We start from the raw sequence: 549,554 nt of genomic DNA, 5'->3' as shown, positions 1-549,554 counted from the left end.
TCAGCTGAAGCCCCCCCCCCCCCACTCAAGTCACGACACATGAGAAACAATTAATGAACAACTAAAGTGCCACAACTATGAATTGATACTTCTCATCTCTCTGCCTTCCTGTCTGTCCCTGTCTCTCACTAAAAAAATAATAATAAAATAAATTTAAAAATTTAAAAACTCCAATATTCAGTTTTCAGAATTCTTGGAATTTTGAAACTGTGGATAAGAGATTGTGGTTTCATTAACATGAACAGTTAAGAGTTGACAGTTTTTCTTTGTCTTTTTGGCTCATTCTTTTTATCCTTAGATTCTAACCCTTTATTTACTTATTTTTGTGTCACAGAGACAGAGGGACAGAAAGAGGGACAGATAGGGACAGACATTCCAGAAGGAAGATGAGAAGATCAGTTCTTCATTGCAGCTCCTTAGTTGTTCATTGATTGCTTTCTCATACGCGCCTTGACCAGAGGACTACAGCAGACCAAGTGACCCCAAGCCAACCACCTTTGGGCTCAAGCCAGTGACCATGGGGTCATGTCTATGATCCCACGCTCTAGCTGGTGAACCTGTGCTCAAGCCAGATGAGCCTGCGCTCAAGCCAGTGACCATGGGGTTTCGAATGTGGGTCATCTGCATTCCAGTCCGATGCTCTATCCATTGTGCCACCACCTGGTCAGGCTCTAAACCCTTTATTTATTAGTAAAAAATTTCTCTAAATTTTTATTTATCAGAAGATGATGATCTCAGGAAATGAATGCCAGCCACGGTGAGGTAACAGATGATATTGCTGGTTTTTCCATATAAGAAAAAGTCAATGATGTCACCCCATTAAAAAAATAAAATTATATAATAAAAAAAATTAAAAAAAAAAAAAAAAAGAAAAAGTCAAAACAATATTCTGGTAAAAGGTGTACTTTGGGATTTTCCTTCTAAGTTCTGGTACCAATTACAATTGGATTCAGTGAGTATCTACAGGAGTGATGACAGTTTTTAGTACACATTATTTATTAAAGAGTTTTTTTTTTTTTAAAAAAGCTATAAGGAAGAAAAAGCAACTTCCATTAACTATGTGGGATTTTGAAAGTTCTGGAAATCAGTCTATATGAAAGACTATTTGTAATATCAGAAGGTTACAAAAAAATAAATCAGACCAGGACAATAGGCAGCAGGTCAAAGATAAAGCCCTGAGAATAATAGTTTAATAGTCTAAGGCAAACCTGATACAGAAACAGAACGTTAGCATGGAGATTTCACGAAGGACATTCTGGGTGATTGGCAACTGACAGTTTTCAGACAGAGAATTTTAAAAGAATTCAATAAGAACACATGATCTTATTATAGTAACACCTGGCCTTACTTGGTATAAACTGGTTTCCTCATTTTTTGAGGAAGATTGTTTTTGAAATTATCTCATTCTGCTCAGGCTGTTGTCAGTTTTGGAATACAGGAAACTGTCAAATGGGCTATACGCTCAGCTGATTCTGTCTTATCCATGGCTTTTGTTCCCCAATTAATGTCTGGACATAGGTGGACCTCAAGAAAGGTCTACCTTGGACCAGAAACTGGTTCCCGCTACCTGATGGGACCCTGGCCTCCCCTGCCCTGCCAGTGAAGGACCCCCTCAGCAGCACACTGCAACGAGCAGGAGGGACGCCTACCATCTTCAGTCAGAGGACCGAAACGTCTTCCTCTAGGAAATAAAAAGCTGTTAATACTAACTAACTGTATTTTAAATAGTATCATTATTGTTTAATTATAGTACATTGTTGTTTAAAGGGCTCTTGGCATTTCTTTTCTGGAAATTAACCATTTATAATGAGTTTTTTTTTCCCATGTGGAACTCCAAATTCTAACTGATATAAAACTACTTTAAAAAATAAAAATAATCAGTTTGAAATCTGCTCATTTAAAGCATTTCTCTGGAATCTGAAATCTTAGTAAAATAAATATCTCACAAATGAATTTCCTTGCAAACGTTTACAGGTCTAAGACAATTAAAATGCTTTTACAAAATCTAAAATGCTTCATAAAAGCATTTGATTTTGAATTAAATATTTTACTTTCTAAACTCTGTCCAGGTCACACTCTATCCTCTTTCACAAATGTATATATATATACACAATAAAGGTTATCACATTGGTTTTTTCAAGCTAGTAAAATGTCTATGACCCTTCAGGAAATTTCCAAATCATTCTTGCTTGAGATGTCTCTTCAAAGTCCCTCTTCCAAACTTGAAGGAATACTTGCAACTCCAAAAAGGATATCTTGCCTGTTTAACACGTTGAGTGTCCAGCCATCCCTGAGGTCTTAGTTTCAGAGTAGTCTGAGTCTAACACAGTTTCACATACAGCTAAATTTCCTTGCTCCACAGCACAGGAAGTTGCTGACACCATTGCAAAGACAACAGAAGGGCCACACACAGATCTTCTCTCTGACTTGGCAGCTGAGTGGTCAGCATACTTAGATGTCACTTGACCCATCTTCCCAGCCCCTCTCCACTTCTTCAGGGCTTCAGTCCTCTCCTCTGGAGTCAGTCTGTCAAAGTGCTTGGCCCGCAGAAGTGGAGACGGAAACAGGGATCCTTGAAGAACTCGGTATAGAAACCTAGGTTACAACAGGCATCACGGAATTACTTTCACATCAAATACATCATGGGACGCAAAAAAAAAAAAAGTACTCACCAATTAGAAACAGTAAAAGCATCTGGTGGCCATTTGCCTCTTTGAGGTAAACGAGAAGGATAAGCAAAATATAAAATGGAGATGATAATATTAAATATTTGTAAAGCACTTATGAAATAGTGAGTGCCTTATGAGTGCTTGTTAAATAAATAAAACAAAAATCCATAATAGTAAAGATACCAATAGTGCTACATCATAGGCGTAAGTACATGTAAGGCAGGCTGTGTGGGCACATAGCAGTGTTCAGTCAATGTTAGCTATTAATATCCTATGGCTACTGTACAAATTACCACAAACTTGTCCTGAAGCTGGCAATGTTTATGCTGTTACAGTATTCTCAAAACCCTTGGGGGTCACCAAGGTATGTCATGGGGATTTATGCCATTAGGTGAGAGGGTTTCCACAGATCCTTCCTGTATAATCCCATCTCCTTTCTTGATGGCTGTAAAGATGGTAGACGGGGTTCATGAGTCACACTCCTAATCTCTCAAGCACTGGCAAAAGGTTGTCCAGACACACTCTTGGCCTCTTTAGAGCATATTCTTAACACTCAATCTCTTAATTTTAGCAACTTTTGAAATCTGAATAGCTTAAGGATTTCCAAAATTTAGTTCCTTTTGGATTAATGGTTCTCCCATCATCTCTTTTCTCTCACAATTTACTATAAGCAACAAGAAGAAACCAGGTGCAGAACTTCAACACGTGGCTTGGAAATCTTCTAGGCTAAAGATCCAAGGTCATCATTTACAAATTCTGCTTTCCACAGGCCAGGAGCGTTTTCAGCTATGTTTTCTGCCACCATATTGCCAAGATCCACTTACCCCAGATTTCCAGGAACATATTCTTAATTTCATCTGAATCCTCACCAGAAGCGCCTTGAACTCTCACACTTCTAGCGCTGTTCTGTTTATGACAATACATGCATTTTCTAAGCTAATACTGGCTTTCTCCACCATGCTTATCACTTTCTTTTAAATCCTTACCAGCAAGAATGTTAATGTCCGTGTTTCTACCTACAGTCTGTTCAAGGAAGTCTAGTACTTCTCTGGGATGTGCCTCAAAATTCTTCATCTCTGCCCATTACCCAATTTCAAAGCCACTTCCACACTTTTGGGTGTTTTTACAGCAGCGCCCATCTTCCTGGTACCTAACCCTCCACATGTTTCCCGCGGCTGCTGTAACAAACGGACACACACAGTGGTCTAGAACACCACGGATGTGTTCTTTCCCGGTTCTGGAGGCAGGGATTCTGAGCAGCTCCACTGGGCCAAGGTCAAGGTGCCGGAAGGCTCATGATCCTTCTGGAGAACGCACTCCCTGCCTCTTCCATGTTCTGGTGGTTATAAGTATTCCTTAAATTACGGCCAAGGGAACTCTGCCTCCATGGTCACGGTGACATCTCCTCTTTTGTTTGTGCTGCATCTCCCTCTGCTTCTGTCTTATAAGGACATGTGATTACACTTAAGGCCCATGCAGGTAATGTAGGTTATTCTGTGTCTCAGGATCCTTAACTTAATCACATCCATGAAGACCTTTCTTGCTACATAAGGTAACATTTATAGGCTCCATGGATGAGGGCATGGCTATCTCTCAGGGGGTCATTTTTTCCAGTCTACCACAGCAATATTAGATAGAATTGTATGATTAATACTCTTGAAGGCATTTTTGAGGGCTATAACTTTAAAGTAATCGTTTCTTCATAAATTCTACCAAGTTTGTTTAGTCAGTATTTTTCATGTGAAAGTTGTAATAACAGTGAACACTACAGAAGTAGCTCAGTTTAAGAGAAATTGTTAAGTTTACTACAATAATCATCAAAGAATGACTCAGGTGGGTTTTCTTTATGTATTTCTAGAAGGGATGTCCTTTAGCAACAAAGGTTCATGTTCATTATGATGATGTTACAGATTAGGGTTGGCAAACATTTATTTCCAATAGACTAGGTAGTAAGATTTCAGGCTTTGGGAGCCAGATAGTCCCTGTTGGAACTATTTAACTCTGCTGTTGAGCAAAAGTAACTACAGACAATAATTAATGAGTATGGCTATGTTCCAATAAGACTTTACTTATAAAAACAGGCAGCAGGCCAGACTCGGCCTGTGAGCCACAGTTTATCAAAACTGTTAGAGAAGAATATGAAATCACCAGTTTGACTCTCATATCATATTTAAAAATGTAGTGTGGGAAAGTGGCCGAGAGACTAAACTGTAGCCTTGAGACAAGTCTTTGGTGTGGACTTTGGAACGCCAAGTCCTGCGGGGGCAGAACGCTGCTCTGGCAAGCGCTACTAAGATTGTTCACAGGAAGCAGCTGATCCCTATGGCCATTTTCCTACATGCCTGGGGAACAGCGGTTGGTCATCCTTCTCTGCACCAGAATCCACTGTAGACTAATTTGACCCAGGCTCTGCTAATTTGCTTGATGAGCAAAGAGATGAATTAATACGATGAGGCTGCAGTTATCTGGGCTCTCAGTCCTAGAGGCTGGGAGTTCCCTGTACCCATCTTTTCTGCATGTTGTGTCTTGTGTGTTTTTTCTTAAGTCCTGCAGCACCTTCCTTTCATGCACACCCATGGCCGAGCTGGTCTCGGCAACGTAGAGCTATTTGCTGTAATGTTTTCAGCCAAACAGATTTTACAAAATTGTAAAGAAGACAAGCTCTAACAGAGTTTAAAGAGTCTGTAAGTTAAAAAGCCACCATACTTCTTAGCTTTTTTCATGCCATGCCATGTTAGAAACCAGTTAAACTAAAATGGGAAGAATAACTAAAGTCAGACAGGGCAGGGAAGTTGTATAGTTTTAAGTGTTTACAGATTGTAGCAGACTGCTGCTTGTCCCTTAGTATCCATTCTGCACCTTCTTCCTTTTAGAAATCCCCAGATTTTAGATACTGAGTCCTTATACCAAGGTTCTTAGTTCATAGAATACGAGCAATGATTGTGCAAATTCTGGGTTTGAGTGAGAAAGGGAAGGAAGGGGAAGGAGAGGGAGGAATATGAATCTGCTCCTCTTTGTTCTCTTTCTCCTTCTGAGACATTGCTGTGCTAATGCTGAGTCACCCTGAATCGTGCAGGTGAGGGTAACACTGGTGGAATGTGGCACAACAGAAGGACAGAGGAAAAGATCACAGTCCTTGGATAAGCTTGAGAAGCAAAGCTGCCCTATTCCAGTGGACTGGACTGTCAACCACATTAGAGTTTTCCATGAAAGAGAAATAAATCATTGCCTTGTATAAGCTACTTTTGTTTTCTGGAAAAACAGTTAAAAACAATACTTTAACTAGTACACACACTGACTTCATTACTACTTAACAGGATGGTCTGTCATCTGTTCTTAGTTGTTGCGTGGCAAATTCTAAGCCCGTGATTTCACTTACTCTCTTGATGATATATCAAATACCATACCTGGGCAGAAGAGCAACACAGGTTGTGAGGACACACACTAAGTAGAACACTGGATCCAGCAGGTGCTCCTGCATAACCCAGTAGGGGTTGGAGGGGGGGTTGCAAGTCACACACATGGCTCCAAAAGCCAAGGCGAAGAAAAAATAGGACAGGATGCTGCCAACGATGACCAGCATGTGGATCCAAGTCTGCAAAGCAAGAAGCACAGGGGAAATGAACGCTCACTCACAGGGTTTTGCAACTATGTTGGCGAGACAACATGTCTAGGCATTGGGTGAATGGTGTAAGAAACCTCAGTGGACGGAACACAAAAATACTGAAGACCTCTAAAGACAAGAGCATTTTCCAGGAACAGCTCACAGTACTGTTTAAATTCTGTAAAACTAAGTCAAATGCCAAAAAGCAATTCTGATGACTAGTTTCTTCTGTACTGTCCACTAACTATGAGGTGTTTGTATTTTCACATATTAGTCTGTTTCTTCATTAAGGTAATATCTTAATCCAACAAACCTCAAACTCTAGCGATTCACATTGTGGTAGACATCACTGTTGCCCATTCACATTGTGGTAGACATCACTGTTGCCCATTCACACTGTGGTAGACATTACTGTTGCCCATTCACATTGTGGTAGACATCACTGTTGCCCATTCACACTGTGGTAGACATCACTGTTGCCCATTCACATTGTGGTAGACATCACTGTTGCCCATTCACACTGTGGTAGACATTACTGTTGCTCACCAATATTCTCATTCTTTCCCAAATAAGTATTCAGGAGGATTGCACTGCCCCCATCTTCTTGAAAGTAAGCGTGGCCACATGTCTTGCGTTGACCATCGAAATATGAATGTCAGGACTATGCAGAACTTTCAGGTCAGATGCCAGGAAGAGCTGGTGTGAAATTTTCTATGCTGTCTCCTTTCCTTCCATGTTGACCAAGAAGTTGCCTCTGAGGACAATTCTAGACGGCAGAGCTGCAAGACTCATCTTGGGTCCTTGAGCCACCGCGCAGAAAAATTGTTCTAGAACTTTAGTTGACTTTAAAAACTCAAGAAATACATCTCTGTGGATCACAGCATAACCTAGCCACTCTGAAATGGTTCACTATTTAACTTTATTTAGAAAAAATAATCAGATTATGCTTAATTGTACCATTAGCATTACCTGTCATATTAGGGCTGAATCTGGAGTCTGGTCTGTTATTATTATTATTATTTTTGGAAGTGAAATTAGCAAGAATGGCTGTGACAATACATAATAGACCCAAACCAACTTCCTCTCTGACGTACTCTGAAGTGTGAAGAGACAGGTCCCCTTCCATTACGCAGCTTATCAAGTGCAGTGCACATGCAGTGCCACCAAAATCAGAGTGTCTGCCTCATGCTCTATGTGACGCTTTTGGGGGAAGCACCACCTCTAGTAACCTTTTCTATTTTCTACCATTATACTTTTTAACCAAGACTCAATTTTTTCTTTCACACTTCTCCTTGCAAAGTATTTTCCCAGGGTTGATATCTTCACAAGTGTCACAAAGACAGCTTTTTTTTTTTTTGGTGAAAGGTGCAAACTGCTTAGAAAATATAGGCTAAATCCTAAAGATCATCATGCCTCTAAAACAGTAATGTCTTTTTATTTCCTCTTCAAATGGCTCCCTTTCCACTCGGCCCTAGTGCCGGAAACTGAAGATGTGCTGTGACAAGTGAGACAGTGTGTTGATGGAGTCGACACAGAATACAGTGATACAAGGCAGTTAAAATCAAGGGAAACTGGATAAAAACCAACAGGGAGGTGGAAGGTGGCAATGAGATGGTGAGCAAGAGGCAGAGGGAAACAGATTCAGTCTCAGAATGATTGACTCTTATTGACAAAGGGCCTTCAGAGGCCCTGACGAAATGAAACAATTGATTCTTACATCAGGGAAAAAGAATTCTTTAGTGATGCATTCTTTATATAGCAGCCACTGTTTTCTTGGCACTTAGCTTTCACTTCCGCTCTTTTTTTTTTTTCTTAAGTGAGAGGCAGAGAAATAGACTCCTGCACAAGCCTCTGACCGGGATCCACCTGGAAAACCCCCTATGGAGTGATGTTCTGCCCACCTGGGGCCGTTTCTCCACTGCTCAACAACCGAGCTATTTTAGCGCCCGAGGCAAGGTCATGGAACCATCCTCAGCACCCAGAACCAACTTGCTCCAACCTAGCATGGCTAAGGGAGGGGAAGAGAGAGAGAGAGAAAGAGAAAGGAGAGGGGGAGAGGTGGAGAAGCAGATGGTTACTTCTCCTGTGTGCCTTGACCTGGAACTGAACCTGGGACTTCCATACATCAGGTGAATGCTCTACCACTGAGCCAACGGGGCAAGGCCAATTTTGTTCTTCCTGATGGGGACACCCAGTATTATGCATAGTTTTAGCAAAATATCCCTCCTCTGGCCAAAGCCTATGACAGATACAATTCTGTCACCATGGCTACACTTGGAGCACAATAACGCAAGGGCAGAAAGAGAACAAGTGGAGGCAGTTCAGAACAGAGTATTTTTCCAACAAGCCTGCCTGTTAGTGTCTGCTCCCTGGATCTCGGGAACCACTCTGCTTCTTTGGGAGGTTTTTGCTTTCTTTTGTTTTGTTTTACCGTGGTTCCTCAATATATTTTTAATAACTTTTCTATTTGCCAGAACAGATTGCTGTTGCTCATTACTAGTGAATTCAAACTGACACACTTGACGTGTTAGATCCTTCAGAACACTGAGAAATGTCAGGATTTATGACACTTCCTGAGGCAGTCACCAGAAGTACCTACACAACTGGTTAGCAGTGAACTTAAATAGATAAAACAATGCCAAATATTTTACTTTTAGAATTCCCTTTACTCCCCTCATCCAGTATCTGCAGATTAACCTTTTACTACACTTTGGGCTTGTAAGGTTATAAACAAGGTGGGGGATTCCAAAAATACTCATACCCGCTTTAGACATCATTATGAATAATTTTACAGTAATAGTTCATGTAACATTTTTAACTATAACCTCATTCAGTTGTTTCCTGTTTGAAATGCATCACTATCATGATGGTAAACATACCCCAAACACTGGTTAGTCATTTAATCATTCATTTATCCAGTCAAGTATTTTTTGAGCATGTACTGCGTACTGACTGGTCTTGCCACAGATATGGCATACAGTGTTGAACAAAGTAAACATGAACCCTGCCCTCAAAGAGATAATAATCTAATGCAGAATACAAACATTAATCAGATAATCACATAATTATATGAATAATTATAACTTATCAAAGCTATGAATAAAACAAGAGGATGGTATGAGCACACGGGATGGTTAGGGAAAGGCTCTTGGGGGGAAGTAGCATTTTTGCTGAGACCTAAAATATTATATGAGGTGGGTAAAGAGTAAGGATCCAAGAGGGAACAAAAAATACTCCCATCAGAAATATGGTAAGGGCTCAGGCTCTGATGAGGTCACGGGCTCAATATACCTGAGAAACTGAGTCAGTGTGGTCCCAGCCCATGAATAAGTGGAAATGACAGAAGGAGATGTAGAGGCATCACTGCATGGGGGCTTATAGGCCACCTTAGGGCTTTTATAGTTTACAAGTACACTGGGAAACCACTTAAGGATTTTAACCAAAGGAAAGCAAAAATACATGATGTATGTCTCAGAAGGATGATCCTGGTCATTTTGTGGAGAAGAGCTAGAGGAGTCAAGAATGGTGGTGGGAAGACTCAAGAGGCTGTAGCAATAGTCCCGGAAGAGATGACAGTGACTGATGACAGCAGAGGCAATGCCAATGGAATGAGTGAGCAGCAGAAATCACCACTGAGGTAGCTTATTCTCCAGAGGTGGGTGGGGTGTGCGATCTGCAAAGGAAGGTGTACAGTAAAGCTCTCATTACCTGAATCCCACCCATTAGTTTTGCTGCAGAGAGCCACCTTGCAATCATTTTGATGAAAAGACTTAAATTTATCATTAAGTCAGCAACTAAGTTCAAAAAGACCTAGATTTCAGTGAATGATTGAAATGCTGGAGGCAGAAAACGATATTTACTGGTATTTTGTTTTAGGAGAAAAGCATAAACTCCTCACTTACTAACTAAAGTCAGATTATGGCATAACAATTCTTTAATTTTGGTTGAAAGGCATCAGTTTGGTCTTGAAGAGTGCTGGCCATAAAGGAAAAATGTTTCTCCAGCTTGACTAACCCCTCCATGAACCGTCCACCACGGACACCACCCAGGGGACCAGGCACGTGTTTTCCACTTTCCCTGGCTGCACATCAACCCCGGCATCATGGCACTCAACAATCAACAGTCGACAAGCTGTGTGTCACCCTCCTGTCATGGAGTCATCACTCTTCTTCTTACCACTTGTGTTAGGAGTTTAGCAGGGTTACTGCTACCAGAGGCATTTCCCCAAACACAAAGAGGCCCAGGTTACTTCGTAAGCAGGAAATCCACTCACCAGATTCTTGCTTTCAATGACCAGATGAAGGAGAATGATGAACAGAGCAGCTGTGTTCAGGGGGTTTCCAAATGTAAAGATGTCAATGTCTGAGCCCCGGTAGGTCTACAGAGACAGGACAACAGGTGGTGAGCGCAAAGAATGATACACACTCAGTGGTGTGAGTATTGTCACTTTATTCTATAGCTCCACTGAGCACCGAGTCCCCTTTACAATGATTTTAATAACTAGTCATTTAGCATAAGCTCGAACATTTCTAGAAAAGAGAGACCACCTCTCTCTCAGACAAGCCATCTAACTCATGAACTTTCCAGTTGGAATTTCTCTTTATTCTGAATCATAATTAATTTCCTAAAAACCTTTCCTCATACTTCTAGCTCTTTAAGGTGTAAAGAAATAGCAAATATGTTCCATTTAATAGAGCTGCAAATCTTTGAAACAGCTCCTATGGCTAATCTGAGTTTACATCTCTGCTAAGTAAGTATCTTCTCCTCCTCTGGTATATGTTTTCAACCCCTTAAATTATTCCGCATATGACACAATTTTCTGGTCTTTTAAAATTCTAATCATTTTTTTCTTCTGAATACACTTCGATTGCCTTATCTATATTCCTCTTACAATGGAGTATATCTAGATTATTCTAGCTGGGAAAAATCAAGTTCTTTCACTTGAATAAAGACTAAAGAATAGAAATTGTTAACTAAGAGACTATCATCCTTTTTATTCTTAATACCACATATTTGTTAACCCCATCCATGATCAAATGACTGTCTTCTTCCAGGGACGGGTGTGTACGGATGGGCAGCTATATCATGCTGCTGCTTTGTGTGCTTGCTGTTGGCCTAAATTTTTAATTTTTACACATTCTTTTCTTAGTCACATTTCTTCCATTCTTTATCTATAAAACAGGTTTTTTAGTTTGGGGGAGACTACTTATAAGAGCTTAAATTTAGTACTCGTAATGCCATCTGGTAGAATTAGCCTAGAACTCATTAATAATAGATCTTAGAATCTGGTTTTGCCTCTCCGATTGTGGCTCATCTAATTATATCACTGGACTTCCAATTGTATTTAGATCATTGACAAGAATTATCAAGCAGTACAGGAACAAAAAGAGACCTAAGAGGACTCACTGAGGCACTTCTTTCCAAATTTAACCCATTATCTAACATATATATTTTGGGGGGCGGGTAATAATTTAGTCAGTTAATAATCAACGTGATTATATGAGTGATCTGCTTTAATACTGTCATTCTATATGCTCATAGCAGTTACTAAGTACAAAGAAACATCATTACTTCATTAATCACAAATCCTTTGAGTGAACAAGGACTCACAAAGTAAGGCACAAAGAAGCAGACCAGGCTCTGATAAAAGGCATCCAACAAGGTGATCCAGAAGGTGAGGGGTAAGTATGCCTGAAAATGAAACAGGTATTAGCAGGGAGTAAGATTAATAAGGGTTAAGTAGAATCAAGTACTTATATTTGCTTCTCTGGAAGAAAACTCTATTCCTTCCTTCTCTCGCTCATAAAACAGGTTCGTTGTTCCTAGTGTACTTTCTTTTACTATACTGCTCACAAACATTAGGGGATATTTTATTGCTTCATTTTTGAAATATCCCCTAATGTTTGTGAATAGTACATTTCCTCATGGAAGCTTCTACCTGCCTTTCTCCACCCAGGTGACCATAAAATCTAAGCAGAAGCACAATCAAATGGTAGATGAGAAAATAGCAGAGTCAAAGGGCAACTTAAACCCACAGGACAAGAGAGACAACTTGGGAGTAGGTTAAAACACAACTTCATGCTTCTGGGGGAATGGAGGTTGCTTAAAAATCCTAGAGTAAAAAGGTAAAAAAAAAAAAAACAAAAAAAAACAATTTCTCCACACTCATGTGAGTAAGGAGGGGATTTGGGGAAGTAAAGAGAGACAGGTCAAGGATGAGATAAATGAGAGGGTGAATGGAGTAACTCTAGGATCTCCTGGAAACTGAAAGGCACGACCTGGTCATAGAGTCAAAGCCAGAGAAGAAGACTGTGTGGGTGACGAGAGGTGGGTAATAGACAACATCTTCCTGGAAGGGGAGCCTTTGCAGTCTTCCAGACCCACCTCCTGTGGAGAGGAGAGAGTCTACAACCCTGGAAAGCATATTCCATAACACTGAGGACAGGAAATAGCCCAAGCATATAATAGAATTTGTTTGGAGGCCAAGTTCAAAAAAAGGGGAAAACTCTAGAAGATAAAGTCAATGAAGTCAATTACCTTTGATGAACAGCCGCAACACTGGGAACCTGCCTATGGTCATGTATTATAAAACTGCCGGCTCAAGAGAATAACATGTGCAAGGGATTGATAACAGGGGTCAACAACAGGAAAAGATGACCTCCACTTTTCTAAGGATAAGAACCTAGTACAGTTCTCAGCTTGTACGAATGGGTTTTTAAACCGTCAGTTATAAAAATTCTGAAGGGCCCTCCTTCGCCCCCTTTTCTCTAATGGACCTAGAATTTAGCTTAGGCCTGGGGTGCAGGACAACCTTCACCAATATCAACCACATATTCCTGCATCCTGGCCTCGAACTTTAGGTCAGATTGGACTCCTTTAGGAAAAACCCCTGTTGTTATTTGATCTGAATGGACTGGATAATAGATTTCTTCTTCCCTGAAAGTTGAACGTGTGACTTCTCCCCTGTGTCGGCTATTCCATATAACCTAAGGACATTCAACTATTCTCCCGTCTGGAAAGGCAGGTCAAGCCAGAATAAAGTTGGACTAACAAAAATAAACGCATCACTTTAAATTCAGGATTTCCTCAAACTTCTGGTTAATTGGGGGAGGGGCGGGGAAGGTTAAAATATAACAACATTGAGAGCGGTACTTTTACACATACTATCTTATTCAATACTAACCCTCATACCATCTCAACAAAGTAAAGAAATTGAAGGACAGGCAAGTTAAGTAACTGACTAAGGTCACACACCACAAAAACAGCATTTAAACGCAGGCTAAACTTGACCTGTAATTTCTAACATGTGCTTATCTATGTCGCCGTTTTAAGAACAGCAACGAAGCCTGACACACAGATCCCATACGGTGGGTCTCAGTACTGACTGCAGTACTTCTACAGGGAATCTCCTTCCTAACCCTGTCTACGGGGTTCCACCCTAACGAGGAATGATCTGGTCCCGGATCTGGGCCAATGAGAAGGAATTCTTTCTAGCCACAGGGAAAGCACGGGACTCCCCGTTGGCCAATGAGCTAACCAAGAATGAGGCCATTTTTAGCTGCTTTAGGAATAACAGTGTTCTGTAACCACTGCACCTGGATTTTGCAGCAATCAATTTCCCTTTCTCATGAAGCTCATTTGAGCTGGGCTTTTCTGTCACTTGCAACTAAACTGTCTTGACTAACAGTCCTCTTTTCAAGACTAGAATATCTGACTAGGCTGACTCCCAAGCATTGTCCACGTCTAGGTGTCTTTAGGCTACTGGTCCACGTCAGTTCCTGGGCTCCCGACAATGCACTTGTGAGAGCACTTTGGATTTCCGGCACTACCTACCATGGTGGGTGGGTGTGTGTGTGGGGGGGTGCGGGGAGGGACTCAGGGACTAAAGCCAGTATCAGTGTTCTTTCTGCAGCAAAGCATTAGTGGACAACATCACAGGCTCAGGAGCCCGGGTTCCTCTGCACATACACTAGCTCCAGGACTTGGGCCAATGACTTACGGCATCTCTCTGTGCCGGACTTCCCTCACCGACAGTGTGGATAATCATAGTCTCTATCTTGCAGGGTATTTTGAGGATTAGATTTAGGTATGTTGTGCCCTTAAAACAGTACCTGGCATACAGGAGGAGTTACACAAATGCCTGTATGTCCAATATTAATGTTGGTTATTATTAATTTTGTGAAAGATGAATTAGGAAGAAAAGAGTTTTTGACAGCTACTGCAATTAATTGGCAACTACAATACTCTAAGTCTAAGACATAGTAAGAAAGAGGGATGGAAAGGGGGAGGATGGAAGTGGTATGTCACTGTGGACTGATAGGACTAAAAGGTCAAGTTAAGAATAACAAAGGTCAAGCAGAAGTGGGGCGTGGTTTGGGGGAAGGGGAGCCATTAAGATCAGTGTCCTGATTTCCATCCTCAGAAAAATACAAAAAATAAATAAATAAAAGAAAAAATACCAAAAAAAAAAAAATAAATAAAATAAAATAAATAATAAAAGGGCATTCCCTTGTGTTAAAGCTCCAGGGAGCATGGAGTGAGCTTGAGTATGTCCTATGAAACATGGAGCTCTATGTTGACATATAAGTCTTTGAAGAAGGAGGAACTGCTGAAATAGTTCATCAGCATTTGTCCCTAAGACAGCAGTCTTTATAGTGGAAACACCATAAGTAAATATTTGCTGTCTGTCTATAGATTAAAGGGGGAAATGGGGAGGCAGTCAGACAGACTCCCGCATGCGCCTGACCGGGATCCACTTGGCATGCCTACCAGGGGGGAATGCTCTGCCCATCTGGGGTGTTGCTCTGTTACAACCGGAGCCATTCTAGCGACTGGGGCGGAGGCCATGGGGCCATCCTTAGTGCCCGGGGTGGCTTTGCTCCGGTGGAGCCTTGGCTGCGGGAGGGGAAGTGAGGGACGGAGAGGAGGGAGAGGGGGAGGGGTGGACAGGTAGATGGGCGCTTCTCCTGTGTGCTCTGGCCGGGAATCGAACCCGGGAATCCTGCACACCAGGCCAATGACTCCTACGGGTCTACCATATCATGCTTTTTACTTAAAAAAAAAAAAAATTTTACATTTCTTTTGAAGGCTGATGAACAGGAGACACCAAATCTTTTCTGCCTGCAAACTACTACCTTCTTTATTAGATCCAGCTAATAACACTGTTTTGTCTTTTTCCAAATAGCTCCAGATATATGGAAAAGATTTATATAGGCGGATGGGGATCCTCAAACCCCTCAGCAAGATCTTCTGAGCATGGCTTTTAAGATACCTAGAGGCAGAAAAAGCCCAATAGAGATCAGGGGAACTACCAGCTTTTAGGATACACCCTTAAAGGCTCCAATGCCCCAAAGGGGTCTCATAGGATGCCATCTGGGTCCTGCTTCAATAGTGGAAAGAAAGATCATTGAGCTAAAGCCTGCCAGGCTTACATCCCTCTGCTGTGAGGAAACAGGGACACTGGAAGGTAGGCTTCCCCCTCGCTCCTCTAAGGGAGGGTTCAGTCTCTTCCAGTCCTGCTCCAGCCACCTATGACCTAACCTTGCCCAGAAAGCTGGGGTTTGCCACTGAAGGCTGAAGGTGCCCAGGGCCGTCGGCCCCATCTATGACACTGTGGGCGAGCCTAGGGTATTTCTTCCAAGAAGCAGGTAAACTGATCTCATTTGCACAAGGGCCACTTAACTATGTTTTGCCTGAATAGTCAGGTTTTTTATTCTTCCCTCAAAGATCTCTGTTGTGGGTGTTGATAATCCTATTTTCTGCTGCTTTTCTTAATATATAGTGTTTAATTTATCCCTCCTACCTCAATGTCCCACTCATATTTCAGGCTGGGACCTACTCCTAATTTAGAGCTCTCTTTCCCCCTTTGGCCAACTTGTATTATGAATTTACCTTTGCCACCCAGCTTAGTGTATCCCAAGGTTCTCTTTACCATGCCACAGTTGCAGAGCTCCAGGGAAAAACAACCTGGTCTCATCTCTCCAGGCAGAGGAGAACAGAAGCTCCATCTCCACGCATGCTGCACATGGCTTTTCCAGTCTACCTGAATCATTACCAGCTAGAAGCAGCGGTCATTGGGACTTGGACATGAGCTGCAAAGTATAGAATGGTGACAACAATTCCAGTGCCATGCGGACTTTTCCTGTGTGGACTTTTCCTGGACTCCTGCTCCCTGTGACAGCTCCTAACAGACTGAACTGTGGTTGGGTTGCATTTTTCAGGGATTTGGCATGGTGATGGGGCCAATTTGGACTTGGTGAACATGTTAAGGACACTACTCTTTTATGGATTCTTTCTGTATTGGCCAAGAGTTTGCTTAAAGGCTTTTAATCACTGTAAAAAAAAATAGAAGACTGGATAAAGAAGATGGGGCACATATACACCATGGTATACTATTCAGCTAGAAGAAACGATGACATCGGATCACTTACAGCAGAATGGTGGAACCTTGATAACATTATGCGGAGTGAAATAAGCGAATCAGAAAAAAACAAGAACTGCAGGAGTCCATACATTGGTGGGACAAAAAAGCGAGACTAAGAGACATGGACAGGAGTGTGGTGGTTACGGGGGGGGGGGGGGGGGGGGGATAGAGGGAGGGGGGAGGGGGAGGGGTACAAAGAAAACTGGATAGAGGGTGATGGAGGACGATCTCTCTTTGGGTGATGGGTATGCAACAGAACTAAATGACAAGATAACCTGGAAATGTTTTCTTTGAATATATGTACCCTGATTTATTGATGTCACCCCATTAAAATAAAATTTTATTTATAAAAAAAAAAAAAATCAGTGTCCTGTATTGCGGGACAGTAGAACCCGGAGGGTTTCATTTTGGCTTTGGAACTAGACTGAGAAGCGTTCTTGCACTGGCTCTACCATTTTCTAAGTGACATTTTGGAAAAATTACTTAATCCCTTTGAGGTTCAGATTCTTTATCCTAGACTGGAATAATACCATGTTCTCCCTCAGAGTGTTCTGTGACATAAACGAGACAGAGACAGGGGGGTTTAGTAGTCTGCTCAATAAATGGCAGTATGAGTTGAGTAAATACTAGGTCTAAACACCAGATTGTTCTCTAACAAGTACTTAAGGTCTTTCATAATTTTACCTACATGTCTCTCAGAAGTGAAGTAAATAACTTAATGTCTGCCATGATAGTAGAGATATTCTGAAATAACCAGACAATTCAAATAGTTTTAAATAGTTCTGCATGAATCACAATATCAATACTGCAGCTGGGTTGCCAGAAAACTGGCCTGACTTTGACAACGGCTATGCATCGGTCTAAACACCTTCGCTTCAGCACCCACCTCGGAGTCCTGACCACTCTTGTAAAGTTCAGGCAACTGCATGAGGGTCTCAGCAGACACATCTTTATCCAACACGCCGTAGATGACGGGAGGGGCGGATGTGAAAAGGAGGTTGAAGAAGATCAAAACCCAATAGTCAGTCATGGATGTTCCTGAAAACCCACAAAAGAACTGGTACCAGAAAAGGAGGTTCACATAGGCCTAGGAACACAAAGAGGAACATTCGCGTCTTAGAAAGAGCAATGTGTGCTGGGACCACATCCACCGGCTGCCATTCCGAACCGTGTATTCCCAACCTCAGTGCAGTTTCCGTGCTTACAAAATGGGAGACCGCATCTTACCGTGCAGCTATTGTTTGGGGCAAAGGTTTGACTAAATTAAAATACACATGCACACATCACTTACTGTAATGCTGGTACTGTTCTAGCAGCTTTACAAATAATTTTTCCAATTATCACAACAACTTGGGAATTATTCTTGTCCCCATCTTACAGATGAGGAAACTAGGGCAGAGAGGTTAAGGAACTTGCCCAAAGTCACCGAGCTAGTAAGTGGCAGAGTCAGTATTTAACTTGCAATGTTTTAGCTGTACGTAGAGAGAGAAGCTAGCCCAGTGCCTGGTCTGTAGCGGGTGTACAACACGTGTGTGCTCTTGCTTTTGGGGTTCACAATTATTTTCTAGTGATGAAAAGAAATGGTGTCAACAGGGTGGTCAACCATCCCATGTTTGCTTGGGACTGAAGAGTTTTCCAGAATATGAGACTTTCACTGCCCAAACTGGGACTGTCCTGGGCAATGTGGACTATCGGTCACCCTGGGGGCTGGGAACAGATCCATTGTCCCCTCAGGCCATTGTCCCCTCCCTTAGTCTGTCTCAGATAAACTAAGTCCCCAACAGCAAAAGCTCTGTGCCCTCGAGCAAGGCATGACACTGAAAACGTCACTGGACTTAGACGGAGGGGGCCTTGTTGCCAGGCTTGGGGATCTTCTCTTTCAACTGTTTAACTTTAGGTCATTTTCCTAACCTTTCTGAATTTTGGTTTCCTTGGATGAAAAATGAGCTTAGTATCAACATCAAGTTAGAAAGTGCTCATGACCTATAAAGTGCTTTACAAACATTAAAATGCTGTCATCACTGGTGTCACAGACACACTAGAACACCTGAGAACAGGGCCACGATCCTTGGAACGGACCTCCTCAGTAGGGTTCATGGACAGGCATTATGCCCAGCTCCTAGAAATGTGTTCATTTTCGGTACATGTGGTTTGGGACACTGTTCTGGGGAGTGAATCTATGGTTCTCACCAGTATCTAAAGGTTGTCTAAGACCCAGGAACACAGGCTTAGAAAGATAAGCTACTCAGATGGCCTGGCACCTGCCCTTTTTCTCCAGAGCTCATAAAGCATTCTTGGGCCAGGTAAGTAAGAGAAGTAGCCAGGAGGGTATGGGTGCAAATGGCAAGCAAGGGTTACGGAGCAGGAAGACCACAGGGGCCTGGCCCCTGGTGATGTCCTCTCTGCTGATGAACACTCCCTCTCTGCAAGAGCGTGTGGCACCGCTTTCTAATATCAGTGTTTCTGAACCCCTGGGTTTAATCTGGGTTCAAAGGAGAGGGGAATGGAGTATATTTAAATACCTTTAAAAAGATATTTAAAAAATAACCTGGGAGAAGGGGTTCCTCTTTAAAAGTCATTGACTACTAAATCCTGGAATTTTAAATAACAAATCCCAGCTTTCCCTAGAATTACATACTCAGACAGAGATGTCATACATTGCAAGAAGTTTTATAAAGTATCAAGGTTTTATTAGACTTTGACTAAATGTGCTAATTCTAATTAGTAAAGTACTGTGAGCTTCCTAAAGAGTTTACTGTGCTTGAGGAAAAAAAATGTTCCTGTTGACAGACAGATATACACACACATATAAATTACACATTTATGATATCCTAAAAATGACCCATTAAAGTTATTTTTGCCTAACGACAGCATTTCAATAGAGTAATATAAATGTATATTTACCACAAACATGCTACATATAGACTGTAAGACAATGAATATATATGGTCTATAAAATATGACATATTTACGCTGACACCCCACTTAGAAGGGAGTTCGGTGAAGCAATCTAAGATCAACATGATTTTTCTAAAAGAAGAAACTGAAATTTAAGTGGTATGCCAAAACATTTCATCAAATTTTGCCCTTTTAGAAATTACATAATCAAAATAAGGTGTCCTTATCATCAAGTAAGTCCCAAGCACAGACACGTTCTAGAGGCTTGCGAGGGAAGTCCTGCACTGTGACTCTAGCCAGCTGCAGGCACAGGCGTCACGCTAGGTTTTCATCCATATCTTCAATGGAACACAAGGGACATCAATTTGGGGACAGCAGATATTTTTTATCTCCTGTAAAATGGAAGCAAGCCTTTTCATTCTCTACTGACAGGTAGTGTTAAACATTTCATAATTCAGCTTGTCACAACTTTTATATGGAAGGTCAAAACCCAGATTTTAAACGAAGCAGACAGGCTTTAACTGAGTATAAATGCACAGGGAATAGAACACTCTAGCGGACGGACAAGCCCAGCAATTTGCTGTCAGCAGCTGAAACATAGCACATTTCTGGATTATCTCTAGTACGACAGCAGGGGTGTTCCTGGCTATTCCCAACACATCAATAAGTGAAGGGAGCTCAGCGCAGGGTACTTCCTGTTCATGCCTTAGGCAAGCAGGATTGAGAGGTGGGAAGGGGGCAGGGGTAAATTCTCTGGAGCTACATACCACGTTCTTGTAGAAAAAATAGAGAATCATGTTGGAAAGCCGTGTATAGCACCAGTGCCCGTGGACGAGGAGAAGCTTGCTGAGATGTTTAAACTGAGACACGGCGAAGTCGCTGGCCATCACAGCCTGTGGAGGCAAGGGAAAGAGAACGCCGCCCTGAACCATCACACACGTCAGAGCAGACGCGGTGTGGCAGCCTGCCCACGCCACGTTCAGAGTAGTCAGATGCGTGACTTACCCGTATCTTACAGACAAAACAAAACAACAAAAAACTCCAAACACAAACAAACAAACAAACAACAATAAAAGCCCCCCCAAACCAAAAGCCCTTACAGAAACCCTCACAGGTTGCCTGAGGTTACTACTCAGCTTTCCAACTTGGTACAATGAAATAAGACTCCTCTCTGGTTACTACTCATGAGGTAATTTCAGCAAGTGTCGTTTCCCTAGAAAGCAGCTCCCTTAGCAAGAACTCTCTGCATTAGTGTGCATTCACTTCTCTTTAATGAGAACATCAGAAGTGCAGTCACGATTTTATGTAAGTTTGTATAATGTGGCAGAGGCAAAGAGATATTTGAATTTCTAATCTTTTGTACAGATATGGTCATTTACAATTCTTGGGAAACCCTCAGTCTTACACCCCATCATCCTCTGACAACATTTGCCCCACACACAAAAAGCAGTCTTTTGGATAAGCTATCTGAACTTTGTGCCTAAAACATAATCCGACACATATGCACCTGTGCATGCACACACACGTGCACAACGGCCGCTCCCACCTCCCTTGTTCTCTCATCCCCTCTACTCCCTCTCTCTCTTCAGGATCTACATAGGTCTTTCATTCAAATCCTTAGTAGCTTTCATCAGTTGCAAAAGTCACATTGTTATTGCAGGGCTTATATAGATATACATATAGCTAATGATCTCAATTAGCTATATCTTTTAAACTGAACAAGTGAACCACAGAGATAAAAAAAAATACCCAGGAAAATACCATACTACACAGTAAATAATCAATGAACAAATGGAAAAACTTCTGTCTCCCACTCCTGGAGCTAACCAGACAGCCCCATTCTACCACAGAGATTTTACCACAAAGCATGTTGCCTTTGATGGGCAGGTCAAGTTCACGGAATTTGGGGGCACAACATCCACTCACCTGCACGCCTTCTTGACCTGAGATCCCTATGCCAATGTCTGCCACTTGTATCATGCTAACGTCATTGGCACCGTCACCTTTATGGGAAGAAAAGGTGAGAAACATACGAGGAGTGAAGAAGTGACACAAACTTTGCAAATCAATGTTGACCACTTAAGCAAACAAGCACATCTTTCAATGCTTATCCTGTGTCTCCGAGTCACCTGGAAACTAGTTAAGCGGGAATAAAATGTGGCACTGCACTATCACCAGACTGAATTCTAAATTCAATACTGCCTTAAAATCCTTCGTGCGATGGTGCCTTTCTGGACTGATCTTCTTTCGTGCCACCCACACTGCTTTTAATTTTCCAGATATAACCTGCTTCTTCCAGCTACTGCAGTGCTGATTCTCTATTCGCGTAGCAGTCATCATGGCCCCACCCCACCTTGTGGGACTTCAGCTGCTCCTGCTCTCAGCTCAGATGTCACTTCCTCTGGGAGATCCTTCTCCTATTCCCTTTAGGTCAGGTGCCCCTTCCTTAGGCTCCACCGCCACCCTGGACGCTTCTTAAGAGGAACTATTACATTCCTGTTGGTAATGAACATTTATTGTTCCCAACAGCCCACCAGCCACTCACTTCTTTTCTGGTAAAAGTATCCTGATTTTCTTTGGGAACTCTGAGTCCATGTGGTTTGTTAAGATAAACCCAAACCGTCAGATTTTTTTTTTTTTTTTAACAGAGACAGAGTCAGAGAGAGGGATAGACAGGGACAGACAGACAGTAATGCAGAGATGAGAAGTATCAATCATTAGTTTTTCGTTGCGCTTTGTGACACCTTAGTTGTTCATTGATTGCTTTCTCATATGTGCCTTGACCGCAGGCCTTCAGCAGACGGAGTAACCCCTTGCTCGGGCCAGCGACCTTTGGTCCAAGCTGGTGAGCTTTTGCTCAAACCAGATGAGCTCGCGCTCAAGCTGACGTCCTCGGGGTCTCAAACCTGGGTCTTCTCCATCCCAGTCCGACACTCTATCCACTGCGCCACCGCCTGGTCAGGCACAAACCGTCAGATTTAAGATGGACAACTGACCCCGAGCCTGGACAAGTAATTAGCATTGTCTTTTAACTGGCCTCAATGATTGGTTCAGATATGGACACATGCCTCAACTTAACTGATATAACTGACTGTCCAGGGGTTCTGGTCCTGGGACTATCTGGATCCAGTGCCTTGACCAATTCATTCACTGACATGTTCATTCACTAAGATAGTTAAACAAAATTCCACCCTTTATGCTCATACTTTATTCCAGAAATTTAAAAAGAAGTGCTATCTTTTCACTCAGTTTGTTAATAGGATAAGATGTAAACATGGCAATTCCCAGTGGCTGAATCAGCATCTTGAGGGGAAAGGCTACCTGAGGCTAAAAATAATCCAGGTGAAAACAGAAACGAAAAGAGGTGGCCGAGTCCTCATCCTGCTGATCTCTAAACGTTGGAGTGCCTCAGAGCTTCATCTCACGCTACTCCTTTTCTCTACTGATACTCACTTTTTGGTAATCTCATCTACTATCAAGGCTTCAAATATCATCACTAGACTTATGATTCCCAAATTCACCCAAATTTATACTTCTAGCCAATGCCTCACTGTTGGATTCGAGCCTTTGTATCCAGCCGCCTACCTAACTAACATCACGGCTCAGACATCTAATGGATTTGTTAAACTTAACATGTGTAAAACCCGACTCCTGGCTCCATCTCAGTGAGTGCAGCTCCCTCCTTTCTGTTCTTCAAGCCAGAACCTTGCTGTCCCCGACTCCCTTCTATCATACAGCATGTCCACCTCATCAGCCACGGTCCCAGCTCTTTCTCTGAGCCACGTCCGTTATCTGAGCGTGTTCCGCCACCTCCTGCTTCCATCCAGGGTCAGGCCACCATCATCTCTTGCCTCACTGATTTCACTAGCCTCTCAGCTGGTCTCCTTCCTCATATCTCACACCCCAACAGTTATTCTTAACATAGCAGATGATGTGATCCTTTTACACTTAAGGCAGATCATGTCTTTCCCCTGCTTTCAAAGTGCTCTGATGACTTACTCTCTCTATATATAAAAGCTAAAATTTCATAATGGCTTCCAAGAACCTGCATGTTCTGGCTACCTGCCACCTCTGTGTCCTTTGCTAACCTGCAGAAAATCCTTCCCTTCCCTCAATCAGCTTGGGCCTCGAACACGGCAAGTATGGTCCAGGGCCTCCCATTCGCTGTCTCCTCCGCCAGGACCTCCCTCGCCCTTATATCCCATAGCTCGCTTATCGTTTCCTTCAGACCTCCCCCTCACACAACCTGACGGCGACACCTCTGAAACATACATTTAAACCAGCAGCCCCCTCTCCCTCCCCTAATGCTCTATATCGCAGGCTCTGCTCTATTTTCTAATGGTATTTGGCTCTCTGATATCTTATATATTTAGGTTGTTTTGTTTTGTTGTATGTGTTCACGCTATGCCCTCCTACTAGAGGTAAGCTCCTTAGAAAAAGGTGCTTCATCAGCATATATACTCTGTATCTCTATTGCCCAGAAAAATGCCCAGCACGTAGAAGACACTTGATAAATATTTGCTGATTAGATAAATAAATTGTTCATGCTCCTGAATTAAACTTTCCTGAAGGTAGAACAAGATTTTTCAGTTCTACCATTCAGTACATTACCCTCCTTAACCCAGCTGATTTGATCTAACATGTAAGCCAAAGAGTTTTGCTATATTGTCACATCTCTCCCTCCTGGTTCATAGCAAGTGGTCAAGTAGGTGATGGAGGGAAAGGAGAAGGGGAGGGGGGTGAGGAGAAAGAAGGAAGGAAAGCCCAGCCAGCCGGAAGGGTAGACAGACACACGAAAGGGGAACAGGCAGAAGGATCAGCCTCTGGTGTGGTGTGACGGCTTGAGGGCGGCACGTGCAGGCTGGGCCATGCGCTCACCGATGGCCAGGGTCATCACCCGGAGGCGGCCGCGCACCAGCTTCACCACCTCACTTTTTTGCAGCGGCGTGGCTCGGCAGCAGACCACGGCCTGACAGCAGGCACTCAGCTCCAGGAACTGCCTCTGCAGACTCTCCTGCAGGGCAAACTCCAGGGACTTCCCGGTGATAACGAGCCCCGCCCGCAGCCCTGAGTCTCGTGGGGCAGAAGGCTGCTGGAAGTCCTCACGTGAGGATGCCTGCTCTGGAGGGGCTGGGTTCTTCTGCAGCTCTTTCAAAATTGTGCCCATCAGCATCTCACAGGCATCCTTGAAACAAGAGGCAAAGACAGTTAGCCTTGGGACTCCTAAATTTGTCCTTGTCACTCTTTAGCAATTGCTGCAGCCAGGAGACCCTAGGTAGGGAGTGACTGGTTACTTTTGAAGACCTGACAGCTCTTCCACAAAGACTTCTGTGTGTCTGTGGGGAGCAGTTAAAAGGATGGCGACATTCCATGCCCAACTCTACAGACTAAGAAATAGCTATGGAATTTTTTTTATTTGTGCAATTGACCTTCTCAAACAGTGACTCTCAAGAGCCCTTTCGTCTTATTCTGCCAATTACTAGCTACTTGACTTGAGGTAAATTATGTAACCTCAAGGTTCTCATCTGAAGAATGCAAATGTTATCTACATCATAACACTGTGTGAGAAATAAATAAATTATTGCACAGGAAGCTCTTAGTGTAAGGCATGACATACAGCAGAATTTAAATCAATAATTATTGTTTTTTATATTCTTTTTTATTTTGATTTAATGTAACCATTCACTCATTCATTCAGTTACTAAGTCTTTATAGAGAAAGAACTATTATGGCAGAAAACATTCGGGGTGCTGGGGCTCTGCCTACGAACACCAAATCCCTGCCCGCATGGAGCGTGTATTCTGGTTGGGATGTCCTTAGTGGTGCTCGTCGCATTCAGTCGGTGTGTCTCCGTCCACTCGCCTCACCCCACACAAGTTAGGAAGTTCTTTTAATTTACTTTTTGAGCCTTAACAATGCCTAAAAGAGGGCCACATCAGTCACTCACTCAGTAAATATTCACTGAATGACTTCTACTCAAAAAGACTAACAATGAACTTATCCAGAGATTGTGTCAAATGACCACAGAGCCCAGGAACGGAGCGTTGATGTTTCTACACTAAGCCTGAAATAGCTCATTTGGGAAAGGGCTTCTCACTCAGAGGCTATTTTCTGTTATTTCAAATGCTGTTTCACCAAACATTTCTCAACCCGCAACAAAATAAGGTGGGTAGGGAAGAAGTAGATATGGATATGTAGGCAGGACACAACCCGGACTTAATAACTGCACAAACTATAAACAAGAGATTCAACTGTAAAATGAGACAGCTGGCAGCCTTCACCTTTGGAACAGACCAGAGTCCGACACTACATATACGGTTTTTGTAGACCTGGTGTGCTCGCAGCGTACAGAATGCAGTCTGAGTAGGTGCCCTCCAAAAGAGGAATGTGAATTTTCTAGTTTTATGATTCTAGATTGATTGTGTAGATGTCATCCTCTGATTTGCAGATAGACGTATGTGTTCAGTTTTATAAGTTAACTGTACTTTCAGAAGGAGGTATGTACACACACATGTAGTCAATCTTCAGTATCTGTGGGATTTGCAACATCACCTACTTGATAGAATTTGTCTGAAATCCTACAATCAACACTCCTGGTGCCTCTGCAGCCATCTGTGGACGTGTGCAGTGACAAAAAGTGTGAGTCACGGGTCGTGCACCTAACCAGCCGAGGTTCTGCCTTCTTAGGTCAGCTCCCAAACTGTCAACTAGCATCCTTTCCATTATCTGTCGGGGACACATTCTTTTTCAAATTTTTGTGCTTTTCTTGGTGATTTCATTATTTAAAATGGTCCCCAAGTTTAGCGCTGAAGTGCTGTCTGGTATTCTTACGCACAAGAAGGCTGTGATGTGCCTTGTAGAGAAAATACGTGTGTTAGATCAGCTTCACTCAGCCAGGGTTCAATGCTAATGAATCAAAAGTGTGCATGCGTGTGTGTGTGTGTGTGTGTGTGTGTGTGTGTGTGTGTAAGATATCTTGAAACAGAAACACAGATGAAACAAGGTTACATATTGACTGCTTGATGAAGAGTTGGGATCAGAGGCTCATGGGAACCTAATCCTGTATTTCCTCTAGGGGTAATGGACCGCTGTTCAATAACTCAGTGTTTGTGACAACTTTATATAACTTAATGAATAAGAGAGTCAACTCTATAGAAATACAGATAAATAAGTATAGATTAGGTAACGTGTAATACAATATAGAAAGCATGCTCGACAAGTAATCAGCGGTAGGTGCTTAAGCAGATCATCAGAACTTTTTGGAGTCTCAAGCTATAAAACAATAATACTTTAACTGTATCTGCTCTACTGTTATTATTGTCAGATGAGGTCATGCATGAAAAAGCCTTTTACTCATTCTAATAAATAGGAAATAAAAAGGTACTATTTCAGGAGAAAATTTTAGATAAAATAATAAAAATAAAACTTAAAAAACTAAATGATGAATCCTGAAAGGTATTTATCTATCACAGTAGAGGGAATAATCTAGGAAATCATTTTATTAAAACAAAAAAAGCAAGAATACTTTTATGAGACTGGGAACTTGGAAGTGGCTACATTTACTATAATTCAATTTGCAAACTTAGGAAGAAGTTGATGGCAATTTGCAAAGTTGATGTACTATCCAACAGAAATGAGCGACATTCCATTAGGTTCCACTTAGAATGTCACAGGGGCAATCCTTTCCTTGAATGACAAAATGGGCCTCATGATTTTCAATTCCTCTGGCTCTTAGCATCTCCAGAATGGCGCAGAGTGGGGAAAAGAAAAAATAATACCAGTAACTGAGCCCCTACTATGTGCCCGGTATTTTATGTGAATGGACTTGAGTCATCATGAAACTAAATTAAGTTCACTGTGTTCCGTGTAGTTATTCCACCTGTGTGACATTCACATAAAGAGAATAGCTAGTGATAAAACAACAAAACATATTTTGCACTTAGAAAAGACCACAGCTGATTCAGTGTAAAGACTTCTTGAATGGGTAGTATAAAATGCTTTTTACCATAAATTCTATATTTAAAAATACATTTCACAATCCTAAAATATGTGCTGCCCATGAAAATGTCAAAGTCAAAATCAAACACCAAGAATCGATTTCTTTTCCTTTTTAATATTCATTGAACTCCTTGTATCTGCTGCGCAAAACATTGAACTTATATTTTCTAGTTTAATGTCTACAACAACCTTATGAAATAGGCTTTACTCTCCCATTACAGGTAAGAAAAAAGACTCAGGAAGGTAACTCCCCAAGGTCATACCTGGTCACTGGCAGGCCAAGTATTTGAACTTGGGTCTTATCAGCCTTAGATACATTCAATTTAGTGATTACAACGACCAAGCATTTTCTCGGACTCAGCGGTAGTAGGAGCTGGCTGCTGGTTGTGGTTACGGGTCCCTGCGCCACTGCCAGCTGCCAAAGAGGACCCGCTCTGTGTGGAACAAGGAAAACTTCCTTTCCTCAAAGTGGATGATCTAGTCAGGTGTTGACAGAGGCCTGGTCATAAAAACAGGAGTGAACAAATGTGGTGGCCTGTGACAAAGGCCCAAGACATGATCCAGGTAAGGAGTTCCAGAGGATGTGAGAGGCAGCCTTCTATGGCAGAATGGATGTCAGTGATTAAGCTTGACTACTTAGGACTAATTAAACAATACACATAAATCTTAGAATATCACTATATTAGGAATCTTCTGGGAAAAAGATAAATGCTTGTTTATTGATTAGAATGTTTGTGTTAAGATTGGGCGGGAGTGGACTAAGAACTGAGAAAAAATGGTTGGGGTCAAACCTCTAAGTTCCTTGCCCTTGAAAAAAATACCTTCTTAACCTTTTTCAAGGTAAAAATACCTTGAAAAAATTTCCTTTCCTGAACAGTTCTTCCAACTTTCAAAATTCTCAGTAGCACTGCCTAAGAATTACCACTAGAGGGCATGCTCACCCTGACAGTTTATTTTTGGAGTTATCATGAAAATTTTAATTTATTCACCTGATTCCAATAGAAATCATCTTGAAAAAGAGGTAGATTCCAGTCCCAGGGCTTGATATATTTTGTCATTATGGGCTAAGTCTTGTCAACTCCCCTGTATGACTTTATTCAGTAATGATTCCTCCGAACCGTTCTGATGGTTCGCTAAACCTTTAGGAGAGCAAGCTAGGCTGCTGGATAGAATAAATAATTATCAAGGAGCTAATAATGGTGAATGGTTTTTCTTTCTCCTTACTTCATAAAATCGCAAATGCTCCATTGGCTTTGAAAAATCAGTAAGACTGGTTTAGTCTCATGACACGTACTTTACTTTGGGTATTGAGGATAAAGAGCTTGTCATCTGGCTCCAGCAGTTTGCACGCGTAGGCGATGTTGACAGCTGTCTCCTGCTTGTCCCCTGTCAGCATCCAGATCTTGATGCCAGCTTTGTGAAGGGCTTCTATCGACTCAGGGACTCCCTCTTGCAGACGGTCTTCGATGCCAGTAGCACCTACAGTTTCGCCAAAGTGCAACAGGGCTTGTCAGGAACTACAGGCAGCAGAAGCTCTCCTAGGCTATAACTGAACCGTATCTGTAAACTAACCCAATCCTGCTCCAATAACTTCCAGGGATTCAAAAGAAGTGTGAAGACCCAGACCAAAATCATATACAAAGTAATAGTTTTGGAAGGAAGCCTTAGGAATCAATGAGTTTATCAAACTTAATTGTTCTTCTATTGACTATCTTTCTTCTCTGTTAATTGAGGGGGGATTATTTCAGTTACTTATGTAATCTTGCTCTACAATCTTATAGTCTATGATACTCCCAAGGGTATAGACAGAATTTTAAAGAGTGCTCTTGTTTGTAAGATGCAGTATTTATCTACAATGCTCTTTTATAGTATAAGTTTATAGTTCCTTTTTTCTTATTTTTTTTTTTGTATTTTTCTGAAGCTGGAAACAGGGAGAGACAGTCAGACAGACTCCCGCATGTGCCCGACCTGCATCCACCCGGCACGCCCACCAGGGGGCGACGCTCTGCCCACTGTCGCGACCAGAGCCACTCCAGCGCCTGGGGCAGAGGCCAAGGAGCCATCCCCAGCACCCGGGCCATCTTTGCTCCAATGGAGCCTCGCTGCGGGAAGGGAAGAGAGAGACAGAGAGGAAGGAGAGGAGAGTTGGAGAAGCAGATGGGCGCTTCTCCTGTGTGCCCTGGCCGGGAATCAAACCTGGGACTTCTGGAATCAAACCTAGGCCGACGCTCTACCACTGAGCCAACCGGCCAGGGCCGTTCCTTTTTTCTGAAACGGGGACAGATAAGTTTTGGAATACAAAAAGTTTTGCAGATTTTAAAAAGGTAATATGGTGCATACACCATATTTTGTACTCTCTGGTAATCTAGCATATTAATATTTCTGCAGCAAAACATGCACATGTTCACATAATAAAGACTTAAAAACAGTCTTATTAAATTGGGCTTGACTTTGCTGTCACGTGAGTTCTAGCACTCAGCCCAGAGTATTTTGGAGTTTGGAATTTCAAATGAGGAAATGTGGACAGAGTACTCACCCTGTCACTAGGCAATGACTTAGTAGCGGCATCGTTACTCTATTAGTCAGACGTTAAGTGAGATCATGGTTTTTCTCTAAACCAGAGGAATGGGGCTCAGAGGTTGGTTTCTTGGTGTATTGTGCTTATATTAGAAACTAGACTTCCAGACTCAAAGGCAGTGGTTCTCAACCGTGGCTCTCTCTTAGAATTACTTGGAGGGTTTTTTAAAAATTCGAATGTCCAGGCCACACATCAGAGCAACTGAATCAGAATTCCTGGAGAGAGGATGCAGGCACCGGTATTTTTCAAAGTGTTACTGAAGATTTCGAGACTCAGCTCAATCTGACACAAGAGGTCACCTGTGTTTCCTTCAGGTGAACTCGGGAAGTCAGAGAAGATAGAGAAATAGTTTCCATCAATCCAGCTGCAGGTGCGGAATAAAGAATACGGTCCCCGGAGCCAGGGAGACCTGAGTTTCTCCCTAGCTTTGTCAGCGAGAGGTGACTTTGGACAAGTCACTGAACCGCTCTGTGCCCCAAGTTTCTTATGAATAAAATGAAGATTTGTTGTGCGGATTCAAAAAAACAACATATATCAAGTAACTTATCCAGTGCCTGGCAAGAAACTGGGGCTTTCTTCTCTTGAACCAGGATATTTATTTGACTTTGTACTCTATGTTAAGTGTTGGGTTTTTAAATGACCTTCTTAAGGAAGACCACCCCGCTCCTACCACAAGAATGAAGTCTAGTTCACCGCAATGGAAAACAGATTAGAAAGAACTGGAAGCTGACCAGAGATGAGTCTGAATAGGGTGGGCAGAACCACATTAGCTCAAAGTGGGGGGAAAAGGCACTGGTGAATCACTCAGAAAGAGCAAGTGCTTTTTCAAAATTCTGCATTCATAAAACACAACGTGGTCTACCTACCAAGTAGTGTCAGTTTGTTCTCCAACCTCATGGCAGATTCAAGTAGTAATTCTTCCCTGTTGTCAATACTGGTTTCAGCTAAAAAATGATTCCTCAGCCACTCGGTGTAGTCAGTGTCACTCATGACCTGTGGGGGGAAAGGAGCTATGAGGCGAGGCCAGGCCAGGCGACAATCTTGTCCGGATTGACTTCTGGAGAAGTATCAAGTCATCAACTTAACTTCCGGTGTTCCTCTCTCTGGGCACACCCATGCCAGGTCCATACCCTCATGCACCTGGTCATAGGCGTCCTGAATTCTATGATTAGCCTACTGTAACACTGCTGATGCGATGAATGCGCCCCACAGCTCAGTATCTCTGGGAAATCCTAGGCTCCACATATAAGGAAAGTGGGTTAATCTGTTTAATTAAACCCAAGAGTGTGCAGTCAGGAGAAGCCTCCATTTACTACGTTCATTCTGATGGTCAAGTTGAGAAAATGGGATCAGGATTGTTCGGTTTGAAGTATAAGAAGTCAGCAGCACCTCTGATGTCTTTTGATGGTTGGGGTATGGGGTTAGTTATTTGTCAAGGTAGAAAGAGAGAGAGGGGACTATATTCGTGAAGCCAGAAGGTCATATACCGAATGAAAATTAAGTGGAATTCTTGAGAAGGAACAAATGATACATTTCCCTTTATCTTCAGGTTGCCAGTGAGGGAGAAATCTACATCTACGTTCTTTAAAAGCAGCTGGAGTGGAGGGATGAGGCACCTTCTGTCTGCTCACACACAGTTTTAAGAATGGGGAGCTCAAGATCAAGAGTCCGTCTGCCTTGTCAGTGAAGTGATCCTGCCCTTGATAAAAATGCAGCCCAGTGGATGTCAGGCCCTCTGAACGCAGATCACGCCCAGGGCAAGAACCAGCGGTGCGCTGACAGCCTCACCTTCTTTGCTATACATAAAGTGCGCAGCCCTCGCCGGGCGTAGTCGTCCAGGTGCTCCTGGGTTTTCTCCCTTATTAACATCTGTTGGTTTTCCAGACTTCCTCCATCTGAAATAATTAAAAAAACACAAGGGTTCCCACCAGTCTGCCCAATTACAGACACATTTTTAAAAGCAATTATAGCTTCACCCACAACAAGCCAAAGGCCTTGTTGTTTTGAATCACAAATGCTTGTTTATAACAGGGACCCTCAGAATTAATCTTTCCCTCCCTCTCACTCCTTTCTCCCTGAGCAGAGGAAAATACCGAGAACTTATTACAAACACTGTTCCCACGCCGCTGGTACCGCACAACAACAGCTGCAATGAGGCTAGCAGCGGCTCGTCGGGCCCTTACAGTTTGTTGGTTACCAGGCTAAGGCTGTCCACGTACTGTAGACAGCATGACATTACACCTCTGAGGACCCATAAAGGAGGGACTCTAACCCCCATTTCCTGAAGATGCAGCCACGGAAGTCAGATAACTTCATCTAGACAAAGCTAATGAGAGGCCAGGCTTGACCCCAGGTCTGGGAGCCCCAAAACTTAAGTGCTTTCTCACCAAATCCTGCTCTTGCTCTCCAAGTGGGACCGATGCCCAGGGACCTGCTCGTTTGCCTGGATAAAAGCCATGGACGGTGGGCTTTTCATTTCTGAGCCCTTCAGGTCGCTACCCTCCGATCCAGCGTGAACCCACCTGGGGAAGCCACGGAGAGCAGTCCCATGATCGCTGAGTCCGCACCCTTCGTGTACACCACAACCTGGTTGGAGAGGGGGTGCCGGACCACAACGGACATTCTTTTCCTCACTGAGTCGAAGGGCAGGATGTGTAGGAGTTGAAATGTTAATGGTCCCAAAGCAGCGAAGTCCACCATGACCTGCTCTGGGGTCCGGGACTGTAAGGTGCACTGGTAAGCCCGGGCGGCGTACACTAAGGCCGCTTCGTCCGGGCTCTCGGCCTCGTAACACAGACCGGAGGTCGAGGGCTGTCCGGGCAGGGAATCCGCCTGGCCGTGGGTGACGCCTGCATCACCGTTCTGTTTCTCTGTCTCTGCAGGGCGAGCTGAGCGGCCAGGGCCCAGAGGGCCCTCGCCGGCCTGGGAGACCTCTTCCTCCACTGGGGAAGCCAGTCTCATCCGACTGAAGAGAGGGAGTCTGCTCACAAAGGCGTTCGGGAGCCCCGAGGAGGGCTCTTTCCCACTGGCAAGAGATGGTGAGCTTGATCTTCGGACAGACAATCTCTGAAAAAGGTTTTTAATCTCTTCCAAGGACTTAATAGGCATTCCACTCAGTGAGGAGAGTCGGATCTAGGAAACAATTTGGGAAGGTCTCAATGATACAGTCAAAAGCATTTTAAGAGAATTCTGAAATCAAACTTAAAAAAAAAAAAATTAGATACGAAGAGTTATTACTCCTTTAAAAAGGTATCAGCTTGCTTCAGGCTGAACCACTGCCGCAGAAACAATTAATAAAAATAAAATCAGCCATAATGAAAAAGACGTGCTAATGTGGATGGTGTTATGAATTTCTACACAACTATTTGGAAAAAAATTTGACAACTCACAGGGAAAGACATAAAACGCTAATATTGCCAGCGGTGCGTGTACTTATTAGCAATTTTTTTAATGAGGCAATTTAAAATATAGAAAAAAATCCATAATCTTCATTGTATGTATCATAGCAATAACAATTTAAAAATGGTAAGCAAATTAAGTATTCAATAATAGCACATTAGATTACGAAGATCAATTAATTGAATCCTATAATTTCCTTAATTCAGAAATGCCCAAGGAATTAAAAAGTTTTCTTCTAAAAATTATTACTTTTATAATAGTTTGAGGGACTCATGAAGCTCAACTTTTAAAGTTACTAGCGATGCAGAAGTGAAAAGCAAAGCTCAGTCCCAGATGAGGGTTCTGTCTTCCACGAAGACTGTGATTGGCTCCTAGCTCCTCCCTTTCTTTCATTACCTTGAAATATCACAGAGCAGCCTCCCAGGTGCCGACACAGATTTTATTTTCAGCCATAAATATTATATTCTTTCAGGATAAGGTGCCAATATTTCTTAAGCAGAAAACACCAAAAGCTGTCTACTTTAGAAATATTGATACATGTATAAGAAGTGTTGTACTGGCAGAAAACAGAACATCCAGTGATTTCTTCTCTAATTACATAATCCCTTTTTGAAGGACAACCTTCTACTTGAAATCTTAAGAAAATACAGTTTTCTGATCACATGAAAGCTTAATTGGAAGTAAATTATTTTTATGTTAAAGTTGACCACCTCCGAAGTTGCCAGAAGAAAATGATCTTGATGGAAAATTAAAATTTAATTGGGTTATGCTGCAAATGGAATTTTAAGTGGCTGTGTGCAAAAGGGAAGATAGTTCTACACGAGGAAGCCAGCACAGCGAGCGGTGAACCGCCAGTCTCGGAAACAAGTCTTTCTTTTTAATTGAAAATGAATTTTCCATGAATCCTAAGCTACACACAGACCTTAGAAACCCAGCTTGTGTGGGAATTGCGGAACTTGGGTGTATTGTAGATGTATTGGATTTCAGATTGGGTTGAGGGGAAACTAACCCAATGGCACACAAGAAAGGTACATTCTCATTAAACATGATGATAAATCCGTATTCTGTATCTTGCTTGATGCAGTGTGAAGTATGTGGGTGGAATCTGAGGTCTCAGAGCAAGCTCCAGTTTGGTGAGAAGACCGAGGCGAAATGAACAGAACCACAGTTCACAAGGATCGCTCTCCTCAGTCACCCTTCCCAGAGGAGGCGCAGTGGTGTGGCAACACTGAGGCATACACTTCCTGCGTTCAGATCCCACAGAACCACCCTGCGGCTAGGCAGTTACTTAACCTCAACTGTAAAATAGGAAGTTACAGAAGAGTAATAGTACCTACCCTTATGGGATTGTTGGGAGTATTAAATATGTTAATACCAAAAAAATCACTTAGAACATTGTAAGTACAGAGCACAAATTAAGTGCTGCATAAATGTTAACAGGCGCCCTGGCCAGGTGACTCGGCCATCTCCCCTCTCTTCCCTCTCCCATAGCCATGCCTTAATTGATTTGAACACATCGGCTCTGGATATTAAGGTTGGCTCTGCAGAGTCTCTGCCTCAGGCACTAAAAATAGCTCAGTGTGAGCAGCTCCGGACGCACAGAGCATTGGATCAAGACGGGGGTTGCCAAGTGGTTACCGGTTGGGGCACATGCAGGAGTCTGTCTCTCTATCTCCCCTCCTCTCACTTAACAGAAGAGCTGTTAAGGGGTATTAGCTGCTATTATTATTATTAATTATTATCCATATAACAAGACGAGTACAGGTACATTTAAATTCAAAGTTCCCCTCTGGAAGCTGACCCTTGTTTGTATCCGCAACCTTACCTTTTGTCGTGGTTGGTTAGGAGCAGAAACCACAACTGTGTTGCAAATGGCCAAAGCAATGAAGAAGTCGATGATGCACAATGTCTCAGGAGGTGGACTCGGGACAGCCTCGCCCAGCGGGGTGAAGAGCTGAGGTGTAATCTGACTGAATTTGTCTAAAAGCCTGGTGTCTGGTACCACATCTGTTTCCTGCAGAGCCAATAAGACAAGGCCTTGTTATAACAAGTATCTAAAAATGAGAGTTTTAAATCTAAATGAGAAGTAGCTTTTATAACCAGAATCTATGAAGCACAAGACAGTAAGCTTTATTCTTACAAAAAAGATTTAATGTTTGTGGCATCATGGAAAGTGAGGCTAGGGAAATAAAGGACAAAAATTGGAAAATTCAGAATGTACATTATTATTTTATTTTATTTTTTTGTATTTTTCTGAAGCTGGAAACGGGGAGAGACAAGTCAGTCAGACTCCCGCATGCACCCGACCGGGATCCACCCGGCACGCCCACCAGGGGGCGACGCTCTGCCCACCAGGGGGCGATGCTCTGCCCCTCCGGGGCGTCGCTCTGTTGCGACCAGAGCCACTCTAGCGCCTGGGGCAGAGGCCAAGGAGCCATCCCCAGCGCCCAGGCCACCTTTGCTCCAATGGAGCCTCGGCTGCGGGAGGGGAAAAGAGAGACAGAGAGGAAGGAGAGGGGGAGGGGTGGAGAAGCAGATGGGCGCCTCTCCTGTGTGCCCTGGCCGGGAATCGAACCCGGGACTTCTGCACGCCAGGGCAACCCTGGCTGGTTGGCTCAGTGGCAGAATGTACATTATTAATGAGGACTGCATTGACTATGAACTTCAACCGAATAGGAGATAGGAACAATGTCTTTCACCAAACCCAGTGAGACCGGGTACGAAGAATACATTGTGCACATTCCTACCTTGTTTTCTCTTAAGAAGTTGGAGAAAAATTACGTCTAGGTGTTTGGAACAGCCTGACATATGGCAAAGACACAACGTGACAGGTTTTATATCCTTGGTGCCACAGAAATGAACTAAATGTGATGCAGGGAAATGATCACCTTTGCTGCTGTCATTTTTATTGGCAACTTTGAAAAAAGCCAGGAGATCTTCCCGAAGGCCTTTCCAGGACAAATGAGACCACCTGGGGTTACTCAGGTTACGTTTCTACTGTGAAATCCAGACCATAAATTCAATGCAAAAATACAAAGTTTCCCCAAAGCTGATACAACCTTATTAAGCCATTTATTTTAGAGCTCACTTCGCCTTGGTAAAACACATGAGTTAATGGAATGTGGAAGACAAAAAAGACAGTTGAAATTTTATAGAAGTAATTTTAAGTACAATCCAACTTTTGATTTCTAATCCTTTCATACAAGTATCTCTCCTCTCTCCCATCTTCCACATGGTCCTCAGTATTCTGCCATAAAATGGGTTTGTCAATGGGTGTGACTAGACAGTTCCTGAAACTTCCTTCTGGGACTCAGGGACACACCCCGTTGAGCTCTAAAACAGAAATATTAGAAAATGCCTCTCTAAGAACTAGAAGTGGGGAAGAGGACACAGGTTTGATGGCATTTAAAAGGAGATTACACAAAATAAAAAGGCCTGGGAGGGTACCAAAAGGCCTCTGAATTGTCTTAAGACTCAGACATGCTTACCTGTGTACGAGATAACCCTGGTCAGCTTTGCTGAGTGTGAACCCGGTCCTTACACCACTGCAGCCTTCTTCAGGCCCAGACATGACTGGCCTGGACCACAAATAGTACTTTTCCCCCCAGAAATGATATATTATCCCTCAACACTGAAGCATCCCCAAAATTCGGAAGTTGCTATATTGTTTTACTTCTAATTATGTGTGTGGCACTCTCACACTGAACGGAGATTATGTGGTCTCTTCTCAGGTCAAAAAGACAACAGTGGCCCTGGCCGGTTGGCTCAGTGGTAGAGTGTCAGCCTGGCATGCAGGAGTCCCGGGTTCGATTCCCGGCCAGGGCACACAGGAGAAGCGCCCACCTGCTTCTCCACCCCTCCCCCTCTCCTTCCTCTCTGTCTCTCTCTTCCCCTCCCGCAGCCAAGGCTCCACTGGAGCAACGTTGGTCCGGGCGCTGGGGATGGCTCCATGGCCTCTGCCCCAGGTGCTAGAATGGCTCTGGTTGCACCAGAGCATCGCCCCCTGGTGGGCGTGCCGGGTGAATCCCGGTCGGGTGCATGCGGGAGTCTGTCTGACTGCCTCCCCGTTTCCAACTTCAGAAAAAAAAAAAAAAGACAACAGTGTTGAGCTCTTAAATTAGGAGGGTATTCTTTCATTATTCACTGTGGCTGAATGAGAGTTAAGTCACACAGTCACACTTACAATGGGGCTGCTGAAAGCGGCTTGTCTGGAGTGAGGCACTTCACTGGCTCCTTCTCCACCTCCTAGAGCGGAACAGCTCCCAGCAAGATGATTCGAGGGCTTACTTCCCAAAGGCCTGTTACGCCCCGTCCTGCAGCTGGGGGCCCGTGGCCCCGCCATATTGCTGAGGGAGCCACTGGGAGTGTCTGCAGAATCCTCATCTTCAGACACAGCTTCCTGATAGGACTCTAACCTCTTGGCTGAGGGGTGAAAACCACACTGCGTCATTACCTAAGAAGAACCACTTGCAAGATGAATATGTCAGGTATTCACTTAAACAGCTATTTTGTACTATCTCTTCCCTTTTTAAACCAAACTTCCAACCCCTCCTCCTCCCCTAATATACTGAGTTAATGAACTTACCTCCTGGAGGAAAGTAGAAAGCCATCAGACAGAAACTCCCTTCTTTTCCCATCATTGACTCTACCAACCTGTCTGCATCTGCACCCGAATCCTCTGTCTTCCCTCTTCCTAGCGTGGATCAAGACTCAAACGCCAAACCCTCCACTCGGGATCTCATCCAACCCTCTGGCCTCCTCAAGGACTTCACCCTTATAGTTTTCCCTTCGTTCACCTCCACCAGTCTCTCCTCAACTAATCTCACGGTTTTCTGTCCCCGTCTCTCCACTGACACTGCTCTTGTCACAGTCATCCATAAGCTCCGCGCCACCAAATCCAACGATCTGTCTGCTTTATCTGCGCTCTTAGCAATATTTAACCGAGTTGACTCTTTTCTCCTTGAAATGGCTCTTTTTGTTTCTCTGACCCTGTGCGTACCTGTTTTTCCTCCTACTTCACTGGCTGCACCTTCTTAGTTTCTCCTGCTGCCCTCTCTCCTCCTCAACCCTCAACTATTGGGTTACTGCAGAAGCTCCTTCCCTTCTCCGCCTGTAATACTCTTCCTTGGTGATGTCATCTGGTCCCATCTATGAAATATCATCTTTTTGCACATGACCTCCAAACCTATACCTTCAACTCTGACTCCTAATTGGAATCCAGAGGAGTATATCCAATCCTTCATTTCAGACTTCCAGTTGGATGTCCAGAGGGTTCTTCAATGTACAGATATCAGCATGGCTCACTCCTTTACTACCCTCAAGTTTCTTATCTTGTCCCCTTGTCAGCCAAGACTTCCCAGACCTATCCACACTATTTACTGTAAGTCCTATCCCAGCCCTTACCGCCATCTATACACTATTTCTTATTTACTTATCTTTTTAACATGAACTCCAAAAGGGCAGATGATTGTATGCTTTGTTAGTGTGATATCCCCAGAGCCCAATGCAGAGGTTGACAGATACTCAATATATACTTGTTGAACAAATAAATAACAGATAACTTAAATTTGACATGTGAATATAGAACTCTCCTTTTCTTCTCCCCCAGACTTGCTTTCTCTGTTTTCCTCATCTTTGTAAATGGTATTTAATGATCTAGTTATTTACATAAAAAATCTAGGATTCTCCCTGACTCCTCGTCTTCCCCAGCCCCCATGGGTAAAGCATCACCAACAGCTGTCCATTATTCATCCAAAATACATCCCAAATATCTTGACTTCTCTCCATCTCCATTACCTTAGTCCAAGCCACCATCATCTCTCAGCTGGACTAGTGCAATAGCCTCATAACTGGTCTCCTTGCCCCTCAGCAATCCATTCCTCACACAGTAGCTAGAGTGATCTTCCTAAAAGATAAAGCAGACCAGATCACTCCCTGCACAGGACCCTCCCGTGGCCTTATAGTTCACTCAGAATAAAATCTAAACCCCTTTTCTTGGCTTCCACCACTCAAGACAATCTGACCTCTGCTGACCTCTCTACCTTTCTTGCCTCTCCTCTTCCATTAAAACCCAGACTCACTGGCCTTTCTTTTACTTTGAAAATTGCCAAGTTCAATTCATTCTGAGGGCTAGACTAGCTGCTCCCTCTGACCGGAAGGTTTTTGCCCCTGAACTTCAAGATTATGTAAGTTAGGTTCATTCACTTTCCTTTAAAAGAAACTATGGCAGTAGACTCCTTGACCTTAACCTACTAACTTTTGAAAGGATGACAATTAAGCTAAAAGCCCATTTGAATGAGTTAAAGACCCAATGCTTAAATCTAGCACTTGTATGCTAGAATTATCAAAGCTTTAACTGAGTGCCAACAGGTCAATGTTAAGGTTGTTTTTCATAGACACCAACACTCACCATTTTCTTCATGACAGTAATCGAAGCCTGCCACACTACATCTTCGAAAAACCATCTTATTCTCAGTGAGGGTTCCTGTCTTATCAGAAAATAGGTACTGAATCTGCCCAAGATCCTCGGTGATGTTCAGGGCTCGGCACTGAATGGTAGAATCCATTTTTTCATTGTAGAAATCCATATCACTTTGAATAAAATAAATTTGTCCGAGTTTCACAATTTCAATGGAAACATAGAGAGAAATGGGAATCAAGACCTAATAAGAACCAAACAATTTAAAAAATGTCAGACAGGGGAAAGAAAGATTCAGAAACTGAATATAGCTGGGTAAGTAACAAAGATCTTAAAATTCTATGATGAGCTCAACAGAAATTACCTGTAACAAAATGATCATGGTCCAAAACATATAGAATCCTGCCAATACTGGTGATATGACTTGTCCATCAGCCTCAGGCATATGAAAAAAGAGTACATTTTCATATCTACTCAGCCAGATTCCATGACCTTTCAAAAAAGTACACAGTTATCAAGTGGATGTTATATATACTGCTCACAAAAATTAGGGGATATTTCAAAATGAATATAAAGCAATAAAATATCTCTCCTATTTTGTGAGCAGTGTATATTATGACAATATAGAACTTTATTTTTAAAATAAGAGATGAAAGTATTTATTTTGGTTGGACACCAACTGTTTGTTTTTGGAAACAAATTCAAATTCAAATTCTACACATTCTCTTGTCTCTGTTTCTCTATTTTATACTCTTCTCAAGTCCCTTCAGTACTGTGGGATGTATAGTTGAATATGATAAACATTAGTGATTTTCAAACCAAATAATGAGATCAGGATTTGAGGGGAAAAAAAATCACTGGCAAATAAAACCTTTTTTTTTGTATTTTTCTAAAGCTGCAAACGGGGAGATAGTCAGACAGACTCCCACATGCACCTGACCGGGATCCACCCATTAGGGGGCGATGCTCTGCCCATCTGTGGCGCTGCTCTGTTGCAACCAGAGCCATTCTAGCGCCTGAGGCAGAGGCCATGGAGCCATCCTCAGTGCCTGGGGCCAACTGTGCTCCAATGGAGCCTCGGCTGCGGGAGCGGAAGAGAGGGACAGAGGAAGGAGAGGGGGAGGGGTGGAGAAGCAGATGGGCACTTCTGTGTGCCCTGGACAGGAATCGGACCCAGGACTCCTGCACGGCAGGCCGACGCTCTACCACTGAGCCAACCAGCCAGGGCCAAACCTTCTTTATGTAAGTCAGACATGCATAAATCTTTGAAAGTAAGACACTTTTAAATGGCTATCTTGCTGAAAAAAAATGCTTATAAATAATAAATTTTACCTACCCAATGCACCAGTTAAACACATTAGAACCAGAAGCAGAACACACCAGAGGACATCAGTGTTTGCTCTTCTTTCTAATTTGCTGCGCTTATACCTTGGGCCACTGTTGTTCAGCATTGCTTTGGTTTCATGGCCTATATAAATAACACAACATGTCAGAGAATGTGTTAAAAATGAGACTCAGAGACATGGACAAGAATGTGATGGTAATGGGGGTGGGTGGGAGGGATGGGGCGGGAAGGAGAGAGAGGGGGTGGGGGAGGGGAGGAGCACAAAGAAAACCAGATAGAAGGTGACGGAAGACAATTTGACTTTGGGTGAGGGGTATACAGCATAATCAAATGTCAAAATAATCTGGAGATGTTTTCTCTCAACATATGTACCCTGATTTATCAATGTCACTGCATTAAATTTAATAAAGTAAAATAAAAAGAAAATAAAGAAGAAAAAAAGAATGTCAGAGAATGTGTAAATTAAAGCCAGGCAGCAAATATCATATTTTAAATTCTCTCTGGAAGATAATTTCATAAAAGGTAGTTGCACAATATATTTGGTTAATTTTGTTTGCTTTCTGTAATCCATTTAGAAAAACAGAGACCAATGATTAAGTTTATCAAGACAAAATTTTCCTTTCTGCTTTTGAAGATGAAAGCATTTTGAGTGAATGAAAAATATTAACTGTAGAAAAGCATAAAGACAATGGTGAAAACCAACCTGCATAAACCACAATGCCCACAACAGCCTCTGTGTTTCTAATGGTGCAACCTCTAAGTAATAAATTTTCTTTACTGAGACCCACACGTTCTTTGTTGGAATGTTCTCTGTAAGAAAGACAGCATATAGGTTCATTTTTAAACAGCAAAAGTAAGAATATAAAAATAAAAATCATAGTTTTGAGTTTCCTTCATTAGAGTATTAAGTTAGACAGTTCATAGGAAAGTTTTAAAATCTCTGGCCTATTTGCCGTTGTTATTTCCGAGTTACCAGCTTTGGCTGGGACAAAGATGTAACACATTTCTAAATGCCATTGTTTTCTATTTGTTTTTTTTTTTTGGTCAATTTCTAGTTTTATAGGAGCTCAAAAATATTCCAAATAAGGAACCTGCTTCTCTAGTACAAACTGTATTTCAGGTAATTAATAGTTGATGAGAAAGAAGTTCTTGATAGAATTAAAAATGACTATTTCAACCTGAATGATATCAACAAATCATCTAGGTAAGGATAATTGGTGGTTGCTAAAATCATTAAGTAAAAGGCTGGTGGGTAACTTCATAACGAAAGGATAAGGCTGACAACACCAATCTTAACATAACTACCAACAAGACAAGGGGACACCACAGGCCTCCACATGTTATGGGACAGGAAGTGTGTATCTCCATGGGAACCTAATCAAGTTCTTATCAGGGCAAACCAACCTGAGGTCCATGGCTTCTGCGGATCTATGAAGCCTTTAAAATTGGATGCAATATTTTCTGCCTGTGTGTGTGTGCATGTGCATAATATATATTTGTCTTTTTCTAGGGAGAGAAACTATTTCTTTCATCAGATCTACCTTATAGTAACCCCAGACAGTTTACAGGATAATAAGAGGGTCAGAGAAACATGTCAACCATCACTGCACGGACTCAGTCAATTAAATCTAAAATGTGGCAAAATGACTTGATTTATTCAAAAAGCAAATGGAATGGAAGCAGAAGGAGGGTCGGGGGACTCAATACAGGAAGGATGTAATCAGCTCAATCTAGAATGTGGTAAATGCTACAAGCTAAATGACCCAATTTCTTTGGAAAGGAAATCTAGAGACATAGCAACCAAATGTGATGTGCAGACCTTGATTTGATACTGATCAGAATAAGTTTACTATAAAAGTATTTTTTTGAGATAATTGGAGAAATCTGAACAAAGACTAGGTAGGTATTAGACGGTATTAAGAAATTGGTCTTGAAGATAGCGATGGAGTAGGCGGACGTACCAACTCCCACCTCCCAGAACCAAAGTGTATTACAAACTAATTTTAAGAACTATCATCTGGAAAAACCAACTTTGGACTAAACTAAGAGGACTCTTCAACCAAGGAACACTGAAGAAGCCACACCAAGACTGGCTGGGACCTACTCCTAATTTAGAGCTCTCTCTCCCCCTTTTGCCAACTTCTATTGTGAATTTACCTTTGCCACCCAGCTTAGTGTATCCCAAGGTTCTCTTTACCTCGCCACAGTTGCAGAGCTCCAGGGAAAAGCACCCTGGTCTCACCTCTCCAGGCAGAGGAGAACAGAGGCTCCATCTCCACACATGCTGCAGATGGCTTTTCCAGTCTACCTGAATCATTACCGAATGAATGACCACTAAAAGCAGCAGACATTGGGACTTGGACGTGAGCTGCAAAGTATAGAATTGTGACAACAATTCCAGTGCCATGCGGACTTTTCCTGGATGTGGACTTTTTCTGGACTCCTGCTCCTTGTGATAGCTCTTAACGGACTGAACTGGGGTTGGGTTGCATTCGCAGGGATTTGGAATGGTGTTGGTGCCAACTTGGACTTGGTGAACATGTTAAGGACACTACTCTTTTATGGATTCTTGTTGTATTGGCCAAGAGTTTGCTTAAAGGCTTTAATCACTATAAAAATATATATATATATAGAAGACTGGATAAAGAAGATGTGGCACATATACACTATGGTATACTACTCAGCCATAAGAAATGATGATATCGGATCATTTACAACAAAATGGTGGGATCTTGATAACATTATACAGAGTGAAATAAGTAAATCAGAAAAAAACAAGAACTGCATGATTCCATACATTGGTGGGACATAAAAACGAGACTAAGAGACATGGACAAGAGTGTGGTGGTTATGGGGGGTGAGGGAAGGAGGGAGAGGGGAAGGGGGAGGGGGAGGAGCACAAAGAAAACTAGATAGAAGGCGACGGAGGACAATCTGACTTTGGGTGATGGGTATGCAACATAATTGAATGACAAGATAACCTGGACATGTTTTCTTTGAATATATGTACCCTGATTTATTGATGTCACCCCCATTAAAATTAATAAAATTTATAAAAAAAAAAAAGAAATTGGTCTTAATTTAGTTAGCTGTGATGATGACGTTATCACTATGGTTTTTAAAAAAGTCCTTTCTACTACATATTCATAATGAAGTATTTACAGTGAAGTGGTACGCTGTAAGGAAGAGGGGATAACTGAAACAAACTGGGAGAGGGCCCATGAGTGTTCATTATACTTCTCTTTCTAATTTCACATGTTTGAAATTTTTTTTTTTTTCTTTCATTTTTCTGAAGCTGGAAACAGGGAGAGACAGTCAGACAGACTCCCGCATGCGCCCGACCAGGATCCACCTGGCACGCCCACCAGGGGCGATGCTCTGCCCACCAGGGGGCGATGCTCTGCCCATCCTGGGCGTCGCCATGTTGCGACCAGAGCCACTCTAGCGCCTGAGGCAGAGGCCACAGAGCCATCCCCAGCGCCCAGGCCATCCTTGCTCCAATGGAGCCTTGGCTGCGGGAGGGGAAGAGAGAGACAGAGAGGAAAGCGCGGCGGAGGGGTGGAGAAGCAAATGGGCGCTTCTCCTGTGTGCCCTGGCCGGGAATCGAACCCGGGTCCTCCGCACGCTAGGCCGACGCTCTACCGCTGAGCCAACCGGCCAGGGCTACATGTTTGAAATTTTGTGTTAAACGATCTAAAAATTATCAAAGCCATCACTTGATTAGATTATCAGGGTAGTAAAAATACGGAGCAAAATTATTGGGAAACTTTTTAAAAAAATAAGCAAAAAGTAATGTATTTCACATTTTGAAAATGCTCTCTTAATTTCACCACTAAAATGAGATTGTTTTCTAAGTGAAATATATACTTCAGTCTACAAGTTGTTGCTTCCTTCTCATATACAGGAAAATTGTCATTATTTCCGCTATCTTTGCTATCTGGAATTACAAGGAAAAGAAAATAGAAACACTTCCAAGAAGGTTTATCAAAAGAGGAGAGAGCTAGATGTCATTTCACTCCTGTAAGTTGTAAAGCACTTTCTTCTAAGAAGTGCATGTTTGCATTCCTTTGTATATACGGGTTTATATACAAAGCATGAACCACGGCGTCATGGTCGGAACTAGAAGTGTCCTTGGGTTTAATCTAACTCAACATCCTGGTTTTACAGGAAATTAAGTCCCAATTAATTTCCTGGTTTGAGGAAATTAAGTCCCAATATTCACAATCTCAGGCAAGCACCACCCAATCCTCATCAATATACCATGTGTCATCCGTAGAACCTATCTTTATAGCAGTGGTCCCCATCCCCCGGGGCCATGGACCAGTACAGTCCGTGGGCCATTTGGTACCTGTCCACAGAGAAAGAATAAATAACTTATATTATTTCCGTTTTATTTATATTTAAGTCTGAATGATGTTTTATTTTTTAAAAATGACCAGATTCCCTCTGTTACATCCATCTAAGACTCACTCTTGATGCTTGTCTCGGTCACGTGATACATTTATCTGTCCCACCCTAAAGGCCAGTCCGTGAAAATATTTTCTGACATTAAACTGGTCCGTGGCCCAAAAAAGGTTGGGGACCACTGCTTCATAGGACAAAGTTAACATACAAAAGCCCCAGTTGCAAAGTGCCTTAGTAAATGCTAAAAAATTTCCTCTGGGATCCTTATTTTTTACCATTACCTAACTCTAGCTTACCCTCATCTCAGCTTCTATTTTAGTTGCATCTGCCCAAATGCTAAACGTGTCCTGCACCTGATGGGTGCGTGATGTTTGGCACTTATGACATGGGCCTTTGGATTCTAAATGAAGCACAGACTAAACACATAGAGCTCTCATCCATTCAAGAATCTATGTAACATCAACTATGTCCCAGACCTCCCACCTGATGCTGGGAATAGAAAAACAAACATACAGTCTTGACTACTGTGATCTAAGAGGAAGTGATTAATATAAAACATACCTACATGTAATAAAAACATTATGGCTATTATGATAGAAATATGATAGTTAGCATACAATGTGGACACAAATAGGGAGAAGTCAGTTCTGCCTAAGGGTCAGAAGATCAGAGAAAGCATCATACAGAGAGTGAGCCTAAGTATTTCAAAATTTTTGTTGATTTTAGAAAACAGGCGCCCTAGCCAGTTGGCTCAGAGGATAGAGCGTTGGCTCAGTGTGCGGATGTCCTGCGTTAGATCCTTAGTCAGGGAGCAGATAAAACGTGAGACCATCTGTTTCTCTTCCCCTCCACCTCCCCCTTTCCTTTCTCCTTCCCTCCCGCAGCCAGTGGCTCATTGCCCTGGCCACTGAGGATAGCTCAGGTGGTCCGAGCACCGGCCTCAGGCACTAAGATTGATTCCATCATCAGGCCCAGATGAAGGCTGGTGGGCGCATACGGGAGTCTGTGTCTCTACCTCCCCTCATTTCACTTAAAAAAAATAGGCCATAAAGTAAGAAAAGGACACGGAGCTACTTCAATGGCTAAAAATAAATTCCACAGAGAATCACTGAATCTTTCTGGGCTGATTCATTAAAATGCTTCTCTGCAAACTAGTGAAGCCAGATCTCAATGTAGGCATCAACAGAGCAGACCCAGGGAAGTCCAAACACTAAGGAAGAAAGAAGTTGAGGGAGGGGAAACGAAGCAGAGTATCTCTTAGTTGTGGATTCCAGGAGGAAGACCATTTCAGTGGTCAGAGCATACTAATCAGGAAGTAAGGAAGCACATGTGGAAACAGACATCAGAGAGGCTCAGCACTAATGGAGGAACCAAAAGGCAAGCAAACATGGTGTCCAGGAATCAGGGGCATGTGGTAATGTGGAAAGCCAGGAACATAAGGGGCCTTGGGACAAGGTTAGGGCTCTGGGGCAAGCCTCAGGGCCTCGCACAGCAAGTGGTGCTCTCATCTGCTAAGAACCATGTCCAAAGTGGGTGAGGAGAGAAGCTGAAGCTGACAGAGGTGGGCCAGGCAAGGGCTCCAATCCCAGACATTTGGTCAAGTTCACATCACAGTGAAAGGGTCCAAGGTAGCCAGAGATCGGAGTCTCAGATATTAGATAGAATTGTCAGAATCAGAACATAGGGTTAGAATTAGAGTGGCAACAATGCTCTGATATATGTAATATATTGAAATCTACTAAATACATGCTATGATCAGATTGAGGAAAGATTTCTATGCTCCAGATCACACAGTGCGAGGCTAGTGTTCCTTCCTGTTCTCTCATGCCTATAAACAGGATCCATCTTGCCCCAAAGGCAAGTCTGGTTTTGTCAGGAGAGTCAGCACTCCCAGCTGTGGGGAGATGAATGTTGTATAGGTTGGACTCTAAGACAGATCTGCTATCAGGCAGCCCCTGAATCTGACATGTACAAGAGGAAACTTTATGAACTGTCAGAGGCTGAAGGAAATAATCCTAGAAAAGCACTCATCCTAAGAGACATTTTATGAGCATGTTTCTGATGAGAGGGGTATCTGCCTAATGTCTCTTCAGGAAGACCATCTCAAATTTAGTCATAAAAAATTTCTCCAATGTTAACACCAATGACTTCAGGATAAATATTTCACCTTAAGTAAAACACACACATTCTTTCAAGACTGGGCTTCTTTATGACCTGCTTGGTTGCTCACCCGCACTCCAGACATACTTAGGACCACTCACAACTGAACAAACGCACCACAGTTTCAGGCGTTTATGCCATTGCTTGTGTCGCTTCATCAATCTGGAATGTCAGCCACTCTTTGTACCTAATTGCCTGCCTTGGAGATTTAATTCTGGTGTTATCTTTTTACCAGGACTAAGCCTTTCTCCTTTCCAATGCATAGCTCCCCATCTCTGCTGGACCCCCCGTCTGTATCAGATGCTACTTCAAGATAATATACACTTCCTCCCATGATAACTTTTATGCTTCATAAAATTTTAAACAACTTCATTGAGGAATAACTAACATGAATCATGTGTACAGATTTGAAGTGTAAAATAGGAGGTTCTGACATGTTTCCCCTGTGAAACCAGCTCCACAATCAGGACAACAAACACATTCATCGCCTGCAAAGGTTTCCACGTCCTTCTGTATCCATCCTCCCACCTCCCCCATCTCAGCACCCACTAATCTGCTTGTCACTATAAATTATTTTTCGTTTTTGAGAGATTGTGTAAATCAGATCATATAGTATATATCCTTTTTTTTTATTTTGGCCTGGCTTTTCACTCAACATGTTTATTTTGAGATGTATTCATGCTATTGCACTTACCACTAGTGAATTCTTTTTTGCAGCTGAGTAGAATTCCATTTATGGATACACCACAATTTGTTTTATTTATTTACTTCTTGATGAACATTTGGGATGTTTCCAGTTTTGGGTTAATACAAATAAAGCTGATCTCACCATTTGTGTAGGTTACTATAGGTTTCTTTTCTCTTAGGTAACTACATAAGAGTGGAACGGCCAGATTACACAGTGGGTGTATGTTTAACTTTTTAGTAAAGTTTCAAACTGTTTTCCAAAGTAATCTGACATTCCTACCAGCAGTATCAATGTTTCACTGTTTCTACATCCTCATCAACATTTGCTATAGCTGGTCCTCAGTGTACAGGCCTTTCACATCTCTTGTCAAATTTATCCTTAATGATTTTATTTTTCTGATGCTATTGTAAATTATAATTTTAAATTTTAAATTTTTATTTGCTCATTGTTAGTATACAGAAATACAGTTGAGTTTTTATATTGATCTTGTTTCCTACAACATTGGGAAATCCACTTATTAATTCATGTAGTTTTTTGTAGATTTTACCAGATTTTCTACAAAGACCATAACACCATCTATGAATAAGATAGTTTTACTTCTTTCTTTATTATTTAACACCTTTTATTCCCCTTACCCCTTTTTTTGGTCTGACTGCACAAGCTAAAATCTCCAGATCTAGCCTGAAAAACTTGGTTGGTAAATATCTATGTCTAGCTCCTGATCTTAGAGAAAAAGCATTTAGTCTTCTATGATTAAGTATGCTATTGAAAGTTTCTCATAAATGTCCTCTATCAGGTTAAGAAAGTTTCCTTTTATTACCAGTTTGCAAGAACAAAAGTTAGATTTTTCAAATGTTTTTTTCTGTATCTATGAAATGAATACCTGGATTTTCTTTTTTAATTTGTTAATTATAGTTTGTTAACATAGTGATCAGATTACTTGATTTTCAAATGTTAGACCAATTCTACCTTTTGGTCATGATGCATCATCCTTTTTACATATCTTTGAATGTGATTTGCTACAATTTTGTGTAGAATTTTTGCATTTGTGGTTCATGAGGGATACTGATCTTTCCTTAAATATCTTTGAATGCTTTTGATATCTGGGCAATGGTACCAGGATAATTCTGGTCTCAAGAAATGAGTGGGGAATGTCACCATTTTCTTACAAGCTTGCCACTATGGAGTAGGTCTAACTGTCTCCTCTTAAAAACAAAGAAACTAAAAGAGTAAATATCTTGGCTCAAGGCATAAAGCACTTAATTGGCAAAGCCACGCATGAAATTAGCTAAAACTCCAAATTCTAGCTGCTCCTGAGGGATGTGGATACAATAAGAAGCCTCCAGAATGAACACTGTCATAATTTTTCACACTTCTTCTTAGATATGTTTCCAAATCATTGGCTAACTTTTGTCAACCAGAACTGTCCATGTCACTGGGACACTAGGATTAGTTTGAGAACAAGGTTTTGTTTGTTATCTCTAGAATATACATAGGTAAATATTTACCAAATTATTAAGGTGTCTAAACATATGGCCATTAGTGATTTAATTTGAATATAAGTAAACACAAAAGTTTTATCAAGTTAAATATAGTTGCAACACACAATTCCACTCACAGACACAAAGGTAAGTCATGTATCACTCACAGGAAGCCTCGGAATCTGTTGAGGTCATTGTTTGGACTTTCACATTCTATCTTACTGGAGAATTTCTCAGGATCAACTTCAGAGTCCTAAAAATATATATTTATGTATATATTTTTAAATCATAAAACAAGAAGAATTCAAGGTTAAAACCCTTAAGATTTAAGTGTTTATCCTGTCACTAATTTTAAGGTAAAACAAAAGCACTCTTGCCACAAAGTTATGTCACAATTTCCCAAATGAAGGAAAGTACAGGCATAATTATGAATGCGTAAATTGGATCAGAATGATCACAGAGCATTAATAAACGTTGGCAGGCAATAAGCATGTCTGAACCACAGACTAGAATCCACACAGGACTTTGCAGAAGAGAGCTCCTCATACAGTAAACACTCCGATCCAAAAAGCACCGAGAAGCTGAAAATACTTGGTGCTTGTTCTTTAACCGTGACAGTAGTTTCTGAGAGTAAGTGTACATGTGAATACTTTGAGCACATACACATTTATATATAACTATATAAAAAAGACATAAGCTGGATACCAATGTCTTACAGAATACTCTAATAAATGAAACAAGACTTTTAGAATGCTTTATAAAACCAATGAGCAAATAAGGAAAGTTTCTTTATAGAACATAATCACGGACTCACTATGAACAAGCCATGCCAACCTTATCTCATTTCCCTTTTTATTTTATAAGACTTTTGACTAACCAAAAAAAAAAATTATTGATATAGCTCATGAAATATTATTTCATAGCAAACATGCAGAAAAATGTGAGTTATAATCATATCATTTGATTTTCTAATAATATTTTGACTTCTTTTGATGTACTAGAATCTATATTATGTACTTATATTAATATCTTTTTCCCAGCCCCATGTGGTACTATAATTAGGTCTAATTAACTGATGAAGAAAGAGAGACACAAAGAGGATCAGTAATTTGCTGAAGGTCTCAAAACAAGGAGTTATTTGGAACCAGGATCACCGAGGTCATGAGGTACCAGAGGGCTTGCCCTTAACCAAATCCAAAGTTTGCTGATTAATTAACTGGCATCACCTTAAAAGGAGGTATTTAATGGTATATAATAAAATTCCAAGTTGCACAAGATTTTTACAAATGTCTTAGGTACAGAAATGCTTACAAAAGTGTCAATGACGGTAAGCTCATAGGCATATCAATCACAGAGGATCTAAATACATACGTTGAAAGATGGGTTCAATGTGACAGTAAGGTGATGAAATTTACTAAAGATAAAGGTATTCTTTGGCAAAAAAGTTTTCTGGCTTACAAGTATAAGATGAAGAAAATATGACCTAATAGTAGTTCATTTAAAAGACCGATACATTTTAAAATACTTCATCTCAAATGCTTCCAGAGAAAGGGAAGAAAAACATATTTAAGCATTATGTATGATGCTTTTACATATATTACTTCATTTCAGTCTTCCAGCAATGAGGGAGATATCAGTTCCACTTTAAGATAAAGAAACTGAAGCATAAAATGTGTCAGTGAGTTGCTCAAAGTCACACTGCTATTAAATGGCAGAGTTGAAATTTATTCAAACTCATGTTAACATAACTTCAAAGCTCTTGTTTCCCTCTGCACAGCCACATGAAAGGTCTAGGAGCTCTGGGGCACGAACAGCTATACAAGTCTCACAAGATCCTGATATATTAGCAATTATAGATTTTTAGGAACAATGATCAATTTATGTCTCCAGCTTCAGCAATATAAAATCTAGGCTTTAAGAATATAAATAGGTTGATTATTTCTATTACAAAATAATTTTCCAAAGTGCAAAATAATTCTTTTTTTTTAAATTAAATTTATCGGGGTGACATTGGTTAATACAACTATATAGGTTTTAAATGTACAATTCTATCATACATCATCTGCATATAGCACTGTATGCCCACCACCCAAAGTTAAAATAATTCTCTTAGGTTCCTTTAAATGAGTTCCAAAAAAATGTATGATTGCCACATGGAAATGTCTGAACTCTGAAGTCATTATATATATTTTATTATCTACAAAACAGATCATACTTCCACTAATACTGGGAGCTGAATTAAGCCTCTGGGATTTATTTTTCTAATGGTAAAAATAAATTTAAAAACCTCTGTCTATACATGTGAAAATAAACTTAGTCATTTTCTAAAAAAGAAAATGTTAACGTCACCAACTGAAAACATATTCTTTACCTGCTCTGCGTATCCCCGAACCACCTGCCTCTGCTTTAAATTGCTCTCTCCGTCAAGACCAGAAGTCTCAATATGACAGATTCCATCTGGATCAGTGGAAAAGAGTAAGACCATATCTGCAGGAATGACCTCGTTACAAGAAAGGCGAATAAAGTCTCCCACGGTGACATCTTTCCAACATCTATCAAGGTATTTTTTCTCTTTCCTATAATTGGAAGAAAAAAAAAAGTTTAAAGAGATTATCAAGCCAAACACTTATACAGTAGAGTTTTCTTTTTTCAGTATCACTGTATAATTTAAAGCATTTTTAATGCATTAGGGTGAGTTTTAATCCATTGAATGCTGAAAGGAAAGCCAGCGAATTGTAAAATCTAAATTACACAACTTTCTTTACCTGAAAATTTACATACTAGTTGTTAAAACTTATTTTCCACATCTTTTTTTTTCCCCATGAGATTTTCAACCACTATGCTGTTTAAGTATAAATCTGGAATAAAATTAAAATTACTATTTGCTAGGTTTATTTATATGTGAAGCAATTCCTGCATCTACCCGGTGGTCAGGGGTCAAGGATCCGGAAGAACAAAAGACACAACACTTGCTCTGAGAGAACTTCCTGTGTGGCAGACAGGATGGAAAATTAAAGGAAGCAAGAAAAGAAATGAAATAAATACCCAGATACAACATTTAAAAAGTCATTATACCACCATATTAACACCTCTAATCATCATTTAATAAAAATATTGGTTAAAACAGTCCTGAGTCTCTTGCAACTAATTCCTACAAAAGAAAATAGCAAATTTTATCCCTTTTCAAAAAGTAGTTTACCCATCTTATATATGATATTTAAATTATTCTAAAGGAAAGGTGCGTTGTTTGAGCTTGACTTGCTTTAAATACTCTGCTTTATGTTAATGTTTTTGCCAAACTTCTCATGCCTTCTTATGCTGACAACATGAATTATACACCACAAAGCATTCTCCTTAGCATAGAAGGAGTACATTTGTGTAATAAAAGAACATCATATCAGCTAGACAGATAAGCAGCATTTCACATACAAAGCTGCCAACAAAAGTTAGGATAGTCTGTCTTAATCCCTCATTGCTTCCCACATATCTATGAAGAACTGGTATTTGTCAAAAAAATACACTTATTTTAAAAGTAAAGGTTTATATTTTATTATACTAATGAGCTAAATATTTAAATTCATTGTCAGAGAAGCCTGGAAAATAGTTACATTCTAAGTTATACAACCTATTTTAAAAATAAACACATCAGATTAAATAGAAATGTCACCTTAGGCCACTACTTGTATAACTTCTGCTATACATAATCATATAAAATATTTCAAGAAATTTTGCTTAAGGGACTAAGAAGTACATTTTTAGAACATATTCTCCCAAAATACCTAATGCACAAGGTTGAATCCAAAAAAGGAAATCCTTCATTCTCTAGAGTTTATTAGTTCATAGAGAAAGGCAAATCAATGCTTTACTTTTTCTATCATACTTTTCCCCAATGCTTGTGCACACCAGTTCATTCTTCAGTGGAGGGAAGTAACAGGGAGAACATCGAAACAAGTAGGCAGAGGTCATATTTTGAAGGTTCAGTCCTACATGCCATACCTCAGATTAAAAATTTTATTCCATATAAAATGAGGAGCCACTAAATGTTCACAAGAAGAAGAATGTGATACTACTTCTATATGATAACTCTTGCACCAGAGTCATGGGTGGACTGTTCAGGTCAGGCTGGTTAGGAACAGGAATGGCTATGAAACCAATAGAAAGTTATTAAAATAATTCAGGGGAGGGATGATAGTGGTCAGAATGAAGGCAGCAGCAACAGGAATAGATAGCAGGAAATAAAATCAAAACATGCATATAGAGGTACCAGAGAAAACCAAGGTTTTTAACTTAACTACAGGCAAAGAGTTACCAAGGATGACGCTATGGTTTCTAACTTGTAAGATGGAATGATAAACTGTCCTTTTCCCATGTCTCAGCTTTTAGAAACAACTGATTGCATCATGGGGAAGATAATAAATTCAGTTTGGAAAGTTTTTATTGGAAATGGGATATGCAACTAAAGATGTACAGCAATTTGAAGATTCTCATCTGAAGCTAATGAGTAGATACATAAACCTGGAAGTCCTCGGTATAAAGGGGCAGCTGACCCCAGGTGAGGATATGAGATTCCTTCAGGAAAGAGACGTTAAGAGAAGTGAAAGAAGACCCAAGAGAAAGAGATGTCAGAGAAGCCAGGGGGAAAGAAAATTTCAAAAAGAAAATAATCATAGCAAAATAACTAAATAAATAAAAATTAAAAAAAAAAAGCCACAGGGGCCCTGGCCGGTTGGCTCAGTGGTAGAGCGTCAGCCTGGCATGCAGGAGTCCCAGGTTCGATTCCCGGCCAGGGCACACAGGAGAGGCGCCCATCTGCTTCTCCACCCCTCCCCCTCTCCTTCCTCTCTGTCTCTCTCTTCCCCTCCTGCAGCCGAGGCTCCATTGGAGCAAAAATTGGCCCAGGCACTGAGGATGGCTCCATGGCCTCTGCCTCAGGTGCTAGAGTGGCTCTGGTCGCAACAGAGCGATGCCCCCTGGTGGGCGTGCCAGATGGATCCCAGTGGGGCGCATGCGGGAGTCTGTCTGCCTCCCTGTTTCCAACTTCAGAAAAATATAAATAAATAAACGAACAAACAAAAAGAAGTTTGTTCCACAAACTTTGTGGACATGACTCCACAAAGGAGTCATGTCAATGGTATTTGGTTATTAGGCTATCTGCCAATCATGGAGAAAGATGAGAAGCATGAAACTGTTGATGGAGAGTATAAAAAAGTGAGACCTCCAGTGAATCCAATAAAGATTGGAAGTTAAAGAAATAGAACATTTCATTAAGTTTAGCTATAAGAATCAGAATAAAGAATGAAAGTAGTGACTGCAAAGGAAGGGAAGTCTAAGGACAGAGGTTGAGAGAATTGTGCAGGCACACAGGATGCAGGGAAGGAGCATACAGAAAAGGCAATGTAGAGACAGAGGATAGAATGGGAAATGCTGGTGAGGCTGTGGGAAACAACAAGGGGTGGGATTAAATACACAGATGGAAGGATTATAATTACAATAAGGGAGTTACCTTTCATCATGTAAGGTCAGAAGAAAGTAGGTGAAGATGTGGATGATGTAAGAAGGAATTTGATTACACAATGCATGTTTAATGGCCTCGGCTTTTCTTTGTAAAGAAAGCTATGAGGAAACAAGCTGACAATTTGTAAAGGTAGGGAGAGAAGACAAGCTTGAACATTAGGGGTTAAAGATTTAATTTCTCTTTCAAACATAAGTAGGATTCTTCTGAAGGACACATTTATTCAGTCTACACTGGAACAAAATTCTAATGGAGCCAATTTTACAAGTGTAATTTTCCCCATTTGGTGCACATACCAGGGGTTTTTAAAAAATAGCTAATTTCCCAATAGCTGGCTAGTTAAGGTTAATAAACATACACCAATCTTAAGATATGGTCAACATTCTACAGATGTTATGGACAAAATTTGAAAAAAGAGACACAAACAGTAATTTCTTAAGAAAAAGTATGTACAGGTTACTATGAGAGCAAACAGTTGCAACATTTAGCCCTGGAGCAAGTGGGTCTTGAAAAATGATCACGAGTGAGTCAGGTGACGAAAGGGAGGACAGCATATCAGAGTACACAGGCTGGGAGTGGAGGCACAAAGTAGTGGAGCATGAGACATGATATATGAGAGCAACTACAAGCTAAGTGACAATGCTTGCTGCCACATTTAACTAGCTTTGAAAATTTATCAGTATGGTAGACTAAAAATGCGGCTGAATTTCCTTCCCTGATATAGAATTAAAACTAGTAAGAGGAGCCTGACCAGGTGGTGGCGCAGTGGCTAGAGTGTCGGACTGGGATGCCGAGGACCTAGGTTCGAGACCCCAAGGTCTCCAGCTGGAGAGTGGGCTCATCTGGTTTGAGCAAGGCTCATCAGCTTCAGCCCAAGGTCGCTGGCTTGAGCAAGGAGTTACTCAGTCTTCTGTAGCCCCGTGGTCAAGGCACATATGAGAAATCAATTAATGAACAACTAAGAAACCACAACAAAGAATTGATGTTTCTCATCTCTCTCCCTTCCTATCTGTCTGTCCCTATCTGTCCCTCTCTCTGACTCTGTCTCTGCCACACACAAAAACCCCCAAAACAAACAAACAAAAAAACTAGTAAGAGGACTTTCCTCTTCTCTCACAGTCTAAATGTACCACTAGGATTTCTTGCATCTAATTGGTTGTTGTGTTGCTGTATTACTCTCACAGGTCAGGACATAGCTCTCACAATTCCTCCTTCAGGCAAATTTCTAAACCCATTGCTTCTTTAAGAGTACACAGTCAAACAGCTCTGCTACATCTGCATTGGGAAAAGTTGGGAAGAACACACTGCACTATCAACAGTGATTCCATGGAGGCAGAAGTTGGGAGGAAGGAGGAAAAGGTGAGAATGAATGAAGGAGAATGTGGACTTCTACTTCTTACTTTAACAAATTTAAAGGAAGAGTGGAATTATGAATACAATTTTCTTGTCAATGTTTCTAAATATTTTTCCAATAAAACACTAAAAAATGATTTATAATAAACAAATAATGACTAATCCTTAGACACAACCACCACCAAGATTTATCAATTGCTTTATATTCATCAATTCATTTAATGATTGTATCAATGTTATACAGTTGGTACAATGAACACACTGTGGCTTTCACAAATATAAAAAACTGGCTTCATCAGGTTAAGTAACTTGCTCAAGGTCACAGAGCTACTAAGTGGTCTTGAGAGTTGAAACAAGGCAGGTAGCTTCAGAGCCCACCTCTCAAGAAGTAGACTTATTACCAGCTATAGTCACTTACTGAAGACCACCAAGTTAAAAAAAAAAACTGGTTTAATTATGAATTACAAAGTGAATTTCAAGACCATTGATTTGGAAAATGTCACTCATAAGGTTAATTAACTTAGAAGACCACAGATACTTACCGTAGTCTCATTTCAGAAATCCTGAAATTTTATGAATTTATGAGATAATCCTAAACTGTTCATTTTAGCTAATATTATTAAACTCTTAATATCAACACAGTGATTTTCAAAGATCAGAAAACAATGTAAGTTCCTGGAGGGCTGGCATTAGTTATGTTTTATTTAAACCTCGAAATCTCTCAGCACCTACAGCACAGTGGGCAAATTTGTTGATGATTAATATTTTTATTTTCAACATATTTCTATTATCCTTGAAACAAACTTAAAACCTTACAAAGAGCTGCTATTTTAAAGGCAATATTAAGAAAGTCAGGTATTCTATCATAGTTCATTGTAACTTAATTGGAGTATAATAGAGTTTAAGTGTTTGATTTTTATACTAGTGTTTGTTATTTCCCAATGGTACTTTCCCTAAGAAAATTAAGCACCTTGTGAAAGACTACATATTACCAATAAGAACCAAATTATCTGCACAGAAATGCTAATATGCCTCTTCCAAAAGCCTGCAAAATTTAATGACCTCATATGTTCACCTTAATTTTGCTCAGGAATAATTTGTTTTATAAAGTGATGTCTTTGCATTTCTCAAGAATTTGTTAGTGTATTTGAATCAACAAGGCATGGTCTCATAGCCTACCTTAGTTTCTTTATAAACTTATTTAATATTTTCCAAGAATACTTTTGGGGAGAAAGGCAAGCCTTATTTCTTCTACAATATCAAACAAAAGCAAATTACATAGAATATAGATAAAAAGACTCAGTTACCCGATTTTATGATGGTATCTTGAAATAGACCTAAACAACTGAATAGAATTTTGCATCTCATCACTTAAGTTTATGACCAAATCATCTAAAATCTCATCACTTAAGTTTATGCCCAAATCATCTAAAATAGATGTGGACTACGTCTAAAAAAAGCTGAGAAAAAAAATTACACCAGGACTCCCATTAAGCAATTTCCAGATTTATAAAATCATACAGTGTTCCAAAGATTCCTCCAATATCAGTGAAATAACCTGATAATGTGACAAACATTAGCTAGCAAGTAGTATTAACTTCCAGTAATCATTATACTGGCTAAGCTTTTTTTAGTCATTAGGAAAGACAAGGCACAGTGCCTACTATTTTATCAGGTTGTACTCATAATGCCGGGAACTGTCGTTTACCTAGCTTATGTATTATAATTTGCCCAAGGCTACACAGCTACTAAGTGAGAGAATTAGGATGAGAATTTTTTAGAACAATCTAGAAAAACAAACACACACACATTATAATTAACTCTAAATTACCATTAAGCAATCAGTATTTATATATAGTAATGTACTTGAAACACATATAAGAAGCATTCTTTCAATTTGCTAAAGTTGGCATTAGCTGGGTAATCTTAAAATTGAGCGAAATCCAGATTTTGTTCATCGTATAATCATTGCAAAATACTACTTCCTACAGCGATTCTTTGAGGGTGAGACTGTATCACATTTCACCTCTTTATCGCTGGAATATGATAAGGCCTTCAATGTCATCACATGATTCACAGCACTGTTGAACAAAACGCTCTATGACTTTAAAATGAAAACCATGAGCTCTTACTGTTACTTTCATTTTTCTATATAATCTGTTCATTCTTCTGGTAAGATTGGACATGAACATAGTTCTGTTTATTATAAAACTAGACTTGAACCTAGATATCTTGACTCTGACGGTAACTAGAATAGAATAGAATCTCTAGTCTGGGAAATTTAGAATTACTATCTTATGGATTTAGAATCTATATAAGAGCGCTAATGTCAACCTAAGAAGTGTATGTACCAAATGCTGTGGGATCTCAGAAGATAGAGGGACAGCATCAGTCCAAGGGAGCCTTTGGGTTCAAGGCTGTTTTTCTGCTTTTTACCTTTTCTCCCTTGGGGATTTAAGTCAAAACTCCTAACTTCAAAATCATCTCAAAAGGGACTGATGACTTTGAAGTTTCTCTCTGTAGCCTTTATCTCCTTCAGAGCTTCTGTAGTGTTCTTACTCGCCCACTGGCCATTTCCCCTCGGATGCTTGTCTTGCTATCACTTCTAATTCATTCTACCTGAGCTGAATTTAATGTTCCCTATTTCTACTGGTGGTACTTTTATCTTTGAAAAATCAAAAATCACAAAAGTTCACCAGATTCCGTTGGGTTCTTCCCAGTAGTCCCTTCTCTGACCACCTCCCTGTATGTTGCATGTACTCCCAGAAATGTCCTGGATTGATTAATAGAGACAGATCTATGAGCAGAGGCTATTCCCATGACTCAGGAGACCACTATTCCTAAAGCACCACCTTTACCACATTACTTCTCTGCTCAGAAGGTGGATTCTCTACCACTAAAGGAAAATATCTTATGATGGTTAATTTTATGCATCAATGTCCCTGGGCCATGGGGTGTTCAGCTATCCGGTTAAACATGATTTCTGCATGTGTCTGTCAGTGTTCCTGGAAGGAACTGCATTTGCCTGGTGAGCTCAGTAAAGCAGATGGCCGTACCCGCTATGGGTGAGCACCATCCAGTCTCCTGAAAACCTGAACAGAACAAACAGGTAGAGGAAGACTGGATTTACTCTTTGCCTGACTGACTGCTGAGTTGGGACACTGGACTTCGGACCTGGGCAAGCAGGCTCTCAGGATTTCCACCCAGCCACACTGCCAGCCTTCCTGGGACTCCAGCTTGCAGATGGTAGGACTTCTCAGCCCCCGTAATCACGAGAGCCAACTCCTCATAATAAATCTCATTCCTAGTGGTCCTGTTTCTCTGGAGAACCCTGCCTAATACAGTGTCCAAACCTCACCTTGTGGTGAAGTCCCTCCACAGTAGGCCTAGTATTCCCTCTTTAACTTGTATTGCTCGTTATTGCTCCTTTTCTGGATTACTCTCCTCGGGCCAAGTTAAAATTTCACTACTGCCAAAATACTCCAGAAACCTTCCCAGCCTTGAAATGTGAAAAAGTGACACCAAAAGCTTGTTTGTAAAGCAGTTAACATATTTGATACAGAAATCTGTTCACGAAGTTGTTCAAATGATGACTTCTTAAACAAAGAGATTAAATTCTCATGAAAGGGAACTCCAGAAAATTAACATTATAAACTTTGTAATGCATTTGCATAAAAGCCTCTCAGCTAAGGACTTAAATGTATTCTTCCTCTTCGCTCTAGTAACTCCACTTTTAATTATAATGGTAAAATATAATCATAGATCTTCAAAACTTTTGTATAATACTCACTGAAGGATAATTCTCAAAATTATGCAGCTACGGAAAATAATTTCAATAAATTAAAGTCATGTGAGAGATAATGCAGCTAGTAATATACTGTCTTGAAGGATAAAGATGTGAGAAATGTTTACAGCATTATATTAGGCAAAAAGAATGAGAAAACAATAATGTATGATTATCTCAATTTGGTAAAACAGACACACAGCCTGCACAGGACTTGAAAGAATATATCACAATGTCATAATCACTTGTTTCTGGACACCAGCATTGTAGGTCGAATATAATTTGTAGATGTAGTCATATAACATATAGCAAAGTTCAAAACTCATCTTAATGGTCTTTATTCTTGGCTACAAAGGCCTTCTATTTCATAAATACTGGAAATACAAGTCTCCAACACAGCAAATATTCTTCTGAAAAGACCTGCTCTTGTGAACACCCTCTGTTGTTGCCTCAGTGCGAAGGTTTTACTGGCCTCTACTTTTGTGCCCCCCAAAGAACATTCTTCTTCATTTTTCAGAATCCCTTTTCTCCACAGGTAGTTCCTGTCATCTTTTTCTCATACTCTACCTTGTTTTTCTTAGCCATCCATATTTTTGTACCCCATCCTCTTCTAATTCCAAACTGTCACACCTAGGATTAAAAACAATCTGCTAGCGGCCTGACCTGTGGTGGCGCAGTGGATAAAGCGTTGACATGGAAATGCTGAGGTCGACGGTTCGAAACCCTGGACTTGCCTGGTCAAGGCCCATATGGGAGTTGATGCTTCCAGCTCCTCCCCCACTTCTCTCTCTCTCTGTCTCTCCTCTCTCTGTCTCTCCCTCTCCTCTCTAAAATGAATAAATAAATAAATAAATAACCAATCTGCTAGCTTTCCTTCTTATATTTTGAAGTTCAATTCTTTCAGTCTCCCTTATTATTGATAGTTACAGAAGCTTTTGACTCCTGGGTTGACAATGTTTCATATACTTTTGTTTTTGCTATGACACATGAATTAAATTCACTGGAGGTCTTTAGTAAATACCAGTTGAAAATACCACCACCACCAGCAGCAGCACCACAAAAAAGGTCCTGGTCACACCTAAGGGGGATAAAAGGTAACATGCTACATGTTTCTAAATGATACATGAGTCTTCCCCAGGACAGCCCCTGTTACACTTACCTACTGTAAACTTTAGTTATTAAGTTATTGATCTGTTTGTCGATTTTGTATTTTCGGTAATCTTCCAAGCCATCTTTAATTGCGATAATCGTGAGGACCACCACTAGAGGCAGCATTGTAATTTCCTTTTGGAAGGCTTCTACCAGAGGCACCCAGTTCAGGACGACTAGAAACAGGAAATATAAATTGGCAGCTCTGCAAAACACACACACCAGCCAGTGTTAACAAATCACATAAACAGTGAGGCAAAGGAAGCAAAAATACCCCCCGGTGTTTTACTGCAAGTTTCTACAAGTTGTTTTAGATCCTACCATCCTACTTGGCCGCATTTTATTACACTCATCTCATCCACTCCGTCTTTCCACTGTATCTACATCTCGCTTCCCTTGCTAAATGACAAAGCCCATAGGGAAGGAGCATTTTCCTTGAGCGCCTAAGTTCACAGGAGAGATTCAATGAATGTATATTAAATTACATATTGTTGTCGTTTCACTTAAGAATATCTTACATTTGCATTTGCTTCAGAGTTCTATTTCTCCATATTATTAAGAAAAATTTAAAAATTATAAGTGTGGCATGGTTTAATGGAAAGGACACAAAAGCCAAGAGTGAGAAGACTCAAGGCTCTAGCCCCTGCTCTGCTACCCTGTTCCACTGGCATGACCCTGGCTAAACCACAGGGTCACACCTAGTTTCCTAATGCATGATATGAGGATAACAATATCCTCCCTGGTCACGAGTGAGCACCTTACCAATTGTAAAGTGCTACGTGAACGTGAGTGGTTGTCATTGCCCAACCTACCCTACCAGAATCGTCAAAGATCATGTCGCAAGTCTTAGCCTTCAGCAACATACAACGTCACGAAAATGAAAAACCTTACTTATCATCCAGAATGACAAAAAGACAATCTAAGATATTTCTCAGAAACTAAGAGTACCTGTGAAATTGTTCAAATAAGTTTCTTGGCACAAAGTTCAGAAGCGTGTACTTGGTTGTTCGTATTCGGTTATTCACGTAGGTCCCAGAGAACTTTTCATACTCTTCCTTGAAGGGCTGGAGGTGGGGAACAACGACCCGGTGCTTTCCTGCCAGCCTGGGAGACGGAGAGGACTTGCCCCCGCAGGCCAGCAGCGAGGAATAGTTGTAGCGCCTCTCAACATCTTCCCGGCTGGCACCGCCCACCAGCCGCTGCCAGTGGTACCTTGCCCATTCAAGAGGCTCAGTCATGTCCAAAATGCACTAAGATCCAGGCTGTGCAGGTGACCTGGCAGAACAAACACAAACCCAATAAAATGGCTCTCATAAACTTTTGAAAAGTCTTAAACAACAGTAAAGATAGTAAAATTAAAAAATTTTTTCTATACCAAATAAATATATGACCCAATGGTTCAACACACAAATGGAAATGAAAAACTGGTATTTGGAACTTCGTTTTAACCAAAAGTTTTTATTAAATAAGGGATACTCCTTTTACCTCAGGGGCTGATGTTCTGATCAACTAAGGAACAAGAGACAGCATCTGAAATGTCGTTCCATAACTTGCAGCAAATAATTTGGGCCAGATACAATTTATCTGCGCTCAGTGTTCTCCTCTTTAGAATGGGAATGCCACACATGTCAGAAATTGTGAGGATTAAATAAATACCATGTAAGTCACCCAGCACAGAGCCTGATACAGTCATTAAAACCCTTTCTATGAAGATCACGAAGACGGCCACAAATTCTTTCCTTCCCTGTGTGCACACCCTTTCACCCGTCAAGGGGGGAGTCTCTCTACCCACGGACTCTGCACTTGCTTTGGCTAATGAAACACTAGTCAACAAGACATGAGCAGAGACTTGAAATGTGCTTGCTCGTGGGACTCCCCCTGCTCTTGGGAACCCTGTGGCCACTACCTCGTGCCTGAGCCCAGGCTAGTCTATGAGAGGACACATACACACGACCCACTCACCACCTCGGCTCCTGTTGCTACGCTCCCGAGGCCACTGACTCGAGCTGACCTCTATGTGGCAGTGTGCCCAGATGACACAATTTAGAACAGAGATGAACTGTCTCAACAGAGCCCAGTCCAAACTGCCAACCCATCACACTGCGAGTCAATAAAAGTTACAGCACCACATTTTGGGGTGCTTTGTTATAAAGTACAATCTAACTCTTAGATAATCTCTCCCTGATTTCCAAGTTTTCCTTATTTTCCAAGAAATTCAGCCATGCCAGGAATGTAAGCTCATTAATTAGATGGGGGAAAGCTAACATTTATTTAATAGTACACTATATTCTAAGCACTTTGCAAAGCACTTTATATGCATTATCTTACTAAATACTAACATCCATCTGATAACACAGCTATTATTTCTATTTTACAAAAGAGGAAACAGGCCTCCAGAGAAGTAAAGCAACCTGCTGAAATTCATATGGTTAGTAAGCAAGTAACGCTGATTCAAACCAAATCTAACTTAACAACTTGTACTTTTAACTCTTCATGTGCCTCATTTATCTTCACATCCAGAGTAGCCGTCTAGCTACAACACTATATAGTTTCTATTATTAGTAGTCGAGGCCCAGTGAAAGTTCATCCAGAGGCCCAGTGAAAGTTCATCCAGTAGCTAACAAGCATGTCAGCAAGTGTGTGGAGGGCAGGGTCTAGAGGCTGTGGGTTCTATCCTTGTTTTATCACTGCTGTTGCATGTACTGATCATCTCCAATTGGTGCTCACCGCTGGAAATACCATTTAGTAAATCTGTGGTGTGTCCTGATAATCTGAACTGTTAGCAGAACTCCCCAGACGAATGTGACTCAGGTGGCCCACATTTTCATCTGGAGAAAATTTAGGTTATGTGTTATAAACTACTCTATGCTAGAAATACAGAGATGATTAAGACCTATATTCCCTTTTCCAGGAGCTCAGGGTCTTGGCTAGGTCATTGGCATGTAAATATTTATATATTAATGCAACCCCAGGTGCAAGATTGTATACAAAGCACTGAAGTACAATAGTTTGGGCAAATTATTTAAAGTGTGCTTCCTTCCTAAGTTTCATTGTAAGTTTATAAAATGTCTACTGATTCTTTTAAGTTTTATATTAAGCAAAAAATAATAGTTTCCCTGTAAGGACAGGAAAGTTGTATCCAGATTTCATGGATCTGAAATCATAAATCATTACCTGGCAGCATTAGAAGATTTAGCCTAATTATTCTGGCACTGTTAGTGAATCAATGTTTCTACTAATCCATTCTTGCTAACACACTTGTTTACTCTACACTGGCTTTAAGCAATCCAAGAGATTAGTCAGATAGCATCACTGCATCACCACATTCACAGGAAATAAATTGAGTCACAAATAACAATTTTGTAAAAGTCCTTCAGATCTTTAAAAATTATATAGAGGAATATAATAAAAAAAATAAGAGCAAAAAGTTACTTTTAAATGGAAAAATGTTATAGCATCCAAATGTATTTGGATATTGGTCCCGCAAGCCTCTATAGCCTCTATTATTAGTGAGAGAAAATATCTGTAAAGTTAGTCTTACCAGTTTTAATTTTTTTTTTTTATTTATTCATTTTAGAGAGGAGAGAGAGGGAGAGAGAGAGAGAGAGGAGAGATAGACAGGGGGGAGGAGCTGGAAGCATCAACTCCCATATGTGCCTTGACCAGGCAAGCCCAGGGTTTCGAACCAGCGACCTCAGCATTTCCAGGTCGACGCTTTATCCACTGCGCCACCACAGGTCAGGCCTTACCAGTTTTATAGTAACAATAAAAACAAGAAAAAAAAAGTTCTATCCCTAAGTCTGTCCTTTACAGTTTGCTCTCTAAGATATTTGTTCCAAGAGCTAAATCATTAGACATTAACTGGTCAAAATAATTCTTAGTATCTTATCAACATAATTTTTAAAAAGTCTTCCTCTGAAGTGATCTGAAAAGCCTGGTTTTTCACTTTAGTTTAAATTAGTGTCTTAACACAGATTATTGGACATGTGGCCCTACCCAAAACACCCTTAGAAACATTTGGTCCAGGTCACATGGTTTTGTTTTTTGGTTTTTTGTTGTTTTTTTACAGAGTCAGAGAGAGGGATAGATAGGGACAGACAGACAGGAATGGAGAGAGATGAGAAGCATCAATCATTAGTTTTTCGTTGCGACACCTTAGTTGTTCATTGATTGCTTTCTCATATGTGCCTTGACCGCGGGCCTTCAGTAGACTGAGTAACCCCTTGCTCAAGCCAGCGATCTTGGGTCCAAGCTGGTGAGCTTTTTCTGCTCAGACCAGATGAGCCTTTGCTCAAGCTGGCGATCTCGGGGTCTCGAACCTGGGTCCTCCACATCCCAGTCCGACGCTCTATCCACTGCGCCACTGCCTGGTCAGGCAGATCCATGGTCTTTTATATTTGGTCCAGTCAAAATGTCCACACTCAGAAAGCATCCTTGGGTTCAAATAGCTCATAACATTTATTTTAACTTTGGTTTATAGGATTAATACATAAAAATACTTGCAAGGATCAAAGACCTTTTGGTATGAACCAAATGTGTCAGTGGATGTTTTGGACAAGACCTGTAACTAATGATGACAGCTTGAGTTATGAAAGTAATTCATAACATATCCATAAATCTCCCTTAGCACTACCGTGTGCTTTATCAGTGAATCAATAGGTGATGTAAAATACTTCATGTAAATACTAAGTGTTTTTAATGCATTGTACCTCATGCACATTAGGTGACCATATGACAAACCTCAAAATTTTTTAGAAGGTTAAAATCAGTACAGTTTTATATAATTTCTAGAAACTTTAAAAAATAAGTTTCACTTGTAATTACAGCAGGTCCTCCAATAACATTTAGTTCAATACCATTTTGTTATAACATTGATGAGATGCCATAGAAACTCTTGTTTATGTCAATAAGCTTATGGTGAATTGGTTTTGTTACACATCCTTTTGTTTAAAGTCACAGAACTATCTTCCACATTAAATGAAGACTTTCTGTAAATTCTTAGTAAAGACTGGAGTGTATCCCTCTAGTGTCCACAATCTCATGCCACAAAAATCTAGAGTCTACTCAGATTTTTAAATTTCAGAATACAATTTATTGAGAACGCAAACTTAGAAACAATTAAACAAATATGAGACATGGGGGAGGTTAACTTCTCGTAATTTGTGGTATATTTAACTAATAACCTCATGGTAGCAAAAAAAATACTCTTTACTAGCTTACAAAAAAAAAATCAGCTTTCAATCCATATACATACTCAACATTATTTTTTCCACATTCACTCAGTTCCGAAGAGGCAAATCTACGACTGGAAGACGTAATATTGCCATAGTTTTCCTAGTTCTGCCTTCCTGGGCACCTTTTCAAAATCCTTAAATTTACAGTAGGTGCTCCATTTCCTCACACATTGCCCCCCTTGGCACCCCCCCCTCAGAACCCCCCTGAGACACTGAGTCTCCGTCCTCCTCTCCAATGCTGGGTGGCATGACGTCTTGTAATGACTCTCCCTCCCTTCAGCTCTGCCTCTTTTTTCCAAATAAATCATGATTGGATTCAGGGACTGACCGACACAAGAGAGAAAAGTTGTTAGTGTTTTCAAGGAACAGAAGATAAAAGACCAGGAGTGGAGGTAATTAATGTGAAAAAAATCTTTTCAAATTTCCAGCTTAGAATTGAAACCATTTTATATTGAGCAGGCATGACCGAGGATGTCCTCATTCACTCTAGCTCAGTGCTTTCAAAATTTGGTAACTGCCAGGCCAGTGGGAAATACATTCTGTGATAGTCTATGGTGAAAACCTGGAACACAGACATATATACATAGTTGAAAAAAGAAAGGCTACAAAACAGTTTTTACTTTTATTACTTGCAATGCATACATTTTCTTATCTACTGTAATTCTCAGTCTCTCTCTCTCATTTTAATATGGGTCAAGATGTACTGAACTGGTTTCAAGATCCACTAATACGTTGGTATTCATACTTCTGAAAGACACTCATTGCATGTGGCTCCATAATAAATTGAAAGGAAACATTCGCTCTCAATTCCATTTACGGTGGAAAGACTTGGACAAAAAAGCTCAGGGTAAGGCCACTACCCAGCACAGCCAGTTAAAAATATAGTAGTACTTATTAACCCTTTGAGAAGTACAAACATTCATGTACATCCTCACTCAAAAGGTTAACAAAAACCTCACTATTCAAAGGGTTAAAGAAGGTTCTATTATTAACCGTATTTCACATAAATGTTCAGGAAATTTTTTTTTAAGAGATGAAAGGAAAGCATATCAGAGTAAATCATACCTCATCAAGAATCATAATAATTTAAATCTTATACTTTAGAGATTATTTCATCTAAAGGCCACAAACTAGTGGCCCTTTAGCAAAATTCTATCTAATGTTTTATTCTGCATCACGGTATTACCAAAAACATTGCTTTATTTTCTTTTAACACAGAACATTTGAAAATGGACCAAAATTAAACATAAAATATTAAAAATTATTTTTTAAAAGAACAATGAGAACAACAAAATGCAACAGAATATTGGGTAATTTTTCACATGGTAACAAATGTCAGAAGCTTTTTCACTATAACCCCTGACCCTGATACTACATTTTTTAGTTTACCTATTTTCATTGAGTTAAATGAGCACTCTGTTTACCATTCTAAAAAATCAAATTCTTCCTGCTCTGTACACCAAGAGTTAAATATCAGTTGCATTACTCGTTAGTTATGTGACCTATGTAATTAACCTCTGGGTCTCAGTTGGCAAATCAATAAAATAAGATACCATTAAAAGTCATTGGCACACTGTAGATAAACAATGTTCATTCTAATTCCCACTTCCCTCTTTGGCTATTTCTCAGGTCATAAATAAGTCAAAATTGGAAACCCAGTAAATTGGTCTGACGTCCAAAGTTTAAATAGATTGCTTTCAAATTAAATAAAGTTGTCCAAGTCTAAGAAAATACTCAGGTCATTGTATCTGGTAATACCTGAGAAGTAACCAGCAAAAAACCCAAACAATTGCAAAAGACAGGCATGACATAAAATGACTTTCGTACCACCTGGTCTCATCCTCAATCATTTTATTAAAATTCATTCCAATTATGTTCATGAACAAACGGTACTTCACTTAGCCTGGTTCTTCCCAAGCTTCCTTGACAAGAATGCCCTGGGGCCCCTATTAATAGCAGTCTTCTATGCCTCTCTCCTAGAGATTCTGATTCAGGAGCTAGATTGGAGCCCATGAACATGGATTTAATTAGCACCCAGATGACATGTCAGGGACATTGCAAAGCACAGCCTATACCATACACCTTTGGAAATGCTGCCCTCTCTTTCTGAAGGTGGTCAACCACATCACCCACCAGGTCCTATTCATCCTCTAGACCAGCGGTTCTCAACCTGTGGGTCGCGACCCCGATGGTTTTGGTTGTTCGGGGTCGCGACCCACAGGTTGAGAACCGCTGCTCTAGACCGTTTTGGCTTGACCTTGAAGTCAGAGAGATGGAGAAGGATTCACACAGGAGACACAGTAAGGTATTCCCTGTTTTGCCCCCCATTACAAGCCCGAGCATGGCTCAGTCACTGCACTTGCGACAGTGGGCTTCTGGTGGCTTCATTCTTCAAAGTCAGGGAACTTCTCGCATTCTTTTCCAGACTCTACAGAGTCTAATGCTTGGCCAAAGTTAGATGATCAATAACGTAATATATAGGATTCAATACTATCTTTGGCTTCAACCATCCATTGGGGGTCTTGGAACATATCTTCTGCAGATAATGGGGCATGACTGTACCTGTGTTTTGTCAAACTGAGATCTTTTGTTCCTGCTTTTAATGGAAGGAAAGCCAAGCTGAGTCATGAAAGAAGAAGTGGAGTTTTTGTTTCCACACTGCCTCTAACTCAAGAGTCTGCCAGGCAACTGACTAAGGATAGCAATATGCTTTCTCAGCTGTTCCCAGGGGTGAGTACAGTCACGCAGTAACAAAAGCTCTAGGGAACAACTTAGTGCGAAACATTTTTAGGATATTTTTAAGACCATCTATATAATCCTAAGATTCTTTATTTGACCTAATATTATGCCATTGATTGGAACCCTGCTTTGAGAGTTAACAAATCTTCTTTAAAAAACACAAAGAATCAAGTGCTTAAAGTTCAATCATCATAACTTAGAACCAGAAACAATTTTTAGGTCTTGGTACTCTACTCCTGAGTGAGCTGCTGTCCTTAAAGTTGAAAAGATTTAGCATTTCATTGTAAAAGAAAACAAATTATAGTTTTCCCAGGTTTTTATTAAACTGTCGATTCTTAACTTCATTTTTAGTTTAAGAGACTACCACTACTATGTGAAAATTTAGATTACAACATACTTCCTGCTGGGTAGTGATGGAAAAATACCATTAAAGATCAATTCTAATGCCGAAGTAGCTCAGTTGGGAGAGGGTTAGACTGAAGAAAGATCAATTCTATGAAAAGGCCTGCATGTTCCTTGGCTGAGCATGGCAACCTGAGGCCCAACATACCTGGAAATGAAGTGTCAAATGACACCTGACTCAGGACACCTTGCTTTAATTAAATGAGATGACCATTTTATGTAAAAAAAAAAAATTTCTGAAGTGAGAAGCAGGGAGGCAGAGACAGACTTCAACATGTGCCTGACCAGGATCCACCCAGCATGCTCACCAGGGGCTGATGCTCTGCCCGTCTGGGGCGTTGCTCCATTGCAACCGGAGCTATTCTAGTGCCTGAGGTGGAGGCCATGGAGTCATCCTCATCACCCTGGCAAACTTTTGCTCCATTGGAGCCTTGGCTGCAGGAGAGGAAGAGCGAGATAGAAAGAAGGGAGAGGGGGAAGGGTGGAGAAGCAGATAGCACTTCTCCTGTGTGCCCTGGCCGGGAATCAAACCCGAGACTTCCACACACTGAGCCACTGCTCTATCACTGAGCCAACTGGCCAGGACCTTACATAGAATTTAAAAACTAATTAATATGATCACAGATCCTAAGGATCAAGATTCTTAATAAACATGTTAACACTGGGAGAGAGGGACTGGATATGAAAGAGTACAAACCAAATGCTACATACACCCAGCTTGCAATACTAGTTCACAGAAAGGCAACCATATAGTAGAAAAAAAAGTTTCATTGCAAGTAATCATTTATCACCATCACCGAAAAACCTAAATGTACTAAAAATATGTATGTGTAAATTTCTTTATAACTGCCACAAGAAAATTATAAACCAATTTCATTGATAAATATTGATGGAAAAAAATAAAATTTAACAAATTAAATATAACTGGGCAATATGAACATGAATTGCTAAAATTTATTGAGTATTTCAAAATGGGAATAAAAAAGAAATAGAGAAACTTTTCTTTTTTACAATGAAATGTATTGACTTAAAGTTTTTAAAAAATAATTTTCAAATTTTTAAAGGAAGAAGTGATAATTAATTCCTATGAAACAGTCTAATGCTGCCATAAGCACTAGATGTGCGTGATGCTACATGATTCAATATCCCATTCACTCACAGAAGCTGGAAAAAACCTGTAATTAAAGTTTTAAGATCTATAAACTATCAACTTTAGGCATAAGATCAATTAAGATCAGAAATAACTACAAACTAAATAATGCTTAGAAAATAATTACTTATAACACATATAATAATTACTGTTTACAAAATACATTTCACACGTCATTTCTTCACAACTTGGTATGAAGTTTCACTTCCAAGTTAGAGAGAGAAACAAAAGGTCAAAGAGGTTCTAAAACTCAAGGCAGGCAGTATTTGACTCCAAAGTCATGCCTTTTCAACTATACACTTATAGTTATATAGAAAATTTAAAGTAATCAAATATAATCATTCAAACTAGATTATTTCTAGTTATATTTTTCTAGAAGATATTAAAAACTATAATTCTTTAATAACACTGTGAGTTTCAAAACCCCAAGGTCTCTAGGAGGCACAGGGAGAAACACTTTGAGGGACAGCCACTTTAACCCCTGGGCTGGGTCACTCCCCAAATCTGAAGTGAATATTTCCCCTGGAAACAGCAATACCAGCAAAGGGAAGCAGGACACCAGCCAAACAAGCTCTCACACGGTACTTAGAGCAAAGTTGTTCCGGAGGAGGGAGCTTTCGGGACTACAGTAGTGAGGGTTAGGGTCTGAACTGCAGCACGCCCACCCACAAGGCTGAGGGCTCGACTGAGGGTGGGCGGAGGGACAGGGAAGTGTGGTTCCCTTGGCAAGGGCGGAAGCTGGATGGCCACAACTGAGGCCCAGGGATGAGCTCAGTCTTGCAAGCCTGGGGTGGAGGGGACGCAGGAAAGTGGTCAAGCCCAGCTGCGGACCGCCTGCAATCCAGCCTGCGGGGGAAGGGCAGGAGCCCGGGAAGGGGCGGAGACCCGCCCTTGAGAAAGGGCGCAGGAACTAACCCTCACCCAGCCGGCAGGAACTGAGGCTTGCGGCCTGACGCAGGAGCCGGCTCCTCCAGCTGGGGTGGAGCGAAAGCCCAGAACAGGCAGAGTCCTGCGAGGGAGCGAAGGCATGTAGCCCCGCCAGGCCCTTGGAGCCAAGGCTTACAGCCATCTCGCGAGCCGGCTTCTTCCGCAGGAGCAGGGCGAAAGCCTAGAATCAGGCAGAGACCCGTAGCTGAGCAAAGGTGCTCACCCCTGCCCTCCAGGGCAAGGCTTGCAGACTGGCGCTGGGCACAACCCCCCTCGCGGGAGCAGCGCAAAGGCCAAGGCCACCGAGGCATATACACCTGAGCACATGATCACAGCCACTCCCATGAAGGAGAGGCAGAAACCACAACAACAGACCCAGTGAGCAGGCACCGGCAACACCCATACCCTAACGCCCTAGTCAGCAGCAGCAGAGGGGGTGGCAGGCCTGCAGACAGACCACACCTAGGGAACACAGAAGCCACACCCAGTGGACTCCAATGGCCAAAACCTTCTTTTACAAAGACAAAATAGGAAGGCAGATAAATGCAACACAAATTAATCAAGAGAAAACCCCAGAAAAGGACCTGAATGAGTCAGATATAACCAAATTACCACATACAGAGTTTAAAATAACGATTGTTAGGATGCTCAAAGATCTTAGAGCAACAATAGATGGTCATTATGAACACCTACATAAAGAGATAGCAAATATAAAAAAGATATTGAAATAATGAAAAAGAATCAGTCAGAAATGACAAATACAATATCAGAAATAAAGAACACAATGGAAGGAATTAAAAGCAGGATGGATGGCCTGACCAGGTGGTGGCACAGTGGATAGAGCATCGGACTGGGATGCGGAAGGACCCAGGTTCGAGACCCCGGGGTTGCCAGCTTGAGCGCGGGCTCATCTGGCTTGAGCAAAAAGCTCACTAGCATGGACCCAAGGTCACTGGCTCGAGTGGGGGGTTACTCAGTCTGCTGAAGGCCCGCGGTCATGGCACATATGAGAAAGCAATCAATGAACAACTACGGTGTCGCAACAAATCAACTGATGATTGATGCTTCTCATCCCTCTCCGTTCCTGTGTGTCTGTCCCTATCTATCCTTCTATCTGACTCTCTCTCTGTCGCTGTAAAAAAATTTTTTAAAAATATATGAAAAAAATAAATAAAAGCAAGATGGATGATGCTGAGAATTGAATTAGCAAATTAGAGGACAAGATAAATGAAGGCACAGAAGCAGAGCAGAAAAAAGAAAAGAAACTCAAAAAGTCTGAGGAAACTCTAACAGAGCTCTGTGACAACATGAAGAAAAATAACATCCGCATCATAGGGGTTCCTGAAGAAGAAGAGAAAGAACAAGGGATAGAGACTTTGTTCAAACATATCATAGCTGAAAACTTCCCTAAATTAAAGCAGGAAAACGTCTCACAAGGTCAAGAAGCACAGAAAACTTCATTAAAGAGAAACCCAAGGAAATCTACACCAAGACACATCATAATTAAAATAAAACCTAAGTGATAGAGAGAAAAAATTAAAAGCTGCTAGAGAAAAAAAGGCTATCACCTACAAAGGAGCCCCCATAAGGATGACTTCTGACTTCTCAACAAAAACACTTGAGGCCAGAAGGGAATGGCAAGAAATATTCAAAGTAATGTAGAACAAGAGCCTACAACCAAGCCTACTTTATCCAGTAAGGCTATCATTTAAAATTGAAGGAGAAATAAAAAGTTTTCCAGACAAAAAAAAAAAATCAAGGAATTCACTACAACCAAACCAAGGTTGCAAGAAATGCTAAGAGGCCTGTTGTAAACAGATCAAAGGGGGAAAAGAATATAGCAAAAGAGGAATACAGTTTTAAAGAATAAAATGGCAATAAACAACTACATATCAATAATAACCTTAAATGTAAATGGATTAAATGATCGATCAAAAGACATAGGGTAGCTGCATGGATAAGAAAATAGGACACATACATATTCTGTCTACAAGAGACACACCTTAAAACAAAAGATGCACATAGACTGAAGAGAAAAGGATGGAAAAAATATTTCACGCAAATAGAAATGAAAAAAAAGCTGGGGTAGCATTACTTCTATCAGACAAAATGGACTTTAAAACAAAGGCTATAGTAAGAGATAAAGAAGGTCATTACATAATGATAAAGGGAGCAATCCAACAGAAAGATATAACCGTTATAAATATCTATGCACCTAATATAGGAGCACCTAAATATATAAAACAGACTTTGATGGATTTAAAGGGCGAGATCAACAGCAATACTATAATAGTAGGGGATTTCAATACCCCACTAACATCACTAGATAGATCCTCAAGAAAGAAAATTAACAAAGAAACAACAGACTTAAAGGACACACTAGATCAACTCAATTTAATAAATATCTTCAGAACATTTCACCCCAAAGCAGCAGAATATACATTCTTTTCAGGTGCTCATGGTACATTCTCTAGGATAGACCACATGTTAGGGCACAAAAGCAGTCTCAACAAATTTAAGAAGATTGAAATCATATCGAGCACTTTCTCTGATCACAATGGCATGAAACTAGAAATCAACCACAACAGAAAAACTGAAAAATACTCAAACACTTGGAAACTAAATAGCATGTTATTAAATAACGAATGGGTTAACAATGAGATCAAAGAAGAAATAAAAAAATTCTTAGAAATGAATGATAATGAGCATACATCAAATCAAAATTTATGGGACACAGCAAAAGCAGTCCTAGAGGGAAGTTCATATCATTACAGGCATACCTTAAGAAGCTAGAAAAAGCTCAAATAAACAACTTGACCCTGCATCTAAAAGAACTAGAAAAAAGAACAGCAAGTAAAGCCCAGAGCTAGTAGAAGGAAGGAAATAATAAAGATCAGAGCGGAAATAAATGACATAGAGGTTAAAGAAACAACAATACAGAGGATCAATGAAACCAGGAGCTGGTTCTTTGAAAAGGTAAACAAGATCGATGAACCTTTAACCAGACTCACCAAGAAAAAAAGAGAAAGGACTCAAATAAACAAAATTAGATATGAGAGTGGAGAAATAACAACTGACACAACAGAAATACAAAATATTGTAAGAAAATACTATGAAGAACTGTACACCAAAAAACTAGACAACCTAGATGAAATGGACAAATTTCTTGAAACATATAATATTTTAAAAATCAATCTGGATGAATCAGAAAACCTAAACAGACTGATTACAACAAATGAGATCAAAAGAGTTATCAAAAAACTCCCAAAAAAGAAAAGTCCTGGGCCTGATGGCTTCACAAGCAAATTCTACAAAATATTCAAGGAAATAACTCCTATCCTTCTCAAGCTATTTCAAAAAATTCAAGAGGAAGGAAGACTTCCAAGCTCCTTTTATGCGGTGAGCGTAATTCTGATTCCAAAACCAGGCAAAGACAACACAAAGAAACAAAATTATAGGCCAATATCCCTGATGAATTTAGATGCTAAAATCCTCAACAAAATTCGGCCTAGCGTGCGGAGGACCCGGGTTCGATTCCCGGCCAGGGCACACAGGAGAAGCGCCCATTTGCTTCTCCACACCTCCGCCGCGCTTTCCCTCTCTGTCTCTCTCTTCCCCTCCTGCAGCCAAGGCTCCATTGGAGCAAAGATGGCCCGGGCGCTGGGGATGGCTCTGTGGCCTCTACCACAGGCGCTAGAGTGGCTCTGGTTGCAACATGGCGATGCCCAGGATGGGCAGAGCATCGCCCCTGGTGGGCAGAGCGTCGCCCCATGGTGGGCGTGCCGGGTGGATCCCGGTCGGGCGCATGCGGGAGTCTGTCTGACTGTCTCTCCCTGTTTCCAGCTTCAGAAAAATGAAAAGAAAAAAAAAAAAAAAAAAAAAACCAAAATATTAGCAAACCAGATCCAGCAATATATATTAAAAAATCATACACCATGATCAAGTGGGATTTATTCTGGGGAGGCAAGGCTGGTACATATTCGCAAATCAATCAATGTGATTCATCACTTAAAAGGAAGGAGAAAAATGACACGATAATTTCAATAGATGCAGACAAAGCATTTGATAAAAACCAGCATCCATTCATGATCAAAAATCTCAGCAAAGTGGGAATACAAGGAACATACCTCAACATGATAAAGGCTCTCTATGACAAACCCACAGGCAACATCATACTCAATGGGCAAAAATTAAAAGCAATCCACTTAAGATCAGGAACAAGGCAGAAGTGCCCCCCTTTCAACACTCTTATTCAACATAGTCCTGGAAGTCCTAGCCACAGCAATCAGACAAGAAAAAGAAATAAAAGGCATCCAAATTGGAAAAGAAGTAAAACTATCATTATTTGCAGATGATATGATATTGTATATAGAAAACCCTAAAGTCTTAGTCAAAAAACTACTAGACCTGATAAATGAATTCAGCAAGGTGGCAGGATATAAAATTAATACTCAGAAATCAGAGGCATTTTTATACACTAACAATGAACTGTCAGAAAGGACAGCAATCCCCTTCACCATTGCAACCAAAAAAATAAAGTACCTAGGAATAAATTTAATCAGGGAGATTAAAGACTTGTACTCGGAAAATTATAAAACATTGATAAAAGAAATCAGGGAAGATACAAGCAAGTGGAAGCATATACCGTGTTCATGGTTAGGAATAATAAACATCATTAAAATGTCTATATTATCCAAAGAAATTTATGAATTCAATGCAATACCAATTAAAATACCAATGACATACTTCAAAGATATAGAACACATATTCCAGAAATTTATATGGAACCAAAAGAGAACATGAATAGCCTCAGCAATCTTGAAAAGGAAGAATAAAGTGGGAAGTATCACACTTCCGGATGTCAAGTTATACTACAAGGCCATTGTACTCAAAACAGTCTGGTACTGGCATGAGAACAGGTATATAGATCAATGGAACAGAACAGAGAACCCAGAAATAAATCCACACCTTTATGGACAACTGATATTTGACAAAGGAGGTAAGAGCATACAATGGAGTAAAGACAGCCTCTTCAACAAATGGTGTTCGCAAAATTGGACAGCTACCTGCAAAAAAATAAAACTAGACCACCAACTTAGACCAATCACAAAAATAAACACAAAATGGATAAAAGACTTAAATGTAAGCCATAAAACCATAAGCATCTTAGAAGAAAACATAGCTAGTAAGCGCTCTGACATCTCTCGCAGCAGTATATTTGTTGATTTATCTCCACAGGGAAGTGAAATAAAAGACAGGATAAACAAATGAAACTATATCAAACGAAAAAGCTTTTGCACAGCTAAAGACAATAAACAGAATAAAAAGATAAACCACACAATGGGAAAACATATTTGACAATATGTCTGATAAGGGGTTAATAACCAAAATTTATAGAGAACTTGTAAAACTCAACACCAGGAAGACAAACAATCCAATCAAAAAATAGGCAAAAGGCCCTGGCCGGTTGGCTCAGCGGTAGAGAGTCAGCCTAGCGTGCGGAGGACCCGGGTTCGATTCCCGGCCAGGGCACACAGGAGAAGCGCCCATTTGCTTCTCCACCCCTCCGCTGCGCTCTCCTCTCTGTCTCTCTCTTCCCCTCCCACAGCTGAGGCTCCGTTGGAGCAAAGATGGCCCGGGCGCTGGGGATGGCTCTGTGGCCTCTGCCTCAGGCGCTAGAGTGGCTCTGGTCGGAACATGGCGACGCCAGGGATGGGCAGAGCATCGCCCCCCGGTGGGCAGAGCGTCGCCCCATGGTGGGCGTGCCGAGTGGATCCCGGTCGGGCGCATGCGGGAGTCTGTCTGACTGTCTCTCCCTGTTTCCAGCTTCAGAAAAATGAAAAATGAAAAAAAAAAAAATTGGCAAAAGAAATGAATAGACACTTCTCCAAAGAGGACATACAGATGGCCAATAGGCATATGAGAAAATGCTCAACATCACTAATCATTAGAGAAAGGCAAATTAAAACCACAATGAGATATCACCTCACACTGGAAAGAATGGTGCTCATCAACAAAACAACACAGAATAAGTGCTGGCCAGGATGTGGAGAAAAGGGAACCCTCCTGCACTGCTGGTGGAATGCAGACTGGTGCAGCCACTGTGGAAAACAGTATGGAGATTCCTCAAGAAATTAAAAATTGAACTGCCTTTTGACCCAGCTATACCACTTTTAGGAATATACCCCAAGAACACCATAGCACTGTTTGAAAAGAAAAAAATGCACCCCCATGTTTATGGCAGCATTGTTCACAACAGCGAAGATCTGGAAACAGCCCAAGTGTCCATCAGTGGAAGAGTGGATTAAAAAGCTTTGGTACATATATACTATGAAATACTACTCAGCCATAAGAAATGATGACATCAGATCATTTACAACAACATGGATGGACCTTGATAACATTATACTGAGTGAAATAAGTAAATCAGTAAAAACTAAGAACTATATGATTCAATACATAGGTGGGACATAAAAATGAGACTCAGAGACATGTACAAGAGTGTGGTGGTTATGGAGGGGGAGAAGAGGGAGGAGGTTGGAGGAGGGGAGGGGTACAAAGAAAACCAGTTAGAAGGTGACAGAAGACAATCACTTTGGGTGATGGGAATGTAGCATAATCAAATGTCAGAATAACCTACAGATGTTTTCTCTGAACATATGTACCCTGATTTATCAATGTCGCCCCATTACAAGTAATTTAAAAAAAATTAAATTAAATTAAAAAAAAAAACCCAAGGTCACCAGCTTGAGCACGGGCTCATCTGGCTTGAGCACGGGGTCAATGACTTGAGCCCAAGGTCACTGGCTTGAGAAAGGGGTCACTTGCTCTGCTGTAGCCCCCAGGTCAAGGTATATATGAGAAATCAATCAATGGAACTACTGAAGTGCTGCAACAAAATAATTGATGCTTCTCATTTCTCCCCCTTCTTGTCTGTCTGTCCCTGTCTGTTCCAATCTCTCTCTCTCTCTCTCTCTCTCTCTCTCTCTGTAAAACAAACAAACAAAAAGATGCTATGTTTCTTCTTGTATTCAAATGTACTTGAGAGCAGACAGTACTCAAAACCTTGTTTCCTTTAATGAATGTTTAATGGAAATTTTTTAGCAGGACAGATTATCAAAGGTGAATACCTGATAATGAATTCTCATGGGCTCAGTTAGTATTTAAATTTCTGAAGTCATTACAGCCAATAAACAACTTGAAATATATATATGAGCTCACTTGTCTAAAAGAGAAAAACATTTTTTATGTTTAGTCACTTCAAGATGCTCTATGTTCACGGCTGTCAAATTCCAGTGTGCGTCAGAATGTGCTGAACCACGGGGCACACCTCCACATTTCTGATTTAGTGGGTCTGAGGCAGAGCTCAAGAATCAGCATCCCTAACAAGTTTTCAGGTCGTGCTCAAGCTGGTCCTTGGAATACACTTTGAGAACTGCTACTCTATGCTAAGTAAATTTATTTCAAGATGTAAAGTAGAAATGAAGAATAAAAGAGTTAATTAGATAGCACTCTTGTTATTGAGCGGACCATCTTTTTTTTTTTTTTTTTTCATTTTTCTGAAGCTGGAAACAGGGAGAGACAGTCAGACAGACAGACTCCCGCACGCGCCCGACCGGGGGGGGGGGGGGGGGGGGGGGCGACGCTCTGCCCACCAGGGGGCGATGCTCTGCCCATCCTGGGCGTCGCCATGTTGCGACCAGAGCCACTCTAGCGCCTGAGGCAGAGGCCACAGAGCCATCCCCAGCGCCCGGGCCATCTTTGCTCCAATGGAGCCTTGGCTGCGGGAGGGGAAGAGAGAGACAGAAAGGAAAGCGTGGCGGAGGGGTGGAGAGGCAAATGGGCACCTCTCCTGTGTGCCCTGGCCGGGAATCGAACCCGGGTCCTCCGCACGCTAGGCCGACGTGAGCGGACCATCTTGTTTGAGTGTATAGATCAAGACTATGTACCAATGATCTGACAGCCAATACAAGCAGACCCTGTTATCTAAGACTAGAATAAACTAAAAGAGCGAAAATCTGTTTACACACAAAAATCCTCAGCAGTAGGTGGTAAGGCCCTCCAGATTGATTCTTTTGGAAGATTTAATCCAGTTACAAAAAGTTTCAACTAACATTTCCAAGAGTTCAGCAAGGGAGAACAGTGGGTGCAGTCTTCACAGACTTACAACCTTCTTTTCAACCCAAATGAGAAAACTCTAACAAAGTGTCAAAGTTCTTATATGCCCCAAACCTTGGGAGAAAGAGAATTTACCTATCAGGGTCAATTAAAAAATGGTATAGCTATAAGATAGAACATTATTCACAGTAGACTTGAGATATGAGTCTTCTTAACCTGTGTGTATCAGGTGGCCCTCTCTGAAACACAGTGAACCCTGATAAAACTAAGACTTGTTCCAATCTGGGTCATCTCTGACCTACTTGTCCAACTCTTTCTATAAGAAGCTTATTATCTCAAGGAGACCGAGTTCTTATCTGACAGGTAATAAGCGGTCAGCTGGCAGTAGATCATTTGATATCTCTGCTGGTTTCTTTATTGCATCAGGTGCCAAGTTGACAGGTTGGCCTGGCTCCCTCAGTAATCATTATCCTGCTATCTATAAAAGAAAGTGTTTTTCTTCACCCCACATAATCTTTTGAAAAAAAGATAAATATGAACAGTTATAGGTGTATCTAATATGGGCTTTGGTGATGACAAGGGTCAATTTACATACTGGAAAAACGGTGAGTCCTGAACAATAAAGTAACATATCCTCAATCATCTTCACTGTGGGGGAGAAATCGGGTTTGCCAAATAAAGTCATCTTAGAGCTCTGTGTACTATTTAGTATTTTCTGTTAATTAAATTTCTTGAATGGAATCCCCAGTAGAAGTACATATTCTGTATTTCAGATAAATACAAGAGGCCAGGCAAGGGGAATACATCACCAAAAACATTAAACTAAAGTAATTACTTTTGAGAATTGGTGATTATTATCATGGGAAGAAGTACTGTGCTGGTCTATAAAAAAAACTAAGTCATAGTATCTTTCACTTTTACCACTAACAAAGAATTCTTTTTTTTGAGTTATGTCATTTTTAGGATACTAATGGGAAAAGGTAAACTCTAATCAAGTGCATAGCCCTAGGCAAGTTCAGAAAAGAATGCCTTAACCAAGCTCACTCAGTCCCCATTCATTCACTAACAAGTCCTGAAAACCAAACGCAATGGTTGATGTTGGAGAAACCGAAACCAAAGACCATGTGCTACATCACAGAACAACCTCTATCTCCACAGCAGAGAGTAGCATGTTTTATATCATTGCTGATCAAGAGTCAATTTAGAATTTTCAAATACAACATGTGTATTCTGAAAGAAGACAGAGGTATAAAATATGACTATGGTTATGTAGATGCATTGCTTTCTATTGGGAAAAGTTACCCATTCTTAATATTTCCAAAATATATTAAATATAAAGAGATTCTTTAATTTTCTTGTGTGATAATTAAATATTTTTGTGTCTATTCAGACACAGAAAGCTTTATACTTCCCCTCATCAACATATTTCAAATTTTTCTTGAAGGGACCACACCTCCAACTGAGTTACTTTTTGCTAATGCTTAGGCTCAACTCTGGTTTTAAAGCTAATAAAAAGGCAGGAAAAATGTTACAGTGGTATGTGTGGTTTCTATGTTATTAGAAAATAAAAATTAAAAAAAATTCACCCATATTCATGGTAAGTTGCCAAAATGTCAGTCTGCTCTTAAACTAAAAAATATAAACATCATAATTTTTTTATTTTAGAAATTAAATTTAATGGGATGATACGGAACAGTAAGAGCACATAGGCTTCAGGTGCACAGAACTGTTGACTGCATTGTGTGCCATTCTTCCAAAGTCAACTTGTTCTCCATCACAATATATTTGTCTCCCTCTTACTCCTCTCCCTCTCCCACCAATCTTTATACTATGTGCCAACATTAGCAATATCCTAGCTACTTCTAACATCCATATTATTGAAATGACAGAGTAGCAAGTTTTTAAGCTTCAGTTATTCAACTCTAATAAAATATTATTAATTCAATTAACTTAAGATCAAAACAGTATCTACAATTTAAAAAGACATGCCAAATTCTGTGCTGGGGACAAATATACAATAACATTAATCCTGACAACAAAGTACATATTTTTATCCCCATTTAAGGATAAAAAAAGCTGAGGCTTAGAGTAACTGAGAAACTCACCCAAGTGACACAGATTGATAAATGATTACCAAACCTAATCCAAGCATCTCCGATGGAGCGACAGCCCCTGTAGCCAGCAGAAGGCTCCGATATAGGACAGAAACACCTGAGCAAGAAGCTGGTAAAGGCACATAACTTCTGGCAGTTTATCAAGGAATGTAAGGATTGGGAGAAAGAATAGGACTGGTCTAAAATATCTGAACTTAGCCTGACAAGGTGGTGGCACAGTGGATACAGTGTCGGCCTGGGATGCTGAGGACCCAGGTTCGAAACGCTGTGGTTGCCAGCTTGAGCACAGGCTCACCAGCTTGAGTGCGAGGTCTCTGACTTGAGAGTGAGATCATAGACATCATCACCCCATGGTCGTTGGCTTGAGGAAGGGGTCACTGGCTCAGCTGGAACCCCCCAATCAAGGCACACATGGTAAGTAAGCACTAAAGTGCTGCAACTATGAGTTGATGCTTCTCATCTCGCTCCCTTCCTGTCTGTCTTGCCCTGCCTGTCCCTTTCTCTCTCTCACTTAGAAAAAATTGAAGTCATTTGAGGAAAAACTATTAAAAACATACTTCATTTGAAAAACTGAAACTAACAAATTCAAATATTTGTATTAATTTTAAAACATTCATTAGATGCATTCAATTGAAAGTTCTTTACATGCATTTGAAATATGATTCAATACATAAAAATAAAATTGACTTTTAAATAAATGATCCACTTTCAGTCTGACTTCAATATCATCTCCACACGGACTTATAAGCAACTGACCCACCATCTCTCCTTGCCCCTCCTTCTTGCACGGTCGCATGTCCCTGCTCACCCATTTTAAATGTTACAGTCAACACTGCTATCACTTCCTCGTATATTCTCTCTGCCCCTCAGGTCTTCTCTCACTTCTTTTTTGGCAAAGCCCTTACCCTAGTTATATTCAAATCAGTTACATCAAACCCTCATATACACTGTTCCAGTACCTACAGGTTGAAAGTGCCTAGAGAGAAACACCAATGTGCCTAATTAGTGTCACTCTAAATTACTGACCATGAACTACAAGTTGGCCGCATATGCCAACTGCAGTCACACAGGATTTCTAGTCTCTTTACTTTCCCATTTTAATAGGCAACTAACTGTTTCATGCCTTCTCCTCCAACTTCATAACTCCCTCCCAACTCTCTTCCTGCTGATGATCTTGTTTCTATTTTACTGAGAAAACTAAAACCGTCAAAAAAGAACTTCTACACGTTTCCCTGTGTAACTATCTTCCAGCTCAGACCTCTTTCCCAAATTCCAGACCAACCAGGCTGCCAACCAGACTGCCCACCGCCAAATGGCAACATATGCAACACTGAGCTCTTGTAACGCCCCGAAAACCTGCCTCCCCCAGATTAGCCCTGTCAGTTGATGGCAGCTTCATCCTTCCAGATCAGTGGTTCTCAACCTTTCTAATGCCGTGACCCCGCAATACAGTTCGGTGACCCCAAACCAAAAAATAATTTTGGTAGCTACTTCGTAACTGTAATTTTGCTACAGTTATGATTCGGAATGTAAATACTTGATATGCATTATGTATTTTCCGATGGCTTTAGGTGACCCTGCCGGGGTCGCGACCCACAGGTTGAGAACCGCTGTTTCTAGATCCTCTGCCCCAAAGCCTTGGAGTCATTGTGGGGTCCTGTCTTCTCTCAAAACCTACACACAGTCAGTCAGCAAATTCTGTTGGCCCAACCTTTAAAATATACCCAGAGTCTCACCGATTGGCAGCAGCTCCACCATGATCACCCTAGTCTAAGACTCTCACCTAGTCCTGTTAAACCTAAGTTAGACCCTGACATTTCCACAATTTAAAATTCTTTAAAGGCTTTCATCTAATTATAATCAGCTGCTCATGCCTCACTGTATGCTTCCCAATGTCCCCTTAACCTATTACCCGCCCCTCCTTCACTCCCCTCCTGCACAGCCTTGTCTCAGCACTCCCAGAGTCCCTTCTCTGTTTTATTTTTCACAGAACTCACATCACTCTCCAATAACGTGTAATTATTTTTGTATTTTAGCTCTGTTGTCTTCCACCTCCATCAGAGGAGAAATTCCGATCTTTGTTTACTGATAGAGCCAAGGCCTAAAATAGTGAGCATCAGGCACAGAATAGACTTTCAATATGTATTTGTAGAATGAACATATGAATGAATGAATGAATGAATGAATGAAAGAAAAACACTTTTCTTACATGCAAAATATCTGTAACAATCTTATATACACTGGCTCTAGGAGTGATATTTGCTTAATTATCTCATGCTATCTCATTACAGCTTTTATTATGCATGCTAAAGTTATTACAGTTCATATTAAGATTTATATATAGCTTGTAAGCCTAAAATGGCCACTAACAAGACTGTAACAGGAAGACATAAAAAGGGAAATAAAACAAGAAGAATCTGTTTTTAAAAATAGCCAAGGTATTTCAATTGCATTATTCTAAACCTCTCAGGAAGGAAGTTCTGAGCAACTTTTTTTTTTTTTTCAGACAGCTTACGGTCTATCCCTTTAAGTACCAAAACAATTTCATCCAGGATGAAAATCATTATAAATGTGTTCTCAACTTTCCTACACTTTATACAGCATTTTAAGTAAACTTTCTTCGCTGAGAATTTGGCACCAATCACTGCAAAGTGCTCCATCTAGTGATGCCTTCAGGGCCTCCAGAAGCATATCCACAGGTTTTCATCCAGTAGTTGAAGACCTCCTTGTTTTGAATGCTAGCATCTCATTCTATAGGTTTGTTTTTCTCTTGGCTGCTCGAATCTGTGCCTTTATCAAGACTTAACTCACCTGACCTGTGGTGGCGCAGGGGATCAAGCATTGACCTGTAACGCTGAGGTCGCTGGTTTGAAACCCTGGGCTTGCCCAGTCAAGGCACATACAGGAAGCAACTATGAGTTGATGCTTCCTGCTTTCCCCCCACTACACTTTCTCTATATATATCTTTCTTTTTCTTTCCTGCCCCCTCCAAGTCAATAAATAAAATCTAAAAAAAAAAAGTTAAAAAAAAAAAAGACAAGTCATATTCATACTTTCAACTACCTTAGAAGAGTTCATAAACAAATAAATTGAATTAATGACCTCAATGGTCTTCAGGGAGAGGAATATAGAAACATAATACTTATTCAGTGAAACCTGTTTTTACTGTTCAGCGATCTCTTTTTCTCCCATCTGTTTAACAGGTATCAAAAGGCTACCATGTGTCAGCCATGTACTTTTCCTGCAACCAAAACGATGAAACGTTTTGTAAACTCCACAGTTCTTGTCTCCAAGGAGTACACAGGCCAGTAGAGGGATCAGGTATGAACTTCATGAGATACCCTCTCATTACCTGAAATTCTTCAGATGTTAATCCTCATGAGACAGACGTTGACATGTTTATGGCCTGCTTTTAGAGCAGCGAACACTAAGAACGTTAACGCAGTAACTGAAAGATAAACAAGTTCTGAAATGAAGCTAGCCCCCAGAGAAGTGTTCACTTTGAAATCTGGAGCCAAAATATCTTTTAAACTGGCAGAAGAACATAAATTGCCTGGCTTGCTATCTTTACTCATTCAAATGAAGGAGGGCAAACAAGCTAAATGTGATAAGATGTGTGTGTGTGTGTGTGTGTGTGTGTGTGTGTGTGTGTGTGTGTGTAAAACATGATGAACACACAGGATTGTGAGTCTAAAGATGCGCTAAAGATAAAGAAAGGGAAGTAAACTATACTCATTTATTTAATATCTGCTTCCCCTACAAGACCTTCTTCACTGTTTTAACCAGTAACTGAACAATGTCTGGCACATGGCAGGTACTCAGTGGATACTTTTAAATAAATTAACTAATCTTCAATCAGATTCATGATAATATACTATGCAAAATCTTAAAAGTTTAAAGGCCAAGCAGTCAATAAGTGTGAAAACTATTGTGAAAGACAGGGTGGGGTCTTTTGCTGGGATTCTATTTGGTCAGATTTCATGTTGACCTTTGAAATCCAACCTGGCCTAAAGCCTTAGATAATAATTATATTTGTCTTCAGACTACTGGTGACACACTTTGGCAATATCTTGGGATAATTTTGGTTGTCCTAACTGAGGGGATGAGCACTATGGACAGATGCCATGGATGTTGTTACAATGCACAGGAGAGCTCCCCACAATAAATAACAATCTGGCCAAAAATGCCAATAATGCTAGGCTGACAACCCTGGTCTAGAGCAAGGCGCTACATTTGTTAAACAGAAAAGTAAGTAGCAGAGTAAAAAGAGAGGAATTTTTCAGTCAGTCATAGGTTCAAATCGTGACTCTAACTATTCAGCCCCAGTGGGCTTTTGTATAATCCTCAGTTTCCTCATCAGGGAAATAATAACCACTCTCTAGGTTTGCTGTGAGGGGTTAATGAGAACATAGGCAAGGTACCTAGCATATAATAGCACAATAAATGGCAGCTATTATTACTATTATGAGAGCATTTATAAATCATTTGATGCCACCATTTTGGCCAGGTAAAAACAGCATTTAAAAAATGATAACGTTTAGAAATTAAAATAGAAAATTCAGAATTTAAAAGCTGGAAAAAAATGTTAAATATCCAACTAAATATATTATTTATATATACACACACATAAAAAACAAGGTGTAGAGACATTAACTAATATTACAAGAGTTAGTGGCAGCTTCTATAATAATCCACTACCATTTTATTACTCATACATATATAGGCAGTCTTTTATTAATTCCTAAATTGCATCATTATTTATGAATATATCATAAATTATTTAAGTCAATTTGAATACCAGATTTCATGTCTGCTAAAGTTTTATATGATAGCATGCTTAGACTATAAAATAACTAAGATTTATTCAGCTAACATTTTCACAGGTAATTTGTAGGACCTGTCCTAATGTTTCAGTTTCATCCTAATAAGTCTTATCACTTACAATGGTCTTCTTCTTTCACTGATACCTTATAAAAGCAGTATTAGAAAGTATTTATTTCTAGTTTAAATATTTGCAAGAACATACTTGTATCTGACTACACAGTGATGCAGTGGATGGAGCATCAGCCTGGAACACTGAAGACCCAGGTTCGAACCCCAAGGTCGCCAACTTGAGCATGGGATCATAGACCTCATAGTTTCTGGCTTTGAGCTGAAGGTCACTGGCTTGAGCAAGGAGTCAGTGACTCAGCTGGAGCGCCCCAGTCAAGGCACATACGAGAAAGCAATCAATGAATAACTAAGATGCCACAACTGTGAGTTGATGCTTATCTCTCTCCCTTACTGTCTGCCCCTCTCTCTTTCTCTCTCTCTCTCTCTCTCTCTCTCACACACACACACACACACCCCACACACGAACATACTTGCAAAAAGGGCATGAACAAATCAACAGAGCTGACAAACCACAAATAAATAAATCAAAACATTTCAACTTCACTAGTAACCTATGAAAAACTATTAAAGTAGTTAGTATTTTTTGCCTTGAATGTAGCAAAGAGTTTCTTTATTCATAATGTTCAATGGAGGCAAGCTTTTGTATAATGCTGGGGAAGCCTAGGTAGCTTTTACTTTTCTGGAGCCAAAAACACTAGGATTCAAACATGTCCATTCTCTTTGGTCCTGAGTAGAAAGGTGACCAAACAAGCATTGGAAAGGCCAATAATGCAAATGTCCAAAATGAGAAATTGTCAAATTGTGAAATAATCTAAATGAAAGTAATACAGCTATTAAAAATGATTTTCAAATGGATTTGATGACTAAAAAGTGCTTAAAGTTTAAAATGTTTGAAACTATGATTTTGATCTGAATAAAAATATCTCAAGCAGCAGATATATATAAACTGTTTATATATTATAAATTTGGAATAAAATATTTTTATAACATTTACACTGGTTATTTTGAGATAGAATATTATTAATTTTTATTTTTAATATCTTTTGTAACTGTCTATATTTTTTACGACAAACATATATAGAAAACAGAGCTTAACTTCAATTAAAACTGTTCCAAAACTCTAATCTCTAAAATTTATTTCATCACAAAGCCTATAGTTATGGTGGAGAAAAGCATAAACGGCAATTAATATACTGTTTCTACATTTAAAACACAAAGAAAAGATACAATTCTTTGTTTTCATTTTGTTTTAAGAACCTTATAAAATGCAAGACAACCATGCTGCATCAACACTGAAATAGAACAGTCATATCTAAATCCACAAGTAGCATATTATATATCTGAGAAAAAAACAAGAAAACCATAATCTAGTATATAAACTTCATCATAAAGGCAAATATGTACGTCCCTGCGAAGAAGTCTTAAATGTAACTTAATATGTTGCAAAGCCAACTAAAGCCTTCAGGCCTCTTTTGCACAAAAGACAATTACTAAAATTATGTCATAGACACGGCTGGTTAGGTTTTAAGACACGGCTTACTTAAACGCTCAGGTAGCTTTGGAAGACTGTCTTCTTCAGGAAAATTAGGTGTGAAGTAAAATTTAAATACTGTATTTCTCATGTATAAGACACTCTCATGTATAAGATGCACCTTAATTTGGGGAAAAAATATATTACATAGAGTTACTGAACTCAAGTTTTATTCATCATAAAATTCATACAACTCCTCATCACTGTCAAAACTCCCATCCATTAGCTTGACCTCATCTGTGTCTGATGACAGATCACTGTTTTCAATAATGAGCGTAAAAACAGGCACAAAAAAGCGGGAAAGGCAAGTAAAAAAAACCTACAACAGCAGTATAAGACAAACTCAATTTTTAGACCCCAAAATTTTCAAAAAAGGGTGCATCTTATGTATGGGGAAATACAATAATATCCACCCAAAAAAGCTCAAATAATTGTTGTAGTAAAATATATATTTATGTAGGGCATATATACATTTCTAAATATCAAAGTGATCTCAAAATCTCAAAAACAAGTCTGTTATACTTTTTAAATATCATCTTCATTGCTCTTTATATTAGAAAATTTAAGTTAGTGGGGGGAAAAAATACCACTTATAGGTCAGAAGGTTCTCAATTCCTACTTAAGAACCTGTTTCAAGATTCTTTCTACTGATTACTAATATCTTTAGAACATGACCAATCTACAACATTCTGAAATGACCATGTTCAACATCATGTGGGCCTGGTAGAACAAACAGAGGTGACAAATTCAATTATTTTATATAGAATTAATTAGTTACAACGTTAATGATCATTGTGGGAATCTATATCACTCCCCACCTTTATAAAGAAACTCAGGATCTCTGCTAAGAAACCTTGATTCCCTAGGCGCAAACTCTCTATGGAGATTCATAAGAGTTTGTATTTCTTTCCTTAATCATCCTCCAAAAATGCATCCAAGATCAAAGGATGGGGAAAATGTCTCCTCTTTCTTTCCCTGATAAAACACTAACAAAAATGTTGAATTAATCTTGAAAGAGAATCTGTTGTCAGGAATTAAGTAATAAAACCAGCCCACACAAATCTTTAAGTATCAAACCTTATCTTTCAGGACTATTTTTTAATTTTTGTGTCTCTTATTAGTAGCTTTTGACGTCAGCTCAGTGGTAACAGAGAAGCATCTGAAATAGCGTAGCAGTGGTAGTGAACCTGTCCTTACAGTCCACTAGTGGGCGTTCCAGCTCTCATGGCAGGTGGTAGCGGAGCAACCAAAGTATAAATAAAAACATAGATTTAACTATAGTAAGTTGTTTTATAAAGATTTATTCTGCCAAACTTAATGAAAACCCGACATAAAGTACTTGGTAAGTAATTATTAGTATATGCTTTAACTTGCTGTAACTCTGCTTTACAAATTTTATAAAATAAAGTTACTTCTCTACTTTATAAATCACCATTACTGTGGAACCGGTGGGCGGTTAGAAAATTTTATTACTAACAGAGATAAAAAAGTGGACGGTAGGTATAAAAAGGTTGACTACCCCTGGCATAGAGTCAAGTCAAATGAAATATGACAATTTGGGAGAGGAAAGCCAATTTAGGACTCAGAGTTAGAATTACTTCTCAAAATTTCCTTGCTCTATTGAAAGCATTTCACTTTTCTCCCAGTGTCTGGTTTAGAAAGCTAAAAGCATAACAATGTTTCAGATTCAGGCATTATTCTAATGTGGCAAGGTAGAAATATTGATTCATTGGCTGAAGGACATCACAGGTAAGTACAATCTTTGTGATGAAACATCTGAGAACACTTCTCTAGAAAGGACTTGAAGAATAAAGGATATTATTATTATAATCTATAAGGGTTTAAAATAGCACTAAGTAATTATGAGTACCAAAATTAAAGAAAAAGACTTTACAACATTTTTAATAACTTAAAACTGATTTTCACCTTCCTTCTCATAACCAGGATATTAAATTTTTTTTTATCTTACATAAATTTGAAATTTTGTAAGTTTGTTTTGCTAACGTAAATGTAGTTGTACTCATCTTCCTCATTCAGAAATGCCTTAAATGGAATAAGAAAATTTTAGAAAAACAAATTAAGGAATATTGAATTATCTATCAGCACAAGACTTTAGAAGATGTGATCAACAGGAAATGAAAAGAAATAAAGCTTGAATCAGTCCAGCACTGCATATTATTTCAGAAAACAGCAGGAGGCAGAAGATTGAATGTGACTAGAATAAGTTTTATCTAATGATTTCCCTTACAAAGCAAATGCTTTCACCAGCAAATATAATTCAGAAACAATGACACCTGACTTGTAATTACACACAATGAGACTGTGGAAACTTTGTGAAAGAGAGGAAAGGTAATATCGTTTATATGTTCTTTGTTCTAAGGCGCAATACTTTATTATGACAGTAAATTTTTTTCCTGATAACTAAAATACATTTACTGTAGAAATTTTAGAAACTACAGATTAACATCATGAGAAAAATAGAAATTATATATAATCCCACCACCCAAACATTAGTACTATTAACATGTGCTTTATTCTCCACCAATCAAGTAGTTTCTATACATAATCACTGGAACGCTTTTCAAAGGTAAGACATCATTTTGTAACTTAGTTTGTTCATTCCTCATATTACAAACATTTTTCTAAATTATTAAAAGTCTTTCCAACAACCTCACATAATTTGAGTTCTTTTCATGTTTGTTAATGTGCTATGTGATAATATGGTAACGTAATTCTATGCTGAATATTCTCAATTAATAGGAGGTGCACATCCTCTGCCTACAACTTTAGAAAAGTTAAAATTATTTTTCCTTTGTGAATTGTCCATTTATGTCATTTATGTCTGATGTTCATTGGGAAGCATCTTCTATTGGGGTTTTGATCAATCTCTCACTGCTTTTTATAATATCTTTTGTAAAGGACATACTGGCATATAAAATACAGAGCTTGAAGTTGGTTTTTTAATTTTGGTTATAATATTTCTTAGTAATGTTTTTCAAAATACTATTTTTTATTATAAAAATAATAGTGGCTATAGAAGATTTGGAAATATTAGGAAAATATATTTTAAAAGTTATAATTCTACCACCTAGAAATCTAATTCTTAAATTTTACTCATTTTAGAGAGGGGAGAGAGAGAAAGTGGGGGAGGAGCAGGAAGCATCAACTCCCATATGTGCCTTGACTAGGCAGAAATCAAATTTTTTAATCTGATATATTTGTGGTTATATCCATTGATACAAATAGGAACTTGTATGAAACTAAGAAGTGCAATAGTCTTGTTAAATGTTGTTCAATGCTTATTAATTTAGAACAATACTTGATATATAGTAAGAGCTTAATAAATATTTAAGTAAATGATATTTTAAATGTATTTATATTTAAAAATTATATGTATTCTATACATTATGTATTAAATCTTGCTCTTTTCACTCAATGCATTACAAGAATATTTCTAAATCACAAATAATTTTAAAAAATATTTTGGAACTGAATTTTATGAATATATAGTACATTAATTTACTTTAAAAGTTTGCTTTTGTAGAATTGGTTTTGTTTTGAATTTTTTCCCATATCATAGATAACACTGTAATGAACATATTTATACATTTTCATATGAACTTCAGATGATTTCTGTATAATATATTTAAAGACCAAGGATTATAAGTCTAAGTCGATGAATATTTACAAGTTTTAGTACATAGTCCCATATTGTTGCCTCAAATAATTGCATGAATATCCTCTCCATTGAACGTTATAAAGAAGATTCCATTAAGACCACAACTCTTTTATGAAACAAGTTCCACTCTTACTTCTTACTCCAATAGTGATGCTACAAAACTTGATAAATTGAGTCTCCTTGCTTCAAACAGTGACAATCTATGAAATTAATTTTCACTAATTCATTGAGTTTTATGAGTCCCTAAGTGAATTTGATTGTAGCATTTTCTTTACTTTTCCTTCATTAAAAAAAAAATGCTTCCAACTAGATCAGACAATAAGACATCTACTGAAGGCCTGGATATGTGGTCTTGCTTTTACTCTTACTTTTAAAAACTGATTCTAAGAAGTACAGTTGTCTAACAATGAGTCACCTCTGTTCTATTATAAGTTATAATCAAATTCTGAGCATTTCCTTCACTTTACTGGCATCAAAATAAATGATATCTTATTCAATTCTTATTTAGTCATTAAGTAACTGCATTAAAATAAGTATTTAGTTCTTGCTGTGCAAAGGTCAAACATTACATTACCTACCAACATCTTGTTTTAGACTGCCTGGATTCTCCATCTTTTTCATACAGTTTAACAAATGTTAAAGTATATTTAAACTCCCTAAAACTTTTTTTCTTGATTTTTTAGAGTGAGAAGAAGGGAAATAGAACAAAAGACTGATTTGTTGTTCCACTTATTTATGCACACACTGGTTGATTCTTGTATGTGCCCTGACCAGGAACTCACATCCTTGGCCTATCAGGATGATGCTCTAACCAACTGAGCTACCTGGCCACAGCCTAAACTCCCTACAATTTTTGAATGTCGTTGTTTTCCAATATATGCAGGTAGCCCTGGCTTTTCAAAAGTTTGTGTTACACCACTCATTTTTTAGAAAAGGCCTACATTAGTGCCTGCTTTCGGTAACCAAAATTTAAGAGGACTCTCACTTTTACAAAAACAGGGCAAAAAATAAAAACCGCTTTCAGAGTTTGTTTTGTAGTAAGCCCTTACAGAGTTGGTGGCCCCCCAAGCAGTGAGTGGCCACACCAAGCTCCTACCCCGGGAACCGCGCTCAGCATCCCATCATGAAGCCACAGAGCTTTGAACTGTGTCAGTGAGTGTCTGTGCTTTATCTTCGTTCATATTGTGCATCCCTTAGCAAGATGTGTCTTAATGTATCAGAAAAACCTGAATGCTCACAAGGGTGTCACATTGTGTAAAATGGAACATAATTAAGACTAGTTGGGCCTGGCTGGTGGTGGTGCAACGGATGAAGTGTCTACCTGGGATGCTGAAGTCCCAGTTTCAAAACTCCAAAGTTGCTGGCTTGGGCACAGGCTCATCCAACTTGGGCGCAGGCTCATCAGCTTGAACGCGGGCTCACCAAGTTGAGCGTGGGCTCACCAACATGAGCATGGGGTCACTGGCTTGAGTGTGGGGTCAGTGGCTTGAGTGTGCGATTATCAAAATGATCCCATGGTCACTGGCTTGAGCCTAAGGTCTCTGGCTTGAGCCAAGTGTCATTGCTCCACTTGAGCTTCCCCAGGCAGGGTGCATATGAGAAGCAATCAATGAACAAGGGAAGTGCCACAACTATGAGTTGATGTTTCTCATTATTCTCCCTTCCTGTCTCTCTCTCAAAAAAGATAAATTAAATTAAATTTAGAAACGAGTATTTGGTATGATTTGGTAGGTTATTGTTTTGAATCTGAAAACGCTCAATTTTTTTCCCATACAGAATAATGTTAACTGTTTCTTCACTTTGTGCCATTTTGGCTTAAAAGTAGGAACGTTCTACTTTCAGATATTGGGGCAAACCTGTATAGTGTCAACTGAAATAAAGAAGAAAATTCAAAATTGTCATTTAAAAAAAAAAAGAGAGAGATGAGTTTAATGGAGAATAACAGAGGAATTGCAATTTGGAAAACACAAACTAGCAAAAAGCAACAGGCAAATCCTGAGTGTTTGATGTAGGCTGTTTTTATGGTCAGGGAATAGAAAGTGGGGAGAGTTTGATGAGAGTCTGTTTAAGTCAAAACAAACAGAGACCAGCTTTCAAAATTCCTCAAGCAGACAAAACCAGTCCAGTCATTTAAATAAAGCTCAATTTAGACCATTTTGTGAGACGGACCAGGCTTTGGTCACCTCTTGTTCACATTTCTGGAGAGGTTTATAAGCTTATGTTTATAAACAAAACTGTCAAGGTTCATATGAGGCAACCTCTGACTAACTCCCTAATATATAAGAAAATTCCAATATTATTAGTTTCCTGTAAATCACTCATTTACGGAAAATCAGTCTCTCCTTCCTTAAGTTTTGTTTTTCTGAGGGCACATGCGTGAGATTTCCTTTTTATCTTCTCTGGTTTACTACAGATTGAAATTCTTTCACAATAGTATGATTTCGTTTTGATAAAAAAAAACCAAACTATCTCTACATAGGTATGTAATATGTATTTGTAATGAGAATAGAAAAGAGTCCAGAAGATCCAGACATTACCTTTTTGGGTAGATTGTTGTGGGAGCTCACATCGAGGCAGTGAATGAGTTTACACAATTACAAAGATGATGTGTTACTCGTTTACTCTTAAAAAGGTCAACATTTTTTTTTTTAAAATAATGGTACTCTTCCCAGAAATGTGACCTAGCCTCATTTAAAAATAATTTTCTACTCTGGAGTTACTTTTCTGAACCAGTATATATACATTTAATGGCTAAGGAGCCAATCCTTGTAGGTCCATTTGTCAAGGTTGAGTTTAGTCAGAGGCTCGCTCTCAGACTTTGGGATTGTTTTTCTCCTTACAAAGAACTAGGTGAAAAGAAACAAGAAGAAACTTTGCCCTTATTTAGATAAGTTTCTAAATATGTGTTTTAACATGCCCTTATGATTAAGAGTAGTTTACACACATCCTTTCTAAAGACAGGGAGGTCAAACCTCCACACTGGAGGGTGTCACTACCCTGCCAGATGTCTCTCTGCGGTCCATAGTAGAGTTTGACTATGTGTTTTATCATGTAAAATGCTGCAAGCAACAATTAAGTTCTACAAAGTTAGTGTTTGCCGGGAAGGGGAAGGGCCCCGGCTCTTTTTGCAGCTCTCCCTTAAAAACTATTTGAGAAAGCTCCAACACAAACACCCTTTTTGCCCCTAAGGAATTAACCCGTGGATTTTCGACACCCATACTCTTCATTATTTTTGAGACAGAGCCAAAACTGCCTTGAATTGCTGGATTTCAAAATGAGATGACAAAGCTGGGTGTATGTATGTATGTATGTATGTATGTGTGTATGCGTGCGCGGATGCGCATAATTTACCTTTTCACAAAATCCAGCATTCATTCGAATAGACAAAATAATTCCTCTTTTGAAATCAAGTGGCTAAAAATGGTGTTTCACACACACACAAAAAGTTCAACAGCCCCTAAACTTTAGTTTTGAGATACTTAATCAAATCTGAGCACAATGTTTGGGGAGTGGGGGGAAAAGAGAGAGAAGAAACGGAAAGGGAAGAAGGTGGACGGTGGAACAGAAGGCAGGGAACATAAGGGGTTCGTCTTCCCACTCACCAATTCCTCTCTCGGCACACATCACAGCATGACGATCCTGAGTCCCGAGGTGCAGGAGAAGAACCAAGCACAGATCCGAAGAGTAGAGATGGGTTATGCTTCTACGCCAGCCATTTGCCTCGGGGATTAAAAAAAAAAAAAAAAAAAAAAATCACTTCTCAGACAGCTCCCAAACTCAGCGGCCGGAGCTGGCGCGGAGCCACGAAGGGCCGGCGACCTCCTCTTCCCTTTCCCCCTCCTCCCTCTCTGCCCGGCTCCGGTGAAGCCTCAGCCAATAGTCCACCGCCCCGCCTCCCGTGACGTCAGGGGGCGGGGCCTATCAGCTGCTGGGCTCCCAGCTCCAGGTGTTTGAGCTGTCTGTCTCCCGCTGCAGATGTCCCCCGTACCGTGAGCCATACAGTCCCACGTTTGACTTGCACATTACAGTACAGTTTGCCTACGGTGGACAGTTTGGTTCATTCTTGTTTTGCTGAAACTCTGTTTAACAACTCACCCATTTGCCAAGACTTGAAACTTTTGGCAATTATTTTTTGGAGTGCAAAGAAATCAATTTTTAACATTTAATGTTATTGTTTTAGAATAGAAAAGAAATAGAGAAAAATAACTCAATTCTGATTTGGTCCTTTTTCTCACTCCTTGATTTTTATTCCCTCCCTCATTAAGTACAATGTGGCTTTGGCCATACACTGGCCAGGCTCTGTTAGCTTAACATTCACAGCTTTAAACAGAGAAAGAAAGAGAGAGAGGAATGGCGGGAAGGAAAAGAAAAAAGAAAGATTTACTCTTGAGTAAATTCCAACAACTTGTTTGGGAAAAGGCATTTGCTGAAGGCAGAACCAATGGTGAAATCATTAAGACCAAAACCAAACAATCACTGGCTACCAATTGTTTTATCCCACAGAAACAAAATAAAAATAGGAGCAAAAACCTTCATAACTCTTCTGTTTTGTGCCTTTATCTTCCAGTTTCTCAAATGTGTATCAAAAGTGAAGAAAACTCAATAATCATACAAATGTTTCACTATTAGTGAAGAGCTCACCAAGACAGATGCATGGAGTGAACTTGCCAACACTTCCAGACCAGGCTGAAGAGGCCAAACAAGTTCCTTCACCAAGTGAGAAGATGCCTCTCCCAGACAGGGAGAAACAAGTTCTGGGTGTGGGTGTAGCTTCCGGTGATGGCCAGTTCTGAGAAACCTTCTGCAGGCAAGGGCAAATCTCCAGAATGTAGTCAAGTGAGGGAATAAACCCAGACTAGCAGAACAGACTGTCACTTACATGGTCTCTTGGCTCTGGTTACACTTTTTGCAGTCATGTGACTGCCCCTAACACGATTTAAGAGAAAACAAATTTGCTATCAAGCCAATCTTCTTGAGGAGACTTAACATTTAAGTGAGTTTCCCCAATCAGCCCAGATGCTGTCTTCCTAGTGGAAGGCCTTCCTGGGAGGGCACACACCAGAATAATGCAAGCAGAGGGACTGGTACATGCAGCCTGTTTGGATTGCTTAAATCAGAGGTTTCAACTAGCTACACATCAGAGTCAACTGGGAGCTTGATGCCAAGGCCCCACCCAGGCCAATTAAACTGGAATCCCTGGGGCTGAGGCTCTGGCAATTTCTTTTTGTGTTTTAAGTTTTCCTAGTGATTCTGATCTGTAGCAAGCATTGAATCACTGATTAAAATTTAAATTATTGTCTTAGAAGAACATCTACATTATATTTAAGTAAAACTAAAAATTCAGTAGCAGAATGATGGGAAACATTTTGAAATAAAACTTATTCTTGTATATGTTCTTTATATATTTGTATAATTTAATATAAATGTAGAAAGTATGCGGTAAGATACACATTAAAATTGTTTAGTCAGTGGAGAAGAGTGGAAGAGTGAGGGGCTAGAACTAGCTTTCTATTTGTGTCTTTATTATTTGACTAAACTACAGGTAAATGGATCCCATTTATGATTTAAATATATCTAATCAAGCTTTAAAAATTAATGTGTATGACCTGACCAGGCGGTGGTGCAGTGGAAGGACTGTCAGACTGGGATGTGGAAGGACCCAGGTTAGAGACCCTGAGGTCGCCAGCTTGAGCGCAGGCTCATCTGGTTTGTGCAAAGCTCACCAGCTTGGACCCAAGGTCGCTGAATCGAGCAAGGGGTTACTTGGTCTGCTGAAGGCCCGCGGTCAAGGCACATAAGAGAAAGCAATCAATGAACAACTAAGGTGTTGCAATGAAAAACTGATGATTGATGCTTCTCATCTCTCTCTGTTCCTGTCTGTCTGTCCCTATCTATCCCTCTCTCTGACTCTCTCTCTGTCCCTGTAAAAAAAAAAAAAATTAATGTGTATGAATGTCACTGCAAATAACCACTATGAAAGTGGGTTTCAGTTTGTTTACTTTTGTTCCTACAATATCTATCTTTTTTCTTAAAGGTCATTTCCATTTATTAACAAAATAAATAGATAAATCCATAAAATTTTGGATTTAACATATTAGTTACCAAAATGTAAGTATCAATCCATACAATCATTGCCAAGTTTTTTATTTATATATTTACTTTCTTATAATTTCAAAAATATATTTAATTTTTATGCATCTACCTTCTCACAAAGTTTTTACAAAACTAATGCTCAACATATATATCATATACATATAAAGAAATTTCTTCTGTTCCTATTGAGAAATTGCTTGCAATTGGTATCTCTATACTAATAGTTTTATAATTAATTGTGACTAGGAAACATATGACATAGTAGTCAAGCATCTAGTTTTGATCTGGTTTTTAATCTTAGCTCTACAAATTTTTAGATATGTGACCTTTGGTACCATTTCTAAGCCTCATGGGTAAAATGAACCCAATGATATCTACCAATGTTACTGAGATTATATCAAGTCATGCTGCTAAAATGCTCAAGACTGTATAAAGAAAAAATAGGTGATTAGTAAGTGATTGTTATCAATTCACTGATTTCTATTTTTTCTCTCTTTTCTGAAATATACACAAAGATTATTAGCTTGGCAGCAGTGAACTAAAAATTTATTAGAAAACATTTTCATAAAACAGTAAACATGATTATTCTCATGACCAATGATATTACTTATCCAGTTATATGTGAAAAAGAAACATATTCTTTAAACCACTGTTTTAACATACAACACATAAACAATGTTTTGTTTGTTTGTTTGCCTCAAAATATTTGACGTATCCCAGTGTTTCCTAAACACTGATATTTTCTAAACACAAGCTGATTTTTCATGATTTATAACCAAACATTATTTTTCCTCTGTACTTTTCTTATTAACAGAGTATGACTCAGATACAGTTGAGGCTATTTCCCAAGATCAGCATTCTGACTAACTTTTAGACAAAAGAAGAGAAATCAATGCTTCCAGCAATAAGGGCTTATTGCTGATAGATTAACCCTGATTTTAATAACATCATCATTGTTTTTTTCCCCCCTTTCTCTTTTTTTTTCTTTCCTTAATATTTACTGATAACTAATAAAACATTTGTATGTTAGGCACTGTTCTAAGTAGTTTACAACTATTACCTCATTTAATCCTTAATCAGCCTTATGAGTTCAGCGTTCATTTGGAGAAGAGAAATCTGACATGCAGAGAGATGCATGACCCAGCCAGTAGGTGAAAGACCTGAGGATCCACATTCTATTGTGGACTATTAGCATAGCTTTCAATGACTTAGGAAGGTGCATATTAAATGACTTTGTTGAGGGAAGGTAAGATGATACTATGACAGTAAGTGTCTTGTTGAAAATAGAAATTCTATATACAAAGTGGGCAAAAGTAGGCTGACAGTTGTTTGTTTGTATGGAAAAAGACATGTGGGTCATGATTATTACAATAGCTTCATTAACTTAAAAGAATGTGATGATTGCCCACCCCCATATTTTGGAAGCAATAAGAATATATCTATTAATAAATCATTATTACCAGTTATAAACTTGGGCTTAATTTTATGTGCATATTTCTTAAAAAGAGGAATTATATTCCCTTCCCTTTTTATCAATTGATTTACTTCCTCTCATCTGAGAACAAGATGGCTTTTAATCTCCTAAAATCCCTTGAAATGCAATGATTATTACACAGGATATCAGAAAGGAAATCTATAACAGAAGATATTCCTGCTGGTCCCAGAATACTAGATAAGTCCATCAACTCCTTCTTCATCCTGCTAATAATGTGATGAAAAACTCTGTTAATAAGGCAGTAGTAGAATTCTCACATAGATTGATGGTCCTTCAGTTCAGGAAAGAAGATAACTTATTAGTCTTTTACATAGACAAAGGTAGGCCCCAGTGCTTTTGTTTGGACTTAGATATAGTTAAGACAAAGACATATAAATTCCTTTGGCTACTATATATTTTGCCTACTGGTCGAGAAAGTCAGGAGTCTTGGAGCTTTGGGAAGGTTTGAGAAGATGGCTGATAGCTCTAGCTAGGGAGAAGATGCAGTCTATCCTCTAGGAATGGTGTACAAACTTGGAACACAGGTGGAAGAAAGCTGATGACTCACTCCCTGAGCTGGTATGGCCAAGATACTTTAAGAAAATGATGTCAAATATGCATTTTTAAGCTGTTTCCTTTTCTGTGGTGCTACATTCCTTACAAATTAGAACTCCTCAAACATCAAGCTATGGATGTGTTGCAAAATAACTATCTCTCAACCCCTGGGGACACAGGATGGGACCTGGGAGGTGTCTGGAGCTCATTGTACACAAGGAACTATGGAACTAATGAAGGGGCCTGTGTTATTGGTTCCCAAAGGAAACCCAGGGGAATATTTGGTGAGGCTGGTAAGGAACACCACTCTTGGCCTGGCCCCAGTTGTCTCTTTCAACATATCATGGATACCTCTACTATCATCTATGGAGAGGTATGATGGCACCTTAGCACTGCAAGTTAGAGCTTGACATGAGAAATTGAACTGGATTTAAAATTCATTCACATTATCACAAAAAATTCTAATATTACATTACTCAATGAAATATTAGGTTGAACCATATGCAACTGATAATATCCAACCAGTTTTGATACCCAAAAATGGCAGTTTTATATGGTTTGACTAATTAAAGGAAGGGTTATTAGAGTCTTTAAATATAATTTCAACTCTTGAAAATTCTGGTAAGGTTGTAAAAAAAATGTTTCTTGTTGGCAATTATAAGGAATTTGAAGAAACCATTTATATATCCAAAATTATACATAGCCATTTCAAACATAAAACTTCATATAAAAAATGCTCATAGAAAGAGACTAGACACAACCAGTCCATGTGTTGTATAATTCTGTTTCTACGCAATGTCTGGAGTAGTTAAGTCCACAGAGACAGAAACTAGAATAGTAGTTATCAAGGGCTGGGGAGAGAAGGGACGATGGGTACCATGTTTCTATTTGGATGATGAACATATTCTGACATTAGATATTGATAAAGGTTGAACAACTCACCTGGCCTGTGGTGACGCAGGGGGTAGAGCATCGACCTGGAATGTTGAGGTTGCCAGTTTGAAACCCTGTGTTTGCCCAGTCAAAGGTACATATGACAAGCAATCAATGAACAACTGAAGTGAAGCAACTATGAGTTGATACTTCTCTTCCCCCTCTACTCCTCTCTCTGTAAAATCAATAAATAAAACTAAAAAAAAAGTTTTACAACTCTAATAAAACCATTTAAGAGGGGTACTCTTTATAAAGGGATGAATTTTGTGGAACATGAATTATATCTCAACAAAAAGTATTCATCAAAACAAGAAAAAGATAATAAGAATTTTAAATGCTTTATAAAGAAATTTTCTGTAAAGTCAATGTTTTTAATATCTCCCTTAATACTTTGAAAATTTATTATAATTCTGTTACATAAAAAAGATGTAGTGCAATTTTATACCAAGTCCCATTTAGATCAATAAGTTTACTACTTCACTGAGCTGTATTATATTTTCTTATGAATGCCAACACATAAAATATGATTAAAATATCTGTGCTGCATTATGCTCCAACCTTTAATGAAGTCTGTATGCCCTTCAGGCTCTATTAATAATGTTTGGTGAATTGGACAAGAATGTTTGTGGCTGCGAGGAGGTGGACCAGAGAGAAGAGGCAATGTGACCATCTGGACTTACAAATCCGGGGAGAGCCGGTATTCAAGGCCAGAGGTGACCAGACACTCTTTCCTTAGGAACTTATTAATAAGAAGGAGTTTTAATTGTTTTATTTGACTTTTAAAGGATCAAGTGGCCTTAGAAGGCAGGAAGAATTTTAGACACCTTGGTTAAAAGTCAATTCTACAATCGCTAAAAATGTTGGAGTAAAAGGACTCAAGTCTTCAGTTTCAACCCCTCTGTACTCAGAACTCCCTATGTTTCTGCTGATTCAGTCACTTGCTCATTTCACAGATTTTTTTTTTTTTAGGGACAGAGAGAGAGTCAGAGAGAGGGATAGACAGGGACAGACATACAGGAACAGAGAGAGATGAGAAGCATCAATCATCAGTTTTTAGTTGTGAAACTTTAGTTGTTCATTGCTTGCTTTCTCATATGTGCCTTGAGCAGACCGAGTAACCCCTTGCTCGAGCCAGTGAGCTTGGGTCCAAGCTGGTGAGCTTTTGCTCAAACCAGATGAACCCGCGTTCAAGCTGGCAACCTCGGGGTCTTGAACCTGGGTCCTCTGCATCCCAGTCCAATGCTCTATCCACTGCGCCACCGCCTGGTCAGGCCATTTCACAGAATTAATGGAGCACTTATTATGTCACAGGCACCCTTCCAGGTACAGGACATTCAGGAGTCTACACAACAACAGAAAACCCTGCCCTCACAGAGCGGATGTAAAATATTGAATGTGTTGGATGGTAAGAAGTGCTATGGGGAAGACACCAAGGAAGAGGGAAAAGAGGTGCCAGAGTTGGAGAGAAGATGACTTTCAACTTCTGGAGGTCTTACCAAGAAAGTGACATTTGAGCAAAGATCACAGGGCAGAAAGAGAACAAGCTATAAGGGTATCTGGAGACAGAGCATTTCAAACAGGGGTAACATCCAGTGCAGAGACCCTGAGGCAGAGCTCTGGCTGGAATGTTGGAGGGACAGCACAGCACCAGTGTGGCTAGGCTACCATGACCGGGGGAACAGTGTGGTGACGGTAGGAAGTAGTAGAAGGTGACATTAGAGATGTAAAAGTTTAGAAGGCCTGTGAGGACATTGAATGTTATCCTGAGTAAACTGGAAAAATTTAGGTGGGTTTAAGTAGAGGACTGATACAGTCTGACCAATATTTTAACAGGATCATTCTAGCTTTACTATTGACAAGAAACTATAGGTTGATGCTAGGAAATTAGTCAAAACATTATTTTAATAATCAGGGCAAAGATAATTTTGGCCTAGACCAGGATAGTAACTCTCAAGGTAATAGTCAACTTCTGAATAAATATTAAAGGAAAAGCTAATAATAGAATTGCTCATAAATTGTGAGGTACAAGAGCAAGAGAGGATTCAAGGATAGTTTCAAAATTTTGGCCTGAGAAACTGAAAGACTAAAGTTGCTTAATCATTCTAATTATTCCTCATCACATTCCCAGCCAAGCCCTCCTTTTCTGAGCACCCACTGGATGCCAGGCACCGAGGAGGCTACGTCCAGTCTCATCACCTTTACTCACTACAGAAGATTAAGCAACACACTGCAATGGATCCAAGCCACCGTGACATGTGACTCTCATTTGTTTCTCTCTCTCTCTCTGCAATCTTATATTTCTTTGTAAGTGGTTTTGCCTTCTTTAGAGATGGAAGTTCTATTTCTCTCTAAAGTTCTTATCATTGGCCACCAGCTCTTGGTCAGGGTTTTATCTTATGAATTATTGCCTCTCTTTAAAGCACTACTTTGTTTCTCCTCACTGAATTATTCCTCTCAGCATAGAAATATTTAATTTAGAAATTAATATATATGTTCTCCATACTAAGAAGAACAAAGAGTAAGAGGGAGAGAGGAATTAAGGAAGGGAGACAAGTAAGGAATTTATGGGGAAAAAAAGAGAAAAAAAAGACAAACCTTTCTCTTGATCTTGCTTTCCCTTAAGATCAAACTCTGGTTTTATCTTTTACCTTACCACATTACCAAAATTCACTAGAACTGTCTTAAACATTTGCTTACTCCTTAAGCCTCTGCAGCCTGGTTTCACTATCTTTTCTTCCCTGGAACTTACTAAAGGTCACAATTCCAACTGTCAAATTCAATTGTTCCTCTTCCATCGTCTATTATCACAACTGAGTTTAATTACTATTCCCTACTACTAGGAAACTCCTCAGTTGTAGAGTCTGATGTTCTTCCTACCTTTTTATTTATAACTTATTTGTTTTAAAACTTTTTAAAAATTTTTTTCTTCTATTCCAAGTGAGAGTAGGGGAGACAGAAAGACAGACTCCTGCATGTGCACCTATTGGTATCCACCCAGCAAGCCTCCTACTGGCAATGCTCTGACCATCTAGGGACATTGTTTGGCAACCAAGCTATTTTTAGCACCTGAAGCAGAGGCTCCACTGAACCATCCTCAGCACCCAGGGCCAACTCACTTGAACAAATCAAGTCATGGCTACAGGAGGGGACGAGAGAAAAAAAGAGGAAGGGGAAGGGTGGAGAAGCAGATGGTTGCTTCTCCTGGATGCCCTGGCTGGGAGTTGAACCCAGGACATCCATATACTGAGCCAACATTCTACTATTGAGCCAACTGGCCAGGGCCTAACAATGTTTTAAAACTCCTATCTGGCTAATCTACTTTTTTTTTTTTTTTTTTTTTTTTTTTTTTTTTTTTTTTTACCTTAGATGCAAGTGGTCTTTGCAAGGACTGTCCTGGGTAATCTTGTTTATTATCATGAATTTAGTTTTGGTCTTTTGTGTAAGGACTTCTAGACTTCTTTCTGCCCTCTTCTGCTTCACGTATGCATTTCCAATATCTGGCAAGTCCCTCCTACTGATGGCAATGTCATTTAGGTACCTCAAAGCAGTGTACCCTTCTTTCTACACCTGTTTGTCCAATTTCTTCTTATTATTTCCCTGTCAGGCTCTGCTGTGTCCATGGCTGGTGGCCAGGTGTGGCAAACTAGTGGGATGGCATACCAGAAGCTGATTAGCATGGGACACCCAGAAGCCTTTTGGGACTTAATCCTTCTTTTAAAAATTCCAGGATGACTTGTTTGGCCCAGTGAGAAACCTTAATCCTTATAGGGGTTGGATAATTCTAAATGAAAGACATACTTTAATCCTATCCCTTCACATATCACCTCAGAACCTTAATACCAGTTTGTAAAGTGCTAATAGAATAATTTTTTTTACAGCAAAGGTACAAATCAGGTTAGGGCATGTCAAAGATAGGAAATCAATTGTTGTCAGGGAATGGGAACTAGCAAAAGTTTTATGTCGGATTTGTCATTTGAGTGGGCCTTACAATATGAGTAGGAATGTCCTGATGGAAAAATAAAGGAAAGACCTTTTTCCTTTGTATTTTTTGCAAAATACAAAACAACAAAGAGAGAAGAGGAAGCACACAAATATATTGGAGTATATGGCACCTATAGTCCAGTATTGGGAATGTGTTCATTGTTATGTGACTGGTGCGTAGTAGAAAGGGAGAGAAAGAGAACCTGGACTGCCCTGGGAAGGTTCTGAGAAGAAGGAGCATTGCACTAACCCCAAAGCCATGGATGGTACAGACCCTACAGACTGGGAAAGATGAAATCATGGCCAGAAACACAGATCTGGCAATGGTGTGGAAAGGAAGGGAGGCAGCCCAGAGTCTTTGCAAGGCCAAATCTTTCCTGTTTTCATAAAAAGGAGAAGAACAGAGCCCCACCCAAACATGTAGGTGTGTGACCTGCAAGAATGTTCTTGCTTGGCCATAATGGTGTCAGTCAGAGAGTCCTGACCTCTCAGAAGAGTACAATCGGGCCAGGCTGACAGGTAGTAGAATCCTAGCTGCTGTATATCATATTTCCCCATGTAGAAGAGGCACTCTTTTTAAAAAATTTGGGGTCTAAAAGCTGAGTGCGTTTTTTACAGTGGTTGTAAAATTTTTTTTACAAGTTTTGACAGTGATGAAGAGTTGTATGAATTGAATTTTATGATGAATAAAGCTTGAGTTCAATAACTTAATGTGATACATTTTTTTTTTTCAAATTTTGGGCCCCCAAATTAGGGTGCATCTTATACATGGGAAATACAGTATTTGGTCTGACAGATGATCCATGACTTAAACTGTGATAGGAAGTGACAGGACTCCATTCATTCAGGGGCTTCATTAATCCTAACAGAGGTTTCCCTGCCGAATGTAGTGACACCCCTGCCATCTGCTGGGTGACATGCCAAGTCTCTTCCTTGAGGGATTTTGCTGATCAAGTAGCTCCATCACCAGGAAGAAATCACCATAGAAAGTCATTATGACTGGGGAGCAGCACACAGTGGACCACAAAGGTGCCAAAAATGTTCTATTATTTCTTAAACCCACTGGCGGTATATTAGTCATGATTCTCCAGAAAAACAGAACCAAAACCATGATTATGCAAAGAGAGGAAGAGAGGCAGATGGAGAGGTTTTCGGGAATTGATTGGCACATTTGAGGGAACTGCAAATCCCAAATCCGCAGGGTGGGCAGGCTGCAGACCCAGGAGAGAACTGGTAGTGCAGTCTGAGTCCAAGGCTGCCTGCTGCCAGAATGCTCCCTCTTTGGAGGGTCAGCTTTTTCCTATGAAGGTTGTCAACTGCTTGGCTGAGGCCCACCAGAATTGTGAAGGTTAATTTACTTTAATCAAACTCAGCTATTTTAAAGTTAATTTCACCTGAAACATTTCCTTCCCAGAGACATCTAGAACAATGTTTGACCAAATATCTGGGTACTGTGGTCTACCAAGTTAACACATAAAATTAACCATCACAAATGTGTATATAGTTTGCTTTTAAACTGTTAATATACATTAAATTTTTTTTTTTAAAAAAAGAAAGTCAGTATCTTCCTTTCTCCCACAGGCTGAGATTATAGTTTGTAATATAAACTCCCAAGGTTGGCCAAGAATACTTGTGAAAGCCCTGGTGAGTAAAAAGTAAGTAAAACAGACTTTAATAGAAGATACTACAAACAAGGGCCCATGGAAGGCCAGGGACTCAAATATGTAAACAAGCACTACCAAAACAAAGGAGCAAGGACAGCCAGATTTCTCCTGCTCTCACACGCTCTGTCCTGGCCCGCACTGCCATCTCCACTCAGTGAGCTCCCGATTGGAAGTTCAGGGTATTTGCTGAAGTGTTAGTTGAAACCTGAAGGGAAGAATCTAGAAAACATCCTAAAAATTGCCTTTGTCAATCAAAAGGGCAGCATGGAGAGGCTGGAAAGAGGGCTGGCTAGACCCCCAAGTGGCTGAGTCTCTTGCTGTGCCTCAAACTGCTTCTGTTGACATATGCTAGTATTGACTACTCTGTTATTGCTTAAGTCTACCCAGGGCATAATGTTAAATGTTCAGACTAATTTAGGCCATCTGTCATCTAGGAGAGACATATTTACTGAACACAGTAAGTGTAGAGCAGACAAATATTTATTTTCTGTTTACCAAAATAATGTTTCTGAAAATTGATGTGCTTGCTGATGTTCAATAAATCAGATTTTATTGCACATTCCCTAAAGGAGTTAATTGTTAAAGGAACCTGGTGAATGAATGTTTTTATAATGTTAAATTTGTTATGTCTCTTCTCTTAAAAGAGGGCATTAATGATGTGAAGTGTGATATACAGGCCTGCTAGGTTCTGAGTGGCCTTCACCTGGTCCCTCAATAGGTCACTACTGTTTGTATCAGATCCATTTCTTGTCATCGACATAGGGCTTTTATAAGAATTAAAAAAAAATGTTATGTGTGTGTATGCATTCCATTAAATCAGCTCTTACAGATTCCAAGAGGGTTTATCTTATCCTTTTATATGTTCTAAACTTACATAGTTTAATTTATGCTAAAACTTCTTTGATTTTTAAAAAATAATCTTTCTTTGCATATAACTAGATTAGCATAAAATAAATTTAACAGAAATGAATTTACAAAAGTGTCTAGGTTTAATCTGTGGATTTAAAAAACTTATTATCTAGAGCAGTGGTCCCCAACCTTTTTTGGGCCACGGACCGGTTTAATGTCAGAAAATATTTTCATGGACTGCCTTTAGGGTGGGATGGATAAATGTATCACGTGACCGAGGCAAGCATCAAAAGTGAGTTTTAAACGGATGTAACAGAGGGAATCTGGTCATTTTTTAAAAAATAAAACATCGTTCAGACTTAAATATAAATAAAACGGAAATAATGTAAGTTATTTTTTCTTTCTCTGCGGACCGGTACCAAATGGCCCACAGACCAGTAAGTCTGCGGCCCGGGGGGTTGGGGACCACTGATCTAGAGCATACATTATAATTTCCACTCATCATTCTCCTTACATTCCAGCATGTGAAGTGGATAACTGTTTTGCAGTAGAAGAAAACCAGACGTGATTAGCCTCACTGAATTGTCTTCTGATGACTTTGATGCTGTAGTCAGAGCCCGCATTGGACTTGACCACTGGTGCCTTTCAGTCCTGGGAGTTTGTTTCCTCTTCTATAAGAGGAAGTGAGATTAGATGTCTTCTGAGGTTAGTTTGGCTTCAAACACTGTAATTGTCTAACCGAGTTCTTGTTTTGTCTTGCTCTGCTCTATAATTTAACAAAAATGCCAAAAAAAAAGGGCTAGCTTAGAAAATCTACCTGCTTGCTCTGGATCTGAATGTTCGGCATAATACTATACATTGAAATTTCTTTTATCTCGGCATCAAATTTTGATTTGAAAATTTGCTCACTTGGGGGTATATTCTGACATTGGGTTCTCTTATCCATCCTTTGGTTTGTGTGATTCTTGGCAATTAAATTGCTATGCTTACCCTTTTTGCCAAAGGATATGCAACCTATCTTTCAAAGCCTGCTAATTTCTTTACCAGTAGAGTCTGACCACCCTGATAATGAGCTCCCTTCCTTCTGAACTCTTAGCTACCATGTGACATATGCTTTTACTTTTTTTTTTTTTTTTGTATTTTTCTGAAGTTGGAAATGGGGAGGCAGTCAGACAGCTTTTACTTTTGTTTTATTTTTGGAAATTTAAAAGATCTACAAAAGTATAAAGAACATAAAGCAAATTTATACTATTCTACCATGTGGAATGAATTACAGTTACCATTTTGAATTTGGTGCCTCCAATCTCTTGTTTCTTTAATGAAATATTATAAATATCACTAAAGTCCTTTTCAACACTATTACAAGTCCCATTTCCAGAAGCTGCAGGTATAAGTTGTGAAACGTTCTAAAGCTTTTAAAAGTACACACATATATATGATGTGTCTATTTTTTTTCTTAACTAATATACATTGTGGTGATGGTTGTACAACTGTATAAATTTACAAAACCCCAATGAACTAACTATACTTTAAATGGCAGGATTTTATGGTATGTAAATTACAAAGCTATTTAAAAAAACAAAACGAAAGTGCAGCACATTTAAAGTAAAAAATCATTATCACTCAAAAATTTCCTGGGGTGACTCTAATCTGTTACCTTCTTGATTAAGAACCACTGGCTGAAATCCTAACAGCTCACAGATGTGGAAACTTTCAGTACAGTGATTAAAAGAGGTGGCAACTGAGAAAAGGGAGGTCTGACAGGCATAGAACCTTCATCAGAAAGATTAATTGAGCACTTGACATGCCATTAGAAAAGACTGCCAACCCCTGAGGATATTGTCTAGATTACAATGCATTATGTCTAAGGTCCAAAATTGCAGTTCACTCAAGTGTTTCACTTTAACACAGTAATTTCAGAGCTTTTAGGATATTGTATTCTTTAGTGGTACACTGAAATAACTCTTATGTGTCATCTCTACTGCCCTTTTTTAAATTGAATTTATTGGGGGTGATATTGGTTCACAAAACCATTCAGGTTCAAGTGTACAACTCAACAAAATCTCGGTGGCGCAGTGGATAAAGCGTCGACCTGGAAATGCTGAGGTCGCCAGTTCAAAACCCTGGGCTTGCCTGGTCAAGGCACATATGGAAGTTGATGCTTCCAGCTCCTCCCCTTCTTCTCTCTCTCTGTCTCTCCTCTCTCTCTCTCTGTGTCTCTCCCTCTCCTCTCTAAAATGAATAAATTTAAAAAAAAAAAAAAAAAACAACAAAATCTCATCGGCATACTTCATTGTGTACCCATTACTCAAGCTGAGTCTCTTTCTGTCCCCATTGCCCCCATTTTGCCCACCTCCACTTCGCCCTCACCCCTTTTCCCTCTGGCTATCTCCACACTGTTGTCTGTATCTATGTGTTATGTATATATGTGAATGTATTTTGGTTTTTGGCTAACCCCTTCACCTTCGTTCATCCAGTCCCCTAATGACCTTCCCTTCTGGCAGCTATCCATCTATTCTCAGTATCTATGATTCTCTTTCTATTTTGTTCATCAGTTAATTTTGCTCATTAGAGTCCACATGTAAGTGAGATCATAGGGTGTTTGTCTTTCTCTGACTGGCTTATCTCATTTAGCATAATAATCTCCAGGTCCATCTATGTTGTTGCAAAAGGTGAGATTTCTTTCTTTTTTATAGCCATGTAGTATTCCATTGTGTAAATGTAACATTGCTTTGTTGTTGTTGTTGTCTACTCACTTACTGATGGGCAATTGAGCTGTTCCAGATTATGGCTATTGCAAATAATGCTTCAATGAGCATAAGGGTGCAGATATTCTTTCAAATTAATGTTTTGCATTTCTTTGGTTATACTCCAAGAAATGGAAATGCTGGTCAAAAGGCAGATTCATTTTTTTTTTTTTTTTTTACAGAGACAGAGAGAGTCAGAGAGAGGGATAGATAGGGACAGACAGACAGGAACGGAGAGAGATGAGAAGCATCAATCATCAGTTTTTTGTTGCGACATCATAGCTGTTCATTGATTGCTTTCTCATATGTGCCTTGACCACGGGCCTTCAGCAGACTGAGTAACCCCTTGCTCAAGCCAGCGACCTTGGGTCCAAGCTGGTGAGCTTTGCTCAAACCAGATGAGCCCGTGCTCAAGCTGGCGACCTCGGGGTCTCAAACCTGGTTCCTCTGGATCCCAGTTCGACACTCTATTCACTGCGCCACCACCTGGTCAGGCCAGATTCATTTTTAAAAAGGAAACTCCATACTGCTTTCCATAGTGGCTACACCAGTCTGCATTCCAGCAATAGTGTTTGAAGGTTTCCTTTTCTCTACATCCTTGCCAACACTTGTGTTGTAGTAATATAATATTATAGCAATTAAATATATAGAAATATAAAAAACAAAAATATGGAAGATATATAAAAGTAATTAAGATATAACATTAAAATTAATTAAATACAGTTATGCCACCTGGATAGGAATTAATATAGTGTGTGCAGATGTATAAATGAACTCTGACTTTTGAGCAGGGCCCAGTTAGTGTGAAGTTATTCATAGATAAGAAGTGGCTTGATGTCATAACTTTGTAAGTTAACATAAATAAGAAGCTTCCCTAGGAACATCTTAAAAAGTGGTTTGATATAACATTTCAGTAGATTAACATAAAAGGGTTTCCCTGCGAGGAACTCCCCAAAAGGTGGTTTGAGATGATAATCCTGTAGATTGACACCTGTTAGAAGGCATTGGCCAGAAAAGGTACTAAAGCTGAGGGGCCCCGTGCTGAGGTAGTCGCCCAGACTCCAACATGAATGTGAATGTGAACTGTCTCCATGCTGCTCTGAGCTCTGACCAAAGATAGCCGAGGGGAGCACGCCCAAGGGGTCCCCTTAAGCTGTACCCAGGCATGCCAAAAGGATTTATGAGTAATAAATTGCCTGTGTGATTCTTGCAGCTTACTCTGTGTGTTGGTCTTGTGCTTTCCCTCCGGTGGCAGTTAGTGTCAGCACTGGTAAGTAGCATCCTCATAGCCGTCTCAAGAGTAGTCTTGAAGAGGCTGCCAGCCTGCTGATGAGCAGCAGGAGTGTCCCACTGCATGGAGAAGTGTAATCCGGGACCCCTGATTAATGTAGAGCTTGGGCTCTACTGGGACAACTGGCATAGTTGGCACTCAGCCTTAAAAAGGCAGTTTCAATTGGAAATTTCTGGCTTTAAACCAGAGAGCAGAAGTGAAGGAAAATTTGTAAACCCCATATGGTTTAGTGGCCGTCGCTGAACGCTGAATAAATCTTTTGACCTCATACAGTTTTAAGGCCATCTGCTGGGAGCTAAGGAAAACCTCTTCCATCTCCAGGTCTGACCTAGTCAGGGGTATATACCGACTGGCCAATTCTAAGAGACGAAAATTTATTCTTCCATCTTTGGGTCTGACCTAGTCAGAAGTGTATACTGGCTGGCCTGTACTAAGGAGAACAAATATCCCAAGGTGGACTCAGCAGAGGGTTATCACTCTTGATAGAAAACTCTGAGAAAACCGTTCTAAAGTCCACAAATTATAAAAAATATAAAAACAGGATCTACAAAATAAGCTCCAGAGCAAATTCATGATAATATTATATTGCTTAAAGCTAAAACTAACTAAAGGCCTAAGAGAGTGCTGGAGGAAGTATAGAGTAGAAACTAGTTTCAGATATCCACATACTAACCCAAAAATGTTTTACCCATTTGGAAGATATGGAGTAGGAATTAGCATTAAAAAGGAAAATGGAAAAGATTAGAACTTTCTTTAGAAAAATCTGTAAGAAAGAAAAGAACCCCTATAACACTACTTCAGAAAGTCCTTGGAGGAGGACAGAGGGCTCCCTAAGAAAAAGGTTTAAGGATCCAGTCACAGAAAATATCTCATGCGACCTTAAAAACCCAAACAACTTAAACCCTATTATAGAGAGGGCGGAAGGAAAGGAAATTACATGAATTCTCCTCCAAACCATCGAACAAATAGATGCAGATAGACACAAAGGCAAAGAATTAGCAAGAGTCAGAGCAGACCCAGTAGTAATAAGAAAGAAAACTATTAAACAGGAAGATGCTAATAATGAGGAAATTATTGAATTTAATCCATATACCCAAACAGAGCTAGTAGATATAAGAAAAACATTAATTCAAGGAAATAATATAGATGTAGATTGGCTAATAAAAATTTATGAACAGGGAGGACATACAACCCTTCTATCTACAGCTGAATTAAAAGCAGTTATAGATACAATTAAAAACCCAAAATTAAACACCAACTTGGATTGCTAATAGACAAAAATAAGGACAGAATAGCATCATTATGGAACTGGATTAGGAAAGCATGGAAAACATCATACCCTACAATAGACCCAACATCAGGAGCAATAACAGCTAGATGGACAGAAATAGGAGATTTAAAGATACAGTTAAGAAAGCTAGTGCATTTACTAAGTATATATGAGGATGGTTTAGAGAACCCATGGGAAAATAAAAATACATCAGGGATTATCAGAGCACTCATACATGGAACCCCCGAGAATTATAAAATACCTTTACAAGACTTGTTACAAGGGGCATCCACAGCAGAGGACATTAGAGAAAGGATACAATTACATGAGGACTTAAAGGGGAAAAGTCAATTTACATATTACACAACCATGACAAACCTAGAGAGAAGAACCACAAATAGGTTCCAATATAATAAATAATAAAAATAATAACTTTAAATCATCATATAGGGGCCCTATTAAACAGGGAAACCCCAACTATTTAAAAAACCAAGCCCTTTATTGGAAAAAAATAATCCATTTAATAAACAAAACCAAAATAACCCTTTCAAATTTAGGGAACAACAGGGAAATTAAAACCAAAATTGGAGAAAAAAATAGAAATAATCTTTTCTTCTATCAAAATGAAAATATAAATAACCCATTCCAGCAAAAACAGTCAAAAAACTGGAATGGCCCCCCGAGGAACCACGAAGAATACAAGCAATGGCAAAGAAATTGAGCAGAACAATTATACATAAAGCAGGAGATAACAGACCTTATATTACCCTTGAAGTAAAATTCTCAGGTAGTGGTAAAAAATTTCAAACACAATTCCTCATAGATACAGGTTCCCAAGTCTCATTATTAAGGGGAAGATATAATTCAAAAAGATTAATTGGAGTTGAAGGAATAACAGGAGATTCATTAATAGCAGCAGCAAAAGATGGAATTATATATTATAAAGGATTAACAAAGAAAGTAACCTTTTATATAAACCCAAATTTTCAAAATATTATAGGAATGGATATACCACCATATTTATTAGAGTTAAAAGTATATACACCAACATTACATAAATTTCAAACAAATTTAGCACAGTTGCAAATAAAACCCATATTTTTACCAGACCTTTAAAAGCTTCTTTTACCCTATTATACCCATTAAAAGATGGACATCAAGAGGTGACAGAGGCCATAAATAAATTAATAGATGAAGACATAATTGAGGTAGGAAGATCACATATATATATAATAGTCCAGTGTGGCCAGTAAAAAAACCCAATGGAACCTATAGAATTACCATAGACTACAGAAATATCAACAAAAATTCTCCTAGTATAGATGGAACCTTACCTGATGCACAAGAAGTAATTAACATTTTACAAAAAGACAATCCAAAATTTATGGCAGCAATTGATCTCCCAGATATGTTTTTTGTAATACCCATTCATGAGGACTCAAGACCAATTACAACCTTCACGTGGCAAGGAAAGCAATATCAATTTAAAAGGCTGCCACAGGGATACAAAAATTCACCAGCAATTGCACATAATTTATTAGCATCTAGCATAAATCCAAAGGATTACCAATCCAAAATTATTACATATACTGATGATACAATAATATATAGTGAAAACAAAGAAAACCTCCAGAAAGATTTAAACAAACTGGTAGAACAACTGAAAGGAGTAGGATGGACAATAAATCTAGAAAAAAATATAACCCCTAGGGACAGAAATAAAATTTTTAGCAATTCAGTGGAGCTCAGATGGTAGGAAAATACCAAAAAAGGTAGTAAACAAAATACGTAGCATTAAGGCCCCCTGCAATAAAAAGGAAGCCTAACAGTTAATGGGATTATTTGCATACTGGAGAAATCACATCCCATACTTATCAGTATTAGCAGAGCCAATCTATAAAGTAACTAGGAAGGCAATAGATTATACATGGGGGAAAGAGCAACAAGAAACCTTAGAACAATTAAAATAATATTTAGAGCACCATCAAAAATGAGCACCACCAAAACCAGCAGACACAATCACATTAGATATAATATTCACTGGAACTCATGGATGTTGGGGCCTATATAAAAAGAACCAAGTGATAAAGAATACCAGTAGATTTTTGGTCTCAAAGATTCCCATACTGGAGATGACGTCAGAGTAATGGCGGGGTAGGAAGCGATTCCGATAAATCTCCCCCCAAACTCAACAAGATCTTCAACCAGAAACAGAAAAACCTATACTGGAGATGCTTCGCAATACACCCAAAGGTATGGTCGAGTGAAAAATTGGCTAAATATATAACCAAACCCCGAAGGAAATAGGGAGTAAGAAATGCTCCGCCTTCCTCACTAACCTAAACAGGGCGGCTTTCTCTGGTAACTGTGAATATAGAAACTGAGGCGGGCAAAGGGGGTGAATAGATTCAGGCCACGGCACAAACGGCTAAACCAGGCTGTGGCACGAAGATCCAAGCCGAGGAAAAACTGATCCTGTGGCAACCCGGGCAATACAAGCTAACACTCGCGCCAAACCCAAACAAAGAAAGACAAGCGGGGCGGCCATTTTACCCGGTCTCCTGGTTGGTGCGCAGTTAGTGGGCAAGAGATTTCTTCCTAGGCCCCGAGAGTGGGTGCCCGTGTTGCCCCATGGAGAGGCAGGGTCAGAGGCCTTTCTGTGGGCCGAGGGCAGAGTCTCTGGGCAGCCCCAGCGCCCTGGGAAAGCCACGCACGGGAGGGAGTGAGAAATAATTCCAACGGTGGAAATTTTCCGTGCTGCTGGGGGTTTCACTCAGAGGGAAACGCGGCCGGCGTCATATCCGGGTTTGCACGTGCAGATAGTGAATGAGAGATTCCTCCGAGTGCCTCGGCAGTGCGCGCCCATGTTATCGCACAGAGGGGCAGAGTCAGGGGCCTTTGTGTGGGCCAAAGCGGAATCTCGGGCCACCCCAGCGCCTTGCAAAAGCCGCACACGGGGACGGAGCGAGACTCAATTCCAACGCTGCAACTTTTCCCTGCGGTTGTGGGTTTCACTCAGAGCGTGAGACTGCTGGCTGGATATCCTGGTCTGCGTGCACAGCCAGTGAGTGAGAGTTTCCTCCAAGCGCCCTGGAAGTGGGCGCCCGCTTGTGTTACCGGACAGAGTGGCAGAGCCAGAGGTCTTTGAATGGCCGGAAAGCCTGCCTGATTATGCTAGCAGCTCTGACTGACTGAGCCTTACCCAGAGCCCTGTGCTGAGTGGAAATAGAGTGGGGAGTTGCCAGCTCTTTGAGCCTCTTACTATCCAGGCAGAGGCAGCAGCAACCCCATAGCTGGATTATCAGGCTACTAATTGAGGAAGGAAAGACTAGGAGAAAGGCTCCAGGAACACGGACTCTCTCACTGTCGGAGCCTATAAATGCTAATAGCCTCGACTGCCAATGAGACTAAAGCACAATACGTGACATTGCCATAGAGACTTAACTGCAAACCTCTACCTGAGCGTGCCAAAGGGGCAGAACCCGGGGTACAGAGTCACCGACCAGGAAGAGGGAGAGAAAAGAAAAAGCAAAAAGATAACCTCTCAAAATCAAGAATAATCTGCAGACTTTATAACCTATCCCATTTTATTATATTTGTTCGTTTGTTTCTCTTATCTTCATTCTTGATACTTTTTTTTCCTCCTCTAATTTGGCCGATTAACTCTCTGCCGGTCTTACTCTCTCCTCTCCTTGAACTACACTACCCATAAGTGTTACATCTCCCATTATCTTTTCTCTTCTCTTCCTTTCTCTCTATGAGGGTTGCACTCCAAAACCCTTAACTCTCTCTCTCTCTCTCTCTCCTTTCTTTTTTCTTCTATTAGTGGTTCCCTCTTTTTTTTCTCTCTCTCTCTTTCTTTTCTCCCTCTATATTAGTTTCTTCCTTTCTCCTTTACATCTCCTCTCATTCAAACCTCAATAAAAAAAAATTATCTTATCTGGGGCTCAAACTTATGTTTGTGGCATTTTGGGGGCGTTTTACTTCACCTTTTTAACTCACTAGCAGTGCTCCCATCCCTGGCTCTCCATTTTATCTAGTTCTTGTTCCACTAAATACAATAGTAATTTTTTAATTTGTCTCCCCATTTTTCCATTTTCCTCTTATTCCTCTCATCATAACTCTTAGACAACCAACACCTAAAAGCAAATCATTTTATTCTTGACTCAAATTTTTTCCTTATTTGCTTTTTGTGGGTCCATATGCTCTTTTTTTTTCTTTCTTTTTTTTTTTTCTTTTTCTTGTTTTTCTTTTGCCCCTTTATTACTTTTCCCCAATTCAGGCCCTCCATCACAGGCATTGTTTGTTATAATTCACAGTTCACCACAAGATTTTCTCAAGAAAGAGGGGAGAGGAGAGGAGAGGAAAAAAGGAGGGGGGGAATAATTTCCTTTTTTTAAAAATTTTTATTTTATTTTATTTTTCTTTATTTCATTATTAATTTTTTTAAAAAAACAACAACTATTTTCGATTTTTTATTTTTTTATTATTTTTTTTAACTTTTTATTCTTTATTAAATCTCATTAATACTATCAACAAAACCATCCTCAGATGCCATTAAGGAAGAGAAAATCGAATATCATGGATACAAAAGAAAGAGAGGTAACACAGCTAGATGAGGAAAAATCTATGGAGAAAAAATTTAATATATTGGAAACCTTGGAGCTAAATGACAGAGAATTCAAGATAGAAATCCTAAAAATCCTCTGAGATATACAAGAAAACACAGAAAGACAATTTAGGGAGCTCAGAAAACAACTCAATGAACACAAAGAATATATGTCCAAGAAAATTGAAACTATAAAAACAAATCAAACAGAGATGAAAAACTCAATTCACGAGCTGAAAAATGAAGTAACAAGCTTAGCTAATAGAACAGGTCAGATAGAAGAGAGGATTAGTGAAATAGGAGACAAGCAACTTGAGGCACAGCAGAGAGAAGAAGAAAGAGACTCAAAAATTAAAAAAAATGAGATAGCCCTACAAGAATTATCTGACTCCATCAAAAAGAATAACATAAGAATAATAGGTATAACAGAGGGAGAAGAGAGAGAAAATGGAATGGAGAACATACTCAAACAAATAATAGATGAGAACTTCCCAAGCCTGTGGAAAGAACTAAAGCCTCAAGTTCAAGAAGCAAACAGAACTCCGAGTTTTCTTAACCCCAACAAACCTACTCCAAGGCATATCATAATGAAATTGACACAAACCAACAGCAAAGAAAAAATTCTCAAGGCAGCCAGGGAAAAGAAGAATACAACATATAAAGGAAGGCCCATTAGATTATCATCAGATTTCTCAGCAGAAACTCTACAAGCTAGAAGAGAGTGGACCCCAATATTTAAAGTCCTGAAAGAGAGGAACTTTCAGCCACGAATACTATACCCATCAAAGCTATCCTTCAAATATGAAGGAGAAATAAAAACATTCACAGATACAGAAAAGATGAGGGAATTTATCATCAGAAAACCCCCACTCCAGGAATTAATAAAGGGGGTTCTCCAATCAGATACAAAGAACAAAAAAAAAAAAACAGAGCCACAAGAAAAGCTCCAAGAAGAACACAATAAAACCAAATTTAAACTGTGACAACAAAAAGAAAGAGGGGGAGAAGTTGGAGATTAACAGTAGCAAAGGACGATGGAGTGCAAAAGTACTCACAAAATAGTTTGCTACAATGAACAGGGTAGGGACCCTTTTCATTACTCAAAGGTAACCACCATTGAAAAAACCACCACAGAAGCACATGAGATAAAAGAGATAGCAACAGAGGAAAGATGTATGGAATACAACCAAATAAAAACAGAAGATAGAAAAACGAAAGAGAAGGATCAAACAAGACACAAAACTAACAGAAAGCAAGATATAAAATGGCAATAGGGAACTCACAAGTATCAATAATTACACTAAATGTAAACGGATTAAACTCACCAATAAAAAGGCACAGAGTAGCAGAATGGATTAAAAAAGAAAATCCAACTGTATGCTGCCTACAGGAAACTCATCTAAGTAACAAGGATAAAAACAAATTCAAAGTGAAAGGCTCGAAAACAATACTCCAAGCAAATAACATCCAAAAAAAAGCAGGTGTAGCAATACTCATATCGAATAATGCTGACTACAAGACAGGAAAAGTACTCAGAGACAAAAATGGCCATTTCATAATGGCTAAGGGGACACTGAATCAAGAAGACATAACAATTCTTAATATATATGCACCAAACCAAGGAGCACCAAAATATATAAGACAGCTACTTATTGATCTTAAAACAAAAACTGACAAAAACACAATCATACTTGGAGACCTCAATACACCGCTGACGGCTCTAGATCGGTCATCCAAACAGAGAATCAACAAAGACATAGTGGCCTTAAACAAAACACTAGAGCACCTGGATATGATAGACATCTACAGGACATTTCATCCCAAAGTGACTGAGTATACATTTTTCTCCAGTGTACATGGATCATTCTCAAGAATTGACCATATGTTGGGACACAAAAACAACATCAGCAAATTCAGAAAAATTGAAGTTGTACCAAGCATATTTTCTGATCATAAAGCCTTGAAACTAGAATTCAACTGCAAAAAAGAGGAAAAAAATCCCACAAAAATGTGGAAACTAAACAACATACTATTAAAAAATGAATGGGTCAAAGAAGAAATAAGTGCAGAGATCAAAAGATATATACAGACTAATGAAAATGACAATACAACATATCAGAATCTATGGGATGCAGCAAAAGCAGTGATAAGAGGGAAGTTCATATCACGTCAGGCATATATGAACAAACAAGAGAGAGCCCAAGTGAACCACTTAACTTCCCACCTTAAGGAACTAGAAAAAGAAGAACAAAGACAACCCAAAACCAGCCGAAGAAAGGAGATAATAAAAATCAGAGCAGAAATAAATGAATTAGAGAACAGAAAAACTATAGAAAAAATTAATAGAACAAGGAGCTGGTTCTTTGAAAAGATCAACAAAATTGACAAACCCTTGGCAAGACTTACCAAGGAAAAAAGAGAAAGAACTCATATAAACAAAATCCAAAATGAAAGAGGAGAAATCACCACGGACACCATAGATATACAAAGAATTATTGTAGAATACTATGAAAAACTTTATGCCACTAAATTCAACAACCTAGAAGAAATGGATAAATTCCTAGAACAATACAACCTTCCTAGACTGAGTCAGGAAGAAGCAGAAAGCCTAAACAGACCTATCAGTAAAGAAGAAATAGAAAAAACCATTAAAAACCTCCCCAAAAATAAAAGTCCAGGCCCTGACGGCTATACCAGCGAATTTTATCAAACATTCAAAGAAGACTTGGTTCCTATTCTACTCAAAGTCTTCCAAAAAATTGAAGAAGAAGCAATACTTCCAAACACATTTTATGAAGCCAACATAACCCTCATACCAAAACCAGGCAAGGATGGCACAAAAAAAGAGAACTACAGACCAATATCTCTAATGAATACAGATGCTAAAATACTAAACAAAATACTAGCAAATCGAATACAACAACATATTAAAAAAATAATACATCATGATCAAGTGGGATTCATCCCAGAATCTCAAGGATGGTTCAACATACGTAAAACGGTTAACGTAATACACCATATCAACAAAACAAAGAACAAAAACCACATGATCTTATCAATAGACGCAGAAAAGGCTTTCGATAAAATACAACACAATTTTATGTTTAAGACTCTCAACAAAATGGGTATAGAAGGAAAATATCTCAACATGATAAAGGCCATATATGATAAACCATCAGCTAACATCATATTAAATGGCACCAAACTGAAGGCTTTCCCCCTTAAATCAGGAACAAGACAGGGTTGTCCACTCTCTCCACTCTTATTTAATGTGGTACTAGAAGTTCTAGCCAGAGCAATCAGACAAGACAAAGAAATAAAAGGCATCCATATCGGAAAAGAAGAAGTAAAGGTATCACTTTTTGCAGATGATATGATCCTATACATCGAAAACCCCAAAGAATCCACAAAAAGACTACTAGAAACAATAAGCCAATACAGTAAAGTCGCAGGATACAAAATTAACATACAGAAGTCAATAGCCTTTCTATATGCCAACAATGAAACAACTGAGAAGGAACTCAAAAGAATAATCCCCTTCACGATTGCAACAAAAAAAATAAAATACTTAGGAATAAACATAACAAAGAATGTAAAGGACTTATATAATGAAAACTATAAACCATTGTTAAGGGAAATCGAAAAAGATATAATGAGATGGAAGAATATACCTTGTTCTTGGCTAGGAAGAATAAATATAATCAAGATGGCTATATTACCCAAAGCAATATACAAATTTAATGCAATTCCCTTCAAACTTCCAATGACGTTTTTTAAAGAAATAGAGCAAAAAATCATCAGATTTATATGGAACTATAAAAAACCCCGAATAGCCAAAGCAATCCTAAAGAAAAAGAATGAAGCTGGGGGCATTACAATACCTGACTTCAAACTATATTATAGGGCCACGACAATCAAAACAGCATGGTATTGGCAGAAAAATAGACAATCAGACCACTGGAACAGAATAGAAAGTCCAGAAATAAAACCACATATATATAGTCAAATAATTTTTGATAAAAGGGCCAACAACACACAATGGAGAAAAGAAAGCCTCTTCAATAAATGGTGCTGGGAAAACTGGAAAGCCACATGCAAAAGAATGAAACTGGACTACAGTCTCTCCCCCTGTACAAAAATTAACTCAAAATGGATCAAAGATCTAAACACAAGACCTGAAACAATTAAGTACATAATAGAAGACATAGGTACTCAACTCATGGACCTGGGTTTTAAAGAGCATTTTATGAATTTGACTCCACAGGCAAGAGAAGTGAAGGCAAAAATTAATGAATGGGACTACATCAGACTAAGAAGTTTTTGCTCAGCAAGAGAAACTGATAACAAAATAAACAGAAAGCCAACTAAATGGGAAATGATATTTTCAAACAACAGCTCAGATAAGGGCCTAATATCCAAAATATACAAAGAACTCATAAAACTCAACAACAAACAAACAAACAATCCAATAAAAAAATGGGAAGAGGATATGAATAGACACTTCTCCCAGGAAGAAATACAAATGGCCAACAGATATATGAAAAGATGCTCATCTTCTTTAGCTATTAGAGAAATGCAAATCAAAACGGCAATGAGATACCACCTCACACCTGTTCGATTAGCTGTTATTAGCAAGACAGGTAATAGCAAATGTTGGAGAGGCTGTGGAGAAAAAGGAACCCTCATACACTGTTGGTGGGAATGTAAAGTAGTACAACCATTATGGAAGAAAGTATGGTGGTTCCTCAAAAAACTGAAAATAGAACTACCTTATGACCCAGCAATCCCTCTACTGGGTATATATCCCAAAAACTCAGAAACATTGATACGTAAAGACACATGCAGCCCCATGTTTATTGCAGCATTGTTCACAGTGGCCAGGACATGGAAACAACCAAAAAGCCCATCAATAGATGACTGGATAAAGAAGATGTGGCACATATACACTATGGAATACTACTCAGCCATAAGAAATGATGACATCGGAACATTTACAGCAAAATGGTGGGATCTTGATAACATGATACGAAGCGAAATAAGTAAATCAGAAAAAACCAGGAACTGTATTATTCCATACGTAGGTGGGACATAATAATGAAACTAAGAGACATTGATAAGAGTGTGGTGGTTACGGGGGGGAGGGGGGAATGGGAGAGGGATAGGGGGTGGGGAGGGGCACAAAGAAAACAAGATAGAAGGTGACAGAGGACAATCTGACTTTGGGTGGTGGGTATGCAACATAATTGAACGACAAGATAACCTGGACTTGTTATCTTTGAATATATGTATCCTGATTTATTGATGTCACCCCATTAAAAAAATAAAATTATTATAAAAAAAAAATATTCCCATACTGCTACAATAAATATTCACCCTATAAGAAACATATATGGGGGATAAGACAAGATGGCACTGGAGTAGGCGGACATACCAACATCCACCTCCCAGAACCAAAATGGATTACAAACTAATTTTAATAACTATCATCCGGAAAAACCAACTTTGGACTAAACTAAGAGGACTCTTCAACCAAGGACCACTGAAGAAGCCACACCGAGACTGCTTAGTGTATCCCAAGGTTCTCTTTACCACTCCACAGTCGCAGAGCTCCAGGGAAAAGCACCCCGGTCTCATCTCTCCAGGCAGAGGAGAACAGAAGCCTCCATCTCCACACATGCTGCAGATGGCTTTTCCAGTCTACCTAAATCATTACCAGATAGAAGCAGCGGTCATTGGGACTTGGATGTGAGCTGCAAAGTATAGAATTGTGACAATTCCAGTGTCATGCGGACTTTTCCTGGATGTGGACTTTTCCTGGAATCCTGCTCCTTGTGACAGCTCCTAACAGACTGAACTCGGGTTGGGTTGCATTTTTCAGGGATTTGGCATGGTTTGGGGCCAACTTGGACTTGGTGAACATGTTAAGGACACTACTCTTTTATGGATTCTTGCTGTATTGGCCAAGAGTTTGCTTAAAGGCTTTAATCACTGTAAAAAAAAAAAAATGGAAGACTGGATAAAGAAGATGTGGAACATATGCACCACGATATACTATTCAGCCATAAGAAGTGATGACATCGGATCATTTACAACAAAATGATGGGATCTTGATAACATTATATGGAGTGAAATAAGTAAATCAGAAAAAAACAAGAACTGCAAGATTCCATACATTGGTGGGACATAAAAACGAAACTAAGAGACATGGACAAGAGTGTAGTGGTTACGGAGGGTGGGGGGAGGGAAGGAGGGAGAGGGGGAGGGGGAGGGGGAGGGGCACAAAGAAAACTAGATAGAAGGTGAGGGAGGACAATCTGACTTTGGGTGATGGGTATGCAACATAATTGAATGACAAGATAACCTGGACATGTTTTCTTTGAATATATGTACCCTGATTTATTGATGTCACCCCATTAAAATTAATAAAAAAATTATTTATAAAAAACAAACAAACATATATGGGTACTATATGCAGCGCTTCTCCATACAGAACCACTAACAGGACAAAACCCAATAACAGTCAGATCCTTACTACCCCTCAAAGCTTGGCTTAAAATATCAGCTGAAGAATTGGCAAGTACCCAAATTGAGGAGAAAGTACTGGCATGGAAATGGTACATACACTCCAGAGAAATAACGAGCACCAGCAAACCAGCCCTTTTCACAGAGGAGGTCTCCAAGTTGGAGATAGACTCCCCAAGATAGATTGTCGGGAAAAATGGTGCCCAAGAATCTAGGGGTAGTAAGGCCTAAATATAGACCCTCACTGAAAAATGTCTGGTTTACACACAGATCTGCCCCACTAGCCTGTGACTCGACCAAATGGAGAGCAGCAGCTTTCAATCCGGTGACAAACACAGTGCTCACGAGGGAAGGAAAGACTGACTCAGCTCAACATGCAGAGCTAATAGGAATCCTTCTGGCAGTGGAATATGCTATGGAGAGGGGGCTACCCAAAGTATAGGTTTTTACTGATTCAGTGGCAGTATATAAGGGAATAACAGAATGGTCAGGAAAATGGAAACAAAGTATGTATAGTTGGAAATGGAAGAGACCTCTGGTTCAGAGAACACTGGGAAAAACTAGATGAATTAACATCACACATAAAGCTCTATGTAACCCATGTATCAGCTCATGCCACAGATAATTCTCCAACCACACTAGGGAATCATATAGCAGATAAGCTAGCAAGAGGAATTAAGGTAGGCAAAGAAATTAATATTAGGGATACAACAAAAACATATGGGATAAAGTTAAGGTTAGAAAAAGATGAAGGTACCGGAGAATATAAAATACCACCAATACCTACAATCAAGTTAAAAAGGGAAAGGGATAAATGTAAAATACAAGAGAAATACTTAGATTTCTTGCCAGAGTGTATAAAGGAAATTCCTATCCATTTAGGACATCCAGGACAAACAGCAATAATAGAATGGTTTGGAACCAGAAATTTAAAGGCAAAAATAGAAGACATAAAGAGAGGCATTAATAGATGTATAGCCTGTAAAAATTTATATACATTCCAGACAACAGAGCCACCACGGTTAGATAGACCCCAAATTTCAAATTTTCAAGCCCAAATTGATTTTATTGGACCCTTGTCATGGCCTTTCCAACAAAAGTATGCATGTACGATGGTTGACGTACATACAGGAATAATGTTCACCTTGGGAGCAAAATACCCATCAGCAGCCACTACAATTAAGACATTAAATATGTGGAAAACATTCTTTAGAACTCCTAAAATCATAGATTCAGATCAAGGAACCCATTTTACAGCCAGCCGAGTACAATCTTTTGCTGCTATAAATAATATAGATTGGAATTTTCATATGCCATATAACCCAACAGCATCAGGAATAATAGAGAGACAAAATGGACTATTAAAAGACAAATGTTAGCCTGAGCAGGTGGTGGTGCAGTGGATAGAGCATTGAACTGGGATTCAGAGGACCCAGGTTCGAGACCCTGAGGTTGCCAGCTTGAGCGCGGGCTCATCTGGCTTGAGCAAAAAGCTCACCAGCTTGGACCCAAGGTATCTGGCTCGAGCAAGGGGTTACCCGGTCTGCTGAAGGCCTGCGGTCAAGGCACATATGACAAAGCAATCAATGAACAACTAAGGTGTCGCAACGAAAAACTAATGATTGATGCTTCTCATCTCTCTCTCCGTTCCTGTCTGTCTGTCCCTATCTATCCCTCTCTCTGACTCTCTCTCTGTCCCTGTAAATAAAATAAAATAAAATAAAATACAAATGTCATACATTATTAATAGATAGAAAATTTAACAATTTACAAGCACTTCTTAATGAAGCATGCTTTGCCCTAAATAGTAGACCAAGAGTAAACAGAAGTTCTCCCCTGAAAGAACTGATTAAACCCCATTTAGAACAAGCAGAAATTAAAATGGAAAGTCTACCTAAAATTAAGAAAAATCCACCCTATAAAATAATAGTAAAATCCCTTAAAGATGCATCTCTCTCCCAATAGGAAATAATCTGCAATGCAGGATACAACACCGTGTGGACAGTAAATAAACAGGGACAAATACACAGATCAAAGTAGATAACCTTACATCAAATGACTGAGAATGTGTAATTTAGTAAAATTGTTAATCTGAATCCTAGTACTCCTTATGATCATACTTGCTCAATTATAATTCTACATATAACCTGGTGTGACAATAGAAATTACCTGAGCAATGGAACACAGATATTCCATTGCTCTCAAATTAATAATAATACTCTCTGCATTTTAGACCACAGGACATTCTGGAGAAAATAGTAGGAAAGTAAAATAGTAGAACACCTGTATAGAGTGCCTAAGAGACAACCCAGAAACTGGCCAAACCAGAATAAAATCATCCAATATGATCATAAGGTGGTTCATCCTGGTTGTCAATGTAATATTAGGGTATAATGCTAATAATGCTAACAGTAATAATAATGCTATTACTGCTACTGATATTGTGACTACCTTTAAATTTCCTAATGTACTAACCACACAGCAGCTAGTCATAAACTTTTTTGATCTACCCGTGGTGGAAACCAGCCCAACGGAAGATTTATATTTTAGGAAACTTTGCCTTTGTACACTGCAACACCAACCTGACCTACTAGGACCACACTGTGAACTCAGGGAATTGGACAACAGATAACATCACAGATGACTCAATGGACACCTGCAAACTAATCACCGACAACATGAACGTGACAATCAACGGAAAAACCATATACTCATCCTATGCAATTCACGGCACATTAAAATATTTACCAACAACTACGTTCAGCAAACTGTAGGAAGAACATATGAACACGGGAAAAGATTATAGAGAAACCTTCCAAAAACTTGAAGTACTCCATAATGAGACTAAAAAACTTATCTCAAAAGCTGGACAAGAACAGAACATTATAAAGGAACTGAGACTGATACCTAACAGTATGAGCATCATCTTAGACCATGATGCAAAAAGACTGGGTAAACCATGTACTTTTATAGAGACTATAGGATCTATATTTTCAACACTGAGTTGTAAAACAACATGGAATTTATTAAATCCAGTATATTATATTGAACAAGGTATTCATACCTTTACATCTATATGGACGGGAATTAAGGAAATAATAATACTTATATGATTGTTTGTTTTGATTGTATTAGGATTAAAGGTGTGTAATCCCATTTGCAATATATGTTTGAAAAGGAATAAAAAATAATTTTGTAATGATTCCTGCAAGCTTTTGCTGGGATCATGGGGTGGAATGTTGTAGTAATATAATGTCATAGCAATTAAATATATAGAAATATAAAAAACAAAAATATGGAAGATATATAAAAGTATTTAAGATATAATATTAAAATTCATTAAGGAAATTAAATAAAGTTATGCCGCCTGGATAGGAATTAATATAGTGGGTGCAGATGTGATAAACAGACTCTGACTTTGGAGTAGGGCCCAGGTAGTGTGTGTGTGTGAAGTTATTCATAGATAAGAAGTGGCTTGATGTCATAACTTTGTAAGTTAACATAAGAAGCTTCCCTAGGAACATCTTAAAAAGTGGTTTGATGTAACATTTCAGTAGATTAACATAAAAGGAGGAACTCCCCAAAAGGTGGTTTGAGGTGATAATCCTATAGATTGACACCTGTTAGAAGGCATTGGACAGAAAAGGTACTGAAGCTGAGGGGCCCCCTGCTGAGGTAGTCGCCCAGACTCCAACATGAATGTGAATGTGAACTGTCTCCATGCTGCTCTGAGCTCTGACCAAAGACAGCCGAGAGGAGCACGCCCACGGGGCCCCCTTAAGCTGTACCCAGGCATGCCAAAAGGATTTGTGAGTAATAAATTGCCTGTGTGATTCTTGCAGCTAACTCTTGTGTGTTGGTCTTGTGCTTTCCCTCTGGTGGCAGCTAGTGTCAGCACTGATAAGTAGCATCCTCATAGCTGCCTCAAGAGTAGTCTTGAAGAGGCTGCCAGCCTGCTGATGAGCAGGAGGAGTGTCCCACTGCACGGGGAAGTCAAATCAGGGACGCCTGATTGACGTTAGCTTGGGCTCTACTGGGACAACTTGTTTGTTGATTTATTGATGATAACCATTCAGACAAGTAAGGTGATATCTCACCATGGTTTTTAATTTGCATTTCTCTGATGACTAGTGACATTGAGCATGTTTATTGGCCATCTGTATGTCCTCTTTGGAGAGTGTCTGTTCAGGTTCTATGCCTATTTTTAAATTGGATTGTTTTTCTTCCTGGTGTTGAACTGTATGAGTCCTTTACATATTTTGGAAATAAACCCCTTATCAGGTATATCATTGGCAAATATATTCTCACATTTATTTTGTTGATAAAATCAAAATGTCTATTTTAAAGATTTCTTTAATGGAGAAATTAGATGGCTTAACAAAATATTTTTGATAAACAAAATATGAAATAAAGAAGTATTAACAGCATTTCTTAATTATGTATAAAGCTCAGACAGAAGAGCACAGGCCTTCAGTTAAGTGTTTTTCATCAGAATCAAATTAGAGATGTATCCAACTGACTTTCTAAGAAACTATTTTTTTAGGCAGCCAAATCGATTGGAGCTGATACAGACAAGATAAAAATTAATACCTCCCAAATCTTTACAAGTTAGCTATTTATAGCTTCTTTCAGAGCAATAAAACCAAAGCCAATGTAATATTTAAATATTTCATATATGGTTATAAGATAATAATTAAACTTATTTAAACTCTAAGTTTTTTCTCTCTCAACAATTTATGAACAAGAATAGTTTTACACAAATTGCAATACAAATCACTAAGTATATCTATATTGTAAAATATCCAATTAAGGTGAACAAACTGGTAGATTTTAAGTCATAAGATAGCCTGAAAAGCAGGTTTGAAAGCAGGTTTCTATTAGATGTAGAAAGCCACAGACAATTTCTTTTATTAAAAGATGCCATAAGCTCTGAATAATGAATTAATAGCTTTTCTTGATTCCTTAAACATTTGTCACAAATTAAATTTAACTGAAATTAGAAGATCCCACCCCCACCCACATACACACAAAAATTAAGATCACTGAAGCTAATGTTAGTTTATGAGTGAAAGCAAACAGCCCTACAATTTAGGGACTAAGGAATGTTATCATTTAAAATTTACTACTAAGACTCAACTCAAATGATGCAGAATAGAAATTCCCAGAATAACCCTGTGGAACAAAAGTATTTCCTAAATCTTGGTTAAGAGTCCATGGAACAATAATGAGGGGTACATGGCAGCTGATAAAATACAAAGTCATAAAAGCAAAGATTTTTCTTCATGGTTGAGATGAAGGAAGGAATGCTTTGCTCTTTCTTTACCCAAAAATGTCCCTGGAATGAAAAAGGATGATTAGTGTATCTGAATTTGAGAGAACACATTTAAGATCTACCATTAAAGTAGTTAACCTATGCCTGACCAGGCGGTGGCGCAGTGGATAGAGCATCGGACTGGGCTGCAGAGGACCTAGGTTCGAAACCCCGAGGTCACCAGCTTGAGCACAGGCTCATCTGACTTGAGCAAAAGCACACCAGCTGAGATCCAAGGTCGCTGGCTTGAGGAAGGGGTTACTCGGTCTGCTGAAGGCCTGCGGTCAAGGCACATATGAGAAAGTAATCGATGAACAACTAAGGTGTCGCAATGAAAAACTGATGATTGATGCTTCTCATCTCTCCATTCCTATCTGTCTGTCCCTATCTATCCCTCTCTCTGACTCTCTCTGTCTCTGTAAAAAAATAATAATAAAGATATATATTAAAAAAATAATAAAGTAGTTAACCTATGCTGATCAATACAGAAATCATTGTGAGTGAAAGGTGGCTATACTGCAACCTAAAATATGCAGTTAGTGGTTGGCAGCTGCCTGCAAGTTGGGGTTCATGTTATGCAGTGCCTTTGACAACTTGGAGAGCAGAATTCGTGCTAAGACTGAAGTTCCAGACAACAGGAGTGAAGAACAGATTTTTATCAGTGTATATCGGTTGTTATTGGTTGCATTTAGCAAGATATTGAAAGAGGATGAATTCAAGCAAGATTTGGCTAGTTTTAATGCAGAATTCCAGATGTTGACAGGATTGGTTCCTTCTGAGGGCTGTGAGAAAAGGATTGTTCCGGGCCTCTCTCTTTGGCTTGGAAAGCCAAGCTGTCTCGTTATTTCTCTTACATTACTTTACCTCTATGTGGATCTGTGTCCAAAGTTCTCCTTTTTATTAGGACACCAGTCATATTGGATTAGGGATCATTCTAATACCCTCACATTAATTCTATAAAGACCCTATTTCCAAATAAGTTCATGTTTTGAAGTACTAGGGCTTAGTGCTTCAACATATGGATTTTAGGGGGACAGACTTCAACTTGTAATAGAAAGAAGGGATATTGAGGACAAATGGCAGTCTGGCCACTGTGTCCAAATTACAATATGTTGGCTTTCCGTTTATGCCTGGATGATTGGCACAATCCATTTCCCCTGCCCAAGGTGTATGGGAGTTCACAAGGATGAAGCAGCTCCATTTCTCTGTTTAGCTTTTCTTACCTAGGCAACTCCCCAGACCTATTAGTCTAGTGTGTGTGCGTGTGTGTGTGTGTGTGTGTGTGTGTGTGAATGTGTTTCTCTTTACTCCCAGGATTCCACACTACTACTACTAGCTAAAAACAACAATTAACCTTTACCGTGGGCAAATTACATTCTAGGTACTCTGCTAAACACATTGAATGCATTATTCTCTTTGAATGTCACAGCTTTATTAGGTGGGTGGTAGCTTCAACCCCATCTTCAGTAAATAAACTGAGATACAGGAAATTTACCCAGGGTCATGTGTCTGGTAAATGGCATAGACAGAATTAAAACCCAAGTCGTTCTGAATCTAGATCCTGTGCCATTACAACCAAATTCTAAAGGAAAGACCAAATTCTTCTTGGTACCCACTGGTATTTGAAAGAGAAATCAAGACCTAATTCTCTGTCCTCTGACTAAATCTTGTGCCCTGCTTGCTGTGCTTATTTCCTTTATTTAGGAACCTGCCACAGGGTGTTAGATAACTCATATAACCTTACAATGCCATTCTTTCTTCAGTAGGGACAGTGAAGCACACACACTGAGACCACCAGTTCCAGACTCAGGCCAGTGACTTTGCACCTGCTATCTATGGAACCTTGGACAAGGGCGCTATTACTACACCAAGTTTGTTTCCTTATCTTTAAAGTTGGGATAATACCCATAACACAAGGCTGTCAGAAAGATTAATAAGATAAAACATATAAATTGTTTGGCATACAGTAGATGCTTGACAAATATTTTTATGGCAACTGTTACAATATATACAATTTAGTTTTGTGTTAGAAACAGATCCTGCCTTCAGTAGAATTATTAGCAGACATAAATCAGGTAGTTTCCCAGGCTTTTCCTCATTTATTAAAAGTTAGTTGAGCTGCTCCTGTGCACAAAGACAACATGTCTTAAGACAATTATGTTTCAGTTAGGACAACGAGTTGTACATAACTTACCTGTGTTAAGAACTAGAAAGTGATAAATATTTTAAATAAACAATAGTCATGAAAACTCAGAGTCACTAATGAATAGGTTTTCTCTGCATAGACAACAGATTAAAATAACAGCTTTCTCTTTTGTGGTATGCTTCAAAACTTTGACTTTTTCAAAATTAAATTTATGTTAGATTTGTAATTCCTGTTTCTGTCTCCTCCTTCTTGTGCATTTCTGGGACTGTCTTATTACCTCTGAATTCTCCTGATTAAAGGAAGAGCTGTAACAACAACAGAAATTACAGAAAAGCTGTTGAGGTTTTAGGGTTAGTCCAACATTGACAGTGGCTCAAGAGTCTTACTGATTTTCATTTCCCGATGTGCCTCTTAGCTCAGGGGACTTTTAGGATTGATAGGTAAATTTGAATTTCAGATAAACAACAAATACTTTTTTGGCATAAGTATGCCCCATGCAATCCTTCCGACTACTTACAACAAAATATTATCTGTTGTATCTGGAATTCCTTATTTAACTGGGCACACAGAAATTTTATTTACTAAATATGTCGACCCTAGTGACCTCTCTGTTACTTGGAAATGGGGATGAAAATAGTACAACTTCTTAGGATAACCCATACAGAAAATCTCTTTCTCGGTAAACTCTTAATGCACTTTCCAAAATCAGGATGCTTCAGTAAGATATATGCCAAACCTATGGGGCAGTGGCTCCGGATACACCCCAAATATGGTTATTCTTAGTAGACAGCTATCTAAAGAGTGTAGAAAAAGTTCAGTAGAAATCTGAACAAAGTTGTAAATTGCTCTGAGAGATGTGCAACTTTGCCTTCAGAGTAGTAATACAACGATATTGAAACAATGCTACACCAGGCAGAAAAGGAGCTGGCCGTGCTTCTGCGCGTGCGCACAAGGGCTCCAGCATCTACTCCCCCAGGTCCCGCCCCACCGAGACCGTCACGTGGGGGATCAGCCGGGCCTTGTCACGTGAGCAAGGCCGGCTTAGCCGAGGGATGGAGCCGGCAGAGGGGACGCCCTTGTGGCGGCTGCAGAAGCTTCCAGCCGAGCTGGGTCCGCAGGTGAGCAGGGGGCGGCGGCGGCGGCGGCGGCGCGGGGTCAGACTCCGGGAAGGCCTGGCATGCGGGCCAGGCCGGTCCAACCCGGCTGCCTTCGCGGCGGTGGCAGCGCGGCCCCGGGAAGGGCGGGTAAGGGGCGTGATTTCGGGTGGCCGGCCCCCTGCTCCTCCTGGAAAGTGTGGGGGCCGAGATTCGGGGCGCCACCTCTGCTGGGAGTGGCCCCTGTAGGGGCTAAGGGCTTAGCACGCGGACAGGCCCGGACCGTGTGCCCCGGGCTGGGCTGGCTACCCAGTGACCTTGGCGGGGGCGGAGCCGACACGTAGTCCCTGAAAGCCCACGTCGTGGACCGGAGGTTGGCCCCTTCTCTCACGCGTTTCATTCATTCATTCAACACATACTTCCCAACGCTATCTATTCCCTAGGCACTGAGGATACCGTGGGCCGGGGATACCGTGGTGACCTAGAGAAGCCTATCTAGCCCCATGAGGGAGACGGAAAAGAGAGAGAGAGAGAGGAAGAAAGAAAAAGAAAGATGAAAGAAAGAAAAAGAAAGAAAGAAAAGAAAGGAAAGAAAGAAAGAAAAAGAAAGAAAAAGAAAGAAAGGAAAGAAAGAAAGAAAGAGAAAGAAAGAAAGAAAGAAAGAAAGAAAGAAAAGAAAGATGCTACCAATACCAAGGTGACCCTTCCCTCTAAGGATCACAGTACGCGATGGCACCTGCGGTCTAAGAATCTGGCTTGTTAGGATCAGCAAAAAGCCTCATTCATTTGTTCAGCCAGCTTTTCATTGACGCAGACACAGCCTGTGCCCTCGTGGAGTGTGCTGCTCTCTAGAAAGGAAACCAAGAGCTATCCAGCAATGAACTTGTAGGAGGGATAGCAACCCAGATTTGAAGGGGCAAGGGAAGGTTTTTCAGAGCAGGAACATCTAAATTTATTTCTAGGCTTAGTCCTGAAGTATCAGTAGCAACCAGACCGGCTGGAGGGGAGAGAGTGTTTAACAACCGGACAGCAGCTACAGAGGTGAGAAGAAGTAAGTCTCCCCGCTTATTTAAGGACCTGCTCTAATTCTTAGAGGCTGAAATTTAGAGTGACTAAGGCCTAAGGCTAGACAGGTAGATAGGTTAGGAGTCAGGTGGCTCCAGTCTTTATCTGCCATGCTCCTTTGTTTATTTAGCCTTACTACCAAAGGCACTGGCAGTTTAAAGTATGTATTGTTTTTGGCGGCAGCAAAATCTTTGTGAGTTTGAAAGATGAGAGAAATGTAGTGACAATAAATACATATAACAGTATCTTGACTGTGAATTGTGAAAGGGAGAAAAGACAATGGTTGCTATGACAGGAAGATCTGAGAACTGTTTTTCCCCCCTTTGAACTTTCAAACAAAAAAACTTAGCACCACAAGCATTAGAATTGAAAGAAAGTTGCCAACCCATGAAAGCATAATATATGCAGTGTGGAGCTTAGCATTAGCTTTGGGAGCTGTGATTGTTTGCCCACTGACTTCAGACCCTAACACTTGGTATTGTAATTGATATGTTACTGTGTTTACTCCCACCATCTCTATTCCCCAGCGATTCCGACCTTATGGAGTCTTCCTTCAGTATACTTCTTAACTGGTCATCTTGCCTCTGTTCTCTCTCTTGTTCTGAACTCCTTCAGGATAGATGCTTGTTTTATATTCCAAAATCTTGATGGTTGTTTCTGGCTTAGAGTGGTTCTTGAATCAGTGTTTGTTCAGGGAATAAATAAATTAATGTACATTAACTCAGCTTTATCAGTGGGACAGCCTTCTAGATCCCCAGATTTGGAAGGTTGGCCTTCAGTCAATGGTAGACAGCTTTACATAAGTACTAATTCTGTTCTGTTTACTATGGGTGAAGGGTGGGTGTGGACTCAGCCTACATAATATGATATAGGGGTATGTGGTAGATAGCTTTTATAAGGTCCAAAGTTTGGCCTTCTTTTTTACTCTGTTCCATTTATAATGAGAAAAGTGTGGGGGAGATAGAAGGGAAGTAACTTAATTCCTACCAGGACCAAGTAAAACTATCTTGCCCTGGCCCAGTGACTTAGTTGGTTAGAGCATCATCCTGATATGCCAACGTTGTGGTGCTCTGCTGAGGGCACATACAAAAATAACAAATGAATGTATAAATTATTGGAACAACAAATTGATGTTTTCTGTCTCTCTCTACCCTTCTCCTTTTCTTTTCCTCTCTCCCTCTCTTCTTCTCTTCCTCTTTAAAACCACTCAATAAGTAAAAATTAAAAAGAAAAACCATTTTAACTCTTTTCTCTGCTTTTACAAGTGAGGAAATCCATATAGTGCAATACCCATTGTTTGGAAGTGGGATCACCAGTTGCTCATCTCTTTTCTGATACCTGATATGTGTGGCATAATAGAGAAGGAGTTAATGCTGAAAATGGAGTGGAATATGACCCAGGAGAAAATAATTGAAATACTTGTTGCTAAAATGTGTTTTCAAGTTATTTGGGTTGAAATACTGTTCTTACAAGAAATAAATACAAATATCGATCGACTTACGACCTATGCAATTTATGACCATTCGACTTTACGACCACAATCGCTAGCCACGACTGCTCCGCGTCTGGCAGCGCAAGCGTTGCCCAGCTGGGCATACGACAGTGCGGACCAGCTTCCGGCAGCACTACCATCTCCGCGTGCACCATTTCAATTGTTATCCCAGACTCGGTACAGCAATTTGTGTTTTGTGTCTTGGATATTTTTCATCAAACCCCTCCCAAGATGTCTACCAAGAGACATTTGTCTTTGCAAATATTAAACCAGTTGTACTGGTAATGCAGTGCTTTACTTAAACCTGACAAATGTAAAAATAAGAAACAAAATAGTGTAGAGATGATACAAATAACATAAAATGAACAAAGAAAATTATGATATATAACAATAATGAAAGAAATTATGAAAATATGACTTAAAGATTTTTATGAGATCATTTCACAGTACTGTACATATAGCCTACTCAACTTACGACCAAATCATCTTACGACCCGTCTGTTGGAACCAGTCGTGGTCGTAAGTTGAGCACTAGCTGTACCATGAGAAAGAATACCAAGTTAACCATTTGCCTAGAATAAATAGTGCAGACATAGTAGGTACTCAGTTTATATGTTAAAAGCATGCAACATAGTACTACTACAAGTAATAGTAACAATGATGATAAATAACAATACGAAGAATGTTAACAATGGCTAGCAATGTTTAAGTACCGTGTATAAGCCGGCAATGTGCCAAGTGATTTGCATGTATTCTTATTTAATCCTTACAACAACATTGTGAGGGTGCTGATATTATCCTCATTTTATACATGAGGAAACAGAGGCACTGAACTTTTAAATAACTTGACCAACTAGTTAAGTAGTTAAGCCAGTTTGATTCCAAAATCCACAGTCCTAATTACTGTGTTTCGGTTATTTATGTGTTAGAATTTCCATTGCTGATATTAAGGAAGGGTAGAGGAAAAGGAGCGTTTAAACAAGGAAAAGAAAGGTACTGAGGGCTTTCTTGGAGTGGACTAAAAGAAGTATGAATGTTGGGGAGAATGAAGTCTGTAGACCTCCAGTAAACTTTGTGCTACGAGTTCATCTTTTTGTTGTTGTTACTGGTATAAATATGGTATCTAAAGAATCCCAAGATGAAACTCTTATACTTACCATCTTCCTTTCAGTAGCGCTGGGAAAACAGCAGTGTACATTTATGTAATTTCTTAGTTTCTGAACATGGATAAAATGATAGAAAGACTTTTTTTGTCAAGTTCTAACTTCTAATTAATAAAATAATGTTCAAAATTGTTACATTTCAACCTCAGCTGCTCTTACACATAAAATGAACTCCCAACATTTCTTTGCTACAAGGGAGATAAATATGTTTTATAGTTTTATTCATAATTACGTTTATTTTCTTTTTTCTCTCTAGCTTCTTCACAAAATAATTGATGGCATTTGTGGCCGAATTTATCCTCTCTACCAGGATTATCAGAGTGTTTGGGATTCCACAGAATGGATGCATGTCCTGGAAGATATTACCAAATTTTTCAAACATGTAGTGGGTAAAAATTTATCTGATGAAGAGGTAACTTTAGTCTAAATTTCTTTATGTTATAATAAATAAGTAATTAAAGTTCAGATTTTTAAAGTTAGTTTTTAAGGCACTAGATAATGTGAAGGCCATCATTAGGAAGTATCTAACAAGAAAAACCTCATTGTGAGTAAGTAGAAAATCTGATTGTGAAAGTTCTGGGTTATTGTAGTTTTGTTTTTGGTTGTTTGTACTTTTTAAATTGTAAAATATTTAAATCATATACTAGAAAACCAAAAGTTAAATAGATGACACCTATATTCACATTACTACAGTTAAATGATTATTAACATTTTATTTTATATATTTCAGTTTTGTGCGTTTCCTTTAGAAACAATACATTACAGATTTATCTAAATATTTATATTACCTGAGTATGCCATCCTCCCCTAGAGATACCACTTGTGAAGTTGATGAGCATGTTTTGTATGGATGTTTGCTTCCTTAAGCAATGCATGCAATTATTTGAACCATTTAAATATGTAACTTGTAAATGATAACATATGTCTATTTATATTTTTTCATGTAACATTGTTTTGGATTTATCAATGCTGTTAAGTTTAGACCTGGTTTTATGTATTTTAACCCCTTATAGTATTTGATGATAGGAATTAGGAGGATTTATTTTTCTGTCTCCCAACTGATGAGCAGCTAGGTCATTGCCTCTTCCATGATTTCGAAAAGGGCTGCTGTATTTTGTATGTGTCCCTTGTATATATAATACATGGACCGGCTCCGCTAGGGTAGACATCTTGAAGTGGAATTGCAGGGTCGTGGGATATCCTTCCAATTAATTGTATTTGTACCTTTGCCAGAAAATTGGGCATCCATATTCTAAAGGATGCCCACTTTTAAAAAAATGGAATTAGTTGTTATTTAGATGTGGATGATGCTCTCGAGTTGAGTTCTTTATTAGAAAGATCTTCTATTATGTTGCTTGCCTTTTCACTCTCCTAATGGTGACTTTTGGTGAACAGAAGTTCTAATTTTTAATCAAGTCCTGTTTGTCAGTGTTTCTTTGGATGACTATTGCTATTAATGGTCTCTTTAAGAAATGTGTGTGCCTAAGTCATGACAATGTTTTTGTATATTTTCTTGTAGAAGCTTGATTGATTTAGCTTTCACATTTATTTCACTGATGCATTTTGAATTAATGTTTGTATATGGAGTAGGGTTCAAGTTTTTCCACATTAATATTTACTTGACCTAGGATTGTTTATCAAAATGACCATCTTTGCCCCATAGAATAGCTGTGCTGCTTTGTTGTAAATCAGGTGACCATATATATGATCATTTGTATTTAGACTCTTTATTCTACTCTGTTAGTCTATTTGTCTATATTTGCTAATACAATGCTGTCTTAATAACTAGAATTAAAGCTGTATTACATTGTTTTGATATCTGATAGTAGATGACCTTCAACCTTGTACTTCAAGATTACCTTGGTTATTTTAGATTCTCTGCATTTTCATGTACATTTTAAAATCATCTTGTCAATTTCAACCAAAAAAACCCACCAAAAACACACACAACTGCTTGGGATTTTAATGGGGAGTGTTAGGCGGCTTGGACTGTCATGACAGAATAGCACAGCCTGGGTAGCTTAAACCACAGGAATTTCTCACAGTTCTAGAGACTAGGGAGGCCAAGGTCAAGGTGCTGATGAGAGGGCTTTTCCTGTCTGCAGGTGGTTGTCTTTCCCCTGTCTCCTCACATGGCAGTGGGGAGAGAAACAAGGGGAACAAACTCTGGTGTCTCCTATAAGGGTTCTGATCCCATCAGGAGGGTCCTACCCTCATGGCCTCTCTCCAAGGCCTCATTTCCAAATATCACCTTGGAGGTTAGGGTTTTGACATAATGAATTTTGAAGGGACATAAAAGTCCAAAGTAGGAGGATCACACTGAATCTCTGATGCCCTTCAGTTTTTCTCAGTGTTTTGTAGTTGTCAGTGTAGAGGACTTGTGAATAGTTTTTTAGATTTATTTCTAAGTAATGGATGTTTCTGATGTTCTTTAATTTTGTTCTAAAATTGTATATTGCTAGTATGAAGAAACAAAGCCAATTTTTGCATACTTATTTTGTGTCCAACAATTTTTCTAATTTAAATTTTTTGAGCTTTTTTTTTTTTTGTTTTTTGTGTGTGACAGAGACAGAGAGAGAGGAGGGCAGATAGGGACAGACAGACAGGAAGGGAGAGAGATGAGAAGCATCAAGTCTTCGTTACGGCACATTAGTTGTTCATTGATTGCTTTCTCATATGTGCCTTGATGGGGTGGGGGGAAAATGGGAGGGTGGCTCCAGCAGACCTAGTGACCCCTTGCTTAAGCCAGCGACCTTGGGCTCAAGCTGGTGAGGCTTGCTCAAGCCAGATGAGCCTGCACTTAAGCCGGCGACTTCAGGGCCTCGAACCCGGGCCCTCTGCTTCCCAGTCTGACGCTCCATCCACTGCGCCACTGCCTGCCCAGGCTCTAAATTAAAAATTTATAAATTTAAAAATTTATATATTTATATGCAATCATTTTTTTTTCCATTTTAATACCTTTTATTAAGACTTCTAAGACCTTTAGGACGGTGTTTAAAAACAAAAATGCTGTGTGCTTTGCTTCCAACTTTAGGGTGACTGTGTTTATTACTTCACCATTAGTATGTTAACTTTGATTTTATAAATAATCATTATCAGATTAAAAAAGCTTTTTAGAGTTCCTACCTTGCTGAGAATTTTTATTATTAATGAGTATTGAATTTTATCAAATGTTTTTTTCCTGAATCTATTATTTCTCACCTTTGTTTTGTTCATGAGGGCATTACATTAATTTTTGAATGCTAAACTAACCTTACATTGCCAAAATAAACCCCATTTGTCATGTGTATTATCTTTTTTTAATGTATCTTTGGGTTCGATTTATCAATATTTTATAGAAGATTTTTACATATGTATTTGGGTGATAATGGCCTGTGATTTTTTCCCCGTCTTTATCAAAGTATCAAGTTTTATTCTGGCTTCATGGAATGAATTAGAAAGTATATATATATATTTTTTTCTCTGGAAGAGTTTAGGCATGATTTTATTTTTTTCATCAGTTAATACTGTTACTACTATGTTGCTTAATTTTCAAATATTTGGAAAAATAGTTTTTTCAACTTTGATTTAATTTTGTAGTGGCCCAAAAATATAAATTGTATGATTTCAGTCCTTTGAAATCTATTGTGATGTGCTGCATATAGCTCAGCATATGGTTCATTTTGGTGAATATTCTATATACATTTTAAAATGATATGTATATTACAGTTGTTGGGTATTGTGTGTGTTTTTTTTTGTTTTTTGTTTTTGGATTTTTCTGAAGCTGGAAACGGGAAGACAGTCAGACAGACTCCCGCATGCGCCCGACCGGGATCCACCCGGCACGCCCACCAGGGGCGAAGCTCTGCCCACCAGGGGGCGATGCTCTGCCCCTCCGGGGTGTTGATCTGCCGGGATCAGAGCCACTCTAGCGCCTGGGGCAGAGGCCAAGGAGCCATCCCCAGTGCCCGGGCCATCTTTGCTCCAATGGAGCCTTGGCTGCGGGAGGGGAAGAGAGAGACAGAGAGGAAGGAGGGGAGGGGGTGGAGAAGCAAATGGGCGCTTCTCCTATGTGCCCTGGCTGGGAATCGAACCTGGGTCCCCCGCACGCCAGGCCGACGCTCTACCGCTGAGCCAACCGGCCAGGGCCGGGTATTGTGTTTTATGTGTAAATTAGGTTAAGCAGAAAAAATTTTTCAATTCTATATCTTTACTGACTTTTATCTGTCAGTTACTGAGAGGTATACTAGATTAATTTTCATAATCTAATTATGAAAGAATTACCCATTTCTTTTTCGTTGGAGCTATGGTACTAGATCCACACAAATTTATGATTATTATAGATTTCTGTTGAGGGACCCCTTTGCCATTCTTCTCTATTTCTTGCCTTAAAGGTTTATTGTCTGATATATTAATATAGCTATGCCAGCTTTTGTTTTAGTGGTCTCCAGATGTATTCACTTTCATGTTCTTTAGCAGTCAGTTCTTTTCTGTTACTTTCTGTTTTGGAAAAATTTATTAAAATCTCTTGTTTGCTGGTTATGCATTCTCATCTTATTCTTTTCTTAGTGACAGATATTTATTTTTATATCTCATTTACTGTCATTTTAAAGGGTATTGTATGTAAAAGGTGAGTGGAACTATGTGTTTCCATTTTAAACAGAAAGGGCCTTCACTTACTTTATGACCATTTTCATTTTCATAGATATCTCAGCAGTTGAATCAGTTGAATTCATTTCATCAAGAAGCTATCATGAAATGCTTGAAAAGCAGAAAAGGTGAAATTAAGCAGGTTCTGTTAGAAGAAATAGTTGCTATTTCCTCTGCACAGTTACAGGATTTTGATTGGCAGTTAAAGGTGAGACTATTTATGAATTTGATTTTATTTCAGTTTTAATAGAAATGTTCATTTATAGTATACATCTAATATTTCTGTTATTTTGAGACTACAGTGTCCCATGAAGTTATCAAAATAATTAAAATTATATTATTTTTTCCCATCCTTTTCCAAGCAAGAAGAGGGGAGTTAGAGAGATAGACTCCCGCTTGTGCCCCAACCGGGATCCACCCAGCAACTCCCTTCTGGGGCTGACGCTTAGCGCTTAAGGCCTCAGTGCTGGGGCCATGTGTGCGGCCACTGTCTGTGGGAGGGGAAGGGGGAAGGAAAGCAGGGGGCACTTCCCCTGTGTGCCCTGACCAGGAATTGAACCTGGAACTTCCACACGCCTGGCTGACATTTTACCACTGAGCCAACTGGCCAGGGCCAAAATTTTATCTTTTGTATTAACTGGGCATCAGTATACTATAAATATCCAAACCATATATAATAACTTTACAATGATAATTTTAATTAACTGGAGCTGTAAATCATTACATGTTATAAATAGTGAAGCAGTATGTATGTATTTAACATATATTTATGGCTAGAACTTTCTAGATCTTTTAGTCTTCCCAAGATTGGTAATTGTGGTTCTACCTCCAGATAATGTGTTTTTAAAAACAGAATTTAAAAAGCATTTTTAAAAGAGAGTCATGATCATCAGAGTTCCTTAGGAACAGTATTATATTTTAGGACACTGGATGCATATGTCCTTTCCAGCCATGACTCGGCTCTGGATTTCTGCTTCTGTTGAGTTGTCTTTCTTTCTAACCTGTGTTCTCTCATTTTCTAATCTTTTCTTTTTCTGTTCTTCAGTTATGTGTTGGTTTGGCATGCGTTTAATTTAAATTTTTTAAATTTTTTCCACCTTTCCCTGTACTTTGACAACAAACAGGAATACTTTTCTTCTTTTAAATGTGCTGTTCATAAGCTCCGATGCATATTTAATGTAGTCCTGTTACTATCTGTGATCATCATACTATCATTAACATGCCATCGAATATTTTCTTTATTTGAAACAGCTTGCGCTTTCTAGTGACAAGATTGCTACATTACAAATGCCACTTTTAAACCTTCATCTCGACATAAAAGAAAATGGTGAAGTCAAACCATATTCTGTTGAAATGAGTAAAGAAGAGCTGCAGAATCTAATAAATTCCTTGGAAGCAGCTAATAAGGTATTTGTGTTAATATTTTTTTGTGGTTTAAAATGTTTAAGTTTTGATGTATACCGTTAGAGCCAAATAAGGAAAACTCATAGTTCGCTTTTAGTATTTTTCATCCTGACATTTTGTCAAGCCTCTTTAGATGTAGACATTAATTTAATTATAACTTGTAATTTTAATTACTTAGTTTTGAGTATAATTTATCAAGTTAACTATTTTTGAAAGAAAAACAGTTCTGTTCTAACAGCTAGATTTGTTTTGCCGCAGTGCACATTAATGATAATTTTTTACCTTGGGGCTGTGATATTAGTTAATTCTGAAGAGGTTTTTTCTGATTAAATATAGGGTGATCTAGAAGAAAAGAGTGTCTTATTTAACTGGATAAATAATAGAAAATTGCTTTAACTACAGGAGCCAAAATATTCCTTGTAGTTATGACAAAATCAGGTTGAGATGAAATAGAATTAATGAATGACTAAAAGCTTTACATTTACAAAGGAATGGCTAAATAACTTTCTCATGTTCAATTAATGAGAAAAAATAATATTTAAGCAGTACAAAGGGCAACTGTGAGGAAGAAATAAAAATATGTTTGTTATGTATGCATCTTCTATTGTTACTCAGCATTTTCTCCAGTGATTGAGTCTCAGTGATTAAAGTCAGTTTTTCTTACCAGTCTCTTGGCACTAAACAGTCTTTGTGGCTCTTTTATTGCACCTGGTATACTTCAGCTTCCCTCCATACTCTGCGGTTACTCAGCCATTTTGGTGTCTTGATGACTGGGCCGCATGCCCAGACACCAGACTGCTACTGGCTTGCCTCTGGATGGGGCTGCACGTCTGATGAGGTGTGTTCTGGAGCCTGGTATAAATGTGACATGATTATGAACCGTGGATCCGTCCAGGCAGGCATGTGCCATCGGTTACTGAGCATCTCACTTAGCAGATACTGGCATCGTTCTGGTATAAACTGATTCTCCCTTCCCCCCCTTTGTTTTTAAGGTCATCCTGCAGTTGAAGTAACTGGAGCTGTTGAATACCAACATTATCAGATTCCACTGCTACAACTGATAAGACCGAGTGAATGCCGTGTGTTCGGAAAACCTGCAATACACTGTTATGCCAAGCTGAGAAAGCAGCTGTGTTGAGATTACAAAGATACAAATTTATCAACTTCCCTAAAGAACAGGAAATTATATGGTTGTCAGGAAGTACATAAAAATTAAAGATAAAAAGCTATAATAGCAGTTTATATTTTCATAATGACTTCTGCTTCATTTATTAAATATTTGAGAGATTTCTATAGATGCAAAGTTTTACTGAAAACTAAAAGTAGGATGTAAACTAATGTAACTATACAAAGCACAAATAAACTTGAATCTTGCTTAAAGAAGTATGTGACTAGCAAGGATATGTGTTATGGATATATATGACTAATTTGTGATGTTTAAAAATTAGCTTTTACAGAATGTATAAGCTGCATATGTAACTCAGAATATTCCATATCTTACTCATATTTCAGAGGAGAGATTATAAAATGTACAAATTTCTAGAGAAACTCTTCAGACGTGAACAAGAAAAACACTAAATCTATGTGAAAAATTTTGAGTTTATGAATTCTAGAAACTAATATCTGCTACTAAAACCTAGGGGAAAATGTAATAACAGTTACTTTTGTATTTCTGTGTCTGCTTGGGAGAACAGGAACTGATAAAAAATACTCTGTGTCACTGTATAGTGCATATATTATTCAAATATCTAAGATTTACTATGTTCATTTTTGTTTTTTTTTATATTTTGAGTTTTGGAGGGGTCCATTTTTGTTATAAAATCTTGATACTGAATTTAACAGTTTTGGATGCTAACTTTATTGGCAAAGAGATCATTTTTAATTTCAGTTAGTTTAAACAAGCATTTTGAATAAATAAAAATACAATTTTATTTTATTGCTCTATTTCAGATGACTTCCTACATAATGCAGGGGTAAACAATTAATTGGTACCTGCTGTTCGCAAGCTTTATAGCTCATTAGAGCAATTGCTCTACTCATCATTCAGATGAGGACAGGCTTAGAGGCTTAGAGAGGTTAATACATATGGTGTTTTCAGAATGTCTGTAGAGTAATTCCAGTCTCTAAAGTGTTTAGGTCAATGATGGATGAGCTGGTGCCAGAATTTTCACCATACTACGTTCTTCACTGGGAAATTTTGGTTATGAAAAAAAAATACCAGCTGAATTCAATAGTGTGCTTAGGGAGGTAGTTGACTTATCTTGTGCTAGTTCTTTATGTCATTAAGAACCAGTAACAGCACTAAATCACGCTGATATAGGCCCTTCTGAACTTCAACCCTTCCTGCAGCACTTTGAGGATGAAATCTTGCACTAGTTTCTTCTCACTACATTATCACGACGTTAGCATATCTAAACACTTGAAATCCGAGTGATATAGTATAAACTGCACATGTATAAAGTTTACAGTCTGGTCAGTTTTGGTATATGCACGCCCAGGAAGGCATCGTCTCAATCAAGGCAGTGAACGTACCCATCACTCCTGAAAGTGTCCTCACTCCTTTGTAACCCCTGCTCCTGAGCCCTGCACCGCCCCGCTCCAGGTCACCACTGATCTGCTTCCCGCCATGAAAGATTCCAATTTGGTACAGTGCTCTAATTAATGACCCAAGTTTTTACCTAATATCCTTTTTCTGTTCCAGAATTCCATATTGTATTTAGTTGTCATGTCTCCTTAAGCTTCTCTTGCCATGATAATTTCCCATACTTTCCTTGTGTTTAATGACCTTGACCGTTTTGAGGCTTGTGGGTGAAATATTTTGCAGGATGTTTCTCTATTGGAATTTAATGTTTTTCTCATGTTTAGACTGGGATTATGGAATTTGGGAAGGAAAATCACAGAGGTCAAGTGCCATTTATATCACATAATGTCAAGGGTACCTACTATTAACAGGATTTAAGATGGCGTTGACTTTGATCACTTGGCTGAGGTAGTGTTTGACTGTTTTTTTTTTTCCATTGTAAAGTTACTTTTTTATTTCTTTTTCTATACTGTGCTCTTTGGAAGGAAGTCACTCTGCAGCCTGTACTTAAGGAATGGGGAGCCTGTGTTAAGGAATGGAGATACTCCCTCCTGGAAGCCAGGATATCTCCAGAAATCTTTTGGAGTTCTGCACAGATTTGCCTCATCTCTCCTAGTTATTATACCGCTCATATGAAGCGATAAAATATCCTCTAATTTTTGTGAGCAGTTTATTTAATCATTCATTTATATAGTATAGACTCACGGACAGTTATTTTATACTTTGGGTTATAATCCAATACTAATTTTATTATAAAAATTTTTTCAGCTTTCGCCATTGGAAACACTATCAGTCAGTTCCTTTGTTCCTTTAACATAACGGCTATCAGAGGAGAGTGGATTTTATTTATGTATTTTTATATTAGTTCCTTAACTTTCTGACCATACAAGATGCTGCAGGCTCATCTTGTCTGTTTTTCATCCAGTCCTAGAATCAGTCCTTTCTCCAAGAAGTCCTGCTTTAGCAAGGAAGCTAGGTGTGCTCACTGCTACTGTTTTTCTTTTAGGCCCTCTCAGCTGATAGAACAGAGAAATATATATGTGTAAGTCAACCTGTGTATGTGTATATATACACACATATATATACATCTATAAATATACATATATACATTTATAAATATATATTATCTATAAATATTTATATAACCATCTGTCTATTAAGCTGCACATGAGTTTATCCTGATGTCTCCAAGTCAAATCCATTACTACATGTATCATTTTAGTCTGCTCCCTTTCCTTATCTGTAAATTCAAATACCAACTGTGAGAAACCTGACTCCCACCACCCACCAGCCATTCACTCACTGGCCCATTCCACTCCATATACAGCAGTCTCTGAATTGTTAATCTGTATCCTTGTGGGAAACAACTTGACCTTCTAGGAAGGATTTATGTGCATTTCCTTTTCCTGTAAGTTTTACAGACCGCACTCATTTTCAATGTTACTTAGGTCAATACCTTTCCCCCGTACTCCCTTTAGGGAGGTGGTTTAATATATTTGTAATAAATTAGATTTTTTTTCTTTTTACCATAGTCTATATTCCTTGCTGGGATCCCATGACTTCTTAAATGGTTTTTAAATTTGCATACATTAAGGTTCACTCTTTGTGTTGAACAGTGCAGAGTTTTGACAAATGCCTATATATCCACTGTACAGAATACCGTATTTCCTTATGTATAAGACGCTCCCATGTTTAAGACACATCTTAATTTTTGGGGCCCAACATTTGAAAAAAAATATATTACATGAAGTTATTGAACTCAAGTTTTATTCATCATAAAATTCATACAACTCCTCATTACTGTCAAAACTCCCATCCATTAGCTCGTCCTGATCTATGTCTGATGATGAATCACTGTTTTCAACAATGAGTGCAAAAACAAGCGGGAAAAAGTGGGAAATGCAAGTAAAAAAATCTACAACCACTGTATAAGACACACCCAGTTTTTAGACCCCAAGTTTTTTGAAAAAAGGTGCATCTTCTACATGTGGAAATAAGTAGTTCAATACCCTAAAAATCCTCTGTGCTTAACCTATTCATCCCTTTACATCTTTGTCTGAACCCAGACAACCAGCAATTAAAAAAAAATATGTGTAAATAGTTTTGCCTTTTCCAGAATATCACATAATTGGATCCTGCAGTACATGATCTTTTCAGACTGGCTTCTTTCACTTACCAATATGCCTTTAAGGTTCTTCCATGTCTTTTCATGGCTTGGTAACTCATTTCTTTTTGATCTGAATATTATTTTATTGTATAGATACAACACAGTTTGTTTTTATGTATTCACATATTGAAGGACATTCGTTTTCACTTTTAATCAATTCACAAGCAGATTTGTGGACACAGGTTTTCAAATTAACTGAGCAATACCTAGGAATGTGATTGCTGGATCATATGAATAACAAAGTTTAACTTTGTAAGAAACTGCCAAACTTATCCAAAGTTGCTGTACTACTTTGCATTTATTTCTTTTTTCTTTTTTTACTTGTGACAAAAAACACCTACCATGAACTCTACATTCTTAACACAACTATGCACCGGACTGTACAGCAGCGGTCTCGCACTTTCTCATCCTGTATCGCTGACAGCAGATGCACAGAAGAGCAGCTTTCCAGTTCCCATTCCCTAGCCCCTGGCAGTGCCCATTCTGGTCCCTGCACCGAGAGGGACTTCTTTAGATACTTCATGGAAGTGGACTCATTCAGTGCTTTTCTTTCTGTAACTATTTTTTTTACCATATGTCTTCAAGGTTCATTCATGATTTTAACATATGATAAAATTCCATTCCTTTTTAGGGCTGAGTAATACTCCATTGTGTATGACTATATATTATTCCATTGTGTGTGATTATATATATGTTCCATTGTGTGTAAATAAATAAATAAATAAATAAATAAATACACACACACATTCTCTTTATCCATTAATCTATCAATGAACATTTAAGTTGTTTGGCTTCTTGGCTATTGTGACTAATGCTGTAATGAGCATAGGAGTGCAAATATCTCTTCAGCATCCTGTTTTAAATTCTTTTGGGTAAATACCTGGTAGTGGGACTTCTGGACCATATGGTAGTTCTCTCTTTACAGTTTTTGAGGTACCCCAAAACTGTATTCCATAGCGACTTCACCCACATTACATTCCTAGCAACAGTGCACAAGGGTTCCAATTTCTCTACATCTTTGGCTGATACCGGTGACAACACAGATGCATACCTACCTTATGTTAGTGTCTTATTATCTATAAACCTTTTAGCAAATCCTAAACATGCGGCAAATATATTCGTTCTTTTTCTAATTTATAGACAACTGATGGCCATTTATTTCTCCTCTCATGTAACATAGTCTTCTGGAAACAGCGGCTGTCAGATGTCTCTAAACCCCCAGTAACTGCAGACCAAGGATCTGCTGATAAAATGCTGATTCCCTGCTGTTTTGCTGGATGGATGTTTGTTCTCCCTACATTGGAATTTAGACTTCTGAAAGGCTATTGTATACTTACCACTAATTAATATAAAAATAAGCTCCACACCTTTAATCTGTTAATTATTTTATTGTCAACATATTCCTGAAGGGAGAGAATGCATTTGGAGGTTGGAAGTTTTTAAATTAGGAAAGACTTACAAATAGGCCAACTCTCACACTCGTTTTTATAGTGAAGATTTTAAAAGACTCACATAATGCACCTCACAAATGGGATGCTGTTCAAGTCCATTCTAGGCATCATATCTGAATACAAGAGGACTTCGTTCCCCCCCCCCCAAATGTATAAACTGTCCATTTGTTCAAATGTTTGTAAGGTGTGTTATCTTAACGTATAATTTGAAAAAGTCAGTGTGGCACAGAAATATGCTCCTGGAAAAGTGCTGGTATTTTTTCCCCCACTTGTTGGATAATACTGCAAATAATTTCTTCCAAATAAAAGGGATTTGTCTTTGTATTAAATTTTATAAGAAAAGCTCTCCTCAAATGATAGGTTCAGAATTTTAAACATTTTAAAGACTATAAAAAGATCAGTCTGAAATCTTGCATGTTTTTAAACATAGTACAAAGTAAGCTTTTTATATGTAGGCATTTTTAATAAAAAGTTTTATTTGTGTTTTAGGAATAAACAAGCTAACAGAAATAGTACATATTTACAGCGATAAACTACAGTTTAGAAGCTGCACAACGGCTTTTGTAGATATGACTGATGGCTTTTGACATCAGCCTCCAAATGTGTTTTCCTTTCAGACGCTTCAACATTTAAAATCTTGTAGTCCAAAGTAAAGAAAACAGCAACTTGTTTTATAGCAAAGCCACACCAATAACACAGCTATTGAGTGAACCACAGTCCTGTGACTGCTAGGGTGTCTGAGTCCTGAAATTGAGGACACAAGTGTGTCTTGTGTCCATACCTGATTGCATGTAAGTTGGTTTTGCATTTCACAAGAATACACAATTACTTAGCGAATGGCTAAGAACAGGAAAAAAAATAAATAAAGGAAGGCCACGAAGGGTAAAAGGGTCAGGAATCAGAAAATGCCAAACAGTTTCTTCTTCACTGATTCACCATGTAGAGGGAAATCTATTTCTTCTTTCATGTGTATAAATCATAGTCTATAGGCTTCATGGATTTTGTCCACAGATAGTTTTTGAGATAGCAAAAGCATAACATCACATATTTTAAGCATTTAAAAATGAATGAATAAGACAGCTAAAATACATCAATCAGATCCCTAACAGAAAGGGTACAATCAAGCACACTTTATGAAAGCTGGATTTCAAATGTAAAAAGCAACTACAGAAAATCACAAGTTTCATTAGCCCGAATAGCTGTTTCAATCAGAAAATGCAGCATATATCAATACAAAATAGAAACTTGAGTTATAAAAGGAGTCCATCTTTCTTGATGTATGTTTAAACTGTCTCATTTTGTTAAAATTTCTATGGGTTTCCAGAAATAGTAATTCTGGTCGTTTAGCTTTATTCGGGTCTGGTAGATTTAAGAAAGTATCTACTTATATAAGGAAGCAAATACTTATGTCAAAAGAGCAAAAGAACATTAAAATATTGTGATTGATGTTTCTTTGCAATGGAAGGAGTTATGCCTGCTGAAAAATAGAGGGAGAAAGCATTTACAAGAACTGGAATGCCAATCCTGGTACCCATCAGCTAAATCGTGTTCGTTGGAGGGAGACTAGACAGTTCAGCAAATTGACTAGTGAAGTTTTAAAAAACACAAGAAATAAGACATTTAACATTATAACATATTTGGTGAGTTGAGCATAATGGATTTTGAATCTCTTTCTGTGTATATGTAATACCCGCTTGGAAAGTCCCAGCTATGAATTAAAATAGCAGGAGATTGGTTTGGAAAGTTTAGCTGATATTTGGATTTAATCAAGTTTCAGGTGAGGTGGTAGCCAAAGAGGTGTTCCTTTGCCGACAGGATAGTAATGTTCCCATTCTCTAACCTAATGCGTCCTGCTGTCCCAAACCCCCAGAATCAGTGTATGAAGATCTTTGCCTCAGGTCTCCTTGGCGAGTGAAATAACTATTCAGATGGACAGCCAAGAAAAGTTTTCAAGCAAGCCACCCTAACCCAGATGCATTTCTCTCAAAAACAGTTTTATTTGTATTTATACAATATTAAAGTTTCCAATTTACATTTCCATTAACCTTGTAAATGACATGACAACATTGTTTTTACATTAGCCATTAGGTTCCAATCACAGTGGCACAAAATGCTGCCTGGTGGTCAAAAATAAGCTCATTTGAAGATGTCAAAAACGTTTTGGTTCTTGTAAACAGTTACATCATTTGGAATTTCCAGAAACTTCATGCAATCTAATGACTTTGTAATAATGCCACATGGTAGTTTTTAATCAAGAGAGTTACTGGTTCTTTCTAAATTAAGGAGTTGAGCAACACAGTCAATGAATCTATGCAGACCTAATCACAATGTTCCTTACTCAGAAGAGTAGTGGATGTTCTGACTGAAATGTTACTTGTATGTATAATTCTGTGTTCCATGACACTGCAGTGAGTTAGAATAATCAAGGGACTTCCTTACAAATGTCTAAGGGGTGTAGTTGCAAAATATAAAATATTTCAAGCTTTATCCAGTGAGTATTTAAAAAAGATGTAGGAAACAGATTAACGTGAGTTGATTAGCTTAAAAAAAGTAGATACACTGCAATTCCATGTATTTGGGGGAATATCAAGTAGAAAAATATGTTATCTAGTAAAAGTGGGGTGGCTGGTTGCCACTCTGAGGTAAGGCTTGCAAATGATATATGTCTTATGCTAATATGTAAATAATATAACAGGAGAACAGGGAAGTTAACAACTGAAAGGGAGGGGAGAAAAGGTATTTTTCTGTACATCTATGTATGCAGACTTGAGGGACAGTGATAAATGTCAGCACTGTTATTCCACCTAGATAGCTCTAAACCTGCTGTTTATTTCTCGGCAGAAATGAAATGCAGAGTGTGATGCTCTCTGGACGTACTCTCTGAATTCTCAAGTGTCTCAGTTACGCAGTGTAGCCCCAGCTTTGAGTGTCAACACCCTACAGAACATGGAATTAAAAGACATTTAATAAGGCAAGTGTGGGTGAATGGAGGAAAATGATACTTTAAATAAAAATTTCCCCTTTCCATTAAGGAAAAGCAGGAGTAATTAGTATAGAAAGTTCAATTCTGCCAGCACTAGTATACTCTAGAATGGTGGCATGAGGCTTCAGCCTGTTTAGTCATAAGCAATGGGGAAAAAAATCTGTGACCACTTTGCTCAGACCCTAGCCTGGGTTCAATGTAATTTTAATTGCAGTCTTTACATCCACTGAGAGGTTTGCAGACAGAGGCTCTATAGTCTATAGAATTCCAATAACATGGGGGGAGTGCATAGGCGGCACCTGCCTCTAAAAGTATACTATTATCTGTAATGCTGAAGGCCTGTTAGAGAAATGTGTTTCTCTGTGGCTGCTGTTACCAATGTGGGCAGTTTAATCAGCACTTACAGACCTTCTGTGATGAATAGAACAATAGATGCCTTGGGCAATACAAAGGATTGAGAAAATGGGGCATTTACCCTTAAGGACCTTATTATACTTTATTTAGGGAGGGAGAACATCTATTTGCAAAAGTACTGGGAAATGGACAAATGAAATACCTATTATGATTAGACCAAGTGGTCACAAGAATTAAAGGAGAGCTAGTGGGAGACGGAATGGAATGAGGGAAGATTGCTATGGATGGCTTTTTAGATGATGGCCTGATTCATAATCCACCACTGGGAAGGGATAGGAAGAGGAAGGTGCAGGCAGCGGAAATACAAAGCAACACTTCAAGCACAGCAACAAGAACATTTTAGGATGATGTGTGGCTATTGCAGTGGAAAGGTAGGAACAACCTGAGCATTAATCTGCTTAATGCTGAGTAAGGGGAACAAGGATAAATAAGGTGACCGTGATGGGTAGAGAAGACCGAGGTCGGACTTCATGAATGATTCCATAGGGAGCCAAGACATATATTTTCTCCAACATGTTTGTATTGATTTATTAATGTTTCTCATACTCTCCATGTACGGAATTATGAGAGTCCATTATTAATGTGACTATATATTTTACTATGTAAATGGGCATTTTTGAGAATGAGGGGTGGCTATGTTGATAATTACAGACCATTGGGACTGTCCCACTGTTTTAGGACAACTGGGCCGTATGGTTCTTAACAATGATGTTATCCAAAAAGAACTGGGACACAATTTAGGCTGTTTAGTTGCTGTGCAAGCTATTCCTCCTACACTTTCCCTCGAGAGAAGAATAAAAGGCTTTAGTGTGGAGCTGGAGGAAAGGGTGGAGATGGATAAAAGAGGAACAAGACTATTTACTGGGCATATATATAAATAGTTTCTAGCTGTTGGGAGTGGGAATTGTTCTTTTTCCTCCTACTCTCACTCATTTTTGAACTAAACAAAATCTGGATCATCAAGGCATAAAGACACAAGACTGATGGGATCTAGGACTGGGGAGGAATAATGAAAGAGATTGCAACAGCATTTCTGCCAGATATTACTTAGAAGTTGTCTTTTCCACTCAGGAGGGGTATTTCTTGGCCTTTCCTAGCTGAGTTACATCTACCAGAGGTCTAACGAGAGACCACACTGATTTATATTATCAGAGATTCTCTAATCTTTTAAAGGGACATATGGTACTGTAGACAATTACTAAAAACCATAAAATAATTTTCGCCACTCACCTGACAATTTAACTTTATGTTCTATATATTTTTTAAAGGAATAGGGAAAAGTATTGAATTTGATTCATTTAACAGCCTGATGGCTTACTCCCAAAGACATGCAACAAGGAACATTACCAAATTTGTGGGGCTTTGTTAGCAGAGGATTTATTTCTGGAAATCTGCTATACAAATGAAAAAAAAAAAAAACTCCCTTAAAAATTTAGTTCTGGAAGCAATCTTGGAGCTCATTGGACGGCATGTGCATAGTCACATACTTGGGCAGTGGTGGTGATAGCAGAAAGGCCAGGTCACGCTGTCTGAATTCCAAGCTGTTGTCTATCCTACTATAACTTCCCTCTCCCTACCATGCTGCTTATTTTATTGTTACTTTTCAAGTTAGGCTACCCCTGGCTGGGTACTCAGTTGGTTAGAGCATTATCCCAACATACCAAGGTTGCCGGTTTGATTCCCAGTCAGGGCACATACAAGAATCAACCAATGAATGCATACATAAGTGAAACAACAAGTTAATGTCTCTCTCTCTTTCAAAATTAATAAAATAAAAATTAGAAAAATATATTTAGGATGCACATAGCTTGGTATATGTTTAGAGAATTTTGTTCTCTAAGTGTAGAAATGCTATCGAGAGGAAAAATATTTTGTAGGGGCAATTTAGACACTTTGCACTATGACCTATCCAATTACTAGTATATTTAATGTCCACTAGAATGTCAAGGGGGATTAGGTAGGGCGATGCATAGAGCTGAAAAATCTGTAATAGGAATAAGGTACAGAAAGGGTGAAGGCCAAATTTCTAGAGGTAGTCTAATCTGTAACTAGTGGGTGCTAGGTGAATAGACCATTCTATAAGGAACAATACGAGATTTTTAAATGGTGTACAATGAAGGCAGAAAGGAGTGTGAATAAATGAGTTTGATGGAAAAGAATTGATATACTGTATGAATTCCCTATATTAAAACTGCAATGCAAAGAGATGGTATTATCATCAAGGATTGGTGTAGATGATGTAAATTCTCCTAGGCTTGAGCTGATGGTTTTTATTTCTACTTTCGTTTGAATTACACTGGGAGAGAAGGTTTATGTAAACACACATACTCTTCACATAAGGGACTAAAAAGAAGAAAAGAAAAATAACCCAAGGCAGTTCAGAGGAGGCTACTGTGATTATAAAAGCTTTCTCCCAAGCCCTTTTAAAGGCAAAAGAAGTAGGGATTCGGGGAAATTATTGAAATTTATTATTTTCTGTGGATTCTATGGAAGATGTGCAATATATAAGTCCACAGAAGCTGAAGCTTTTAGCTATTCGTGAGCAGAAGAGCTTATGAGGTTGAAATGAAAAAGAGGAAAAAGAAATGAATGAATTTCATTGGGCTAAGGCATGCGGCAGGATGGTTATATGGTGCTGGGAAGGAATGCACACAAGAGAGGTCATCTATTTTCCATGGCCAAACCTCCAGAATGCACACATGTATCCTATTTTAATAATTTTCACTTATAAAAATTATATTGGACAATGCCCCCTTTTCCCTGTTTTTCTTCAAAAGGAAACCCAGGGAGAAGGAGGAGCCAGAGAGCAACACTGATGGCTCTTATTTGTCCTTCGGCTTCCTACTGGGGCTGTGCGCTCATGAATCTGTGACCCTGTACACCTAAGGCAAATGCACCAAGTTATTTGGCCTTTCCTTTATTGGTTTATTTTTCTATTGTCTGCGGTGGGAATGCAGGTGGAGCTGTTCGATGGAATGGTTTTCTTTCCTAGCAGGTTCAGAGATACTCCACCTACTTTTCTCACTCAGTTCCTGCTGAAGGCTCTGTGATGAGTGCTGGTTGCTCCGGGATGTGCAAGACTAGGGGCCCATCAGGGGATGGTTGTGAGCTGCTAGATGTGCCAAAGACTTCTTGATGAGGAAACCAAAACAAACACCTGTTAGATGTCTGGAGTTCAAATAAGGAAATTCTTGCTACTGGGGAAGTCCAAACAAACTCCAAACTTTTTTCCTTACCCTTTCAGGAACTTAGTATTTTTCTGTTTACAATTCTTTTATTTAAAAAAACCCATTCCAACAGTCCACTTTTGAGTTGCAACCTCTAACAATTATTTTTCTGTCAGTGTAGTTGATTTCAGTTCATTATAAAAAGCAAGATTAAAGTAAAAAAACACAATTGGTGTTTTAAACTTAGAAATTGATTTGTTCTAACAGGACATTTTCCTTATTCAAATGATGGTGGACCTCTGTTGGCACATTTTGGAACCGAAATGTCTCACAGTGATGATTCCCTGCACCCTCCTGGCATTTAAAATGCTGGTACAGAAAGCCCCATCTAAGAAAGACATTGGGCACTCTATAATGTTACTTAAGAAAAAACCAATCTATATCCCTGCTTGTTTGGAGATTATAAATTTCTGTGGGCACTGTCACCCTATCTGAGACTGCCAGTTTGCATGGAAACACATCTTATAGCAAATATCCCACCATTCTGAATTTTTTTCAAGAATACCAGGACTTGCGAGAAATGTATTTGAGAATATTTAATTATCAAATTCTCCTTCAACTAGCATATATCAAACAAATCTTGGGCCCCTAGTTGAAAAAGCAAAACAAGAAACTTATTTTAATTCCCAGTATTTCTCTTTACTTTTAAAAACAGTGACATGGTGACCACTGGATCTTTCAGAAATGAATCAGCCTGGTGGTGTTATCAGTGTCATTTGCTATCTCTTCCTTTTCTCCTTCACATTATTTGGACATTTGACTGTTTATCCTGATCAAACCCATCTATCCACTTCTGTTCTTATGAAAAGTTCTAGAAAACGTTGTGGAAGGAAAAAAGTTAGACGCTAAAGCCACTGGTGCAAATGAAGCTTTGGATTACGTGTGGATCGTGTCTTCCACACCTTACCCCCTGAAAAGCATGGATAATTCAGTATCTGAATATATAAATTGCCTCAAATGACATAAAAACACATTCACTCTTCAGGACACATTTCCAGGAGCAGCGGGCTACAGTTTCTGTCTCTGCTGGTGGGCTCTTTCTGAGCCTCATAGGCATGAGCCTTCTGGGCAGTCACTGTCCCTGGGGGTGGGGCACGAGACAGTGATCACACACCTGGCAGAGTTACACAAGTGCACACAGAAAATGGCGGAGAGAGAGCAAGAGCTAAAAAGATTCTGGTTTGGACCCAAGTCACTAGTCGTTTCACTTCATAAATAAAAGCAAGTGCCTTAGAAACTTACATTATTTACAATGCTCAGATTTTTCCAAATGTCCACCCCAAGCTGAAGACCACCACGCAACAGGGAACAGTTCAATGAACTATGTACAGAATTTACAAGGAAGTTTACATAATATTCTACATTCCATTACCAAGTTTCCCTTCGTGTTTACTTATTTGCTTCCAGGAAACTGAAAGAGTTTTGTCTGTCTGTCCTCCTCATCCCAGTAACTGCTGATTGAACCAACATAAACAAATGCTTGCACATGCCTTTTTCTTCCCTCTGGGATATACGATTACACTTCATTTAGAAAAAAAAATGTGGCATATCACCCTTTGGTAAGATACTATTCAAAATTGTCCATGTAAGAAATCTTGGAGATTGTTCCGTGCTAGCATTATAAATATATCTTATTTTTGTATGTATCCAGGCAAATTTTACTTGAGCTCTTTTTATAATGAATATTTATAAAGTAGTCATTGATTTTAGAAAGATGAAATTTGGTCAACATTTCTGTGTATTGTACATACTGTTTGTTTAAGGGATCCATAAACCAAACTTTATTCTCTGCACCACATTTTCCTCTTGGCACTTTCAAGATCCTTCATCGATTGTAATGCACAGTAAAGATGGTATGCGTGAAAATACATATCATTTAGTCAGCAGAATTACCAACCAGTCTGCTGTTTCTATTTGGCAATGTAGAGAGAGGATGGAGGCAATAAACCTGGGTAATTCAAGCCAAAAATATGTCTTTACCTGGGTTTTTGCTTCATGAAGCTGGTAAGTATAATGTATGTGTCACCCTTGATATTTTAATCCAAAGAACATGAGTTGAAGGAATGAGTGTGTAGTCATCACTGCTAAGAGAAAGATGGGATGTATGCGGGGTCTCCCAGGTTAATTTATGACACCATATATGTCACAGTTATAAACTGTGAACATGGAGTCCCCTGAACAAGCTTATGGCATAAGACAGTTCATGCAATTTTCAGCCTCTGCTGCCACGTCAGTAATGAAGGCGATTATGGCTGTTTTCATGGCAAAAGGAAAAGAACCAAATAATAAACAGTAACCCCCACTACTATGTATTGAGCTAAATCAAGAATGGGACCAGTCTGAGGGTGCTTAGGAATGTCTAACAACGTTCATGTATCATGTGCATCATTTGGGGAAAAACAAGGGAGAGAGGCAGAGAAGGATTTCTTTTTCATGGATGGTTCAGCCTGGAAGAAGAGTGGGTGGGGACCAAGGAGGGGAGGATTTGGCCAGGAGGTGTCCAAAAGAAAGAGCTGGGGACAGACCTCATTAACCAGAAATATGGCAGCTTCACCGTTTTTCTGGCTGCTGCTGCGTGGCTCTACAATCAGACCTATTTAATAGTATTTGTGCAATGGTGGCTGTGGCCCTTTCCTTATCCGGGAAGGTACACAGTGACACCATTTTGTGCCTGGTGGAATAGTCAGGCTTCCAAATTTTACATTTTACAAAGGTTAAGATGTAAGAATTTAAAATGTTCTTTTATTTTTCTTAGAGACATATCTAAAGTACAAACATAAAATTCTTTAGACTGTTAAGGCAAGATAAAAATAATATAAAAATAAAAATCACCTCAGTCTTTTCCAAGAATGATTTGAAGAGATAAATTAAAAAAAAAGTTATTTTGTTAAGGAACATAGATTACAGGTACTTCCTTTTTGATTTAGCATTTCATCTTTCAAAGCTTTTTAAAGAGCTTTGAGGTCAGTATGATTCGTTCCTCTTAGGCAATTGCCAAAAGTCTCCCTTTCTGTGTTTAAAATGGATGGCTACACAGTGGTTCCTGGTTGGTCATTGGGAATATTAACTTTACAGTCACTGGTATAGTCATGTCCCACTCTGTTTGGGCATTCTACAATGACAAAGCATCTCACCCTGCCAAGGAACTAATCACTTTCAGAATGGATCTCTTCACTCCAGAGGCTAAATATTTCCTTAAGCAGAGAGCTGTGATTATACAAGTAAAACTTAAATGAAAATTTGGTCCCCATATCCTATTAATTTCTTACAAATCCATTGAGATAATTTTTCCAGTTAAATCAGAGTTTTTATATTTGTACTAATGTCTGTTATCTATAGCTATAACCATTCATTTATTCTGGGATTCTCTTTCCCCCTTGCTTTCTAAAAGAATATCTTATAACTCTGTCTCTTCGGGCTCATCAATAGAAATTCAGCCTAATCTTTCAAGTAAGACTATAATTTGTAGAAGCTGATGATCTTGTAAACATGGACTTTCATCACAGCTTTAGGGAGAATGCCAGATCACCAAATGAGGCAATCGTCCCTATTATTATGTCAACCCTTATTTCATATCCATGGAGTAGGTCCCAATCACCTCCATAACTGGTTGGTCAATTTAGGGTTTCACTTAACCTTGCAAATGAACAGAGTTCTTTGATGCTCAAGCTAGAAAAAAAAATGTGTGTATGGGTGAAACTTTAATGACCTAAAATGCAATGAATCTCATCTACAGCTGGTTAGACATACTTAGAATTTTGTGCTGGGCTACTGAGAGATGCCCTTTCTGTGATGACCATGACCAAAGTAATCTATGAACAGAGATAAGGCAGAGAAGTGATGACCGTGATTAATGAGTGTAGCCAGGGTCTATACTTTAGGGGCTGGTGTAAATATTCGAAGGCCCAGTTGGTCAGTGTTTTTTGTTGTCTGTGGTTTGCACTTTTGAACGTTCTCTTTAAAATAGAAAACTGGCCTCAGAGAAGTCTGACACCAAAGTGGGCATATGTGCACTTCTTGAAGCAAGCCTTTCTTTTTTCGGAATGCAGAGCTCGGAGAGCGGCGCCATCAGTGCCAGCTGAGGAGGCCTGTGCAACTAGCCTGTCCCATTACATAGTGCTCTCCGGAAGCCTGTCACCATTACATAGTGCTCTCCGGAAGCCTGTCCCATTACATAGTGCTCTCCGGAAGCCTGTCCCATTACATAGTGCTCTCCGGAAGCCTGTCACCATTACATAGTGCTCTCCGGAAGCCTGTCACCATTACATAGTGCTCTCCGGAAGGCTAAACAATAAAAATAAAAAATATATATAATTCTATTTAAGATTTGGCAGTTCAGGTGACTGCCCAGGCACCCTTTTCACAGCACATAAGTCTTGCCCTCCTCGTGGAAAGGGCACTATTTTTCTGAAGCAAAAATTGCTCATGATTCTCATCTTTGAAGCCGTCTTCTCCCATCCCCCTTTCTCTGTCCGGAGCAGAAACTAGGGAACCGTGGTGGCATGGCTTCATGGCACAACGTCAAGTGACTCCAGGCTAAGGAATGAGTTCTGGGCTGCTCATTTGAAATAGTTAAGGGGAAAAAAAAAGTCATTAATCCCCAAACTCCTTATTCTCAAGAAGAAAAGAACAATATTCTCAATGGTTACCAGGTTGGATTCTAATGTTAATTTTAAACCAACCTGGAAGTCTGAGAAAGAAGCATTTTTCAGATTATCCAGTTTAATGATGAGATGAAGCTGGCAGGTTGGGTTTGCATGACCTCCGCCAGTACCTGACAATCCCTCCCTCCTCTTCCATGGAGCTGAGACCCCCTTCTGTGTAGAATTGGGGGTTTTGGTGGGTGGTAGGGAGTCTTCCTTCCTCTTCTAGGCTCCTCTTTTTGTTTGTTTTGTTTTGTTTTCTTTTCTTCCTGGAAATCTGTAACTTGTCAATGGCTTTGTTTTTTCTTCTGAGATCCTGGAAATTGTGTTGTTTTTTGGCAGTATGAGATTGTTACAGTTTACCAGGAAGCAGTTGGCACAGAGAGCTAGGTCCTCTTTTCATTCTTATTTAAAATAGAAATGAATAAAATCCAGAGCCACTAGTAAGGACTGCTCAAGAGCCATCTAACTTCTCTCTTTGTGTGTGTTTGTTTGTAAACATGACAATTAATAGGGCTCTGAAAGAGCTGATAACCTGGACCACAGTAGACTGGGGAAAAAATAGTTTTTTGTTTTTTTGAAGTAAACATGGTGCAGTAATAAAATTGATATGCAAGACCTAAAACCAATTAGATGGCTGAATCTCTTACCTCAAAAAGCACAGCAGTATCGCTGGGGACCTGTGGGGTCAAAAACCAAGAGAAGAGGAAAGCAGTCGTTTATGAACCATTAGGACAAACCTTAGTGTACATAGTAAAGCCAATAAACGACGTTGAAAAGAGAAAAGGTGATGGGGAAAAACATTCGGGACCACTTGTCTATGGAATTCACATCAGTCAAGTCGGGGATCTTGACTTTGAGCTGCGAGGCGCGCCTGCGGATGCGCCCCTTGCTGTGCGCGCCATGCCTGTCCAGCGCGCGCCCGTAGGCGTCGCGGCTGCTCATGGGCTTGCGGTACTGGATGCTGGCGCTGTCGTACGAGTACATGGTGGTCGTGGGGTCGCTCACGCCCGTCAGCACTTCCGAGCCGCTCGTCTCGTTCCTGATTTCCAGGGTGCTCAAGAGGATGTTGCCGTGGGGGTCGACCTGCCAGAGAAAGAACAGGCTCAGACACCACTGCCGGGACATGCGCTTGTTTTCATTAATCCAGAACTGGTGGCACTGTGTGGGGTTCCTCGAACCCTGTCACCTGGACATCTTGCTTTGCATGCCTCCTGGATGTGGAGATGATTTGTCTCTCTGTCTGTCCATCCATCCGTCCGCCTGTCCATTGTCCATCCGTCCGTCCATCCATCCGCCCACCCATCATCTCCATCCCCAGAACCTGTGTATGTGCACACCCCAATGCCACTATGTTCTCGTACCACACATTATATATATTTAAACTTGTATTTACATTTGTATATTGTTTTCATTGTTAATAACTACCATTTATTGACTCGAATATGTACGTACATGCATATTATTGTTTGTATATATGTATACCTACATACCGTATTTTTTGTTTGTTACAAAAACGGTACATGGAAACTTAAAAAACTAGAAACAGGAAACAAAAACAAAAAAAGTCAATATCCATTATCTCACCTCAGAGTCCATTATTTTTAACACCTTGCTAGCCTTTCACTCTTCTTTCTATTCATATATATTTACAAACACAGGCTTTCTGGGTGTATTTTGCTTTGTGAACTGCTTTTTTCAGTTAACAGGAAAATCTGGTCATCTTTCCATGTTAATAAATATTCCTCTGTGATAGCATTTATTAATAGCTGATATGGATAAACCATAATGGAATTAATCTATTGTTGAATGTCAAAGCTTGTTTTACTTTTGTAGTGCTGTGTAAACAAGCCCGCAAGGAACATCTCTAAGCTGAATCTTTGTGCAAATCCATAATTATTTCATCAGGTTAAATTGCCAGAAGGGAGCTTCTTGGATCAAAAGATATGGCTGGCTGACTTTTGTTTCTCCACCATTGTTCACCAGGGCTTCCGACCATTTCAGTAATTCCTGTTCAACATTGATTTGGTTCTTCTTTATGCTATGCTGCCACACACACTTTTGGAACTACAAGAAATGTGAGCACATTTGGCCTACAGTATGGGTTTGTCTAACTTCAAACTGATATACTTCGCAAGTGATTTACCTGGAGGAACCCTGGTTCATTCACGCACATGAGTTTGAAGTACTTCCCAGGGCAACACCAGCGGCTGTGTCTGAATCCAGTGTTATTAGCACAGTACCTGATTGACAGTAAATGCTCCATAACTGCTTTCCAATGGGACTAATCTTAATAAACACTTATTCAAAGGTCAAGGGATAGGTAGCAGGCAAAAACCAGGTTAGGAAAAGAGAAAAGCAGAGGAGGAGGTAATGGTCCTTGAGAGAGAAAGAAAACGAAGGTACAGGGAGTGGGATGTGATGCTGGTACATCACAGCTGAGAACTAAGATTTATTGTGTCCACCGTTGTGCCTATTATGGCAAATGCTTTGTGTCTAGTACTTGTTTACTACTTACAATAACAAACTGCCTCCAGTTTAGTCATTTAGAATGTACCAGTCCTGAGATTACAACCCATTTCTTGTCTGATTTAAAGATCACGTGCTTTTGACTGAGAAAGAACTACTTCATAGTCCTTGGCTTTCACTGCATTCCACAGTGAATTTATTGATGCAGTTGTTGACTTTAAATTTTGAGTTAATTGGAGAGTAATGGTTACTGAATCTGCTATCTTCCCCTCTCTTCATTTTCATTTATTACCATCTCCCTCTGTGAAGCATTTTGCTCCAGTCTAACCAAGCTAACCCATTTTGCCTCTACAAGCACTCCTGGCTTTTTTATTCAGGGGTCATTATTGACTTTTATTGTTGTTAATAACTACTATTATTGAATCCTACTGTGTAATGTACCTCAGTTATGTCTCCTAACAACACTTTGAAATATGTCGTAGTGTCCTAGTTCAGCATATGGGGAAACAAGGCTCAGAGAGCTTAAGTGAATTGTCTAAAATTAAATAAAGAATATGTGCCCAATTTGGAATAGAAATATAAGATTTTCTTTGTCTCAAATATAATTTTCTCTTTCTTTTCTCAAATATAATCTACTTCCTCTGTGTCACTATACCTTTCCTGACCAAGAGTTTTCTCTCTCTCCAAATATTTATTAAGTGCATTCTGTTTCCCTAACACAGTCAAGTATGAATGTGTGTGTGTGTATAATATATATACACATATGTTGTCTATAATTGAAGAAGTCATGTATATGAAAACTTAGGTTATTAAAGAGGATGGTAGATTTAAAGTGACAAAGGGCAAAGTGCTGAATTTATTAAGAAAGATAACAAGTATATTAGATAATAAGGTGGTGTACATGATTTTGCTAGGTTCTGTAATATTTGAGTCAAGAGAATCATAAAACATGGATTTTGTCCTTCAGATAATCTTAGAGACATAAGAATAAGACATAATATTGGAATGACAAGAGTTCTTAACCAAATGATAAATAATACAGTATAGACCATGATTTGAGGCTCATAAAATTGATAACTTATTGGCGGTCAAGGAAACCTTCATGAAGAAGGTTTGGCTTGTATTGGGTCTGAAAGGATGGGTAGAGGACAGAATAAAGGAGTGAGCATTGAATACTGGTTTTTTATCTTAGTTTTATTATAAACTCAATTTCCTCTTATATAAATGAAAAATTTTCACTAGGTAATCTTAAGAGTTTGTTTCCAGTTTTTGACAGCCAGAGGACACAGCAAACTAAAAAATTACTTGTAAAACTGAATCACTTGATCTATATACTGTATGCATCATTAGGTTATATTATTGTGAAATCTCTCTAAGTAAACAAGGCGCTGGAATTTAGAATCAGCCAGTGAAGCGTACAGATGGTCCTCATTAAACAGATGTCATGGGGTATAAGGTAGATTTCTATTAAGATATTTTGATTAACCGTGGTGGAGCCTCAGATGCACTTATAAATTACATGTGGTTTATTCATTAGTGCAAATCCCCCAAATATTCTTGAGCTAGGAATCACAGCTTTAAGTGGTATGACATGTAAAATAATGAATCCATTTCTGCAACTACCCAGGAAAGCTAATTTCATTACTGTATAGTTAAGTTAACATTCTTGTTAAGGAAATTTAAGAAGTGTCATGTAACAACAATTCTTGCCCATTTTAGTATCTCTCTTACCCAATCTGGGTTCTGTTATAAAAACTGTTGTCACAAAATTTGTGTGTGTGTGTGTGTGTGTGTGTGTGGGTGTGTGTGTGTGTGAGAGAGAGAGAGAGAGAGAGAGAGAGAGAGAGAGAGAGGTGATGTGTTTATGAATTACTTCTGAGGTGTGAGAGTTCATCCTCCATCCTTCGCTGCTGGGTAAATTAGACGTGTGGTACTCATACCACTGCTGACATCAGCAAGTTTTTGGTTGACTTTACTCTAACCCCTGCTCTTTGGAAAAGAGTGGTTTCTACTTGACCTCAAACATTAAAAACATCCAAGGTACCCTAATTTCTATAGCAGGCACAACTTTCCAAAAGTCATATCCACAGAGAAAGTGACGTTTTTTCACATGTTCAGAAACAGCAAGGGGCCATGTTGTGCATTGCTTCACCATCTGCAAAGGTCAAACGCTGTCTAGCTAATAAGAAAATGTCAGCAACTGACTTGGACACAATCCAGATGCTGAAGATTTTAAAACCTTGAAACAGGAGGAAGTGAGGCAAATGAAAATGTCAGTAGGCTGGATTTCTAGAGCACGTACAGACTAATAGGTTTCCTGAAGTACTGCTGATGTTGAAATAACTGTTCAGTGAGATAATTATTCTCAACTCCTCATGTTCCTGTAAAGGAAGGGACTTTCTACTCCAGTCCCCAGGAGAGAAGCTATAAGAGGATCACTTCCCTCTTCTTTTGCTCTTCTACTGTCCCCCACTCACCTAATAGGTACAGGCATACTTGGCTCTGTGCCTTCTGGATTCTTCCCTCCCTCTAATCTGTTTACAGTGAAGGTTTAATCCAGTTGGGATGTTCATGTTGAACCTGCTGTGTTGGTGGGTAGGGCTTGCAGTTACTTGATGTTTTCAGTGATTTGGGAGGTAAGTCTGTCTAGTACTCGGGGGAATGACTGTATTATATTAACTTCATATTCCTTAAACCAACATCACTATTTTTTTTTAGGTGAGAGTATCACTGGACCTAAATTTAGAGACAATGAATAAACTTTTTATTAATGCTTCAAAAAAGTCAATAAATAAGCCCCCTCTCAGGTAGATGAGCAAAATGCAAGCTTTAGATGACAAATAAAGGGGAGCAGAGAATGAGGCTTAAGGTCTGCATCCCAGGGGCTTGTATATACTCCACTCCCTAATATATATATATATATATATATATATATATATATATATATATATATATATATATATATATATATATTCTCAGTGAGAAAGCGAGAGAGAGAGAGAGAGAGAGAGAGATAGACAGACAGACAGACAGGAAGGGAGAGAGATGAGAAACATCAATTCTTCATTGTGGCACTGTAGTTGTTCATAGATTGCTTCCTCATATGTGCCTTGACTGGGGGGCTGCAGCCCAGCTAGTGACCCTTCGCTCAAGCCAGCAACTTTGGGCTCAAACCAGAAACCTAGCAATCTTGAGCTTCAAGCTAGTGACTTTGGGTTCAAGTCAGTGACCATGGGGTCATGTCTATGATCCCATGCTCAAGCCGATGAACCCACACTCAAGCTAGATGAACCTGTGCTCAAGCCAGCGACTTCAGAGGTTTTGAACCTGGGTCCTCTGTGTCCCAGGCTGACACTCTATCCACTGTGCCACCACCTGAGCAGGCATATTTTCTATGCCATAAGAGATAACTTTAGTTTGACCTGTGGTGACACAGTGGATAAAGTGTTGACCTGGAATGCTGAGGTTATCGGTTCAAAACTCTGGGCTTGTCCAGTCAAGGCACATACGAGAAGCAACTACTATGAGCTGATGCTCCCTGATCCTACCTCCTCCTCCTCTCCTTTATCAAAAAATCAATAAATAAAACATTTTGTAAAAAGAGGGAGTTTTAGGTAAATCATGGATACATGTTTAAAATGTGAGTAGTTCATTCATTTATTTAATACATGTTTATTGAGTGCTTACTATGTGTTAGCACTGTTCTACACACTGAAGAAATCAGCCCTTACATAAGCAATAGACATCATATCCCATATCTTAGAAATTCAAAGATCTTGACTAATGAACCCTCTTAATCTTTTATCCTCCTGTACAAACCCTGTGATTTCCCCCTCTTCTTTTGGCTCTTTCTCAATGTTTTATTAGACAAATACGATTATCTGCTTCACTCTCAGGTTTTTAGTTCTCTTCCAACAAACTTTTATAAGCTTTTCACTATGATCATGAGCTCCACTTTGCTTTTGACTGCTGAGACTTTCTCTTATCTTCCCTTCCGAAGGTCATGATATCTCTCCTTGAGGCCTACTGACCACAGGCAAATCTTGTAAGGGTTCACATATAAAGGAAATCCTGAGCTTTCACCACATCGACCTGGATTGGGGGACCCTCTCCTTCCTCCCTGAAGCACAGTGCTTATCAACCACAGCTCTTGTTTCTTAATCCGGAGAGCGCATGGTCCTGGGAAGATAGTAGTGAACAAAACAGACAAATTCTTGAACTGATAGTGCTTACATTATTATGGAGAAAAACATTACCATGATGGGAGACAATATACAGAGGTTCTTCAAAAAATTAAAAATAGAACTACCATATGATCTAGAAATTTCACTTCTGGGCATTTATCTGAAGAAAATGAAAGCACTAACTCAAAAAGAAATCTACTCCCCATATTCACTGCAATATTATTTACAATATCCAAGATATGTAAACAATGTTCGTTGATAGATAGATAGTGTGTGTGTATCTATCTATCATATATATATATATATATATATATATATATATATATATATATATAAAATTTAGAATAACTCTTGCCATTTGCAGCAGCATAGATGAACCTTGAGGGTATTATGCTAATTGAAATAAGTCAGACAGAGAAAGGCAGATGCCAAATACCAAGTGATTTGAACAACTCCTCCTCCCCGCAAAAAAAAAAAAAAAATCAAGCTAAGAGAAAAGATTGACTGTTGCCAAAGATAGGGGGATGGGCAAAATGGGTGAAGGAAGTCAAAAGGTAAAAACTTCCAGTTATAACATAAATAAGTCCTAGGGGTATGGCAGCTATAGTTAATAATACTATATGGTATATTTGAAAGTTGCTAAGAGAGTAGATTGTAAAAATTCTTACCACAAGAAAATAAATTCTGTAACTATGTATTGTGATGGATGTTAACTAGACTTGTGATCATTTCACAACATATATAAATATATAATCATTATATTATATACTTGAAACTAATATAATGTTGCAATAAAATTTATTGCAACTAATATACTGCAATAAAAATAAAATAAAATTGAAAGAAACAATCTGAGACCTTAATATCTTAAGCAGACTTGATTAGAACACATGTACACACACACACACACACACATACACACACACACACAATGATTAAAAAAAGAACAAAACCAAAGTGTTGCGATGAGAAGAAATTCTGCCTCAGGACTATAACATAAAAATTTTTCCGGCCCTGGCCGGTTGGCTCAGCGGTAGAGCGTCGGCCTGGCGTGCGGGGGACCCGGGTTCGATTCCCGGCCAGGGCACATAGGAGAGGCGCCCATTTGCTTCTCCCCCCTCCCCCCTCCTTCCTCTCTGTCTCTCTCTTCCCCTCCCGCAGCCAAGGCTCCATTGGAGCAAAGATAGCCCGGGTGCTGGGGATGGCTCCTTGGCCTCTGCCCCAGGCGCTAGAGTGGCTCTGGTCGCGGCAGAGCGACGCCCTGGAGGGGCAGAGCATCGCCCCCTGGTGGGCAGAGCTTCGCCCCTGGTGAGTGTGCCGGGTGGATCCCGGTTGGGCGCATGCGGGAGTCTGTCTGACTGTTTCTCCCCATTTCCAGCTTCAGAAAAATACAAAAAAAATATTAAAAATTTTTCCTAAGTATCCAGCATGCTTTACAGATTTTAGATTTGCTATCTTCCATAATCACATGAGCCAATTCCTTGAAATCAATACCTTTTTGTATGTATGTATGTCTGTTCTGTTTCTCTGGAGAAACTGGGGTGCTAGAAAGGGAAAGCCAAGACTCCTGAGGGTGGTTTTCAAATGACTAAAGTCCAGGAAATGTTGAGTTGATGGCTGTATTTCTTCCCTCAGTAGATACTCTAAGCAAATGTACAATTAATTCATTTTCTAGCTTGAATTTATTCTTTCTCCCACCCAGTCATTCTCTCTCTCACCCTCTCCTTCTCTTCTACCCCAATATCCTCCAAACATCGCCTTAGGCTGTGAAAAATGTTGCCACTCACTGAATTTAATTGTTCTGGATATTTTCAATATATAACCATAGCAAAACTCATTTCAGTGTAATTGGAATGAAATATAATCTTATTTTCAGTGGCAGTTTTAAAGCCCTGTTGAGAAATACCTCTGGGCTCGATGTGCTTTGCAAACAGAAAATTCTTTCTTGCTAACTGATTCAATTAAATTTGTATTCACAAAATGAGTCTGAAATACAGAGCAGGAGGCTGAGGGAAGTGATGCTGGCCACAGACTGAGCTGCTCTCCAGAATCCTGTAGTCTACATGGTGAAGCTGCCCACGGGGATTGGCTGCCTTCACCTACCCAGAACAGAGAGCAACAAAACCACAGTTCCTATCTGCCCATCCCACACGTATAAAGTACCACATTTACACTGTTCTCACTAGGGTTGACAACTCTCAATCCTTTGACCTCAAATTCCTAAAACTTTTTTTTTTTTTTTTTGGTAGTAGGGAAGTGTGGAGAGGGTGAAAGGCTTTGTGGAGATAGTTTATTCGCAAGTCTCTTTGCTTGTCTTGACCACTACTGGCAGAAGTGGAAACTTTAATGTTTCTAGAAGCCATAGAAAGTTAAACACAATCCTACATAAGTCAAAACAACTGCACATATTATTCAAAAAACAAAGAAGATAAAAAGATAAAACAAAACTGACAATTTTTCCAGAACATTGTTCAGGTAGATACATTCATTCTGGTTCTTCTTGTTTCCCTCATTCTTCTCATTCAAAGTACTAGCAGCTTCTAACAGCCCTACTGTTGGAGACATTCTGATGCTGACCACTTCCCACCACTGTTACCTCTTGATGCATAATTGATCTTCCTCTTTCCAGGAATGCAACTCTCTAGACCAGGGGTCCCCAAACTACGGCCCACGGGCCGCATGCGGCCCCCTGAGGCCATTTATCCGGCCCCCGCTGCACTTCTGGAAGGGGCACCTTTTTCATTGGTGATCAGTGAGAGGAGCACATTGACCATCTCATTAGCCAAAAGCAGGCCCATAGTTCCCATTGAAATACTGGTAAATTTGTTGATTTAAATTTACTTGTTCTTTATTTTAAATATTGTATTTGTTCTGGTTTTATTTTTTTTTACTTTAAAATAAGATATGTGCAGTGTGCATAGGGATTTGTTCATAGTTTTTTTTATAGTCTGGCCCTCCAACGGTCTGAGGGACAGTGAACTGGCCCCCTGTGTAAAATGTTTGGGGACCCCTGCTCTAGACCTTTCTCTACATGGCCACTGGGGTGATCCTTTTAAAATGTAATAGAGAGCCTGACCTGTGGTGGCGCAGTGGATAAAGCGTCGACCTGGAAATGCTGAGGTCACTGGTTCGAAACCCTGGGCTTGCCTGGTCAAGGCACATATGGGAGTTGATGCTTCCAGCTCCTCCCCCCTTCTCTCTCTCTCTCTCTCTCTCCTCTCTAAAAATGAATTTAAAAAAATGTAATAGAGAACATGTCTCCTCTGTTGAAACTTCTAGCTATTTCCCACCACATAGAATTAAATCCAAATTTCTCATTGGAACTCATAAAACATCATATGATTTGGCATCTGCAGACACCTCTGCCTTCCTTTCTTATCACTCTGTCCTCTGAACTCTGGGATCCAGACACATTGTCCTCGTGTTGGTTGCCTTTCAATGCCCCCACGTCCTCAGGGCATTTTCACCTTGTTTCTCTCTACTGAAATGCTCTTGCTCAGGTTGTTATCTGGCTGCCTCTCATCATTTTTTTTCACCACAATTATTATCATCTATCAATACGTCACGCATTTACGCATTCGTCGGTGACCTTAAATGAAATGTAAGTTCTAGGAGGGCAGTTGCTTTTTGTTGTTGTTGCTATTTATTACTGTATATCCCCTTTGTTCTCCCCAAACCAAGCCTGAGATACTCCAAAAGAGGGGGTGATAAATGTCTTCAGGATGAGGAACTCTGACACTCAGACTTGGAGCCATCTCTCTGAGCTCTGCTTGAGTTTCAAAGGTCAAGGACTCCGGAGACCTAGAGGATAGAGTCTCTAGAATAGTGCTTCTCAGATATTACTGTGGATCTAAGTCAATTGGGAAGCTTGTTAAAAATACAAGTTTTGGGCTCATTTCATTCTACAATAGATTAAGATCTTTCCAGTCTGAATTTTATACAAGCATTTCAAGAATCTTCCTTGGTTCTGGTGCACCTGAAAATTCACAAAGCATGAATTCATAGTTGCATAACTTTAGTTGTTCATTGATTTCTTCTCATATGTGCCTTGACTGGGAGGCTCAAGCAGAGCCAGTGACCTCTTGCTCAAGCCAGCCATGTAGGCTCAAGCCAGTGACCTTGCTCTTCAATGCAGGGACCTTTGAGCTCAAGCCAGCCAGCGATCATAGGATCATGTCTATGATTCCACACTCAAGACATCAACCCCATGCTCAAGCTGGCAAGCATGTGCTTAAGACAGATGACCCTGTGCTCAAGCTGGTGATCTTGGAGTTTTAAACCTGAGACATCAGCAGCCAAGGTCGATGCTCTATTGTGCCACCACTGGTCAGATAAGAAGAAATGCTTTTTAATGACATTGAACATCTGGATATAGCCACATGTGAAATTACAACCATGCCTGACCCTTCAGTTGTATTGGCCAAAAAACTCTCCTTTCTCTTTTTGTTTCTTAAGCTAGTTAAATAAGTTTGCTTTCTTTCTTGTTCACCAAAACAATCCTAGTTGTTTAAGTATAGAAGAAAATAAACAACAGACACCAGAGAGAAAGTGAGAGAGAGATGAAACGAGGTGTGTGTGTGTGTGTGTGTGTGTGTGTGTGTGTGTGTGTGTGTATACATGAGGGAGAGAGAGAGTAAGAGAGTTGGAGATTATTGGAAAGGAAAACTAGACTGGTACAGATTTTGGAAACTAGCTAGGATTAAGCAAAGGCTGGAGAGCAGAAAGTGAACCAATCCAGATTCTATTTGGACAGGGATTTGAGGATCATGAACTGTCAACACAGATTTCTCCAGAATCCAAAATGCTATGTCAGGATAGTTAAAGTTTCATTGAATGCTGAGGTAAGTGTCCTGGTTGGCCTGAGAGCAATGCAGTGATGGGGTCCTGGGTCCAGGCTCAAATGCTAATATAGATATCCAGCTGTTCCAAGCTAGACTTAAAGAGAGAGCTATTTATTTTCATGATGCACTTTGCATTTTGGAATTATTCCTCATACAAAGCTGATTTACATTTATAGATTTGTCTAAAAGTGTGTTTAAAATGTAGATGATTCACCACAGGGATTAAAAATGAAAGAAAAGAGTTCAGATTATAGTATCAAAATCTAATTTGAAGGAAAAATTTTATTTCTTGACTGTTGGGATTGCAAACTGCACATTTGCTATAAATATTTGGCAGATGCCATCCATGTCTGATCACAGACTATCCAGGCAACAGCCATGTCCTTTTAGGCTGATCTATTGACAAATGGGTGGACACTGCAGCCAGCAGAGGCAACTTCCCATGTTCCAGGTTAGTATAAAAAAAGAGACCCAGAACCGGAAGTGGCTTACTTACAGCCTACTTGTACGGTGAAATGTGTCTTTCAAAACTTTAAATACCATCTTTGGTTTCAAATGATGCCTGAGGGGTTCATGAATCTACAGTTTTTATCACCTTGGAGGATGAAACTCTCCTAATGTCTGGATTCAGCATCTGTACTCATATAAAAAGATGCTTCAGTGCAGCTGGTGAAAAAATAAATCAAGACAAAGCAAGTACTTCAGAGGCTTTAGTACAGCTACCCCTTAATATGATGGCTAAGCCAAGGCTATCAAAAATAACATATAATAAATGATCGATGCCACTCTATGCTCCAGGAGACCAAGGCAAGTATTAGGGATCCCTCAGATGGAAATTCTCTGGAACCATAGCACATATGTCTTTTGAATTCAACTGTTTACAAGTATCGAAAAAGAAAGAAAAAGATCATTCAATCATTAAAATGAAAGGAAAAATCTAATATAATTTCCTAGGTTTTCAATTTAACCAAGGGGTCGCATTTTTAAATACCACACAAGTTGTATTATTATTACCTTAAATTCTGAAGGTGAGACACTGGACAGATGAAGTAATACATTTTTTGTTGTTATTGACACATTGTCTGTCTGAGCCCCTGGTTTTAGAAGAAGATGGGAAGTTAGGATCTGGAAAAACTAAGGAGCTGCAGGGATGATTTGAAGTTGATCAAGATGGTAACACTGTTGTTATTATTCCATATAAATATGAAGATGTTCGTAAAATCTTAGGCATAACACTTTTGAAGATTATATCGATCTGAAGTCATATGGCAGAGGTTGATATAAAACATGCTTTAAGAAATGTTAAAAATCAAAGTGATAGAAACAGCAAGAGCCCTGGCCGGTTGGCTCAGTGGTAAAGCATCGGCCTGGTGTGCAGGAGTCCTGAGTTTGATTCCCGGCCAGGGCACACAGGAGAAGCGCCAATCTGCTTCTCTACCCCTCCCCCTTCTCCTTCCTCTCTGTCTCTCCCTCCCCCTCCTGCAGCCAAGGCTCCATTGGAGCAAAGTTGGCTGGGGTGCTGAGGATGGCTCTATGGCCTCTGCCTCAGGTGCTAGAATGACTTTGGTTGCAACAGAGCAATGCCCCAGATGGGCAGAACATTGTCTCCTGGTGGGCATACCAGGTGAATCTCGGTCGGGCACATGCGGGAGTCTGTCTGACTGCCTCCCTGTTTTCAACTTCAGAAAAATACAAAAAAACAAAAAAAACAAAAAACAAAACAAAACAAAAAAAGCATGAAAGTCAGGGGCAGGATCTAAAGTGTGCTGCAATCTCTTTTTCTTACTTATTATGACTATATAAAGATGTTATAAAACATTATGGTGAAGCACAGAATTTTGGGTGCTACCTAAGAACTCATTTGGTATTTTCTCTCTTCCAACCACTGAAGAATAAAACAATAAATATAATAAAAGTGCCTACCCTGAGAAAGCCTGCACTCTAATAAAGAGATAGACATTAAAAAATAAGTACACAAATAAACATATACAAATAATCATATATATCTATATATATAAGTCCCATGGAGAAAGAGCTCAGGATGTCATGAGAAAATAACAAGGGTACCAAACAGAAAACAACAAAGAGTGTCAGTTAAAGTAGTAGCATTTACGCTAAGAACTAGTACAATGGGAAAATTCAGAGAAGGCCAGTATTTGTCTTCAGTTCCACTAATCTTTTCTTCTGTTGTATAAAATGTGATGCTAATCCAGCTAATGATTTTTTTCAATTCTGTAATTTCCATGGGTTATTTTTTATAGTTTTTAAAAAATTTTTCTAAACCTCACTATCTCTTTACACATTTTATTAATCTTTTTTTTGGCATTTATTTTAACCTTTTTTTTGAAATTTTTGTAAATCCCTGAACAGTTCCAAAAATAACAGAGAGGTTCCATGTACCTATCACCCAGTTTTTCCCATTAAGTATGTCTTACTTAACTATTGTACAAAAATAAAACCAGAAAACTGATATTGGTATAGTATAGATCTGTGTAATTTTATCACACGTGTAGATTCCCATTACTGTCACTGCAATCAAGATACAGAATTACTCTCCCAGTGCAAAGCTCTCCCTCATGCTGTCAGCCCTTTAAAATCAATCATATCCCCCTAACTCCTGGTGACCACCAACTAACTTGTTTTCCATCTGTATAATTTTATTTCAGGAGTATTATATAAATAGAATTATACAATATGTAATCTTTTAAGGTTGATTTTCATTTTTAAGACTCAACATAATGCCCTTAAGTTGTTACATATGTATATCAATAGTTCATTATTTTTTATTGGGCCAGTATTCCATGATATGAATATACCCTGTTTACTTAACCATTTACTATTATAAGATCTTTTGGTTTTTCCAGTTTGGGGCTTTTTCCCATAAATTTTTAACTATATTAATTATAGTTATTGCTATTATTGATAGTCCTTTCCTTTTAAGCCAGCATCTGAGACTTTTGCAGAACTGTTTTTATTGACTAACTCTTTTTTGACTCTGGGCATATTTTCCTGTTTCTGCTCATGTCTGGTAACTTTTTATTATAGACTAGATATGTTGATGATGCATGATAGAGACTCTATATTATGCTATTGTCTCTGATATGTTTTAATAGGCAGTTAAATTACAAACAGATCACCAAAAATATACAGAGACTTGATTTTGTGTTGTTAGGGTGAGTCTGTTTTTTTCTCCTTAACCCAAGGAGGATTCCTTATTTCTGTGACCTAGTCTTTCCTTTCCTCTTGATGTGTGATGCTTTGGGCGTTTTAATGAAAAGCCTAATGTATTTGCCAACCGGCCCTACATGGATGGATACAAACTCCAAACTGAATTTCAAGTGGTGAATAATAGCTAAAAATTCTGTTCATTGTTTTTTCAGCATTTCAACTGTTTTCCCCTTCTGGACTTCCTGGCATGTAACCTACACATTTGCAGTTCAGGGATCAGCCAGGGATTTGTGGGAAGTTTATACTCAAATTTTGAGTTTCTCCTGTGGCTCACATCTTTCTGAAAATTTCAGAAACTCTGGAAATATTAAACACTGTGCTCTGATTCATCAGGCCAATTAAAAACAAAACACAAACAAAACTGCAGGGTTTTTTTATTCTGAAATTTTTTTGTCCTACATTCCTCAGACTGAGCAGTGAGTGGCCTCAGGGGAAATGCCATATAAATATAGATTTTGTGAAGTCTATTTTCCTTTATTTGAGGATTGATTCTCTTCTAGTTTTTGCTTGTTTTCACTCTACCCTATCTATAAGCAGATTGAAAAATTTTTTTTCTGGGTTTATAATTTTTAATCTATAGGTGGGTTAGTCTGCTACAAACTACTCTGTTATGTTGAGTTTGGTTTGTTCTTGAATTTTGACTTATTTTTTGTCTACTTATGTCTCTGTGAAAAGCATTTGTGGACTTTTTAGTCTACTTTCCCATAGATAAAAACACATTTTTTTCTTCTTTAAGTTTTTTATCTCCTGACAATTGAAATATTTATCTGTGCTTTCTCTTGTGTTTCAAATCAAGAAAAAGTCAATTCACCTGGAATAAGTTTCTTGTTTAGAGATCCAATGAAATCTCACTATGTTTAAGCCCAGTATTATGCAAACAAAATTTATAAATTAAAGATTTGTTAGATGGGAATATTTAATTTTTTTACTTGCCAGTCACTAGGTCCTCTTCAGAGCAATATATATTATATATCCAGGTATGATATGACATATGAGGCTTTCCTCCTGCCTTTAGTTTTCCTTTAGCATCTTAGAAAAAGTTTCATATCTTGGTGTGGAATCATGGCAAATGCCCTAAGAGTTTGGTTAAAGTTTGTTTTATAATTTTTTTATTTTATTGGAATAAACAGATTTTAGTTTGATTGCCCTTTCTATTTAATTAATACTATACACGACATTTCTTTTCAAGAACATACTCTCATTTTACCTTCTCAATTCTACCTATCTTTTGAGTGCCTATCCAGTCCATATCTTCTGAATTTTCCTACCAGTGAAACTATACTTACTTATTTATACAGGGCATTCCCCCATGATGTATCAGTTAACACGCATTCTAAGCTATGCAGAAGACCAGTTAATATGGTTAGAAGGCAACTGAGATGAGGATGGGAATAGAAAAGAGGTGGCCATGAAAACTACAACTAAAATATTTTTAAAGCTATTAGGATTGCAATCAGACCATGGGCAGCTTCTTCCTTTTAGATATATTCCTCAACATAAGCGCTGTCCTGTCTCATTTTATAATCTAACAAAGTATATGAGTATAATTTTCTTTTCCAGCAAGGGTAGATGCTACTTGAGGTCAAGTATCATGCCTTCGTCTCTGTTAGCATCAAGTATAGTGTTTCACACAAGAGCAAACATTTATTTGAATGCATTGCTCTGAATTTTGACTGTGTGGCTGAGTCTAACAGTGCCGTTCAAATTTGAGATCCTACTAAAGAGCACGAAGACACACCTTGAAGATTAATAATGTGGCCTCTGCCTGGTTCTGCAGCCACATCTCATGCTACTCTATTTTCTCTCTCACTGTGCTCCTGCTACATTGGTCTTCACTCAGTTCTTTAAGACATCAGCAGTTCCTGCCTCTGTCCTTGTGATTTATTTCCTTTGCCTAGGTGGGGCATGACATGGTTGCTGCTTCTTAACCCTTAGGTCTCAGATCAAATGCTTATTCTTCAGAGAGGTCTTCCTGATCAAAGTTCCCTGTCCCCTTGAACTGGAACCCAATTGTTCTCATCCCCATTACTCTGTTTTGCTTTCTTCCTTAGCACATTCCTTTACCCCAAATTATTCTCTTAATACTGGTTTGTGTGCATATTGCCTGTCTTCTCACATTAGAATCTAAACTCCATGAGGGCAAGGAATTCCATCTCACTCAGAGCAGTATTCCCAATGCTCAGAACAGTGGAGAACAGTATTCCCAATGCTCAGAACAGTGGCTAAATGAATGAACATTTGAGTTGTCACCTTGTGTGCCATCTTAAAAACAATTTGTAGTGAATACAGTATGTCAATGTATATAATTTTAAATTGATTCCAGTAAAAAATGGCATAGAAGTAGAAGCTACAGAGATGTTTTAAAAGAATAAACAGAACATTAATTTTAATTGAGTTCTTTCCAGTGAGAGTATAGGTAATAAGATCTACCAATAGAAAGCAAAAGAAAAAGATTGACAAAGTCTTGTATGTAATGATAATAGCTAATATTTATAAAGTACTTACCATGTCCCAGTATTGTTTTACATTCCAAACTTTTAAAAAACCCCACATTATTTAGTTCTTATACCAACTCTGTGGTATAAGTATACCATAATACTCTTCATTTCTGGATAATGACATTGATAACTGACATTAGAAGTTACATAGGTTGATTTTCTGAAGTTATAAAAGCAGTAGGTGGCAGAGCTGGGAATTGAACCCAAGAAGTTTGATTCTAGTCTCCTTTCCACTTCAGAGTGCAGAGTTTTTCACTTTAGTTATTATCTATTTATCAAGGAGACCCAGAATTATTCTTTTGTATTAGTTTTACATATACAAAATATGTAGATTAGAATAAAAAAATAATGAATTTAAGGTTGAATTTTAGGCCCACGTATGTTATTAATCTATGTAAATTTCTTCCATCTTCAGTTCTCAAATATGTAAAATAAAGAATTATTTAGCCTTATTAAAGAGAAACTAATATTTTGTTTTTATTTTCTAATGGGAGCCCTGAACACCATGCTACAATAAATTTCAGAATACTGTTAGGAATATTTCTAATCTGTTACCTGGACTTTATTCATCTCCAGTGTGTTCTTCTCAGCGTTCTGATTTTGTTTGCTGGCTCCCTTTTTCTGAGGGCCTTTCCCGAAGAAGATGTAATTTACAAAGGCATATTCCAGCAGAGCCAGGAACACAAACACAAAGCAGCCCATCAGATAAATATCAATCGCTTTGACATAAGGGATCTTTGGCAGGGTCTCCCTGAGGTGAGTGCTGATGGTTGTCATTGTCAGCACCGTGGTGATTCCTGTGAAACAGAAAGACACAATTTAGCCGAATGCACTTGTTAAGCTGCCCTTTTTAAGATTGAGAGGACAGATGTCATTCTCTTATTGAGACCCTGAATGATGGCAGTAATGCAATCAACCACTGGGTGGAAAGGGCAGACACTTTGAAAGACAAAGCTGCAGACTCCTACATAGTCCATGAACAAATCGTAAAATGGGATGCACTGCTAATGGAGAGTTACAGCCATTAAAAACATAATGCACAAAGAAAAAAGATAAGTCGATGGATATCTGACTGATGTTAAATATCCCTCATTCTGTTACTGCATCTTTCTTCTTCCCTCTTTCAGCATCTCATCTCCTTTCTAAATCTGTCCTTGTGATACTAATCCCCACAGATGCCACTGCCAAGCTGGAAGTTGGTGACCAGTTTGAGGAAACTTACTTCATTCCATGAATCTTTAATACATGTAGGTCATAAGACCAGTATTATATTTTAAAATAAATTGATAGTAAGACAACACTAAAAGAAGCATATAAGAAAGTTCACATTTGTATTAAGCATGTAATGTATGTATTTTTTAGATAGAATAAAATCTTGTTGCTTTGTTTTTTTCAAAGCAAGACACTTCTAGTGTCTTGATTCCAGAACCTAGAATAAAATATGTAGCTCCCTGGAGCCTAAAAATATTCACCTTGGATCTGTGAAAGAAGTTTAAGATGATCAGTTCTTAAAACAAAGATTACACATTATCTACTGTGTGAGATACAGCATGCTTAACCACGTGTGGATGCATGGTAAATATTTGGTGTTGATAAAATGATAATTGGAAGAAAACAAGAAGTATAAAGGAGTTGGAGTTTCACGTAGATAGTTTGTGCTGTAATATTAATATTACACATTTGTACAGGGGTTTTTTTAGTCTTAAGCACTGAATTATAAATTATCTTATATGGCTATCATAACAGGTTGCTGAGTTTGAGAAGGCAGGCATGCGATTTCTGTTATATAGCTGAATAAAGAGAAACTCTGAGCACAGTTATTTTGCTGTAGATCACCCAGCAAGGGGCAAAGAAGCAAGGAGCTGTTAAACGAAGGCATTTAAAAATAAAAACAGAGCTGAAAAGGAAAAACCTGAAACTTGATGACAGTCCTTAAAAATAAAAGCAAGAAATATGAAATAAATATTACAGACAAAAAAAGGCTGACAGAGGGTATGTAAAGTAGAAAATGAAAAGGAAAGAAACAGTTTAACACTCATTTGCCGATCAGATTATTCTTGATAGATTCTCTGATTTGACTATTCAACTCCTGGGAGGAGAAATGAAGTAGGAAGTCGAGATTATCATACAAAAAGTTAAGATGGTTTAGAACAGTGGTGAATTCAATTGTGTTGCACTGATATGAAATGCCATCATGAGTGGTCTTACTTTTGAATAAAGTTTTAAATGTCACCTAATGTAATTCTAGCTAATGTCCTCGACAGAAGCAAACAATCTGTTTGCAATTATAAATATCCTAATTGCATTTTGGCTTTTACTCCTTGATTTAGAATTTTTAAGCAAGATGCATTAGTAAATGAATGTCTTTTCTACTTAGATAAGTGTTAAAATGTCACAGGTTTTACATTTCAAAGTACAGGTTAATTCAACATATATACTTATCAAAATATCATTAGCTTTGGGGATAGAAGAGTAAGAAGAACCATTAATTTATGACCCTGATATTGTTATTCCCTGCTGTGAACACCATCCAGTGAGTCTGTCTTAACCACAGCATATATATATATTCAAGTTCATATTCAAATAATGTGCAGATACAGGCATCTAATATGATAAACTTTGTGTTTTCTTTCCTTAGTCTTGTTGGAATGTTCAAAGGTTAAGGGACTCCAGCACTTGACTGTGAGAGCCTTTTGTACTTAGCTATTAGAAATAAGCTGTAGAGATGGTGGTTAATATGAAAGGGTATGTGGATCCTCTCACCCAGTTCAGTAATCTCAGAAGAGAAGAGATGTGTATGTTAGTTTAGCCAGAAATTATGCTCTTTTGTATTTGTGTGTGTGTGTGTGTGTGTGTGTGTATGAGAATAAGTCCCAGAAAGTGACAGTGAAATGGCTCTGTGATAAAGCAATGAGACAGGTACACACATGCTCAAATCCATCAAACAGACCTTATACTTTCTAACTTTCCAGACAACCACTTAAAGTCTCAAATACAGCCTTCCAGCTTGCAGCAACTACTTAACCATGACGAGATTCATTCTGAATTTTGTCCCCCCAGTAGGGAAACCATTTTTATTCTGTCCTGAATACAAATCATTAATATAACTGATGAACTGTCTGTGCCTTACTCATGTGTGATGAGCTCCATTTAAGGGAGACTCAGATGAATAAGATTTAGCTTTAGTTAATGTTCAAGAGATAGTAGTTCCCAAAATTTGACATAACTTGTTAATAGTCATGATGTCTAGCTTTCTTTGAATTCATTTGGGAATAATGCATTGTGAATGTTCTCCACTGGAAACAGCAGAAAACCATCACACAATTAGTAAAAATGAGTGTAATAAGAATTTTAAAATATGCTCTAAGAAGCACTTATACACAATAGTATTGCATATATTCCAAGATTTTGTTTTAATTTTGGTAATATGCTAAAAAGATAATACATTTTAAAACATTCACTCTGTAAGTGCTTACACTTAGATGTTTTATTATCAAGCATTCTTATGTTAATCTCATTCTTTGGTTTGCTGAGAAGACCCTTGCCTATAATTCCAAACATTGGTAATTTGTTTGAAGCTAAATCCCACTGGCTCTCTGCAGAGCTGGGAATGCATTACCTAGTGCAACTCTGGCTGCAGAAGCATCATAGTTGATCCAAAAAGACACCCAGGACAGAATTGTAATCAGTGTGGAAGGCATGTAAGTCTGCAGGATGAAGTAACCAATGTTTCTCTTTAGACGAAAACTGAGTGACAGTCGTGGATATGACCCTGAGTTGAAAAAAATAAAAAAAATCAGATCATCATTTGGTTGAAACCATCTTCCTTCTTTTACAGTACCCCCAAGTTTATTTTGGGGGAAGCATCCTCACCAGTTGTGAACTCCACCTTCTTGGACACCATCTTGTAGTCGACAATTGAAAACTGAGGAAGCTCAATTTTATTTACCCCTGTTACTGCTCCCTCTCCTCCATTCCAGTAAAACTCAATGTCATCAGTGGTATAGCCATCTGAAACCAAGAAAGATAGTATAGTTAAATAGAGTTCAGTTGGTCTAGGTATTCATTTTGAAGATTGGGAGTTGGAGAGAAAATTCCCAAGAAGTGATGGTAAGATGATGTGCTTTAAACCAGGATTCCATATAGGTCTCATGATGAGTGCTACTTCTGATGCATTGCTGGTAGGCATCACACACCAGATGGATGCATCTGGCTTTTCGGACATAAGTTCTATGGTCATTCAGTGATATCTGATATCCTGCTGCGTGTTTATTTTCTTGTGTCTATCAATGGGCACTGTTTGGTTGAATGGTGGCAGGGGACAGGGGAGGGCAGTGGTTGGATTTCAGGTGTTTGGGCATAGACGTTTTACTATGCAACATTTAGCAACCAGTATAATAATAATTGAGCACATATTTGTTAAAAGGGAAACTGGAAGGGTAAAAAATGGAGTTTAATAATAGACCAAATTTGCACATAGCCATTAAAATGATTGAGACATTAAAAATTATACATTTTTAAAAAAAATTTGGCAAGCTTCTATTCATATATTGTTATTGTTAATGTGTAGGTGAAAAATTTAAGAACTATATGAATTCTTGATCATACTTTCACATCTCAATACTTAGGATAGTAAGCTTTAGTTCCTCTAAGAGCCATGTGGACAGGATGCAGACTGCAGTGGGAGGGTCCCCTCCAGGCTAGTCTTGTCCCCCTTCCTCTTCTTCTCCCGCCTGCCACTGGTCTAGCTGGACGATGGTCATATTTAAGAGTAACTTGCATAAAAATAATGTACTTTATTCATTTATTTAAAAACATAAAAATCATTTAATGCACATAGAAAGCTGTATTTATCTCTTTTTTACCTGCTAGAGACAAAGATCTCTCTAAGTTTGTTTCCTATTCATATTCACCTCAAATAAAAATGGATCAAATCTTTTTTTTTTCTCCTAGAATTACTAGGGTTTGTGTTTCAAAGGTATAATATAGGACACATTAGGCTGACTTACTTTTGATTAAATCCAGTAATTTTTTTTTGAGAAATAAAGAAATGTATTTAAAATTTAAAATTGAAATGGCAGGGCACCATTATTAACATTGATTTACTTCATAAAGTTCACTCAAGCAACTCAATTTTAGAAAGAAAATGGAAATTTACAGGACAAAGTTGAATATATACAAATACTCTAATATCCTCGCCCTGGCTGGTTGGCTCAGTGGTAGAGTGTCGGCCTGGATTGTGGAAGTCCCGGGTTTGATTCCTGGTCAGGGCACAGAGAAGAAGCGCCCATCTGCTTCTCCACCCCGCCCCCTCTCCTTCCTCTCTGTCTCTCTCTTCCCCTCCATCAGCCAAGGCTCCATTGGAGCAAACTTGGCCCGAACTCTGAGGACCCTCAATGGTTTCAGCTTCAGGTGCTAGAATGGCTCTGGCTGCAACAGACCAATGTTCCAGATGGGCAGAGCATCACCCACTGGTGGGTATGCTGCGTGGATCCCAGTTGAGCACATGCAGGAGACTGTCTGATTGCCTTCCCACTTCTAACTTTGGAAAAATACCAAAACAAACAAACAAACAAACAAACAAACAAATACTCTAACATCCTCAAAGATTTCAATATACAAATTTAAAACTGAGCTGAGAAGAAGAAAGTGATTAGGTAGCCATGGCTGAGTGTAGGAAGAAGTGCAGACAATACCCGAGGCAGCTGGTCATAGTACTTCCTGTATCCAATTGTCTTTTATCAATTAGACAATGTGCTCTCTTGAACAAAGCAGAGAACCATGTGGAATTTTACTTATCTGTCTTTTTCCTACCAACCTCTGCATTCCTAAAGGCCAGGGACTGGTTCTCATTCCTTTTTTGTACCTTAGTGTCTAACAAACGTACTGAGCCCCTAGCACATGGTCAGCATCCAGGTTCCCTGGAACAGATGGAGTTGGTACTTATTTTGCTGGTACAATGCATATAGTATAGGTCGCTCTGGAACCTAGAATTCTTGTTTTCGTTTTTGTGGTCCTCAAAGTCAGCACCAACTTCCTGATTGTGGTGGAGCTATCATCCCCTGGGAGGGCCAGTCTGCATTGTGGTCTGGGAGTCATTTCCAGTGGCCCAGCCCAGAGCCCACTACTTCAGTGCTTTCATTTGGTAAGCACCACTTCTCTGTGTGAGATCTCTTTCTTCTTACGCTAGCCAGATGGACTTCTGTCGTCTGCAACAGAAAATGGAATGACTCGCTCTCTCTTCTTGGGAAGAATGATCTGCTCCAGGTTTGGAGTTATCAGAGCTTTACATTAAAACCTCTGTTGTGGCTTGTGCCAGCTAGCTATTCATCTGATGTTTCTGAACCTCATATCGTGCTTCCTACACATTGCTCTGTACTGCTGGTCCCGGACCTTCTGTCTTTCTGGCTTCGTGTTAGATGCTGCCCTTCAGAAGATTGGAAGGTGGAAGCGGGACGGGAGGCTCTTGACTCTGGCCCTGGCAGTGTGGTGGTGCTGCACTCGCTTGTGACTGCTGCCAGGGCCGCGGGGTGATTCCAGCCTCTCGCAGCTGAAGCCATGGCAGCACCTCTTTAGGCCAGTCCCCAGATGTCTGGAACGGCATTGCTGACAGGATCGGCAGATTCAGACTCGTGGGCTCCAGCACAGGGCTGTTAGCAGCTTCTGGCTTTTGTATCCTTTTTCCTCCCCTTTGCTTTTTCAGCCCTTCCCACTTTTGTAACCAGTTCTCTCTATTAAATCCCCTTTAGGGAAACCTTTAGTGGTTTGGGCTTTCCTAATGGGATTCTGTCAATTATATAGCCTATTTAATAATGCAAATATTTCAACTGTGTACATAACTGCGTTTATCTCTGCCTTTGTCATTCCCATTGTATATTATTATTATTATTATTATTATTATTATTATTTTATTTTTTTGTATTTTTCTGAAGCTGGAAACGGGGAGAGACAGACTCCCGCATGTGCCCGACCGGGATCCACCCAGCACGCCCACCAGGGGAGACGCTCTGCCCACCAGGGGGCGATGCTCTGCCCCTCCAGGGCGTCGCTCTGCCGCGACCAGAGCCACTCTAGTGCCTGGGGCAGAGGCCAAGGAGCCATCCCCAGCACCCGGGCCATCTTTGCTCCAATGGAGCCTTGGCTGCGGGAGGGGAAGAGAGAGACAGAGAGGAAGGAGGGGGTGGGGGTGGAGAAGCAAATGGGCGCTTCTTCTATGTGCCCTGGCCGGGAATCGAACCCGGGTCCCCCACATGCCAGGTCGACGCTCTACCGCAGAGCCAAGCGGCCAGGGCCTGTATATTATTATTATACAATGTTACATTATATTATAAACTTTAGAAAGCAAGGACATTCTTTTATTCATTTTAAAAAAAAATTCTTGATGCCTAGAACAGATTCTGTCTGTAGTAAGTATCTCATGCATTTTTTTGAATCAATGAATTAGTGAATACTGTTGCTGCTTAGTATTCTAAATTTATTGTTCCAAACCAGTAATCAGATAGAGGTAACTTTTTGGTAGCATTCTTGAGCTAAATTTATTCTTTGATTAAAATGATTCTGCTCACAGGGGGCTTACAGGTGTGTCTGAGCACCAAGCAAATAATAAAAAAAAGATTCTTGTTAATTTTAGGCTTACTGAATAACTAGGTAATAAATTATAACCTCAAGCTGGTTTCTGAATTATAAAATCTTACGGAAGAAACATATAAGCTTTAATTAGCATCAAGAGTCCAGAGATAGTTTGCAGTTTGGGGGTGAGAGGGGAGAAGGCAGTGAATGACCCAAAATGGCACTCCTCAATGTCTCCCTCTTGTGCAGGTGGCAGAACACTTCAAGGCCACGAGCAATGAAAGAACTAGAATATGGGTATCAATCAATGCAGATTTTAATAGTGTTCAGAGTTTATATAGTCAGTGGCTTGGGTCTAGATTTCCAATCTCACTTGCACTTTGTTTAAATAAAACCTGTTAGGCTTAGTGTTCAAGGCACTGAGATAATTATGGATGATTTGGGAGAGAAAAATGCTCACTCCATTTCGGATAGAAGTTTGAGTTCTCATGGGAGCATTAATGGCAGCTGGATTCAAAGGAAAGAATAGAGGCCTGGAAATGTACTATTATTCAAAGGTTATACAAGAACATTTGCTACAGAGAGAGAACATCAATTTCCTCACACCTAAACAACCTATTTACCAAAGGTTTTTCTTTATGAACCAGTGACTTCACACAGTGTCTCAAAGCCCAAACGCTTGGATACTAAGGGTGTTGTTTCCTAGCAACAATAACTACATAGAAGCTCTCAAATTTTCCTCTAAGCCCCTGGGGACTCCTTAGTTGTGCAGAAAGTACAGATAAAATTAAGTTGGTGTCAGTGGATAAAGATGCATAGAGCTAGTACAAATACAGAAAGATCTAGATGTTAGTGTTCCTCTTGCTATTAGAAATACCCTATTTAGGATACATTTGCTAATCTGGAAATAAAAATTACTCCCTGCTATGCTTAATAGAGCTGAGATGATGGTCTACAATCGTACTTAACTGGGATTGAGATAATGCAGAAATTTAAGCTTTTAATTTATGAGAGAACCTAAATAAAATGTATTTCTCTTTGTGCAACAGCCATAGCCTCATCTCAGGTTTCATGGTGTGAGGCTTGATTGGCTTAAGCCGATCATTAAAATGCATCCCTTTAGTATTTTGCTTCAGTGACGAGCTCAGTGTTGAGCAATAGCCAGGTCTAAGCCAATTAGTTCATAGCAGTCCCTGGCTAAATTAATTGCTTAAAAGTAGGCATGTGATCCAAGTTGGTCCATTCCTAGAGAAACCCAGGACTTTTGTTCAAACGTTGAAGGATATCTTCTTATTTTTTAGCTATTGGCAAACAAGAAATGTTGAGTAGAGAGTGGCTGGTCCAATTACAGGAGCCAACCTGTTCCCTTCCTGCTTACATCATTTATTACTAGCACCTGCTTGAAGTGACATTCATCAGCAGCATTTCAGCTGTGGTTAGAAAATGATCCAGTGAAATAACCTTAGTAGTCTGCCACTCCCCATTTCTTCTTCCTCTTTCATACATGAGGTTGAAATTCATCAATTTCTCTGCTCCTGTAACTTGTGGATTCTTTCCATGACAAAGTTATTGGATATTTATAAGTGTGTATCTCAGCAGCAGATAAGATTGCCAACTGGATCTAATTCTTCTTATGGCTCCATATCTGTTATAACATTCCTTCTAAAAGCTATTTGAAATTCCTTTCTCACCCATATCTGTATCTCCATGATATCCTAAGAATAGCAAGCAAAGCATGGAAAACAGATTTTTAAAGCATTCTTACGGTATGAAAAGCCCTTAAGTACAAATCTATGCAACAACCCACCTACTGTTGTTGGCTTCTACCTGACAACCCATCATTGGTGTGGCCACCTAATTGTTAAGAGATGGTGATCTCACATTTTTTGTCAGTCAGCTCAATAGTTAATTGGGATTTTAGGTAATGTTTAGAAAGCATGTCCTTATAATAAGTAAAACGCATCTTGAAGTGCATTCACCACCTTATCCTTATCTGCCCCCTGTGTTAATAGAAGACAAACCCAGTATCTTCGCTACATGACAGTACCTCCCATTTTTGAGGACAGCTCTCATGATCCCTTTCATTTTTTCCTTCCTCAGGCTCTGGTCTTTCCCAGGATATTCACAGTCTATGAAGCATTTCTCGGCTCAGTAGTTTCTAGTTTGCTTTTGTGCCTCTTGAAGTGTGGAGTCCCAAGCTGAGAAGTGGCCATGTCCACCTTGTTTTTTCCTTTTTCTTAATTTAAATTTTTTATTTTTAGATTTTATTTATTCATTTTAGAGAGGAGAGGAGGAGAGAAAGAGAGAGAGAGAGAGAGAGAGAGAAGGGGGAGGAGCAGGAAGGACCAACTCCCATATGTGCCTTGACCAGGCAAGCTCAGGGTTTTGAACCAGTGACCTCAGCATTCCAGGTCAATGCTTTATCCACTGTGCCACCACAGGTCAGGCTTGTTTATTCTTCTGAGTTATCTGGCTTCTTTCCCTGTGTTCACTCACTTTTACAGTTAATCCCGCTCTGGTATTGAACCACTACTGACTAATTTAGGAATTAAGCAGCCACAGGTTTGGAATTACATCATGTCCTTTAGATTTGGAATCTTGGAATCCAGACATGATTCTGGTTTCTTAAGCATCCATCCTCTAAATCCATCCCTTATTTCCAGCCAGACCTGGAGCCTGATGCACCAGGAACAAGGTCAGGATTCTCAAGGTTCCCCACATTCCAGAAGCCATGGCATTGTCTGTTTCTCCAATATGCAAATTCTCAGAGTTACTGATCTAGAGCCTGCTCCTTCATATCTGATTGCTTAACACTGCCTAGTCCATTAATCCTTCACTATACCAGATCATCCTCATTGAAAGGCACTCTTGCTTCTGGATTAATCTTTGCACAGTATATTACATACATCAAAATTCATTCACATTCCATGTTAAATATTATTTCCAAGTCACTATAAAAATTTTAGATTGCAGCTGACTTGAAAACATAATGTTATGTTAGTTTTAACATTGTAATTTTCCTTATGTATTTTGGAAACAACAATTTGTATAAGACCCTTGAGAAACTCATAGCATGTAGACATTTTTGCCTATGGTGCTTGATGGCAAAATGATTTGACTGGACCAAATACTAATAGGTCTCCAGTGTCCTGCTTGAAATCTCCCTCCAAGCTCTTTTTTTAAAGAATATATCCAGTTCCTCTTAAATTTCCCACTGGTGGGAAGCTTACTGCCATTGCCAGATCTCTTGACCCTGACTGTGGCTTGTCCTGAATTCTAAATTAGATAGCTACCTGAAATTTCTCAAGGTCAAATTGGATTGTCTGGGTGCCTTCTCTGAGCCTCTGTCTGATCCTATTCTGACCTTCTTTATCATTTTTCTGACTCCATGTTGATATGATTTTCACATGCTTTATGCCATGCCTGTTCTTCTCATGATGTTCTTGGTGTGGGTGGCTAGCATAGATCAGGAGGTTTTCTATTAAAGCAGCACAAGTTCAAATTAGCTTTCTGATAGTCATATTATTAATTTTTCCTTTGGACTCAAATATAGGATCTAATATTGTCCCCATTAAATTTTATCTAATTTAGTTTAATTTGCTGTTCTAGCCTGTTGAGTTTCTGTTTGTTTGTTTGATTTTTATTGCTCATCCTTTTAGTTCATGGTCAAGTTGAAGATCAAGTTCAAGTTCACAGTCAGGGAGGGTCCAGGTCAATTCACATCACAGTCACAATCAAAAGTTTATGTTAACATTCACATTGTGGCTGCAGCTGCGGCTGTGGTTCAGGCTCAAGTTTGGCTACGGTCATGTTCATGGTCAAGTTCAAGTTTGTGGTCAAGTTTAAGTTTACCGTTAATTTCAGGTTCAAGTTTATGGTCAAATTCAAGCTCAAGTTCAAGATCAAGCCCAAGTTCGTGGTCAAGTTCATGGGCAAGTGCAAGTCTGCGGTCAGGATCCAGGTCAAGTCATGGTCACAGTCACTGTCATGTTCAACCTAATGTATGGCTCTGGCTGACGTTGTGGCCCAGGCTCAGTCACGGTCAAGTTCATGGTCAAGTTCAAGGTCAATAAAGTTCAGGTTCAAGTTTACAGGCACGGTCAGTGTCGAGCTCAAATCTGTGGGCGAGTTGGAGTTCATGTTCATGGGCAAGTTTCCAGTCAAGCTCAAGCTCAAGTTCTCTGGCAGGTTGTAGTGTGAGGTCAGGATCCAGGGCAATTCACAGGGCATGGCTGCATACTTATTCATGTTCATCTTGAGGCTGCTGCTGTGGCTCAGGCTCAGGCTCAGGTTCCTATATTTAGTAGACTGCTAATTAGGTGTGTGTTAGTATTACTTAATGGGAGAAGAGTTTTTTAGAAGTTTTATCTCTGACTGAGATGAATCTGCAGTTATTAACAACATCTGATCGACTTTCATGCAGTTTACCATTTTGTGGGATGATCAAGTGAAGAATAAGATACTCAGTGTTTTGAATAACATCTCTCTTTATTCTCTGCATTAAAACCCCAGCACTACTGCTAAGGAAACAGTGCCCTTCCCAGATTCACAGACCTGCAGGCTGTTGACTTCTCCTTTTGAACTCCAAAGCTGTCTTTGATGGTCATTTTAGTCTGCCCAGACAGGTTCACTGTCAGTTCCAAATCTGATAAACATGCTTCTTCTTATTATTTTCATGACAGAGACAAATATGCCATGGCAAAGAAAAAGACAGTGCCTTGTAACCTTCTCTTGCCAATATCCCTTGTAGGTTGATATCAAACGTCTAATCAGCATTTTGCAAGATGACACCATCATTTATCTATTTAATATTAGCTTAATTGTTTTAGTTTAGAGTCTTTATCTCTGTATTTACCACATGAGTCACTGATTTTGCAGTTTTATCAAGTAAGATAGTGAGGTCAGGCTTGACTCATATTTGGAGAAATCGGGCTGCCTCCATAGATTATTAATTCCCCTTCTATAAGATTCAGGGCTAAAATCTTGCCCAGACTCAATCTTATCCCCTTAAGTTTCTTAGAATTTACCTTTCTTACCTTCTGGAGTAATAATGGGATGGTGTATTCTATTCTGTCAATACCAGTGACCATGTGGTGTACTAATTTAGGTGAATAGACTCATGATAGTAACCTTTCTTTTACACTGTCCAACTTCCTTTAATAAATGCTAATGGAGCTATACTGCATTAATTTGTGTAGATGTAAATGTTTTAGGTAAAGTGTTGGTCACAGATTAGAATGAGTGTTCTTTTATGGCCCAAATCAGTGGTGGAGTAAAAGGTAATCACACCTGGAAATGCTAACATCTTATTGTTAAATGTTTGTCTCATATGATTATTACCAACATAATTTTCTCAAAACAATCCACCACCAGTCATTTATATTTTATTCATCTTAAAAGTCAAGGAGAGGATATTTTATGTTTCAGAAAAAAATCCTTATTCATCTCTTTCCAATTTATATTAACTATCATGGAATAGATTTTTCTGGAATATTTATGGTCAGATTTTCTTTTATAATGTTGAAATACTCTTACAGTGTCCACTACTACAATCAAATAAAAACATGGACTCTTTACAAAGCTAGGTAAGAAAGCTTTGTTCAAAATTGAAACAGCATTTTGCTTAATATCTCTGTAATAAAAGGAAGAGGGCCTTGCCTATTCAACTCACCTCCAATGAGGTGTTGGAGTCATTGTGATTGAATGTCATCTCTGCCAGTAATTTCTACATGATAGAAAAAGAAAGATGAAAGCCCCCTTTCCACTCTGAAACAGTTGTTTGGTTGTGAGCAAAGCACTTTACACCTGTATTCTCTAAGCAGTGGAGTGACCGCATTCACTTGAACATATAAAAAAAGATTAACTCCATAAGCAGGGAATCTAATCTAGGGTGTAAAAATCAGAACGTCATTTAAGATTGTTTTAAATTCTGCTTTAAGAGTGCATATTATACTGGGGAACAAAATTTTTGTTGCATCCACAAAAACACTTGTTCTTACCTAATTCAAGTGTGCTGATCTCAAATCAGACATTAGTTTTTCTCTGTAAGCTACAGTTTTCTTTGCAATTCAAGATTTTAGACTTTTATCTTATTGTAAAATTTTCAACATTTAGTTTAACATAATGAAATAGAATGTCTTCTTGGGCATCATCTTTGTGAAAATATAATTATTTATATAATGCAGTAAATACACTAATGCACTAAAAGATATGATTGCATTAGAATTTGTCTACAATTTCAAAATAGAACATATTAAAACACTTAGTTTAATCATAAAATTTGCACAAAACTTATTTAAATTCTATTCAGGCAAAAATTTGCGTTTGTAGCTCTTGCATTTGTGTACCTGTTGAGGGCAATCTCATTTGATGCTCTAGCAGTAGTCTGCTCATCACTAACAGCTCCAAGATTTTGGGGAAACTTATCAAGGTGACTGTTCATGAAGTGAATCTTAATGCTCATGTTACATCCAATGTCACGGAAAGCCAACAGCATCCTTTAAACCAGAAGTTCATAGTTTACTGCTTTTTTGTTGCCAAGGAAGTTCTTTGTAACTGCCACAAAAGACTGCCATTTTGCTTTCTCCTCCTTATTCATCTTCCTGAAAAATTCTTCGTCACGTACGAGGGTTCAATTTTTAGGTTCATTGAATATACCTGCTTTTATCTTCTTGAAAGACAAGTCAGGAATAGCAGAAATAATATGTTTAAACATTCACTTTCTCTATTCAAAGCCTGAACAAACTGCTTCATTAAGCCAAGTTTGATGTGAAGTGGGGGAAAAATGATCCTGTCTCGATTAACTATAGGTTCATTCAAAATATTTTGCATCCCTACTTCCAGAGCTTCACGTTTTGGCCACTCCTTCTGTGTCCAGTGTTTCTCCTGAGCTTGGCTGTCCCACAAACACAGAAAGCAAGGATACTTCGTGAAACCTCTCTGTTGTCCTAGCAGGAAATTTACCATTTTAAGATCCACACAAATGATCCAGTTATGCTCCTCATACTTCAGAAAGTTGAGGAAAATTTTTATGTCATAATAATCTTCTTGCAGATGAATTGAATAACCAATTGGAACCATTGCATAAACATTACCGTTGTGTAGGAGAACACATTTCCGACTCCGTTTAGAGCTGTCAAGAAATAGCTGCCATTCTATTGGACTGTAAGTGGTAACACCTAGCTGGCTGAGAGGACTACTGATATCATGACAGTAAACAAAGTGTTTGTCTTCGGAAAAAAAGTCCACAAAAATTTGTTCACGCTTCCTGAAATGGGATACTTTAGCTGACCGGTGAAGTACATTCTTTTCTTGAAGCCTGGAGGCTAATAACTCAGCTGCTTTCTTTGATAAGCCCAAATCTCTTACTAAGTTATTCAATTCGGGTTGGCTAAACTGCTGAGAAGTTAATGACTCTTTGGCATCAGAAGAGGACCTTTCAGATTCTACAACCATTTCCTCATGCATCTTATCAAAATACACTTGATCACCATGTTCACTTTCTTCGTCCTTAGAAGAAATAGAACCATTGAAAACTGGAACTGGGAGTGTCTCAGAGTGTGGGATAGGTCATATTGCTGAAGGAATATTAGGATATGCCATCATATGCTGTTTTTTCTTGCCGATGCCTTCTGTATGGATCAGACAGAAATAACAGTCACTGCTGTGGTCCTTAGGTTCACGCCAAACCATGGGAATACCAAAAGGCATTCCTTTGCATTTTCCTTTTGTCCAGTCATGAAGCATTTCCTCACAATTATGACACACAATATGAGGAGCCCAATTCTTGTCTTGATCGCCAAGGGAATTTGAAAATAGGCAATATATGCACGTGTCACAAATGATGAAATATTGCGCCTTTGATGTTGAAGTGTATAACAGCCACATATATAACAGAAGGTATCAGGACTATTCTTACATTTACGCCTACTCGAAGAAGCCATGATTCAATCTTAAAACAAAATAAGAGGGTGTTTTTATCAGATAATAATTTTTTACATTTAAAAACAACTACAATTATGTAAAAGTGATGTTTGTAAAACATCAATTGCCTTGTGGTTTATGTTCAATCTAAGAGTTGTTGCCCTTTAACTCCAATTTAAAAACCAATGTATGCCATTCACTATAACAAAAAGAAATTAAAATTGCATAAAAACTCGAGCATGCACCAAAAAACAAATTTCAGATTTGGAGTCAGCGATGCAGAAATATATAGAAACGCTTCTAAAACCTCATGCAACAAAAAATGAAAAAAAAAATTGTTCCCCAGTGTTATTTAAGAATGCCGGATCTATTCAGCATCTTTAAAGATGTGCACCATTGTTATATTTAAAAGAATAAAAATATCACATCTAGTTGTGAAAAGAGTCGCCTCCAATTTTGACAAACACCTAACGGGCTACAGGTAGCTTTATTTTCTAAAGTGTAAACTATCTGGGAGGATAAATAAGATCATGAGCAAGTGTAGTAGGAACCTACCTACGCAATTACCCAGATAATTCCAATGTGATATTACTTTAACCTTACCATGCTGGCAATGCTACTGTTGACCTGAAACTGTGGGTTAATAGTTCAGGTGATAATGCCAGTTACTTCATTTATTCATAATATCTTCATGAGATTTTTATTTGCAATCCTATCAAATAAAAAGCGAGGTCTGGTTTGATTTATATTTAGAAAAATCAAGCTTCCTCTACAGATTAATGATTTCTTTTCTATTAGATCCACTCCTGAGTGGTTATTGAATTTTATTTTATTTTATTTGAATTCTTCTCTCTCCAACCCCCTCATTTTTGGAAGGTTACTTTTCACAGGGAAATTCTGATCATAAGAAATGATTCATCAATAAAGCATATTTTGGGGGAGGAAATTAATTTTTTACAAAAACCCACCCAAACCAGTCATAATAAAATATATACTATGTTTTAAGAAAAATATCATAAAAATATATGTGCATGTGTATATTGACCAAGAATATATATGAAATAATTAATACTGGTTATATAAAGATGTTAAAATTATTTTTTAATAAAATTTTTATGTGATGAACAGATAATTCTTTTAAAAATAAAGCCCTATTAAGTTATTTTTTATGTTCTAAAATTACCCAATTTATTTTGTGAGTCAACTTTAAATCTGTGAAAATTATTTAAATAACCTATAGAGGGCGCTAAAGACCTTCCAGAATAGCAAGCAGAGAGAGACTCAGGCAATGAAAAAATGTATACCTCTCAGTTGCAGTTTTAGATTTTTCATGACGATTTTAGCTTTGGATCACTGATACTCACAAGGTTTCATTTTAAAATTCATTTATGCCAAATGACACCAGAACAATTGTGATTAATATACCTTGCCAGAAATATCTGTTTATATTTAAATACATGAAGCTAATTGATTAGTAAAGTAACTATAAAAAATTGCCTGTTTTGCTATATTTAGTGCTTAAGTTATACTTTTTTCACTAACGTCTTGAAAATGACAGTCTACGCCACTTTATGCATATTGTGTTAACAAATGTCTAAGTGCAGCATGATGTGGATTCATTCTTCATATCTCAGTTATTGTGATTATGCAACTGGTAGCAATAAATTATACTAAATTAAAATTACCATTTTATCAGATCAAAGTTTATTTTAATTTTTCTTAATTTATTTGCCTAGTTCCTAATTTCTTTTAGGTATAGCATATGTTTTTTAGTCTTCAATCCCTTATTCACTTACACTTAGATGACATCTTTTTGAGACTCATTCAATTCAATTTCTAAACCTGATAGATACCTTCCTGAATTGTGGATACAGATTTATGTAATCATTGCCCTAGGTTTTCAAAGATGTAGTGAATAAAATCTACAATTATCATATGGTAGCAAACTCTTAAGTTAAAAATAAAAAGATATATTTTATTTCCCAACAAGATAGAGTTTTTCTTTTAGGCAATTCTCAGCCACCTTAAAATATTCCCTATTTTTTGGGTTCCATCTAGGATCAAGTTGGACAGACTTAGCAAATATAAAGCCATGTACTTTTGTGATTCATAAGCTATTGTATGTTCTTGTATAATTTCTTGGCCTTTGAAATCCACGCTAATAAAGTGTTGTAGAGCCCACAGGTCACAGTTGTTTGTATCTATAGCTTATCTGCACTCAATCCCAAGTGCTAGATTGGTGTCACTAAGGTTACTGTGGTAGACATGTTGGGCACATTAATATCTGTGTTTTAAAAATTGCATTGTGTCTGGGCATGATGGAAAAAGAAAAACAACTATCCGATTATTACTGTCTTTGCAGGAATTGATTTTTCACTCCGTGTGCTGTGGCAGTTACACTGATGAAACATATGCCTTGCTGCCATTTTATTTATATTGAAGGCTTTATTTCTGATGTGCATGAAAGGGCAAGACAGGTAAATAGGAGTTTACCTTTGCAGCTGCTTGGTGTAGAAGTTTGGGAACAGTCATTAAGGAAAGGCCATTCTCTTTAGTTTTTGTCCAATCTCAGGCCAGGAAAGAAAAACAGTGATTATCGTTTTTATTTTTTCAAAGGGAAAAAATGAAAGTACAGACTACCATGACTTGCATGGGAAAGCTGAAGGATTCGAGGTTTCTATCTGTGAAAATGGGGTTAATAATTTGTGCTTCTTCGAAGCACTCTATAATCAAAATACTTAGAAGCAATACTCAGGCATCACATGCTGCTTCAGGCTGGGTCTATAGCAGTGACTCTCACCATTTGGCAACATCTGGAGACATGTTGGATTGTCACAACTCAGGAACAGATGCTACTTAGTACTTGGTGGGTAGAAGCCAGGGATGACACTAAGCATCTTACAGTGATCAGGACAATGTGCTACATAAGAATGATCCAGCCCAATATGTCAATATGCTGAGGAAGAATAACCCTGGCCCACAGCTGTAGGGTGCTGTGGTTAGTAGAAAGAATCTTATTAAAACCATTTGTATGAGTGATATCATGAGAGGTTCATAATAATACTGAGGTCACATTCTAAGTTGATACTACTTTTGGGAAAAGATGATACAAGATAGTCTGTAATCAAATGGCAAATAGAATTTTTTCCCTTATAATCTAAGGGCCTCATCCTCACCGCTGACCTAGATAATAAGATGTGGCCACACACTACTGGGGGTGGGTAGAGGAGAAAGGGGCCCTTGAGGAACCTAAATAATAAGCATGGCAATGCTTGCCTCTTTGGTTTAAGAGATGCTGGCTTGAAAAACAGAGAGATGGATGTCTACACATGCACCCTTTCTGAAAAATTCTCTTCACCCTGAACTCCCATAACACATACATTAGCTAAGGACACTTCCAAGAAGGGAAGAGGAAATGAAGAAGTAGGAGGATAGAGTCAGATGCAAATTTAGCAAGCCCCGTGTCTGCCTCTGCTCTTTCAAGCAAGGTTCTGGCCCGTGAGTTCGATAGCCTCTTGAGGTGAGCAGAACCTGTGCCTTACGCTGAAGGCAAGCAAGACTTGTAGAGAAGGCTTTGTATTCCACCATTTGGGAGATAGGCAGTATGGTCTGTTAGAGCTGTGGAGTGCCAGAGACGACTCTGTATTGCCTTTGGATTTATAATGGTAGGGAGGATTTCAGAGGGTCTCCAGTTATGGCCATGCAGTGGGAGAGAAACTGTGGTTTTCTAAGAGATCTCAGGGTTACCTCATTAGAAGAATGCAGATGACACAGGGATCAGCCAAAGACCCAGTTAAGTCTTGGACACTTTATTAGTGCTAGGGAGTTGAGTGGGAGCTGAGCCAGCACCCACAGAATGTCCCGTCAGCATTGCAGTAAGACCTGATTTCACCTGTGCTGAGTTCCAGACAAGTTGCCTCAGAGGTAATATAAGGCCAGTCCGAGGTCCAGGACCCAACAGACAGAGCATGAGAGGTGGACACCCCCTTGTCACCTTCCTGGAGTGATGTGTCTGTAAGCACTTGCAGAGCTCAGAATCAACCCCGGAAGGTGGGGTGTCACAACTAAAGTATGGATGGACTAAGGCACATCTCCTCTGTTTCCCTGGATGCATTTACCCTGGTACACTCCGAGCTCACTGTCAGTGCTGGTATGAAGAGCAAGAAGATAAAAACATTATAATATTATTGCATTTATGGCAGAAGTGTCTGAGAAATTATTCACTGAATTTAGGAGAGTATGTGGAAGTTATTAGATTAAGCCATATAAGTCTACAAAATTGTAGAAAATAAAGAATGCATTTGGACACATTTTAGTTTGTAGTCTGAAATTCTACCCATTGTAGCTGTATCTATGAGAAATAGTACAAAGATGATGAAGTATGGTCGTATCCAATTTCCATAGACGATCTAAGGGCCATATGAGAATTCCATCAGGAAGATATACAGTTAGATTCCCATAAAACAAGGGAATTTAGAGTAGATGGAACTGCTTTTTCTTCTCTGAAGAATCTCCATTTTGATCTTTCTCAATTATACAGATGGGTGCTTAATTGACAGAAGTTCATGTTACCAAAACATAGATTTTAAAATAAAGTAATACTCATTATTTTCAGATTTTTCAAAGACAGTTTAATTTAGTCTTGTTTACAGATTTTTCAGAGCTAATTTGGTTTACCACATACTGCTGACCAAAGAACCCTGGGAGTGAAGAGAACAGCCACTTATCTAGAGTGCTTTCGGAACGGCCACACCTGTTTATTAATTCTCATTTCAAAAGGAAGAAGTTAACTAGGCTTCTTTTTTAGAGCTTATGGCAGTCAATGCTCCTGAGAATTCTTTGATAAATTTCACTCTCAATATTTTTTCTTGAAACCCTGCTGCTTGGCTGTACTTCCCTGGTGAAGACTGCCAAAAGATTACATGCTCCAATAGTGGACTTTTTAGTTCTGAGGCAAGTCTCTGCATTATCTCAAGAAATTCCAAAGAGGTAATATAAAAAAAAACATGTATAGCAAGTTAGTAATTCTGTTCCAAATAAATCAGGGAAATAAACACTAGTGATTAAATAAACACCTTAGAATGAAAGCATCCCTGTCCTCTTGTGGTCATAATTTTGGCAGCATTGGTTTAGTGCCCCTTATGGGTCAGGTCTAGAGCTAGACATTTTATGTATGACTACAGCATTCAATCTTTACAACAGCCATTTTGGAAGAAATTATTTCTATTATAATGACTAAGAAAGTAGCCTTAGAAAGTTTAAGTAAGATAGTTACAAACCCTGTTAATCTGTTTCTAAAATCTTCCCCACCACACCGTGCAGTTTCATACTAATGAATTTATATTACTAGTTCATACTTTTAGTTTCACACTGTAGCAAGAACTACTCTATACCCTATTAGGTTGAATCATATAAAAATTCTGATATATTGCCTGACCAGGCGGTGGCACAGTGGATAGAGCTTTGGACGGGGATGTGGAAGACCCAGGTTCGAGACCCCGAGGTCGCCAGCTTGAGCGCAGGCTCATCTGGTTTGAGCAAAATGTCACTAGCTTGAGTCCAAGGTCGGTGGCTTGAGCAAGGGGTTACTTGGTCTGCTGAAGGCCTGTGGTCAAGGCACATATGAGAAAGCAATCAATGACAATAACTAAGGTGTTGCAACTCGCAACGAAAAACTAATGATTGATGCTTTTCATCTCTTTGTTCCTGTCTGTCTGTCCGTGTCTATCCCTCTCTCTGACTCTCTCTCTCTCTGTAAAAAATAAAATAAAAAATAAAATAAAAGTAAAAATTCTGATATTTAACCTTTTTTTTTCCTCATAGAAACAGCAATTTCATATGGTTAATCTTTAATACAGAATAGTATGCAGTGGCTCAGCCCAGGCACGACGGTGTGTTTGGGCACTGCGGGAATCTGCAGACTGGTTTTGATCAGTTGAGCTATTCACATCTCAGATTGCACTGCTAATCTTGAATAGAATGAGGTGTTTGAAAAGCAATGAATAAGTCATTTTGAACCCATCACTCCAGGAGGAAAGATGTCAAGTGGTTCTGGTGTGATGGAGAGAAACAGACACGGATCCAAAGCCTGGATTCTTGTCTCAGTTCTGTGCCTGCTGCTTGTGATCTTGAGTAGGTTGTAATTACCCTAAGTCTCAACAGCCTCCTGTGTGAAATGAGACTAATCATAACTACCTCACAGAGTTGTGAGGGTTAAATAATTTAATTTTAAAATTTATTGCATACTTGCAATGCCCAAGCCTCGTAATGAGCTTTTTGTATAAACAGATCAATAAAATCTTTCTCCTGTCATTATCCCAAAAGAGCTCACTGTCTTAAGAGAAATATCAGATAAATAAATACGGTATGATGTTAAGTGTTAAAATAAAGAATGTACAAAACGTTAAAGGAACTGTAACACCCACTAAACCAAAATCTCAAGTGATCAAAGCATGTGTATCTGGTTTATTCTCTAATAAGTCCTTACTAAAATATTGGTTGAATAAATGAATATTCATGAAGTTGAAGAATAAAACTTCACTTTCTTTGCCTCTTCCATTTTCTCACTTATCAAATCATGTTAGCCTAGCGTGTGTCAACTCCTCTCACAAACCTTTTTCTGCAAAACTTCTTTTTTTTTTTGCAAATCAACCAAGAAGAAAAATACATTCACCAGTGTGATTTTAAACTGGCTAAACTAAGAAATATTTCAAATACCCAGGAAAAGCAAAAATCAAATAATCGACAGAGTGAAAAGGCAATCTATGGTATGGGAGAAGACATTTTGAAACTGTTAATCTAATGAGGGGTTTATATCCAAAATATACAAGAAATTTATATAATTCTATAGAAAAAAGCCAAATAACCCAATTAAAATATGAGCAAAGAAGCTGAATGTATATATTTTTTTTCCAAAGAAGACATACAAATGGCCAACTGGTATATGAAAAGGTATAGAACATCATTAATTATCAGGAAAATGCAAATCAAAACCACAGTAAACCATCATCTAATCCTGTTAGAATGGTTTTTATCAAGAAGTCAAAGGTAAGTGTTGATGAAAATGTGAACCCCCCCCCCCCCACCAAAAACCCTTGTGCCCTGTTGTTGGGAATATATATTGGTATAGCCATTAAGAAGATTCTTTAAAAACTTAAAGAAAAATACATACCTAATGTTCTAGCAATCTCATTTCTGGGCATATATCCAAAGGAAATGAAATCATGATATTGAAGAGATATTAGCACTCCCATGTTCGTTGCATCATTATTCACAATAGGCACGATATGGAAACAACCTAAATGTCTGCCTATGGTTGAATAAAGACAATATAGTGTACATACAATGGAATGTTATTTAGCTTTTAAAAAGAAGGGGCTCTGCTATTTGTGAAGATATGTATGAGCCTGGAGTATATTGTGCTGAAGGAAATAAGTCAGACAAAAAAAAAAAAAAAAAAAAAAAAAAAAAGAAAAGAAAAGAAAAATACTACATGATCTCACTTACATGTAAAATTGATGAATTCCTGATTGCCAAGTATGCTGACCCTTTTGAGCCTCTGTATTACCTGATGTATTAGTTGTGTTTGTTGTTGCTGATTATTTTTCTCAGAAACCTTCAACTCATTTTTTTTCTTTTTCTTTCTTTCTTTCTTTCTTTTTTTTTTTTTTTACTTCTCACCTTATTTTGTAAAAATAATATTTCTGGGTGCTCCCTGTCCTCTTCTTGGGGTTTTCTCTCAATTCAAAGACTGATGTTTCTTGGAAACATCTTACTCTTCTTGGATAGTACTTCCACTACTGGTTTTAACTGTTGATGATGATTTCTCTTGGGCAAATGAGTTTGTAAAATATGATTTTTTAAGTTTGCTCTATTTTATTGTTAAAAATGGCTGCCCAGATATGTGATCTGTGAAACTGCTAATTACCTTCCTGCTTGGGAAGGGCCATTGTTATGCTAATGTTGGAGGAGAGGTTTTTGCACCAAGAAAAGTTTGTGCAGAAATGGAAGGAAGAAGAAGTAAGCCAAGATGGCAGATTGCTGAAGAAGAAGCCCGTTTGGCAGAGATGAGGAAGGAGAAGGTGTGCAGATGAGGAACCAGAGGTGACTGAGCTGGGGAGGCCTTTATTCTAGGAAAATCCGGATGTGTCAGTAGCTTTGTGAGCTCTGAATGAGCGAGTTTTGGAGCCCTATGTGTTTTTACTCACCTTCCGGGTGCCAGGCTAGAATGAAGGAATGGCTCACCAGTTTTTGGCTTTGTAGTTTCTTTACCATCTTCCCGAATCTAATGAGAATCTGCATGTGAATGGCCATGATGGCGGTGGCCCCTGGCCTTACAATTTCTAAATTATATTCCCAGAATACAAGTCCCTTTTAAGAGGTAGACTTTAAATTTCTAACAATATACCTGTCATCCTCAAATGATAATTCTTTTGGAAGCATAAAACTCAAAAGTGCTCAAAAATGGGAATCATCACCTCCTATTCCAAACACTTTGTTCGCCTTCTGGTACCATCATGCTCCCAATACATCAATCATTCACATCATCATACAAGGAAAATATCCTTGATTCTTTCTTCTTCTCTTATGCTCAATGTTGTGGGTGGAGCACAGGGCACATTCCTAGCAGCTGTGGCTGATGCAATGCTGTGAGAATACTCCAGCTCCCAGAAGCCTCCTGGGCACACCCAGGAAGAAAGCTCGCCCGCTATAAGGAAGTGACTTAGCGCCAACCACGCAACTCCCTGATCTTTTCAGCCATTGGCTATGAAGGACACACTGTAACATCCTATTGGCTGAACCCATGTATATAAGCTAACTTACTTCCTGAATAAAGTGTATCTGCATCACTAAACTTGGTCCCCAGAGTTGGGTCTTTGTGTCTCCATCGTCCTCCCCCCCCAGCAGGACTTGTCCACAAATGTTATTAGTAATAGTTGGCTTCCCCCCCCCCCATTCCCAGGCACTTCAAAGGTCACATTTCCCAGAATCCTTGCATTTAGTCAGGGTCTCTGACTAATTCTAGTCAGGGGGCTATAACCAAAAGTGGCAGGTATTACTTCAGACCAAAGCTAATGTCTAAATTTCCATCTTCTTTTCCACTCTTGTAATGGCCCAAGAAGCTTTTCTTTTTTAATGGCACTGCTTTAAAATAACAGAATCTGCATCATCTGGATGATTCTGTGGAGTAAAACCTCCCCCTCCCCCCAACATCAACATATGATAGACATTTAGTGTAAACAGGGTGGAACCCTTTGTTGTGGAAAGTCACTGAGACTTGGGTGTGTTTCTGACTATAACATGACTTGGTTCCCTGACTGGTATATTTACCTCATCTAGTATGTAGAAGCTTCTTTCAGATTTTTCTTTTTCTTGTATCTATTAGCTCATTTCTATTTCTTTCTATTATTTGTTTTCCTGGATTGCTTCCACAGCCTCTGGGCTGAGTTCACTAAACACTCAATTTTTTACCCTTTAAAACTTACCTTCTCCACATCTACCAGAGTGTTTTAATTTAAAATTCAAATATGACATTGTCACTCCCAGCTTGAATCTTCTAATGATCCCCCTATTACCTATAACAGCAATTTTTAATCTTTATTCCCTGGAACAATTCATTGGTGTTCTACGGGGAAAAACCCCTAATGATAAAGATTGAATCAGTAATGCACAAAGTCTTGGAGGTTTACAAAATATAGTAGTAGAACATTATAATATCACATGATAAAAGTTAGTATAACTTGTTTTAAATTGTCTTTCCCTGATTACTGGACCCCTAACCATTTTTTTTTTTTTTGTATTTTTCTGAAGCTGGAAACGGGGAGAGACAGTCAGACAGACTCCTGCATGCACCCGACCGGGATCCACCCAGCACGTCCACCGGGGGGGTGCTCTGCCCACCAGGAGGCGATGCTCTGCCCCTCCGGGGGGTCGCTCTGCCGCGACCAGAACCACTCTAGTGCCTGGGGCAGAGGCCAAGGAGCCATCCCCAGCGCCCGGGCCATCTTTGCTCCAATGGAGCCTTGGCTGCGGGAGGGGAAGAGAGAAACAGAGAGGAAGGAGGGGGGGGTGTAGAGAAGCAAATGGGCGCTTCTCCTATGTGCCCTGGCCGGGAATCGAACCCGGGTCCCCCGCACGCCAGGCCGACGCTCTACCGCTGAGCCAACCGGCCAGGGCTGGACCCCTAACCATTTTTAAAGGAATGCCTTTTAGTATCAGAATATCAGAATATTGTCTGAAATCTTCCCTGGCCCCAAAGCCCTTTATGATCAACCTCTGTCTATCCCTCCAGCTTCTTTGCCTACTATCCTTTACTTTATCATTTATGCTTCAACTACATTAAATGCCTAGAGATCTTGCACACATGGTGCATGGAAGAAATGTGCTTTCATCAATGTTGTTTGTTTCAACTAGAATGTGTGGCCTCAACCCCATGCCAATCACGCATATAATTTGTGATCAGCCTTTCAGACCAAGTTCAAATAATGTTTGTTGCAAGAGGCTGTGGTGTAAAACCTAAAACTAAAACTCAATATTATGTTCTGCTTTGATGGTGAAATCAGGAGGGTCTTAATCTATTCCTGTGGATAAGTTTCCCTAGACAAATAACTCTTTATCATAGGACCAGACACAGGTCCTGCTTATTCCTGAATAATCGGTTTCAGTTCCCAGCTTCCCTGTGGAGATATTCAAATGAGCCAGTCATATCCATACCTCTCCCTGTGGAAACCAGGGGGCATCTTACCTTTTCGGTACTACAAAGCCTACCTCCCAGCCCCTGACTGCTCACTCTGTTCTTGAATACAACCCTCATGTGGCCTTGCATGGACACCTATATGACTAACAAGCTGCTATTGATGTCCTCCATCCACTGTCAGGTATCACATGTTCAGCCACCCTAGGGCAGTAATCCTTCTCTTGCCAACAGAATGAATAGGAGGCAATTAAATTGGAGATCTTCATAGACATCTTGCCTCACAGTTCCCTTAATTCAACCTGACCTCATAAGCACTTTGTATGCATTTTTCCTTGCACTTGCCACATTTTATTGCAATTCTGTCTTTATGTGTCTGTCTCTATATTAAATTGTGAACTCCTTGATATCAGATGCCAAGTCTTACCCGGTATCTGCCACATTGTTTTTGCAATGCTGCTTGTCAATCTGATAGAAATATTAAATAATGTGTCTTAATGAACATTTCTATAATTGACAGCTCAAGGCTCCACAAGGTTGATACTGTCCTTATTCTAGAGATGAGAAACTTGAACCTTAATTGTTTTAAGCAATTTGTTTTAAGCGATTTGCCTCAAAACTACATGTGTTAAGATGCTGAGCTGGACTTTGTAAGTAGGTAAAGACTGTGGTGTTTATATATCGGCAGGCGTACTGCTCAGTCATCGAGTCTGTGATGTACCTAGTGGTTTGGTGGATATGGGAGGAAAACTCAGGCATGCGTGACTTTCCTCTGTCTCCCAATTGGTGATGGAATTCAAAATTGTGCACAAGAGGTACAAAGTATCTCACATTCTGAAGACAACCACCAACAGGCGGGACTAGGTCTTCCTGGATGTACTGAGAGGTAGCAGACATTGTCATTTCAACCACCATCCCCACACCAGCCCAAATAAAAAGACGAAGAAAGAGGAGGGAAAAGAGGGTATGGAGAGAAAGTATAAGAAGAAAGGACCCCTTCAGATAATCGTTAGGGTGTGTGCTGTCAGCTACCAGAGAAGGTTATGGCTTTCTCTTCCCCTCTCCCAGGGAAGAAAAGAGCAAACCACTTAAAGACAGAACACTCTGCACCTCCTTCCTGCTGCGACTGTTCACTTAGGTAGGGACTTGCTGATATGCCCCTGTGCCTGCAGGAAACGGATGCTAGACTGGGTAGAAAGAAAGAGGGAAAGCAGGGCAGCAGCCTGCCCTCCACTGTTTAGAAAGGTCAAGTTTCCAGTGGCTCACGGGGACCATCTAAGAGGCCTGCCTGCAGGGCAAGTGGACCCAGCAGAAAGAGGTTTTGTGACTCTCAGGGTCAGATGTGTGTGTGTATGTGTGTGTGGGGAGGGGTTAGTGGGAGGGTGGTAATTGGTGGTGGTAGCTGTCTATCTTCATATTGGGGAACTGTGCAGTGAGGAAGCCCCCGCCTCCCTAGAACACACCATAAACCCAGAGAGAGAGGCAGTGTTTGGATGCCTGCCATGCAGAGGGCATGTTTGGTCAGGCTGCGTTAGCGGCAGCAGTGTCGCCATCTGGCACAGGACTGCAGTCACTGAACCATGCAGCCAAGACCATTGTCTTTCTTTGTGCACATTCCCTTCCCAATATCTAGCCCCAGGGAGGAAGGCAAGGTCACAATGTGGGCCAGCCATTTCCCCTCCTCCAGCGGTTCTTTGAGCTACAAGGTAGGGAAGCGTGGTGGTGGGAAGGGATTAGGATTTTATTTGATTTTTTTGGCTACATGAATAAAAGAGGTTTATAGGGCAAACGTAAAGGCAGAGAATGGGGTTGGAATTTTAAATAAGATGGAGTTTTGTTAGAAAATAACTGAACATGGACAGGGAGTTATGGAATCTCTTGAGATGAAAGCATAGGAAAAGGAGAATCATTAATACATTGAGGGTGAGGATTAGAGAAAACAAAACAAAAACTCCCTGTTTGAATCCAACAAGTTCTGGCTGTCAAGTCAGCCGGTCACCTAGACAGATTGTTAAAGTGATAGCCTCATTGCCTCACACAAAGTGAATTTCAATCAGCCGCTGGAATGTGGAGGGAGCTCGAGTCTGCTCCTCAGGGAACGCCTGAGACCTTGTTCCTGTCCACTATAATGATCTACTGATGAGCAGCGTGGTGGTTTCCCTGAGATGTCACACCCCCCAATGAAAGGTGACTGCTGGTTCCTTCTGGGAGACCCTGACAGGCAAGGAGCTGAGCTGCTGTTGGTCTTCAGTGCTGCAGGGGTTATCCCCACTCAGCACAGGGCACCCCTGCAGGGCACCTGGTGCACACAGCAACTTCCTGATAACCAGAAGCCACAGATACACATGGGGTTTCTTTCATCATAAACTTTAATTTTAGCTAAGGTAAGCTTTACTTGATAATTATTCTGAGCATCGGCTAAAAGCCTCCCATGATATATCCTTAAACTGAACGTACATTACTGGGATACGGAAAGGTTTTCTCACCAAATCCAAAACAGCCAGTTTTGAAAACCTTGAGGACAAAAATAAAATTATGTGTGTGCCTTTTTTTATAATATAGGAAATCAGGTTTGGGAGAGTTACTTAGGAAACTGAAGAGAAACATCTCTATGATATGTCTACATTTAATTTTGATTTATTGTTCTTTGTTTCTTATAGTGTGGGTTGTAAAATGGAGTAAAAAAAAAAGGAAAACAAGGACTGCAAAGATAAAATCACAAAATAGCCACCTTTTATTGCACATTTATAGTCAGTCATTCTTGAAGTTATAAGAATAAGCATTTTTTCCTACTGTTACATTATAGAATGCTGATGTCTTCACTTGTGAGTGTTATATTTTTATGACACCAATCATCGCACAGGCTCAGGAGAGAACATGGTTAGGCTGAAAGAGGTTGTGGGTGGACAAAGTGCATCAGGACCAGACGGGAATTTGGTAATTGACTCCCTTACTTTGCCAAGTGGAAACTAAGGCTCAGAGAGAGTTAGACTTGGCTGAACTTATACAATTAAGATGAGGAATGGTAAGTTTGGAATTAGAAAAAAAGAATTTTATAAAGATATGGATAGATTTGCCAAACTGTTACTGGTTTAATTCTAGAAAATATACATTTAGCTGAGAAATTACCTCTTTTATAGAAATGAGGATGTGTGTGTGTGTGTTTGTAATAATAGAAAAGAAAAAGAAGTGAAAAGGTAATTATTGCAGGGGACTAGAAACAACAAAACCAATTTAGTGACTGAGTCCAACTCTTCGTTTTAATGAATGGAAACACTGAAGCTTGGAAGAACTACGCTTTTACTCATGGTCACATGGCCAGTTAGATGACAGAATAAGATCAAGAACTGGTCACCAGTCCTGTGCCACTAAACTGACTGCCTATATTATTGTCTGTTAGTATTGAGGGTGAATTTTAAAATTTTCTAAAAGATAATAAAATTTTATTTCACTCAAAAAAAGAAAAACACCCAACTTAAACAATATTAATGGCCATAGACTACTGAAACTATTAGCTTTTATAAGAACCTAGACTAAAGGTCTAAAGCAATGTTTGTTGAGAAAAACAGGCCAAATTGTGGATTTCAAGAAATACTGTCAACTACAACAATCTATTGTGTTGGAGCTTGGGCCTTGCTGCTCGTGAGGCTTCTGGGAGAAATTAGGAATCTCAACCTTGCTACCATTACATTTTGTGCTGGTTTTCTCTTTGTCATGGTGGTGGTGGTGGTGATGGTGGTGGTGGTGGTGATGGTGGTGTGTGTGTGTGTGTGTGTGTGTGTGTGTGTGGTTCTGTGTATGGCAGGGTATTTGGCACCGTCCTTGACCAATATAGCATCTTTGTTTTTTGGTTAAGGCAACCATACATTGCTCCAGATACTGTCAAATGTCCTATAGGGGACAGAAGTGCTCCAGTGAAGAACCATTGGCTTACAGTGTTAGCCCTGAGCCTATGGGCTCTGCAGAATAAATGATTCCAGTTAGATATAGAGCCAAGGGACTGGGGAAAGGGAACATGGCAGTAACCAACACTTCCAATGACAAGAAATTTATATATAACTCATATTTGGACTGCACATACCCACAGCTGGAATTGAGATGTTAATCATAGCACATACTTTTGGATTTTTACATACAAGGGCTTTAGGTTTCTGTATGGTAGGGGTGGTAGGGCACTGCGCTCAGAGCCTCCACGCCAAGAGCACAGCTTACCTCCCTGAGGTCCATAGCTAACCACGCCTGACAAGCTGGGCAGAAGATAAGAACAGAACCTTACTTGGATGACAAGACTGCTGGAAGAAAATTGGTTGCCCTCTACTTCCTTTCTCCCCACTTCCTGTGATCTAGAATGTGGAGTTGATCAACTAGTCTTGACCTTGTGGGTCAGGGCATCTGTTTAGGGCAGGGGTCGTGAACCTACGGCTCACGAGCCAGATGTGGCTCTTTTGATGGCTGCATCTGGCTCACAGACAAATCTTTAATAATAAAAAAAAATAAAACGTTCTCATGTATTAAAATCCATTCATTTCCTACCGTTCATGTTCATGGTTGCGGGTGGCTGGAGCCAATCACAGCTGTCCTCTGGGACAACACCAAATTTTTATTGGATAATGCGTAATGTACACGAGTCACTGTATGGCTCTCATGGAATTACACTTTAAAATATGTGGCGTTCATGGCTCTCTCAGCCAAAAAGGTTCCCGACCCCTGGTTTAGGTGATGGCACAGCCAAAAGATAAAAGGAACCTGGGTCTCCAGACATCCTTTTGGAGCAGAGCCACTTACTGGACCACCCGCCTACCTCTCAACTATTGTAGTGAGAGAAACAGTGTCTGTTTGAGCCAGTGAATTGTGGAGTTTGTCCTTGCAACCTAGTCTGTGTCCTACCTACACAGCAGCACGACAAGATAAACAGCAAGGAGATTAAGGCTGAAGACAGGATGGGGAGTACACACTCCTGCCCAACAGAACAGGGAAGGATTCATTGGAAAGAAGAGCCCATGAAAGGTTTCTAGGAAAAGTGTAATATTTACTTGATTAGCCTTTTTCTGAATTCATGGCCTTTGGTCAGGTAGAATGTCAATTATCAACACTTTTTTTAGTGGAATAGTTTAGGGTTTCTGTGAGCAGACAAGAGAGGTACAGTGAAGTTACCCCTTTTCTTTCACGATGAGAGGTCTGCCTCATTAAAGCTGCCTTTTATGGATAGAGGAAGTTTTGACTTTTAGCTATAAATTATTTATTGAGCTTCTAGTTTCTGTCCATTTCCTGGGGTAGTGTGCTGATTTCCTGGGGTAGGAAACAAAAAAGCATTAGACAAGGTAGCTCCTTAAAGGCATCTACAGTCTAATCAGGGGATCATGAGCTATATTAAGAGGCACATGCAATAATGTAGTATATGAGAAATTCACCGGTCCACAGTAAGGTGTCTAGAGAATAGTGCTTGAAATGAGTTTTAGGTGGCAGGTAATAATAATGGTAATGCCTACTAATTATTTAATACATGACATATGCGGTATTTGGATAAGCAGCAGAAAATAAAAAAAACATTTCAGACAAGGGAGTAAAGAGGTTCATAAGGAAATCAGAAGGCACATGGTGGGCATATCCAGGTTTTGCAGAAGGAATGCAGCATTGGTTTTGGGAGATGTCACACAACCTTAGTGCCCCAGGTGATAACCAACTCACAATGTGACAATCTAATGTCAGAGAATCTCAGAAAGCTTTTAAATATTCTAAAAAGCAATAGGAACTGAAACTAAATAGCTCATAGAATCAGGTAACTATGCAGCATAAATCACAGTACTTTTTCCATGGCAGTGTTAACCTTGCAACTTTTCATCATGGTAGAAACTAAAGTCAAAGAAAGAGTATGAATGCTATCTCAGTAAGAAGTCCATTTCTGTTTTGTGATGTTATTCTTCTGTTATTGAACAATACAAGGAGGAAATAGTGGAGGTGTGTTAAGATTCTTTTCCCTCCCTACTTTATGCTATTTCTCTAATGCTAGGGCTTTCTGGAATGGTGGAGAAAACTGAAGACTTGCCTGAAGCCAGTTTGTGCATCTTAAATGGTTGAACTTATCCTTTGGACAATGAGAAGCAATTGAGGCTCTTAAAATCAGTCAGTGGCATAAGGAAAATGCCTTTACAGAGAAATTAATGGGAGGGGGACAAAACTGGAGGCAGAGGTGCTAGTTAAATTTGTTTTTCCTTTTTTATTTTTTAATTTTTGTGAGAGGAGGGGAGGCAGAGACAGACTCCTGCATGTGCCCCAACTGGAATCTACCTGGCAAACCCACTAGGGGGCGATGCTCTGCCTATCTGGGGCCTTGCTTTGTTGCAACCGGAGCTATTTTCTTTTCCCCCCATTTTTCTGAAGCTGGAAACGGGGGAGAGACAGTCAGACAGACTCCCGCATGCGCCCGACCAGGATCCACCCGGCACGCCCACCAGGGGGCGATGCTCTGCCCCTCCGGGGCGTCGCTATGTCGCAACCAGAGCCACTCTAGCGCCTGGGGCAGAGGCCAAGGAGCTATCCCCAGGGCCCAGGCCATCTTTGCTCCAATGGAGCCTTAGCTGCAGGAGGGGAAGAGAGACAGAGAGGAAGGCATGGCGGAGGGTTGGAGAAGCAGATGGGCGCTTCCCCTGTGTGCCCTGGCCGGGAATCGAACCCGGGACTTCTGCACACCAGGCCGACGCTCTACCACCGAGCCAACTGGCCAGGGCCCGGAGCCATTTTTAACATCTGAGGTGGATGCCATGGAGCCACCCTCAGTGCTTGGGGCCAACTCACTCCAATAGAGCCATGGCTACAGGAGGGGAAGAGAGAGAGAGAGAGAGAGAGAGAGAGAGAGAGAGAGAGAGAGAGAGAAGTGAGAGGGGGAGGGTTGGAGAAACAGATGTGTGCCCTGTGTTCTCCTGTGTGCCCTGACAGGGAATTGAATCTGGGACATCCACACGCCAGCCTGATGCTCTACCACTGAGCCAACCAGCCAGGGTCAGTTGTTTTTTCCTTTTTAAAATAATTCATTCCAATGTCAGTTGAGGGCTGTTAAGAAACAGTCTATTGCAGGGTGAACAATGATTCATTTTCTGGCAGAGACTAGTTACAGGATTCACCTGCACGCACACTGGATGAAAGGGGAAGTGAGACACATTTTAGGTGATGCAAAGGCCCAGAGGTATGTCAAAATGGGGACCTATGGTCAGTCTATGGTTGTACAAGGACATTGAATGTTATAGTGGAGACTGCTATAGTTAAATTTGCTTAGGACATACTTTTACCTACTGTATCAATCAGGGTTTCAGGAGAAAACAGATGGCACACTCAGGGTTTGAGAGTTAATAAAAGGCTATTTACAACCTCAATGGCAGAGCTAAGAGGAACCAGCAAGGGCCAGCCAGCTAAGCATGCCAGGACCAGTGACAGCCAGGAAGCCAGTTACAAACCACTCCTAGGACTGAAAGGTCAAGAAGAGAGAGCAGGTTACTGTGCTTACAATCCAGAGGGGTCGATTCCATAGGAAAAGACTGCCAGCAGGAGCTGTGTGGCCTCAGGAGAGGGGCAGAGACAACTCAGGCAGGGAGGGCACCGCAGGAATAAATACCTTCATCCCTCTCCTCTCCTTCTGCCCATGCCACCCATTGGTAAAAATCAACCAGAGTGCTGAAGGCAAGCCAGCCCGTGGACACAGTCCATGAAAGTCAAGCTCCCAGAACACAGAGCAGAGCGGAGAAGGGTGGAGAGAGATGGGGAGTGGTGGTGGTGGGCGGTAGGTGTGGAACACAGGGGAGACAGCTAACATGAATCTTCCTGGTGTTACTCATCACTGAAATGCAGAATAAGACGTGATCCCTATCTAAAATGCCTTTCCAACAAGCCTCCTTTTATAATGAAAGATATCCTGGAAAAGGTAGAATTAAACCAACTGAAACAAAGTGGCGATTAACTAATAAATGAATAAGAGATTAAAAAGTAGGAGGATATTGAAAGGATAAACAGTTAAAATAAACACAGACTGTATGTTTTGTAATTTTTCCTGGGACTCTCCTTAGCTAAGCTGCTGAGGCTTTGTCTGTGTTTCTTATTGTAAGCAGTTGGAGAGGTTGGGCTGAGGATTAGAGAACAATAGTACCGCATCCCTCATTTTATTGCACTTGACTTTATTGAGTTTCCCAGCGTTGGGGCAAGACCTTCCACCAGCAAAATGATTACGACTCCCTGAAGACTCAGGTGATGGTTAGCATTTCTTTTAACAATAAAGTATTTTTAAATTAACGTAGGAGCATTGCTTTTATAGGCTTAATGTTATTGCACACTTAATAGACTATTAATGTAACTTTTATATAGACTAGGAAACCAAAAAGGTTTCTCACTGTGACTCACTATATTGTAATGGTCTGGAATCTAATCCTCAATATTGCCAAGGTGTGCCTGTATTATTAGTAGTACAATCTTTTTTTTTTTTTTTTTTTCATTTTTCTGAAGCTGGAAACGGGGAGAGACAGTCAGACAGACTCCCGCATGCGCCCGACCGGGATCCACCCGGCACGCCCACCATGGGGCGACACTCTGCCCACCAGGGGGCGATAATTTGCCCATCCTGGGCGTCGCCATGTTGCGACCAGAGCCACTCTAGCGCCTGAGGCAGAGGCCACAGAGCCATCCCCAGCGCCCGGGCCATCTTTGCTCCAATGGAGCCTTGGCTGCGGGAGGGGAAGAGAGAGACAGAGAGGAAGGAGGAGGGAGGATGGAGAAGCAAATGGGCGCTTCTCCTATGTGCCCTGGCCGGGAATCGAACCCGGGTCCTCCGCACGCTAGGCTGATGCTCTACCGCTGAGCCAACCGGCCAGGGCCCAATCTTTTTTTAAGATATGGACTTACGAGGTAAAAAGATGAACAAGAACCAAGGATACACTTTCAGAGCATGGTTTACTAGGAGTTCATTTCTCTCCCTTTGGCTTATTGCTTTTGTTACCTCATTGCATCAAGAACATGTGCTGAGGTATAAAACAGCATCTCAATATCTTAAAATTTCTTGTTGCCAAGGTATATGATGATTTCTTTATTCCCCCCCTTTATTTCCATTTTGGTTTGTTCTGCTTCATTCTTTAGAATTGTTTCCCCTTGTCTTCACTTTCTGTCTCAAATTCCTTTCTATTTTATTCCTTTCAATTTTTAAACAGTCTTTAAAAGAATTTTATTTTCAACTTTTAAGTTTGGCTTTTAACTTGGATAGACTTATTTTAGCTTTAATCTTATAGTCCTCTCACTTTCATGTTTCTAGTTTTTTTATTATCTCATTGGCTCTAGGTCTTTTTTTATTTTTATATTTTATTTATTCAATTTTAGAGAGGAGAGAGAGAGGGAGAGAGAGAGAGACAGAGAGGGAGAGGGTGGGGAGGAGCAGGAAGCATCAACTCCCATATGTGCCTTGACCAGGCAAGCCCAGGGTTTCGAACTGGCGACCTCAGCATTTCCAGGTCAACGCTTTATCCACTGCGCCACCACAGGTCAGGCAGCTCTAGGTCTTTTAAGTTTTCTTATTTATGTTAGGTTTACTTTTAATCTTTTACATCTCTTATTTTTATGTGTTGATTTAAATTTTTTTACTAGTTATAGTATTTTTTTTCCCTTCTATACCTTAGGTTTACCTTTAATAAGATTTATATCTTTCAGCTAAGTTTTTTCTCTAGTTCATTACCTTTTAATTTAATTCTTAGACTTAATTTTATGTTTTGATTTGCTTGCTCCTTAAATATGTTCTCTGCCTTCATCACTTTTCTATGACGTTCTTGCTCCTTCTGACCTCCATCTCGTTCTCCTCCTCCTTCTCTTTTTTCTTATTCTTCCTTTATTTTGTATTTTGATTTTATTATTTCAAGAAGGCAAGAAGCTTGGCAACATGAAGGAATAAATAGAATGTTCGGCAGCCTTTCTTCTTCCCAGTTGTCCCTCGGCCACCTTTCTGCTATCCCCTTAGTGACTTCTCAGTTCATTGAAAGATCATCTCCCCCAAATTCTCATTCCACAATTCTAAAAAAAATCCATGGTAATACCAGCTTCTTTTAGTCATTCCTCTTTTGGTTGAGGACCTGTCTTAATCCACGCAGGCTGTTATAACAGAATACTATAGACGAGGTGACTTATAGACAACAGAACTTGATTCCTCATAATTCCGGATGCTGAGAAGCCCAGGATCAAGGCGTCAGCCAATTCAGTGTCTGGTTAATCTGCTTTCTGGTTCATGAAGGCCATCTTTTTCTTGTATCGATATTTTTAAATGCTGGAAGGGGCAAGAGAATTTTTTGGAGTCTCCTTTCTAAGGACACTAATCTTATTCATACCATCATCACACTGGGGATTAGATTTCAATATACGAATTTTGGGGTGTAAATATTCAGTTCACTGTAGGTCCTAAGGATAAAAGATAAAGCTTCTGTGATGTTGCTTTCTTGATGCATGCAGTTTGGACGGTGTGATTTCAGACCTTCTCTATCTTCAGTGGTTAGATAAAGGTAGTATTGGTGAGGAGTTGATTAGTTTCTTTCCTTTTTTGATCTCAGAACTGTTACTTAGGTCCCCAGCTCACTAGATAGAATTTTCTTCTGTCCTAACTCAGTATTTTGGAAGCTAGTCATGATTGTCCTAATGCCTACCTGCCCCTGTCAAAGTGAACATGTTTTCTCTTTTCTGATCTTCTGTTTGTCTATTCTTCACAGCCTACAGTGTTGTTAATCACCTATGTTGACCTAAGTGCCATGACAGCCAGGTGGTTTGATGGAACCTAGCTTGGGGTCATTAGGGAACAAGCAGGATTACTTCTCTATGAGCTGTTTTTCTCAACATGGATGTATTAACCTAAATGGAAAATTATCCTCCAGTTCATCTTTATCAAACTTTATTTTGAAGAGGACAGAGTTTGTTGTTCATTCTGTTTCTCTTCTGTATTGATAATCTGGGGATCAGAATAATAGATTATATTATAATAATCCATTTTCTACTAATTATCTTAAAAGTAATCTGGGAAAGTAGTCCTATCTCCTTTGTAACCCTGGGATAGCCTTTTCATCATGCAGCAATCAGAATGAAATTAGGAAACAGAGAAGAGTAAGACAGAACAACTTTCAGGCCAGGGATCTGCCCTGCCCATCCTCAACACTCCATTCTCAACACAAACAAAGCTTGTTTCATTTTTAATTCATTGTATATGATGGTCTGTGGGGCATGATATATACGACATGGTGGTACAGAATATAGTCTCTGAAGGAAGATTGGGCTTGAATCCCAATTCTCACAATCATTAGTTCTATCATGAACAAGTTAGTTAAACAATTTCTGCCTGCATTTTTTATTTTTAAAATGAGCATAATAAATTCGTTAAAATATAAAGTGCTTATCACTTTACCTGGCATAGTATAATTTTTCAATAATGTAAACTGTTACTGTTACTGAAAACTCATTTCAGGGGATTTGATTTCCATGAAATAATCCATGATTGAGCCTGATTGGTGCTCACATGTGCACACACTCAGACACACACCCTCTTTTTTCTATCTGGTGCCTCATATATTTTTCTACATAGCATTTTGTGGATATCTCTGTATGGAATTTTATAATGCACTAATGGCATCTTTTTACATGTATTCCTTTTCTGTAATTAGAAAAGTATCTTGAGATTGGGTATTATGTCTTTTTTGCCTTTATATTCTCAACATCAAATACAATAGCTAGTATATAGTGTGTTTAACAAACATTTAATAAAAAATGGTAATGAACAGTGTATGCCTGAAGACTTTGAAATACTGTGCCTTAGGTGACTTAAAGGAACAGTTTTTCCTTTTACTTCTTAAGCAATAGATTGATAATAACCTCAACTTCTATATGCACACTTTCTGTCTTCCGAGTATCCAGATGGATAGGGCTTCTTTGAAGTCAAAAACTTGATTAGGTCAATGAATCAATATATGAAAGAAAAGTAAGACTCTTATGACCTTACACAAATTTATGATAAGTTATAAACTATTCATTTCTTTTTTTTTTTTGTGACAGAGAGAGAGAGAGAGAGAGACAGAGGGACCAACAGGGACAGACAGACAGAAAGGGAGAGAGATGAAAAGCATCAGTTCTTTGTTGAGGTGCCTTAGTTTTTGTTGATTGCTTTCTGTGCTTTGACTGGGGGGCTACAGCAGGGCAAGTAGCCCTGAGACCTTGCTCAAGCCAGAGACCTTGGGTTCAAGCCAGTGACCTTGGGCTTCAAGCCAGTGACATTTGGGCTCAAGCTAGTGACCATGGGGTCATGTCTATGATCCCACACTCAAGCCAGCAACCCTGAACTCAAGCTGGTGACCTCAGAGGTTTCAAACCTGGGTCCTCCATGTCCCAGTCCGATGCTCTGTCCACTGTGCCATTGCCTGGTCAGGCTGAACTATTCATTTCTTTGAAAATATTACAACTCTGTGTGTGATCAATAGTCTAGAAATGTTGGCAGGTTCTGATATGCTATCGTTGGAGACTTGACTTTTATGTCTGAGGTCATTCCCTTTATTCCATTATCTCTCTCTTGCTTTCACCCTGATTCCTCTCTTTGTCTGATTGCCAAATTTCTTTAGAATTGTCCACAGTTCCTGCATGTCTTCACTACCTATTCACCTACTCCAGTCTGACTTCTGGGAGTCTATGCTATTATAGCTATGACTTTTACTCTGATTTCACAATATTCAATTCTTTTGGTCCTCATTTCACTTGATCTCTTAGCAGCATTTGACCACGTTGTCCTTGCCTTTCTTCTTGAAACTCCACTCCACTGGCTTCTGTCCCACCATTTTCTCAGGGCATGCTCTTACTTATCTAGAAACTTTGTTTTAAAATTCTTAGCAGACATATCTTCTCCCAAGGTTAGGTTCTAAACCTTCCTCTCTTCTCACTCATGTTATATTTTTTCCCTGGATGAAGTGTCAGTCCCATTGGCTTTTATAATGCTTTTTTACCTTTATAGTTTCCAAATGTATACATCCAGGCTAGACATTGCTGCTAAACTTCAGATCTATAGATTCACTGTGAACTTGACAAATTCAGTTGAAGACTAAAGCTATACCTCCAGTTCAATATCTTCAATAGGAATTTCTTCATCTAAACCTATCATCTACACAGTTGTACTAGTCACACACTTGAGAGTCATTTTTGCCATCTCACTCCAATCTCCAATATCTGTTATTGTTTTTAGACTTTTAACATGGGAGCATATCTTGAATCAGTTCAGTTTTCTCTATCTACACTGATAATTCTGATTTCATCATATTTGGTCAGCACTACTGCAGTATTTTCTAAACTGATCTAGTTGCTACTACTCAGTATCTCTCCAAACTTTTTCCAGAGTGGCAGCCAGGTGACCGATTTCAAAGTGCACCTCTGTTCACATTACCTCCCTGCCTAAACTCTCTAAATGGTTTCTGACTTCTTTTAGGACACAGACTGAGACTCCTAACACTATCTACTAAACCCTGAGTGAAACACTCTTCTCTGCTCCAGTCTCCTCTCCCCCAGGCTCCCCTCACTCTGACTTCAGCCTCTCTGGCTTCAGTTTCAGTACTGCAAACACCCATGTTTTATCTTGCCACATGGTCCTTTGCATATGCTGCTATTTCTGCCTGAATTTGAAATAAATTTTAGGCTATCCCTTATCAGCTCATAAGATATTTTCATAGGCATGTTTTCACTACATCCCCAGGAGAAAATATTTTTGATATTAGGGCAAAAAAAAAAAAAAATGAAAAGGAAAAAAACATAGAGTTCTCTTAACCTTTTTTTTTAAAATTTTACTTTAATATTACAGGCACAATGAACCATGTAATGTGCAATGTTTGCTTCTTTCTACCAGTTTCTTGAGTGTCTACATGGTATAATGGTTATTGGCTGGGGCTCTGGATCTAAATTAACTAGGTTTAAATTTTAGTTCCGGTATTCACCAGCTGTTTGATCCCTAAAAAGTTACTTAACACTTTGATGATTTCATTTTTCTCATTTATAGAATAGAAATAATAATAATAATTATTCTCAAAGGGTTGTTGTGAAAAGTAAGTGAATTAACATGTATCAAGCATTTAGAATACTATCTGGTGAATAATAAGCACTCATTAAAAATTGGTATTATTATTACTTCTCATCTCATCACAGCTTGAGTTGCCAGGAAGCTTCATGTGACGTGACATTCAGGTCTTAATCATATAGATTCTTGACTCAAAGTTTCATTTTATTTTGAAAGTAATAATACATAGAGTATTTGAAGAATAGTTTTTTTTAAGATTTTATTTATTAGCCCTGGCCGGATGGCTCAGTGGTAGAGCGTTGGCCTGGCATGCAGGAGTCCCGGGTTTGATTCCCGGCCAGGGCACACAGGAGAAGCGCCCATCTGCTTCTCCACCCCTCCCTTTCTCCTTCCTCTCTGTCTCTCTCTTCCCCTTCCACAGCCAAGGCTCCATTGGAGCAAAGTTGGCCCGGACGCTGAGTATGGCTCTATGGCCTCTGCCTCAGGCGCTAGAATGCCTCTGGTTGCAACAAAGCAACACCTCGGATGGGTAGAGCACTGTCCCCTGATGGGCATGCTGGGTGGATCCCGGTCAGGCGCATGCGGGAGTCTGTCTGCCTTCCCGTTTCCAACTTCAGAAAAATAACAAAAAAAAAAAAAGAAAAAAAAAAGAAAAAGATTTTATTTATTGATTTTACAGAGAGAAAAAAATGGGGGGATGAGAAGTTATTACTTTCCTGTAGCTGTTCATTGGTTACTTGTCATTTGTGTCCTGACCAGGCAAGCCCAGGCTTTCGAACCAGTGACCTCAGTGTTCCAGGTTGGTGCTCTGTCAACTGCATCACCACAAGCCAGGCTTAAAGAATAGTTTTAATTATTCAAATTCAGATTCTAAAAAAATACAGTAAGCTCTCCATTGTAATGATAGACATTTTATATTAAAATAGGAGAGATGCTATTTGTACAGCTAACTATAAAGGCATTAGAATTTGCCCAGAGAACTATATAATCAAATCAATAGCAGAAAGCATCTTTGAAACAAGGGTTTATCTGCACGCCCACCTCAACAGAAACATGCTGCATGCCATAATTAGAATCCAGGTTTTGAGACATGTTATATTATTAACACAGGCAGTGCCTTCCACCCTTGTTATATGAAATTAGCTATTTCCTTACATATATATTTTAAGAGGTTGGGTTTCATTTTTATTTTTGAGCAGCAAACAAACAGGAAAAAAATCAACTCTGAATTGCAGTACTCCCTCAATCAATCATTTAAAAAAAACATATGGGCAAAGGATACAGTTGTTTCTTGTATTTTAAATCCTAAAAATGATCTTCTACTCTCTGCACTCTTTGTATTTCAAGAAAAAAAAGAAGAAAATCCTCCTTATCCCACATCGCAGATGTCTCCGTAGCTACAGACTCCACCAGCAGAATAACAAGAGGAGTCTCAAGATTATGCTGCATGTATTCATTTTTTTTTTTTGAAAGCTTTCCTGCAGAGAGTTGAAACAGCCAATGCTTTGTTGTACATGGCGTGATTATATTTGGACAAATTAGGTGATCTCCTGCCTCCCAAAGTTGGTTCATGTAACAGGCTCCAAGAGTGAAACAAAATGGAAATTTATTTTTACTTTATGTCTGGTTCAGAAAGCACTCGGGCAGAAACACAGATCTCTATTTCATTTAGAAAAGAAATCATCCTCTGCCTTGTGCAGGGAGAAGTATTCAGGTCCCATCTCATTGTGGCAAGTGTTTTCAGTTCAGGATCTTTTGACTACAAACTGCCCTGGCTATTTCTTTAAAGGAAATAAGCAGGTTTGGCTGTATAGAAAAACAATGAAAACAGAGGCACATTTCTTCGTCTGAAAATCTTAAGGTAAAATTGGATGTAAGAGCTAACTGTACAGAAAATGGTGTTAAAAACAAAGTCAACAGTAAGAGAGTGAAAATCTTGGGACAATCCCTACGATTCTCTTAAGGATTTAACTTGGTAGCTTCACATTTATAAATTTGTGGGATAAGGGTGCCTTGATTTTACAGAATGCTTTCAGAGCAATTTCCTCACTTTGGGTCATGTGTTTTCAGCTCCTAAAGTGCTCTCTAAGATCTTGAGTCACGTTGGGAAGCTGATTTAACTTTTAGTCCAATCAAGGACCATTTAGGTGAAATGAACTAATGCATGGACAAGCACTTTGAAAGTACAAAGCACTCTACAAATGCAAAGTGGTTTCCTAGCTATAAAATCACTGAGGGAAGTGTTGAGGTGACTTTTCCAAAAACTCACTTCCACTGACAGCCACTGAATGACAAATCTACACATGAAAAAAATGACAAACGTCCTGGTGATGATGTTCATTGCTAAGAAGTGCGCTGCAGATCTCACAGTTCTGTCCGAGCCTCTCGAGCTTTGAACCCTTTGCAAGACCTGTGAGGTTATAGCCAAAAGCCATCAGATGTTGATAAAGAAGAGTATCTTGAGTAGCTGTTTCACTGTGCTGTTTCACAAGTTTATTTCCCTTGAATCTCCCAATGCGTTAAAGTACTGGGAGACTGTAGTGTAACTAGTTCTTGGACTTTATGGAAAAGACGATCTAAAATTTCCATGTGACTGGGCATTATCAAATCTAAGCTATATCATCAAGATTTAGGAAACCTTGGTTACCAGTAGTATTATGGTTACCATTTTGATGGTGGTTAGGGGCAGGACTGATCTTTTAAAAACTGAGGGCCATTTCCCCACCCCCCAAAAAAACCCACAACAACAACTTTAGGTACATCACCCAAACTCAGAAAATCCTTGAGATTACATTTACATGAGGTGCTTTACAAAATGTTGCAATGAAAAATCACTGTTGCCTGACCAGGCGGTGGTGCAGTGGATAGAGCATCAGACTGGGATGCAGAAGGACCCAGGTTCAATCCCAAGGTCGCCAGCTTGAGCATGGGCTCATCTGGTTTGAGCAAAGCTCACCAGCATGGACCTAAAGTCGCTGGTTTGAGCAAGGGGTTACTCGGTCTGCTGAAGGTCCGCGGTCAAGGCACATATGAGAAAGCAATCAATGAACAACTAAGGTGTTGCAACGAAAAACTTGATGTTTCTCATCTCTCTGTTACTGTCTTCTGTCCCTATCAATCCCTCTCTCTGACTCTCTCTCTGTCTCTTAAAAAAAAAGAAGAAAAAAAAAAAAAAAGAAAAATCACTATTGTTATGGGCTGAATCATGTCTTCTCCAAAGTTCTTATGTTGCAGTCTTAATCCAAGGTACTTCACATTTTTAGAGGTAATTGAGTTAAAATGAAGTCATTGGTGTGGATCCTAATTTAATATGATGATGTCTTTATAAGAAGAGGAAATTTGGATATAGACACTTACAGAGAAAATTCTGCCTCCTGACAGACGCAACATTAATTCTTCCCTGAATATCTGGCTGGCAGTCCTGCCCTACAGATTTCAGACTTGCAAACCCTCACAATTTCATAAACCAGTTCCTTGAAATAAACCTCTTGTTCCACAAGCCCTATCTGTTTTGTGACTCTGGAGAACCCAGACTAATACAACTACCTATAGACATTTATGCTCTTAAAAAAGATGAGTAAAGACTACCCTTAAATCATACATTCAAGTTTAGTGACTGAGTAATACATTTTAGGGTCACACTGATGGATTCAAATCTTGGCTCTGCCGCTTTCTGCACTATGTCTTTGAGCAAGCTACTTACCTTCTCAGTTTCCCCACTTGTAACATAGGAATAACTGGGTTGCACTGAGAATTTAAAGAGCAAAATGTTTTCAAGAGCACTTAACAGAGTGTACTGTAATATCATAAGCTCTCATGTTATGCTGATTATTATTATCATTACTGTTATTTATATATTGTTTCAGTCAGGATTTTTACTTGTGTGGGAGGTAGGAACTGATAAAGGCTATTTAAAAGACAAAGGAATTTACTAAAAGATGTTTGGGAGCTCACAGATTCCTTGAAAATGTCAAAGAACTGTGTTCTGAGCTCACCAAACTAAGAATCATTGTTAAAATGGACGTCATAGAACTGATCCTATGAGAGCCCTCTGCTACTGCCCTGGGCATCACTTCTGCCATTAATGTCATTACTGCTGGAGACCAGAGGGGCCAACAGAACCACTCCAGCAGCTGCTGTTATGACAATACTTTTGTCATGGTGGATTCTCCTTTATAGCTCTAATTTTGATTTGATGTTTGCATTAAGCATGAGTGAATGGTAGAACCAAGGTCTGTCTCATGTTCTGATGCAAGGGGTTCTAGGAAAGTGAGTACTAGGTATTTTTCAATTTTAATAGCAAGAGACAAGCTCTGCCTTACAAGATTGGGGATACAGAGATGTAAGAATGCTGAGTATTCAAAAAGTGACAAATATTCACCACATGCACGAGTGGACATTTAAAATTAGCTAACTACTTGTCACAGAAGCTCCTGTCTTTACCTCTCTTGATAACAATTATTTTCTGATCTTCTCTGTTTTTTTCTCAACCACTACTACCTATAATGCCCATACTCTTCCCCCCAACCTTTCAACTTTACTGTCTATATTGAGTTGTTTTAGGAAATCTGGTGTGATAGGTGTCACTTGAAGATGTATCATTATTTCATTACCTATGATGATATTTTATTATGATTGCAAGAATAAAACATCTCATACAAGAGAGAAAGGTATTGAACAGTATGAATTTTGGAATCAAAGAATGGGGTTTGCATCCTGGCTTTCTGTTTAGCGTCACAGTGAGCACTGGAACGCTTCTTACCTTTGTCTTCATCTCTCTACTTGGTAAACAGAACTAGCAATAAATTGCTGACCCTGAAGGATATCTGTTAGAATTGGACATAATGTATAGTAATAATACATTAAAGATGTGTTGTAAATATAATGTGTGACTGCACAAAACTGGGACCTGTTGTAATCATTCTTCAGCCTTAAGGAGCATTGGAAAGACCAGTAAAACAACATTTTTAATCTGGTGTTATCAAATTTGCATCCACAGAACAACAGCAAATGAGTGTTTATTACTTTTGCATGGTTCCTTTTTCCTGGGCGACATTTATAGAAACATTACATGATGGAAACGTTCTGGGTAAAAGAACAAGTTATTTTCTTTTTCCAAGGAATTTTTAAGGCATATGACCTGCCAAGACACACTAACACCTGCATCCCCAAAATAGCACAAAGACCATTTTACCTAGGACAGGTGCTTTCCAACTACTAAATTTAGCACTTTCTCATTTCATCATTGTCTTTATAGAAATACAGCTAGAAAGAGTGTGACAGACAAGTTTAAGTACTTAATTGATCATGGTCAGTTAAGAAAGCTTTACCTAAAACTTACTTCTTGGAAGAGTCTATCTGGAGACCAAATTATGAGAAACAGAAGATAGTCTTACAATGGCACCAACTTTTCTAAATATACGCACTTAATTGTTGTCTTGAAAAAAGTGTGGGTTTTTTTGTTTGTTTCTTTTTGCATCCTGAAAATTAATGTGAATAGACATAGCTCATTCCTTAATTGGGAAATTTATATAATGGGAATTTATCAATTTCTGCTGTGAGCCAGACACTTTGCTTGGCACAAAGAATATAAAGAGGAGTTGCAAAGACAGGCTGTCTTTACTCATGAAGCGGGGAATCCAAATCTTCCATTTAGTCTCATTGTTAAAAGGAAATGTTCATTCAATTCAGCCATTGAACAAGTAGTTATCGAGTGCCTACGAGGTGCCAAGCAGTGTGATATGTGCTGGTTAGTAATAGCCATGTTCATCACATGCCTATTACATGCCAGCCCCTGTGCAAGTCGCTTTCCATGCATTTTTAATCCTCACAACAAACCTAGAAAGTACTCCTCCATTCCTGTGGAGAAACATAGGTTTAGAATGGCTAAGTCACTTGCTTAAGGTGATGTAAGTAGAAAGTGGAATAGCTGTGAGGTCTGTGTGACCGCAGGGCCCAAACTCCCTAGCCTCTTGGGGGGGATCTATTTTGTGACTCACATAGTTGATGAACCAAATGGCTAGACAATTTAAGTGTACAGCAGGAGAATTACTGCTCCCTCAGGGCCCTTGATATATCTGCATTAATGGTGCTTCCATGTTCTATAAATTAGGGAAACAGCAATTAAGCCTACCAAGTAGAAATCCAGAGGAAGAAACTATATTGTAACAGTTATAGCCACAGAGAAATAGGCAAAAGCCAAAGGAAAAAATGTAATTCCTTGCTTGACGACCCCAGGAAGTCTTTAGACCACACTGTTTTTCTGTTTTAGTCTCTGAAAAAGTAAACAAGTCTACCCTTTATGCTTAAATGCTAAGATTATTCTCATTTGTGAAAAGCGAGTTGCTTAATTCTGAAAGCACACAGTCAAAGTCTGGAAAAGTACAGTGAGAGGATATGAGATGAGCGTGAACTTATCTAAAGACATCTAGACACTCAAGCAAGTGTCCTTGAGATGGAAGATGATGCGAAGTGCTGAACAAAAGGAACTGTGGGTGTCAGGAAGCAGATGGACAAGTGGAAATTGTTCTAGCATGTCCAAGGACACCAGAACCTAAGCTGGCGATAGGGAAAGCTAAGAAATACCAAATTTTTCTATGGAGTCTAAGAAAATCTCAGCAATTGGTAACACCAGGTATCTTTGAAAGTCAGGGAGACAAGTGTTCAGCGACAAGGAGTTTCTTAACTTAATCATGGTGCAGCCACTCAGCAGAACATGAGGTAGCTGTGCAAAATATGGGGGAGAGCTCGATGATAAGACATAGAAAAATATCCGAGATGCATTGTTCAGTGAAAAATCAAGGCGCAGAATTAAAAACAGGGACTGTCTCCTTAGTGAAAAATGGAAAAAATAGAAAAGTGTATATTTGTATTTGCTTGTGCGATATTATGATTTATAATAAGAAATATATATTTGGTTTTCATTCCTTTCCTGGATCACAGCCCCCCAAATCCTTGGAATTTCCTGAGGGACAAAGAACAATAGGCGCATCTTTTGTCACACTACTTAGTCTCTTGTCCTCAGTTCCAGAAATCGCTTTAGAGCCATTAAGGCAAAACCCGTATTTTGTTATTTATAACAAGCCCCTTTCCACCACAAAGGGGTTTATGTTGATGAGGAATTTTGGAAATCACCTACGGATGGCAGCTGGTTGTTAAGAAAACCAACCATGGATGGAAACTTAGTCCCATTCTCTGAGTTCCAGGGAAGAAGAAAAACTAGAATTTAAACTAGTCACTCATGGTCTATAATTCAATCAACCATGCCTTTCTAATAAAGTCTCCTTAAAACCCCAAAGGACAGGGTTTAGAGAGCTTCCAGATTGGTGAAAAAATGGAAATTCAGCTAGAACAGTGCGCCTGTAGAGCTCATGGGAGCTCTGTGTTCTTTTCTTATGCCTTGCCTTATGCATCTCTTCCATGTGGCTATTCATGTTCATAAGTGAAGGCTAAGTATTAACCTAGTACATACCATGTATCTCTGAATTCTATAGCCAATCTAGCAAATTAATTAGAGAGAGTTGAGGGAACCTCAGATTTGCAGTCAGTCAGTGGATGTACAAGTAACAACCTGGGCTTGCCAGGGGCATCTTGAGTTGAAGGAGGTCGTTGGAACCTTCAGTTTGTAACCAGTTGGTCAGAAACACAGGTCACAATTTGGTTTTGTGATTGACCTCTGACATGAAGGGCGGTCTTGTTGGACTGAGCTCTTTACCTATGGAATCGGATGTTATCATCAGGTAGATAGTGTCAGAAATGGGTTGAATTCTCAGACACCCAGCCGGTATCTGGAGTATTGCTTGTTGTTGTGGAGAAACTCCTTCCACACACCGGAAGACAGAACCCAAATATCTTCACATGAAGAGACCCCAGAAGGATAAATAAGGAACTAAAAAAATTAGAAAGAATAAATTTAGAAGGAAAGGGGTTGAGGGTGAGACTTCTCAATATTTACCTTTTAATTTTTTTAAACTATGTAAATGCATTAATATTAAAAAAATTTAAAAATAAAATGATATGAAGCACACATCTCACAAAGAACTGATATCCAGATATCCTTATCTCTGTATCCTTACATACAGAGAATTCTTACCATCAGTGTTAAGAAAACAAACAACCCAACTCAAAAACGGGCCAAAGATCTGCACAGAAATCTCACCAAAGAAGAGACTTAGATGGAAATAAGTGTATGATAAGAAGCTCAAATTCATATATCATTAAAGAATTGTAAAGTAAAACAGCAGTGAGATACCAGTAAACACTTATTAGGATGGCTAAAATCCCAAACACCAGTAACACTAAATGGCAACAAGGATGTAGAGCAAAGGAACTCATTCATTGTTAGTGGGAAGAGAAAATGGTACAGCCACTTAGGAAGATAGCTGGCATTTCCTTACAGAGCTAAACATAGCATAATTCCCAGTAAAGGTGCTTGTTGGTGTTTACCAAAATGAGTTGAAAAGTTATGTTCACACAGAGACCTGCACATGAATGTTTCTATCAGTTTTATTCATGATTGTCAAAACAGAACTAAGATGTCTTTTAATAGGAAAATGGATAATCTGTGGTATATCCATAAATGGGATATTATTCAGTGCTAAAAAGAAATGAACTTTCAAGCCATGAAGATATAGAAGGACGAGATCTCTTGACCCTTTCACCATGTGAGAACACAGCGAGAAAACAGGTATCTGCAGACTAAGAGTCAGGCCCTCTCTAGACACTGAATCTGCCAACATCATGATATTAGACCCCTCAGCCTCCAGAACTGTGAGAAATAAACTTTTGTTGTTTGTAAGCTACCTAACATACAGTATTTCGTTAGAGCAGCCTGAATGGACTAAGAAACTTATGATTCCAATTATATGTCATCCTAGGTGTTTATAGACTAAAAGTTCTATCTGGTATTTAATATGATCCAAAAGGTTCACCATATTTATCATAAAATTTAGAATATTAGGGAGCAAATAGAATATTCTAAAATGTTACAAAGAAAAGCACACTATCTACATAAAAAGATTCAAGAATCAGAATAGCATTATCCTTCTCAACAACAATATCAGAAGCTAGAAGACACTGGAATCTTGACTTTTAAAATGAAAGGGGAATTGATTTCTTATGCAGGAGTTTGTATACATAAGAATTTAATCATCAGGAGGAAATAAAGGTATTGTCATACATGCAAAATATCAAAAATTTATCTTCCCTGTAGCCACTCTCAAGATGTAAATTAAGGAAGATAATAATGTAGGATTTAGGAAACAGAAGCCCTCATGCAAAATGATAGACAAGAAGTCCTTAAATGAAGGGAAAGGAGATCCTAACATGATAGTGATGTGGGCAGACCTGGAGAGCAGTTTGTTCCAATGGGAGTGCGAGAACACTGAGTTCTGGGAGCAATGTCCCTAAGATGATTAATTTCATAGACATCTGTTGTTGGAGAAGAGATATACACCTAAAGCAAGCAAGGAGTTTGTGGATGAATTAATAATGTGCAAGAGTCAAAATTTATACAGGATAATGAATTTAGTCATAGTATATCAAATAGCTCAGCTGTGAACAATGTTCTTAGTGTTATAATAATGTGAACATTGAATATCAGTATAATAAAAATTGTTATATAACCAGAGGCCATATTCAATATTTACTAACTGGTCTGGTATAGGTCATAAAACAAGACATACCGGACACTGGGTAATAGTGAGAGCACCCTGCTGGGCCAGGTATTACTCTGGTTATTGCCAAATTGTGGGAGGAGATCACCTGGGAGTTATAAGGGTAGGGCTCATAGAGTGGAAGTCACTATTTTCCAATCGATAGAAAAATTTTTTCAATATATTTATACTGGTGAATACTGCTTGATCATTAGCCATCAATATTAGGAAAATGAAGGGGAAAAAAAGTGTGTGTGGTGGGGGGGAGTATGGGAGCATGTGAAAAATGTATAATGTGTAAACCTGAAAAACCAAGAAGTAGTATGACCGGCGATACTCTATTGAGAAATGTGAAGGTAAATAACAAAGCAAACTGAAAGGGTTTTAATCAGTTATGGCAGGTTAATGGAGATGGAGGGAGACAGGGTGTGGAGGGGACAGGGAACTGCTGCTTTTATAATAGGCCTTGGAAAGCTATTGAATTCTTAAACCATGTACATGCATTACTGATAAAAATAAAAATGAATGCTGACTAGGTACCAAGCTCAGCGATATTTCAAGATAAGTATTATTCTTATTTTACTGTAAGGAAGCAAAGGTAACTGACAGAACTGGTGCCTTTTCTCCTATGCCATTTCACCTATCAGCATGGGAAAGGGAATATTCTTTTGTATGTTGAAAGACAAATTCAAGGCATGTGTAGGAATAAGAATTTTGAAAGCATTACCTTAAATTAATTAAGGATTGACATTGTTTCTCCTTAAACTAGAGTTAGCAATAATTAAGTTATGTACTTACTTGTGATGAAAATAGGAAAGGCATCACTTAGCCTAACTCCCAAGAAACATGTCTTGACCTCACTGTCAGAAAATTCTCTGAAGCGAACGGAACTTTGATGAAATTCATTTTTTTTTTTTTTTTTTTTTTTTTTAGCAGTCCTTGCTTAATGAAAAACACTGGAAAATATCTGGATCTAGAAGTATGCCAGAGGAGATTTCTGAGCCTCCTATACTTTCCCTTTATTAAACACCTACTACTCAGAAAGAAATAAACAAAATATTCAATATAAACAGCCAAATGTAAGAACTAAAAAAAAAAGTGTGGTTGTCAAAATATTTATCAAGCAATAGGGAAACTAGAATGTACCTATATGGTCAACAAGAAAATAGTATCCTACAGAAGACCAAATTATATGATAAAGTTAAAAGAAAGGGAATCATAATTTGTCTTGGCATTTAATTTGAATGGATTGAATATTGTTTTGTTGGGGAAACATCTTTATTATATGCGGCTTAAGAATCTGTTTGTCGCCGATAGCTTATTGGTTGCTTGCGTAACTGTACAAGCCAATGGGGTGAAGTTGCCATGGCTGAACACAAATTGAGCGGGTCAGGGGGAAGGTGAACATTTGTTTGCATTGGCAATCATCTGCTTTTGAAACAATTTAAGGCTGAACGCAAATTGAGCGTGTCAGGGGGAAGGTGAACATTTGTTTGCATTGGCAATCATCTGTTTTACATAAAAACTATGTCTTAACATAATTTCTTTTAAGAATGCCTCCTAGAAAATACAGCACTGAAGAGGAGAGAAAAGGAGCTAAAGCTGCACAAAAATGGCTTTCTTGACAAAAAGAAACCACTGAGCAGAGAAAGACAAGGCTTGCTTCAGTCGCAGAGCAAATGCATCTTTCTCGGCAAAATGAGACTGATGAGCATAGAGAAACAAGGCTTGCCTCAGATGCAAGACAAAAAAGCCTGTCTTGACAAAATGAGTCCTTTGAACAAAGGCAGGAGAGAAATGCAATAAAACGACAGAGTAATGCTGACCGAAACGCAAAAAGGATTAAAACAGTTTCAAACGGAGAAACTTTAATTTTTGAGCATTCCTCTGGTGACATGAATATTAAATGTGAACACTGTCAGTCCTTAAACTTCAAGTTAGAAACTAATCGATTTGACCGTGGCAAGAAAGGATTTTCTCAATGTTGCAAGTATGGAAACATTGTAGTTCCACTAATTGAGAATTATCCACCACTCTTAAATAAATTATTGACTAATCAGCATCCAAATAGCAAACAGTACATGGATAGCATTCGATCCATTAATAGTTTGTTTGCTTTTGTGTCCATGGGAAACAAACCAATTGACTTGCCTGGACCAGGTCTTTATTGCTTTCGACTTCATGGTCAAGTTTACCATCAAACTGGAACTTTGCATCCTTCTGACGGGAAAAGAAAGTTTGCTCAGTATACTTGATCCCTCAGAAGCCAGTTCGGCACGTTTAGAATGGAATAAAAGAGTTCCTGAGACCTTACTTAATGAAATGGGGGAATTATTTCAAGACATTAACTCATTTGCTACTGCATATAAAATGATGCACGAAGTTGAAAAAAAGTTGGCCTCTAATGCTATAGCAAGCAATGAGCCAGCAATCAGCATTGCCATGGCCATTGTCTGTGATCGTAACTTAGATCAAAGGCAGTATAATGTCCAGCAAGCCAATGAAGTGGCTGTCATATTTGAAGACACTGATGGAGAGCCACCACATGAGCGAGATTTAATAATTTATCCAAAGGCTCAACCTGGACAAACTGAATTAAAGCAAATCAGCACATGGGATCCAAATCTTGACCCAATGATGTATCCTTTACTTTTTCCATGAGGAGAGCAAGGCTGGAAGCCTAAACTTGGCTTAAATAATCCTGGAAAAAATAAATCGCAAATTTCAGAAATGGAATTTTATAGCTATATGTTATCAGTTTGAGACAACTTTAATCCACTTATAATGGCAGGAAAAATAACTCAGCAACTCTTTTGTGAGCTTAAAAATGATGGAAAGATCTACACAAGAAATGTTGTGTACAAAGAGATCTTTGACATGTGTAGAAGGGGGAAACCCCATGGGGCACTAAGCAAAGGGGCGTCCTTGCTGCCTGCCCTGGGTAATTCAGTTTGAATTAGCAGACACCTTTGCACAAATCATTTTAATTACAATTTATAATATCTAGAACAGCGGTCATTTCGTATGACCGCCGGGCTTTCTAGTAATACACATATTTGGCCTAAAATGGAAGGGGGAGATGAAGATTAGGTGAGGGAGATTACTTTATTTGGCTGGTTTTGGAAATAATCTTGTGATCATCTGGTTTACGATTTTTCTATCTGGTAGTAGGGCAGAGACCTACAGCTATGATTCTGTTTTTAACCATCATGGCAACTAATTTGTTAACTACGTAGTAGAGCATTGTGTCTGTTAAATTAATGAATGACTGCAGAGCTCAGCATGGCCCCAATTTTCTTTTGACAGAGCTGTGAAGTTTGCAAAATCAGCATAATCGCTAATTTATATGCATTTCCTAAAATATGAGAAGGAACTTTATCTCATTCCATTTCATTTATTCATCTACTCAACAAATCATTATTGAAAGAATTCTCTGTGAAAGCTTCTCAGTTGAGCTTTTCCTGAAAATGAGTGCAGGCAAACCCATCACTTTCTTTGCTTAAAGCATGTGGAAGTGAGCTAGCTATCCACACTGGCCAAGTCATGAAATGTTTCGGCTCACAGGCTATGAGATGACCACGAACCCAGATTCAGTTTGTTATCAATGCCATCAGTGTTTGTAGCACTCTGAATATATTGAAAAACATGATTATTTTTCTGGATGGTGTATATGTTAGTTAACAGCTTACAAAACAGTCAAAAGTTGTTACAGTTTCAGGTGGCAAATTTTGCTCTTCCTGGAGGCTGCTATCCTGGTTCACTTTTATTATTGTGATGTGGTAAGGTACCTGTTGGGCAGATAAAATATATTATGCTCACTTTGTTAAAGACGGCGCTGCCCACGGTGAGGCCGTTGCCCAGGTGATATTAATGTGTGTTGAGAATCCTTGTAGCCTGGGGCTTGGTTTTGGGATTAAGCCTTTCCCACCCTTTTTGATGTGGGGCGGTACAATCCAATCATGCCTCAGAGAAGTAATTTTGTATTAGAGACTTCCCTATTTTGTATATTGGATTAGAGGTTGTGAAGCTACAATATAAAATGGGGATGGAATGAGAGTTTGCGCTCTTGGTTCCTGAGATTATCATTAGAAGAGAGAGCAGAGGAGAGCAGAGAAAGGCCACGTGGAGGAGGCCAGGAGAAGTAGCCAAGATGGCGGAGTGTTGAGTGAGATGCCAGTTTGTGTAGAGTTTGTATCTGGGATAAGGAAGGAGATGGGGAACAGAGGTGAATAAGTCTGGTGAGCTAGAAACCTTTGATTCTAGGAAACTCGGATAAGTCAGTGGCTTTGTGAGCACTGAATGTGACTGGGTTTTGGAGCCCAGTGTGTATTTTTACTTGCCCGCCGGGTGCAAGCTAGAATTAAAGACTATGGCCCATCAGATTTTGGCTCCGTTGTTTCTTTATCAACTGTCCGAATCCAGTGCGAACCTGCATGGGCTGGGCTGCTCTGATGGTGGCCCTGGCCTTGGCTTCTGGCTTTACAGTACCAAAAAATTGCAAAAAATAATATTAGTATTTTAAGAGAGAAAGTCAGGTTTCTTGCCCTGTTCTTAGAGAATGGAGGGAGAAGGATATGGGAGTTTCCTGATTTACAAGGACGACTGGGTCATTTAGTTTGACTATAATTCTCTGAAAGAATTAAGGTTATTTGAAGAATTTCCTTTCCCTTTCAATTAGAGACAAAATTTACATACCACCCTACACTGATTTGAACTCTCCTTCCCTTCCTGGAATCCTGAGAGTAACATATACCTCTAGGCAAAGGAGGAGAGATAGACACTAAAAGATTTGTGAATGTCTTTGATATGTAAAACGGCATCACTATTGTGTTACCTTGAAATTTTTAATATTTTTTATAGATCTTCTAGACCAGTGGTAGTCAACCTGGCCCTTACCACCCACTAGTGGGTGTTCCAGCTTTCAAGGATGGGTGGTAGTAGAGCAACCAAAGTATAAATAAAAAGATAGATTTAACTATAGTAAGTTGTTTTATAAAGATTTATTCTGCCCAACTTAGCGAGAATCTGACATAAAGTACTTGGTAAGTAATTATTATTATATACTTTAACTTGTTGTAACTCTGCTTTATAAATTTTATAAAGTAAAGTTACTTCCCTACTTTATAAATCACCATTACTGTGGAACCGGTGGGTGGCTAGAAAATTTTACTACTAACAGATACAAAAGTGGGCGGTAGGTATAAAAATGTTGACTACCCCTGTTCTAGACAAATGTTGTAAGCTTGTTAATGATTGTGTCATGTTGTCATGCCCCCCCCCCCCCAACCTGTATGTATTCAAGGGTATATAAACAGCCTCAGAGTTATATTTGACACTGCATGATTTGGGTCAGCTATACTCTGTTTTAGTCATATGCAGCCAGCTTAATCAATAAAACTCCTCAAAAATTCATTTAGACTTGGTGTCTCTACGTAAACCTGTGGATGTAAGGTATAGTACTTTATAACAATGTCAAAAAGGCATTAACATTTATTGAGTACCTATATTCAGTAGACATTTCCTTACAGCAAATTCATGAGCTAAGTATAATTGTCTATTTCACAGATAAAGCAAACGAGACACAGAGCAATGTAATGATGACTTGTCCTAGCAGCAAAGTTGAGATCAATCCCAGAAATGTCTGATTATTAACACCATGCCCTTTCTACTGTGTTAGAGTGGAGGTGGCCACTAGGTGTAAAGCCAGTAGCCATGGCCACCATCACAGCAGCCTGGCCCATGCAGGTTTGCATTAGATTCGGACAGACGGTAATGAAACAACAAAGCCAAAACCGGCGAGCCATCACCTTTAATCCTAGCTTACACCCAGCAGGCAAGAAATACACACACTGGGAAAACACTTCCATTTCCAGTCAGGGCTCCCAAAGCCACTGACTTATTTGAGTTTCCTAGAATCAAAAGTATCTACCTCACCATCCTTATTCACCTCTGTTTCCCATCTCCTCTCTGCACTAACTCTGCACAAACTGGCTTCTCCTTCAGCACTCCGCCATCTTGGCTACTTCTCCTCTCCTTCATGTGGCCTTTCTCTGCTCTCCTTTCTCTGCTCTCTCCTTTAATGCTAAATCTCAGGAACCGAGAGAGAGCAAGCTCCCAGTCTGCCCCATTTTATAGTGTAGAAATCAAAACCTTTAATCCAATATACAAACAAGGAAGTCTCTGATACAAAGTCACTTATCTGAAGCATAATGGGATTCCTTATGAGAGTGCACCACCCCACATCATGCAACAGTCAAGAGTGTGGGGAAAAGCTTAGTCTTCAAACTAAGCCTTAGGCTGTAACGACGCTGCCTGCTTATAGCCTGTCCCCCACACCCAATGCAAACTATAAGCGAGCAAACATATATATCATATTTACAAACTTATTTGACTAATTTTCCACCCCTTTTGCTCGCTTCACAATCTAAAGCACAGGTATTCCTGCACAAGGAAATTTGGCACATTACACAAATTACAACAACATGACAAATCATACAATTTCAACAATTACAAAGATACACTTCACCAGTCTCTTATCACTTTGCCAAAAGCGTAAAATGTCGTTGGCCTTCTTTCTAGTCATGGGAAAAGCTTCCCAGGGGCAGGGGAGTGCCTCCAGCTAAGCCGCCCCCTACCCCATTAGGGTATTTCACATTGTCCAAAATCCGTAAGTCCATCCAACAAAGGAGCCAGTGCCCACTTCGGTCATAATCCAGGAATCAGTCCAAGCACATGGAGCCTCAGCCACCCCTCTCATCCCTGCCATCCTGGCAGGTCTTACACTGTCCCAAAGAGGAGCATGTGGCAATGGCAGTCAGCATTTCCATCTCTGCTCTGGAAAGCATGATGGCATTCACCCCTATGTCCCAAAATCTCAGACCTACCAGGGGTGTAGCAGGTACTCCTTGTTACTGGGCTCTCACCTCTGGACACTGTGGATCGCAACTCCAGCCCGATTCTCCTCATTCTCCAAAGAGGAACTAAAAACACCAGCTCCTGCTGCCAGGCTTGAGCCCAGGCTGCTGCCGCCTTCTGCTCCGCAGACCTTGCAGCCCCAGCCTCCTGCTACTGCTGGCTCTCCACAACGTCCAGGGCAAGTTGCAACTTACAAACCTGTGATTCCTTCCCCAGCGGCTGCTCCATTTCTAGGCAAATCTCACAAATCTGGTTGGCCTCCTCCTCCAGTGCTTCCTCCAGCTCCAGGGTCAGCATCTGTTTCTTCTACATTTGCTCCAGCTCTTTCCACAGCTCGGTTTGCATATCCTGGGCAGCCTCTTCCAAAGAACTCTCGGTTTTTTCATGCATGGCTGTAAAAGTCAGCCAAACTATGGTCCCCAAAAGGATAGCCATGGGGAACCATAACAGCAGCCAGTCCTCTACTCCACTGCTCAAAGGTGGTGGTGGCTCCATACTGAACTGTATCGAATCCTGCCACAGGCTACACCAAATGTAAAGCCAGTAGCCGCAGCCACCATCACAACCACCTGGCCCATGCAGATTTGCAGTTTATTTGGACAGTCAGTAATGAAACAATGCAGCCAAAAACTGGTGAGCTATCACCTTTAATCCTAGCTTGCACCCGGTGGGCAAGAAATACACACAATGGGAAAACACTTCCCTTTCCACTCAGGGCCCCCAAAGCCACTGACTTATTTGAGTTTCCTAGAATCAAAGGTTTCTAGCTCACCAGCCTTATTCACCTGTTTCCCATCTCCTTCTCTCTGCACAAACTCTACACCAGGGGTAGTCAACCTTTTTATACCTACCGCCCACTTTTGTATCTCTGTTAGTAGTAAAATTTTCTAACTGCCCACCAGTTCCACAGTAATGGTGATTTATAAAGTAGGGAATTAACTTTACTTTATAAAATTTATAAAACAGAGTTACAGCAAGTTAAAGCATATAATAATAATTACTTACCAAGTACTTTATGTCAGATTTTTGCTAAGTTTGGCAGAATAAATCTTTATAAAACAACTTACTATAGTTAAATCTATCTTTTTATTTATACTTTGGTTGCTCCACTACTGCCCACCATTAAAGCTGGAACGCCCACTAGTGGGCGGTAGGGACCAGGTTGACTATCATTGCTCTACACAAACTGGCTTCTTTTTCAGCACTCCGCCATCTTGGCTACTTCTCCTCTCCTCCACATGGCCTTTCTCTGCTCTCTCTTACCTTTACTGGTGTTAAGTCTCTGATAAATACCTATCTCCTTCCCTTGCCTGGGATCTCCATTAGGGAGGACAGGGACCTCTCTACTTTGGCTCACCGCTGTCTTCTAGCATCACTGCCAGGCACCACCCAGCCTACAGAATGGATTACTAAGTTAATTAACTAGTTAACCAAACATTTCTGATTATTGGATGCCAATTATTGAAACTACTTATGTTTTAAAGAGAAGATATTGAATTGTTCAGGGAAGAGAAGAAGTCACATATTTTGGTCAGATTAGATGTAAATTAAAATAGTGTTGATAAATGACAAGGCACTGAAAGACCCCATATGGACCGAGGGGTTCATTCATCAGAATGCTGAGTGGCAGTAACAGGCTGGAGATACCCTACTGACACTTAAGAAAATCTCAGGAAATTTTAAATACAATCATGAAAATTAGTTGTGCTAATGTTGATTGCTGAACTCAAAGGGATGGTGGCCTAAAACAGATCAGTAAGTTTGACTTCAACCTAGTTACATATGACTCTATATACAGTATGTTGATTTTCTTCCCTACAAATAATAAAACAATCACCCTTGAATATTCTCATGGTCTTCAGGATATTTTCACTAACAATGCAGAAACCAGGTTTCTAATACTCCAACCATATAATATACCATGGGGGCACCTGACTGAATATGGTAAAAGGGTTAGGGTCTCTTTCATGAACCCCGGTTTCAGCTCTTTTCTCACACTCTACAATTGTTAACCTATTTCAGAAAAGATAGCAGGGGCCAGCGTTGAGCACGGTACTATGAACTGGATGGCCATTGACCAGCTGCAGGCCTCGGGACTGCTCACATTCTCATATCCAGAATTAGAAGATGGGGTTAAAGATCCCACAGGTCCTCAGTTATCCTTGATATTCCATGATCATTCTTCTAAGAATTGCTTTTCTTTATTATGCTTTATATTGTCAACCAAAGTACTTTAGTAATAAAAAAGCAACAGCTCCAAAAAGCTAAGAATCTATATTATCTAAAAAATTACTAGCTTTTGAGTCAGAAAGACCTGGATTCAAAGTTTTTGGCATTAACTAGCTGTGTAACTTTGAGCAAGTTAAAGTTTCTGAGCCTTAGTTACTACATCTAGTGCGAGTTCTTCCTTCATAGGGAGATTGTGAGGATGATATGAAATATGTCCTGCATGCAAAGCACAATGCCTGGCACATAGTTAGCCTACAATTAGATATTAATGTAATTAAAATTTTTACTCATAAAAAGAGATAATACTTACTGCTCCCTCTGACCCTATGTATGCTCTCACGTGAGCAAAGACATCATTTTTCTGGTATATATGAGACATTCCAGGCTACCAATTTCTGAGCCTCATTGTGGAACCGGAGTCCATCAGTTATTGTCAGCCATTCTCTGAATCAGAACAGCTGACTGAATCTTCAGTGAGGTCATTATTTTTAGCTTTGGAACTGTTAGAAAGTCTGCAGGGTTTTTTTATGGCATTCACCAAATTAGCAAAGGTCATAAAAGCAAAGCTACTTAACTGAATTCATTGGCTGGAAAACCTATCAAATTAGTGCTGTCATATGAAATTAAAGAACTTTTTACTGGTAATATTTCCATAAAAGGATCAAGCTTTCTGTTTCAGTTTGCTCCATTGTCTGCATTTTAAATTTACAAATTTAGGCGGCAAATCTCTTTGTCCCCTATCTGCAACTTCTTCACCATGTGGTCATGTGATACACATCTAGTCTAAAATTTCCTCATTATACTCTCGATTCACCCAAGTTTAAGTTCCATCTCTGTCAGGAAGCTATTTCTAAATTCTTCAACCCCTGATCTCGGGCCTGTTTTACTCTTGACCCATGACAGTCTATTTTTCTTTTCTTACTGTTGGGTGGTGTGATTTTGACCTTATTCAGCCCTGAACAAAGGTATTAAACGTGAAAATTAGGCTCCTACATTTTTCACAGATGCCCTAATGACACTCATCTCTGCTTGGTCAATTCTCCAAGCATGTAGAGCAGCCATCAGCCAGCATGACAGGCTATCTACACCACAGGCATGTGCTAGATATTGCAATGTTGAGCTCCTTACTTTCCATATTGCCACAAATATATAATATTAGGAAGAAACACTTGAGGGTAAAGTAATTGATCCATTTCTCTCCATACCCTGGACGGTGCCTTTCAATTGGGCTAGACCACAAGGGTGTTGGATTCTTCAGCGACATCATTTGGGATTAAATAGAATTGCTTTACTGAATTGTGCTTTACTGAGTCTGTGCCAACAGACTACATTGATGGATTGTATAAGAAAAAACTAGTGAAAACTCAGAGCTCTCTTTCTGAATACCTATTGGAGAAAGAATACTATAAATTGGGTTCAGTCTCATGGAAAATTTAAATCTTATAAATTTATTGTATTTACTCTGCCTTGGCCATTAGAAAACTTAATGATAAATCTGTGGTCCATTTCTTTCAACTGCATAGTTCACTCCCAATAACAGGTATGGCTTTATTCTTTTTCTGCCCATCGTTTTCCATTGCCCTGGTCACCACACCTGCTTACATTAATCTTTTTGCATTGAATATACTTTTCATAAAATGCCTCACATCTTTTGTATAATAAGGTGGAGATTAAAAATAAATTCTTGATCTATTATATTTCTTTAGTGAACTGAAGCAAAAATAGCTTATGGATGATTATTTAGCAATTACTTTCTGCCTTGTGTTTTTCTTTCATTGTTTTATGTCTCTATGACTTGATATTAAGCCAGAGAATTGTCTTAAAATTTTTTCATACCCTCTCCACCACTACCATCACACACACACACACACACACACACACACACACACACACACACACAACATAGTAACTCATTGAATCTTTAAACCAGACTTCTGCACACAGGTCTGCTTTTAAGTAACTGGCTGTGTGATTTTGACCTCAGTGTTATTAAGCTTCACAGGATTTCACTCTCCTCATCGCTATACGAGGGAATTGGCCTAAAAATATCTGACATAAGAGCTTGTGTTCCCTAAAAGGATTTTTGTCAGACACAGATATTTTAGGACAGATCTGACTTAATAAACTACTCAGAGATAAGAATGAGGGAGCTCTCGCTATGGAACACGCCCACGCCTTTCCCCATCTTCTTCTTTCCCCAGGACTCTCTCTCTGTCTTTATTTTACTTTCTCCTAAGCTCCAAGGGCCTTTCCTTTGCTGTAATTCCTTTAAAAAAAGAGAAGAAGAAGAAGAAGAATGTGACCAGGTGGCCTATTTATTGAAGAAGACGTTCATGAAAGGAAGGGCTCTGTCCAAAGGAGATTTTCTTTTTTTCCCATTAAATAAGAGGACATTTTCAGACACATCAGTTCAAAATGAAAATGGGAAGAATAATTATATGTGGGCAACAAAAATGACTTAAAAAGCCAGAGTCCTTTTAATTCTATAATTTCATATACAGCGAGTGCCAATTTCAGTTTGTTTATTACCAAAGAGGCAGTGGGGTGTCACACTGGCTCCCTAAATTGAGAGATAAGGTCTAGTTTCAAGTTCAACTTGGTTATTAATTAAGTATAATTAATTTTCATTTTCTGTGTCCTTAATTTTTGTTTATTACTGAATAGAGAATAATTATTTGCCCGTATCTGTAAGATGTTTTGTGAGGGTCCAACAAGACAATGTTAGAGAATTCCCTTTAAGTAGTACAAAGTGCTATACAAATGTTGTTGATTGTTTTGATAATTTCCTGAGAGCCCGGCTGTGAATCAAGAAGTGACAACTGATGACTCAGTAGGTATGAGGGATTGTCTTTCTAACTAATCTGGATGATTTTGCAAAGTTGGTCATTAAGATGACTGAAGTACTCATAGATGCTTGTTGTTCACCAAATTTGTGTGATAAACTCCAGAACTCATAAATTTTCCCCAAACTGCAAATTCAGTGGAATTGAGGACAAAAGCTTTACCAAGATATAGGCTCCACAAGGGTTGGGTCCTTATCTATTTTGTTCCCTACACAAAAAAAGTTGTATCAAACATTGATTGAATACATGGAGGAGAAGTTGGATGAATGGTGAGGGATCCTCCCTGGCTATGTGGCTTGCTCTTTTACTATACCAGTTGGGACATAGGATTCTATGTTGTGCTTTAGAAAACTTATGAATAATGAGACATGGAATTTTGTGATCACTTTGACATGCTGTGTTAGATTGCTTGTTGTCAATCTGGCATCACCACCCCAAGTACCGTAGAGATATGAAAAACAATTTTTTCCCCAGAATCTCCTACTCCAGGTTATAATTTTCCAGAGAGAAGCACTGGCACTGGATTTAGAAAATGGAGAAGTAGAGTCCATTATTTTCTGGAGGCCCTTGCTGTCAGACATGTGAGCAGATATGAAACTATAAGAGCTTCCCAGAAACCCTTGCGGTTTGATGCCTTCCCTCCTTGAGTGTTTTAGGCTGAAACTGCAGAGGTCGATTTTTTTAATCCCTGCTTATCAGCTTTTTCATCTTTGTGCATCTTCTTAGTTTCCTATTTTAAAGCCTTTCATATCTTGAATATACCGAGTGACTATTCTGTCTTCTTGACAGAAACTTGACTATCAACAAAAATCTCAAATGTTAAATTTAAGAATGGCAAGGTTAAACTAAATGTATTTATACATACCGAGCTGTAGTTAGCACTTTAAGGGAAACCTCAGGATATATTAAAAAAAAAACCATTAAGATATTATTTAATACACTATTACTTTTTAGGATTCAGAAAAACCTTTGAGACCTAAGAAAGTCAATGAAGTTTTGTTCTTTTAGAGGAACCTGATTCAATGGGACAAAGTTCTTATAGTGAAAAGGAAAGATTTTAAACTCAAATAGTCTATAATTTAGTTTGGACCCAGCCACTTTGTAACCTGTGTATTTGGCAAATTCATTGAACTTTTCTTGAGCTTGGTGGGAGTCATGAGAGCTATCTTACTTCCTTTTTCTGTAGGTTGTTGTGGGACTGAAAAGAAAATGTTTCAAAGCATATCATGTATATGTATATTATTATTCCCAAAGGTAACATTTATAATTAGTCAAGTGCAAATAATAATGGTGATTTATAAAGATTCACTAACGGCAACTTGAAGAGCACTGAAACATTTCTATAACCCTTAGAGTAAACTGGGGTGATTGTGTGTATCTACCACTATGAGACCTAACCAAGTGTGGTCTGTCATTATCAAGGACAGTGGCTGAGAGAGGACAGTACACTGTGGGGCTGAGGCTCCAGGGGACAATACTGGGAACCTTTGTTGCTCCAGTATTGGACAGTTCTTCAATGGTATGAGACCATAGTTCAGACCACAAGGATGGAGGCGTAAACTGCTCTCCGCTCAGTAGGCCACTGTTACAATCACATTTTATCTTGAGGTAATTGTTCAGGGACACATCAAATCAAACATTTTTCTCAAAGCTACGAAGATAAATTCTAATTCTACATACTCACTGGCAGTGACATGATCCTTAAATTACTGAATAAACATAATTTGGATCTCACCCACAAGACTTATTTAAAACAGACCCTTTATTTTTTATTTTTTTTTCCTTTTCTCTGCACTTTTCTGAAGTTGGAAATGGGGAGGCAGTCAGACAGACTCCCGCATGCGCCTGACCGGGATCCACCCAGCATGCCCACCAGGGGGCGATGCTCTGCTCATCTGGGGCATCGCTCTGTTGCAACCAGAGCCATTCTAGTGCCTGAGGCAGAGGCCACAGAGCCATCCTCAGCGCCCGGGCCAACTTTGCTCCAATGGAGCCCTGGCTGCAGGAGGGGAAGAGAGAGACAGAGAGGAAGGAGGGGGGGAGGGGTAGAGAAGCAGATGGGCTCCTCTCCTGTGTACCCTGGCTGGGAATCAAACCCAGGACTCCTGCACGCCAGGCCGACACTCTACCACTGAGCCAACTGGCCAGGGCCTAAAACAGACCCTTTCTGAGAGCCTAATCAATAATATTGTAATAACTATGCACAGTGCCATGTGAGCACTATACTTATTAGGGAGATCATATTGTAATGTATGTTAATGTCTAAACACTATGCTCTACACCTGAACTAATATACTATTGAATGTAAACTGTACTTGGAAAATAAATAAATAAATATTTTTTAAATGGGGGAAAAAGCAGACCCTTTTTATTTTTTCATTGAGGCAAGACAAGGCTATAGACTAGAGCAGGGGTTGGGAAACTTTTTGCCTGAGTGAGCCATGAACGACACATATTTTAAAATGTGATTCCATGAGAGCCATACAACGACTCGTGTACGTTACGCATTATCCAATAAAAATTTGGTGTTGTCCCGGAGGACAGGTGTGATTGGCTCCAGCCACCCTCAAAAATGAACATGAGAGGTAGGAAATGAATGGATTGTAACACATGAGAATGTTTTATATTTTTAACGTTATTATTATTATTATTATTATTATTATTTGTATTTTTCTGAAGCTGGAAATGGGGAGAGACAGTCAGACAGACTCCTGCATGCGCCCGACCGGGATCCACCCGGCACGCACACCAGGGGCGAGGCTCTGCCCCTCTGGGGCGTTGCTCTGTTGCAACCAGAGCCACTCTAGCACCTGGGGCAGAGGCCAAGGGGCCATCCCCAGCGCCTGGGCCATCTTTGCTCCAATGGAGCCTCCGCTGCAGGAGGGGAAGAGAGAGACAGAGAGGAAGAAGAGGGGGAGGGGTGGAGAGGCAGATGGGCACTTCTCCTGTGTGCCCTGGCCGGGAATCGAACCCGGGACTTCTGCATGCCAGGCCGACGCTCTACCACTGAGCCAACTGGCCAGGGCTTATTTTTTTAATTAAAGATTTGTCTGTGAGCCAGATGCAGCCATCAAAAGAGCCACAACTGGCTCAGGAGCCATAGGTTCCCGACACCTGGACTAGAGCAAGAGAAGAAGACAGGAGGTACAGCTCAGAATTGCTGAGTTTCCGGGTAGCATTGGACAGATCTTTTAACACTTAAGTGCCTGGTCTTCGTGTTCATGAAATGTAGACACTCTAGCCTATCCTTTCTTGAGCAGCGATCAAGTTATTGGCTTTTCATAACTTCCCATCAAAACAGTGTGTCCATATGTTCCCACACACCACACACAAACCTCTCCATTCCTCTACCCAGCTCTTCTCTTCAGCACACTTCCTACCGCATATGATACTCCTGTATTATATGTTATGTCAGTGACTTTGCTTTGATTGTGTTCTGTTTCCCTATGATATCTTGTAAAGTACATATGGGCAGAAGCTTTGTTTTTCCTAGAACAGTTCATAACACATAACAAAGACTCTAGAAACTTAGTGGGTAAATGAATAAAGTATAAATGTCTGAATTATTAGCCAAGATTTTTCTTTGGACATTCTGCTTGATATTTCAAAACTCTTAGCTAGAGATTAGACTGTTAAATCCACAAAGAGATATTATTTTTAAAAAATGTAGAACACTTTGGGTGATGAGAATGCAGTATAATCAAATGTCAAAATAACCTAGAGATGTTTTCTCTGAACATATGTACCCTGATTTATCAATGTCACCCCATTAAAATTAATTAAAATAATAATAACGTTAAAAATATTTTTAAAAATGTAGAACAGATGGACCCCTCCCCCATATTTCACCCTTAAGTCAATGGAGGGTTTATTTATAGTTGTGTGGAGGCCACAGTTTTTAAATGCAACAAATACTACACATTAATTTCCTGAGAATTAAGGAGAAGAACCATGGGCCAAATTCTTTGTCACATCACTTCTTTGTCAATGAAGCAGGCTGAGCAATCATCTGCCTGGTGCTTCATATGACACACAAAAGAATGTTGAAAAGCAGTTTGCTTAACAATGACATGCACAGGAATATGCTGAAACCAGTAGCTCTATTTAAGCTGACAATGACAGGGAGAAAGATATGCCCACAGAGTCTCTTCAAGTGATCCTAACGTAACCTTAACGGAATTGAGTCACTGGCCTGTGATACTGATAAGGAAGTGCCTTAGACTTTAATGCTAAGTTAAGATGTCAGCAGAATGTTTCTCTAGCTACTGGTCAATGATAAAATTTCTAATAATCTGAAACCCTTGAGAATGGCATTAAAGCTTCTGTACAAATGCTACTTAAGGAATGTAGCCTTTGGGGGACTATGCTACAGTCATCTCGTCAGCCTGGAAGTTCTGACAGTGTCGGAAATGGTATGTGCACAATAAATACAATAAAAGAATCAGAAACCCCTGGGAACCTGGAAATAGATAAATAGAAACAAGGAGAAAGAGACAAGTAGTTGCTCCTGGCACTGCGTCATCATTCAGCTCAAGGAGAAGAGAGCTCCGATTGCTGGGAGGTATACAGAGAACATGGTTAGAAGTGCAGTGGGGAGAGTGATGAGGACATTGATACCACCAGCAGCAGCAATCAGAGTGATGACAAGTGTGACAAAACTGAAAAGCAGCACTCATAACATGCAGAAGCTGAAGCAGTACAGAACTCTGGGAGAACAAACATCTGACTGTCTTTTACTTTGATGATAGTTGTCACCACCATTTACTGAGTAGTTAAAATGTGCTAGGCACTGTACTGGGCATTTTATATGTTGTCATAGTGAGATCCCATCAAAATCTATACCTCTCTTCTGTTTCTATCTCCCAGTCCTTTATGATTTCCAATCCCCTAACCATACCCCTTGCCCAGTGAAATGCACGGTCCCACAAAGGCAAACAATCCCCTCTATCCTCAACCTCCTGATCCTCTCCACCCGATCTCACCAAAACCTTACTGCCCCTTACAAACACGGCCTACCCAACAACCCTGTCAAAGTGCAAGCTGCTTTTCCTTCTACATCTCTGGTATTGGGCCTGGCAGCCACATGAGTGACTCTGTGCTCCTCAGACTCCCTTCTAGATTATTCTCCCTACTTTCTTTCTAAAAACCTCTAACTTTTTAACGTCATCCTGCCCATCCAAAATTAACTCTCCTCTTTTCTCTATATGTTTAGCTTCTTTCCATCTACATGCTTCTGCCTTAATTCTTTAAAAATATAGATTATTTCTCTGTACTTTTAATTCTTTGACCCCTTTTCTTGCAATGTTCATTCCTTCCATTTCACTTTGCTTGACTTTCTGAGAAAAAAACACACACAGAAAGAAGCTTTCCATGTGAATCCTGTTGGGTTGGTGTCCTATGCCATCTTAGTCATGTTTAAGCTTTCTGCATGCATTCAAACTTCCATATATTTTCAACATATAGCTCACCTTAACCCAGGTGAGCTTGCCTTGACTCATGTGAGCCTACCTTTTTCATGGTCTAAATTTTAGCAAATGAACATAGTATCTGAGACATTTTATCTCAGCATGGTTTGGCTTTATCTTTTGCTACTTATGTCCTAGCAATTTTATTAGTATTATTATTACCATTACCATCATTTAAAATTATTATTGTTATTATTATTTTTCAGACTCAAACAAAAGTTAGAAATTTGATATTGTCTATGAGTGAAATTCTCTTCCAAGGAAGATTTTAAGAGGAGTCACTATGACCAAGAATCACAGTAGCAGGATACTTCTCTTTCTTAAATTTCACGCAATGTATGCAGAAACTTTAGTTTTATTACAACTACACAGACTGGTCAGAAAATTGAAAATTTAGCAAAGTCAGGCTTGACTTTTTGTTTATGTTACTAGAAAAAGGTCTGAAGTCAATAACCAGGAGAACAATGGGGAGGGTATCATTTTGCATTTCTTAGGGGAGACACTTCTTGATATTTTCAACCTAATATTTGATGACAATTATGTAAAATATCTTCCCTTTAGAAGAACAAGGTACTGTTTTGGCATAGGTTGAATGTACAGACTTAACGAGAAAGAGATAAAATAATAACAAGAACAGTAAGAATAGGGTGTGATATGTAGAAAACCTTTATTATATAGGAGTGGATACTGAGTAAGAGCAGGTGACTTGAGAACCCATCACCATGGCAGTTGGAATAAAGAAGGTGATGAAGAGGTGAACACTGAGGATTTGGACAGTGGCTGAGTCCTTGAAGCTAACGATTTATGATGGAGCTAATACTAATCCCTAAAGAAGAGATTAGATTACTCAAAATGAGAACTATGCCAGGAAAACATCTTTGTCTTGAGTTGTAAAAGTATGCCTAATTGATTACAGATAAACATTTTTTTGTTGACACATCGATTTTGCAGAAAAGAGCCTTCAGCCTGACCAGGTGGTAGAGCAATGACAGAGCATTGGCCTGGGATGCTGAGGACCCAGGCTGGAAACCCTGACGTGGCCGGCTTGAGCACGGGATCATAGACATGACCCCATGGTTGGTGGCTTGAGCCGAAAGTCATTGGCTTGATCAAGGTGTCACTGGCTCAGCTGAAGCCCCTCAGTCGAGGCACATATGAAAAAGCAATCACTGAACAGCTAAGGTGCCGCAACTATGAGTTGATGCTCCTCATCTCTGTCCCTTTTCATCTGTCCATCTTTGTCTGTCCCTCTCTCTAGTTAAAAAAAAAAAGAAAAAAAAAGAAAGGAGCCTTCATCACTCCTTCTAGGAAGACACTCATAGAAAAGTCAGTCATCCTGAAGACCAAAGTACAAACCCCTTGCGTCTGCCTTGGCTTCCGATGAGCTAGAGCTTCAGCATATCATGAAAAATGCTCAGTTGGAATCCTGAATTGTTAAAAAAAAATAAATAATTTTCAGACTTCTTTAATGAGAAAGAGTCAATCAAAATAGTCGAAGTCTGAGACACTTGCGTTTTTCAGAATGACCCATTAAATCCCAGATCTAGCTAGCTGAGGTGTAACAATGTGCCGCTCTCACTAAAAGTCACTCTTTGATGCATATAAAGTCAGGTAAAATCATTAGAATACTTTACATTATTTTTTTCTTATGAAAGCCTAATCATTTCCACACATAAAATATTTGGCCAAGTATTATTTATAATGTGGGTTTCGAAGAACTGATGACATACTTCATCTAGAATCTCCCACATATAAAATAGTAAGTCACAACTGTGCCACACCTGGCAATTTAACAAAATCTAAGCTGTTCCGAGTCCAGGGTTTCAGAGACCCCAGGTCACCTGAAGATGACTTTCCTACCTCAGTTAAGCTAAAACTCAAAACTCTGTTGAATCAAGTGCTGAGCAATCAGTGTGACAAAGGCTTCTTAGCTATTTAGTTAAATCTCAGTAGGAAGCAAATAGGCTGGGAGAGTAGATTGAGGAGCACAGGTGTTTGTTTGTTTTATTTACCCTAGATTCTTACTACTCAATATGGTTCATGGACCAATAGCATAGGTATCACCAGGTAACATGCCAGCAATGCAGATTCTCAGGCCCCAGACCAGGCTCACTGAACCAGAATGCATTTTAACAAGATCCCTTTAAGTAGGTGCACATTTGATAAGCACCACAGGGAACACATCAGACAAGTAATGGGTTTCCATTCTGACAGTTTCTAAGGTAGGAGCAGGCAATCTTTCGGTTTTATTCAGTGACATTTTTTTGTGTCTGAACTGTAGGTCTACAGAATCTAAGTGCTGAGAATACAATCTGCTAGGAATCAATGCAGACATCTAGTGAGGGCTCTGTGACAAATCTGTCCTTTTACACAATCGAATAAGTGCTGTCCATGCCTACAAGACAGGATGTGGGGAGATAAGGATGAATACAGAAATTATGATTATATTATTTTTTTATGGGTGAAACAGATTGTGCTCGATTTTAGTTTGATTAAATTATTCCTGGAAAGGCTGTTACCATGCATTCATTCAAGTGTAAATTTTAACTTGCTTTTTTTTTTTTTTAACATGATAGAGAACGTGACTAAAAGCTTTTGATATTCTCTCTCTCCCAAGTAGATAACTCCGTTTACCACAGACAGCATCATTATACAAATTAATATTTCATTGATTGTATTTATATTAATATGTGGTTTTATATTGAGGCTTTTTAAAACAGAGTAGCGTCTTGTAAGAACTTGACCTAGTCTTACAAGGATCTGAATATCTGGTTGAAGCACTTAATGTCAATGGAAAGCAGGATTTACCTATTTATTTCAAGGCAGGCACTTTTAAATAAAAAGAAAAAAGTGGAGCCTTCTGTCAGAGAGGATAAAAAAGAGTAGTTTGAATTATCTCCTTTGATCATTTCAATGATTTCTTTCTTTGAAAATAATGTTATTTTCTGTTCTCTGCTGTACTTTCTTCTTCTCTTATTTCTGTTTCCATTCTGCTTCCTGTTTAGAGAACTGGGGCTGTTTGAAAAAAGAGAGGAGCAAAAACTCAAAGTATGAGAGCCTCAAAGTTGTGTCAGTCAAACTTGGCTGCATATGGAAATCACCTGGAGAGCTTACAAGATGCTTTGAAAGGGCAACTTACACAAAATCTGTGTGTGGTCTAAGATGGAGTCATGCTATTGATATTTTTTAAAAGCCTCCTTTTAAAATTTTTTATCTTAAAGATCAGAATGAAAACTAACATATGTATTCTCCCATGGTTCCTACATGGACGTGGTTCACAATCCAAGTCAAGATCTCTCAAGAGAATATGTTCATTTCCAAGAATTATAAATGTTTATGCAAAACAATTAAGAGAAATGAATGGACTTTGAAACTACAGTACTACTGCAGTCAGTCAGACCTAAAACAATACTAAAATGATGTGGGAAATAGTATCTATAACCATTTAAAAGAGAAAGGATTTCTGACCATTTTGATCAGTTGCGTTTATATTATAGAAGTGACCTTGTAAAACAATGGTTATTCTTAAATTATATCAACATTCAGTTTAGTTGGCAAGAATTTCAGAAAACAAATGCTTATATAGGAACTAGATTGAGACAGGGTCAATAGAGAGAAGAAAGACCAATGAAAACCTGTTTTGTTCTCAGATGAGTGCTTTGCATTCATATAGATCATACCTAATAATCACCAAACTCATGCACAGTGGGAAAGATAGAGAGATGAATTTTATGAGGACACTATAGAGAAGTTTTCTTAAGAAATTGTAGTATATGAGTTAAATCTTAAGACTTTCCAGTCAGATTGCATCTGTTTAAATCCCCTTCAGATTACTCATTTTGTGACTTGAAGCAGTTACTACTACCTTGGTGCTTTGATTTCCTACTCTATACAATGGGGTAGAAAAATAGGGTTCTAGTGAAGATTCAATGGGATTTCTTTGTTATGTGTTTGATCCATCATATAATATCAATAAATATTAGCTATCATTATTATCTAGTTTTGATCCCAAGGGAACCAAAACCTTTAAAGTTTAATGAGCGTGTCCAATTTTTGAAGCTTAAAATTCCATTATAAAAATGTTTTTTTAAAGTGTTTGGTAGATACCTGAAACCTTTAGGCAAAACTATTGCTTTGTTTTGACATCCTCTTAAGAAGCTAACAGCAAAATAGTCACCCATCAGAGAGCACCAAGGAGAGAAGAAAGTCGCAGAAATTTAAACCTCTAAACCCAAGACATTCTCATCAAGCTACACAGCCACTTGTCCATGCATGGAAAATAAATTGAGACTGTCTAGTTTTGAAATGAACAACTATGAGGCTAACTTTATAGTCAAGTTGATTGCAAAACTAATTTTCATAAAGGGAACTCCATTCCTTCACTGGCTTTTATTTTATAACTTAAAAAGATCAGAGACTTTTTAGTAAGTGTTTTTTCACAGTTTCAAAGAAGCAGTCTGGAAAAAGGAATAAATTAATTCAGAAAATATTTCCTTCTTTCCTACACCCACTCCTCTGCTCATCAAAAAAGCTACAGGCACTAAAATTAATTAACATTTCTATGAACATAAATGTGAAATATTCATTTTCATTAAATAGTTTCCTGAATATGGCAAAATCAAGTTTATCTAAGGAGATATCCAATGCTGCTAATTTCCTTGACAATGGGGACATAAAGCTATGAATCATTCATGAAGTTCAATTTACTGTTATTTTTGGTGTTTAGCATCCACGGATAGAAAGTGTGTGGTATGTTGTAGATGCTATTTTTCAATTATTTCAGATCAGAATTAATGATTTGGCAGGCAGCAATAAAGTAAGACGAACTCAAAGGCTTTGCTGTTAATTGTCCTATATTTCATATTTCTCTCATGAGTATTTATATGCTCATGTAGTCATAACATTTTTGTTATATTCTAATATCCTTTATAAATCAAGATTACTTTAGAACCAATATTTAAGGCAGGCATATAAAGTAACTTACTGGAGATGGGAACTCAATTGAATAAATTCCCAGAGCTTTAGATTTTAGGGCTGAAAGAGACCTTTGAGGTTATATAATAACTGGCATGTCAACGGTATGTTAATGCTTGTAGCTGTCCATTTTCAATTAGGTGAAGTGTCTCTGTGGGAGGGGAAGTCTTTTCTTAGAAAGAGACTGATTTCATGAATGGGCAGCTTGGCTCACTGGAACGTATGTTTTTAAAATTCTACATCTATCTTTTGGCAACTTCTGTCCATCTGTCCACTCAACTGCTGCTGTAACATCAGCACTAACACACAGAGTACATGGAGTCACCAGTTTAAAAATACTAGTTGAATTGAATTGAATGGGTTCAAACCTTACACTTCCTGCTTCTGTGAGGGTGTTTTTGGAAGATTTTACATTTCACTAATAATAATAATAGACTAGGTAAAGCAGACTGCCTCCCTAATGTGGGCAGGTCTCATCCAATCATCTGAAAGTCTGAGTGAAACAAAAAGACTGATGTTCAGAGTAAGTAAGAATTCTTCCTGCCTGACTTTCTTTGAATTGGGACAATCAGCGTTTTCCTGCTCTCAGACTCAAATTGAAATATGGTTTCCTCCTGGCTCTCAATCCTGCTGGCCTTCAAACTGGAACTAAATCATCAGCTCTCCAGTTTGCCAACTCCTTATGCAGACCTTGGGATTTATCAGCCGCTATAATTATATGAACTAGTTCTTTATAAAAATCTCTTTCTTGCTATGTCCTACTGGTTATGTTTCTCTGGAGAATCCTGACTAATACACAGGGCAACACAAAACCTAAGACTTTTTCTCTTTATGACAGCATTTAAAACATTCAACAATGGCTGTTATGCCTCCCTAAAATTTTCTTCCCAGATATTTTGGTATTTTCTTCTAAAGGAAATTACCTTAATATGGCATTAAGAACTAGACACAATTTTCCACATGTGGCTTTACAAGGGCAGACTTTTATAGAACTGCTCCTGTCTCATGTCTGCCATATTACACTTATTTTGATTTTATTTCCAAGTATTTATTTTAATGTAACACATTATGTAAATAAAACTTAGCATTTCCAGTCTTCAAAAAGTCACATTTCACAGGGAATTTTCTACAGTGAAGCCATTTTATTTGGGTAAACACATTTTTTCTTATTACTTGCTATTTTTGTAAATAAGAAAAGAATTTGATTTTGGAAATAATCAAACATGACCGTGGCTTGATATTAGGTGTACTTGTTACTACCAAGACATTGAAATGAACGCAATGACAATATTCTGAGACAAAGAGGTAGATTGAGTGGATATTATTCACTAAATTGAATATATTAGGACAATGCCTAGGTTAAAAGTTTTCAAACCATTGATAAAAACAAGAAACAAATATAAAAATGACCAGATATCACTAAATGTAACCTTTATTTTTTAAATTGGTTTTAGTTCAGTTAAAAGGGATGTCAATAATTAATGACTCAAATTAAACAAAAAAAATTCATAGGGTTATCACATTTACCAGCCTATCAAAATTCCTAAAATAATTAAAATGTTAAGTTTTCCCATATCTGGAAAACACATTTCTCATATCTTGGTTGACACATTAACAATCTTAAATTTTAATATAGTCTTAAAGCATGAATATAAAATTATATGTATGAAAGAATATTTTATGGCAAGTAAGAAAAACATGCCTGACTTCAGTCTTACTTGTGAAAATTAAAATCAGACTTCTATATTTTAAAATTTAAAAGACTTGAAAAGTTTGGGGATAAGACATTTAGCATATATTTATACCACAAATATTTATTATTAAGTACTAGATTAAGTTTTAATTATTATTGTTAGCAAAGCCATGGTCTTTTTTTTTTTTTCCTATGGGATTTATAATCCACAGAAGGAAGAAACATAAACACACAACCATATAAATACTACTAAATGCTACATAGGAAACTAAGAGAATATGGAATGATAATAATTTGTAGTTTGTAGTTTAGGTTAGATATTCAGGCAAGCATCTCATCGGAGGTGCCATCTTAGAGGAGAACTGAACGATGAGAAGAGAAAAGCCCAAGAACCGTGATAGATAAAAGCATTTTGGTCAGAAGAAACAGGTGAAGATAATGGGATAGAAGAAAGATTAATCTTCAAGAAATAGAATGAATAGTGTAGGTCAGTGTAGTAAGCAAGGGAAACATAGCATCAGATAAGAATGAAGATATCAAGGTCCCAGAGGAGCTTGAAAGTCAAATTCAGAAGTATGAAACTTTCTAACTTGAGCTTGGCATAATGACTCCCATAAAAAAAAGAGAATATCAATAACAAGAAGACCAATAGCAGACTGCTACAGTGACTAAATAAGAAGTGATGGTGGTTTGATTGCAGTAGGGTTGGAGAGAAGTGGAAGGTTTTGATAAATATCTTACAGGCAGAATGAATGTTATTTGACAATAGTCAAGATGAAATTGGAAGAATGTAAGGGAGATCTTAACAATTAATTCTAGGATTCTGGTTGGACAGTTTGGTTAAATAGATGAGAAAGAAAACTCATTTAAGAGGGAAAAAATGAGCAAATTCAGTTTAAAATGCCTTTGGCACATAAAAATTGGTATGCTAAGAAAAGTGCTATGTACATTAATCTGGGTCTTAGAAGAGATCTGAGCTGAAAGTGTATGTAAAGAGAGGTGTATTGTGACCTTTCTGAGAACAGTGTCAGCGGAGGTGAGGGTTGGGTAAACAGGTTCCAGATTTATAGTGGGTTGAGAGGAAGTTGAGGCACTAGATAACAGAGAAAGACCATTGTTTCAAGTAGCTTGGAGAAAAAGAGAGTAGAGAGACTAGGATAATCTTAAGGGGAGGTGTAGGGGTAGAGGTATTTTATGATGAGAAGAGTTTTCAGATTGTTTTTAGGTTGCAAATAAAGAGCTAGCACAGAATATGAGACTGAGGATATAAATGATTGGGGTTGGAAGTGTGTGTGAACTTGAAAAAAAAATTCTCAGAGGAGGAAGAAAGATGAAATCCTGAACACAGGAGCCAGGATCAGGCTATAAAAGAAGTAGGAGAAGCACTTCCTTTGAAATACAGAGGGATCACTTAAATGGGGAAGATATAAGAGGTGTAGAAGAAGATGGGGGAGGCCACTGAGAGAATTTCAGACCTGAAATAGCTTCTACCATGTTTGAATATGGTGACACAGAATGTAAGGGAGATCTGCTTATACTGAGAGGCTGAGGTTAGGGTCAAGATCTTCCTCAATTGTTGCTGCAGAGAATGGGAAAAGGCACCTGAATCCTCAATGACTGCTATCCCCTCAATCCCTCCTATATATGCATGAAGCTTGTGGCTACCAAAACTTCACATGATGGCTTTATTGATTTCAAATTCCAAACTCACTGAATACTAAATTTCTTGATTGATTTTTCTATATGCCATTAACTGTTTTTATAGCATCCCAGGGCTATAAAGCTCTTAATCTGCTCCAAGTTCAACTACAATTTCAATTTAACAAGGCTTTATGACCTTTCCAATTTTACTTGATTAGGTGACATTAAAGAAAAGAAAAACATCTTTAATTTTTCTCAAAGGACCTACCCAAGCAAAATATTGCCTCCTCCTTGGAATTGTGATGAGAGGGTATACAAATGAGTATATATTTTTAAGGTAGGTAATGTTTCTTACTCTATTGTTTACAAAAGCATAATTGGCTCAACCTTACATTTGTAGAATGTCTAATTTACCATTCTTATTTCCCAACAGACATTACAGTTCCACTTGTAATCACTTTAAAGCTCAGTTAAAGTCTTCATAAATTCAGGAAGAACTGTTTCACCAAATAATACAACTCATGTTTCTTCACAAAGAGTTAAAAATAGTTGAATAACAGATTCTGAATTTATTAATACTTAACAACATTGATTATGTATTTAGGCAAGAACAAGCAAGGTTCATTTGAACTCCATATTATTGCCACGTGTTACTTCATTGTTTGGACTTATTTCTCTTAACATTTCAGATCTCTTTATATTGCTTTAACTACTGTTAATAAGGGATACATTTTAACTAAAATTTTAAAGCTGAACAAGGTTGTCATTTGAGGTTTATAAATATTTTTTAGTTTAATATCAATGGAATCAAGGACTATTTGGTTCCCTGTACCCACAGACTGCCTTCTATGCAGTTGCAATAATTTTACCTTTGACCTAAAAGCCAATTCTGCCCAGCCTCTAAACTCTATTATAACCTTTATTAGGGATAATTTTTGGAAATACAGACCAGTCTTTGGTTGACTCAGCATCCTCAACCTCTCTGAGAGTGGTTCCAGGTGGTGCTGTACTTCTCCTCATTGATGTTCTGCTCCTTTGCTCACCTATTGATTTGCAAGATTCTCTGATAGTGAGATTCACCACTATCCTTTCCTTGTGGCCCTGGGTAAATTATTTTACTTCTCTGAGTCTCAGATACATCATCTCTCAAATGTTGTTAGAAAAACTTATATTATGGAGGTAATATATTAATGCCTAGCTTTTTTCCAGCAAGTAGAAGGCAGTTCTGTTTTTTAATCTTTTTCTTTTTGGTTTTTTGTTTTGCCTTTTCTCCCAAGTTACTGTCTTTTTAGACTTCTCATTGCACAGATTTTTACAGACTCAAGTTCCTGCTTTCTTTAGGTAAATATCTTCAGGGACTAAGGTTCTGTGACATGCTGTTGGGTCACTTTAATGATGGCCACCATCTGCCTGCAGTCCTACATATTAGCTGACTTTAGGGTCCCAGTTACACTGCCTCATCCATCTGTCCAGGCAGCCGATTGTGTCTTACTAAATTGCCTCATTGATTATCATGTGCCTGAGTTATCACTTATTGCCTGACACCATTTTTTTAATGATTATTTTGGACTATCTGGCTCTTTCTGCTTCCCCCACAAAATTATGTTTTATTTCTACATCATTTACAGTTTTGTTTTGGTTATTATATGATATGATACATGGACCTAAAACTCATCTATTTTCTAAATTTGAATAAAGTAGATTGCCTACCTAAAGAAAGACACAACATAATAATAAGAAAACATGTGTTATAAAATAAAATACACATTTTAGGAGAAAATAAGTGTTGATAATTATAGCACTTGATAATTTACAACACATTCGAGTACTTGTCGAATTCATTACTTTTTAACGTGAATGATGGTAACCATAAGATCTTTGAATTTCAAGAGGATGTCATATCCTAATGCTGTCCAGCAGTAGTAAAGAAAAAGAATCACAATCAATGGAAGAAATATCAAGGATAAAAGGCAATGCATATGAAGCAACCCATGAGTTAACCAATTCCATGTCAGTTCAAAAAGCTAATGATTTACTTCCTTAGCTCAAGTTCTGCCTTATTTATAAACTATCACAGGCCATTGATAAATGATCAGGTTCATATTTCATTTCTACCTTTTGAATTTTGGGGTCATTGGCATTTAAACCAAAAATCATCATCAATATTCTCACATATTAACACCTATAAATCAACTTATTTATACAATGAACTTAAAAATTAAGATGTTAAAGAAGAGCTCATAAATTTTCTTGTTTATTCTAGTTTCTAGTGGTAGTAGATCAGTGTCTATGTCTGAATCCAGATCTATATCTACATATGCTTCTTTATTTCTATGTCTATATTTAGTAAAACTAGAAAATTGATGTAATTACTTAAAAATCAGATAAGCAGGAGTACATTTTTAATAATATTGAAATACTATAAGGTGACCTGAAATTTCCTTATTTTGCTTTACTGTTTTGATGTTTAGATCAGGGTAATATTTTAAATGAATAAAATAAAATATTTGTCTACTTTTCACATTACATGTGGTGGTATTGTATTTTTGTGAATTAGCTACTGCACCTTTCTGTGCCCCATAAAACCAGAAAATTGTCTTGACCTTCTAGTCCCAATAAAGGACTCAAATGCCTGTTTGCTGATGACTGTGAAACAATGAAACAAAGGTAGTCAAACAGATTAAATCTTAGTGACTAAAATATTCAAATTGTTAAGAAAGCAATTAAAAATTGTCACGAAAACAAAATCAGTACTAGACCTGAAACACATTAAGCCTCTATTCCAATGCACAAACCTCATGAAAGCTTGATCTTGTGAAGAAAGACAAAAAGCACAAAAGACTACCATGGGGTTTTCCTAAAAGACAACAATTTACCATCCTTCAGGTGGGCAGACAATAGAATTAGAAACAATCCTACAATGTTGTTACATATTAAAATACTTTTCTTCTCTTGTTAATGCAGATTGGGTATTAGTGTGCCTTGGGAGAAACTCCATTCTGAGAAGGAGAAACCACGAGCTCATAAATTGTCCAGCTACATTAAATAGACTTTACTTAATGTTTCAAACATTTAACTGCATTGAAATGACCTTGGAGCCACCAATATAAGGGAAAATGTCACTAGATTTGGAAACCTTAAAAAGTTGGCAGCACAGTATAGCTGAAAATATCCTAATACAAAAATTATTCAGCGCAAGGTTGAATTTAATTGGATCAAGCAAACATCCCTCTTTCTCATTCCCCTGTCCAAGTCACTCACAACTTTCAATCTCCAGAGTGCAGTTTTGCTCATCCAGAGGATATCTGCGCAGGTCCATCATACATGCAGCTGTGGTTGTGATTCTGTCAGGATGAGAGAGAGAGAGCATCATAAGCATGATGGTGTCCAGTTCCAGGCTTCCTAGCTCTGAATCACGTTTAGCAGTGGGCACAAAAAGTCGGAAGGTAGGCAGATTAAATGAGTCAGTCTTTCTTTGCTGCTGATGACTAGTGGTATGAACTTGGGCTATTTAATTTATCTCTCTGAGCCTTAATCCCCTTACCCATCCAAAAACAGCTACTGAATGGAATGAAAGTGACAATTAAAAAAGATGTGTGCTACACAAATGCTAATCATTATTATAGCTATTTTTACGATGCATTTTGGAATTGATTTTATATCAGTAAATAATAAACTGCCTGAAATTTTTTTACTTCAATTTGTGCAGCTGTATGAAAATATCATAATTTATTTTTCCAGTTACCTTTTGGTGGGTATTTCCACTGTTTCTTGTCTTTTATTTTAACAAATGAAGATGCTCTGAATATACTGGTTCGGTTTACTATGTCTTGCTACATCTATTGGCTATTTGTAGAAAAGGAATGCTTAGAAAGAAGATATATGCTTTTTAAGCTTTGCCATATTGTCTTTGGCAAAGGTTGTGCCAATTTACACTGCCATCAACAGTGTAACTAAATTTGACAAAGTACTTATCATTCTTATGCTTTTTTTGAGTCTGCCAAGGTGAATTATTGTTTTGGTCATCGGTGTTAACATAACAGGAACCTTCTTCTTAAAAATATTATTAAGAAAAACCCTAGCCCATTCCAATTTCTCTTTGGCTTTCCTTATAAAAAAATCAAAGTTCACAGAATGAACATTGAGCCATTCCCTTTGAAGCTTTTCTTGGACAGGATGTTGGTCCATTTAATTAAATTTATTTGAACAATAGACAAGAGCAAAACAAAATTTCAGTTTCAATTTAAAAAAAAAGTTCTTCAAAGTATTTTACAAAAATTTAAAGGCTAGTTGTATTCCTAAATTTAGCACATGAAAGAATTTTACTGGAGCCTTTCTTGCTTCTTACTCCCATAACTACGAGTTGATTAATGTTTTTCACTTAAAAATATATCATGCATCTCTTTTGTTTTCTGAAAATACAGTTTTACAATGTTATTTTTATGGCCTGCATAGGTTTCAAACACCCTTAATGAAACAACAGAATAAATATTTTAAAATGCTTTAAAAATGATCTATCCACTTAATTATAGCATTTGTTTAACAGCTTCTTATAAATAACATCATGAGGATATGAACATTATTTGTAAATTACTAATGTGTAGGCAGCCCTATGATCCTATGACTTAGCCAGTGAATCATTTTCTCCCACAGAGACCTTCAGCAACATCTGTAGACATATTTGATTGTCAGGCTGATGGCGGAGGCTTGATGCTCACATCTAGTTGGTGGAGGCCAGGGATTTGCTAAACATCCTACAATGACTGGAAAAACCCCAACAGTAGAGAATTATGTTTTAAAATGTCAGTAGAGCCAAGGTGGAGAAACTCGGCTACAATGGTGGTTTTCAAACTTTTCCCTTTGAGGAAAACATTAATGAAACAAAATGTTATACAGAAGCTCAGTATATACAATACAAATAAAATTAGTAAAAACAGTATTTTGTTAATATGAAATTAATAAGTTCAAATGTTGACATTTATTTTAATGAGCACACAAATTTGAAAACAGGAATTATAATTAGGGCCTTAAATCTCCCTCAGCTGCAATATTTTTCTGTTGTATTTTATTAATATAGCCTTGAGAAAATCCTAATAGTGAAACATTGTTTCTAAATATCTTACATGACCAGCTATAGGCTACCTTGATTTAGGTGAAAAGCAAAAACCTGTGTGCCAAGTGACCACCTCTGTGATCATTGACACCTTTTTAAACGGCTCAGATACATTCATAGGTAGTTGATCTTTAGTAGGTGCTTAATGATGGATTAAAAAGAAGATTTACTAGCTTCAAAGTAAAAATGTTCCATGCTCTGTATAAATTAACTTGGCTGCATATGTTAATATTGTGTTGTTCTTGAAAGCATTAAAATGTAGCACAAGACACAGTACAGTGTACTTGTTTCTTATTATCATTTTAAATAATTACAATATTGTAAGATGCAATTAGAATTAAATATTATTTGTGAGACTATGAAACATCTTTAGCTTCACTTGAGAATATGATTTGAATCTCACTGGTCAGCATATCTCACTTAACTGACCTCATTTTCAAACACATGTTATCTGGTTAGTTAACCATATCACATCAAAATCAGGGCATGCATTGAAGTCTTAAGCTGAACCACTGATTCATTGGTTGTGAGATCTGGAGTTTTTACAAAGAATTTGAAAAGCTAACAAAGCCTTGTGTGTAAAATGAATAATTAATGTGTCATGTTTATGAGTCCTACAGTTGTGAGGAATGCAATTGCTATCTGTTATGATCAATCTATTCAGCAATCCATAGATATAAGAAATCTAATTACTATTACCTTGGGAAACAATATATCACACCAGAGGCTTGCCCATGACTTAATATTTTTTCAATTATGATCTACTTGACCAGTTAACCTCTCTTGCCTCAAATCCCATTACAAAACCTAGAAAAGTCTGAGTAATTGTAATTCAGAAAGGGCTGGAATCAAGGCAGCTCAGGAAACTGAGCTGTAAGAAGTGCTGTCTTCCTCTGGAAAGCACTGACATTAGTGAAACCACTCTCTCCTTGGCATCTGTCTGATCCACATTTCCACTTCCCTAGAGCATTTGATTGGCCCAACTTGGATTAGGTGCCAACTTTCCCAAAATTATTTATGAAGGGTTGAAGGGAAAGCCACTGACATACAAACATGACCACCAGGGACCCACAGCGTCCTTAGAAGGGAGGAATCATTGACTCAGCAAGTACTCATAAATTCACATTGTGGCCTATAGGAATTTATGCAACACAGTGTTGGTCTCCGGTAATTTAAGGGTTTGGCATTTCTAGATTTTGTAAAATTTATGCCTAAGTGAGCTGAGTGCCCTGGGATTTTTATGAAAAAAAAAATTCCAGAAAGAATTCCCAGGATTATTAACAAAAAAAGAGATTTTCCTTAACGTCTCTTCTGTCTTCTGGGTGAGAAGCAAGAGTGAACATCTCTAAGAATGACTGCTCCCTCCCTGTTTTTCCGTTTGTTCACCTTGCTGAATGCAATTGCTCAGCAGTAGTCACCTCTGCAATTAGTTAGCACATCCATATAGAAATGTGCTCACACTGTGGCTCAAGCAGGCTGGTATTCTAAATCTGTGGAATCAAAGGTGCCAAAGATCACAAACTTGGATGGGTTGAGAGCTTCAAGATTGGAGTGTCTTTAGAATTTTGTATTTAACGTTCTACACTGAAGCATTAACTGACTGTTTTTCTGAACATAGACTTCCCAGAGGTACAGATTCATGACAGCATAACATTCACCTGTCTCCTTTCAAAGACATTTAGAATAGCTTATATTATAATCCAATTTATTGACATTTTAAAGGTTAGGTAAAAAAAAAATAAATAAAGGTAAGGTCAGAACACTATAATAGGCTGTTAGAAACTGTGGTCCCATGATACTTGGGAATGGACGGAAATCATATTGCTGTCGTATTCATTTATTAAGGTGTATTCTTCATGGTCACTAACCTTAAGAGTCACTGTAATTACAAAGCATGTGTATTTGATGTCTGAGAGCAGCATGACTATCACTGCTGACAAAACACAATCTAGGACATCCTGGCTCATAAATAGCTTAAAATCTGGCCACACACACACACACACACACACACACTCACACATGTACATAAAGGGAGCACTTTGCAACTAAGAATGTGGATTTAAATAAGTGAACAAATTATATACATATGGTTGTGATTTTAATTTTATAAGATAAGCTCCCAGGTTTTAAACCTGATCTCTGTAGAACATAACTCTCACAACTTAATAGTATCTGTATGTATAGAATACGAGAACAGAGAAGGGAAAAATGCTTGAATATGCAGAATTCGAATCACTTTGCTAAGATTGGTGAGATTGATAGTGAGTAGCAATTATAAGATGGATATCAGTATCACTCATTAAAGTTTGTTTGAAGAATGGCTTCTTTGGCCTTGAGGCTGCACCCATAATCGATGTGAGGTCTATCAACCGAGAAAACCGATGAGAGAAGATTGATGGGTTAGCTTCAGCTATATCTGATGAGTACACGGATTTTTCCCTTAGTTAACACTTACTGAGTGGTGAAAAAAATATGTATTATTTCATAATTGACATCAAATTTTCTTTCAGGTAGGCTACTACATTTAGGGAAATACCTTGGTATTTGAAGGTAAAATTCAGAGGGTACGAGACAGGAATGATGACAAGAAAAGATAAACTGCTGTGTGAGATTTAGGAGGAGTTTAGGCATGGGAAGCGAAAGGATGGAGCAGCAAAAAAATTTTAAGAACAGTCACATTGAATATGCAATTTTAAGGTTTTTGCATTGCTAGGGTAATAAATTTTTCTCTATTTACCTAAAGTAAACCTTGCCTCCCCACACCCTTGCCCCCAACCTCCCAGAGTAAATCCTTACATAAATGTTTTATTTTTATTTTTGGAAAGGGGCTGAATTCCTTATCTTGGCACCATTCATGGAACAGTATTTTATAAATTGAACTCATTCAGGAAAAACTCAGTTCTGAAACCAATTCAGAACTTCAAAGCCAGAGATGGCCACGTCACATAAGGCTTTTGGGAAGCTCCAGTCATTGTGGGGAAAACATTGGAGCTTCACAGGTAATGGACTGTGGTTTGAAGCTACTCTTACTAAAATTGTAAGGGACAGAGGGACCTGATATAATATTATGTTAGGCTTTTATATGACAAGCACTGTTCTAAACATCTTAAATACTGTCCTAGTTTCCCAACTTACTACAAATTTAGTGCTTAAAACAACACAAATTAATTCTCTTATAGTTCTGGAGGCCGTAAGTCCTAAAATCAAGGGTTCAGCATGGCTGTGTTCTTCCTGCAGGCTCTAAGGGGGTATTCGTTTTCTTGCCTTTTCTATCTTCCAGAGGCTGCTTGCATTCCTTGGCTTACAGCCCCTTCTTCCATCTTCATAGAACATCACTCCAATGTCTGCTTCTGTCCTCACATCTCCTCACCCTCTAAGTCTCTTGTCTTCCTTATATATGAACTTGTGTGATTACATTGGGCCTATGTAAATAATCTCATCTCAAGATCCTTAAATTACTTATATCTGCAAAGTCCCTTTTGACATGTTAGGTAACATATTCACAGGTTTTGAGAATTAAGACATAGGTATTTTTGAGGGCCATTATTCTGACTACAACACATGTATTATATTATGTAAAATTACCTTTTTATGTCAATATTTTTATGCCAAGTTCAAAGATAAAGAAATTGGCACCTGATGGGATTAAACAGTGTTTCCAAATTTACATAATCTGTAAACGGTAGTACTGGGATTCAAATTCAGATTACCCTAGATTCAAGAGCTAAGGCTTGTTTTCTTTCTAGTTATTATATTTAGGCCAAGCTAAGGAGGGAACAATTGGCTTAATAAAATTTTTCCTGCAAGCAATATAACAAATTTTAAAAAATATGAGTTGACTGATACATCCTGGCGAGATAGGCCGCAGCAGACACAAAGTGAATTTTATAGGTTTTATTGCAGACCTGCACAGGGACTGCAGGCAACCCATGCAAGGGAGCACTGCAGCCCCCCAAACCTGCGCAGGGATGCAGGTAACCCACACAGGGGAACACTGTAGCCCCCCAAACCTGCGCAGGGACTGCAGGCAACCCACGCCTCCGAAGAGACTGGAGCACTGCAGCCAACCAAACCTGTGCAGCCAACAAACTGCGCAGGGACTGCAGCCCCCCAAACCTGCATAGGGACTGCAGCTAACCCACACGGGGGCACACTGCAGCCCCCCCAAACCTGCGCAGGGACTGCAGCCAACCAAACCTGCGCAGCCAACAAACTGCGCAGGGACTGCAGCCCCCCAAACCTGCACAGGGACTGCAGCTCCGAGCTTCTAAAATGGCTCCTTTTTATAGGGTGGCTGTCTAGGATGAGCAAGCATCATACAGAAGCTGATGTGGCTGTTAGTCATTGGCTAGGGAGGTCGTGCGCAGTTACAGGGCGGGGGGGGATTACTCAGTGGAGAATTTCAAACATAAACTTCTGATAAGGGTCTCTGACTCAATGCAGGATGTTGCTGAACTCTTTGTTCTCAGTGTCACAGGGACCTTGTACACTCTTGGCAGCCCCAGCATGTCAGTACTCCTTGAATCTAACATTGACTTATATAATTTTAGTGTTCTTTTTGTTAGCAGTAATTCAAGACATACTTTACCTAATCAATGATAGAGGACTTATACCAGAAGTCAGGAAATATAGTGAGCATTGAGGTTACAGCCTTTAAAAATATTTATGTACCTTTATGCGGTCAAAATTATTTTATTTTTATTTTAATACTGTCAGTTCTCAGATCATACAAGATAGAGGCACTGACTACTGGTTTCATAAAATGGCCAGATGGGACATGCTTATCTCTCATTTGGGACAATCTTTGCTATTTTTCTAGAAATCCAAATATCTTATATCAGGGAAATGTGTATATTATCAAGAAAGCACAAAAATCGCTCAGGAGTGAGAGAGTTCAATCCCACACTTATTCAGTTAGTGGCAATTTGGACCAAAGATGCCTTAACCTTGACTTGTAAATAGAGGTATTAGGTAGCTGGGATGCAGCATGGAACAGGGAAAGAGAAGAAAGTGGCTAGATCCACACGCAAGTTCAATGCTGGGTACATAGTAGTCACTCAATTAACTGTAGCTATTATTATTTTGAAAGTATATATGCTTCTAAAAAAATAAATGCAAGAATACTTATACATTGTAAAATTAATACAATCATAAAACACTTGAAAAATACAGTTTTAGATGAGAATGAAAATAATCCACAATCACATTACTACAACTTATTATTAATTTTATTTCTTTCAAGTATATTGCTTAATAAAGTTGACATTATGCTGTATTTAACAATTTCATTTGCTGTTTTGATGTAACTTTATAAGTAAGAATTTTATTAAGTCATTGTTATTCTCCATGAACACGATTTTAATAGGTTCTCAGGGTTCTGTTACATAGATACCCCACAACTTATTTACCGTCCCTCTATTATAAGGCATCATTAAGTACTGTTTGGTGATGTTTTGAAAAAAATCCTCACTGCAATCAAAACTACTTTTATATTTTTATTTTTTGTTTTCAGATTTCTTCTTTCTTTCCCCCTCTGTTGTGTACTCTTAGTGCTGAACATTAATGATACTCCTCTCAGTACAATTCCAAACAGTCATTTTCAGGTAATTAGCTACATACCAAGTGTTGTGTAAATGAGCTCATTTTTATTCATTTCTGTTGGGAATAGGTGATTCATGAACCACTTTGTGAATATGAGAAGCAGTTCATAAATCAGGGTGGCCAAGGGTGAAAGAGCAAAAAATAAAAATAAAAAAAGTAATAGTAAGACAATAGTAGTTCATGGACCCTTGTCAAAGATCCAGTGCCAATTTCAGTCATGTTTTAGATGTCAGATGTCTGGCTGAGTTAATGATAGGCTGTTTTTTGCCTAAATTATATCGCTATTTCCATATATCTGCTAAATATAAGAGCATGTATTAAATTTCTACTTTGTCTAATGTTTCCTAATAATTGCCCAAAATATGTGCTAGGGGACAGAAAAAAACAAGGCTATTCCTCCAAATCCAAGCACCTTTATTCTCATAATCTTGATCATCAGGAATTCCTATAGTGGACTGATTGTTAGGAATTAAAATAATAACAAGCCCTTAAACAATGGGAAGGGATTTAAGCATTGAAGTAAAAGTCAAAATCAGAGTCAAAGAAATGTTTACCTTAAAGTAAATCCCATGATTTAGTAATAAGTACAGAATAGTTAAAGACTCAGACAGAATTAAGGGATAAAAATAAGCATCTTCTTTCACAATTATTAATTTTTTGGATTATTTTCAAAAATGTTTTATTGCTTTGCCACATGATCTCTCGCAGAACAAAGAACTGACACATTTACTAAAAGGTAATCAGAATAATCTTGAAATGGTATTCTTGAAGGAGTAAAATAAGATTTAAAAGTGATAGGACATTAAAATACTGTATTGTTTTAGGACATGATTTTCCCTTGAGAAACAAAACTCCAAAACAAATATGAGTAAGGCAGTATATAAAATGTGCAAAATTTTGAGCTCTCTATGGAAATGAGACCAGGGTTTGAGAATATCATTCTTTTTTTCTTTTTAGCCAATTATTTTATTCTTTTCCAAGTGAGAGGAGGGGAGATAGACAGACTTGTGCATGCTTCTCAACTGGGATCCACCCAGCAATGCCTGTCTGAGGCCTATGCTTTGCCCATCTGGGGTCATGTTCACAACCAAGCTATTTTTAACACCTGAGGTGGATGCTTGATGGAGAGATCCTCAGCACCTTGTGCCAACATGCTGATATCAATCAAGCCATGACTGTGGGAGGAGCGGAGAGAGAGAGAGAGAGAGAGAGAGAGAGAGAGAGAGAAGGGGGAAGGGGAAGAGTGAATAAGCAGATGGTTGCTTCTTCTGTGTGCCCTGACCGGATCAAACCAGGGACTTCCACACACTGGGATAATGCTCTACCACTGAGCCAATCAGCTAGGGCCTCTTTTTCTTTTTAAATAATTAATAAGTTTAAAAATATTCTGAAAGTAATGGAGAAATATTACTTCTAACACAATAGCCATTAGCACTGTAGTATATTTATATTCCATCACCCTTTCTCTCTGTTGGATTTTTGTGTATTTGTACACATGCTCAAGATTATGTTTTCTTCCCTTTAACTCCTAATATCATAACATTTTCTTCTTTGTTATCAGGATTGCAATTTTTTGGTAGAAAACTGTATGCCTTATGTTGGACATTTAGGTGGGTTTCAATTTTATCAGTTTAAAATATGCTAAAGTAAAAATTTTCATGAATATATGTTTTTTTCCATATTTATTTAGGCTCAAAATGCAATAGTAAAATTACTATATCCAAAGATAAGGATTCTTTTGGATTTAATACAAGACATATGGCCAAAATATTTTCTTAAAAGAGTGTCTAAAATTATAATGCAAAGGAGCACTAATTTTTCTACACTATTGCTTAATTGGACATTGTACAGGTCTTTGAATAGATGAAAATTGATACTTTGATTTTATTTTAATTTTTCAATTATTAACATAGTAAATAATTTTTAATAAATTTGTTTACAAATTGTATTTGGAACTGTTCTTTAGAAAGTAAAATAATTAGTAATGTATAATTTTATGATTAAAAGAAGATAAGTTAATAGAATTTTACCAAATATCAGGCAAGAGTGAAGAGAGTCCCATCGTAGATTAATTTGGCTGCTGTCTTGCTCTGTTAATTAGGTGAATAAATATATGTTAAATTTAATATCTTTTGACATGTATTCTCATAGTTTTACTATTATTTTTTGAAGTATAATTATAGAAATTAAAATTTAAAATAAAGCTTATATTGATTTTGAGGGTTCACAATGAATACCATCACAATTAAGCTAATTGAAAGGCAAAAATAGAAAAGAAATTTTATATGTTTCCAAGTTAATGATGAACCATTCCAGAGAGTGTAATTATAACAAAACCATAATTTTTGTCCCAGGGCTTTTTGCAAAACAAAAATTTCCAAATGGTTCTACAAAATATAGTTGTATCTTTTCTATTCATTTCTACAAGTACAATATTAAATAAATAACACTTGGACAGTTCAGCCCAATGCAGCCCTTCTGCACCTAGATGCCTCACTTGCACACCGGAAGAACTATAGATGTTTATTTATCAAGCAATCCTGTAAGACCAAAAATGAGTAAAGGTCCTAACTTTACAGCAAAGCAAATATATATATACTGGACTACTTAACAGATGTTAAAATGAATAAACTAGATCTATATGTTTCAACATGGGTATGTCTAACATTGGTTGTGTAGAAAAAAGAATGCCTACTGAAAACTACATTTATTTAAAATCTTACAAGAACAAATTATATTTCTTAGGAAATTATGAGTGCGTGTGTGTGTGTGCGTGTGTAGTAAAATGTAAAATCAGACATTGAAATGATACACATGGTGATCTTGGCACTGTATTTGTGTTGAGGGAGAGACAGGTAGGGAAAGAAGAGATAGGATGAGATGCAGATAGAATTGTAGTAATCTTTGAAAGTTCTCCCTTCCATTTTTTTATTCTCTCCTTCCTTCCTCCCTCTCTCCCCCTTTCTCCCTTCCTTCCTTCCTTCCTTCCTTCCTTCCTTCCTTCCTTCCTTCCTTCCTTCCTTCCTTCCTTCCTTCCTTCCTTCCCTCCTTCCCCTCTTCCTTCCCTCCTTCCCCTCTTCCTTCCCTTCTTCCCTCCCTTCCTTCCTTCTTTCTTTCCTCCTCTTTATTTCCTTACCATCTCTTCCCTTCTATTTCTTTCCTATATCCATTTTTCTGTTACTCTTTCTTTAAAGAGAGATAAAGCAAATAGGGCAACCAATTAATATATTTTTAATCTGTCCATTACTCTCCAATTTCATACCCTCAGATAAATAGTTAAGCCCTTAAGTAACCCACTTATACTCTTGTTTTGAATGTTGTTTTTGGACTGTGTATAGCCACCTCCTCTTCCCCATCCCAGAATCACCATAAAAAATAAAGGAATACAAAATTTCTCTCTGCCTCACATTGACTCTCTACCAACTTGGCATTTAACAGTGGGCATGATTATAATCTTCTGAAATGAGTCCATTCAGTTAAAAAATTCATCAATTATATAGATCTTGGTGTTTGAAACTAATATCTTTTTTCTCACATTTCTTATAATTTGCAATTATATGTTTATTTATTTGATTATTTGTTTCCTGTGTGACTGCTTGAATGGATGTCTAATGCCACCAGGGAAATGACCTCTCAGTGATTCATTTACCAGCTTCCAGTCCAGAGTCTGACACAGAATTTATGTGTGAATTAATGAAATTAATATGTAAATTAAGGAAACACTGAAATTATTATTCTCTAAAAAAGACAGAAAAAAACAAGTATACTGTCTTTATTAAAAAACTATGCCAATTTGCTTGGAATACAAGTTTAGGTTAAAGATCCATTTACCCCATCTGGATTCAGTTTCTTATTAGAAATCATCTTGGATGCATTTGCTAAATAAACAGCCCCAGGCTGTAGTCAGTTGGATAATTTCTAAGACCATGGAGTTGCTCACAGCATGCTTAAATGAAGCCAGATATCATGGATCTCTCTTCCACAACTTTGAGATGTTATATAGCTTAAGAGAGAAGTGATTATAACACTGGTATTTTTGCATTAGAGTCCAAATGTTATCATAGGTTCAGATACTCGTTCTTCCCTTGCTTTTGAGAGTACAAATAGATTAGGGCCTCAAGGTATAGAAAATTGGTTTCCATTCCAGAAGCAAAATAAAGACTGTCCTTGCCAAGAGGATGAATATAAGGGGCCGTGGTAGTTAATCTGTGTCAAACTTCCCTACCATGTTAGGAGAGACTTTTATATGTGCAAAGCAAAAACTACATGGCATGAGAGGATTTTTAAAAAATCATTAAAATAACAAATTTACATCAATATTATTAGAATGTTAACTTTATAAGTAGGTAATAATTAATAACTCATGTTGTCTAATTAATTTTTTTAAATTTAAAAAGTGAAGAAAATAGCCTGGCCAGGTGGTGATGCAGTGTACAGAACGTTGGACTGTGGGGGACTCGGGTTTGAAACCTTGAGGTCGCCAGCTTGAGCGCAGGCTCACCAGCTTGAGAGCTTGGTCGCTGGCTTGAGTATGGGATCATAGACATAATCCCATGGTTGCTGGCTTGAGCCCAAGGGTGCTGGCTTGAGCAAGGGGTTACTGGCTCGGATGGAGCCCCCCTGATCAAGGCACATACAAAAGAAGCAATCAATAACAACTAAGGTGCCACAACAAAGAATTAATGCTTCTCGTCTCCCTTCCTGTCTGTCTGTCCCTATCTGTCCCTCTCTCTGACGCTCTCTCTGTTTCTGTAAAAAAAAAAAAAAAGTGAAGAAAATGAAGAAATGCTTAGATAACCTAGGAATTTAAATATAAATGGACATAAAGAAAACAAAAATATCTTGTAAGAAGTAAATGATGTTTTTCTCACATATGTAAAAAATATACATATAAATAGCTCACCTTCAACATTAAAGTATAATTTTAACTATCATCATTCTCCATTGAATATTAATAATGCATACTTATCTATATTTACATCCATTTGTATGCAAATACATAATTTATAGTTCTATCTCAAGAGTGTTGTAATTGGTGTATGAAACGATAAGTGCAAGTAAATTACATAATTCACAGAAGTTCTATCAATAACTTACTTTTTTAGGGTAGTCCTTCCATTTTAAACAAGATTTAGTCTCTAGAAGTTCAGAGTAAATAAATGTAAAATTCCGATGAAAGGTGGGTTCTAGCCTTATTGAGGGGATCATTTTGTAAGTTATGTAGATGTCTACTACTATATTGTATCCTTAAAACTAATATAATATTGAATGTCACCTATAATTTAAGAAAATAAAAAAATAAATGAAAAAGTAAAGAGCATAAAATAAAAGCAAAACAAGAATAACAATAAAAAAACCACTCTTGGCCATGCTTTTCCTTGGTTTCCTCTGCCTCCTGGTCAACCTGGGGCTTCTGCATGTGGCCCTGTATGGAGTAGTGTGCCTCCTCCCCTTGGGAACTGTGAGAACAAACTATTTCATTTAATGGCAGTTGTCTCCTGATCAGTTAGCCTCACTACACCTGAATAAAAAGAAAATTCCAGGAAGCATCAGGTAGGGAAAAAGCCAAACATACATTTCTTCTTATCTTTCCTTTTCTACCAACATTTCTCAAGCAAGAAACCCCTACATATACTTTATTCAGAAATTATATAAGAGCATGTATATGGATTGCTAAAGTTAAAATGTGTTCTGCTTAACAAGGGAAATGATATATATAGATTTGCATATGTTACATGAAACATAAAGTAATTTCTCTGATCATTACCCTTGAGAACAATAAAATTCATAGTGAACATTTTTTAGGTTTATGGAAACCTGAGTGTTAAAATTCACTCTGGTTATTACTTGGAATAAAAGACTGTTGTAGCAGCTCAATGTTCCTGTCTCTCTGTCTCTCTAAAAAAGAAAGAAAGAAAAATAAAATAAAATAATGTTTTAGTATCTTGACCATTAAAATGAATAAATAAATGGGGCAGTCTTATTATTAAAAAAATTGTAGCCCTGGCCGGTTGGCTCAGCGGTAGAGCGTCGGCCTAGCGTGCGGAGGACCCGGGTTCGATTCCTGGCCAGGGCACATAGGAGAAGCGCCCATTTGCTTCTCCACCCCTCCGCCGCGCTTTCCTCTCTGTCTCTCTCTTCCCCTCCTGCAGCCAAGGCTCCATTGGAGCAAAGATGGCCCGGGCGCTGGGGATGGCTCTGTGGCCTCTGCCTCAGGCGCTAGAGTGGCTCTGGTCGCAATATGGCGACACCCAGGATGGGCAGAGCATTGCCCCCTGGTGGGCAGAGCGTCGCCCCATGGTGGGCGTGCCGGGTGGATCCCGGTCGGGCGCATGCGGGAGTCTGTCTGACTGTCTCTCCCTGTTTCCATTTTCAGAAAAATGAAAAAAAAAAAAAAAATTGTATAAGTTAGAACTATATTTCTAACCATTATCTTACTAAATAAATTAAAAATGCTGTATCTAAGAAGTCTTATTCTTTTTTTTTAAGATTTTATTTTTTGATTTTACAGAAAAAAGAGGTAAGAGAAGTATCAACTCATAGTTGCTTCACTTTAGTTGTTCATTGATTGCTTGTTATACATGCCTTGACTGGGCAAACTTAGGGTTTTGAACTGATGACCTTAGCATTCCAGGTCAGTGTTTTATCCACTGCACCACCACAGACCATGCAAGTCTTATTCTTAAATTCTAATTATTTATTAAGAAAATATTGTACAACAAATATATTGAACTTAATTTTGAATATCCATGTATATAAAAATTTGAGTTTAAAAACATGATAAATGGTTCCTGAATTATGAATATTTAAAAATATTTGAAGTTTATTAGTTTTCATAAATTTTGTACTAATTAATCACCGATAATTTTACAGCAAATAATATATTTGACAAACATTCAGAACTTATAATTATCACTTATGCAAATAGAAGGTATTACCAATAGAAGTGTAAGTAACATCTTCCTCTTAAAAACCAGGTCTTAAAATTTCACAATCAAATTTTCTACAAATAAACTGCTTTCTATAATAGAGAAATTTACATGCTACATTTAATACAGGAAATTGAAAACTGAGAGTTGAAGAAATAGTGTTGGGTACTTTGCATATGTTATCTTCTCAAATTATCAGTAACTATTCATGCTGGGGGAATTGTTCGGTCAGAAGAGAGATCCTTTATATTGAGGAAAGAAACTAACCATTAGTTCTATGTTTGTATATTTACTCTTGACCTGTAGCAAAAGTGTAGATCTGAGTTTAGAAGCATTCTGTTTCTTTGTATCTATACTTCAGACAGGACCTTTTCTCATTTTGTAGAGAAACTTGTGAAAGATTTTGAAACTAACCAGAAAGTTTACTAGATGTCTTTGTCTGGTAGCCAAGGTAATCTCACCTTTCATTGTCTAAGAGATATTTTACAACTCTACATTATAGAAAAATGATAGTAATGTAAATGATTCTTATCAATAGAATTGCAATGATAATTGGTTATTGCTGTGTGTCTATTGGCCAGTTTTGCCAGTTACCATGTATTTATGAATTCTTTTCAGTATACTGTGTCTTTTTGGTATATCCACACTTGGATTTTCCTTTAAACTGGTTGTAACACCTTACTAGTTCTCTCATTAATTAGTTAATTAAAATCTTTGACACATTAGTTGTATTTTTTATTTTTTAATTATTAGGAAATTAAATTTAAAGGGTGACATTTATCAATAAGAGTACTGTACATAGGTTTCAGGTGAATATTTCTATAGCATTTGAACTGTTGATTATGTTGTATACCCATCTCCCAAAGTCAAATCATTTTCCATCACTGTATATTTGTTCCTCTTTACTTCCTTCCCCTCTTTCTCCCCCCTGATAATAACTTCACTTTTATCTATGTCCATAAGTCTCAGTTTTATATCCTACCTATGTGTGAAATCATATAGTTCTTAGCTTTTTCTGATTAATTTATTTTATTCAGTATAATGTTCTCAAGGTCCATCCATGTTCTTGTAAATGGCAATATGTCATCATTTTTTGTGGCTGAGTAGTATTCTATTTTATGTATGTACTATATCTTTAGCCAATCTTCCATTGAGGTACATTTGGTTGTTTCCATGTTTTAATAATACTGCGATGAATATGGGGGTGTATGTGTCTTTATGTACCAATGTTTATGAGTGTTTTGGGTACACACGTTTGTTTTATACTTTTACTCTTTCAAAATGATTGATTACCCTTTCTAGCAGTGGAGGTAATCTAGCAAGGTGACTAATGAATATACCTAACAGAACCAAGTAAAATGCATTGCCAAAAAAATGTATTTTAATGGTAACTTAAGCTCAGGCATGTCTTTCTTTGGTTCTCAGATGTATAATTTATATTTATTGATTCATTTAAAGGTGAAACTCAAGAATATAATTTTGCTGACTCTGTTTCTCTTTTTTATATTCCCTCTACTGATTTTTTTTTTTGTTTCTAGTTTGATTATAGCCAATATGTTATATCCTGTTAGTGACAGCCATGATTGAAAATTGGCTTCATGGTCTGCTCATGTAATGATTTCTGTAAGTAGGTTAATGAATTATAGAGTTAGAGTTCTATACCCTGTTGAATAAGAGACAACAGAGAGTCTCATCTGTTAGTCTTTTTTGTTTATTTTATCTATTTGTCCATTTTGAGCTTGAGTCAATTAAGAATCTTGTGCCTAATGAATGGAAAGCAGCTGTTTGATATCTGGACCATGCATTTTTGTATTTCTATATTTACTTTTGACCTGTGGCAAAAGTGTAGATCTGAATTTATGAGCACTTGAAGTGTCTTTGTATCTCAAATTCGAAAAGGACTTTATCTTTTATTATGAGAGTATTAATAAATTAGAGTATAAGGTCTTTTAATATAAAAGAGCTCTGTCCTGATTGATTTGTTGAGGTAAATAAATCTTAATGTAAACCAAATATTTCTAAATTCCCTTAAATAAGAAAAACTATACTATTAACATTGTAAATATTCTAGAATTTAAATATTTTCTTATCAAAACTAACATGCGAACATTTTAAGGATCCAAGTTCACCTAATGAAGATAAATCTTTGGGGAGAGAACAAGATGGCAATGGAGTAGACGGACGTACCACTTCCACCTCCCAGAACCAAGGTGGATTACAACTTAATTTTAAGAACCATCATCTGGAAAAACCAACTTTGGACTAAACTAAGAGGAATCTTCAACCAAGGAACAATGAAGAAGCCACACTGAGACTGGTAAGAAAAGCAGAAACGTGGATGGGGCTGCCCAGCTCTCTGGAGTGAATGGCAGCCAGGAGAGATTTGTGTGGCTGGAAGTGAGTAGCAGAGAGGGGATGGTCCTGAGCCCCAGGAACAAAGCCCCAGCATGCAGCCCTAGAGCCTAGAAGAGGAGTATGGATATTATTTTGCTGGAAACAAGTCAGGATACTGTTTGTGAGAAAGAGACTGATTTCTCAGACCCAGGATTCTTCTTAAAGGGACCGCACAGAAAACCTCTCTCACAACCCCTGCCTGGGACTCTGGGGGACAGGGAGAGAGGAGAGGACCAGAGCAGCGGGAAGAGAGTGTAATCTAGGAGGCACAGGGAGAAACACTTTGAAGTACAGCCACTCTAACCCCTGGGCTGAGTCACTCCCCAAATCTGAAGTGAATATTTCCCTTGGAAACAGCAATACCAGCAAACGGAAGCAGGACACCAGCCAAACAAGCTCTCCCACAGTACATAGAGCAGAGTCGTTTAGAAGGAGGGAGCTTTTGAGTCTACTGTATTGAGTGTTAGGGTCTGAACTCCATCGCCCCCATCCACATGGCTGAAGACTCGCCCGAGGACGGGCAGTGGTGGGATGCAGAAGCGTGGTTCCGTCGGCAAGGATGGAAGCCAGCTAACCAAAACTGAGGCCCAGGTGTGAGCTTAGTCTTGCCCAGCTGGGGTGGAGAGCATGCAGGAAAGTGGTTAAGCCTAGCTGTGGGCCGCCTGCAATCCAGCCTGGTGGGGAAGGGCAGGAGTCCTGGAAGGGGCGGAGACCCAATTTTGAGCAAGGGCACAGGAGCACAGCCTCGCCCAGCCCACAGAACCAAGGCTTGAGGCCTGAAGCCGGCTTCTCCCACAGGGGTGAAGTGAAAGCCCAGAACAGGCGGAATCCCGTGACTGAGCATGGGAACGCAGCCCTGCCCTGCCTGTGGAGCCAAGGCTTGCAGCCATCCAGCGAGAGGACTCCTCCTGCAGGGGCAGGGCAAAAGCCTGGAATCAGGTGGAGACCCGTAGCTGAGCAAAGGTGCTCACCCCTGCCCTGGGGGGGGGCGAGGCTTGCAGCCCAGTGGGGAACATAACCCCACCTGTGGGGGCAGGGTGAAGGCCGAGGCCACCGAGGCTTGTGCACTCAAGCATGTGATCACAGCCCCTCCCCTGAAGGAGAGGCAGAAACCACAGCAACAGACCCAGTGGGCTGGCACCCACAACACCCATACCTGAATGCCCTAGGCAGCAGCAGCAGAGGGGGTGGCAGGCCTGCAGACAGACCACACCTAGGGAACACAGAGGCCACACCCAGTAGACCCCAGTCACCAAAATCTTCTTTTACACAGACAAAATGAGAAGGCAGAGAAATGCAACACAAATGAATCAAGAGAAATTCAAGAAAAGGACCTGAATGAGTCAGATATAACCAAATTACCAGATGCAGAGTTTAAAATAATGATTGTTAGGATGCTCAAAGATCTTAGAACAACAATAAGTGGTCATTACAAACACCTAGGTAAAAAGATAGCAAATATAAAAAAGGACATTAAAATAATACAAAAGAATCAGTCAGAAATGACAAATACAATATCAGAAATGAAGAACACAATGGAAGAAATTAAAAGCAGGATGGATGAAGCTAAGAATTGAATCAGCAAGTTAGAGGACAAGATAAATGAAGGTACGGAAGCAGAGCAGAAAAAAGAAAAGACACTCAAAAAGTCTGAGGAAACACTAAGAGAGATCTGTGACAACATGAAGAGAAATAACATCCACATCATAAGGGTTCCTGAAGAAGAAGAGAAAGAACAAGGAATAAAGACTTTGTTCAAACATATCATAGCTGAAAACTTTCCTAAATTAAGGCAGGACAATGTCTCACAAATTTAAGAAGCACAGAAAACTCCATTAAAGAGAAATCCAAAAAAATCTATACCAAGACACATCATAATTAAAATACCAAAGCTAAGTGATAAAGAGAAAATATTGAAAGCTGCTAGAGAAAAAAAAAAAGGCTATCACCTACAAAGGAGCCCCCACAAGGATGACTTCTGGCTTCTCAACAGAAACACTTGAGGTCAGTAGGGAATGGCTAGAAACATTCAAAGTAATGCAGAACAAGAGCCTACAACCAAGACTACTTTATCCAGCAAGGCTATTGTTTAAAATTGAAGGAGAAAAAAAAGCTTTCCACACACACAAAAATAATCTCAAGGAATTCACTATAACCAAACCAATGCTGCAAGAAATGTTAAGGGGCCTGTTGTAAACAGATCAAAGGGGGAAAAGAATATAGCAAAAGAGGAATACAGTTTTAAAGAATAAAATTGCAATAAATAGCTACATATCAATAATAACCTTAAATGTAAATGGATTAAATGATCCGATCAAAAGACATAGGTTAGCTACGTGGATAAGAAAACAGGACCCATACATATGCTGTCTACAAGAGACATACCTTAAAACAAAAGATGCATATAAACTGAAGATAAAAGGATGGAAAAAAATATTTCATGCAAATGGAAATAAAAAAAAAGCTGGGGTAGCAATACTTATATTAGACAAAATGGACTTTAAAACAAAGGATAAAGAAGGTCACTACATAATGATAAGGGAGCAATCCAACAGGAAGAAATATTAGGTGTTATAAATATTTATGCACCTAATATAGGAGCACCTAAATATGTAAAGCAGACTTTGATGGATTTAAAGGGTGAGATCAACAGCAATACTATAATAGTAGGGGATTTCAATACCCCACTAACATCACTAGATAGATCCTCAAGAAAGAAAATTAACAAAGGAACAGCAGACTTAAAGGATACACTAGATCAAGTTGATTTAACAGATACCTTCAGAACCTTTCACCCTAAAGCAGCAGAATATACTTTCTTTTCAAGTGCCCACGGTATATTCTCTAGGACAGACCACATGTTAGGGCAAAAAAGCGGTCTCAACAAATTATAAGAAGATTAAAATCATATTGAGCACTTTTTCTGATCACAATGGCATGAAACTAGAAATCAACCACAACAGAAAAACTGAAAAATACTCAAACACTTGGAAACTAAATAACATGTTATTAAATAACGAATGGGTTAACAATGAGATCAAAGAAGAAATAAAAAAAATATTAGAAATAAACGATAATGAGCATACATCAACTCAAAATTTATGAGACACAGCAAAAGCAGTCCTGAGTGGGAAGTTCATAGCATTTCAGGCATACCTTAAGAAGCTAGAAAAAGCTCAAATAAACAACTTGACCCTGCATCTAAAAGAACTAGAAAAAGAACAGCAAGTAAAGCCCAGAGGTAGTAGAAGAAAGGAAATAATAGAGATCAGAGCAGAAATAAATGACATAGAGGCTAAAGAAACAATACAGAGGATCAATAAAACCAGGAGCTGGTTCTTTGAAAAGGTAAACAAGATCGATGAACCTTTAACCAGACTCACCAAGAAAAAAAGAGAAAGGACTCAAATAAATAAAATTAGTAATGAGAGAGAGAAATAACAACTGACACAATAGAAATACAAAATATTGTAAGAAAATACTATGAAGAACTGTATGCCAAAAAACTTGACAACCTAGATGAAATGGACAAATTCCTTGAAACATATAATCTTCCAAAAATTAATCTGGAAGAATCAGAAAACCTAAACAGACAGATTACAACAAATGAGATAGAAACAGTTATCAAAAAACTCCCCAAAAATAAATGTCCTGGGCTGATGGCTTCACAAGTGAATTCTACCAAATATTCAAAGAGAACTAACTCCTATTCTTCTGTAGCTATTTCAAAAAATTCAAGAGGAAGGAAGACTTCCAAGCTCCTTTTATGAGGTGAGCATAATTCTGATTCCAAAACCAGGCAAAGACAAAACAAAGAAAGAAAATTATAGGCCAATATGCCTGATGATTTTAGATGCTGAAATCCTCAACAAAACATTAGCAAACCAGATCCAGCAATATATATATTATATATAAAATCATACAGCATGATCAAGTGGGATTTATTCTTGGGAGGCAAGGCTGGTACAATATTTGCAAATCAATCAATGTGATTCATCACATAAACAAAAGGAAGGAGAAAAACCACATGATAATTTCAATAGATGCAGAAAAAGCATTTGATGAAATCCAGCACCCATTTTTGATCAAAACTCAGCAAAGTGGGAATACAAGGAACATACCTCAACATAATAAAAGTCATCTATGACAAACCCACAGCCAATATCGTACTCAATGGGCAAAAATTAAAAGCAGTCCCCTTAAGATCAGGAACAAGGCAGGGGTGCCACCTTTTACCACTCTTATTCAAAATAGTGCTGGAAGTCCTAGCTACAGCAATCAGACAAGAATAAGAAATAAAAGGCATCCAAATTGGAAAAAGAGAAGTAAAACTCTCATTATTTACAGATGATATGATACTGTATATAGAAAACCCTAAAGTCTCAATCAAAAAACTACTGGACCTGATAAATGAATTCAGCAAAGTGGCAGGATATAAAATTAATACTCAGAAATCAGAGGCACTTTTATACACTAACAATGAACTGTCAGAAAGAGAAATTAAGGAAGCAATCCCCTTCACCATTGCAACCAAAAAAGTAAAGTACCTAGGAATAAATTTTTTTTTTTTAATTTTTCAGAAGTTTGTTTTAATCATTAATGAATTAGGCATCAATTAGATTTCTAAGCTGATCTAGACATTATTTTAGGGCACAAACTTTTTGATCTAACAACAAGAGTTATTGCTACTTTTTCAGCAAAAGACAATCAAAGCATGTTATTCTAATTCTCCCTTTAGATTGAAAGTTACCTTTTTCTTTATATATCTGTTTGATCTTTTTTTTTATTGGAAGATATTCTTTACTTATATACTCTGTATCTACTAGGTATTAACAGGTATTAACCTACCTATATAATGTACTTACTCAGTGAAATCAGGCAAGGCAGGAAATAAAAACAATAACATTAAAGGTAGAAATGTGATGAAAATAATGACAAATATAGAAAAGCACATTCTTAGATTGGAAGAATGTACTCTTGAAAGTCACAGAATACAATGTTATTTTTTTCTTTGCTTTTGCTGTTCATAATTTTTTTACTAGCTACCTTAGAATAATATTAGCTTCTTTGACAATTTTATTTCACATTTAAAATTATCTACCATAGCACCCCTTGAAAGTGTTAGTGAAGGGAAGAAGTGGTTTCCAGAAGGTTAAGTGGCTTACCAAGGTCACACATCTAATACGTAACAGCTCTTTCTTTTGATCCATGGTCAAGTGATCTATTGTCTCTATTATTCAAAGGCAACCATGTTATAATGGAATAAGTACAGGCTTTGAAGTCAGAGTTACATGAATCTGACACAAAGATCTGAAATTTATGAGTCATGTCATTGGGTCAGTCAGCTCTAATTTTCTCATCTGAGAAGTGGAGATAATACTATTTGTCTTCTAAGATTGTTAGAGTTTAAGTGAGATGAGATATACTACTTAACTGTTACACACTAGGTGTTCTGCTTATGTTAACTTTCCCTTCTTCATCAGTAAATTCAGTTTTAACTCTCTATGTTCTTAAACTAGGAGAAAAGAAAATCAATGAACCCACTATTGAGACCTCAAAAGTTAGACCAGTTCTTAGGCTCTCCTCTGCATATTTTATTTCTTGGCTTCATGGTACACATGTCATCTCCCTTTGATGCCCTATACCTTTGTTATAAATATCGAAGACAGTTTTTTAAAAAAAGTAAAGATATAATGTAACCTGCATTTAGAGTGATATTTATGTTACTACTCAGAAAATCAGTTTAAGGAGAGTTAGGTGAAAGTGTTAAATCTGCATTTTCAATAGGAATCTTGTATATATTTAATAAATTGGAATACATCTCTTATTGTTTGTATTTAGTCTGGCCATCTCTAAAATACATATAATACTATATATAACACAAGTAAATCTCCACTATAATTGACTTACTTGAACTACTTAAAGTATAAAAAAGAAATCTTGTCTTAAATATTGTTATACTTTTAAAATAGATTATATTATTCTGGAAAATTAGCATTTGTAGGACAACTGTATTGACCTTGGCTAATGCCCTAAATTTTCTGGACCTATCCTTATTTCTTCATTCAATTAATATTTTCTGAACTCCTCTTACATATTGGGTACAATTCTGATTCCTAGGAATAAATTTAACCAGGGAGATTAAAAACTTGTACTTGGAAAATTATAAAACATTGATAAAAGTAATCAGGGAAGATACAAGCAAGTGGAAGCATATACCGTGTTCATGGTTAAGAAGAATAAACATCATTAAAATGTCTATATTACCCAAAGCAATTTATAAATTCAATGCAATACCAATTAAAATACCAATGACATACTTCAAAGATATAGAACACATATTCCAAAAGTTTATATGGAACCAAAAGAGAACACGAATAGCCTCAGCAATCTTGAAAAGGAAGAATAAAGTGGGAGGTATCACACTTCAAGAATCAAGTTATACTACTAGGCTGTTGTACTCAAAACAGCCTGGTACTGGCATGAGAACAGGCATATAGATCAATGGAACAGAACAGAGAACCCAGAAATAAACCCACACCTTTATGGACAACTGATATTTGACAAAGGAGGTAAGAGCATAGAATGGAGTAAGGACAGCCTTTTCAACAAATGGTGTTGGGAAAATTGGACAGCTACCTGCAAAAAAAATGAAACTAGACCACCAACTTACACCATTCACAAAAATAAACTCAAAATGGATAAAAGACTTAAAAGTAAGCTGTAAAACCATAAGCATCTTAGAAGAAAGCATAGGCAGTAAGGTCTCTGACATCTCTCTCAGCAATATATTTGCCAATTTATCTCAACGGGCAAGTGAAATAAAAGACAGGATAAACAAATGGGACTATATCAAACTAAAAAGCTTTTGCATAGCTAAAGACAATAAGAACAGAATAAAAAGACAAACCACACAATGAGAGAACATATTCGACAGTACGTCTGATAAGGGGTTAATAACCAAAATTTATAAAGAACTTGTAAAACTCAACACCAGGAAGACAAACAATCCAACCAAAAAATAGGCGAAAGAAATGAATAGACACTTCTCCAAAGAGGACATAAAGATGGCCTATAGGCATATGAAAAAATGCTCAACATCACTAATCATTAGAGAAATGCAAATTAAAACCACAATGAGATATCACCTCACACCAGTCAGAATGGCGCTCATCAACAAGACAACACAGAGTAAGTCCTGGTGAGGATATGAAGAAAACGGAACCCTTCTGCACTGCTGGTGGGAATGCAGACTGGTGCAGCCACTGTGGAAAACAGTACGGAGATTCCTCAAAAAATTAAAAATCGAAATGCGTTTTAACCCAGCTATCCCACTTTTAGGAATATACCACAAGAACACCATAGCACTGTTTCAAAAGGAGAAATGCACCCCCATGTTTATGGCAGCATTGTTCCCAATAGTGAAGATCTGGAAACAGCCCAAGTGTCCGTCAGTGGATGAGTGGATTAAAAAGCTTTGGTACATATATACTATGGAATACTATTCAGCCATAAGTAATGATGACATTGGATCAATTACAGCAACATGAATGGACCTTGATAACATTATACTGAGCAAAATAAGTAAATCAGAAAAAACTAAGAACTATATGATCCGGTACATAGGTGGGACATAAAAATGAGACTCAGAGACATGGACAAGAGTGTGGTGGTTACGGGGGGAGGGGGAGAGGAAGAGAGGGAGGGTGTTGGGGGAGGGGAGGGGTACAAGGAAAACCAGTTAGAAAGTGATGGAAGACAATTGGACTTTGGGTGATGGGAATGCAGGATAATCAAATGTCAAAATAACCTGGAGATGTTTTCTCTGAACATATATACCCTGATTTGTCAATGTCACCCCATTGAAATTAATTTTTAAAAAAGATAAATCTTTGGTAAATGAACCTAGCTAAATAATTTTAGTTTAATATAAAATAATTTCATCTTTCCTGCCTTATCAGTATTAAGTAAAATGCAGACATACCTTTTGTATTGCTTAGGTTTGTTTTACTTAGATTTATACAATTTTTTTTTTCATTTTTCTGAAGCTGGAAACAGGGAGAGACAGTCAGACAGACTCCCGCATGCGCCCGACCGGGATCCACCCGGCACGCCCACCATGGAGTGACGCTCTACCCACCAGGGGGCGATGCTCTGCCCATTCTGGGCGTCGCCATGTTGCGACCAGAGCCACTCTAGCGCCTGAGGCAGAGGCCACAGAGCCATCCCCAGCGCCCGGGCCATCTTTGCTCCAATGGAGCCTTGGCTGCGGGAGGGGAAGAGAGAGACAGAGAGGAAAGCACAGTGGAGGGGTGGAGAAGCAAATGGGCGCTTCTCCTGTGTGCCCTGGCCGGGAATCGAACCTGGGTCCTCCGCACGCTAGGCTGACGCTCTACCACTGAGCCAACCGGCCAGGGCCTATACAATTTTTTTGATCAAATGTACTGACATCAATACTCTATAATATTTAAGATTTTGAAAAATGTAAATTTTTATTAATAAATCATTCTGACAAAACTATTTTCAACAGAATTAAGTTTTCTAATATGTCATCTTGAAGATAATTTTCTTGATATCTAGCTTAAAGCCTTAGACTGATATTAAACTGAATTAATTAATGAATAATCATTGGTTACCTAGATGGTTTTGAAAGAAATAGAGTACTTTAACATTGATTACTCAGCATAATTTTAAATTTGTATGCCTTTGCTTCTTACCTTTTTAAAGTATGGAGTGGGTGTAGCTTTGGGGTTTATTAATGAATATTTTTTTTTATTGCTTTAGAAAAGATGTTTAAAGGATGTATGGATATGTGTGTAAAAAGTGGGGTTTAGTGTGTTCATGAGTTCTGCTATTGTGCTGGAATACCTAGCGTGTGAGCAAGAGTTTTGATTTTCCACTCTCTAGTTCTTTTGTGAAATACAACTTCATTTCTTTCATTAGAAGTTGTAATTAATAGGACTGGCTGAGACTATTTTCAGAGTAACAGTGACAAAGAAATATACTGGTATATGTGCTTTTTAATTACGTAAGAAAAAAGGAATAATTTTATCCTACATTCATGGTTCTCAAATTTTTGTTCTCCTGATTCATTTATACTTTTTAAAAATTTTAAATCAGCTTTTATTTTTGAATTTCAGTTGTCATACAATATTATATTAATAGTTTCAATTGTACACACAAATGATTAGAAAGTATATAACTTACTAAGTGAGCCTGATGAGGCTGTGGCACAGTGAATAGAGTGTCAAACTGAGATGCAGAGGATCCAGGTTCAAATCCCAAGGCCACTGGCTTGAACATGGGATCATAGACAAAATCCCATGGTTGCTAACTTGAAGCCCAAAGGCTCTGGCTTGAAGCTCAAGGTCACTGGCTTGAGCAGGGGGCTGCTCACTCTGCTGTAGCCCCCTGGTCAAGGAATATTTGGGGAAGCAATCAATGAACAACAAAGGTGCTACAATGAAGAACTGATGTTTCTCTCTTCCTTCATGTCTGTCTGTCCCTCTCTCTGTCTCTGTCTCTCTCACAAAAAACAAAACAACTTACTAAGTGATCAATCCAATAAATCTTATACCCATTTGACACCATACGTAGTTATTAGAATATTATTGACCATATTCCCTATGCTGTACTTTATATCCCCATGACTATTTTGTTGCTACAAATTTGTACTTCTTAATCCCTTCAGTCTTTTCACTCAACTCTCCAAGCTCCCCTCCAACCTGGATCATCAGAATGTTCTCGGTGTCTATGAGTCTGTTTCTGTTGTGCTTGATTTTTTATTTTGTTTTTCAGATTCAATTGATAGATATATATTTATTGCCATTTTATTGTTTATATATATTTTTTTCTTTCTCCTCCTCCTTTTTCTTCTTTTTGAAGATCATTTAACATTTTATGTTATACTGGTTTGGTGATGATGAACTCATTTAGTTTTTCTTGCTTGGGAGACTCTTTATTGACTCTTACATTCCATCAATATTTACCACGTTTAAAATATTAAAAACTAAGAAATATTTAATATATATATTTATGGAGTTACTTTAAGAAAGCATGATGAGCGCATTGCATGTTCACATCTTAGTGCTGTTATGAAGATAGTTTTGACCACATGGATCATGGGATAAGGAAGCATTGCATTAAGGTGAAGTGCATGTATGTTCTAGAATATAAAAGAACATGATGAAGGGTCAACTCTAAAATAAATTTTATTTACCTTTACTTATTATACCTGAGTCTGACAAACTATGAAATATATTAAAATTTTAGCAAAGGCTAACTAAATCATGATGGTTTCAGTTACTTGTTTTACTGATAATGCCTTTTCCTACACCAGGGATCGGGAACCTATGGCTCGTGAGCCAGATGTGGCTCTTTTGATGGCTGCATCTGGCTCGCAGACAAATCTTTAATAAAAAGAAATGTTAAAAATATAAAACATTCTATGTATTACAATCCATTCATTTCCTACCACTCATGTTCATGGTTGTGGGTGTCTGGAGCCAATCACAGCTGTCCTCCGGGACAACACCAAAGTTTTATTGGATAATGCGTAATGTACACGGGTCGTTGTATGGCTCTCATGGAATTACATTTTAAAATATGTGGCGTTCATGGCTCTCTCAGCCAAAAAGTTTCCCGACCCCTGTCCTACAGTATGAAAACTTATTCTTTACTTTCTATGTAGTTCGTTACTTAGATAACAAAGACTCTGCCTCTTAATTTGCTGTGTTTATGTTGACTTCATTATGTCCTGGATTATTAAAAAAAAAAAAGGACAACAAAGCTGGTATCCTCTCTTAATCAAATGTTCAAATCTCTAACAACTTATTTGATTTTGATATTCTTAAATCAGATCATATATAGCTATATCTGTACCTACATCTATACCTAAGTATCTTTTACATGTAAAAGTACCTTTTAATTTTCCAGAGGGCCCCTGAAAAATTATATTGTCATTTTATAAGAACTGCATGTGGAGAGTTGTCAAGTAGGAGGGTATGCTCAGCCTGTCCCCAATTAAGTTTATAAAGGTAAAATGTTATCACTATCAATATTTCAGACAGTGTAGATTTTAAAGAAAGCCCCTGGAAACTTGTCAGTGTCCTTGCTTTCCATAATAAGTATTAACCTTGGAAGAAACACTGTTCAAGAGCCTTACCAAATAGTTCTCTTTAGCTTTCCTATATTTACCATATTTTTTCCTACGTTTATCTGAGTTATGATGGTGCTTTCCTTGAAGATATGAAGTAACAGTAGTATAATGTTTTTAGTCATAATTTCAGTTGCTTTTAAAAATATTTTTTTCGCAGTCTTACTTTATTAATTTTAATTTACCATCTTCTAGATAGTAAGGTTTCATTCTGGCCCCCGTGTGCCTTTTGGATTTATTTCTAGACAAAATTGTAAAGTAGAGAAAATCATTCAGCGTTTCCTGCTGCATTTGTGGGTCACATGCCTCATTTGTTAGATCTTTTTAATTTCAGCACAACTGAGTCCCATTCCCTAAAGGCTTCCATTATGCATTGTTATCTTATTGCTACTTCTGAGTCATGCAATGATTTCTATAAAAGCCCTGAGGCTGAAAATGGTAGAGGCACTGGTGGGGTCAGGTGTTTGGCTCATTTGTCTTTTATTGCTTAACTTCCCAAACTAGTCTACATGTAGAGTCGGTAAGGCTGATAAACTGTCTTGTAACACACTCATACTTCCACTGCTTAGCCAGTATTCCCCTATAATTTTCACCATTGAATCTACTAATTGGCAGACAAAATTGCTAAAAATAAGGAATATACTATTTTGGGAAATAGCCAATCAATCATATCATAGTGAGCACAGATAAAAGACTAATAAAAAAAGAAATTCTGTGTGGTAGAGTTTAATTTTCCCAGAATGTGGGCTGATGGTTGAGAACAAAACAGAGAGGTTGTTCACATCATTTGGTCTGTTTTAATCTATAAAAAAATTACTCCCAACCTCAATAGCAATAGGAGTGAAGTCTTTGATTTGTGATTACCACCATTTTAAGTTGGATTTCTGTGATGTAGTGAGATTGCTATATTTCAGTTAAATCTTATTTTAAAGAGATAATGCATTTTTTTTCAATGAGTGAGCTCATTAAAATAATAGCTTCAAAATGGAGAAAAATGGCAGAAATAAAGACTTGAAAAACTTGGCTTTTTTTTTCTTTTAGTTTTCACTTTGAAAGAATGGGGAATTGAAAAGGTCTCTGTGGACTGCCAGTCTCTGTTTCACATCATCACAGATGATAATAGATCCTCAGGGAAGAGTCAGAGAATTCCCCCATTGCTGATGTGCATGTTTTCTTGGCTCCAAAGTTGAAAACAGCCAGAAAAAAATCCTCTGGTGCTGATTCTTCACTCACTCACTCACTCACTCACTCACTCACAAATATTTATGGATCCTTCCTATGCAAGGTACTATGCTGGTGAATGCATGTAAAGCAAAACATATACCATGCAGTATGGTATATATAATATTAGAAATGTAAGTCATGGTTGTAATCTTTGTCATTAAGAATGTGAGCTCTAGGTAGACTGTGTTTACAGACAAGTTTCTTTAGCTATTGCTCCTGGATTAGTTACCTGATTTCTCTGTGACTGTTTTCTTCTTTCTAAAATGCGTTGATATTAGGATTGGAAAAAAGAATACCTGTAAAACATTTAAAAAATTGCCTTGAAGAGCAAGAACTGAATGCTTACTATTATTATTGTGATTACATTACTCACCACAAGGAGTCCTCCAATCACTAAACATCTCATACATGATGCAAATAGATGCAAAAACCTCACTACCTGTATTCTAGAATATACCTATTTTGTCCAAATTAAAAATTATCCATTTTTCCAAAAATGTCTTTTATAGCTTTGATTTTTATTTATTTAAATAAAAGTCTGAAATTGAATCAAGGACTAGATATTATATTTTATTTACACAGGACTATTTAGACTCCTTAACTTAGATTAGTCCTCTGCCTTTTTTTCTTTCCAGACATTGACATATTTGAAGAATTCAGGTGAGATATCTTTTTTTTTCTTTTTTCTGAAGAATGTTTCCTGCATGGTTTGTCTCCTCAGTCATTATCCACAGGACTCAGAGCAGCTGTAGGAATATGCAGGCGCAGACTCAGGGCCTGGCTTTCTCTCCAACGTTGTGGAAAGGGAGTGTACATCATGGGGCAGAGCCCTATGCTTCCCTTTGCCACCTGAACAGAGCCCCGGGGAGAGTGACCTCCTGGGGGTATCCACATTGGTCAGGTGAGATATCTTGTAGGTTGTCTCACAATCTGGATTAATTTTATCAAAGTTAGATTCATTTAACATGCTTGGTAAGATTATTACTTAGAGCAGGGGTCCCCAAACTTTTTACACAGGGGGCCAGTTCACTGTCCCTCAGACCATTGGAGGGCCAGACTATAAAAAAAACTATGAACAAATCCCTATGCACACTGCACAGATCTTATTTTAAAGTAAAAAAAACAAAACGGGAACAAATACAATATTTAAAATAAAGAACAAGTAAATTTAAATCAACCAACTGACCAGTATTTCAATGGGAACTATGCTCCTCTCACTGACCACCAATGAAAGAGGTGCCCCTTCCGGAAGTGCGGCGGGGGCCGGATAAATGGCCTCAGGGGGCCGCATGTGGCCCACGGGCCATAGTTTGGGGACCCCTGACTTAGAGGATATGATTACCCCGTACTGCTTCAAACCAAAAGGTAGTTGCCATACATTACATTAATATTTGTGATGTTAAGTGAGATAACTTGGTTAAGGTATTGTCTACCTCTCACTTTATCTAAATCATATAATTTATCATTTGCACCAATTTTTTTCATCTGGATTCAACTCCACTGAATCCTTCTAAAGTAGACATTGTTTCTTGGAACACTCTAAACCAATTGCTGGCTTTTCCTTTCCAATATGGGGAACTTCAATTCTTCTAAGAGTGTCAGTGAGATATAGAAAGTCTGTTGGGGGCTTTTAGAAATGATTCTGCATTCTCAATAATAGGATCTGATAACATTGGCACTGTTCCTCCTTCACTTTCTTCTTACTGGGTCAAATGTAAATATGGTTAAAAAGCAAAAAGAGTTGCACAGAAATTGGTTTTATAACCTTCACTGTGTTGCTAAACCAACGTCCCTGGCCATCTACTTTTAGACTTCATTGTTTGAATAGAGACAGATTCACTTTTGTTTAGACTTAAGTCATTTCTCTATTTCTTGCAAGCTGAATGCATTCTAACTTATTGACTCCACCATTGTGAAGAGCACTAAATTGGTGGGAGCAACTTGACAAGCCACCTTTGTATTTTGATCAGATAGTAAAAGACAATGTAGCATGGCTGTCTGAGACAGTTTCACTACAAACTCATGGTTGTCAGCCTCAGTCATGCTCTCAATCCAATTCTATATCCCTTTAGGTATTTTTGATGACTTCTCCTTCCTATTGAACTCAAGCAACTATTCTGAATTTTCTTTATTCTTATTAAGTTTTCTAGATGATAACCATCACATATAGGGTATATTATAACAGATAACCCCAACAAGAAAAATGTAATCGTCTTCCCTTCACCTACACTGTTTATATACCCATCTGTACCTTTCTATTTGAAGTTAAAACCTCAACTGTTTTGACAATCCTATCCCCTCTCGCCAAATCAGGCTGTTAATCAATCAATTACCAATCCTGTCTTTCATATCTTCTACTCGCTTCTTGCTGAGCAATTTCCTTCATTATACCTTATGAATATGTTCAAGACTTTGCAATATAAACAGACATACAAATAAACAATAACAAATAGCAACAATAAAATTCTTCTCTTGGCCATACTCCCTCTTCTAGCTTGTGCCTTCTCTCGTTCCTTTTCTTCTTGAAATTGTGTCTACATGCTTATTTTACCACAAAGGTCAGTGACTGCACTTAGCCTTCTGTACTCAGAGATCATCATTGACTGTCAAACTGTCAAATTCAATGGCCACCTTTCAGTTCTTACCTTACTGAATGTCTCTAAAGCACAAGACACTGTCAATGACCTGCTGCTTCATAATACTTAATTTTCTTGGTTTACACTCTACTGCTCTTCTTTTGTTTGTTTCTTTCCCTTTCTTTGACTACCTCATTTCTTCCTTTTTAATGGATTTCCTTTGATTTATTAATCTCTTAAACAATGGTATTGCTATATTAACCAATAGTGACCATAATTCCACCAACACCAACAGATTCTTGGCTGTGGACCTACAGAAGTGATAAGCTCAGCAGAAACAACACATTTCTATTGACTTTTTCCCCCCAGTTTCCATTTGTTGTTTCACACTGGCTGCTAGAGGTATCTACTTGCTCAGATTCCCCTGTAATGCCCAACTTGTCTACTCAGACTATTGCTCCAGGACACCTCTTTAGAGATTGTTCTCTGATGCTCCAGAATCCCCATCTGGACTGTAACTTTCCAGGTTCTTCCCAAATGGAGTAAGGTCTTATTTCTTTAATAAATATCTCTTTCCACATATTCATGATAACCCTGTTTATGCTCTGACACCACCACTTACCTAGAAATTTATGTAAGAGAAAAAGAAACTTAGCTTTTATTTCAGGCAGTGTGTTTCGGATACATGAGTCTAACTGTGTCTTTGTTAATTCAGAGAAGATCATTAAGGGTTCTGTTTTGAACAGAATTGATTTTGAGTTGCCTACTGACTTTGAAGTAGAGCTTTTAAATAAGCAGGTGAATAATCAATTCTGGGGATAACAGAGAGGTCAGAGTTAGGGATAGAAATTTGAGAATAACCGGTATATATGATATGTAGATAATATTTCAAGTCATGTAACTGGCTGTAGATTGAGAAAAAATGTTCAGGATTGAAGGGGAATCCAACATTTATAGATCTGGCAGAGGATACACACAAAAAAGGCAGTAAAAATGATTGAGAAGTATTCAGTCAGTTAGAAAGAAGTAGTTAGGTGTCAGGGTGTGACATCCTCAGAACAAGGAAATATAATGCTTTAAGAAACAGAGTTTGAGTCAAATGTTCCTTGGAGATCTAGTAAGATGAAGATTGATAACTTTCAACTGAAATTAATAAGGTGGGGTTTCATGGATCACCTTGACTATTAGAGTGGTGGGGAGGATACCCTGAAGAAGTGGAGGTTACTCTTCCAGTGACTTTGACATAAAGACTAGGATGCTAGCTGAAGTGTGCTGGGTCAAAATGGATATTATAGCATGTTTGTGTGCTGTAAGGAAGAGTCAAAAAGAAAAAGGGGAATTTGATGATGCAAGAAAGAAAGGCAGTAATTGTAGGAACAAAGTCCTTGAGTAGTCAGAGAGTATGGAAGCTAATACACAGGTAGAGTCTTTGGCTTTAGAACACTAAAGCAGGCACAGTTCATTTGCCATAACTGGGTGTCAGTCTATGTAGGGGTATTTTCAGAGGTTTGGTAGATTTGCCTCTGGTAGAAAATTGTAATAGTTTTCTTCTGACTGTTTCTTCTTTATTACCGAAGTATTGGCAAGAACAGTTGCTAAAAGTGAGAAGATGGGGTGGGTAGTGAAGACTTGAGAAAAGAAGAAAAAACGTGAAATCATCTCAACACATTGAAGAGTCAATTGATTAAGAAAATGTAGGATTGCTGGATAGTGTGGAGGGCACATTTGTAATTTGCTTAACTGCCACTCTTAGGGTTTTTTCTCAGTCATGTTTTATTATTTGTACAGAAAAGGGATAATTGCTTATTTTATTATTATTATTATTTTTAATGAGAGAAACAGAGATAGACCAGAAAGGAAAGAGATGAGAAGCATCAATTCTTTGTTGTGGCACCTTAGTTATTCATTGATTGCTTCCTCATATGTACCTTGACTGGGGGACTCCAGCCGAGTCAGTGACATCTTGCTCAAGCCAGTGACCTTGGGCTTCAAGCCATTGATCTTGGGCTCAAGCAGTGACCATGGTATCATGTTTATGGTCCCATGCTTAAGCTGCATGAGCCTGCAATCAAGCTGGATGAGCCTGCACTCAAACTGGTGACCTTGCGATTCTGAACCCAAGTCCTTTGCATCCCATGCTGATGCTCTATCCACTGTGTCACTGCCTGGTCAGGCAAGGAATAATTGCTTTTAATCAGAGTTGGATACTTCTCAAGAAAATATTATGAGGCAGGGACAAGGGAGTTGGATATATATGTAAATGAATGATCCTAGTGATGTACAATGGATTCTAAGCTCAGTAAGGGGGAACTGAGCTTATTGTTGGGAGGTGGGTCAATGAATTTGAAAGTCAATGGGATTTATATGTTACTGCAGGGTTTTTGTTGAAAAGTGGGAGGGATTAGAGAAATATGAGATCGCAGATTCTGTGAGCCAGTAGAGGAAAACTATAAGAAGTTTGATGTCCTCCAATAACACTTTCAACAGTGGCAACAGATAAAGTCCTGAAACCAGGCTGTTGTTATAAACTCCATTGTTTCCCAAACTATAGTTGTTTGTATCATATCATCCTAATTTTTGTCAAATAAAAATATTAATAATAATAGTGATAATGAATATGTATTGAGTATTTGTTATACGTGATACTATTTGAAGCATTAACCAATTTAATCCTTAACAATACTAGGTAAATACTATTATTATATTCATTTTATAGATAAAGTAACTGAAGCACAGCACATTTAAATAACTTATCTCAGGTCACTTGATCCTAGAGAGTCTGGCTGTGTCTCTCTTAAACAGCACGTATAGCCTCTTAATACTTGTACCATTGTGTTGTAATTTTTTCATCGTTTTCCTGTAGTAGTAGACATTATATGAATACCTTTTTTCATTAAAAAGGTATTTTTATGAGAAAAGGTATTTAAAATAAAGACAATTTTATTATAAATAACAAAAGATAAGTATAAGTGGTCATAAATGTAAAACAATATTATTAATTTCTAGCTAAGCATAGCTGCACGCCAGAGTCTCTGGGAGAAGGCTTGCTCTCTCTGTGTTACAAAGAAGATTAGCAATAGTCGGAGGGAGATAAAAGCCTTGTGCCAGTTGGGAAGAATTAGGAAAGATTTTGAAATGGACCAAAAAGATAACCCTTCTATGTTATCTCAGCTTTTCACTGTTCTTTGAGTTAAATTGCAGAAAATAATAATTCAAATCATACTTATCCATAGAAATAAAAATTAGTTGTGTCAAGTGAATTGAAACTGATTATTGCCCTGTGAATAGACCCATTTTGCATCTATTTGGAATTTTATTTCAACATTTCTCATTTGTCTAGATGTGTGGTATCCTTTGAACTTCTTTTGATATTATAGCTATATCTTACTAGGTCTTTTATTAGCCAGTGAGTTTAGTCTTTCATACATATGTTCATTTCATATTGGTATGAGAGTCATAATTTTACTTTTTAAGAAACTTATCTTTCAATGCACCACACAAAAAGATCTTTTCCCTGTTTGTTATCAGAAGAATGAGTAAAGATTTGCAAAGGGAATAATTTCCTCACTGTGTGACTCAATACTATTAAATATTATTGCCATTTAATACCCCTTAGAATTTACTCTCTAGACAAAATTTATCTAGTATAACACCACTCTTAATATGCATCTCACACTTTGGCCACACCACACTAGATTACTATTTCCCTAGCTTGACTGCTTATCGCAGTTACCTGAGGAATTAAAAAGCTGCATCTACAACAACTAATTATACATAATTGTAATCTTCAAGAGCATAGAGTTGAATACAGTACAAAGGTCCTCAAAATATGAAGAGTAGAGTTACCATATGACCCAGAAATTCCCTTTCTGGATACACCATACATTAGAAAACATTTATTCATAAAGATATATGTACTCCTATGTTCATTGCAGCATTATTCACTGTGGTCAAGACATGGAAATAGCCAAAGGATCCTTTGATAGATGATTAGATAAAAAGATGTGGTATATAATGTAATACTACTCAACCATAATATAGAATACTGCCATTTGTGAAAACATGGATGGATCTTGAGAAAATCATGCCAAGTGAAATAAGGCAGATGAAAAATATCAAGTACCATATGATTACACTCATATGTAAGATATAAAACTGAAAGCAACAAACAAAAAAATAAGAAAAGACTAACAAACCAATGAAAACTCATTGACACAGACAAAAGTATGATGGTTACCAAGGGAAAATGGGTTGGGAGAGAGGATGAAGAATGTAAGGGGGTCAAATATATGGTGATGGAAGGAGACTTAACTTTGAGTGGTGAGCACACAATGCAATATACAGATGATGCATTACAAGATTGTACAAATGAAGCTATATCATTTTATTAACTAATGTTATCCCAATAACTTTAACAAAATTAAAAAAGATTTGTATAGTTTAAAAGAGGAAAGATAAAATCAGTTAAAATATATATGAGCTAGGATCTATAAGGGTTTTTTTTGTTTGTTTTTTTTTGTTTTTGTTTTTTGTATTTTTCTGAAGCTGGAAACAGGGAGGCAGTCAGACAGACTCCTGCATGTGCCCAACCGGGATCCACCTGGCATGCCCACCAGGGGGCGATGCTCTGCCTATCTGGGGCGTTGCTCTGTTGCAACCAGAGCCATTCTAGCGCCTGAGGCAGAGGCCATGTAGCCATCCCCAGCTCCTGGGCCAACTTTGCTCCAATAGAGCCCTGGCTGCAGGAGGGGAAGAGAGAGACAGAGAGGAAGGAGAGGGGGAGGGGTGGAGAAGCAGATGGGCGCTTCTCCTGTGTGCCCTGGCCGGGAATCAAACCCGGGACTTCTGCACACCAGGCTGATGCTCTACCACTGAGCCAACCGGCCAGGGCCTATAAGGGTCTTATAAACTGCTAGAAAGGGACTCAATCCAGGTTGATGGGATGAGGAAGGCTTCCTGGAGGTGGGTAGAGTTAGGGCAAAGAGCAGTGAGACAGGCAGTGCTGTATGAGAAATAAGAGTGCACTGTGCAAGGGTCTAAGTCACAAGAGAATGCATTCTTTTGGAGAACTGAAGCAGTGTGTATTTAGAAAATAAATTTTGATATAACACTTGAAGACAGGTCTGAGAAGTGGGTTAAAAAAGCCTTTGTTGCCAGTGACTTTCAAACTTTTCTTTAACTTGACTCTTTAAGACAACTTACATTTAACTTTAACTCAGTACAACATACAGGGAATATTTATGAAAAGATTCATGAGGCAACATTTATCTTAAATACTTAGAATTTACTTTGAGTCTATTCTATTTCTATTCTATTCTATTCTATTCTATTCTATTCTATTCTATTCTATTCTATATTTGTAAAAATGCCTGTGACCACCCACAAAATTGATTTCACTCTTTAATGAGTGGCTACAGATTGAATATCATTGGATTTTATTTGTCTATTTACTAAACTAAGGAACTTGGATGATCCTGAAATGTTTAAGGGTGGAAGTGACTTGATACTTAAATTTTCAATATTTGTCTGCTGAGTGACTGGTTGACTGATTAAATCCACCATTCATCCATCCATCCATCCCAGAGGAAGAAAGTGAAATAAAGTTTTTTCTATGTTCAGATCACGCTTCAGTTGGTTTCCCAAGCGAATCAGAAGAGAAGATGCAAATAGGAGTAATGAATAATGAAAACAAGCAATATAGTACTCAGGGCTCTGGCTGAAGGAACACAAGTACAGCTTGTGCTTGTTGACCCCCAGAGGCCATCTCTAATGAGCAGTGAGATAGTTTATCTAAGTCACAAATTGTCACCATAGCTTCTGTTTCCTTAGAAACAGGGCAACTGGTGAAACTCTTGGCTCTAAAAACCACGGTAAAATATCCAGTAGCCAGATGGTCTGGCAATCGTAATTGTCATGCCTTTGTGAGCATTTATCATGAATTGGCAATCACAGCAGAAAAGAAATTCTTTCAAGTGAGAGTTGAACAGAAATGGAAAAGTGTGACCAGCGGGGGTCTGTTGGTAATTGGCAATGAGGTGCAGGCAAAAGGCAGAAACCTGGGGATTGAAACTCCACCCAGTCCAACAATTCCCACTTTACTTCTGTTGTCACTGTTCCTGCTGCTTTCTCACCTACCGAGCACAGCGCTAGGAAATAAACGCTGTTTCCATCCTCACAGTGCCTAAGAACAAGTGGAATTTTTGAGCACATTTAAATACCTCTTCAAGGAAATAATTTTTTTTATATATCTCCTGCAAATAGAACATGCTAATCACCACTATCCAAGAGAGAGAATGATGTAAGTATTTTATTATCCCATGGAATATACTTCAGAGATTTTGGTTCTTCATCAATGCCACCACTATTGGTAAGGTACTTACTAGACAATTATACCTGAACTTTGCCATCTTATAAGACACTAAAGCAGTAACAATAATAATTTTGAGTGATTAAGTGTTTACTGTATTCCAGGCACTGTACTAAACACTTAACCTTATGAAAGCTGGTATGAGGTAGGTATTAATATTATTACCATTTTATAAATGAAGAATGTGAGGTTTAGAGAGTTATTTAATCTGGTTATGGTTACACCCAGTAATTTAAATGCAGGTGGGATAGAGCCTGTGCTTTCAGCCACTAAACAGCTTTACCAATTGTCCCCAAATATAAAGTCGTAAAATACAGTAACTTTAAAGTAGTGCTTTGTAAACTTTTTGTATCATGGACCCTCTCCATAGTCAAGTTAAACCTAAGAATGCCTTCTCAGAAAATGTATAGGTGCAAAAAGTTAAAGAAAGAATTATAAAGGAAAATAATTATTTTGAAATACAGTTAACAAAATTTAAAAAATATAGTAATATATATGCTTCCTTAATAACATCTTGAACAAGATCAGACAGTGGGTCAAATAACTACCATAGTTCTGAAGTAGTAATTAGAGTAATTTACCCTAATATTCAGTGATACATTTAAATATGTTCAATAACTGGAATTAGATATATAAATCTGATATATTGGAGCTTTCTATTGGTTAAAAGTCACAAGTACTAATAATTCACTAATGCCTGTTGTCTACATTTATCATGTAGAGAAATATTAAATTTCTGATAGAGGTTAGTGAAAATAAATATGTAAATGTTTCCCATTCAAACTCAAGAACATCTAGAATCCTATACATCCCTTTTGGGGTTTCGTGAATTTCAGAATAGGAGCCATCATTCTCTACCTGGGCCCATTGTGACTCTCTTCTCTAGGCCATGGGACTTTTGGTAATATCTTGAGACACTTTTGGTTGTCAGTTCAGGGTGATATAGTGATATAATACTGGCTTTTAGTGGGTGGAGGCCAAAGATGCCATTAAATATTTTATGATGTTCAGGATAAGGCCACAGAACAAAGTATTATCTAGCTAAAAACATCAGTAATGTCAACATTAAAAAACCCTGCTTTATAGCAAGAAAATTTGGGTTGAGTTCAAATGCTGACACTCAATCTGAGTGATCTTGGAAAATATTTCACTTTTGGATTTTGGTTTCTAGATTTGTTAAATGAGGTTATTAAGATCACAGGGCTTTTGTGAGGATAAAATAAATGGTATAAAAATGTAGAGTAAAATAATGCATCACACAAGTTGTTTTCAAACTATATTGTTTTGAGTCCCTGGATTAGAAAGTCATTAAGGGAATTTTTCATGACTGATGGGAAAACTGCAAGGTCAGAATTTCAGTCATTAAACCTATACTTTAAGCTTTTTATTTATTATATAAATTAATCTTTTGTGAAAGATAAAAAAAACTCTCTGCTGCTCAATATAATGCTATACAAATGTTATTTTAAGTATGTCATGATAACCAAACACAAGAAAAGGATTCTGACCTCTTTATTGCTTAGCATTTAATCCCTTGAAAGTCCATGTTATTGAAGGGGTTAAGTTATTTTTTTTATTTTTATTTTATTTTATTTTTTTTAATAAATTTTTATTAATGTTAATGGGATGACATTAATAAATCAGGGTACTTATATTCAAAGAAAACATGTCTAGGTTATCTTGTCATTAAATTATGTTGCATACCCCTTGCCCAGAGTCAGATTGTCCTCCGTCACCCTCTATCTAGTTCTCTGTGCCCCTCCCCCTCCCCCTAACTCTCTCCCTCCCTCCCTCCTGCGTCCTCCCTCCCCCCACCCCTGGTAACCACCACACTCTTGTCCATGTCTCTTAGTCTCATTTTTATGTTCCACCAATGTATGGAATGATGTAGTTCTTGTTTTTTTCTGATTTACTTATTTCACTCCGTATAATGTTATCAAGATCTCACCATTTTGCTGTAAATGATCTGATGTCATCATTTCTTATGGCTGAGTAGTATTCCATAGTGTATATGTGCCACATCTTCTTTATCCAGTCTTCTATTGAAGGGCTTTTTGGTTGTTTCCATGTCTTGGCCACTGTGAACAGTGCTGCAATGAACATGGGGCTACATGTGTCTTTACGTATCAATGTTTCTGAGGTTTTGGGGTATATACCCAGTAGAGGGATTGCTGGGTCATAAGGTAGTTCTATTTGCAGTTTTTTGAGGAACCACCATACTTTCCTCCATAATGGTTGTACTACTTTACAGTCCCACCAACAGTGGATGAGAGTTCGAAGGGGTTAAGTTAGCTAGCATTACTTTTGTTCAAAGTTTGAACACATGAACTTGAGGAGAAACATACGCACTCAATTTGTTTCCACATGTCATATTTCAGAGATTATTTTGTCTATACAAGCATTGAAACCACATCAAATAAAAATAGTAAGACATTCATTTTCCAAAACCACCTTTTCTCCTATTGCTCTCACAGAACAGAACTTGTTCTTTCTCAGTTTCATGCATATGGTAATCAGTTTGCTTTCCTTTGAACTAGATAATTGTAAGAATCACAGAATACTCAAAGCCTGTCCATGTATATTTATGTTCACTAATACAGTTACACAAGGGATCAGCAGAAATACTACTGGTTCTGTTGGTTTAAATTAAATTCCTTAATCAATCCCCTGAGAAGTGTTATCCAGGAGGTAACTGCTGAATGTGCATGAATCTTTTATGTGCTTCATTTTATAACAGTTTCTGGTATGCCTGCAAATGAAATTTTGCACAACAAAAATGATATGCTGACATCAGACAAGGCATCTAGTGGTTTCCTCATCTTGTAAAACAAATTACACAGGATTGGTCCAGCAGAACACAGATAAAGTTTTCTTCACTTAAACTTCCCTCTCTTCACCTCCATTAAAAGTAACAGAAGTTACCTACTTCTACTTCTGCATGCCAAGACTTCATTATTATTTAGTTCCCAAAATAACCTATGAAGTCAGAACTATTGTTGTCATTTACTTTATCAACAAGGAAGCCATGGCTCAGAAAGAATGAGTAATTTCTCCAAATCACTTAGCTCATAAGTAACTGAAGAAAGTTAAGAACCAAGATCGATCTATCTTCCTCCCTTCCTTCCTCCCTTCCTTCCTTCCTTCCTTCCTTCCTTCCTTCCTTCCTTTCTTCTCTCTCTCTCTCTCTCTCTCTTTCTTTCTTTCTTTCTTTTTTGTTCAAAATTATATGCTATTCCACTTACTTTTATCTTCTTCAATTACTTTCTTCAATGTCCTAATTTTCTGAGTACAGGTCTTTTACATCCTTGGTTAAATTTATTCCTAGGTATTTTATTTATTTATTTTTGATGTGATTGTAAATAAGATTATTTTTTTAGTTTCCATTTCTGATAGTTCATTATTGGTATATAAAAATGCAACTGACTTCTGAATATTTATTTTGTATCCTGCTACTTTACTGAATTCAGTCATATTACCCAAAGCAATCTATAAATTCAATGCAATTCCTATCAAGATACTAATGACATATTTCACAGAACTAGAACAAATATTCCAAAAATTTATATGAAAGCGCAAAAGACCCCTAAAAGTCACAGCAATTTTGAAAAAGAAGAGTAAAGTTAGAGTAATTGCATTACCTGATATCAAACTATACTACAAGGCCATGGTAATCAAAATAGCATGGTACTGGCATAAAAACAAACATATAGATCAATGGAACAGAATAGAGAGTCCAGAAATAAACCCATACCTTATGGTCAACTAATACATGAGAAAGAAGGCAAGAACATAAAGTGGGGTAAAAACAGTCTATCCATAAATCTCGTTAGGAAAATTAGATCAGTGCAAAAAAAATCAAACTAGACCACCTTTTTACATTAAACACAAGAATAAATTCAAATGGATTAATGCCTTAAATGTAAGACTTGAAACCATAAAAATTCTAGAGGAAAATATAAGCAGTAAAATTTTGGACATTCCTCATAACGATATTTTTTTGTGATATATCTTCTTGGGAAAGGAAAAGAAAAAAATAAATGGAATTATGTCAAACCACAAATTTTTCACACAAGAAAGGAAACCATCAGCAAAATTAAAAATCAATCATTAAATGAGAACATATTAACCAATAATACATCTGATAAAGGGTTAATATCCAAAATTTTAAAGAATTTATACAACTCAACACCCCCCCAAAAGACCCCCAATAAACCATCCAATTAAAATATGGGCAAAAACCTGAATAGACACTTCTCAGACTTAGAGGACATAAGATGACCAATAGACATGAAAGATGCTCAACATCACTAATCATCAGAGAAGTGCAAAGTAAAAGCACAATGAAATATCACACCTGTCAGAATGACTATCATCAATAATTCAACAAACAAGTGTTGGTGAGGACATGGAGAAAAAGGAAACTTCGTGCACTGTTGGTGGGTTGCAGATTCGTGCAGCCACTGTGAAAAAAAATGTGGAGTTTTCTCAGAAATATTAAAAATGGGACTGCTTTATAATTCAACTATTCAACATTTAAGATTATATCCTAAGAAATCTGAAACACTAATTCCAAAAATATATACACTCTTGTGTTTATTGCAGTGTTATTTACAATAGTCAAGATTTGGAGGAAGCCCAAGTGCTCATCAGTAGATGAGTATATAAAAAAGTTGTGGTATATTTACATGGTGAAATACTACTTAGCCATAAAAAAAATAAATGTTACCTTTCGGGACAGCATAGATGGACCTGGAGAGTATTGTGCTAAGTGAAATAATCCAGTCAGAGAAAGATAAGTACTATAAAACTTTCACTTAAATGTGGAATCTAGTGAACAAAATAAACTAACAAACAAAATAAAAAGAGATATAGATACAGAGAAGAGACTGAAAGCTGTCAGAGGGGTGGGAGGTTGAAAGGGTGAAACAGTTGAAGGGATTAAGAAAAAAATAACTCATAGACAACAATATGATGATTACCTGAAAGAAAGGAGGGTAGAAGCAAGTAGAAGAGGATAAAGAGGGGGTAAATAAAAATAGTGATGGAAGACTTGACTTTGAGGGGTGGAGCACACACTACAATATACAGATGATGTATTATAGAACTGTACTTTTGAAATCTATATTTTATTAACCAATGTCACCTCAATAAATTAAATAAAATTTTCTTTAAAAATGTATATGGTCTTGACTACTGCTAGAGAATTTATTTATTTATTTTATTAATTTTTAATTTATTGTGTTTACATGGATTCAAGTGTCTCACTGAATATAACTCCCCCACTCCTCACCCCTGTGTCCCTTTTTATACTCCCTTTGCCCTCCTTCCCCTATCTCCCTCCCCACTTCCCTCTAGGATTTGCTTTCCTGTTATCTGTATTTCTGTGTTATGTATGTATAGATTCACTATCACTTTACCTTCTCTGATCCCATCCTCTCATCCCTCTTTCCTCTGACAGCTGTCCCTCTGGTCCCTGTGACCCTGCCTCTGCCTCTATTCTGTTCCTCAGTTCACTTTGTTCATTTGATTCCACATATACAGGTATGTGAGATCATATGATATTTTTCTTTCTCTGCCTGGCTTATTTCACTTAGCATAATAATCTCCAGGTCTATCATGCTGTCACAAAAGGTAAGATTTCCTTCTTTTTCACATCTGCATAGTATTTCACACCTTCATGTACCACTGCTTTTTAATCCACTTGTCCAATGATGGACACTTGAGCTGTTTCCAGATCTTGGCTATTATAAACAGTGCTGCAATAAACATGGGGGTGCATATCTTCTTTTGAATCAGTACTTGGGATTCTTAGGACATATTCCTAAAAGTGGGATAGCTAGGTCAAAAGGCAGATCCATTTTTAATTTTTTGAGGAAATCCCATACAGTTCTCCACAGTGGCTGCACAAGTCTGCATTCCCACCAACAGTGCAGGAGGGTTCCCTTTTCTCACAGCCTAGCCAGCCCTTATTGTGTATTGTTTTGTTAATGAGCGCCATTCTGACAGGTTGTGAGGTAACATGTCTTTGTGGTTTTAATTTGCATTTCTGTGATGATTAGTGACTTTAAACATTTTTTCATTTGCCTATCCTCTTTGAAGAAGTGTTTATTCAGATCTTTTTCCCATTTTTAAACTGGATTGTTTACCTTTCTGGTGTTGAGTTTTAGAAGTTCTTTTTAAATTTTGATTATTAACCCCTTATCAGATGTATTGGTGAATATGTTCTCCATTGTGTGGGTTGTCTTTTTATTTTGTTCATGGTGTCTCTTGCTGTGCAAAAGCTCTTTATTTTGATATAGTCCCATTTGTTCATCCTGTCCTTTATTTCACTTGTCTGTGGAGATAAATCAGCCAAAATATTGCTACAATATTCCTTAATTTCTCTTTCAGAGAGTTTATTGTTGGTGTGTAAAAATGCTACTGGTTTCTGAATATTAATTTTATATCATGCCACCTTGCCGAATTCATTTATCAGGTCTAGTAGTTTTTTGATTGAGACTTTAGGGTTTTCTATGTACAGTATAATGTCATCAGCAAATAATGATAGTTTTACTTCTTTTTTTCCAATTTGGATGCCTTTGATTTCTTCTTCTTGTTTGATCACTGTGGCTAGGACTTCCAGAACTATGTTGAATAAGAGTGGTGAAAGGGAGCACCCAGGGGGCACCCCTGCCTTGTTTCTGATCTTAAGGGATTTCTTTTATTTTTTGCCCATTGTGTATGGTATTGGCCATGGGATTGTCATAGATAGCCTTTATCATGTTGAGGTAGGTTCCCTGTATTCCCACTTTGCTGAGAGTTTTGATGACAAGTGGGTGCTGAATTTTATCAAATGCTTTTTGTGCATCTATTGATATTATCATGTGATTTTTATCCTTCCTTTTGTTTATGTGATGAATCACATTGATTGATTTGCAAATATTGTACCAACCTTGTCTTCCCAAAATAAATCCCACTTGATCATGATGTATGATTTTTTTCATGTATTGATAGATCTGGTTTGCTAATATTTTGTTGAGAATTTTAGCATCTATGTTCATCAGAATATTGGCCTATAGTTTTCTTTCTTTGTAGAGTCTATACCTGGTTTTAGAATGAGGATTATGCTTGCCTCAAAAAAGAGCTTGGAAGTCTTTTCTCCTCTTGAATTTTTTGAAATACCTTGAGAAGATAAGAGTTATTTCTTCTTTGAATATTTGGTAAAATTTGCTTGTGAAGCAATCTGGTCCAGGGACTTTTATTTGCTGGGAGTGTTCTGATAATTGTTTTAATTACATTTGTTGTAATTGGTCTGTTTGAGGTTTCTGATTCTTCCAGATTGAGTTTTGGAAGATTATATGTTTCTAGGAATTTACCCATTTTGCCTAGGTTGTCCAATTTTTTGGCATACAGATCTTCATAGTAGTTTCTTACTATCCTTTGTATTTCTGTGGTGTCAGTTGTTATTTCACCACATTCATTTCTAATTTTATTTATTTGAGTATTATCTCTTTTTGTCTTGATGAGTCTATGAGTCTGGTTAAAGGTTCATCAATCTTGTTTACCTTTTCAAAACACCAGCTCTTGGTTTCATTGATCTGTATTGTATTTTTAGCCCCTATGTCATTTATTTCTGCTGTGATCTTTATTAATTCCTTCCTTTTACTTCCTTTGGGCTTTACTTGTCGTTCTTTTTTTAGTTCTTTTAGGTGTATGGTTAAGTTTTTTTATATAAATTTTTATTAATTTTAATGGGGTGACATCAATAAATCAGGGTACATATGTTCAAAGAAAACATGTTCAGGTTATCTTGTCCTTCAATTATGTTGCATACCTATCACCCAAAGTCAGATTGTCCTCTGCCACCTTCTATCTAGTTTTCTTTGTGCCCTCCCCCTCCCTATTTCCCTCTTTCTCACTCTCCTCCCCAACCCCCCCCTCGTAACCACCACACTCTTGTCCATGTCTTTTAGTCTCGTTTTTATGTCCCACCTATGTATGGAATTATACAGTTCTTAGTTTTTTCTGATTTACTTATTTCACTCCATATAATGTTATCAAGATCCAACCATTTTGTTGTAAATGATTCGATGTCATCATTTCTCATGGCTGAGTAGTATTCCATAGTGTATATGTGCCACATCTTCTTTATCCAGTCATCTATTGAAGGACTTTTTGGTTGTTTCCATGTCCTGGCCACTGTGAACAATGCTGCAATGAACATGAGGATACATTGTGTCTTTACATATCAATGTTTCTGAGTTTTGGGGGTATATACCCAGTAGAGGGATTGCTGGGTCCTAAGGTAGTTCTATTTTCAGTTTTTTGAGGAACCACCATACTTTCTTCCATAATGGTTGTACTACTTTACATTCCCACCAATAGTGAATGAGGGTTTCTTTTTCTCCACAGCCTCTCCAACACTTGCTATTACCTGTCTTGTTGGTAATCGCTAATCTAACAGGTGTGAGGTGGTATCTCATTATAGTTTTGATTTGTATTTTTCTAATAACTAATGAAGATGAGCATCTTTTCATATATCTGTTGGCCATTTGTATTTCTTCCTGGGAGAAGTGACTATTCATGTCCTCTTCCCATTTTCTTTATTGGATTGTTTGTTTGTTTGTTGTTGAGTTTTATGAGTTCTTTGTATATTTTGGATATTAGGTCCTTATCTGAGCTGTTGTTTGAAAATATTATTTCCCATTTAGTTGGCTATCTGTTTATTTTGTTTTCAGTTTCTCTTGCTGAGCAAAAACTTCTTAGTCTGATGTAGTCCCATTCATTTATCTTTGCCTTCACTTCTCTTGCCTTTGGAGTCAAATTCATAAAATGCTCTTTAAAATCAAGGTCCATGAGTTTTGTACCTATGTTTTCTTCTATGTACTTTATTGTTTCACGTCTTATATTTAGGTCTTTCATCCATTTCAAATTAATTTTAGTACAAGGGGACAAACTGTCATTGAGTTTCATTCTTTTGCATGTGGCTTTCCAGTTTTCCAAGCACCATTTGTTGAAGAGGATTTCTTTTCTCCATTGTGTGTTGTTGGCCCCTTTATTGAAAATTACTTGACCATATATATGTGGTGTTATTTCAGGACTTTCTTTTCTGTTCCATTGGTCTGAGTGTCTATTTTTCTGCCAATACCATGCTGTTTTGATTGTCGTGGCTCTATAATATAATTTGAAGTCAGGTATTGTAATGCCCCTTCATTCTTTTTCCTTTGGTTGCTTTGGCTATTCAGGGTTTCTTTTATAGTTCCATCTATATAAATCTGATGATTTTTTGTTCCATTTCTTTAAAAAATGTCATTGGAATTTTGATGTGAATTGCATTAAATTTGTATATTGCTTTGGGTAATATGGCCATTTTGATTATATTTATTTTTTCTATCCAAGAACAAGGAATATTTTTCCATTTCATTGTATCTCTTTCGATTTCCCTTAACAATGCTTTGTAGTTTTCGTTATGTAGGTCTTTTACATTCTTTGTTATGTTTATTCTTAGGTATTTTATTTTTTTGTTGCAGTTGTGAAGGGGATTATTTTTTTCAGTTCATTTTCTAATGTTTCATTGTTAGCATATAGAAAGGCTATGGACTTTTGTATATTAATTTTGTATCTTGCAACCTTACTGTATTGGTTTATTGCAGGGGTCCCCAAACTTTTTACACAGGGGGCCAGTTCACTGTCCCTCATACCATTGGAGGGCTGGACTATAAAAATAACTATGAACAAATCCCTGTGCATACTGCACATATCTTATTTTAAAGTAAAAAAACAAAACAGGAACAAATACAATATTTAAAATAAAGAACAAGTAAATTTAAGTCAACAAACTGACCAGTATTTCAATGGGAACTATGGGCCTGCTTTTGCCTAATGAGATGGTCAATGTCTGGTTCCATATTTGTCACTGCTAGCCGTAACAAGTGATATGACGTGCTTCCAGAGTTGTGATACGTGCGTCCCGCATCACTGGAAGTAGTACTGTACGTGAGCAACGCCGTGCTTTGTGGCGCCGCCACATACAGTACTCATTGGCCACCAATGAAAGAGATGCCCTTTCCTAAAGTGCAACGGGGGCCGGATAAATGGCATCAGAGGGTCACATGTGGCCTGCTGGCTGTAATTTGGGGACCCGTGGTTTATTGTTTCCAGTAATCTTTTTGTGGAGTCTTTGGGGTTTTTGATGTATAGGATCATATCATTTGCAAAAAGTGCTGCCTACAAGAAACACATCAAAGCAACAAGGATAAAAGCAAATTCAAAGTAAAAGGCTGAAAAACAATACTCCAAGCATATAACATCCAGAAAGAAAGCAGGTGTAGCAATACTAATATCTAATAATGCTGACTACAAGACAGCAAAAGTAATCAGAGACAAAAATGATCATTTCATAATGATTAAGGTGACACTGGATCAAGAAGACATAACAATTCTTAATATATATGCACCAAACCAAGGAGCACCATAATATATAAGACAGCTACTTATTGACCTAAATACAAAAACTGACAAAAACACAATCATATTTGGAGACCTCAGTACACCGCTGATGGCTCTAGATTGTTCATCCAAACAGAAAATCAATAAAGATATATTGGCCTTAAACGAAATACTAGAGCAACTGGATATGATAGACATCTACAGGACATTTCATCCCAAAGCAACAGAGTATACCTTTTTCTCTAGTGTACATGGAACATTCTCAAGAACTGACCATATGTTGGGTCACAAAAATAACATCAGCAAATTCAGGAAAATCAAAGTTGTACCAAATATATTTTCTGATCATAAAGCCTTGAAACTAGAATTCAACTGCAAAAAAGAGGGAAAAAACCCCACAAAAAATGTGGAAACTAAACAATATACTTTTAAAAAATGAATGAGTCAAAGAAGAAATAAGCACAGAGATCAAAAGATACATACAGACAAATGAAAATGACAGTATGACATATCAGAATCTTTGGGATGCAGCATAAGTAGTAATAAGAGGGAAATTCATATCACTTCAGGCCTATATAAACAAACAAGAGAGAGCCCAAGTAAACCACTTAACTTCACACCTTAAGGAACTAGAAAAAGAAGAACAAAGACAACCAAAAACCAGCCGAAGAAATGAAATAATAAAAATCAGCAGAAATATTTGAAATAGAGAACAAAAAACTAGAGAAAAAATTAATAAAACAAGGAGCTGGTTCTTTGAAAAGATCAAGAAAATTGACAAACCCTTGGCAAGACTCACCAAGGAAAAAAGAGAAAGGACTTATATAAACAAAATTCAAAATGAAAGAGGAGAAATCACCACAGATATCATAGATATACAAAGAATTATTGTAGAATAGTATGAAAAACTACATGCCACCAAATACAACAATCTAGAAGAAATGGATAAATTCCTAGAACAATACAACCTTCCTAGACTGAGTCATGAAGAAGCAGAAAGCCTAAACAGACCAATTAGCAGGGAGGAAATAGAAAAAACTATTAAAAACCTCCCCAAAAATAAAAGTCCAGGCCCAGGTGGTTATACTAGTGAATTCTATCAAACATTTAAAAAAGACTTGGTTCCTATTCTACTCAAAGGGTTAAGTTGTTTATTTGAGCTTTTTCTTGTTTCTTAAAGTATGCCTGTAATGCTATGAACTTCCCTCTTAGGACTGCTTTTGCTGTGTCCCATAAATTTTAAGTTGTATGTTCATTTTCATTTGTTTCAAGGAAATTTTTGATTTTTTCCTTGATCTCTTTGTTAACCCATTCATTATTTAATAACATGCTATTTAGCCATCAAGTGTTTGTATGTTTTTCAGGTTTTCTATTGTAGTTGATTTCTAGTTTCATGTCATTGTGATCAGAGAAGATGCTTGATATCATTTCAATCTTCTAAAATTTATTTAGGCTTGTTTTGTTTTCTAACATGTGGTCTATCCTAGAGAATGTACTGTGAGCGCTTGAAAAGAATGTATATTCTGCTGCTTTGGGGTGAAAGGTTCTGAAGATATTTATTAATCCAGTTGATCTAGTGTGTTATTTAAGACTGCTGTTTCTTTGTTAATTTTCTGTCTGGGGGATCTATCTATTAATGTTAATGGGGTATTAAATTCCCCTACTAGTACAGTATTGCTGTTGATTTTGCCCTTTATGTTCATCAAAATGTGCAGTATATATAAAGGTGGTCCTATATTGGGTGCATAGATATTTACAATGGTTATATCCTCTTCTTGGATTGCTCCATTTATCACTATGTACTGACCTTCTTTATCCCTTACTATAGCCTTTGTTTTAAAGTCTATTTTGTCAGATATAAGTATTGCTACCCCAGCTTTTTTTTTTTTCCATTTCTATTTGGGTGAAATACTTTTTTCCATCCCTTCACTTTTAGTCTATGTGTATCTTTTGTTTTGAGGTGGGTCTCCTGTAGAGCATATGTATGAGACCTGTTTTCTTTTCCATGAAGTTACCCTATGTCTTTTGATTGGAACATTTAATCCATTTACATTTAAGGTTACTATTGATATGTAGTTGTTTATTGCCATTTTATTCTTTAAATCTATAATCCTTTTTTTCTCAATTTTTTTTTCTTTCCTCTTTTTACAGTAAGTCTCTAAACATTTCTTGCAGTACTGGTTTGGTTGTAATGAATTCCTTGATTTTTTTTTTCTCAGAAGCTTTTTATTGCTCCTTCAATTTTAAATGATAGCCTTGCTGGATAAAGAGGTTTTGGTTGTAGTTTCTTACTTTGCATCACTTTGAATATTTCTTTCCAATCCCTTCTGGCCTCAAGTGTTTCTGTTGAGAAGTCGAATGTCATCCTTATTGGGGTTCCTCTGTAGGTAATTAACTGCTTTTCTCTTGCAGCTTTTAGTATTCTTTCTTTACCTCTTAACTTTGACACTTTAATTATGATGTGTCTTGCTGTAGACCTCCTTGGATTCCTCTTTAGTGGATCTCTCTGTGCTTCTTGAACTTGTGGGACTTTTTCCTTCATCAATTTAGAAATATTTTCAGCTATCATTTCTTCAAACAGATTCTGTATTCCTTGTTTGTTCTCTTCTCCTTCAGGGACCCCTATGATGTGGATGTTGTTTCTCTTCATGTTGTCATCGAGTTTTCTTAGAGTTTCCTCACACTTTTTAAGCCTCTTTTCTTTTTGTTGCTCTGCTTCATGCTTTTGTTTATCTTGTCCTCTAAATCGCTGATTTGATCCTCTGTTTTAACCAGCCTGCTATTAATTCCTTCTAGTGCAGTCTTCATTTCTGATATTGTATTTGTCATTTCTGACTGAGTATTTTTTATGATTTCAGTGTTCTTTTTGATCCTTTCTATCTCTTTATTTAGGTGCTCATTATGTACATCCATTGTTGCTCTAAGATCCTTGATCATCCTAAAAATCACTGTTTTAAACTCTGCATCTGGTATTTTGATTACTTCCATCTCATTCAGTTCTTTTTCTGGAAATTTCTCTTGTTACTTCATTTGGGTTGCATTTCTCTGTCTGCCCATTTTGTCTGTGTATTAGGTAGTGCTATCTGACTTTGAAATTTTTGTGTTTTTTTTTCAGAGACAGAGAGAAAATCAGAGAGAGGAATAGATAGGAACAGACAGACAGGAACAAAGAGAGATGAGAAGCATCAATCATCAGTTTTTCATTGCTGTTGTGACACCTTAGTTGTTCATTGATTGCTTTCTCATATGTGCCTTGACCATGGGCCTTCAGCAGACTGAGTAATCCCTTGCTCAAGCCAGTGACATTGGGTCCAAACTGGTGAACTTTGCTCAAACCAGATGAGCCTGCACTCAAGCTGGCGACCTCAGGGTCTTGAACCTGGGTCTTCCACATCCTAGTCTGATGCTCCATCCACTGCGCCACTGCCTGGTCAAGCTTTTTGTGTGGTTTTTATGAAGAAGATGGGTTTGGTGGTACTGTCCTCCAAGCCACTTGTTTTCTTATTTCTATGAATGCTTCTTGAAGGTATTATTTTCCCACTTGTTTTATGTGAGTATTAGATGCAGTTGCTCTTTTCTTGAGTACTTTTATCCCTTCAGGCTGGCTGGCTCTAAGGGTCAACCTTGATTATGTGTATTGTACACTGTGCAATGTCTGTCCTGTTGGGCATATTTATTTTCCACAGTGTCTAGTGCCTGCTAGACTCCACCTTTGGGTGTGCTGCTTGTGTATGTAGTTGAATCTAGGGTTGGTGTTGTCTGCCGTGCACTACCAGTGGTGTTGGCTCTAGTTCTTTTGGGTTGGCTTCAGCTGTTGTTTATAACTTGCTGTGGGCTACCAGCCTGCAGCTACTGCACTTTTTGCCTCTTGTGTCTGCATTTTCTCTATCTGGGTACTGTGGGACAGGCCCACCTTTGTATAAGGATCAGCTTCCTCCTGCTTAGAGATGACAACAGCTCTCTAAAAGCCCAAGCTCTGTAATTGTCTCTACTTTTCAGCTGCTCCTCCTCCTCTTGCAGCTGCCTGGGCTTCCCACAGTCTTCTGTAGTAAGACTGTAGTGTGGGCTCAGATTGGCCTCATCCTACCAACCCCTCTACAGGTTGCACATTTCGTGGGTTAGGGAAGCTGAGGTTGTGAATACAACATTTGTCGAACCCCCTACTTCAGGAGTCTCTTGGGCAGAAGCTCAGTACAGGGAATGTGGCCCCTACTCCAGAGCTTGATCACTGAGCCACTGCTGGATACTCAAATTTTATTTCTCCCCAACAAGTTGAATAGCAGTTTGAGACTGGGAGTGGCTGACAGTTTCCTCTGCAGAAGTTCTTTCAGCTATTGAGACCCTGGTCTCAGGAAGGAAGACTGAGAGAGACCTCTCCTAGGGGCTGACTGTGCCCCTCCCAAAAGTAGCTAAGCTCCTCTACTGGATCCAATAATAGACTCATAGGGACCCACACTTTAAATGCCCATGCTCCAAGCCTCTCTCCCTTCCCCCTGTGGAATCTAGCCTAGCAAGACAGGATATCCAGCACCCAGGCTGGCTGACAGTGAAGCTCCACCCTATTCAATGCATATGAGCCGCTGTGCTGGTGCTGATCATAAAGAGTGAAACTTGCCTCAGCTGGGCCCAATGTAAGGAGCTTTCCTTAGGATACTGCTCTAGCAAGGGCTATTAGGTCCTGAACTGGTGCTTCCTTCAAGTGGCCCCTGGGTGTGCCAGCTCTGGGCCTCCCAAGCAGGAACCCAGAGCAGACCAGTGGGAGACACTGCCTGTGACTGGCCCTCAGCAACTTTCTTGGAGCTACAAGAAATGCAGAGTTTGTGGCTGCCTTTGCTGGGCACAGGTGTACATGGAAATACAAAGCTGCATACCTAGGCTGGCTTTTTCCCACTTTGGGCCTGGGGGAAAGTCAGCTCAAATGGCCAGGTTTCCCTGATTCTCGCCTCCTGCAGCCTCTGTCTGCTGGCTGCTTGTTGGGCTAAGCCTCTGAAAAAAAGCTCTGCTAGAGTCTAGAGTTTGCGGCAATTCAGTGACTAGGAAGGGTGGTGGCTTCGCCCCTTGGCCCCAGGTGTCAGTCTGTCTAGATTTTTTTCACAGACCTTAGTAGGTTGTGGCCCCAGGAATTTTGGGTGTGGCCTCTGAGACCCAAAGGTGTGGTTGGCCCCCTCTCTGGACAGTTTCAGCAGAGTCTTTTGTTAGGTGGAAACACCAGTCATAGACTGGAGAGAGTGTGTGAGGGGGAGCTCTGGTCTCGGTCTGAACACCAGAAAACTGAGTCACTGACATGCCCCCTGCTTCCTGGCCTCTCAGAATGACCCCTTGCCATCTCTAGGCTGGGAGAAACTCCCAAGGGCAAAGCAGCTGCTTTTCCCCAGGCACATGCCTCTCAGAGGGGATTGTTCCACCCATGAAAGATGGCAAGTGCAGTACTGGAGAATGATTCAGCACAGGGGTTCCGTGGCCATCCCCCACAGTATCTGCTAGAGACTTTCTTAATCTAACCCTTCACCTAGTACCTGTCCAGGCAATGTGGTGATTTTTTAAGCACTTCATTTGCAAATGAACTAAGGGTGGGATTAGTTACAAAGAGCCACTCTGGCATGCTTGCTTCTCTTACTCTCTAACCAATGTTAACTGGCTGTCAGTGTAGAGGAGAAAAATAAGTTGGACCTATCATTTGTGGCTTTCTTCCTTCCATGATTTATCGACTTGTACCCTGAAGCCCTCCCTCACTCCTTTGCCCAGGTGGTTAGATGTGAACCCCTCATCGGCTTAAAAAAAAAGTTAAAATAGATCTGAGCTTCAAAGGTGTCAAAATTTAGCTGCTGGACTTTTCAAAGGCTTTATTTCAAGTACAACATGAAAACAGTTTGAAAACAGACTTAATCCAATCGTTGACCTTTTTTCCTCAATTGAAAAAGCCATCTCCTTTAGCCATGGGATGGCCATTTGGACAACAAGGAAGTTCAAAAAGAAAGGTTTCCCAAGCTCCATACAGCAAGTATAGTTATCCAGCAGTGTAGGTGATGAGACACCATGGTCCTCATGAACGTGCGTGGATAAAGCCCATGCTTTACGTTCTCCATCTCATGGTCCGTTGATGAGAATTCTGCATCTAGAGCAGATGGTGTGCTCTCTTTAAATTTCCTGCAGGAGCAATGCCTGACTATGCGCCTAAGACATTGTTCAGCTCCCCATTTGGTTTACTTGTGGGTAGAAGTGACCTTCTCCACATGCTGGAATGGAGCATTGGGGTCATGTGACACTTATAAGAGTGAGGGTGTGTGGAGAAAAGAGCTCTTTATTTAGGCAACATGTGTAACCTAAACCGGCTTGCTATATCTAACAATTCATGGACAACCAATGAAAATAATCCCTTTCTTTCACGGATACTTTATATTTCTTATGTGTTCAATAAAGTGTTCTCTAATAATTATAAGATTCCCAGAGGGAGGGTTCCAAGTCTATGAATGGGTCTTATATTGACTGAAGTAATTTAAATACTAATTGTGAAAACAACTAACACATATGGAATTCTTAACTACATGACTGACACTGTGCTTAACATTTTATATACATTGTTAATAATCTGCATAAATCCCTATAATATTATGTTGTTTTTAATCTTTAGTTTACAGATGAAGAAACTGAGCTTTAGTAAAATTAAATGAACTTGGCGGAGGTCAGAAAACTGTCAAGAGGTACAATTTGAATTTGATCCAGGTACTCCTAAGCAGAGCAAGAAGGAAAAAAAAGAAAAATGAAGATGAGGACAAATAGTAAAGGGAGATGGAGGGAGCATTCATCCATTTTTCCTGAGGAGAAACAAATCTATTTATGCATGTATGCACATGTGTTCACATATGTGTATGGGTGTAGGTATGTGCAGAGGGAGTATATCTTCAATATATTTGTGTGTATACACATACACATATATATGGAGAGAGAGAAAAAAAATCTAGAGAGAGAGAGAGACAATCACTTCAGTATTTGGGTGTATATCTAAGGTTTACCTTCAAAGAAATTTAATCTTCTATGAGTGGTAATATCAATCTCAATACTAATATAATAACTGGCATATATATTGAGGCTGGATGGGATGCCTTGATCTGTATTCTCTTATATAATGATCTTGTCAATTGTCTGACTCTGTGTCTAAACTGCAAGTTTCCATTAGGGCAGGTATTATAAATTGTTTATTGTTTTACCTCAAAGCTTAGTGCAAGCAGTCCTTGACTAGCCCAGGGTCACACAACTCACCAGTGAGATTCCAACTCAGGCAGTCTGGCAATAGAGACAAATTCTAAACCATGACTTTGCCCTGTCTACCACAGAACAGCCCTCTCCCAATTACACTGCATTGTGTTTTTAGGACAGGGCTGCCTCCTTGGCATGGGTGTACATTAGATTCTTCTTATATTCTGCATGTGAGTTTAGTAGAAAATAAAATACCCTGAGAAATGTTGCTCTACTCTGAGCTTAAGAACAAAACTGAATATCCATAGCCACTTGCATCATCTTGCCAATTTCTTACTTAGCATGTGCATCGAAACATGAATAAATATAGCAGATTAGGATGCCCCAGATGACTAGGAGCTGCCTGGGAGAATTTTATTCTGCAAAGCTTCTGCATAACATGATAGATGGAAATGTTCAAGAATTCTGCACATAAATAATAGATGCATCTAAAAAAAAAAAAGAGAGAGAGAGATTCTTAAGGCTTTTTAAAGCCAGTGTACCATAAGATTTTTGGGTTTCTTGTTTTTGTGTTTTTTTTCTAGGATGCTGTAGGTAGGTCATATAAATTATAAATACTCAGTTTGTGGATAATTAACTATTGAATAAGCTAGAGTTCATGACAGTGATGATTTACATTACCTAGTGTGTGGATAATCAATTGTGGTGTTCCTGCTCTCCTTTTTGACCCTGTTTATTGCCTAACCAGTCCCATAAAATTAGACTGAAGGAAAATCAGAAAGTAGGAATAAAATTTGTACAGATATTCAATACAGCATTATTTATAATAACAAAACCTGGAAACAAGCTAATTGACTAATAATAGATTAATTATTAAATAAATCTTGGCATATCTGGATAAAGGAATATTATTATAGTAGAACAGTGTTTATAATAAAAAGTTAGTATCATGCCTTGGCTGAATAGCTCAGTTAGAGTATCATCCTGCTACCCAGTGGTAGTCAACCTGGTCCCTACCGCCCACTAGTGGGCATTCCAGCTTTCATGGTGGGCAGTAGTGGAGCAACCAAAGTATAAATAAAAAGATAGATTTAACTATAGTAGGTTGTTTTATAAAGATTTATTCTGCCAAACTTAGCAAAAATTCGACATAGAGTACTTGATAAGTAATTATTATTATATGCTTTAACTTGCTGTAACTCTGCTTTATAAATTTATAAAGTAAAGTTACTTCCCTAATTTATAAATCACCATTACTGTGGAATCGGTGGGCGGTTAGAAAATTTTGCTACTAACAGAGATACAAATATGGGTGGTAGGTATAAAAAGGTGACTACCCCTGTACGCCAAGGTGATGGGTTTCATCCCTTGTCAGGTCACACATAAGAATCAACCAATAAATGAATGAAAGAATGGAACAACAAATTGATCTCTCTCTTTCTCTCTCTCTCTCCCCCCTTTTTCCCTAAAACCAAAAAATATATAAAAATATCATTAAATGCTTAAAACATTATAAATAATGGGATATAGAGAGTACTTGACATCTGAAATAAATCATTTTAAATACTCCTTCTTTCTATTTATAAAATGAATTATTTTCAATAATAATCATGAAATGGAACAAACAGTAATAATGGTCAGAAAAGAAATATGAATAGTAAAATTATTCAACTCTTAGAATTTTTATAAAATTACATGCCAATAAAGAAAACAGACTGAAGTAGATTTTAAAAATAAAGTTTACAATATAAAAAATAAATTAATATTTTTAAAGTCATGTTTTTGGAAGGAAGGAGGCTGGAGGAAGCACATAGACAAATACTACCAAAAAACTGAATTCCTTGTTTCAGAAAAACATTTGTACATCCAAGGACAGACTGAAGTAACTCAACCTCTGTTTCTTCATTTTTACAACCACTATACTACCACTGTTCATTTCAAATCTACTGGCTAAGTGCAGAAATGTACAGAACATAGTTAAATATACGAACTGTACCCACAGTGAGCTGGAATGATTCCAAACCCTATGGAACTACCTTTATTAAAGAGAAATGTGTGTAGCTAATTCTTTATATAGTGGGCCACACAGCGAGTCCTTTGAATTAAGTCTCATGTAGATTACAAAATTTATTAAAGTATAAGTAAGTAAAATGTGGCAATTTGAAGCTTAAATATCTATTGTATTAATAAAATTCATTAGTGTCTTCACTAAATGTTTAGAATTTAGAGCAGCAGAAAAATTTTTGGAGGAGTATTTTATTTCTGATGTTTAGAATGTTGGAGCCTTGTGATAATTAAAAGCAGCTGAATTTTAGTTGTTTTTATGTATTAATTATTGTTTTTAAGTTTTCTATATTCACCTTCTTACTGCTTGCACCTGGGATAACCACTCCTACTGTCCTACTCCTGAAACACTGTTGATGATTATAAATCTCTGGGGGAAAAAAGATATAAGATTGTATAGAAGGTATTTTTATTATACTTGATATGTATAAAGAAACTCTGAGACTTTGTTCTGCACAAGGAAGGATGAAATAGACTAGTAAGATTTCTGAGGTTTCTGCTATTTTGAAACCTAAAACTAAACATGTCCCCTGGACAAGGATTTAGTAAACCAGAAAAATTGATGCTCCAAGTTGGATGATAGCAACAGACCAATCAGAGCCTCTTTCTGGAAAAAAATATAAATACCAAATGCTTGCATGAGGTACATTAATTATACTTCTGTATTCATGAAGTTTATTGAGTATTTATTTGGTTCATGAAGTCAGTCTTAGAGGTACTGTAACCCAAGTGATGATCTAGTATGGATTTTGTTTTTATTTTTTGCACTAAACCTTTCATTATCCAAGCTTATCTCTGTGGATGCAACTTAAAGAATGATTTCATTTAAAAAAGTGAACAAACAGCATCAAAGTATATCATAAACACTAGTAGGGAATATATAAAAGTTTTAACCAGAGTTAAACTCTGAATTGTGAGATAATAGGTGCTTTTTTATTTTCTTAGTTTTTTTGGGGGGGTATATTTTCTATATTATCTACTATGAGCATGTGTTGCTGGCTTTTCAGGAACATTTTATAGGAGATAAGTATATTTCTATTTTCAACTTGATTGGCTTTAAAAGGAGAAAAGAAAACCAACTTTTGTATCTATAATTTCTTGCATAGAAGAAATTAGCTCTCTTTTTTCTGGAAAAACTAAGGTTAAAACTAAAAGGGCTAGACTCGCTGAGAATAAACAGTTTATTCTGAACTAGTTACCTGAATTTTTATTTCTAAGCCACGGGGTAAAAGGACCATTTGGAAATTTTCCGGGGTAGTAAGAGCCGAGATAATAATGGTCAGATAGTTACCTTGAACTAGAAAGGTGAGGTAGGTTAGTGATTTTAACAGTCTCTTGCTAAACACGAAAGGTTATTTTTGAAGATGAGTACTGAATGTTCCAAGTTCCCACCGTTGTCATGGAAACCTTTTAGCTAGCTGAATAGGTTAGCAGGATTTTATGTTCCCCACTTTGACAAATACAAGAAGACATGATCCCAGCTTTGCATTGCTAATCAGAAAACTTCTGTTTTCAAGTCTTCTGGCACTTGATTAGTCACCTTTTCTTAATATTTTTTTTTCTTCTCCACAACATAAAGCAACAGGCAAGTTCTCTTTCAAAAATCATTTCCACTTTAGAAGCAGAGCCAAACTCGTGGCTGGGCTGACCTTGTTGTGTTCAGGAGTAATACTGCTTGCAGCGCTGAAAGGCCCCTGCAGGTTAATTTAGGCTCCTGCCGAAACTCTTCTGATTTGTTCTAACTTTCAGTGGTTTCCTGGAGGTAAACTCACTTGTTAATAGGCAGGAATTATTCCTCATTTTAGGAGCAACTGTCTTCCCACACCAGTTTATAAAGCACAGGTAAGCTTAAGGAAAAAGGCACCCTGAGGCTAAAGCCAAAACAGCCATGTCACATGGGTGAATTTAGATGCAGCAAATCTTTTTTTTCTTTGATTTTTCTGGAACAATTCTCCACATTGCTTTGGAACAGAGGTCGGGAACTTATGGCTCATGAGCCAGATGTGGCTCTTTAGATGGCTGCATCTGCCTCGCAGACAAATCTTTAATAAAAAAATAATAATGTTAAAAATATCATATAAAACATTCTCATGTATTACAATCCATTTATTTCCTACCACTCATGTTCATGGATGTGGGTGGCTGAAGCCAATCACAGCTGTCCTCTGGGACAACACCAAATTTTTATTGGATAATGCCTAATGTACATGGGTCGTTGTGAGGTCAGAAAATAAACTTCCCTCTTTTTAATCAAGTAGTCAGCTAGCTAATTGCAGAAACCCTTTTGACAAAGAAGATGGCTAGAAGAATAAAAGATGAGGAGTATCGTACTTTTCAGTAGGAATGGACACAGGAATTCGCCTTTGTGAAGAGCGAAGGTTCTGCAGTGTGTCTAATATGCAATTATAAAATTGCATTGATGAAACGGTCAAATATAAAGCAGCACTTTGACACATGCCATTCTACATTTGCATCGAAATATCTAGTGGGGGACAGCAGGAAGAAAGCATGGCAAGAGCTACTGTGCAGAGTGCAAGCTAGTCAGCAGCAACTCTGTGATTGGACCCAACAAATTGACTGGAATTCGGTTAGCTTTGCTTTAGCAATTGTGAAAACAGAAAGCCATTCACAGATGGGGAGTATGCTAAAACATTCATGCTTGATGTTGCCTATGAACTTTTTGATGACTTTTCGGATAAAGACAAGATAATCAAATGAATAAAAGGCATGCCTCTGTCAGCAAAAGCTGTTCACAATCGTACCATCATGATGGCAAATCAAATTGAGGCAACACAAGTGAAGGACATAAATGCAGCACTGTTCTCTTCTCTCGCTTTGGATGTGTCAACAGATGTAAGCCATTTATCCCAGTTCAGCGTGATTGCAAGGTATGCTGTTGATGACACACTATATGTGGAAAGTCTTGCTGTTTTGCCTATGAAAGAGACAACAAGAGGGGAGGATTTATTCAAGTCTTTCACTGAATTCACTAAAGAAAAAAATCTACCGATGGATAAACTTATTTTGGTGTGTACTGATGGAGCTCTGTGCATGGTGGGGAAAAACAGAGGATTTGTAGCGCTTCTTCGTGAACATGAAAAGAGACCCATCCTAAGTTTTCACTGCATCCTACATCAGGAGGCGCTTTGTGCTCAGATGTGTGGCGAGCAGCTTGGTGAGGTGATGTCGCTGGTCATTCAAGTGGTCAACTTTATTGTTGCCCGAGCTTTAAATGATTGCCAGTTTAAAACACTGCTGGATGAAGTTGGGAATAATTATCCTGGTCTACTTCTGCACAGCAATGTGCGTTGATTGTCAAGAGGGATAGCGCTCAGCCATTTTGCGGCTTGTCTGAGTGAAATTCGAACTTTTCTTGAAATGAAAAATGTCGAGCATCCTGAGTTAGCTAACACTGAGTGGCTCCTGAAGTTCTACTATCTCATGGACATGACTGAACATCTGAACCAGCTCAATGTGAAAATGCAAGGTGTTGGAAATACAGTCTTATCCCTTCAACAAGCAGTGTTTGCATTTGAAAACAAGCTGGAACTCTTCATTGCCGACATTGAAACAGGTCATTTACTACATTTTGAAAAACTGGGAGAGTTTAAAGATGCATGCACAGCAAGTGACCCTGCTCAACATCTTGATCTCCAGTAGCTAGCGGGCTTAACATCTAATCTCCTGCAGTCATTCAAAAGCGTGCTTTGGAGAATTTCGTGAGCACATTTGTCTTTTTAAGTTCATCACCCATCCACCTGAGTGTGCAGTGGACAGCACCAACCTGAGTTACATCCCCAGTGTCTCCATCAGAGATTTTGAGCTACAACCTGCTGACCAGAAGGCCTCAGACATGTGGATGAATAAGTTCAAGTCATTGAATGAAGATTTGGAAAGACTTGCATGACAACAAGCAGAGTTGACGAGCAATCACAAGTGGGAAGAAATGAAAAAACTTCAACCTGTGGACCAGCTGATTGTCAAAACTTGGAATGCGCTTCCCATCACATACCACACACTGCAGCGTGTGAGTATTGCTGTACTGACAATGTTTGGCTCTAGGATGTATGTGAGTCGTCTTTCTCACATCTAAAGAACGTTAAGCCCAACCTATGATCATGTTTAACTGATGAGAGTCATAACGCCTGCATGAAGCTTAACCTCACCACGTATCAACCAGACTACAAAGCCATCATCAGCAAAACCATGCAGCACCAGAAGTTGCATTAATGGTAAAAAGTACTTTATTCATCATTGGTTAGCAACAGCGTAACAACATTATTCAAAAAAAAATCAGAGACTTATTGTACTTTAAAAGTGTTGGTCTTACATAAAATGCACACATTTACTTGTATTTAGTATTAAACATATTGTTTGGCTCTCATGGAATTACATTTTAAAATATGTGGCATTCATGGCTCTCTCAGTCAAAAAGGTTCCCGACCCCTGCTTTGGAAGGTAGACGTGGTCTAAGAATCCAAAGGCAAATTAGGAAACTAACAATTGTGTTGCAGGCAAAAGTCTGACAAATTTGGGTATACCAGTTGAAGATGGAATTTGTTGGATTTCGTTAAGAGTCACCAGAGAATAAAGCCATGTGTGTGTATGGGGAAGGGAGTTGACAAAGGCACATCAAAGCATCTGGTTTGTGAAGCTGTGTATAAATAACAGTTACGTGTAATGTAACAATTAAGAACATGGGATTTCCAGCTATGTGAATTTGGGGAGTTCAGATGTGTCTCAGTTTATTAGTAAAATGGAAATAACACTTATCCCATAGGGTTTCAATGAGGATTAATATGTATATACTACTTATCAGCCCTGATATATAACACATGCTTAATAGGTATATTTGGCCAAATAACTGCATTGGGCAGAGGCAGGAATGATTGGAGACGAAGAATGAAAAGATGGAATCGAGAGAAAACCGATACAGGGGAAAAGGATCATAAAATAACGAGGCACATTAGTTGCCTCAACTCCTACCCCAGCTCTTGACCCTGCTGCCCCTCATTTCTCACTGGATGCAGGTAACTGAGACGATTTTACAGAATTCGTTGGACCAACACAATGGTTTTCATTATCTAATTATGTTCCAATGAAATCCTGCTTTCTGTTGTTGAATGTTTGAATGTCTGTTTTGCACTAATGCAGTGATGCTTGTCTAAGAAACTTCAAGTTAATAATATAAAAAAGTACGTAATAAAAACCACTGTTTCAGTGGGGCAGGAAGGGTTTGGGATGACAGAGAATTTTAGCCTTGCTGTAGCAGAGTTATATTTCTCATGGGAATTTAAATAATGAAAAAAAATTGCATCCATATATTTTTCTTGCAAGCTAGAAATACTAAACAGACTGATAAAAATAGATAAAAAAGAAACCAACCTAAGCTTCATTAAATAAACCTTGTATAGTCAATAATAAGACCAGACCAGAATCAATGGTTTTGAAGACCAGCAGAATAAACTGTAGCACAGATCACTACTCCAATATTAAAAAATGAATGTCCAATGGGAAGGTAGGCATGGAAATAAACAGCTTGGGTTCATGTTTTATATGAAACATTGGTTTTACTATATTTACAAAATGACTTGTTATCTACAGTATGATAATTTTTAGGACTTTGGTATAATCATAAGAGATAATGTGAATAATGCAAATTGTATTCCCTATTTAATCAATCAATCATATTCTGCCAGAATGTGTTTTGAAACCTTATTTTGTAGGCAGAAAAAATACCTACTTCTGCTACTTGATAATAACGATAACATTATAGAGTATATATTGCTCTGCATTTATTCTCTTTTTTTTCCATGTGGCTCTTCTCAATCATACTTTACATTCCAAAACTCTTTTTATTCCCCATTAAGCACAGAATGTCAGATACTTCATAAATATGGGACAAATGAATGAGTGAATTATGACTTAATAATGGGTATTATGATTTGGAGAACTTAGTGAATAACAATAAAATGATACTCTCACTTCTTAGAAATGAATAAATTCTTATTCAAATCAAGTTTTACTTTTATCAATACAGTACATTTACATAGTAAAAAATTGAAAAGATTTTAAGAAAATAAAGCAGCCCCTGCCCACTCTTGTCTACTCTGTAATCTGGTTCTATAGAGAAAATAGCTTTGAACTGTGGTAGGCAGTTAGACAGACATGAGCAGAGCAAGGACTATATGCCGGCACAGAAGTCCATCAGGGTGGACAGTCCCAGGTCCCCTAGCCACAGGCAAAATAGGAAAAACAAGGACCTTACTTTCAAGGGTGACCTTTCTTCTCTTAGCTGGCCATGTGGTTTAGACCCCCTGGTTTCATAACGTTGGTCATGGAATTAGGACCCTCCCCTGGCATAATGCTAGTCATGTGGTTTCAGACTCCCTTAGAGGGAGAACAAACATAGCTCCTATGCCCTCTCCTAGTGGAATCTGGGCAGGCTACTCACTCCAGCTCCCTGAGCTTCACTCTCCAGCTGTTTAACCAAGGTTTCATTATGTAGGCATGATTGATAAGGATCATTAGCTACATGATTGAATTCAATTTCTGGTGGTTGTGAGATGGGGTTGAAAGTTCCATTGCTGTAGTCACCTGACTGTTTTTTCTACTGACTAACTTCTATCTTGAAGCGATTTAGGGACCCACCTTATTAGCATAAACTCAATGGTTAAAAAAGGCTCTTTATGAATAACAAGAGATATTGCTATCACTCAGGAAATTCCAAGGGTTTTGGAAGCTCTATGCCAGGAACTAAACAAACAGAAAATACCATATTGCCCCATGTATAAGTCGCACACTTTTTTGAAAAATTTGAGGTCTAAAAACTGGGTGCAACTTATACAGTGGTTGTAGATTTTTTTATTTGCATTTCCCGCTTTTTCATGTGGATGAGGAGTTGTATGAATTTTATCATGAATAAAACTTGAGTTCAATAACTTTATGTAATACATTTTTTTTTTAAATTTTGGGCTCCAAAATTAAGGTGCATCTTATACATGGGAGTGTCTTATACATGAGAAATATGGTAATTTATATATATTATTATTCCACAGATATTATTTGGTTTTCTATTGTGTTCCTTTTCTTTTATCATGGTTGAATATTTAGCTATCTTATACCCACCTTTTTTTATTTTTTCCACATAATTTATTTATATATATGTCATATTCAGTTGGGACAAATGCAGATTTACAGTTATTAAAACATAAAACAGTTTTTTCTTGTAGTATTAGTTATTAACTATTGGACTATTTTTATACAAACAACTGTAAACCTACTCTTGCCCACTTTTTTATACATTTCAATTAGAGGTCAGTGTTTGCACAGTTATGCTTATATAGATATTGTTTACTCTGAGACAACTAGTATACTATAATTATATTTCCTTTCTTGTACAATTTGTGTTCTTTTTTATTAATTGCCTCATTTAAAAATTTTTAGCTGCTTTTATATTTTTTCAATGCTATTACTGTTTGTAAGATGGATATTTATAGTTTTTTTAAATACTCAAGTATTTATCCACTCCACGCTGTTATCCCCGTTTATAGCTTTTTTACATTCAGTCTGGGTTGGTTGTTGTTGTGTTTGACATATTAGTCATCATTAGACTTCCCACACTTCATTTTGACTTTCTTGTTCAGTTCTTCTATTCCCTTACATATATCGCATGTGTTTGTTATTAGTCTCATTATTGTTACTTTTGTTATTTTACGTCCTCATATTATTATAGTTAATCTTGCCATAGTATGTATTATGACAACTTTCTAAAAAAATATACAAATGGAGATCAATTGTGCTAGGTCTTGAATATCAGAAAATACCGTTATTTTACTTTGACACTTGACAGATGATTTGTTATGCATAGAGTTCTACAGAGAAATCATTATCCCTCCAAATTTTGAAGGTACTTCTTCACTAGTATTTCTAGATTCTAGTTCTGCTGATTAGAAATCAGGTGCTATTCTGACCCCTATTCTATGGATATAACTTGAAATTTTTTCCTGTGACTGATCAGGAATTCAATTTCTCTCCAGGAGGCTGCAATTTCACTACAATGGGGTTTGGAGTGGGTCTTTTTATTCACTGATTTGGGAATTTGAGGGATTCTTTCAACCTGGAAACTAACTTTTTTTCCAAATCTGTGAAATTTCCTGAAACAAGTTGATAATTTCACCCCTTTCATTTTTTCTATTCTCTGTGAAGCTGTTGTTTCACTGATTGACTTTTTGAGTTAACATTTCAATTTTTTAGTTTTTTTCTCTCTCTCCTTGTCCATTTGTTTGCTTTTTATTCCACTTACTCTGAGGCTTCCTTGATTGTTCTTTTTACTTTTTCATTGACATATTTTTTCCCCAAGAGCTAGAAAACTATTATATTAGCTTTTTATTTGTTTGTTTTTAAAAATAGCATCCTATTTGTCTTTCATGGCTACAATCTCTTTTCTTTTTCTGTGGATATATTTTTTAAGAGTTTCCTTTTTGAAATTGTCTTCTGTCCCTTGTGTTGTCTCTGTTTCTAGTAAATTCCATTTCTTCCTCCTCTGTCTCTACTGTGGGCAAAGGATTTCTTAAAATTGCTGTTAACCTTACTGATTACTGTTTGTTCATTTTAAGAGTGAGATTTTTAGAAGCTGGGCATGGCTTTGTAGCTGATAGCCTTCGGCTTCAGACTAATTGTAGGTTTTCTCTGAAAATTTTCAGAGACAAATCCTCAATCAGGATACCCTGGGATGCTAGTGATCTGTGAGCAGAGGTGTAAGAATGGATCTGGAGCATCCACTATAAAACTGGAAAATTTTATTCAGCTCCCTTTTTGATTTTTAGTTAACTAATTCACTGTGATCCCAGCCCATAGGAGATCATAAATCCCAATTCTCTGGTTCATTTTCTTGAGAGAATAAAACTCTTCTAGCCTTGGAAAGTTGAGACAGGATAGTTGCCTGGCTGCAGAAAGGACAGTTGCCTAGTTGAAAACTTTGCAGAAATTAATCTGGATGTAACTCCTCTTTATGAAGCCTTTCCATCTACTCTAGTCTCACATCTTATTGATCACTGTGCTGTCATTCTCAAATTGATCTTGGGTTCTGAAAGGTGTATCTTTGGCTTCATCATTATTTATTTCTGTGGACACGTAAGAGTTTAGCTTGTTCTCAGCTAAGTCAGTAACCTCTCCTTCATCAACTCCCCACCTACAAAATATTGACAATAGCTTTCCTTCCTTTCTGCTGTCATCTCCTCTCCAAATGTTTGTTTGTTACTTTGCTTTACTTTTTGTCACTGAGGGTTTATACTACTATTATTTATTGTTTGTTTGTTTTGGTAATGTTAAGAGTAGACAGAAATAGACTCATGTGTTCATTTCTCCATCTTTAAACAGAATTAAAAAAAATTACATTTTCAAAACAATTTTGTGATTTGATATTGAGGAAACCTTCAGGTGAAGGGCCGAGTCCCACATACACTTACTAGCCTCTGCTTTTTCTTCCCAAATGGCATTCATCACCAGACCTTCATGGCCACCTCTTTACCTTGTCCTCTTTCCCCCATCAATGGCTTGGGTATTATCAGAGAAGTGGACTACCTAATGGGTCATTTTAAGAGTTCAAGGAAATCTCCCTCGTCTCCATCAACTCTCTCTAGCCATGTTTCACATCAAATTTAATTTTGCCTTAAAAACTTGATTCTCATGAATCCTTTAAACTACTTCCTAGTATTTATAACTTGGAGCAAATTCAACCTTTTCCTAAAGTTTGGTAGGAGTTGGGGTTGAGAGTATTAGGAAAGTGAGCCACAAAGTGTAATGTGTATATCACCAGAACGGGGAGCTGTGACTGGGGAAGTTTGTGGAACTAAAACCCAATGTTACTCTAGAATCTTTCAGCCATGAGTTTGAATTCTGCTTAGGCACCTGTTATGTGACCTTGAGCATTTTCTACCTTTCTGTTGCCTCATTATAAATTGGTATTAATGGTACTTAGTTGGTAGGATGTTGAGTAAACTGAGTGAAATAATAAGTGAAAAACCAAAAGGGGATTGATGGGGCAATAAGTTAGAAAAAGAATTTAGAATAGTTCCTTGCTCACAAAAGGTTGCAATTAACACTAGCTATTTCTAATGCACAAATACATTTACAAATGTTACAAGAAAAAATTATTTGTTTTAGACATCAGGTTTGGTTTGTTCATCCACAAAATTCTTTGCCCATTCCCATTTGCCATGTTTAGTTTTATATATGTGGTGAATCATCTAAATTGTTAACCTTAGAATTTTGGTGGCAACTGTCTAGTCTAGGAAAACTTCTTGCCCAGTGTAAGGGTCAAACTTGTCTGTGGCTGAAAGTAAATCGGCAGAGGCATGCTAGGATTGTTAAATGGGGCTGTCTCAAAGATGGATGTTTGTTGCTGCATGATCAATTTGGCTGTGGGGACTGAATTGATCACATCAGTGGCAGCAATGAACGTTCCATTCAAGGCAGCAGTCTACTTAAGTCAGCCGCGTATGGGCATGACCTGGAATAGATTCTCTTGATTAAATCCAAGGGAGCAGACAGAAAGTTAGGTAAAAACACGGAACTTAAGATATTTTATTAATAGTTTCTGTGCAATTTGTTACAACAGAAATTTACTACAGTGACCATAATCTTGGGCTCAGAGGCAAGAGATCTAGATTTTACAGTGTGTGACGGTTCCACTCATTTCCAACCTTTCAACATAATTTCTGGGAAAAGAAACTGAACATTTTTGATTGTGTATGTATTGAATGTGATTATTGCAGTGATTTTACAAAATATTGCTTGTTATTCTGTGAAATATATAGACTATGCTGAATATTATAATTTATTAGGAAACCAGTTCTTAAATCATCATTCTATTAAATTCTGAATTTTTAAAGTTCTTTTGTAATGTACTGTATATGTTGTCACTTTATAATTTTCCTAGAAAAACTAGATGTACTATATCTAGCAACTTTCATTTGTTCTCAGTTTCTCAAGTTTATGATTTTCTCAATGGTGGTCACATTGCCATGTTTTCAATATCTCACATTTAATTTAATAGCTACACCTCCATAGTTTTTGATTTATTGATTAAGGAACTAATATATTTAAATGTAAAATGGCAAGTGCATAATTTAAGCTTATCTATGGTTAGGGCAGGATTTGTGGTTTGTTACGTTGTTACAAAAACTACCACAAGCAGGTTGGAACTGTTGTGTTGGCTGTGACTGTGCTCTGCTCCAAACTCAGATGAACAATTCTAATCAGCTCTGGAAAGTTGAACATCCCTCTGTTTTCTGATGATTTCATAGTAGCTTTAGCTACATATAACTGTATCCATCACTATCTATGACACTTTATAATCAGCAATATGGTACCACACACGGCAAGGAATTTCTTTTAAACTGAACAGCATATGATTATGAGAGAATAAAACAATATTATCTAGGATGCTGCTTTTCATCTTCTAACTGTATTTTTACCATTGAAAACCAGTCATCTACATCCAGTACCAGGCTGTTAGTTTAAATAGCCTCTTCAGAAACCTCATGGAAACTTTGACTCTATCCTGTCTCAATTTGTTCAGTACGCTATTTTAACTGCTGTCTTGTGGATGGAAGGGGCAGGCACTGGAGTGAGGTGTGAGATTGAGAAAGCCAAAGGTTTCAACATATGATCTTCATAATGACAGCGCTTTAGATCCTACCTGTTGTTAACCAGACAGTTGCTGTCATATAAAGGTGTTAAGGACTGGTTGGAGAGTCTTTTATTTTCTTTTCCTAACTAGAGTGAATTGATCTATAGAAGCCAGAGAATTAATTTTTACTAGTCTTTTTTAAACTCTTAGCTTTTCTTGATTTCTAGAAATACATTTAACAAGATGGTCATTCTTTACCCTTCTCTGCACTCATTTCCAAAATATGGAAGAGAAGACCCTTCTAACCAACCTTCCATTCCCTCTTCCTTGCCCCCCCCCCCCAGCACTCTAGAAGCTTTGTGCCTAGAGTCAGTTTGTGGGATCTGAATACCTACTTTTACCCTTTAGCTGTTTTCTGTGATTGCTCAAGTTGATGGTTATTTCATTATCTGACTAATTTTAAAACTGGAAGCAGTTTGTAAGGAAACTATGAGGGCTACTGCAAGGGCCCTAGTCTCAGTAACAGAAAAGCTGTCACTATGTCTAAACCTGAAAAGGAAATGGGAGAGAATTGGTTCCTGAAACCAGGAAGGTGAAAGCTGTGCAGACAGGGTCACTTTCAGAGGATCTGTGACATTTTGTTGTGGAACATAGTCAGTGTGATACAATATGCAAGAAAGGAATGAAATTGGACCTTACTCTTTTTCCCCGCTCTGGTCTCCTGCCCATTTTTCCCACTGACTAAACCCAACTGGAAGCTTGTCCACACAGGTCAGCTTCCTAAGGAAGAAAACAGGAGGAAAAGAATGGAAAGTGAATTTGGAGGGGCAAATGGGAGACATCTGAAACAGCAAATGACTTATCCTGTGAGCATGGCTTCTTCATCTTAAAGTGGGGCTAATTATGGTACTCATTTTATATGGTGTGGTGAGAATAGAATAAAATGTTAAGAGTAATGTGTGTAGTATAGTTCTTTGAACAGAACAAGCACCGGATGCACATTAATTATCATTATGATTATTTGGGAATTGCTTACCAAATGGATAAAGACTGTCAGAGTAGTCAGTTGTTGGGTGCAACCTACTAAGTTTTTTAAAAACATGTTCTATTTTATTATGGCCTTAAATATATAAAATAATTCAAAATTATCTTAATATACAATTAGACTATTATGGTTAACATAGTTTATTACAGAATGTGAGTCCATTGTGAATCCTTGAAGAGTGTCTTCAAACTGAGTTCCTTCCATTGTTTGACTTCATACATCAAGTTCTGTCTATTCCATTTTCATCTCCACTCTGACTTAACTCAAGCCCCCATTATCTCTCTCCTGGATTATTATGCCAGCTGCTCAACTGACCAATCAGGCTTTAGGCTTCCCACTCCCAAATCTATTCCTACAGCACTTATCCTTCTACATTGGACTTCAGACTAAAGTTACAGCCATCTCATTAGATGTTCAAGTTGTACCATGGTCTGTGTCCTTTCTTTCTCTTCTGGCCCATATCTGGTATGTGTTCATTGCATTATTACATTAATGACAAACCACAGTCCCTGCAATTCCCCAAAGCATCATCCTATTCCAATGGTTCTTAAAATGTGGTCCCAAGCCAGCATCAATTCAACTATAAATTGTTAGAATGGTAAATTCTTGGGTTTTATCTGAAACCTATTAAATCAATACTTGGGGGATGAGGCCCAGCAATTGTGTATTAAGAAGCCCTCCAAGTGGTTCTGTTATACAGTTAAGTTTCATGCCTCTTAATCTTGGGTCATGCTAGTAATCTCTTCCTAGAATGTCCATTGTACTTACTTCATTTTCAAGACTCATTTAGGCATCAAAAACTCCAGTATTGACTTGTTGATTGGTTTTCAACAAATTGTTAGTTTCACTGAATCTGAGTAATTATTTGTTCAGAGAACTCATGTTTGAAAAGAATAAACTTAACTCATATGATAACATTTTGAAAAAATAGTTTTGTACAAATATTTATTCAGAAGGAGAAAACAGAAAGCTTTTATGTAATCAAATTTCTGCTGAAAACATGCCAGACAAAGATAAATAACTACTCTTTCTCTTAATAACTGTTAATGGTTTAAACTCTATTTAATTGGCCTCATTTTATAGATGAAGAAACTGAAACTCAAAGAGGTTTTGTAACTTGTTCAGGATTGCAAATCTAATAAGTAGCAGACAGGACTGGAACTCAAGTCTGTCTGACTTCCAAGATCAGATACTTAAACACTATATTATCTTTGAAACACAAAGAAAGAAATTGCATTTATTTTCTTCCATGGATTCCCTTTTTAATTCAAGCTAGGTAGAAAGAGAAGAAATCATACTTCCCTTGCAGGCAATGGAATGTATAGTTCTAGTTGGTCACGGGGCAAGAGGAAGACACTTATGATATGTCAGTTCTTTCCCATAATGTCATGACAAACTACTGCTTTCAAGCTGATTAGCTATAAGTTTGCTACATATAATATTTAAATTAATAGATTTTGTTTATGATGTATTCTTGCATACACTAATAAATATTCAAGATTATCTCTATAATAATATCTCTGCCAGATTCTTACACTTTAATATGCTTTTGTCAAGGGAAGAGAAAGTGTTGGTAATATAGCTATTGGGAATGGAATTGTGCAAAAATTACAGTCTCTTTTGTGGAAAGAGAACATCACTGATTACATATATTCCAACAAGATAAAAATGTCACATATGATTTTATAGAACTGCTGAGTATTTAATGGGGTGGGCATCAGGGCCATCAGGATTATCGGGAAAGCTCCTTCTAATTTTATTTCTCACTAAAGGCAGGGAGATTATCTCGAGTAGATTCGCTGGTGCAGACATGGCAGGACTTAATCTTCTTGATCATGGGCCCTACACACACTAGAAGAGAAAGTGATCTCACACTTACAAAATAACCACTTTAAAGTTTCAATACTTTCCTTTTTTCTAAAATAAGGTACTCCCTTGCATTGTCAATGCAATAACCTATGTCTTTATAGCTTATTTTCTACCTTAATCTTGATAAAGTCAGAGATATTATTCATTTTATGGATCACCTTCCTGAAGAGTACCAGTGTATTCAATAAAGTATATAATTACCAATCCATTAGCAATTTTACGTTTCTTTTTAAACACCTGACTATTACAGCCTTTTTCTTATGTATTGGGAAATTATGTCCTAAAAAATGAGCTTCAAATATATATTCTTTAGTTATCCTGCATGTACATCATGTAGACTATCTTAATGATTTGCTTTATGTTTTATCAAATTATCTTAATTTCATCCTTCCAAAAATTATCTTAATTTCATCCTTCCAAGAGTAATGGGGCCGATAATATAAAAGTTATTGTAATAAAAATATTTGGGTTGTGTTCCAGATATTATACTTAAGGCATTTGAATATACTTAATCACTGGAGGAGAACAATTTGTAAATAAGACTAAAGAAATGGAATTAGAGAATGAGAGACCTTGCATCAGAAAGAAGACAGCAGTAATGGTGAAGACAGAATGTTTAATTCTTATAATTGCTCTACAGAGATATTTTAAATAATTTTTAAAAAGCCATGTTTTCAATGTCATCTTCCTGTTTTGTCATTTCGGAGATGCTTCACCTCACAGTCAAGTTTATTTGTGTATAAACTTCCATTTCTTTTTGCTTTAATTGGTGCTCATATATTATGAATGGGGTTCTCTGTAGACACATTACTAATTAACTTCTCTTCCTTTTTAAATTTATCATATGCATAGGAATAAAAATTACACCATCTCTGTTTTCTTCTTTTAACTCCATTACTTTACAGTATTTCTTCAAGAACTCAGAACCTGGAGTGAGGCTGCCTTGCTTCAAATCATGGTTTCCCACCTCGCAAGGCTGTGCTCAGGGTAAACCATTTGTCCTCTTTGTGCATCACTTTGCTCATCTATAAAATAGGAATAATGATTGTTTTTACTTCTTAAGGTTATTACGAGGATTAAATAATCAACATATGTTATGTGCTTGGAACAGTGTCAGGTACATACAAAACACTATAAAAGCATTTGCTATTACTATTGTTCTTAACACATTGTCACTGAGTTTCTCCAAGTGGATTCAGCTCTTTTCACTGTGGAGCTGCAGATCTAGCTTTAGGCACGAGAGGTGAGGAAGAGCTGTGCTCTGTCCCATTTTCCCTCCTGGCTAGCTCTCACCTACTGTAGACTGCCAGATACTACCACCCCTCCAGCTGTAACTTCAGACCCATGCCATGTTTATATTGGCCACCCTGAAAAACTGCCTTTCCCATTTATTAATATGCAAGCACAGTGTATAGATACAGTCTACAGGAAAACACAGCTCTCGGCTCTCAGAGAAGTATCCAGATAATTACTTTGGCAAAATAGGAACTTGGAGAGGCTTTTCATGATCAGTCAAGATTTTGACATTCTAGCCCACTTTTTAAAACTTTTACCTTTTATTATCTTGCTCCCTTTTGCTCTTAAACTGGATCGGAAAGATTCAGACTCTGGAAATGATCTCCTAGCAGCTGCCTGCAAAAGTGGGAATAATCATCCCAAATAATATATAATCACAAACAGGCTGCTGAGACAGAGCAGCAGGGTGGGGTGATGGCAACTCCTAACAAGGCCAACAACGGAATAAATTGCCTCTTGATCTCTCCACTGAGAATAAATTCATGTAAATCTGGGGAAGCTGAGCTGCTGCAGCTGCTAATCCACCATGTGTAGTGACTAATTTATTAAGTGAAATACAAGAAAAGGAAAGAGCCTTGCAGGAGAAACGTGTGCAAAGATGATTGCCTTGGCCCACGTGCGGAGCCCTGTGGCAGTGCAGTGCGAGCAAGGCCAATTAGGCTGGCTCAGCAGGCGGTGCTCGGCCCGAGGACCTGTGCTGAGCTGCTGTGGGAGGCTGGGGAGTTCAGGGTTGCATCCATTTTGTGAGCATCACTGGGAACGTGAAAAAATGACCATCGCTCTTGACCTTGAGGTGACCTTTCTTCTGAGAAGATGGGTTCATTGTACTTGGAAAAGTTCACCTTTCTTTAACTGAAATACTTAAAAAGCCATTACCACTGAAAATTTGATGCTTATCATTTCAGTCAAATCAATGTGCAAAGTTGTTTTTTTTTTTTTCTTTCAGGAGTTGCAAACTTAAAACCTTTTGAACCAGACCAAATAATATTGTAAGTACATAATAGAAAAAAATAAGGTTATAGAAGTGATGGGGGAGATGACGTCAGAGTAATGGCGGGGTAGGAAGCGATACCGATAAATCTCCCCCAAAACTCAACAAGATCTTCAACCAGAAACAGAAAAACCTATACTTGGAGCTTCCAGATGCTTCGCAATACACCCAAAGATGCCATTAAGGAAGAGAAAATCGAATATCATGGATACAAAAGAAAGAGAGGTAACACAGCTAGATGAGGAAAAATCTATGGAGAAAAAATTTAATATATTGGAAACCTTGGAGCTAAATGACAGAGAATTCAAGATAGAAATCCTAAAAATCCTCCGAGATATACAAGAAAACACAGAAAGGCAATTTAGGGAGCTCAGAAAACAACTCAAAGAACACAAAGAATATATGTCCAAGGAAATTGAAACTATAAAAACAAATCAAACAGAGATGAAAAACTCAATTCACGAGCTGAAAAACGAAGTAACAAGCTTAGCTAATAGAACAGGTCAGATAGAAGAGAGGATTAGTGAAATAGAAGACAAGCAACTTGAGGCACAACAGAGAGAAGAAGAAAGAGACTCAAAAATTAAAAAAAATGAGATAGCCCTACAAGAATTATCTGACTCCATCAAAAAGAATAACAAGAATAATAGGTATATCAGAGGGAGAAGAGAGAGAAAATGGAATGGAGAACATACTCAAACAAATAATAGATGAGAACTTCCCAAGCCTGTGGAAAGAACTAAAGCCTCAAGTTCAAGAAGCAAACAGAACTCCAAGTTTTCTTAACCCCAACAAACCTACTCCAAGGCATATCATAATGAAATTGACACAAACCAACAGCAAAGAAAAAATTCTCAAGGCAGCCAGGGAAAAGAAGAATACAACATATAAAGGAAGGCCCATTAGATTATCATCAGATTTCTCAGCAGAAACTCTACAAGCTAGAAGAGAATGGACCCCAATATTTAAAGTCCTGAAAGAGAGGAACTTTCAGCCACGAATACTATATCCATCAAAGCTATCCTTCAAATATGAAGGAGAAATAAAAACATTCACAGATACAGAAAAGATGAGGGAATTTATCATCAGAAAACCCCCACTCCAGGAATTACTAAAGGGGGTTCTCCAATCAGATACAAAGAACAAAAAAAAACAGAGCCACAAGTAAAAGCTCCAAGAAGAACACAATAAAACCAAATTTAAACTGTGACAACAACAAAAAGAAAGAGGGGGAGAAGATGGAGATTAACAGTAGCAAAGGACGATGGAGTGCAAAAGTACTCACAAAATAGTTCGCTACAATGAACAGGGTAGGGACCCTTTTCATTATTCAAAGGTAACCACCATTGAAAAAACCACCACAGAAGCACATGAGATAAAAAAGATAGCAACAGTGGAAAGATGTATGGAATACAACCAAATAAAAACAAAAGATAGAAAAACAAAAGAGAAGGATCAAACAAGACACAAAACTAACAGAAAGCAAGATATAAAATGGCAATAGGGAACCCACAAGTATCAATAATTACACTAAATGTAAACGGATTAAACTCACCAATAAAAAGGCACAGAGTAGCAGAATGGATTAAAAAAGAAAATCCAACTGTATGCTGCCTACAGGAAACTCATCTAAGTAACAAGGATAAAAACAAATTCAAAGTGAAAGGCTAGAAAACAATACTCCAAGCAAATAACATCCAAAAAAAAGCAGGTGTAGCAATACTCATATCGGATAATGCTGACTACAAGACAGGAAAAGTACTCAGAGACAAAAATGGCCATTTCATAATGGCTAAGGGGACACTGAATCAAGAAGACATAACAATTCTTAATATATATGCACCAAACCAAGGAGCACCAAAATATATAAGACAGCTACTTATTGATCTTAAAACAAAAACTGACAAAAACACAATCATACTTGGAGACCTCAATACACCGCTGACGGCTCTAGATCGGTCATCCAAACAGAGAATCAACAAAGACATAGTGGCCTTAAACAAAACACTAGAGCACCTGGATATGATAGACATCTACAGGACATTTCATCCCAAAGTGACTGAGTATACATTTTTCTCCAGTGTACATGGATCATTCTCAAGAATTGACCATATGTTGGGCCACAAAAACAATATCAGCAAATTCAGAAAAATTGAAGTTGTACCAAGCATATTTTCTGATCATAAAGCCTTGAAACTAGAATTCAACTGCAAAAAAGAGGAAAAAAATCCCACAAAAATGTGGAAACTAAACAACATACTTTTAAAAAATGAATGGGTCAAAGAAGAAATAAGTGCAGAGATCAAAAGATATATACAGACTAATGAAAATGACAATACGACATATCAGAATCTATGGGATGCAGCAAAAGCAGTGATAAGAGGGAAGTTCATATCACTTCAGGCATATATGAACAAACAAGAGAGAGCCCAAGTGAACCACTTAACTTCCCACCTTAAGGAACTAGAAAAAGAAGAACAAAGACAACCCAAAACCAGCCGAAGAAAGGAGATAATAAAAATCAGAGCAGAAATAAATGAATTAGAGAACAGAAAAACTATAGAAAAAATTAATAGAACAAGGAGCTGGTTCTTTGAAAAGATCAACAAAATTGACAAACCCTTGGCAAGACTTACCAAGGAAAAAAGAGAAAGAACTCATATAAACAAAATCCAAAATGAAAGAGGAGAAATCACCACGGACACCGTAGATATACAAAGAATTATTGTAGAATACTATGAAAAACTTTATGCCACTAAATTCAACAACCTAGAAGAAATGGATAAATTCCTAGAAAAATACAACCTTCCTAGACTGAGTCAAGAAGAAGCAGAAAGCCTAAACAGACCTATTAGTAGAGAAGAAATAGAAAAAACCATTAAAAACCTCCCCAAAAATAAAAGTCCAGGCCCTGACGGCTATACCAGCGAATTTTATCAAACATTCAAAGAAGACTTGGTTCCTATTCTACTCAAAGTCTTCCAAAAAATTGAAGAAGAAGCAATACTTCCAAACACATTTTACGAAGCCAACATAACCCTCATACCAAAACCAGGCAAGGATGGCACAAAAAAAGAAAACTACAGACCAATATCTCTAATGAATACAGATGCTAAAATACTAAACAAAATACTAGCAAATCGAATACAACAACATATTAAAAAAATAATACATCATGATCAAGTGGGATTCATCCCAGAATCTCAAGGATGGTTCAACATATGTAAAACGGTTAATGTAATACACCATATCAACAAAACAAAGAACAAAAACCACATGATCTTATCAATAGACGCAGAAAAGGCTTTCGATAAAATACAACACAATTTTATGTTTAAGACTCTCAACAAAATGGGTATAGAAGGAAAATATCTCAACATGATAAAGGCCATATATGATAAACCATCAGCTAACATCATATTAAATGGCACTAAACTGAAGGCTTTCCCCCTTAAATCAGGAACAAGACAGGGTTGTCCACTCTCTCCACTCTTATTTAATGTGGTACTAGAGGTTCTAGCCAGAGCAATCAGACAAGACAAAGAAATAAAAGGCATCCATATCGGAAAAGAAGAAGTAAAGGTATCACTTTTTGCAGATGATATGATACTATACATCGAAAACCCCAAAGAATCCACAAAAAGACTACTAGAAACAATAAGCCAATACAGTAAGGTCGCAGGATACAAAATTAACATACAGAAGTCAATAGCCTTTCTATATGCCAACAATGAAACAACTGAGAAGGAACTCAAAAGAACAATCCCCTTCACGATTGCAACAAAAAAAATAAAATACTTAGGAATAAACATAACAAAGAATGTAAAGAACTTATATAATGAAAACTATAAACCATTGTTAAGGGAAATCGAAAAAGATATAATTAGATGGAAGAATATACCTTGTTCTTGGCTAGGAAGAATAAATATAATCAAGATGGCTATATTACCCAAAGCAATATACAAATTTAATGCAATTCCCATCAAACTTCCAATGACATTTTTTAAAGAAATAGAGCAAAAAATCATCAGATTTATATGGAACTATAAAAAACCCCGAATAGCCAAAGCAATCCTAAAGAAAAAGAATGAAGCTGGGGGCATTTCAATACCTGACTTCAAACTCTATTATAGGGCCACGACAATCAAAACAGCATGGTATTGGCAGAAAAATAGACACTCAGACCAATGGAACAGAATAGAAAGTCCAGAAATAAAACCACATATATATAGTCAAATAATTTTTGATAAAGGGGCCAACAACACACAATGGAGAAAAGAAAGCCTCTTCAATAAATGGTGCTGGGAAAACTGGAAAGCCACATGCAAAGAATGAAACTGGACTACAGTCTCTCCCCCTGTACAAAAATTAACTCAAAATGGATCAAAGATCTAAACATAAGACCTGAAACAATTAAGTACATAGAAGAAGACATAGGTACTCAACTCAGGGACCTGGGTTTTAAAGAGCATTTTATGAATTTGACTCCAATGGCAAGAGAAGTGAAGGCAAAAATTAATGAATGGGACTACATCAGACTAAGAAGTTTTTGCTCAGCAAGAGAAACTGATAACAAAATAAACAGAAAGCCAACTAAATGGGAAATGATTTTTTCAAACGACAGCTCAGATAAGGGCCTAATATCCAAAATATACAAAGAACTCATAAAACTCAACAACAAACAAACAAACAATCCAATAAAAAAATGGGAAGAGGATATGAATAGACACTTCTCCCAGGAAGAAATACAAATGGCCAACAGATATATGAAAAGATGCTCATCTTCTTTAGCTATTAGAGAAATGCAAATCAAAACGGCAATGAGATACCACCTCACACCTGTTCGATTAGCTGTTATTAGCAAGTCAGGTAACAGCAAATGTTGGAGAGGCTGTGGAGAAAAAGGAACCCTCATACACTGTTGGTGGGAATGTAAAGTAGTACAACCATTATGGAAGAAAGTATGGTGGTTCCTCAAAAAACTGAAAATAGAACTACCTTATGACCCAGCAATCCCTCTACTGGGTATATATCCCAAAAACTCAGAAACATTGATACGTAAAGACACATGCAGCCCCATGTTTATTGCAGCATTGTTCACAGTGGCCAGGACATGGAAACAACCAAAAAGCCCATCAATAGATGACTGGATAAAGAAGATGTGGCACATATACACTATGGAATACTACTCAGCCATAAGAAATGATGACATCGGAACATTTACAGCAAAATGGTGGGATCTTGATAACATGATACGAAGCGAAATAAGTAAATCAGAAAAAAACAGGAACTGTATTATTCCATACGTAGGTGGGACATAATGGTGAGACTGAGAGACATTTATAAGAGTGTGGTGGTTACGGGGGGGAAGGGGGGAATGGGAGGGGGATAGGGGGTGGGGAGGGGCGCAAAGAAAACGGGATAGAAGGTGACAGAGGACAGTCTGACTTTGGGTGTGGGTATGCAGCATAATTGAACGACAAGATAACCTGGACTTGTTATCTTTGAATATATGTATCCTGATTTATTGATGTCACCCCATTAAAAAAATAAAAGTATATAAAAAAAAAAAAAAAAAAAAAAAGAAGTGATGGGGCCCCTTGCTAACTATACAGGCACACTGCTAATTGTCTTTTCCCTGAAAGAATGTGCTTGTTATCTACCTACTAAAGCAAACCATACCCCTGCATTCATCTCAGCCATTCTACTCCCAAGAGTATTCTAAGTGTATACCCAAGAGATGTGACTGTGTATATTCACCAAAAGACATTTATCAGCAAACCTGAAACTAACCCAAAGAAGTCCACTAATAGGAAAAGAGATAATTAAAATGTGGTATATTTACACAGTGGAATATTACATAGCAATAAAAAAAACAAACTACTAATATATTCAACAACATAAATGACTTACTGATGTTATTTTGATTCAAAAGAAAAAAGTTGCAAAGGGTTTAAATCTGTATAATTCCATATACATGTAAAGTTTTTTTTTTTTTTTAAAGCAATACCAGGAAATGGTGATAGAGGTCAGGATGTAGTTATTCTTCTGATTTTCTCAGTATTTTCAATAGCAAACATTTATCAATTATGTTTTTCTCATTCTGTTATTTATTTTATTTTTGTGTCTATTTATATTTTTAGCAAAAGAGACAGAGAGAGGGACAGATAAGAACAGACAAGGGTGAGAGATGAGAAGCATCAATTCTTCACTGTGGCACCTTAGTTGTTCATTGATTGTTTTCTTATATGTGCCTTGTCGGGGGGGGGGTGTCTCCAGCCGAGCCAGTGACCCCTTGCTCAAGCCAGTGACCTTGGGCTCAAGCCAGAAACCATGGGTTCATATCTATGATCCCATGCTCAAACCAGAGACTCCATACTCAAGCCAGCAACTTTGGGGTTCCAAACCTGGGTCCTCTGCATCCTAGGCCAATACTCTATCCAGTGCAGCACCACTTGGTCAAGCTAATTCTGTTATTTTTATTTCAATGCATTTTGCCTTACAAAAAGTTATCTTTATATTTTCAGGCATATTTTGTCTCTAATAACTTTCATTTCTGAAATTGCCTGAGTTTCTCTTTCTTCTATATCATTTAAAAATGGTATTGTATTTTCTTCTATATTTTATAAATAATTTACATATTCTTTGATTCAGTTTTTATTTATTGCTTAAAATATAAACTCAAATAAATAATTCTCCATATGAATATTCAATTATGCAGAAACTATAAAACATTAGATGCTGCTATGTTATTTTAATTCAAATGCCTAAGAAGAATATATTTTAAAATGTCATCATAAGCCAAATAAGTCAGACAGAAAAAGCTAAGAGTCATGATTCTACACATATGTGAGATATAAAACTTAAAGCAACAAATGAACAAACAAGAAAAAGAAACAAAAACTCATAGACACAGATAATAATATGGTAGTTACCAGAGAGAAGGGGATGGACAGATAGTAAATGGATAAAAGAGTCACATATATGGTGAAAGAAGATGATTTGACTTTGGGTTGTAGGCACTCAATGCCATATATAGATTATGTATCATAGAAATTTATACTTGAAACCTATACAATGTTATTAATGTCATCTCTATATATTTAATTAAAAATTGCAAATCTTACTCCAATAAAAAATTTTCTTCTGCTTTTTAAAAGTCTAACATGTGAAATGTTATTACAATATTTTTTAAATTAATAGGCAGGGATATCATGAATTATCTCTGTGTGGCTGTGTCTATTTAACTGTCATCTATTTTCTTTCTTTTTTTTATTTTTGCCTGCTGCTTATGCAATCATATTGATAATTTGAATATAAAGATATTTACCTTTAAGGTATCATAGACTATCAGATAAAACCTGGTATTGGTATTTTGTTGTATTTATTGACTAATATAAAGTAATACAACTTAGTTATATTCTTCCAAATAAAAATATTTATTTTCTATTTTCTTCAATCATAATGAATTGTTTCTTCTGTGTTTCTAAAATCCTTATCCATAGTTCTCATCTGCAGGTTCTCAGTGACTGTTTGATGCTTAAGGATGGATTAAAAATAGAAAATATTACATCAAAATTTATGCCTAGATCGTGTTCAAAGAATGAAGGTAGAATTTCAATTGTGCATGTGGTAATATCAAAACACACGCTCAGATCTAAGGTGTTAATAAATGAGAATTTTTTCTTCTTTTCCAAATGCTTTTAGTCAGTAATTTTACCATCAAAAAAATTCTTATACAACAGGAAAAGCAAGGGAAAATCTTGTAAAGTAAGCAGGAAATGGAATTTAATCAAAAAATGAAGCCAAGGTAATGACCTAAAATATTTGCAAATGATTTTGAACTTGGGGAAGCAAAACAACCCTTAGAATTATTGCCATACTTCTAAGTGAGGAACCATTGAATTATGCTTTAAAAGTTTAAGTTTTATTAAGTTCTTAGGAACAACTTCATAGTTTGCACTAAAAATAATTCATCACTCCCAAGGAAATTTTCTGTTAAAACCAATGGAAATAATGTTATATGGTTAATATTTTTTTATTATTAGGTCACACTTCAAGTAATATTTTATAACAACCATAGGTTTCAAAAGGTGATTTTTTTAGAGAAAAACACAAAAAATAGAGTTTATTCTTCAAGAGTGCATTAGTGATGATAAATGCAATTTCTTGTCTGGCCATTAAGTACTCTTACTTGAGATTTATAAGCTATAAATTTCTAATAAATCTACTATTTGCACCATTTTAAACTATAGTTTTTTTTTTGAACAACATAAAATGGAATTAGTATGTAATTTCTAAAATGTACCACATGTCAGGTTGTACTTTTTAGATTTGTCAAGAATCTTGTACATTGAAATTGATACATTAATACAGTCTAGTGGTGTGAACTGATGTAAATGAAAAAATTACAGTACAATTATGTAAGTTAGCATGTACATAAGAACTAAAAGCTCTGAGAACTTAGAGTAGGAGCAACTAACCATTCTTCAAATAATAAGAAAATACTTTATTATGAAGTATTTGTTTAAACAGGTATAATCCTAAAAAGGTTTGGATATAAAGAGAGAATTCAAGAAGTTCAATGTCAATAGTATTAAATGTTTGGCAAAGAACAGCAAAAGATAGTAAAAATGGGTGGTCCCAGATTGTAACCCTCCTCACATGTTGAGTGCAGAAGCTAGAATCTTATTCGAAATAACTGGAGGTTCCTGGAGTTTAATGAGGTTTCTGGGTAAGAGACTAATGAAATTAAACTTCATTTGGTAATAAAGGGACTTTGGCAGCAGTGTGGGGAATAGTCAAAGGTGGAAAGAGTGAACAGAGAGAAAAGAAGTATAATAAAAACAAAATGAAAGGATAATATGAGTTATTTCAAAGGAGGTAGTAATAGAGACAAGAATTAAATTTGAGAACCATTTTTAACGTAAAATCTGAGGGATTTAATGACCCATTAGATATGCTATGAGGCGTTGAGTCTGTCCAATTAAGATGTATGAACAATAGGTAGATGTGGGTACTAATAGCAGAAATGCATTATGGTAGGACAAAGCAGGTTTGCAGGAGAAGATTATCAATTCCATATTGGAGTATAAACTATGCATTAAGTACTAAATTGCAAGGAATCCACTCAGGGATATGTGTAATCAAATTTGGGATTCAGAGGATAGGTCAGAGTTTTTAGCAAAATGGTGACTTATGAAGCCACAGAAGCAGATGATCATGGATGGCTCAAATGAGAAAAGAGTTGATATACAAACATAGAGATTAATAGTTGAAGGATTGTTAAAGGATGAGAAGCAGGCCAATCAAATAAAGAGAAGAAATTGGAAAGTCCTACTTCAAAAGCCAAAGAATAGTGAAAAAAAAAATGTAAATACTTTAAATATACCAAATACAATAAAATTAAAAGTGGTTAGGCCCTGGCTGGTTGGCTCAGTGGTAGAGTGTCTGCCTGACTTGTGGGAGTACCAGGTTCGATTCCTTGTCAGGGCACACAGAGAAGCGCTTTTCTACCCTTCCCCCTTTTTTTCTCTCTGTCTCTCTCTGCCCCTCCCGCAGCCAAGGCTCCATTGGAACAAAGTTGTCCCCGGCGCTGAGGATGGCTCCATGGCCTCTGCCTCAGGTGCTAGAATGGCTCCATTGCTGCGGAGCAATGCCCTAGAGGGGGCCGAGCATCGCCCTCTGGTGGGATTGCCAGGTAGATCTCAGTCGGCGCTTGCAGGATCTGTCTGTCTCCCGCCCCCACTTCTCACTTCAGAAAAATACAAAAAAAATAAATAAATAAAAATGGTTATCTTAATTTACAATTATAACTCCCCGGTAATCTCAGTGAAAAATATATCAGAATACAGTTTATCACCTTTGAGGACCAAGCTGAAGACTACTATATCTGAAAGGGTGAAAAACATGTCCTGGTTGTGGGGCTTTAGAGCTGGACACTTGTTCAAAGCACCGGAGGGACCTTGACTCTGAAGCTGTTGTGACAGGTGAGAGATAACTTAATTTCTTTGCAATGGACAAAATACAAATTTGTAGTTCACAGCTTGAATTCTCCATTTTTTTAGACCAGAAGAATAATACTGACTACTTTGTGGGCAATTGTTGTAAAAAATATATTCTACACAAAGACCTTAAAGATTCTTGGAAACTTGGATACAACAGTATGAAAATACAATGTGCCAGCCCTGGCCAGCGAGCTCTGCTGAGCATCATTCTGATATGCAGAGGTTTCTTGTTTGATCCATGGTCAGGGCATATACAGGAACAGATTGATATTTCCGTTTCTCTCTCTTTCCATTCCTCTTTTACTAAAAATTAATAAATGAAAACTTTGAAAAAAAATAATAAAATAAAAAATAAAAATACAGCGTGCTAACTATAATTATGACCATCATCAACTGTTGCCATGAAAAACTTTTATTGAAACTCAACAGAGTGGAAGATGGATTGGATACATTGCCCCATATTTATTAGTAATTGTAATTTTCCTCATCATGCCCGTGTCTGGAAATAAAGGTCTAACAACAGGCTTTCACAGTGGACATGAGTACCTGTTATTATGTTACAGGCCTGGTATAAACACAGTATATGTACTCAAAGAGCTCACAGTATTTCTCTGGTCAGTATAAAAAAATTAATCCATTCTCCCAAATCATTAAATTTGTCTGACTTCAGGGTTTACACTTCCCAGGTAACTATACCACTGTTACTTTGTGTTGTCCAATAATAAAAAGCACCACATAATAGACTAATTTCCACTGTCATCCAGGAAATTTTGATTTTTCTTCTAAATACATTTATAGCAGTAAGGAAGTAATTTATCATCATAGAAGCAGAACATTCTGCTTTTAGTGATTGAGTCATAGGTTGCTAGATCATCGGCAACATAACATAACTATAATTTTATAATTTATTTTCAACTTTCTCATTTTACAGATGAAAGAACTGAGGCCCAAATCACTAACACAGAGCATGACTATAATTTGAGTTAAGCATATGACATTTCTGTTTGTTCACAACCATGATTCTCTTGAAATAGCTAATTATTTTAAATGCTTATGGAAAAATCAATTTTTCTGAACATCATGCAGTCTTGTTTTAATACAAAAGGTCTTAATTTTTAGTAAATTGATAAGAATCTTCCAGTAGCTTTTGAGGTCTCATCAGTGTCAATGTGGCTTTAGAAAGGAGCAAGGGATGGGAGCTTCAGAACCTTTGCTTCTGGTCCAGCATTTTGACACCTCCTCCCAGCCCAGAGGTTCTATTCTCTAAAGGTAGAATGAACTAGTACATATGGAAGAACTTAAAGCCTTTTTACCTTGTAAATCCAGCTCTGAAAAGAGTCCCAGGTACGTTATAACAAATTACCACAAATTTATTGGCTTAAAACAACCAAAAATTATTTTCTTATAGTTCTAGTGGCCAGAACCCTAAACTCAGGATGCTGGCGGAGCTGCACCCTTGTCTCTTCCAGCTCCTAGTGGCTCCTGAAATGAAGCTTTCTTTCATGTGTGGCTGTATCATTCCAGTATCTGCTCTTATCTTCACATTATCTTCCCCTCTATGTGTGTCTCTCTCACACTCCCTCTGACTCTCTCTTATTAGGATATATGTGGTTGTATTTCAGACTCACTTATATAATCTAGGAATAACTCTTCCTCTTGACGTCTTTAATTTAGTTACATTATTTGCAAAATAAGGTAATAGTCACTCTCTTGCCATATAAGAAAATATTCATAGTTCCTGGAAATTAGGAAGTGACTAGATCATTGAGGTAACATTATTTTCAGCCTACTATAGACAGTATGATCATCAAAAGTCCATTTTGCTTAGGTGTACTCATTTTCTTGCAAGAAATCCTTATAGAGTTAGCTGATACTTCAATATCACACAAACCATGAAAACAACTGCACATATTTAATGCTAGGGTACAGTACCAAATGAATACTATATTATTTGTTTTTCTACCCCCTTTCATTTTGTAAATTGGACCTTTTAAATTAAATAAACTCTAAAAATACTGAAAAGGCATTCAGCATGAGTTTCACTCATTCATTCAAATTCTTTCAGCAAACATGTATTGAACATCATACATACTCAGGTTTGAGTCAGACATTTTAAATAATTTAGCTCACTTAATTTTCCAAAAGCCATTAAGCCATTAGCTTAGCAGAGTGGTTAAGATTCAGGGTTTTGAAGTCAAACAGATTAGATTCACACCCTAGCTCTACTATTGACTAGCCATAGGAAAATTATTTCCCATGTCAGTTTCCTTATCTTGTGTAATGGACATATGATTACTACTGGCACTCTATAAACACTGTGCTGTTGTTATGATACCCATTTGGAGAAGAAATTGAACTCACTTAAGGGTTTAAAGAATTTGCTCAATTTCACACAGATGAGTATGCCTCAAAGCCTTGCTCTGTCCACTGCATCATTCTAGAAGGATCTCATTATAACTCAATCTCACTGATAGAGTGTATGTCTGTGGGTTGCAATCCAAGGACAAAAAACAACAAAGAAACTATATTACATAATATTATGTAATATTACAGAGTTACATAAATATCTCTGATCAAGGATAGTTCCATTAAAAAAAAACACAACTATCAGCTGTTTGTTCCTGAATAAAGCATGTATTGACCTCAGTTCTCTTCTGTGTAACACTTTCTCATCTCAATACTTTATCACGTCTGTCTCTCACAACACTATGGACACATACTTATGGAGGCAATGAGACAGTTGTAGGTGTTTTCTCCAGTTGGGTGAAGCTTCTGAGCTCTAACCCCAAATCTATAATATCTAAGGCACAATGTAATACAATTAGGAAATATGTTTGTTATTTTCTTTTTGCCCCGTCTAGACCCAGTGTCCACCCTTCATCCCCTTTCCTCCATGCTCCAGGGTGCTAACCTGTGTGAACTGTGCAGAGGGCTCCATGCCCTCTTGGCTTCTTTTTGTACTTGGCCAGTGAGAGGCAGCAGAAGGAGTTTGGATGGTGAAAGGACAGTGAAGTCAGGGTATCCATGATTCCAGCTCTCTTCTCATGGTTGGTGATGTCAAATGAACCTTTGGTAAAGTCACTGTCTCTCTCACCTCATTCTTTAAGTACAGGCATTCCCACAATTGCTAGCTCTAGGCACTACACTATTTACATGTTGGTTTCCTAAATCCTGCATCATCTTTGCAGAGTCTCTCAATTAAACATTTTTTTCAAATAACCAAAGATCTTAAAATACCATTATATTATTATAACCATGTATATATTTATGTAGATATTTGTTTTATCAGGTTTCTTACCAACATTCTGTATTCCATTTCTGAAAAAGAAATACACCTCAACTTTGCAGTACATGCACACACACATATAACAGATAAGAAAAATACTAGTATAAGCACCGCTGGAAATCCTATAGTAAAATAGACAATTTTAGTTCTTATAACTTGCAAATCTAATTGGGATGGATCTAACTGGGGTTGGAAAGAGTTAAGAAAATTCCAAAAATTTTCACAAGTTAGAGAGATGTATTTTACTCGGGTTAAAAAGGAAAAAGAAGAGAAAGAAGAAGGAAGAAAGAAAGGAAGAAAAATGGAGAAAGAGATGAAGGAGGGAGGAAGAAAGAAAAAAAAAGAAAAAGGAAAAAGTGCTGTCTTTGCTGCAGAAATGTTTCTATATCAGAAAAATAAGCAATTGGTTTGGGGACATTGTTCTTTCTTGCTGGACTGTGGGGAACCTGGGAAATCACATTGCTTAACATGAACCTGAACAGCATGTTCTAGGTTGTAAATATTCTTTATAATGAGTTTTTAACAATATTTATCCCTATCTACATGTGAATTTAGCTTGTTTATTTTATGTGCAGTATAGTGTCTTTTGTATGATTATAACACATTTTATTTTTCCATTCCCCTGTTGCTGAATATGTAGGATGTCTTCAACATTTTTTCACTATTAAAACTATGCTGCAATAAGCATTTCTTTTCCAAACACAGGTGTGAGAACATAAACTTAGGGCTAAGATTGCAGGGTTGAAGAATGCAAAAATCCAATTTATTAGATAGTACTTAGTTGCTTATTAAAGTGGTTGTCCCAAATGTACAGTCTCTTCAGTAATGCATGAGAGTTCTTATTGCCTACTTACCATTGTCAGTCTTTGTTAAAGGTCTGTCAATCTTTTAAAGCTTTGTCAATCAAATGGGTATGAAGTGTTAACTTTCTAATTACTAGTGAAGTTATTTTATAATAAGTCCATTTGCCATTGGACTTCTCTAATTTTCATTCAAAAGTCATGAGTGATTTTTGACTTTTAATCTAGATATTACTCTGACCATAGTTCTCATTATAATAAATCATTTATATGAATACAAATGGCAGCAAAGAATGGCTCATTACAAAGAGCCCTGATGTTGAATGGGGTTCAGTGTGGTTCCCCTAAAGCTCAACAATATCACTGGAGTTAATTCTGGGAGAATGGCTTAAAAAGATCAGAAATATCTTTTTCATCACATGTTTCCTATACTCACCATACTTTTTTCTAAATGGGATATAAGCAATAGTATGTCATTTTATGATTTGTCTCAGAAACAGGCCATAGAAACCTCTTCTTTTCTCTAGAGTATCCTTGAAAAATTAGAAATAATAAAGTTATATTATCAACATGACTTGAGATAATATAATAAAATTCAAATGAGTTGAAGAGTAAAAAACAATTGAATCACTCTGAAAAGGTTTGTTTTAAACTGTAAAAAAGTAAATTTTTTTATAAAACTGGGCATACTTTTTTACCTCTCTTCTCAAAGGGTGATATTTATTCATTTTTTCCTATTTATTTCCATTTTTTAACTTGGAGAGACTATTTTTTTTATGACTAATATATTCCACTCCCATTTGTCAATATCAAACAGCCACACTAGCTATTCATTTAAGGTAAATGATTTCATAAAATGTGATGTCAGCCACTGGAAATAATTTATGCAGTTGCAAAGCTTTCATGTGAGTAATTTGAGAGGAGCTATACCATCCAATAGGAATTAAGATTTTTACTGAGCTGGCTTCTAAAGAGGAGGTGCTATCCATTCTCACTTAAAGAACTTTCTAGAGTTTTTGAGCATTTATCTAGTGTGAACACAATTTCTAAAGTAAACAACATTTCTAAGGTAGGTTTATTTCTTGTAAATAAGTTATTACATTGACCTAAATGAATTACAACAATTAAGTTAATCAGTTTTTTGAAATATCTGGGAACAAAAAATCAAAATTAGTGATTTTTCTAAGAATATGGTTGATTCTTCTTATCCTTATCCTCATTTATAATATCAGAGAAACAATATCATAAAGTATATCAAAGTATGTTAGCTTTTTACTGATTCTGGTTATATATTATTTTTTATCCATATTTTTATTTTTTCCCTCCTCAACCTAGCATAGTCTTTTGAACTGGATGTTGCACAGTAAATAAATGAAATTACACTAATGTTCATATTGCTGAACACTTTAAACTCAACTTAGTTATTCATAGGAAAACTTTTAGAACTAATATGAGAGTTCCACAAGGTTGCTGGATACAAAATCAACTTTTACACATCAATAGCAGTACTGAATTTAACTAATTATAAAATAATAGATGAAAAAGGAATTCATTTTCAATAGAAACAAACTAAGGTATTTAAGACTCAATCTTACAAAATATGCATGAGCTTTTTAAAGAAACAAAGTTAGAAGAAATTATGGTAATTGTATGTTAAATATAATAGATCAAATGTCATAAATTAGGATTAATTACATCAAAAAGAAGATGAAGGAACTATATATAAAAATATATATATATATACATATATAGATATATAACATATCTATACATATATAACAGTTCAATGACTAGATGAAACATTTTTACTGATTCCAAATTGAACCATACTTATACTGTATGAGCCACTTACAGAAGGTGGTTTTAGTACTATATTTAGAAGTCACAGTTGATGCAAAAGCAGTTGTTTAATCTGTAATTATCCCCAATTCCTTGCTTGCTTTTAGAATTAGAACCAAATGAGAATGACAGAAAACCTCAAATATCAATGCATTATAAATTATATATACAGTGGTACTTTGAGATACGAATTTAATTTGTTCTGTAACTGAGCTCGTAAGTCAGTCAACTCATATATTATATTAAGCTGCCGATACTGGACTAGTGCACCAATGCGATAACTAGCGGCAACTTCCCGAATCACGATTTGTATCTTGAAATTTCACGTGGATCTCAAACAAAAATATGGACCGAGTCGCAGCTTGTATCTTAAAAAATTTTGTATGTTGGTCTGTTTGTATCTCAAGGTACCACTGTACTTAGTTCTCTTTCTTAAATGCAATCTGAAATTTAGCATTTTTGCAATAATATGGCTGCTCCACAATGATCATGGCCCATGCTATTTTTATCTTTTTGCTCTCCATCATGAATATGTGGGACTTCCACATCCTAGTTTAAGATGGCTGCTTGAGCTCCAGCCATTATATTGGTATTATATTCAACAAAAGTGAAAAAGGGTGAATAAGGGTGTCCCTATTTCTTTTAACTTTTGGTTATATACTATTTATTAGTACATCTTCTATGTCCACACTTTTCTATAAGGGAAGATAAGAAATCTTTACTTAGAGAAATCATCTGCCTGGCTAAAACTTTGTGTTCTATTTTTTTTATTATTATTATTATTTTTTTGTATTTTTCTGAAGCTGGAAACGGGGAGAGACAGACAGACTCCCGCATGCGCCGGACGGGGATCCACCCGGCACGCCCACCAGGGGCGACGCTTTGCCCACCAGGGGGCGATGCTCTGCCCCTCCGGGGCGTCGCTCTGCCGCTACCAGAGCCACTCTAGCGCCTGGGGCAGAGGCCAAGGAGCCATCCCCAGCGCATGGGCCATCTTTGCTCCAATGGAGCCTTGGCTGCGGGAGGGGAAGAGAGAGACAGAGAGGAAGGAGGGGGGGGTGGAGAAGCAAATGGGCGCTTCTCTTATGTGCCCTGGCGGGGAATCGAACCCGGGTCCCCCGCACGCCAGGCCGACGCTCTACCGCTAAGCCAACCGGCCAGGGCTGTGTTCTATTTTTGAAAATAAAGGTAGGAACAGATATTTGGGGATTCTCCAAGTCTCTATTACATCATTAATTAGCCTTTTATCATGGAGAAGTACTGTTGACTGGTGATTTGTAAACAAATGAGGGTTGAGGAAGATGTTGTTGATGAGGCTGGCCTTTAGGATGGAATCAATTTTGAGGTAAGAGTTTTAAAATTTAATAATTAAAACGAGGCAACAAAATATAGGACATGAACACTTTTATAGTCATATTTTGCATGAGAAATATTTCTAAACCAGTGGAGCCAACTGCAGGGTTCATGCTGGAGCTTGGTGTGTCAGGTAGATACTCCAAGGAAGGGAGAGGAAGGCAGCAATATTAAGCCCAGACCAAAGGAGGCCCAACATAAGAGGGGAAACATTGAAAACAAGACCCAGATTTTACAGCTCAGAACACTGAAGAGGAGATTGAGTATATATAGGACCAGAGGCTAGTGTTACATAAGACACAATTTCTACAGATAGAAAACAGCCCTGAAGGCTTGATAATACAAGAAAAAGTATAAAAAGCTGTGAAATTTAAAACTCTCACCAAAGTAGAAAAGAATCACAAAATAAGACAATAATTCAACATCTTTTTTAAAGAACAAAAGAAAGCACTAGTGATTTTAGAAACTTTCTGCAAACAACAGAAAAATATTTTAAGCCACAGAAAACACTAAATGTAATTGTTATTGCTGGCCCAGAAAAATATACAATATTTCACCATGATCAGAAGATATTAATCAAAGCTAATAGAAGAAAATAAGAATGAGAATCATAGGATTTCAGCCAATAAACATTCTCCCACAAACCCACCATGAAGCCGAGGAAAACAATAAGAAAATTTCCCAGCCTCAGTTAAGTATTGTTAAATATTTTCAGATATCAAAATACATTTGAATTAGAAATTAAAAATTTGGAAGATAAACTGTCTAAGGAGAGACAAAAATAGAGGAAAGTAGAGAAAGTAGGAGGAGGAGGAAAGAGCAAGAATAAGTCAAACAGAGAGAGAAAGGTTGTAAATGAGAGCACAAATGAATTAGCCCTCTGTGATATCTTCATCTTTGCCAATGAAATATTGGAAGTATCTTTTTACTTGTCTGTCTCCTTCCACTGCTAAACTGTAAGTTCTTTTCGGACAAAACTTTGTTCATTCTCTCTATATTCTTTCTTTAATTTTTTATTTTATTTTATTTTTTTTTGTATTTTTCTGAAGTTGGAAACGGGGAGGCAGTCAGACAGACTTCCACATGTGCCCGACTGGGATCCACCTGGCACGCCCACCAGGGGGTGATGCTCTGCCGCAACCAGAGCCATTCTAGCACCTAAGGCAGAGGCCATGGAGCCATTCTCAGCACCTGGGCCAACTTTGCTCCAATGGAACCTTGGCTGTGGGAGGGGAAGAGAGAGAGAAGAAGGAGAGAGGGAGGGGTGGAGAAGCAGATGGGCACTTCTCCTGTGTGCCCTGGCAGGGAATCGAACCTGGGACTCCTGCATGCCAGGCCGACACTCTACCACTGAGCCAACCGGCCAGAGCTCTCTATATTCTTAACATCTGGCATGATGTCTGATTCACAATGAAGTCTTAAAAATATTTACTAAATTAATGATGAGTAAATGAGTGAATAATATGCAAATCTAAAGTTAAATCTACATCATTATTATATGAAGACATTGCTACTCCCTGTATTAAATTATATCTAATCCAGGAGTTACAATTAATAGCTTTTAATAGTGCCCAGTAGACAAAATTAATGCAGGGGAAATGCCATGATGCAAAAATAGTTACCATAAATGGAACAGCCAGACAGTCCACTGTGATCAAATACAAATGATCACATGAAAATGAAAATCAGTAGATGCCTGAGATACTTCCCTTCTGCTATCTAAACATAATGTGGATAATTTATCATTTTATAGATTTCAGCATTGGTTTATTCATATGCTTTACAGCCTCTGTGTGCATTTCAGCTCTTGGCTTTAGTGAGTGTACAAGCTATAAGGTTAAATAAATTACATTGATTTTCTGTTGGAAGCGAGTCAACAATCAGGACAAAATTCTGGAACACATATTTAATAGACATTATTTCTTAGAAAGGAGTGACAGAATTCTACCATTAATAGGCATTCTATGGAGTTCTGCACTCTTCCCTTCCTGGTATATGACACCTCAACTGAGTTATAGTTTGAGTAGGTAAAGAGAGAATACCCTGAAACTGAAAAAAAGTAGTTAACCTTAGACTTTGATACATTTCTATTGTGCCATATGCAGGAAATAATGCTTATTGTTAAAGGCAATGCCTTGCTCTTCTTCATTAAGACTGCATATTTTAGATTTTAAAAATATATCACAACCAACTAGGAAATTGGTTTATTTTTTTTTACTACAGATGCTTCAGGGGGTGCTGGGAAGGCTTAGCTGTATATCTCTATGGATGTGATTGATGATTATCCCACTAAATTTCTTACTGCTCATAAAACTGGACACTTTATTTTTCATTGAAATAGTTATTTTATTTTAATCATGGAAAAATATATTTGATCTACTAGGTTCTTTCAATGCTATTCATTTAATGATCAATTTTTATTCATTGATTAATTTGTAAAACACTATTTTGTGCATCTACTACAGGCCAATCCTCTTTGTAGTGAGGAGATACATAACACATGGTCTCTGCTATGCAAAGTTCACACTCTACTAGGGAAGCTCACAATATACTATGGAATGCAATGAAAACTATGATGGCATTATTGTAATTACATGGTACAGAAACAGTACAACAAAAAGGTGTCAGGAGATGTATTTTATTTAGAAATAGCATGTGCGAATAGAATCAAATTTGAATAGAAACTTGTGAAATGTGGGATTATAGTTAGTAGCTCTGGACCTTTTCATTTTTTAGTGAAAAGAAAATAGCAAGCTTTTAGGTTATAAAGTATACAGAAACTTTTCAGTGAGAGAGAAACAGAAAGGTCTAAAATAATTTAATAATTATTTTAGATTTCAAACTTCAGATGTGGTGGTCAACCCTGCCTGTGACTGGAAGTGTTATGTAAGTAACTGAAGGGAAAGGCAGGTAAATTTGAGCAATATCATCCTCAGCTTTAACACAGTTACACCCACAGGGATAGGAGGCATCAGTATCCAGCCTACTCCTCAATCTTAATAATGTATAATATGTACAGCACTAAGAGCTTAACAAAGGAGTTGGTTTAAAGCATTTGGGTCATATCTAGACTTCTATAGGGTGTAAATGAAAATAGGACAAGAATATAAAGCATACCTAGCAGGCAAAAAGTCAGAGGCAAACCTAAGGAATTTGTGGGACTATGACAGTGTCACTTCTCACTCCTATTCCTCATCAAACAATCCATGCAGACCCTAAGTTCTTTCACCTTCTTTATGCTTTTAGTTACTGATCTTCACCTGAACATGAGGATGATCTATTTTTGTGTTTTTTTTTAAACAGTAAAAAAAAAATTCCCATATCATACAATTCACTCATTTAATGTATACAATTGGATGAGTGACATATGATATCATTCCTTTTAAAAATTGTAGTAATGTGGCAGGCAAGATGGCGATGGAGTAGGCACTCATACCAACTTCCACCTTCCAGAACCAGAGTGAATTACAACTTAATTTTAAGAATAATCATCTGGAAAAATCAACTTTGGACTAAACTAAGAGGACTCCTTAACCAAGGATCACTGAAGAAGCCACACTGAGACTGGTAGGAAAAGCAGAAATGCGGAGAGGGCTGCCCAGCTCCCAGGAGCAAACGGCAGCCTGGAGGGACCTGCACAGCAGAAAGTGAGTTTTTGTGGAGAGGGGTGGGTCCTGGGTCCCAGGAACAAAGCCCCAACCTGTGGCCCCAGAGCCTAGAAGAGGTGTACAGACATTATTTAGCTGCAAAACAAGCCAGGATACTGTTTGCGAGAAAGAGACAGATTTCTCAGACCCAGGATTCTTCTTCAAGAGACCGCACAGAAAACCTCTTTCACAACCATTTACCCGGGGCACTGGGAGATGGGGAGAGATGAGAGGACTGGAGTAGCAGGAAGAGAGTGTAATCTAGGAGGCACAGGAGGAAACACTTTGAGGGACAGCCAAATGAATCAAGAGAAATCCTCAGAAAAAGACTTGAATGAGTCTGAAATAACCAAATTACCAGATGCAGAGTTTAAAATAATGATTGTTAGATGCTCAAAGATCTTAGAGCAATAATGGATGGACATAATGAGCACCTACAAGAGATAGCAAGTATAAAAAAGGACATTAAAATAATGAAAAAGAATCAGTCAGAAATGAAAAATACAATATCAGAAATGAAGACCACAATGGAAGGAATTAGAAGCAGGATGCATGTAGCTGAGGATCAAATCAGTGAGTTAGAGGACAAGAAAAATGAAAGCATGGAAACAGAACAGCAAAAAGAAAAGAGGCTCAAAAAGTGTGAGGAAACTCTAAGAGAGCTTTGTGACAACATGAAGAGAAATAACATCCATATAATAGGGGTTCCTGAAGGATAAGAGAAAGAACAAGGAATAGAGAATCTGATTAAAGAAATCATAGCTGAAAACTTCCCTAAATTGATAAAGGGAAAAGTCACACAAGTTCAAGAAGCACAGAGAGTTCCATTAAGGATGAACCCAAAAAGGCCAACACCATGACATATTATAATTAAAATAAAAAAAATTAAGAGATAAAGAAAGAATACTAAAAGCTATAAGAGAAAAGCAGTCTATTATCTACAGAGGAGCCTCCATAAGGATGACATCTAACTTCTCAACAGAAACATTAGAGGCCAGAAGGGAATGGCAAGAAATATTCAAAGTAATGTAAAAGAAGAGCCTACAACCAAGACTTCTTTATCAAGCAAGGCTATCATTTAAAATTGAAAGAGAAATAAAAAGCTTCCCAGACCAAAATATAAAAAAATAAAAAAGAACTAAAAAAATTTATTACAACCAAACAAATGCTACCAGAAATGTTAGGGGGCCTGTGTTAAACAGAACTAAGTGGGAAAAATCTAGTAAAAGAGGAATGTAAGTTAAAAGAATAAAATGATAATAAGCAACTACATATCAATAATAACCTTAAATGTAAATGGATTAAATGCTCCAATCAAAAGACATAGGGTAGCTGCATGGATAAGAAAACAGGACCCATACATAATGTTGTCTACAAAAGACACACCTCAAAACAAAAGATACACATAGACTGAGAGTAAAGAAATGGAAAAAATATTTCATGCAAATGGAAATGAAAAAAAAGCTGTGGTAGTAATACTTATATCAGACAAAATAGACTTTAAAACAAAGGCTATATAGTAAGGGATAAAGAAGATCATTATATAATGATAAAGGGAGTAATTGAACAGGAAGATATAACCATTATAAATATCTATGCACCTAATATAGGAGCACCTAAATACATAAAGCAGATTTTGATGGGCATAAAGGTCAAAATACAACAGCAATACTATAATAGTAGAGGAATTTAATACCCCACTGACATCACTGGATAGATCCTCAAGGAAGAAAATTAACAAAGAAACAGCAGACCTAAAACACACACTAGATCAATCGGATTTGATAGATATCTTCAGAATCTTTCACCCCAAAGCAGCAGAATATACATTTTTTTCAAGTGCTCATGGTGCATTCTTTAGGATAGACCACATGATAGGACACAAAACGAGTCTCAACAAATTAAAAAGACTGAAATCATATTAAGCATCTTCTCAGATCACAATAGCATGAAACTAGAAATCAACTACAACAGAAAAACTGAAAAACACTCAAACACTTGGAAACTAAATAGTATGCTATTAAATAACAAATGGGTTAACAATGAGATGAAGGAAGAAATCAAAAATTTCCTTGAAACAAATGAAAACGAACATACAACAACTCAAAATTTATGGGACACAGCAAAAGTGGTCCTGAGTGGGAAGTTTATAGCACTACATTCATACCTTAAAAAGCTAGAAAAAGCCCAAATAAACAATTTAACTCTGCATCTAGAAGAACTAGAAAAAGAACAGCAAGTAAAGCCTAGAAGTAGTATAAGGAAGGAAATAATAAAGACCAGAGCAGAAATAAATGACATAGAAGCTAAAAAATGTATACAGAGAATCAATGAAACCAAGAGCTGGTTCTTTGAAAAGGTAAACAAAATTGATGAACCTTTAACCAGACTCACCAAGAAAAAAAGAGTGAGGACTCAAATAAATAAAATTAAAAATGAGAGAGGAGAAGTAACAACTGACACAGCAGAAATACAAAGGATTGTAAGAAAATATTATGAAGAACCATATGCCAAAATATTAGATAAGCTAGGCAATATGGACAAATTCCTCAAAACATATAATCTTCTAGAAGAATCAGAAAACCTAAGCAAACCGATTTCATCAAATGAGGTTGAAACAGTTATAAAAAACTCCCAATAAACAAAAGTCCTGGCCAGATGGATTCACTGGCAAATTTTACCAAATATTCAAAGAAGAACTAACTCTTATCTTTGTCAAGCTATTTCCAAAAATTTAAGAGGAGGGAAGACTTCCAAACTCCTTTTATGAGGCAAGCATAATACTGATTCCAAAAGCAGGCAAAGACTCTACAAAGAAAGAAAATATAGATCAAAATCCCTGATGAACTTAGATGATAAAATTCTCAACAAAATATTAGCAAAATGGATCCAGCAATACATGAAAAGAATCATAAATCATGATCACATGGGATTTATTCTAGGGAGACAAGGCTGGTACAATATCTGCAAATCAATCAATGTGATTCAACACATAAACAAAAAGAAAGGAAAAAAATCACATGATAATATCAATAGATGCAGAAAAAGCATTTGATAAAATCCAGCACCCATTTATGATCAAAACTCTCAGCAAAGTGAGAAACAGGGGTCATACCTCAACATGATAAAGGCTATCTATGACAATCCCAAAGCCAACATCATAATCAATGGGCAAAAATTAAAAGAAATCCCTTTAAGATCAGGAACAAGACAAGGGTGCCTCCTTTCACCACTCTTATTCAACATAGTTCTAGAAGTCCTAGCTATAGCAATCAGACAATAAGAAGGGAAAAAAGGCATCTAAATTGGAAAAGAAGAAGTAAAACTATCATTATTTGCTGATGATATGATACTGTACATAGAAAACCCTAAAGTCTCAGTCAGAAAACCTCTGGACCTGATAAATGAATTCAGCATGGTGGCAGGATATAAAATCAATATTCAGAAATCAGTGGCATTTTTATACACCAACAATAAACTGTCTGAAAAAGAAATTAAGAAGACAATTCCCTTCACTATTGCAAAAACAAAAAAATAAAGTACCTAGAAATAAATTTAACCAAAGAGGTTAAAGACTTGTACTCTGAAAATTATAAAACGTTGTTAAAGGAAATCAAGAAAGATACAAACAAATGGAAGCATATACTGTGTTCATGGATAGGAAGCGTAAACATCATTAAAATGTCTATATTACCCAAAGCAATCTATAAATTCAATGCAGTTCCTTTTAAAATACCAATGACATACTTCAAAGATATAGAACAAATATTCCAAAAATTTATATGGAGCCAAAAGAGAACACAAATAGCCTCAGCAATCCTGAAAAAGAAGAATAAAGTGGGGGATATCACACTTCCTGATATCAAGTTATACTACAAGGGCATCATACTCAAAACAGCTTGGTACTGGCATAAGAATAGGCATACAGATCAATGAAACAGAATAGAGAACCCAGAAATAAACCCACACCTATATGGACAATTGATATTTGACAAAGGAGATAAGAGCATACAATGGAGTAAAGACAGTCTCTTTAACAAATGATGTTGGGAAAATTGGACAGGTTCTTGCAAAAAAATGAAACTGGATCACCAACTTACACCATTCACAAAGGTAAACTCAAAATGGATAAAAGATTCAAATTCAAGTTGTGAAACCATAATCATCTTGGAAGAAAACATAGGCCATAAACTCTCTGATATCCCTTGTAGCAATATTTTTGCTGATTTATCTCCATGGGCAAGTGAAGTAAAGGACAGGATGAACAAATGGGACTATATGAAACTAAAAAGCTTTTGCACAGCAAAAGACATCATTAAGAAAATAAAAAGACAACCCATACAATAGGAGAATATATTCACCAATACGTCTGGTAAGGGGTTAATAACCAAAATTTATAAAGAACTTATAAAACTCAACACCAGGATGATAAACAATACAATTCAAAAAATGAGCAAAAAATGCCTGACCAGGTGGTGGTGCAGTGGATAGAGCGTCGGACTGGGATGTGGAGGACCCAGGTTTGAGATCCCCAGGTTGCCAGCTTGAGTGTGGGTTCATCTGGCTTGAGCAAAAAGCTCACCAGCTTGGATGCAAGGTCGCTGGCTCAAGCAAGGGGTTACTTGGTCTGCTGAAGGCCCACGGTCAAGGCACATATGAGAGAGCAATCAATGAACAACTAATGTGTCACAATGAAAAACTGATGATTAATGCTTCTCATCTCTCTCCATTCCCATCTGTCCCTATCTATCCTACATCTATCCTTCTCTCTGACTCTCTCTCTGTCCCTGGAAAAAAAAATGGGCAAAAGAAAAAAAATGGGCAGAAGAAATGAATAGACACTTCTCCAAAGAGGACATACAGATGGCCAATAGGCATATGAAAAAATGTTCAAAATCACTAATCATTAGAGAAATGCAAATTAAAACCACAATGAGATACAACTTCACACCAGTCAGAATGGCGCTCATCAACAAAACAACACATGATAGGTGCTGGTGAGAATGTGGAGAAAAGGGAACCCTCCTGCACTGCTGTTCGGAATGCAGACAGGTGCTACCACTGTGGAAAACAGTATGGAGATTCCTCAAAAAATTAAAAATGAAACTGCCCTTTGACCCAGCTATACCACTTTTAGAAATATATCCTATGAATACCAAATTACTGATTCAAAAGAAGAAATTCACCCCCATGTTTATTGCAGCATTGTTTAAAATAGCCAAGATCTGGAAACAGCCCAGGGGTCTGTCAGTGGACCAGTGGATTAAAAAGCTGTGGTACATATACACAATGGAATACTACGTGGCCTGAGGAAGAAGGAAATCTTTCGTGACAACATGGATGGACCTGGAAACTATTATAATAAGTGAAATAAGGCAGGCAGAGAAAGAAAAATACCATATGACCTTAGTCATTTGAGGAATCCAATGAATAATGTGAACTGAGCGACGGAACAGAGGCAGAGGTGGAATCAAAGAGACCAGAGGGAAAGCGGTCAGAGGGAAAGTAGAAGAGAAGATGGGATCAGAGAAGGGAAAGAGATTAATGAAATTATATATACATAACACAGCATTATAGAGGACAGAACAGCAAATCCTGGAGGGAAGGGGGGAAGGCATTGGGGAGAGGGGACATGGGGGGGCCTGAGGGAGAAAAAGGGGGTGAGGGGAGTTATATTCAGTGGGACACTTGAATCTACATAAACAAATTAAAATCATAAATAAAAAAATTGTAGTAAAATATTCAACATAAAACTTGTAATTCGATGCCTTTTTAAATGTGTAATTCAGTGGCATGAAATGCATTCACAATGTTGTACAACAATCACCATTATTTATTTTCCCAAATTTTAAATAATCCCAAATCAAAACTGTACTCATTAAACATTAACTCCCTGGTCTCCTCTCTCTCCTTAGCTTCTGGTAACCTCTAATCTACTTTCTGTCTCCATTAATTTGCTTTCTCTAGATTCTTTATATAATTGGAATTATACAATATTCACCTGTTGTGCCTAGGTTATTTTACTTAGCATGTTTTCAAGACTAATCCATGTTGTAGCATGCGTTAGATCTTTACTCCTTTTAAAGCTCAGTAATATTCCATTATTTCCACAGACTATATTTTGTTCATCCATTCATTTGTTGATAGACATTTGGGTTGTTTCCTCCTTTCAGCTACTGGGAATGATACTGCTATGAATACTGGTATGCATATCAGAACAATCCATTGATATAGCTATAACTCAATTTCTCTAAGTAAATTCACAGATTTAACAGATAAGGGGTTAAATAATTTTCCCAAGATCTTTGAAGAAGGTGTAGCCAGGAGAAGTATCTACAGATGATATCTCCACTAAATTCTATTTTCTAAGACAGATTGACATCTCTAGTTAAATATGTAATTATAACTTAACTGAGTACACTTGAGGCTAATGTAAGTTGGAGTTCCATGTGCTATCTAGGCTTGATATTGAATGGAAACCTGCATAAATGAAAACAAATAGCTGGCCATGTGGGTGACGAGAAGGCACTTCTACACATCGGTATAATCAGTATGTGTGTGTATATATATATGTGTATATATATATGTTTATGTTTATATGTTGGCTTTGTATTGGTTATGAGTTAGATCATGTGGGCTGTATGTTTGAATATATATATGGCATATAATAGATTGCTGTAAATGCTTTCATAATGTTCTGTAAAAATACTGCATATTTGAAATCACTGAATCAAAACATCAGCATAATACTTTCAACACCTGTAAAATCCAGATTTTATGACAAACTTTGACTGCTAGCTAACTTCTAGTCAGTTGTTTATAGAGCTAAAGGGGAGTAAGATTATGAGAATTGTGGAAGGTACATCCAATTGCATGATATTTCTCTGAAAAGCAATTTCAACAAAGAAGTCAATTTTGATTCAGCTGCTTTTCTCATTGGCGTAAAATGCAGAGCATTGTGGCAAAAGTAAGTAACAGGGACCAACTTTGGCAGCACTGTTATCTTGGCAGACGTTTTTATTGTTATTATCTAATTAGAGTGCACATAATAATAAGTAAACAAAATAAGAAGTTGGAATTGTAAGGAAAATAGAAAGAGAGAAAAGCTCAAGTAAAACGTAACGTTACACTGACATCAACTAGATGGATCAAATAGGTAGATAAAGATAAGTGAACTAAACTTACATGGGATTTATGCAAGTTGTGCCGTTGACGCTATAAGTTTTGACATGTTCTGTCATAGTCATTGGTATACGCTAGTAAATTCTCATCATTTTATTATAAAAATATGGCTTTATTCTTCTCTGTCAAGAAGAAGTTAGATTTGAGGTCATCTCAATGTGGCGGAGATTGCTGAGAACATGGAAAATCAACTCACAGAAGCCATTATCATGGTAGATTAATGCCTTTTAGACTTCTGAATAGGATTTTAAATTCAGAAAACTCTTTTTTTTTGTATTTTGAGAAACCATAATAATAATTTAATAAAATTAAGCCTATTCTTTAAATGTACTAAAATGAGTACTATAGTATTTGCAGCATGTTTATATGTTGGCTTTGTATTGGTTATGAGTTAGATCATGTGGGCTGTATGTTTGAATATCCCTTGGTCATTCTATGACTTCAGATAAGTTACCTCCATCTTTTGGGTGCCTTAGTAAAATGAGAAAAATAATAAAATCTAGATATTTACTGTTGCGAGGGTTAAGTAAAATACAACTCACATGTTTTATGCACAGTAAACAGTAAAACAATGTTAGCTATTAGATTTATATTTCAATGATAATATTATGTTTTAAAAAAGGATTAACTAAGTGAATTTTAGATATTTTATTTGTTATTGATTTGAGATACTGTTGTAGAAGTTGAGCAGGCTAGGCACTAGGAATTGATTTGAAAAGATGTGAGACCACTGTATATTTAAGTAGCTCAAAAACCATCTAGCTCCCAGGCAGAGAAATCCATTGCTGCCCTTGGCATTCTTTACTAAAAATATTTATAGACTATGACAAGATTTAGAGTCTCCATAAATTTTAAAACAAACAACAAGCAAAAACCTAGCACCAAGCATTTTCACCTTAGTTCTTTCAGCCCTGTCAGGTTAACTAATCCTTTTTTCTTAACTAGATTTTTCCACTAAAGTGTCTGAATAAAAAAGATGAGCAAGCACCATCTTGGCAAAGAGAAAGCCTTAAGGCCAATTCATATTTTTAAGAAATTCAGTATTTTTTTTTGTTTTGTTTTAACCTATGACTCTTAACAATTAATTATGAGATATTTTAAGAGAATCTTCACGGTTCTTTTGCAGTAAGGCCTGTAAGGTCTTAGCTAACTCTGGGATATACTCTGTGACCATCTTTTTAATCTGTTGAGTAGTGAGTTTTTTTCATGCTCGCTGACCCTCCAGGAGTGAGGTTTTTTTTTTTCCAAAAAATAAAATTAGCTCCAGTTACAGATTTATTAACTTAAAATCATGTTTGTTTGATAACCAATTTATGGAAACAAGAAGAACATACATTTGCCTTTTTTTAATGTTGCCTTACACATTTTTAAAATAAATTGATCATACTCTGGATGGTCAGGAGGCACGAGGACGTACGTGAACATTCGTACTATTCAAAGGGTTAAGCATTCACAGAGAAGTGGAGCAAAATATTGGAGAATGGTAAAGATGTCTCTGAAAAACAAATCAGTAAATTATTTATCTTTCCCAAATACCTTATATTTAGCAAAATTGCCTTAAGAAGTTTCATTTAGCACTATATAGAAGATATTTTCTTATCTTCTCTTACTTTTATTTTATTTAATAATTCCAGAAGCTCAAAGAAGAAAGAGGGATGGGAGAAATAATGAACAAAGCAAAATACTAACCTCTGTTCTAGATGGTAACTGGAACTGAAAATACTTTAAGAAGCTGAAATACCAAAGTTCAAGAGCACAACCTTCAAAACCATCCCTACATAGCATTTTATAGAATTTCAGAATATACATTCACATAAACCTTAAACTAGCTTGCTTTTAAAATCTGAATCAAAATATGTTGAAGTTTTTACTTTGAAGAAAATTAATTTAAAGGAAATAAAGTCAAGGAAACACTGAATACTTTGACATAAAAAATATTGTAATTCTTACACACCAACATGTTTTATGAGAGGAACATAAACCAAATCTCAACATGTGACTTAATCATAGTTCCTTTGAGTTGAATATATCCTACAGAATGGAGAAATAGATAGCCACCACATTTTTCTTTCCATCTGTTATAATGCCAGTACTTTCTTTCTATGGAAACAATTCTCATGTAAGAATCTGGGATCAGTCAGTGGAAATTTGCCTTAACTCTCTCAGGAATATTTGGAGGTTAAGCTTTGGAATTAAAAAAAAAAGTTTATTACCACAGGGATTTCAGACACCAGCAATGTGGTCAGATTGCTTTTGTGTGCCTGTGTGTGTAGACATCTGTACCTGCATGCATGTGAAATGGTGAGTGAAAGAAAGACAAGGAAGCTGTCCCTGAAACCCACCAGGTACTCACTTACTTCACTTATGTGTGAGGTTGTTGATTCACCAACAGATTAAAGCCCTAGATGAGCCAAGGGGGTTGTGTGTGATTAGATAAACTCTTTGGGTTTGTGTGTGTGTATGCTTGGGGACTTCTCATGGGAGGAGATGTGTATGCTTAGAGACTTCTCATGGAAAGAGAATGAGAACAAGAATTAGCTTTCAAGATCCCCATTAATTAGATTAAAATTACCCAAACAATAATATTTGACCTGTGGTTTAAGGTCTAAGCATCACCCTGATTCAGTAGCCCTGCAGATGTAAAAACATTTGTCCAATCAGTGTTGTCACCCATCTTCCGTGCCTGTAGATCTAATTTTGAAAAATCACAATGTGCAGCCAGTTGTGAGCAGACTGCAGACCACATGTGTAACAAGCATGTAACCTCAAATCCCAGGCCCAATGTGTCAGCACGCTAATTCTGTAAGCACCCAGTTCAGATACTTTAATCCCCTCGTAAAGAGACTCGCAGTGATTTACCACTTCAAGTCAGATGCCTCTGCCTCCTTTAAACCTCAAGGCCAGATTCAGTGTCCTCTTCCGCTCTGCATCTCGCACAGCCACGGTTTCGGAGGACAGAAGGGCAAAGTACAGAGAAATGACGGAGCTGGTTTTAACCCAGCTGTTTTAGTTTTTATTCTTCAGAATTGCCCAAGGTCCTCTGAGGTCCTCGCTTTCATTTTCTCAACCCCAGAAGGAGCAAGTGGAAAAGGCTCAGAGCAGCATGGGAGCTGTTCCCAGCGCAGCGCCGTGAGCATACATTTGTCCTGCTCGGGAGTGAGGTTGCGCCTCCACCTACGCGCTGAGGGGGCAGCTGTGATCTCTCATGGGATGAGAGAAAAATCAATATGCATGGCAATCTGGTGTTGTGCCCATGGGACCATGGAGGGAAAATATGTTGTGTGCCATCGCGTGTCACAAATGAGGGTTGCCACCAGCAACCAGGGCACTTCGGTGTTAAAATGGTTACTGACAGGAGGGAGTGATGGTTGTAACAGCAGAAACAGATACTCCCACTTCTTTATGTCTCTTTTTTCTTTCGCTTCAAAGATTCTTTCCTCTGCCCCTACCCCATCATTGTTTGTATGATACATCTGGGTATTCAGCAAAGTGGAATAAGGGGTGGAGAATCTCAGACACTGACCGAAATAATAAAAAATGATAGACTCCCCTGCTCAGACATAGAGAGAAACAGGTAATGGCATTTGGCCATAGACTGGGAAACGTGACAAAGCTTTCCCAGGTTAAACAGCTCCTCACAAAGTGAAAATACACAAACCATTTCCTGTGGCAGGAGGGCAGGAGGTAGGTTTTTAGTCATTGAATACCCTGGTGTGAGGAGACAGAAAATTATTTCTCCTTAGATAGACGTGCTTGGGATTGTTTCTTTTCTTAAATTATACAGTCTGCCAAGGAGTGAATGCAGATGATATACTTAAAAGCATAAAGAACCAGCTTTTTTCTTCAGGAAAGCCTGCTTACAGAGTGTCTACATGGGAGGTGGAGGCGGCCGAGGCCTCCTGTTTTTTTCTCTCTTAAGCCTCGCATGCCCACTTCATAGACCCAAGACACTATGTCCCTTTAGGGAGTGAATACAAGTGCAACAGCGGGCCTGTGGAGGCGTGATATTGAGTGCTGATGAACACCGGGCTTCTGTTCACATGGGCAGACACCCAAGCAGGCAGCCAGTGTCTGTTTTTCTCTTTGTAAAAGGACGGTCAGTTCAAGAGAACTAGTGTTAATATAGTACTGATTGTTCCTGGGAGATTTCTAAGATAAGATTTTTCCATTACAGGGAAAGAGTTATTTTTTCACACTAGTTAAGGAACCTGTGTAGACCACTCCTGGGAACAGAAGTGCTTGCCCCATTCAAAGAAAATGACTTCATTGAGACAGTCTGTCAGTTCTGTGCTTGTTTTTTCTTTCACTTAACTCTGTTCTCAGGATGCATTCAAGTTGTCCCCTTTCTCCCCAGGAACCAGTTGACTACGAAAAGAGTTTATATACTTATAAAGCCTAATGTGGATTATTAACAAGGTGGAAGGGATCTCAGAATGTATGATTCCTTACCCATACAAGATACTCAAGAAGTGCTGTGAAGGCTATTTTGAAGTCAGGCTGGTGAGGGTGTGGAGACAACAGACGGCATTTCCTGTAGAGTGTAGGTAGTACATGTTGGGTTCGGATGGGCAGACAGACCCATGTTGATTCCTTTAAGGCTACAGGGCTACTCTTTTATACAAGTTAATATAAAATAGAATGAAGTGGCAGATGCTTATATTCTTCCAAAAGGTTGGAACAGATAGAAGAAAAATTATTACATACCAGTGGAAAGAAGCATATGTGCTATTCTGGGTTGGCATTAATCCTCTTTGATTTAGTATATATAGATTATTTTTGTTTTTATAATTTTTATTATAAAATATTTTATGTACTTTAAAGTATTTGAAATAAATCCATACATTTTAAGCATCATAATAAAACATGTAAATGCATGATCCAGCTTAAGAAGCAGCATGTTTTCAATATGACTGACTCTACCTGCGTGAAAATACTGGTGTTCCCATGGCCTGTTTGTACCAGGTAATCAGAGGCAGGGGTAGAATCTGTATTACTTTCCTCACCATTCCATTCTCTGGGGAAAAATGCCAATGAATAAGTGGTCTTTCACTGGCTCTAGATGAAAAAAGATCAATTTTTCAATCTGAGGTTGCAGTATATCCAGGTAAGAATCATGAACTTTAGTCATGCTGGAGCAGTGAGTGTCCATACTGTAGTACACTTAGCTTTAACCTTTTTGCAGATAAAATTTTTCCTTGAACTTCAACACTGTATTCAAAATTTTTGTATTAGCTCTTTGATAAATTCTTTTCCCCCCTAAAAAAGCAAAAATAATATACTGTATGAAATTGTCTCCTTTATTCTCCAATACTTTTCTATCCTTCTACAATTTAGGATATTTTTTTTTTTTTTAGCTGGAAACGGGGAGAGACAGATTCCCGCATGCGCCCGACAGGGATCCACCCGGCACGCCCACCAGGGGCAACGCTCTGCCCACCAGGGGGCGATGCTCTGCCCCTCCAGGGCGTCGCTCTGCCGTGACCAGAGCCACTCTAGCGCCTGGGGCAGAGGCCAAGGAGCCATCCCCAGCGCATGGGCCATCTCTGCTCCAATGGAGCCTTGGCTGCGGGAGGGGAAGAGAGAGACAGAGAGGAAGGGGGGGGGGTGGAGAAGCAAATGGGTGCTTCTCCTGTGTGCCCTGGCCGGGAATCGAACCCGAGTCCCCCGCACGCCAGGCCGACGGACTACCGCTGAGCCAACAGGCCAGGGCCTAGGATATTTTTTTTATAAGAGTTAACATATGTAAAAGACATTGTATAGAGTAGAGCAGATTTCAGACATTCTTAAGAAGAATGAGTAGAGATAAAATTTATTTAATGTAAGAAAATAATTCCTCTGATTAAGTATCAGTGATCTATATTTGTTGAAATGTAACATGTCTAATTATTGTGATCTTTTAAATTGTAAAACTTGTTAATGCCTATACTAACTGGCCAATACATTATTAACCAATCTGTCTGCTTGAAATGCAAGTAACAAGAAGAGATTAAGTATATATTTTATATTATGCAAAGGATTGATGATAAATTAATATCCTAGAGCTGACTTTCTAAGCTTTAGGTGCTTTTTAAAAAGTAGAACGTATTAATTGAACAACCATTTATTTCTTGGCATTTTGCAAAGCTCTGGGATTCAATTATTTAGAAAGAGTTATTGAATTTAGGGTGACTCTTCTGTTATTAATGATGTTCATTTAGCAGTCATTTCCACACATAAGGTACATATGTATAAAACTCTTTTTTGGTTTTTAACTGTATTAATTATAAATGCAGTGTGCCAAAGACAGGTCACTTTACTACAGGTTATGGAATTGCTTTTCCTAAAAACAAAAACACGAAACAAAAAGCTATGGCTTTCTTAATAAACCTTTTTTATTTTTAAAAGTTAGTCTTCAAATTTTATCTATTTAAACATCTATGTAGAAGATCCTCCTAGTGTCCTGAGCTCTCAGCTCCTGGGCAGCTTCTGCACTGATCCTGACATCTGCCCTATCTCAGCCACTCACTGTCAGTCATGCTTTTGATTTTGTCATGATCAATAACTGCATTTCAAACTCCTATGCTTCAATTTGTTCCTTTTAGTACTTCAATTTCAACAATCCTTTGACCCCACCAGGATCAATAACCTATTGGTCCTATCACTTTTTCTTTGCATCTTTCTCCTTTCGTGTCCTCACTTCCCTTCACACCCACATAAAAGTCCTTTCTCACTCATAATAATCACTCCTTTACATATATTTCCAACTCTTCTACCAATTTCTCTCTTTGTTGAAAACTGTGACTAAAGTAACCTTGATTGTATCTACTTATCTGCTAACTCCATCTGTGTAGCTAAAAATGAATACAGAAAAAATAATAACCAAGTTAATTGATCTCACTTTAAATTCATAATCACAAAGTGGACTTGATTATGCCTGACAAATCCTCCTTTTCAAAAAATCTAGTTTAGGCACCTTCCCTTTCTTCTAGATCACTCTGTCTTCTGGATCATTCTTTCAACATCAAACATTCTTTCCAGTTCTTACTCTCAGCTGTTGACCTACTTTCCTACTGGCTTGAAAAATAAATGCCATTATAAAAGAACTTGCACACAGTGTCAGACCACATAAACCCACCCATCTGCTTTTGTTCCACAGACTTTATCTCCTAAATGCAGATGAACTATATGAGTCAGCTAAGATCAGACTTTGCACTTGTGTAGTGGATCCCAGTTCCCCTCACCTAGAACAAGGACCTTACTCTCTTTATTCTCTTGCATCATCTGTTCTTCCTTCACTACTAGGTTTTGCCATCTGCAAATAAACATGCTTCCAGCTATACCATCAATATTTTGTTTTTTCATATTACTCCTGAACACTTCTGTGTAATATACAAATTATTTTTAATTTTTAAAATCTTGTTTAAACTATAACCCTTCCAATAGAATACAAGTTCCACAGAGACATGGATATTTCTATTTCATTTGGACAGTGCGTTGTTCTCAGCAAAACAGTGTCTATCTCATAATATGTGCTCAGTAAATTTCTTGAGTGAATGAATAAAAAGCATGATTCAAATAGTGCTTTTTATGAACCAGCCACATGATAAATTATTTGCAGATTTCTTTCAGTCAATTCAAATATTGATATAAGGTAGGAATATGAATCCAATTTTCCAAATGAACGAACTTGGGTTACATAAAGGGAAATTAATGTGCTTTTCTAACATCATGGCCAAGCTAAAATTCCTATTCAACAACTCCAAATCTATCTATATACAGTGGTACCTTGAGATACGAATTTAATTCGTTCTGTAACCATGCTTGTAAGTCAGTTAACTCATATATCAAATTGCCTATACTGGACCCATGTGCCAACGTGCCAACTAGTGGCTGCTTTCCGAATCATGACTCGTATCTCGGAATTTTGTTTGGATCTCAAACAAAAATATGGACCGAGTTGCAGCTCGTATCTTAAAAAATCATATGTTGGTCTGTTCGTATCTCAAGGTACCACTGTATATATTTTTTTATCTACTAAGCTTCAGATAATACTCCACGTTCTTCATGATTATTGACATCACCAATGTTTTATTAAGCAAAATTACATCTAATTATGAGTGTCTTATTATCTTCTTGTCACTCTCATTCTTCTTAGAATGAAAAATCTGGGTAATAAGGTTCTTGGGTTCTTTCTCATGACACTTATTTCTATCTGTATTAGTTTTCTAGTACTTCTGTAACTAAATGCCAAAAACTTGGTATCTTAAAACAGTATAAGTTTATTACAATTCTGGAGGTCAGAAGTCTGAAATTTGGTCTTATGGAGCTAAAATCAAGGTGTTGTCAGATTTGTGCTTCTTCTCAAGGTTCTAGAGGAAAATCTGTTTCTTTGCCTTTACCAGATTCTAGAGGCTACCAAATTCCTTAGCTAATAATCATGTTCTATTTTCAAAGTTAGCTGTGGCTGATTGAGACTTTCTCATGCTCTATCACTTTGACTCTGCCCTTCTTTCTTCCCTTTTATGAAGACTCTTGTGGTTACATTTGGTCCATTGATCAATCCAGAATAATATACCCACTTCAATATCATTAACTTAATTAGATCTATAAAAATTTTTTTTGCCATGTAAGGTAACATATTCACAGGTTCTGGGAATTAGAAGTAAACATCTTTTAGAGGAACATTATTTAGTGTAGTATAGTCTTCTCTCTGGCCCACAAAGATTTATGTTCATCCCAGAAGTAAAATGCATTGTTCCATCTCAAGGTCTCCAAAAGTCCCAACCCATTTCAGCACCAACTCAAGTCCAGAAATCTCATCTAGTTTTCATCAACTCAAAAGTTTATCATTAAATTACCTGAATTATCTAAATGGATGAGGTTCTGGGTATAATCTTTCTTCAATTTAAAATTTTTTATCTCCATCTGTGCAACTGTGAAACTAAAAAACAAGTTATCTGCTCCCCAAATGATAATGATGAGACATGCGTAAGAAAACAGCTGTAGAAGTTTCTATTCAAAAAGTGAGAAAATGGAGGGAAACAAGGAGTCACTGGCCTTAAGAAATCTAGAAATACAACTAAATCAACCTCCATTAGGTTTTAAAGCTTGGAAATAATCATTGGTGGCTCAAGGTTCCACAATTTGAACCCAAGTCCTTGTCCCCCAGTCGTCCGTCACTTATGAAAGGGAGCATGTGGTTGCAGCTGAGTATCAGCCTATTACTTGTCTTAAAATTCAAGAAGCTAAGAGCCTTCTTGCATTTTGTACTGTCTATCCCTTTCAGTCCAAGCACATGAGGTTTCTGCTGATAAAATATTCTTAGAAACCTTGTTTATTTCATGGGAATTCAGTCATTAGACAAGAAACTCTTACAGACTCTGAACTAATTGACCAGGAAGGGTGTCAGTTTATGGAGTACTTTCCCTGGCTCTCAAGACCACCTCTCCCCAACACCTTTTCATGATATTCAGTTACATCTAGGTGGGAGACTAGGAAGGAAAAAAGGGGGAAATTTGGGTATGCTGTTAGTAAGGAGTATTTATGATGACATTTTGTACTGGGAAGGGTATGTTCTAAAGAATTCAAGTGGTACAGACAGGAACACTGAGTGACATAACCAGAATGGAAAAATATCACAGGTGCTTTTATGAATAAAATTATTCAAAAGATCACAAGAGGCTTGTATATTGAATGATACATTGTAAATGAGCAAAATAGCAATATATTATTAATTTTTCTCAACAAACTTGTATTGACTATATATCACAGGCTAAGTACTCATTTTAGCTTAGAAATTATAAGGTAAATAGGATGTGGTATTTTACCTCAAGAAGCCTTTATTCCTTGAGGGATTATAGCTTTTATAATCAGACATTCTATAATATGACTTGGGAAGCACTATGACAGAGTTATGAATCTGGATCCAATAATATAACAGCAGCACTAGTGATTTGCCTGGGGAAATAGACAATTTAGCACTATTTGCCTTGATCAGACTTAGTTGTGAATATTAAGAAAAATCAACAGTTCTAATGAGCCATTCGATTAGGTCAACAAAAATGGGCCAGCAGACGGGGCTTATTTATTATGGCACATTGCCATTAATGAAGTGGGAGCAGAATTGAAAAGATCAGAGCCTGGAAAACACAGCTAATTAAAAGGAGTAATCCAGAAAAAATAAGATCCAATAAACAAAATTACTCAAATGACATAAAACCAACTACAGATTAAGTGTACCCAGAAGTCCAAGACTTTGCAGAAAAACTAAACTACCTCAAATATAACATATAGCTTGTCATATCTGCTAATGATAGATTCCTTGGGGAGCTATAGTAGTTCTCAGTTATGGCTGGTCACCACTAGAGGACACCTAGCTGTTATTGCAGTTTATTCAAAAAGCCCTAGTCAAGAACTTAGAGACGTTGTTCTAATTCTGTTTCTGCCACTGATTTACTCCTCTATATACCTTAATTAATTAACTCTCACTGTGCCTCAATGTCTTGTTTGTAATTCAACAAGTACATGCCAAGATAATCTATGTGTAAAGCACAAAAGGGTTATGAGTAAGAATGAATCACAAATATTACCCTCAAGAAGCTCACATTTTAGTGCCATGAAGACAAGGAAATAATGAAATGCTCTACAGAGCACATAAAATAAAAAATTTGTACAAAGTACAGAAATAAACTGAGGACACATTTATTTTGGTTACACCATAATTTTATAGGTAGAAAGTACCCCAATTTTTATTTTAAAGAACACACTATATCTATCTATATCATTTATATCTATATCTATATCATCTATATCTATATCCATAATCTATATCTATTTATTTATTTTGCTTATATCTATCTATCTATCTATCTATCTATCATCATCATCATCATCATCATCATCATCATCATCTATCTCTGTCTATATATATGTAGATTTTAGTGTATTTGGGCATGTTTGAACTTTGTTCTAGATCCTATTCACATACTTTTTATATCCAGGATATTTCTGTTCTCTGGTAAACCATAACTTGAGAGGGTCTTTGGGGAGTGTTTGGGCCTATTCTGGCAGAGAGAGGAGCACTTTTCCAGTGTTCTTTTTGTGGCCATCTTGTTTCCTTGTTTGCATATATACGGAGCTCTCAATGCTCTATACCTGATCTGCCCTTGAGGTAACATGCGAGTCTAGGCTAGATCAAAGCCAGATCTCCCTGGTGCTCCCACTGTGGGCATGATATGACTAGAGTATGAAACCAGTGAAAATCCCAGGCCCCAACAGATAGACTCTGAACACTTCTAAAAGTTTTTCACAAGGATTTGCTAGAAAAGCTGACCATCATCTTAAATTTTTGATGACCTTAAGCAAATTACCTAAACTATTCAAGTCTTAATTTCTCAATAATAAAAAAATTTTAAAATCATGTTTCTTCCTCTTTTGCTACAAGAATAAAAGGAAATAATTCAATAGAGTCTTCAAGACAGTGATTAATGTTAGCACTGTTAGCAAAAATAAATAAATGAATAAATGAATGAATGAATAAACAAATACAGAAATACTGTACTGTATTTGGAGGCATGAGTCCTTGTGTATATAGAGTTCTATCAGAATTTTAATTCTTATGAATATTTAGACAGTTTTCATTTTGAGCATGAGGTTATGGGACAATTTTAAAACTAGAAATCATAATTTGGGATATTGATTATGTAGGTAGGACACAATCACCACTCACCTCATCCACCTCTGTCTATATAAAAATGTAAATTTACTGTGAAACTAAAAAATTTCAATTTCCAGTTGTCTCACTTCCACTAAACCGTCTACAAGACCCTAGAAGGAGTTTTGCACTATGTGTTAAATTGTACAATTTTGGGGCTCCTAAAGTCTAGATATGCCTCTGCTCTGGTCCCAAGCTGGCATATCTTAGTATGTGGCTGTGGTTATTTAAGGAGCTTTACATCCTTTATATATAATACTAAGTGCATCACATCTTAAGGAATCTGACTCAAGTTCTCACTGACACCAAATCTTCTCTCTTTAGAGTGTATTCACTGAGTCCTGCAGTTACTTTTGGAGATGCCCTCATTGAGAAGGTTTTCAATAAGATATATTATTAAGTGTTTAAGAATATACTTCTATTTAGTAACTTTTGTACATTGATGTGCTGGTTTGAATAACACCCACCTAATGACTCATCATGGGCAAATAGTATTTGTTATAAGAATGTAGAACTCTCAGTGTATTATCAAAATAAAGCAAGCAAAAAGAAAAATTAAAGTTTAATAAAACAGTTCTGGAAAGGAGAGGTAAAATAATCCCAAATAATATCTTTATATATCTCCACTCGTTTAAAATAGCAGAAATGGCAGATGGAAAAGGCAAAACAAGAAGACTGGCAGAAACAACTACTCATTATAAATAGAATTTAGCCATTGGGGGGGGGAATGAAAGATGGATAAAAAGAGTTTATGTATTATTATGTGGTCCTTAGGCTGGCTAAAGAAACACATCTGCATTTGGAATACATGGCTCAGACTGTTTTCTGATTCCAAGCAAGGAGACCATCTGACAATATGACATCAATTCTATTCTGCACTGTTGAACTTATGTCCTGGTTTAATCAGCATCACATGGGTTTTGCAAGACATTAAAGCACTATATTAATAATGTTGAGATGAGAGCACTAAAGTCAAAGCCCAAGCCATTTTATAGTTAATGAAACTGGTGAAAATTTAAAGAGAAGCAAAGTATAGTTTAATGCTGTTGTTTTCAGAATAATCATCTGTTGTTTCTCATTCTTGAATATTGTGTCTGAAATAATTCATTTTGCATGGAATTCAGATGATAAAAAGAAGCTGCTGACCTTTTCTTGGTCATAAAAATGGCACTCAGCTATCAATCACATTTTGCATAATCGTGCTTTATCACTGTCAAATGATGGCGATTCTAAATCTCTAGTGAAGAATTGTAAAACGGAGCAATAGTTTAATTTAAATCCACTCTACAAATAAACACACACACACAGACTTGATCCCATCTCTGCAACATTCTTTTTGCACAAAATTATATTGATAAATTAGGTTTAGACTCTATGCTTTCAATGTAAATTGTTTGATTGATTGGTTTTTAAACAGGTAAGGAAAACTTAATTCAAGACTTTTGCTGTAGGAGAGACAGATGGAACCTAACTTTACTGAAACAAAAGGTGAAAGAGCTTTTATATCCCTGAAGCATTAGTGGAAAAGTACTAGCAAATCTTATTGGTGAGACTGCTCAATGTGATTCAACCCTCTGTGTTTGCTAGCTGGTACATGGGAAAGTTAGGGTCTTTCCCCCATAGACACTGGGAGATAGGGCCCTTGTCTTTCTTGATGGTTACAGTTCAAAGGAATGGCTTCCAGGTTCCAGAGAAAGTCATTCCTGGTGGGAAATATTTAAACAAAGGCCATTTATGCAGGATCTATTACTTGCCAAATACTTTAGATAAATGTTTTATTTTAATTATCCCCCCAAACTAGGATGTACTTGATGTTAACCTTTTTGACATATAATAAATGTGAGCTTTGGAGAGCTTACGTAAATTGTCAAGGTTCACAGATTGCATAGGGACAAGCGGTAAGTCCCAATTTATTTGTTGGTAGAATGGGTAACACCATGTGTCTCATAGAGCTGTGGGAAGGATTAAAAGCTTGTGTTTGTCTATAAAGAGCTGGCTCCATGTGGATCAAAACGTCTTCCATAGGTGGGTAGCCATGTGGGCGCTGGAGCCTGAGCGCCTTGATTTGAGTCTGTAGCTTCTCTACTTTTTAGACATGTAAAGTTGAAGTCAATTGCCAGCTTTATATATCAGCTTTCTCATCTCTTAAAATTGGAATTAAAGTAGTACAGCTTATGATTGTTATAGGGATTAAATGAGGCAATACATGTAAGTCACATAGAACAGTACCATAGGATTATATTCCATACATTTTAGATATTATTATTTTTCTCAACTTCAATTTAAAAAAATTATGGTAAATATATTGCAGAATCTACTGTTTGTGGGACAACAGTGCCCAGTTGGAGAGTATAATCTTTTATTCTAAGGAGTCCACAATGTGGAGGGAGAAACAAAACACATTTAATTATAAACAAGTAATTCACAACTGCTGTACATTAAAAAAAAAACATTTGTTATTCTAAGATAAAATCTGTCTGCTTTATTTTTTAAATTGTTTAGACTTTTCTCCAAAAGTCATTTTAATTTTTTTTTGAAAGAGATAGTATGAACATCTTAAACAATCAATGATATAATAAAGAAACAACATCTACTGGCTAGTAATTAAATTACAGACTGGGATGTATTTTTGGAATATTCCTTTCACTATTTTTGATTCTGTTCAAATTTGAGTTGAACTGAATTGTTTTTTCCTATTTTTCACACACACAAAATATATTCACCGTGCCTGGAAGTCAGGTGATTTAAGAGCCTTGAAGAAGGGCTGCAGTGGCTTTCAAAAGCTTATAGAGAGGGACAGTCATCAGCACGGGTGCTCCACTCCTTAGTGCAGACGCACTTTGGTTTTCACACCATTTGCCATCAGGCTGGTATTGAAGTAGGCATTAAGTACACAAGGACCAGTGTCTCTTTTTCAAGAACCTCTTTCATGCATATAGTTACAGCTTCTGCTGATTCTAGTGTGTTTACCCTGAAGTCTTAAAAGAATAAAAAGGGAAAGAAAATGAAAAAAATTTAAGGATGACAACAGCAATAAAAAATGTGAATTATAGCTCGATAATATAAGGCTATTGAATAATGTGGGTGTTTCAAAGTCTTTAAATGACTACATGGTCTAATTTGTTATTTTTCAGTTTGTGGATCAGCATTTTCCCTTTGTAACTGGGGCTCTCTTTGATCACTTGTTTGCGGTTTCATTTAAATTACTGAAATTCAGTTTTGTTATGTATTTATTAGTTTAACTCTTTTGTCTGTTGCATTTTTAGCTTCTCACATGCTGTGTGGACTTTTTTTTCTTTTTTCTTCACAGGGATATTCAAATATGTAAGACCTTAAAACTAATCTTCCTATTCTCCTGCTTCCTGGTTCTTTCCTCCTAATTATGTTCCTGTCATGGCCAATCTTCTGAAAGAGCACGTTAATTAAATTAATTTCCAGCAAAGTGGTCTTTTACTTCCACCACCTAAGTGAAAACACTCTTATCTAAGGATGTTAACAATTTACTCATTATCAAGTGCACTGGCATTTTCTTAGTCTCCTCCTGCTCAGCTTTCATTGATGAATAACAAGTATTTGTGAACTCTGTTCCGGAGGCCACGTGTTTCAGTGATGACGGAGGGAACCTGAAACTGATGAGTAAGGAAGAAAGGAGTTCCTGTATTTGTAAATATTAAGGGGCAGTTAGAAGGCAAAATAAAGGTTGGGAATCTGTTTTAGGTAAGATGGTCATTTCTGTTATGGATGACATTTGAGCTCAAAACTGAAAGATGAGAAGAAATTCACCAGGTGATTTTGGGAAAGAGAACTCCAGACAAGTAATGGATACAGGGCCCTGAGACACGGAAGAGCGAGGCATTTTGTAGTCATTGCAAGAAGAAAACTTTGCGGGTTATTTGTCTCCCTTGTCCTTGTTAAATCTTGTTAAGATTGGTTTAGGGACTTAGCTTTCTGCTGTTTTTCAAACTCTCTGATCATGTTTTCTTTCATTCAACAACTTGTCTTCCATACTGTAGTGGCAGAGCTTACAGTCAAATGCCTGTCACGGACATTGGCACTGGTTGGACTCTCCGTGCTCACAGCCCAGTGCAGGGCTTCAGAACCACAGTGGTTTAGTACTCATAACTGAAGTGTGGCCTTGGAATCTCGGACCCACCTCGGACACATACCACTACTAACTGAAAAATATGCATTTTGACAATCTCCCTTGGTGATTCACACACACACACACACACACACACACACACACACACACAAACTGAACCCACAGAAACAGAAAACAGAGTGGTAGTTGCCAAGGTGGTGGGTGAGGGTCATCTAATGGCGGAAACTTCCAGTTATAAAATAAATAACTACTGAAGATGTAATGTACAGCATGGTGACTATGATTAACAATATTATACTGTATGTTTAAAAGTTGCTAAGAGAGATCTTAAAAGTTTTCATCACAAGAAGAAACACCATGACTATGTGGGATAATGCATGTTAACTAAACTTATCATGGTAATTATTTTGCAAGATATACATATATCAAATCATTATATCATATACCTTAAACTAATGCAATGTTATGTGTCAATTATATTTCAATAAAACTAAAGTTTGAGAATTAGAGGAATCGGGGATCAGACTAGATGGAGTTTAAATCTTTGGTTCTACTTCTTACTACCTTTGTGAACTTGCCTAACTTAACCTCTCAGAATTTTAGTTTCATATTGCTTCTCTTTTGTTCACAAAAGAATAAATTCACTGTTATCTAAAGTTGGGAGATTTAAAGGCCTTTGAAATGGTTGTGATGGCTTTTCAAAGTGTACATGGAGGAAAAGTGCTGACAATGATCAGGCTTGCCAGAAAGATTAAAAAAGATAATATGTCAAAACTTATTAGCACATATTTTATACTGGTTATAGTATGTGCACAATACATGATAAGCTTCCCTTGTTTGCCAAATCCATTAAAAACTCACCCTCAATTGAATTAATTTGGATAGAGTTGAATAGGGTTAGCAAGGAATGTGTGGGCAGTGCTTACTACCTTAGTGGTTGAGTAAGCTGCCAGAAGATGTACCTACCATATGACACATTCAATTACTTTTGTAACTAAATTTCTCCAAAGTTGGCCCCAGCTGCCTTTTCAGAGAAATATGGTCAGGTATCTTCAAACTATTCTACTCACTGAACCTAGTAAAGGTAAATTATCAAATAGGAATTCAAAGTTACCTCTAGTTTAACTATTGTTCTGGCTTTATCCTGCTGAGGAGGGAGAGGACCAAGGTGGCCCGAAGGGCTTTCATGCATTTTGCAACGCAGGTGTCTTGGATCATGAGCTATATAGCAAAGCTGCTTTTCACCAAAGATGGGCCACTGGATACCAGTGAAACACTTAAGGATGTCTCCAACTTTGTGTTATCGTGTTGTATAACAGAGCCTGGAGTCTCACTGCATTAATAAAACAACATAACAGTCCAATTCAAGATAAAATTATTTATTGAGTGCCTACAGTCCCAGGAATCAGCTAGGTCCTGGGGAAAGAGAGATGAATACAACCAGTGACTGCACCTTTAGGCACTCATAATCTAGGGCAGTACGGGAGGCAGACTCTCTGAGTTTGTGAAGAAAAATGCCTAGGTCCATAACAAAACTCCTGATTAGAAATACAAGTCAGCTACTAAAAATCCAAGACAGCCTTGGCCTTCTTATACTCCATCCTGCATATGTTTCCAAAAAATGTCTTATTAAAAAACAATTCTGAAATAGTCATGAGCCTATTTTCTAAACTTGGATTGCTCAGCACTGCCATAACACTATTTATAAGGACCCCAATCACTCTCATAGGCTTCACTTCTGCACTTAACCCATATATCATATTCTTCATCCACTGCAAGACTTTCCAAGTTATTTCCATTGCCCTAATAATTATTTCCTTTTACTGATTTTTTTGGGTACACTTTATAACTGAGCTCAAATATCACTTTCATCAAAAATCTGTATGCCCTTCTTTCCTTGGAAGATCTAGGCTCCTTTTCCTTTGGTCCTATTGCTACTATAGACAGTCAAAGAGTACCAAGGAGTCTCCACTGTTGAACAAGATGATGCAAGGAGAGATTCTTACACCGAGTATGCCAAAAGTTAGAAACATGAACGGACAGCCCCCCCCCCCCCCCACACACACCAAAACCTAGAAAGATAATTGGATAGGGAAAAATTCCTCCCTTCCCTATTCATATAAGAATTGAAGGCTTAAGCAAGAGAATGAGATGGTCTTTGACAGGGGCCATGCTAATCTTTTCTGTATCGTTCCAATTTTAGCATATATGCTGCCGAAGAGAGCACAAGATGGTCTTTGAGACAAGAGTCCACCATTCTCCCAGTTTGGCACCTGAATAAACCTCTTTCCTTTTGCACAGCACTGGTCAGGATTTTGACTTTTGTTGCTGCAGGCATGGAACCTGGGTTTGTTCATGGGTTACACTATTTTATTTTGTACATTTCCTGTTCCACAATACTTTGTACATTGTAGTGCAGTTATAGCTTTCTCAAATTCTTTCTCCCTCTAAATGAATCAATATGTATCATTTAACTTTTTATCTCCAGCAACTGGTAATGCTGCTAGCACATTGTTGGTGCTCCATGGAAGTTCGTTGAATGGATAACTAAAAATCAACTACATAGGGTATTTGTCTGATATTAGTGGTCATTTATTTTAACTCCCGAACACAATGCAGGTTGAAATTTATATAAACAAGGAAGTTACATACCAACTTCAGCACAAAAGAAATTTGAATATTTTATTTGGGTACTATTAGTGATCATTAGATATATTAATTGGGAAATGTTATTATTTAATGAAGTCTACCTTGACTCAATAATGTACTTTTTTTATACCCTTTTAAGACTCTTTTGGACCGGTCTTCAATGTCACACACTGAAGGAAACAGAAGAAATAGTTTCTTTATTTTCCTTCTAAAGTATATTGGATTTCTGACAAACTAATGAACTCTAAGAGTAACAATATTTGTTGATATATAATTATTTTCAGAGAGGACTATTGATCATAGTCCAGCAAGCACAGCATTATTTAACTTGGCACCCAAAATACAACTTTCCTTTTTGAAGGTCAATTAGATTTGGGGTAAAAAATCAACCATAAACACACATGATGAATAAAATGGGATTTCAATCTAAAAAATATCATCTTGCATTTTTAAAAAATTCTAAAGATAACTATAAAGTGATAAAATTGACCTCACAATTTTGGATATCACTGGAAGGAAAATATCCATCTCTTAGTTACAATGCTATTACATTTTAATCATATTTTTCTACTACTCACTTGCATGAGAAGACTTTTTCAGTCATATCACTAATAAAAAACAAAAAGATAAACCAAATGGATGTCTTTTGGAAATAAAATGAAAGCTTTTGTTATCAAGTATTCTTCAAAAGAAGCAGCAGCAAATCTCACACTAACTCTACCTTATTAAATATTTCTCTCTAGAAATTTCAGTTATTTTCTACTAAAAAGATATACATTTTACTCTTTGTCTATTTATCTTAGAGATTTTTTAAATTTTATAGTAGTATAATGAAAAGAGTGCACAAAATACTAATAGTGGTTTTTATTTTTGCCTAAGCTATCCCCAAGATAATTCTCTTATTTTTCAAAAGTCCTCAAGTATAATAAGGTTGAAAACCACTGCTTTATCTCACTCATGCTTTCATCTAACAAATACTACATGAGTGCATATTATGTGCCAACCATGATCTAGTCAACGGGATTATAGCAGTAAACAAAACAAAGTTTGTATAGTGAAGGAACTGATAAGTATTTGGAGACAGGAGTCAAAGTACAAACAAGTACAACAATTTCAAAACTTGTTATAATTTCCAAGACCAAAAAAACAATACACAACAAATCGGGGCAAGGGGAGAGAGAGTGTTAGAGGACCTCTGTGATTAGACGGCATTGTGGGATCTAGGTGAAGGTGCTGGCTTTGTGGACATGTGGAGATAGAGCCTTCCAGGCAGAGCAGATAGTAAAAGCAGGGCCCTAAGCCTGCTGTATATGAGCAAGTAGGTCTTTGTGACCAGAGTGAAATATCTGAAGGGAAGAGGTAGGATATGAGGTGTGGGATGTACCCTGGGATCAGGTCATGTGGTTTCTCTTTGGATTTTTTTCTACAAGAGGTAAGAAGTCCCAGGATGGTTTTTAGTAGAGAAGTGACATGTCTTAACTTCTCTTTTAAGCATCCCCATGGCTGCTGGGTATCTAACAGGTAAAGGAGAAGAGGCTAAGGACTTAAAGAAGGAATTTCAACTTGGGAGGGTCCATAAATATCATGCCAGATTATGAATATATTCATGCGGGTGAATATGCATACACATTATTTTCATTGAGGTTAAAGATCACTTCTTATACTAGCTTCTTAGAAATATCCATGACCCAAAGAATTGCTGTTTTAACGGAACAAGTGAAGGCATGTTTATGTAAGAAATGGTGTAGACGGTGCAACAATGAAGGTGAAGAAATGCAGTTGGATTCAGGATTTATTCAGGATATAATTAATTTATAGTCATCCTTAATATGAATATGCAGCAGGTCTAACTAAAGAAACATTTATTTGCCAATGTGCATTTAGTTTAATTTCTTCATAATTTTGAACAACTTGAAGTCAAAGTTGAACTTAGCCTTCACCTTTGCCACCAGCAAGCTCTGTGACCTTAACATCTTTTGACATAAACTTGCTTATCTCCACACTAGATTGTTATATGAATTGTATGTAACCAATACATAAGCCTGCATTGAAAATCAGAGAAATTGGTTATTACGGAGACTAAATGCAGTGTTCAAAGCACAGGAATCACAGTTCTTACTTCTTCACAATGGTACTTGTAATATTTACTACATGTGCAACCTCTCACCTTTATTTCCTCATTTAAAATAGGTATATTAGTCTACCTCAGAGGGATTTTGTGAGAAGGTAATAAAATAATTGATGCTTTTTTTTTCATAGTGCTGGGCAGATAGCAAGAACTCATGAAGTCTAACATTCTATTTAATTGTTAGCTGTGAGTTCATAGGTTGGAAAGGTAACCAACAGCATTGTTAAAAGGGTCTCTCTAGAAGGGGAACCACTTATAAGTAATATAATGAAATTAATGTTGTCTTCTTTAGTTGACAATGATACTGATTAGTGGGATACTTCTAAGTCATATTATGATAGATAATTTCTGAGTTCCATGATTACTATATGTGTATAACTGTCAGTTTAAGATAGATGGGGGAGGGGTCCCTTAAAGATTCAGAAAAATACATTGGTTACAAATATGAATAATTTTATGAACCTTCCAAAATTCATGGGCCATTTTCACTGATGTCTCTTATTACTAGACTCTAGACCCCTTGAATTGTTAAGAATTTTTATGAGTGCATTTGAGATCATTCAAATGTTTTCAGAAAAGTTGCCTGCATAAATTAAAGTTTATACAAGACTTTCTAATTTTAGCTACATTAAAAATTACAAATAGGAACCTTTCAGTGATTTGGAATCCGTATACCCATACTTAGTATGCATGCTGGTGTGCTCCGTGCATAGTTATTGACTTTCTGACAGATAACTGAAAGATCATTTAAACACACTGATTAAAATACAAAGCTCAGAATGGAATCCCCATGTTTGCTCTAATAATGTTTGTTTTGAAACACTCCTTCCACCAATTAGTTCATCAGCTTTGTAAAACTGAAGGCATATTCAGGAAATGTTGATCAAAATTTTATTTGGTAAAAGTTTTTGAGAGATATGCTCAGTGTCATTTTGGATTCATGCATTAAGGATTTAAGAAGACATTCAATTAAGCACTCAGTCATGGCCACTTTTAAATATCACTTGATGTTTTCACCTGGTTCAGTAAAGCATAGCCATGAATAATATTCCTCCCTGAGACATCTGAACAGAAGAACCATGTTCCAAAGAAAGGAGCAATCTGTTGCTATTAGTTTGAAGGAATTCTGCCCTGAGACTTAAGAGCTTGGATTTTTAGGCCAATTTTTGCTCACCGTTTCTATCCTTTGCAATTACATTTTTTTAATGGGACCAATAACTACACATTTATTGAACTCTTACTATTTGCTAGATGCTTTACATACAATGATACATAATAGGGAAATCCTGTGGTGTAATTAGTATTATTAGCATTTTCAGATGAGGAAACTGAAGTGCCGGAAGAGTGACTATTACCAAAGATCCCCAGGTAATAGGAAGAGCCACAACTTGAGTGCAATTTTGTATGATTCCACTGCTCCACTTAATAATAGACTATTTTTTATAAGGACAGTGAGAAGTGGATGGTTTCATATATCTTATGTCAGGAAGTTTAAATTTTGACCTTTAGATTTAAGACTGAAATTTAATTAATTCCATTATATGACTGATTTCACATAAGCTTTGACCTTCTGTTTCATGGTGAGGGGGTGGTACTAACAATTTTCCAAGAAGCAGTACTCTTCATTCTAAGAACTTATTTTGAAGAAAGCAAAATAACCAAGAAAAAAAAGGTCACCTTTTTCTGGGAAGACCAGATGAGATTTACAGTGACCTACAGCTTGTGAACAATCTCCAGAGTAGAAAAATTGAAGAATTTTGTTAACTTTTATGTTTCGAGGACTGGCCATTTAAAACACACACAGAGAGAGAGAGAGGGGGAGAGAGAGAGAGAGAGAGAGAGAGAGAGAGAAAGAGAGAATGAGAGAGAGAGCGATGAGCATTAAGAAAATAAACCCCTGGCAAAAAGAAAAGAATATTGTAAATATAGGTAGAGCATTCCTTGAGGCATCATAAAAATAAACCAAATTGGAAATAAATCTAATTCTAGTTTAGAGCTGGGAAAGCCAATATGTTAAGTTTGCTGTCCTGTAACCCAAGCCATGACTCAGGAAGAAACAAAAAGTGAAACACAACTGTGATATAGCAAAGTAATCATTTTGTGCTAACATGGTGGACATCTAAGTCCTGACCTGCTCTCCAACTACTCTATCTAAAACATGTAATATTCAACCACCCCGGCCTGACCAGGTGGTGGCGCAGTGGATAGTGCGTCAGACTGGGATGCTGAAGGACCCAGGTTTGAGACCCCGTGGTCATCAGCCTGAGCACCGGCTTGCCCGGTTTGAGAAAAAGCTCACCAGCTTGGACCCAAGGTCACTGGCTTGAACAAGGGGTTACTCAGTCTGCTGAAGGCCCTTGGTCAAGGCACATTTGAGAAAGCAATCAATGAACAACTAAGGTGTCGCAACGAAAAACTGATGATTGATGCTTCTCATCTCTCTCTGTTCCTGTCTGTCTGTCCCTGTAAAAAAAAAAAAAATTCAACCACCCCGCATGTCTGGAATTCTCTAATCTCATGATTGACCCCTTATTCACAAACATAAGGCCACCAAACTTCAGGTACATCATCATGAAGGCTGAGAGAGGTCATCGTCACTCATGCCATCTTGTACCCTTAAGTTTTGCAGATCAAGGAACAAGACCAAGTCAAAGTAATCACAGCTGAGTTATTATTTTATCTGACCCTAGAACCTGAATTACCTTCTGTAGTCTAACCTAGCTCATGAAAGTACAACAAAAGTTAAAACTAATTAAATTGGGCAAAGGACTGAAGTGAACAGGGCTTAACATTGCTTCAGTGTTGTTCTACCTCTATTGCTCATGGTTTTCAGTGAAGTGAAGATAAGCTGTGATAACAAAGTTCTTTTATTTCTTTATTTTTTAGGAAATCCAATCATTTCTCCATCTATCTAACCACTCATTCATCTTCTAACCATTCATTCATTCATTCATTCATTCATAAACAATATTTTACGTTTGTATTATACCCACTCTTGAAGAGACAGAAAAATGTATAAAATAGAATCTTTGCCTTTAAAAATCTGGTAATCTGGTAAAATTTGGAGATATAGCACATTCCTGCAAGATAGATGAAAGGTGTGATTGTTATAACTAATGACTAAAAGAATGGTTGGGTTGATTGATGAGTTTATAGAGAGAATGGATGATAAAGTCTGGTTTCCTCCAATGTTTGTCTTATGTCCAAGAATGAAATAAAAGGAAATTGGCTATTAGAATGATAAAGGGTGTCTATTAGCCTTCTGGAGATGGTAGAAACTCTTTAAGTGTCGTGGGAACCACATTTTAGTAGCCAACCATCACATCCTGATTGAAAAAGAGTCTAATGTGAGTGAACTGGGAAGGGACCAAGAGCTGGAATAACTATTAGGACAGAATTTCCAGTTGAGGGCTGTGGAAGACCAGGTGAAGAGATTACAGTAAAAATGCAGGTAGACCACCTGTAGAGTTTCTAGATATGAATGAAGTTGAAGTTCAGTTACCTAAGAAGTTATGCGGTCCATCCTATTATTTATGTAGATGCAGAATTCATTGTATTGAAGGTAAAATAAGATGAAAAAACAAAACTGAATTATGTGAGTTGTATAGAAAGGTAGCCATAATTTCTTGAAGATGCAAGGCAACATGAGCAGGGATTAAAAGAGGGTCATATAGATAGATATCAAAAGGACAGAATGATTTAATTGTTTAGAAGTAGTCATTGAAAAAAAGGAAGATATTTACATATTTACTTCAAAGTGTGATAGAACAAGTCACGGTGTGGCTTCGCGGCAAAAATAAGTATATAGGGCATGCTTTTAGAGGAGTAGCAGATCATCGATCTAGGAATGTGGATAAGAAGAAATAACTTAAATTGTTGCAACAACTTTTGTCCTACGTACAAGACTAACATTAAAAGTTGAACAAATGAAGACCAGAGAATTACACAAAATTCTACATTAAATCTACTTACTATGCCATGAATAAGATTTTATTTTCTGATTCAAATAATGTACTCTATGCACATAAGAAACAAACTGTTCTTCTTTCTGAATATCAAGGGAATGCATTAATGTGGGTGTTACTATTTGGTAGATATAAGATTCTGTTGGATCATTTGCTTATATGTTTTTAAAATATTAGAAAATATTTCTAATTCTTTATTTGAAAGTCTTAATGTCATACTTTATTTTTTAGGATATGAAACCATAAATCTCTATTTATGCTTTCCTGCATCATATTATACTGTAGTTAAAAAGACAGAACATTAAAGTAACTAATAGCATACATGGTTATCACCACCCAATACTTACTCCAGAAATCTCTTTCACAATTTCCTGGGAAATGTCTCACATGTTACTATAAACAGGTTATTTTAGCCTCCAATACGACAAGGTCACTCTCTTTTGAATGAAAAATAACTAGTGCCTTTAATCATAGGGTCTCTAAGCTAATATGGGGGCTCAAACTATGCCTCCTGTGCTCCCAATATCCATGTCTGTGTTAAGTTATTGCTCTGATTGGGGCCACCATTCTAGACTGCATCATACTGTAGGGTCAAGGAACACGATGGAGCCTTGGCCATTCAATCAGGGTTAGAGGCCTGAACTGAAAAGCTTTATACAAGATATGGGTATTCCCCTTTCTAAGTTTGGGACTGAAGCTTTTGTAATCCTGCCCTGCTCTGAAGTCATTGATGTTTGCATGATCTCAGAATTTTTCAGAAATAATTTTTCTTGGAAGAAGAGCTAATAAACAAAATTTACCAAACACACAGGGAAAACCATAATAATAACAGTCACAATAGCAGCTATTTATAAGCCCCAATTATGTACTAAGCCCTGTACTAAATGCTTTACATCTATATCTCATTATTGTCCCAACCACCCTAAGAGATAGACACTATTATTTTTGCCTTCTTATGGGTGAAGAAACTGAAAGACTGATACAATAAGTATTCAAGAGAAGAAAGGCAGGAAAAGAAAATAAGAAAAGCAGTATGCTATGAAGCCAGAATTAGAACTCCAGTATCCAGTTCAGTACTCATATTCTTAGTCTCCCCTGCTGCTGGGTGATAGATGGATTGGAACACTAGAAACAAGATGGTTCATTTTTTATCACCAAATAGTAACAGTTTCCTCTGTTCTTTTTTTCTTTGTTTAATGATCTTGAAATTTTTTGTTATAACAGTATTTAGCACAGTACCTGGTATGTAGTGGTTTCTCAGCAGTATTTTTAGAGTGAAGTATTAAATGAATGTGTAAGCTGATTGATAAGCTAATGGATAACTCATATTCCCACTGAAGAATCTTGAAATGTAACTAATAAACCAGCTAATAATAATAACAGTGTTTATTTGTTAAATCTTTACTAATGTGCTAAGTTCTATATTAAATATTTTACACACATTTTCACCTTTAATTCTCAGAAGAACCCTATGAAGTAGCTACTGTTTTTAATTTCCACATTTCAAAAGAGAAAACTGGGATTCATAAAGTTTGAAAATATTGTTCCAAGACATCTAGCTGGCCAGCTAGTTTGTTGCAAGGACAGGCTAAACCTCACTACTGAGTGTGTGCTTGGAAGCACTGCCTCGTGTTGCCTCCCAGCTCTGCAGAGCAGGCACACTGCAATAAGCAGGGCATGGTCACCTCAGAGGCCAAAATAATTTAATTAAAAATATCTCTAACTTTTCCCAGCATATTACTTGACTTGGCCTGCTATTCTAATTCCACTGCCAGTTTTGTTACCCTGTGATTCCTGTGAATTTGTTCCTACCTCCCTGCTAGCACAATGAGGAGCTTCCAATCTGTTTCTACATTTAGAGTAGAGGGGAAATACAGGATATAAAAAAGGGAGATAATAAAACATGTTTCAGATACTCATCAGTGACTCTGGCTTATAGAGGAGAATTGATATACCCTTATATTCCAAACTTTATCTTGAATTTATGACCTTATCTTAATAGATAAATCCCAAAGTTCCAATGGATACACCATGATTCAAAGTCTAAGGTTATTTGATCCCAGTTCCCATTCCTGACCTCCCTAGCAGAGTAGGAAAAAAGGAAGACAACCAGGGAATAGAGCCATTGCACAGACTAGTGAGCATTTAGGTGACTCTTTCCAAATTTGTTCTTGCAGCTGCTAAAGGTCAAGGGAGAAAGACTTACTGAGCACCGTTTCAGACTCTGGGGTATTCCACAGATAGAGAGCTCTGTTAGCACCACATTGGTTTGGGCATTAGTAATCTACTTTCTTTAAAATATACTATATAAACTAATTATTTTGCTATTATTTCTTTTTTGAGTCTTCTCAGATATTGAAAATAAGTAAAACATCTATTCTGGAAAAAATAATGACTTAAGAGTATGACCCATCATTCTCAGTCATGAAATAATAGCATTTAAAATCTTTTTGACAATAAAGATGGAGATAAAAACAGAACTTGAAAGTAGAACTTGTAACAAAGCATCTCATTATACTATATTTTCTCTATTTTAAACCATAACTGCTACATTCAACTGTCGTCCCTAATTTTCTTAAGCTTCTTAGCAGAAACCAAATCTCTCAGCATCTCATTTGGCATGTGTATTTCTAGATAAAAGACACAAAGGAAGCTGATCTTCAAAAACTCTATCTTTTTCTAAGAATGGCATTCCTTATTGCCTTTTTTATATGGGAGTGAATAAAAAATGATTCTATATTTTTTGCTCTTATGGTTTCCTTGGTACAGAATTATCCTGTGACACAAAAGATGAAAGTACATAATACTTTGAATATAATGAGCAATAACAGAGTTTCCTGTACCAAGATAATGGCTTTATTCTTCTCTGACCCCACTAATCCAATGACTCAAAAAACTCAGAGCATAGAAAAGAATGAAATTCTTCTTCATTGTCCAGTTTGAACAAACCTAGGGAGATTCTAAAGGGCTAGGAGCAGATATCATCAAAGGTAATCCAAGTGATTCTGTGAGGGCCATAAAAAGCCTTCAATTTAATCTTGAAAGCAGCATCACCTCCCAACGAAGTGGAACAACATTTTAAAGAGATAGACATTAACCCACAGAGCAGTCCCTAAGAATAGAAATAGCTACCATTTACTGAGTGCTTACTATATGACAGGCACTTTGCTATGCATTTAAAAAAATTTTCCATTTATTTATCTTAGCAATCATACTCCATTTGGCACTGTTACAATCCTTTCAAAGAAATATTGGCATAGACAGGTTAATTGACATGTCCATGGTCACATAGCTGATATGTTGGAGAATTATATGATTACATCAAAGGACATCTCTGACTTTAATCTTTATGAATATGTTTCTGCTAGGTATTATAGTAACGTGGAGTACAACACACCTATTAATCCATTAATCAACCTCACACTCAGGGCAGAAATTCCATTTGCAGCATCTTTGATGTCTGTACTCATCTAAGTTCTGTGTAAACATTCTAAGTAACGGAGAGGCTGGTGGGAGAGAAGGGTAAGAGAAAAACAAAATAAAATAAACAAAAAAACCCCACTGTTCTCACTTCATACAACTTCTTATTATAAAATCTGAAAGATGATATCACTCCAGACATTTTATAAATGAGGAAACCGAGGTTAAAGAAGTTGAGTAACTGGTGCAAAGGCATGAAACCACTAGACAGTGGGACCTGTTCTTTTAAAGCTCAAGTGCATTTTCTTCCATCAGTCTACCTATCTCTGGAGAGATACTAGTAATGAGGTATTTATTTCATTTTTGAATGTAAGATAAATGTTTACAGTAATCTCTTTCACATTACATTCACAAAGATAAGAAAATGGAACTGACATGTTCCTTGAAAGTTGAACATGTTTGCCATTGATCTTCTGTTGGGAGCAATACAAAGGAAGTCTAAGCTTCCTTTGAAACTGCAGACTTTCAAATATTTCAGGTAAGTCATATTTCTCTAAGGTAAAATGAGTTCCATTTACATTTACTCCTGTTTTCATCAAATAGTATTTAAACCCATGGCTCCCGTTTTTCTTACATTATTAAATGTAAGCTACTATATTGGGTATCATTTGTAGCTTTAAAGATAAAAAGATCTAATAGGAATAATCTTTAAAGCTTCCTTAGAGCTTCATTACCTAGATAGGGACAGAGTTCCAACTTCTTTGCTAACCTTATAGTGCTGTTTTGGATTTTCAATGTTGTTCTTAAAATGTGTAATCCACAACTGAGAACAATAGTGTAGCTGAGACCTGACCTTGTGCAGAACCCTGTACTTACCTTAGAATAATCAAATTTCTTTGTTTCAAATTCTGACTCAGTCACTTTCCAACTATACAGTCTTAAGAAATTTACTGAGCTTGTTGATAACTCTGTTTCTTCATTTTAAAATGAAGAGAATGAGAACATCTATCTTAAGAAGTCATTGTGATGTTAAAATGTTAGCACCACATTGATCTATCTGAATTTGTACTTGCCTTCTCGCCTATTACAATGGATAAATTGTTCATGCTTCTAAGGCTAAGCTTCCACTTCTGTAGTAGATCCCACATCTTCTTGCCCCTTGTCTTTTCACTTTCTGTCCTGAATTATCAAATTGCTCTTCTCAAGTGTATATTTCTCAACAGAACACCCATATGCCCATTGTTTACAATTCTACTCTTCGTTTTCTCTCTTGAATCTATTTCAATTAGATTGTTTCCTCCACTTCTTACTCCACTATTTCACCCAGTTTGGTTGTCAAAGTCATCAAGAATCCTCATGTTATTTTTCAAATCAGCAACATTTGACACAATAGATTCCTCTCATCTCTTTGAAGCACTGTCGTCATTGCGCTTCAAAGAAACCATACTTTGCTGGCTTTCCTCCTACATTAAGTGGCTGCTTCTTTTTAGTTTTCTATTATTTTTTCTCTCGTCCTAACTCTAAATGTTGAAGGACTTCTCCTTTCTCCTGTTGTTGGGTCTCATCTCCTTTCTTTCTATACTCATTCCCTTGGTAATAAAGTCCAGTCACATGACTCTAAAGGTTATCTCTATACTAATGACTCTGAATTCAGATCTCCCTCCTGGACCTCAAACTTTTTCATCTAACTGCCAGTCAACTTCTTCACTTGCATGTCTACAACCATATCAATATGATATTCTCCAAACATTGCTTAGCTTCTCCCTAGAATTATGTTGTCTACAGTTTCCCCAACTTGGTGTTTTTGGTTCCTCAGGTCAAAAATGTTTGAATCATCATTGACTACTTTATTGATTTCATATACTAAATCCGAACTGAGCAAATTTGTCAGTGCATTGATTTAAAGTAATGTCTTCTGAATAAGTAAATGTCCTCCTATAATTTGTTAATGATCTTATTTCCAAAAATATCTAAATTATGTTTGCTTTAACCATTCTTATTGGAATATGATTCTCCTTACCTGAAAAGATGGACATAAGGTAGAAATTGAATAGTTTTTTTATCCCTCTCTGATTTATTAATATTACACCTCCTGAACTAAGCAATGAGTATAAAAAATACAAATGAGGCCCTGGCCAGTTAGCTCAGTGGTAGAGCGTCGGCCTGGCATGCAGGAGTCCCGGGTTTGATTCCCGGCCAGGGCACACAGGAGAAGTGCCCATCTGCTTCTCCACCCCTCCCCCTCTCCTTCCTCTCTGTCTCTCTCTCTTCCCCTCCTGCAGCCAAGGCTCCATTGGAGCAAAGTTTGCCGGGGCGCTGAGGATGGTTCTGTGGCCTTTGCCTCAGGCGCTAGAATGGCTCTGATTGTGGCAGAGCGATGCCCCAGATGGGCAGAGCATCGCCCCCTGGTGGGCATGCCGGGTGGATCCCAGTCGGGTGCATGCGGGAGTCTGACTGCCTCCCCGTTTCCAACCTCAGAAAAATACAAAAAAAAAAAAAATACAAATGAGTTTAGAATTCTAAAGTGATGCCATGGAAGATATAAGAAATTATTTCATTTGTGTGTTCCTTGGCTAAAGTATTTTTCAACTCTCATATGTAATATGTGTTTATATTTATTTAATGAGGAATAAAAAAACTTGTGTACATATTGGACCCAGTTTTTGATCAACAATTTTGTTCACAAGTTTATTTCACCCTGTAATCTATTTCTAATATTCACTTTCAAGGTAACAATTTTCCACCATCTTGAATATTTAAACATGTGGCCAAGGGTTCAAACGAAATAAAAAGAAATTGTGGAAATACTTTAAAGGATAAATATATAAATTTCAGAAGAAATTACTTTGAAGAAAACCACCCATGAATGTATTTATAGGATGCAAAAAGAGAATGAATATTAATCATAATATTACATATATTCCTCATAGCTCAACATGGTTCACAGTCTTAGGAGAAAGCCCTCTACCCATGAACTACAAAAACAAAATCTTAAGTATTTTAGATCTATCATTTGCATATAAGGGTTCCATTTTCATATAGGCTTTATTTTCATTTAAAGGGCTAGCTTTCTTTTAAAATTTAGCAAACCTGACTACAATAGAGCTATAATCAGAGAAATATAGTTAAAAACAAGATTGAGGTTTAAAAGTATGTGAGTAAAATACTAAGTGTACCATTTCTCGTAAATGCACTGACTGGTACGCACTGTGGGTAAAGAAGTATGAGAAATGGATTCTATTATAAAAGATTCTATAGTTTTGGGGGCAATAAGACTAGCATATATGAAACAATAGCCAATTGGAGGAGACATTTTATAATTAAGTGCTAAATTATAAAATGTTCCAAGTGCGGTATCACCACAGAGAGGAAGACTTATGAGCATTGAAGTAGCTATAGAAGATTTAAAAAAGAGGTGACCTCTAAGTTGGGTTTTGAAATATGAGCAATGTACAGTTGAAAAGAAAGGGAAAGATTTTTCATTGTTGAGTTAAAAAGAAAGGGAATGAGCGCCATTCTGACTGGTGTGAGGTGATATCTCATTGTGGTTTTAATTTGCATTTCTCTAATGATTAGTGATGTTGAGCATTTTTTTCATAGGCCTGTTGGCCATCTGTATGTCCTCTTTGGAGAAGTGTCTATTTATTTCTTTTGCCCATTTTTTGATTAGATTGTTTATTTTCCTGGTGTTGAGTTTTACAAGTTCTTTATAAATTTTGGTTATTAACCCCTTATCAGACATAGTGGTGAATATATTCTCCTATTGTGTGGGTTGTCTTTTTATTTTGTTAATGATGACTTTTGCTGTGCAAAAGCTTTTTAGTTTCATATAGTCCCATTTGTTATTCCTGTCCTTTATTTCACTTGCCCATAGAGATAAATCAGCAAAAATATTGCTATGAGAGATATTGGAGAGTTTACAGCCTATGTTTTCTTCCAAGATGTTTGTGGTTTCAAATGAACAATGTGAACTGAGGAACGGAATAGAGGCAGAGGCAGAATCAAAGGGACCAGAGGGAAAGTGGAAGAGAAGATGAGATTAACACAGCATTATAGAGAACAGGACAGCAAATCTTGGAGGGATGGGGGGAAGGCACTGGGAGAAGGGGCGAAGGAGGGGCCGAGGGGAACACAGAGGATGGGGGAGATATATTAGGTGGGACACTTGAATCTATATAAACACAATAAATTAAAACCATAAAAAAAAGAAAGGGAATGACTGAATAGAGACTCGGAAATAAAAATCAGTTGAATAATTAGAGAAAGTGAAAGGAAACCCATACTTGTAGTGTAAGGTTTCATGGTTGGACAAAATCTTAAATGAGGTTGTGGAAAAAGTGTGGATTTAATTGTGAAGTGTCATGACTATCTGGAGAAAAGTTTCCACTTGATGTAGTAGGTAATTGAGAGTCAATAGTTTCCTGAGCAGGAAAAAGACATGATGAAATGGTTCTTTATTAAAACAAATCTGCTACTGGGTTGCAGGATAGAATTGAAAGAGAAAAAAAGAGAAGAGAAAAGGTGGAACACTCCAAAGTAGCTGATGCATAAATGAGGGCTTTGTGAATGTTCTTTTGGCCTAAGCCACTCCTAAAGAAATGCAGTTAACATAATTTTAAAAGTAACTTTTATAATTTTGATTTTATCATTTTTTTAATCTTCAAATGACTTGTAGATAGGTCAACTTCAGAGAAATTTAATTAATAATTATAATTTTAATCTTAGAATTCTCTTTTTTCTTTTGGAGCCACTAAGTTTTGTTTTTGTTTTTTTTTTCACTTTTCTTTTCTTTTCTTTTCTTTTTTTGTATTTTTCTGAAGCTGGAAACGGGGAGAGACAGACAGACTCCCGCATGCGCCCGACCGGGATCCACCTGGCACGCCCACCAGGGGCAACGCTCTGCCCACCAGAGGGCGATGCTCTGCCCCTCCGGGGCATTGCTCTGCCGCGACCAGAGCCACTCTAGCACCTGGAGCAGAGGCCAAGGAGCCATCCCCAGCGCCCGGGCCATCTTTGCTCCAATGGAGCCTTGGCTGCGGGAGGGGAAGAGAGAGACAGAGAGGAAGGAGGGGGGGTGGAGAAGCAAATGGGCGCTTCTCCTATGTGCCCTGGTCGGGAATCGAACCCTGGGTCCCCCGCACGCCAGGCCAACGCTCTACCGCTGAGCCAACCGGCCAGAGCCTTAAGTTTTGTTTTTTATGTCTCAAATATTTTTACAAAACATTTAAAAGCTGGCAGGTCCTGGGACCTAGGGTTATCATTCCTGAGAATAAAATATTATTGAACTTAAAAAGATAAAGTCCCTCTTTCCTGGTTTTGTTCACATTTCAATGAAGAAGATAGAGATTTGTAAATAACATGTATACATAATACTTAAGTGTCACTCAACTTCAGAATTTTACTTTAGTTATTAAGATATAATCATCTAGATCAGGGGTAGTCAACCTTTTTATACCTATTGCCCACTTTTGTACCTCTGTTAGTAGTAAAATTTTCTAACCGCCCACCAGTTCTACAGTAATGGTGATTTATAAAGTAGGGAAGTAACTTTATAATATTTATGAAGCAGAGTTATAGCAAGTTAAAACATATAATAATAATTACTTACCAAGTACTTTATGTCAGATTTTTCTAAGTTTGGGAGAATAAATCTTTATAAAACAACTTACTATAGTTAAATCTATCTTTTTATTTATACTTTGGTTGCTCCTTTACCACCCACCATGAAAGCTGGAATGCCCACTAGTGGGCGGTAGGGACCAGGTTGACTACCACTGATCCAGATTCTAGAGTAATACATTTCTCCACCTTCAGTAATTTTTTTGATATTTAGGAAGAATGAAGAAATCTTCTCTAAGCAACTTAATACAAGTTGGAAAACAAGCATGAAAGTGTGAAGATTTAATAAAAAATAAAAATTGTATTTACATTATTTGTTATTGACATTGAAGTATCTATCACTGCTTTGCAATTAAAAAATATGGATCAGGCAGCTCTTAGCTCCAACTTTGTGTGATTTCATTATAAGTTGGCTTTAGGCTAACAGCTCCATGTTTGTCTTTATTGAAAAGGAGAAAAAACATCTTGGAAATACAAAATTAAAAATTTTCTAGAAGATATAGAAATGCAAGTACTAATTATCTGGACAAAAAGCTGTTCCTATGATAGAACTGTCTATATGCTGTTAAGAACAAAGCAAGCTTTACTTGTATAAACAGAACTCATTGTTCCAGACAGGGGAAAAAAGTACAATAGATTATGTAAGAAAACATTTTTCCCAGAAATGTGTTTTGTGGATTGAGACACTCAGAAGAATGACACATTAATTCTAGTAAATTGTGTTCCTCATTGTTTCATTAGTTCTTTTAGCTATAATAAAACAATATTAAATTTACTGCAAATATATACTATTAACATCAATAAGATTACTTGGGTTGATATAAAAATAAGTTAATATTTTTCTAAAATGTTTAGCCTTAAAGAATATGGCTTTTATTATATGTACTTTAATGGCATGTATCCTTCCAGAAATCCTCTTTGATATTTCTGTTCTAAAGTAGACTATTGCTTTTGTAATAGTGATGGGATATTGCATGATCCACAAACATCATGTTCACTTGATTGCTCCACATCTGGAAAGTTATGACATCATAGTACTTAATAAGAAGTGACATAACAGGCTTAGTATTATTTCTAATAGACAAACCAAAGTAAAATTTTAAGCATGAGAAACACTCGGCTTTCCTTTGGTATACAAAATTAGTAACCGAATTGCAGTATAGACAACTGGTGGCTTCTGGGGTGGCCATTTCACAATCTGGGTACATTACATGGAAAGAAATGCTAACTTTAACGTGGTGCCTCTAAAGGTTAGTAAAGAAAAATTTGGCCTTTATTTTGATAATGCTTATTATTATGTCATTAGCATGCATTTATTATTTTGTGTAATACACATACCACAAGTTTTAGAGAAGATAAGCAAATGCTCATCAGATCCTTACAATGTGTCAAGAATGTTGTAAGTACTTTGCTGTTATTAACTTATTTAATATATAATAAAACCTCATAAGATAGGGGTTTTATATAAAAAAATGTTACCTATCTTATAAGATAAGTAACATTGTTATCTCAATTCTATAAATGAAAAAAGATCACTGTAGATTTCATTATAGGTTGGCTTTAGGTCAATAGAAAAGAGAACATGGATAAGCATTTTTAAATTTTAATAGAATTTCTAGCTTAGCTGTATTTAATCTTTATTTTTACAAAAGTAATGGTTTTCCACATAAAGCACTAATAAAAGTTTCCTTTAAAATATGTATGCATTTATATTTATACACATGCATACGTACTTAATGAATCAGTATTTTAAGATAATATACAGTTGTGGCCAAAATTATAGAAGTAGTACTAAGATTGTTGAAAATGATGGTTTAATGGAATAAATTGAAGATTCTGGAGATTACTTTAAAAAATTCATAGATGGTTATCAAAACTTAATACATATTCTTCAAAGTGTTGTCATTCATATACAATAACTAAGATCTAAGATTCATAATACAAATTGTCTAAGATACTTGGTTTTTCTTTTCTCCACTGTTCTCTCCTTTTCAACTTCTTCCCTTCCTTCCTTCCTTCTTTCTTTCCTTCTTTCATTTTTTTCTTTATATTTTCTCTTATTTTGATAGTTCACATTGGTGTTACTCCACAAAGACTCATCAAGTTAATGAATTTGAGGAGCTGTGACTATTGTACAGCTAAATTATGGTCACTCTTCTTACTTAATTTTTCAACATTAATCAAATAAGTAACCTAATCATAGTGATATATCCACAGGTATGTGACTTCACAATAGTAACTACAAAATTACTTGAATTGCTCATTTGGTATTGAATCAATCACAATGTCATATTTATCCCCCTCCCCCCAAAAACTAACAAACATCATTTTATCATAAGCTTTTTCATATATAAATAGATAAATAAAAACTATAAAAATAAAAACTTTAAGAGGCAAAAATACAGCTCTTTCCCTGGAGAAAATTTTAAATAGCTCTTTCTGTACTCCACTGATGAAACTCTAGAATATAAGTCAACTCCAGTGTGAGAGGAATAACAACACTGTGTGTTTTGATAGGGGAATTGTAAATAGAGTCTCCAGGCATTCTTTTTAATAAAGTGAAGTACCTCTTTTTTATGCATGGCTTGTTTCTCTCTCTCCCATTTGAAGTAAAAAGTTTCTTTCTCTTAACAGGATGCATTTATCAAAACCCACCAGTCCTCCCCTGCAAATACTACACCAGCCCACATATTTATTCTTTGCAATCAATGATATTTTTTGTCCAACATACTGCACAGTATATAAGCCCTATGCGATTTGACCAGGATTCTTGAATAAAATAGTAATTGTCTCTATATGAGAAAAGCCTGTGGGGAGAGAGACATTTTTTCAGGGTGTACAATCAATATGTAGAACTAATATAAAACATTTAGGACCCCCGAAACTGCTTTTGAAATCAATGCTGGTGAACTTTATCTGGCTCTGTATTATCAAGATAATTGTCTTTCTGTTTTATTTTACTTTACATAACAACCAAGACAAGATGAGATGATCCTCCAAAGAATAGTGGAAAACTTTCTCTTCCCTTTATAGTCAATAAGTGTAGCTATTGATTTTATTCTCATGTATAACCCATGGTCAAGCACCGTCAAGAACATCAAAAAATCGATTCAGAGTAGAGTTTGTTAGGAAATACAGTAAGGACTGCTCACCCCCATCAGGCCGCAGGCTTCTGGTGAACATTAGATACATTTCTGTAACCAGAAGCTGAAAGATTCTCTTTGGAATTTGGGGTCACGAGTATGTGCTATAAAACCTGACAAAGTTGTGCTCATTTAAAAAAACTCACACATTTGGCAGAGCTATTCCCATTTATGCTGTGTACCCCCTGCAATTATTTTCATTTCTCTAAGAGTGAGCAGTGAAAGTGTTATTCAAGAACAACTGTCTTCCTAGAAATGAACCGCAGGAAAACAAGTACTGACACAGAACAATAATAAGCTGCTCTGTGCAAGTGCTGAGAGTGTAAACTGAAATGAGAAGATTCGGTTTAAAACTCTGCTTTCAACATTCATGATGGCTTTGCAAAGTCACTTTTCAAGGTAATGACTAGAGGGACTACAATGCTACCCTCTACAAAGGTGGAAATATACGTTTTTCAAAATGGAAGAAAAATCGCAAAACAAATGAAAATGCTTCCCTTTGAGGGAGGAAAGATTGAGGGAGGATTGGAACAGCAAAGGGTCAGATTTCTTTTTATAGTTCGATTTTAGGACCATGTAAACAGTCTATGTAATTATAAAATTAAGTTAAATTTAAAAATCCAAACCAAAAGCAAAATGAAGTAAAAGAGTAGCTTAACCATGCATAAGGAACTACTAAACTGAAACTTAAAAATATAACTTAGAACATGGTAATTCTAGCCTGACCAGGTGGTGGCGCTGTGGATAGGGCATTGGACTGGGATGTGGAGGATCCAGGTTTGAAACCCTGAGGTCACTGGCTTGAGCGCGGGCTCATCTGGTTTGAGCAGTGCTCACCAGCTTGAACCCAAGGTTGCTGGCTTGGGCAAGGGGTCACTGGTCTGCTGTAGTCCCACAGTCAAGGCACACATGAGAAAGCAATCAATGAACAACTAAGGTGCCATAACAAAGAATTAATGCTTCTCATTTCTCTCCCTTCCTCTCTGTCTCTGTCTGTCCCTATCTGTCCCTCTCTGTGTCTCTCTCTGTCTGTCACAAAAAACAAACAAACAAATAAAAAACCATGGTAATTGTACAAATGTTTGTATTGCAATATCCTGAAGACAAATATCAAGTTAAAGTAAAATCATGAGGATAAGCCCTAATCCAGTATGACTGGTGTCTTTATAAAAAGGGGATAAAGAGGTAACATATGGAAGGATGGAGGTATGAAAGACCCAGGGAGAAGTTACCTACACCCCAGGGAGGGAGGCCTGGAGTAGATCCCTCCCTCACAGCCTTCAAGGAAACTGACTTTGCAGACTCCAGAACTGTGAGACAATACACTTCTGATAACTTTGTTACAGAAGTCCTAGCAAACTGATATAATTACATATAAATTAACAAGATTATTATAGTAGATACAGCAGGTTGTCAATGCTTAAATCAGCCCATCAATTTTCGATCACAAAAAGAGACATAGGTAAGTACTGTGTCTCCTGACAGAAGTACACAACATGGCTTATGAAGCAGTCTTGCCAAAGCACAATATAATAACTGATATAAATCTGACCAAAAAAAATCTGACCAAGCCTCAGATATAGGAAATAGAGGAACATACTTACAAGAGATGTAATCATAAAGAAATTAAATAATTTAAACAATTACGGGGGGAATAAAGGAATAGGATATATTTAGATTAAAAGAAGTTTTAGGTAATTCGTCAGACAATTACAATGTGCACATTAGTTGGGACCTGATTTTAAAAAAGTAAATATGCCCTGGCCGGTTGGCTCAGTGGTAGAGCATCGGCCTGGCGTGCGGGGGACCCGGGTTCGATTCCTGGCCAGGGCACATAGGAGAAGCACCCATTTGCTTCTCCACCCCCCCCTTCCTCTCTGTCTCTCTCTTCCCCTCCCGCAGCCAAGGCTCCATTGGAGCAAAGATGGCCTGGGCGCTGGGGATGGCTCCTTGGCCTCTGCCCCAGGCGCTAGAGTGGCTCTGGTCGCGGCTGAGCATCGCCCCCTGGTGGGCAGAGCGTCGCCCCTGGTGGGCGTGCCGGGTGGATCCCGGTCGGGCGCATGCCGGAGTCTGTCTGACTGTCTCTCCCCGTTTCCAGCTTCAGAAAAATACACACACACACACACACACACACACACACACACACACACACACACACCAAAAAAAAAAGTAAATAATAAATTATGAGAAAGATAAAGTTACTTTAGACTTCCTAGTATTAGTATCTGTAAAAGTATCATATTAATATCATATACAGTAGTTCACAGTGTTGTGGTAATGGTTAAATATGACAATATAACTAGAACACTTAGCATAGTGCATTATGTAGTTTTAACTATTTATTTTCCTGGGTAGTATAAATTCCATGATACAATTGCAATCAGTATTAGTTAAGATAATGTGATATGTAGCTCTTATTCTGTGAATGCTTATAGTGTGTGTACACTAGTCTACATATATACTGTATAACACATATATCTAGATGAACCAGTATTTGGCTAGAGGCTTTTCACTATGAATTTCTCTCCCCATTCTCACATAGACCCTCCAAATTACCTGGTCCCTGGCTCACCTTTGATAGGAGATGCAGGAAAAAAGCATATAAAACTTTGAAAGAAAAACCAAGGCAAAGGTTAAGAGGGAAATGCAAAAAGGAAGGGCAGTTTAAGGAGGTTAATTATACCACTAAAATTCTCCCCAGAATTAAGTCATTCCGTGCCTGCCATTTTTAGGGAAAGATAAACACAGTCTTTCAGCACTCGCAGGCTAGGCCTGGAGAGAATCATGCAGCCAGCTGGGTCATGTTTGGACAAGAGGCAGAACACATCTGGTCATTAATAGTGATGATTGCTCTTTGGTTAAGAGCCATCATTTAGATATCAGAAATGATGCAGCTGACAACTATCCTTGGTCAGGTGACCATATCCTACAATTTTTCTTTTCGATTTTTCAAATATTTATTTGGTTTGAAAGAGGGGATACAAAGATTTAAGATAATAGAGTTTACATTTTCAGCAAATATACAATATTGTTTGCATCACAGGAAAATAATGCAAAGGCACAGAAAGATAGAATATCATAAGAGAGTTACAAACAATTATCATGGGCCTTTCTGAGATTAAAGTGAATTAAGATATTAAATGAGCCTGACCTGTGGTGGCACAGTGGGATAAAGCGTCGACCTGGAACACTGAGGTCACTGGTTTGAAACCCTGGGCTTGCCTGGTCAAGGCACATATGGGAGTTGATGCTTCCTGCTCCTCCCCCTTCTCTCTCTCTCTCTCTCCCCCCTCTCTCTAAAAATCAATAAATAAAATTTAAATTAAAAAAAAAAGATATTAAATGAGAGAGTTTTTTTTCTGGTTAAGATGATGGTAAACATCCTCACAGAGAAAATGGAATTTGAGGAAGGCTTTAAAACAGAGGTCGGGAACCTACGGCTCACGAACCAGATGTGACTCTTTTGATGGCTGCATCTGGCTTGCAGACAAATCTTTAATTAAAAAATGTTAAAAATATAAAAAATTCTCATGTATTACAATCCATTCATTTCCTATTGCTCATGTTCATGGTTGTGGGTGGCTGGAGCCAATCACAGCTGTCCTCTGGGACAACACCAAATTTTTATTGGAAATGCGTAACATACACAGGTCATTGTATGGCTCTCATGGAATTATATTTTAAAATATGTGGCATTCATGGCTCTCTCAGCCAAAAAGGTTTCCGACCCCTTCTTTAAAAAATAGTATGATAGGAAAAAGTAGTGAAGTAGGGGCTAATGTCGTTAGAGACGGAGAAGGAAGGGCATTTCAGTAGGGTTATAAATTTGCCAGATAAAATACAGCAAGCTCAGTTAAATTTAAATTTTAAGTAAACAGCAAATAGATTTTTTTTTTTTTAGTATAGGTATGATGTATACAATATTTGGGACATCTTAAGTTTGAAATGTTCTGGATGTGTTTAGAGAATAGTAAGTTGTTTTATAAAGGTTTTTGCTTCAGGCCCTGGCCGGTTGGCTCAGCGGTAGAGTGTCGGCCTGGTGTGCGGGGGACCCGGGTTCGATTCCCGGCCAGGGCACACAGGAGAAGCGCCCATTTGCTTCTCCACCCCCACCCCCTCCTTCCTCTCTGTCTCTCTCTTCCCCTCCCACAGCCGAGGCTCCATTGGAGCAAAGATGGCCCAGGCACTGGGGATGGCTTCTTGGCCTCTGCCCCAGGCGCTAGAGTAGCTCTGGTCGCGGCAGAGCGACTCCCCGGAGGGGCAGAGCATCGCCCCCTGGTGGGGGTGCAGGGTGGATCCTGGTCGGGCACATGCGGGAGTCTGTCTGACTGTCTCTCCCCGTTTCCAGCTTCAGAAAAAATAGAAAAAAATATAAATAAATAAATAAATAAATAAAGGTTTTTGCTTCATGGAAAAAGGAAACAGGCAACAGTGTGGGAAAGACATTTTGGTTATACATAGAGGGTTTTAGATTTCACAAGAAGACTACTAAAAATGTACTTATAAAGACTATGGAAGATTATTATTATTTTTTTTAGTGTGAGAGTGATATAATCTGACATGTACTGTAGAAAAAAATAACAGTGTTGAAAAGGGGAAAAGGTGAGACAGAAAGTTGGCCAGCAAGTGACATATAGGAGGATACTGATTTACTTAGGTAATGGACAGGGTTTGGAAATAGACATGTGTTGAGATAGAATAGAAGCAGCAAGGTGGACCTCAGATGTATAGTCAAAGATGCTACATTTATGCTTATTGCCTGGGATGATGATGAATTTGTTAGCAGCTGGGAAAGGCGTAGGATCTGGTTTGAGGACAACAAATAATGTGAAATAAAGGTCATGTCAGGAGGAAGTGGCAAGGTATTCAGATACAGATGAAAAAGATGCTCAGTAAGTAACCAGAAATATTTTTCTGTGCTCAGTGGTCTTGGGATTTTAAATATTTACGCTTTTGAATTCAAGGAGTTGGTCACAATTAGAGGCAAAAGAAAAAGCAATAATTGAATAGCAAAAACAAACAAACAAAAACAAGAATAACAAAACAATGATGTTGAGTCTTGGAAATCCTAAAGTCACGGCTTTGTAAATTATTCAGAGAAATCAAGAGTTATTTTAGGAATGTAGCATGGATGAGAGCTGCCATGGCTTTGGAGACTGAAGAGCCAGTAGGTGAGAGGAAGGCAAAGGACTGATGCTTATAGAGAAAACTGAGGACAAGGAGCCAATAGAGAGTCAAGACTGCAGAATTTAATACAGAAGGAGTTAAAGTATGAAAAGAGTGTGCAGCAATAAGATTAAAGATGATCAACCACTAGATTAAGTTCAATAGTTTTACTGAAGATATATTTTCTCCACTTGTTTATTGTTTGGGGATATTGGTGAATGTACAGACGTTACTAGTAAGATTTTGGTCCTTAACTAGAGTTTTAACTCAGAGTTGATGGTGTAAGAAAAGATTTCTAAAGGCTGATGAGCACTCTATAATAGAAAATTTGTGGCTGTATGAGTTCGTGGATGTATAGTTTTTAGTAACTTCTCAAAAGGATCACAAAAAATGATGAAAAATTAAAGGACCACCATTTTACATATCCTACAATTCAGATATTTTGTAAAGCTGTAAACTAATTTGAATTTTAACCTATAATTATAGCCTTAAAAGAACCCTGAACTGCAGGAGGGTTAATAATAGAGCTCTATATCTGATACCTCCCTAATACTTGATTCTTAAAGATATAAAGAAGTAAAACAAAATCCACTATAATGCAAAATGATGCTGATATAAAGTAAAGGTAACCTAACTAAATGTAAATATATCCTGTTTATGGATTATAAGACCTTATCATTTAAGGTGTCAATTTTCCCAAACTGACCTATAGATTCAATGTAATCTCAATCATAACCTCAGCAGTCATTTTTGGTAGGAAGGTGCAAAGGACCTAGCATATCCAGAGAAGTAATCTTAATTAGCAAGTATAAAGTTGTAGGACTGGACTTCATGACCTGACATATAGAAAGAGCAACTAAAATATTGCAATACTGCCTTAGGATGAACAAACATAACAATGGAATAGAATAAAGCCTAGATATAGACTCCTACTTATTCAAAGACACAAAAACAACCCAACAGGAAAAGAAAAGTATTTTCAATAAAGGATGCTAGAATAACTGGATAGCTATATGGAAAAACTGAACTTCAACCCTTACCTCACATGAAACAAAAATAATAATTTAATTTGAATGATATACTTAAATATAAAAGCTAAAACAGAGATTTAAGGAAATAAAGAAACTATGGATTTTCTCAAAGTCACTACAAATATTGTCTTATTTCTTTAAGATATTGTTTTCTAATTCTCTTTAACAATTAAGTAGTTATACTGAATACCTAGAACACATTTTAGTCCAGTCTGGGTGGCTCCAAGATAACCAAGCTCCAATTGGTTAAAAACTTTATCACTCCTGTAATTACCCAGATGTGAAATCTGTCTGGCTAAGACATTTTCTTATTATTGTTTATTATTTAAAGTTCAGGGCAAATCATCTATTTATCTTTGGTAAACAAAATTGCCTAATTTAGTCCAAATGGTTTCAAAAGAGATTTTCTGGTCTTTAATATCATTTTATTATACATATAAAATCTTCTATATATTTTCTTACTTGCTTCTCTCTCTCTCTCTGCCCATTTTCAAATGGAAAAAAAAATCCACCTAAAACAACAACAGTAAAACATCTAACACAAAGGCACTTACCGGAGTCCATAGAGAACTGTTCCATCAGGATGCAGCCGGATCATTCGGTTTTTCACTGTAACCCCATGCACAAATGACTTCTTGTCATTCAGAAAGTAGGTATCTGGTACCCAGAGTTGATCAGCTACCCTGTTGTCTAGCGTGAGATTTAGTGGGATTCCAGAATAAGAAAGCCTTTTGTCTTTCCAAGACTGCTGGAAATACATGGTGAGTGTATAATCCTGTGAAATAAATAAGACCAAAAAAAGAATTTTACTATCATCATCATCATCATCATCATCATCACCTGAGGTCTTTTGTCAAGAACATGATAGCTTATAGTATTATGGCTGCCCAGAGGCCCATAGTTTCACTGTTCCCTAAGAGGTTACATTTGAATATATTGAAATTTACATCTCTAAATATAAGACAACCAATAAATGAGAACTAGAGCAACAATTAAATACATATACAACGATTTTCATCAATATATGGCAAATCCATTTAACTGAATTTTAATGTTTGAAGTTAAGGTGATGATACTATGGGGAAGGTCATAAAAGGGATTTATACCAAGAGATCCATGTTCACAAAAATTGACCTCTGGATATTATATTTACAGTGCTACATATTTTGGAGGGGAATGTTTGTTAAATAATAACTAAATATATATATATACAAAGGAGAGGGTTATTGGCAAACTGTAAATGCCTTTTGAATGTAAATGCTGTTTGCCTGATAAAGGTTATCAATACCATTATCTGAATCTTTCTAGCAAGTGACAACTTGTTTGACAGCCCTGAAAGGCAGCTGATAAAGCGCATTTGTATGGAGGTGTTTTTTGGCAGAGAACAACATCAGTGATGGAACTGCTCAAGTCTCTTACCCTCATTCCTGGTTTGTTTTAAGAATTTGTTTGAGATCAGAGTTGGGTTTGTACTTGAGTTTGTTTCCTCACTTCCTATAAAATGTTACAGTATGGAGGTGCTTTTGCGCTTTTCTTTTTTCCCAGGTTTCCCCTGGCAGTGAGAGACCGGAAGATTTGAGCTAAATAAATGGATCAAACTTAGAGGAGAAGAATGATTATCTTGCAGGCATCCCCAAACTACAGCCGTCTGAGGCCATTTTTCCGGCCCCCCGCCGCACTTCTGGAAGGGGCACCTCTTTCATTGGTGGTCAGTGAGAGGAGCAGTGTATGTGGCGGCCCTCCAACCATCTGAGGGACAGTGAACTGGCCCCCTGTGTAAAAAGTTTAGGGACCCCCTTAGAGCATTAGTTATTATCTGTTTTTAAAGAAATCTTTTAATACAAAAGGTAAGTTAAGGTGATGATACTATGGGGAAGGTCATAAAAGGGATTTATACCAAGAGATCCATGTTCACAAAAATTGACCTCTGGATATTATATTTACAGTGCTACATATTTTGTAGGGGAATGTTTGTTAAATAATAACTAAAAATATATATATATACAAAGGAGAGGGTTATTGGCAAACTGAGGGTTATTGGAAAATTGTCCATAAAGAATAAATAGTAGCAATGAAATCATAAAGTCTTTAAGATGTGGGTCCCAAGATAATAAAAACAGAAGCTACAGTTTTTCTTTTAAATGACATTTATGTGTTAATGGTGACTCTGTGAATAGTAGCAGCTAAGAAAACACTGTATAACTCCAACACAATGTCTGTGTACTGCCATTGTTGTACATAGTGGTATGTGCTTTACATGCATACCACTGACTCACATCATGCCCTGCATGTTGGCAAACTGTACTTTATCTAGAACCCTATTATGAGTATTAAGGCATTTCTAAAATAATCTTAAAAGATAACTCAATATTCATTCCGGATAACGAGGTTCAGTGTCCTTTAACCATTAAATTCAAGAATGCTTCCACTGTTTACTCAGAACCCATCTTGCAATAATTCAAAGCCATTCTTTCTATTTCAATGACAAGGATGTTTGCTATTAATCACACAATATTTCTTTTAAAGCTCTAAAATCTCCTTCTACCTTACCTTCAATTATAAAAAATAAGAAAGAAAGAAACCCACTGGGTTACATACTGTACAATTATTTTCTCAATTGCTACCTTTCTCACTTGAATCCTCTTCAAGTTCTTAACATCACACCTTTCAAAGGGAAGTGAAATAGAAAAATTCTGGTCTTTAGATTTCAAAATACTTCATTCCATGATTTACTATATGTAGAGCTATGTAACCCTGAACAGCTAATTTAACCCCTTGTATCTCAAGTACCTCATTTAAAAAATAAAGATAATAGCATTTTACTGGCTTATTGTGAACATTGCTTGGGAAAATTATGGTCAAGGGACTTTAGAAACTGTAACATGCTAAACAAAAAATAATCTTCAAAATTGTTTATTCATTGCTATTTAAAGATTTAGATCATCCTTCCAAATCACTCTGAGTGTACAAATTCATTTTCGTAAGCATTTTTATTTTTTAAAGAGACGTTTATGAAAGAATTTGTAGGCAAGACATCTTTGACCACGAAAATAAGCATTTGTCTGTGATCAGTTGTAAGTTTTGGTGTTGGGTGCTTGTTTGTAATTCAGCCAGTGTAAGAAAATTAATAATTAGCCAAAGAAATGTTGTCGTAAATTTTGCCACGGGGATCAGCACAATCTGCAGTGGAATACATGTTTCAGCACTCACGCTGACTACTCATGAGCTTTCAGAATCTCAGGAGTGTTACAAAGGGTTTCTTCACAAGGAGACCATGAAGTGAAATCTTTACTTCACATGTTCCTCGATAAAATTTTTATGTGTAATAGGAACACACATTATTGTAAAGTATAAAGATATATGTAGTTATAAAATATTACTTTAGTAATATATTCTATACTTAACATATGAGTTTGTGATAAGTAAACAATGGTAAGTGAAAAGGATGAAATAATGTAAGCGTAAGTAAGCTCTGTGTAGATGTAAGTGTGTGTGTGTGGAGTGGGTGTGGGTGTTTGCAGATTTTCCTCTTCTTTTTCTGGAAACTATTTTGTTTCCTGTAGAGAGAGAACTGTACACACATAGTAAGATCTTTGCTCTATACAACTCACTCTGTTTTCAACAGATATTGACTAAAATTCACATTATGGTTCTAAATGAAAGCAATAATTTACCCTATTTTCAATAAGAAGTAATTCAGTGAAAATTTGTGAATGCCTGTATGTTACATTTGGATGTGGGTGTGGGACAAGCACCCTTCAAAACTTTTCTTCTTATGCATTATTTTAATCTGATTCTATGAAAAATGATAACATAGACATATGTGACTTATAACCTTAGTAAAAATCTTTTTGAAGTTAATAGTAATTGTCAGGTAATGGTGAATGTTATGGAAAGACTTAGAACATAGCAATCTCTCCTTTCTATACTATTTACATTATACCACATGCATGACAGCATTCTTTCCCCCAGAGAGTGCTCTGTGCTTTGTGGTTTTTATAGCTCTTAATATCTGATATCACAGTTGTTCTCAGAACCTTGTGACACAGGTCATATCTCTATGATACAATTTATAATTTACATGTTTGAGAAACAATTTACTTAAATAAATTATGCTTTCTCTCTAGACCTTAATATATAATTATATATAGATAGTGACATCTGAATATAATAAAGCCCATATGACATCATTTTGGTGTATCCAATTTTTAGATAGAAATGAAAGGTTTAAAATTGCTGTATTTTTTTTCTCTTATACAACAGATTTTCTGTTACTTCTTCAGTAGTCCAAACTGCAAGCACTTTAGGGAGAATATTTTTTTTTCCAGAAAGAAATCAAAGGTATTAATGCTTTGGCCAAAAACACTAAAATCATTTTTCTTCCAAGTATTTACAAGTATTCAATCAGCTTTCTCAAGTGTGCAAGCTACACCTTGAGAGGAACCGTAACATATTTAGAAACCATAGGCCATAGGGGATTCTTTGACACTGAGACAAATTGATGGGATTAATGGGTATGAGATTGCTAATGAAATTGGTCAGGCTAATTCAGGCACAGGAGAATTTAATTCATTGAGAAAAAGCAAGATAGACGATAGCAAATTGAGAGTGCTCAATTGAGCTCCAAAAGGATACACTTTTTAAATCTAAAAATGCTTAAAGAAACAAGAATGTATTTATTAAGGTCTACTGGAAAGTTCTGTACGTTTTTGGAATAAAACAAAATACAAATTTTTCTTACCGTCAATAAACTTTATTAAATAATATATTTCCACACCAATCCTATCTTCCAAGTATGGTCCGAAATGGTTTGCTGAGCTGAATTAAGCCTTTCTGCAATCTCCGATGTTGTCAGAAAAGGATCTTGCTCCAACATGGTCTTAACAACATCGTCATCGATCAAAGATGGTCGCCCAGAATGTGGCTTATCAGAAAGGTCGAAATCACCTGTTTTGAATTTTTTGAACCATCTTCTGCATGTCCTATCAGAAACTGTACCTTCACCAAACACTTTCAATAAATTTCTGCATGCTTCTGTAGCATTTCTTCCTTGTTGAAATTCGTATACAATACAGTGGCGTAAATGAACTTTATCAGTAGCCATGGGTACACTATCGCTTCACACATAAGACTAACGTGAATCAACTTTGTTTTAGTTAATTTGCTACATCAGTATGTATACATTAAGTGATAAAAATAGAGAGGGACACATGTGCCAAATAAACATGTGCTTATATGTCAAAACTTGTTGTGATAGAAACAAACAGAACTTTCCAGTAGACCTTAGAATAAAGATAGCATTTGTTTTACATAGTAGTTTTTTATTTTTTATTTTTATTTTTTATAGAGACAGAGAGAGAGAGTCAAAGAGAGGGATAGATAGGGACAGACAGATATGAATGGAGAGAGATGAGAAGCATCAATCATTAGTTTTTTGTTGCAACACCTTAGTTGTTCATTGATTGCTTTCTCATATGTGCCTTGACCGGGGGCCTTCAGCAGACCAAGTAACCCCTTGCTCGAGACAGCGACCTTGAGTCCGAGCTGATGATCTTTTTGCTCAAACCAGATGAGCCCACACTCAAGCTGGCGACATCGGGATCTTGAGCCTGGGTCCTCTGTATCCCAGTTTGACACTCTATCCACTGCACCACCGCCTGGTCAGACGATAGTAGTTTTTTTTTTAATTGAATTGAATTTATTGAGGTGACATTGGTTAATATAATTATACAGCTTTCAGGTGCCCAGTTCTACAACACATCTCTGTACACTGTATTACTCGGCAATTTTGCACCCCCCCCAAGGGGACATTTAGCAATGTCTGGAGACAGTTTGGTTGCTACAACTGGGAGTACTGCTGTGTGTTACTAGCATCTGTGGGTAGAAGCAAGAGATGCCCCCTACATAGTTCACTGCACAGTAAGCCCCCTGTAGCCCAGAATTATTTAGTTCAGAAGGTCAGTAATGCCAAGGGAAGAAACCCTATTTTAGATGAAAGCATCTTTCTTTTTAGTATCAGTAAAAAAATTCCAAAATATTTTATCAGTATTTATGATGAATAATATGTATATTAATATGTCTACCCCCAAGATTTTAATATATCCCTCAAAATTTGTGAATGGTAGCATTAAATCATTTATAATTTGCTACTTTACAATAAAAAATCATTTGATAAGAATCTATTAACTATCTAGTATCAGAATAGGAGAAAGAGTTATGTGCTTTAGAAAATATGTATGTTGAGGTGTGTATTTTACCAGAATGAGCTCAAGAACGCTTCATAGTGGGTTGGAAAAGTGAGAGTGCCTTGTTGCTGCCTCCATGATCAGCACATTTCAGACCAATTGTTAGTAAAGAGACAAAATATTTTATTAACATCTTGTAATATTTCATTTACTCAAAAAAATCAGGTGAACAGTTTTTCCACTTTACATTGTCTTCAGAAAAGGCTATGTATCTATATAGAAAGAACCAGGGCTCATACACATATTTGTATTTTATTTTTTATCATGTGAATATATGTTATAAGGGGCCCCAAATACAAATCTCTCTTTCCTGAAAAATATTTATGCCAGTTTACTTGAACTTGAGATCTGCTCTTTCCAAAGCTAAAGCTACTTTCCCCAAATGCTGATTGTAGGACAGCTATGCATCATTGCCTACAACTTCTACAGTCCAGTCTGTGATGGCAAATGCCTTGTCTGCAGTAACTTTTGACTGTGTAAGGCCAATTTCTATATCACATAATGCTGCCCCTCCTCCCACCTTGAGAATGGAGAGTAGATATCTGATTTAAGAGTACCTGATCCACAGGCCAGCAATATATTTGTGCCTGGCTCAAATAGATGAGAGGAACCAGTCTTCTGCCAGAAATCTGCTATTGGATAATAAATTTGAAAGAGGAAATGTAAGACCAAGAGCAAAGGTCATGATAACAACTAAGGCTGCACTTTCATTAAGGGGTTATGAATAAAAAGAGGTCACTATGAATAAAAAGAGGAAGCCAGCCTACAGAGGAAGAAATAAAATAGAAAAAGATGTAGATAATAGCCTTAAGAGGAAGAGTCTGACATTGTTATGGAATGAAAAACCAAGTTCATGAAGACGTTCTACTTCCTATATTTATTTCTTGTGAGATCTGGACATGTTCAATACTTCAATTTCTTATAAACTTCCTGTCTCATTATGACACACTCCACTTTCCTGTGCTAAGTTGATTCTATCTTTATTTCTTCTAATCAGAAAGAGCTATATTAATGATGTTGATCAACATCCATGCCAGAATCTCATTAAGCACTAATTATACACATTAAGAAAACGCAGGAAAAGCAATCATCTGGCCCATCTCCTGACTTAAAAAAAAAGTATTATGAGAAATGAGATTGAGAGATATTAAATGACTGAATAAAAAAAGGTGAGGAATTCATATTGGTTTTATCAACCTAAAAAGCAAAGAGAAAGCAGAGAAACATTTACTTCCTTGTTGAACACAATGACCATTACCAAGAAAAGTAACCTGGAGAATAGGTATATATCTTAGCAAAAATTAATACCTCCTGTAAGGATAGAAAGAAAAATCCCACATGATTTGTATCTTATAAAAATAAAGTATAGTAAGAAGAAATGGCCTCCAATAAACTAACGTAACTTTTAATTGAAATGAACCACACAACGTCTGTTTCTAATAGAACCTCTAGTTCAAATTAATATATTGTATATAACTGTCACCATTATGTACATCTGCAACAGAAATTTATCATCTCTAGAAATTCAGTATCTTTAGATTTGCCATTAACTTCTAAAACTTTATCTTAGCATCAGTTAGTAGTATGTTATTTATTCATACTATTTGTTTGTTGTGCTTACTCTTTAGCCATGTTTTGTTGTATCTTTAAAATACAGGCATTCTTATTGCCAAAGTCCATGTTCTTATTTGTTACTGATTTTTTTCACTATGCCTCAGAGAAAATAATATTTTTTTACTGTTGTGTCATCTTAAGTAGCCCCATTGACTTCAACTCATCTATGTAATCAGATTTTTTTTTCATTCTTCTGTTGTCTTCCAAATAATTTTGAAATTAATCAGCTTGGTCAGTGAACAAAAACATTGATAATTGTGGGCTTATATCAAATGAGAGCCACCTAAGGAAATCACATAAGCACACTGTGATAGGAAATACATATGACATTGCTCTGACAACTGAAGTATGTACTTGTGTTTTAAAGTAATGAGCTACATGGGAGTCTCACTACATAAAGCTGAGACTACATCAGTGTAAGAAGTTCAACATTTGAAATTTAATATTACTTTAGAAGCTGTAAAGTTTCACAAGAAATCCAATTTTTAAAAAGAGATATGATAACCTATTTGTTTCCTTAGGCAATGATTTAAATATCTTATATTCTAGAATTAAAATCATCAGATCCTCAAATAATTAGAGTTGTTTCTTGCACGTCACTGGCACCATTATGCACATCTGCAACAGAAATTTGTCATCTCTAGAAATTCAGTATCTCAAGATTTTCTGTTAATTTCTAAACTTTTATCTTAGCATCAGCTAGTATTTTGTTAACTGTTCATACTGTTTATGTCTGTTGTGTAAGATATATTGAAATGTTGGGCCTAAAACAGAGACAATATTCTGGAAACTTCTAAGTGAAAACATCTTAGGGTATTAGAGTAGCTAATTAATTTTGTTAGTATTTAATGACTGTTTATACGGGTGGGCAAAAGTAGCTTTACAGATATGAGTACATGAAACATGAGTTTATTCTTGTATTTTTACTTATTTATTATTTTGTTATTTATAATTTAATTTACTTTTTCCCACCTCTTTATTTAAAGAATTGTATTATACTAGGTGCCAAGGAGCAAAAGTTGAATAATACGTTTCCCCTGCCTGCCTCAAGAAACTCAGAGGCCAGTGGGTGAGACCTAGCATTGCTTATTTTCAAGCTGTCCCACTGTTGTCTGTGGACTGCTTAGTTCTCCTATCCAGATCCCTGCATAAAATCCTCCTTAATTTACATACTCAGAGAACGTGGAGTGGTTCCATTTTTCTGTATTAGCAGCTGCCTAATGAAGGAGACAAGAATATTGAGTAGGAGAACATTAGTTTAACAAGCTCTGACATTAACTTCTAGAACTAATAAATAAGTCAGAGTTGACTTAACACAGCATTGAAGGGGAGATGAAGATGAGACAAAAATTGTAAAATTTTTGTCTCATCAATTGTAAAATTCTGCCTTGAGTAAGGCGGAATTTGGTGACCTTTTGATTAGGAGGTTAGAGGGGATCATCAAAGATGAGCTTTTGGTTTCTGACTTAAGTGAGTGGCTAAATAGCAATAAGAATTGAAGATTTGGAGCTGAGGATGACTAATGTATTTTGGGCTGGTTTGTGTTATGGATGTCTGTGATATTTGCACCTAGAGGTGCCAAGTAAGTCCTTATGGGCCAAAATAGGACTCAGGGAGAAACACAGCTATGTGAGTCACCAGTAATAGATGAAGCCCTTGAAATGGAATAGCTCACCTTGGAGACAGTACAAGGTGAGAAGGGGAAAGAACCCCTGGGAAATTTGATTCTAAGATTAGTCACTCACTCCTTTCAGTTCCCATAACACTTTTCTACTTTGATTGTAGTACTTATTTTGTAATTATTTCTCAGTCCCGCTAGACTTTGAGCTCCTTGAGGGCAAAAGTTAATATTTTTAAGTCCTAGCATAGAGCACAGTGGATAGCAGGTGCTCACATATGTTAGCCGGAAGGGCTGCCTGTTTGGAGGCACTTGACAGTAGCACTAAGGATATTAATGCAAACTCAAATTAAATTCTGAATAACTGGTCACCCTTAGGTAACATACATTGGGACTTTCATTTAACTAAAATAATTAATAATCCAAAATTTTCCATTTCTAACCACTCAAGATTAATGAATTTATAATTCTCCCTAATATAAGAAATTGATAAATTTCTGTGAGATGGTATAACCACAAGGCATTAAAAGCAAACTTGTTCTTTAGAAATGAATTAATAATAATTTCCAACAAAAAATTAAAAAGACATATTTTTGAACTGTATCCAATGAAATTTCATTGATAGTTCCAGCACTTTGGAAGTATTAACCTATTTACACTAAAGCTTTAAAAATAAATCTCTGTTCAGTAAAACTTTCAAGCTCATTTACACATTAGTCAACATTCAAAACTGTCAATAAAATATTAGATTGATGATTAATTCATCAGGAGTTTGATTCATAAACTTCACTGACATTTTAAACAACATAACTAATTACATATGGCACAATTTTTTTTCAAAGTTTCTTAGTTTGAGATGTTCATAAAAAATTAGTGTTTCCATTTTCCCCATATCTAAATAAAAGTAGAAATAAAATCAGTTACATGGAGAATCTAGTGAAACATTCAGAATATGATGGTTTAGACTGACCCTCTGAGCAGGACTATGAATACTCGATCAGAATGGTAACCAGTGCATGGTACGCATGGCAACTCCAGAAAACCAAGCTATGAACTGAGCTAAGCTGGGATAAGATATGAAAATCAGAAATAAACCCAAAACATACACACACTACTTAGAAGAGAAAAAAAATGGTTGTCATCATTTTCTGGCCCAGGAAGGTAGTTTTCCCTTGTGATTTATAATCTTATAGTTTGTACAGAACATAAACTGGAGCAGTCAATAGTTCCTTTGGAGGAAAATGAGACCTTAGGAATTCTTAGCTTAAAATGAATAGAATGGAAAAAAAGAGATTATTAATAGATGCAGTAATATCTCTCAGTAATCAAGTATTTCTGATATCTCTTGGAATTTTAAAATACCTTCCCAGGAAGAAAACTTTAGGTCATTCTTAAGAATTCTATTTTCAGATTTTCTAAGGGGAGGATGGATTTCAACCAAATTATCATTCCAAAGAGACTGTGGGTAATGATCTCCTGGAGTCCCTGAGGAACTCTCCAAATAGAATGAATAGCAAATTATAACTCCCAAATGTCAGCCCTGGCTGGTTGGCTCAGGGGTAGAGCATCAGCCCGGTGTGTGGAAGTCCTGAGTTCAATTCCTGGTTGGGACACACATCAGAAGAGACTGTTTCTCCATCCCTCTCCCCTCTTTCTCTTTCCCTTCTGCAACCATGGTTCAAATGGTTTGAGCAAAGTTGGCCTCAGGCACTAAGGATGGCTCCATGGCTTCCATCTCAGGCAGCAAAATAGCTTGGTTGCTGGGTAACAGAGCTGGGACCCAGCCAGGAACAGCATCACCTTGTAAGCTCTTACAGGATGGATCCAGGTCAGACTGCATGTGGGAGTCTGTCTCTGCCTCTCTGCCTCTCACTTAATAAAAAAAAATTCCCATATGTCAACATTATCATGTTCACTTACTAAAATTTTAGTGGCTACCTTTCTTTCTATCTACTTAAAAAATTAGTATTCTACACATACTACTTTTTTTTTAAGTGAGAGGAGGGGAGATAGACAGACTCGTGCATATGCTCAGACCAGGATCCATCCGGCAACCTTCGTCTGGTGCAGGGGCTCAAATCAACCAAGCTGTCCTCAGCACCTGGGGCCAATCAAGCCACTGGCTGAGAGGGGAAGAGAGAGAGATGGGAGTGAGGGAAGGGGAGAAAAGCAGATGGTCACTTCTACTGTGTGCCCTGACTGGGGATCAAACCTGGAACATCTGTATGCCAGGCCAACATTCTATCCACTGAACCAACCAACCAGGGCCTATACTACTACCTTTTTATTTTTGATCATGAATACTGTTATCTTTTCCCACAACTATTTATTTATTTACTTGTTTGTTTATTGCTTATCAACCTCTCTTCTTCCATCTTATCTTTTTTCATTAACCATTTAGCAATTTAGTAGGCAACATTTTCTATGTTTGCTTACACTCATACAATTGTTTAGGAACATTTAAACATATAGATGAACTTCTGTCATTACTTTTAAGAAATAGCATTATTTATATTAAGTTCTGTGATTCTCTCCTTAATGGCTGAATACAGAAATTCCTCCAATCAATGGGTAAAGATACAGCTCATTACATTTGATGGCTAAAACAATGCTGTAATATGGAAATTTATCATAACTCTATTAATGTTCATTGAAATTGTTTCAAAATTTTCACAACTATAAATCATGCTGAAGTAAATATTTATCTTTCAATAAATAGATAGATCATTAATGCTGGTATGCATTACATCTTTTGCCAAGTGTGATGCTATTCTCTGGAGCTTAATATGACATCTTGCTAAAGTAAATAAAAATAAAACCATAGGCTACTTCTTAAGTAGCATCCTTTTCTAAATATTGAACTAAATTCATATATATATAAAGCATAAAGTAAAACTTAAAGTAAGGTTTACAGAACCAACGATTTTTATAAATGTCCATATTGATCATCTCCAGTGGCTCAAACTCATTGAGCATCTGCTCAAACTTCTATTGGTCTTTGATTGTATCTGGCTAAAAAGTGACTTGGCAAACTCTGCTGTAGAGAAAGATCTTGGCAACATTATGCTATGTAAGGAGAGAGGAAGGGGAAAAGAAACCTCTAGGAATTTCTTTGGCAGTGTAGAAAATACGGTATGTAAATTTTAAAGCTAATAATTTTGATAAACTTAATTTTCTGCTTATGTAGCTTCACAGTCATCCTTGGCCTTATACCAAACATGCATATCTAAGTAAAGGCAGACTAAACCAGCTAGGAATAAAACCTCCATGCCAACACCATGCTAAAACAAACTAATCTGTCAATTAGGTCTCTGCTAAAATAGAAAGTTAAAATCTAGTTCAAGATTCATTGCTTAGACTCATGGATATGGAGAACAGATTGCCAGCCATCAGAGGGAAAGGAGGTTGGGGGACTGGGTGAAAAGGTGAAGGGATTAAACAAAAAATCCCAAAAAACTCATAGACACACACAACAGTGTAGGGATTGCAGGAGGGAAAGGGATGGGGGAAGATGGAGGAGGGTAGAGGGGGATAGATGACTTGGAGAGGTGAATACACGATGCAGTAAACAGGTGATATGTCATAGAAATATGCACCTGAAACCTGTATAATTTTATTAACTAATTTCACCATAATATATTTAATAAAAAATAATTTTAAAAGATTCATCGTTCATTAGATCTATGGCGTGGAGCACATTTGTCAACTAGTCTAAAATTAATCTCTATGTTCGTGATGGGCAGGAAAACTACAAGTCTGCTGAAATGATGAATTGAAATAATGTAGGTTCAGGGCACATGTGGGAGTCTGTCTCTCTCTCTCCCTGCCTGTCACTTAATTTAAAAAACTGTATGTAATAGTCTTTAAAAAACTATGAAAACTATAATTGAATAAATAAGTAGCTTAACACATGTTATAGAATAATGTGGTACCTAACATATATTTTTATTCTCTTAAGCTAAGTTATCAAGTTTAATAAGAGCTTCCTATTACTGAATATTTAATTATATGTTATGACCAGTACTTAATTATGTGTTTTCTCTATATTATTTAAACCTTACAACAACTCTATGAAATTTAAATTAATATTCCCTTTTTACAGATGAGATTCTGAGGTTTAAGGATGTCCAAAGCACTCAGCTGGAAAACGTCAGAGCTGTGATCTTGAGCCCAACTCTGTCTTACTTTAAATTCCGAGTGCTTTCCACTCTGTCACATAACAAGCAATGGCTCAAACATGTATTACAAGCACAAAAGCTTTTCTTTTTAGGACATGGCTTTTATCTCTTTCTTAAGCCTGACTTCTGCCTTGTTTTTTTATGGATGCCAATTAATCATTAACATTCAGTTCCAACGTAGACTTCTCAGTCCTCTCTGATGTTTTATCCATAAACTCTCCTTCCTCGGCTGGTAATGGTAATCAAGGCCACGGCCATGCTCTGCTCCATGTGCCGGGGCATCCCCACGGCATGCTGTATCCAATCAGTTGTTCAGCACTGCTCTGGATGGTTCTTTAGGTGTTAGCTGAGGACAAGACAAAAATTGTGTTCCATAATAATCTTTGAGGAGTACAGAGAGGAGAATAATTTTCTGTTGGTAGAATGATTTTCACATTAAAAATATTTTACCACTTCCAAGTAAAGGCTTCCTTCATCATGAGTTATGGTTGTGACTATATTTCCCTTGCTAGAAATTATTTCTAAGTGACAGTAAGATTAAAAGCAAACTTGGCATGTGCCTACAGGTTAAGAATCTTTTAACTTAGATTGTGTTTGTTTAGCCAATACTCTAGGAGAAGAGGGTGAGCATAAACTGGCTGAAGGTAGGGGCTTACTGTACTCTACTTCCATGCGTCTGACATCAAGATGATAGAATGCTACAAGAAGGAACCATCTATGGCCCAAGCAGAATCAGGATCACTGACCCTTAAATTACCTTCTCCATTTCCGTCCCCATTCTCAGTGAATAGCAGTTATTCACTGTATTGATCAAATCAGAAACAAAGAGTCTTTTTGGACTCTTTTCTCTCCTTTACTTTCCACATTAAATAAATCAATAAAACCTGGCATTTCTATTTCATAAAAATATGTCTTTTTTCTGTTTAGAGTTGTTGTAATCTCATTGGGCCATTACCATTTCCCACCTGACTTCCAGCAGCAGGCTCCTCAACAGCCTCCACTTCCAGGCTTGCTCTTCCCTAATCCATTTGTTGTGGCAGGTAAAGTTGTATTTCAATTCTTTGTCAAATTGAAAATTTGATTATGTTGCTTTCGAGGTTTAATTTTCAATGGCTCCTCAATTATATGAGGGTAAAAATACAAATTCCTTGAGGGGAAACAGTTTGCTTTTTCTGTTCCTGTCTCTCCAGTTGCATTTCTCACTTGATTCCATTTTTATATTCATCCAGCCATCCTGGTCCTTTCTCAGTTACAAAAACATAAGGTATTTTCTCTTGCTATGAAATCTTCTTGGCCTAGAACACTCATTCTCCTCTCTCGACCTTTTGCCTGGTTATCTCCTACTAATACAGGCCTCTGATTGAAAGCCAAATTGTAATGTCCCTAGTCAGAAGCTAGAGAGTCTGGGTTTGTCCTCCACCCCCATAGCACTGGGAAATGGGTGGGGTGCTCTCTATTTCCTCCACTGGACTGTAATCTCCATGAGAGTGTATCTATCCTGTGATTCCCCAGAGCTGAGTGCAGGACCTGCATCTAGCAGGTGGCCCAAACCTACTTTATGAATGAATTAATAAATGGACTAAAGTGTGAGGAAAATCCCCAGGCCACCAGCCCAGTTAAAAAACAATTTAACATTATAGTAGAGGGGAAACATACTATAAGTCTGAATGGGGGCAGAGAAGAAAGAGTCATATGAAGGGCAAATAAAGGTACAACATTGCAAGGAAAGAAAATAGACTTAAATCGGTGGTTGTATATATGGGAGATGCAGAAAAGAATGCAAATGTTAGAAAAGTACCAATATTTAGAAAAAAGTCGATGCATTTGGTGTAAATGCTAAATTGAAGTGCTTGAAGTACAGATATAAACCCTGTAGCTGGTATAAGAGAGTGGAGAGATCCAGGGTACGAATTAATGAGTTCTCATCAACACTGTGGCTGCCAGATTAAACAAAACTGACAAAGTTAATTTAGAGATTGAGGCAAGATAAGGACCTAGGACAAAAATTTTTCCTGTTCCACTGGCTGGGAACCAAGATGCTCTTTCAGTGTGTGAATGCAGGGCCTTTCATCTGTTATCATTCAAGAGATGCAGTATTGCTGAGGATGAATAGTGTAAGTACCAAAATCTATAGACAACCTCCCAAACGCCTATTAACAAAATTTCAGTCTTTAGCTGTGAACATTTTTTTCCTGTACAGTGCAAGATGTAAATGGCAAGCAAGACTCACTTTTTAAACTTTATTATTTTCTTTTAGTGAGCCCTCTCCACCCATTAAGGGAGGTGGGTGGGATGCATCAAAGTTAGGCATCGGCTACAAAAATGGACCACAAAAAGAAATCGCCTTAAATAATGTGCCACCTAGTCATCAAATTTTTGCTAAATTGTGGAGTCATGTTTCAACACATTCTTTTTAAACATATTTTAAAATATTAATTTAGTCATACTCTAAGCTTTATATCACTTAATTATTTTTTTCTAAATATAGTACCTCAGAAAAAATTCATGTGGCAAACTTGGTTTGCTCATGAGAATGACCTGAGGATCTGCAGAAGTGGATTTTAAACCTATGGATAATCTTTGGCAAATCAAATTCCCAGAGAGTGCTTTAATCTGGTAAAATGAGTGGGTTGGTTAGGTCAGTGATTCTCACGCTCATTGTATGTAATTACTGCCAGGACAACATGGGTTACTAAACATGATGCTGAGGAGAAAAGCCCTGAAATGTGTCTTTTTTGATAGATGTTTCCAAGGAGAGTATTATGCTATTGATTTTCAAATTATAATTTGAGAAATATTGATCTGGATATTCCCTAAGCATTCTTTAAATTTCTAAATGAGCATTGTCATCAATCCTATAAAATCCATTCCTGTCTTCATTAATGTCATTTTCTATTTTATCAAGTTCCTTTTGTACCCTCTTTCCACTGGAGCAAGAGGAATGGAAGCCTGAGAACATCTCTTAGTGTCACCCATAAAAACACTTTTTCATGAATACTAAATAGGGAAAAGAGGTAGATGGAGAAAGAGACAGACGAGTTCCATTATCTTTACCTTTGATTTCAGTGTGTTTTCCTGTCTCTCCAACTTACTTCTGTCTTTGCGTGTTTATTTTAGAATGTGTAACTCTGAAGCATAATGGAATCTGAGTCCCCAGATCAGACGTGAGGAGAAATCAAGGAAGAGCAAATGGTGCAGCCACTAAAGTGATATCTTCAAGCATAACCCAGAATTTTATTTCCTAAAAGCAGCTTGAGTTCCCTCCACTATTCCACACTTTGTCTGGCTCTATTTTCTCATCCTGAACATGGGAGAGACTGAAGGACAGGAGAGGTCTTGTTTAAAAACGTCAGAGAGAGCCTTAGGGAGAAAAAAAAAGCTATGCTGATGTATTTTCTCATCTGCATGAAGCAATGTGTATTTTGGTACAGTGTTAAAAATCCTCAAGCAGTTTCTCTCATGTCACAAGTTTAAGGAGTCCTCTATGAATGAGTCAGCCTGGGAGTTGCCATGGTAACAGTTTTCATCCCTTTGGAGTCGGTCCCCTTCTGATATTGCCACTGAAATACCTTATTTTAAGGAGGATCTGAAGTTCCCATTACATTTAAATATTCATTATGTTATATATACATTCCCTGATTTCACAAGATTACCTGACTAGAAATCATTTTTAGAGATCTATAAATAGACACGCTTCATCAAGCTCATTTCTTCCACAAGATGAAAGCCAAGTCAATAAAAATCCTTTTTGTTCTCCCAGCACAATCTGTCTCTCTCTGAATCCATCCCCTTTCTTAGGTACAAGTATGTGCATGCATGTGTGTAATCAGTGTGTCTTCATATTTGATATATTTGAAGAGGACACTCTGGAAAGCCATCATGAGCCCCAATTTTCAGGAGAGTGGCTGAAAATACTTGCTGGCTTGCCACACTGCAACTGCACGTGAATGTAAATGATGCTACAGTTTAGTGTGGAATCTCTATGGGCAGCATTTGTGTGGTTTCCTGATTTTTATTTTAGGGAAGATCCACTTGGCAGCATAAAATTGTTTGTTGTTGCTAAACCTTCACAAAGAGAGGGCCAGACTCCTTTCTGACAAGCAAGGTTTGCAATGATCTTCTCAACCTACTTTTCCAACATTTCGCTTTAACTACCTGCCCACTTAGGTGGACCTTGCTGCAGACATAAAGGGCTACTTATTATTTCCTCAACATTTTTGTATTTTTTCCATAACTCTGCAGTTTTATTTTCCTTTTCTTAAGTGTCAAAATCCTACTTAACTATAAAACCCAAGCTGATTCCAGTTTTCTCAAAGACCTTCCCAATCCCCAATTCAAGTAAAATTAATATTATTCTTACTCTGGCCTTTGTACTTTGTTAATGTCTCTACTATAACATTTACCGATTCTACTTAGTATGGCCATGATTAAGTTATTCACCAGTCTCTCTACTCTATGTTTTTGATTCTGTGGTCTATGTCTTATTCATCTTTGTATGCCCACAATAACTGGAACACAGATACTAATGGATGTTAAGTAGATTTAAATATGTCAATATGAACTGAATAAATCATTCTCACCATGGCCAGCAAAACAATCAACTGAGGAGCTTTGGGGTTCCAGTTGTTCATAACATGATTGATCGATAATGTATTTAGGCTGATCTTCCTTATAGTACAGTATATATGAGGACTCACGACATAATAGACAAGTAATATGCAGAGGCTGGTCTTCTCTATAATACAATATAGAGCACTCTAGCTCTGAGTTAAGCATGATGTGCTGTTAGCTGTGATAGTTTTCCTAAAATCTATTATGGAGCTGCATTTTTATGTAGTGTAAAATAGTATGTAGTACTATTTTATGTGTTTACCTGTAAACACATCTCATTTTCCTGCTTGCACCAACAATACTTGCTAGTTTCCTTTTTATTTATTTTTTCATATTGCTGCTTCTCTGTGTGTCTTTGTTTCAGCTTCATGCTAATGACTGTAGTCATGTAGTATCATTATTAGAGTGTAGAATTTGGAGTCAACTAGAAGTGAATTCAATTTCAGCTTTGTCTTTCTCATATGTGCCTTGACCGTGGGGCTACAGCAGAGTGAGTGACCCCTTGCTCAAGCCAGCAAACTTGGGTCCAAACTGGTGAACTTTGCTCAAACCAGATGAGCCCACGCTCAAGCTGGAGACCTCAGGGTCTTGAACCTGGGTCCTCCTCATCCCAGTTTGACGCTCTATCCACTGCGCCACCACCTGGTCAGGCTCAGCTTTGTCTTTTACTAGCTCTGTTACCAAGTCACCTAAAGTTTCTGAGATCCAGTGTTCTTATCATTAGATTACTTGAGATAATGTAAAAGAAGGCTTAGCAAAGCACTTCTATATATAATAATTACATATTCAACCAACAGTAGTTATTACTACTGCAAGTATAACTCAGGGATACCTCCAAGAACTTGATTAATTTAAGTTGTTCTCACAATACCACTTGTATCTGCTTTGTGATTGTTATACTGCACACAAAATAGTCCTCTGAGGGCATGCCATGTCCACAGTTATTTTTTATACATTTTGACCATACTCTTTTCAACTCCCCTGGTTAGCCACAACTCTCTGATTCAAAGAAAGGATCTGTAAAGACTAGGCAGTGGGCTGTAAGTTGTCCTTAAATATTCATTCTGCACATTATGTTTGCTTTGTACTGAATAGAGATGCTGTCTTGAAATTAAATGTAAAGACACAGAAAGGGACCCAGTCATTAGCATGAAGCTGAAACAAAGACACACAGAGAAGCAGCAATATGTAAAAAAATAAAAAGGAAACTAGCAAGTATCGTTGGTGCAAGCAGGAAAATGAGATGTGTTTACAGGTAAAGCAAAGACAATGAATAGCTGAGTCACCTGAGTGGTATTGCTGAAGATCTCTGGAGCTAATCCTGGGCTCTGAGTCCTGTTTCTCCAGGAAGCCCAAGTATGTGGGTGTTAAGACTCCTCCATGTGTTATCAACTCAAATAACAAGAACCTGACTATTCTTTTTACAACCTGAAAGTGCCTAGCTTAGGATCTCAATATTTTTGATTTAGACATGTCTACTGTTTGAAACTTACCCCAAGGCAATCACTTATTCATCTACCAACTATTTTTTGAGTAGTTACTATTTGCCAGGTATTCTGCCTGACATTGGAATCTCAGGGGATTTCCTGCCTCCTCTTTGCTAATCTTATGCCTTCGTATTAAATTTACCATACCACAGTGGTGACTTCCAGGAGGTGGAGGAAGGTATAAAGGGGCTAAATGGAGATGGACAAAGACTTGACTTGGGGGGGAGAGTGAACACACGATATGGTGTACAGAGATGTGTAATAGAATTGGGCCCTAGAAACCTGTATAATTATGTTAACCAGTGTCACCCCAATAAAATTCAATTAAAATAAAATTTAAAAAATAAACTTAGCCTAGCAAATTGCATTTATTTAGTTATACATCTGTACCTCTTCCTAGACACTGTCTTATTAGAAGGTAGTGTTTTTTGTTGTTTTTACCATGTCAGGCACAGTATCTAGAGAATAACAGGTATTCATCCACAATCTTGGATGCTAGCATTGATGAGTAAATTGATTAAACAGTGCTAAGTATGGTTTCATGATGACTCATATAATTTTTGAAGAACAATATACAATATGGACAACAATCATATTTCATTTCTAGCTATAAAATTGTAAAAGCTTCTCCTGCCCAAGTTCATGTTCATTGATTTGACATATAAATGAAGATATTTTGAAGTTCTTTATGTCTAAAAGTTCTAGATTATGCTCTTTTATTGAAGTCTTTAATTTTATTAATACTCATATTTAATTTTTATCTATGGATAGTCTAACTCTTTAGTTTCTTGGCATTGCAAAAATAAGGACTTGACTCAAGCATCACTGGTATTTCTAGAAACTATTTTTTTTGATATGTCATAGAAGATACAGTGATGTATTTATTAATTATTTAATTTTCTCCCTGAACAATACCAAGGAACAATGGCTAATACCCTTTATCTTTACTCCCTCCATATATTTAAATATAAATAGTGATTCCAAACTCTTAAAGATAGAAGCTTACTTATAATTTTTAAATATAATTTCTAATTTGTTGTATTTAGTTGTGGGTATATTATTCAATGAATTTTATTAAGAGATTCCATAATGATAGAATTCCTGAGAAGACTCTGACAAGAGAAATAGTAAATATGATATTGTAAAAGTGACTACCAGAAGGTGGTACAGTGGATAGAATATTGTCCTGCGATGATGAGGCCCCAGGTTCGAAACCCTAAGTTTTCCAGCTTGAGCATGTGTTCACCAGCTTGAGTGCAGGGTCTCTGGCTTGAGCATGGGATCATAGACTTGACCTTATGGTTGCTAATTTGGCCACTGGTTTGAAGCCCAAGGTTGCAGGCTTGAGCCCAAGGTCATTGGCTTGAGCAAGGGGTTACTGGTTCAGCTGGAGTCCAGTGGTCAAGGCATATATGAGAAAGCAATCAATGAACAACTAAGGTTCAGCAATTATGAGTTGATGTTTCTCATCTCTCTCCCTTCCTCTCTGCCTGTCCCTATTTGTCCCTTTCTCTCAAAAAACAAACAAAATACTGTAAAAGTTGCAACTGGTATTCAGAGGAAAGCCTTGAACTAATTAAGTACCTTCACTCAGGTGCTTAGAAAGTGAGGAAGAATGGGAACATTTCTTGAGCATTTACAATGGACCAGATATTTTGCTATTTACTTTCTATATAGTATTATCACATACAGTATTTTTAGCAATTCATAAAAGCAGATATAGTGATACAAAAAAAGATTGAGAGATTTAAAAATCTAGTGATAAATGTCTAGGCTGGGTTTTGAATCCAGGTATGCCCAACTTCAGGGTTGTACACTCTCTACTATCCTATTCCTCCTAACGGGTCTGAGTAGTAGCTGTCAAAGTATATGTCTTTGTCTTAATTCCCAGAACCTTTGAATATAAACTTATTTGGAAAATGGTACACTGCAGATGTAATTAAGAATCACAAAATCATTCTGAATTTTTCAGGTTATCCCTGAAACCAATGACAAATATCCTTATAAGAGACATACATGAAGATACAGTAGAAAGAGGGAGCAAAAGTAATGTGAACATGAAAGCCAAGCTTGGAGTAATGTAGCCACAAGCCAAGGAATGTCAGGAGCCACTAGAGCTGGGAAAGACAAGGAAGCATTTTCTCTTAGAGCCTTCAGGGGGAGCACAGCCCTGCTGACACCTTGATTTTAAACTTCTGGCCTCCAGAACTCATAAAGAAAAAAATGTTTATTGTTTTAAGCCATCTGGCTTGTGGTACTTTATTATGGCTGGTATAGGAAATTAACACACTTAAATTAACCATCTAAAGTGGTTCACTTCAATGTTTTGAATATTCACTAACATAATCAGTCATTCAGCCAGACTTATCAGTAATATTTTAATACTCAGAATTTTTAGTTCTAGAATTTTAGGTCTTATGTGGAATATAGAATTTAGCATGTTCTTGCCTTCAGTCTGGCCAGGAAGAAAAGATAAATACACATAAAACAATTATTGAACAATATTGATTCATATACTCAGAGAAATTTATTCAGTGCATATTATGCAGCGAAGATAGTTTTAGGTGCTGAAAAAGCAACAATTAAGATCTAAAACTTCTCCATTCTCAATGAGGTTCCAGGGAGAAACAAGAGATAGATCTAGGCCCTAAGATAGGAACTATCTTAGCTTGATAGATTCTAGGAAGGAAAGAAGACCTAGCATGTAGTAAGCCTTTCAATGAATGCATGCTGATTTATTATTATTATTATTATTATTATTATTATTATTATTATTCACCCAACTAGCATCTAAAGAATATATTTAGAATTTGTTGACTAAAAGACAATAGGTTTTTTAAATATACAAATATAAACACCAGGATACAAGGTCAGTTTGACCTAACAATGAAGTAGGTGATTGCTTATAAGGTCTGATATCACAAGCATCTCTAAAGTGTTTCCTCCATCTATAGCCATGCAGTATCCACAGGATGGATAACATTCTCGGTGAAACCATACTATAATATATATATATATATATATATATTATGTCTGTTTGTGTTATGGTTTGTGGTTTACATTAAAATCTTTACCTAGTAGTATCTGTGCCTATGTGTACTTTTTATTAAGACAGAGCAAGCAGAAACCCTTGACATTTTACAAGATACCCTCAAAGGGAAGAAAAACAATACAGGTGAAGAAAATGCGAGTTACCACGGAAGGAACATTTTACACAATTCACAATGTGCCTGGGGTCAGTATTGCTGGAAGGGCATTGCTCAATCAATCGACAAGTTAAAATAAGAGACAGAAAATGTGGAATCTTTGTTTTTGGTGCTTATCCTTTAACCTTCTTATTTTGACCTGCCAGTCACAAGGCAGAGAAAGCATTTTAGCTTGCTGCTCTTATTTCATAACACCATGGAAAAGTCATACCAGGGTACTGCTGCTAAAGGTATTGGTACAAACTTTCCAAATTCAGTTGACAGCATATTTTTAGTTTATAATGAAAACTACATCTGCAATTCTGGTTCTCAGTAAGAAGGTCAAAGAAATCAGGCTTCCCATGAGAACTCGGTGAAGATAAAGTAAAGACCATTTTAAGAGAAGGAAATTACTACAGAAAAAAAAATTTATCTTATAATATACATGAAAATGCCTTTTCCATTTTAATTCAGTACTCATCGCACACTTGTGGGCATAAATATTGAAGTTTGAGGTATGAAAGCAAAAATAAAACAAATTTCATTTTCCTCGGACAATTTCACAGATAGATTCTTTCTTATCATTGATCTTAGCAACCTCAGCATAAGATCTTTTTTCTTGTTAAGTCAAGAACTTTCACTTTTCACTTAAAGGATATATATATATATATATATATATATATATATATATATATATATATATATATATTTGGCATTACCATATTGCCAGCATCGTTACTCTTGCCTCTGGGGCCATTATTAAGTAAAATCAGTGTTACTTGAACTCAAGCACTTAGATTCCACCACAGTGGATCGAATAACCAATGGCTACTAAGTTAAGAATGAGTTAGTAGCATATACAGCATGGATACATGGGATAGAGGGATAATTCACAACCTTAGCAGGATGGAGTGAGATTTCATTACATTACCCAGAATGGCATGCAATTTAAAATTTATTGTGTTTTTTTTTTCAGAATTTTCCATTTAGTTATTTTAGACTACAGTTGACTTTGGGTAACTGGAATGACAGAAAACAAAACTACAGATGGCAGGGTGGGGGTGGGGTTACTGAATATGTATTCTTGTTGATTTTTTCATATCCTTTGTGTAATGCATTAGAGTCACCTTATTCAAAGTGTAGTATCTAGACTTAAACATCAGATTTGCCTAGGAGCTTGTTGGAAATGCAGAATCTCAGGCTCAAATAGATCTACTGAATGTGCATTTAATAAGATTCAGGTCTTAAAGTTAGAGATGAGTGTAGTTGAACATTAAGAATAACCTAACAAATTAATTTTAATTAGTGGTTTAAAATTATGTATTGATTTCAATTCTGTAATGACCAATTATGAACTTAAGCTGCTGGTGAGTTGGTTAAAAATAAAATTTCCTAGACTTATCCTTAGAGACTTGGACCCAGCAGAAGGACAATGAGACCCAGGAGTCTGTATTTTGTCCAGTTCCCTGGGTGATTAAGATGCAAATGACAGGCCTAAGCCTTAGAGGTCTTCACTTTCTCAAAAATAAGTTTTCAAAATATCAGTACTCAATGTTAACCACTATAAAACTTCCCTAGTTTTTCTAAGGAGTATAAATAACATAAATATATAAGTTGATGTTAAGCTTAAGCTAAATGCAAAAAAGACTGAGATGATATTGGCCAGTGGCTGGCCTTTGTTACATGTCTGCTTGGCTGAGGTCTGAGGACTATTAGAGATGATGTATTTATTTACTGTTGGAAGCTGTTCTGTGCCAGACTTTAAGGTCTGCATGAAAGAGTTAAAGTCTATAGGGAGAGTGATAGAAAGATGCACAATCCTGATCTATTCACAAAAGCTCATCTATCTTTGTAGAGAAACCAGGTGCATAAAGAAAAGAAGGAATAGAGATCATTGGGATGTGTAAGAGCTAAACTGGAAGGGGGTTAGTCTTTTAATTATTATAGTTACACATGTATCCTAGACATTCAGGAGCCATTGATTTAAGTCATTTATGGAGAATTAGACCTCTAATTTCAATGGCAGGAATCCAATTCGAATTCATTTATATTTAAATAAGGGGATTCACTCATTCTCATAACTGAGCGAACCCATAAGGTTGTGTAAGTACACAAGAAAACACCAGTTTCAAGGGAAAGGAAGACTTTCTAGAGATGACAGTTAATATGGGTTTTAAAGAATGAGTAGAAATTCCCCAGTGGAGGAACAGAGGAGAGAATCTTGCAGGCAAAGCATCTAGAATTTTTAGAGGGGCCTGCATGTTTAATAACATAAAGGACTTGGGAATTTTGAGTAGTAAATATGTCTGTTTCATAATTTAGATTTAAATCAGGAGACATGAAGGAGCCAGTAAAGAATTTCAATCAGGGGATGTGTTGGTTAGCTGAACATTTTCTGAAGATCACTTGGATAGCACAGCAGTGCAGCAAATGGATTGGGAGAGGGAGGAGTGAGAAGCAGAAAGACCCCTACTTGACTGACTGGGGAAATGGTGCAGACTTGCACCAAGGAATAGGCGATGAGGATGGAGAAAAGAGACAGATGAAAGAGCTATTAAAAAGGGAGAATCATTAAGAATTTGGTGACATAAGATTTGAAAATGGTGCTTTCACGTATTTCTCTCCCCACCACTGACATGTCTCCAGGGGCTTCTGTTCCTTGTCTACACTTTGACTAAATTGTGCCAAAAGAAAAATGTATGGTGTGTGTGTTCCTTCTAACTCTGCCACTCCTGGGAGTCATCTGGGCTGCCATAGATTCACCTGCATGAAAGATGACTTCATGTTCACAGCACTGATCACCCATCCCTTTTTCCTCTGCTGGTCAGCTATCTCCCTTGCTTGTGCTGCCAATTTCTGAATTGTATCATGATAAAATAGAATGCATTCCTCCTAACACTGACATCTCACCATTATCATTTAAAAAAGATCCAACAGTCATACTACAGATTTTCTGGGATGACAGTATTTTGTTATTTTTACTACTTTTTCCTTTACTCAGTACATCTATTGAGCATTCTAGCCTTCATTGTTTATTATTGCATTTCTACCAAAGATTTTTGCAAATGTTCCTTTCTGTTCTTTTCCACATACTATGCTATACATTTAGAAAACAAAAATCTTACCTTTTTATCATTACTTCATGACTAAATTCAAATTTTCTAGGAATGTCCAATCACACATATCTATAAGTTTGACAGAAAGTTTTTTGTTAGCAGTAACAATTTTAAGTTTGTAGGACATTTACCTATTTTAAAAATCTAGTGCAATTATTTATGTAAAATAGCTCAATTTTTATATTATTGTTTATTTATAGCCTTTTTCTCCAGGACATTTGTCATTGTTTTGTTACTTGTATTTGAGAACTTATATTTTATTTCTAATTATTGTTGTTTTTCTTAATTTCATGCAATGGTGACATTGATCTAGTAACTTGTTTCTCTTTCTTTTTTTCAAGCAAAGCTAGCTGTGGGTGGTTTCATTATGTATATTTCATGTGTTATACCCCCACCCCTTAATTATTGGTAAATAGAGGGTGCAGTTACCCAGTGTTTGTACTGATAGGATAAATAGCACCAATTTTTTTCAAAGTACAGAAAAACCAACATAACCTTTATTTTCATCTTTGTAATGATTCAATGGTGTATGATTAGAAACAACTGATTATTAACCTTTTGTTAGAAATATCTTAATTTACTAAATGTAAATTTAGAAGAGACACTTTTAAAAATTACAAATAGCAATGCACATACAGAATCAACATTGGTAGTTTAAAAATCTCCTTATAAGTATTCTGAAGTGGAGAGATAGTGACTGAAAGTTCTTGAATATTGAAAGAAAAATGATATTAATATTTTTGAAAACTTTTTTTTACCTTCTTACCATGTGAAATACTGTATTTTCATGTTAAAACTAGCAGATAAAAATTTGATGAGAAACAGGATATTTATACAGTTTCAAAGAATTTTTGGCAATTGCAGAGAGTAAAATTCTAATTTATCATAGAGAACTCTAACAGCATCCATCTTAATCAAATGAGCAATGATAATATCACTAGTAATGGTGCAAACCCATATCATGTACCTTCTGATGGGATGCAATAAAAAAGCCTAATTTCTATGACAGCCTTGGAAAAAATATATGTAACCTGAATCTAATCATGAAGAAACATCAAACAAACTGAAACTAGGAGTCTATAACTTGCCCACTTCCTGATAAAGGGACACGATGCAATCTGTGATCCTTGATTAGATACTGGACTGAGAAAAATACTGTGGTACCTTGACACACTTAAAATCATGAGCAATTTGAGAGATGAGCAGTCCCTTGTGGGATTTTTTGCTTTAAATCAGGAGCAGATATTTGAATCATTAACTTCCACCACCCTCCACTGGATAGCCTGCCGAATGTTCTGAAAGGGAGGAAGAAACAAACTCTCATGGAAAGGTTTTTGTTGAAGCAGCCTCTAAGTGAAAGCGAGGGAAGTGTGGAGAAAAAGCCAAAAGTCAGTGAAGAAAATTATGATTGTTGGGCAAATGAGTTTGTAAAATTTGTATTTTCTGAGTTTGCTCACTTTTATTGTTAAAAATGGTGCTGGGCAGCTGTCTGTGAAATCACTAATTACCTTCCTGCTTGGGAAGGACCATTGTTATGCTAATGTATCCTCCCCCTCCGCCAGCATCTTTGCCTGACCTTGAAGGTAAATACGCTTCATAAACCAGTTTATTTCTTTACATTCTCTCTTATTATGTATGTATATATGGATTTGTTATTTATAAAGTACATTTTCTTTTTTTTTTTAAATAAATTTTTATTAATGGTAATGGGATGACATTAATAAATCAGGGTACATATATTCAAAGAAAACATGTCTAGGTTATTTTGTCATTAAATTATGTTGCATACCCCTCGCCCAAAGTCAGATTGTCCTTCGCCACCCTCTATCTAGTTCTCTGTGCCCCTCCCCCTCCCCCTAACTCTCCCCCTGTCCTCCCTCCCCCCACCCCTGGTAACCACCACACTCTTGTCCATATAAAGTACATTTTCTTATTTAAAAGCATATAAAACAAAAAGTTTGTGTGGATTTGGGGGGTCAGAATGGATTAATTGCATTCTCATTAATTTAAATGGGGAAATTTGATTTGACACACAAGCAAATGGAGTCACGAGCTCAGCCACGAAACGAATTAAACTAGTGTGTCAAGGTACCACTGCATAGCTAACTATAAGTCACTATTGCAATAATTGAGGAAATATAAATGTGAACTTTGGGAATAGGTAATAGCAACATGCCAATGCTAAATTTCCTGACTTTGATAATTGTACTGTAATTGTGTAAGGGTATGTCCCTGTTCTTAAGAAATATTCACTGATGTATTTAGGAGTAAAAGGGCACAATGTCTCCAATTTATTCTCAAATGGTTCAGAAAAAAATGTGTATGTGTATGTATGTATCTGTAAGAAACCAACATTTAATGGAAGGAGTGGGGACAATGTAAACAAAAGGAAAACTTTTGGTATAATTCTTGCAACTTTTCTATAAATTTGAATGTATATCAAAATAAAAAGCTACACAATGTATGTCCTTTTTATCACAACTTTTTCTTTTTAAAAAATGCTCACTCGCCTGACAAGGTGGTGGCACAGTGGATAGAGCATCGACCTGGGATGCTGAGGACCCAGATTCAAAACTCTGAGGTCACTGGCTTGAGCACAGTTTTACCAGGTTGAGTGTGGGATCACTGGCTTGGGCATGGGATCATAAACATGACCCCATGGTTGCTGGCTTGAGTTAAAGGTCATTGGCTTGAGCAAGGGGTCACTCAGTCTGCTGAAATCCCCCAGTCAAAGCACATATGAGAAAGCAATCAATGAACAACTAAGGTGCCGCAACAAAGAATTGATGCTTCTCATCTCTCTCCCTTCCAGCCTGTCTGTCCCTCTCTCTCTATTTCTCTCTCTCTAGTTAAAAGAAAAAAAAGAAGTACTCTTTGCAAAATTCTTTATCATATTTTTATAAAGCAAGTTTAATATAAAGCAAAAAAGAGGTAACATTTTCATAGAGGTTCTGAAACAGCCTAAGGGAAGATTTAATAATAGTGCTAAGATGAAGATCAGTGTCATTATGCTATCCCTCATACAGAGAGGGAAATAATAAGAGATAGAGTTAGTATATAATGTATAAACAGTAATTCATATTGCTCAAAAGAAAACAAAACTGTAAAGAAAGAAAGAAATTAAACCTGAATAGTACTTTCCCAATGAAATCAGCTCAAAGCAATGTTTTACGAATTAACTTTTCCTCTTCTTCAATATCACCATAGTTAAATATCCAATGAACATATGATTTAATAAATTAAAGCAAATAAAATACACTTAAGTTCTAAATATATGAAAACTTATTAAATTTCTTTTCCTGAGGCAGTAGTCAAGAGGTTGTTTTCAAGTGAAACTGTAAATTTTTTTTAAAAGAAAACATTAGACTTAAGTATGGTATTCTTATTCTATGAGCTATAAAAAAAATTGTTTTGCTCTGAGCTATGAAAAAAAATTGTTTTTCTCTGCCAGAGAAATCAGTAATGATCTTCAGCTATTATACTTTTCATATAGAATGCACCCAGCGTCCTTAAATCCCTTCTGAGAGTCCCCTTACCTAAGGGTTGAGTCGTTCCCACAAGTTCACGGGAAGTTAGTAACATAATAGAACTATACACTAGGCCATCAAACTCCAGGTGTTTGTTCTTTCATTGTATTACAACACTGCATAGTTCATTTGAAAATTATAAATGTTTCCTATATGAACAAATTTGCCTACTGCCTCCTTAGCATTACAGGAATGGGCAAAGTTAAAATCTAAAACAATGGCTACATTATGTAAAATGGACTTGCACTCAGAAATAACAAGACTCTCCAGAAGGAACACTGGACTCCCGCTATCAGAAAATGACCTCTTCAATTTCCTTCCAGGGCCGATGACAACAGAATCTTTGTGTGGATGCGAGCACACAGAGGCCATGAATCACGGCAGTGTGCTTTAAGTGGAGATGGTTTTGTGAAAGCACAGACAACCTTCTGCCTTGGTTTTGTGCTACTTGCCAGTCTGACCACCAGGCAAACTTCAGTAAACTCACTCTCTGTCATTTTACCTAAGGGACATTAAAAATTTGCCTTGGCCCTGGCCGGTTGGCTCAGCGGTAGAGCGTTGGCCTAGCGTGCGGAGGACCCGGGTTCGATTCCCGGCCAGGGCACACAGGAGAAGCGCTCATTTGCTTCTCCACCCTTCCGCCGCGCTTTCCTCTCTGCCTCTCTCTTCCCCTCCCGCAGCCAAGGCTCCATTGGAGCAAAGATGGCCCGGGCGCTGGGGATGGCTCTGTGGCCTCTGCCTCAGGCGCTAGAGTGGCTCTGGTCGCAACATGGCGACGCCCAGGATGGGCAGAACATCGCCCCCTGGTGGGCAGAGCATCGCCCCATGGTGGGCGTGCCGGGTGGATCCCGGTCGGGCGCATGCGGGAGTCTGTCTGACTGTCTCTCCCTGTTTCCAGCTTCAGAAAAAAACAAAACAAAACAAAACAAAACAAACAAACAAACAAACAAAAAAAATTTGCCTTGATACTCGTTCTCTCAAATATAACACTAGTTTTGTTTTTGTTTTTTTTGTATTTTTCTGAAGCTGGAAACGGAGACAGACAGACTCCTGCATGCGCCCTACTGGGAACCACCCGGCACGCCCACCAGGGGGCGATGCTCTGCCCCTCCGGGGCGTCGCTCTGTTGTGACCAGAGCCACTCTAGCTCCTGGGGCAGTGGCCAAGGAGCCATCCCCAGCGCCCGGGTCATCTTTGCTCCAATGGAGCCTCGGCTGCGGGAGGGGAAGAGAGAGACAGAGAGGAAGGAGAGGGGGAGGGGTGGAGAAGCAGATGGGCGCTTCTCTTGTGTGCCCTGGCCGGGAATCGAACCAGGGACTTCTGCACGCCAGGCCGACGCTCTACCACTGAGCCAACCGGCCAGGGCTACTAGTTTGTTTTTTAATCAAGAAATATTTGGCCCTGGCCGGTTGGCTCAGCGGTAGAGCGTCGGCCTGGTGTGCGGGGGACCCAGGTCAATTCCCGGCCAGGGCACATAGGAGAAGCGCCCATTTGCTTCTCCACCCCTACCTCCTTCCTCTCTGTCTCTCTCTTCCCCTCCCGCAGCCAAGGCTCCATTCAAGCAAAGATGGCCCCAGGCGCTGGGGATGGATCCTTGGCCCCTGACCCAGGTGCTAGAGAGGCTCTGGTCGCGGCAGAGCGACGCCCCAGAGGGGCAGAGCATCGCCCCCTGGTGGGCAGAGCGTCGCCCCTGGTGGGCGTGCAGGGTGGATCCCGGTCGGGCGCATGCGGGAGTCTGTCTGACTGTCTCTCCCCGTTTCCAGCTTCAGAAAAAAAAAAAAAGAAATATTTAGTGAGTCCCTACTATGTGCCAAGTAGTACAGTGCTGAGAGCCACTGAGGGATACAGTGATAAATGAAACAAAAAAGTCCTTGCCCTTTTGGCTCTTTAAGCATATGGGGTCCCTGTTCTCATTATGCTAATGATTTACTGCAGGAAACTGGCACTAATTTAATAATTATACAATTAAATATATAAATAAAATGTTGATTGGTGTCATAAGAGAGATTGCCTGCCTCTATAAAAGCGTGTAATGTCAGGATTTGACCATTCCTTGTTTGGGGGATGGGGAGGTGAGTGAATGGAAAGACTTCAGAAAGAAGGCATATTTGAGAAGAGCCAGAATAAATACAATAAAGGCAGAACTGGGCTTCACGTGAGGAGGACAACTGGTGCGAAGGCCATTTTGCAGTAAGGGAGCATTGTGTGTTTCAGGAACAGAAAGAAATGTCATGCTAGCTGCGATCAGACATGGGGGAGCATACAGTGACATGAGGATGCAGAGGTGAGCAAGAGCCATCCTATCCAACACTGGTTAAAGTTTGTGGCCTTTTTCTTGAGAGCAGTGAGAAGACATGGCAGGGTTTAAGGAAGGGACTGATATAAAAATATTTGCATTTAGAAAAGAAAACCCCTGGCTTTGAGCGGAGTGCAACAGCTATGGAGATCAGTTAGAAAATTATTGCAGGAAACAATCATCCAAGCAAGAGATAAGAAGACATTGCCTGACCTGTGGTGGTGCAGTGGATAAAGCGCTGACCTGGAATGCTGAAGTCTCCAGTTTGAAACCCTAGGCTTGCCCAATTCCTACCCTTCCTTCTCTCTCTCTCTCTCTTTCTTCTTTCTTCAAAATCAATAAATAAATATCTTTAAAAAAAGAAAAAAAGAAAGATATAAGGTGTTCCAGTAGAGCCCGAGCTCTATGTCGATTAGGCGTCCCCAATTTGACTTCCCTGTGTAGTGGGACACTCCTACTTAACAGCAGGGCTGGCAGCCTTTTCGAGACTATTCTTGCTATGGCTATGAGGATTCCACTTATTTGTACCGAGACCAATTGCCACCGGAGGGAAGACACGACCAACATACAAGTTAGTTGCAAGAATCACACAGGCAGTTTATTACTCACAGATCCTATGGCATGCCTGGGTACAGCTCAATGGGGCCCCCGTGGCGTGCTCCTCTCAGCTGTCCTTGGTTAGAGGGGTGTGGAGTGGATCCATGTTCAACGTTGGAATCTGGACGACTGATTGCAGCTGGGGGGTCTCTTGGCTTTAGTAACTTTTCTGGCATATGCCTTCTAATAGGTGTTAATCTACGGAATTATCACATGAAGCCGCTTTTTGGGAGTTCCTCCCAGGGGGCTCTTTTTTATTTATATAATTTCACACACACACTAGCTGGGCCTATTATATCTAGATTAGTTTCCACACAGATTAGTTTCCACACAGAGGGCATAGCCTTATTCACTTGCCTTAATGGCTTTTAATATTATATACTAACATTTCTATATATCTTCTATATTTTTCTATATTTCTATATACTTAATTACTATAATATTATATTACTGTAACATGAGGACACACAATTTCTTGGAAAAATTATAGCAGATTTTCCAATATACTTCTCAGAAGTTGGATGCTAAAAAAAAAAAAAAAAAAAATGGATGCTTAAAAACGAATCTTGAAAAGTAAAGCCAGATAATCTATATTTATCTATTCATCTATCTATTCACACATTTATCTGCCTGCTTTTTATTTTTTTCTTCTCTGCTGACCTCCTTTCCATTCCTAGTAGGTTGCTTCTCTCCTCTTAACTGGAGTTTTAAATACTTCATGAATTCTCTTCTGGGGAATATTCTTCCTTGCCCTTTTTTCTACTCAGCCTGAATAGATTAATCCTAATCATTCTTTGGCCTTGGTTATCTCTTTCTCCAGTAGGTTTTAAATTAACTCTAAACATTCACTGTAGCTGTGTTCATGGTGGTTCCCATTATAGCAGATAGCTCATGGCCTTAATTAACTATTTATAGTTGCTTATCTAATTCTATTGTTTCTTCCACTTCACTATAAGTGTCTTGAAGAACTGTGTCAATCATATCACCTTTTTGTATTTACGATTATGGAAACTAAAAAAAGTATTTGCTAGTTAAATGAAAGCATTAAAATAAAACTTATTTGGCAAGACTAAATCCACATTTATTTTTGAAATACCTGGGTTCTTTCCAGCATGACAGTACCTGTTGGTATTTGATTTGTGAAATTTGGTGATGAGGGAAGACCATCTAACTTATTTCATATTTGTGTCTGTGTCACTAGTGCTTGCCCATTATGCCTCTTTTATGACAATTGTTTTAGAGAGCAGGCCTACAGTTAATTGAAGAAGATATTTAATTTCTGTATCTTTGAATGGGGAACAGGAGACAGATGTATGTGGATAAGTGAGAAGGAATGACATCTTTGAAAATAAATGATGTCATAAATACACTGCCCAAGAAGTGATTTTGACAATTGTGCAACTGTGAGCTGCCTTTTGTTAAAGATATTCTCATAGCTAATCACTACTATTAGCCCTGTCTAGGACTCCAATTAAGGTTATGGGATGGATTAGCTTATCTGAAGATATTCTACCTTAAATTGTCACACACTAGCGCTGTTGCTAAGCAATTGATGACTGTGCTGGGTTGAAATTTAATGATAGAGCCCAGTTACCCTCTATTGAAATGAGACAGATTATTGCATTCATATGAATTTCCTCTGAAAAAACATAAGAAACCAGTTTTTTTGTTTCTCTCTCTCCCTCCCTCCCTCCCTCCCCCCTCCCTCCCTCCCTCCCTCCCTCCCTCCCTCCCTCCCTCCCTCCCTCCTTTCCTTCCTTCCTTCCATTCTTCCTTCCTTCCTTTCTTCTTTCCTTCTTTCCTTTTATTTTTCTTCTTTTTTTATTTGGCTATAAAAGCCATTACATAGATAGTGACTAAATTTTTATGAGAGATGAGAGAAATAGACTAAAATATTTTAGTTAACCAGGACTAGCATCAGGAAATCATTAATTCAATGGGAGATCTAAAAAGCGTTGCTCCAATGTCTTTTCCCAAATGCCAAGAAAAATTCACAGCAGCATTTTTGTGGTGCATTAGTATAATCTTGATTAAATATGTATATTTATATTGCTAACATATTTTATTTTTTATTAATTTCTTTAGCTTTAACTACAAGAAATAAGTGATCAGTAGGTCACGAATATTCAGTTTTGTAGTTAAGAAAGTTACCTGATCGAGTCAATACAATCAAGCCCATACCAATGTGCTATACACTGAAAGCAATAGAAGGCCAGGAAGGAAAAGAGAAAGATAGAAAAAAGAAAAAGTCACAAGTCCCACATAGTGATATAAGGAACTAATTCGTGACACTGCTCCCCTTCTTCCTGGACATGAAAGTCTTTGATATCCTGTCTTTGAGTTATGTTTTAATAATATTCCAGAAAGGGAAGAACTCTGAAGCATGATAACTCAGAAATTTGATAAAATAAGAAATTTATATATGAAATCAGCTACAAAATATGCTTTCTATACTCTAGGTTAAATCTACTTATTCTAGAATTTCATATCAACAGAATTATATAATAAGCAGTCTTTTGTGTCTAGTTTCTTCTGCTTAGCATATTGTTTTTGAAGTGAAGTAACAGCTCTTCTTTTATTAATGATATTGATAATGAGTCTTCTCTTTTTATTTTGATTAGTTTAAATAGAAGTTTTCTATTACATTGATTTTTCTCTTTTATCATTATTTTCTAATAATTTGATTTAATTTTTTTTCTTAGCTTCTTAATATAGAAGGCTAAATCATTTATGCAAGATCTTTATTCTTATTTAATACAAGAATTTAAAGCTTTAAATTTCCTCTCAATACCATTTTAGCTACATTTAAAAATTTTGATTTGTGTGGTCTTTATTTTCATTTAGTCAGAATATAATTTCTTTGAATTTCTTATTAGTGTTTAAAGCTTGCATTTTAATATTACTCTAACTTATCTGCACCTTGATATCTAAATTAAATTACTTACAGAAATTATTCTGACACTCAGAGTTTTCATAGGAGTGTTTATATATGCTTTATATTTAATATAATTAATGATATGGTTAGGTTTAACTCTCCCTTATTCTATTTGTTTTTTATTTGTCTTTCTTATTTTAGTTTTATCTTTTCCTGCCTTCTTTTAAATTAAAAAAAATTTTAGTATTCTATTTTATGTTCAATAGTGAGTTACTAACTACTCATCTTCATTGAACTTTTTCGGTGGTTGCATTAGAGTTTAAAATATTCATCTTTAATTGATCACAGTGGGAAGCAATAGTTTTCTTCTAATTTTACAGGTGAAATAACCAGAAGCCCAGAGAGCTTTATATATCTGCCCAAGATTATTTAGTTGGTAAGAGGCAAAGAAAAAGACTGAAAGGGAAACACATAATCCAGGTAGTTCATGTAAAGAGTAGTAAATGAACAAAGGAATAATGAGAAAACATGCATGAAAGAGAGAAGAAAGGGACTAGATGCCAAATTTCTTTAATGGCTGATGAATTAATTCATGAAGAAAAAGATAGGGTTTTAGAAACTGTGATAGTAGTGAAGAAAAAAAATAATTTTTCTAAACATTTCCTATTGATTTCCATGGGCATTGTTGGCCATAAAAACAAGTTGAGGCTAATTTAATTTGTATATCAAAATATTCTAATACTAAATGATTTCAGTTATGTATGTATACATGTACGTGTATATATACATTATTTATATATCTATATATGTTTGTGTGTGTTATAGTTTTTCACAGTCCAGGCCCTTTGTAAATTCTGAGCATGTGTCTGACCCAAGTTAAGTTCTTCAGACCATTATTCTTATAATTAATATAATAAATATTTAATCCATACAAGATACTATCACTAAGAAATGAGATTTAATATAAGAAGCTATTCCTATGGATTTTTATTCAAACTATATCTGATTTTGGCCTATTTTTATAATTCTTAAAAATAACATGGAAAGGGACAGCTGTATTATGAATGTGGAAGCAGAGGCTAACCACCTACATAGAAAACATTTTTAGCACCTCATCTAGCTTATGCAGAAATGAAGGCTTACTGTAAAAAAAATAGATGGAAAGAAATATCTATTTTGTGCAGGTCCTTTATTCTCTCCTTCTACTATTCAGTTTCATTACTGACCTTCCTCAATATTTGCCAGTATGTTCTCTCTCCTCTGACTCAACCTGTGCACAGCCATTTGCTTAACCTTGTGAGTGCTTTACCTATTTGCTCAAGAATCTCCCGTACTTACCTACTAAACAAATAATAAGCCTCCTTGCATAGTATTAAAAGGCTTATAAGTCTAATGCTTAATTTCCTCTCCAGAATTCTCTCTCAATATGCTTACATCAATATCATAGTCAATATAAATGTAATGATTTTTGCCATTTTTAAATGTGTATTTTATTTTCCTGCAAGCCCAGATTTAGCATGCTATTCTTCCTAACTGTAAAGCCCTTATAATGCCAACATCCAATTATAAAATCTCGCCCATTCTTCAAGACCACGAATGTCCTGCAATAAATTCTTTTATAGATGATCCCTTGGTCTTTTGATCTCCCCTGCCAATTAGTTTGAAGAACTGCTAGAACAATCTGAAGCCCTTATGACTTCAGTTTGTGTAGTTAGATTACATAGATTTTTATTCTCCAAATGATTTATATACATATATATGTTTTTATTCTGCTTTTTAAGTTTTAAGTTCTTTGAAGAAAAGAACTGAGTTTATTTCATCTTTAGTTCAGTATAGTAATTTTGTAAAAATGGTTGTAAAGAAATTTTATTTTGTTTTATTTTCTTTTTGAAATAAAGAGAGAGAGAGATCTGTTGTTCCAGTTAATTATGCATTCATTGGTTGATTCTTGTATGCACCTTGACTGGGGATTGAACCTGCAACCTTCGTATGCCGGGAAGACGTTCAACCTACTGACTTACCAGGCCAGGGGTAAGAAATCTTATTTTAAAACGTGAATAGCCCTGGCCGGTTGGCTCAGCGGTAGAGCGTCGGCCTAGCGTGCGGAGGACCCGGGTTCGATTCCCGGCCAGGGCACATAGGAGAAGCGCCCATTTGCTTCTCCACCCCTCCGCCGCGCTTTCCTCTCTGTCTCTCTCTTCCCCTCCCGCAGCCAAGGCTCCATTGGAGCAAAGATGGCCCGGGCGCTGGGCATGGCTCTGTGGCCTCTGCCTCAGGCGCTAGAGTGGCTCTGGTCGCAATATGGCGACGCCCAGGATGGGCAGAGCATCGCCCCCTGGGGGGCAGAGCACCGCCCCTGGTGGGCGTGCCGGGTGGATCCCGGTCGGGCGCATGCGGGAGTCTGTCTGACTGTCACTCCCTGTTTCCAGCTTCAGAAAAATGAAAAAGAAAAAAAAAAAAATAAAAAAAATAAAAAAAACGTGAATAAAAAAATGTGAATAAAAGATACTGGATCTATTGAATAAATAATCCCAAGGGATATGTATGATGTCAAAAGATTAGAGGATTTGAAGACATTAGAAAAGTTCTGGGCTGTACACATACCTACCTTAAGACTACTGTGGAATGATAGCCTCCTAATTCTGTCCGTTAATATTGACAGTATGCCAGTTATTAAATTATTTTTCAGTTTCAACCTCCACTTTCTGTTACTGCGACTGTCACTCTCACTATAAACACCTTTCTGCATTGCTATGTCACATGTTAGGCTCTGCCAGTGGAGGGAATGAGAGACAGGCTGCGAGGCTGGAGGTGAAAAAAGTAAAGTGCTCTTTCCTATGGGTTTCTCCTGAGCTTCTGTCCACTGTTGTCCCGGTGAGCCCCATCTCAACAAGGCTTCTTCACCCCAGAGGGACAGTTGTGTCTCCCCATGTGACAGCAGCTATTGCAGTTTTTTCCAACACTTGCAGAACCAGCTACACCCTGGTTCCCTCAGTGATACCAGCTCCTGCTCAGCAATGCCCACTCCTCAGAGACCTGATTTTCAGTTCCATGTGGTTGAGTTTTAGTAATTTGAACCTCTCTCCTTATTTCTCCAGCCACAGGGTAGTAGCTGCTTTCTAAAATTGCTACTTCTATGATATCTTAGAATTCTCTTCTGATTCTTGCAGCTGCCTAGTGTATCAAATGCAAAAAGAAGACTTTGCCTGCAAAAAAAAAAAAGGAAGAACCAAACAGTCTGAAAGTTTTTTCACCCAGAATGAATTCGGCAAATTGAGATTCAATATTGTCAACTAAAATTTTAAGCCTCTCTGCAGAAAAGCATTCCCTTGACCACTGAGGATTCCAAGTTTTCAAGCCTAAATCCAGTTATGTGATTTTGGAAGTACGGCTCTGGGCAATATTACAGTGACAGTATGATCCCGTAGTGAATGCTGACAGGGCTTCCCCAGAAGCTCTGCTCGAGGCTGTTTGTGGAGTCTAAGAGCCCAAACTATAGTCTGGAGGGGAGTTAAAGATATAGACATTATGGGAATGGATTATAAAACCAAAGAATAACAAATTAATAAATTAACTTTTTTAATTCATAAGATTTTGCCTAACAAATGAAATAGTTTGAGAAGTACTGAAATCAAAAGACATTGTTTAATTATACATATTTGGTGTTTATTTAGCATAATTGTTTATTTTTAATTCCCTCTTATAAAGAAAGCCTTTCAAAATTCCAAACAAATGTTTTCTTTTACTTACATAATTTGAATACGTAGCATTTAATGAAAATTGGTTTGCTTATACAGTGTGTCCGTAAAGTCATGGTGCACTTTTTACCAGTCACAGGAAAGCAACAAAAGATGATAGAAATGTGAAATCTGCACCAAATAAAAGGAAAACCCTCCCAGTTTCTGTTGGATGATGTGGCAGCATGTGCTCATGTGCAGATGATGATGTAACACTGTTTATACAACAGAGAAGCCCATGGCCATGCCAGTTGAGATGTGGATGGTACAGAGGAAAGTTCAGTGTGTTCTGTGGCTCGCTAAATTTGAATCCATGACCAAAGTGCAACGTGAATATCGACGCATTTATAACGAAGCACCACCACATAGAAATAACATTACTTGGTGGGATAAGCAGTTGAAGGAAACCGGCAGTTTGGTGGAGAAACCCCGTTCTGGTAGGCCGTCAGTCAGTGACGAGTCTGTAGAGGCTATACAGGATAGCTACCGAAGGAGCCCTAAAAAATCTGTGCATGAGCCCATGTCGAACTGCACTGAATAGGTTTGAAACTGGGAGAGTTTTCCTTTTATTTGGTGCAGATTTCACATTTCTATCGTCTTTTGTTGCTTTCCTGTGACTGGTCAAAATGCACCATGACTTTATAGACACACTGTATATCCTTTGAGGTGGGATGCTTTTCTAGTTGCAAGATATATTTTTTATAGACAAATATCTAAGTACCTCTCAGTTTAATGGTATGCCTTTCATTATTGTTATATAGTGTAAGGAAGGAAAATTTTCTTCTACTCTTCTAGGGTTTTTTTTTAATGGCTAGTTGAATTATGACATTAACTTAAGATAGATCAATAGGAGAAAAATAGTAAAATTTAACTTTATATATACAAGGACCATCTAGATATGAGGCTTAAAGAAGTGATCAAAGCAGGAAGCTTTTATATCCTTTAGATAAAGAAACAATTATTTGTGAAGATTTGACAAAATAAAGGGGATTTAAATTAATGAAGAAGTAACAAGTTTGTTTATATAGCTTTCTCATCTTCGAAGTCCCTATTTCTGGTGGTAAGGATGCTTCTATCCTCCTGCTATAGGGAGACAAACTTTACATCAGAGAGCTATTTCTTACTTTCAGAGGACAAAGGAGGATCAGACTGTTCTTGTACCACTGTTTCTTAAATAACGCTAATTCAGAATTATCAACATGCTGAAGCGGCATATTTTGTTCTTTCTCATAGTATACATTTACATGTATAATTTTTAAAAATTAAAAATTTAAACCATCTAATCAACATTAATATTTAAAGGGACTGCAATAAGCTCTTTTGAAAAAAAACTTTTAATTATAAACTATTTTTAAAGTTACAAAATATTAGTGTGGACAACATACACTGAGAACTCAACCAGTTTTATTAAAATTTAACAGTTTTCTATATTTAACTTTGAAATTTTAGATTAAATAATAACCAATTTAGTTGAAGAATCTTGCACACCCACAGATCCATTCTCAAATTTCACTGCCAAACTAGCTATAAGATGATTTTTACATTTTCCTTTTACATGTGTGCTTTTATAGTATTACTTTATATATATGTATTCTAAAGTATATATAACTCAATTTATTTATTTATTTATTTATTTATTTATTTATTTATTTACTGACAGACTGGGTTAGACAGACAGGAAGGAAGAGAAATAAGAAGTATCAATTCTTTGTTGTAGCAACTTAGTTGTTCATTGATTGCTTCTTATATGTGCCTTGACTGGGGGGGGCTTCAGCTGAGCCAGTGATCCTTGCTCAAGCCAGTGACTTTGAGCTCAAACCAGTGACCAAGGAGTCATGTCTATGATCCCATGCTCAAGCCAATGATATCACGCTCAAGCCAACCATCCCACGCTCAAGCTGGTGAGCCTGCACTCAAGCAGATGAGCCTGTGCTCAAGCCAGCAATCTCAGTGTTTCAAATCTGGGTCCTCAGTGTTGATGTTCTATCGCTGTACCACTGCATGATCAGGCAGTATATATAACTATTTTGCAACTTTTCAAGCATTATATAATCTGTAACATACATATCATTTACAACATATTTTTTGGTCAAAATTAAATTTCTGATATGGTAGTTCTAGTGCATTCATTCTATCTGATTTCAAGCATTTAATTTTGAGTATGCTACAGTTTACTTACTCATTCTTCTCTAATAAACATTACAGTTGTTTTCAATATTTTATTAAAAAAACAACACTGCAATGACCATTCTAGTGCATATATCTCCTTGTGCTTATGAGTTTAATTATCTCCGTAGCTGTAACTGAGATCCTTTGGGTCAAATGTTATACACATCTTCAACCATACTACCTATTGTCAATAAAAGGCTTCTACCACTGAACAGTTCTTACTGAAAAGCTGTTCCTGTTTCTACAGTTTCTACACAATATTCATTGACTTCTTAATTTGTAGCTTATGATGGATATTTAACAATGTGTCATTGTTTTATTTTTATGTCCTTGCTTCCTGGTTGCTTTGAACCTTTTTCCAGGTGTTTATTGGTCACATGGGTTTTCTTCCATGCAAATTACATTTTTATATGTTACTTAATTTTCTACAGAGTAGTTTTATATGTTGTATATAATAATGCTATAGTTTATACATACTATGAAAATCTCTCAGTTTGAGTTTTGTGTTTTAACTTTATTCTTAGAGTCCTTAGGTTGAAGTTAAAGGTACAGTTTTGAGGTAGTCAAATTCAGCAAACTTTTTTTGTTTTATTTGTTTATTTTGTTCTCTATTTTCCTCTAAATGTAAATGTTTTATTTTTGGTTTTTATATATCTGAAATTTATTTAAGGTGTAGTATAAATAAAATGGAATTTTCTATTGTTGCATGTACATAATCAATTTTTCAGCACCTTTTATTGAGTAGTCAATCTTTTCTTCTTTGATTTGTAAAGCTATCTCTATTATATACTAAATTTTCATGCATGTATAGGTAAATATGTTAATATATACATATATTTTTGTTCCTTTGATTTGTCTCTTTTCATATCAATATCACACTGTCTCAATAACAGTAACTTTACACATTTTAAAATGTGGTAAAACATGTTTTCATACGCTTGTATAGCTTGCAGATGTTATTGAGAAAATTAAGGTTTATATTTATCAAACTCTTATTAATTTATTTCATCTGCAAACTCTTCCATATCTAGCTTAATTAATTCTCTTTTTTCTTATTTCTCAGTGTATATGACAACTGCCTGCATTGCACATTGTGGTTGCTAATATAAGAGGCAGGTATTTGGCTCAGAAATGCATCATACATTTGGCATAGTTCTGTTACCTAGTCAATTTTTTGGCATGGTCTTTGATGCTTATTTCTGAAATAATTGGACATATACAAGTGTATGAGTATGTTGTGTATATGTGCACTTATCTCTAAGGTTACTATTTCAATAATTATATTATATCTATATCTAAGAAGGAGTAAGGAAGTATTTTATCAGGGGTGATATATATATGCCAAAGTCAAGTATGAAATTCTGAATATTGCTTTTATTATGGATAAACTATTTTCTATTACATTTAAAAGGTAATATAATACTAGCAAATCAACTGAAATTTTGATGGTTTTAAATTAATATTTAGGAACAAAAATGAAAACAATATTAAATATATTATCACATAAAAAAACAAATGAAATCACTGATAGTTATAAGAAACTTGGCTCTTTATGAACTTAAGTTGAATCCTTGTCAATGAATTTTGTATTGATTCTGTAAATAAATCTCTTTAGTTATATTTATTGAAATTAGTAGGCAAAAAGTAAAAACTAATATTTTAAAGGGCTGAATGTCTTCTAAACTCATTTTTATTTGAACTCCATGACTTTTACTGTGAATTCATCTTCATCCTTATTAACATAGATTTTAACACCTAAATTCCAAACATCTATTTTTGGACACAGTTTTTCAATTTGTAATAAAAAATTAACTATTTATATCATATTTATATCCTATATATTTTATTTTAGTAACTGTTTATTAAGCATCACCTGGGTACCAATATCTATTGTAGGTGCAGGGCATATACAGGTGAATAAATTTTAGAACCTGTCTTTAAAAATTTTATAACATGGAATAGGAACTGAGAAAATGTGGTAGGTGACTTTACTGTAGTGGTCATTCACTTGCTGTTTTGAGTATGCCAGAAACTGTATTTAAAACAATTCTATTTTTTATCTAAAATGTTTGTAATATATATATTTCCCTAATCATTAAAATGAGAAAACTGTAGCTTTTGTAGTCTAAATAATTTTCTCCCAACATATTTCATAATCTACTCTTACTATATGAAAAGAGTTATTTTGTAATCCAAAAGTATTTTATAACTAAACTTTCTTGTATAAGAATTTTCAGTTGATTCTTTAACAAGTATATTTCCCAGCCCTGGCCAGTTAGCACAGTGGCAGAGCATTGGCCTGGTGTGTAGATGTCCCAGGTTTGATTCCCAGTCAGGGTACACAAGAAAAGCAACCATCTGCTTCTCCACCCCTCCCCTCTCTCACTTCTCTTTATCTCTCTCTTCTCCTCCCACAACCATGGCTCCATTGGAGCAAGTTGGCTTGGGGCACTGAGGATGGCTTCATGACTTCATCGTAGATGCTAAAATAGCTCAGTTGCCTAGCAATGGAGCAACGACCCCAGATGGACAGAGCATTGATCCAGGGGGCTTGCTCAGTGGATCCTACTCAGGGTACATGTGGGAGTCTGTCTCTGCTTTTCCACTTTTCACTTAAGGAAAAAAAAAAAAAAAAGCAAAGATACTTCCCAGAGCTTAACACCAAAAAGTAACCCTATAGCTAATAGCTAATAAGTCCTAGTGATATTGAGTGATAAAACCAGAGATATTGCAAAACTATTGTCTTTTCCTGGGCTCCAAGATGCCACTAAATAGAGTACCAAGTAGGACTTTGAGGTTTGAAATGTATAAATGATAAAGAGATATTGATGTAGAGAGGGTTTCACAGAGAAGGATGTGCCAGAACTGAATCTTGACAAATGGCTCATCAAGTGGAAATCAGCACCCTCACCAGCAACTGGAAAGGCTGCAGAAGGTGTTCAGAGCAGAGAGGCTTACTTGTGCAAAGACCCAGAGGCAGATGGTACATGTCTCATGAGGACTCGAGTTATTTTTATATGACTGAACTTAGTGGTGGGATTCAAATAATTTAACAATCGGTTCTGTGCCCTAAAGACCAGTTTAAGTATAAAAAAATGATACACCAAAGGTAGTTTATTATTTCATGCATTTAATACTTAAATATGAATAATAAAAGAGGTACACAAAACTAGATTATGTTGTAAGAAAGAGCTTTAAAATATTAATGAAAAAATATTAAATAATACCTGACAAAAACCAATAAAAATGTTATATATTTCCATATTGCTTCCCTGATGGGTGTTCTCACTTGCAATTTTTTTCACCCTCGGACGGAATGAACATTACTACGGTGCTTAGAATACACTTTTGCACAGATGAATATTAACAAATAGTAAAGACTGTAAATTTGTGATTTCCACCCTGGGCAGCTGGCCAGTTGCCCACCTTAGAGAGAACCCTGATTACAAGTGCCATTTTAATAACTGGTTCACTGAACTCAACAAAAAATTAGGTATCAGTTATATCGAACTGGTGTGAACCGGCTGAATCCCACCACTGGCTGAACCCCATCTCTAACAAGAATGCTTTGATATCCACGGTTTTCAAAAATAACTCACCAATTTTTCTAAAAACTCAAAGGACCTGCTTCTCTTATAACATAAAAATATAAAAAATATAAAAATCTTTAGTGACCTTTTTGTATACAAAGTTGGTAGTTTCTGAGCTTTCCAAAAGCTTGCCCTTTATTCTGCCTGCCCACGGAAAGCTCCAGAGCACCATCATCACAACAGTAAAAAACAGAGGGCTAATGAGCCAGAATATCAGATCCGACATCCCAATAAAAATTAATAAATGTACACCTTTTACTCTCCTACCTGGTTTAACAGCCACTAATTTACTACTACCTGTTGTAAATATTTAGCCATGACAATTTTGCTGATTTTAAGAGACCAGGTAAGTAGAGAGAGTATATGAAGACAAATCATAGCACTAAACATTACAGTATAGTGATAGTCTCTGCGTATCCATGATTTGAAATGGTTCTGACACATCTTTGCCGCCAGGTTGAGCACTAGCAGATGCATTCTGCAGCCAGTATTTTGTAAGTGAATGATATTCCGTATTAAGGGCTATCTGCAGGGAGTCGATTCAAATAATTGAGATGAATGTCTTGGGCTAGGGATGAACTTCTAAATACTTCAATGGCAGAACAGAAAAATAATTCTTAGGGAAATAAGACAAAACAAAGTTTTCTGTTTGTGGAGCCCATAAATAGTGCGTGCATTGTTACCATTTGTAGAATATACCAGCATTCACAATTTATTTTGTTATAAAATGCTTAAATAAAACTAACAGTTAAGAATCACAGGCCATTTGGAAAAATATTTTTGAAGGTTAAAGATTATGTTTTCTTAAATTAGCAAGACAAAACATAAATGCTAGGAATGGCTTATATTGGTTAAATGTAGAAAATGTACTGAGGTTGTTTTTGGCAAGATGACACAGCCCAACAAACATGGTCATTCACAGTAAGAATAAAATGAGGTAAATGAAATGGGAAGCTAGAAAATATAATACAAATAAAAGCATAGCACCATGTGGTTTATTTCAGCATTACTGTAAAAGTGTATTAAATTTGCAGGAGGTGAGAAATGATATTTCTAATTCAAATAATAAGAGAAACTTTTTGTTGTTGTAACTTTATTTTATGACATGTTAACATAATACTTTTGTTTGATTTAAAACCTTGATATGTCAAGAAAAGTCTTCCAATTCATTATTTATGCACTATAAAAATTGTTTCCCTCTTTTTAAACACAAAAACATAATTTATTGAAAACAGAAAATAATTATATAAAAATAATTATGTTTTTTTAACAGAATGTTTTCTAAAATTTAACACCAACAATGAAAATTAAGTGTATTACCCATGATTTAAAGATGATATAAGTTTATGTGGTGATCACTTTGCATTATACACAAGTGTCAAATCATTGTGTCATTCACTTCAAACTAATATAATGTTCTATGACAAGTATACTTTAACTTTTAAAAATTGAGAAACATCCTATAAAAATAAACTAGCCTGAAATCTTAAAAAATGTCCATGTCTAGACAAAGAAATAAAAGGCATCCATATCAGAAAAGAAGAAGTAAAGGTATCACTTTTTGCAGATATGATCCTATACATCGAAAACCCCAAAGAATCCACAAAAAGACTACTAGAAATAATAAGCCAATACAGTAAGGTCGCAGGATACAAAATTAACATACAGAAGTCAATAGCCTTTCTATATGCCAACAATGAAACAATTGAGAACGAACTCGAAAGAATAATCCCCTTCACGATTGCAACAACAACAAAAAAAATACTTAGGAATAAACATAACAAAGAATGTAAAGGACTTATATAATGAAAACTATAAACCATTGTTAAGGGAAATCGAAAAAGATATAATGAAATGGAAGAATATACCTTGTTCTTGGTTAGGAAGAATAAATATAATCAAGATGGCCATATTACCCAAAGCAATATACAAATTTAATGCAATTCCCATCAAAATTCCAATGATATTTTTTAAAGAAATAGAGCAAAAAATCATCAGATTTATATGGAAGTATAAAAAACCCTGAATAGCCAAAGCAATCCTAAAGAAAAAGAATGAAGTTGGGGGCATTACAATACCTGACTTCAAACTCTATTATAGGGCCACGACAATCAAAACAGCATGGTATTGGCAGAAAAATAGACACTCAGACCAATGGAACAGAATAGAAAGTCCAGAAATAAAACCATATATATATAGTCAAATAATTTTTGATAAAGGGGCCAAGAACACACAATGGAGAAAAGAAAGCCTCTTCAATAAATGGTGCTGGGAAAACTGGAAAGCCACATGCAAAAGAATGAAACTGGACTACAGTCTGTTGCCCTGTACTAAAATTAACTCAAAATGGATCAAAGATCTAAACATAAGACCTGAAACAATTAAGTATATAGAAGAAGACATAGGTACTCAACTCATGGACCTGGGTTTTAAAGAGCATTTTATGAATTTGACTCCAAAGGCAAGAAAAGTGAAGGCAAATATTAATGAATGGACTACATCAGACTAAGAAGTTTTTGCTCAGCAAGAGAAACTGATAACAAAATAAACAGAAAGCCAACTAAATGGGAAATGATATTTTCAAACAACAGCTCAGATAAGAGCCTAATATCCAAAATATACAAAGAACTCATAAAACTCAACAACAAACAAACAAACAATCCAATAAAAAAATGGGAAGAGGACATGAACAGACACTTCTCCCAGGAAGAAATACAAATGGCCAACAGATATATGAAAAGATGCTCATCTTCTTTAGTTATTAGAGTATGCAAATCAAAACGGCAATGAGATACCACCTCACACCTGTTAGATTAGCTATTATTAACAAGACAGGTAATAGCAAATGTTGGAGAGGCTGTGGAGAAAAAGGAACCCTCATACACTGTTGGTGGGAATGTAAAGTAGTACAACCATTATGGAAGAAAGTATGGTGGTTCCTCAAAAAACTGAAAATAGAACTACCTTATGACCCAGCAATCCCTCTACTGGGTATATACCCCCAAAACTCAGAAACATTGATATGTAAAGACACATGCAGCCCCATGTTCATTGCAGCATTGTTCACAGTGGCCAGGACATGGAAACAACCAAAAAGCCCATCAATAGATGACTGGATAAAGAAGATGTGGCACATATACACTATGGAATACTACTTAGCCATAAGAAATGATGACATCGGATCATTTACAGCAAAATGATGGGATCTTGATAACATTATACGAAGTGAAATAAGTAAATCAGAAAAAACCAGGAACTGCATTATTCCATACGTAGGTGAGACATAAAAGTGAAACTAAGAGACATTGATAAGAGTGTGGTGATTATGGGGGAAGGGGGAACAGGGAGAGGGAAAGGGGGAGGGGCACAAAGAAAACAAGATAGAAGGTGACAGAGGACAATCTGACTTTGGGTGATGGGTATGCAACATAATTGAACGACAAGATAACCTGGACTTGTTACCTTTGAATATATGTATCCTGATTTATTGATGTCACCCCATTAAAAAAATAAAATTATTAAAAAAAAAGTCCATGTCTTCAAAGACAAATAAATGCTTAATTAAAAGAATAAAGAGGTATGATAACTAAATGAAGTTCATGATTTTTTAGTAGATCCTGTACTAAGAAAAATAAATAACTATATGTTATAAAACACAATATTGAGTCAATTGATAAAGTTAAAATGGAAACTTTGGCTTGACCAGGCAGTGGCGCAGTGGATAGAGCGTTGGACTGGGATGCAGAGGACCCAGGTTCGAGACCCAGAGGTCGCCAGCTTGAGCACGGGCTCATCTGGTTTGAGCAAAAGCCTACCAGCTTGAACCCAAAGTAGCTGGGTCCAACAAAGGGTTACTTGGTCTGCTGAAGGCCCGTGGTCAAGGTACATATGAGAAAGCAATCAATGAACAACTAAGGTGTTGCAACGCGCAATGAAAAACTAATGATTGATGCTTCTCATCTCTCTCCATTTCTATCTCTCTGTCCCTGTCTATCCCTCTCTCTGACTCACTCTCTGTCTCTGTAAAAAATAAATAAATAAATAAAATTTAAAAATATTTATAAAAAATAAAAATAAAAAAATGAAATGGATATTTTGGACAGGTAAAACTAAATATCTATGTTATATATCCTGAAATGAATAATTAACCAAAATTATGTAAGCAATTATACCTGTTCTTAGGAAATGCACAATAAAATACTAAAGAGTAAAAGGTTATGTCTGTATGTTAACTGTTTCAAAAAATATATAAAGATAATATAATCTGAACGTACTTTTATAGAATAGAATTACTGATGTTTTCATCTATTTCTCCAACTCATCTTTGTTAAGATATTATTCATTTATGCTATCTTAATTCCTTTCCCCATAAAAATATAAGAAGAAAAAGAAAAAAGATTTAAAGTACTTAAAACACTCAGATAATGTGACAGAAAAGAGTAAGTGAAAAAATCAGAAAAATATTGTTAGTGCCCCAAATTTAAGAAAAAATAAAAAATTGATTGTCACTTAGATTTGTGATGTTAAAGAGAGGGAATATTCAGAATCAGAGTAAATAAAATTCATATGAAGAAGTCCGTTTGAGAAATAAGATGAAGAATTACATTACTGGCAGCAATTAGAAATTTGTATCTCAAACTTATGAGAGCTACAAAAGCTGGAGATATTAAGCTTAGAGTCAGTTGCAGAAAGGAGTAATTAAAATCATAAAATTAGTTTGGATTTCTGAGAATTACATAGGAGAAAAAAATGTCAGTGAACTAAGATGTAATCTTGGATCTACCCATATGTAGGGAGTTTAAGGAAGAAGAATGAAGTCAGTCAAGGAGAGGAGCTCTAGGAGAGAGAAAATGAACATCAAGAGACAACAATGGCATCACACCTGAAGATGGAGAGAATTCTACACAGTGTCCTCTTCCTGGCCATGTGACCTGTGCAGTCGCCCAAACCTAGCATTCAGAAGGGCTCCATGTATGGGTTAACACTCTGTTTTCATATTCTCTGTTTGAGAATTTTGGAAAAGAGGCCTCACATTTTTATCTTGCACTGGGCCTTTTTAATTATGTAGTTGGTGCTGGTTTCAAAAATGGAAGTTGGAGTAGCTTTCCAGATAGCACAGAGGTAAATTGATAGATGTCTCCTTGGAGTCTCATTAAAATACCTGTGACCATATGAAAACAGACATAAAACTGGTAATAATGTCACAGACTAATAAAGAAGAAAAACCACATTCCAAAATGTCTGGGCAGGCATTCAATTATGTGCCTCCTTGATGAAGATGACTGGAAAAGCACACTCTTGGACAAAGTACTTAACATTGCACGCCCAGAACCACAGTCAGGCAGATGGCCATGAAAAATATAGGTAAGAATGAGGATGAGCATTTTGATTCAACAACACATTTTAGTACCTAAACTTAGTATGGAGGCACCGCCAAGACTGGAGAGAAACAGGCTGTCTTTCTCTAAATATGGAGGAGCTGTCTTTGAAATGAACCAAAGCCAGAGTTCCACATCCTCCGCTACAATCATTTCTTGTCAACCACTTCATGTATTCAGTGTGACCGGTATAAGAATGACTGGTGTAGGAACTACAGGATGACAAAAGAGGTTAAGATGCCTCTCTTGGCACACCCTGGGATGCTTAGCTGCCTATGGAAACCAGTGCAGATAAGGGTCAAGTCAGATGGCAGGGAACAATGCATGCTGATGGTGAGAAGGGCCAGAGTATTTTAAATTAATTTTTTTTAATTTATTTTATTTATTCATTTTTAGAGAGGAGAGAGAGAGGGAGAGAGAGACAGAGAGAGAGGGAGAGAGACAGGGGGGAGGAACTGGAAGCATCAACTCCCATATGTGCCTTGACCAGGCAAGCCCAGGGTTTCAAACCGGCGACCTCAGCATTTCCAGGTCGACGCTTTATCCACTGCGCCACCACAGGTCAGGCAAGGGCCAGAGTATTTTAGAACCAAAGAAGAACTGCAGCTACATATGCATCTTTAGCTCAGACAGACAACCCTAACTCTGAAATAAAAGGGTTGGCATGACAGATTCCCAAAAAGCTGGGGGCACATACCTTATCTCTGGCCTAGATGTCAACAGATGGTCACCCCATTTGACCATAGGCAAGCTAAAACCCTATGTATACTCTATTATTGAAAAAACAGAAAGGTAGGGATCTCTCTTATTTATAGCTGAATAAATTGAATCACTGAGGAACATTTTTTTTTCATTTTCTGTTGCATGAGGTTTTAGAACAGTTCCTCTATACTTCTGCATTGCTGATTCCAAATTTGAAATTTGTTTCATGGTGCATGCTCTAGTTTTCATGCAATTTTAATTTTTTGTTACAGTTAATGGCCTGCATTGGTTTTTAAATTGGAGTTAAAGGGCAATGACTCTTGGATTGAATGTAACCACAAGGCAATTAATGTTTTATAAACATCACCTTTACATAATTGTAGTTGCTTTTAAATGTAAAAAATTATTATCTGATAAAAACACCATCTTATTTTGTTTTAAGATTGAATCAGGCTTCTTCGAATAAGCATAAATGGAAGAATAGTCCTGACACCTTCTGTTATATATGTGGCTGTTATACACTTCAACATCAAAGGCGCAATATTTCATCATTTGTGACTCATGCAATATTGTCTATTTTCAAGTTCCCCTTGGCAATCAAGACAAGAATTGGGCTCCTCATATTGTGTGTCATAATTGTGAGGAAATGCTTCATGACTGGAAAAAAGAAAAATGCAAAGGAATGCCTTATGGTATTCCCATAGTTTGGCGTGAACCTAAGGACCACAGCAGTGACTCTTATTTCTGTCGGATCCATACAAAGGGCATAGGCAAGAAAAAGTGGCATATGATCGCATATCCTAATATTCCTTCAGCAATACGATCTATCCCACACTCTGAGACACTCCTGGTTCCAGTTTTCAATGGTTTTATTTCTTCTAAGGATGAAGAAAGTGAACATGGTGATTAAGTGTATTTTGATAAGATGCATGAGGAAATGGTTGTAGAATCTGAAGGGTCCTCTTCTGATGCCAAGCAGTCATTAACCCCTCAGCAGTTTAGCCAACCCGAATTGAATGCTGAGTAAGAGATTTGGGCCTATCAAAGAAAGCAGCTGAGTTATTAGCCTCCAGGCTTCAAGAAAAGAATGTACTTCACTGGTCAGCTAAAATATCCCATTTCAGGAAGCGTGAACAAATTTTTGTGGATTTTTTTTCTGATGACAAACACTTTATTTACTGTCATGATATCAATAGTCTTCTCAGCCAGCTAGGTGTTACCACTTACAGTCCAACAGAATGGCAGCTATTTCTTGACAGCTCTAAACAGAGTCTGAAATGTGTTCTCCTACACAACGGTAATGTTTATGCAGCGGTTCCAATTGGTTATTCAACTCATCTGCGAGAAAATTATAATGACATAAAAATTGTCCTTGACTTTCTGAAGTATGAGGAACATAACTGGATCATTTGTGTGAATCTTAAAATGGTAAATTTCCTGCTAGGACAACAGAGAGGTTTCATAAAGTATACTTGTTTTCTGTGTTTGTGGGACAGCCGAGCTCGGGAGAAACACTGGATGCAGAAGGATTGGCTGAAACGTGAAGCTCTGGAAGTAGGGATGCAAAATATTGTGGATGAACCTGTAGTTAATTGAGACAGGATCATTTTTCCCTCACTTCACATCAAACTTGGCTTAATGAAGTAGTTTGTTCAGGCTTTGAATAGAGAAAGTGAATGTTTTCAACATATTATTTCTGCTTTTCCTGCCTTGTCTTTTGGAAGATAAAAGCAGGTATATTTGATGGACCTCAAATTTGAACCCTCATACGTGACGTAGAATTTGCCAGGAAGATGAATAAAGAGGAAAAAGCAGCATGGCAGTCTTTTGTGGCAGTTACAAAGAACTTCCTTGGCAACAAAAAAGCAGAAAACTATAAACTTCTGGTTCAAAGGATGCTGTTGGCTTTCTGAGACATTGGATGTAACATGAGCATTAAGATTTACTTCCTAAACAGTCACCTTGAAAAGTTTCCTGAAAATCTTGGAGCTGTTAGTGATGAGCAGACTACTGCTGGAGCATCAAACGAGATAGTCCTCAACAAGTACACAAACACAAGAGCTACAAATGCAAATTTTTCCTGAATAGAATTTAAATAGGTTTTGTGCAAATTTTATGATTAAAGTAAGTGTTTTAATATATTCTATTTTGAAATTGTAGACAAATTCAGTTGCAATCATATCTTTTAGTGTATTAGTGTATTTACTGCATTATATAAATTATTATATTTTCAAAAAGATGATGCTTAAGAAGATATTCTACTTCAGTATGTTAAACTAAATGTTGAAAATTTTACAATAAGATGAAAACCTAAAATCTTGAATTGCAAAAAAAGAATAGCTTATAGAAAAAAAAAAACTAATGTCAGATTTGAGATCAGCACACTCGAATTAGGTAAGAACAAGTGTTTTTGTGGATGCAACAAAAATTTGTCCCCAGTGATTAAAGATTATACTGAGAAAGTTTGGATTTTTTGATGAAGCCAACAAAAAACTAGGTGCCAGGTTGTCCTTTCTTTACTGTTGACATTTTTCTCATTTTATTATTTTTTTTTAAATTTTTTAAATTCATTTTAGAGAGGAGAGAGAAAGGGAGAAAGAGAGACAGAGAGGGAGAGAGAGGAGAGAGAGACAGAGAGAGAAGGTGGGGAGGAGCTGGAAGCATCAACTCCCATATGTGCCTTGACCAGTCAAGCCCAGGGTTTTGAACCGGCGACCTCAGCATTTCCAGGTCGATGCTTTATCCACTGCGCCACCACAGGTCAGGCCAGGTTGTCCTTTCTTAAATCAACAAGGCATTTTAATAAAATGAAAGTTGGTACAACTAGGGTAAAATATTAATTAAGGATCTAGGTATTAGGAGCTGAGAGAGAGAAAAAAATTTACCCATTCATAATTGTTTTCCTTATCTCTATGCATCTAATATTTACCAATCTTTTCAATTTGTCTTAAATTGCATCTTTTTTTGAAGTTGATTTTGATTTTGACTAATTCTATTGACTTATTTTTCCCTTCTCTAAAAGCTCATTGACTATATTGGCATTTATCATTTAACATGAGATTATATATCATAATGATTAAACTATGACATATGATTATATGTTCTCTTTATTTGTTATAGCAGTCAGCTTCTTAAAGATAAAAATTCATAAACTTGTATACCTTCCTACTTGCTAATCCTCCAACTCCATCCTACCTTAATAGAGAGGATATGAAACTGAATTGTAATTGGAAGAGAAGAGAAAAAGTGCTAAATTTAGGAAAGGAAGAGAGAAAAGGAAGATTGAAAGAAATTTTAAGCTTAGATAATTTTGTTTATAATTTCAGAGGCAAGCACATGACTTACTTTAAAATGTGCAATTACATTTCACAAATAAAAATATAAGTGCCACAGAAGCAGGATTTTGTTTTTTTTTTTTTAACTGTTTTCTCCTCAGTATGAGTGTCTGGCACAGGGTAAATGCTCAACATTCATTGATTGAACTGAATTCATTAGTTGAATCAATAAATTAATGAGGCTCTGGTTGGTTGGCTCAGCGGTAGAGCATCAGCCTGGCATGCGGGGGACCCGGGTTCGATTCCCGGCCAGGGCACATAGGAGAAGCACCCATTTGCTTCTCCACCCCTACCCCCCTCCTTCCTCTCTGTCTCTCTCTTCCCCTCCTGCAGCCAAGGCTCCATTCAAGCAAAGATGGCCCGGGCGCTGGGGATGGCTCCTTGGCCTCTGCCCCAGGCACTAGAGTGGCTCTGGTCGCGGCAGAGCGACGCCCCGGAGGGGCAGAGCATCGCCCCCTGGTGGGCAGAGCGTCGCCCCTGGTGGGCGTGCCGGGTGGATCCCGGTCGGGTGCATGCGGGAGTCTGTCTGACTGTCTCTCCCCGTTTCCAGCTTCAGAAAAATACAAAAAAAAAAAAAAAAAAATGAATGAATCAATTATGATACTGGATGCTCAACCCAGAAAAGTAGCTGACAGTCCCTGTATACATTATTATCATTTAAAAATTTTTTTCTTAAGTGAGAAGCAGGGAGATAGAGAGACAAATTCCCACATGTGCCCTGACCAGGATTCACCCAACAAACCCCCTATGGGGCAATGCTCTGCCCATCTGGGGCTGTTGTTCCGTTGCTCAGCTACTAAGCTATTTTAGCGCCTGAGGCAAAGCTATGGAGCCATCCTCAGTGCCCAGGGCCAGCTTGCACCAAAGGAGCCATGGCTGTGGGAGAAGAACAGAGAGAGAGAAAAAAAGAAGGGGGAGAGGTGGAGAAGCAGATAGTCACTTCTCTTCTGTGCCTTGACTAGGTATCGAACCCATGACATACACAGGCCAGGGCCACCTGTATACATTTTATACATTATTTCCTTTTCATCCTCATGCTTGAGATTTTTTTCTTTCTTTCTTTTTTTTTTTTTTTTTTTTTACACAAATGAGACTCCAAATATTTAAACAACTTGGTCAAAATCACATATATAGTATTATGGGGAGAAAATCATAATTAAACTAAGACATGCTTGACTCCCTCCAAAAGTTCTGTATTTTCTGTTTTATAATAACAAAATAATAAAATATTATTTTTTATTCACTGAGGAAAGCAAGAAAAAAATGGAATATTCAATAAGCCAAATGATTCTTTTTCAAATTAGACATAAGTAAAACATTCCCTAGGATTATCAGATTGCACTGGGTTTCTTATAAAGGTAGACCTTTGAGAGGCAATGGAATCACAGCATAGGCACCGATTTCATGTTTACAATTCTATTACTCTCCAACTCCTAAAGAACATTAAGAAAGATTAATCTTAATTTGAAATCTATTCTGACATATATCTTTTTTAGAGCATGATTTTGTGTCTCTCAGAAACTTACTTTTCTGTTTTAATTGTTACAGCTTACTTCTTTCTTAATTGGACACATACTACTTCACGCTGTCCATCCTCCCTGCAGAATCTCAATAGTACCAGATGTTTGTGGGAAGTTGTGAACAGTGCTCTTAACTGCCAATTGCACCTCTACATATTTAAGTCATAGATTTATAGAATGACATACCAACACTGAAACTAATTTTTACATGAAAAATCTAGTTTAGTGTTTAGAGATAAAAATCCCTTGAAGAACCACTGAAAATGAATACATAATTAGTTTCCTTAAATCACAGTGAAAGATATCTGTAACTAGATCCATTCAATTTTGTAGGAGTAATTCCTGCTTCACATTAAAATATCTTTTTATTGTAAATCTTATTTACACTTGTAGTCTAAATTTACTTGTCTCATCATTGAAATTCACCCAGTTTCTTCCAAGAAACTGAAGTTTAAAAGTCCCTGGCATATGGTGAGAACTCAGTAAATATTTGTTGAGTAAATTGAAGCTCACATACTTTCACATTTTGGCAACTGATTCTCTAAATAAGGAATTAATGTTCATCTTTTAAATTCCACTGACAGAAATGATGGTTTTTAATACACTATCCCTCTACCAATATCAGAGAAGATATTAGTTCCCAACCTTGTTTTCATTAATACATTATTTTAACTGAGTGAAATTCAAATCCAGTCTTATTTACCGTGAATAAAAATGTTTCTCCCGCCCTGGCCGGTTGGCTCAGCGGTAGAGCGTTGGCCTGGCATATGGGGGACCCGGGTTCGATTCCCGGCCAGGGCACATAGGAGAAGTGCCCATTTGCTTCTCCCCCCCCCCCTCCTTCCTCTCTGTCTCTTTCTTCCCCTCCCGCAGCCAAGGCTCCATTGGAGCAAAGATGGCCTGGGCGCTGGGGATGGCTCCTTGGCCTCTGCCCCAGGTGCTAGAGTGGCTCTGGTCTTGGCAGAGTGACGCCCCGGAGGGGCAGAGCATCGCCCCCTGGTGGGTGTGCTGGGTGGATCCCGGTCGGGCGCATGCGGGAGTCTGTCTGACTGTCTCTCCCCGTTTCCAGCTTCAGAAAAATACAAAAAAAAAAAAAAAATGTTTCTCCCTTGTAAAACAGAGTCCCTTGAAGGTCCTTTAGAACAAAATATTTTAATGGTTTATTGCTCCTGAATGTAATAAATGTCTTTAATTAACGTTTTTAAGTGCATCTTTTTTGTTAAAATTCAATTTAAAAAAGATAGCTTCCTTTGTGTTCAGGAAAGTGAAGTTAACAATTTACAGAAGATATTATCTAACGATAAGACTAGATAAGATTAGCAGTGTCTTTAGAGATTTGTATACAGTTAAAAATCTATTTAAAAGAGATACTGAAGAGAAAGAAAGTGAATATGAAAGATGGGCTGATTATCTGGGTAAATATTTCTTGCTATCAGATTTGGGCCAACATATTTACAAAGAGATTCTTGACAACCTGTTATATTCTCAGAAATAGTCCAGAACCATTAACCTCATCCCAGTCACCTCTCAGGGTCCCATCTTTCTTATCTAATTCATTTCATTTTTCCCCTTCACTAATTATAGTCTCTTTCTTGACACAAAGTGTCACTCTATTGATCCTTAACCTCTGATCTCTGGCTTCCTTCTTCCACTACAGTGCTAACTCTTTCATTTTGTTGTTCTGATTGAACCATTTTTTATCTCACAGGGTCTTACACATTGACATTAGCTTTGGGGATCAGGGATCAGTGCTACACATATAATAAAGAACTAGACATGTACAGCCCATGATAAGCACCTGGAAAGACATAATCAAAGCCCTGGTTTAATTCTTGATATTAAAAAAATGTTCTCAAAAGATCAGAAATGAACAACACCAATTTTCAAACCTTAACATTCATCTTCTGTATGCAGATAACTCCCAATGTTAGAGTTAACTCACTAAATCTACCACTTTCATGAGCTGCAGGACCCCAAGCCTGAGGTCTGATAGATATCTCCCCTAATATATTCTTTTAGTCTCTAAAATTAAAAATGTCTAAAACCTAATTTATCACATTTTCCTTAGCTTTCATCCCAAATCTATGAATGTCCTTACCTCTAAGTCCACCTGTCAGTCACTGATTTTATTAATACATCATTCTTCCAAATCAACACCAACCAAACCTTTATGCTATCAATTATTTGCCACTGTTGGGCAGATAAAATATATTATGCTCACTTTATTAAAGATGGCACTGCCCACGTGGAGGCTTGTCGCCCAGGTGATATTAATGTGTGTTGGGGGCAGGCTGTGGGTAGGCAGGATCCTTGTAGCCTGGGGCTTGGTTTTAGGACTAAGCCTTTCCCACCCTTTTTGATGTGGGGTAGTGCAATCCCATCATGCCCCAGATAAGTGACTTTGTATTAGAGACTTTCCTATTTTGTATATTGGATTAAAGGTTTTGATTTCTACACTATAAAATGGGAGCAGACCGTGAGCTTGCTTTCTCAGTTCTTGAGATTATCATTAGAGCAGAGAGAAGGTTGGAGAGCAGAGGGAGGCCATGTGGAGGAGGCCAGGAGAAGCAGCCAAGATGGCAGAGTGCTGAGTGAGAAGCCAGTTTGTGCAGAGTTTGTGCAGGGAGAAGGAAGGAGATGGGGAACAGAGGTGAATAAGTCTGGTGAGCTAGAAATCTTTGATTCTAGGAAACTCGGATAAATCAGTAGCTTTGTGAGCACTGAATGAGTGGGTTTTGGAGCCCAGTTTGTTTTTACTTGCCCGCCAGGTGCAAGCTAGGATTAAAGATGATGGCCCATCAGCTTTTGGCTCCATTGTTTCTTACGGACTGTCTGAATCCAATACGAACCTGCATGTGAATGGCCACGATGGCAGCTCCTGGCCTTACAGCCACTCTCCCCACTCTGCCTGGAGTTTAGGTGTTTGTAACTTTCAGATAAAATCATATAAAGTTGTGTGTATATAGATAGCAAGGCATAGGGTTTTTTTTAATCATTCTAATCAAGAGTATCAATGTTAAAAGATACTTTAATGAACACCTAAATCACCTCTAGATTGTTTGTCCTGTCTTTTCTCATTGATTCACTCACAAGCCACTCGTCTATATTGAAAACAGCCTTCTATCTGGTCCCCCAGCCTATAGACCATTAGTCAGACCACATTCATATTAATCATCCTAAAATAAATCTGATTATGTCAGTACTCTGCTAAAAATATAAATGATACACCCTAAATATATCACAATTGTAGAGTGCTTTAATACTTTGAAAAACTTTCTCATACTATTTTTCTGAATCCTCACAACAATCCTAATACTCTGAAAGTAGTTCAAAGTCATCAAGTTTTCTAAGCCCTGACACCTCAGGAAGCAAATGCCTTTTAAAAACTCCATCAAGCTTTATTGCAGCAGCTGAGTTAATATCTTCAGATAAGAGATAAGGTAGATCATTTCAACTCTGTGGGAAATAATGTTTATTTTTTTAATGATCCACTTAATTGTCCTGGCTATTAAGGATTGATCCAGTTTATCAGAAAAAAGAAGACCTTTTTTATTTGTTAAAAAGAAGACTGTTAAGATAACACTTATAAGGAAATTACATTGTTTTACAACTTCCTATAATGAAAACTAACACTTACTAAATAAGCTCTTTATACAAGCCAAAATCAATAATCACAATGATTACAGCATGTGATTCTAAGTAAATTAATATGACCGTATAGCTGAAGAGCAATAGATTAATTGTTAAAACTTGATTAGATAAAAATTTTTCCTTGCTTTTTGCTTGTGATTAATAAATATTATTCTGGATGAATCTCTGAAATTCATAGCCAGAAATTAATGTCTTTTATTAAAGAAATAATAAAATGTTAAAAATCTATGAGGTATTAGTTACATCAATGTGATTCTTATAAGATTTGTATTCACTTGATGACTGTAGAACTCTTTCAGCATAAAACTATAAGGCAGCTAGCAATTCTAGAAGGTTTTTCAAAGTTTCCTCCTCTCTATTGATCCTTTCCCACTTCTTTCATGGATATACTTATTATTCAAAAAGTGAGAAATAAGCCTGGATATTAATTCAGATGACTACTGAGATCTAAGCTTTAAAAATGTCAATGGCCTCCTCAACCTTTTGCAGAATTAATTTTCAAGTTTGTGAAGTTCATCTGAGGGGATTCTGATTGTTAGTGGTAGCAAGTCAAGTTCAGAAGAAATGAATAGCATGTCGTGAATATAAAATTATAAGACCATGCATCTGAAGTGAATTCAAAGTGGAGTCATTTAAATTGTAAAGAAGAAGAGATTTGGGTTATTTTAAATACAGTTGCTGGCTTCCAGATAATAGAATGTAAAAACAAAAACTAATATAACTGATCCAAAAAATCTCCCCTTTAGCATATTTTATTAATTTCTTCTAGGCTTCTGTTATTTTCAATGATAAACTAATATATCTAAAAGGTACTCTTTATGAAAACTTTTACATTTTAAAAAATTCTATTTTTTTTAAATCCATGCTTATTTAGGATCACCAATAGAAGGCTACTTTTGTTTTTCTTCCAGATTGATTTTTCTTTTATCCTACATTTATTACCTACTTCCTACAGATTACTATGAACCAATTATTATGCTAAGGGATTTATTTATGTTAATTCATTTAATTCCCACAGCAATCCTAAATGGTTATTCTAGGAATTAAACTAATATTGGCACTATTTTACAGACGAGTAAACAGAGGTGCAGAGAGATTAAGTAAGAGAGATAAAGGATTTTTTGATGAGATCACTAATAAATTTGACACAGTCAAGAAAAGAATCTGTGAACTGTAACATAGATTAATAGAATTTATCCAAATTGAAAAGAAGAGAGAAAAAGAAGAATGAAATAACAACCACAAAAACAGAAAGAATATCTAAGAGTTATTGGAAAAATAACAAATGTGCTAGTATACATGTATTGTAAATACTAGAAAAAGAAAAAATAGGGAATTTGACAGGAAAAAATATTTGATGAGGCAATGACCAATAATGGGAATTTCCCAAAGTTAATGAAAGTCATAGAGCTTAGAGAAGAAATAACTAATAAATACAAAAATAAACAAACAAAAATGTAGACACAATATATTCACACAACTTCAAACTAAATACATATAAAGAAAAAAATCTTGAAGGAAGACAAAGAACAAAACATATTACCTGCAGAAGAACAAAGATGAGAATTATAATATACTTCTCATAAGAAACCATGCAAATCAGATAAAATAAAGTGACAGTTTTAAAATACTAAAGGGGAGAAGGGCTATCATCTAAGAATTAAATAGCCAGTAAAAATTTCTTTAAAAAATTAAGAGAAAATAGACTTTTTAGTACAAACATAAACAGAGAATTTATTAACAGTATTCTTGCCCTAAAGAAAATTTTGAAGGAAATTCTTAATACAGAAAAAAATTGTATATCAGAAACTTGAAATTAGAAGAAATAAAGACTGCTAGAAAAGGCATAAAAAATCAAATATAAAATGTATTTTTCTTGTATTTGATTTCTCTTATTATTGATTTTCTTATTTTTAACTCTAAGTAAAATATACTGAAAGTTTCAAGTGCTGTTAAGTATGCAAACTACTTGAGTTTTTCAAGGTTGTTGATGGTAACACAAAATAGTACAGTCACTTTAGAAATTCTAATAAAAATAAATATGTTTGTAACTCAGTCAACAATTTTAGTCACAAGTATTCACCCAAATGAAGCGAAAACTTATCTTTACATGAAGCTCTGTATATAACTATTAATAGCTACATTGTTTGTATTAATCAAAATTAATCCAAATACTCCACAATTAGGGAATGATAAACTATAGTACATTTATACAATAAAATAAACTCAGCAATAAAAAGGAACAGAATAAAGGCACACAAAATAACATGAATGAATCTCAAATAGATTCATTTGAGAAAGAATGAAAGAAGTCAGAGTCAAAAGGTTATATACTATATGCTGCTATTTATATGAAAATTTTGTAGAGCCAGTAAATGCAACCGAGGTTTCCAGGGGCTGAGGGTTGGGAAAGAACTTGAATATAAAAACCCACAAGATTAGTTTGGGGAATGATATATATTTTTTTTATTTCTTGATTGTAGTGGTTAACTATGTACCTGCCAAAATTTTCAGAATTATACAGCAAAAATAATGCATTTTACTGTATATAATTATATATTTTGAAAATTCAGCCAAATATTTTTCTACCACATGAACAGTAACAAAAAACTCAAAAAAAAACCCTCAAAATAAAAAAAATGCAGGATAAATATTTACCATGGTATCTGAAATATAGTTAGTACTTGACAAGTGTTAACCACAAGCACATTATACTTATAAATATTTTATTAATACTCCAATTTAATCAAGATAGTTCATTTGGTTTCAGCCCTTGACTAGTTTCAATAAGTAAATATAGAATATAATTTGAATTTCACTGAAAACAAGTTGAACTGGTTTCAACTTTCTTTTATTGAGAAAAAAAATATATATATAAAGATAATTTCTTCAACCACATATATAGCATGGTATAGTTAAATAGAATAAAATGTAGTAATCTATTAACAAGAGTATTTCTAAATCTAAGTATAAAACTCACTACATACTGTTTTTCAAAGAAAAATATGAGTTAAATAAAATAATTTGGGTTTCAACAAGGTGTACTTTACAGTTTTACAACTATAGAAAACTACTGTTTTAGAAAAGATTTCCAGGAAAAGGACTATAAAATATATTTTGAAAATTCCCCAGATTCTATAGTTCTGTTCTTCACATTTTATACTGAATGATAAGTAATAATAATGACTCTAGGATATAAATAGAAGGCTTTTTCTACATTGTTTCTACATTTTCATAGCTCTTTTGTAAACTATTTACTTTAACTCAGTGCCTTAAACATCTTTATTGGTATCTTACAGATACCAAAAACTCAACTAATTCCTTCCTTCTTCATCTCTACCAACCCCTTACATCAGCCTCATACTCATCCTCCATGTTTCAGAATTTCAAAGACTGTACAACCATTTACACAGTTGTCCACATAAGAAATCAGAAGTCATTTTTAACTTCTCAATCACCTCTAGGTAATCACTAAGTACTATTAATTTTCCTCCCTTACACTTTTTTTGGATCTCTCCACCATTGATGTGACTGAGATCCATCATTCTTCACCTAAATTCCTGCAATAACTTCATGACTTTCTTTGTTTCCAGGCATAGCCTTTTTCAATCCAGTCTTATAAACATAGCTAAAGTTCCAATTTGATTACCTTACTCAGATATTTTAAGTTTCTTGTCCTCCATGTCCTGGCCCCTGCTTTTCATTCCATCCTCATCTCTCAGCACTTTCTAGACTGTTATGCTTCAGCCATGTTATGCAGTTCAAAGTTCTCAGAGCTCGGACTTTCTTGCTCATTTATGCTGTTTTGTTACACACCTTCTTCAAATAGGTAACTGCTACTTATCTCCAGCACTGAACTTAGACTTCATTTTTCTGGAATATTACCCTCACTCTTTAACCCGAGGTTGGCTGAGGTAATTCAACTTTTTATATCCACTCCTATTGTCCTCTATAATCTTCTCTTTTAATTCACACTCACACTATTCTATTAGCCTACTTACTTGTTCATCGCCAAAGCAATCCCTCAACTTGACAGTAGGGACATGATCATGTTTAATCTTAAATCCATATCTCCTGAAAGAGTGTTCTTTTTTTTTTTTTTTTTTTTTTTTACAGGAACAAAGAGAGAGTCAACAAAGAGAGATTCAGAGAGAGGGACAGATAGGGACAGACAGGAACGGAGAGAGATGAGAAGCATCAATCATCAGTTTTTCATTGCAACACCTTAGTTGTTCATTGATTGCTTTGTCATATGTGCCTTGACCGCGGGCCTTCAGCAGACGAGTAACCCCTTGCTTGAGCCAGTGACCTTGGGTCCAAGCTGGTGAGCTCCCTGCTCAAGCCAGATGAGCCCGTGCTCAAGCTGGCGACCTCAGGGTCTCACCCGGGTCCTCCGCATCCCAGTCCCACGCTCTGTCCACTGCGCCACCGCCTGGTCAGGTGAACAAGTGTTCTTGAGGGTAGGTACAATGTATTCATTGGTAATGGTTTGTGGTTGAATAACACAGAACAAAAGAAAAATGTTATGCCATGATTTTATTTTTTTAAGATTTTATTCATTTTAGAGAATAGAGAGAAAGAGAATGAGAGGAAGACAAGGAGAGGAGAAGGAAGTATCAACTCTCATATGTGCCTTGACCAGGCAAGCCAAGGTTTTGAACCAGTGACCACAGCATTCCAGGTTGATGCTTTATCCACTGCATCACCACAGGTCAGGATATACCATGATTTTAAATCTCAACTTAAACCCAAACTTCTTTCCCTGTTTGGTACTCTGCAACTGTCAACCATGTTTGTAAATGCAGATTACTAAGGCCTGTGAATCTGTGGATTTCCTTTATCCTATACCATCACAGCCAGGTCCTTAGGACAGCTTTCCAAATGTCGACTCTTGATCATTTCATTTTTCTATTTCTGAAGCAGAAACCAGGCTCTCTGCTAATTAAAATATCCGAATGGAGTTTATTAGCAATTCCTACAAAAAATGGCACTCCCCCCTTCCTATCAAGAACTACACTTTGGAGTTGAAAGAGGTGTTTTTACAAAAATGCTTTCCTAACTTCAAAGAAATAATGGGCACCCATTTGCCATTTTACTCTTTCTGAAATAAGCATTCCACACTGAAGAATCAAATTTCAAACACTATAATATAATCTGTATCATTCCATTTTCCCATTATTTGATTGGTTGCTTTGGCTTCTAAAATAGAAATGTATTTTAATTTTGCTGTCATATTTACTGCTATGTCATAGGCACTTATTTTTTCTTACAAAAAGGGCACTTAGAGACAAACACAAACAATACCTGCTAAGCATCATAGGATGGGGTCAGCATGGATGCTCTCAGGCAAAGGCAATTTTTTTCCCCCTTTAGTTCTATTGCTAAAAGTAGCTACTAGTTACAGTGGCTGCTAGGAATTTGGCCCAATGAAGGTTGGTTAAAATTAAAGTATTGTGCATCTTAATTAAATTTAACTTACAGATATTGGATATTGTATATATTGTACCAAACTAAAACAAAGTAATAGTAATTTCTATATAAAGTGCTTTTTTATAATAACTCTTTCTTCACTTTTAAAAATTATTTACAAGGGAAAGTTGCTTGTAACTCTGCATTTCTATTCCTCTTGTTCTGAGGCTACTGTATGACATATTTATTCCTGCATCCTAGCTTTTGATTACATGACAATAACGCAGTTTCATGCATGACTTATGTGCTCAAACATTCTTTTAACAAGTATTTACAGGGCATTAACAAAGTGCTGTGCATTGAGGTGTATGCTCAGACATAGTATAGCTTGAACACATGTGAGTGCAGGTAGACCCTGTCTAAAGGAAATTTATTCCATTGAAGGTGGATGTTATGTAAAACTTCTAACATATGTAGAATTAAATCTAACCTTAATGGGGCATACAAAATTGTTCACAAGTTCATGACAACCTAACTTTCTAGCCTCACTTATGTCCATCCCCCAAATGTACTTTATGTTACAGACAGTGTCCCATTTTCAGATGCCCCTAGTATGTATACTCTTCCACACCTTCTTAGCTTTAGGCGAGCTGACCTCTCTTTCAGAGATACCTGCAAGTCCCTTCTATCATACTTTAATACCTAGTTCTTAATGTCAACTCTGTTTGGTTCCTTCTTTAATTCTGATGTTTGGGTAGAGTTGGCTTGTCATAGTTATGTATTTTCATAGCTAAGAATAGAAACTTTCTACCTTTTACTTTTACAGTAAGTCCTATATTAAATACACTTTTTACTGCTCCCATCCCTTACCCTTTTAGTCCCTTCTCTTCACAACATATGATGGCAAAAGTGCAGGGCAGAGCTGTTCTAAAATGCTACTTAAATCAATGGAATGCTGTGAGAGCTAAAAAAGAAATAACTGATTCTATGTTTTGTGTGATTACAAATAACCAGGTCATAAATGTTTGATCAATTCTCAACATTCTTAAGTTTTTAAATAATAATTGATCGTAAGAGAGAAATTAAGAAAGACTTCTAGGGGAAAATAAGGCCCGTTTCACTTATAATTATAAAAATAAGTCAAAATTTTTTTTTGTATGTAAAAATAAGCAAACCATTACAAATTCATTTATAATACTACTGGAAGGCCAGAAAACTCATACTATCATGCTCCTTTTCCTTAGGAAAGTCTAACTAGCTTATTTTTGGATGACTTTTTTCTGGTCAGACCCTGTAGCCAAAGGAACCAAAGAGTGTTTCTTGAAATAAAATCATAGCTGAAATTTCTATTAGTGGTTTTAGGCTTTTAGATAGAATTTTATAAATTAATAATATACAATAAAAATAATCATGCATAAGTTATCATTAATGTTATTAAACATTTTTATCAAAAAATTCTTTTAAAAATAATCTCCAGTTACTTAATTTTTATTGTACTTAAATTAGAAATAAGTCCCTATTCTCTGAAAATATAAAACAAAATAACAATCTCTTGAACTGCCTCTTTTCTTTGAAATTTGGAGCATATACCTTATTTCCCCATGTATAATACTCACCTTAATTTGGGGCCCAAAATTTGAAAAAAAAAATGTATTACATAAAGTTATTGAACTCAAGTTTTATTCATCATAAAATTCATACAACTCCTCATCCGTGTGAAAAGTGGGAAATGCAAGTAAAAAAAATCTACAACCATTGTATAAGACACACCCAATTTTTAGACTGCAAATTTTTCGAAAATGGGTTCATCTTATACATGAGGAAATACGGTATCTTAAATATAAACTATAACTCAAGTAATATGTATGATCTGTTTGCTTTATTATATTCCTATTTGGATAATCTCTGAATGTGGTTTCTTGAGTAAAACAGAATATAAATATTCTTAAATCAAACCATGTAGGCAAATTTACAACTAAATGCCTTTTCTATAATCACTAAATAAGGCATTTAACTACGAAGCTTGTTTATACAAAAGTGTTTGGTTGGCTTTTTTTTTTATAGTAAATTTAATGCTCAAAGCAGAGAATTGAAAACATTAGACATCTCAGTCATGAATGCACCTGCTATGGTGCACACAATTCTTTTTTCATCCTGTAGTTAAGTAGTGATTCTCTCTAACTTTCTTGCTTACAAATCATCCAGCAACCCTAGAGGCCAGTGCCACAGGCGTGGTGAGCAGGGAAAAAAATCCCAGCCCCTGTACGACTTAAAGGACAAGCATATCTGAGGCAGCAGAAAATGAGCCATCCATTCCCTCAAAAATGCTTGGTTAGTATATTTTTTATAGCATGAACTTTATTTGTACTTAGGAAGAGAGTTACAGTTATAATGGCTGTTATGAATTTCCATCAGCAGGTAGACATAACCTGTTTAGTTCAAAGAAAGAACAAGAAACCAAGTAGAGCTCTCTTGCCATTGGGAACATTCATTGGCTATGTCTGCCAGAGTTCAAAAGTAGAGGAATAAAGAGTTCACTATAGTTCATATATTCTCCTAAAAGCAATGGATATAATTCTACATAGCACTGACTCTTAATCTTTCAAGTGTTTAATATACCTGAATAATATGGCCAAACTTCTATGACCAGATACAAGGACTCCCTGAGGTCATAATGTTCGCATGTTCCCACTACTTTAGAAACTTTGTTCTTAAACTCATTTAAATGTTTCTTTCTTTAATAAAAATGTCTCACCAACATGGAGATTCTTTACCAGAGCTTTATCTTACAGTCATGTTACTTATACTGTCAAATGTGGAGGAGAATAGCAAGTATCTTGAATTTCCAGTCAAGATGGCAGAATATGTAAATGTGGTACTCTCATCCTCCCACAACCACATCAAAATGACAACTGAACGATAGAACAACTACCATTCAGAACTGCCTGAGATCTAGCTGAACAGAGTTCTACAGCTAAGGATGTAAAAAAGCCACATTGAGAGTGGCAAGAGGGGCAGTGATGTGGAACAATCGGTAATAAAAATCAGGAGGGCTATGTTGGCTGTGGAGGTCACCCCTGAGGAGCTAGGGGTTCTCAGCCCCATAACAGACCCCCAGCCCAGGGTTCCATTGCCAGGAAGAGAAGCCCCCTTAACTTCTGGGTATAAAAACCAGTCTGGATTGTGGCTGAGTGCAAAGAAGGCCTGCTGGGGTCCCAGGCAGTTTCTTTTAAAGTTCCCATGCACCAAGTCACTTTCTCCGACTGGAGGCATCAGTTTAAAAGGCATCAGGAACTTACGAAGAGGAAATGAATTGCCTGGCATCAAAGTGAGAACTGGAGGAGTAGCTTTCCTCCAGAAGAAGTGCTGAGAGTGGTCACTGTTCCTTTTCTGAGCCTTCCTCTAACAAAGCTGGAGGTGGACAGCGTATCTGTGTCTCCATCAACCTAGCTGTAACTGTTTGCCCACCTGCTCCCGACATCATGATTCCCTGACATTCTGCGCCACCTATTTTGAGGTTCCACACAAACCGGTCCCAGACGCTTCTCTATACAAATGGCCTGTCTTGGCTCATGCTTCAGATTTTCCAAAAATTTTACAAACAAGTAGCTTCAACATGCCCCATTCCTCTCGCTAAGTGGCCCAGGCTTTGGTTGGTAGCTTGGCCATTTGTGGCATCTCCAAGCCCAGCACAAGCAGCAGCCATCTGCAGATCACTTTGTAGCTCATGCTGGGTGGCTCTGGGCAGAACACCTACACATGCCTCTGAACTGTGGTGAGATTCATAGGAGATAATGGATATTTAATGCTCATTTTAAAACCTAGTCTTATTGGATGCTGTGAAATATAAAGCATATTCAGCCTTTATGTGATAAACTAGTCTCTATACTCTACTTCATTAGGATTTATTTAGAAAAATGACAAAGAATAACATTTGGTAGAAAATCTAATTGGGAAATGAAACAGTTCCAAATGGCAGACAGACAGCAGAAGGGTTTGGAGTTATTCTTCTGTGAAAATGACAACATTCACTTATAAAGTTGCATGATAAAATGCCAACACAGTAATGAGCTCTTTAAACTAGGTACAGTGAATCAATAAACCCCCAAAGTAAATGACAGCTCTATTGATTTGGGGTGAGACTGTGAGACCTGACTCCAGGGAAGGCTTGGCAAATTTTAATGAAGTTAAAATTGAAATAAAGGAAGGAAGAAAAAAGAAATGCAATTAAAAAACACTTTTTAGAGTGTGTGCAGACAACTCACATTCCAGGTTACCGTGCTAATTGTTAGTTATAGAGAAATGAGTTACAACCACTGTGTCCAATGTACTTGAATTTAATAAGACTCTGTGGAAAGATAACACATACATAGCTAAGTATGTCCAAATTTGACAAGGCCTATTAGTGATATGAACAGGTGCCAAGGCGAATTTCATAATCACAAACACTCATACATTGTACCAAGGCTAAAAAGCTGTTTTTTTTGAGAAATAAGCTAGAAGAATTAAGATATCTTAAAGAAAGACTAATTGTGAGTCTAAGTAACCCAAAATAAACTATAAAATTCCTAGTATGTATAGAGAGCCAAAATGCTGTTTGCAGAGAACTTATACTGATATTACATTGAATGTAAATGTCAGTATGACATCAAGAAGAGAATAAAGATTCCAGGTAATTTCCTCTTTTAAAGCTAACATTACTTTTATTTATTTGGTTCATAAATATACTGCTCATAAAAATTAGGGGATATTTCAAAGTGAATATGAAGCAATAAAATATCCCCTAACGTTTGTGAGCAGTATATATATTAAGCACAAACTATGTGCCAGGCAACATGTTAAGTACTAGGAAATCAGCAATGAATAAAACAGAAGGAACTCTATTTCCTAATGGGCCTTACATTCTAGTGAAGGGAGAAAGAAAGGACAAAATAAATAAGTAAAATATATGTAAAATTGTGTTGTGAAATACGTGTAAAAGAATTTGAGATTTAAAAAAATGCAAGAAAATGGAATGCAGAATGTGGAGGTAGAAATGAGGGGTCATAATCCCAATACATTTGTGGTCACGGAGGATATACTTGATGGGTGTCTTTGAAACAAATGCCTAAAGAAAGGTACAGAAGTGAGTCATGCAGCTGGTGAGAAAAGAGCTGTTTAGTTTTAGAGACACAAATTCCAAAGCCCTGAGACTAGATGAGATCTCGGAAGAACAAGGTGGTCAGCATGGCCGGAGAAGGGTAGGGGTCAGGTGAGAATCCATGAGGAGACAGATGGTATAAGGCTTTGGTGGTGAGGATGAGGGGCTTCGGTTTTAATACAACTGAGATGGAAAGCCACTGGAGAAATTTGAGCAGAACAGAGACATGACCTAGTTTTTTTATTGTTTTTGTTTTTAATAGCAACACTCTGGATATTATATTGAGAATAAAATATCAAAGGAAAAAGAAGGGAGACCCAACCGTATTAGGTTTCTAATGCTGCTGTAAAAATTGACCAGGCATTTAGTGGCTTGAAACAACACCATTTTCTTATCTTATGGTTTTGTGGGCTAGAAGGCTGCACACGTCTCACTGGGCTAATCGCAAGGTGTCAGCAGGGCTGTCTCCCTTCTGGAGCTTCTAGGAAAGAATCCCTTCCCTCACCTTTCTAGTACAGAGGGGCTGCCCACACTCCTTGGCTGAAGGACTTTTCCTCCACCGTCAAAGCCTGCCAAGTTGCATCTCAATACTTGCATCTCTTTTAATGTTCTTCCACAGACACATCTACTCTGACTCTGACCATTCTCCCCCCTTACCACCTCTAGGAAAAGGTCTCCATTTCTAAGGACCTAAGTGATTAGATTGTACCTATTTAGGTAATCCAGGATAATCTCCCTATCTCCAGGTCCTTAATGTTTCTCCAGGTCCTGCTAAATTTCTTTTCCCATCTAAAGAAACAAATTCAAAGATTCCAAGGATTAGGACATGGGCATCATTAGGAAATAAAGGAGGAGGCATTATTCCACTAACCACACAAATTCACCATCATCTGCTTTTTATTTATATTATTCTTATTTAGGCATGTGCTTTGTTCCCTTTATAAAATTCTCTGCAGGGATAGACTTGGTGGGTTTATCTCACTTTGGTGGCCATGTCTTGTTTCCATTGCCCTTTCCCTCTTAGTGTGGGCTGTCTCACTACCTACTTCACTTGGAGTGTCCATTCTCATCAGTGGGAGGGCAAAACAGAGGAGTAACAGAATACCGAAAAGATTTCTCAGATCTGAAAGCAGTGGGGTATAGGAGGCTGTATTCTCTCTCTGTGCATGGGAAGTTTTAGACCGACACTGGCCTGGGCATAGAGAGAGGGATCCCTGAAGACATAGTCAAGTATGCTAGCCTACCATCTGTGCCAAAGCAGGAGGACAGATTATATGACATATGGAGGTTTTCTCAGCTCTATGACTCCATGACAAAAGTCCTTTAAATAGAATAAAAATAGGCTCAATAAAAGCAAAGTGGAATATTTGTCATTTTTCTAAGCACATTTTATTTGAAAAGACTGCATTATTGCTCAAACATATGGTTAGTCTATCAGATGGTGTTTTTTCCCCAAGACAGAGTTAAGTTAATATAAAGTAATGATTCTCATTTAAATTCTAGGTAAGGATGACCCATGGCTTATGGAATCTGATGTTTGCGATTGATCTTGGGAATAAAAGTCCTCATTACATTATCAAAATACTGCTCACTTCCATTGAAGAATAAGCACAATTTTCAAAGAATACCTTAATATCCACATCTGTGCTACTTCAAGAGAGATGAACGCAGCAGTGGCAGCTAATGAAAGTGATTGAAGAATGTGAAGATTAAAAGATCGGTATGAATCAAATATCAATTTATGAATTCCATGAGTCATAAGTGTTCCCAGGGTTTCCTCCAGGTCTCACCAGGCTGTCGGTACAATTGCGGCATGCAGAGCAGTCAATCGTGCTCCAAAGGCTCCCAGGCCCCATATGCGCATGCACAAAGAGTAGGTTCTTATAAAGTTCCTACATGAGCACTGGGAACCAGGCTCCTCAGCTGTAGCTATTATTTGCAAAGCATAGTACAGGCAAGCCCAAGGTTTCGAACCGGCAACCTCAGTGTTCCAGGTCGACGCTTTATCCCACTGCACCACCACAGGTCAGGCTAACCATTTTTTTAACACCAAGAACAAGAAACAATTCTGCTTTTTTTCCAATAAAATCCAACATGTATATTTTGAAGGAAAACTTCTCTAGAAACTTCCATATGTGAATTATCAAATTTTAAAAAAGAGAACAATTCTCTGTCAAACCAAATTTTAAAGAAGTTATATGATAATCATAAGACCTGTGGTATATGGCTAATCTCTTTTTGTATATGTGCTGCCAAAATGAACACAGGTTAGTCTCTTTTTGTATTTCTTTTTTTTTAATTGATGAGAGAGAGAGAAACATTGATTTGTTGTATCACTTATTCAATGCTTTCATTGGCTCTTTTTTTAAATTATTTATTTATTTATTTATTCATTTTAGAGAAGAGAGAGAGTGAGAGAGAGAGAGAGAGTGAGAGAAAGAGAGAAAGGGGAGGAGCAGGAAGCATCAACTCCCATATGTGTCTTGACCAAACAAGTACAGGGTTTCGAACTGGCAACCTCAGTGTTCTAGGTAGACGCTTTATCCACTGCGCCACCACAGGTCAGGCAGGCTGATTCTTGTATGTTCCCTGACCAGGGATCAAACCCACAAACTCTGGTGTATCAGGAAGATGATCTAACCAACTGACATACCTGGCCAAGGCTCCTTTTGTATTTCTTAATCTTTATTTGAAATAATTAAGCAATGACTACAGTTCAACTGTGGATAATGTCAGAAACTGTCATTGTCAACTGATATCTGTAACACGACCTCAGACCATAGTGACTTCTAGACTTGAGGAACATAGTGAATTGATGGTTGTACCACTGACTGGACCAAGAGGTTGGTTGTAGGCAAGAGTCCTAAGAATGGTTTCTGATCAAAGAATATTATCACTTTAATATGGAGATGTAGATAGCTATGTAAACAAATAACTTGACCCTGTTATCTTGCTACTTACCTTTCTCTTCTGAACCTAGCACAAGTTCTGATAGTGAGAGTATAAAAATGAGCTATTATAAGGCTTCTCAATCTCAACACTACTGACATTTTTAACAGGATAACTCTTTGTTAAGGAGGGAGAGAGATGTCTTGGGCATTGCAGGGGCTTTAGCAGTATCCCTGGCCCCGTCCCACTAGATGTTGTCAGCAAACAGCCTTCTCCTTAGATTTCACAACCAAAAAATATTTCCAAATATGGTCCAGTGTCCCCTGGGGGGACAAAATTGCCTTATATAGGATAAATGAGCTGATCATATTAAAATGTGATTAGTGTCATTACTGAATTATGCACAGTGGGACCAGAGTACTAGAAGCCTATATTCTTTAAGAAGATAGGAGATGTTGTTTGAAAAAGCTTCATAGAAGAGGTAATACTTGAAGGTGGCCCAGGAAGAATGAGTAGAAAAATGTGAGGTAGAGAAAGGCTACCTCAGGCCAGGCACATATACCTCAAATGACATGGCTGTGTCAGGATGGACAGCTCATCTTATGCTCCCTGGTTCACACTTTCTAGTCCATCCACAGACATATTTCTAAAGTCTCTTGGTAAGTCTTTGATTTCCACAGTTTTATTTTAGCAGGTTCTCTAATCTTCTTCAATTAATAAGGTGGAATTGCTTTTTATTTCCCTAATACTTTGAGGTCAATAGAAAAAGTTCAGCATAAGCCAGTGTTTCTGCTCTTAATTATGGAGGGGAAGGCAAGATAATGAGTTTAAAAACAAACCCAGATATTTCAATATGCTCTTGTTAACACATCAATGATTCCTCCAATGCTGTGTTTGTCTCGTCAGTCACTAGGAAAATCTCATCAGTCAGTTTGACCGATTTTCACCCAACTCCCTCATTTTGCCTTTTCTTCCTCCATCGATTCCAGTTTTACACAATTCCTGGGTTGGAACATTCCAGATGACTAAAAGGAAACATTGCAGAATGGCTATGTATAACCATTTTTTGGTTCAATTTTGTAATCTAAAATGGGATAGGATAAGTCTATTGTAGGAAAGACTAGTTACAATTGATTGTATTAGACATTTTTTATTTCATGAAATTAATAGCATGTCATTCAAACTCCTTTGCTAACAGCATATAAAAGTAAACAACTTATTTTCAATTTCTTATCCCTCAGACAAGTCATATATGGCATTAATAACTTTCCCAATCATAACCGTAATTGTTTTTATATTCAACTAAAGAAGTCTAATAACATTAGCAGTTTCTTGATGAGACAATCTGTTGAAGGAAGAACATTCACAGATGTGCTAGAGCTAAAATGATATTGGTCAGGTATTATTTTCTAGAATTATCAAAAGAAAGTATGTAGTTTTTTCCTTAAACCTGCTACTTGTAAATAATGTGAAAAAACTGGGATATTTTCAATTGTTCTTACTGTGGTTGAAAAGAGCCTAAAATTTTTTTGTTAACAATAATTATTAATATAAATTATTTTTATAATACTTATTTCCTCAGAGTTTCTGTTACTCTCCCAGATTTTAATAGTATAAAAGGTAAACATAGTATATATTATTAATTCTTTTCTATTGATTAGACAAAATTGATCACATCTTATTGACTATCTGATCATGTGATTATAAGTAACATTGAAATCATTAAGCAATTTATTTTTTCCCTCCATCTTGTGGAAAATATGATATGTTTTAGACCTTCTATTTTAAAACTTCTGATGCTATATATTTTCTTAACATATATATTTCATATACATCTACCAAAACTCTTTGAAGAATGAGGAATTACTATTCTCACATTTCTAATAAGAAAAACAGACTCAAATGGTTGCAAACAGCACACTTCAAACTGGCACTTCAAGATGACATTGGATTAAAACACAGCAGCTTTCCTTTCTTTGAGTCAAGGCTTTGCCCATAAACCCACGTACTATTGAGAAAAGGCTGATTTGGGGGACTTACTGGGGCAGAAAGAGAGAATGAATATTTCTGCTTAGAACCTCAGAAACACAAAAACAGGTGGAGACTAGAGATGCTCAAAGGAAAAAACATCTAAGTTTTTAAATATATTTTGTCTACCTCCTCTCTTGCTCCAGTGTTTTTCAATCATTGTGATTAGCTGAGAATCACATGAAATTGTCTTTGTGCTTCAAAGAGAAAAACTAGAGTGATCAGATCATACTCATCATCTAGACCTGAGGATGAAACTTACAAAAAAGAAAAAAAAGGGCTGGGAATTAGCAGCTGGAAGAAGATAAGAAAAGCAGATGGAGTCCTTGGTTTTCACACAAGGCAAGAAGTCACTGAGGTCTGGGAAAGGCCCCTGAGTTGGAACAGTAAAACCTCTATGAGTTTTGCAGGGACAACTGTATTGCTTCCTCTTTTGCAAAATCAACATTTCTTATTTTTTGTAAATAAAGGCAAGCCCTATAAACCTTGGTTATAGCAGCAGAAATTATAGTTAATTGGTCTTTTGGAAAATTAAGCTGGCTGATGGCATGATGATCAGTCCTTGCATTAGGAATAACAATAAGTAGAACTAGATAATATATAATTTGTTAAATATAAAATACAGTAAGAATTCCATGCTTTTGAACCCTCGTCACATTAGCCAACCTTCTCAATGTAGAGGAAAGAAACAGCCCTTTCTGGTTGTTAAATGCATAGGCCACCATGGTTCTGCTTTCCTTCTCTGCTGCCTGCTGCTCCAGCCTCATCTGAACCACTTTCTTCCCTCTCTCTAAACCTGGCCTTGCAAACACACCTGGCTCTTCCTCCTGGGATTGTTCATTGGCTCTTCCTCCAGTTTAGTACTCCCAATATTTACATTGCTAGATTTCTCTCATTCTTCAGGTCTCACTTTAGAGAGGTTTCTCCCCATTTCCCCACTTAAAGATTTATCTTTTCACAGTGGCCAGGACACGGAAACAACCAAAAAGCCCGTCAATAGATGACTGGATAAAGAAGATGTGGTACATATACACTATGGAATACTACTCAGCCATAAGAAATGATGACATCGGAACATTTACAGCAAAATGGTGGGATCTTGATAACATGATACGAAGCGAAATAAGTAAATCAGAAAAAAACAGGAACTGCATTATTCCATACTTAGGTGGGACATAAAAGTGAAACTAAGAGACATTGATAAGAGTGTGGTGGTTACGGGGGGGGGGGAATGGGAGAGGGAAAGGGGAGGGGGAGGGGCACAAAGAAAACAAGATAGAAGGTGACAGAGGACAATGTGACTTTGGGTGATGGGTATGCAACATAATTGAACGACAAGATAACCTGGACATGTTATCTTTGAATATATGTATCCTGATTTATTGATGTCACCCCATTAAAAAAATAAAATTATTATAAAAAAAAAAAAAGATTTATCTTGACCCAGTTGTTCCCATCTCAGGCTCCGATGTGCGGTATTGTACGTGTTTAAAGTTTGCATAGTTTCCAGGAGGCCTGGGATTGTTCAAGCCTCTTTCTCCACTCTATCCTCAGGAAGCTCCACATGCTGAATCCTCCCTACTTAGTGTTCAATACATGTACGCTGAGTGAATGCTAATGTCTCATGTTCCTCTCCAAGTAGGAAAAGTAGTATTTTCTACTTTTAAAGTGTTTTCATGGAAGACATGTTATGTATTATTTCTTACCCTCTATCACTCCCCCAATAATAACAATAAACAAGAATTAAAATAATACTGAAATGCACATTTTTAAAAATAGAAATTACCATTTTAATGTAGATATTATCAAGAAAGGAATAGTTTCCCTCAGATTCCTAGGTTACTAAAATAATTTTAGCGTCTTTGTATCAAAAGTTTGCTACCTCCTATTAAATAGTGTGCTAGTTGCTTTATTGCACCAATTATCTTCCACAATCACTCAAATAATCCTACATTAAGTTTTATTATCCTCATTTTCCAGATGAGAAAAACAAGCCTTAAATCATGTTGCTGACTTGAAAGAGTGTTAGTTCACTGTGATCTGACTCCAAGCTCATTTCACTGTACTATGCTGTTCCCCAAGGTACTTTCAAAAAGTTTATTCAATGTAGAATGCTGTAATATTTTGGGATGATGGAGGATTACTATTCATATAGTTTTAAACCAGATATTCTAGAATTTGGTTTCCTTTCTTGGGAACCTTGAAAATCAGTGTTACTGCTAAAATATGTTATTGCTGGATCCCTAGCTGAGTTTAAATTGAACTTCAGATATTTCCTGGCGTGTCTCATGAGATGGTGAGCTCAGAGATTGTCATCTATCCACAAAGTCTATTCTCTTGTGGATAATTTTGCCTATTTATTTCCAGTGAGGAAAGTTGTCTAAGGCATGTGGGGGATATCATTGAGAACTGGCTTAAATAAAGAGAAAAATGGTTAATGGGAGCAATAAACTGGCTTTATAACCGTCATGGTTAATTTTATGTGTCCACTTGTCTGGGCTAATGAATGCCCAGATAACTGCTAAAACGTAGTTTATGGATGTGCCTGTAAAGGAATTTCTGGAAGATATTAGTACTGTATTTGATTCAGTAGACTACGTAAAAAGATCCACACTCAGTAATGTGAGTGGGCATGATCATATCCACTGAAGATCCCAAGAGAACAAGAAAGCAAAAGAATAGGGAGGAAATTCTCTCTCTCTCTCTCTCTCTCTCTCTCTCTCTTTCTCTGCCTACCCACCCTCTGTCCTCTTGAGCTAGGTCATCAAACTCCTGCCCTTAGATATCAGAGCTCCTGGTTCTTGGTCCTCTTGATTCTGAGACTTACATTAATTGCTCCCTTGGCCTTCAGACTGAATTATATCACTAGCTTTCTTGGTTCTCCAGGTTGCAGACAGAATATTGTGGGACTTCTTGATGTCCATAGCTGTGTGAGCCAATTCCTATAATAAATCTCTTCTAATATGTATGTATGTGTGTATGTATGTATTTATATCTTATATTGGTTCTATTTTTTTGGAGAACTTTGAGTAATGCAACTACCCTATGCCGTCCTCATGAATGATGAAGAGAATTAACACAAGCAGAGGTCGTAGGGGGCTTGCAAATCCATGAAGTGTTTTCTGAGATATGTGAGTATAAGCAGTAGAGCCTAAAGTCCCAGCTGAAAAAGTGTGGTTCAAAATGAGGGAAAGCAACATTCCTCCATTTTCACATTATAGAGCATGGTCCGTGCTCTGTAATGAAACCATGGATAGACTTTTCTATATATGATGGATATAGGAAAATTGAATAACATTTAGGGAGAAACCAAGTGACAGCTCCCATTGAAGCATTCGCGGCAATACTGAAGCATCACACTCCAGTGGCCTTCCAGGCACTGAAAACCAATTAAAGATCTGCCTTGAAAAAAATGAAAGCCTTGTGTGGGTGATCATGAGAGACACTCCTGTGGACTCCAAGCCATCCTGTTACACAGGTCAGGTTAATAGGCCAACAAATTAAGACTGGTATAATCTGACATGTACAGTTGCTCTTGCATTTACTCCATAGAATCAGAATATGAGTTTCTGTTCTAGTTTTCAGCTTAGTTTAACATGCCCCTTGATACTTCAGTGGCTTATGACTTCCTCATTGATGAAGTTCTGAGTTCAGGTTTCCTTGTCATTTCCCAGTATAAGCCAATAATTTGCAACAATACTATCTTTTCTCTAGCTTTTGCTTTTTCTCAGATTTATTACAATTATAAGAAAATTGTGCTAAAGGTTTGATTTTTTTTAAGTGGATTACTTTAGGTCAGATATCTTGAGAATTATGTAGCCAAAAATTTTCTTGAAGGAAACTGGAAAGATTTTCCATTTCAAATTCAAAAGAACCATTAACTATTTCTTACAGACTATACATTTACCTTTAAACAGATGAATATTTGACCAAGAACCCTCAACATCTGGAAAGCAGTTTTCTTTCAAAAATTCTTCATCATCTTCTCTGAATACTTTGAGTTTAGCTAATTATAATAACTCTTCTTTGTTTAACACAGTACAGTATTTAAAATCAAGGATGTTAAGACTATGAGAATCAAAGATCTCTCCCTACACTGAGTTTATGGAAAGAGTATATTGGCATGGCAGATTTTTATAATAAAATACTCCTCCCTGTGTTCACACCCTTTTGCAAGTGACTTTGCTATCAAATGTTGGAGTCTATTTTTTTTTTACCTTGTGTCTAGGATGCTTTGAGCAATAGAATGTGGTAGAAATGATGCTGCAAATTCTCTCTGAACCTGAAGGGACATTGCAGCTCTGCTGGGATCCCTTGGGTCTTTGGACTTCCACTCTGTAAAGGTGAGAGTCTAGGTGGAGGTGACCAGCATAGCCAGTCTGCAACGCTAGATGTAGAGAAAGTCAACTCCAACTGAGTTATCAGATGACTGCAGCCACATGAGTGACTCCAGATTAGACAAAAAAGAATTGCCCAATGATAAACCCAAAGAATCAGGAAAAACTTAAAAATATATTATTTTAAGACTAGAGTTTGGACTGGACTGTTATGTAACAACAATAACTAAAGTAATTCCATATAATCTTTCCTTGGAAGAACAAGATCTCTTGAGAAATGAGATTTTTTCCCTTTTTTTTTTTTTTTGCAAAAACCTGCATTCTAAATGTTTTGTTTACTGTAGCTCAATATACTGCTTCAATCTCTTTGTCAAATGTTAATATAGAAAGGACTTTAATTGTCATAGACAATCTGTGAATTGATGAACGTGGAACATTAAGAGATACATCAATACAAACTTAATTTTGTTTACTTGTGAGTCTTATTATCACTTGTTTTAGGAGCAAAAAGAGTGTTCTATAAATTAAAATATAAACAAAAACACAAAATCTGATATAGAACAATATACATGCCATAAATTTTTTTATTAAGTCTTCAAAGTCATAAGGGGGGAAATTATATAATTAGTTAACAAACTTTTATCATAGGTATGTTTTAAAAATCATTTGGAAATGAATAAAGATACTAGACTAGATGGAATTTCAGAGATTACCTAGTGATGACAAGTACAATTTTCTCAATTTAGAGATAAGAAAACTGAGGATGAGTTGTCTTACTCAAAATCATGTAATGAGTTACTGACAGCCTTCTCAAATGCAGAGAATGGACTTGCAGTTCAAACAACTTGCCTACTGTCACACAGTCAGTAACTGCCAGTCAAGAGAGAAATAAAATTGGTTTTGTTGATGTAGAACTCAAGTACACAGTCCAATCTGAAAGTAATAACACAGGGTCACCGACCCTGCCTCATCTTTAAGGGGCCTCTTCCTGGCTCTGCCAGGGAACACTTTGGACATCTGAGTTATATTTTTATGACTCATTCTAAACTCCTTAGAACCTGAGTCAGAGTTGAGCCTGAGGATGAGAAGCTCAGATCAGGCAGTGTGAGAAGGTTCGAACTAATTCTACCGATCATGACAGAATTCCATCTTGTGCCAAATGTTTTCATGAATTGTATATACTGATTCTAGGGAAGGATTACTGATATCAAAACCAGTTATTCAGACCAGCTGAACACACACACACACCCAGAGCGAGTTTTGTCCGGCATCAAAATATTCTTTAATATATTGCATTTATTTTTACTGGGTTGACCTTGAACCACAGGGGTAAGTAAGCCTGGATTGAAAATATGCAAAAGTAGACAATAAACAGGTTTAACTTATTCAATGGTGACAAGTTATGCTAGTTACCAGCTGAATATCTAGAAAACAAAAAAATAGCTTCTCCTCTGTTTGCTTTGTTAAGCTAAAACCACATATTGGCAGAAGCATTCCCACAGAAGGCTGAAATAGAAACAAAGTAACATTTCAGTCCAACACATTCTATTAATTTAAGTTGTTATTGATGTTTGCCCTTGAGACTTTTAATTTAATTTATCCTCCATGAAAGAAACCATAGCTATTTTACATTCATATTGATGACTTCCTCTAATTTTTTTGATTAAAAAATAATTGGTATTAAAGAAATAAAACTGTATTTCTTTTCTTGTTTTTTTCCCCTTTACAGCTGATTTTTTTTTTTTTATTATACAAAGTTAAAGTCCATACTCAGGGGCTGGAAGACTGGGTTGGGAGACAGACTGAGCAAGTTGGAGACCTAAAACAAGTAGTTGATTGTACAAATTCTATAGTGAGGTATGTCTTTGATTATACAATACCATAAAATGGCTGAGTAGAGCTTAGGAGGATTTCAGGACTATAACTGAATGGTAAAGTAAAGGTACCTGTTATCAGGTAGCATCGATAACAGATCCAAGGTTTCCAGAGTAGGAAGCACAGTTCAAAAGAGAGGTAAGCCAAGTGTTAGATGGCATTGGCGTAGGCAAGGAGATGAAGTCTTACCATGAAGACAAGTAGCTAACAATGTGATACAGCTGTATGGGAAACTACTGGCGTGTCTGACAGAAGACCTAGGGGAGATCTGAGGAAGAACTGCCTCATTCTAATCACTGATCAGGTCACCTGAGCAAGCCTCTAACTCCTAGCCTTAAATATAAAGCTTTGGATGCACATTTGTTTCTCTATGGTGATAATCAATGAGGAAATTGGATAGTATAGTCATTGGTCCAAGTTACCAAAAATTAAAAGGTACTCAAATAAGCTTTGTTTATCTTGAATCAATATATATAATGTGTGTATGTGCATACATGTGTGTAATATTAGTCTCAAGAAAGCAAAAGTCTAAAATACATGATGAGAGGTAAGGTCAGCATCACCCACCAACTTAAATGATCTGCTTTGCAGAGCTGAAGACATTATCAAGGCCTAAGTTTCAAGTCATTATTAAATAATTGAGAACTAATCTAATGCTGGACTAATGGTTTCCTTAATTTATCTAGTGCTTATTTATTCACGTGTGCTTACAAAAGATTGTTGGAAGTGGGTTAATCTATATTTTTTTTATTTTCCTCTCTGAAAGCATACTATTAATCAAGAAGACATGTATATAGCACTGTAGTAGGAGAGGTCAGGGTAGCCTATTTTTCATAAATATCTGATAATTTCATATACTCTTGTATATAATCTTCTGTTGCAGGCAGTGTTAAAGTGAATTCTCTGATTTCCTCATAAACTGGCATTCTCTTAAATTGGTGACATCAGTAGAAGTTCCGAATGACCTTCTTTATAAAGACAGAACATTGTGATGAACAATGCTCTTCTAGAAATAAGAATCTAGATATTTTCAGATATTTACTAATGAAGCATTATCTCTTTTGCATGTATAAATAAAACAAACTGCAAAATATTCTAGACAAAAGGATATCTTATAAATAATACATATTTTTTATTTAAATTAAATCTATTGGATATCTATCTCAAAAATTTGAAAATACTTATTTATAAAGATTATGTACCCTTATGTTTATTGAAGCATTACTCACAATATCCAAGACATGGACACAACCTAAGTGTCATTCAACTGATGATTTGATAAAGATGTGATACACACACACACACACACACACAATGGAATACTACTCAACCATAAAAAAACATAAATATTGCCATTTGTGACAGTATGACTGGATCTTGAGAGTACCATACTATGTAAATAACTCAGATAAGAAAGAACTAGAAATACTATATCTTACTATCCTTATTTGAAATGAAGAAACCAAGGGTCATGGACATTTGTGACATGCTAAGGTCTGGGGTGGACTATAGACTCCTAGCCTTGATCTCCCTCCAGAATGATTACATGCTATACAGATGATAGACAAAAAGAATTTAATTCATGTTAAGAAATAGCAAAGAATAATACAGTGAGAAAGCTATTTCTCTTTTTAAATATCCTTCAACACATCTAATTTTCATATAGGAGAAAGGCTTGGTATAGGACAAGTTTAATTGATAATGCTTCTGTAGTAGCTACTAGTTTCTGATTTTAACAGAGAGAGTAGGTTGGAGGCATAGCAGGCAGCAGCATCAAGCTCCAATTTATGATATTTTTAAAATTAAATTTATTTTTAAAGTTCACATATATTTCTTCAAAATGACATTGCTTTTCATTTGCAACAATAATTTGAGTACAAAAATAGAGTTGATATAAAATATGATGTGAGTAAAAGCTTAAGTGTTCCTTAGCAATTGCAAAAAAAAATCATAAAGATGGTATCAGATAACTAAAGTTGAGTAAAAACAAATACAGCCACCATGGTATACTATTCAGCTAGGAGAAATGATGACATCGGATCACTTACAGCGGAATGGTGGAGTCTTGGTAGCATTGTGCAGGGTGAAATAAGTGAATCAGAAAAAAACAGGAACTGCAGGATTCCATACATTGGTGGGACATAAAAGCGAGACTAAGAGGCATGGATAAGAGTGTGGTGGTTATAGGGGGTGGGGGAAGGGAAGGAGGGAGGGGGAGGGGGAGGGGTACAGAGAGAACTGGATGGAGGGTGGCGGAGGACGATCTCTCTTCGGATGATGGGTATGCAACAGAACTAAATGACAAGATAACCTGGAAATGTTTTCTTTGAATGTATGTACCCTGATTTATTGATGTCACCCCATTAAAATAAAAATTTATTTATAAAAAAAATACAGCAATATCATTTATACCACTAACTAGAAGTATATAAATTCTAATATTTAGTCTGACCAGGTCGGACTGGGATGCAGAAGGACCCAGGTTCGAAACCCTAAGGTCGCCAGCTTGAGTGCGGGCTCATCTGGTTTGAGCAAAAGCTCACCACCTTGAGCCCAAGGTCTCTGGCTTGAGCAAGGGGTTACTCTGTCTGCTGAAGGCCCACGATCAAGGCACATATGAGAAAGCAATCAATGAACAACTAAGGTGTTGCAACGCGCAACAAAAAACTAATGATTGATGCTTCTCATCTCTCTGTTCCTGTCTGTCTGTCCCTGTCTATCCCTCTCTCTGACTCTCTTTGTCTCTGAAAAAAAAAAAAATCCTGATATTTATATAACTCACATATTATCTAGTTATTTGTAGGTACTTAATTTTGTATAATAAGCAAAGCAAGTATTACCATCCCTATTTTACAGTGGAAGATAATGAAGCCCAGAGAAATAAACCTTATATATAATCACAAAACAAAAAAATTACAGAGCCCCAAGAGAAGTTAAATTAATTTTCTCCAGGGGTTATTTTGTTTGCAGAAGGATTCTTGTCCCATCAGTCAATGGAAATAGAAAGTTTGCTATACATAATAGCCAGTAGGTATTGACTGGCTTTTCATGGGTTCTAATATCTAATACTAAGAAAGAGTCATTGTTGTACCTCCTGTCTAAAACATCCAATATATTAAAATTGAGTAAATTGAAATTCATTAACCATTAAGGATAAGGAAAATGAAGGAGATATACTTTTAAAGTATAAAAGTATGATCCATGAACACAAAAATAAGACAACTTATTTGAATGTTTATAGTACTGCACAGTGAGAATATATTGCATAAAATTCAAAGAAAATAAGAAACAAATAACAGATGGGTGACTTGGACTAATCACCTCCATGCAAGTTGATATGTTGTTTTAATATGCATTATCTCATTGAACCTTCAAAACAACCAAGTGGTTTAGGTTATCTTAATTCTGTAAATGAAGAAACTGAGGTTCTAAAAACTTAAATGGCAGGCTTAAGGTCTCTTGAATAGTGTCTTTATATTTGCATAAACATGCCTTCATTGCTCTATGCTCATAATGATTTGGGAAAAGAAAATCCTGACTTTGTGGTTATGACTGATCCATTAAGTACTCTGAGTCTTAGTTTTGGACAGTTTTTCAGAGGTATCAAAGGCTACATTATGTTAAGTCTGCTGTGTATTAAGCTGGGGTGATTTTTAATTCACAACATTCCATTCCTCGGGATCACCCTTCATTATAAAACATAATCTTACAGGATTAGAGTTAAGTCCCCTTCTTTTTTCATCCCAGCTTCTGGATACTGTTTAGAGCACAAAGACATGTCCACCCGATGCACTGATCTTGCACATTGAATAGGTTACATACACAATATTGTTAAGTATAGCTAGAGCAGTTTGACCGAAAAAAACAACAACACCACCATAAATGTAAGTAAATGCCCATTTTGTTTACCCACAAAACTGAATTGATGTATGATTGGAAATGTGCCGTAAAGCTTCTCTTTTAGCCTAAACATCTCCCCCACCAGACTGGCAGAGTATTCATAAGATCTTCAGGGTCACAGTTTTTGATTAAGACATTTGTCTCTTGAAGGTCTTATTAAAAAGAACAGGAGTACCTAGAAGAGATTACACAGCAGTCTATGCTAATGTGTTCATTTATCATAATACACTACATTTCTATGACACTTAATACTTCACACTCACTCCTCTTCCTTAGCCTCCTAACTCCTAACATTTCATAACTGATGGAATACTATTATTAGTTCTATTTTGCACAGGAGAAGCAGGAAGTGTCTGCCATTTGCCATGCATGTAGAGCTAATTTGTAATAGGACAGGGCTTCAGTTCTTTATTGAGTGGCCAAGGCCCTTTATATGCAGAATAAGGCCCTGCAGAATAGGACTCTGAACCCATAGGAAAGAAAAGATGACTTGAAGGATAACAAAGTCTGGGGAGTCGTTTCTTGGCCAGGGGCAATGGCCCATATTAAGTCATTGCTATAAAAAAAAACAACAAACCAAGATACTGGATGAGGCGGAGGTGGGGCCCAGAAATGAAATTACCTATATAGCATCTTAGGATGTTAAAGTTGAAAAATGCCCTCAGATTCACCAGTCTCTCACTCTCATTTTACAGATACTCAAAGTGAAGGCTATTCAAAAGGTTAAGAAGCAAAACAGATGACACATAGGATAGAAAAGGAAAACTGAAATAGAAGTCAGGCCTCTTAACTTCATATATTGTTCTCTTTTACTCACCTTACACTTGGCTGAAGGGTGGTATGTTAGAAAGAATTTAAATTAAGTTATTATTCTCAGTGTAAATAGTAAAAATTTATGATATGAAACTGGCAATTTGGATGGAAAGGGTAAAAAGTTGGAGAAAAGGTGAAAAAAAGATGGAATAGTCTGTACCTTCATTTAGGCGTTCATCTGTTAAATGTCATGACTGATCATATGGCAATGTTTCTAATCAATAATAAAAACATGAGCTAATGAGACTGGTAAAAAAGAATTCTGCGGGTCTTTGATAAGCCAATTTTTAGCAAAGGGTAAAAGTGAAGCAACGTATCTCACGTGGTTTTCCTCAAACTTTAGAAGGTGTGATATTATGTAGGCAAACTCTTTCTTGAGTGATTGTGTTTTTCTTAGCATGACTGAGAGGACGTGCAGTCTTTTTAGGGAGTGTTTTGACAGGATGTACTTAGCAATTTGTAAATAATAGAAAACTTGCTGATTGTACATTCTACTCAAAATATATTTGCCTCAAAGGCATTTTTTAAGCAATATAATGCAGATGACATGGAATAAGAAAAAACAGCTTTCTTGTGGTTATTTCATGTACCACTATAGTTCATTATGTTTCTTCCATGCTCCAAGTGGATGGTAAAGAGGTCATCTGTACCATGTGGGTGACATAATACGTACTGTGCATAGAGCATCTTAGAATGATCTGTGGCCTCATGTTTACAAAGAACCACTCTATTGAAAACAAAAATCTAGCTTCCAACAAGCTAAGCAATAAGGGAGTAAATATTAACCTTTTCCAGAGACTCAATCTTTTCCAGTCAGGATCCACTGATACCCAAGAGAAAATATACTGGCTTTTGGGACTTGGGTACATTTTAGTTTGTGAGAGAGTTCCATTGTCTTTCCAGGTTTGTGCAACAAGCTGTGTGTCATGCAAAGTTTGCTTGTGGCAGGGGAAGATAGAGTGTGATTCTGAGGGATTGGAACAGAAGCAGGCTACTAGAGACTTGGTTGGTTTAGCAGATGATAAGCTACACATTTAATAGCCTAATGTGATGCAAGAAGTGGTTAGCTCATGATTTGGTCACAAGCTTGGAATATCAGCAGTGAGCCAAGGTAAAAGAAAAATTGTCTTTGGTCTGTTCCTTTAAAAGTAGAGCCTAAAATGGGGCTTCTTAAGAAAGCCATTTATTAAGAGAACATAGTGACAAAGGAAGCAAGAATCTGAAAGGGAAAATAGCTAAGCAAGTATATTAACTCTAGTGCAGGAAAATCTTAGTCTATTCTGTACCCTGGAACACAAATTGCACCACAAAGTTGATTCCAGATTGAGGCTAGGAAGCTTCTCTTTTTACATCATTGACTGCTGGCTTTGGGGAGGGTGATAGAAAACCTCCTAGGCAAGAATCCCATTGAAACAAGGGCAATTCCCTAGAGAAGAACGCTGCTGGGAGTCATAGCATCAAGACTCATGGTTGGAAATAAATTCACTAGCACCTGTATGGGTTCTAGGCTCACCACCAACAGACCAGACTGGCGTTAGTAAACCAGTTCACCTGTAGAAATGACTTACAAAGGGAACAGACAAAAGTCCCTACTTAAAAATAAAATGATATGAAACTCCTGTTTGGTCTGAGCTGGTGTATATTCAAGGACATGTAGCTGGGCTAATTATGTGACAGAGCAGTAGGAGCCTCCTGTCAAATGGATATTGGGTTATTGGGTCAAGAGCTTCTTGGGAGCAAGACTTCCACTAGGGGCTGAAGGAACAAAGATAGACAGAGACCAGCTTCCAAGGAGGAAAGGAAGGACCAGGCGTAGATAAGAAGTCTGAGCCCTAGTTAAACCTTCAAAGGAGATAGTCCCACCAGGGAAACTGGGATATAAACCAAGGAACAAGATGAGTCTGCACCTGACTGATAAAACAGAGTGAAGATTTGAGCAAGTTAATTACTTGGTGAACACTCAAGGACATGGAGTCCCTCCAACCACACACAGATTACAGAGTAAAACTCACTGCAGAATCCACTGGCTGATGAATTTTCATCCATAGCTCTACTTAATCACCACTTCCAGATTGAGTCAGGCAGGCTTCGAGGGGGTCTAGGTGACCAGGCCCAGTGACTCCTGTCACTGAGGAAAGGGGAGATGACAACTATACCCTTAGAAGTCCTAATCTCAACGTTCTTAAATGTTCACTGCCGGTAGATGCCTCCATAAACGTGCCGATTCTGTGATTTCCCCTCTCTTTTTACTTACATTGTCTTGCCATATTTCCTAATATTTCATATGACCCCATATTGATGTGGCAAGTAGGAATTTCTGTGAGGAACAAACATCTTTAAAAAGATAAATTCTCTTGTTACTAAAATAGGCGTAAAAACAACAGCTAGAAGAATGCACTATCACAGACGTGCTGGCTAGAAGATGAAATGCAAGCTTCATTCTTTTCTGCATTATTTTTGGAAAGATTGAATGTGTGGTTTTACTTGTTTGATTCACCTGCTGTGACGGACAGAAAGACCAAGCATAGACCAAGCCTGTTTATGAGAGCAGCTACTTGGAATGCAGGCTTTACTTCTAAATGCATCGGTAAATTAATGACCAATAACATCATGTGTGTGTCTCCAATTGTGTATAGTGAAGAGTAAGTTTACATTCTCATAACCTTTCCAAAAGATAAGGCACCTGGATTCTGCAGAATTTTCTGGGTGTGGAATTTTCTGTGCTTTTGTTAGGCTAGAAACTACTGGGGGGAAAAAATCACAGAAGTCTTCTGATTTGCTGCTGCAACAGAAACATTCTTAACAGCTTTGCCTGCTCTCTGATTTTAGCTGATTTGATTCTGAATGCTAGTGGCTCCTCAGTGAAACAGCAATGACTCATGTTGGCAGTGAAAATCCTCATGGAAGCCATTTTTAATTTTGGAAAAAATGTCCTCTAAAAATAGCTCTTCCTCACCAGACATTGGCAAGAAAAGAAGGAAATTCCTCCATTTTGGAAACATAGATATTTTAAGTGACTTGCCCTTAAATGCTGAGATAATCCTGAGATTTTCCTAGTACCACATCTGCCATTTAGTTACTTTTGGTGTTGTGCAGAGAAAAGATGAAGTGGTTTCAAATTCAATTAGCAATTGCAACCTCATTGGTAATTATTCTTCTTCCAGTTTTATCTCTTTTCTTTCTCTACAGAACAATTGTATATTCGTACTCTAGATAAGGCTCTAATATCCCCTATTCTGAAGCTTTCCCTGTGTTAGTTACTCCTGCTTCTCGACCTAGCATGCTGTCTATTCCCTAGCAAAAGTAGTAGTAACAGTAATAACATCAGAACAATAGCTAGCATTTCTTGAGCACTTCTTATACACCAAGCACAATGCTAAGCACTTTATTGGCATGATAACATCTCATCTTCATAAGAACTGTTGAGCAGTGTAATATTGGAATCCCCACTAAACAAGTAAAAATGCCCTGCTGCCCACATCTCTGCCCAGGGAATCTCCTGGCTCTTTATTGAGTGCATTTCAGAAAGTGTTTCGTAAAGTTTAATGTGAGAAAATCAAGCATTAGCCTTGCCTGCTACAAGGGAGAATCAATTTCAAAGAGCCATTTCATACTTTAAACTCTTTAATTGTATGCCACCTTTAGACACAAATTTTAGTGATACATTTGAGCACACTGTGTGTGTTCTTTAATTTGATTCCTTTTTATACAGGCATTTTAAAATGCAAGCGTACTTGTTTTATTGCGCTTCACAGATACTGGTTTTTTTTCTTCTTTTTACACAAATTGAAATTCTGTGGCAACCCTGTGTTAAGCAAGTCTATTAGTACAATTTTTCCAACATTTGCTCAGGTGGTGTCTCTGTATCACATTTTCATAATTCTCACAATATTTCAAAACTTTTCATTGTCATTATACTTGTTATGGTGTTCTGCAGACAGTGATGTTTGACGTTACTACTATAATTGTTGGGGGGTGCCAGGAACCACAACCATTTAAGATGGTGAACTTAATTAATACATGTTACATGTGTTCTGACTGTTCTAATGACTGGTCATTTCTTTTTTTTTTTTTTTTTATATAATTTTATTTTTTTAATGGGGTGACATCAATAAATCAGGATACATATATTCAAAGATAACAAGTCCAGGTTATCTTGTCGTTCAATTATGTTGCATACCCACCACCCAAAGTCAGATTGTCCTCTGTCACCTTCTATCTTGTTTTCTTTGTGCCCCTCCCCACCCCCTTTCCCTTTTCCATTCCCCCCTCCCCCCCGTAACCACCACACTCTTATAAATGTCTCTTAGTTTCACTATTATGTCTCACCTACGTATGGAATAATACAGTTCCTGTTTTTTTCTGATTTACTTATTTCGCTTCGTATCATGTTATCAAGATCCCACCATTTTGCTGTAAATGTTCCGATGTCATCATTTCTTATGGCTGAGTAGTATTCCATAGTGTATATGTGCCACATCTTCTTTATCCAGTCATCTATTGATGGGCTTTTTGGTTGTTTCCATGTCCTGGCCACTGTGAACAATGCTGCAATAAACATGGGGCTGCATGTGTCTTTACGTATCAATGTTTCTGAGTTTTTGGGATATATACCCAGTAGAGGGATTGCTGGGTCATAAGGTAGTTCTATTTTCAGTTTTTTGAGGAACCACCATACTTTCTTCCATAATGGTTGTACTACTTTACATTCCCACCAACAGTGTATGAGGGTTCCTTTTTCTCCACAGCCTCTCCAACATTTGCTGTTACCTGACTTGCTAATAACAGCTAATCGAACAGGTGTGAGGTGGTATCTCATTGCCGTTTTGATTTGCATTTCTCTAATAGCTAAAGAAGATGAGCATCTTTTCATATATCTGTTGGCCATTTGTATTTCTTCCTGGGAGAAGTGTCTATTCATATCCTCTTCCCATTTTTTTTATTGGATTGTTTGTTTGTTTGTTGTTGAGTTTTATGAGTTCTTTGTATATTTTGGATATTAGGCCCTTATCTGAGCTGTCGTTTGAAAAAATCATTTCCCATTTAGTTGGCTTTCTGTTTATTTTGTTATCAGTTTCTCTTGCTGAGCAAAAACTTCTTAGTCTGATGTAGTCCCATTCATTAATTTTTGCCTTCACTTCTCTTGCCATTGGAGTCAAATTCATAAAATGCTCTTTAAAACCCAGGTCCCTGAGTTGAGTACCTATGTCTTCTTCTATGTACTTAATTGTTTCAGGTCTTATGTTTAGAACTTTGATCCATTTTGAGTTAATTTTTGTACAGGGGGAGAGACTGTATGACTGGTCATTTCTTAGTCTCTCTCTCCACAGTCTCTATTCTCTGAGACACAAGAATATTAAAATTAAACCAATTAGTAACTTTGCAATGGCTTTTAATATTCAAATGAAAGGAAGAGTCACATGGCTCCCACTTAAAATCAAAAGCTAGAAATGATTAAATTTAGTGAGGAAGGTGAATCAAAAGCTGAGACAAACCAAATGCTAGGCTCAAATTGTGAATGCAAAGGAAAGTTCTTGAAGAAAATTAAATGTGCTACTCCAGTGAACAAATGAATAAGAAAATGAAGCAGCAATGTTGCTGGTAAGGAGAAAGTGTTTTTTTTCTTTTCTTTTTTTTGTATTTTTCCAAAGCTGGAAACGGGGAGGCAGTCAGACAGACTCCTGCATGCGCCTGACCGGGATCCACCCGGCATGCCCACCAGGGGGCGATGCTCTGCCCATCTGGGGCATTGCTTTGCTGCAACCAGAGCCATTCTAGCACCTGAGGCTGAGGCCACGGAGCCATCCTCAGCACCCGGGCCAACCTTGCTCCAATGGAGCCCCGGCTGCGGGAGGGGAAAAGAAAGACAGGGAGGAAGGAGAGCGGGAAGGATGGAGAAGCAGATGGGCACCTCTCCTGTGTGCCCTGGCCAGGAATTGAACCCGGGACTCCTGCACGCCAGGCCGACGCTCTACCACTGAGCCAACTGGCCAGGGCTAAGGAGAAAATTTTAATCATATAAATTCTACCCAGACCATTAAACCTGTTACAACATACTCTTAAGCCAAAGCCTAGTCTAGAGCAAGGCTCTAACTCTCTTCAGTTCTATAAAGTCTGAGAGAGGTGAGGAAGCTGCAGAAGAAAAGTCTGAAGCTATCAGACATTGGTTGATGTGTTTTAAGGGAAAAAAAAAACCATCTCTATAACTTAAAAGTGCAAGATGAAGCAACAAGTGCTGATGTAGAAGCTGCAGAAAGTTATCCAGGTGACCTTGCTGAGATTATTAGTAAATATGGCTACATTAAACAACAGATCAGAAGAAGATGCCATCTAGGACTTGCATAGCTCAAGATGATAAGTTAATGTCTAGTTTCAAAGATTCAAAGGACAGGCTGACTTTCTTGCTAGGGGCTAATACAGCTGATGACTTAAAATTGAAGCAAATGCTGATTTACCATTCTGAAAATTCTAGGACCCTTAAAATTATGCTAAATCTACTCTGCCAATGCTCTATAAATAGAACAGCAAAGACTGGATGACAGCACTTCTGTTTATACCATGGCTTACTGAATATTTTAAGCTCACTGTTGAGTCCTACTGCTCAGGAAAAAAAAGCTTCTTTTAAAATATTGCTGCTCATTGACAATGCACCTGGTCACCCAACAGCTCTGATAAAGATGTACAATGAGATTACTGTTGTTTTCATGCTTGTTAACACAACATTCATTCCACAGGTTACGGATCAAGGAATTATTTCAACCTTCAAGTCTTATTATTTAAGAAATACATTGTGTAAAGCAATAGTTGCCACAGATTGTGTTTTTTTCTGATGGATCTGGGAAAAACACACTGGAATGGATTCATCATTCTAGGTGACATTAAGAATATTCATGATTCATGGTAAGAGGTCAAAGTAGCAGTATTAACAGGAGTTTGAAAGACATTGATTTCACCCCTCCTGGATGACTTTGAAAAATTCAAGACTTCAGTGGAGGAAGTAATTGAAAATGTGGTGAAAATAACAAAAGAACTAGAAACAGGAGTGGAGCCTGAAGATGTGATTGAATTGTTGCAATCCTACGATGAAACCTGAATGGAAGTTGTTTCTTATGGATGAGTAAATAAATTGGTTCCTTGAGATGGAAACTACTCCTGGTTGAAATGCTGTGAAGTTTGTTGAATAACAACAAAGAATTTAGAATATGACATAAACGTAGTCATATTCTAAAGCAGCAACAGGGTGTGAGAGGACTGACTCTAATTTTGAAAGATGTTCTACCGCCGATAAAATGCTATCCAACAGCATTGTATGCTAAGAGAAATAACTTGTGAAAGAAGGAGTCAGTTGAGGTGAAAAACTTCATTATTTTAAGGAATTTCCACAGCCACTTGAACCTTTAGCAACCAGCACCCTAATCAGTCAGCAGACAGCCACAGCAAGGCAAGAACAGCTAGCTATAGCATAAACTTTATAATTTACTGAAGACTCAGATGATGGTTAGCATCTTTTAGCAATAAAAATATTTTTATTAAGGTATGTACAGTGTTTCTCTAGACATAGTTCTATGACACACTTACTTAAAAGATAGCAGTATAGTGTAAACATAACTTTTATACGCACTGAGAAACTGAAAAATTTATGTCTTTTTTTGTTTTGGAAGCTGGAAAGTTCAAGATCAAAGTGGTGGAAGATTCAGTTTTTGGTGAGGGCCCTTTCTTGGCTTGTAAATGGCTAGTCACCTTTTCACTATGTGTTCAATGGCAGAGAAAGAGAGAGAGCTCTGGCATGTCTCTTCTAATAAGGACATTAATCCTATTATAAGAGCTCCACCATCTTCATCTCATCTAAACCTAATTATCTTTCAAAGTTCCACCTCTAAAAACCATCACACTCGTTGTTGAGGCTTCAACATATGAAGCATTCAGTCCACAGTGTATACTTATGAGGGGAAAAAAAACTCTCGCAGACTCACCCTAGCTCTACTATTCTTTCTGAGTGTTCATTAAGACTGTGCACCAGGCAGAGTTCTAATTTTTTACTTCCTGGAAGGGAGCAGAGGGTGGTCTGCCATATGGGGGTGTTTGAAGCAGGCTCTTTTACATCCTACGATAAGACTGGCCTTCCTGAAAAATGTCCTGCTGCTGTGACATCATAGCAGTGTCAGATTTCCTATCTCTACATTTGACAAGACTTGAAAACTTCCCTCTAGAAATCAGCCATGGTAAATTTAGCTGCACCAAACTCCAAACAGAAAACACCATGACTGTTAAATCTAACCAGGCTGGCCCAGGGCAGCAGAAATTATTAGAATGCTTAAGTAAGATTTCTTATGGCTTCCGTCCATCCCCCTTAGCAGCCATTGCTGTTGCCTTCTGACCCCAACTGGTTATCCTCAAGGCCTCTCAGATCATCATGGGGCAAGGGCCTCAGTCATATGACTTATTTTATTGCAAGTGGTCTGGAATCAAACCTGAAATCTCTCTAAGGTATGCCAGTATACTTTAAGCTTATTTGCTTGTAAGATTGTTTTCTTTATGAAAAGTATTCATTGTCCTGCTTATCCAGAAAAACTATTGTTGAAACAACTTTAACAAATATTTGAGAGCAATATTGTTTATAAAATTATATCTGAAGAAAATTATTTTATACAGATTCTGTTATTTAGAAATAATCCAATGGTAGTTTAAAGTGAATGATAGTCTAAAGAAAACAATAGGAGTTAGAGATCCCTATTAATCTGTGTCTTAACCATCAACCCACAAAAGTTATCACATGATATTCAGTAACATTTCTATTTATATTCTGGCTGCTTGCTGACCTCATATAAGTAAAATAGTGTGTTTAATTCACCTATTTTTAAGTAACAGAAAGAGAGCCTTCCCATTTCTGTAGCAAAGGACCTCCAGTTCGCTAACGAGGCATTCTAAATGGTGTCGGAGGGTCAGAGAAGACGACTGTATTCTTCCCCAAGCCACAGACCTTCTAATTTATATACTGGCAGTTTAAGTGCAAGAGAATGTGTTGCAATAGAAAGGCAAATGAATTTCTGGAAACAAAGCAATTCTTTGAAATATAAGTAGGAAAAGACCACTATTTCCAACTTTTCCATAGTCTTTGAGGGACCCTAAAGCCTTCTGTTTACTTGTTTGACTTTCTGTTACTGGGTTTACATCCACTACTCCACTCACTTTCCCACTATCCCTGGGCTTTATACTCACTTAGAATACTGGGTTATATGCTATATGTTTTCATATTCAATATAGCATTGAAGATACTTAACCGATAATATGTATTTTCTCCAGTGAATGGAGGAACAAGAAAGAACTGTTTCGTAGTTCATCTGAATATGCCTGTTATAGAATATATCCATTTTTTTTAATAAGGAGAGCTATAAGTACCATTTTCTTCCTTTCCTACCACGTCACAGATAAGCTTGTTTTCCTTGTCCCTCCATAATTTTCAAAGCAGATATGAAGAAGAGAAGCTATATTTAGTCCAATCCTGGATACTCTTTGAGATTAACTGGAAGTATCTGTGTTTCAATAGTCTTTTTGATAAGTAACAGTGTACAGGATTTTAATAATAACTGTCTAAATTAAAGAGACAAAACATTGTAAGTGTGCTGAACAGTAAAAAATAGCAAGTACTCAATAATGCTGACACTGTCAGCATTTAAAATCATATTAACAATGCCAGAGAAATTATTGCATTAATGTAAAGTACTGCCAAATTGGCTGTATAAATTCTGCATGTTAATTTAATTAAATTAGTGACAACACATAAATAATAGTTTTTAAGAAATTTATCACAAGAGAAAACAGAAATCAGCTTATTCAATCAATCTCTATTCTTTTTATGTGACATGGTATATGGCCAAGTACTGAAAAACTACCATTCTCAGGAACCGAATATAGGTATATGAGTAGATTAAATTTATAGCATTGTCTGAACTATGCAATTTATGTTTCCAGCTAGATATTAGAGAAATATTACCAAACATGATACCATATAATGAAAGTTGTATTTATCCCAATATTATAAGACTAACATAACAGATTCCTTTATAATGAAAGTTGTATTTAACCCAATATTAAGGGCTAACATAACAGATTCCTTTATAATGGTACTTCTATAGTATATACTCTGCTGGGAGTTGTAGTGGCAAACTAACATTTCTTTTTTCTCTGGTAGCAATGGCATTTGGTAGCTTGAAGAATTAATGCTAAAACATGTTTAGTTTGAATATGTAACCTGCTGTGAGTTATAAAATATTAAATTCTAACTTTTTCCTTAGACTGAAACCAAAAGAAACACTCATCAATGTATTTTTCAGAATTGTAATCCATGTGTAATCTCTATGGTAAATGTCATCAATTCTTTAAATGGTACAGCCACAGGAAGCCACTACTACTAAACACTGCAATGTAATAATAATTTCTCTGATTGAATAAATATAATTGAGAGTAAAAGTTTGCTTGAGAGAGCATAATTTTTAAAAAATGTTTGAGGCTTTTTCAAAGCAGAAAAATATTTTGTTTCCATCCAATGTCTTTTTCTATTGTATCACATCGACTTGTTTTTTTTACTGATGACTAAGAGATTACAGTGACTTCATTTCTTCTGTAAATCATAGAGCTTTTAAAGGTAATTTACAATCACATAATGGTTCTCAAGATATTCTAACCTCAGCTTTATTATCCTCATCACCCAATTAAAATAGAACAGGAATTCTATGCTTTGCTGAAAATAGGTTATATATGTATTATATATTTTCACTAATTGGCTTGAGAGTTAGGAATTTAAAAAAGAAAAAAAGTTCATTCAATACATAGCTATTGAATACTTTCAATATGCTTTGCCCTGTTCTAGGTACTGGAAATATAATATAGAACCAGTATATCAAAGTCTCTGCCCTGGTGGAGATAGCATTGTCTACTAAAGAAAGATGAAAAAAGAAAACACATTAATGGAAAAAAAAAGTAATAATAAAGTAGAAATAAGGTTATAAATGTAAGAAGTGCTGGGGGCAGTTAGCTATTTTACCTAATATTTGGGGAGCCTCTCTGAGAAAATTATATTTGATCAGAGACCTGAAGGAAAGGAGACAGAAAAGTCACCCAGGAATTTGGATAAATACATTTCAGGAAGAGAAAATTACTACAAAAACTTTATCAAAGGAAGGCATGCAGTGGTAGAGCGTCGGCCTGGAGTGCAGGAGTCCCAGGTTCGATTCCCGGCCAGGGCACACAGGAGAAGCGCCCATCTGCTTCTCCACCCCTCCCCCCCCTCCTTCCTCTCTGTCTCTCTCTTCCCCTCCCGCAGCCAAGGCTCCATTGGAGCAAAGTTGGTCCAGGCACTGAGGATGGCTCCATGGCCTCTGCCTCAGGTGCTAGAATGGCTCTGGTTGCAACAGAGCAATGCCCCAGATGGGCAGAGCATTGCCCCTTGGTGGGCGTGCTGGATGGATCCCGGTCGGGTGCATGAGGGAGTCTGTCTGACTGCCTCCCTGTTTCCAACTTCAAAAAAATACAAACCCCCCCCCCAAAAGAAAAAAGAAAAAAGGAAGGCATGCGATGTTTGGGGAATGAAAAGAAAGCAGGTGTGGTTGAGGTCACAGGAGTACAGATAGGGGAGAGTAGGGAAAAGCCAAATCTGAAAAGTAGTGGACCAGAAAGATTTTATAAACCATGTTAAGGTTTGGAATTTTATTTTGAATGAAAAAAAAAAAGTCATTGAAATATGTGGGTCAAGATGAAACACGATCTGACTTGGGGTTTATAAGTATCTCTCTGGCTGCTCTGTTGAGTATAGATTATGGGGGTTTAGTATAAAAGGAGAAAAATTAGTTCAAAAGCTTTTGCCATAATCCAGGACTCACAACAACAGTTGATATGAAAAGAAGTGATCGGACTCTGATTTACTAAGAAGCCAAAGTATTTACGAATTAATAATGAAGCTGATATGGGATGTGAAAGAGTCATCAAAAATGATCCCATTAAATGGATAATCTGATTTTAACAATTAAAAAGATGGATTTTCTTCTCATTTAAAGAAGAAAAACTGGGAGAAATCTAGGTCACAGTGGAGATTGAGAATTAGGATTTTGGTGTTGGGCATTTAAAATGCATATTAGACATCTACATAAAGATGCTAAATAGATGGTTGAATAAGGAGTCTAGAACTGATACTTGAGATTTCTGGCTTTGAGAGTACTTAAAGTGAAGATGGCATTTAAAGCCATTTGAGTGAATGAAATTACTTAGGGAGTAGGTTGAAAAGAGTAAAAATCTGAAAAGTAGACCCTGAGATAATCCAAGAATTAGAAGTTTAGAGATAAAGGGACTGTAAAAGAATTAGTTGACAAGGAAAAGAAGAATCTGCCCTGGCCGGTTGGCTCAGCGGTAGAGCGTCGGCCTAGCGTGCGGAGGACCCGGGTTCGATTCCCGGTCAGGGCACACAGGAGAAGCGGCCATTTTCTTCTCGACCCCTCCGCCGCGCCTTCCTCTCTGTCTCTCTCTTCCCCTCCCGCAGCCAAGGCTCCATTGGAGCAAAGATGGCCCGGGCGCTGGGGATGGCTCTGTGGCCTCTGCCTCAGGCGCTAGAGTGGCTCTGGTCGCAACATGGCGACGCCCAGGATGGGCAGAGCATCGCCCCCTGGTGGGCAGAGCGTGGCCCCTGGTGGGCGTGCCGGGTGGATCCCGGTCGGGCGCATGCGGGAGTCTGTCTGACTGTCTCTCCCTGTTTCCAGCTTCAGAAAAATGCAAAAAAAAAAAAAAAAAAAAATCTAAAACGAGCGAGCGATATCCTGGAAGGCAAATTGATACACTATTACAAGAAGGGCAAATGCAATATCCTTACTGAGTAAGATGATAAAGAATTGACCATTGGTTGTGGCAATGAGGAGGTTTCCATTGATCTAGATATGAATTGTCTTGGTGCAGTAGTGGGGATTAAAGTCTAAATTTCAGTGGATTTAAGAGGAAACGTGTTTCAGAGAAATTGCAGGTAAGATGTACAGTCAACACATTGAAGAATTTTTGTTGGAAGAGAAACAGAGAAATGGAATTATAGTAGAGATAAAATGTACCACTGAAAATAGAAAAAGGGAAGTTTTTTGTCTCAGGAGAAAGTGGAAGGCTCTGAGGAGGTATTAATGTAAAGAATTTTTTTGATGGAAAGGGATGAAATAAAGAGCTTTCTGGTCAGAAATGCATATTTGAAACACGGAAGTATTTTAGCATTGAGAGATGTGGCTGCTGAGTGTGGTTCCTGAGGGTATAACCTGGAGTGAAGAAGAAAATACAAACAGAGAAGTAGGTGAGGGTCAAATTAAAGAAGATATATATATAAGCCCTGGCCGGTTGGCTCAGCGGTAGAGCATCGGCCTGGCATGCGGGGGACCCGGGTTCGATTTCCGGCCAGGGCACATAGGAGAAGTGCCCATTTGCTTCTTCACCCCCCTCCCTCCTTCCTCTCTGTCTCTCTCTTCCCCTCCTGCAGCCAAGGCTCCATTGGAGCAAAGATGGCCCCAGGCGCTGGGGATGGCTCCTTGGCCTCTGCCCCAGGCGCTAGAGTGGCTCTGGTCTCAGCAAAGCGATGCCCCGGAGGGGCGGAGGGGCAGAGCATCGCCCCCTGGTGGGCAGAGCTTCGCCCCTGGTGGGCGTGCCGGGTGGATCCCAGTCGGGCGCATGCGGGAGTCTGTCTGACTGTCTCCCCATTTCCAGCTTCAGAAAAATACAAAAAAAAAGAAAAGAAAAGAAGATATATATATCTTCTGAACCAAATGGATGGAGATATAACTGGAAAATAATTCCATTTTCGAAGTGGAGGAATGAAGGCCTCAGTTAGGAGGTAAAAATAGGACAGATCTGAAACATTTCTAAAATAGATAATCAGTAACTGAGAAGGAAAAGATTTAATGACAACATCAGGGTTTCTAGAAGGTTTAGGAAGACTGGTGATTCTTTTCAACCTGGGTAACAAAAAAGGAAATTATTAGTTAGTGGTGAGTGGTGTTCTGGTCTATGCAAGGTTTCCTGGTTCAATGCTGATCTAAATTAATCCTTTCTAGGGAGAGTCTATGAGTCCTTCAAAAATGGAGAAGTAATATTTAGAGAAGAGGTTAGATTAGAATAAGAACCCAGTGATACAAAGGCAAATTTGACAAAATCATCACTTTTGGGGGGAAGCTATGGCTTGGCATCTTCCCCTGCTGTTAATTGTTTCACCTTCCTGAATCCAGGGCTTTCCAGCTCTGGTCGTCTAAGCAACTGCTCTCAGGGCCCTGGCAGCTGATTCTTACATCTTACAGATGATTCATTAAGTTGGTTGATTCAAAAGCGAAGACACTCTGATGAGTTATAAATTTCAGTTTGTTAACATACCCTAACACACAGGAGGGACACATAACTAATGCATAATTTGAAACCTATTTTCCAAATTTAGTGGAGAGCCCTACTAAAATTTTTTTTTGATAATTAAATTTAAAAATGTCGCTTTTTAGCACCAAGTTTTAGTAAGGTTATCCTAGTTTTTCCAGAGTTAAGCAACTGTTTGATCCCAAGTTTATCAATGGTTTCATTCTTTTACATTTTTGGATAAGGGGCCATTCTTTCATACTGAATTCTCTAGCCCATAGATACAAGAGCAGAACAACCATCAGTTGTTTAATTTTCAGGAGTATTTCACAAGTGTTTGGCTAACCCAATGACTGGCAAGTTTCAGAGGCACCCAACAATTTAAAGTAGTTATATGAAGAAGAATCGAAAACAGGAACATTTCAAGACATTGCCATGCACCACTCACTGAGATTCTATTCTAAAGTGTTCAAAGGGTTTATTTATTTTCTTGTCTTAAAGTACTTTGCACAATATTTTCTTTATCTTCCTTCATGTTTCTATGATGTCAGTTTGTGAATGGAACTATCATTGTGAGTGACGAGTTGCCTAGCTATCCTCTGAGAATGGAGAAATTGCATAGCTTCAACAAGGAGGCAGTTTTCCAATTTCTGCTAAAGGGGGAAAAAGAATCACATGTCTGCCTGAAAGAGACAATGCGCATTTGGGAAGAAACCTTTATGATGTGTGAGATGAAACAATGCTTTTATTAAGGAGGGTTGTTATTGGTTTTAGGCAGCATGGCACGCTGGTGTGTGGGTTTTAATATGACATTTGTCTTTCCAACATTTACTGCCATTTAAAATGTCACCAGTTTTCCCCAGTGGTGAGGTAAAACCATGGGAATGGCATTCAAATCACTTCACAGAATACAAGCCAATTTTAACAAATTCTTAATTAAAACCCAGCCAAATTTCTCCTTGCACTGCCAAAATCCTTTCTGTGTATTTCCCAATTAAATAGCTTTTCTTTGAAGAAGCAGGCTTTCTAGAGATGCCAAAATCAAATCACTAATGTCTTTATAACAATGAGACCTTGCTGTTCTTACACAATGTTCAAATACCCTAATCCCATTGGCTTTCACAAACATTTGAGAGATAATGCACCCGTTAATTCATTCAGTAGATATTTATTGAACACCTACTACTACCAAAAACTGTTCTAGACTTTGGAGGTGCATCATTGAGCTAAACAATATCCTTACAGAGACAGCATGCTGCCATTCTATCAAGAGAACCAAACAATAAGTTAATAAACAAGTTTATTTATCTATTGACAATATAATGTAATGTAAATTATAAATAATATAATATTAGGTTGATAAATGTCTGAAGACAAATGAGGTAGAGGAAGAGAGAGGGACAGCACTAATGCTTTAATTTGAATACACAAGAGAGACCTCATTAAAGAAGATATTCAAATAGCAGACCAAATGGGGGCATAACAATCCAGGGAGACAAGAGGCAAATGCACTGGCAGGGGGCAGACCGCTTTGATGCTATGTAGCCGGAGCCTCATTTAATCAAACTATGGCCAAGGCCCTGCAACCCTGGGAAGGGTCGGTCCTTACTTTGTGTTCATAGAGTCACACATTTTTTTTTAATCAAATTTGCACAATAAGGAATTTGAACCACAGTTGGTTATGGTTGCTGCCTCTTTTCACTTCTACTTCTATTTCCATTGCACTTCCCTCCTTCCCAGAAGGTGGTGCTGGAGTGGCCAGTGGCATTGTTGGGCTCATGAGAAAGCACATTTAGTCTGGCGATAGTGGGTTTATGTGGTTTGCAGTCACATGTTATGTAAGCTATTGCTGGTTCCCAGTGTAGGAATCCAAGTATACTACACCCACTCTGCAAGGTATACATGGCAGTTAATACAAGTTAATATTGTGATGTTTGTCAGCTTATTCAAATTTGTAAATTGCTGTGACTTATTTTCTTATTCTAAATATTCCCTTTTAAAAAACAAACAAAAAAACCCAAAAAAGAGATATTCCCTTTTATATCTAATTCTCTCTACTAAAACATGTCCTCCAAATTGCATATGCATCAGGCTCACAGCACCTGTTAGGCCCTGACTTGGGAGTGTGCTGGCATATTCAGTGCTCACATGGGTGGAGGTCCATAGGGCTTGAACAAAGTGAATATAGGGGAGAAAACTATAAGTAAGCTTGCCAGGGAGAGATTGCTCAGGGCCTTAGAAGCTAGTGTCAAGTCTTTGTGTTTTAGTCTAATTAAGTGAGGAAACCGTTAGAGGGTTTTAAACGGAGAAATGCTATATTTCACATGGTCTTTTGGAAGTAGCCCTGTGGCTTCTAAGTGGCGGATGAATTTGAGGGAGGAGAGACTGGAAGCTGGGAGGCTATATAATAATTCAGGGAGAAGGGAATATGGCCTGGGTTTGTGTGGTGGTCCCAAACTTGGTGAGGGTCATTGAATTTGGAAGATGTTTGAAGGTGTGTGTTCAACAGGGTCTGTGGGTGGGTTGGATATGAAGTGTAAGAGTCCCAGCTGATTCCCAGATTTTTCACCTTGGTAACTGAGTTAATGGGGGGGGGGATGCTTTGAAGTAGAAAACACTGGAAGAACAAGTTTGGAGTAAATTTATAAGGATGTCTGTTTACATCTGAGATGTCTTCTACAAAATCCATCACAGACATTGGTTACACAAATTTCAGTCATCGTGTCCTGCTGTTAGTATTTAAAGACATCAACTGGATAAGACCATCCGTAGGTGAGGAAGCCCAGAGAGAAAGACTTTAAGATTTACTGAGGGACTCATTGCTTACTATGAGAACACAGAGCTTCCTGACTTTGAGGTGTTTTTTTTTATATTATAAGATTTCTAAAAGAATTAGAAGGGTAGGAAAGAAATCTCCTGAACATTATTAAAAATGTTAGAAAATCCTGCTTTTGAAGAAGAAAAGTAAAATACTATATCTTCCTAAAACATACTTAAATATTCATATCAAGCCATGTCACATAGCTAATTTAAAATAAAATGCCTTATCTGTTTTCCCAAATTGGCATTTAAAATATACATACCATCAAAGAACATTTATGTAGGCCAGATTATCTAGAGAAAGATTTAGTATTTTTTTGGTGGAAAAGGTTTCCGTTGTGTCAGCAAAAGAACGCAGCAATAAATTATTCTCTGCCTTGTCAAAAAAAGACATCGCTTCAAGCTTGACCTGAAGGAGTCACGAGAAATCTGATGGGAATAGCTCAAGACTGAAAAAATCCTTTTGAGAAAATGACCCTGTCTGGTTTTCCTCTGTTCTTAGTGGAAGCTGGTATAAATGGCTTACAAGTGCCCCTTTAATGATGCAGTTCAAATGCTATCAGCTGTGTCACATCAGATTGGAAGTGGGCTCACCAGGACTTCAGGACCCAGTAAGGTACCAGGCAGCATAAATGAAAAGACCTCATAATACTAAATAATGCAATAAGGTCTCCAAGGAGAAGATAAATATGAGTCTGATCTAACTTGGCAGTATCATATCTGTCACTATTACAGAATGCAGAATTCAGTGCGGGAATGGAAAATAAGAATGGATATTACCATTTGAGAGTTAAGAAGAGCTAAACTAAAACAAGGCTTACATGACAGATCCCCGGAGGAAAAGCCAGCACACTCGACCAAATGAATCAAAAGAAAGCTTTTACAAAGTAGATGCAAAGTGATGAGAATTTGGGGAAGAACACATGGGTTGATAAATTACATTCTAAGATGACTACCCCCCAGAGTCATTACTTTGTAGATGAGACATTTTCCTGCGCTGACTTAAATGCTCTCTATGTAGCTTCTGCGTGAAAGACAATTTGGACTTTGCCTTGCTCACTAACATGACTTCGTTTTTTTTTTTTTTAGTTGTTTATTTTTCAAAACACTCTTTGGGTAAGTACAGATAATCCCCCAGTTAGTAGCAGAAAAGCAAATTATTTTCTTAGTCCAAAATACTGAGGAAGCCCCCTGCCTCAGGATGGCAGCCCATTCCTCTTTCCCTCACTGTCCTGAATCTCGCAAACAAAACCTAACGGTTTAGTCCACTCGTTATTTTGTGTATATGATCCTCAAACCTTTACCTGAATTATTTTCATAGACAAGACCAAGAAGTCAAGGGAAAAAACCCCACACAATACATGCAGTTCACTTTTGTTAGCTTTGTTAGAATGAATGGTTAGGAAAAATAAGGGAAAAAAGTCATATTTTTTTAGAATTGAGTTTTGCTCTGGGAAAGCTGACAGTTCAATTACAGATGTACAGATTTCCAACCTGAAGGGAAATTCAAATCACATGTCAAAACCTTTTGAAAAATGGGAGCATTATTATATTTCTTGCAAAATATTTTTAAACAAATGGATTTGATAGCTATATTTTTAGTAATATTGTGTTTCATAATGATGGGATAGAAGATTAAATATGTTTATTGTAGATTCACCATAGGACATTAATTCTTCAATTGAAATAATAAAATCCTGGAATTGGATGCTTCTTTTTTAACAGCAAAATGCTTAAGATAAATAATTGTATGATTTACCCAACAAACTATGAGCAATATAATGAAGAACACATAGGGAGATGGTGAGGGTCAACACTCTACATTCATCTTAAAGTGCCATCTTTCTTATGGGGCTTTCAGGACTCATTTTAAGGCCACGCCTGTCCTGGCAATTAAATAAAGCTGTTGAATCTGGTAAGATCAGCCTACCAGTCTGCCCCTTGCAGCGATGACTGTTGAAGTGGGAAACTCTGAGAGGTACCCAGCATGCAATTGGCTTCACGAGAGACCATGCTGGGTTTTTTAACTACATATAAAGTCAAAAGAAGAAAATTCCTGGCATGCTTTCTACTGAACAGCAAGCTCTCTTTATAACTCTTGGCTTGTATTTACTATAACAGAAAATAACATGTGGAAGTCAATTCTATTGGGAGAAGAACAAATAACTCTCACCAATGTAAATGCAGAAATGTTCAAAGGGTTGCCTTCATTCTGCAGTTATAAGGTGAACCCCTGGAAAGTTGAACTACTTCCATGGATTTTCCTCCCACTTGTGGATGACAATGCAACTTTTTACTTGCTATAAGAGTCAGCCTGTGATGATGACTTCAAGAGGGTCTTACATTCAGTATCTGACAGGCCTGTATTTATTTTCCATTACTTTCTGTGTGATATTGTATATAGTTTACAGATCATCACCTATATAGAATATATATTAGAAAGTTCACCATTGAAGGTCATATTTAGTCCTGAATCTTGTTCTGACAAAATCCATGAGTTTAAAAAGCATGGAAAGCTATTGTGAGCCATTTTGTGAGGGGCTGACACCAGAGACTTATCATTCAAGTGTATTTGTTTCAAGACATTATAAGACAGTAGCAAAAACCTAAGTGTGGAGTCAAAGGTCACTCCATATATTGGTGCTTGGATAGTGCCAGTAACAGAAATCGAGAACACTAGAAATGTTGATTTTGAAAAAAAAAAAAAAAAAGGGTTATAAATCTAGTTCTGGAATATGGAAGTGTTTGAGAATTGCTTATTTTTACAATAATAATTGACTATCAGATAGTTGAATAAGGGCCTAAAAGTGTGGAAAAAGCTATGTATTTAGACGTCATCAGCACACAGGTTATATTTAAAGTAATAAAATTGGATATACTCTCTAAAGTGCATATTTTAAAGGGATTACTTGGCCTTCCACAACTCATCTTTGACCATCGGAGACAGAACACTGGGCTCAATGTATAACAGATATTATTTAGCATGGAATTTCCTACTTCTTTCTTAGGTTTTAAGAAAGAAAAATATCATTAGAACTATACAAAACCTCTGTTATTAAAAAGCCTTTGGTATTCATTATTCCTCAACGCCAGGAAACTACATTAATAGAAATAACATCTATGAACTTGTCATATGAAATAGAGAAGTCAAAGGACTTTGGCTTACCACAGGATTCCCCATAGCACAAAGCAAAGCCGGGGAGAAGAGTGCACTTCCTCACCCCTTACTCACAGGTGAGTAAAACTGGAAACTGATTCCTATTTGGAGGAGTCTTCAATCTTCCATAGTGTAGAGAACTTACTCCATGACAAAATTAGCTCGTATCACTCCTCCTCAATTTTGTTTAGCATAAATATTAAAGTCATATTTGTGCCAACTGAATTGACATTTTTCCATAAGATAAATTAGACTCAGCTGCAAAACTGGATATTGCAATCTTCTCACTGTCTATAAGTTAATTAATTAATCAATTAATAAGATGGACATCAGCAATGGTTTTTAGTTGGCCCCAGCATTTTGTTTATTTTCTAACTGGAAATATGTCATTATCTCTAGGTTTTTTTTTTCCTGCTTTAAATTGTTTTCTGTTTCAAAAAAAATCATTGAAATTCCTTAGTAAATAAAACTACACGCACTGAGATAGACCAGAATGACAATTACTGATTCTTCATAAAAGTAGAAGTGATTTCAAAGGTAATTTAATAGAGTTGTTTTCAAGCCATTCGAATGACACCTGACATATGCAGAATGAATATGCGGCTGCCTCTTTTAAACTAGGTCCCTTACCAGCTCCCTCGGCCATCCACGGTCCTCAGGGCTCATCTCTGATAGTCCAAGTGGCAAAATTTGAAACTTCCTAGGTAATCCAATCCCTACTGGACATATGGACACATCTCCTAACATGAAAGCCTCAATATTCAGCCTTTTGAAAGTCCCTCTAGTGACATATCTTCTGAGGTCTACCTTGCCAAAGGCTTTCTCTGTGTCTAATTAAATTACTTCCACTGGTAGTTCCTTGTCTACAAGGCATTTGTTTATTTTATAAAAGACCTGTTTATGCCTGAGAGGATTCAGGTTGTTTAGTCAAGCATGATTTCCACTTATAGAAAACATATAGACTCTTTCCCAATAGATTCTATTTGCAACTTGTTCAATGACCTGCCTCTCTGTACAGGTCAGTGATTAATAAGAGCTTCTGAGTGATGATGGGCATTCTGCACAGAAATGAATTCTGTGTGCTCTAAATAGAAACTCTAGGTACTAGCATCTATCTCATGAAGGCTTGGCCTTCTTTAACCCACAGGCTATATAAAACAATGTTCTGAATGAATCACCTGCCTGTCACGACTACAGCTCTGTGCAGCTTTTTCAGATGGTAGTTTTTACTATTGCACATTTTCCTGGGACATCTGTGTTATGCATTATGCAGTCTCCTGACTCCAGTCTCTTGCTCCGAGTTTGGCCCTTTTACACTATTTTGTCACTTTCCCATCCTAGCAAAGTCACTCTCTATCAGGAACCTAAGTAATCCCACTTTTGTCCTTGCTATTCTGTATAAAATCTCCATTAGGTGGCATGCTTGTGTAAAAAAATCCATGCCTAGCTTAGAGGCTGTGACTATTCCATAATGGTGATTATACCTTGCTGAGTTAGACCATTGCTAAATTGCTGTCCATATTTGCAAAGAGTAAATGTACTGCTCTTGAGAGAGGTCTCAGACCTGTAACTGATTTTAAGAAATGAGCAAAAAATATGAACTGAGTCTAGAAAGTTTATTCTGGTGTAATTAGCCAGGATGGGTGTGTGACATATTACATAACTAAACTCATTGTTCATTGCATTTCAGTTGTAATAATGGATGTACATTCTATAATCTATCTTCTCAGAAAAATACTCAGTTGTTTTACTTTGTAAAGAAACTCATCTTTAGTGTAAACATAAATGCTCTAGAATTATTTTCTCCAGGTTTTTTTCTAATGATTTCTAAATTTATGTGAAATTTTCATAAGTAATTCTTTGTTTTGAACAGACTGGAGAAATTCTTTTAAAACAATAATAATCATCTTAATAATAGATCTTATTAATCTATAGATCATGTGATAGTAAAGCCTCATAAATGTCTGCTATTTAGTAGAACAATATTTGTGCCAGAATCATTAAAGAAACTGTGTTTTGTTTTGTTTTTAACAAATTGAAGGCTTGATTAGAGACACAAGGAAAGAGATTTAGGACAGTACATTTTATCTGTCCTTAATTGTGACTGGTGATGTAAAAGTGTAACGAAGAACTATACTTTGGACCATGCCTTAAAGTCTTATAAGCCATTGGTCTGTCTCTCTCCCTTCCCTTCTTTCTCCTTTGCCCCTGTTCATTTCAGCCAGTATAGAGGTGGCAAAGGCCGCACCAGTATGCCAACTCAAATCCTTTTCTTTCTCTTAAGTCCCTCTGTGAATCAATTTGAGCAGCAATCTTCCTTCCTACCAATTTATATCTAGGCTTGAGTCTTCTCAGGAACTCACCCCAACTAATTTGTCCATTTTTATATTTTAAGTTTCTTTGGTTTTCTTCCTCACTCATATTTCAGTTGGAAGATAAAAGCAAAGAGAAAAGGATTGGTTAGCATGTCTTTTATATGTGACTAGGAGCCCTGCCCTGCCCCACCCAATCCCAAGATGTTAGGGACTGAAGAGTCCTCACACAAACCCAGGCAAACTCAAATGAGGCAAAGGCACTGACTTTGAAGAAATGCCTTCCAAACTGAGAGAGGGTGGCTTCCCAAAAGAACACAATGAAAAGTAATTGATTTTAAATTTCCTTCACCAGTGGAAAAGGAGACATTTAAAGATTTCTAAGAAAAGGGTTCTTTTTATGATTCTATGACTCTGAGTCTAATCAATTTAAGCTCTATTTTCAATAAGGATTCAGGGTAAGAATCAGGTTGAATAATAAGGATGACACTATTGTTTCCCAGACTGAGTGATGGCTAGACTAAGAGTTGGGATCTAGATATAGCCACACAGCATCATAGATGCCATCCATATGGAAGATACTTAAAATATCTTTATTAATGATTGAATACCTTGGCCCAAGACTCACCAATACTAGAAATTTACTATTAAACACCCATTCTTAAACTTACGCCTTTATATTTGTGAGAGCAGAATGCCTTCAATAAACTCATTAAGGCTTCTCAATGGATTGAATATGATTAAAAATAGGTTTCATATCAAACCTTGAAGGTAGGCTTTTTATTTTTTCTTTAATAAAAAAAATAGATGCAAAAAATATAAAAACAGAGGGCTGGGAAGGGCAAAGCTTGTGTAAGAGAAATTAGGTGTGAAAAGACAATTCTACTCAAGGGTCTCATGATCTATTGCTGGTAATTTTCCCAACTAGCAAACGACATCTGTTTGGGTCTCCAGCTCTGTTCTGTCACCATGAGACATTTGACCTTTTATTCAGCATCTCTGTCCCTGTATGGGGGGACCTGTTTAAGTTAAGATCAGTTAAAACAAACAAACAAACAAACAAATAAATAAATAAATAAAAAGCAAGCAAATAAATAAATCATTCCATTTAGAGAATGTAATTAGCATTGTGAACAATATTTAGACAAAGTGCATGCCTATGTAAATGATGTCTACTTGGTTACCACTCAAGTGCTTTTCTACACCAAAACAGGTAATTAAAAAGGGCACTACTGAGCTCCTTCAATCTCAATGCAATGGATAACTGCATTAATGGAGAACATTTAATTCTAACCCATAATTAAATTTGGCAGTCTAAAATAATTTGAGGTTAACCTTTCTTCCCTGAACATTTTGAAATCCTTCCAAACCATCTTTGTTTCAGATTCTATGTTACAGGTACAACTATAGTATCTTTTTCCTACAAACAATTAATACAGTTTGTTAAACAGACACAGAAATGCCAATATCTTATTTCTCCTTTTTAATGAAAATGTTAGTTTGAAAGATACATGTTTATGAAGTTCAGAAACCAAACATATATATAAGAGATCATTTTAAGTAGCCCAATTCTCACTTTAAAATATAAAGAATCTAGAAACAAATGTAACAACTCAGGTTCTGCTACTATAAAGAAAGTATATTTTCTCTATTACGGTTCTTGATTTTTAAAATCACCTTCTTATTACAATATACAATACAATTAGTGAAATTAAAAATTATAGAAACTTCACTCATAGACTAAGAATAATAAAACTATTCTTAAACTGCTTTTAAGACTTCAACCATATCAAGTAGGCATTATTCACTGATCCTTCTCAGAATCCTTCAGGCCAATACCCACTGCTATTCAGAAAGGTAAAACAGACATCATGCCTAATCACTACATGAGGAAAAAAGTAAATCTCAGAGAGTTCAATTGATTTTTTCAAGATCACATGGTGAACAACAACAGAGCAAGAAACAGAAGCAAGAAACAGAAGCTGGTCTTCAGACTCCAGCCAAGTTTCTCTCCACCCAAGCAAATAGATTCTCGCTTTCATCTAATGTAGAATGTTTCCTGGTGTTCCTTACCTTCTCTTTCAGATTTTCAAAATACAAAATCATCTCTATTACAGAGCCACTTTACTTGGGAGACATTTATATGCATGCATGACTGGATAAGAAGGAAAAGGAAACAATACTTAGTCAATGTGAAGTCTTTTATGTCTTCTTAAAAAATGAGAGTTTCTATTATTTTGGTACCATATTACTATAGGCAATGAGCCTGCTTTTTATCTATTTGCAATTGCAATTTGGCCAATTACTCTGTTAAAGGAATTATTAAGGGATAAATATATGTAGAGAGAGTACAATACTAGTACTCAAAGAGTTTAGAGTTTAGGTAAGAGACAAAACCAATGCCCATGAAATAATCAGTGAATAGTGCAAGATTAAATTCCAGAGTTTCCCAGAGAAATTCACTTGAAGTCAGCATTTTCACCTTTGTTCCAATCACAGGGCTGTGAGAGAGATGCTGTGATACCCAGTCGAGAGCTCACACCCCTCTCAGGACTAAAACACTCATTTAGCTTCTGGGAGTGGTGGCTGGTCATTCTCAGTTGAGACTCTGCCCAAAATTGCCCTGCCTGAGACATTCTGTCTATACAAGGTCACAGCTCCTCGGGGCACAGCCAACATCCTATGGCTGATTGATACTGTAGTGAGCAGGCAGAGGTGAAATTTAAAGACCTAGTCCACATGCCTCAATTCCAAATAACTCAGAAGGGTCACTTTAGCTCCAGAGTTCCCCTTGGGGTTAGTTACACATTTGCAATAACAAAATCTTGATTCAGCTTTACCAAGGTTTTACTTCTCCCTTTGACCAATGCTATTTCTCTCCCTTTCCAACAGGAGTTGTTCCTGTGAACATTCTCCAAAATAAATTGATAAACAGAAATTTTAATCTCAGAGTTTCAGAGGAACTCAACCTACAACTGCATCCGCATCTACCTACCATTCTCTTTTTTTTCTTACATTTGAATTTTTTCTCTGATTTCTACCAGAGTTAACTGCCCCCACTATATTCACCCTAGCCCCAGCCCAGCACACATTCTCTTTCTCTCTCTCCTCCTTTCCAATACGCAATTGTACTCTCTGGTTCTCTCATTTACCTCCCTGGATTTATCTTAACATTCTGAATCTTTCTGTCAACATGCCTATCCCCTTGTGGACTACCCAGTTATTTGATCGTAAACAGTTTGTCAAATGGAATATGCCCAGCTAGTGGCCTCAATGCTTAGCAACAAAGGTGGCACAGGGCGGCTGCTATCTGCTTCCAAAAGGATAGCTGGCTCAAACCATGTGGTTTTTAAGTCCACTGAATGCTTTGGAGGCTAATCCACAGAGGGATATATGCATTGAGAGCAAGATTTATAACGCTAAGATAAAGTCAGGGAGGAACATGAGAGAACCCCCAAAAGAAAGTTAGAAAGCATAGGATACAAACAGAAGGATCAGCAGAGCCAGCAGGAGGCCAGCAATAGGACAGTGCTTTTGATGAGTTTAAAGCCTGGCTTTGAAGTTTGGGGGCTGTAGCACCTCTGGTATTTAAGGCTGCAACACAAACTAGGTCTTCAGGCAGTCTGCCCCTTATTTGAATATGCATATCAATATTCACCCATGAGGCTTTGCACCTCTGTGTAAGGTCTGGTAGGAAATCAAGGAAGGAACTAATGATTGTCCTGTCCTGCCATGCTTTGTTTTTCTGTGCCTACACTTCAAGTCTTCCTATATGCCTTTCTTATAGTGACATACCTCCAAATTATTTCTGTGAATTATTTAGCACCTACTAGACACCAGGTTTCTGCTTTCCATAGATGGTGTTAATAATATTTTATATATAACCAGATGTCAGTTGGCATTCTTTGAGACTGAAATCAATTAACCCAAGCCCTTTATCATGTACTATTGTGAGTCCAATATTTGTGCATGTCCAGATCATTGTCACGGTCACCTCTTGCTCTAATTTCTACTTTCTTCTAAACTCTTATTCTGATTCTTGTCTTAAATACATTCTATGCTGACCCAGATACGGAACTCATCACCTTGAAAACACTCCAATAAAGTAATTGTTCAAAAAACAGACTTTTTGTAAAGTAGAGAATCAGTGACGTTTTCTATCAGAGCACTGAGAAGTAACATATCAAATAATAAAATCCTTGTTTTTAAATTCTTTTAGCCACTCCAACACTGGGCATTATTTGCTGAGAACTTTCACTTCTTATCGTTTCTCAGCTCTTTTTGTCTTCAGTGTCCTTTATACCCTGGCTATTTTCTATTCTGGCTTCAACTCCCCCATATTATTATTCTGAAAATGTTTGCTCTTTTCTCCTCTTAACTCTGCACCTATTTTGTATTTCCAAACACTCATTAACATGTCCTCTAAACAAAGGGCCACTTATTCTGGGTCTTGCCCCAGAATAACAGGTAGAGTCTTTGAAATCATTTCTTTCTTCATTCCTGCTATTCTCAGCAATTGGAAGGGACACCCCAAAGAGTTATTTTCTTACTCGTACAAATTCTGCCTTGCTGCTTGAGAAAAAGGAAGCAGGCTTTGTAAATTTGAATGACATTTATTTTCCTTGCCCCAACACTTAGAGACAAGGAAATTGAAAGAGGAACTCACAAAGACAGAGACAGAACCCAGGGTGGACCAAGTACCAACCCATTGGTTTTCTACCATGCCATTATTCCAGAACAGATGGTCACCAGTGAGTCTCTATTAACTCCTAAATTAAGGAAACAGGACAAAGAGAGTATAAGGGATGGAAAGACAGAAGAAGGAAAAGCATTATCAGTGATATTGAAATTGAGTCTCTGACTGAAGTGTTTCATTCATGTAAAATGAGGAGAAAATGTGAGGAGTCAGGAGACAGTGTTGAACATTTGTTGGTAATTTGCTTCTGAATGCAAAGGAGAAAATTTGGGGGGAAATAGTATTTCTCTCCATGCTAAATGTCTACTTATAGCAAGCCATCTGCAAAGCAGCTGTCCAACAAAGATAATAAGCAGGTATCTATGGACTCTTATTCATCAAAATAATTATTTGCTTCCCTGAACTGTTTGCAATTGGCCTTTATTTTCCCCTTTGTATCTGGAATTTTCACACACACACAAAACTTCTTGGGAACTTCTAACTAGTATCTCATATGAGATATATAAGTATATAAGATACATATATATATCTATATGAGATATATATGACATAAATCTCTTTCTAGATATATATACTGTTTGACATGAATTTTTCTTTACTAGTAACCATCCAATAAAGTCAGAAAGCAAAGGGTTTAAAAGTTACAAAATAATAACATACTGGTCTGATGATTTCAATTATAAAAGTCATTCTGAAATAACGTATTTGTACACCTCAGGAAAACTCACAAGGCATTCTGCCTAAAATTATAACTTTTCCTGATTTCCACGTGTGTGGCAACCACCCCATCAGGTCCTTGGGGACTTAGCAATACTCTTGAACCAAAGGTAATAAACTTCCGACTTGCCCTCCCCTGTGCATGTCCAACCTGTGTGGGACTCCTCTCTGCAGGGAGAGCTCACTGGCAGGTAAGCCTGTCCTTGCTGTACTCCCCACTGAGACATATGAGGACATGTTATTTTTTAGCGGTAAGGGGTGAACAAATACAGCAAGATTGGTATTGGTGAATAGTAGTACTCTGCTTTATTTAGCACACACACACAAAAAAGGAAAGCCTGTAATGGCTTTAGCAAAATTGAGAGGTCTCTCAGACACTCTCACTCTGCATTTTTGAAACACAGAAACAACTATTTATTTTAAGCAACTTGTTTCTCCCGAAACTCTGTACCATGAATGTCTCCTCCTTTATAAGTATACTGATCTTCTGCAGTAAATCGTTTTGGTTTTTACTTCTGTAGATGCATACTATGTGACTGCTATATTTCTACCATCATTATTTAGACCTAGCCAAAAGAAACAGAGATTTTAAAATGTTTTAATACATTTTCTTCTATGAGGCAGAAATGTGAAGAATACCTCCCGTAAGCTATGTGGTAATAATAACTTGCTATTTTAACCTCGAGATGCCATCTGCATTTCATAATGTAATTTCCCAGCTCTGAAAGGACAGTGATGAAATGATCTGACCTTTACATATTCCTGCTTGATTTCTCTCTCAGTGTTCGGTGGGAAAAAAAGAAAAAGAGCTAAATATACCTGAGCCTTTTCTGTCTTCTCTACCCAGTAATGGATCGTCTAATTAGCTTTTCCTCTTTCCCCACCAAGAAACAGTTGTCACGCTCCCCCCTCCTGTTGTGGAAGCCTGCCCCCCACCCCTCCCATCAGAGAATCCTGGAGTGGAGAACAGTTTTTTCTTTCCACTGGCAGGAAATCTTGTGAACTGAAAAATAACAGATTTTAGATTCTCTGAGTCTTCATCCTGGACTCAAACAAACAAAGCACCTTTGCAAACAAACATGACAAAGAAAATGTGTGTTGCCCGTTTTGTGGACCATGAGAAGGATGCCAGTGGAGGGAGAAACAAGAAACTGGGCTCCCACAAAACAGCCTTCTTTTTCTTTTTCTTTTTTTCTTTCTTTCTTTCTTTCTTTCTTTCTTTCTTTCTTTCTTTCTTTCTTTCTTTCTTTCTTTCTTTCTTTCTTTCTTTCTTTCTTTTTTTTTTACATCTCTGATTGTTTGGCCAGTAGTCATGGTTATTGTGGCCATGCACATGCAGGTTCCCACTGGATTCAGGCAGATGGTAAAGAAACACTGGAGCCAAAAAATGGTGGGCCATTCTTTTATTAAAGTCTCGCACCAGTTGCCGAGCAAACACATAGGGAAAACACTTCCTTTTCACTCATTCGGAACTACCAAAGCCCTGACACATTCTCTGGCTCCCCAATAAAGAGAATCTTCTACGGTTTCTCCTAGAATCAAAGCCCTCCCCAGTCTTAGCAGAGCTCACAAAGCCCCTTAACTCTGGTTCTCCATCTGCACACCTTCTCTCACTCTGCAAACATAGCTTCTTTCTGCCTCTTCTTCTTCTCCTTCTTTTCAAAACTTTCTGGTGCAAAAACCTCTCCTCCCAGCCCTCAATGCAAACTATGAGCAAGCAAACATTGAAATCATATTTTACAAACTTATTCGACCAACACTGATCATGAGAAGATTATGAGGTGAGGCTCTGTCCAGGAATCTAATCTGCAGAATTGGAATAAGAACACCAAGCATTTCCCATGCTAATGCTTGTTTGAGATCTGAAATTCAAAACTCCATCCTTTCGGAGGATTCTGCCTGACACTCACTTAGAGAAATAAAAAATCTGTTGTTCACACATAAGTAGAATATAAAACTGAGACTCATGGACATAGAGAAAAGTGAAGTGTTTACCAGGGGGAGGGAGGTGGGGGGATAAAGAAAGACAAAGATACAGTGACAGGAAATTGACTTTGAGTGATAGGCAGATAATACAATCAACAGTTCAAATGTTATAGAGATGTTCACTTGAAATCTATGTACTCTTATTGGTCAAATAAGTTTGTAAAATATGATTCTTATGTTTCCTCACTTGTAGTTTGCATTGGGGGCTGGGCAGCGCCAGGTATATGTTGTCTGTGAAATTGCAAGTTATCTTTCTGCTTGGGAAGGGCCTTTGTTTTGCTAATATTTGCTGGAAGAGAGGTTTTAGCTTCAGAGGGTTTTACAGGGAGAGCAGAGAGAATGCAGAGTGCTGAAGAAGAAGCCAGTTTTGCAGAGAGAGAAGGAGTGCATATGGGGAACCAGAGGTGAGGGAATTTGCGAGCTCCACTGAGACTGGTGAGGCTTTTGATTCTAGAAGAAACTGGAGATTTTCCTTGTTGTGGAACTGGAGAATGTGTCAGTAGTTTTGGGAGCCCTGAGTGAGTGAAAGGGAAGTGTTTTCCCTGCCTGTTTGCTTGTTGGCCAGTGAAAGACTTTAATGAAGGAATGGCCTACTGTAAGGCCAGTAGCTGCCGCTGTCATAGCCAGGCAGGTGCAGGTTCCCATTAGATTCAGTCAGATGGTAAAGAAACAATGGAGTCAAAAAATGGTGGGCCATTCCTTTATTCCAGCCTCACAACTGGCTGGCGAGTAAACACATAGGGCACCAAAACCCACTCGCACATTTATTGGTTCCACACCCAGGAGAATCTTTTCCAGTTTTTCCTAGAATCAAAGGCCCCCACCAGTCTCAGTCACCTCTGGTTCCCCATCTGCACTCCTTCTCCCTTCTCCTCTCTGCAAAGAATGGCTTCTCCATCAGCACCCTGACATCTTAGCTGCTTTCTCTCACTCTCCAAAAAAATGGCTCCCTTCCTCCCTCCTTCTTCTTCTCTTTTTAAAAACTACCACTACCTGGGCCCACAAAGACCCCTCCTCCAGTAACATTAGCATAACAATTGGCTTTCCCAAGCAGGAAGGTAATTAACAGTTTCACAGATCACATACCTGAGCAACGGCCATTTTTAACAATAAAAGTGAGCAAAAATAAAAATCACATTTTACAAACTTATTTGCCCAACACTCACCATTTTTGACTCCACTGTTTTTTTACTGCCTGTCCAAATCTAATGTGAACCTGCATGTGAATGGCCATGATGGCTGTGACTGCTGGCCATATAACTCTTATTAATCAATACCACTCCATTAAATTAATCTCTAAATAAAAAAATATCTACCGTTCTTAATAGCACAATTCAGAGTAGAGTGAGCTCTAAAATGGGGGGAAAACGGTTGTTGGATAAAAAGATAAAAAGGGGCATAGTTTTAGGATTTATATATCGTAAGAAATATATATTTAGTCTTCTTCCCCTCCATTCTTCCCCTTTTTAAGCACAGAGATCTTAAAAAGTCTTGGAATTTTCTAAGTGATGAGAGTGAGGAAGTTGTCTTTTGTTGTGTTAATGAGGTGACTATTGGAGCCCTCCTAAAAATAGGGCTGATTTTTTTATATATATATATATTTTTTTTATTTTTATTTTTTTATATTTTTTTTTTATAATTTTATATTTTTAATGGGGCGACATCAATAAATCAGGATACATATATTCAAAGATAACATGTTCAGGTTATCTTGTCGTTCAATTATGTTGCATACCCATCACCCAAAGTCAGATTGTCCACTGTCACCTTCTATCTAGTTTTCTTTGTGCCCCTCCCCCTCCCCCTTTCCCTCTCCCTCTCCCCCCTCCCCCTGTAACCACCACACTCTTAACAATGTCTCTTAGTCTCACTTTTATGTCCCACCTACATATGGAATAATGCAGTTCCTGGTTTTTTCTGATTTACTTATTTCACTTCGTATAATGTTATCAAGATCCCACCATTTTGCTGTAAATGATCCGATGTCATCATTTCTTATGGCTGAGTAGTATTCCATAGTGTATATGTGCCACATCTTCTTTATCCAGTCATCTATTGATGGGCTTTTTGGTTGTTTCCATGTCCTGGCCACTGTGAACAATGCTGCAATGAACATGGGGCTGCATGTGTCTTTACGTATCAATGCTTCTGAGTTTTGGGGGTATATACCCAGTAGAGGGATTGCTGGGTCATAAGGTAGTTCTATTTTCAGTTTTTTGAGGAACCACCATACTTTCTTCCCTAATGGTTGTACTACTTTACATTCCCACCAACAGTGTATGAGGATTCCTTTTTCTCCACAGCCTCTCCAAAATTTGCTATTACCTGTCTTGTTAATAATAGCTAATCTAATAGGTGTGAGGTGGTATCTCATTGCAGTTTTGATTTGCATTTCTCTAATAACTAAAGAAGATGAGCATCTTTTCATATATCTGTTGGCCATTTGTATTTCTTCCTGGGAGAAGTGTCTGTTCATGTCCTCTTCTCATTTTTTTATTGGATTGTTTGTTTGTTTGTTGTTGAGTTTTATGAGTTCTTTGTATATTTTGGATATTAGGCCCTTATCTGAGCTGTTGTTTGAAAATATCATTTCCCATTTAGTTGGCTGTCTGTTTATTTTGTTATCAGTTTCTCTTGCTGAGCAAAAACTTCTTAGTCTGATGTAGTCCCATTCATTAATTTTTGCCTTCACTTCTCTTGCCTTTGGAGTCAAATTCATAAAATGCTCTTTAAAACCCAGGTCCATGTGTTTAGTACCTATGTCTTCTTCTATGTACTTAATTGTTTCAGGTCTTATGTTTAGATCTTTCATCCATTTTGAGTTAATTTTAGTACAGTTTCATTCTTTTGCATGTGGCTTTCCAGTTCTCCCAGCACCATTTATTGAAGAGGCTTTCTTTTCTCCATTGTGTGTTGTTGGCCCCTTTATCAAAAATTATTTGACTATATATATGTGGTTTTATTTCTGGACTTTCTATTCTGTTCCATTGGTCTGAGTGTCTATTTTTCTGCCAATACCATGCTGTTTTGATTGTCATGGCCTTATAATAGAGTTTGAAGTCAGGTATTGTAATGCCCCCAGCTTCATTCTTTTTCTTTAGGATTGCTTTGGCTATTCGGGGTTTTTTATAGTTCCATATAAATCTGATGATTTTTTGCTCCATTTCTTTAAAAAATATCATTGGAATTTTGATGGGAATTGCATTAAATTTGTATATTGCTTTGGGTAATATGGCCATCTTGATTATATTTATTCTTCCTAACCAAGAACAAGGAATATTCTTCCATCTCATTATATTTTTTTCAATTTCCCTTAACAATGGTTTATAGTTTTCATTATATAAGTCCTTTACATTCTTTGTTATGTTTATTCCTAAGTATTTTATTTTTTTTGTTGCAATCGTGAAGGGGATTATTCTTTTGAGTTCGTTCTCAAATGTTTTATTGTTGGCATATAGAAAGGCTATTGACTTCTGTATGTTAATTTTGTATCCTGTGACCTTACTGTATTGGCTTATTGTTTCTAGGAGTCTTTTTGTGGATTCTTTGGGGTTTTCGATGTATAGGATCATATCATCTGCAAAAAGTGATACCTTTACTTCTTCTTTTCTGATATGGATGCCTTTTATTTCTTTGTCTTGTCTGATTGCTCTGGCTAGAACCTCTAGTACCACATTAAATAAGAGTGGAGAGAGTGGACAACCCTGTCTTGTTCCTGATTTAAGGGGGAAAGCCTTCAGTTTTGTGCCATTTAATATGATGTTAGCTGATGGTTTATCATATATGGCCTTTATCATATTGAGATATTTTCCTTCTATACCCATTTTGTTGAGAGTCTTAAACATAAAATTGTGTTGTATTTTATCGAAAGCCTTTTCTGCGTCTATTGATAAGATCATGTGGGTTTTGTTCTTTGTTTTGTTGATATGGTGTATTACGTTAACCGTTTTACGTATGTTGAACCATCCTTGAGATGCTGGGATGAATCCCACTTGATCATGATGTATTATTTTTTTAATATGTTGTTGTATTCAATTTGCTAGTATTTTGTTTAGTATTTTAGCATCTGTATTCATTAGAGATATTGGTCTGTAGTTTTCTTTTTTTGTGCCATTCTTGCCTGGTTTTGGTATGAGGGTACAAAGAAAACTGGATAGAGGGTGACGGAGGATGTTCTCTTTTGGGGTGATGGGTATGCAGCAGAACTAAATGACAAGATAACCTGGAAATGTTTTCTTTGAATATATGTACCCTGATTTATTGATGTCACCCCATTAAAATAAAAATTTATTTACAAAAAAAAAATGTGTTTGGAAGTATTGCTTCTTCTTCAATTTTTTGGAAGACTTTCAGCAGAATAGGAACCAAGTCTTCTTTGAATGTTTGATAAAATTCGGTGTTATAGCCATCTGGGCCTGGACTTTTATTTTTGGGGAGGTTTTTAATGGTTTTTTCTATTTCTTCTCTACTAATAGGTCTGTTTAGGCTTTCTGCTTCTTCTTGACTCAGTCTAGGAATGTTGTATTGTTCTAGGAATTTATCCATTTCTTCTAGGTTGTTGAATTTATTCATAGTATTCTACAATAATTGTTTGTATATCTACGGCGTCCGTGGTGATTTCTCCTCTTTCATTTTGGATTTTGTTTATTTGAGTTCTTTCTCTTTTTTCCTTGGTAAGTCTTGCCAAGGGTTTGTCAATTTTGTTGATCTTTTCAAAGAACCAGCTCCTTGTTCTATTAATTTTTTCTATAGTTTTTCTGTTCTCTATTTCATTTATTTCTGCTCTGATTTTTATTATCTCCTTTCTTCGGCTGGTTTTGGGTTGTCTTTGTTCTTCTTTTTCTAGTTCCTTAAGGTGTGAAGTTAAGTGGTTCACTTGGGCTCTCTCTTGTTTGTTCATATATGCCTGAAGTGATATAAACTTCCCTCTTATCACTGCTTTTGCTGCATCCCATAGATTCTGATATGTCGTATTGTCATTTTCATTTGTCTGTATATAAGATAGGGCTGATTGATTATACTGGGGAACAAAATTTTGTTGCATCCACAAAAACACTTGTTCTTACCTAATGCGTGTATGCTGATCTCAAATCTGACATTAGTTTTTTCTCTGTAAGCTACAGTTTTTTTTGCAATTCAACATTTTAGGCTTTCATCTTATTGTAAAATTTTCAACATTTAGTTTAACATAATGAAGTAGAATGTCTTCTTGAGCATCATCTTTGTGAAAATATAATAATTTATATAATGCAGTAAATACACTGATACACTAAAAGATATGATTGCAACCGAATTTGTCTACAATTTCAAAATAGTACATATTAAAACACTTAGTTTAATCATAAAATTTGCACAAAATCTATTTAAATTCTATTCAGGCAAAAATTTGCGTTTGAAGCTCTCACATCTGTCTACTTGTTGAGGACTATCTTGTTTGATGCTCCAGCAGTAGTCTTCTCATCACTAACAGCTCCAAGATTTTCAGGAAATTTATCAAGATGACTGTTCAGGAAGTGGATCTTAATGCTCATGTTACATCCAATGTCTTGGAAAGCCAACAGCATCCTTTGAACCAGAAGTTTATAGTTTTCTGCTTTTTTTGTTGCCAAGGAAGTTCTTTGTAACTGCCACAAAAGACTGCCATGCTGCTTTCTCCTCCTTATTCATCTTCCTGGCAAATTCCTTGTCACATATGAGGGTTTGAATTTGAGGTCCATCGAATATACCAGCTTTTATCTTCTCAAAAGACAAGGCAGGAAAAGTAGAAATAATATGTTAAAGCATTCACTTTCTCTATTCAAAGCCTGAACAAACTGCTTCATTAAGCCAAGTTTGATGTGAAGTGTGGGAAACATGATCCTATCTTGATTAACTACAGGTTCTTTCCCAATATTCCAGAGCTTCACGTTTCAGCCACTCCTTCTGTGTCCAGTGTATCTCCCGAGCTCGGTTGTCCCCCAAACACAGAAAGCAAGTATACTCTGTGAAACCTCTCTGTTATTCCACTAGGAAATTTACCATTTTAAGAACCACACAAATAATCCAGTTATGCTCCTCATATTTCAGAAAGTTGAGGATATTTTTATGTCATTCTTACTATGTCATTTAATTAGGGTTAACTAAACTGCTGAGGGGTTAATGACTGCTTGGCATCAGAAGAAGACCCTTTAGATTCTACAGCCATTTCCTCATGCATCTTATCAAAATACACTTGATCATCATGTTCACTTTCTTCATCCTTAGAAGAATAAAAACCACTGAAATTTGGAACCAGGAGTGTCTCAGAGTGTGGGATAGGTCATATTGCTGAAGGAATATTATGATATGTGATCATATGCCATTTTTTCTTGCTGATGCCCTTTGTATGAATCAGACAGAAATAACAGTCACTGCTGTGGTCCTTAGATTCATGCCAAACCATGGGAGTACCAAAAGGCATTCTTTTGTGTTTTCCTTTTGTCCAGTCACAAAGCATTTCCTCACAATTATGACACATAATGTGAGGAGCCTAATTCTTGTCTTGATTGCCAAGGGGAACTTGAAAATAGGCAACACATGCAAGTGTCACCAATGATGAAATATTGCGCCTTTGACGTTGAAGTGTGTAAAAGCCACATATATAACAGAAGATGTCAGGACTATTCTTACATTTATGCCTACTCGAAGAAGCCATGATTCTTTTTTTTTTTTTTTTTTTTGTATTTTTCTGAAGCTAGAAACGGGGAGAGACAGTCAGACAGACTCCCGCATGCGCCCAACCGGGATCCACCCGGCACGCCCACCAGGGGGCGACACTCTGCCCACCAGGGGGTGACGCTCTGCCCACCAGGGGGCGATGCTCTGCCCCTCCAGGGCGTCACTCTGCCGCGACCAGAGCCACTCTAGCGCCTGGGGCAGAGGCCAAGGAGCCATCCCCAGCGCCCGGGGCCATCTTTGCTCCAATGGAGAGAAGCCATGATTCAATCTTAAAACAAAATAAGATGGTGTTTTTATTAGATAATATTTTTTTACATTTAAAAACAACTACAATTATGTAAAAGTGATGTGTGTAAAACATTAATTGCCTTGTGGTTACGTTCGATCCAAGAGTCGTTGCCCTTTAGCTCCAATTTAAAACCAATACATGCCATTATCTGTAACAAAAAGAAATTAAAATTGCATAAAAACTAGAACATGCACCCAAAAACGGATTTCACATTTCGAATCAGTGATGTAGAGATATATAGAAACAGTTCTAAAACCTCATGCAACAGAATATGAAAAAAAATTGTTCCCCAGTGTTATCAGGGTAGCCAACCACAGGTTTAGAGGATTAGAACTTTCTGAATCCTCTCTTGGCCTCCCAGGGAAGTGGGACCAGAGACAGAGTTTAATCAACAGTGGTCAATGATATATTTACCATGCCTATGCAATGAATCTTTTATAAAAACCCCAAAAAGATGGGACTTGGAAAGATTCTGGCTTGGTGAACACATGGAAGTGCTAGGAGAGTAATGCCTCTGGAGAGAACCTCAAAGCTTTTCCTCACACCATGCCCCATGCATTGCTGCCATATGGTTGTTCCTGAGTCACATCCTTTTATAATAAACCAATGATCTAGCAGATAAAGTGTTTCTCTGAGCTGCTGTAACAAAAAAGAACCGAACCCTAAAAGGAGATCATGGAAAAAATAGGTACACTTTTTTTTTCTTCTTTTTTTTCTTCTTCTTTTTTCATAGGTACAATTTTGATTCATTCACACTGAATGGCTATTGTTGTGTTGGCTGTTGTAAATTTTAATTTGACAATCTAAGAGCAAAGAAGTCAGTGCCCCTGACTAAATAGTCAGGTATTGCATGTTTTAAATTTTTTTGCAGCACACTGGCTGAAAATTGCTGATCTACACAAGTTCATTTGTAGAAACTTATTTTGTTTGGTCACTTTGCCCTTTCATAGAATCTCAAAGCTAGAGATGTTTAAATCATCTCTACACTACTCATACTCTCTTATTTGCAAAGTTCTTATCTTATTTTTTTCTTCAGTACTTCAAATGAGAGTTATCTCACTACTTCAAACTCTGTTTGAATATTTTCCTTCCATCAGGTAAAAAGTTAGTTTCCTCTATACCTTTCACTCTTTGATCTCTGGCTTAATTATTGACATTTGTTCAAAATCTATAGAGAGCTATACTATTCCTTTTAATTCTTATCTTATCCAGGCTAAATATTTTCATTTTCTTCACCCTTTTTTCATAAGATTTGTCTTTTAATCCACATACCAACCTGGTCACTTTCCTTTGAACACTTCTTAATTTTTTTTCTCTATTAATGACGAGTACCCAGAATGGCACATAACTCCTCAAATATCATTTCACTGGTCAATTACTTCAATCTTGGCAAATGACTACCTACCAGGTACCTCTGTTAATATCTGCTCTACATTTTTGCAAATACAGGATTAACAGGATTCTTGAATGTTTTTTTTTTCAAATTGATTTCCACCAAAAGCTGCCACACAGGGTTTGATACCTCCTGTCCTCAAAACTATTAGACTCAGGCTGACCAGTGCTAGGACTCCAAAAAGGAGAGGGGAGGACACTAACCATATTGATATTAAACACAATGGTAGAAATTGAATATAGAGCTTCAGGAGGGGGAAAAAGTATACAAGGGCAAAGATCCCTTTACATTTCTAACCTGTGGGCACTTTCCATCTACCTTCACTCCTAGGAAAGTTTTTTGGGGTACTCAAGAGCTTCATGACCCTTGAACTTCTGACAGAAGCATTTATTGCATGGGCAGATTTTGTCCCTGACATTTCCATTTACCCCTGTGTACAACAGATAGAAGCAGATACTGTAGCAACTTCAAAATTAAAGCTCTGGTTCTCAATCTTGTTTTAAAAAGAAATAAAGGTAAAACTAGGTCATGGAAAACACTGATATATATACAGTTGATCACTAGGACAGGCAATCTGGGCTTGCAACTAGCATCTAAAGTAGGGGGCAGTCATGTAGAATTGAACCCTTAACATAAGGAACCTGATAGTATCTCTAGATGGACAGTGTCAGAATTGAGTTGAACTGTGGGGCTCGCAGCAGGTGTCTAGACAACTACTTGTTGCATACATGAGGAACAACCACCTCTATATACACATATACACATTGGAATTGGACTCAAAAGAGGGAGTTATAGATTTGGCTCTGAAGTCAAACAAGCTCAAGCTTTCAACAAAACTCCAACACAAATCAGTGGTTCAGGACTCTGTTGTTTATCTGTGAAACAGGGATATTAAATGTTCCTATATCTGATGGCACTTGTAAAAACTGATGTCAAGTATTTATTCTGACACATGGTTTACTCAACACATGGTACATATTAATTACATTTTAATAACTATTTCTATTCCTCACATTAAGGGTCATCTTCCTCCCCCCCAGACTACATACAGAAGTATACACAGACTTGAACTGAATGCATTATATTATAAATTTAATTCAATGTATTTAACTCAGCCTGCTCTGTGTGGAAGGCACTTATCAGGCACAGTCTTCAAGAAGCTCTCATTACAGGAAACCCTTGGCATTTGAGGATTTAATGTCTCCTGCATCCCTTCTTTATTAACTACCCTGAAGGTTAGTGACATGCAACTTTTTCTGAGATATAAGTGTGAGTACTGTGCACTGTAAGGTCAATAAATTATTTGTTCCATAAAGAACAACAAAATTAATGACAGCCTAACCAAATGTCCTGTCACTGCCTCGAAGTGTGTGGCTGTAATCTTGAATTATATAGACTATCATGATGATCAAAACATGGGGGTTTGTGAATATTTTACAGTGGGTTGTTTGTAAATATCAAGTAAAAATCTTAGAAAATCAAATTCCTTAATCAAGAAGGGTCTTAGCAAAATGCTCCTTCTTGTCTCACCTTTTTGCCTTTGGACAGAATAGCTGTATAAGTCAGTTAGGAAAGATATAATTACCTTTTCTTGTTCTGATGCTTTCTAAGGATGGGCACTTCCCAGACACTCTTCGTAGCTCCTTCCAACCTCTTCTCACTCATCACAGTCAAGATGTTCTTCCTTATGTCTAATCTAAACTTTACTTCTTTCTTTAAGAGTTCTCTCAGAAGAACTATCAAATTAATCCTTTCTTCCTATTTGCAATAAGTAACAAACAAAGCCCTTTAAATAACACCTTGCATACAATTGTTCCAATGTGATTTCAGTCACTTAATGGGTCAAACATTTTCATGAACCTGAAGACATTAATCAAATCACAAATTAATCTTTACAAAGTTTAACTCTTGAGTAAATAATATTAATTGCTAATGAATTTCATATTTTCCTAAGTATTAATCATATTTCCTAATCTTTGAAACCTCTCTATTTTTGAATGTTATTAGAAGTAATGATGTTTTATGATTTAACTGATTTAGTGACCCCTGCACATAAACTCTGAAGCCAATCTATTTTGGTGCAAGTCACAGCTCTTTCACTTAATGGTTGTATAACTTTGAGTAAGTTAGTTAAGTCTTCTACATCTCAATTTCCTTATTAGTAAAATAGAAATAATAGTGAAATATACTTTACTTGGCTACATTATGGATTAAGTGGATTAATACTTTTAAGGTACAAAGAGTCTTCAGGTTCTGACACAGTTCCGTTCCTATGACAGTGACATAACTCAAATTTTGGTGTAAATCGAAACACACTCTAGCCTTACACAAATGAAACACTTGCACTTTTAAGAGTCCAAAATGGCATTGGTAAGCGTACTGGGGATGCCAACTCCCTCACACATATCTCACATTACGGTGTATTCTTCCGCCACGCAACCAAACTAGTTTGTCCACGTAGTCCGTAAGTACGATACTAATGGCATAAGCTGAACCACGTCTCATTTTTTTAAGTTTTCATGAGAGTGAGCATTGTAAACTTGAAACATCAGATATCAAGATTGTTGTAACCCAGGGACTCCTTGTACTTAGAATAGTACTCACTTTGTAGAACTATTCAAAAATTTTATTATCAAGACTGCAGGATAATTTTCTAGACCTTGAGATTCATATGCTATTAATGAATCTCTTTATGAATACTCTTGATAATCTTATGTCTACCAACTTCTTAGTATTATTTTCTCTGCCTAGACTATTCATCATCTTCCTATATGCATTATTCTCCTCTTAAACATCTCAGCTTGGTTGCACTCTTGTATCTACTATGTAATAAATTGTGTTCTCATCTTTAGGGTCCCTTTTTTAGTACTACTTTTTGTCAATTATTATCTCACAAAGAGAATCATCTTTTCCTAACTTACTTTCTCAGTGAGATTTTTGCCTGTTCCTAAAAGGAATAAAGTAAATCCTATCATTTTTAATACTTCTTCATATTTTCTAGCAAATTTTTTTTGCTCTTATGAAGCACTTGATGAGAAATGGTGAGCTGATAGATAATGTTTTTGTTGGATTATCATAAACTTTAGTGTAAAAATTCTTATTAAGGTATCTTTTTTACTCCACTAATTCTTTTGTTGATATTTACATAGCAGTATAAACAGTTCATGGTACACAGTAGGTGCTCAATAAATAAGATGTTAAAAGAACAACAAGAAGAAGAAATAGTAGTAGCAGAAGTAGTAGAGGAAAAAGAAGAAATATTTTCCTCAAGTCAGGAAACACATGCTCTCATTTAGCCTTGAATGACCTAAGAAGAAAGTATTATTTATCCTCATTTTAAAGATAAAAATTTAACTTTTTTTTGACAAAGAGAGAGAGAGAGAGAGAAGGACAGAGAGATAAGAAGAGAAAGAGAGTGAGAAGCATCAATTCATAGTTGTGGCAATTTAATTGTTTATTGATTGTTTTTCATATGTGCCATGACTGAGGGGTTACAGCTGAGCCAGTCACCTCTTGTTCAAGCCAGCGAACTTGGGCTCAAGGCAGCAACCTTTAGGCTCAAGCCAGTGACCATGGGGTCCTGTCTATGACCCCGAACTCAAGCTGGTGAGCCCACACTTAAGCCAGATGATCCTTTATTTAGGTAGGCAACCACAGGATTTTGAACCTGGGTCCTCAGTGTATCAGGCTGACACTCTATCCACTTCACCACAAACTGGACAGACAAAATTTAACTTTTAAGTGGCATAAGATAATTATAAATACTGACTTTTCTAAGACAGTATTGGTTTATACTTCTTATACCAGGTAATATTAATAGTATTCTCATTCATTATCAAAAGTGCATATTTGGACAATAAATGATGATTATTCTAGACTTATTTAATACCAACGTAACATATTCTATAATTGGTAGTGGTGAGGGGGAAGGGGATTATAACTAAAACTGTATAACTAAGTCAATTCCAGGGCTGTAATCCTTAGGCTAACCCATGGAAAATCCTATATTCCATTTCTTTCACATACCAGGGAGTAATGTAAAATATGAAATTTAGAGAGTTTTGGGAGGACCATATACTAATTGAAACTTTAAGTTTGAGAGATTTTAGAGAATCGAAAGAACCAACAGCACATGATCAGGAGGCAAGGTGGAGAAAATTCTTTCCATTATTTTCTGTCATTTTGTAGAATAACTTCACAATCAGAAGTAGTCTGAATTTTAATGTTATAATGAAAATATAGAAAAATGTCATTATATTTTACTATTCACGATACAAATGTTACTCATGATGTTTTGGCATTAAAAAGGAAGAAATTCATTAAAAATTTATAAGATAATAGAAAAATAATAAAAGTATCGACACTTAAAATTTATGAAGTAATTTTAAGATTATACATCACATATGCAGAACATATTTGTATAAGATTATCTCTTTTGATTCTCACAGCACTCTGAAATAGGTAGAACAAAAATTATTTTTTTCTATTTTACATGGAACTGAGAATCAACGGGCTTAAGTAAGTAAGTCATGAGATTTATTCTTGAGTTTATAAATTAGGTTGCAGCATCATCTGACATTTCAAAGTAATTTAAAATTATTCAGATATAACTTGACAGAGCACATTAAAGGGAAATGTACATAGAGGGGGAAACCAAAATTATATTTGTTAGATAGGAAGTGTTTGGACTTAAAAAACTACCCAATAGACACTGATTTTAACTTTGAGATTAATCAGGATTTTATAACTACAAGACATTATTGTCACCTTGCCCAGTCAGCATAAATGTTACACCTGGAGAGAATAGAGGTAAATTTGTTGATTTCACATCTTGGGCTATAAAATATTGGACATTACCATCAAATCAAGCCAAATGTCTTTCGAGTGTAGAGAATTGGTGTGAACAATGCTGTCTCAGCACACATTAAACATTTTCTTTAGCTGTTTCATATCAAGTCCCAAAGTCAGGAAACTGCTGATTCTGGGCAGAAGTATAAAATAACTCCTGTTTCTCCTCTCTTCTCAAGTTCTTTTCTCACTCTGTCCCTTAAACAAACCTGTTTTCTCCTTCAGACATTCATTCATACTCTGCTTAAATACAGGAATTCAAAACTAGCATGATTGTTGTCCCTCTTGGGGTTATTTGCATTTCAGCAGAATCAAAGCTGAAGATAGTGAGATGCAGTGATGGCATTCCATGCTTGGTAGCTTCTCACTTTATCTGAAGTCACCTTTTATAGATGCTTCCCATCACACTACCAACAGAGTTCCACATCTTGACTGAAACACAAATCTTCACTCAGTGACACTCAATAGTATTGAAAAAGAATAATGGCATTTACTTTGAGTTTAGGTTCACAATCTTTGTCTGTTTTGCAGAACCAGAGATGCAAACCATCTAAAATGTGGAACAGCTGCATGGTGACTATGCAAAAAATCATAATTTATCAAGATATGCTTGCATTCTAAAGCAGTGACTTTGAACACAGTAGGGCAGATGCCATCTGCATATCCTGAAAGTCATTCTCTTCCAAAAATTTGGAGAACCAGGTTATGAAATTCCCTTCAAACTTCATGACAACATAGCTTATGGGGTATCTCCCAAAGTGCTGTTTGCATAGACACAGGAGATATGCATCAATAACTGACCAATGACTAAATATGATTTTCCAGTTTTGTGAATACATTCTAATCTCCACATTGTTCATTCTGTCTTCCTCTCATTTCCAACTTCCAAACTTCTAAAAATTAGTCTTACCACACTGAGCCAAAAGTATACAACTAACCAACATTATTAACCTTTATCATAAATCTTCTTTCTCTCTTGTCATCAGCCTAAACTCGGTAGTCAGTTTGAACTAGAATTTTTATTTTCTCATTTATTTCTTTGGGATGTGCTAACTTCTGTGTGTGTTGGGGAGGAGTGGAGGGTTGTGACATCAGTGTAAAGAATCTTTGATCATCACGTAATGTAGTGATTGATTTAATATATTTACTAGTTATAACAAATTACTGTGTGGGTATGAGAGTTTTAGACAAAAGTTGACATTTCCAAGCAAACATACCATGTAATTGCAAAGACACAATTTGAAGCAAAAATGAATAGATATATAAATAGATGGACATAAAGAGATATAAATATATGCTAAGTATATACTTCTGGATTAGACATACTTTAGACTTTTCATTTTTAAATTTAATTAAGTTTCTTGGTTATCTTTTAAAATCAAACTTAGCTCATTCAAAACCTCTCCAGACTGGCTGAAAGAACTTTTCACACACCACCTTTTGTGTTTGATTTTTCTATTTTTTTAAAAATACCATTGACTCTGTAGTCATCAATCTTTTCTTTAATAATATCTTAAATGTTTCCAAAATAGTGATAGTTTGAGAGTCAGTATGGAGATGATATTTTGAAAATGAAAAGCAGTCACTATTTTTTCTAAAACTGATAAAAGGTGTGTGTGTGTGCTTGTGTATACATGCATACATGCAGAGGTCTCCAACTTAACAATGCTACAAAAGAGATGCACAGTCAGTAGAAATATGCAGTCAGTACTTCAAATTTTGAATTCTGATCTTTTCCTAGGCTAGTGATACATAGTTGGACGCTCGGTGCTGGGCAGCAGCGCCAAGCCACAGCTCCCTGTCAGCCACGGGACCATAGAGTAAACAACCCATGTTCTATAGCATACAAAATTACCAGCTATTTATGAATATTGTGTGTTTTATGCATCTTTTCATGTCTATGAAATGCCCATCTAGGTCTCCTGCTTCTAGTGAGAAGAAGAGGAAAGCAATTACTTTTGAGATAAAACTCAATGTAATTGCCCAACTGTAGACTAATGTGTTTGAGCATTAGGCTAGGCTGAGCTATGATGCTTGGTAGGTTAGTTGTATTAAATGCACTTTGGACTTAGGATATTTTCAACTGAGGATGGATTTGTCAGATCATAACCCCATTATAAGTCAAGAAGCATGCACACACACACACACACACACACATGCACACATGTGCATTATTTGTCGTGAAGTGATTTTTGTCTGTGAAACTAGCAATGCCATGTGATAAACTTGTTTCTATGGAAACATCTCATGATTCATGATCAACATAAAAGAAAATTACAAATGAAGGTATAAGGGAGACCTGACAAAGAAACTATTAATTCTTGAATTAAACAATTTAAATGTCATTATTATTTTTTTCTAGGACTAGAAAAATTCTTTTATAATCTTTATAAATGTTACTGTTATTAAGTCCCTGCAATATGCAAGTAGTTACATAGAGAGCATAAAAATATAATCCTAAACTTCCTGGGCCTTACACAGTATGGGGGAAAAAGACAAGGTTAATGAATAAAAACCATATACATGCTGAAAAGTGAAAATTGTCTATATTGGATCTTTTGTCTTTTCTGGGTCTTGAATTTTCATATGCCCAATACATATGTTCTCCAAAAGAATTTACTCCAGTGCAGCTGCAGAACAGGCTCCATAAAGAAAGATAACTCCCTGTGGGTTTTGAAGTAGGTCTAGATGCATTTTGGTGGGAGAGAATTGCAGATGGTCAGAGGCAGAATGATGGCCTCTGGCATGAGAAAATGTTCTAGGTACAGGTAGGATTTCAAATAAATGTCATTGAACTGTCTCTTTGAAAACCACAAAACTGTTTCTCTTGACTAGAGAACTGTATATCATTGCCTTGAAAATAATAGATCAGAAGAACAATGTCCCCATGAGTCACAGAGGGTTAGAGTAGGTAAGAGCCCTGACTTTCAACAAATCTATTCCCCCACTGTTGGAAAAGATCCCAAATAAACCCTCTCATTCAAGCAGGATTCATTCCTAGCAACTTTCCTGATTAATCCATTCAGCAATGGGATCAAGGCATGTAGCTTCTATCTTTTCTGTTGTATCTGAAGGGCCTTCAACCTTTTCAGCAGAGGCAAGGATGCTGATTGCTAATGGCCACCTAAGAACCCTCTTATATTTGAATCTATTTCTCAAGCTGCTTCCCTGCCTTCTTTCTAAACTAAATACTGTAATACAGTCTCTGAATGCGCCTTTGTTTAAATAGGTATCCTCTTTTCAGGAGACCATTTGTGGGAGACAGAGCTCTGTTGAATTCTTGTTGAAAATCATCCCCACCTGGTCATTCAAATGTTTCAATTCTTCTGCCAATCTCCTAGGAGTCGCTTTTTAGTTTCCTAGCAGCTAAGCTTCATTTCTCAGGGCATACCATTGGCCTCACTTGGGCCGTCTGTTATACTCAGTTTCATTTCATCCCCAAATACGGTTTCTGCAAGAGTTCACACTGCTTTCTCACCATTTCACATGGAAACATGATGTTCCAGAAGGACTCTGAATCATTTTAGGGACACGGTAAAGAGAGCAGATGCTATGTAAGTGGGTTCCTCCATCTATTTTTCCCACCTATTAGGTTCCATAAAGACAATTAAACAGAGTATAAAGATCACTTCTCTGTGGGAATTTCAAAAGTATAGTCTAAATCCTGTCAGGGTCCAGGAAGTCTTATCCTCCTGCATAAAGAACAATATTGTGAGATATTAAAGTTGACTGCACTCTATGCTCTATCTTTGCCAGCACTCTTTTGCCAGATCTCTTATCAACCCATTTCAGCAACCACATTTATGGGGCCCAGATAAATTCATATATAGAATTTATCTATATAGTATTTGCCTTATTTGTGAACAGAACTGTAAGAGTCACTAAGGAACTAGTCTTTTTCAGGATAGTTCCAATTTCTAACATTTTACCTCAGTGTTCCAACAAGTACATTGTAGCAACATGCCCTAATTTTTTTTTATTTTAAAAATATGTCCATTCCCTTTATTGGTGATAAAGGTGATTGGTGCTTCTCTTCCTGTGTTCCCGTCCTTGGTAGATGGTGGCACATGTGCCCATCATGCAGCATGGCATCCCAGAGGGAATCCTAGGCCCATTTCTTCTTTAACCTCTATTATGTAACCAGTCACAAAATCGCTCTGATTTGCCTGTGTTTGCAGTCAAATGCTCTTCCACTGAGCTATACCCCCAGATTTGCCTGTGTTTGAATACCTTCTACTGCCCCTTTCCATTGCCAAGGCTACTGGTCTGCATTTCTCATATCTCGTTTTGACTTCAAAACACTCTCTTAACTAGGAGCACTCTCCCCAGTTGTAGCTTGCTCTAACTCATCCTCTACATAGCTACCAGAATGATCTATCTGAAATGCAAAATATAGCATGTGTTAAGATCTTGGACGGTTTTCTGTATTTAGGATTAGAATGTATTTCCTTTGCATACTGATTCTAGCATCATTGTCTCTCTGTCTCTCCCTCTCCTTCTCTGTAGATTTGTGTGTGTGCATATGCATTCATGCATGCATCTTTTAAAGTGAAAGTGTAAATATTTGTATAATCATTTTATTTATTTATTTATTTAGTGCATGCGAGAGAAAGAGAGAGAGAGAGAGAGAGAGAGAGACAGAAAAAGGACAGATAGGTACAGATAGACAGAAAGGGAGAGAGATGAGAATCATCAGTTCTTCGTTGCTGCACCTTAGTTGTTCATTGATTGCTTTCTCATATGTGCCTTGACCAGGGGGATACTGCAGAGCAAATGACCCCTTGTTCAAGCCAGGGACCTTGGGCTTAAGTCAGTGACCATGAGGTCATATCTATTATCATATGCTTAAACCATTTAATAGCTTTTATTAAAAAATGATTATAAACACACAGACGGAGATCACATCTCTTCTATTCACAAGTGTAGTTGAAGGAATGCTCTTGGATAAATGACTTATAATTTTAAATATACAATATGATGATGGGTTTTATTGGTGCTGCAAGGGTTGGAGAAGACCTTAAGTATTTAATGCAGTGCAGGGGTATCATAAAAACCTACTGGCAAAAAACAATGACTTCAAGACTTCTAAAATGGGGTAATTGAGCTCACAAAAGAAAACTTACATATCTTTCACTCTTTTTTTTGTGTGTGGCCTATCTTTCTTTCTAAGTTATCTCCTCTGATAGGAAGAAATTATTACCATTTCGTGAACATTTTTGTCAACTACCAGTTAATGTTATATGCTACTGATTATTAACTTTCTTTAATATTAATAGTCAAAAGATTTTATGAAATTCACAAACTGCTAAAAACAATATTGTACTAAAATGCAGAAACTTGAACATGATATTACAAAGAATAAGGTTCAGTGCTCCAAAAAAATTCATGGGGAAACTCTGTATTAACATGGAACCAAATATAACCATATATTCATCCATCTTTATTCCCAAAGACAATAATGTCATTTGAGTTATTAAAATTCAAATTATTTGAAAAAAACTTGTGACCATTTTTTTTTTTCATTTTAACCTCCTTGATAATGCAAGTTTTCATTTAGTGTGGCTTGAGGGAGCTATGAAGACTTTGGGGACATGCCAAGACAAAAAGCATCAAATACAGAATTGCAACTAAGTGATATTCACTTGAGATAAACACCTTGGCTTAATCCCTTGCTACCAGACCACAGGATGGGAAGATTGTAGGTAGGATGGGTAAATAAATCGCTTAGGATACTCAGATATTGGAAAATAATGCTTTCCTTCTGTTTCGCATTAAGTGTTGAAAAAAGTATTTGATTTTCAGTATTGAAACAATGTTCCCAGTTTAAACATAATGGATAGTATATGACAGAAATAGTTCTAACTTGGTCTTGGCTCCAGTATTCAATACAGTATAAACTGGGCTTCAGCCAAGTCTCATTTTGAAGATGATTGAGCCAGCATTTCTCCTTCCTGTCTTTGGAAATGTGTTTAACTGGGGAAAAATGAAAGGTAGTGCCATGACCAACTAAACTAGTGATTCAAGAGTCCTGGAATGCCTATAATAATTATTGCCATGTTCCCAGGAGACCGCTATTGCTCGCACTCAGTGGCCATTCACTAAATGCTTGTTTATTGACACATCTAATAGGAGAATAAAATGGAATAAGATGGAATTTAACTAGAGAAAAAAAATCTTGATTTTGACAGCCTACACTCTTTAAAGGTCTAAATTTAAATCATAGAATATTTGAATTAGAGATAGGTTTAGCAATCATGTCATTTATCTTCATTTTACAGAGGAGATACCTGAGGCCCACAGACATCAAATGACTCACTCAGGGTCCCAGAACTAAATTACAAGAATTTTTTTTAGTTGCCTAGGAAATAGGAACCAGGCCCTGGAGTCAAGGCTGCTTGCTTTCAAATTCTGGCTCTGCCACTTACCAGCTCTATAACTTCTGAACAAATTACTTACTCTTTCTTAACCTAAGTCTCCCTCTCTCAACCTCAATTTCTTGATCTGTGATGGGTGATAATAATTGTATAACCTTAAATCAAGGATTAAGTGAGCGACTAAAATAAAAAGAAAAATACTTGATAACTATACTTCATATACAATATGTGTTCACTTAATGTTACTATTTATTTTCATTGTGGCCTTATAATCCTATGAGCATAGACTTTCAAGTGTGAACTTAAACTTTTAAAAATGTGGATAGGATTGCTTTGATGTGCCTTAACATATTGAAAGATCTTTTTGTTATCTCCAAACAGAAAGGCAAAGGGAAGTTTTTTTTCTCACAGTTTCTCCAGATGCCATAATATTGTAACCCAGCACATAAAAGTGAGACCTGGTTGATTACTCATATAAGAGAAAAATATATTTATATCTTTATTTACCTGCTGATGCCTGTTCTTACCTTTAAATGGTACTAATCTATTTACTGTATTTGCAAAGGAATTCTATTATAACCTGAGACAATTTACTGACAGTAGCAAGAGTATGTTTAGACTATTTTACAAAGCTACTGCAAAGTCCTCTGTGGAAGCAAAAACAGTTTGCAATATTCTCTATTCTGAAGAAGAAAAGTCATTGGTGTTCTGTAAAGAAGCAGGATGGTATTGTCAGAGTGACAGTATTTAAGGTTAGCTGACTCATAAGCATTGACACAGTTAAGAGGACTGTGTATTAGTCTAAGTCAAACCCCACCATCCAAGCTTTTGCCTTTGTTCTGTTTTTTTTATCATCAGTTACTAAACTAAAGTTCCCTTTTGAACACAGCTACCTGTTTACCTAGAAATTAACTTGATACTTAATTTGAAACTTTGGAATACTACTATTCTTAGAGAAATTTAAGCGGAAAAATATGTTCATGTCTTAATAATGCTAACTCTTAGAATAATGCACTGTAGTCTATGCTACACAAAGTGCTATCCACATCCCAGCAATTGGCATCACGTAGGAGTTGTTAGAAATACAGAATGTCCAGCCCTATCTCAGACCACCGATTCAAAACTTGTATTTTAACTTCCTAAGATTTCAGAGTGATTCAGATACACATTAAAGATTAAGAAGCTCTGACTTAAAGAAATGGGCAAGGAAGGGAGGGATTCTGACAGGTGGTTACTGTTTTGTGTTACCAAGACGATGGTAATTAGACATAACTGAAGTGTGTACCAGAAATCTAGAATTAAATCTTAAAATAACAACAACAAAGATAGTAAAATTTAACAACACTGAGTATTTGGTAAAGTTTATTTACTTTTCTTTTAAGCATTATTATCCTGTTGGCTCACTTTAGCTTTTTTTTTTTTTAAATTATTATTGGTTTTGTTCTTTGTAATGCCTATAAGAGCATTCTCTGTTGCATCCATCTATGCATGAATAAAGCAAACAAACAATAAATACATGTTAGTTATCTGTTAATGAGAATGGCTACTTTAAATTAGGACTGAATAGATGAAGTCTTCTGGGAGCGGTCACTTGGACCATAATGACTTTAGTTCAGGGACAAGGAGCTTTGTGGTTGGAATTCCTATTTGTTCATCAGTAGTTACCTCATAACAAAAACTAGTCCTTGAAATCTGAAATAGAAGAGTTTAATTTGCATGTAATTAATATTGTGTTTCTCCAATTTACTACAAAGGGGAGTCTTGTTTATTACTACCTGTGTTTACTGAGTTATATTAGCAGATGTTAATGGTTACTTAAGGCAATTTCTGTGAGCTATTATATCTTTTGTGTCCCTTTTGTTTTTCTTTACTCACTCTAGTGTGTGTGTGTGTGTGTGTGTGTGTGTGTGTGTGTGTGTGTGTGTGTGTGTGTATACAGCTTGGCAGAAATTGTTGAGAGGTTTGAAGGGTTTAATATAACAAATGGAAATCACAGTGGGGTTTTTTTTGTTTGTTTGTTTGTTATGAGAGAGAGGTAAGGGGAGAGAGAGGGAGAACTCATTCCAGTTAGTTGGGCCATTGATTGCGTCTCATATATGCCTTGACTGAGGCTCCAACCAACAACCTCAGGTTCAAACCAGGGACTCTGACTCTTCAAGACAACACATTGCCCACTGAGCCACCAATGAGAGGCACAACTTAAAGTTGTTTTTTAAGATGATTGTTCAAAAATAAAAGTATACAATCACTGCCACATACATAATATATCACATAATGCCAGAAAGAAATTCTTCTTAATTCAATCAAAAATATTATTGCTAAAAAGTCTTGATCTTAAATATTTTTATTTGTTTGTTTTTTATTCCTGCCTCAGTATTATTCTTCAGAGGTTATGCATTTGCTGTTCAGTAGCTATAATTCTTGATAGTAGAGATCCTTCACTATAAAAATTGTCTATTTAATTTTCTTCTTCGGGAAAAATAATTTTTATCCTGATGTATATGAATCAGAAAATACTCTTGATATTATGCTAGTCTTTAAAACAAACAGTGTTATAAACCAGGATGGAATTATATTTCATTATGAAAAAATAAAAAAAATTAACAGAACTTGGTTTCAAATCTTATTAATGTAATATATATAATTAACATGTCATTTTCTCAGCTGTGGAATGGGTAGATAATAATAGTAATGAATAAGAATATAAAAATGAATGAGCAATTCTTTAATAATAAATTTTAATCTCACTTTTTCTTAAAGTTCTTTTATTATATTCCATTTTTTATTTTTATTATTTTTAATTATTTATTTAATAATTAAATAATTTTTTATTATTAATTTTGGTGACATTTTTCTATTAAACAACCATAAAAGTTACTGCCTGTCAGGCTACTAAAACATGATTAATATAAGAAGCAATTAGTCTTATTTTCCATAGACATTTCACCCATACTTACATTATCTAAAAACCAAAGCATACTATCAACCATTCCCTTAAGCAGACTAACCATCCACATTGTGTTTATACAGAACCCTCCATCCTAAACTTCCTTTTTGTTTCCATTTTTCTTAGAGTTATTTTCAATCTGTTTATTCCAATGCTTTGTCATAGATGAAAGAAGATAAAATAAACCTTGGGTCTTGTTGGGAGCTCTCATTTAAAGGAAAAACAAAAAAGAATAAGTAAATCAAGTCTGATAATTTTTCAATGTTCAATGCTTCCTATGTTCCTATATCTCTAGCATTGTGTGTTAGGTAGAATATATTTTTCATAGATTTATCTCCTCAGTGAATATTTTTAAAAATCAAGAATATGTACACATGGTGCAGTGAGTAAATAGATTGTATTATTCCACAATTAGGAGGTATTTTCTATGGCACTGCAATTAAATTCAGTTATTTTTCTGAGCTCATGTATGAATTCAATTGAATAACTGGTCATATAGATCTTTTTGTTTCATTTTGTTGTGGTGATGGTAATGGTTGTTTTGGTTAACAACAATTTCCCAGTTCAATTCAAAATTTTAAAAAAGAACACTTCCAAAGGTGTTTGCAAGTATACTCAACATAACTATACATTTTAAAAAATTATGACAAATATAATACACTAAACAGAAAAATGACCACAGGCAAAGGCTCTGTTTGCCTTTAAGCTTTTCCAATCTTCTCCAATTCTATAAATTACCTATGTGGGTACTTACAAAATGCCAAAATAAAAAAAAATTATTATTTATCTACATGATAGAAATAACTAGTTATTTTTTAATTTGTTTAGCTGTAATTCTATAGTATGGATTAGGTATAATTTGAATGCATACACATATTATTACATTATACGGTGTTTGTAAATAGTGCATTTTAGGTTACTTTGTTGCAGTGACTAATATGTGAGAAGAATATTATAAATAAGTCAGTCTATTTAATATCTTTGCTAAGTCAGAAAATATCCAGTGTGCACTACTTGTTTAAAATCGGTTTTCTTTCTCAAATACAACAATCAAAGACCTTATTTTAAAATAGTATTTTAAATAAGCTATTTATATCCAGGTCAGTTACTATTGGGGTGAGCACTTCCTAAGGTATATAAATGCCTGATCAGTATGTTACTAGTATAATATTGTATGTCAACTGTAATTGAAATATTAATTTTAAAAAGAAAAAGTAAAGCTGGGTAAGCTACAACTATAAAATGCAGAAATTTAATACTCTCACTTTTTATTATAATCATAGTCAATAGATTATAAACATATTTTTTCCTTCCCTGTCCTAATCTTTAAAAAAATTCTTAAACTTTTGCATATTAAAATAAAATAACACACTAGTAACTAAATGAAAAGACAATTCGATTGCCTTTATAGCTTAAAGGGATAAAATCCCTAAATATTTTAGTCTATAACTTATTCAGGCTGTCTAAATTTCATCTGCCACAATATTTTTTTCGCAAGCGTTAAAAAATGACATGTTGCTCACATAGATCTAACTGTTCCCTAGGTGCTGGCTCTAGAAAAGCAACAGGCTTTCCCCCCTGCCTTACCAGAAGCAACAGTTAGAAACTCGAACAACTAGAAAACTGCTACCCCACAGTGGTTGGCAGCAACCAGAGAAAGTGACAGCTATGATTTCTATCCATTTTTTTGCAACAGCTACAGAAAGGGAATAGAAAAAAAAAAAAAAGGAAACAATAGAATGTTAACCCTCTGAAATGAAAGGATTGCGCTGTTACTCTCGTCCCACTCCTTCCCTTCCGCCTTCCCTTTAATCACCAGTCTTCTTCGACTTGCTTAAGCAAAACAAAGCATTAACTCGAATCATTCTGTTTCATCTTAAATTCGCAATATGCCGCAAGACAAACGCATCAACCCCCGCATGGGAACAATACAAGCCCAGAAGCTAGCAGGAGCACTTTCGTACTATTAACCAGCATGGGCTGCATCTCAGCCTGTTGCTCCTGTCACAAGGTGTGGGAGAGCCTGGAAGGAAGGATGGGACACTCTGAGAGCTCGTCTGTGTGCCTGGGTGCTCGGTGGCGGGGCTGCGTCAGCCCCGGCTCCCGGGCTCTCGGTCCGGACCTGGACGGAGAGAAGGAGGCTGCGGACCACCGTCCGAGGACCCCAGTGCAGGCCGCCCGGCCGCCGGCAGATGGTGCCCGCCGCATCCGAACACCAAAGGAAACCTTGCGAAAGTAACGCTCAGACTCCGCCCCACCCGATCCGCAGCTGCCAGTCACCCGCGTCTCCCCAAATAGTGCGGAGCACGTTTCCCCCGAACACCGCAGTAACCCGAGCGTGTGTTGAAAATACAAACCACAGGGAAACAGGGTGTGTGTGTGTGCCATAGTGGGGAGCGCACGAGGAGTGGGACTCCCGGGACCGGGGCGAGATGACCGCCAATGAAACGCAGAGGGCACGGGGACCGGTCCATTTCGTATCTGCGTAAACCGGGCCGCCGAGCCCGTCCTGAGGCCACTCACCATGTTCACTTCGGAGACCATGTCTATGCTGGCGACATCGATCCGCATCCCGACGTCCACTGGGGGCCCTGCCGGGGAGGTGGGACGCATTATGGGCATATTCTTAGAGTGGCGACAGGCTTGGAAGGGAGAGGGGCTTCCTCTGCGCTTACTCTGTTCTGAATGGGCTCCCTCTACCCCCACCCCTCTTAGCCGGGGACAGCCTGCGAAAACAGGTGTAGGTAAACGCGTGATGCAGTGACTATGCAGAGGGTGTGTCGGGTAGGGGGGAGGTCGGCTCTGCCTGGGTTTCATCCACCTGCGACTGGGAGATCCTATGTGCGCTTGTGCGTGTGTGTGCGTGTGTGTGTGTGTGTGTGCGTGTGTGTGTGCGTGTGTGTGTGTGTGTGAGTCCAGGGCGTAGGGCGTAGTGCACGTTTACGAAAATTACAGGCTTTTTTTTCTTTTCTTTTTTTTCACATTTATCTTTAACAGAAAAAAAGAACTAGGTGTGGGTTACAGGTTGAAAAAAGATGAAGCTTTACCTCCAAAGTCCGGCCGCAAGCGAATGTCATATCCTTTGAGCAATCTGTCCACTGTCTCTTTCACGTATGACATGTTGCTGGGCTCATTGGCGCTGAAGGGAAGAAGTAGGGACCGTTTTCAAAATGAGCATAAACTATGAGCAGACATAAAATAGACCGACACACCTACCCCCCCAAATGACAAGCTACATGATCCAGCAAGCATGTAACAAGAAAAACACTAAGAAAAAACAGCAGCTCACCTGTGTGCACAACAGACCATGGCAATCATCATAGGGAAAGAGAGAAGCCCCAAACTCTCTCGATTTTGTACTGTCCACATTACTAACTCTGATTAAAGAATTGTCTTTTCGGCGAAGATTCAAGGAATGCAACTTAGTCGGCGGCAGGGCAGTAATTCCCGAATGGACCTGCGCATGCGCAGAGAGTGCTCACTACCAAAAGACACCTTGTGCCTTGCAAACAATATTCCTAGTGGAACAGGCAACAGATTTCAATCCCTTTAAAGTTCCTGTCTGTGGTGCTCTGCGTCCTTAGAGTGGTCGGAGATATCCTGCTGTTTGCTTGTTGGAGATCCTACGGGCATGTGTATACGGACTGGAGGTTGCTCTGTTCTTTTCCTCTCTGCCCTCAACCTGTTTCTTCTTTTTTTAAAAAAAACTCAACTCGCAGGCATCTGTAAGGCTGACTGTAATTGGCACCTTTTGTTGACGGTCACGGCGGTCCTAGAACTGAGAATTTGGAGGCGGGGCGGCGGTTCTCTGGGTGTGTGTGTGTGTGTGTGTGTGTGTGTGTGTGTGTGTGTGTTGTGATGGGACGTAGGAGAAAGGGGAACGAAGTGAATAAAGAGGGAAAGCCTGCGAAGAAGAAGCGTAGAAGGGAAGGGGCAGAGGAAAGCCAAGAATATTTGAGGACTCCAAGAATTGGGTCCCCCTGAGAGGCGTTTTAGGAAATCACTCAGTGGAGCCCTTCTCTGGGGGAGGGAAAGGAGGAGGGACGGGTCAATTTTTTTGCTCCCTTTTCTTCCCTCTCCCTTTCACTTCTCTCCAGGCATGGGGTGGGGGGAGGACAACGATGAGACAGCATCTCTGGGCAGGCAATCCTTTTTCTAGGGCCATCGGCCCCAAATTCCACTTATCTTCTTGGTTTTAGTGAGAAAAATCTCTTTCTTAAGTTGCCAGCGTGTTAGCTCGTATTTAGTAACCCAGAAGGGACTCTTAACACCCAGAGGCTCTAACCTCTGGTCAGGAGCAGACTGGGGTGCTGTAGGAGCAACAGTTGTTTGAATTAAATTAAATTAAATCAATGCAATTCGATAAATGTCACTCAGCACATATTGGGCAGGGAACCCTGGGCTAGGTGTTTGTTCATTTATTTAATAGGATATATTAAATCTTTACTATATTCTAGGCATTGATTGTGGGACTTAGAGATGACTTAAAGAGGATTCCTGTCCTAGAGGAATCACATACAGATCAGAGAGGGGGACATAAAAATAGGCAAATTAAATATATATATTTCTGGCTAGTGTTATGGTGAGAAGAAGGCTGTTAATTCCACCAGGAAGAAGTAGGATATAGTTTCTCCAAAAAAGGAGAAAATTTTTGCCAGAGCAGGGAAGTAGGGGTATTCCAAGAGGAGGGAAGACATGTGCCAAATTCTAGATACTTAAAAGACTGTGGTCTGCTTGTAGAGCTGGACCCTGAAAAGACTGAGCAGAATGTAAACAGAGAGAGGTGTGGACAGTGGGCGATGGAAGTCCAAAGGGAAGTTGACGCCAGACTCTAAGTAAAATTACATAGTTTACTATGCAGATTTGAGCTTCTGGAAATCACTGAAGTTTCGAGTAAGAATACTCAAGGTCAGATTTAGGTTTTAGACAGAATGTTCTGGTGGGATAATCATAAGAACAATTAACATTTGTCACTTGCTGACTGCTGGTTATTGTATACATTACCAATTACCATTTCTAACTTTATAGCAATATAAATGTGGTGCACATTACTCTCATTTTACAGAGACTGATGTTAGAAACAAATTAGGATAATGTAACTAGTTTACATTATCTTAATTAATATCAAATGGCTAATAAATTATGGAATCAGCATTTCAACCCAGAATCTGTGGACCTCACCACTCTATGTTTTGATACATAAACTCCATTGTGAGAGGAAACAGAAACAAGGAAAACAAGAAGGAAGGGTTATTATGGCACCCCCAAACAAAAGAAACTATAACATTGGAGAGGAGGTCATAGATTAATGCAAGGTTTCTGAAGCATAAGGAGGCATCAGATAATTGGACAGCTCAGGACTTAAAAACTTTTGGAAGGTTCCTAAAGAATTGTACAAACATTTACAAAGATGTAGACCAGGGGTCCCCAAACTACGGCCCGCGGGCCGCATGCGGCCCCCTGAGGCCATTTATCTGGCCCCCGCCGCACTTCCAGAAGGGCACCTCTTTCATTGGTGGTCAGTGAGAGGAGCATAGTTCCCATTGAAATACTGGTCAGTGTGTTGATTTAAATTTACTTGTCCTTTATTTTAAATATTGTGTTTGTTCCCATTTTGTTTTTTTACTTTAAAATAAGATATGTGCAGTGTGCATAAGGATTTGTTCATATTTTTTTTTATAGTCCGGCCCTCCAACGGTCTGAGGGACAGTGAACTGGCCCCCTGTGTAAAAAGTTTGGGGACCCCTGATGTAGAACTTGACATTATGCATATATTTTAATTTTATTTTCTCATTTGAGCCTCACAACAACTGTAAACAGTGAAGTTATTTATTCTGGGCTCAATGTTAACTCTTAATGAGCTTTCTTAAAAGTATGTGAAGTCTACCTGCCTAATTCACATGGATCTTCTTTTAATGAGTGAAAGTGAAGACTTACACTACAGGTTCTTGCTGAAGCAAAGAATCTCTTTATACTGCACAACTCTATGCAAAAGCTGCACTGTAGAAAATAAGATGTGTGAAGGTTTACTTCATTCATTTGTTCATTCATTTATCCCTCAAATATTTATTGAACATTTATTGTCAAACACTATGCTAAAAGCTGGTGATACAACAGTGTAAAAGACAGAATGCACTGTCTCTTTTCACATGGAATTTGTCAACAGATCCATCCATTGTAGGTTGCGAATTGTCAGCCCTGGTAACCAAATTCAATTTATAATAGAAGTATTTACTTAGGTTTTCACTGTGTTTGTTTAACTTATAAAACTTTTATTGGGATATATATCTCCCAGTTGGTCATAAATCCCCAAAATTCTTTCTGAATAACAACTAGTATTTTATTTAATAATGTCTACTAAAGAGCCAAGATTGTATCCTAGCATTAAGGAAGACTATCGCTGGCTTTGTGTACTTGAATACTAATGTTGAGCATGTCCCAGTTCAGATCAATTTTACTAAATTTAGCTTTCAAATTATGCCTTCTACTTACATGGAAGCACACTACAAGAAGTCATAAGATATTCATTATCACATCTATTATTAGGATGCTATTGAGGACAAAGATCACTATATCACTAAGTATCTCATGTATGAAGACTGATGGGGGAAAAATTCTCAGATCCTAGTACTCTGAAAATTGTTCTATTTCTTGAATAGTTTGTATTTTATGAGCAATAAGAATCCTAAAATTTATTAGTTTTCCTATTTTCTTTGGCCACTGGGAATCATTGCAATATAGATACAAGTCAGCTTCAATAATTATGCAAGATCTTAATGACCCGCATTTTGATATAATACATTTTTTTCTGATGACTTGGAATTCTAAATTTAATTTTTCTTTATCACATTTTACTAATTTAAAAACAGATACATTGCACTGAATACATATACTGTGTAAGCTGTCTTAAATAATTTTTGGAACTAATTGAGAAATCAATTCAAAATAAAAAGAAATAAGTAAACAACTGAAAAAAAAATTTAAATCACCATATCCAGACACAGTGTGAGACTTATTATGGTTTGAAAAAAACAATATTTACTTTTTCTGTGAAGTAGCCTGTTTTTTCCCCCAAATCATTTCTCTTGATTAAGAGCTTTCTTCCTTCAAGATTCAACATAATTCCCATTTTCTGTTAAAACTATTCCTGAGAAACATTAATCATTTCTACTTCTATTAATCTTCTGATAACTCTTATGAGGACCAAAGGAGGATCCTCAAAATTATCCCCCAAGCCTGACCAGGCAGTGGCGCAGTGGATAGAGCATCGGACTAGCATGTGGAGGACTCAGGTTCGAGACCCCAAGGTTGCCAGCTTGAGCGTGGATGCATCTGGTTTGAGCAAAGCTCACCAGCTTGAGCCCAAGGTTGCTGGCTTGAGCAAGGGGTTACTTGGTCTGCTGAAGGCCCATGGTCAAGGCACATATGAGAAAGCAATCAATGAACAAGTAGGTGCCACAATGAAAAACTGATGATTGATGCTTCTCATCTCTCTGCGTTCCAGTCTGTCTGCCCCTGTCTGTCCCTCTCTCTGACTCTTGCTCTGTCTCTGTTAAAAAAAAAAAATTATCCCCCAACTAGGATGAAAGTGTCTCAAGATAGAGACATACTCTTAGATATATTCTTATTTATTTATTTATTTTAAAGATTTTATTTATTCATTTTAGAGAAAGGAGAGAGACAGAGAGAAAAGGTGGGGAGGAGCAGGAAGCATCAACTCTCACATATGCCTTGACCAGGCAAGCCCAGGGTTTCAAACCTGCAACCTCTGTGTTCCGGGTCGATGCTTTATCCACTGTGCCACCACAGGTCAGGCTCTTACAGCTATTCTTAGTGAATATGCTTATTGATTAGAGTAGATAATAAGCAGCTTTAAATTTTATTTTTAGTCAAGATTGAACTTGAAAATGATGGTTTCACTCTCAAATTAATCTTGCTTATTTATTTATTCTTGTAAATACTGAGTATAAATAAGTAATGTATAGGCAAAAGCTGTTTTTAAAAAGCTATGTCAGAGACACTGTGTAGTTTTAATATAGATGGCACACCTTATAGGGAGGACTAATTCAGATTTTGTTAAAACAAATTTTCCATTCAGTCTTCCTTTTTTTAATTGAGTACCTCTTAGGTGCTTAGCAAGTATGCAACTCTGCAGTCATAATTAGTCTATTATTATTTGCCCTCAAGTTGGCTTAAAAATCTTATGTGAGTGAATGTATTAGATTGGGTATACGTGAAAGATGATAAGAATTGTTTGGAAATACTATAAAAGAGCTTCTTTACCGCAAGTGAAGAATAAGTGAATGCTTATCATAACTCAACCCTGAATTCCTCAGAAATTAACCTCAGTGTAAAAAATTAAGCATAGAGTTAAATTAATGTTTCAAATTAGTGGATAAATAACAGGTTTTCAAATAAATAATAAGAAAACTATCTCTGGAAAATAATATCGTGTAAGCATTTCCTTATATGATACCTTTTGCTAAAATAAGTTTTAGCTGAATTAACAACTTAAAAGTAAAAAATGAAACCATAACATAATATATAAGTATATAAAATATAACCAATCATCATTTAATAAATGAGTATTAAACATCTTTTCTCTTTGATATATGCTTGCCAAGAAGAAAAATTAAAGAAAAATGTTGATTGATATGAATACATATTTATAGTTATTTTAAGACCATATACTTGAAAAGTAATTAATTGTGATAAAGAGGCACTTTCATTAAAATATGAATATTCGACATTATACCAGAGGTGTGAAATTGTAATGAGACAATTAAAAATGGGCGGAAATAATAGAAAAATAACAAAGAAAGAAGTAAACTTTTCTTATCTCCATTTGGGAAGTCTGTTTCCAAAGAAAATTCAACAGCATCTCCAAACATGTAAGAATATAATAAGAGAGTTAAGCCATTATGCTGAACTCAAGATCGAACAACATTTA

General features: G+C 37.5%; 3 protein-coding genes and 2 non-coding genes across 5 annotated transcripts; 1 reads left to right on the top strand and 4 right to left on the bottom strand.

Moving 5' to 3' along the window:
• Window positions 1-1,065: 1,065 nt before the first annotated feature.
• On the bottom strand, window positions 1,066-96,506 carry ATP10D (ATPase phospholipid transporting 10D (putative)). The gene is made up of 23 exons (XM_066384752.1): window positions 96,253-96,506; window positions 62,812-63,138; window positions 61,874-62,068; window positions 52,437-52,641; window positions 50,233-50,318; window positions 42,036-42,142; window positions 41,324-41,455; window positions 40,352-40,479; window positions 39,979-40,231; window positions 37,753-37,991; window positions 35,395-35,583; window positions 32,693-33,302; window positions 31,959-32,065; window positions 31,037-31,163; window positions 28,887-29,071; window positions 24,473-24,779; window positions 21,521-21,597; window positions 20,362-20,487; window positions 17,583-17,783; window positions 11,884-11,964; window positions 10,547-10,651; window positions 6,077-6,264; window positions 1,066-2,595 (listed from the first exon to the last, which is right to left on the bottom strand). The coding sequence occupies exons 2-23, from the start codon at window positions 63,099-63,101 to the stop codon at window positions 2,265-2,267; spliced, it is 4,269 nt and encodes a 1,422-aa protein (XP_066240849.1). The 5' UTR covers window positions 63,102-63,138; window positions 96,253-96,506; the 3' UTR covers window positions 1,066-2,264.
• Window positions 96,507-133,089: 36,583 nt separating this feature from the next.
• On the top strand, window positions 133,090-144,878 carry COMMD8 (COMM domain containing 8). Its single transcript, XM_066384629.1, has 5 exons — window positions 133,090-133,213; window positions 137,166-137,321; window positions 141,594-141,746; window positions 142,790-142,945; window positions 143,935-144,878. Exons 1-5 carry the CDS (start codon window positions 133,148-133,150, stop codon window positions 143,953-143,955), a joined length of 552 nt encoding a protein of 183 aa, XP_066240726.1. The 5' UTR covers window positions 133,090-133,147; the 3' UTR covers window positions 143,956-144,878.
• A 15,152-nt stretch (window positions 144,879-160,030) lies between these two features.
• GABRB1 (gamma-aminobutyric acid type A receptor subunit beta1) lies at window positions 160,031-544,011 on the bottom strand. The gene is made up of 9 exons (XM_066384628.1): window positions 543,894-544,011; window positions 543,652-543,743; window positions 543,128-543,195; window positions 402,744-402,964; window positions 256,538-256,620; window positions 181,502-181,639; window positions 181,248-181,400; window positions 178,184-178,425; window positions 160,031-161,494 (listed from the first exon to the last, which is right to left on the bottom strand). Exons 1-9 carry the CDS (start codon window positions 543,971-543,973, stop codon window positions 161,150-161,152), a joined length of 1,422 nt encoding a protein of 473 aa, XP_066240725.1. The 5' UTR covers window positions 543,974-544,011; the 3' UTR covers window positions 160,031-161,149.
• LOC136407333 (small nucleolar RNA SNORA73 family) lies at window positions 286,384-286,589 on the bottom strand. Its single transcript, XR_010751879.1, has one exon. It is a non-coding gene; the product is annotated as a small nucleolar RNA SNORA73 family (small nucleolar RNA).
• Window positions 377,188-377,295, bottom strand: LOC136407308 (U6 spliceosomal RNA). Its single transcript, XR_010751861.1, has one exon. It is a non-coding gene; the product is annotated as a U6 spliceosomal RNA (small nuclear RNA).
• Window positions 544,012-549,554: the final 5,543 nt, after the last annotated feature.

Source organism: Saccopteryx leptura, chromosome 5 (assembly GCF_036850995.1).
Source record: "Saccopteryx leptura isolate mSacLep1 chromosome 5, mSacLep1_pri_phased_curated, whole genome shotgun sequence".
Lineage (NCBI taxonomy): Eukaryota > Metazoa > Chordata > Mammalia > Chiroptera > Emballonuridae > Saccopteryx > Saccopteryx leptura.
The sequence above is the reverse complement of the archived record's forward strand: the minus strand, read 5'-3'. Positions and strand labels throughout refer to the sequence as shown.

Excerpts from the sequence above, each read along its gene's own strand:
- ATP10D (XM_066384752.1), bottom strand. The coding sequence starts at position 63,101 with ATGACTGAGCCTCTTGAATGGGCAAGGTACCACTGGCAGCGGCTGGTG. Across the intron at positions 41,456-42,035 it reads GGGCATTGTGGTTTATGCAG|GCCATGAAACCAAAGCAATG; the intron begins GTTGGTTTTCAC and ends TTATTTATATAG. Across the intron at positions 21,598-24,472 it reads GGTGATGACCCTGGCCATCG|GTGACGGTGCCAATGACGTT; the intron begins GTGAGCGCATGG and ends CTTCCCATAAAG.
- COMMD8 (XM_066384629.1), top strand. The coding sequence starts at position 133,148 with ATGGAGCCGGCAGAGGGGACGCCCTTGTGGCGGCTGCAGAAGCTTCCA. Across the intron at positions 141,747-142,789 it reads ATTTTGATTGGCAGTTAAAG|CTTGCGCTTTCTAGTGACAA; the intron begins GTGAGACTATTT and ends TATTTGAAACAG. Across the intron at positions 142,946-143,934 it reads CCTTGGAAGCAGCTAATAAG|GTCATCCTGCAGTTGAAGTA; the intron begins GTATTTGTGTTA and ends TTTGTTTTTAAG.
- GABRB1 (XM_066384628.1), bottom strand. The coding sequence starts at position 543,973 with ATGTGGACAGTACAAAATCGAGAGAGTTTGGGGCTTCTCTCTTTCCCT. Across the intron at positions 181,640-256,537 it reads CACTCTGGAGATTGAAAGTT|ATGGCTATACCACTGATGAC; the intron begins GTGAGTGACTTG and ends TCTTGGTTTCAG. Across the intron at positions 161,495-178,183 it reads TGGAGATGAATAAAGTCCAG|GTCGACCCCCACGGCAACAT; the intron begins GTAACAGATTAG and ends TTTCTCTGGCAG.